We start from the raw sequence: 576,716 nt of genomic DNA, 5'->3' as shown, positions 1-576,716 counted from the left end.
TCTTTTGGCTTAGCTTCTTTAACATGATTTCTTTGGATTCTTTGTGAGAACATTTCATGGGCCTTAATTCCCTTTGGATCAGTTGTCAATGCTTTCCTGATCTTTGTGGACACATGTTGATGTTTGCACATTTGAATAAGTAGCCACCTGTTCTGTTCTCTACATATGTTTCTGTGCAGGGAAATCACTTAGCACATCCAGAGATTCTAGATAGGTTGTTTGGTAGGGGGTTAGGAGGGGTTTAGGAGTGGGTGGATGAGTCTAGAGCTTGACTCTACTGGAGCTAGAGTCTAGAGCTGTATATACTGGCCTGGTACTACAGTAGAACTAAGCCTGAGTCCTTGGAGGCCCGTCTGCGCAGGAATGGGCCTAAGGGCTATGTTGCTAGGAGGTTGGCATGGTACTGAGGGCTCCTAGGAGGGGTTTTATCCTGCTGAGGGTCTGGAGCCTGGAGTTGTGGGCTAACCTGGTGTAGTGCTGGGTCTGAAGCTTGAGGCTATATGGGCTAATTTGCAGCTTGAGGATATGGGGGCTTTTTTTTCCTGGAGTTGGGGGTGGTCCAGAAGGCTCTGGCTACGGGTGCAGGTCTGGAGTTTCTAGACTTTGCTGGATCAGGCCTGTACTAGGATGTGCATGGGGTATCTTCAGCAAAGCCATCTTGACTAGTTCCCTGTTCCTCTCACCTGATCAGCATCTCTGTGCTTGTGGCCAGTGATCAGGGAGGGATGATACAGGTAGTGTGAAAATGTCCTCCAATTTGTTTTAATGCATCTTTTCAGCAGCTGTTTCTTCTTCTGTGGGTACATATACTGAAAGTCCTATTCTTCTATCTTGCTAACATCAGGTTTTGAGGCAATTCACTTACATGCCTGGAGAGCTGGTGCCAGCTGTTGGCTGGGAGACTCAGACCTGTAGGGCTGATAGGCTGGCTTCATGACATGCCATCCAGCTTTTTAAAGAGTGAGAACAAAGAAATTAAGGTGAAAACTGAAATGGTTTTTATGAACTTGTCTTAGAAGTTATAACCACTACTTTACACGTATCCTATTGGCCACTCAGGGGAAGCTGCGATTCACTGTTTGTTAGATGATTACAGTGGATTCTTAATGATAGTGTAGTTGACTCACTCGCTCTCCCTTAAATAGATCAAGGCAGGGCTGAGATGAGAAGTCATGAGTTTTAATTCTTAGTCTTGTGCCCTCTTTTAGCATTCAAGTGATCATGGCAAGTTCACAAATTCCTGGATAACTGAGCTTGGAAAGATGTTTGGAGTGATGTTGCTTTCAGGTGATGACTTGCATTAATGCTCCTAGTTTCCTGGTGGCTCACCCACAATTCTGTGCACATCAACCTCAACATGTGTAAAATCAATAGAGGTTGGGTAAGTGCTGCCAAGTGCAAACAGCCCAGAGGAACCACATGGCCTCATTTTGGAATACAACTAAAGCATTAACTTCTGGGAAGAGTTTTCCATCTGTTTTCCCGATAAGACTGATGGAAAACATCTATGCAATTTTGTAGATTCCCTGAAATAACAGATGAATCGTAATGCCTGGCCTGATTGAGTTTAGTTCAAAATTCTCAGCTGAGTTCTCCTGTCCCCATGCAGGGAGGGACTCTTAGCGTTAGCCCTCCTGAGGACACAGGCATCTGAGATCTCAGACATTCTCTTCACTCTTTCCTGGGTGTCTGATTTTCAACAGAAAGTGCAGCGTCCCTTTTGACAATTTCATGTGTTTCTTTCTACGCGGATTTTGCTGAGAATAGGGACTGAAACTGTTGTTTCTCCTTGCCAGCTCTCTTTGTCTCTTTTCCATTTCTTCCACCTTCTCTTCTCCCCATCAAGTTAGTTTTCTTTATTATTTTTGGTGTAAATAACTTTTCTTCCATAAATTTCAAGGCTCCAGAAAAGCAATTGAAATAGGTTCAGTTGGGGAGGGATATCTAACGCTCATCTCTAAACACATGCAGCTGCACACCTGTGGAGCCAAAATGATAAAAAACAAAAACAGTCCATCTTTTTGTGTGCTGCTTAATGACGGTCTTTACATTTTCTTTTTTCTTTTTTTTTTAAAGATTTATTTTATTTTTATTACAAAATCAGATATACTGAGAGGAGGAGAGACAGAGAGGAAGTGGAGCTGCCGGGATTAGAACCAGCAGCCATATGGGATCAAGGCGAGGACCTTAGCCACTAGGCCACGCTGCCGAGCCCAGTCTTTACATTTCATGGTGAATTTAGACAACCTAAACTGTACACATTGAGGCATTGAGGGGTTAAAGGTTTTTTTTTTTTTAATTTACTTTTAATTTAAAAAAAATTTTGAAGATCTGAAAAACAAGTCCTAAAACATCAACTTTTCCAGAAGACTGCAATTACACAATGCATTGCATCTGTAGTGTTCCAGTGTGCATTAGACGCAAATCCAAAAGCCATGAAACAAACAGAACAATTTAGGCCAAGAGAACGTGCCTAAGGAATAGCAAAAGATGGACTATTTACTTTAAGAAAACACACACACACACACACACACACACACACACAGAACTCCAGTGGATAAGTGTCTTCAATTATACCCATTGAATTTATTATTCTTTGCATGCATTTTCTCGTCTTTCCTACCTTCTTTATTTTTTTTTCAAGTTTACTGTTTCAAAATTTTTTTTTCTCTAAGTGGTTTCAAAATTATGTCATCTAGTGTTGTTGTTGTTTTAGTGATTTTAAGTGCACACATCTTTCATATTATTTTTGAAACTTTTGGTTTTGCTTTTCTGAACAACAGTTTCATTGAGGTTTAATTAATAGATTATAGACACGCATATTTAAGATATGCAACGTGATGCCTTAACACATGTGTACAGCCTCAAAACCATTACCAACAATAAGAAAGTTTGGTTTTTCTGAGACAAATTGATACAGTTCATATAAAAGCATGCTTGTTATCGCTGTTTGCTATTTTTTGTAAAAATAATTTACCAAAGTTTTGTAACTTTAGCACAGCAATAATTATGACCTTCACCCTTCATACAAGTCCACTGAGAATTCTACTAACAGCTTTATATTGATTCCATTGCTTTCTTTATTGTTAAATTGTTTTAGATTTTATTTATTTTTGTTGCAAATGGAAAGGCAGACTTACAGATAGAAGAAAAGACAGAAAGATCTTCATCTGCTGGTTTGCTCTCCAAGTGCTCACTGACAGCTGGAGCTGAGCTAATCCAAAACCAGGAGCCAGGAACTTCCTCCAGGTTTCCCATGCAGGTGCAGGGTCCCAAGTTCTTGGGCCATGCTCTACTGCTTTCCCAGGCCACAAGCTGGGAGCTGGAAGGGAACGGAGGAGCTGGAACACAAACTGGTACCCTTATGGGATCCTGGCATATGCAAAGCGAGGATTTAGCCACGAGGCTATCTCACTGGACCCTGTTAATTTTAATTATAGAATCAATACAAAGTGTCAAAAATAAATGTATTCAGCAGTAAAATGACTTGTATGAGGCAGGCAAGACTTAGAACTCTATTTTGTTTAAAATTTTGTCTAATTGAAAGGTAGGGTGGCAGAAAGAGAGAAAATGAGATCAAGAGAGTTAGTTGGCTCACTCCTCAATGCCTACAATAGCTGAAGGCTAGGCCAGGCTAAAGCCAGGAGTCAGGAACTTCTCTCTGGTCCCCCATGTGGTGACAGTACCCCAAATATTTTGACCATAATTTGCAGTCTCCCAGGCATATAGCAGGAAGCTGGATTAGAAGCATGGAGTAACCAGCATTATGGGATGTGGATGTGTCAAGTAGCAGCTTGACCCACTATGTCAACATCTGTCCTGGAAACCTATTTTTCTCTTGTGTGAATGTATATTTATTCTTTGCTCTTGCTGCAAATAATTTTTATGCGTTTGAAAATCTTGTTATAATAGAATGTGACTAAATTCCTAGTTTTTCTTCAGCTCACCTCTTCACTTTGTCAAGGCTGTCATTCTATCTCATTTCATCTTTTTCATGGCTGCATGATATATACAGCCTTGAATGCTCCACGGTGGTCATCTTAATCCACTTGTCCTTATTTTTAATTGGCTTCCTTCTTGAGGTTACAAATGTCATATTGAACTTGTATGATATCTTTGTGCACTTATTACATTTTTTCTAGGAAAAAAATTCTGAAGTGGAATGTATTATTTCCCATTCGGCCACTATTTGAGTTGACCATTGTCATTTCCCTTTTACAAATGAGGACTTCTATTTGTTAAAGGCTTAAGTTACTTTGCTTCTAAGTGTGGGGAATGAAAACCCTGGTTTCCTGTTCTCATGCATGTAGTATTCTCACCAGTCAGTATCCTGCTTCTACTAGCTTGGGAAATGGATAAAATAGAAAAATTTGTTTCTGCTGGAATTGCTGGGAGAGTTGCTGGGAGAGTTGCTGGGAACTTTCAACTGATGGTAGCCCGTAGATGTTGATTGCAGGGGACAGAGTTCAGGGAATTTAAATTTTCTCCAGGTCCTTCAAGTGCAGAGCTAACGTGCGAGTAGAGGCTCTATTTATAGCAGGTGATTCTTGAACACCCTAGAGAAGTTGTGAAATTGCTGTTGATCCCAGGCAGCTAGAAATTGCATGTCTCCGTTTTTTAGTTTGAAGGAAGGACACAGACCATCTGGGCCAGCAAGTTAGGTCCAAAGTTGGACTTCTATTTGTTTTACTTAATAAATGTGTTCTTGAATAATATGAGCTCAATTTTTGTTGGTTGAGTGCCATTTCTAATGCAGCAAGGGCGCACACCTTTCTTGTAATTTTTCAGTGAGTGACTTTCTAATACAAAGAATGCTTTGAATATGTGAATTAATTGTCTTTATCTTATATTGATCGTAACTTCTTTTCTGAAAGTCGGGAACCCTGTGCTCAGCTGCTTGCGTCTTAGTACGTTGGCTGTTTAGCCCTATCAGAAAACAGTCACGTGAAATATATATACTATTTAAAAAATAGACCAATGTATCCAGCCTCATTCTGAGGTCCCAGAGAAAACGGTATGGTGAAGTGATATCGTTCAGAAGACGTGGTTTTGAATAAAATCTTGTATTTAGAAGAGACTATCAGTAGATACTGTTGCTCCTCATCCGAATGTTTATGTTGTGTGCTCTGCGCCTGCATTAAATGACATGTGGCAGAGCTGGCTCTCCAGTCATCACAGCCATGATACAGCAAGGAAGATAGAAACGAGATGGGGAAAGATTAACTGGATTTCTTACCAACACCATTGTATGCATAGAAAGTGCATCTAGGGGGCAGACTAGGTGCCACTTGGGATGCCTGTACCCTGGCTGCGCTCCTGACTCCAGCTTCTTGCTACTGTAGACTCTGAGTGCAGTGTAATACTAAAACAGCTGAGTCTCTGCCAGCCAGCTGGGAGGCTGGGCCGGAGAGATGAGCCGTCGTCCTCAGCATGGCACAGGCCCTGCTGCTGCAGGTGTGTGGGGAGAGAACCAGTAAGTGGGAACATCACTGTCTCTTTCACTCTCACTCTCTGACCTTCGAATAAGATGAAAATAAGAATTCAAATGCTTTGGTTCAACCTAGTATTTTTTATAATAATAAAATTTCAGTTCACATTTGCACATTAAAAATTCATGTTTAACCATCCAGCAGCTGACTCTATGACAGGAATGGTTTTTAGAACCTGTGGCAGCTTTGGTATGTGTAAATAACAAGGATGCACAGGGCAAATAGATTCCAAATTTTAACTTTGACAAATTTAGTCAATTGCATTGAAGTTTTTAAAATATTGAAGTAAACATCTTCAACAAAAGAGAGTAAATTCATATGCCTGGTAGGATATAATTCTGAAACGAAAATTTAGTAGCTCTCGTTTTCTTAAGCTTTTTAACCCTGTGAACCTTGCCTTATTTTCAGTATGGTTTTAGGGAAATAATTGAATTGCATTGTGGTAAGGATAAATAAAGCCAGGCATTAGTAAATGTGGTAAGGGCAGAGATTTTAATCAGCAACAACTACTGCAAAAGGATGAAAAGGTCTAGTGTGAAATAAACTCAGCTTTGGTTGGTATAGCAGCAACCAGGCATTTTAAGGAAGAATGCAGGAGCAGGGAATAGGCAATTAGTTGTTCAGTAGAGTACGGAGAGTGAAAACTGGCATAATGTCCGTCAGGATCCTCCGGCCAGCCCAGCTGTCTGCACTTAGGTTTTTTTTAAGATTTATTTATTTATTTTTATTTGAAAGGCAGATTTTACACAGAGGAGAAACAGGAGAGAGAGAGAGAGAGAGAGAGAGAGAGAGAGAGAGAGAGAGAGAGAGAGAGAGAAGAGAGAAGAGGAAGAGAAGACAGGAGATGAAGGGAGGGGAGGAAGGAGGAAGAGGTCTACCATCTGCCGGTTCACTCTCCAAATGGTTAGAATGACCAAAGCTGTATTGACCCAAAGTAGGGAGCCAGGAGCTTCTTCCAGATCTCCAACACAGGTGCAGGGGCCCAAGTACATGAGCCCTTCTTCACTATTTCTGAGGGCATACACAGGGAACTTGAACAGGAGCAGGGCAGCCAGGACATGAACAACACCCATATGCAATGCTAGCACCATAGGCACAGGATTCTCTTGCTATGTCGCTGCACTGGCCCCTCTGCTCACTGTTTTCAGCATTAGGGTTTTATCGTGCCACAGAGACTGAAAGATCAGGCAGGGCTAACATCCTCATGTGTCCAGTTGGAGCAAACCATTCATTCTGATGGTAATCTTGCTTTCTCCAGCATGTACTTTAATAATTGGGGCTAATGTCATCTTAGCAATGTGACTTTGAACTGTTACGATTTCTTCAAGTCTTCCTGGGATAGGGTCAAGGTTTAGTTGAAACAGAAGACCTAGAGGAACCTGATTAGTTTGTTCCAGGAGAGAATGTTGATCAAGAGTATATGGATAGGGCCCGGCACACTAGCCTAGTGGCTCACATTCTTGCCTTGCATGCAGTGGGATCCCATATGGGTGCCGGTTCCTATCCTGGTTCATTTCCCGCTGCTACACTTCCCATCCATCTCCCTGTTTGTGGCCTGGGAAAGCAGTAGAGGACAGCTCAAACCCTTGTGACCCTGCACCCGTATGGGAGAACTAGAAGAGGCTCCTGGCTCCTGGCTTTGGCTGCTTGAGGCATGAACCATCGGTTGGAAGATCTTCCTCTCTGTCTCTCCTCCTCTCTGTATATCTGACTTTCCAATAAAAAAAATCTTTTAAAATAAAAGAGTACATGGATAAATGTGCAAGCCCAGTAATCTCATTTTTGGAAACACGCTTTATAAAAATAAAAGCACCATCAAGTAAAGATAGACGAGGTACCACAAAAATTCCTTGAGAAATAAAGTTCAGGGACCCAACATGAAAGCCTAGTGTCTAAATGCTTATCTTGCATGTGCTGGGATCCCATATAGATGCTGGTTCATGTCCCAGCTGCTCCACTTTCCATCCAGCTCCCAGCTTGTGGCCTGGGAAAGCAGTCGAGGATGGCCCAAAGCCTTGGGACTCTGCATTCACCTGGGAGATCCAGAAGAAACTCGTGGCTCCTGGCTTCAGATTGACTTAGCTCCGGCCATTGTAGCCACTTGTGGAGTGAACCGGCAGATGGAAGATCTTCCTCTCCGTCTCTCTTTCTTTCTGTATATCTGACTTTCCAATAAAAATAAATAAATCTTTTTTAAAAAACTAAAAAAATAAAATTCAGGAGTAAGCTAAATTGATTCTGATGGCAACAGCTTGAAATTCATGTGGTTGAGGGGCCTTGAGGTCTTGAGAATTTTCTAGGAAAGCATGTTATGCATGCATTTCAAATTTTTTCACCAAAAAGGTTCATCTTTTAACTTTTATTGAATGCTCTATTTAAAGGAGCAGAAACTGGGAACATTTGCAATATTCTATCACTAGAGTGAATAAACTATCATATAAATGTACTACAGAAAGAATATAAGTTACTAAAAACAATTAAATTTACATTTTTCACTTTGGACTATAATATACACAGTCATGATATATTATTGAGGGAAAAATTAATCTTCAGAATAATGAGGTTTGTTTAAAGTGATAGAACTCTGCATTTATGTACATATGATATATTTTTCTGATCATTCATTTTATATGGCATAGAGAGAAATGTGGTTATTTCAACAAAATGGGAATTGGTCAGAGAGAGAGATCATTACGTTTTGCTTTATGTATAGCTCCTCATTATTCAACTTACTGCAATGCACATGCATGGCTTTTTAAATTTATATAAAAACATAAAAATAGAGGACTCCTGGTTTCTTATTTTGTAGCACAAGATTGTTCTTCAGTGTGATACCTTGATTATCGTGTCCATGAGAGTAGACATCTAGAAACAATTGATAGGAATTTGAGTCTGTATCCAAGCCTCCCTGCCCAGGCTGGTGTACTATGTTGGTGTTTCATACTTCCTTGTATTGATTTGTCACTAGCAGGTGTGTGTCTCCACTAGCTCAGAAGGTTTACTGAGCTTCGCATCTCCTGTTTCCACCTTAAGGAAACAACATCCAGCTTTCAGATCTAATTCTTCTTCTCCACTTGTTCTTCTGTTTGAAAGATTTTACACCATAAGTGACCAGCTGCCTATCAGGAATGAGAGTGGATGCGCAAGCACTGAGAACAGCCCTTATTTAATGAAAGCATGAAGGACACCTGAAAAATGTCCTCCCATTTTAAAAATAATGTGCTTCTGGACAATGCTCTTACTGCTATAATCTGCAAAGGAACAAAACAACAGCGCAAGAACCTTCCTGCTTTAACAGTCTTAGAACCTCCCTTCTCAATGGGTCCCTGCGCTGCTTGATGCCCGTGTACTATCCCATCAGGTTATCTAAGAGAATACCTTCCCTATGGTGATGGCAGCCAAAAGGCTAAGCATCTACGGAGTAAACAGATTTTGGGGCTAGTTAATGAAGGTATGACAGGGAAGGGTACTTTTGCAAAGCATGTGGACATAGAGGAATGAGGTTAAAAAGCCCAGGGCTTATAGATTTGTAACTTAGAGGCTGTAATAGTTGGGTGAAAACTTGAGAAGTAGTTTTGCATTTACACTTAAAGGCAGGACTTGCCATTACCTAACTGAGATGGATAAACTTGTAATTAACATGCAAACCAAAAGCATTTAACTGGAACATTGACATTGCCTAGAATTACACACACTTTGGCACAGATGGACTTAGTAGCATGTTGACAGGGCTGTATTATAATGATTATCACGGTGTCTAAACTCATTCAGAAAGTGTGTACTGAGGATCGTCTTCCAGCTAAGGCCAGTGGGCCGTGGTATGAACCCAGGACAGCTGAGTGGATGAGAGTGAGCCTAGTATCATGACTGTACTAAGGGTGTATCTTATGAGAATACACCATGGTCATTTCTTATGGATGTGATGCAAAGCTGGGGGGCTAAAATTATCAGATGTGAACAAGAAGATTTGGGGCACCTAGCTGCACTTTTCCAGTGACACAACCTTGATGACACAACCTTGTTCTTACCTCATGTTTTTAGCTTTTACACATTTCAGGAGAAAAAAGAAAAGACAATTAACTATGTACTTTGCCTCATTTGTTCCTGAGTCTCCTTTGTATTTTGTACTTTGAAAAATGATGGTGTTGGAGCTGGCACTGTGACATGGTAGGTTAAACCTTAATCAGTGGTGCTGGCATCCCAGATGGGTGCCAGATTGAGTTCTGACTGTTCTGCCTCTGATCCAGCTCCCTGTTAATGTACTTGGGAAAGCAGTAAAAGATGGCCCAGATCTTTGAGCTCCTGCACCTGCATGGGAGACCCAGAAGAAGCTCTAACTTTTAGGTTCTGATCAGTCCAGTTCTGTCTGTTGCAGCTATCTGGGGAGTGAACTAGCAGATGGAAGATCTCTGTCTGTTCCTCTCTAGCTGAAACACTGTCTTTTAATAACACATAAATTAAAAAAACACAACACTGTGCCAACACTTGTCTATAAAGGAAGCGATACATCTGGAAATTGCCCATTTGTTCTTGGCACACCAAATGATTCTTACAAACCCCCACATGGACAGCCTGTGGATTGTTCTTTCAAGAACTGAAGGATTCCATCAATAGCAGTTGCGGTTTAAAGGAGCTGGATTCAGATTAGCTTCACCACTAGTTTGTGATTTGCAGGGATGAAATCCACAAAGATGAATGAAAGTTGCTATAAAATCAGAGTTTTGATATAAAAGTATTGGGGGGAGGTCGTTATTTAAGTAAATTAGGTGATCCAAGTGTCTTGTGACACGAATGCTGAATTTTCCTTCTGAAGGTTTATTGAGCTTCTACTTTAAGAGGATGATTACGTGGAAAAAGACTATTTGTTCAGAAAAGTGCTATTGTAAAGTTAAATTTAGTGAAGTAAATTCAACAAATGTAGTTATACTAACGGTAATATTGTTTTAAAAAATTTATTAATTATTTTATTTGAAAGAGTAACAGAGAGAGGGAGAGACAGAGATAGGAGAGAAAGATCTTCCATCTGCTGATTCGCTCCCCAAATGGACACACCAGCTGGAGCTGGGATGGTCCAAAGTTGGGAACCACGGGCTTCTCCTGGGTCTCCCACGTGGATGCAGGGGCCCAAGGATTTGAGCCATCCTCTATTGCTTTCCTAGACCATAAGCAACGAGCTGGATCACAAGTGAAGAAGTCGGGACTAGAACCCATGCCTATATGGGATGCTGGCACTACAGGTAGAAGATGAGTCCGATACACCACTGGGCCAGCTTTTAAGAGTAATATATATATAAATTTTATTATTTTTTCCCATTAATTACAATGTATTACGCGACACAATTTCATAGGTACTGGGATTCTCCCCCCTTCACCCCAAACCCTCCCCCCCCCGGTGGATTCCTCCATCCTGATGCATAACCACAGCTCAAGTTCCGCTGGGATTCCCTCATTGCAAGCATATACCATACATAGAGTCTAGCATCCCATTGTCCAAATTCAACGACCTCTTAGGGAGGCCCTCTCAGGTCCGAAGGCAGAGCCAACAGAGTGTCATCCCGATCAACTAGAAGCTCCAACATATCATCAGCAACAATCCAGGTATGATGAGGCTGTTGCAGAGTCCACTGACTGATTTAGACCATCATAGTGTCTCCCCTTGTCCAGTATTTCGCTGCCAACATATAACTGAGGTGGTTGATTGATCTATTCCATTTTCCGTCTTTTCTTTGTTAATGTTCTGATTCCTCCATTATGATTAAGGGAGTTCCCAAAGAAAGTTTGAGGTGTTCCCAGACTAGGTTCCTACATGTACTAGTAAGCACAGTGCCCACCACAATCCATCACCCTGATCAGCTGGTGGTTGCAACTGCTGGGTTGGTTCTATTCTCAGCCCTGACCTCCACTGGAACCAATGAGTACTGCAGCCCATCCTGATTCTGGCCATCACGCACTCATCCTTCACTTAAACCAGTGGGAGGTGTGCTGGTTGGGTGCTGCATTCCTAACCGGCACAGGCAGCCTTGCCTTGGCATTTTGTATTGTATACTTTTTTTTTATTATCGCAACCGAACCTGGCCAGACCCCCGCACAGCTCCAGCGCACAGACTTGCCAGTGGATAACATGAGCTAACTCAGCCTAAGAGTAATATATTTTTAAAGTATCTGTTTATTTGTTTGCAAAGCAGAATTACAGATTGAGGGAAGGTCTAAGAGATATCTTCTATCTGCTGATTCATTCTCTAGATGGCTGCAGTAGCCAGAGGCTGGCCTCAGTCAAAGCCAGGAGGTAGGAACTTTACATGGGTGGCCCAAGCATCTGGGCCATCTTGGACTACTGTCCAAGACACATCATCAGGGAGCTGGATTGTAAATATGGCTCAGGGACTCAAACCACATGGGATGCCAGAATGGCAGGTGACAGCTTAAGTTGCTGTGCCATCATGTCAGTCCCTAATGGTAATATATGATTTAAAAAAACAAAAACAAATGAATCTATACAAAAATAGAAAAGAAATAGAAAGGATAAGAAAGAGAACTGAAAGAAGAAGCCTGTTTTTAATCTTGACCAATTTGGAAATGTGGAAGTCTCTCAAGTGATGCTAAGAAACGGGCCATGGAGGCTGGGATGTCAAGATTTCTTCTGCAAGGCCTCCCTTGGTAGACAGTGTCTTCCTCCTTCTCTCTGTTTTATACAGCCTGTCTCCACTTTATCTATGGATTGTGTTCCAAAGTTTCCATTATAAATTGGTTGTTGTGAACTCAAAATGTTCTTAATACGTAATAAGTGTTTATCCATAGAAATAATGGTAGACATGCCTTTCAGTCTATTATATGCCACTCCACAACCACTTACCACTGACTGAAATGGCACAATTGAAATAGTTAATAGTAGCAAGCTGCTGTTGTGTTGACAATAAATAAACCCAAGATGAAATACTGCTGACTTAGCAGGTTGGAGAAGGGTAAGTGTACTAGTCAGCTTTTTGTCACTGTAATTAAATGTCTGAGAGGAGCTTCTTAGGAAGAAGGTTTATTTTGGCTTACTGTTTTGGAGGTTCAAAGAGGAGGTGGCTTAATTATTGTGGCATCTGGTGAATGTGATGGATGATAGAATACAGGCGAGGGAGGATTGCCTGGGCAGACAAGGAGCAGAGAGAAGTGGGTGGTGCTTGGCTTATATAGCCTTCCACCAAGCATTGTGGTCCAAGCACAGTGACCCACAGATATCCCGCTGGGTCTACCTCCTGGAACTCATGGTTGCATCACGTCTCCATCCTTAATGCGTTAAGCATTAATATTAATCAATTAAGCATTAGTGTAAGACTTTGGGGACCAAGCCCACAAAGTCTTGAGCCTAAGTGATGAGCCTCTGGGGACACCCAACCTATTATCCAAACCATAATAATCAATAAGTTCATGAAAACATTTAAGGTTATTGAGTCATTTAGGGGGCAAATGTGAAGGGTTTGGCATCAAAGAGAATACTGAGTTCACTTCCCCCTGTCTCTTTTGCTGCTTACTAGTTTCAGGAAGACTGGTTAGCTTCACTAAAGGTCATCTGGGGATAAGAGGATTTCCTTGGAGTACTCTTGTGAGAATTAAGTGAATGTTTTACACAAATGTTGGCTTGTTGTATATTACTAAAAATATATTATTATAATATGTTAACATACATAGTAACTAATAATTATTATTTAAATATGGCATTGTGCAAGGACATAGGAGTTAAGACTTTTTTGTTCTGAGCTGGCATTGTGGCATAGCAGCATGCATGGCTGACTGTGGGGCTCATGTTCCTTGTGCATATCACTTTGAGTCCTGGCTACTCCACTTCCAATCCAGCTCCCAATCCAGCTCCCCTGCTGAGGTGCTTGGTTGGGCAGCCAGAGATGGCTATAGTGTTTGGGGCGTATTCTCATGTAGGAGACAAAGGAGAAGCACATGGCTTCAGTCTGGTCAAGCATCGGCCATTGCAGACATTTGGGGAGTGAAGCACTAGATAGAGGATCTCTATCTTTGTCTCTTCCTCTCTCCATAACTCTGCATTTGAAATAAATAAATCTTTCAAGGAAACTCTATGATTCTTTTAAGAACTCTTATTACTTAGTTTTTAATGGCATGTAGCTTACACAACTTTTATAATTGACTGTGACTGTGTGTTCTCTTTGGCTCACACATGGTTCCAAGGAAAGAAAGGGGGGAAACATAAGATAGACATAATGTCCTCGGACACTTAGAGGAACACTGGAAGAAAAAAAAGCATCAGAAGAAATATCAATGAAGTATGTGAGTATGCATAGAAGCTTGCCCGGAAGCAAGGGAAGATACAGGTGGCTTGAGACATGTGTGCTATTGTCTCAAGTTGGCCTGCAGGTGGTGTGTCACTCACTTGCATTCTCTCGTATTTGACCCAAGGCAGATGAATGACAACTTCAGGAGGGAAATGCTAGCAAGACAGATTGTGCTACCTGATTGTATAGGGAATGGGGATACCTGAGAATTTCTGCCCAAACTAGCACGAAAGGTTCAAAACTCATTTGGATGTCTTTGAGAAACTGAATCTAAGATGCTTGATTGAGTCCAGGTTTCCCTCTTTTTCCTGAATTCCCTGACCCTGGTGTTTCCCCCACTTTTATGTAATTCACTGTCAAATGCTGGGTCCAAGTCTAACAAAGGGATACTGAGGAGGATGTTTCTGGTGTTGCCAAGGGATGGAGAACTCCTTGGTTTTGTTCTTGGTCCTATCTTCCTGATCTCTTTTTATATCAATGGCTTTTCTCCATTTGTGTGGTATAGCAGGCTGAGCATAGATTCGAGTCCTGGTTACTACATTTCCAATCCGATTTCTTATTAATGTGCCTAGAAAGGCAGTGGGAAATGGCCCAAATGCTTGTTGCCCTGCCACCCATGGGGGGAAACCCCTGATTTTCCTGGCCTCTGTCTGGTGTTGTGGCCCCTTTGGAAAGTGAACCATCAGTGAAAGATTGCTCTCTCTCTCTCTCTCTCTCTCTCTCTCTCTCTCTCTCTCTTTCTCTCTTTTCCCTTTCTCTCTCTTTCAAATAAATGAACAATTTTTAGAAGATCTCATTTTAAAATTAACAGCTAGTATATAGATCCCATAGAAACAGAAAAACACTGATAAGGCATAAGGAAGAGCAGGAGATGGGAACCAATGTCCTGAAGATAACTCCATTATAACGATGATGTATAATGTTCCAGACTTTTTTCTATGAAAATGTTCAGACATTTTTTAATGTTGTATTTTTTAATGTTAACATTACCCTTCAAGAACATTATTATGTAATGATTGCATAGTGTCACATTTTATGAATGCATTATGATTTATTCAATTATTTTTTGGCACAGAGATTGTCTCTAATTACTTTTTAAAAGATTTGTTTACTTATTTATTGAATTATTTGAAAGGCAAAATGCTGGAGAAAGCAAGAGAGACAAAAAGAAGAATGATATCTTTCATCTTTTAGTTCACTTTCCAAATGCCCTTAACAGGCAAGGCTGTATAAAGGTGAAGCCAGGAGCCCAGAAATCCATCTGGGTCTCTGATGAGACTGGCATGGATCCAAACATTTGAACATCATCTGCTGTCTCCCAGAATGCATTACCAGAAAGTTTAGATAGGAAGTAAAGTAGCTGGGACGTGAACTAGCGACTGTGACATGGAAGGCAGACATCCCAAGCTGCAGTTTAACCTGCCATGCTGCAATGTTCTACTGTTGTGATTCTTCATTTTTCTTGCTTGGTTGCAATGCTTCCAATATTTATAACAGTGCTAAATGATGGTAATGACAAGCATTCGTTTCCTGTTTCTGATTTTAATGTTAATAACGTCAGTATTTCACTATTAAATGTGATGTCTGTCTGAGATTAAATCATTTCGATCATATTAAGAAGATACTCTCGAATCCCATCTTACTGATTAAAAAATGGTGTTGAATTTTATCCATGATTTCTCAAGATCATCTCTTGTAGTAACCCAAAAATTCATTGACTTAGTTATATCTTAATTATGCTAATAAATTCCTTAATCTGTAGTTTACAACTTTATGGTAAAACTATATTTATATCTGAGGTTTGTTTGTGGTTTTCATTATTCTGCTTTATCTGTGCCTTTTTAAAGTCAGAGGTTTTATGTCAGCTTCTGTTACTTTTGAATTTACATATTTTGTGTAGCCTGGAAATTCTCGGTGGCTTGAAGCTTAGAGAGAACTTGACCGAGCAAGTAATCTGGACTAAAAACTTCTTGGAAACAATTTCTTAATGACTTTTACATTTTTCCATGGTTATTGATCTGTTGTTTTTCAAAACCATCTCAGGTCATTTTGCCTCTAAATAGTGTTTTGGTTATGACCCAGAACATTTAAGCAATCTGTAAACATCTTTTTTATTCTTTTCTCCAACCAATGATTTTTTAAAAGAAGAGCTATGAAGAGTTTTTAAAGAATGTTGTTTATTTTTACTGACATTTAAAAATTCATTTCATGTTTCATTATTGTGTGGTCACAGACTATGTCAAGAGCAATATCTTCTGATGGGAATTTGCTTAAGATAGCTTTTTTTTTAAAGATCTATTTATTTTTATTGGAAAGTCAGATACACAAGGAGGAGGAGAGACAGAGAGGAAGATCTTGTGTCCGATGGTTCACTCTCCAAGCGGCCACAATGACTGGAGCTGAGCCAATCCGAAGCCAGCAGCCGGGAGCTTCTTCCGGGTCTCCCACGTGGGTGCAGGGTCCCAAGGCTTTGGACTTTCCCGGGCCACAAGCAGGGAGCTGGATGGGAAGCAGGGCAACCAGGATTAGAACCGGCGCCCATATGGGATCCCAGCATGTGCAAGGTGAGGATTTTAACCACTATGCCATTGTGCTGGGCCTGTTTAAGATATCTTGATGTCAATTAAAGTTTTGTGAAATTTTCTTATATTTTTATGAACAGAATAAATAGATCTTTCTCTTTAATATTTTAATTTATGCACTGAGCCTTGCCAGGTTTTTCCTATATATCAGATATTGCATTGGACATTCATAGTAGGAAATGAAATGAGCAAATCAGACTCTACAAGGTTGACACAAATTCGGTAGGATATAGCCATATAAGAATCAATCATAATGAGTTAAAAAAAAAAAAAGATGCGGTAGCAGTGAAAGCACAAAATGGAGAGGCAGTGAAGAGAGGGTGTGAAGTCCTGTCTTCTGGGAACACGAAGTTGCCTAGGACTCCACCATGGCTGCTGAGGGGCTTTCAGTCCCAAAGTGTGAAAGATAAATGGAAGACAGAGACAGGGCTTAGGGAAGCAAGCCAACTAATTAGGATACCACCGTAGTCATTCAGTAATCCATTAGAACCAGTGAGAGGTTTTAGAGAACAAGAAGGGAAGAGGAGATTTTTGCAAATAAACACCAACTGAAGGGGTAGGTAGGAGAAGTCCACATATGAGGTCAAAAAAGATAGGAGTGGAATTTTACCCAACTCACAGAAGAACATTTCAAGGAATGCTTGACCAGTGGATCAAATATAGCTGAAAGGTCAAATAGAATAGACAAAAAAACTGTCTCTTGCCCTCTGCCTCAGATGACTTGAGGAGGGGCAATTTCCTTGAACCAGGAAGTAAGGGGGGAGGGGACTGAAGGCAGTCCCTGAGCAGGTTGTGACTTTAACGGGATGTGAGATGTTGAGGCGAGTATTTCTGCAGAAGCTGCACTGTACAGAGGATGAATGCACCAGGGCAGTCATTGTAAGAGCAGAACAGAATGTAAACAAGGTGCACATGTTTAGATGATGAAATGAGCTGCGAGGGAGGGAGGCCTGACAGGTCAGACACAAGCAGAAGCGGGAGGATGGCTGCCGACAGTAGCAGACACCTCTCCTGGAGATGGAGAAAATGGCTGGTCCCCACAGGTAGCTTAGACACACAAAGGTGAGATCTCCCCCATTTCTTCGCAGGACATGAAGATGTCGTTGTAGAACCTTAAGACATGTTCCCAGACTGAGGAGCCCAGGGTCTGGATCTCCACACAAGTGCTTTGCTCCATGGGTGTGGCTCAGGATCCACTCTTTCCTGCCAGGTCAATAGAACTTGAAAGAAATCACTACACTGGACTGTCGGTTTCTCTGTTGGTCATTAAATAATTCTTTCTCTCACCCATTTAGTGATAACTGGAATTCAGAGTCTTGTTGGGGAACTAAATATTAAGTTTTATTTACCTAGTTAAAGGGAGGATTTCAAGCAGGAAACCACCAGTTACTCTGAACTGGTTGTTCCATGTGACTGAATTTGCCTCTAGGTTTTATTCTTTTCTGACAGTGTGAGTAGGTGCCTTGATTCAAGTTTAACAATAGAGAACAATGTGTGTTTGTCCTTCACATTAAAAAGGGAAGAATATCTCCTTGAAAATGGCAAGATACCTGGCAATGCTCAACAGATTTGATTGTTAATAAGGGAAATAAGTTATATTTCCACATGAATTCCTAGTACTGTTCTGTGGCAAGCAGTAAGGTTAATTACTCTTCCCCCAAGGACCTGTGACATAAAATCCATTGCTTCTTAAGGCACAGCAGGTGCCTCCTTGCCCATGCCTAATATATTTTTGGTCACAGTTGAGGTTTGTTATCCAGGAACCTACTGCAAGGGGCACCTTTACTTTTTTAAAGATTTATTTATTTTTATCTGAGAGGCATATTTACAGAGATAGGAAGAGAAATAGAGAGGAGATATTTCATTTACTGGTTCACTCCCAAAATGGCCCCAATGGCTTGAGCTTGGGCTAGTCCAAAGCCAGGGGCCTTAAGCTTCTTTTGGATGTTGTTCATGTGTGCAGGGTCCCAAAGACTTGGGCCATATTCTGCTGCTTTCCCAGGCACATTAGTAGGGAGCTGGATTGGAATTGGGGTAGCCATGGCTTGAACTGATGCCCATATGGGATGCTTGCTCTGTAGCCTGAGGCTTAACCTACTACACCACAGTACTGGCCCCTGCAAGGCATCTTTATAGTAGTGACAGCATCCCAGCTGGCTTAGGCCTCTGTAGGATTTAAGTCCACAGTGGTAAGAAATGGATTACCACTTACTGGAAATTTAGTGACCGACAGATGTCTACAGCCCACAGACTGGAAAGAAGTCAAAATATTATTTCAGATCCTCAATAGGCCTCTTTCTAATGGAAGATGGTCACATCAACACATAAGCAAAAGTACCTGTGCAGGTGACAGATCGTTTAGTGGATTGCTTTTGGCTCTATGAGGTTTATTTCAATCACTAGCTTCAGACTGTAAAAGGGCTGTTTTGATACTTACATGATTTCCCTCAGTTTTTCCATTTGCATTTTAGGCTCTCACAAATTGGTAGTAAATTAGTGCCCTGAAAATGTGACAAGTCTGAACTTCTCTTCCATCCTTTCTTTTTTTTTCTCCTTTCTTTCAACTGTACTCTTCTGGATAGCAATTCACCTTCTGTATGGAGAGAAAGTTGCAATTTAATTATTCTGTAAATAATTATGAGATAAAGTCCAGACAAGAAAGATTTTCCATGTAAGCTCCTATACTAGATAAGATTTCATTATGACAAGTCAAAGTTGACAGTCTAATGCTTCAGAAATCCCCAAGGGGGAGAGAGGGATTTTAACCACCTTTTTTGGATATTCACTTGGCCAAATAAGCCTAAAGGTCAGCCTCAGCTATTGATTTTGGGAAATGCTATCCAAAGGCAGCTGCTTGGAGGGCTTTACTTGGGAAAGGAAGATATAAAGGGGTGCCCTGAGAGTTGAGGACAGCTCAATGCATTGGGCCACTGCACCCGCTTGGGAGACCCGGAAGAGGTTCCAGGTTCCCGGCTTCGGATTGGCGCGCACCGGCCGTTGCGGCTCACTTGGGGAGTGAATCATCGGGCGGAAGATCTTCCTCTCTGTCTTTCCCTTCTGTGTATATCTGGCTGTAATAAAATGAATAAATCTTAAAAAAAAAAAAAAAAGGTGGGGGTGCCCTGAGGTTCTAAAGTCAGCTCAGGGTGGTCTCCCACTTTTGTGAGCAGCAAAGAAATGATAGATTGGTAAAAAGAAATGGTAACTTCTCAGCACACCCAAGAAGGCAGCCGCACCTCAGTCAGGTGTTAAGGAAATTCACTGATAATCTCAACTGTTCGGTTCTGGCTTCAACACCAGCTAACAGACAACTGAGCCAATTTGGTCCACAGCTACCCAGAAGCACTTCCATTTTCTCTTTAGATAAAAGTGCATTTGCTCTTCCTCATTAACTCCTCCCATACTGGCTGCTCAGCATCACTGGGCACAGCCAGCCCTGGCCTTGGAAGTCAGCATGGAGCACTCTTAGATGGCTAGTGAGGATCTGCCTTCCACAGGATGGTCGGAGCCTGGGATGCTGAGAAAATGAAAGTAGGCAGGCTGAAGTGCCGCAGGGCCACCTGAGAGGCCACCTGTGGTGAGAGCCAGTGCTTCCCTTTTCTCTAGCTGTAAGAGCTGGGGGAAGATCTGAGTGCAGTGAGTGAGGGTGGGGCTTGTCTGCCTCCCCACCCCACACCCGGCACAATTAGCTTTCCATTTGCAGTGACCTGCCCCCCAGGGTGGCTCATCAGCTGTTGGGTGTTTGTCACAGAGAAAAAACAAATTGTGGAATGCGCCATTCTGCATGCTAATGAAACCAACCCAGGGGGAAGGAGAAGGTTGGGGACCGTGGGGGAAGAATGACCCTCGGTTTCTGACCTCTTGGCACTGGGAGGTATTTATCAGGAGGCCCATGTGACTGGGTTAAGACATACAGTCCCAGCTTGGAGGAAACAGCTGCTGGCGGCGGGCTTGGCACTTGGCAGCTGGACAGTCAGGGAGCTGATGGGAGTGAGCAGAAACACCGCAGACCGCCCCAGTAAGTAACTGGAGAACTTGCCTCTGTGTGTGTGTGTGTGTGTGTGTGTGTGTGTGTGTGTGTGTGGTGGGGATGTGGTGGTTGTGGGGGGTGGGGAACCAGCCACCCGCCAAAGGCGTTTTATTTTATTTCGATTTTGGTTTTCCTCTAACACTAGATTTCCTATAAAAGGAGAGAGGGCTTACTTGCACATGTGAATAGCCATTTGCGTTTTTGCTGACTTAAAAGCAACCTGTTCTTTTCAGCAAGATTCTGTTCCAACTTTGAGGATGAGAGGTGCGTGTCGCTTGATTCCTGGTTTATTTCCAGGTATCCAGGATGTTTATGATCTGTGGTATTGAAATGATAGCCATGCTTTTTAATTGATGACTGCATTTGATTTTAATCAGTTTTAACTTGAAAATATAGTTGTTTAAAATAAACTGTGAACTTACTTATGGCTGTTGACTTTTTCTAGCCACTTTTGAAGACAATTGCTTTTAGCTGTGTTAACAGTCTGTAATATAGAGAACTGGCAAAATCATATTTGGATTCGAAATAATATTGAGAGTGTGTGCCTGCTTTCCAACTCACTCCCTGAAAGCATGTTTCATAGCTCCTCAACAAGCTCATTCGCCTTTATTACTTTACAGCCACCATTCTTAGGTAGCCCTGGTGTTCCTTAGGTTGGTCTTTCTCTGATGCTCAGGGTGTTTCTGCCTGGTTTATGGCCTGGATTAGCAACTGGGCTGGCTGGAGCTGGTTATCTACCCAGGGGCAGAGGAGGGGGAAGGGTGGGCAGTGCTGCTGGCTTCCCCAAGAAGGGAAAGGAGCAGCTGTTTCTGGGGTTCATTCAGCAGTCATGGGGAGACTTGTCCTCAGGAGAGCGGTACTGCAGCCAAGGTACTGGAACTCAGCTGTTGGCCAAGGACCATCACCCTTCTGTGGCAGCCTGGGGACACAATGCTTAAGAGGAAAGGAGAAAAGAGGAAATGGGAGAAGGCAGAGCCCCATGCGAGATGACATAACTGCATAGCCTCTGCAAGTGACAGGCCTCTGAATCTGGCAGCAGGGAGATAACCAGATTCCTTTCTCGGATTGCCTAGCTGATAGGGAGGGAGAGCAGAGCAGTGCTTGTACTGGCAGTTGTTTTTCTTACCCTGAGCCTAGACCACCCCGAAGTGTGCTTGATTTTCTAGCTGCCTAAAGCTTTGTCATGAGGCCTCAACTTGTACAGTTGGTGTGCAACTTGCACCTCCTATCCTGAGGGACTGTTGTTCTCCCTCCGCTCTCGGCTCCCGTTTGTGTGTGGGAAAAGAGTTGAACACGATGCAAGATGTGCTGTTTCAGCGGTGGAGTTTCCCCGCAATACAACGATTCTAAAGCGAACATTCTCAGACGCCAACTTGAACTGCGATTTAGAAGTTCTGCCCCTTTCTTTTCGAAAACGTGGAAGGACCTATAAAATTGGAGCATCAATGACAAAATATAGTTTCACCTCCTTTGTTCCTCTTTTGTGCCATGGTGTGAGGTTCTTTGGGTCAGCTGGAGGCCACATGGTCTATAACTTCCCTATCCGAACACAGCCCGCTGACTCTCCTGCTGGGCCATTCTACTGAGACTTTGTTTCTGGGATCTTTCTCCACAGGTTGTTTTATATATATATGTATAAAGAACTCTTGTGGAATGTCATATCTCTTGAATAACACAACTCTCCACAATAAAATAGAATATCTAAGCGGAAGTCAAGGTATCCTTTGAATTATCCAACTGCTGAATTTTTGAACACACACACATTATTTTTTAATTGAATAATCATTGATTTTTAAAATAATAGTAACAAAGAAATAAGAATAATCATTTAGACTCAGATGGTATATCAAAGGCTTTTACCCCTGGTTAGGAATTATGGGTTGTGCAATTTAATGCCTTCATATTAAAGACTAAGAGATAAATGCACATTTAACTCCATCACAGTGCAAGTCACAAGAGAGAGCCCAACGCTTCTGCTACTCTGGCTGGCATAATATTGACGTTAAGCATCGCAGCTTGCATACTTGCAAATACTAGGCACTACTGTATCAACTGATATAGTAAACAAGTATATCTAATTTGTGGCATCCTCACAACTCTATGTGCTATTTACAGTATTATGATTCCACTTTTATAGACTGACAAACTGAGGTTCAGAGAGCTCTTGTTCTGTACCTGGCATGGGCAGGAATGATACCTAGATTTAATTCTAGAAGCTACATACATCAGGGAACAAACGTGCAGGAACCCCTGTTGTGGTGTAGTATGTAAAACTGCACTCTGCAAGGCCAGCATCCCATATGGGTGCCGATCACTATTCTGGCCGCTCCACTTCCCAGGTTCCTGCCAATGTGCCTGGGATAGGAACAGATGATGGCCTAAGTGTACTCCTGCCTCCCATGTGGGAAGCCCAAAAGTAGTTTTTGTCTTCTGGCTCTAGCCTGGCCAAACTCCAGCTCTTGTAGTTGTCTGAAAAGTGAGCCAGCAGATGGAAGACTTCTCTCTCTGTCTCTCTTTGACTTTCAAATTACGTAAATCCTTAAAAATAAAATAAGTAGAATGTGTATGCTAATCCCACAGATCTACATTTAACAACTCATGAAATGCAAATGAGAGTATTACTGGACAATCAAATCAGACATACCATGTGTGTTATGTCAGTACTCCATGGCAGGAAGGGCTAGGTTTCCCCCATAACAGTCCCAATTTCCAGCTCCCTAGGACTGCTGACTGGTGGCCTGTCTCTCTTTGAAAACAGTTCAACAATGGCTCTCACATCTGCCAGGCCGGCTGCTGAGAGCCCTTACTAGCCTGGGACACACTCCCCTCCCCCTCACTGCCCTTGTGGCCCTGCCCACAATACCTCTTTCCTTCAGAGGCCACCCACTCCACCCAGGCCCCACCTCACATATCATGAAATGACTATTGCAGCTGTTTGTTGTGGCTCAACTTAGAAGGCTGATGGTCCAGGTAGGTCACGAGTAGAAGCAGCACACAGTGTTACTCTTTTTGCCCTAAACTCTGTGTGTGTGTGTGTGTGTGTGTGTGTGTGTGTGTACGTGCATGCGTTGTGGATCAGGACAAGAGACTGGTTGGGAGTAAAGGAGGAGAAATGTGCTTTACTTTGCCGGCTAGGATCCCACCTGCTTCTGTCGCTTGTCATACTTTTCTCCTTGCCTGCTGCGAATTTCAGCACTGGTTGTCTCACTTGGAGGTAGTGAACCTTGGATCTTTCTGGGTCAGGAGGCAGAGCTCTTGCAGTAACCTACTGCTTACACCCTTTTAAAACTTCCATTTGGCTCTCCACGTCCCTCCACTTAGTTAAATGTGAAAATGAGAGTTGAAGATTATGAGAAAAAGCAGTGGATAATCCATAACAGCAACAGGGGTTCCCTTGGTTAATAGGAAGTTAAGCAAGTAGGCCATGCATGGCTGTCATTGACAGAGTTATCAATGTTTTCCCAAGATTGTTGTGTCAAGATACACGTTTTGAAGATCTAGCTATTTCTGTCAAAAAAAGGGGGGTGGATTACTCTTTTTTTCCCATCAGCCTGGTATCTCTAAAATTAAGTGCTACTCAGTAGTATTTAGTGATGCAGGCTGTGTAGAATTACTATTATAGAAACTGGCATAGTCCAGGGGTGTTATAGAGGCTCTGAATTAATCATGAGAGTCTACAAATGATACTCCAGAGCTGATCTGAAGCAAAATAAAATGCTTCATTAATGTCTTTAGACCTTTTATGGAACGGAAACAAATTCTGTGATGCAGTGCTTTCTTTATTTTTGCTAGATAGTGTTTATCAAAGACCTCTGTTCCCAGAGTTAGCTCCCTTTGGTTCCTCTTCCTCTGGTAAGCTCAGTTAGCACCCTTCAGGTTCATTGTTGCTTTAATGGTTTTGAGATTGGGGTTTTTTATTGTTTCAAATGATCATTTTAGCCCCAGAGTTTGTGGGTTTCGAGTCACTTGCTTTAACCTTCAAGCCGGTCTTTGGTATCGAAGATAAATCTTTGTAGTAATATGGAATTTACAGGCATCAGTTACTTTCTTGAACTTCGCCACAACCCCATGGAAGGGCGAAGACATGGTCATTATAGTTTGCAGAGAAAAAATAGAGAAGCAGAGAAAGGAAACAACTTCTCCACATTCCTGGAATCCATAACTGGCAGAGTTCAGCTAGGTCTCCAGTCTACTGACTCTGTATCCTAGCTTTTTCCTTCTAGTTTGTGCTGTTTTCAGATTAAAAAAAAATCCACTTTCAGCTATTTCATGACCATGTCCCTACAGGTAATTCCATGTAATAGAATTATCTTCTGTGATGAAAAGTGTTGTGACTTGTATTCTTCAAAAGGCAAAGAGCAACTGATTGGATGATTGTGATGTATCTATTATCTTACTAATATTGATAGTCATAGTTCCAAAGCTTGTGAATATTTGGCTTCAGAAATAGGATCAGATTAGTTGCAGACACGGTAGTATTTGCATAAGGTAATATTTTTTGAAGAAACTTAGAGATCATTTTCTTCCCCTATAGACCCTATGTGGTTAAATTAGAGTCATACCAACAATAACATGATGTAACACTCGGTTTTTAGAGATGACTTGTTGTTTTCTGAGATACAAAAAAAAACCAAAATCTGTTCTTCAATGTACTCCCTCCGTGCCTAAGAAAACCATAAGTGTTCTGGCAAGTTCTTTCTGGTCATAGCAACCTATTCCCACAGGAAGATAGTGTACTCTAACCCCTAGCAACAGTGCCTGCTGTGACCACTTCACCTGCACAATTATCTGCCCACCACTGAATCTCCGCTTGCTAGAGTGATTCAAACTTTTCAGGGTCAGTAACCTTTCTGTAATGACAATCCACTTCATGGTGTAAAAGCATCAGAATGTTTGCAGGTCGTAAAAATGACAGTGTAGGATGCCTGACGACTTTCCAGTACAGTCCAATTTGCCAGGACCAGGGCCTTAGGGGTTAGGAAAAGCAAATAAGTAGGCTTGTGATAAAAGAATCTAGGAAGGGATTTCTTGCTGCAGTAGCTTTGCGTGCTGGGGAGGGTCCAGAGTAAAAACGTGAAAGCCAGGCTTCTCTGGATTTTAAAAACCCCTGAAGACATTTAATTTAAAAATCCATGAAGCTATTGAATTCATGAACTGATCAAAGAGCATTTTTTTCTTAGTGGCAACTGCAATGATCATAACTTTGGGCTTTGGGCACCTTTCAAGAGGCCAAAGGGATAGAAAATCCAAAAAGGAAAAAAAGGAAAGGAATTTATGGTTTCAAAGTTTACCATCCTAGATTACAAGTTGTAGAATTTGAAGTACTATATATCCCTTTTAAGATAATATAACTCTTGATGGTTGTGTTGTAAGCAGAGAGTTCAATTTACAGATAATTTATGTGCTCAAAACTGCATATTCCCCAAAAGTGTTTAATTTCCTAAGTGATAAAATTTCTGAAGGCTTCATTTTTTGGCCAAACTTTGCCTTATCTTTTCACTTAACTCAGTGTTGGTTTAGATGGTGTGCTATCCGTCCCACAAATATTCTAAGACTTTTATGCACATCATTATGCTGTTGATGTGTTTTAGTATTATTTGTGTACTCAGAGTTTTAGCTTTGAACATGTTTCATGTGCAATTTTTTTTTAAAAGATTTTATTATTATTGGAAAGCCGGATATACAGAGAGGAGGAGAGACGGAGAGGAAGATCTTCCATCCGATGTTTCACTCCCCAAGTGAGCCGCAACGGGCCGGTACGCGCCAATCTGATGCCAGGACCAGGAACCTTCTCCGGGTCTCCCACACGGGTGCAGGGTCCCAAAGCTTTGGGCTGTCCTTGACTGCTTTCCCAGGCCACAAGCAGGGAGCTGGATGGGAATTGGAGCTGCCGGGATTAGAACCGGCGCCCATATGGGATCCCGGGGCATTCAAGGCGAGGACTTTAGCCACTAGGCCACGCCACCGGGCCCTCATGTGCAATTTTTAACGAAGAAGTAGTAACAGGAAAAACACATGGAAAAGTTAAATTCATGTCTAATTCCAGAGTTTCATTTTAGTTGCTGCTTTTCTATTGCTTGCTCCAAAACTCAGAGACAAGAATCTGCATTTGAGTGTATGTGTGGAACCGATTTTAGTTACTTCTCTTTTTCCTTTGTGTGGCCTTTGTGCAGTGGTAGTGGCCTTCACAATCAGTGACTGGTCTGAAGGAAAAAGCTAGAGAGGAACTCAGGAAATCAGACTGTCTGTAATGGAATCAGATTGCAATTTTTTTTAAAAAATGGCTTAGTCATTCCTCTGTTTTGTTTTGGGAAGGTAAAAATTTTCCTCCCACAGAATAATTTAAAAAAAATGAGCTAAACCAAATTTCCTTGGAGTATTTTACATGAATTAATGTTGTGAAAAATACTTTGGGATTCCCTTCCTAGGGTTTTATACACAAAGACTGACTAAAATACTTCAGACTTGGAATTCAGACACTGCAAAAACTTTTTTCTGGCCACACTTTAAAAACTAACCCTGTGACTATCAAGGATGAATCTTCACAATAATCAAATTAATGTAGATTTCTGTGGTTAATAAATTAATTATAAAATTAATTTTGTCTTATTTTATATATTCGTGAAACAGAATGGGAGACAGGCGAGACCAGAGTTTTTAGGTGCACTTAAGTTCTTACGTGCAGCTAATTCTTGCACCCAAGTCCTCTTTTACCTCCATACCAGCAGGGTAGGAATAGGAGTAGGGTGGCTGGGAGAACAGGAAGGGAAACGTCTCCTGCCATGGTGGCAGGATGGGGAGCTGCCAGGACAGGGAAGAGGGCAAGGTGGAGGAGGAAGGGAAGGGCCGGGTAAAATGGCAGAGGGGAGTACATGTGGGAGCTCACTTTATCCAACCAGGTGGGCCTGGAAGCTATGGGGGTGTGGGGATTTGGTTGGGGGTGCTGAGGGCTCCAGGGACTGAAGACTGAGATTATCACAGGTTATTTGTAGGCGGGAGGGCATTAGGAGGAGGGGACGTGAGAGATTGGTGGGTGGGATTCTCAAGCAAGAAGCCATGAAGTTACATCTCATTGGTGGATACCCGGAATGGAACAGCTGTGGAGCTGTGACAAAGGGGAAGCAGATACAAAATGGCTGGGACCTTCAAGGCCAATGTTTGCATCTCTCCTCACAGAGAGATAGGCAGCCAGCCAGAGAGAACTCTCATCCATTGTTTCACTGTCCAAAAGCCTGTAGCGGCTGAGGTTGGCTGAGGGCCCAGGTCAGGAGACCAGGAACACATTCCAGGCCTCCCAGGTGTGTAGCAGGAATGCAATTACTTGAACCACTGCTGCCTCCTGGAGCCTGCACTGGCAGGAGGATGGAGTCAGGAGCTGGAGTTGGGAATCAAACCCAGGCACTTCAGTGTACACTATAGGCATCATAATCGACAGGCCAAAAGATCTCTTGTTCAAGAATTTTATGTAGTTTTAAGTTGAAGAACTTGGTATAAACTCCATTCCTGGTCCTGGAAATCTCATGCCATGACTTGAGTTTGACGAAATTTGGATTTTGCTCCAGCTTTCAGTTCTGTTTTGTAAAAGTAGAAAGTATTTCCTTTGTGCATGGAATGCCTGCCCTTCAAAAATCACATGAATAAACAGGATATTTTAGATGTTTTTTTTTTTTTTTAATGGTAAAGACATTGTTCAATCTGATTGGTGGTGCTGGAGATATCTCCTTAGTCTGTTGCTGTCCCAATCACTCTTGATTCTGACTGATTGTGCCTCTTCCCATCTTCCACCTGTAATAGGCATTTGCATTGTGCCTGCTCTTGGGAGAAGAAATACAATGACATTTATTTTTAAATAACCAGAGGTAGACACTGATGACATGGTATCATATCAGAGAGAATAAATTTCAGAGTGGTTGAGTACCTTGGACTGTGTAAGGTCACAAGTCAGTGAGTAGGATCCTAGTCTGTGTCTTCAGAGACAGTGAATGCATTTGTCATTCAACCATTCTGCTTCTTACAGTGTCCAGAAAGTTGTTTGGCATTACCTAGTACTGGTGAGTGTGAACATATCACTGGATTGATACAGAATGTCCTCCCTGAACTTGCATACAACAGAAATGTCACACATACACATCCAAACACACCCAAGCAAGTGTTCACAGAGGTGTTACTTATGATAGCTTAAACTAAAAGCAACCCAGGTACCCATCAAACTCTTTTGCATACAAACTCTTTTGTATTTTCATTATTGAGCTGTTCTCCAGCTGTGATGCCCTGCTTGCTAGACAGGGTATTCCTGTAAAGCTTAGCCTCTTGCTTAACCATCTCAGTTAGAAACATCACAGATGACCGTGGACTCACCAGTTAGGATGGTGACTGTGAGTAGTGACAGGTTGCTTTATACTGTATTTGGCTTTTATGTGAAGGGACATAATTCTATAACATGACAAGTGATCATACTTATTTCTGTAAAACATATTTTGGGGCCATGATTACATATCACAGAAGGACACACCAGACCTTTCAGAAGGACTGACATGCTGCACCTCTTGCTATCTTAGTTCTTCATGTCTCAGAGGAAATATTGTTTTTAACTTCTTTGCAAGTCGCAAGAACTTTAGTTGACTTATGCCAGTGGCAGTGGTATTATAATGTAAGAAATATGGGTTTCTTTTCCAGTTAAAAGGATGACTTGGAAATGTGTTATGCATAAAATTCTGCAACCATCTGGAATACTATCTCACATTGAGCTTGTACATAGAGAAATCAACACTCTTGAAAAATTGCTTTGGGCTTTAATCTCTAACTGTTGAAATTGTGCTCAACCAAAACCCTCAGGAAGTGCAGTCTAGTTTATGGATGTCTTTATTTAGCGCCAGAATTTAAATAGCAATTATAAAAGTACTTGGGGATAACTCTAAAATATATTTTCAGATAAGATGACTCATTTGATATTTTTACTAATTATTTTAAAAATCTCTTGTTTTTAAAACATTTTAATGTGTTTGTTCATTTATTTTTGTTACGTGTAAAACAAACAGGAAATTTTCCATCTTTTGGTTCACTCCCCAAATAGCTGCAGCAGATGACTTGGAACTGGGCCAAAACTAGGAGCCTGGAACTCAGTCCAGGTCTTTCACATGTGCGACAGGGACCCCATCACCTGCTGCCTCCCAAAATGGACATTATCAGGAAGCTGGGTTTGAAGTGGAGATGGACCTCCTGCTCTGACATTTTGATATGGGATATGGGCATCCCAAGTAACACTTAACTGCTGTTAAAATACTGTGATTTAGAAAAATTTTAACATATGTTTTGTGTTACACTGCTTAAGCATGCTACAGACTTACGCTATAGAGTAGTTGCTGCTATTTAAACAAATCAGTATTTTTAAATTGCTAAAATAATCATCTTATGATATGCTCCTATATGTTCTATAGAAGAGGAATATACAAAATTTTGTGGGAACCCAGGGAAAGGAGATGATTAAGAGTATCTGAATGAGTCATGGAAAATACCCCCAGGGTTGGTGACATTTGGGCTGAGTATAAAAGTAAAAATCATCATGGTTAACAAAGAAAAAACTATGTACTAACAGTCCATTCTGTAAAGAGTACGTAAGTTAGGTAGACCTTGACAGAGATGAACAGATCTTGTCAAGTAGAGAAACGCTATGAATATGTTTACATTCTCGGGGGAAAAGGCCCTCCGTGGACAGGTTGGAGAGAAAAAAATACCAAAGCCTTGAAGAATATTACCAAGATAAATTTGAGCAAAACATTAGTAATGCAGAAAATGGAACAAATTTTTGTTTATTTATTGTTTATTTATTTTTAAGGTTTATTTTTATTGGAAAGTCACACGTACAGAGAGAAAGAGAGACAGAGAAAAAGATCTTCCACCTGCTGGTTTACTCCCCAAGTGACCAAAATCAGGAGCCAGAAGCTTTTTCTGTGTCTCCCACACAGGTTCAGTGTCCCAAGACTTTGGGTGGTCCTCTATTGCTTTTCCAGGTCACAAGCAGGGAGCTGGATAGAAGTGGAGCAGGTGGGACTTGAACTGGCACCCATATGGGATCTCAGCACATGCAAAGGGAGGATTTTAGCTGCTGGGCTACCATACTGGGCCCTTCAGGCTATTTAAAAAGTAGAGTTGATTGTTCTTGGAGGAGCAGGGAAAGGAGGGAGATAAAGAAGGTTTGGAGGTTTTATTTTAGGTAATCAGCATATCAACACGTGATTACTGATACCCTGTAGGAATTCCTTGAAAAGTAGGCTAGCCTAGTTTAGCATTACACATGGACAAATCCAAAAGTAATTAACTCTCAAACAAAGTTTTGGGATTTGAAACATTTGAAGTGATTTTGATTGTTCTTTCTTTAAGAAAAATTAACATGCAGAGAGTAGCATCTCAAATGATTACAGGAAAGGAACCACTTGCATAGGCTTAAAACAGACCTTTTCACTTTACATGTGATTAAGGGTTAGAAAAATCACAAAGGCTAATGAACATGATTTACTCACCAAGCCCAAACTATAAGAAATTTGAAAATGATAAATTTAAATAATGACAGTCATTTTCCCATTTTGCGATGAAAATGTTCAAACATAAGAATGCAAAAAGTGGTATAGTTATTATCAGCAATGTATTGTGTTTGCTTTTTAACACATGTGTTCATTTAGTCGTTCATTTATGTGTATTCCATCGATCTGTAATTTTTTAGATTTATTTATTTTTATTTGAAAAGCAGACTTGATATAGAGATAAGGAGAGACAGAGACATCTGCCATCCTTTGGTTCATTGACTTCCCCAAGTGGTTGCTGTGGCCACAGCTGAGCTTATCTGAAACCAGGAGCCAGGAGCTTCTTCCAGGTCTGCCATGTGTGTGCAAGGATCCAAGGGTGGAGGATTAGCCACCGCCACACCAGTTCCCATTGGTCTATCTTAATTTTTTTCTAAAGTACATTGCAGATGGCACTGCATTTCATCTTGAATACTTTACCACACACGTTGTTTCTCAGCATTGAATACTTGCCTATTTATAGTTTACTCAAGAGAGATTAGATTTCACCTATGAATTTTAAAATGATTTATGTATGTATTTGAAAATCAGAGTTATACAGTGGGAAGGAGAGGCAGGGGGTGGGGTAGGATGGCTGAGAGAGATGTTCTTTCCATTGATCGACTGCCCAGATAGCCGTGATGACCACGGCTGGGCCAGGCTAAAGCCAGGAGCTGAAGAATTTTTGTATTTTCCGCATGAATGCAAGAGCTGAAACTGAAGGGTTAAATACACTTTTTTCCAGGCCATTGACAAGCAGGTGGATGGGAAGTGGAGCAGCTGGGGCTGAGCCAGGTTGCTGGTATCACGGGCAGAAGCTTTACCTGTTACACTAAAATGCCAGTCCCAATTTCATTTTTTTCTTTTAAACGAGCAGGTTGCAATTAATGAAGAGGTAATATAAATCTGACTGGTTCTTCTTCTTCTTTTTTTTTTTTTTTTAAGATTTACTTGTTTTTATTGTAAAGTCAAATATACAGAGAGGCGGAGAGACAGAGAGCAAGATCTTCCGTCCTTTGATTTACTCCCCAGGCATGCTGTAGATGGCTGCATCTACAGGGCTGGGCCAAGACAAAGTCAGAAGGCAGGAGCTTCACCTGAGTCGCCCATGGCTGTTCAGAGGTCCAGATACTTGTACGGTCTTTTGCTGCTTTCTCTGGCAGTAAGCGGTGAGCAGGATCTGAAGTAGAGCAGCCAGACTTTGAACTGGTATCCATATAGGGTGCTAGTATTGCAGGCAGCAATTTATCCCATGGTGCCACAATGCTGGCACTAGTTGAGAGTCTTGACAAACAGATCCTGTTGTTGACAAACAGCCTAACTACATGCACTACAAAGCAGACTTTGAGGTACCTTCACATATTGGTCCGGCAAAGCTATTTTCATTTCAGTAAAAGTTAGTTGAATTTCAATGTAATGAAACTGGAGCTGGGGAATGTATATATTTTTTTGCCAATATGTGATGGAGCTAGCTATAGAATGAATCACATCTAAGAGTCCTATATTGATTATCCATCCTTGCTTCTAATAACTCTGCAAAAGTTATGATGCAAAATAATAGATCATTTATCAAAGAAAATGTATTCTGTCCAAAGTCATTGTGCAAATGCTCAACAGGAAGAATTGGGAAATGGGAAAAAGGAGGTAAAATGTTTCTCACCAAACAGAATTCTTTATTCTGATATTGTAAAAATACTTGGGTTCATGTTGATGCTCTGTCTTTCCTCCAAAAAAGATTAAAGCAGCTTGTGCTAAACAACAAAAATAAAGTACTACAAAACTGAAAATGATTAACACAAGCATAAAACAAAGAGCAAAATATGTGGGGATAAGGTAGGAAACGAGTTTTGACTTTGACAGCTTTTTAAAAAAGTCTTTAAATTGTTCCCAGTTACATCAGATTCTGACATGTTAAATTTGCTGATGTGTTCAAGAAGTGAAGATAAACTGAAATGATGTCTAAATGACATGCTTATTTGTTGTTGATGATGAAATCCAGTGTTCATTAGAATGCTGAAATATTTAACCACATTGCCAGACATTTGCTTCCACAAAAAATTAACATTCTGTTACTATAAAAAATTTTGATATTTGATTGACATTTTTTAAAAATTTACTTATTTTATTATTTTATGACACATTTCCATAGGCTCTGGGATTTCCCTTTTACCTTTTCCAAATCCCCACATCCTACTGATTTCCCCTGTATTATTACAATAATATAGTCCTTCATAAACAGTCGTAAGTCTGTCATTCTGCTGTTTAAGTGTATCCTGACATTGTAGGTTTGGACAGTCCAGCATCCTATTGTCAAGATATATTTAGCAGTTTCATTGGGAGTCCATCTTTGATTTGAAAGTACAGATGCATACTGCATTGTATCTTCATATCTGGATATGATAGTCTGTACGTTTTTTGGCTTCCATTTTGAGGTGATGAATCAGTCTGCAGCAGTGGTTGTCAGCTGGGAATGATTTGGCGTCCTCAAGGTTCATTTGGCATGTCTGGAAGCATGTTTTAGTGTCCCAGCTGGAATTAAAAGTAGAGGGTTGCAGGCTTCTAAGAGGATGAAGTTGAAGGACACAGCTCATTTCTACAAACCACAGAGCAACATCCTGGACACAAAGACTTACCTTGATTGAAATGTCAATCCTTCCAACGATGAGTCTGCAATAATTATCGCTTGAATATGCCTTCAGAACACTGTTGGATCAGTAATGTACTGTGGCTTTTCTCCTTGTAACCCCTGTTGGCCTAAACCACAGTGTCATATTACATCAGCACCAGGAAAAAAATAAGACCTAAAATGGCCTTCGGAATAAGGTCAATGAGTTGAGTGGTTCACAGCACAAGTTAGAAGGACTCTTTGGGCTCCTATAGATCAAATACCATTTGGAGCCCAGCACAGTCGCCTAGTGGCTAAAGTTCTTGCCTTGCATGCACCAGGATCCCATATGGGCTTCAGTTCGTATCCCAGTGGCCCCATTTCCTGTCTAGCTCCCGCTTGTGGCCTGGGAAAGCAGTTGAGGATGGCCCAGAGTCTTGGGACCCTGCACCTCAGAGAGAGGTCTGGAAGAAGCTCCAGGCTCCAGGCTTTGGATTGGCTCAGTTCCAGCCACTGTAGCCACTTGGGGAGTGAATCATTGGATACTCCCCAAGAGAGATATTTCTCTCTGTCTCTTCTCTCTGTAAATATGACTTTCCAATAAAAGATAAATATCTTTTAAAAGATACCATTTAAGTTTTTGTCAGAGAAAAACAGGTAATATTTAACAAATCCTCTTGGTTGCTGAATGAATTGATTAACGAATTGGAAATTTAATTTTTTAATGTTTTAATCCCTTCATTTATGATATAGAAATAAAATTATTAACTCAACCAGAATTATTTGATAGAAAAAAATTAAAAATTACTTTTTCATATCTTTAGGATACAGGTATTAAATCCATACTAAGCTACATGAGATGGTATGGAGATTATACACACTATGAATTTTCTGTATTTGAGAACTGCTCTACACTAATATCTGAACTCTTAAGATCTCTGAGCCAACAAGACGTCATCAATCTACAGTGTTTTAAGTTTTATTTGAAATAATATCACTGGGTACTTTGTAAATTAGCCAGAATTGTGTCATTGTCTGCAGCCCTAAAACACATCTCTTGGGTGCCCGGCCATGTGAAAGTACAACATGAGGCTGGTATGGTACCACATACTAGCCCTTGGCCCAGGTCTAGGCCAGAGCGTAAATGCCACTCTGGCACCTGGCTAAAATGCTGAATTAATGGAGGTGAGTGAAATTGTTCATTTCTTAGCGAGGATTAAGGAGCAGTGTGTGTAGACTTTGACAAGGTTACAGTTACTTACGCAAAGGAAAGCCTCGTGCTTCTGGAATTGCTTGTTCAGCTAAGGTTGCTCATGGACCCTTGTGGGGAGATTAAATCTCAAGATTTGTGACCAAAAAAAAAAAAAAAAAAAACTTGGCTGCTATAATTAGGAAATGATGGCATTGTTCCTCTTTTGCAAGTTGAGCAAGTTCATTAGTATTGAGTGATTAAAAAAAATTAGAAGAAGGAGCCCGAGGTCCTACTGATTTCCCTTTGTCAGCTTCTGAAGCTTTCTGGGGCAGGCAATCTTGGTGCCTTTGAGTAGTGGTTGTTAAACTTTTGTGATCTTGAGAAAGGCTATGGATCGTTACTCCAGAAAGGGCACGATCATCAACACACAGGATTCAATGCATGCTCTCAGGAGTCTCATAGACCTATTCTTGATTAAGAGTCTTGTATGGATTGAATATCTTTTCCTTGCCAAACTCATATATTGAAGTTCCTACTCCTACTGTAAGTGTATTTGTACATGAGGCCTATCAAACCTATAATTAAGGTGAAATGAAGTCATGAGGCTGGGTCTTGAATACAATAGCAACAATATCCACATAAGTAGAAGGAGGGGACCAGGACTCTGTGACACAGGAATAACTTATCTGTAACTCAAGAAGCTCATGAGCCCCAAACAAGCCACTAGGAACTCCAGAAAGCTTCCCCTGTCTGAAGTGAGTAATACAGAAGGATAAGTACAATGGGTAATGAAAGACAAATGGGTGAAGAAGGACATTTTTTGAGTTCTCAGGTTCCACCCTCTCAAGCTGATCTCTGTCAGTTGCCCTTCACTCACCTCCACCTACCCAATACTGCTTCAGGTGCTCAGCATCACTAACCATAGCCTATAGCATTTTATTAAACAACAACCCCCTGAATTAAATATATGCTTCGAGCAGGAGAGATGACAGGGTTGCGATAACCTTCCTAAAGTTAAAGAGGTAAACTCCCTTGTTATCAAACCAGTCAACAGAAATCCTAATACCAGATAATTGGCTTTTCCTTCCATACCCAAATGGCAAAAGAGTGGTAGTGTATCAGAAAACTTACCTTGTTCTTCAGTTTTCCGCCATGTATTTTATGTCCCAGACACTAACTCCCCAGCCCTCAACCCTATGAGTCTGGATTTATGGAAGTTCCATGTGATGGAATTATTTTCCTTTCTTTTACTAAATCACTGTTTAAACCTGGGTAAATCACATTACATTTTAGGCGTATGGGTTATCCTTTCAGAATGAGGCAGTTAAGCTGGTAACATGGAAACACAGAACCATTCCCTTTGCTACCTCAATATCTTTCTCTATTAGAGCACCAGAGTTTTCTCTGAGTTGACCAAAAACGCTGTCAAAAGACATGAATGAACAAAACAGTGAAACCAGGTGGTTAGAGATCAGTCGTGCAGCTGCGAAGACTAGTAAATAACCCTCCCATGGCTTCTGGTTTCTCTTTTTAAGAGTAATAAACAACAACAAAGGAAGAATGCCAGCTCGGTTTGTATACTCACTGATAATCAACCTGAGCCATTCTAAGTGCTAGAAATTCTCCTGGAAATACTTTACAGGAACTCATCCTGAAAGCCCACCAGGGAAAATATCTATGATTTACATGAGCCTGGTGTGGAGAAGTAAGCTTTTTGTAGTTGTAGTCAACAAATCCAGAGCAACATAGAGAGGAAGTGGGAGAGAGTGAAACTATACTTACTATACAGTGTGGAGGCTAAAAATAGTTGCCTACAAACACTATTAAGTACATTTTTTTTAGATAGGCTGGTATACATTCTGTTTTTCTTAATCTTTCCAAAAGCTATAAAGTGCAGTTTTGAGGGATCAGAAATACCATTATATTATAAGATTATTATATATTAATATATTATTGTAATTATACATTTACATGCTATATTTATTATATATAAGATTATATAGCATATATGTGATTTATTATATATTATACAAGGTTTCTTATATATATATGATTTATTTATTTTTATTCGAAAATCAGATATACAGAGGAGAAGAAACAGAGAGGAAGATCTTCCATTCGATGATTCACTCCCCAAGTGGCTGCAATGGCTGGAGCTGAGCCAGTTCAAAGCCAGAAGCCTGGAGCCTCTTCCAGGTTTCCCACACTGGTTCAGGGTTCCAAGGCTTTGGGCCATCCTTGACTGCTTTCCCAAGCCACAAGCAGGGAGCTGGCTAGGAAGCAGAGCCACCAGGATTAGAACTGGCACCCATATGGTATCCCAGCATATGCAAGGCGAGAACTTTAGCAGCTAAGGCTAAAGCACAGGGTCCCAAAATATTTTTAAAATTTATCTTTGTTTTTATTTTAAAGGTAGAAAAAGAGAGGTATCTTACATCTTCGATTCACTTCCCAAGTGCCCACAATAGTCAGGGTTGGACAAAGCTAAAGCTATAAGCCTGGAGCTTTATCCAAGTGTTCCATGTTGATAACAAGGACCTAAAAACTTGAATCATTACCAGCTTGCTAACATTATCAGGAAGTTAGATTGGAAGATGAGCAGCTAGGATTTGAACCATGCACTCTGATAGGGAGTCAGGCATCTCAAGCAGAGATTTAAGTGCCGTGCCAAAAGATCACCCACCCGTGTGAATCAATAAGTAGATATTTTGTTGATTATGGACACTTTTCTGTAAAAGAAAAAACAGACATATTAAGAAATGACAAAACTTGGAGGCAGTGTACATAGTTTCAGGATATTAAAAATGGAACTGAATAATTGGTTAGCCTAACCAAGCTTGACAAATGCTATAGCAATCCTCAAACTCATATTCTTGGTCAGGCAAGAAATGAAATTTGTCTTGTAATTTGAATCACCGTGTTGGGCAAATACCCGTCAGGAGGCTTAAGTAAGCTTAGTGGTCGTCGTCTTGTCTCATTCTGCTCTCCTCAGCTTTTGCGTCTTTGATGTCTTTGACATAGCCCACTGAGTCTGAGGCTGCCTAACCTGCAAATGCCAACGTCTGCAGAAGCCAGAAAATAACAGGATGTGTAAAGTGGACTGCAGATAAGAAAAATGTTTGTAACCGTGATACTTCACTTTCTTCCTAAGAGCAGGCAAACGGTGGGATGACAAATGGTAATGATACTTGTTCACAGTTTGAGGAGACAACAGAGGAGAAAGGCAGCAGCCCGGAGCGAAGACTTCCGCTGCTGCTCAGCTCCATTCCAGTGCTGATGCCTGGGGCGGTAGCTCTAAAACCAACAGGTCTTATTTTTCCAGAGGACTCCGAAACTGGAGTTTTAGAGTGACGATAAGATTTGTATATTTTTGCTACTAATTTATGGGTTTTGAAACTTTGTAAGATCCAATCATTCCTATTTTAGTCTAACAAGCAGTGCATCTATGGGCTGGAATTGTGCAACAGGTTATTGTTTTATGATCTGGCAATCTATGTGAGATGGAATATATGATTCTGGCTTTGTATATTATTAAATAGGTTTGTTCCGGTAACAATGGAATATAAACTCAGAGTCAATGTTGTATCAAAGATGTGGAAGTTTGGGATTTTGCTGAAGTAAGAATTTTCTACTTTTTATAAATAGTTGTTGGTTGGGTCTGGCACAGTAGCCTAGTGGCTAAGGTCCTCACCTTACATGTGTGGGATCCCATATGGGCACTGGTTCGAGGCCTGCTCTTCCACTTCCCTTCCAGCTCCCTGCTTGTGGCCTGGGGAAACAATAGAGGATGACCCAAAGCCTTGGGACCCTGCACCTGTGTGGGAGACTCGGAGGAAGCTCCTGGCTCCCAGCTTTGGATCAGCTCAGCTCCAGCTTCAGAGCAGCTGCTTGGGGAGTGAATCATCAGATGGAAGATCTTCTCTGTCTCTCCTCTCTGTAAAATCTGAGTTTCCAACAAAAATAAATAATTTTAAAAATAGTTGTTGGTTCTTTGAAAGTAGTGCATTATAAATGAAGGTTTCCTTATCCAAAAGCAAAGCTCAGTTTTTTGTTTTGTTTTGTTTTGTTTTTTTGAAAGGGTCCCAAGGCTTTGGGCCGTCTTCTACTGCTTTCCCAGGCCACAAGCTGGATGGGAAGTACAGCAGCTGATGCAAATTGGCACCCATGTGGGATCCTGGTGCATGAAGGATGAGGAGTTAGCTACTAGGCTTTTGTACCAGGCCGGCAAAGCTCAATTTTTTGAAAAGGAACTACAACAAAACCACCCTGTTACAGAACCTCAACTCTCTTCAGATTGTCTGTGGTGCATCAAGACCATCATTCTGGAGCCTGAGCATTCCTTGATTTTCAAGCCAAGTTAAAGCTTCGGATACGTCACTGCATTTTTCCTAACAGTTGCTAACCGTTGATTTTTTTTTAAAGGTAGCTTTTTGCCTTTTTTCTTCCTGACCAAGCGTGTGTCAATGAGTTAACGAGGAATGTAATGCATTGTCAGCGGTATTTTTCTGTTTTAATAATGCAACAGACAATTTGTGTTGCATTTAAGAACAGAGAAGTATGCTTTTGCCTAAATGTTCAGTGAATGCTCTTGTGTGTTTTTGTAACTAATAGGTAAAAGAATGCTAAGGCAATTACATAAAGAAATGTATAAACGGTTTCCTGGACTAGAAATCAGAAGCCAGAGTTGAAGTCACTGGCAATGAGATGTTGTGGTGAGATAAAGATTGGCAAGGCTCTGAAACTGTGAGAACGTGCAGATTTGTGAAATCCCCACAAAATACCACAGGAGCTAGGTGGTTCTCGTTCTAATTGTAGTTCCCAGCTTGGTTTCACTTACTATTTCAAGCCTTCAATAACTTTATTGTGAGCAGTAGCTCCATCAGCAAAACTTTTGGTGGAAATGTTTTTGTGTGCTATTCACTCCCCGAACTGAGTCAAGCATGTGAATAGCCTGACATCTACCTACCCCCCTTCCACTGAAGAACGAGGGCAGTCCAAACTCGAGCACCTTTTACAGCTCATGGGTGCACATGACATGGTTCTGACATCACTGAAATCTCCAGGTTTTGAACTTCTTTTTGGATAGACGTGTGTTCTGTATGCCCTTGAATGCTAGTGTGCTTGATGAATATTCCTTTAAAAGATAAGATTGTAACTAAATAAATGAATGGAGTTGGGTGTGTTTTGAAAAAGGTACTTTTAACCTGAAAAAAAAAACGTGCAACAGAGTAAGAAAGGGATGACAGAATTTTCATTTAAGAAAGTGGGAGTCTAATCAGAGTAACATATTTTAAACTCCCTGTCGTTTCATGGTTCAAGTTTGCAGCTGTTTCCTTTCCCTATCTGTCTCTCTCCTCTCCCCTCCTCTCCATCCCTACATCCTTCCCTTCCTCCTTTCTTTCATTCCCTTGTACAACAAGCATAAGTAGGTATAATACATGTGACCTATTAAGTTGAGAGAAATGCCAGCCATATATAGGAATAATCTTAACTCTTGAATGGAGGGCATTTTAATTACAGGAAAACAATAAGAGTAGCTAACACTCACTGAAAACATGCTATGTGCCAGTTAATAAGCACTTTACCTGTTATTAATTCATTTAATCTAAGTAACCCCACCACATAGCATGAGCTGTTACTCTATTACATAGGTGAGGATGCATAAAACCAACACCGAAGTGTTTCAGAGTTAAATTTGGTCCTAGTGGCTTAGTTTTAGAGTCCAGGCCCTTGACCATTCAGAAAACATCTCACATGTAAGACATACACATGGGAGCACATCACATGAACTTTCAAAGAAGCTTTAGGGCTGATGCTCAGAGATGGAAATTCTCATTACCCGAAAATGTCTCTGAAGGAAAGAATGAATTGACAGATCATTTAATCCAGGTTTTGAGGCTTTGGCATCCTACAAACACCCCTGCCTGTCCCCTCCTCTCTGCCTTTTTTCTTCAGGGTTGTCTGTTGTGATTGCTGCATAGTCTCCATCTTTCCTCCACTCAGTGAATCATAGATTGTCTTTCCTTCATTCGTCGCCTTTACAGCTCCTGTTCCTGTGTTTCCCTCTGTCTACATTCTCAGGCCTCTTGACTCCCAATCTGTGATTGACACGTCCTTGTACCTCTGGTATGGTGTGAAAACCTCTGGCACAGAAGTAGCTGTTTATTAAATTAGAGGGAACTTTAAAAAGGTCATGGAAAATGTGTTGTTACAGACATTCGAGGAGTGAACTAGTGAATAGAAGATCTCTATCCCCCTCCCTATCACTCTGACTTCCAAATACATAAATAATCTTAAAAACAAAAAACCTAAACCATGCAAAGCCTTAAAAACTGTCAGCGCACTTCATGCCAAAATATGCTGGGAACAGTCATAAGGTAGGAGAATTCTTGAAGAGTGAGCATGAAATTGTCAAGCAAACATGCTGGGGGAGGGAGGACGTTGTCAAAAAAAAAACAGGGAGAGACAGAGGGCGATGGAGAAGTGATGTGTGCAAAGCACGAAGACAATAAACATGAAGTTCCTTTTTACACAACAATAGAGCACGTGATATAACAAAGATGAGGTGAGTGAAGAATGAACACACACATGTACAGGTGTTGAGGGCCATTCATAAAAGGCTTTGTATGGGAAAAATTTTAGCTCCAAACGAGACAATAGAAACTGCAGAACTTTTAAATGGAGGAGTTCTGCAATTAATATCATCATTCAGAAAGACTGCTTTGACGCCACCAGAGGGAAGAAATAGACAGGAGATGAGAGTCAGGCTTAGAAATAAGCCACTGAAGTACCCCAGGGAAAGGTGTTGGCACTTGAGCCCAGGAATGTCAGTGGGTTTGAGAAGGAATGGAAACATGAGAACAAATGGCAAGGCAAATTGTCAGACCTAGGGTATGGAGGGATGGTGAGTGGGGTGCTGCGCTCATTAGGGTGACTCTTACATTTATAACACGCAATATTGCCATTTTGGTTCTGCCATAGATCTGGACAAGACTTAGAAATTATAGCAGTTAAGGAAGGTGAATAGGGTGTATTCATTAATTAATTTAAATAATTTTCATTGAGATAATTTGTATTCTGTTTGATTAAATTGTGCTATTCAGTCACTTTCAGTGTCTTATAAGTTTTTCAATCACGTCCACTTTCAAAGTACAGAATATTTTCATTATCCAAAAAGAAAACTCAACACTGCAATCATTCCTTATACTTGTTTTCTCTGAGTCCCTGAAAACCGCTAATCTACTTTCAGTCTCACTCTTTTGTAGATTTCCTATAAGTGGAATCATACAGTATGTGACCTGAGTGCGACTTCTTTCATTTAGTGTAATGTTTTCTTTTTTATTTTATTTTTCTTTATTATTATACTTTTTAGTAGTGTAATGTTTTCAAGGTTCATTCATATTGTGCCATGAATCAGCACCTAATTTCATTTCATGAATGAATAATAATATTGCATTATATGGAAAAGCTACTTATTATTCACCACTTCATGGGCATTTCTGTTGTTTCTGCCTAAGGGAAATGATAAATATTACTACTATGAACATTTATGTACAAATATTTTGGTATGTACACAAATTTTCCATTTTCTTAAGTATATTCTGAGGAATGGATTTACTACACCATATGGTAACTCTGAGGAAAATTCCCAAAGTTTTCCAAAGTGGCTGAATCATTTTATGAAAACTTTTGCCAAAGTTGAATAAAACTTGCCCAAAGGCCCATACTGAAAGGTAGCAGCTACCTCACAATCCCAACTCCAAATCCCACAACTCGCTTCTAAAATATACAACTTTTCTGGTTTGGAGTCATCATAGAGGGGTGTGATGGAAACCAGGACAGTGGATGAGTTTGCACAGAAGGATTAGCAGAGTCAGGAACTGCTGGGAGAGGTGACGTGTGATAGGTCCCAGACCCAGGGCAGCTCCATTGAGCTGCAGAGCAGGCTGAGACAATCTTCCACGTGCAGAGAGAACATGGGTGCTGATACTGAGGTGCAGACCCGTTCACGTGGAAGGTCCTGGAGGCACATTCACTTGGGTTCCTGCTCATTTGTCTTCATCTGCTCACATTTCAGTAACTTTGAGTTTACTCAGAATTTCTCTTCTTTTATTGCCTCCCAACAAAATCCTGTTCCTCTTCCTTGACCTCTTCTGTTTTTCAGAATTACAAAAAGAAAACCCTAGCTGTCCCCATTTTCTTTCATTTTTTCTTTTCTTTCTGCCTAGATCTACTAGAGTACCCCCAAGATGTTAGTCCCTAGGAGTTGTATGATTTCCGAAGGCTAATTTGGCATGCTCGTGAATCAGCCCAGCAACCTTGAAAATTCAGGAGAAACCCTATATTTACAGATCTCCAGCAGCTTCCTTGTTTACCAAATGTAAATATCCTACTTAACCATTTATGATATTGTTCTAATGGAGAAACCTATTCTAAATTTCAAATAACTATTTTATACACTGGGTGAAAATATTTCACAATTTTAGGGTTTCCTCATATTATTAATTTCTTCTTCTTCAAGAGTTTTTTTAAATTGGAAAGCAGATTTACAGAGAGAAGGAGAGGCAAAGTGAAAGATCTTCCACCCTCTATTTCACTCCCCAAACGATCACAACAGCCAGAGTTGAGCTGAACTGAAGCCAAGAGTCAGGAGCTTCCTCTGGGTCGTCCACATGGGTGCAAGATACCAAGGACTTGGGCTATCCCCTGTGGCCTTCCCAAGCCAGAATGGGAGCTGGATCAGAAATGGAGCAGCTGGGACATGAACCAGCACCCATGTGGAATGCCAGTGCCTCCCGATGAGGGATTGTCCATTAAGCCATGGTCCTGGCCCCTCAAGTTATTTTTTGTTATTGTTCTGATGAAGAAGACAAACTAATATTATTTCTGTCATATTAAAGATGATGAAAGTGAGCTTAGAGAGCTTAAATGGGACCTAAGATGCTTTAGAAAATTTTGATCCCTTATGTTCTCTTTCTTTCTGGCTATGTACTATGATATCTTTTTAGAGGTGAAGTAGGATTAGTGTGAGATGGTAGGAAAAGAGATCACATTGCTTGTTGACATTTGCTCTCCTTTTAGAGAAAGGAAGAAGCAAGTGCTTTTAGGGGCAATATCTGAAATAAAAGAAAATGACAAAGTTATTAAGTGGAGATTTCTAATTTGTGGCTTCAAGCTGTGTAAATTTAATTGGAAACACAAAAAATAATTCTAGAATCATATTTTTTTTTGTTTCTCTGCTTTCCTTTTAATTGGTTCCAATAAAAAGTCTAGCTCCAAATCCTTGCTTCAGAAGTAATTCCAAACTGAGACCTTCCCATCCCATAAAAATTTTGTTAACACATGGGTTGCTAAATAGAAACAAAATGCTTTCATATAAATGATAACAGCATTGTTGCTCATTAAAAAGAGAATTTCCACTATATATTCAAGTCATAATTTGCAATTAATGTCAAACGGACATAAGAAATTTATCTTTTAAAGTTTTTCCGTCAAGGGTGAAATTAGATGATACAATTCATGATAACCACAAAAAGTGTTGTGCAGCCCCCATCCCTTTCGTAATGCTTTCACTCACTGATTCCTTTGTTTCAAAGAAAGCACAGTGGCTCAGAACTCAGTACAACCTTCCTGACCTCAGTCATGCTCCTGTGTCATCCGCTCTTGCTTTAGATATTGTTCTTACTCCTTTGTCATGCAATGATGTATTTCTGAATAGTAAGCTGCTCAGACCCAATTCTGGAAGCATGGGTCTGTAGATCATACCATCCAGCTTGCTTTCTGATGCCATTGGATGTAGACTGTACTATAACACTTAATGCCATCGGTTATCTTCTCTCTAAGGAAGTCTTCCCAGATCTCATTAGGTCATATGTAGTACTGTGCCATACTATGCCTGTGTTCCAGAAATGTGCTGGCCACCTAAAGAAAGGCCACTGGATCTAATAGCTCACTGATTGATACCTGGTTTATTAACACTGTCTTGCACAGTCTTGTGAGCTCATGAGAAAGGGATCTTTTCATTTCCCACCAGTGCCTACTGTTTGACAGGTAATAAACTAATGTCCTTCTCTGAGATACATTTGAAGGCAACATATTTTCATTATGTTACTCGACACCCAAGGCAGAATGCAGGGATACCAATGCCAAGGACTAAACAGAAGTCAGTAACCAGCCCACATCGCCTCTCACAAAGCCTCATTTGCATTTTTTCCATAACAGTACTAAGCTTTGGCAGAATTTTTATCTATTGCTGGATTACTAATGGGTGGTTTGGCCTTCCAGGATTATTTGGATAAAAACCTCAGCACAGGAAAGTGAAGAGCATTCAAAAACATGCTTCTTGCTCTTTCTCCTTCCCTCCTTCTTCACCCTTCTCGTCATCCTCTTACACCATCACCATCACCACCACCATCATCATTGTCATCACATTTGTTCTGTAGCAAATGGAACTACTGACGGAGTAAGTAAATGTGATATTAGTGCAGAGTATTCGAGGACAGATCCTTCCAAAATGCGGCACTCTAGCAAGATTTCTGTAGGTATATATAAGTATCTTCAGGAGAGGAAAACATTGATCTTAAAAAAAAAAATAAAGTTTCCACAACTCTAAAACTTTAACTTCTAGTTCTGGGTCTCATCTGCGGATGTTATACAATTTGAATCCTGGCATTGTTATGATAAGCTGTAATTTTTCAATACAATAAGACATATTCATATGGGAACCATCTGAGTGTAAGTGTCTAGAATGTGTATATATCACTTATCTTCCATGTTCAGCTCTAACCAAATGCTAGGAAAACACCCTCTTGTTTGGATTTTGACATTTCATGTTATTTATTATTCAAGCTTCAAGAATCATTTCTCATTCAACTTATATCAGGGAGATAAGTGTAAATATGTTAGATGACTGCCAATGTTAAATACTAGTAACCAAGAAAGGAAATAAAATATAGCTAAACTTTGCTACTTGATTTTTGCCAAAAACAAATAAACAAACAAATAAGCAAAACACCCAAACAAATCAAAATGTGATGAGGCCTTGTGAAGTGAGCTTGGAGCTGGTTGTTGACTTTTATTCTGTACTTGGTTCCCTGAAGAGCCAAGTTTTCTGAAATAATGAAAAGTATTCATCTTCAAACAACAGGGCCAGTGATAGAATGCCTAGGAACTAAGCACGGGGAATACTTAACATTTATTCTAGACAAAACTTAGAAATTGATCTAATACACGACCCTTAACAGCTATTATTTGATGGGTAATAGAAAATATATACTTCATGAAGTCTGAGTTCATTTTGCAACTTAACCAGGAACATGATATTGAACAAATAATTTAACCTCTGTATATCTGAACTTATTTCTCTATGAAATAGGGGATAAAAACACCTCTCAGGGTGTTATGAGATTAAACATAATACAGGTTATTATGTCAACTTTGTTTCTGCGACATGCATTGCCACCTACAAGTGGTAATTGTAGATGATATTGTAGAATTGTCTAAAATCCAGGGCACTTTTGGCTACTAGTTCCTTCTTAATTTGGTAAGAGCTCATTACACAGAAAGAAAAAACAACAAAAAATAAGCAAATACAAAAATTTTAAGACAGGAAAATCTCATTTCCAGACCAATGGCTCAATTGGTTAAACCTCTCCCTTCAAGCACTGAGATTCATATAGAGGCTGGTACACTTCCAAGCCAGCTCCCTGCTTGTGGCCTGGAAAAGCACAGAAGAATGGCCCAAGGCCTTGGGACCCTGCGCCCTTGTGGGAAACCCGGAAGAGGCTTGCGGCTCCTGGTTTTGGATTGTCTCAGCTCCTTGCTGTTGCAGCAACTTGGGGAGTGAACCAGCAGATGGAAGACCTTCCTCTGTCTCTCCTTCTCTCTGTAGATCTGTCTCTACAATACAAATAAATAACTATTTAAAAAAGAAACAAACCCTAAAAGTAGACTTGCCATAGGATCCAGCAAACTCATTCCTGGGTATATACCCAAAAGACATGAACACATTGTACCAAAGAGATACCTGCACCACCATGTTACAGCAGTACTGTTCACAATAGGCAAAATTTGGAGTTAAATACGGTGGGTATCATCAGATGAGTGAATAAGGGAAACGTGATAGTTATTCAAAATGGAATATTATTCAGCTATAAAAAGAGTGACATCCTACCATTTTTTTATGGAAATTGAAAAGCGTGATGGGTGAAATCAACAGATATGCAGGACAAATATCACATACTCTCCCTTAAATATGGGAACTAATGCCTGTGTATCCTATTTCTATAAAGAAAGTTTTTCAAAACTTTGTTTTATACCTTTGTCAAACCAATGATCAAGAATATTTCTTTAACACTAATGTGATTCAAGTTTACTATAAGTGAGTGAAATGGTCATTTTTTTGCTCAGTTATTGCTTATACCCATTGCCTATATTCTTACTAAACTAGGATCTTCATGCTTCTCTTGTTAAATTTCTTGTTTGATGAAGAAATAGAACAATCAATTAAGACTAAAATAAAAATCTTTACTAGAGGATTAAATACTGTGTCTGTCTAGTTCACTAGCCTCTCTGGCCTTTCCCCACCCCAAGGATGTCTAGCAGCCACTACAATATGGTGTTTACTGTCTGGTGTCTAACAGATTATCAGTGAGTTACTTTTCTGTTAATGTATGTATGCATTTAATTAGAGGTTTTTTTTTAAAAAAGATTTATTTATTTTTATTGGAAATTCAGATATACAGAGAGGAGGAGAGATAGAGGGGAAGATCTTCTGTCTGTTGATTCACTCCCCAAGTGGCTGCATTGGCCAGAGCTGCGCCGAACAGAAGCCAGAAGCCTGGAGCCTCTTCCAGGTCTCCCATGCGGGTGCAGGATCCCATGGTTTTGGGCTGTCCTTGACTGCTTTCCCAGGCCACAAGCAAAGAGCTGGATAGGAAGCAGGGCTGCAGGGATTAGAACTGGCACTCATATGGGATCCTGGCACATTCAAGGCAAGGATGTTAGCTGCTAGGCTACTGTGCCCGGCCCTTATTCAGAGTTTTACTAATGTTTTTCTTATTGAACCCAAGAACCAAATATGCTTAATAGTTACAATTTGTTTTCACAAAACTTTTAGATTTTTAGAGCTCTTTGTCTTTGTATTGCACCCATGTGAACATAAAGACACATTTGATCATTTGGGCATTAAAGACGTTTTTTGCTTTTTTCTTGAAAAAGAGACCAAACTACAGCTACAAAAGATAATCTTCTGAAGTTCTAATATGGCCAATATTTTAAAAATGAATTATTACATGTTTACTAGATATATTTCACTATATTCATGTTTACTAGATATATATATTATATTTTACATGTTTACTAGATATATTTCACTTACAATCCTAAATTCAGAAAGAACCTTTTTTTTTTTTCATTTTGGCTCATTTCATAGATATTATGTGGGAATTTCATTAGCAGTATCTTTGTCTTTTCCTAATTTTGGGCTGAAGAACTTTCAGCAATTATCATACAATGTTGATGAAACCATTGGTTCCACTATGGATGCTGTAATGCCACTGTTTTTCTTCTTTAATTTTTTTTCCCCTTCTCTAAGCAAACATCTCTCTTCATTTTTGAAAAAAAGATTTTTTTAAGTAGATTAGGATTTACAAAGAGGAGAGACAAATAAAAAGATCTTCCATCTGCTAACCCACTTTCCAAAAGGCCACAATGGCCAGAATTGAGCTGATCCAAATCCAGGAGCCAGAATTTTCCTCTGGGTCTTCCACACAGGTGCAGGGATCCAAAACTTTGGGCCATCCGCAACGGCTTTCCCAAGCCACAAGCAGGGAGCTGGAAGGGATGTGGAGCAGCTGGGGCATGAACCAGTACCCACACAGGATATTGGTGCTTGCAGGTGGGGATTAGTCAATTGAACAATTGTGCCAGCTCCTCTTCCTGTCAGTTCTCCAAACTGGTTCTCTATTTCAATTTAAGTTCTCAAGTAAAAAGCCTTAAATATGGGAAGGGAACAAGAGACATATCTAAATATTTGCATAAGGGAGACATCTTCTTTTACCTGTAGTGTTTTACAGACTTCGTAGTGGGTTCACTTAATGTGACCTCGCTCATTCTTTAAGTCGTCTTGTAAATAAATAGGTATAATAACACTGTTACGTGAAGCAAAGACTTTCCCCATTTGGTTACCTAATGTCAAGACCCAGTTTTTGAAAACTTGACTTCTCTATCTGAATCCAGGGCTTAGGATGCTATTTTTTTTTCTGTTAACAGATAATTGCACGCGAATACCTCTCATTTATCATTCCTAGGGTTGGGACTGCTTTGCCATTCTAGATAACCCTTGAATAATTTGGTTTTTGTATGAAGGAGGCTTTACAAGTCAATTTAATCAACGTCCTTGCTATAAAAACATATCATGGTCTTTGAAACGACACCTAACAAAATTCTACTGCCCCTTTAAAATGAGAACTTCTCTTTCAAGATAGGTCAAACTGTCTATACTACAGCAAGTCCTAACCTACTCGGAGACTGAACAATCTGAATTAAGATAGCATTGACATTCATATGGAGACCATTAGAAGCAACTTAGGGGCAGAGTTTGAAGATCCCTGTGCCAAAATGTGTGAAGGATTCACCAACTTTCTAAAATCAATGTTTGGAAATCCTTAATGAATAATCCACTTATGAATATATTTAGATTAAGATAATATTTTACACAATGTGTACAAAACTTTGTTTGAGCACATATGTAGATCTGTAATGTGTGGATTTTTAAAAAAATATTTGCTTATAAAACCATTTTATTAAACAATTATTTTGAATAGTACTTTCCATTTTTAATTGGTTTTGTGTGTGAAGTCTAGACAAATTTTGAGAACAAACGAAAGCTCAAAGCTTTTGCAAATGCTTTGACACAATTGTAGATTCTTTGGGATTTCAATGATTTAACTCAAATTTTCTTTTAGTTCTTTTGTCAGATTCTGAAAATATCATTCAAATTGACTAAACAAGCTCTACAAACTGCTTCCTCCATGCATTTGCCAATGGTGGTAACTGTCCTTAAACTTGTTTCAGAGCTGGAAATTTGTATAAAAACAATAGGTAAGTATTTCTTTAAATTACTGTAGGTTGTGTAAGAAAACTACTCCCTTCCCCCACTCCCCAACTAAAAACACGTAGAGAAACTCAAAGAGCTCTGCTATGATAGTAACAAATTATCTTTGGATGATGACATTATGAGTGACCTTTTCTCTCTTGTCTTTCTCCTTGGTGTCCTATTTTAAACCGAAATGAGTATTGCTTTTTACAATAAATAAGGTTTATTTTTGAAAAGTCAGTTGTAGACACAATAAGGTCCACACATATGAAATGAGATCTCAGGTGAATGTGCAGGCGACAATATCAAGCAGAAAAACAGACATAACCACAGATTGCAAAAACAGATTGTAACTAGATAGCCCAGCCCACCTGGCTCATCATGTGTCGGTTTCGTTGCAGATTAGAAATATAACTCCAAACATGATGACAGGTCTTTGGTACTGGTTAATTCTAACCCCTGTTGTGAGGTCAATATCTTCCCCAAACAACTCAGCCCATTTAATTCTGGTTTTGACCTGAAAAAACAGTTTAGTTAAAGTATTCTATTTGGTTCCAAGTAATACATGCAGTATTCAGTAAACAACAGGATAAAAAAATTCTGTTTCAACATAAAACTATTCAAAACTGTTAATTGTTTTAATCTTGAAATTACAGAAAATCTGGAAGGGCTTCCCCAAAATGTCCTAGAGAGGTAGTAAATTCGCATTATGATTGAATATAGAGAGTTGCTAATGAGTCTGAAACACTGGCAGGAATTTCTGTCCTGGTAATAATTTACTTAAAACTGATTTAAATTTGTTAAAAAAAATAACTGGTTAAACATGTATGGTACTTGGTCTACACTCATGCAAATATGCTTGTATTCAAAGTCAGACTTTTGCAGTTTTTGTTTAATTTTATGACCAAGTCCTAATTTTAGGCCTTAAGGATTGTGTGGTTTGAGGTAAGTTGTTGAATCTTCATGAGTCTCATGGTGTTACCAGTAAACCGGGAATAATTACTGCCTCACAGCATTATCACATGGCTAAAACTGAGTAAAAGATGTCAAGCATTTGGTGTGTAATATATAGGTATTCATTAAATTATTGCTAATGCTTTACTGCTAATTAAGGTGTTATTTACTCTGGTTTCTCTTCAGATCGTATAAATCTTTCGCCTTTTACTAATTAAGGTGTTACCGTTACAGAAACTAAACAAATAGAAGCTTCACCGCTGAGCATTAATAATGTCCATAAAATATTTTTAATGCTCACAATATATTTATAAATGTACTGAGAATAATATTTAGACATTTTATTTTATTTATTTGCTTGAAAGGCTGAGTAACACACACAGACACAGAGAGAAATCTTTCATATACTGGCTCACACTCCAAACAGTCATAGCAGCCAGTTCTGGGCCAGAATGAAACTAGGAGCCAAAAACTACACTTCAGTTTCCCACATGTGTGTCAGGTGCCTAACTTCTTGGGTCACCTTCTGCTGCCTTCCCAGGTGTATTAGCAGTAAGCAGGATTGTACGTGGGGCAGCTGAGACTCAAGTTGGCACTTTGATATGGGATTCTGCATTCCAAATTATGGATTAACTTGCTATGTCAAATATGGTCCTGCAAAGGCCAAGACTGAACCTGGGAGCCAGGAATTCAATCTAGGCGTGGATGGCAGGACTCCAGTTACTTGAGCTGTCATTGCTACCTCCAAGGGTCTCCACTGGCAGAAAGCTAAAGTCAAGAGTTAGAGCTGGGAACTGAACCCAAGGATTCCCATGTAAGATGAAGGCATCGTAAGGCCTAAATTAGAAGTCTACTGCTCATGTATAATAGCTTAGATATTTTACTCTGTAAGAATATGAAGAAAATGTTCAATGTTGTATGTAAAAAGTTGTGGATGTGAAGGGATAGTTCAGCAGACATTTTGCCAGTGTGGGTGGCTGATCTGATTTATCGCTTTGATACTTTTGTCTCTATTAGATATAGCGAATGGAAGTCATGATTGTTGCAGATAGGAAAGTAATGCTTTGTTTTCTTGTTTACTCAGAATTTTCTTGAAGTACAACTAACAACAAAGGCTACAACTCAGCAATAACATCACCCATGTACATGATTATGGAGATGGTCTATTTGATGCTGAAAATGTCTCTAGTTTTTTGACGGTGGCTAAACAACCATGGGGTCAAGTGGACTTGGAAAAGCAGCAACACTAGATGAACTGCTGAGCACATGCATTGAGATGTTTGGTATGAATTCCCTCCTGTGTTACTTGGTAATACCACCTCATTCTGTTCAGATACCAGTTGCTTGTGCAATGGCAGTCTATCTCACTATCTTGGTATCTAAGGCCTTTTTGTATTAACTCCTGTCTCTCCACGTTTATGTCCCTCTTCTTTTTTTTCTTTTTTCTTTTTCTTTTTTTAATGTTTAATTGGTATGGGGCTGGGGGAGAGTGAGAGATTGGGAGGGCGGGAAAAGGTGAGGATACAAGAGAGAAAAATTCTTTTTCTGTTCATTGGTTCCTTCTCTAAATGCCTGCAAAATGTGTGGCTGGGCCAGGGTGAAGTCAGGGACCCAAGTGCTTGAGTCAGGACCTGCCTTCCAGGGGCAGGAAGCTGGGTACAGAGTAGAGCTGGCACTCAAATCCAGAGACTCTGGAATTGTTAGCCCAAGTGGCGACTGAACCTCAGGGGATAAACCCTCTCTATTCCTCTCCCTTTACTGTTCACAGTACTTTTCCTTTTCTTTGTCTTGTCTTTTTTAAAGCTTTCTTTGCTTAGAAAGTGACCTCTTTCTCTCCCCTTCTCTCTCTCTCTCTTTAAGATTTATTCGCTTTTATTGTAAAGGCAGATATACAGAAAGATCTTCCATCTGCTGATTCACTCCCTAAGTGGTAGCAATGGCCAGGGCTAAGTCAATCTGATGCAAGGAGCCTGAAGCCTCCTCCAGGTTACCACATGGGTGCAGAGTCCCAAGGCTTTGGGCTGTACGCTACTGTTCCTGGCCACAAGCACAGAGTTGGATGGGAAGTGGGCCACTGGTATACAAACCGGAGCCCATATGATATCCTGGCGCATGCAATGCATGGACTTTAGCTACTAGCTACCGTGCCAGGCCCATGCCCATGGTTCTTATTCTAGCCAAATTGTCTACTTGATATTTCTGGAACATTTTTACAACTCTGTCTGCCTACATGTCGTCATTTTATCCTGTTGATAAAATTCAGCTTGAGAGATCACCCCAGATATTATGTTAGACGATTGCCGCATAGTTTACGTTGTAATTAATTCTTGGTTTGCTTCTGGTTTTGCTTGTTTACTTAGACAAGTATGGGTTGTAGAATTCACTACATTCTCTGTGTGCATGTGTTTTATTATTTATTATTTTTTAAAGATTTATTTAGGACCCGGCGGCGTGGCCTAGCGGCTAAAGTCCTTGCCTTGAAAGCGCCAGAATCCCATATGGGTGCCAGTTCTAATCCCTTCAGCCCCACTTCCCATCCAGCTCCCTGCTTGTGGCCTGGGAAAGCAGTTAAGGATGGCCCAAAGCCTTAGCATCCTGCGTCCGTGGGAGACCTGGAAAAGGTTCCTGGCTCTTGGCTTTGGATTGGCTCAGCACAGGCCGTTGCAGCTCACTTGGAGAGCGAGTCATTGGATGGAAGATATTTCTCTCTATCTCTTCTCCTCTCTGTATATCTGACTTTGTAATAAAAAAAAGATTTATTTGTTTTTATTGGAAAGTCAGATTTATAGAGTGAAGGAGAGACAGAAAGATCTTCCATGTGCTGGTTCACTGCCCAAGTAGCAGCAATAGCTGGAGCTGAGCTGATCCGAAGCCAGGAGCCAGTAGTTTCTTCTGAGTCTCCCATGTGGGTGCAGGGTCCCAAGGCTTTGGGCCATCTTCAACTGCTTTGCCAGGCCACAAGCAGGGAGCTGGATGGGAACCGGAGTACTCAGAATACAACCCGGCGCCCATATGGGAGCCTGGGATTGCAAGCCAGGACTTTAGCTGCTAGGCTACTATGCCCAGCCCTATGTGTGTATGTTTTATATCTCCTACTAGATTATAGACTTCGCAGCTGTGTTCTTTTTACACTGTTGTGATCTTAGCATTTCACATTATTCCTTGAGCAATCAGCAATCAGAGTCGCATAGGAGTTGTTTAATTGGAATTCAACTTAGGATATAGGAATCAAAATTACAATAAAGCATAATTTTCAGATAAAATACACATTGACCAGTTAAATTTGAATTTCAGATAAATATGTATTTCCTAAATAATATCTGGGACATTCCTATACTTAAAAATTAAAGATCATTTTAACTTAATTATATATGCTATATTTTGATTTGTTAAGCCTGTGAAGTGTAAACCAGATAAAAGGTGGCTAATTGCTAATTTGTTAACAATTTGCTGGAGAATATCAGTTGGAGTGGGAAGTAGAAGATATTGGAGTCTCTGAAGAATATTTGATGTTATTGTTTCTCTGCTGATGAAACGGAGAGAGTAACACTGTTATCAAGCTTTATTATATCTTTTTTTAACAGATGATAATGGAGAGCTGAATGACAGTTGCTTGCCCAGAATAGTTCTCCTGATGCACCGCTGGTATTTATCTTCCACTGAATTGGCAGAAAAGCTTCTCTGCATATATCTTTTCAACTACTGTGTTAATATGTATAGCTCTAAATCCAGTTTTATATTTAGATAAGATGTCTACCCGAGGCCAGTAAATTAAGATGAGTTTACAGTGTTTAGTCAGTGATTCAATTCTTCTGTGAATATATATATATATATATACACACACACACACATATACATATACATATACAGATTGATATTTAAACAAAACATCTGGACAATGGACCAGATACTTCACAATGCATCTGGACACTTTGGCTCTATTTGGAAAGAATTACTCAGATGTAAAATGAAACAGGAGCTGTAAGTTAAATGTTTTATCTTCTTTGAAACATTTCTGCTGTTAATACGATGAAAAGAATAATTACTGCTAACTCAAGGCCTAATTTATTCCTTCTAGGAAAGCAGAATGATAGGCATAAGGGATGCGTTTAGACATATGGAAGTGCTAGCTTACTACACCATGTGCTCTGTTGCAGGCAAACAGCAACTTATTTTTCCATAGCTCTCCTTGATAGAAAGATGAAAGCAAATATACTAAAGAATTTGTGTGTTTCATCTTACATACAAAAAAAAAAATCACACCAAAATGCAGTAATCAGAAACCCCATTCTGGGAGGGTTTGAGGAGGGGTGGGGAGAATCCAAGTACCTATGAAACTGTGTCACATAATACAATGTAATTAATAAATTAAAAATAATAAATAAAAAAAAGAAACCCCATTCTATAATGAAGGCTTTTAGTAGGCCATCGATTTTGTACATAATATGGTCCTGAAAAGTGGTTGAACACCAAAAGGCTGAAAATACAGAATCTTATATTTACAAGGAACTTTTACTCCCCAAGATTTAACATTTGTTATACAGTCTCTAATGTTGGATCCTACATTCTCCGCCTCCTTCAAACCTGGAGAGGGCAGGTAGATGAGTGAGTACACTTCCAGGGCTGGGGGATTCCAAAAGGGCCAACTGAGGGTTGTGTGGGCTTGCCAAGGCGGCCTGGTCTGGATTCCACCTTTTCACTACAAGGCTCTTCCACCTTCTACTCCTTCCCTTCTTGCTCTCAACATCATCAGACCAGAAGGATATTGAGAGAGGGAAAAGGCTTGTTCATCCTCAACTGAGGTCCCTGGAGCTGAGCAAGATGCTGTTCCTCATGGTCCAAGATGCACTTGGGTCTCTGTGTTAAAGGGAAGGATGGAAAGAATTAACACCATCTGACTCCACTTCATTCGTAACCAAAATACTTTAAAAAAAAATGTGTCTCACGTTGGAATTCTACCTTTAATCTGATGTATGAAACCCAAATATAAAGGGATGTTTAGGTATAATAACGTCTAACCCAGGAAAATACAGATTATGAAAAAATTGGAAGATTGCCAGAAGATAAAAAAAAAATTTTAAACATTCGTTTCCGTCGAGGTTTCCCCTCATTCCATGTCTAAAACATCTGGCATATGCAAGAGCCCCAGAACTATTTGTTTAATGGAGGGTGAAAATAGAGCAAAACAAGACAAGCTACACAGCTTGTAATTTAAAGAAATTAAAGGCATTTATAAGGCATTAATCCTAAACATTTAGGAAAGTCTTTAACAGACATGTTTTTCTGGGTATCAATATTAACAATTTTAATTAAGCACTATTGCCAATATATTTCTAATAATATATTTTTAAAGATTTAGTTTTTTTTATTGGAAAGGCAGACATACAGAGAGAAGGAGAGACAGAGAGGAAGATCTTCTATCTGATGGTTCATTCCCCAAGTGGCCGCAATGGCCAGAGCTGAGCTTATCTGAAGCCAGGAGCCCGGAGCTTCTTCTGGGTCTCCCACGCATGTGCAGGGTCCATAGGCTTTGGGCCTTCCTCGACTGCTTTCCCAGGTCACAAGCAGAGAGCTGGATGGGAAGCATAGCCACCAGAATTGGAACCGGTGCCTTTATGGAATCCTGGCACATGCAAGCTCAGGACTTTAGCCACTAGGTTAACATGCTGGGCCCTGTAATTGTATTTGACAACTATGATTAAGTAAGTGTTCACAAAGGTAACACTAATTTTATAAGGCCCTTCTCTAGGCCAAAAATATATGGACAGCTCACTTGATTAACAAATCAGGTTTCAGTTACTCAGTGCTAAAATTATCAAAGCTCTCTTTTCTCCCCCATCTGAGTGTTTTTATAAAATGGGATCCGAAAAGATTCATGAAAAATGGAATGAAAACATAATGCAAGATTTCCACATATGTTTGAAACCACTTCATACAAGTTTAGTATCCTCTATTCAAAATTCTGAGAGCCAGAATTTTTCAAATTTTAGAATTTTAGTAGGGGAAGAAATGTTTATATGTACCTAATGAGATATTCTCAGGGAGTGGCCCAAGTCCAAACATGGAATTCATTTATGTTTCACTTAAACCTTATTTTAAAAGCAGCCTGAAGGTAATTTTATACAATATGTGTAGTGCATCTGGTTTGACTACACTGTTCCAAGGGGTTAGATGTTATTTTTCTCTACCTGTGGTATTTTTACTACTTGTAAGTTACAGATTTTGGAACATTTCCAATTTTTGAATTAAGGATGTTCAGTTGTAACCCATATATCTCCAGTATGGCCCTCCAATTAGGAATTTGTAGAAACTGGAGAAACAGCTGCAAATATCTGCAAAAGAAACAAGGGGCAAGAATATGATTTTTCTTTAACTGGTATACGTATCGCAATGCCAATGGAGAAAGCTGTGATGAATTTCGATTAAAGATCTGCTACTTTATGAGGTAAATACAGATCTAACTTTGTGGGAGTTTCTGGTTCTGGGGTTGTTGACAACTTTCTTTTTCCCAGGAAACAGTGGACTACTCAGATTCCCCCTTTACTACCTTTGTTAAAATTGGCCCTGCTATGCCAAAGAGGCAGGAAGAGAGAAGCATTAAATGACGCTCAGTGTGATTAGAGAATAGAACAGACTCTAAGATGAATTTGCTTTCTTCTCCCTTGTCAGACATTGCCAGCTACTTGTGGTGACTTAGGGAAAGGCTTTCTTCTCAGTTGTGGTTCTAGAAAGATTCATAACAAGGTCCCCAGTGGGAGTAGGGGACCCTGTAAAGAAGGCAGAGACACCATGGGTTGGACTGGGCCTAGGGGATGGTTGATTGGAGTGTGGTTTGTAAATGTATGTTATATGTAGTGTGTAAAATGGTATCATAGTTTCCAGAGAGGTGCATCTTGGAATCTCTAAGCTGTCAACAATATTTTATGGCTTTCAGGTACTGGATTCTGAAGTTTCCGGCAGAGTTCAATTTGGATCTTGGTTTGATTCGTATGACTGAAGAGTTCCGAGATGCAGCTAGTCAACTGGGATACGAAAAACATATTAACCTCATTGACATTTCCAGCATGTGAGAATGGCACAAGTATCTTTCAGCTTTGATGGTTGGGGCAGGGAGTCATGACCCAATCAATATCACTCTAGAATTAAGGTTTACTTCTTTCAGGAAGATTTATTGTAGTACTGCCATACTGGATACAGCTCGTTTTCCCAAGATGCAGTTTCTTTAGTTAAAAAATTGGATGATACATTCCTCCTAGGACAATTATAAACATCCTATAAGCACATAAGACAGCGAGTGAAAGCATTTGGTGTATGTAGGATCAGTTCCTCAGTCTGAGTCCAGTTAATGTCCCTCTGCCCTTGTTATTAGAGTGCAGTCTGCAAGTTAGCAGAAATGGCCTCTTGTGGGATGTCACTAGAAAAGCAGAATCTGGGGCCCCTTCCTCATCCTGCTGAGTTGGAAGCTTTACTTCAACATGGTTCTCAGACAATTCATATATTCATTCAGGTTTGAGAAGCCCTCTGCTATGCTGCTTCCGAGGTTGACATGAGGTTGTGTAACTGTTAACCAGTAGATAGCTGGATTAGTAGAAACATGCTGCTAATTGGATTAGTTTCCTATCCAGTGAACTTTACATGATGATCCTCAGTTACCCTTCTTGAAAATGTATAGTCCTGCGTCTTAGGCATTCAGATGCTGTTCTCCTAGAATATTTCTTTAAGAGTGATTAAAACTGAATAACCGAAGCACCATCAGGGATGCTTGTTCAAAACAGAGATTTTTCAAATTCACTCCTTATAAACCAAAATCTTTGGCAGTGAAGTTCAGTTCTCGCTCTTCATAACAATGTTTTCTAGATAATTTATATGATAGTAAAGTGTGAGAACCACTGTTTTTAGTGGTCTCCATGTATCTTAAATCATCATTTATATGCTGATAAACTCTGAAATTTATATCCCTATCCCTGACCTTTCCTTTGTGGTCCAAATCTTGCTTGGTCAGAGGAAGACCAAGTAAGAGATTCTGGATGAATCAGTGTAAACTCACTCTCTCTGGAAAAACAACTGAAAGTTTATGTTCTATTGGCAATGGGTCAGTGGTTTTCTCTTTAAATACAAAAGACAAGGCATGTATTTTGCACAAGCTCCTGGAAGCAGACCAAGCGTTACAGAGTCAGTAGGTTAATAACTTCCATTGACTGAAATGGGCTTTCAGCATGCTGACCAGACTCACTCTTCTTTTATAGTCCTTCCTACGACTGGATGAGAAGAGTCACTCAGAGGAAAAAAGTCTCCAAGAAGGGAAAAGCCTGTCTGCTATTTGACCATCTGGAGCCCATTGAATTGGCTGAGCATCTCACTTTTCTGGAGCATAAATCTTTTAGAAGGATCTCAGTAAGGAACTTGACGTTGATTTTTCCAAGGATAACAACCACCATTGCCAACTTTTCCAAGAGCCGCATTTTCATTCTCTGAAGTTTTGGCAGCCTCTGTCACTGTGCCCCGTTGGAAACGTGCCCTTAATTCACAGGAACAATCCCTTTTAAGCAAAGATAAATATTATCCTGTCTTTATTTTATGGCTCAGGAGCTATATTTCTGTTGCTGTTTTCAATGTCTCCTTTCATAGGATTAAAGCATGATTTTTAAAAATACTCATTGGAGAGTTAACCATTCAAGGTTTATTTAGCTTCATTGACTTCTCCCAAGTCAACATGTTTTGCTAGTTCTTTCATTTCTGAGGGAAAAGATTTACTTATCTTGGGATTTGTATAAAGACCTAATTATGGGCATAGGCTGAAAACTCTTCAGTAGACTTTCAGCTTGTTTCTTTCCTAGGGACAAAGTTCTTGAATTGAACTTTTCTTTCTTCCTTTTATTGATGAGGTTTTGTTTCTTCTCTGTCTCCCTTTTCTTCCACCTCCAATGGTCTCTTCTTAGCTGCCTGCCTTTAACTATTTGTTATTGTGTTTCCTCTCTGCTATGCTTTCAGCCAGCTGTTTGGCTTTGTCTTACCAACCTCTGGGGAAATTTGTCCTCCTTCTTTCCCAACATGCCGGGAAATGAATTGCATTGTTGTCTCAAAGAAGGCCATCTTGGTTAGAATCATAAATTTCTGAAAGACCGATTTTTAAGTGCTCCTGTTTTGAGAAGATCTCAATAATTTTCCACAAGCAGTCACAGGAGGAGAATCCCTGCCCTGTTTATATGATAGACATCTACTACATGTTTGCTGAGATTGATGCTAACATCTGAGAATGTGTCTGTTTTGCTGAGTTGCGTTACTTCATTGATATTTTTCATTTGTTTTAAATTGAAATACAACAAAATGGTTTCAGATCTCTGTGTTGAAGTTCATTTCTTCGTAATGCACACTATTGTATTTGAAACATGTCTGATTGTCCGAATCACTAGTGTTGTGTTCCCAATGGATATTCTTAGATTCTTTCTCTGAGGAAAATGATCCTTTAGTCTCAGGTGTTCTTGCAAACCCCCATTTTAGTAAATGGGCCTAGTGGAGCCTACAACCCAATCTATTTGGAATTCACTAGAATGCAACTGAGGCATCTCTTCCTGTCTCCCCAACACTATGATGTATAATAATGTATGTCTGTATGTTTGTGTGTAAGAGAAATGTGGTTTGAAATATTACAAATGAACATATTAAAGGTACTTACATATTCAAGCTTGTAGAATGCTATTATTAACATGAAATGAAGGATGCTGTTGTGTTGTTATAGAATAATCTCTCCTCTTCTGTGCAACAGTAATTTAGAAAAAGCATTATTGTAACCATAATTTCTCAATTTTCCTTCATTAGTTCACCGATTACCAAAGCTATGTTATCCATGGCTGCCTGGAGAATAACCCAACCTTGGAGAGATCTATTGCTTTGTTTAATGGAATCTCAAAGTGGGTCCAGTTGATGGTTCTCAGTAAGCCAACCCCACAGCAAAGGGCAGATGTGATCACAAAGTTTATCAATGTTGCAAAGGTATGTCTGGTCATCAGACTATCATTCTTAGAGTCTGCATGCTCACTCATGCTATTGAGGAAAGTTGGTGTTTACAAGATAAGATCACTGTCATTGTTCAATTAAACTATATACAGAAATCTGACAAAAAATAATTTTCTCATGTAAGAAGCTACTCTAAAAAAGTCATGCTTAGAAGGATTCAATGTATGATTGACGTATCTTAATGGATTCTGTTTGTACCTTTTTATTGATATTGCTTTTCCTAACTATTTTTCTTAAAATTATGTGTGTTAAAAAAGTTTGAAATAGTTAAAAAAAAATCCTTAAAAGTATGGATAACATTTTTATTGCAGAAGCTCCTTCAACTCAAAAATTTTAATACCCTGATGGCAGTGGTGGGAGGCCTCAGCCATAGCTCCATTTCACGTCTCAAGGAGACCCATTCTCACCTTTCTTCAGAAGTTACAAAGGTATGGTTCCTTTCATTTCATTTGAAATTGTGTAGGTTCAGTATTCTTACAAATCTTACTCCCAGTGAGAAAGCTTTTCTCTTCAACCAGGGGTGCATTGCACATGAGGCTCAAACCAGGAGGGGAGAATAACTACCAGCTGAGTCTAACTACAAGTACAGGTCAGAGGTAAAAGTACGTGCATGAATAAAAATGCTTTCATAGAGCCAAACTTTTGGTCCCATCGCAGGGTACCTAGGTTTGATCCCAGCTCCAGCTCTTGACTCCAGCTTAGGTTCCTGCCACCCATGTGAAAGACCTGGAATGAGTTTCCAGCACCTAGATTGTCCCTGTCCACTGTGGGCATTTTGGTGATAAGTTGGCAGATGAGAGTGTTTTCTCTCTTTGCTCCACTTCTCAAAAGAAATGCTTTGACATATTATTAACACACTGTGATTATAAATATTTACAAATATTTATTAGTTGCTTACCATATGATAGGCATTGATTCACACACAGAGTGCAAGGTAAATAAGATAGCTATAGTTCCTCTCTTACCCTCCTGAAGTAAAGTCATTGACTGCTATACTACTAATATCACTGTGTTCAGAACAGTGGAAAGGAAGATACAGGCCTTGTATAGAAATCCTCAGGCATAGCTGACATGTGAGAAACAAAAATAAGTATTTTTTTTAAAAAACTGGTTATCATCTCCAAATATGAGCTCTTTTGCTGTATTTATTCCCAGGCCATATGAATAATTTCATCCCTATTGAGCAAAAAGGAGCATTTCATCTTAATTAAAACATTACTTTATCAAAGTTCACTATATGAATAGGACTCCATTGGCTGTAAATCATAAAACAACAAAAAAAGCCATTTTCTATGTTGATTAAACAACAGGAAATGTATCTCCTCAAACATACTTGGAAATCCGGCTGTGGTCTGATCTGAGCCTTGGCTCAGGTGCTCTCAACTCCTCAGAGTATCAGTGTTATTTTGGTTGGTTGGTTTTAGTTAGACCGGCCTCTTGATTGCACTATCTGCAGCAACAGGAAAATTCTGCTTCTTTATTTGTAGAAGATAGCAATAGAGAAGACTCCTTACTGAAACCGTGCAATGTGGAATTAAAGACTATCTTTTTGGACAGTTGGGCCAGCTTAGGTAACATATCCACACTGGACCAATCACAGTGTTCAGAGGAATACAATATACAATGATTAGCTTACTTTTGTGTTATCAAACCAATCTTAAACTAAATGGTTGTAATGACTGTGATGGCAAATCAGACTGTCTTCTTGATTCTGGGGTTGGAAACAGCTGTCTGGGTCACACGGCTGCTTTCAGAAAGAGTAGTGTGACCAGACATGGGATCTATTGTGAAGGTCTGACTCCTGCCTCGCAACTAACCATGACTTGTGCATGTAAATAAGAGAAAGAAAGCTGCAGAAATGCGACTGACCTCAGACTGCACTAATTGTAAGGAGCACTGGGACTTACGTGTTTTCTCTTAGCTTTGTACTAAATTTCAAGTAAAACACACACACACACACACACACACACACATTTTATTTGATAAGGAGAGAGACAAACACAGGGAGAAAGCCCCCATCTTCTGTTTCACTTCCTGAATACTGTCAACAGATCCCCCAGATGGAGCTTGGAGTTAGGAATGCAATCCAGGTCTCCCACATGACTGATATCAGTTGAACCATCATTGCTGCTTCCCAGGGTTTGTCAAAACAGGGAGCTGGAGTCAGGAGTAATGCCAGGTGTGGGACACTTGTATCTTAATTGATGGTTTAGCTGTTAGGCCAAACACCACACCCTAAACACAAAATAAGACAAAACAAAAGCTTAACTTTGGGAAGAACAAGAAAGAAAAAACACGCTGATAGTGGTTTTGAATCATCATGATATCTTTGTAAATTATTATTTGAACTCTTTTTTTAACAGGAAAAGGAAATGAGAAAGCTCCAAAAAGTTATTTCTAGTTACTGTGGAGCCCAAACCCACAGCTATCTTGCACCTCAGTGTCCCAAATTAACCTCTGAGTTATATCTGAAGTGTAACTTTCTTGGATCAACTAGGAAATTTCACTATGATACATGCTTTGATTTGTACATTGTCCTTATTCATGAAGCACAAGATGTTTAAGTACACATAATGCCTTTTAACATCCCAGCATCTCTTATAGGTGGGCTAAGGTGCACACTATTTCCATTTTGTAGCAGATTGGAGCAGGCTATTGGACTCATAGCCAGGCCTAATACATTTTTCTAACTTATTTCCCCTGGTTACTATTTCCTCCCATCAATGTTGGTGAAATTGATACTTCTCTTGGTAGCTGAGGAATTTCCTAGCCACACGTTGCAAGACCTGGGAGCGGTCAGAAGGGAAAGCTGTTTGAAACGTCTACTTTTCCATCTGTTCTCAGAACTGGAATGAAATGACAGAGTTGGTCTCCTCCAATGGTAATTACTGCAATTACCGCAAGGCCTTTGCTGACTGTGATGGCTTCAAAATCCCCATCCTTGGAGTACACTTGAAAGATTTGATAGCCGTCCATGTCATTTTCCCAGACTGGATGGAGGAGAACAAAGTGAACATTGTGAAAATGCACCAGCTGTCCGTTACCCTGAGTGAACTGGTGTCCTTGCAGAATGCCTCTCACCATTTGGAACCCAACATGGATTTGATCAACCTGCTTACGGTGAGTTTCAAGGGGCCACATTTGTATCACATAATCTTTCTGCACCTCACTTTCCAGAGGGATATATGAAGATGTGTAGCAGCAATTTGCTTTGGGGGAAAACTGATTTCAGAATCAGTAGGTGAGAAGAAATTTCAAATGAGGGAAAATAAACCCAAGCCATAACAAGAATGATGGGGGACTGTAACCCCAGGGGAAAAAAATAACAAAACCCTTTTCCTTTGTTAAGAGGGGTCTAGCCTTGCCTATAGAGCTCCCGCTTTTGGAATTCTCAGAGAGGTACTTCCAGACTCATTCTTGTCCTTCCCTCCCCTTCATCATGCATGTTTAACTAATTGCCTCATTCTCTAAAATCCTGAAGCGTATCTTCTCCTTCTCCTCACTGCATTTAGTTGGGGTATTCAGTATTTCTAGGATCTCCCCAGTAACCATCTCCTTGTTGTACCACCAGCAGCTCTCATTCTCATTTGGGGCTCTTCAAGACTCAATTCCTGGTCGCACTTGTGTGCCCTCACCCTCCTGCCATACCAGACTTTGGTGAATATGGGACTTCTTATACTTCTTACGATGAAATGCTACCCTCAGTTGTCTGGGCTTTGCACAGGCTTGGAAAAATCCTTTCACCACCTTTCCATGTGGCTAGTTCACATTTAGAAACCTCGATCTTTCTGGAACATTCTCTGTCCCCCTCTGCAACAGTAACACATTGTCATATGTGTTGTCCTTACATTTCATACTTTGTATTAGATATTGTTTCCATTTATGTGCCTTGTACATCACATTCTTAGCACTTCTCATGGTGTCCAGCATAATTAGGAATGCAATAAATAAAGATCATGTCATATTTTGGAGTGATAGGAGTCAGTAGAAGCAATTTACCTTCCACTCACATTTTTGGGCATTTGTAGCAGACATGGCTAGCTGATATGTAGGTCCCAGAACTTTAGATACAACAGATGTTTAGGAAAACATTTTTCATTGGTTGCTTCTTTGTGGGTAAACGTGTAGCTGACTTCTCTCATCCTTGCTTCAATAAATAAGGTCATGGCTTCCTTGTTTGGCTATATAACCCCGTAGCAACTAAAGCCTGGCTACAACACTGGATTGACTAGTTTCCTTTTATGGGCATGGAAAAAATGAAGCCTATAACTCATCATAAGCTCTGACAGCCTAAATCATCCAGGACTGCTTCGCTGGAAAAGAAGCTGGTTCCTAGACCTTCTAAAAAACTGTTCCTAGAGCACATAATTGCTTACCAAAGGATAGACCGCTAGGTGTGAGTGATACTGCTAGCAGCATGGGAGGTGTAAAGCAGAAACTGCCAACACAGAGAAATGCAGATCTCTAGCAGCTGAGTCAGTGTGACAGATAGAAAACGCACACATTCTTTACTGAGGAGAGAAACTCATAATAATCCAAGCAGCTGCATTTTTTAAGCATTTGCCATGTAAATTTGTTTCCATGAGCAAGTGAGCAGAGTTGCAGCCCTCATCATAATGCAAACCCACAGACACAGGTGATGTCTGCAGACCGTCCTCAATGTGTAACCCATGTTTCCAGTGCCTGTGTCTAGACTGTATCTGCAATGTCAAGCAGAACTTCCCAGAACACATGCCGACAACACGGTCAAGTTTTCATGCAGAAACAAGATGATAATTGGGTAGAGAAATACAGATAGCAAAATAATATAAATCAGAGAGGAATCTATTGGAGGATTTTGAAAGTCATGCCAGTTCCATAAATGCATAAATGGAACGTTAGAGCTGAAAAATCACTCATTTTTGCTGGAGAGAAAAGATACTCTCTCTCTTGCTCATTCTTGTTCTGTTAGCTCATCTTAGAGATATTGAAAAAAATTTTTTTAGAAGTCACAAATCTCCCAAATCTTAGATGCAAGATCTTGTTAGAGCCCTTCCCTGGCAGTTACTTAATTTCATCTCCCTGCTAACTAGCCCTGATTTTGGCTTTTTCATAAGGGCTTTGTTCTCACTCATAAGGCTCTCTTCCCAGGTCTGAGTCAGTGATTCCAGAGATGAGTAGTAGTGGGGTCCTGAGCATAAGGAACCAAATGTCAACTTAATTCTAAGAAATGTGCTGGCTGAGTGGCTCCTTAGGACAGTATAGTCCTGTGTTCGGTGGTTAAGCATCAAGCAAATTTCTGCTTAAACCAAGTTCTTTTTGGTCCTCCAAAACAACCAGTGAGAAAGGTCAAAGCACAGAAATTCACCTCCCTTCCTCCTGACCCCTAGGGAGTTAATCTCCTCAATATGAGAACTGTGGTGATAGCTCTTATGTGTCAGTTTGGAGCCCAGTAGCTGTTCTGGGAAGTGCATGCATGGTTGAGTCACAACTGCATGATTGACTGCAGCTGCCCAGGTGCATGCAAGTGTGTCCACACCATGGTGTTAGAAGGGCCTTTCATTGTGCTCAAAGACTCCAAGTGGTTTTTACTTGTCTTGATTATTTTCATCTAAATATGACAACCCAGAGAGCAATGTAACCAATATATGATTCAATATACGATTGAAAGATGTGAAGTATAGAAGATGAGAGCTCTTTTAAGTTATTTGATACTTATTGTGTATAGTAAGCCACAGAACAATGTTTCTACCTTCTATAGTAATGAATGCCAGTTTTCGTAACATTTTTCACATACAGTTTCTTAGTAAATTCACACAAATAGCACCCAGTGATGTGACCTGGGCAAGGGAGTGAGTGTTACATTATCCCAGCACTTTCCTTTGGTATAACAGAAGAAGCTGAGGGTTTTAGAGGACAAAAGGTTTGCAGATGGCAGACATGTGTAACTGAGCCCAAGGTGTTCTCTTTCTTGGAGGGTTTGCTTCAGATGGACCTTGGCTGTCTAATGTGATTGACATATAATTTACTTACTTCACATCTATAAAAATTAAGTATCTGTATATCCCTCCCTCTTCATGCAGAATGATGGAGTTTACTACAAGAGGAAATGTATGAGAGCAAGGACTGGGCCTGTTATTCTTTTCATTGATCCTTGGTGCACTGAACAGCCCTGAGCATGTGAAAGCAGGAGGACTATTCCACCAAACTGCTGGGGACATTGTTCCTCTGGTGGGGAGATCCAGGGAAAGTGTTCCCACTGAGATTCCAGTTTAGATAACTAGGAGTTTAAGAGTTCATGCTGTGTTTCAGGATATATGAAACAGTCTGATTCTTTTCATAGTATTTTTAGCCTTATCGGTTACTTTTACCATTCTGAGTACATGCAAATAACTGGAAAGTCCCTGTATTTTTTACAGTCTCATTTTCAAAAAAAAAAAAAAAAAAACAGAACAGTTAAAGATTGGTGAGTGGAGGTAGTTTGATGACCAAGTATGCAAGTGTGCTTTGTTTTGTAATAAATACTCAAGCCAACGTCAAGATTAGCCTGAAAATTAAATCTGCAACAGTCTTTGCTGAGGAGATAGGCTGGTAAATGCAATGTCCTGAGTCAGTGGGTGGGAATATTTGTCAGAAACAACCATACTCAAAATACATTAGGCAAGTGCACATATTCTTGAGATGCCATTGGTGAGCTGCTCATGTTCAATAAGGATGTGTAGGAAATAGGACAGATTCTTCTTTGGGCAGACTCTATGCCAAGAGGAGATCCAAGAGAGGAGTGGGATAATGGTTTGGCAGAGATTGAAGTGGTGACCAAAAGGGCAGCTTTATATTCACAGGTAGACAGAGTGGCATTTGAGTGAATACCAAACTCCACCCCTGTGGCTTTCTAAACAAACCCCACGAGGCACATATCAGCTCATTTAATCTTCACCACAGTGCTGAGAGGGAGCTATAGCAATGATTCCCATTTTCTAGATTAGGGGACCAAGACTCAAGAAGATTACTTACTTGCCCTGGTCTGTACTATTAGTGAAGTTGAAAACAGACTTTTGGAGAAGATCCAGTCATTTCCATTAGTGGGTCAGTTATCTGTCCATCTGACACAGGGCCATAACCAAGGCTGTTCTGTGTCTTATTCAAGAGCATCTCCCCAATTTAGCATGTGGCTGACTTGGCATTCTGGCTGGTATTCTGGTACTGCTGTCGTTTCAGTTCCAGCCAATGCTGGTGCCATTCCCCACACGATGTGGAGCCTGAGTCAGAAGGAAAGCTCATGTTTACCAAGTCCAGGTTACCTCCTGATAACAAGGACTTCAGCATGAAGAAGTCATTTGATTTTTTTTCTCTTTATTAGTAGAACCTTACAATGCAAGGCTGCCATCTGGGAATGGGGGATACAGGGAGGAAAGACAGATGTGGTGTTGTTTTTATGAGACTTGGATCCCAGCAGAAGGGTCTGCTGGAGAATGGACAGAACAGTGGGCAGCTGCCCCAGCATAAGCGTTTTTAATTGCTAATTACCATTGTTTAAAAATTGGAATATTCGATATAAACTCCACTTTCAGATCTGCAATTTCAGTCTAGAGTCAGGCTGAGAATGTTTATTGTAGCTGAGGAGTGGCTATCCTCTTCTCTCAGTCCCCAGCACTCTTCCTGTTGCCCATTGGTGCACAGATCCCATGCCAGATCCCATTTATCATCATAACTTTTTCTCATGGCAAGCCAAAAAGGTAAGGTGCTCAAGCTAATGACATAAACAAAGCCTTTTTTTGTGAAATAAAATATGTCTACCAATATACCTGTCTGGCACATCCCACTTCTTAAAATTTCTTTTTATTTATGTAAGAGATGTGGAGTAGAGAGGACCCACAGATTTACTCCCCAAATACCCACAACAGGCAGGGCAGAGCCAGGCTGAAGCCAAGAGCCAGGAACTCCATCCATACCTGTCTCGTGGGTGGCAGGAACCCAACTACTTGAGCCATCCTGTGCTGCCTCCCAGAGTGTGCATTAGCAGGAAGCTGAAATCAACAGCTGGGATTCAGGCAGCCTAACATGGTTTATCCATGCATTGTCTTCACTGCTGCATCAAATGCCCAACCCCTGAATTTCCTTATGCTTGAAGAGATGAAAGAGTAGAAAGTATATTTTTGTTGTTACTACTATATTCCAGGCTTAAAAATAAAGTTCCTTATAGAAAACTCAGGATTTGTTTTGCCCTACGCTAATTCTTTCATCTGGGATTATTTTGAAATTTTGAAGCTCCTCTTACCCTATAGTCTGAATGTGATTTGGCTCCCCAGCTCATGCAGATCTTTAAAGCTACAATCAGGAGCTAGAATCCCAACTTCTTGATATGAGACCAACATCCTTCATTTTTAAAGGTTTATTTTATTAGAAAGGCAGAGTTACAAAAAGAAGAAGGAGGGGGAGAGAGAGAACCATTCATTTGCTGCTGTATTCCCCAAATGGCAACTACTACAGTTGGGGCTGGGCCAGGCCAGGAGCAAAGAGCTTCATCCAGGTCTCTCATGTGTATACAGGTGCCCAAGTACTTAGGCTATGTTCTCCTACTTGTCTCAGTCACATTAACAGAGAGCTGGATTGTAAGTAGAGCAGCTGGGACTTGAACTGGTGCCCCCATGGGATGCTGATGCTGCAGCAGGGGCTTAATCCCATATACTGTTGTGCCAGTCCTGAGACCAGCATCTTAGTTTTGGGTTACATCCTTAACACCTTCATTCTTTTATATAATGAACTGGCTTTAAAGGGTTTTGTTTGTGACAGGTGGACACAGAGCCTCTGGAGGTACCAGTGATTATTGTTTAGGAGAAAGTGGGTACAATGTCCATTTCAGCATCTGAAAGGATGCTTTAGCAATTTTATAATCAAGTCAATTTTATTTTGTTTAGGAAGAAAAAGCTTTATTGCTGGTGTTGTGGCATAGCAAGTTAAACTTCTGCCTTCTGATATCAGCACCCCATATGGGCACTAGTTTGTGTTCCAGCTGTTCCACTTCTGAGCAGATCCCTGCTATAGGTCCAGAAAAAGCACCAGAGGGTAATTTACTTGGAGCTTGGCTACACACATGGGAGAGCCTGCTGAAGCTCCTGTCTTTAGCCTGGTTCAGCCCTGGTTATTGCAGATACTTGGGGAATGAGCCAGTGGATACAAGATCTTTTTTCTGTCTCTTCTCCACTCTATAACTGTCAGATATTAAAAAAAAGTTCAAAAGATGTTTAGTAGCTACAAGAATAGTGACTTGGATGACTCCTGCCACATGAAAGTATTTGTTGATTGATGGATATTTGTTGAATGAATATATTAAATTTTAGTATTCCAATTTTTTTTTCTAAATGAGGTGGAACAGAAAAGATAGCGAATGAAGAACATACCTTTCCTCTGAATTTTCTCTTGCTTCTGCCTCCTTTTTCTTTCCTGTCACTCCAGATCTTTACACATTAAGACTGTGTCTTCAGACAAAATATGGTGGGGGAATTTTTTTTTTCATGCCTGAAAAAAATCAAAGAAAAAACTCAATACCTGGTTATCTTTGTTGCTGATGAAATGTTGTGATTCAGCAGGTGTCTTCTCATTGAGGACTTAGGTGGGATTTGTCTAGGCTTGTCTTCAACTTTGAAACTAATTAGAATGATTGGGAACAGGCATTTTAAGGCTTTACAAATTTTATTTATGCTTTTACATTTTAGTAATCTCTTTGTCGTAAGCTTCAGCTCACAAAAGGCTCTGTAAATTTGTCCTGACCTTTTTAGTCACCATTGGCCTCTATTCATCATCATCATCACCATAACATTAACAATTGTAATAATAACACCCATACCACTGAAGAGCATTTCATAAGATTTGGCTACATATCATATCTTGTGTGATGCTGTTTATACGCATTATTTCATTCGATTTCCATCAAAATCCAAATCAGTAGGGACTGTATGTTTATTCCCATTTTATAGATGGAGCATTCTGAACGTCAGGCAAGAATTAGCTTGCTCAAGGTTACAGAGCTTGTCAGTGTTTGAACCGAGGCCTGCCAAACTCCAGTACCTCTAGTCTTATGCTTTATTCTGCCAGCTCCCCGAAGGATTCTGGTGGCATTTAGCATGCGGCATCTTACTTCCTACTTAGTATGTACTACCCTTGATTGATGGGAATTTGTGCTCTGAGTTGAATTGATCTGTTTGTGCTCTGAGTTTATATTATCCTTCTTTCCATCCTGACAACAAAATTATTCTTTAGTTTACACTTTTGGATGTTCAAAGGGTGAGATTCAGAAGGGCCCATGAATTTGGCCAGCAAATGGTGGCACCCATGACAGGAAGGCATGTGAAAGGGTTTATGTCACCATACAAGGTTCTCTAGTCCCACCTCCCTCAAAGGCTTCAGGACCTCCTGCTCATCTCTCAGAGAGTCTCCAGTTCCCCACAGAGGCACCCTGGGGACCGAACTTGCAAGACACTGAAGCATTTACACAAACTAGCAGATCCTATTTATTCAAATAAAATTTCAGGCCCTTGACAGCAGGGGAAGCTATTTTATGTCATTTTGTACCACTATAATTTACTTAGTTTACTGCTCTAAAATAACAGGGCTCTAGTTAATTGCTTGTTTGTTACCACAGTCTTTACATGAGATCTTTAAGGCAATATCTGTGATCGTATTTTGTGTTTCTGATCTGTGAGCATCAAGTCTCCCCCATCTCTAGCTCAGGTCTTAGCACTAAGAACCAATCAATTATCATTGCTGATAAATTACGTCAGAAATTTTTTGATACTGACATCCATAGCAGAATTAAATTTTCTTTTTGCAAATGTCATTTATCAACTTTGCATGCCCTTTTTTTTTATTGTTCTGCATTGATTCAGATTACTATGTGTTGAACTTAAACATTTAATTTGGAAGATGTTTCAACACTGTAAATGAAAAGAATATCATCCACAGTAACTGTTCATCCCTTTTAATTTTGCTTCAGCTCTCTCTGGACCTCTATCACACAGAAGATGATATTTATAAACTCTCACTGATGCTGGAGCCTAGAAATTCAAAATCGGTAGGTAATCAGCTCTGCTAAAACAAAGGAATTAAGGCTATTGCTAAACAAAAAATACTATGTAAAAACATGTGGAATTCTCCATTCGATAGAATTAACAAAAGATGCTTGTTGTATAACGACATAGTTTCATATATGTAAGTTTCTGTGATCTGATTAATATATAAAACCTGTCTCTTCTCAGTGTTTCTAGTTCTAGTTGCCCAAAATTCCAGTTAAAGTTGAAAAATATGTATGTGTTCTATCAGCAGCCTACCTCCCCGACTACACCCAACAAGCCTGTGGTACCCCTGGAGTGGGCATCAGGGGTGATGCCAAAGCCAGACCCCACAATCATCAACAAGCACATAAGGAAATTAGTTGAGGTAAGTAGTTGAGGGAGAATAACAGAGAACACCTGAACAGCCCTTTCTCTTTCCAGAATATTCTGATTGCCCAAGGAATCTGATGGCTCATGAAAGTAGCCCTATGTTATTTTAAGAGCAATTTAGCTGACACTTACCTGCCATTGGCCTCTGGATCAAGAGAAATCTTCCAGAAAGGCCCTCTTTCTCCTTCTTGTCAGTCTGCTGTCCTGAGCCCTAATATTTTCAGCTATTTTCAATTCTTCTTCCTATATGTTTGACATTTCTACTGTTGCCACTAGCTTTTGGGACTGTTTGGGTTTTAGGATCACTCATGAAAGGTCCACATGGATCACAATGAAATACCAGGTAAGTTGGTTATTCAAGGGGAAGAAAAAGCCCTGTGGGCTGTGGTTTCCCGAGCTCCCTATTGCTGGTTTAGTGAAATAGCAGCATGCTGCCACTCAGAGCCTAAAAAGCTCTGAATGTAGAAACAAAGTCCCGTGAGGAAGAATGGAAGTGCCCACCTGGGGAAATCGAAACATCACAGGCACTGGAAACTGGGGTCCCTCGTAAAGGACTGCTACTTTCATGAATTAGTACCTTGTCTGGTGCATTAGGATTAGACATCTAAAGTACGGACTTTTTTTTTTTAATGCTATGAAAGAATTTTAAGGAAAAAAAAAAACATTCTACATTGTGGATAATTTGGGCAACTGTGAGACTTCCTGTCTCCACACAGGAAGGAAACAAGAAAGGGAGGATGGGAGAGGATGTCTGCTGAGGGAGGCTGCTGAGAAGGTGATAAAGTCGCTCGAGACCATTTGGTGATTGGCTAAGAACAGATCAGGGACAGTGGGAAAAGGACCCAGAGGCCTCAGGGCCCACAGGGACTGAGTGGTCGTCAATAAGGTCAGAAACCAGGAATTGGAAATCAGGGTGACTTCCTCCTCACTCTTTTTCCTGTGATCTGATGGGAATCTGAGTGTATTTCTGCCTGTCTCTTCCCTAATCCCCATCTTACTTTGCCTCTTCTTCCTTTCTCTCCAGTTCTTTTTTCACTGGGGAAGGCTGGCCCAGTTTGGAAAAATCACTACCATTGGTTAAAGCAGAAGGAAGACTGGGCTTTATTGTGGATTTTTATGCTAAATTCTGTTCCACAAAATATCAATCAGGATGTTAGACTATAAATAGAAGTAATTAAGGGGCCAGCCCATGGTACAGAAGGCTAATCATTCATGAGTTGTACCCGCATCCCATAGGGCTGCTGGTTCGTGTCCTGGCTGCTCCACTTCCCAACTAGCTCCTGCTTATGAGCTTGGGCCCCTGCACCCATGTGGGAGACCTGGAGGACCCTTCTGGTTCCTGGCTTCGGATCAGCTTAATTCCAACTATTGTGGCCATTTGGAGAGTGAGGCAGCAGCTGGAAGATCTCACATTCTGTCTCTCCTCTCTGTAACTTTATCTTTCAAATAAAAATTTTAAAGATCTTTAGAAAAAAATTACAAGATGCTATATCAATAAAATATAAAGTTTAAATATACATATAAATAAGGGTGTTAGACTATAAATCACAAGTACTTCAAAATAGTTAACTTTTAAGCAGTTTGGAACTTACAAAAGAATATAATGTTTTGTATTTTTGTAATCTACAAAATATACTAGCAATGGATGCTAAGCACTCATTTTAGTTATATTTTATTTCATTTATTTAAATACCTTGGTAGGTAGAATAGACAGAAACTATTTAGAAAGGTTAGGGCTGGCATAGTAGCTGAACTGGCTAATCTATCACCTTCGAATATCGATATCCCATATGGCTACTGGTTCAGGTCCTGGCTGCTCTGCTTCCCATCCAGCTCCCTGCTTATGACTGGGAAAAGCAGTGGAGGATGACCTAGGAACTTGGGACCCTGCACCCATATGGGAAACTTGGGGAAGGCACCTGGCTCCCGGCTTTGGATCTGCTCAGCTCTGGCTGTTGTGGTCATTTAGGGGTGAGAACTAACAGATGGAAGCTCTTTCTCTCTGTATCTCTCCTATCTGTGAACCTGCCATTCCAACAAACATAAATAAATCTTTTTACAAAGGACACTAGAAAGGGTAAAGATTAATTATGGCTTGAATCCAAGTTAATATAAATTTGCTTGCAGATAGAACTTATAAACATTTTTGGAAACCTAACTTAGGAGCAGTCATTTACTGCAGTGGTTAAGCCATCTCTGTGATACCACATCGGATTCCGGAGAGCCTCTGAGTCCCAGATTCACCCTCCATTCCGGCTTCATATGCACGTGCACCGAAGGAGGTAGCAGGCAATGGCTAAGTTCTTGGGTTCCTCTCACGCACACGAGAGACCCAAACTGAATTTCTGAATTTCTGGTGTTGGGCTGGCACAGTACCAGCTGTTATGAGCACTGGAGGAATAAATCAGTAGACAGAAGTAAATTTTATCTTCTTAAATTTGAGAGAGAGAGGAAGAGAGTTTGATTGGAATTGAATTAAGTGTATACTTTCATTCTGAGATAATTTGATATCCTGAGACTTCATTTTTTCCTATCATGGTACTAGAATTTGTAAATCCACTAAGCCTAACTCTCACTTGACTTAGAGTCTCAATTATCTCTTGCTTTCCCAGCAAATCTTTCTTAATCTTAACCTATGCCCCCCATCATACATTGATCTTATTATACTGTAAAGGTCTCTTGATTTTGTTACCACCCACTAGGTTTTAAGCTTTTGCACAGAAGCGATAATGTGCTACTTTTCACTGCTTTCACAAGAACAAGTTCAGAACCTGATTCATAAATGCTCATTCAGTATGTACTTGTTTTTTGTTTACAGTCTGTATTTAGAAACTACGACCATGACCATGATGGGTACATCTCCCAAGAGGACTTTGAAAGTATAGCAGCCAATTTTCCCTTTTTGGATTCCTTCTGTGTGCTGGATAAAGATCAGTAAGTTTTAATTTTGTTACACTTTTTCACAGCCTTCCTAAGGCAGAAAATTATCAGAGGAGGGCATGGAAACCTGTAACAACTTCAACCCTAGACAAGTCTTATTTTTCACTGATTTTTTTTCCCCTTGTCATCCGTGAACATAATCAGTTGGATGGATTAGTGTTCAACACAAGTGCCCATTTGCAAATTAGTATAACTCCATATTTCTTAGATTCCTTGTAATGTTTAGCTGTCAAAGTCAAGAAACCTCCATCAAAAGAGGATAAAAGAGAAATATGGCTAGATACTGCCTGGGAGTCCACAGCAATCTGAAAAATCACCATGACCAAGTTCTGTTCACAGTTGTCTTGGAAGCTGAAGATAGCTGCAGGTAGCAATGAATAACATATATCTTCAGTGAATAACCTCTTCCTTTCAAATACATTTAAAAAATTTTTTTAATTAAAAAAGATTCTATCCCTCCTTAAAAAAAAGAATAATAATTGCTGAGAAGCCTGGCATTAACATTTTGATTAATTTTCTTAAAAGATTTACTTTTTTTTTTTGAAAGACAGAGTTACTGAGTGTATGTGTGTGTGTGTGTGTGTGTGTGTGTGTGAGAGAGAGAGAGAGAGAGAGAGAGAGAGAGAGAGAGAGAGAGAGAGAGAGATATGTTACATTTGCTGACTCACTCCCCAGATGGCCACGTTTGGCCATACTGAGCAGGTCTGAAGCCAATAGCCAGGAACTTCTTTCCCCTCTCCCATTTGAGTGCAGTGGCCATCTTAAACCATTTTCCATGGTTTTTCCAGACACATTAGCAGGGAGCTGCATCATAAGTGGAGCAGCTGGGATTTGAGCTGGCACAGATGCTGCCTTCACCCATTGTGCTAGGCATTGGCCTCTTGATTACTTTTTAATTGTGCATGGTTACTAATTTCCAAGTCATCTGAAATGAAATGCTGAATTTTGTGTTGGTGAAATATCCAAATTAAGTTACACTAAAGTCATTTAATGCATTGGTATGAGGATTTCTCAAAAATGAAATGTAAATAATAAAATGCACCAAGGAAAAACAAATTATACTACTAGAAATATAAACTTCTTTGACAAAGCAAAAATCATAACTGCTCATTTCTTCATTTGTTATTAATTACTTACAAATAGAACATGGACTTAAAGTTACATTCAAGTTTTCATTTCTTTTCTCTGCTACATCTTTAAAAAGAATTGAGATCATCTGTTAAAACTGTCTCTATCACACCATCTTCATCTCAGTTAATATCTGTAGATTCCTATAATTTTTTTTCCTAAGAAAGAAGATTTGAACTATTCATAGATTACTTATATAGTTTGTCAGATTTTTAGTAAATATCTCAAACTGTTCCTTGGATAACCACTCTGAAATTTGAGTGGTTCATATTGGAAACTCTCAGAAAAAAATTTTACTAAGTTATTGCTTTCCACATTTGGTTCCACAAAAACAGGTATTAATTAGTAGTTCTGCAAAATGTATTAACTTGTCACATATGGCAAACATAAGGGTTAAATCTAATGAAATAATTGTCCATTGTATGATTTTCTCAAAACTTTTAACACACTAAGGTGCTTTTGTGGTGATTTTCTAAGAGTAATGGGCTAATTCACTGTTATAATTTTATTTGTATATGCTATTGCAAAAATGTTTATCAAATACATTTATTATATAAATTTTAAGTATGTTAACATACATATTTATTCACTTTCATAAACATTTTCTACTTCCGGAAGCCACTATTAAGGATCTGGTTTTCCACAGAAAGCTTTCTAAGAACTGTGTTTTGGTTTTTTTTTGGGGGGGAGGGGTTTATCTTACAATCTTTGTCTCCCTTTAGATATAAGAGAGAAATCAACATTCCTCATTGGCTTTGGACCTTTTGGGCACAAAAGTACGGGGATGAGTAGGTGTTTAAAGTGTGGCAACTACTTAGCAACATGATATTCAAAGATTTCTTTTTTTTTGATCTCTTAACAGAGATGGTTTAATTAGTAAAGATGAAATGATGGCTTATTTCCTAAGAGCTAAATCCCAGCTCCACTGTAAAATGGGACCAGGATTTGTCCATAATTTTCAGGAGATGACCTATCTGAAGCCGACCTTCTGCGAACACTGTGCAGGATTTGTAAGTCTGCTTTCCATCATTTTCCTTGGTGGGCTGTTACTTGGGCAGCCTTTAGAGAAGCTAGAAAATAACACACTCACTAGAGCCTCCTTTGGGTTAGAAATAAGTCATGATGGTTTTCTGCAAACTAAGGTGAGCTCTGTGAGATTTGCTATGCTTTAGGAATGCAAGACTGGCAAACATAGAGCTGATGGGTGAGGGTTTCTAACACAACAAAGTGGTTTGTCAACCCTATGAGCCGTGCGTGACATTCATCACTAATATTCATAAGTGATTGCAATTAAGGGGAACATTTATCTTAGCTCCTCCCAGAGGTCATTTCATATGGTATTAGTCACTAGAAATCTGCTGTTGCATGGCTCAATAATTCCTAACTCAAAAAAGAAAAAAAGTCATTTGGAGAGTAGATGATTATAATAATAAATAACATTCACCTAGCACTTGGCAGTTACAAAGTACTTCCCCAGACATTCATTTCATTAATCCTTCCAACAAGTTCTTGACTTTACCAGTGAATATAGAGGACCACAGAGAGGATGACTCGAGTTCCTTAGGATTACACAGCTTCAAATGACCAGAGACTGGACCCAGACACAGGTGTTCTGATTGACCTCTGTGCTGTAGTTACATCATAGCAACAAATGAAGACTGCATCCTTTATTCCTCATATTGATAATTCCCTAGGAACTGAGGTTAGCCTTTAGCCCTGAACGTATTTCAGTCTACGTTCAAGTTAAGTCAACTGGAAAATGTGGCATTCCAGGTGAGGGTCACCACACATGCACATGAGTGTGATGTGACTCTTTCCCTTGATGCCACAACTCAGTTGTGGTAGCTTTATTTAGCACTGTGATCCATATATGCCACCCTTAGATGATAGCTTTTCTTTAGGGAACACATGGGCAGGAATTTGTGTTCAAACCTACAACCACCTGAGAAATAGTGGAAGCTGTTACCTCAAGATAGTCACAGGTGGCTATAGCACTTTATGTATGGGATCCCATATGGGCGACAGTTCTTGTCCCGGATGCTCCACTTCCCATCCATCTCCCTGTTTTTGACCTGGGAGGGTGATAGAGGACAGCCCAAAGCCTTGGCACTCTGTACCAGCAGTGGCGAGCCCTGGAAGAAGCTGATGGCTCCTGGCTTTGGGTTGGCTTGGCTCTGACTGTTGCAGCCACTTGGGGGAGTGAACCAGCAGATTGGAGATCTTTCTTTCTGTTTCTCCTCTCCGTATATCTGCCTTTCCAATAAACAAACAAACAAACAAATCAATAAATCTTCTTAAAAAGGAAAAATACATATCATGTTGTTGTGGTAGCAAAATCATATTTGGCATGTTGCGTGTCACACAGCTCATTGTATTTTTTTCTTAGTTCCCTTTGATACCTTTGTAGTTTAATTGAAATTAACTGGTTTTTAATTTTTATAGTCTTTTGTATTTTTCAAAACGTATTCAACTTTATTGAGAAGATTTGTGTTACTCACATATATCAAAAAATATCCATTGGTTTTCAAAGGAAGATATAATTACAGAGATGTGCCACTGACCAGAATTGTGGAAGAATGAAACAGGTTGCTTCCAGTGTCTGCACTATTTGCTTTGGAAATAAGTTCAGATCACAGAGTAAGGAAGACAAAGAGACATGACTTGATTTGTAATCCATTTATTTTAGAATTGGAATTACAGAAGTAAGAGTGTTGGTGACTTCTTTGTTTTGCAGATGAGGAAACTGAGGTCTGGAGAAAAGAAAATGACTTTCCTAGGGTCACATGGATCATTAAAAGCGGGACCATGAGTCATCTGCAGGCCTCCTGACTCTCAGTGTAGTGCCTTCCCCCAGCCTCTTTTTTTTTTTTTTTTAAGAAAAAGTGTTGATTTTCATCTACTTGAAAGGCAGAGTGGCAGAAACATAGAAAGATATATTTCTTCCATTGGTTCACTCCCCAAATGTCTTTAAAAGCCAGGGATAGGCCCTGTTTGAGTCATCTATCACCTGCTACCTCCTAGGTGTGCATTAGCAGAAATCCGACTCAGACCCACACTCTACATTAGAGGATGTGCGTGTGTCTCAAGTGCCTTCTTAATGAGCTGACCTGACTTGCCTTTCAGAAAGGAAGAGCAAACTAGATTGTCTCAAGAGCTGTAAGATTCTGGGAGGAAAAAAACGATTATCCTGATCACCCACTTCCCTTTTCTCCCATAGGTCTTCAGTCATCCTATGCACGTTGGCCTTGCTTCCAGTTAGTTGTCAAATACCCACTCCTATCCATCATACAGGATGTTGACATGTCCCAGGAGGCATTGGCATCTTGATAATGTGTTCTAAGAACCATATAATTTTTCAGGATCAAGGAATCTTTGAGGTTTGCACTGGCAGAAACTCCTTGTCAAAAAGAGGGTGATTATGGGCTTGTCTCCCTGAAGCTGTAGTGTCACTTCACAATTGGTAGCTCCTTGTTTTTCTTACAGACCCATGATGCCCACATTCAGCACAGTTTACTTGTAATACACTGTCAGCTGCACTCCATCCACTTTAGAACACCTGCCCTGCTTCTGCTGCTGTTGCTTCTTCTGCTGCTTCTTCAGCTTGGTGAACTGTAACACGGATTGGTTCCATTTTGATTTTCAGTCTGATTTGCTGGGACTTGCAGGAAGTTGGTCCAAAACAATGGCCTCCTTTAATTTTTATTTCACAGGCTCACTAAGTGGAAGTTGTTAACTTCTGGCAGAGATCAAAACATGGAGCAATTGTGAAGAATGAATAGATGAATAGGGCCCAGCACAATGGTTCAGTGGCTGAATCATTGTCTTGCAAGTCACGGGATCCCATATGGGTGCTGGTTTGTGTCCCATGTGCCCCACTGCCGATGCAGCTGCCCATGCAGCTCCCTGATTGTGGCCTGGGAAAGCATTGGAGGATAGCTCAAAGCCTTAGGCCCCTGCATTCACACAGGAGACCTGGAATAATCTCCCGGCTCCTGGCTTTGGATGGGCTCCACTACAGTCATTGTGGCCACTTGGGGAGTGAACCTATGGATGGAAGAACTTGCTTTCTGTCTCCTTCTCTCTGTAGATGTGCCTTTCCAATAAAAGTAAATCTTTTAAGAAAAAGAAAATAATAAATGAATTAGTTTCTTCTCTGTATTCTTTGAAGGTATAAGTAGTACTCAGTAAGTCAGCTGAAATCCTAACATGTGATAGGTATTTAGTCTAGTAGGGAAGATCTGTTTAAAGTGTCCAATACCAGAATGCTTGGGTTTCATTCCCTGTTGATTCCTGATCCAGGTTTGTGCTAATGTAGACCTTCACAGGCAATAGTGTTATAAGAAAATTGGTGAGATGAGTCTGGGTTGCACCCTGGTGTTGATGACGATTTATGGGACCAGACATGAAAGTGAGAGTAGAACTGAAGTTTTAGTACAAAAAAGAAAAGCCCAAACAACAGGACCAGAGGGGCTGGCAGAAAGGAAGACCAGGCTGCTGAGGTCCCTTAGTCTGGGGGTATTTGTGTGTCCTTTTCCATTATGTCTGAGAAACAAGTGTGGTGGCTGTACATTAGCTACTGTCCACCAGCAAATATTTATTTCAGGGGGCTTCCATCCTGTTTTGCTGGTAAGGAGTAGCAGCATACGTACTAGCAAGTGGAATGGTGTTATTCTGGCCTGCTTTGAGTCCTGCACTCCCTAAATAGTGTTGGCTCAAATAGTTGTGTTCTGGCTATGCTTGTAGGAGATATGGATGAGGTTTCCAGCTCCTAGCTCAGGGGTGGTATAGTGCTGGCTCTAGTAGGTATTTGAGTGGGATAGGAGCTTTCTTGTTCTGTCTTTATCTCACTGTTTTTCAAATAAATAAATTCATACATAAAACAGTTTAAAAATCCAATCACTTTAGTGTGAATGGTATTTTCTAGATTGCTGTATGTCCTATAGCATCAAGAAGAGAGGGAGCAAGGGGCTTCCAAACACAGAGCGGTCATCTCCCCTGTATATCTTGTTCAGAGTGCATCATGACAAAGTCCAACAAATACACAACTGTAGTTTCCCACTCCAGCTCCCATTTGGCTCTCAGAAATTAAAGGGAAGCAAAACTCCACAGCTGGAGTGGGCTGGCTCTGGGTTCTTCTCTCCAACAGGAAAAGTGTGAAGAGCAGTTGACATCCTGTTTGTGCGTGGCCAGTCATGAAGCTTCCCAGAACTTCCTTCTCGAGGGCCTTGTTGTCCTTCCAGATTTCAGATTCTCTGACAGTCCTTTGTCTTTTCTTGCAGCTCTGGGGCATAATCAAGCAAGGATACAAATGCAAAGGTAAATATATACTAGTATTGCTTTTGGTTTTAAAATTGAGACATTTTAGGTAGAAACCCAAATTTCTGGTTAAAAAACCCAGAAACTCCTTTTTAAATAATTTGTTGTTGTTGTTGTTTTAGTTTGAAACAGATTGACTCTGGTTGTAGATACAATAACAAAATCTCTTGACATCGAGAACTTAGGTCTGTTACAGCAATGACCATAAAGAGTAAATATATTCCAGAGGAAGTCACTCAAGTTTTGGAGAGCCAGAATTCAAAATTTAAAGCCTGCTTTGAAAGGGCAACAAGCCAATCTTACCAGCATACTTTCACTTAGTCCTTTCTCTAAGATCCCTTTCAAGAATCATCAGCATCCAGTTAAGATGGGAATTCCAAAGTGTGACTAATATACTGAATGTAAGAATCTTTTTGGAGTCAGCTCCAGTCTTTACCTTTCTGTGTGTGCCTCAGATGTAGTGGCAATGGCTCAAGTGAATTTGGCTCCTGCTACCCATGTGAGAGTCCTAGATGGTAATACACGTTTTTAGCCATTGAAGGCATTCAGGAAGTGAAAAAGTGAATATGACTCCTGTCTTTCTGTCTCTGTCTGTCTTTTGTATGTCTGTCTTTCTGCCTCTCAAATAAAATTGAAAACAAAAAAAACTTCCCTTCGGGGGGAACAAAACCCACACTCATTTCTAGAAGACATAGGGATATCCTATTTCTTATGGCTAGGCCTTTCTCTACCAATATCATGAAACATGATGATAAGACATATGAAACTTACTTTGCCCCTTTCAATGAATTCATTCCTGTATGTCCCCCATTTAACTGAAATTTATAAATTGTGTTGAATGCAATATGCATGTGTATAAGTCTCAGAATGTGTTGCTTCATATATATGCATATGTGTGTATGATTGTTCACATCATTGATGTTTAGTTTGAGAAGTTGCTGGATACGTTGTAGATGGTGTGTATTGGTTCTTTTAAGCAGTTGGTGATGTTCTTGAAAAATACAAGACTTTGAAGTGGAAACAGTCATCACAGAATGCCTTTAGATGAATGCATAATATCTTTCTTTCTATCCATCTTTCAGTGTTTTAGTTCTTTTGTATGAACAGAAAGCTTCCCTGCTGCTCCCAGGGAGCCACCCCATTGCACGTTCAGGAGGTCCTTCCCTTAGAGCTTATTTATCACTTGTCTTGTTCTAACTTGGATTTTTACAATCAAACAGCCAAAGTACAGTAGTATCTTCCTGCCAGGCAGTGAGTTACTAGTTTTGCCCTGGTTTCTGTTCCCCCATATTTTAAAAGATAAACATATAAATTTATGGAGATGAAAATCAATTAAACTCTTGTTTCGTCTTGGAACATATACGGATTTTTTCCTAATGGCACATGGAGTGGAAAAAGACCAATTAAACTTGAATAAGACATTAAGACTATTTGAAGCAAAATCATCTGTGGAAAAATGAGTGTTGAAAATAATCAGAAGGGTCCTCTTTGAGGTTGAGTGAAAATACTCTTTAAAATGATCACATCTGTTTAATGATTCTAATTGAAGAGTAGGACCCTCATTGTACGAAATAACTACAATGTGGCCACATTTTTCTATCTTAAGGAGTAATTTTCTACTGCCTTAACTAAAACATCTCAGAAATTTTGCTGATTCTGCTGTATGCTTATATTAATGAGACACCTAAAAGGAACCAACTTTATAGAGAAGGCTTATATTGGCTCATGGGTTTGCGGCTTTGCTGTCCAAGATCAGGTGACCCTATTAGCTGGGCATCTGGTGAGTATGTTCTTGCTGGCAGTCTCAAGTTGACATAGATAATCACAAGACAAGAGGCAGCATGCAGCTTGTGCTACTGCTTAGAAAATGAAAATGATTCAATAATGGCCCCACCCTAATAGCCCAATCCAGTTCAATCACTCTGGAAAGACTCTTCTAAACACCATAACTGGATTAAATTGCCACTCTCTTAGTATTATCAGTATATCACTTTGGGAACCAAACTTAACACACAGGACTTCGGGCAAAACCTAAACCACATCCTGGCCACAGCAGTGCCATTGTAAAGCCTAAGTCAAATATAGGACATGTCGTTGAGAATATGCCTACCTGGTTTTCTACATAAAGTAAAGCAAATAAGATACCCTTAATTGTCCTGAAAAAATGTTCTGGAAATGACGAGCAATAAAAAAATCCAGTGAAGTACTATGTGGAGGGAACACTTCACAGGAAGCTAGTGAAGGCAGCTGTCAGCCCCAGGAAAGAAGCCTCAGCTTCTCACCTCATTCTGGATCCAGAGCCTCTTTGTGGCAATTCCATCTTGGCCCAGGAAAGAATTCTGGTCCACGTGATTTGCACTTTGTTTAGGGCAAAGCTATCTAACCTCTGGAGCTAGGCCCTTCCTTTCATATTGCTCCCTAGGCACTTCAATGACTCAGCTAGAGGAATAAGCTGAGCAAACACAAGAGAACTAGAGGAGCCTCGGGAAGGTGAGAGAGGCGCCACAGTCCTTTTATGCACCGTAGACGCATTCTGTGGCTCTGAACTGACCTCTGAGAGTCAACTTGGAAGCAAGTGGGTGAGGGGTGGGTTGGTAGCTCCCTTTCCATCTTGGCAACTCAGCCAGCAACAGATACGCATGCTTCACACTCCTCATTTGGAATTTTTCAGACTGTGGAGCCAATTGTCACAAACAGTGCAAAGACCTCCTTGTTCTGGCCTGCAGAAGATTTGCCCGGGCACCCTCCTTGGGAAGTAGTCATGGATCACTGCCTGGAAGCCCTTCACTACCCCCAGGTAAAGTCCTCTGTTTTATTGTTTTCTTCCACAGTGTTACTGTGAGTACACCTGTACTCACTGAGTGCTGTGTCTAGACCCTTGACTTCCCCCCTTATTTCTGTTTGCCTTCAGACTTAATGTGCAACTCACTTGTAGGTAATTTAACTTGATTCCTGCTTTGTTGCTCCAGCCCCTTGCACGTCAGACCCTGCTGTTTGCATGGACATTGATGGCTTGCTCTCAAAATATCTGGATGTCAAATAATAATCATCTTCTTTTCCCCTCCAGTGCAAGATGATGTATTTGAATTTCCTGGTGTTGCTACTGGACATCGAGACCTAGAGGACAGCAGAGCCATCACACTAGTCACAGGCTCTTCCCGCAAGATCTCTGTGAGGCTGCAACGGGCCACTACCAGTCAGGCCACCCAAACTGAACCTGTTTGGTCAGAGGCAGGCTGGGGAGATTCGGGGTCCCACACCTTTCCCAAAATGAAATCCAAGTTCCATGACAAAGCCACAAAGGACAAAGGTTTTGCCAAATGGGAAAATGAGAAGCCCAGGGTACAGGCTGGTGTGGATGTTGTCGACCGGGGTACCGACTTTGAACTTGACCAGGATGAAGAGACCAGACAGGATGGCGAGGTCAGTGTTGTATAAAAAGACAAAATAAAATGAATGGGGATGAAGGTGCTGAGATGAGCTAACTATAGTGGGTCTGGGAGGCAGCCTATTAGTTTAAAAAGGTCGGATGTTTGTAAATCAAGACATGTCACTTTTAGTATTGTTGTTGACCCCAGAACGATGGTTTCTTCTCATTGTATCTTAGTCTCATCATAGAGAAAATGGTACTGAATCAAGTTCTAAGTCCTAGTTAAGGTTGGCCTGTCTTCATACTGAAATGATGCTCCAGGAACCCATGAGTATTGCATGTATCTTACATGCCACTGTACCATATAGTTTTCCCAGCTGAAACTAGGTCCCAAACTCAGAGGAGACAGTGGGAGCAAAAGATTTGTAGGTAAAGAATTGGAAACTCATGACCCTACTAAATGAAGCTTTAACAGCATGCTGCTGAAAGAGGTGGTGATACTCAAACTGTGCGTACAAGGTTCTATAAGCCACGTTTTACCCTAACACAGGAACCACACACAAATCATTCCAAGCAAACTGAAATGCATATGGAATTTGTTATAACATGCTGAAAATATAAATTGATTCAAGATGGAGTTAGATAAATTTATGAGTCAACAGTCCATGGTGCCTTAACAAAAAGAGTTTGGTGAAATTGGTATCATATTCCTAACATTTAAGACAATGTCATGGAGGCATGCATTGCCTCTCTGTTGGAACATTCTCATAAACAGATTGACTTAAGCAGAGTTTCTGTTGGATCAGTCCAGTGTTCTTTATTCTCCTGGGTGATCCTCCATATTCTACTGTTCAAACAATCTAGGCATACTTGTCTCCATTGTTTCCTTTGATGAGAAAAACTGAAATGACCTTTAACCAAAACCCCTTAAGCTTCTTTTTCACAGAAGATAATTAGGAACCCATACCTTATTTACAGTGATATGTAGTATAAGCTATTGCTGAGGTTTTTTTTTTCTTTATATTTTTATATTTAAAGATTTACTGTATTTGTTTGAAAGGCAGAGTGACAGACACAGTGAGAGACAAAGATCTTTGATTTGCTGGTTATTCCAGTCCCACAATAGATCTTCCATTTGCTGGTTATTCCAGTCCCACAATATTAACTTAAAAAGAGAGTTATTGAGATATAATTCACATACCATGAAATCTACCATCATTCCTTAAAACAAGACAAAACAAACATTGGACCCAAAAGCAATCACTCTCCCTACCTCATGACAACCCTGGGCAATTCATTTACTTTCCATATACTCGCTGTTAGCACAGATTTGAACACCAACTTTATATTTAACATTTCCCTTGCTGAGCATCTTGGAAAATCTATCAGTATCCACCCTTCCCTCATTAGCTAAGCATAGCCCAAACTGGGAATATAAAGGCATATAAGAAAAAGTTCATGATTTTGTGCTAGAGGACAGTTATCTTAGAAATCATCCAGGGTTCTTTGCTCAAAGTTTAAAAATTAATTTAGTTGGTGAAAGGGCTTTTTATTCATGGACATATGCTCATTTCTGAGGAGAGGAGACATTAATCTCATTGACCAGATTCTCAAAGGGACATGTGATCCAAAAAAAGCAAAGATTAATTGTGCAAGTTTTCTCAATAAAGCCTAAAATTGAGCTAATCAGAGTATCAACTCAGACTGCAGGTGCCATTTCCCTGAACACTGTGAGTACCAGAAAGGCAGTTTCTCCAGGTCTCTAGAGTTGTGGGCTGCCCATCCCATGGACTCTGGATTTGGAGTTGTATTTGCTTTAGTGGAATCAATACCTAATTTGGCCTTGAGCTCACTTCTCAGAGCCAACTGCAGTTCAAGTAACTTGAACAATGCTCCTGAGTTAGGAGAAATTCATAGCCTGATAGAGGTAGGCTAATGCTTAACTTTTCTTGATCATTAAATTCCGATAGGAAATAGAAATAAAGGTCTGCTTTTTTTTCTAAAAAATTGATTTTGTTCATTGTAAACTAAGTCTTTATATTCAAATGTTCACAGGGATGGTCTACTGACCACCAGATTTTAATTTTATATATAGTCATTAATATAACATGCTCTTATATAAAATGCATTTATATAAATATGTATTATACAGTCTCACTCTCAATCGAGTCAGTAGCAAATGAGAAGACATTTGTCTTGGCTTAGGACTAAAACAAGAAAGAAAAATCATAATAAATTCATGTCTAGGAATTGAGTCTGTACTCAAGATTAATTGACAGCACTAGAGAAAATGACCCCACATTAATTGTTGGCATCAAATCATGTCTGACTCCTATAATTTACATGAAAAAGACAGTTGTCTTAGTCCATTTCCTGTTGCTGTAACAGACTGGTTCATGTACACAGAAGAAATAAATTTAACTCACAATTTGGGAGGCTGGGGAGTCCAGTATCAAAGTGCTGACCTCTGATAAGGACCTCTTATTGCATCATAATTCGGCCAAGTGCATCACATGGCAGGACAACAAGCTGCTGGCTCATATCACTGCCTCTAAACAGAACCCCTTTTAGAAAACATTTTGGGGGACTAATGTTTTGTGGAACACAGTATGACGTACAGCTCCTTAATGGACTCTGTATGGCAGTCTGTGAGATTTCATATGCTTGGTGGACTCCATAATATTTTTAATCTCTCTTAATCCTAAGACTGTAAGGTGTTCCCTCAAATTCATCAGAACAAGTATTTTTTAGAACACTCCTGTTTTATTTGATGAGACCCAGCTATTCTACAGGTTGTTGTGATTTGTATTGCAGGATGGCTGACGTCTGGCTGAGCAGAATGAGGGTAATAATGTTGGAGTAACATGAGAATCTTTGAAAGACATCTGACTCTCAGCAAGTTCTCAGGAGAAGTGTGTGGACACTCATTGCCTTGTGACATTGTGACATCTCCATGGTTGGACCACAGGATGGAGGACCAACCCTAACTATGAACTATTTATTTCTTCATTCCCTGTCCCTAGTTAGGAGTCATGAAGACTGGTATATGTAGTCCATAGTTTCCTCATGCATCTTTTTCTAGAACCAATTATATACGGGTGAAATGAAAGCTTTTGTGCACAAACTTGGTATGTGTTCTCAAAACTCAGACTTTCCTTTCTTTATAAGAATATTATTTTAATATTTTTTATAAACTTGTGTAGAAGGTAGCGGTCAACAGGGAGTTGCTTCAGAGGTCTTTTGTGTGCTTACTGGATGGAAGCAGGACTTAACTATTATCCTGAGGGACAGGAACACTCTTCAGATCCTGGACAATTCTTAATGATGACCAGTTACAAGGAGATGCTGTTTACGTGGTTCCCAGTAGCTATGATGTATAGCAAACAGCAATATACATGTCATATAAGTCTTACCAATTCTGCATCATAAGAAGCTATGATGTAGCTGTGAGAGATTTTAGAACTATGATGTGGCCGTTAGAGATTGCCTACTACTTAGAACCATGAGGGGAAAACTAATTAGACTTGCCCCATCTGATTGGGACAACCCATATTTTTTTTGATTCCTGAAATAGGAACAACAATTAACAAAATCGAAATTTAGGGGGGTAAAAATTTAGCAGAAAGAAAAATTAGCAGAAAAACAAACCATTGAACAAACTGCCAGGTGAAATTCAAAAGAATCACCAAATTTTGAAAACTAATTTTAAGAATTTTTAAAAATTTGACTGTGAAAGAGAACTCTTGTTCTCATTTGAAGAAACTGCCATTTATAATTAAATAATATTCACAGAATGAAAATCATCACAAAATCATCTTTGACTATTATTTCATTTAAATTGTATTATTCAGTCTTTTAAATACCTTTCTTTGGGTGCTAATAATTAGATGTTAATCTGTTTATCACATGAATTGAAGAGAGAGAACTTGATTCAAGCTATTTAAATATATAGGTAGAATTGGATCTGTTAGTGAAGAGAAAGAGATACTATAACACAAGGGTGCACATTTTGAAGCTCAGTGTGTGTATGTCCTGGAAGGCTGAATTTGCTTTTATTTGGGGGAGTGCTTCAGCAAAATCCTTACCATCTCTTTTCTCCTTGGAGGACAACTGAAGGCAGTTTTGCTCCGCAGACTCCAAAGCAAAGGTGAACAAAGAGAAGCAAGACTTGGTCTTGGCCCTTGGGGAGAAAACACATGGGCGAGGAAGCAAGATAATTACAATATGATTCCAAATTTTTCAGAGCCTATTTTTTGGTTCTTAACAGAGATTAGAAATACTGCAGATGAAATGAAGTGCTTAGTTGAGGCAGTTTCATTAAGCTGAACAAGAAGAGAATCTCAGAATTTTTAAGCACAGCAGTCCACCCAACCTGTTCTTACTACAGGTTGAACAGGACTTGGCTCCCCAAGTTCATGGAGGTACTTAAACCCCAAAGTCTTTTGTTAACAGTTGACAAAATAAGATTGGACTTGATCTAATTTTAGTATCTGGCAGGTGGGCCTGATGGGAGGTGTTCAGGTCACTACCGGCTTGCCCTCAGAGGGTGGGTCTCAAGAGCCTGCAGGACATACAGGCCAAGCAGGCATCCTGTGTGTTTCTCTGCTTCTGGGCTGTCCATGTGACTGTTCCTCTACAGATGCTCCTAGGATCAGCTACTTCAGCCTCCACCAGCCTCCAGACTCTTGGGGGCTTCCTGATAGTAGACTATGAACCTCCAAAGCATAGGCTCCAATAATCCTCCTCCCCTGCTGAGTAGCTCCTCTGTGATATTTAAGCTAAAGTAACAAAAAGCTTATACACTACTCATAAATGTAAAGAAATACATGTTAATAGAATAAAAACTAGGAAATGCCAATTTAAGTGCAGGAAATATTTCTTGTGTTTTAAAGCAGTTGAAAGTTCAGGAAGAAATTGTTAATAAATGTTCTTTCATGAATCATTTTACTTGAGACTCAGTTTGGATCTCTTCGCATCTTATGTAGAAGGCATATTGCTGTGTCAATCTTTCTGTGACAAAAATATTAGACGTAAGTTGAGTGAAAAATAAGCACAAACAAAAAGTAGTACGATGTTTGGCTCTCTCAGCACCTCTGTGGCAGTTGGCAAGAACTGGAAAAGCAGCATAAAGGGAGTGCTGAAGATGGTGACTGATCCGTTTTCTAAGAAACACTGGTGTAACATGAAGGAACCTGCTTGGTTCAATAAAAGAAATATTGGATAAATACTACTGACAAGGATTAAAAGTTGCATGAAGTATCATGCATTTGAAATCAGTCTTGCTGATGTGAAGCATGATGAAGATGCATTTAGAAAACTCAACCTAATCACTGCAGATATTCAGGGGGAAATAGCTTCCCTGGCATGGATGTTACTCATGACGTGTTTTTCAGTCAAAAGAGCAGAATGCAACTGAAGTCCATATTCATTACGAAAGTACCAATGTTTGCTTCATCTTTTCTGTTGGTTTTACTAAACAAAGAAAAAAGTAAAGAAAAAAAAAAAGTAACAGTCGGGTACAGAAGACTTACACTGTGCACTGACAGGTCTGCCAAATCCAGAAGGTGCTGGAAATCACAGCTTCACAGGTGCAAATGAATGAGTTGAAAGAAATGGTCAATAAACTGATTTCAGAAAGCAACAGGAAATGCAAAGAAAAGGCTTGCCTATCGCTAAATCCTCTTCATTTTCTCCATGACATTTTTGTTAGAAAAGTGAAAATACTGAGTCCGAATTGGAGAAGATTCAAGAGCTTCATGGTGAAGGCAGTAGTTCTGCAAAAATCACACGGCCTGTGTCAGGCGCTAAAGTTGAATGAACTGATGGATATGAACCATCAGTCCCAGAATCTATTTAAAGTGTAGACTTTAACAGTGACAAGTAAGAGTTTCTATGTATGTAAAGTATACCTGTGGGTGAACAGTGTTTATACTCATACGCATCATTTTGTTGAAGAGGATTTTGAGCAATAATGAAACTGCTTTATAATTTTGATTATCTGTTTACTAGTAACCACTGGTTTCCAATCTATCACTTTCCCATAATCAGTAAAATAAACAAAATATGTAAGCCGAGGATAAAAAGGAACTATCATGGTTGGTTTCTCCAGAACTTTGTTTTTATAGGTTTAATGTTGATGGTCTCCTTTAAAGCAAAAAGCCTAGTATTTAAGGTACAAGTTGGGATGCCCGTGTCCCAGATCAAGCACATTTAGGTTTGATTCCCATTATGGCTCCTATGTGAGACCCTGCAAGGTGGCAGAGGATGGCTGAAGTGCTTAGGAACGTTTAAGTCTCATTTCTCCATTTGAAAAAAGATTTTTCACCACCCTTATTAACAACCTCCTAGGGTGTTGTAAAGATCAGGGCACATAACGCATGTAAAGGTACTCTGTCAAGGGCCTGGCATGGCAGCGTGACAGCTAAAGTCCTCGACTTGCACACACCGGGTTCCCATGTGGGCGCCGGTTCTGGTTCTGGCAGCTCCACTTCCCATCCAGCTCCCTGCCTGTGGCCTGGGAAAACAGTCGAGGAAGGCCCGAGGCCTTGAGAACCTGCACCCTTGTGGGAGACCTGGAAGAGGCTCCTGGCTTCTGGCTTTGGATTGGCTCAGCTGCAGCCATTGCGGCCGCTTGGGGAGTGAATCAGCGGACAGAAGATCTTCCTCTCTGTCTCTCCTCCTCTCTGTATATCTGACTTTACAATAAAAAAAAAATCTTTTGAAAAAGTACTTTGTCAAAATTTTCTAAGATTTGCAATTAAGCAGAGTTTTCTAAATTTGTCTCACGATTCCAGATTTCCTGGATTACACAGCTATAATTGTTGGAAGCCTTAAACTTAATACTTAACTAAATATTCTGTCAAAAATTATCTAAACAAAAGAATCTAAACAAGTGTAAATGATAGAATTGTTCGTATTATTGGCACTAAGTGTAATAGGATTAATTCTGCTTTTCTTTTTCTTTCTTTTTTCTTAAAAAAAGATTTTAAAAAGATTTATTTACTTGAAAGATTTTACAAATAGAGATGAAGAGATCTTCCATTTGTGTGTTTACTCCCCAAATAGCTGCAATGGCCAGAGCTGAGCCAATCGGAAGCCAGGAGCTTCTTCTCAGTCTCCCACATGGGTGCTGGGTCTCAATGACTTGGATCTCCTCCACTTCCTCCCTAGGCCATAATCATCAGGGAGCTGGATAGAGGTGCAGCAGCTGGGACATGAACCAACGCCCGTAAGGGATGTTAGTGCTTCAGATGGAGGATTAGCCCGTTGAGCCATAGCACCAACCCCTCGTTCTGCTGCATTGGCTGTTCTTTACTTGTTTGAAAATAAGTAAGATTTTAAAAATAAGGTTAGCCACATTAGGGCAACTTTAGAGAGAATTTCATACTTTAGGTAGATCTAAATAAGTCAAACCACAGATAGGCTTGAAAGGTTAGTTTGAAAAAAAAAAATTACTACAAGGAGACAAAAGGAAAACAAAAACTGACCTTAAAATAAAAAGCAAGTACAGAAAATGACTTGGCATTTAACTTGTCAGGAAACAGCTTGCTCCTAGCTACATCCAGTTTGGTTGAAGTGTAGACTCTGTTCTCAGACGAAGATACTCACCTTAGCTTTTTAAATGTTGCTAGCAATCATTTTGGAATTCACGTCCTCCGAGAATTTAAGTGGCATATTCATTGTTCCCTGGAGCATAAAGGAAATGTCACTTGAGGGCATTTCATGAGGCAAATAACCTGAACACATGAAAAATAAAAGCAGAGAAAGAAGATACTTAGTTCTGCATCAAATGAGATTCAATAAAATGTAACAACCAAAGGTGATTGGATCTTTGTCAAAACCTGACTCTTGACTGGATTCTATGTCAAATACTGGATTAAGGGCTGGCCCATGGTGTAGTATGCTATGCCTCTGCCTGTAGCACCAGCAGCCCATTTGGTAGGATTCCAGTTCAAGTCCTGAATGTTCCACATCTGATCCAGTTCCCAGTTCATGGTCTGGAAAAGCCAGAGGGTGACCTAAATCCTTGGCCTCCTGCACCCATGTGGGAGACCCAGAGGAGTTTCCTGGTTCCTGGCTTTGGATTGGTTCAGCTCCAGCTATTGCAACATTTGGAAAGGGAACCAGCATATGGTTCACTCTCTCTGCCTCTCCTTACTCTCTATAAATCTTCCTTCAAATAAAAATACTTTAAAAAAACATATTAAAAATATTAAAAAATTAAATCAGGCATTTGGGGAGAATCAGTACATTGAAATCTGGACTGCATGTTAAATAATATCCTGAATGAATGTTAATTCATTTTACTAAGGTATTGATACCGTGGTCATATAGGAGAATGTCTGTAATTTCAGAAGAGCCTGCCAAGTAGTTAGGGATGAAGTATCAACATTTTCAGGTTTCAGGTGATCCAGTAGAACAGAGCAGAGACAGAAAACAAAGATGGCAAAATACTATGGACTATGAGTAAAAAGCACTGGATAGCCATTGTACTATTTTTTTTTTTTTACTCTTTGCTGAAGATTTGTAGTTTACACAAAAAAATGACAGAAAATGGGTCATTATTCTCATCAGACATCATCAAAAACAAAAGCAACAACCAGGGGTAGGTATTTGGCTGAGCAGTTAAGATGCATTTAGGATGGCCACACCCTACATCAGAGTACCTGAGTTTGACACCTGGCTTCCTGTTGATGAAGAACTTGGAAGGCAGCAATGATGGCTCAATTGGTAGGTTCTTGATACCATACTGGAGATGAGGATCGAATTTCTAGCTCCCCGCTTCAGTCTGTCAACTGAAGGCATTTGGAGATTCAGTGGATGGGAGCTCCTTTTCTATCGGATTCATAAGCAGGTGTTAAAAAAAAAATTAAACAATGAGAATAAAACCCAAAAACAAGTTCCCTCTGCAGAGAAACCATGAGAGACCTGACATTTTAGGAGAAATGACCAAGAGCATCACATACTGACCAGAGGGGTCGCAGGAGGACATGAGTTGTAGAGAAGGATGCAGCAGCTGCAATATAGTTAAAAACAAGAAAACACAAAGCAAGCGGCAACAAATGGGCATCTCAGAGAGGGAGGCAAACCCTCAGCAGCCCTTGTTTACAGCAGCGGGGACAGGGACATACCAGCCGGTGGCAGGAACTTCCTGGGCCTGGTGTGGTCTGAGAAGCAACAGAACTGGGCACACTGGCAAGATGAATTTGCAAGAAACAATCATAACAGAGTGCTAAGGTTCCAACTGGGCAGAAAATGCACAATTTCCAGTCCACATCAAGAAGTAAAAGCTACTTGAATTCACTCTTAAAATCTAGGATTTTAAGACGTCACCTGGTCTGGAGATTTATCCTCACTCCTTCACTGCACAGATATTGGATAAACACTAAAAAAAAAAAAAAAAAAAAAAGCCTGCAGGGAATACTAGAGGAAAAAAAAAACACAGTTAAATGTCGGGTGACTTCTCACAAGAAAACAAAATCGCTACAGAGCATATGAAAATTGTTTCACCAAGAATTAAAGTTATTAATAAATTTTTGATCCACAGAAACCATGATAATCATAAATGCTGTTTTAGGATATTTTACTGCATAATATCTGCCCGAGTCCAGCTCCAGCCGAGTTCGGAGCGCGAGGATGGTGTGTGGAGTTGGCGATAAGAAGACACGGACACTGTCACTCGGTGCCCTCTCGTAACAGCTCAAGAAGAAGCTGTCCTTTTTATTTACTTAGACACATCACAAGCCTGTGCACAATCGTTTGATTTTACTATCTTTAACTTCAGAACTAAGCCGGCACGCACAGATGCTCAATTAATTAATTTTTACTTTATGGTTGACCAGGTGCTCTTAAAGATAATTCTGTAAGTTACTATACTCAGGTAAGCAAGCCGTTATTCATTCTTCAGTACTAGCCATTAGGTGACAGCCAGGACTCCAAGGCTAAGGCATAGGTAGGTGGTTACCCACTAATTAGTAATACATTCACACTACATTTTATTTTCACAACTTACCACTTAATGGGTGAAAAACATCAAAAGAGAAAAAGCATAAAGACCCAAGACAAAAAGTTTCAAACATTAAATTCCCCTTCAACTGTAGGCTCCACAACCTCATAAACAAACAACAATAATTAAACAATAATTAAAAGCATATCTCTATGATATTAATAAAATCACCCTGTAATTCTTCTAGTTAAAAAACTATGAAAGCAGTTAAAACAGCTACATTTTCTATGCTCTAAAGAGTTACAAGGACAGGCTAAGCTTTTGGGTCACAGTAACTATATTGTTTGCCATAGCAGTTTCAGCTCATACTCCCATCACTTCCACTAGTTTGTAAGATTCTTATCAAGCCAGTTCCCAGAAGACAAGCCACATGTCTGGGCCAGATTCCAGGGCAATGGGTAGGCACACAATAAGATGGCCAGAAACGGAATGGGCTTAATTGTACTCCTGTGTGTAGTTAAAGGCCCACTCACCAGGACATTATCAATAACATTAACTCCCAAGCTCACATCAGTTACAAAAGCCATCTCACATGGGCAAACAACAATGCCTCAATAGATTTCAGAATTCTTAGTAGTGGGTGCTTCAGTGTCCGTGCCAAAAATGGGGTAAAACTGCATCAAGGTGGTCAGAGAGACATTTGCTGGGCCCTGCCAAACAGAGGAGCTGTTCTCTTCATACTTTCATGTCATCCACATCTACTGCACAGACCCCAGCAATAGACGGTGAGTACAATATCCTGTGGGGCAGTGTTATAGGACAGTGGATTAAGCCACAATTCCACATTGGAGTTTCTGTTTGAGTTCCAGCTAACCTGTTTCCAGTCTGGCTTACTGCTAATATACCTGGAGAGGTAAGGAGAAGATAATTCCAAAGACTTGTGGGAAACTAGGATGGAGTTCTTGACACTGGGTTCAGCCTGGCTATTGAAATCATTTATGGGGTTAAACCACTGGGCGGAAGAGTCTTTAACTATGGCTTTCAAATAAATAAATCCTAGAAAATGACACAAGGGCTCAGTGTGATAGTCTAGTGGCTAAATCCTCACCTTGCAACCCCGGGATCCTATATACTTGCCTTGCATGCACAGGGATCCCATATGGGCTCCAGTTCCTGGCTCCAGTTTCATTTTCCATCCAGCTACCTGCTTGTGGCATGGGAAAGTAGTAGAGGATGGCCCAACACCTTAGGACTCTGCTCTTGTGTGGGAGACCTGGAAGAAGCTCCTGACTTTTAGCTTTGGATTGGCTCAGCTCTGGCCATTACAGCCAGTTGGTGAGTAAACCAGCAAACAGAAGAGCTTTCTGTCTGTCCTCTCTGTGTATCTGCCTTTCCAATAAAAATAAAGCTTTTTAAAATATGGGCAAAGATGACCAGTCAAAAGAAACAAATAAAACACTAGTTATAAATGTAGCATCGCATGAAATTACATTCAAGGCAAATAGCACAAATTTAAGTGACAGAGGCAGGCCCACTTTGATGCTAAAGGATAAAGTTTACAATGAAATGTCTCTATGAATATCTTTGCACCAAATTACAGAGCATCATTTATTATACATAAAATATAGCTGATTCAAGGGTAAGTATAGAAACATACTAATGGGATATAACATGTATTTTCCCCTCACTCATGAAATAACCAAGTACACAAATAAGGTGTTATTCCTGTGCTATTCAATATTGAGCACTTGAAACATGGCTAGTCCAAACTGACATGTGCCATAAGAACAGGATATGCCAAATTATGGCATTTATCATCATTTTACATTGATTACTTGCTGTGATAACACTTTTATATATAACAGGTTAAATAAAATTTTATCTCTCAAAAATTTTTTTTCTTTATATGGCTACCTTAAACTTAAAAGTGCATTTGTGGCTAACACTGTATTTTCATTGAACCATGGGCTACTCTAGAAGAACTAAATAATTCATTAATAAGGTAGCTGTACATAATTATAACAGTTGGGCCCGGTACAGTGGCCTAGTGGCTAAAGTCCTAGCCTTGAACGCCCCGGGATCCCATATGGGCGCCGGTTCTAATCCCGGCAGCTCCACTTCCCATCCAGCTCCCTGCTTGTGGCCTGGGAAAGCAGTTGAGGACGGCCCAGTGCATTGGGACCCTGCACCCGTGTGGGAGACCCGGAAGAGGTTCCTGGTTACCGGCATCGGATCAGCACGCACCGGCCGTTGCGGCTCACTTGGGGAGTGAAACATCGGACGGAAGCTCTTCCTCTCTGTCTCTCCTCCTCTCTGTATATCTGACTGTAATAAAATAAATAAATCTTTAAAAAAAACAGTTAACACATACACAGTATGTATTTCATTCTAGACATTGTTCTAAATGTTTTCTACATAGGAATCAATGTAATCCTAGCAATAACTCTGAATGGTAGGATGCTATTATTATAGTAATTTTATTATTTTTTAGAGATTTATTTTTATTTGAATGGCAGGTATTAGAGAAGGAGAGACAAAAAGAGAGGTCTTCCATCTGCTGGTTCACTCCCTAAATGGGTGCAACAGAGCTGAGCCAATCTGAAGCCAGAAGCCAGGAGCTTCTTTCTAGGTCTCCCCTTTGGGAGCAGGGTCTCATGGCTTTGGGCTATCCTCTGCTACTTTCCCAGGTCATAAGCAGGGAGCTGGATCAGAAGTGGAGCAGTTGGGACTTGAAACCGTGGACAAATGAGAAGTTGGCGCTGTAAGTGGAAGATCAGCTTGCTACACCATTGAAAAGATGAGGAAACAGGCACAGAGAGATTATGTACATTTAATAAGCTCACAATAGTGAATCAGATTTTGGTTCCTATTGATCTGGCTCGAGTCTGATGTGACAACTGTAAGTATACAGACTGAACTTGCCCTTCTGAAAGCTGAACCTCGTCTTCTGTTTTCGCCAACAAAACATTCACAAAAATGGATCCTGTTAGAACATTAGAAAAATCACTAAATTTCAAAAACTAGATCTAGGAGATGAAATTATATATTGATGCTGTAAAATTACAACTTCATAGGAAAAAAATAGAGAGAAAGTACCAGGGTATACATTGAGCCATAGCAGACAGAGCATTCCATAGGCACAACAGTTCAAGTTCCAGGTACTCTACATTTGATCCAGCTCCCTGTAGTGTTACTGGCAAAACTAGCACAAGATTTTCCAAATGCTTGAGCCCCTGCATCGATGTGGAAGACCCAGAAGCTCCTGGCTTTTGTCTGGCTGTTGCAGTTATTTGGGGGAGGGAATCAGACAAAACAGCTCTGTTTCCAACTCCCTCTACTTATGCCTTTCAAGTAAGAAAATAAATCTAAAAAAAAAAAGGAAAATAAAATACTTAAAAATCCACAAATTAAAACAAAACTTTCAAACAACTTTTGCACGAGACAGGAAGTTGAAATTGAAGAATGCATAGGAAATGATTATGAAAATACAGTACATCCCAGCTACCTGATACAGTATAAGTACTTTTCAGAGAAAAAGTGACAGTCGCAAATATTAGTAAAATAACAGAAAGCCATTATTTGACTTAAATCTATGTTGAAAATAACCAACCGCAATTGTTGAAGAAACACTCTTTGAAGTTATCATGTTCAGATTGTTGTACTAGAAAGTTTTATCAAAGTAAATGTAGACAACTTCAGTATATTTTGTCTTTTAAGAAGATAGGAAAGTCTATCACCACCATCATGACTTTCAGTTATTAGAATAAAGAAAAAAAAAGAGATCAAAAAAAGACCTGAAATATAAAAGTTTTAAAGTAGATAAAATTATTACTGTTGTGTAAACTTTCTACAAATAAAAACAAAAATCAGTGATATAGGCATTAAACAGACAAAAACAGTCTTGCTAAACAAAGACAATAATGAACTCGAAAACACGAGATTTCAGGGGCAATGTTGTGGCTCTGCAGGTTAATCATCTGCCTTGTGGCACTGGCATCCCATATGGGTGTTCATTGTCCCAGCTGCTCTACTTCCAATCCAGCTCCCTGCCTATGACCTGGGGAGGCAGCGGTGGATGGTCCAAGTTCTTGGGACCCTGCACCCACATGGGAGACCCAGCAGAGGCGCCTGGATCTCAGCTTTGGACCAGCTCAGCTCCAGCCATTATGACCATTTGGGCAGTGAACTAGCAACAGAAGACCTTCTTTCTCTCTTCTCTTTTTTTTCTCTGAATTTCTGCCTTTCAAATAATAAAACTAAGAAAAAAATCGAATCTTTCCTATGCAAGTGACAAAAATAACATACCAAGAAATGAATTTACAAGAAATAAGCAGGTTATATGAAGAAAACTTGAAAATGTTCCTGACAACAAATAAGAAAGCATAAAGAAATGGAAAGGCACTAAGTTCTTAGATTGGAAGAAAATCACGAACATTTCTGTTCTTTTCAAGCTAATCTTCAGTTTAACACTACACTCCCTCTAACACACTAACAGGATTCTAACAAACTGATTTTTAAAGTTCACAGAGTGAAAACAAACAAAAATACTTGGGAGGTTTCTGAAACAACCTCATGAGTGATTATTAATTAGCCCTGTCAGATATTAAATTGTAAAACTGCTGGGCCCGGTGCTATAGCCTAGTGGCTAAAAGTCCTCACTTTGCACGCACTGGTATCCCATGTGGGTGCTGGTCTGTGTCCCAGAGGCCCCGCTTCCCATCCATCTCCCTGCTTGTGGCCTGGGAAGGCAGTAATGGATGGGCCAAAGGTGTGGGACCCCGCACCAATGTAGCAGACTGGGAGGAAGCTCCTGGCTCCTGGCTACAGATCAGCTCAGCTCTTCCTGTTGCAGCCACTTGGTGAGTGAACCAGTAGACAAAAGATCTTTCTCTCTGTCTCTCTTCCTCTGTATATCTGCCTTTCCAATAAAAAAATCTTTACAAAAATGTAAAACTGCAACTGATAAAACACAATATTACAAGTACAGGCAGAGATAAAAATCGAAAAACAAATCTACCAAAAAAAGCAATATGTAATTAAGTATATAATGAATTAGTTATATCACATCCTTTCAGAAAAAAAGATATTGAATAGATACATGGTTTGAGTTAACTGGGTAGTGATCGTATAATGAATTTGGAAGTATATCCCAAAACTTGCATGATAATTTCTGAATGAATAAATGATTTACACGAAAAACATAACAGAACCATAATATAAACTATGGGAAAGCTAAATTATTATCTTGGGCAGAGGAAGTCTAAATGTTACACAGCACCCAGAAGTCATAAGAAAAGACTCATCCCAGCAAAAACTTAATGAGAAGACAAAAAATATGTGTAAATCATATCATACTGTTGAGCAACCTGAGGCACAGAGAATTAACAGTTCGTAAGATGCACAGCCAGGGTTCAAATCCCAGCAACTGATGTCCACAACCCATGCTCAACAATTGTAACCCCTCAACAATATTTGGATGTTAGAAAAATATAAAATAAATCAAGGTTTTCCTAATAGCATTATTTGGGAAAGGAAAGCTGGAAAGAATGGAAACCCATCAGTACAGTTCCAGTTACTAAGCCATTCAGGTGTTAAAAAGAAATTGATATTGCAAGGTCTATAAGATCACATTTTAAATAAAAACCAATGCGCAAAATATATATGATTGGTCATTATTTGCATATAGATAAGGAGAAAAATGAACTTACCTATTGCCTTTGTTTAAAATATAACTGAAAAAATAAAATGTACCTCTAAATGTCTACTAAAGAACTGTGTGGCTGAAGTGCAAAGGCAAGACAAAGAATTAATGGGTAGCTTTTCTGTTATGTTTTTTGAGTTTTGTACTATGTTTAATCTCTTCAAAAATTAAATATCAGAATGATATGGATCCTCTTTAGGTTCTAGCTCACAGTGGAAGAAATTGTCTCAAAATGTGACGAATGTATGACTTGACTGCTGAAGAATAGAGCTACCCTTTAGAGTCATTTAATGAGATAGAAAAATCCCCAAGCCAGTCATTAGAACTGAGAAAACCTGATTTAAATAATGTCCAGTACAGTCCTCTTTCCAGTACCTCACATCCAACAGTCTAGTTTTTTCCCTATTGCTAAAATAACTTTGAAGGTGGTGTGCTCTACAAATTCCGGTGGAAAGGGCTGCATTCTTGAAAGGGGCCTATCTGGTATATAACATGCAGAGAGATCGCTCCATGGCCTAGGACAGTGCATATGATATGAAGTATCTCAGATACACATGAAGAATTTACCAAGTTAGTGGACTTCAGGCCTTGTGTCGACCGGCACATTTTTACAGTAAGATAAAATGTTTCATCAAACATTTAAATAAGCTGTTCGCTGTACGATAAAAAGCGTATTGACTGTGTTTAGATTCAGTGTTTCATGACAAGAACTGGTAAGAGAGGTTTTAATAATCACCTTTTTGCATAAAGACTTTTTTGTAAATGAAACAGTGAATTTCTTTGTCAGGTTTATCCAATTTATCTTGGCCAATTTCAGTTTTCATAAAATATTCTGGTTAAATTGAAAACAATCCACACTAACTAAACTATCCTGCCTTCTTTGTTTTTAAGTAAAGAGTAGTCCAGAAGGACCATTTGATTCTCGAGGTGAGAAAACATTGAAAGGGCTAGAATGCTTTGAATAGATGCAAAACAGGCTGCCCCGAGGCGGCATTTTGATTTGTCTCTTTGGCACCTGAAGAGGAGGGATGAGTTATGGACCTTTGCAAAATAGGAAACGCTCTTTTCTCTGTTGGGTTTGGAAAAGAACACCTGTGGAAGACAAGGATCGATTTGGAAGTTACTTCCCTCACTTCAATTCACCGTTCCAAGCAGCCTATTTGTGAAAATGATCTTGGGTACAACTGTTTATTCCATTTTGGATTCTGTTTCGAGTTCTATTTTGTAATAAGCAACTATGGTATGGAACAGGCATTATTTTATTCTTTATTATATTGTTGATTTTAAAAAAAGAGAGCTCGGGGGAGAGTCCCAGTACCTATGAAATTGTGTCATGTAATACAATGTAATTAATGAATAAATCAATAGAAAAAAAAAACATGGGGTTACAGATAACTCAAAAAAAAAAAAGAGAGTTCAATTAAGAGGAACATTCTCAAAAAATATTTTAAAAATTCCATAACACAAGCCAGCAAGGAGTCTTCCAATATTCAATTCACTCCCTTTGTTGTCCTTGCCAATCCTGTTACAAAACTGCTGTTGTCCAGTCACACATGAGATAATATGGACAAAGACTTTCCTATCAGAAAAGAGCTAGATTCCAAAAAGGCTCATAGCAGCTTCGCATATGGATTCTGTAGGCATGTGCATTTGGGACATTTTAGGCTGTTTCAGAAAGTTAAGAGTGCACCTTGCAGGAGTACATCCTATACAGGCACTAGTTTATGTTCCTGCTGCTCCATTTCCCATTCAGAACCCTGTTTATGGCCTGGCAAAGCAGAGGAGGATGGCCCAAGAATTTGGGACCCTGATCCCACCTGAGGGACCCAGAAGAAGCTCCTGGTTCCTGGCTTCAGATCAGCTCAGCTCCATCTTTTGTTTGGGGAAGGAACCAGCAGATGAATGCATTCCCTTTCTCTCTCTCTGTAAAGTCTGCCTTTTAAATAAAAATAAACCTGTAAATAAATAAATATTTTTGTTAAAGTGTGTGTCTTTGTGCACGTGTTAGGAGTACTATGTGCTCTGTAACTTTTGTTCCAAAGCTGAATCAGAAGAAGTGGTGTTGCCCTTCCTGAGATTCGGTTTGGGGGGGTTACAGAGAATTAATTCCTTCTGTGTTGATATTAGCTAACCACTGAGAGCATTCGAGGTGGTATACCCTGCAGAAGGCATTTTATACAGATTATTATACTTAATCCTCACAGCTATTCTAAGAATCTGAGAACTACCCTGGTTTAATAGATTAGAAGGTTACACTTTACTGGATTAAATAATTGCTAATGAGAACATAGCTAGCATTCTAGAGTTCTGAATCAATTGCTTCTTGATGCTCTAAATGAAATGTTAGGCAAATATTTGCTACATGTATCCCTTGCAGTCACATTTTAATGTAAGTATGCATTTCATTGCCTGAGTTTCACAGTAGGTGCCCCTAAGTGAAATACACTTTTTTTTCATAGTAAACACTTTAATAATAACTTAGTAGTTAACTTTTAGAGATGGCACACACAATAATTAGATTTTCTTCATGTAGGTAACATTGCAAATTAACTCTCATCCTTTTAGGTTAGAATTTACTTTGTTTTAATTCATTATAATCTCTTCACTAATAATTAAATTAAAATGAAACAAGTGTCTGAGTTTTTACAGCAGTCTAACTTGGAACTGGTCATTTCAACACCAGATGAACTAGCTTCACTGAAAACCAATTGAAGCAGGTAAGGAAACCTTAAAATTAGTGATGACAGCGGCCAGGGCCTTGGAAACACTACAAGCAATATTAGCTGCCAAGTTTTTGTTTTGAGGACTCCATGAGACTTTTCATACATTTCCCAAATACTTGGTCAATAATTTTTTGAGTTCCTCAAACAAAAAAACTAGTATGATATAATAAGTGCTAGATAATTTGATTTGAATTCTTAAAGATTCTAGCAATCAACACTTCTGGATTATTAAAGATCAAGTACTCAATATATACATATTGTTAACTTCCTTGTTTCAGAACCTTGTGAGCACATTTCACTTCATTAGATTTTCATTATTTTCTCTTCTTGGTGAAACTCTGGAACTAGTCTTGAGCATTTACTTTGCCCTGTTTACTCTTTATCAGAAGACTGACTTCAGTGTTTACTCGACAGGATTGCCACAATGTAATAATGGCGGTTCCCCAGTTCACTGAATTTCTCTGTAGAACAGGAATTCCTTATGACTGAACTCTGGAGCCAGATGGCCTTCTGCTGATACCAACTCCCCTCGTTACTAGCAATGTGGGAAAAGCTAGTCAGTCATCCTGGCTTCATTATCTTATGAGCAAGAAAGAGGCTCTAGAATCAGATACCAGGCCTGTCAGACCAAAGACATTTCAGAGTGCAACCTCTTTCAACATACTACATTTACTGACATTACACATCTTCCACAAGCTACAGCCAGAAAAAAAAGTGACACACAGAAACGACCTGACTGTAGTTACCATTTACCATAGATAAGCATGGTGCCACAGGTTGGCAGCAGTTTCCTCTGAAATTTAACTACTGAGAGTAGCTGACTTGGTTAGCATACTCTTCAGTTACAACTTTTTACACATTAAGCTAGGGTACAGGTCACTCTGTATGGAGACTGTGTTGGGTTTAATTAATCACCCACCAATGGAGACAAGTTTAGTCTTAGCAATTTAACAGTCTGAATAAGCAGCAATAAATGTTTACTAAACTTGTACTTCCTCACCACCATTTCCTTACTTTGTGACCTTTACCCATCCAACTGAAATGACTATCAAGGGTTGGGTATTGTGACATCTTGGGATGTCCTGCATTGCATATTGGATTTCTGGTTATTCTACTTGTGATCCAGCTTCTTGCTGATGTGAACTGAGAAGCAGAAGATGGCCCAAATACTAGCATCCCTGCCACCCACATGGGAGACCTAAATGCTTTTGGCCTGGCCCAATCCAGTCTGCTTCTGATATCTGGGAATTAAGCCAGAAGGAAAATCTATCTGTTTTTCTCTGCTTTTTCAGTAGATGAAAGAAATAAACATTAAAAAATGAACAATTATTCCAAGATTCCATCCATGGTCTACTGCTTTCCCTCCACTTTGGTGGTTTAATCCTGAATCAACAATTCCAAGACTGTTCCAACACTGTCAATCAGAAGCACAATCATGCCCAAAATTCTTAAGATGAAGTTTTCAGAATCATTTCCCAAAACCCTTTTTCCCATATTAATACATTTTGGTTACAATTAGTGCAATCATAACTTCCTCACATAACCAGAGGTCCTACTAAACTGATTCATTTTAAACTGTAATGCCTAATTTTTTCCTGCACCTGCTATCTGTACCCATTAGGTACCTTGGTATTGTTGTTTATTTATATTACAATTATCTATGGTTGTGGCTCTATTCCTTGGTCTTTGCCAAGGTGGAGTCTGCCTAAAATATTTTTGTACCTCATCACAACAGTATTGAGTTGAAACAGGCATGCAGATTTCACTGAACTGCATGGAAGATCTTTTCTTTTGTGAAGATAATATAACTTTAAATCATCCCAAATTGACCTTATAATTTGCACCCATTGCCTCATTTACTTTGCATAAGAAATGATTTTACTCAGAAATTTCTATCAACAGTTACGTTTAATGCAACTTCTTAACCAACTGCAAATTTGCTGGTGACCCAACATATGCAAGGTGATAATTTCAAACACTGATGTGCATATCTGCTTCAATCAGTGTTCTGAACCCTTGGAATATATTAATGCGCAACAATGCAGAAATGTTGCACTTAACAAAGAAAACAAGTTCTGCCAGTTTTATCTTAGCCATGCTAGCAAGATATAAGAGAAACAAGCAAGGACAGTCTTATTAAAAGGCTAGTATCTTTGAGATGTAATATTATTTTTCCAATTAAGCAAACTCAATGGCACCATTTAAAAAATTTATCAAACACCCTATTATTTAAGACAAGAATAGTCAAATAACACATTCTCATTAAAAACATTTTCAAAAGTTTATAAAACTGGTAAATAAAGTATCTAGAAAGGTAGAAGAGGCAAAAATTAAAACAAAAAGGTAAGTATAAGAATGTAGGTGATTTGGGCACTGGAACGTCAATAAGTATAGATAGAAATTATTTCAAATGCTCTCCTTCAGCAAGAATTTATCTAACTTTATTCTATGTCTAGTTCCTGGTATTAGAGGGACAGAAAGCTTTCACAGAAAGTCCTGCATTCCTGTGCTGTGTCTAAGAGACAATATTTTTAAGATTTCATGTCAAAAAAAATCCCTTCTACAACTTTGATTTCTTTAAGAAATTCCTACATGCATACCCTCTCCAAGTCATATACTGTAAGTTAAAAAGGTGAGTAATATCAAAAGACACTCTATAAAATCTGACAACTTCAATGTAATAAGACAACTGGTGGCGTGTAGTTTCCTATTTTCAGAGAACTTAACCTATGGTAAACAGGAGAAACTCTAACCCTTAAAGGCTTCATCACAGAAGGAGAAAAAATCTAGTGTGAAGCAGATAATGAGAATGCAAATGTCAGGGCCTGTCATGGAGAAATGTATCATTTGCATTCTTTTATCTAATACTTTAGAGAGCAATTTATTGTGGCAAAAATGAAACTATTTGTCAAAGCAATGAAATGTGTTTGGTATGTCTATTGTGGAATCAGAGGGCTAAATGTGAATTAAGTCCTCTCATGTGTACCGTTTTAAGATATAAACCCTCAGGCCCGGCGGCGTGGCCTAGTGGCTAAAGTCCTAGCCTTAAACGCGCTGGGATCCCATATGGTCGCTGGTTCTAATCCTGGAGGCGCCACTTCCCATCCAGCTCCCTGCTTGTGGCTTGGGAAAGCAGTTGATGATGGCCCAATGCTTTGGGACCTTGCACCCACATGGGAGACCCGCAAGGGTTCCTGGCTCCTGGCTTCGGATCGGTGCAGCTTGGGGAGTGGATCATCGGACGGAAGATCTTCTCTGTCTCTCCTCCTCTCTGTATATCTGACTTTGTAATAAAAATAAATAAATCTTTAAAAAAAAAAAGACATAAATCCTCGAGAATTATTTTTCTAACAATTGTTTTTCTCTTATTAGTAAATAAACTTACTTATTGGCATAAACAGACCAGCACCTAACATATGCAAAACTGAACGTAAAGCCTTAATTAAATTTAACAAACAATATGAGCATTTTGGAGTGGTAAATGTTAGCTGGAAAACAAATAAGTGAAGGACTGAAGTAGTCTCTCAATGATGGTTAGTTATTGGAACAACCTTTTCATAACAGCAAGTAGAATGTTTTGAATGTCAAAACACGCTTTGATTCTTTAAGAAAGTCCAATTGAGCAGGAAGATATAATTCCTCTTGAAGAAACAAGCATTTTTAGCTCACTTTCATTCATAAAGAACAAAGAAACATGGTAAGACAAAAACCCTATAAAATTAGGGACTTAAAAAAAATTTACCTTTGCCTAATATGTGGAGCAACAGCTACACCCAGTGGTGAGAGATAGTAGTTCATTTTTCTAGCAATTATAAGGTAAGTGCAGAAATAGTCACTTCTTACTTTGAGGTTTCAGGAAAAGGGTTACCTTTCACTATAAATCGAAGGAAACACTTGAGAATCTTTGGGAACAGAGGTCCTAGGCCAGAAGCTCGACACAAGTACCCAGAGTGATTTATTTTGAAAAAGTAGCTAAAATAAAACTCCAACCAGAGAGAGAACTTACAGATACTTTATTGCTCACCTTTCACACACAGCACACCTCCAGCCACTTTCTTTCACAGCTTGACAATGTTTACGAATACAAAAACCCAGCAAGAAGCATCAGGTCATGGAGATGTTGGTAAAGGAGAATGTAAAACGTCAACTCGGCCAGGCTTTTGTTTTCTGCAGCAATAATAAAGGGCCTCCTGCACTGAGCAGAATTCTGTTTTACTTTGTAGTGCACTTCTTCCGTTACAAAAAAAGTCTCCTGCCTAGAGCAAACTAACTTGTATTTGCTGAGCCAGTGGTATCAACTCGTGCATAACACAAATTTCGGTTTGCTGTTTCTTCTAGCAGATTTCAAGTAAAAATAAGTTGAAAGAGGGACTTGTTTTTGGATGGATGTAAGTCAGTTTGAATTGATTTGCTTAACTAAATGCCTACCTGTACTATAGGTTCACAACTCGAGTCTGCTTTATTGTGTTTATGGATTTGGGCCATGTTCAAGGTTTTCAGAGTTGAGTGTAGGTACAGGATTTGACCAAATGAATAAGGCTACTCAATGTGCTATTTGAAGAAGAGCTCACTTAACAGGAACTGACGAGAGTTCTATCATGAAGCCAATGTGGCACGTCTCTGAATAAAAAGCCAATCAGGGCAGAACTGTGCTTGGAAAACAGACATTAGAACACTTTAAACAAAACACACAGAAATGGATTGTTAATGAGGAAGCATCCTAGCGGTAAAGCTAAAAAAAAAAAAAATCTAGGTGAATCCTCATTTTCAAAACTGTGTATTAAAAACATAAAAACTACTTGTTCAAGTAATTTTTCAAAAATATAATGTATGTCCTGACTGTGGATCTACTGGTCAAAGGCAGTCCTAACTACCTTCTTGAAAATTTCTGTCACTGAAAGTAGAGATGTTGTATTATGTGTTTCTCAAACAGCATTATGTAAATCGGTTTAAACAACCAACCAACCAAAAAAAAAACAAAAAAACAAAAAAACAAACAACCCCCCAAAAAAACCAAAAAACAAAAAACACCAGAATAGAATGAAGACTTACACAAATGCTTATGCCAAGCAGGAATGCCTGCCACCTATAGTCTTTCATTGATTCCGAACAGGTGCTGGATTCAGAATTCTGGAACTAAGTTTCTATTACTTGAGCTCTAAGCAACATGTAAGTTTCTGTAGTTTCAACTAGTGTAGTGTCTTCCCTGTCCAAATCCAGAATGGTTATACTGGTAACCTCCGTGCTGGAAGTGCTGCTCAAACTGACCCCCTTGGTGATACGTCTGACCTCCTCTTCCTCCCCAACCCCCTCCTTGGCCTCCACGACCACCTCGGCCTCCACGGCCACCTCGGCCCCCACGACCTCCACCTCGATCACCATGATGCCCACCATCTTGGTATCTATTGTCCTGCTGGTATCCACCACCCTGGTATCCACTTCCTGTATATGAAGATGCTTGGAAGCCACCATAACCCCCACCTTGATAGCCACCACTGTGGCCACCGTGATAGCCACCTGGCTGGAAGCCTGAATCACGGTAGCCACCATCTTGGTAGCTACCTCCTCCTCCTCCACTCCCTCCATCAGTCCAACCTCCTTGGTGTTTATTTCCTCTTCCTCCCCCTCGGCCACCATGGTCGTATCCACCACGTCCACCTCGCCCTCCTCCTTGTTCGTGACCACCTCGTCCTCCGTAGGAGGAGTGTTCATAACCACCTCGCCCTCCTCCTCGGCCTCCCGCTTGCTGCTGAGGGCCATCTTGCCTTTTCTGCCACGGCGGCATCTCTGGAGGTGGGGGCTCAATTTCGTTGGGTCTACCTCCTCTGTCTGGCACCCTGCCCATCAACACCTATGGAATAAGACAGATATTTTAGGTTAACTTTATTTTATAAACAAAAATCAGTGTTTCAGAAATAAAATTAAAGGTACTGTAATCACCTTATTGATGGCACAGGCTGTCTTTTCTCTAATGGAGCCACTGCTTGTCCTTAAAATCTTCGACAAATCTTGTCTTGCAGCCAAAAGATGTGCAACAGAAATTGTACTTTTAGGGGACAGGACTGAACGCTTTGGCTGGTAAACCTTGGCTAGTTTTTCTGTCTGACTCTGTTAAAAGTAAAATATTTAAACAAAAATATCAATTTTCAAAATGACATACGAAACAGTCATGTTAAACTCATTTCAACAATGTTGGTTTTTTAGAATTATATTTTACATTAAAACAATTTGAGAGGCAGAAAAAGACAGCAGGAGCACAAGTGAGCTACCAAGCGTTGGTTCTTTCCTCACAAAATTCCCAGGGCTGAGGTGCAGACCGGGCCAGGAGCACAGAAAGAAATTCATGTTTCCTATGTGGATAGCAGGGATCCAATGATCTAATGTATACATTGGGAGGAAGCTGGAGTCAGGAGCTTGAGCTTGGAATCAAGCCCATATTCTCCAATGTGGATGGGCATATTGACCGCTAGGCTAAATACTGGTTCCAGTAATTCTGCTTTTTGATTAACATTCTCATTTTAGGTTTCCATGAGGTAAGATTTATATCTAAGTAAATATCCAAGACTTCTACCAGAATTTTTTCATTTAAGCTGAAATAAAATTTATGTTATACCAGATTTTTCAATTCTGATCCATACTAAATTCGAAATGTTTCTAACTTCAATTAGCAAATTAAATTATTAGCTTAAAGTACACAATTGAAGCTATTATTTCTGATAATTTTCAGATTAATAACTATTCCTTTTCCAGTAACTGTGAGTCATCTGTGTTGAAAAAAATCAAAGTAATCAACTTGCTGCGTTGATTACTGCACTCAGATGTTGCCTGGAATGTATCTGTAGCAACTTCAATAATGACCACCACAAAAGCAAGGTAAAAGGTTTATATAGTATTTGAATTCCTTATAAGAAAGCTTTCATAGAGAGGAAATGCAAATAACTATAATTCACATCAGATTTATATGCTTAACAATGATTCAAAACTTATCTAAAATCATATTTGATCCTCACCACTACAGCTAGCAGTCAAGAAAAAGATTTATAGGATGCAAGGTCTTGACTATGGTTATATTCCAATTACAAATCAATCTGAGATAAAACAACATTTTCCAAAGATTTAAAGTAAAGACTCTATAAAAAGCATTCCTTTTAATTATCAAATACTTCATTTCTTCCTGATAAACAAGTTAAATTTTATTTCCTCCTACTATAATCCACTCTGATGAAATAAACAGTCCTTTAACTCTTAACTATCGCTGCATGTTCAGGAATAAAGGAATTTCCAAGAGGTATTCTTTCTTCTCAAAGAATAAATATTTTCATTATTGCCAAATAAATGAAAGAATTACTAGTTGATCACTCACTACAGAAGAATTCCTATGTGTCTCCTGTGTGGTTCTCTTGTAATTTTTATTATATCTAAATTGTCTAGATGTTTAGGAAGCATGTCTGTAAATATTCTGCTCTTGTAAATTATTTAATGTTTATACCTTAGCTCTGTCAGACCAGCCAAAGGACTGCACAGTGACATCCAAACGTTTGATCAGCAGCTTTCTTCGGACTTCATACTCATTGGCTATGGCTTGGTTAATTGCTTCTATTTTTTCCTGAAGAAAAATTTAAAAGCCCAGTTAGCAACCAAATCTGCTTGATTTCCTGTTCTGAAGAGCAGAAATTGTATCTGTTTCTTTATTTAAAAAACTGCAACTCTGAGATTTAACACATATAATTCTTTCTACACAATACACCAAGAGTTTATGAAATGATAGGACAGAACCCACAGGACCTGCCCCCGCACAACAGCCAAGTCTTGAAAATAATGAAGACATAAAGTACAAAATCCTTCATTAGCTTTCTCATCATGCACTGTGTGAAGCTCAGCACAGTGAAGGTTTTGGCTTGAAAGAAATCCACTTGGCAACAAGAAACTTGTATCACATGCAACTTTGCTTTATTTTCATCAGCTGTGTGAAGTATTTACAAATTATGAGGAAATTATGCTAACTTTATGCAAATCAGTTATTTTATATAAAAATACTGAGAGACTTACCAAAATAATTTTAAGAATGTGGATCAAGAAAGTGACAACCTCAGAAAACACACTTTAAAAAGGGTAAGGTATGAAGTATGGACAAAGATCATGAAGCGGATGGATGACGCCTCAGAGTCCGCTCAGTCACTACTCACCCAGTGGGCTGGCCCCATTGGCTTCTTCAGCAAAGGCTTTCCCACGTGATTAGGTGGAACTTTTGCTAATGTTTCCTTTAACTGACACAAAGACATAAATAAGTAAATGAAAAATCCAAAAGCAACATATATCCTCCTCATCTTCCTAATTCTCATCACATCTTGCCATCAAAAGAAGATTCCTGACAGAGGCAAAGGTGGAGGATGTTTTGAAACGTCAGTGTAATGGACAGCACCCACAGGATAAACACACTCACTTGTCCCACTCCTCACAAGCCTATAGGAGCATGATTCCTTCAGGGTACCTTGGACAGTGCCTGACAACAGCAGGCACTCAATAAGCATTTGCTGTCTAGATGAATGAACACACAGGAAAACAGACTGTGGATACATTGCTGCTCCCCTGTAGAGTTCAGCCAAATGTGGGCACCTTGGTGTCTACCCCACAATGCACATGTGGTAAGTCTTAGAATACAGCAGATATGCAAATATCATTGTCTTCTATGCACTATTTAAGTTGTTACTAATCAATAATATAATATTAACTATGTGGTATAAAATATGCTAATTTATTTCCATAGACCGTGGTAATATCTACAAATCGAGTTTGCTAATTGACTACATAAGACCCAAAGTAACTGGATTAAGAAACAAAAATGGTGACATTCTTTTCTGTCTAGTCAATGGGGAGAGTGGTAACACTTAATTAGGAATGATTACATCAAAGTTCAATGATTAAAAAATTTTGAAAAGAACTTCAATTTCAATTGTTTTTACATTCTGTTTAGCTTAGAAACTAAGTATAAGGCTTCCTTTTGAAAAAGAAACATGTTAAAATGCTTAAAGATTAAAATACTTATGTCTCTTTAAGATATCTAGGATTTAAAACCAAAAATTCATTTAGTAACAATTACTTATATAATACGCACATCAGATTCCCATTAAGAGAAATTAACTTAATGTTAATTTCAAACAAATGTAGGATTATGCCTTTGACACACTACAATCTGGTACTAAAGGTCTTACTTTTTTTTCAATCCCGCTGAAGAATTGGAACATAGTTATATTGGCTGGAGGTTTGGACATTCCTAGAGCAATACATATGCCTTTCAACTCTTGAAAGACCTCACTACCGCCTCCTTCTTGAGCTTTTTTTGGAGGAGCATTCACACAGAGCATTCTGGCAGCTTCTAGTTCTGAGATGAGGTATGCTGAAGTAAACAAAATAAGATTTCAAAATGAGATACAACTATAATTAATAGTCATAAGTCTAGAGTCACAACTCTATAGACCTTTTAAAGCTGCAAGAATGGGTAAAACCAAGAAAGACAATCTATTTTTACCTGCAAATGACACAATATAAACACTGGTTATGTAATTCAGTTATCTAATCAATATACAATGTTTAAAAGTCAGCCGTTCAAGGTAGAGCACTTCAAAAGCTTGGATTCTTCCATTCCACTATTAAGAAACTTCCAGAACAGGGGTTGGCATCCATTAAAAAATACAAAAAACAAACAAAAAAACAACAACCTTGCAAAACGTAGCAGCTGCTCAAGTTTTAGTGACAACTAATAATTTAACTTTTTTTAAAGCCATCTGTGAGCACCAGTTATACAACTACTCTGACCTCATTTCTCACCAAAATTGGGAAACCTGTCCAGAGTTGGTACGAAATAACATTTTTTGGGGGGAATCGAAGTTTAATTTACAGAAGTGGAGAAGCCCTGAAGTCCCCTGAAATCCACTTCTCACAATCCCCAGGATTGCTTTACCATTCTGTGGCAAGAAAGTCCTTTCCTTTTCCCCACTCCCCCCAAACAACAAAACTTTCTAGTTAAAATTGTCCTGGAGTCTCCCTACTGCTGCATCAGCCCCTTGTGTGCTGTTTCAGTTGGGTATAATGCGTGCTGGCAATATGCTTCAGGTATTTCAGCAGAAGGCATGAATATTAAATCCCATTCCTTTAACCCTTCCAATGACATTTCAGCTTTCATGATTAATACTCATTTGAATCTTAAGATTTCAGGTTATGTGACAAAGTTAGGTCCTTCCCAACAATGTGAAAAAAATATTTTTTTAGATTTTTTTTTCTAGGCTCTTAAGTCTCATTAGAAACACAACGGAAAGATCAGCCGGAATATGTCATTTACTGTATCCAAGGCATAATGTTAGAAGGGCCATCCTTTTGGCAAATAGTTTCTGAAAAGCTGCCAACTCCTATCCTAAAACAATAAACACAGCTATGTTTCTGCAAACGTCACTCTAACTGGGCTTGATAAAAATCATAAAGTGTCTCATATAACAAGTTGTACTTAGGAGTTAAAACATCAATACAGTAAACACCCCACTATTAGTAAACAATGTTTCACTAGAACACTGCTACAACTCATCTATTTATATGCTGTCTCCGACTGCTTTCATGCTACAACAGCAAAACTGAGCAGTTAAGACAGATACTCTCTCCATAAAGTCAAAGATAACTGCCAACCCTTGTTCTAGAAAATCTTATTTTATGTGATTTAATAAACTGGTTTTCTAAATTTGGGACAACATCATTCAAGCATTCACAAAATAAGTTTACCAATATAATTACCATAAAAAAAAACTTTATCATTTTAACTGATGTGTTCAGAGTACTAGGAAAGGCATTTGAGAAATAACAAAAGCAAAAGGTTATTGCTACTGATGATCTAGTTGATAGTAAAGAAAAAATGAGGATAGCTGAGTAGTTTTAACATTAGGAATGCAGATGCTTGACTTAATTCACCAAGGGAAATAACCTGAGAACCATAATGGGCCAATGACTAGCCAAAATGTTCACTAATTTGATATATGAGAATTTTTCTCTTTTTTTTAAAAGATTATTTTTATTGTAAAGTTAGATTTACAGAGAGGAGGAGAGACAGAGAGGAAGATCTTCCGTCTGATGATTCACTCCCCAAGTGACCTCAACGGCCGGTGCATGCCAATCCGATGCCGGTAACCAGGAACCTCTTCTGGGTCTCCCACGCGGGTGCAGGGTCCCAATGTATTGGGCCGTCCTCGACTGCTTTCCCAGGCCACAAGCAGGGAGCTGGATGGGAAGTGGCGCTCCCAGGATTAGAACCGGCGCCCATATGGAATCCCGGGGCACATTCAAGGCTAGGACTTTAGCTGCTAGGCCACGCCGCCGGGCCCAATATGAGAATTTTTCTACCACTTATTCAGACTGTCCTAAATATTATCCTAACAATTCTAATGAGGTTGATTGATCTTCCTTCCAAAAAAAATACATTGTGATGGTAAAATCCAAATTAGTGAGATATGGGTGCTAAGAAGTAAAATTATAGCATTAGAACACGACAATTCATACTTGAACAGATGAGAAATATTTACACGGAGCAAGCAGAAATGAGCACACGTACATAAATGCTAAAATGAAAGAAAAGGTTCCAAACTAGAGAATATTTTTCAAAGGGGAACCAGTACAAGCAAACAGAAAGAAGATCAGAAATGGTGTATAGGGATGTATGTATGAAGATATTTAAAAGTGAGTAACCTTTAGTTGATTTAGTCATTTAGTTGAGGAGCAAATGGTTGTATATTCTTGAAAAGCTTTTGGGGTGATAGCACATTAAAATATAGTCTATACTTATGACCCTGAGTCCAAAATAGGGGTCAGTTCAGTCTGCTTAAAGAAACAGGAAAGAGTTAAAAACATTTCATAAAGATTTACATTCAAAGTGCTTTTCATATGCATGCTACACCAGGGTAACCTCTGAGCTCTTTGGAAGAATTAGCTACTCCACAGGGCTGTTACCTTCCCAGATAGAGAACACACTCTAAGTGCCAGATGTTACTGGTACAAATAAGCAATGCTGAAAAGGAAAAATCAATTGAGTACTTCTTGAATCAGTTATAGAAATTATACAATTTAAACAACACTGCATGAATGTATAAGATTATATGTGGCAATACCAGTATCTAAAGCTGTATTTACCTTTATGCTTTCCATGCTCCCAATATCAATTATGTGAGAAAGGAGAAGTTAAGAAAGTTATTTTGTAATAATTTAGTGCCTAAGTATAATAGCTATAAACACATTTTAAACATAAGCTTCCAGCTTGAATTATGTCATTTTTCAGAAACTGCTGTATAACTGTAAAGACAAAACATTATAAAAATTCTCTGAAATGTGTATTTCATAAAGAAAAATATAAATCAATGTGTAATGTAAATGTGTTTCAAAATACAACAAAAATTCTGAGTTAGCTCTTGGCTGTTGCATCTGAAAACTATAGAAAGCAAAACAATCTGTGTGTCTACTTAGTGCTTTTCAGGCTGAAGAGACAAATCACAGCACATGAAAACATGGAAGGAAAGAACTTTTTACAAAGATGCATTTCCCAAAATGATCAAAAAGTGCAGGAATGATCCAAGTATGATTCCAGAATATTTAAAAATGAAATAAAAATCCAAAACCCATGAAGAAATATCAAGACTATTAACATTAACTCTATCTAATGTATAAGCTTCTCAAAGCAATTAATGCCTAAAAGAAAACCTTTATTACATACATATTTCCATACTATCTTCCCAGTCTATTTTAAAATGTGCTTCTTGTTAAGAATGCAGAAATTCAATGATCACAAACTGAATGGCCCTCCAGCAAAACCACAGCTTCCAGCAAGTGGAGCACAAAAGCCTAAGAACTACCAAGGTTGAGAGGGTGAGAGCATCAGTGACAAGCTCAACAATGCCGCCAGAACAGCTGTCCAGGACCAGGTCCTGCACTGGAAATTAAAGCCGCTTTTCTTCAAAATTTTTGAAAATGTCTTCAAAATATTTTGAATTAAATATGCAATGAAGAAACAACAAAAACAAAAACCGAAGAGTAACTGGCTTGTTAGTTATGGAAACATCAATACAAATTAATAGCTACATCCTAGTAGCCATGAACTTACTGAGCAAAAGGAGGCAGTTCTTCTGCACGAGAAGGCGCTTGGTCACATCCCCAGATGTCAGTGAAAGATACGGGCAGTTCATCTCCCCTAGCAGCCCACTCACCTCAAGCTGGAATTCTTCAGCTTCACTTGGACCTTATAAAAGTTAAAATAATGTTATGAATGAGACTGATTGTTTCTTTCCATTATCATAATAATTATCACCTATAAGATGAGATTTTTAAAAATCTTTTTCTATTATTGCATATTTTCTTTCCTTCCTTTTTTTAAAAGGATTTCTTTATTTATTTGAAAGGCTCAGGATTAGACATTTATAGGGAGAGAGATAGGAAGATTGAAGATTGATATCACCCACCGACTCACTGCCCAAATGGCTGCAACTGCCAGAGCAGTGCCAATTTGAAGGCAAGAGCCAGGAATTCCCTTGTGGTCCCCTATGTGGGTGGCAAGGGTCCAAGAACCTGGAATATCTTCCCATGTCTTCCCAGGTGCATTAACAGGAAGCTGGAATGGCGGTAGCACAGCTGTGACTTCCACTGGCACTCTGAAATGGGATGCTAGTATCCCATTGGTGACTTAACCTGAAGTACCACAACATGGACCACACATTTTGTTTCTTAAACAGTGATCATTAGGGTACTTTAATTCCTTTGAGAATCTTTAATGGTTCCCTACTTTCTATGCCATCTAATTTTTTTTTTCTATTCTTACACATCCTCATGTTGACCATGCCCAACACATCCAGTTGTAGTTATCTAACTACTATTTCCAGAATTATTATTTCTGCCAGGCCAGTCTCCTTATTGTCCAGAACAGCAAATCTCATTTCCAATTTCATGCCTTCACTGAAGTTACTCTCTAGGACTGATATGCATTTCACTCTCCTCTCCAGAAAATCCTATCAATACAACAAAGCCAAATGGTCTTGCCCCTCAAAGAAATCTTCTCTAACTTGAAAGCACTAAGTTGAAATACTAAATTACAGTACTCAAGTGATCCCGGGACCCAACAGATTAAATTCAAAGACAGTAAAGATGACTTACAGTTCTATATTTCCATAACATGCAATATAGAAATCACTGGGTGAACTGTGTGCTTTTTTCCCTAATTTGTTCACTATTCAACATCATAAATGGACAGAAATGAATTCTCAGACATCTGACTCAAGTTCTTCTAATCTATGAAATAAAGACCTATAAACAACCCTAACAGGGTTGGCATTGTGCAGCAATGGGTTAAGCTACTGCAATGTCTGTGATGCCAGCACCCTGTATTAAGTGCTGACTTAAGTCCCAGCTGCTCCACTTTGGATTCAGTTGTCCTCCTAATGCACCAGGGAACACAGCAGAAGATCCAAGTACTTGGGCCTAAGCCACCCACACGGGAGACCCAGATGGAGTTCCTAGTTCCTGGCCATTTGAGTAAGCCAGAGAATGAATGGTCTCTTTTTTTGTCAGTCTACTTTTCAAATAAATAAATATTAAAAGCAAATACTAAAGACTATTATCAACTGTTTTTCAAGCTGCTCTGTGAACTCGGGAGTAAAACAGTTCCTTAATAGAAGGAGGTTGGAAAGATGAGAAAGAGAGCGATGTGTAAAGGTATCTTCTCTACTTTGACTAAAATGCCCACATTTTTTTCTACTTGCTTTGTATGTTTGCTTCCATATAACATTTTATCTGAACAAAGTGGTTTCAGATTAAAAATGTTTATCACTTAGAACAGGCATTTTCAAAGGTTCCTAGGCAGTATAGCAATAAAGGGTTTTAGTAATGGCTCCTGAACATAACCCCTGCAGATGAATCCAGTTGTAGCTCTACATTTTCCTGGCTTGACTTTAGGCAATGTATTTAACTTCTGTGGGCTTTCTTTTTATTATGCAAGGGTAATAAAATCTGCTTTGGGCTGATGCTGTGGTGAAATGGGCAAAGCTACCATCTGCGTCAACAGCATCCCACATGGGCACCAGTTTGAGTTCTGGTTGCTCCGCTTCCCACCCAGCTCCCTACGAATGTGCAGCAGTGGATGGCTCAAGTCTCTGGGCCTCTGCATCCATGTGGCATACCCAGAGGAAGCTCCTGTCTTTGAACTTCATCAACCTTGGCCATTGCTGCCATCTGGGGCATGAACTAGTGCATAAATGATCTCACTATCTCTCTTTGTAACTCTGCCTCAAACAAACACACAAACAAAAAACAGAAAACCAAAAAACAAGCAACCCTTCCACACAGAGTAGCCAGAGCTTTGTGAACATAAATTAACTCACTTAAAAGATAGTGAGATAAACTTCTACTACCATCATTTACCTTATTAATCAGAACTGGATGCAATTAACATGGACACATTGAATATACCAATATGTAACGCAGTGAGCTCTTCAAAACTGTGATTATGTGGGAAGAGGGATTACATGTACAGTTCTTTTTAAGGATGCGTTAACAGGTGGGACAAAAAGGCCCACCTGTTTATGGGTTTTACCTATGGTAGGGGGAAGTAGGTAGCGGAGTGTTCACAAATTATTGCTAAAGCGATAATAAAACTGGCAAATATAGAACACTCTCAGCCTCATAAATCTGACCATGTGGATCTGGTTTACCACAGGAGTACGTCACCAGAGCGATATATGACAACATACTTCCATGGTAAAAAGCTTCCCAACACTCCTTTCTCTTTCTTCTGGAGGACAACAAAATCACAATGCGTTTAACTTACATGCTATGGTTTGCTGTGATCTGTTCTAACAGGGAAAATATCCTGATTTCTACTTCTAGTTACCAAACACCTCACAATTCACAAAATACAGAAATTTCATATATTCCATACGCAGAGCCTCCATTTTTCTGTATTTCTTTTCAGCTTCCACAAATCTTTAATAGTCATATGACTATATTCTGTTTTTCAAACCTCATTTTATTTCCAAAAACAATACATGAGAAAAAAAGTATCTTGACTCCACTATAAAATCTTTACATTTACAAAAAAACTGGAAATTTCAACTTCGGTGCTAGTAACTGACAACATCACGATCTTATTTTCAAGCTTTGTAACATCACGTGAACGTTTACTTACTATTCGTTGCTTGCACATTTTCCTCCAGTTTACAGAGCACTCGTAATTCAGACACCAGCCAAGCACAGAGTTTGGTAAACTCAGGGGAACTGGCTCCAGCAGAGACCGCCTGGGACAGAGCGCCATCATCCAACAATGGGCCCTTGTAACTGGTGGGGAAGAAGTGACACTTCAGGAGAATATACAGTCATATCTAGTACAATACAGGTAACTTGCATGTATGTTTTCTTTAGGTAATTAGGAAATACTTCTGACAGGTTTTGATAACTGCACTGAACCATTAAAAAAATAAACGAAGTGGTTACTGTATTTCAGGCCTTCCAAACACAGGTGAATACTTCAGAAAATCACACACAGTACTGAATTATGTCAACTTCTGTACATTTCCTTTTTTGCACAAAGGTTTACTTTCTGTTACTGAACTGAATGTTAACATCACATTACGCAGTGACAGCTAACATAACCTACAATTTCAGAAATAAAACCTGAGTTATCCTTCATGCAGTATTTCTGCAGAAGTACAGTGGGTCAGATTTTTAATGGCTTCCTTTAAAATAAATCTTCCCAATTAATCATTTATTTTCTTTTTCTATATTTAATGAGTTAAGAGAAGCAAGACAAATCACTGAAATGTTGAGATCAGCTGAATACCGACTGGCCAGTTGAAGACCTGGTCTCCCCGAATCCTAGTTCTCTGTGATCCTGATGTACTTTCAAAACATTACAATGACTGTAATAATGAACTCCAATCACCGATGCTAAGATTTTATCACTTAAAATTATCTTAACATCTGCCAAATGGAATGAAAAGATAAAGTTTCTTTTGGTGCATTTTACTTTTTGAAGTCACACATTTTCCAGGAACTTTTTGATAACTCTTCAGGAAGTCCGGTTGAGGTGTCCACTAACAAGTGACCATTTGGGTGAACGTGACTGTGTCTCCTGTTCTACTGGAAGGAGTAAATCTGGGATATTCAGGAAAACTTCGAGCACATTTCAAGAGTAAGAACAATGTAAATTCACTCTGACCAAGGAGGATGATAAACAGGGTCATTTCTTTCCCAAAACAGTTCTCCAGGACAGGGATAGCATGTCATTTAAAATAAAAGCCTTTGGGAAGCCTCAGGGTTTCTCCAATAGGGTTCCACAAAACTGGAAAGCCTCAGGCAAAGTTTCGACAAGTTTCTCACAACGCATCTAGTGCGTGTTTTCTTTGTACACCAAACTTGTAGGCGAGTAGTTCACCATACAAACTGTTGATAGTGCCACATTTAGCCAAGAGGGTCTGAGTTCTCCCATTTAATGCAGTACATTTGATCTGGGTGACCCAGTGAGATAAGAAGCCCTATTTCCAACCGCTAGACACTAATAAATTCTGGTCGTGTAACTGTCAGGGGAGAGAAAATGCAAAGCGAACGTGTTGGTTCTCAGCGGGTGAAGACCAAGCGCTAAGGATGCTCAACTGAGACAGCGTGTCCGAAAGCCACTGGGGAGCCGCCAGGGGTTCCCACGGAACGGGAGGTGGTGCTGGGTGAGGCGCCCAAGTGAGCGGGTTCTGTGCAACGGCTGCAGCGTCCAGACATGTGGCTCAGGCAAGCCTGGGTGCATGCGGAGATGACTGAGCAAAGGAGCATTTCTAAGAGGAGAAGGGTGGCGTGGAGTGAGCGCAGCAGCAGGGAAATTTGAAGGACAAGCAGGAATGAAGAGAAGCAACTTGAATAACCTAGAGAGAAGCGTGTGCGGCAGGAGGACGAGGAGCCGGCAGGCAGCTAGAGGAGTAGGGGTGGCGAGAACCAGCGCCCAGACAATGACATGCATGACTGACAAACGCCGCGGGTAACTCGGAGGCAGGGAGCACAGGGCAGGCCTCGGGGCGTTGGTGCTGCAGGGCTCCGAGCCACGAGGACAGGAGTGGACGTGGCGCTGGGAGCCCCGGAGCTTTAGGCAAGCCAGAGCCAGAGGCACGGGGTGCGGCGTGGAGAGGCAGGTGTCTCCCTGAGGCGCAGAGGTGCTCCCCGGGGACCGACAGTGCGGGGTTCGGGACGCCCGTGCCCTGGCACTCTTACCCGAGGTCTTCCAACGACTCCAAGATGTCAGTCTCCATGAGGTCACACTCCATGCTACTGTGGTATTCAAATTTCCGAGTCGTCAGGCTCCCCTCTTTGCCGGCAACGCGTACCCTCACGCATGCGCTCTCTTCCCGGAACTTCCAAAGCGACAGCTGGCGCCTCAGCCTCTGCACTACGCATGCCCTCGAGCGTGCGCAAGAAGTTTGTTCCCGCCCACCCCCGTCAGCTACAGGATCCCGCCCCCCGGCTACAGCTTTGCACATGCGTATTACTGCAGAAGGAAGCCGGCTTCCCAAAAAAGGGCACAAGGACTGGCTGCGTGGCAGCTGGTCTCGGGCAGTGAACCGGCGAGGAGGCGGCGCGCGGAGCGCTCTGTAGTAGATGTACGCATGCGCGAGCCTCGCCGCGCGGCCGGCCCGGGAGTAGTTGCCTCAGGACCTGAGTGGGTGTGGGCTGTGGAGCGGAGTCTCTGCGGGCAGGCGAGCGGGCTGGGTGGTTTCCCGCAGGCGGCCGGCGTGTCGTAGTCTGTGGTCATGAAGAAGGGGAACAGTCACCCGTGCTGCGGTCTCATGGCCGAGGACAGAGGTAGATAGACCAAGTGCCCGGAAGATAACGCGCCGGTCGACTCCCTTCTGACTGGATTTCAAGGCGAGGGAGGAGTTCACTTGCCTTGAGACGAATGTATTTTCCAAGTTAGGTTGTTTTCCCCTGAATTATGCCTTCTGCGTCTTACCTCTTCACCTTTCCCCTTCAGTAAGCTCCCTGAGGGGAGGGAGGGCTCCAGTCCTTGGCCAATAGCATACATTCGGATTCCCGCAGTACTGTCACTGCATTTTGACACAATTTGCCTTGGTTGACATTCCCCGTGGGCTATGACTTCTTGTCCGTTCTCTTATACATGCATAGCAATTAATGATAAATGAGGAAAGAGTATTTTCAAAATGACTTTTTTTTTTAGAAAATTATACTTATGAGCTGGCATAGGTTATACTATGTGGGTTTTTAAGTAACAAGTTTTCACATTGGTACCAGGTTTTATTTTGTAATTCTCACTTTCCTAATGGATTGATTCTCCCTAACCATAGGAGAATCTTTTTTTAAAAAAAAATTATTTATTTGAAAGGTGAAGTTAGAAAGAGATCTTCCATCCCTTGGTCAACTCTCAGATGGCTACAGTTTAGGCCCTTGTTTCACCTGCTGTGAGTTGTTAGATGCTTGCTCTGTGCCCCTGGCACCTGCATTGTGGTGCCCTCAAAAGGCTGTCTCAATGTAACTTACATCCTGCAGACAGGAACAGTGAGGCCTGGTGGCGTAATAACCTGCCAAAGACCTGAGTATGAGCTAGGTTTGGAGGCTGAGGGGTATCTACAGTAGTGCAAAGATAGACATTAGGCAGTTGAAGTCACTTAATAGTATACAATCACCGCTTCATAATCAAACATGTTTTTCTCAGGATCATTGAAGATGTCAAATGAAAAGGTAATATAAAGTCAGTTTTGAAAGAAAAATGTTTAATTTCTGACTGACTTTTTAATCTCAGTTGTAACGTAATATTAATGAATGAAAAGTGATGATTTCTCCAAATTGATTAGTCTTTTCTTATACCAATTATTAACTGCATTGGAGGGTGACTGATGTTAGGTTTTTATATGTGTTATTATTTGGAATTATTTTTTGGATTTTCTGTGATTAAAAGTCTTAAATACTACTTTAAAATTTTTCCATCATTTCTGTAAGATCTAGTAGAAATCCTTTATATTGTATTTAGATGTAGGGTCTCTGAAGACCTCATTTGAGGTGAGTTCAACAGAGAAAGGAACACTGATTGCAGAATTAGGAAGATCTGATTGCAGAATTAGGAAGATCTGCTTTTTGCCTCAAATCAATGTAAGAATTTTCCAACACAGCTTGGTCTTAAACAATCAGTGTTAAAAATATGTATATATTTACTGATTTTTGTTGGAAAGGCAGATTTACAGAGAAAAGGAGAGACAGAGAGATCTTATCTGCTGGTTCAGTCCACAAATAGCCACAAAGGCCAGAGTTGAACTGATCCAGAGCCAGGAGCCTCTTCTGGGCCTTCCATGCAGGTGCAGAGTCCCAAGGCTTTGGGCCATGCTCTACTGCTTTCCCAGGCCACAAGCAGGGAGCTAGGTGGGAAGCAGAAAAGCTAGGACATGAATTGGCACCCAGGTGGGATCAGTATTTATAAGAACACATTTCCCTTATGAAAGGTATTCATGAAATTTACTGTATGGTATGGATATTAGTTTGGCTGTCCCTAGAGGAGCATGTGTTAAAAGCTGGTCCTCAAACTCTTATGTTAGCGATATTCAAAGTCTGGGGTCTTTGGAAGTAATTAGATTGGATTAATTTGTTAGGCTAGGTCTCCGTAATTGCAGCATGGTGGTTTAAAGAGAAAGATGTAGGTAGTATGACCCTGGTCAAGTGATATTTTGATGCCACCTCTTCTCTACTGGGAAGAAAGCCCTCACTACATGTGACCCAATGGAACTTTCTAGTCTTGGACTGTGAGCCTGCAAAATCACAAGTCAAAACAAACTTTCCTTCATGATAGCCTATGTTTTTAATTGTCATAATGAAAAACTGGCTAATGTAGATTGAATAACTCCCTTTTAAGTATAATGTTGTGAGAAGGTACACCCAAAAGTGACAGCAGAATGTTTTACTAGCATTCTGATTCAAAAAGAGATTACAGAATAAGAGTTTTTGGTGTCAAGCTCTGAGGGGAAACTGATTATTACCATGTCTATAGTTTTTTTTTATTGCAACTATAGGAAATTAATGACATAGGAGAGTTTAAAGAAGACATTTATTTCCATGTAGTTCTGCATATCACATGTCTGGAATGGGTCTCTCAGGGCTGGTATGAGCAGGACTATGTTCTTCTTGGAATCTAGGACAGACTGTTTTCTTTCCTTTTTTCCTTTCCTTTTGCAGCTTCTAAAATCTACTGATATTCCTTGGGAGCATCCTTGGTTTGGATTCCCTTTGTCATCAAAGTCTGCAAGCCTGCTAGTCCTGCCTCTGCATCATTGATGTCAAGTCGTTCTCTCATCGATACTCTCCTGCCTGTCTCTTTCACTTTTCTGATTTGTGACTGTATTAGGACTGCCCAGATAATCCACAATTGTTTGTATCTCAAGAACTTTAACTGTGTCTGCGAAGTTACCTTTTCATGCAAAATAACACTCTTACTGGTTCTGAGAGGGTAGGATGCAGATAGCTTTATCTGTCTACCACACTATCTTTTGTTAGAAGTAGGAAGAAAGAATTATCTTAGTTTAAAAAGCAGCCTTTTGGGCCCTGCGCGATAGCCTGGTGGCTAAAGTCCTTGCCTTGCAAGCGCTGGGATCCCATGTGGTTGCCAGTTTGTGTCCCAGCAGCTCCGCTTCCCATCCAGCTCCCTGCTTGTGGCCTGGGAAAGCAGTTGAGGACGGGCCAAGGCCTTGGGATCCTGCACCCGCTTGTGAGACCCAGAGGAAACTACTAACTCCTGGCTTCACATTGGCTCAACTCAGGCCGTTGCAGCCACTTGGGGAGTGAATCATTGAATGGAAGATCTTCCTCTCTCTCTTCCTCTCTGAATATCTGACTTTGCAATAAAAACAAATAAATCTTAAGAGAAAAAAAAATGTCTGCAGCATTGGCATTCATTTGGGCACCATTTCAAGTCCCAGCTGTTCCATTTGCACTCCTACCTGCTCTAAAGTGCCTGGGAAAGCAATGGAATATGACCCAAATGCTTGGATCCCTACACTCAAGTGGGAGCCATGGATGAATCTCCTGGCACCTTGTTTTGGCCTGGCACCCAGCCCTGGTCATTCTGTTCATTGCAGTCATTTGGGGAGTGAACGAAAAGTTGGATGATCTCACTCTGTCTCTGTCTCTCCTTCTCTATCTATAGCCCTGACTTTCAAATAAATAAATCTTAAAAAACAAAATAGTCTTGGAAAGAATAAAGAGGAATAATTTTTTTTATAGCAGCAAAAAATATAGAGAGGGAAAATGGCAACGGTTTTCAGAGGAATATCTTCTTTGGGATAGCCTTAAAATTATAAAGGGAGTTTTGAATTATGCAGTTAAAATGTATGCAGCCTAGATTCTGAAATTACTTCTAAAATCATAGGAGAATAATTTTTGTATTTGCAGTGGGTAAGTATAAATATAAAGTCTGTCATAAAATGATTGAGCAGGTATATAAAATAAATAATTTTTTCTCAAAAGAGCGTTGTTTGAAAAGAGCAACATTTTTCATCTATAAAGGAGACTTTATAATTTTCATCCAAATTTTTGCTTGGAATGATCTTGCAACAAAAAGAGAACAAGAAAAATCCTGAATTTGCTTTTGTTGCTTATGAGATGCAAGCTTGTAAATGCTGCTAAATAAAGTCCTTTTTAGCTTGCATGGTGAAAACTCTTTTTCTTTGATATTGGCATGTAGAATTGAGCCTTGAATGCTCTCTAGTATTTCATATTATTAAAGAGCACTACTTTTCAAATAATTCCCCTGGCTATCCTAGTATATTTTCTGAGCCAGGAAATTTTTTAGAGAATGTGATCCTAAGAATAACATCTTGCCTATATTTAAACTGTGGATGTTTCACATGTGACAAACATACTCATGTACGCACAATCTGCACAGAGAAAGAGAGAATTCTGATTGTCCCAGAATAAAAACTCCAAATTCAATTTTTGTTGATTTTGGAAGAAGGCTTCATCTTGGTGCCATGCTTTGCCAACTAATGAATCAGGCACATACCAAACCATATAAACTATGGTCTAATTTGGATGAAGTTTGTAGACCCTAGCCTGGGGCTGTTGGACTTCTATCTATGTTAGATCAAAGATTATATTTTACTTGGGCTTAGTAATAACTCAACGTCTTTGAGCCAACATTTAGAAATTTGGAGACTTTTGTCTAACAATCTGGATTTCTGGCTTTTCTTGAAGAAAAAAAAATTCACTAACTTGGCAGAATTAAACATGTTTTGCTCACAAGGGTGATGATTGGCTTGGGTTAAATAGTTTAACCCTGCTAGTCTGGACATGAATTTTCAAATTCCCTCTGGCTTCCAATTCTGTCACATAATTAATCCTTTACATGTACATCCAGCAGTCCAGTTGCTCCCCTGTGAGTCTGAGATTTCTAGTCTTTTCCATCTTACTATGCCTGTTTAGCCCCTCCCTTCCCCTATCTCTCATAGGCCTGTCATCCTTCTGCCTATTTTGGTTACGATCAGAGCCTCCACTGTTCTCTTATCATACCATGCCTGTTCATCCTCTCGACTTCTATGCAGATTGTTTCCACTTTCCATCACTGTCGGCCTGGCAGATTCCTCCAGCTCAGTCTGTAGGGCTCAGTTTAAGAGAAGCGTTTTCTGATTGCCTTGAGCACTTGCTGCCCACCTCTCAGTGCCTTTGTAAGTATGTTGTCCTAAGAACACTTGGTGATTGCTCACCCTTGCTCTTTGCTGCTGGCCTCTCTCACGCTGTCCTCAAGGCCTGTTCAGTCTCAGTGCTCCACAATGGAGGCATCCTCTGACCACCAGTGTTAAAATTACATTTTGGCTCTTCTGGATTTCTAAAACAGTGGAGTTGAGTTTGAGTAATAATCATGACCACCTGAGGAGACGTAAACACAGCTTGCTGGTCCCTGTCTCTGCTGAATCTTGTATCAGCATTTTTGCGGTTATATTTAGGATTCATTGTTTCTTAAGACCACTTCATATGGTTTCATAATTGATCTTTCATAACTGACTGTAGATATTTTTGACTTGTGCTATTCGGTTCATATTTTCTCTCCTGGTACTTGAAGCCATGCACATCCAACATATTGCTGAGGAAATTGAGGCATCCACATTAGCCATAAAAAGTGCCGATTAGTTGATTGACAAGATAATTTTCCCTTTCTGAAAACTAGATTTTGGTTTTTTTCTAAAGTGATACTTAGTAGAGAATAAATAATGCATAATAATAAATTCTGTTCCAAGCTTTTGGATTATCCTGGAACTCAGTCAATGCCTATTTAGAAGTTGGCAGTCCTAATAAAATGATAGGTTCTTTGCTGACTTAAGACTGTTATTAGCAACTTCGTCTTTTATCATGTGCTGTGATTCTTTATTGTAGTTTGGGGGTGATTAGAATCCTCAAGGAGACTTTAAGCTCAGCACCCCTCACCAGTCCTCATAGAATCACAACTTCATGATGGGAAATGTCACTGACTGGGCATGTGCGGTTACTAACCAGGGATAAAGTAAAATAAAGGCTGGAAGTCACTGTCAAGGGCGAGTTTATAAATGAGGTAGAGGCAAATTTTGAATGTCCTTGGTAAATATTTCTTTCCAATTGTTAGTTATTCAAAATTTCTTTCCTGTCACAACAGTGTCATTGTTTGCAGCCATAACTGAGATAGGAAGAAATATATTTTAAGCAAAAACAATTGTATTAACGTACTTGTGTTGGGTTGATTATGTCTAGGCAGACTTGGGTCAGGTCATGTAAGTGTAAAGAGAACCTTAGGAATGCATTCCAGAGGAACCCTTCTCAGGGACTTGTGAGAGAGGATTAGGCACTCCTGTTCTCAAACATCTGCTGTATGTAATAATTAACTTTGCTGTGTGCCTTTTAGAATGTCAACTATCTATTTGTGGGAGAAATAATAAAAGAGTCATTGAAATAATTTTCTCTAGTGCTCAGTCTCTCCTGAAACTGGGAAAGGCTAAATTATCTAGAACCAGTAGTTTTCAAATTTTTGTGTGCAATAGAATTCCCTGAAATCTTTTAGAAATTGACAGATCTTTTCCACCAGAGATTCTTATTTAGTAGGTCTGGGGTGAGCTTCAACAGTTTGCATTTCTTCTTTTTTTTTTTTTTAATTTTGTTTATTTATTTTGGAAGTTAGAGCTATGGAGAGGGAGAGACAAAGGGAGATAGAATTTCCATCTGCTGGGTCACTTCCAAGATGGCCACAATAGCCAGTGCTGGGCAGGGTCAAGCCAGGAGCCAGGAACTTTATTTCCTAGGCCATTAGCAGAGATTGAATAGGAAGTGAAAAAAGTGAGGGTTCCACTCATCAGTGATATGAGATGCTGGCATCACAGGAGATCCCTTTACCTGCTGTACCATAACCTCTGGTACCGGTAGATACAATTCTAGTAATATAATGACATTTCCCTTCCTTGAATCCTAGGTCCTGGGTCATAACTGTTGATCTAGTTACTGTATTTGAAGACCACTCATCTTCGGGCTTGCCTAGCAATGCTGGCATCCCACGTGGGTGCGAGTTCCAGTTCCAGCTCCTCCACTTTCTTTTTTTTTTTTTTTTTTTTTTTAAGATTTATTTTATTTTTATTGAACAGTCAGATATACAGGGAGGAGGAGAGCCAGAGAGGAAGATCTTCCATCTGATGATTCATTCCCCAAGTGACCACAATGGCTGGTGCTGTGATGATCCAAAGCCAGGAGCCAGGAACTTCTTTTTTGGGTCTCCCACGTGGGTACAGGGTCCCAAGACTTTGGGCCATCCTCGACTGCTCTCCCAGGACACAAGCAGGGAGCTGCTGGGAAGTGGAGCTGCTGGGATTAGACCCGGGGCCCATATGGAATCCCGGGGCACATTCAAGGTGAGGACTTAAGCTGCTAGGCCACTGTACCGGGCCCCAGCTGCTCCACTTTAAATCTAGCAGCTTGGCTGTGGCCTGGGAAAAACAGCAAAAGATGGCCCAAATATTTGCAACGCTGCCAACCCATGTGTGAGACTCTGTTGAAGCTTCTAGTTCTCGGCTTCAGCCTGATCCAGCCCTGGCTGTCGTGGCCATTTGGGTAGTGAGCCAGAGGATAGAAGACCTTTCTCTATAATTCCCTCTCAGTCTCTCTGTAACTCTGTCCTTCAAATAAAGCAAATCTTAAGAAAAAAATAACCCTTAATCTTGATCAACTTTTAGTTTGAAACTCACTTCAATTAGTGAGAAGTGAATTTTACATTGTGACCCAGGATGCGCAGCTGAAACAGTTTCATGAAACAATGCATACATACCCCCCAGCTGAGTATGTCAGTATGATTTTTTTCAGTTATTCCATTTATTAAACATTTTTGGTGAATTTTGAACTACAGTGTTAAAAACAAGGACAGAGTCTCAAAGGCTTCAACAGTCTTTGCATTTCACCCTGTGGCCAAACCACCCTGATTTAACAGATAAGGTCCAACTAGGAAAGCTTAAGTGGTAGCCATTCTCTAAAGATTTTGAGGACCCAATGAGCAAATATCTGAAGCCGACGACTCCCTTTAGCATTTTTTAGCCACGAAAATCAACTGCCAGACGTATGATCTGATTGGGTAGAGGACTCACTCTTAGCAGAGGCATGACTGTAGAACTCAATCTGGCACACTGACTTGGGCCTATCTAAGGGAAAGGGTTCAGCTTGTTAAAGGGCAGTCACAGTTAACTGGATTTCTGGCCTGGCTCAAAGGAAAGTTTGGCCTAGTTCCTAAATAGGAAAAGTGAGGATAAAGAATTGTGCGCGAAAAATTATACAGCTTTGGAAGAGGGGCAGACATTTAGACTGCTAAGAAAGTCTGTTTAATTGCTGCGAAACTTTGAAGAGGGTTGAAATGGCTAGAGAGAAGGCCTACCGGCTCGTCTGCCTGCCTTCTTTCTGTCCTTACTTTCTAAAATTATTTTTAAGTCAGAGGAGAGAGAGGGAGAGAGACTGAACCTGGCACTTGGGTATGGGTGGTAGTCATTCTAAGTGGTGATTGGTAAAGTAACACTGTGCCCACAACACCTACTCCTTCTTTTGTTTACTCATTTTGTTGTCATAACCTTGGTAACCAGATAATTAGTGAGAGAACTGGCCTGCTGTACTGACTTTGAGCCATGACAAGTGAGGATTTCCTGAGCTATAACCTCTTATTTTCAACTGACTTGGGCCTATCTAAGGGAAAGTCGCAGTTTGACTTTGACCACCAGCCTATTTATTTAGGGAGGCAGAGAGATTGACAAAAGAGACCTCCCATTTCCTAGAATGCAAGTCAGGTCTCTCACCTGGGTGGCAGGGACCCAAGTGTTTGAACCATCACCTTCTGCCTCCTGGAGTGTACATTAGCTGGAACCCAGAACTGGGAGCAGAACCAGGGCTGGAACCCAGGTACTTAAAATATGAGTCAGATATCCTATTTTGTAGGTCAGATATCTACTCCCTAAGGTGTTCTCTGTGTTTAAAAATATTTCCTTAGGCCCAGCGCGATAGCATAATGCTTAAGGTCCTCGCCTTAAACGTGCCAGGATCCCATATGGGTACCAGTTCTAATCCTGGCAGTTCTACTTCCCATCCAGCTCCCTGCTTGTGACCTGGGAAAGCAGTGGAGGATGGCTCAAAGTCTTGGGACCCTGCACCCATGTGGGAGACCCAAAAAGAAGTTCCTGGCTCCTGGCTTTGGATCATCACAGCACTGGCCATTGCGGCCACTTGGGGAGTGAATCACGGACGGAAGATCTTCCTTTCTGGCTCTCCTCCTCTCTGTACATCTGGCTTTCCAATAAAATAAGTAAATCTTAAAAAATAATAAAAATATTTCTCTGTGATTTACTGTTGATTTTAAAAATACAGTATCAGTGTAATAATAGAGTCTTGGGATATCAAAACAGTGCATTATGTGCACAAATTTATTTCATATTAAAAAATGCTACATGCCGGGCCCGGCGGCGTGGCCTAGCAGCTAAAGTCCTCGCCTTGAAAGCCCTGGGATCCCATATGGACGCCGGTTCTAATCCTGGCAGCTCCACTTCCCATCCAGCTCCCTGCTTGTGGCCTGGGAAAGCAGTTGAGGACAGCCCAAAGCTTTGGGACCCTGCACCTGTGTGGGAGACCCGGAGGAGGTTCCAGGTTCCCGGCTTCGGATCGGCGCGCATCGGCCCGTTGCGGCTCACTTGGGGAGTGAAACATCGGATGGAAGATCTTCCTCTCTGTCTCTGCTCCTTTGTGTATATCTGGCTGTAATAAAATGAATAAATCTTAAAAAAAAATGCTACATGCCTTAGGACCCTGAACAGTTTGAATTTAATAATTTTTATACATCTAGAATCTAAAGATTATTCTGGGAGGAAGGAGCAAGTATTTACGCTGGTACTTCAGGTGCTGCTTGGGATGCCTACATGCCATATTCATATGTGTCTGGGTTGGCATCACAGCTTTTGCTCCCATTTCTTGCAAATGCATGCCCTGGGAGTCGGGAGATTATGTTCAAATAGGTTGGTTCTTGTCACTTATGGAAGACTGGATTGTCTTTCTGGCTCCTGGCATCAGCCTGGCCCAGTGCTAACTAATGTGTTTACGTAATTAGCCAGTGGATAGGAGATTCATTCTTTTCCTCCCATTGCCTTTCAAAGGAATAAAATACATAAAAATTATAAAACAATAAAAATTCTCCTGGGTCACTTTTTGCCATTGACAAATTTGTAAACCATAATGATGACACTAACATTTCTTATCTGTGACAATGAGTGATACTGGGGAATGAAGAATACCCTGTGGGATGACCTTTTTATGACTGAATGGAAAGTAATGGCTTTCAAAAAAGGCCATGTTTTTGTCACAGGATCATGAGGTAGAATGTAGAATCATTTTGAAAGCACTCAAGTGGAAGATCAAATAAGCAGTTGGATAAAAGGGTCTGGAATTGAAGGGAGGTGAAGGTGATTGAAGCTGAAGATAGGGTCAGGTAGAGAAAATACAGTGAGAGAAGAAGAATATCTTGGGAATCTAGGATTCGTGGTCAACAGAGGAGGTTATAAAAGAGACAGTGAAGAGGCAGATAGGGAAGAGAATGAGTAGAGGAGGGCTACACTATGAAAGCTAAGACTACAGAGTTTAAGGATATGGTGTAGTGTCAGCTGTGTTAAAATTAATCCTAACAGAATTTTAACAAGTTTGCAATAATGAAGGCTCAAATAAGACTGGATTGTGTTATGGTGAAGGAGTGATAAGGAAGTGGGATGATGAGTATAAAAGAAAAAATGATTAGAGAAGTGTTTTTTTTTACAGATAAGGATAGACAGATATGGACTCCAGGAAGTGTTGTTGTGGTTCTTGCTTTTTCTAAATTGTGCATATTTAAAAATCAGTATCTATCTATCTATCTATCTATCTATCTATCTATCTATCTATCTATTTATCTATCTAAAACATAGCATGTAATACATATAAAACGGAGTGGGAAAGGTTTTTAAAAGTGAGAGAAAATAAAGTTGAAGATGGTATTTTTCAAAGGCTGGGAAGGGAGAAGATCCAAAATATTAGGATATGGATTAAGATGGAGGGATGGCTATCTTGCAATATAGTCGTGAAGCAGTTAGCAAAACTGTCTCCTGTAATAACTTGGGAAAAGCGTCATATAGCTAATAAAGTTTGGCTTTAGGCAATGAGATTAAAAAAACAACACTGAGTATTAGAAGTTCATTTGGGTTTCTGTTGCTACATCTGCAAGATATCAGAGATGAACCCAGAAAAGAATTGCTATGTTTCTTACCAGCAATGAAAAAGAATACAGAAAATCCTCAGCAGAGGATTTGGCTGCATGCTAATGAGTGGGTGTGTCAAGTCTTCAGCCATGTTGAGAATGCATGGAAAGGGATCAGACTTGGGTGTTACAAATGCCTTAGATACTTTTCTAAAGGTCTTACAAGTATCATCCTTAGGTATTTTTCTAAGGGCCTTACAAGTATTATCATGCCTTCAACAACCATTCCCCCCCACCCCCCATTTTACTAATGAGAAGATCAAGGCATAGGGAAATAAAGTAACTTTTCAGAAAACCAAGTGAGAGTGCCAAGGTGAGACTCACTGCCATACTCTCTGGTGGCAGAAAGGTCCCATAGGAGAGAGTGAAGGGGGATGGTTAGGGGGCAAGGTGCAGCAAATGACAGGGCATAGAGAAGGAGTCTGCCCAGCCGTGGCTCAGAAAGTTGGGAGCAGCCTGCTCCCTGGAAGGCCAGGTTCTCTGGGCTGATTTTGACTATGGCTGCCTGCCCAGGGACGTTACCAGACTACATGTTCCCAAGGAGTTGAGGAACACACTTTCTTGGAAGTGACCATCTTTGGTCAGAAAAACCCCAACCAGGCTCACCACCTATCTGCTCACATTCCCTGATGTAACTTTCCTCACTCTGGCCAGTCCTTGCCTCTGCAAAACTTCTTCGGTTTGCAGTGTCACTTTTTACACTTGATCTTAGCCAAAAGGCTGAGAAGTGATGCATTGTCACTTTTTAAAAAAATATTCTGCATGAGACCTCGTCTTGTTAGTTAAGGCTGTTTATTTTGCCAGAGTAGTAGAAAACCAAAGCATCGTTTCAATTCTGCATTTCACAGATGTTTACTAACTAGCACCAAATGTAAAAATCTAAAGCCCAAGTCACTCAGGCCTCCTCCTCTCACTTGCTGTCAATTACAAGAGGTAAATTATACATTAGTGCACAGATTAAAAAACAAAATCCCAGTGACTGTCTTGGTGGTTTCTTTGTCATATCTCAAATTACAAGACTCCACATTGAATAAAATTCTGAAGCTCTGACAAGCAGACATGTGGCCTAGTAGTTAAGGCGTGGTAAGATGTCTGTGTCCCATGTTGTGGTGCGTGGGTTTGATACCCACCTGACTCCTGACTCTAGCTTCCTGCCAAGACCGTCCTGGGAGGAGGCAGTAGTGATGACTCGGGTGCTTTTGTCTGCCAACCACAGGGGAGAGATATATTCTGCTTTTGTGTGCTAGCTGTGTCCCTGGCTTTGCCTCAGCTGTTGCACGTATTTGCAGAGTGAAGCAGCAGATAGATGGTGTTTTTTCTCTCCCTCTTTCTGTCCACCTGTCTCTTATTCTGTTTTGGTATCTTCACACCTCAAATAAATAACTGAAACAATTTTTAAAAAGACTTGTTTGAGTTGACTTTTCTATTTGCATGTGAAATTTATGAAACTTTAAAGATTTTTCAGTGTTATGAAAAAAAGATACATCAAAATTTCTTAGGTATGAAAAAGTGACAAATCTTAGAAACATTTATTCTAACTACAGTGCTGAAAGGGATTATTTTTATTTAAAACCTTAAACATGAACTATGGCTCGTTGCCTACCCTGCTTCCTTCTCTTGTGTTGAAATTTTCTCTGCTGTTCCTCAAAGCTGTTTTTAAAAAAATGACCTTCTTACATGCCAGTTGCAGTTGACTGTCAGAGACTCCGTGACTTAAGCATCATTTCCCCCAAAGATCTATAATTTCATGTGAAAATATGAACTAGGGACTGGTATGTGACATTGCAGGCAAAGCTGCTTTCCTGTAATGTTGGAATCCCATACCGGTGACAGTTTGATTCCTGCTTGCTCCACTTCCAATTCAGTTCCCTTGCAATGTGCCTGGAAAAGCAGCAGAAAATTGCCCAGGAGCTTCAGGCTCTCAGCTTCAGCTCTGGCCATTGCAGCCATTTAGAGAGTGAGTCAGCAGATGGAAAATTCACTCTCTCTGTCTCTCCTCCTTTCTCTGTAGCTCTGCCTTATAAACAAATACAAAATGGATCTTAAAAAAAGAAAAAAGCCAGGTAAAGAAGACCAAGCACTTATCCTTTGTGAGTTTGGAATGAGAGAAATCTGGGGCCCTGCAGTATAAAGTATAAAGCACGCGCAGAGGCCCCTGGGATGTCGTATGCCAGGGTGCCTGAGTTAGGAATTACATATTATAGGAATAATTATATTCACAGTGTTCTGTTCTGATAGTCTTTCTTTTCATAAAAAGTAAATGAGGGGCTGGCATTGTGGTGTAGCAGGTAAAGCTTTATGTGACACCAGCATCCCATGTACATAGTGGTTCATGTCCTGGCTGCTGCACTTCTGATCCAGCTCTCAGGTAATGGCCTGAGAAAGCAGTGGAAGATGACTCAAGTACGTGGGAGACTCAGAAGAAGCTCTTAGCTACTTAGTCCTGGCTTTGACGTGCCTCAACACTGGCCATTGCTTTCTTTCTCTTTCTCTGTTTCTCCCTTGCCTCTGTCTCTCCTTCTTGACTTCCCTCCTTCCCCCTCTGCCTTAGTTTCTAGTCCTAATAGTATCAAGAAAATTCTTTTTTACTTTAGATCATGTTCTGTTTATTTCACTGTTTTTCTTAAAGAGAAATATTTTAAAAATTATTGACTTATTTTCTACTTTTACCTAAAGCTGAGAGAGACGGGGTGGTCTTTCATCTGCTGGTTCACTCCCTCAGATGCCTGCAGTAGCTGAGTTGGATCAAGCTAAATGCTGGTGTCCATAACCCAACCAAGGTCTTTGCTATTTAGGTGATAGAGAGCTAAGTGTTTGAGCCATCCTCTGCTACCTCTTGAGATGCGCATTGCCAGGAAGCTAGTTTGGAACTGCAGCTGGGACTCAAACCAGACACTCTGTTGTGACAGCAGGCATCCCAGTCAGTCTCAACAGTTGAGCCAAATGCCAGCTCTTAATATAATTATTATTAATAAATAAAACTGCATCTATTTAATCATCCACTCTATGCCAATAAAGTTGATCTCTGTATCTTTTTTATTTATCTTCCTAGTGGGTACTTATCATTCTATTTAAGGAGGCTCAGGAAGGAGAAAACGTACGCTTTACTCTGCAGATTCTGAGGCAGAAAGAACTGTGTGTTGCTGGAAGCATTCAAAGAATCTAATTTGCTAAAGCACTAGAAACATTCACTGTACTCCCAATCTAGCTTTTCTGTGCAATAAAGATATTTCTGTGAATATATATTATTATATATATGTATATATTATAACTGTTTCTAACTAGTTGTTTTCTGCTAATAGAAACCTGCCCTTGTAAGCAAAATTCAAACAAAGGGAAATTATAAGATTGCAAGGATTTTGGAAAATGGTGCCATTTGCTGTGCCTATAACCTTCAAAGTGAAACATAATTCTGATTGTATTTCTTGTTATTTTCCTCCTGTGCTGAGAATGTTGAGATTAACACCTCTGTATTTTCTAAAAGAAATATACTTGTGTTTTTCTCAAATTAGTGGCTCCTTCTTTCTTCCCTCATTTGGTTAAGGGAAGGTGGATATGAATGCTTGTTGTCAGCATTTAAAGATGATTATCAGTCTTCTTTAAGTGAATAGTCATTAGATGTGTCATTGTTAAACAATGCAAATAGTTTCCTTTTTATAATTGATATGACCTGTTTTACCAGCTTTATGCTCTTCATGCTCCCCTGCTTTATTTGGTAAGATTGAGTATGCCCCACCTTGGTTTTGTTGTCTTTCCCAGTTGTTCAAGAGCCCTTTGACTAAAGCTTCAGTACTTGCTCATGGGAGGCTGAGGGCAAGGTGGGATGTTCCATCAACCCCTGAGCTGATGGTTGTCTGGATTGCTGTCACTCATTTAACCTGCTGGCTATCCTGCTCAACATGTTCGAACCTCGGCCATTTTTGTAGTAACGTGCTTCCTGGGACACAGCCTTGCAAAAGCTACTGTTGATGCTGTGGGTTTGGGCTCCCAGGTTTTATTCTCACATGTTTAAGCCTAGAACCTGATGTTGTAGCAGTGGCCATAGAAGACCTTTAGACTTGGTTCCTCTTGGAATCAGGGTCAACCTTCACATTCTATCTTTCAGTTGAACCTCAACTTCCGGTCCACCCAGACCCTCTGTTCCCTAGGTATTGCTCCATTATGAGACTTTGGTTATCTTTTCTGGCTAGTGGACTGCTCTCTGTGATATCCACATCTACCAAGTTTAATGGAGTTTCAATAGTCCTCTGCCCTTCCCCCATTCTTTTAATTCTTAAGCAAGAGTATCAACACTCACTTTTCCTAAATGTTGCACCCAAAGTGATCTTAGTTGAAGCCACCTTTACTAATCCCCATAGGATTCTATTATGTCTTCCTCCAGGAGGATGGCTCATGCCTGTGTTATGTCTGCATAACTGGAAAAACTTTCATTCAATTGATAGATTACATAATAAGCCAATCTACTCCTAAGTAAATTGTGCTGTATGTTTAGTGTTAGAGGTTGTTAACATAATTTTTTCAGGTTTTGTAATCTGAGATTACAGATACATATATTGCCAAGAATAAGGCCAATAGAGGAATGGATTTGGGGACTGGGCACACAAAAGCTTCAAAATCTGTGCATGTTTATCTTGTAAAAAAATCTATGAGTATCCCAAATAAAATTGAACCTTGGTCTGAAAAATATGGGGAGGGAAAAACTCTTGTATCCATTTGCATTCAGTAAACAGGGGTCTGTGAATTAAATTAAGATTAATAAGAAAAAAATCATTTGTTTATATTGCAAAATACAAACTACACTGCCTAGTGATACGAAACTCAAAGTTGTTAGAATTTGAGGGTTATGTATGATCTTAATAGATGAAGCAGAGGAAAAAAGGCACTTAGAGGAAGCAAAAATAAATGGATTCTTCGGAAAATAGTTGGGGAGTCTGATTGTCTTAGGTGGCAGAGACCCAAGACTGGGTCATCTGCGGTTTTTCCAGGCCATTATCAGGGAACTGGACCAGAAGTGGAGTAGTCAGTACTGATGCGGGACGCCTGTATTACAAGTGGCCCTTTACTTGCTAAGCCACAATCCAAGCTCCAATAGATATAAGTCTAAGAATATAACAATACATACCTTCCTCCCTTTCTCACACCCCCTTCCTCCTCTTCTCCTTTCCTTTCTTTCTTTTCTCTCTTCTCTTCTCCTCTCCTCTCTCTTATTCTCCCTTGCTCTCATTTCCCCTCCCTGCCCTCCCCTCCAATAAAATGCCTTTAAGAAAATCCCCCAAAAAAGAATCAATAAAAATCCTTAATTTTTTTCTGGGGGAAAGTATTAAGAAATGTTTTGCTTCTCTCAGCCATTTTTACAGTGTTTTCCAAACTTTCAAATGCAGTTGAATCACTGAGAGGCCTTTTTTAAAAATGTAGATTGTTGGCACCTACCCCCACTGGTTCTGATTCACTGGGTGGTGCCACCCAAAATTTGTGTGTTTAATGAATTCCCAAGTGATGTCGATGCTGCTGGCCCCAGAATCACTTTTTGCAACCACAGTTCTATCTTATCCCCCACTCTAAAATGACCCACTATCTCTGTACCTAGCTGTGCATAATAATCCTTACCTTTGGATTTCCTGCTTTTCCAAGACACATCCTGATTTCTCTAGCGATGTGTGATGTTGCATAAAAAATATTCGGTAGCTAAAAAAAGCATCAGTGAAAAGATGTACATTTCACCCATATACAATAAATTTTAAAACAACCAGTTCATTAAAATTGCAGTGATATATCATTAAAATTTGGCTTCACAAAGTTTGACAGAACTATATTTGCAAGCATTTCTTTCTTTCTTTTTAGAGCACAATTCCTCTCCTGTTCCTTTTAAGCAAAAGTGTAATTCATTGTAAGAAATTTAAAAATAACTCAAATATTCCTTAATGTCCCTGGTTAACCATAATTAACCCCCAAGATAGGTTTACTTCAATGGATCTTGAACAAAGGAGCTTTTTGGCCTTAGTGTGAATTGCCTTGACGAGTAACAGTGATGTATTCTGAGGCTAGTGAGCCTTGACTAGTGTCAGTCTTAGTCAATTCCATGGTGCCTCCTGGTGCGAGATGCAAAGGGGGCTGGTAGACCATGTGGCTCTTTAAAATAGGAAATGAAAATGCAATTAATTCCTGATCAAACCTTGGTTTCTTTCCAGTTCTCTACTTGTTGGTTTACAGTTTGACTTTTTTATCTACATGATGGCTTCCCACATTAATTTACTCTGAGGATTGGGATGTATATATTCTCTTAATTAGAAGATAGGATTTAAGCAGCATGTTATTTTTAAGTCAGTGTGTTCTTATGGATCTGGAGAAGAGATGAGTTGGTTGAGCCATAACAAATTGGGTGGTATTTGTATTTTCTTTAGGTAACTATGAGCCCTGTGATCATTGGAGGTGTTTAATTTCTTACCCTTTACTGCAGCAGGTACTTAACAGTGGCCTTGTAATAGTGCCTTGTTCCCATGGTGAATGAAACTTTCTTGTTGGTGGCAGATGGCTGTTTTTAAATGGTGATGAACAGGGATTCTTTACTTTTGGATATGGGTGATGATTTGGGAAGACAAACCCCTACACAATAAAAATTCTGTCAGGTTATAATATAAAATCATTTTTCATATGATTTTAATTTGAGGAATTGTGAATAATGAATATAAGTTGACCAATAAATGCTTTGCTCATGGTAAAGATCTACACAGAGTTATTGATAATGATATCAAGGCCTCTAGATTCTTCTGTACTGATGACTGTCATAATTTCAGACTCCTCCCTTGTGTCTTTTCTTTGTAGATGCTTTGAGGACCTGTTCTCCCCCTGCTGCTGAAAGACCCCTAAACATTCTTGAATAACTCCTATTTTATATTTGTGTTTTCTGGAGGACTCTGTTGAGCCAATAACAACATCTGCTCCCACAGTTTGCAGGAAAATAAGGCAGAGCTGCTCTTGGCACTAAATGGTCTATGGCAGTCACATTACTGACTGCATTTTAATCAGGGTCTCTTTTCCCTGCTTCAAAGTGTTTTCCACTTTGTGGCATTGATAGAGGCTGTTACAGACTCTGATTATAAACTCACAAGAAAATGAGTTTGCAGTTATTAAATAATGTGTTCTGTTTTCTTTACAGAGATTTTCTTACCAAAAAAGATTTGCTATTTGTCTAGCAAGTGTAGGCTGAGTAGGTTCTGTGTTTTGTTAGAACACTTGTATTGTGGCAGTGCTGCTGCTAGTGTGTGTGTGTGTGTGTGTGTGTGTTTGTTGCTTTTCTGATAAGAAGGCATTTACCTGTTATGTGGCTTGTGCTTCATAAAAACACTTTAGATAAAACGATTCTGCAGTTACAAGCTGTGATTTGAAATTATCTGTTTTATGGGAATTTCATTTCTGAAATGACAGTCTTCTAGTAAATAACTTCTCATGAAGTTATTTCACAATGATGAAGAAAAAGAAAAAGACCCTGGAAATCAATTATTAAGGTATAGGTATTCGCCAGATCTATCAGTATTTGATCCATGGACTGTTGTCTGGATATGGCTGTAGGGTGTTCTGTAATGAAGGAATCTTAGAATGTTCATCTTAAAAATTATCTTATGGTGAATTTCTCTATGTTTTCCACAGAAAACCAGTTTTAGGGAACTACCAGTGAGTCCAAAGAAGAGAAGATGGGGAGGAGAGCTAAGGTCCAGTGCATTTAGAAAGCAAGCTAAACCAAGTGTGGTTTATTGGGAGACTTCTGTGGGTTAGAGTCCCTAAAAAACAAGCGGTTGTGTTTCCCAAGGTGACTTGCCCACAGATTCATTGTTTTCCGATGTCACTTTGTGGGGCTTACTGTGGGGAGCGGGTTGCTGAAGAAAGCCCCGCGGTGGCAGCTGCGGCCAATAACCCAGGACCGGCAGCTGCTCTGCAAAGTGGAGAGACCAGAGCTGGTCTTGCCAGCAGGTGAGGCAAATTTGCCTCCTCTCCAGGGCCTGGCTAATCAGGTAGCACCCAGTGGACCTACGGGAAAAAAGGATATATAAGCAGCCTGTTTTAGGCGGGAGAGAGCTACAGGGAGCTACAGGGAGCTACAGAGGACGGACAGACGGACGGACGGGACAGACGACGACGACGGAAGATGAAGAAAGACTGGTTGTAAGTAAAGTGGCTCTTGAAACAGAGCCTGGAGTGTCGGGTGATTTCTTCTGCGCGTACGGGAGACCCCGGGGGACCACGATAGCTTACGTCTTGTCCAACATTTTCAGGTCAGTGTTGGTCTAGCATGACTCCTTGTTGCTTCCTCAGGGTGGAAAAAGGAACCAAAAATAGAATCTCTCAAATGGCTTGTAGATGTATGACAAGATGCTCAGGCTTCCAGGTAGCAGCTAAATCCAGTGAGATTGGCCTACATAATAATAACACCTGCTGGCATGGTTGTGGGGAGAAAGTTACTCTCTTTCACTGCTGGTGGGATTGTGGGCTAGTGACAACCACTATGGAAATCAGTATGGAGAATGCTTGGAGGATTGCAAATAAACTTGCCATGTGAGCTAGCTATTCCACTTTGAGGAATATACCATCTATTGTAACAGCAATCTTTGTATCTAGAACTGCAAGATGTCTGTCTGACTGTGTCTCTGCCTTTCAAATGAAATGAAAATAAATAGTCAAAAAATGAAATGAGCTAGTTTATCTTTTGAGAACTTCATTAACCGATATGAAATACTAGTCTTTCATCCAATCATAATAACTCATCTCAACTGTGTTGAAGCACAGCTCCTCTGAGAAGCCCTCCATAACCCTGTCACTCTCCAACAGGGTTAACCTTACCTACTTTCTCCAGCAAAGCTTCGATTTACTCATAACAGCTTACATGGGAAGTTATATTGTGGGTTGTCTTTGTCTCTTAGTCAATGAGCTTTGTAGGAGCCTCATTATCTCTCTAGTGCCTAGATTTTATATATTTTTTAAAGATTTATTTGTTTTTATTGAAAAGGCAGATATACAGAGAGGAGGAGAGACAGAGAGGAAGATCTTCCATCCGATGATTCACTCCCCAAGTGGCCACAACGACTGGAGCTGAGCTAGGAGGGGCAGGATCCCAAGGCTTTGGGCCATCTTCTACTACTTTCCCAGGCCACAAGCAGGGAACTGGATAAGTGGAGCTGCTGGGATACAAACCAGCGCCCAAATGGGGTTGTGCAAGGTGAGGATTTAGCCACTGAGGCATCGTGCTGGGCCCAGGTTTTAGTGTATGCAATGAATTCCCTTTAATTGGCACAGTTCAGAGGCCAAAAGATCAAAGATTCAGCAAAATTCACCCCCCACCCCAGGAAGGCTGACTTCAGAAGAAAGGTTGTGTATTTTGGAGGGCATATTTGTTAGTCTCTGATACAACCTCGTGTCCCACCTTCTTTTCTTTATAAAGCAGTAGAGAGGAATATAGTAGTCTATATGTATGCATATAGTAGTCTATATGGCCGGGACAGGGCTTCCTCTCCTCAGTAGGGCACAGACTAGAGTGCTCAGAACATTTTCCTCCTGAGAAGGAAATTCTGTTCACTATGATTATGCTAGGTCATTAGGTTATTTAACTACTTACAGAGCTACTGTAATGTGACCTCCAGGCTTGGAGAAAATCAGCATGTTGTGGAAAAAAAAAACAGGTGAAAAGAAAAGGAGCAAGATAGGTTTGTAAATATTGTAAATATGGGTTCACCTTTCTGAGAGATGCATCTTTCAGCTATAAAAGTGTACAGTATGTTTTATGGGTTTTGTCTTCCTTCGTAGCTCTATAAAATCATCGTTTCACTGGTGGGAGCCCTCTGTGTGAAGTAAATGGTGGAAAAGCAGATGATCATTTTACTTCCTGGTGGAGACAAGCTGTGCTGGGCTTTATTGCACCTAATCCCATACCGCATGGAGAGTTTAAAGTGCATAGTAGTTCATTCTCTTTGGCAGATATGAGCTGTAAACATGTTTTCATCTCTCTTTTCTCCTTATTGAGCTAGAATTTTTCAGTGATTATGCATTTTTACTTCACTTGGGGGGAACTTGGAAGTAATTTGTTTAAACATATCTCTGATTTGTCAGATGCAGTTGCAGTATTGCCTGGAGTGATTTGGATGTACTATTAATTCATTTCAGCATATTAATACTGCTGTAGTCAGCTTTACATTGCTATGACAAAATCTCTAAGGCTACTAACTTTGCAAAGAGAAAAATCTTGTTCAACTTATGATTTTGGGGGTTGAAAGTCCAAATTACATTTCACAGGCTCTGCCTCTGGTGAGGAACCACCCAGTAAATGGTGGGCAGCAGGTGGCAGAGTACATGTGGAGTGCATGTGATCACATGATGAGCCCAGAGGAAGAGGGATGCTTAGGCCCAAAACTCAGATTGTAATAGCAGTTCTTCCAGGAATTACCTTCCATTCCAACAGTCGACCCCCCAAAACCCAACACTCTGCCTGTAAACATTAGCTCTTAGGATTCCATCACTTCCCAGTAAGACCACCCTGATTAAGACCAGGCCTTTATAGCATGAGTCTTTGGGCGAACTGCCTTTGGCATAAATGGCATTTTGGCTCAGAATCACAAGATTAGCTAGCTTTGCTGTAGTCAGAACAGTGGTGCTTGATTTCCTTAACCAAACAAGAACTACCTCCAACATTTTGGTATTACTCAATCATTTCTTTGTCCGCACTAGGCAAATGAAATTCTCCTTTGTTGGGGATTAGGGGAGAGGGAGGCTTGTATAACCTATTGAATCCCAAGCCTCTCCCTGATTTTAACTAGGACAGAAGATTGGTTCCCCCTTTCATGGCAAGTCTGGGAAACAGTTTTGACTTTGCAAAGCATTGAGCCTAAAAACATGAGGTGACATCTAAACTCAGTATTGTTGAAGCTTACAGTTGTCACAAATGCCTCCCAGGCTAACTGTAGGAACCCAGAGGAGACAGAGTCTGCCTTTTCTGGATTCCAGTTCAGGAATCACACAATTTAATGGAATGCTTTCTGTAGCTATAAAGACATAAGAAGGAGTGAAGACAGGCGGCTGGTGATGTGGTATAAAAGTTAAGCTGCTGCCTGCAGTGCCCATTTCCCACAGCATGTTGGTTTGGGTCCATGCTAACTGCTCCATTTCTCCATGTTAATAATCTAGGAAAGCAGCAGAACTTGGCCAAGTGCTTGCGCTCCTGAAGCCGTAAGGGAGACCCAAAGAAGCTCTGAACTTCTGGCTTCAGCCTGGCACAGACCTGGCTATTGCAGCTGTTTGGGAGAGTGAACCAGCCAATGGAAGATCTCTCTGTCTCCCTCTCTCTAACTCTGGCTTTCAAATAAATAAGTATATTTTTTAAAAAGGAAAGAATTTAGGATTATAATCATGGCTTAAAAATTTACAAACATTCATTTGAAATAAAAGAATAATTCAGCCATGCTAGGAAATCTTACATTAAAAATTCCTTAGTGAAAAAGAGGCTCATATATAATGAGATGTCATCAGGTTTCACTTTATCACAAACCATTTAGGCTAGTGTGTACCAGTTGCTAAAGGATTTGACTCCTGTCAGAGAGAGAGAGAGAGGGAGAGAATATGGACCTTTCACTACTAGATGGATAAGAGATGATCAGGAAAAATAACAATGACACTATTTCCTAGTGCAGCTTCCTGCTAAAGCATACCCTGAAATGCAGCAAATGACAGCTGAAATACTTGGATGACTGCTACCTATGTGGGAAACCCCAAATCAGTTTTAGATTCCTGGTTTTGGCCAAGCCCAGTCCCAGATATTGCAGACATGTGCAGAGTCATCCAACAGACTCCCTCTCTGCCTTTCAAATAGAAAAGTATTTAAGAATGAAATTATCCTGACTTGGTACCTTTTGATTTTTAATCCCAATTTTTGGGGGACTTTTACAGCAATCCAAAAAAAAGTCGGACTCATCTCTACTGATTGTATAAGGTTGTGTTCAGAAAAACTTGTTTTATTTGCTGGCTATGAGATCCCAAGCAAATATTCTGCCGCTTTTCATTCTCTTCCTATCTGCTTTTGCTGGCTGTGTCTCCATTTTCCTGAGTACCTCTTTCTTGCCTGTACCTGCTCTTTCATCTGTCTCTTCCTGAGTCTATTCGGTCTCACACGTCTCTATAGCAAATAACATTTAGCTCAGGGTTTCTGTTATGCAGGATTTCTTTGTTTTACATTGCAGCTGACACTGGCTTTCCTTTGTCTTCCTTTTTTCCCACCTAACAACGTTCTGATTTTATGTTTTGGTCGTGCATCAGAAAGGGCTGAGCCTTTTCCTCAACCCAGGGCTTGAATCTTAACTTCAGTAAGACAATAGTGATAATTCTGTTTTTCTTGACAGTGACTGTTTTAGAAAATACCATGTTATAATTATGAACTCTTACATGTGAAGGAAATCTGCTGACAAGTCCTAAAAAAAAAAACCACTTTTGGGGATGGCATTTTGACACATCAGAAAGCAGTTGCTTACAGTGCTGGCATCCCAGATGGATGCTGTTTGTGTCCCAGCTGCTGTGTTTCCCATCCATCTCCCTGCTAATGGTCTGTGAAAAGCAGCAAAGGATGGCCCAGGTGCTTGAGTCCCTGCCAACTGCATGGGAGACCCAGAAGAACTTTCTGGCTCTTGGCTTCTGTTGATCTAGCCCTAACCAATGTAGCCATCTGGGGAGTGAACCAGCAGGTGAGATGATTCTCTGCCTTATCCTGTCTCTCTATAACTCTGACTTTCAGATAAATAAACACAGCTTTTAAAATAAAGTGTATATCATGCTTAGAAAAGGAGCCTAAGGATATTTCCTCTTCTGGTTTGTGGATGCTGATGGTAAGGAAATGGTATGTGGAGCTGTGGCAGCCACTTTGTGATTTTGAGGAAAGGCCAAATGACTAAGAATGGAGGAACAGAAAGATGGAAATAGTTGGAATCTTGAAGATAATACCAGATCTTTATTTCTCTTTCTTCCTTCCCCCCTCTTTTTCTTGATTTATTTGTTCTTATTGGAAAGACAGATCAGGAATTAGAGAAAATGAGAGACAGAAAGATCTTTCATCTGCTAACTCACTCTTCAAATGGCCACAATGGCCAGAGCTGAGCTGATCTGAAGTGAGGAACCAGGAGCTTCTTCCAGGTCTCCCATGTGAGTGCAGGATCCCAAGGCTTTGGGCCGTCGCCTACTGCTTTCTCAGGCCACAGGCAGGGAGCTGGATGGGAAGTGGAGCAGCTAGGATATGAACTGGTGCCTATATGGGATCCTGGTGTTTGTAAGGTGAGGATTTAGACATTGAGCAGTCGTGCCGGGCCTGACACTGAGTTTCTGATCTAACCACATTGGACATTTTCCTCCAGATTCCTTGATGTGTTGAAGCCAGCTGAAATTGGGTGTTCTCTCACTCATTTCTGATACCACCCTTACTGATACCCATTCTCATTTCTGCGTCCTTTAGATCCCTACGTAATATTCTTTTGTGCTGTTGCTTCGGTTGATACCTTAGCTAAGATGTAATTTACATAGCATAAAGAATACCATAGAAAGTAAAGTATATAATTCAGTGATGTTTAGTGTAACCATGGCCACAATTTAATTTCAGAACACGTTTACCACCTCCCAAAAGAAATCTCGTACCCTATTGGTAGTCATATCCGTTCTTAGCCCTACCCGGCTAGCTCTGTGTGTTCCTTTATCTTGAATATTTCATGTAAGTGGAACCATATAATACAAGATGGTATTGTGATCATCATCTTTATTTAATATTAGAGTTTTCAAGTTCTATGTTTAATCATCGATGAGCTATCTATCCATGAGTTGAATATCTGAGTTGTTTCAACCTTTCAGTATTTTCCTGGAGCTTAATGATGTTGAACACATTTTTTTATTGTAGTGTTTTAACCAATTGTGTCTCATCCATGCCTGCCATGCACTGGGTATGCAAATACAGGTATTAGTACATTGCTGGACATGACCCAAAGTGACTTTTCAATTAGAGATACAAAAATTATTTCACAGAGTTACTATAAGGAATGATGATACCTTGAACATTAATTCTCCGTGGTTTATAATCCAGTGTCTGACTCTACTGTATATAAAGTTGAACATTATTTACCATTATTTTGCCTTAATTTCTTCATTTGCAAGACAGGAAAATATTTATGTATTCCGCCATTATATTACCAGGAATAAAGGAGAAATCTAAGTCTGTTTTGGAGCACAGTGCTGTAAATATAATTGAGATAGGATAAACATGATTCAGTAAATCAAGGCCCTCCCATCCTGACATGTGTCCATCTCTAGCTCCAAACTAACCCAGAGCAGATCTAATAACGGCCCTGCCAAGGACTCCCCCAATGTGCTGGCATGCTCAGAGTAGCCCAGTACAACTGATATATGACCTCAGTTGGCAATGAACAGTCCCACTATTTTAAGAATGTTGTGCCAACAGCACCTGCACAGAACAGTGGGCATGGTGCAAACCCAAGAGTCATGTGCCAAGGAGGAGTTGCCACACTTCTCTAACCCCATGAAAGCACCAGCAGCACCTCCTCCTGCCGTGCTGTCTCCTTTGTATCCAAGTATAAGTTCCCAATAAACTTGACTGGTTTGCAAGTTGGCGTCTTCTTAACTTGTATTTTTTTAATTAAAGATTTATTCACTTCATTACAGCCAGATATACAGAGAGGAGGAGAGACAGAGAGGAAGATCTTCCATCCGATGATTCACCCCCCAAGTGAGCCACAACGGGCTGATGCGCGCCAATCCGATGCCGGGAACCCGGAACCTCCTCCTGGTCTCCCACGCGGGTGCAGGGTCCCAATGCATTGGGCCGTCCTCAACTGCTTTCCCAGGCCACAAGCAGGGAGCTGGATGGGAAGTGGAGCTGCTGGGATCAGAACCGGCGCCCATATGGGATCCCGGCGCTTTCAAGGCGAGGACTTTAGCCGCTAGGCCACGCCGCCGGGCCCTTCTTAACTTGTATTTGCCAGTGAGCAGAGAACCTGGAGTCAGTAACATCACTGAAACAGTGGCAGCTATGTCCTGTGAGATGTCAGTTCCTGTCAAAACTTGTACAGAGCCCTGCCACACCTATTCACCGTGCTCATCCATCTGCCTCTTGGGTGGAATGTGGGCTGCGGGGTTCACTGCTGTCCACTTCCTACACAGCATTGCCTTGGCCGAGTGTTTCCTGGGGGACATTTAGCCCCTACATCTTCCTGGGTCAGCCCACAGTCAAAGACTGGCTGACCCTGCCTGTGGAAAGCTGGCTGCTGGCCTGAAGATAGGTTGCTATTTATATTGCAGAGATCTGACCCCTTGAATCAGGCAAGCTGGTATTTCCTTAGGACCAACATCCCTGCTTGCTCTTCATTTTTCTTTTCTACTTTATTTCAATATTGTCTTGTCATTTTCCTGCATGCTTTCCTCGGAGTGCATTCTTTTGACAAATCTCATACATCCCCAATACAATCTCAGATGCTGCCTCCAGGGAGCCTGTCAACACACTGCCCCTCCTCCAGCACTTCACCTTCTTCCACCATTACCCTCTTGTTCTTCACCTTGTGCGCTCACTCATCTTGTGTTGCCAAAAGGAGGGATAGAGGCAAACTCTGTAAGTCTGGGAGAGATGTAGCTAATTACAAAAAAAGAAACAGCAACTGTGGAAAGGAAAGCAAAGACTGAAAATTTGAGGAAGTAGAAGCAAGATAAGAAATATTGCTACACATGGGGGAATTTGAGTAAGAGAAGTACAATAATATCTATGACTGTTATGTGATCAGGACATAATACTTTGTTCTAATCCTCTCATCAACTCCTAAGGGAAAAAAATGTATACTAAAAATGAATCTTAGTTCTGGGTGGTTACCTGATGTCTATGGGTATTGAAAGCAGAAAGGAGTTAGATTGCTCTGTATAAAAGGGACGGGTAGGGTGGCTAAAATAGGAAGCTGGATGAGTAAAGGGAATAGATGTGTGATTAAAAAAGCAAGATTTTTAGTGGGTAGTCTTTTGGTTTAGCTATTGGTCACAGTTTGGGATGTCCACCTGTTGTAATGGGGTACCTGGGTTTCAGCCCTGACACCATGTCTATGCCAGCTTCCTGCTAAAGTTCACCATGGGAAGCTGCGGGATAACTCAAGTGCTTTGGTTCCTGCCACCTTTGGGAGAGACCCTGGTTATTGTCATTACTTGTTACCAGAAAGTATCTAATGTAAAACCATTTTCTGCCACTCTATTCCCCCAAGAAATTATTAATATTCAGTTTTCACCAGTGAGCCAGGGGGTTGAACCTACATTTGCAACAGTGGACCCTGATGCAGAGTGGACATAGACAGGAATTCTATTTCAGATGGGTTAGACTGGTGTAGAGGAAGAAATACAGTTCTTCTCAAACCTCACACATTCAGAGTTAGCACAGACCTCTGTTACAAAAAATGGGTTATTAAGAGAAACACGAAGAAGTGTACATCACACACAGAAGCCTGAATAAGTAGTTCAAGGCAGTGGTACACAACACTGGAATGTAACATCATCTTCAACAAAGAACAATACCTTTTACAGAAATGGCAAGACAAAGGAAAGCAGTTTTAGGCATCCAAAAGCAGGCATCTGTGCAAAGGAAGACATATGAGAAGAGGTTAATGGAGTGAGGTTTGTTTATAGATTTCCCTGGTGCAGTCTTCTGAGCTCATAAGAGTTGTCTTCAGAAAGAGAATTTATCTCTTTAGGTAGAAAGAGTGGGAGAGAAAGAGCTCTTCTTTGTTTGCTACTTTGTAATCTTTTAGCTAAACAATATCTACATCAAAGGGGCTTTTGTGGGGGTTATGTGTTCTGATTTTCTTCAGTAATTTTTCCTGCATGTGAAGGAAATTTATAAGAAAAAAATCTTATAGTTTGCAACTGTATCTTTGTTTTTTGAAAAGCAGAGTTACAGAGAGAGAGACAGCAAGTGAGAGCGAGTGAGAAGGATTATTTTATTTTCCATCCACTGGTTCACTGTCCAGATGGTCCCAACAGTCATCACTGGACCACGCTAAAGTCACGAACCAGGAATTTCACCTGGTCACGTGAGTGTAGGGGTCCAAACATCTGGTCCATCCTCTGCTGCTTCCCTTAGGCCACCAGCAGGGTGCTAGATCAGAAGTGGAGTAGTGAAACATGAGCTGGCATCTATATGGTAGGCTAGCATTGCAGATGGCAGCCTTACGCACTATGTCACAACACAGGGCGCCCTCTAGGAAACCTTGGAACAGTGCCTGTGCCTCAAGGCTCTGGTGTGGTTCCATGCTATTTCTGTTTCTGTCATGTTTTGTTTGGTCTGCCTATTTCTGAGATGTTTAGTGATTTCAGTGGCTCTGATGCTGTTTAAATTTTTTTCATTGAATTTTCCTGCATATGAGGCCTTTGGCTTTATAGTTTCCTGGTGAGGAACTCTATAGCTACCTTTCAGGGAATGAGTGCATTAAGTAGGTCCTACGTTGTTCCTCATGCCAATGAGGCTTTACTGAAGAACTGGTGGTTTTTTTTTTCTCCTACTTAAAGGCAAGGCTGAATCAACAGCCAGCCTTGGCTTTAAAAAGGGATGAAAAAACTAAGTTATAACTGTCTAGCCTCTTTTGTAGAGGAATGCAAGGGAGAAATGAGTTGAGAATGGCCTTGGGTAGCTCATCTATGCTATCTGCCAGTTTATGATAAAGAAAAATCACTATGAATGTAGCTAAATATACAATAACTGACTTAAGAAAAAACCTGCAGTCTGGGTGGCTTTGGATAAACATCATCTGATAGGTCTCTTTGTTCTCATGGACATTGTATTGATACAAAAACCCTGGATTTATCTGCTGGGAAAGGGGATATTTATGATGAACTACAGGCCTGTAGGAGAATGGGACAAGTCACGCTGAAGCCCCAGTGAATCTCCTTGTTAAGGAGGTACAGATAGAAGTTTGGGAATTTATAGAGTGAGGGTAACTGTGGCAAAATTGGGTGAAGCAAATCAGTGAAACATGATAATGGCAGAGGAAAGAGGTGGGGGAAATTCCGATGAATGAATACAGTCAGTTTAGCCAGGATTTTTCAGAAAAGAAATCGTTAACAAAAACTGAGACCTCCTGGGCAGAAGGGTTATTGATGTCATGTAACCAGCCTGCCTATTGGTATGGTTTTTTTTTTTATTCATTAATTACATTGTATTATGTGACACAGTTTCATAGGTACTGGGATTCTCCCCACCCCTCCCCAAACCCTCCCACCATGGTGGATTCCTCCACCTTGTTGCATAACCACAGCTCAAGTTCATTTGAGATTCCCCCATTGCAAGCGTATACCAAACACAGAGTCCAGCATCTTATTGTCCAGTCAAGTTCAACGGCTTCTTAGGTATACCCTTTCTGGTCTGAAGACAGAGCCAGCCGAGTATCATCCCGATCAATTAAAAGCTCCAACATACCATCAGCAAAAATATACATCATTATGGAATTAATTGTCATAGTAATGAGTAACCAATGTTAAAAGTAAATGCGAGTTCTTAACCACCTTCTGTGACCACCTCATTTTCGGTATGGTGTTTAAATACTCTGTTCTACTTGTTTGGTTGTATTGATCCAGTGTAGCAGGAAGTGGGTAGCAACTGTGCAAACAGTACTTGTCATTCTTGGAGATAGTCAAAGACTGTTCTGTTTTCTGTTACTAACTTGTCTAAAGAGTTCACCAAAATTTTTTGTTTGTCTCATCTACTGCCTGTAGTTATAGCCAGTTTTTCTACTGAGGAAGTTAGATTTGGAAGGATGGCCTCATGATAACCAGATCCTCTTCACTGTGCTACCAATCAGTATAGGTGTATATTAGAAATGATTAATTCTAAGACCCTTCTTTAAATATTTTTTCCTTTGGTTGGCCAAAATAATCCCTGGGGAATCTGAGAGGGTCTCCAAATTTTGTTCCATCCTCACTATGGTATCTTGTTTCATAAGGATCTTAAAAACTGCTTGATTTGCTAAGGAAGAGAGGAAAACAGGAGTGTGGGGGCAACTTAGATGTATTCTACCCTGTGTTTTAGCTAAAAGCCCATGGATGAATCTCCACTTGTGGGAATCATGGCAATTACAAACTGTCCTGGCACGACGAGAGCGATCTTTACTGTATCAATTCGTCACAAGGAGGGTATAGTGAAGTGGAGGTGGGGTAGTGGCTAATCTATATGCCATTTTGGACATAACCAGTTTGTACCTCCTGTTATTGTACAGTCATTGCTTGGCTTTGGTCTTGCTGTCTCATCCTCTTCTGCCACACAGATGTGTTTCTCCTTATTTATTTTTAAGGGACTTTGGATGGAAGTTTAATTTCCTGTACTTATTGATGGTTTGGGTGGGGCATTGCCTGTCATGGAGGGATAAAATTCTCTCATAGACTTACCTAAAGGTTCCATGTTCATTGCCAGCAGGCACCAGCTAAAGTCTTTGCATAGTCATCGTATTTATATGACACTGATGATGCCTAGACGACAAAACATAATAAACAGTTTAAGCAAGGTTCAAATGCTATCAGTGTTATGATGACTGCCACGGGTTCTTGGAGGGTTGAAAAACAGGAGTGAGAAGCAAGAAGCTGGTTTTACGATACTCTGCATCAGGTAGGAGTTGAACACTTGGCTTGGTGATATATTTTGTGGATGTTGGTTTCTGTCTTCCTGGGTTTGTTTATGTATGTTTAACAAGCCTGATTAATTACTACAACATAGATTCTTTTTGTTCAGCTAGCAGGTGATCTAGTGTCAGTTGCTGACTGAATTCTGCTTCTAATAGGGATCATATTAATTTTGAGGGTTCTGTCAAGATTGTGTTTCTTTTGTAAAGGAAGTGCATCCAGATTACCTAGAAGTCAAACCTGATAGAAAAGTACCTGAAATTAATCAGATTATGAAATAGTACATATCCAAGGTTATGAGTACATACCACATTATAAAAGAATATAAACAAGAAAATGCTCGAACAAAAGAATCATCTGATTGCATGAGACAGTTTACATAAACCAAGAAACACCAGTAGTAAAGAAAGAATGTATCCTGTTATTCTGTCATTTTAACATCAGAATTTTAGTGTGCAGTCATAAGAGAACCTGGGAGGAGAAAGCAGCTTACATGAGCTGACTAGAAAGTAGAGGAAGAGTTATCAATTACACAGAAACTCTAAAGAGAAACTGCAATTCAGAAGGTGATTGAAAGGATTAAAAATCAGTTTTTAAAAGTAAATCTTAAAAAAAGTAAAGATAAAACATCTTAAAAATTCTTTAAGTATGTCAGTACTTTAGAATGTACCTTATTTAACACAGATCAAATTCAGGTTTTAGGTTAGTGCACCTTACCATTAAAGTATTTTTAGAAACTCAAATATACTCCTCTTTGAATCTTTTTAAGAAGGTTTATTTATTCTACTTGAAAGTCAGAATTAGAGAAGGAGGGAGGGAGAGACAGATCTTCCATCTGCTGGTTTACTTTCCACATTTTCAAATTTCCACAGCGGTCAGAGCTGGGTGTGTTTGGAGGTGGAAGCCAGGAGTTTGCTTCCCCATGGTCTCCAACACGGGTAAAGGGGCCCATGGTCTTCGGCCATCCTTCATTGCTTTCCTAAGCCACTAGCAAGGATCTAGGACTAGAAGCAGAACTAACATGGGAAGATGGTGCCACAGGCAGAGGATTAGCTTGCCACAGCTCTGCACTGTTATTGTCCCCTTGGAATCCTAACCAGCCTATTTTCTCAAGATTTTTGTTTTTGAAACTTTTAGTAACATTTTATTTACCCTATCTTTCTCCACAGAAATTGTTTTTCCCCTTAACAAAGGTATATCATTCACATTTCATAGCTTTGCTGATCAAAATATGTGTCTTATCTTTTCAGAGTTATTTTTAGTTTAAGTGAATTTATGATTTAATTTTAAATAGTTGTATTTTAGCTGCAGCTGGCTGAGATATCAAACTTTCACACAACCTTGAATAACAGAGTTATCTTAAAATGGTAAAATGTCAGCAGATTTAAAAGGGGGCAAAGGCAACATGGAGTTGGAAAGCCTTAGCATGTTAACTCTATAACTGCAGTTTTAATATAACAGCTTTAAATTTTGGGCAGATTCCTGTTTTTACTACTAGGGAGATGACTCTTACATTCTATTATTTGTTGTTTTCACTTGAGATGAGGTACAGTAGGAAGAATGACTACTATGCAAATATCATCCTGTTAGACTGTTATTTAAACCCAACTTTTGATTAAATAGTCCTACTCTAATCCTTTACTTCTCACAAACTTAGAAAGTAGTCCCAAAGGATTATTTGGAGTTTAGTGTTGGTGTTGTGTTTGTATGTATATGTACGTACACATATACACATGTGTATGTATGTGCGCATATGTATATATTCTCTCCTTGAAATGGTGGAAATTGACAGAGATTGTAGTTTTGACAGTCTTTTATAAAACACTGTTACATAATTATGTGTAAGAATCTTTACGGATTTATTTATTTGTTTCGGGAGGGCACCAATAATTGCATCTTGATTCAACAAATTTTTTTAAAAGATTTATTTTTATTGAACAGTCAGATATACAGAGAGGAAGAGAGACAGAGAGGAAGATCTTCTGTCTGATGGTTTGCTCCCCAAGTGACTGCAACATCTGGAGCTGAGCCGATCCAAAGCCAGGAGCCAGGAGCTTCTTCTGGGTCTCATACGTGGAGGCAGGATCCCAAGGCTTTGGGCCGTCCTTGACTGCTTTCCCAGGCCACAATCAGGGAGGTGGGTGGGAAGTGGAGCTGCCAGGATCAGAACTGGTGCCCATACGGGATGCTGGCACGTTTAAGTCGAGGACTTTAGCTGCTAGGCTACCGCTCCAGGCCCAATTCAACAACTTTTATATTCCTTCTTTGAGATCACGATCTTACGGAGAGGTCACTGATCAGTCATTATTTTTAATATTAACAGCAGTTAACTTTGTTTTCTTTTATGATTTATTTATTTATTTGAAAGGCAGAGAAAGAGATCTTCTTACAGTATTCACTGTACAAATGACTGCAATGGCTAGGGGTGGTCCAGGCTGAAACTGGGAACCTGGAACTCCATTGCAAGTGACCCACTTGGGTGGCAGGGGTCCAAGAACCTGGGCTGCCTTCTGCTGCTTTCCTAGGCAGGACAGCTGGAAGCTAGAAGAGAAGCAGAAACCCAGGACCCTAACCAGCACTCCAATTTGGTATGCTAGCATCATAAGTGGGAATTTAACTCCCATGCCATGATGCCAAACCCAGCTAGATTGTGTTTGTTCTTCAAAGCTAGAATGCTCCTACCTTGGTTGTTGGTTTGATCTTGTTCCATGTTGAGAAGAAATGACTGACAGCCAGGACTCTGTGTCAAAAACCTTTTCAGCCACATCGACCATAGAAAGGTTGTAGAATGAATGATTCTTAGGCTAACTTTACCTAGAATCCATTGTTAAATTTAGCTTTATTTTGTAAGTGAAATTAATTGTCTCAAATACTGCATCAATATTGTTTTTCTGGGAGTTGTACTTCATTGAATTCTGACAGGCAACAGGTAAAAAGTCCAAATCTAAAAAGAGCACAACAAAGTCAAGTTTATGTCTTAAAAATGAAGATGAATTGACTGTGTCAGGTCAGTAAAAGGGTTAGTTATTGTATAGTAAATTCAGATTTAGAAAGTCCTCAAAGTTAGAAAAACGGTGAAAGACAGAGTTTAGTTTTTTTAAAAATTCTACTGTTTATTTTTTTTTTATGGTTTTAGGGACTACTAAGAAGTAACAATCTTATTTACTTATTGTAAGTCTGGGTAACCTTGAAACAGGGCATTCTGTGTACTGTTTTTAGATATGCCAATGTTTCCAGTCATATCCTGTTATGAAGAGAGCAGATTCTTATTGAGCTTATGTGAATAATCACATTGTGACAAAAAGCAAAAAAGCACTCATATTCAGTTTTCGGTTTTTGGAGAAGAAAAGGTAACTGTTATTTTTGTTCACAAGTATATACTTTATCAAAATATGAAAAACCAGTTAGAGTCCAAGAAAAATATTTTTTATCTTAGAAGACAAAACATTCAAGCTTAGAACAAAGAATGTTCATATAAAAGTCACAAAAACCCTTAAGTTTCATCAGGTCATTTACTCTGGCTAATTCTTGTCTTCTGAATCTTAGCAGTAATTCTTAAATTATCAGAAAACCTATATTTAAGATATTTTTTAGAGTCCTTTCCATGAGTTTGATGGTAAATACTTTTTAGAAAAGAATAAAAACTGTGGATTACAAGAGGCTTAAAATAGTCATGGTTAAAATTCCGGGTAACTGCCCAAAAATTGTATGTCATTTTTAAGTGCACCTGGAAGGTTTTATTTATCTTTTGTCCTCTCAGACATCTAACCTGTATAGGAATTACAGTCTCTAGAATCCATGAAAGGCAGTTTATACTAAGACAGTAACCATTACAGGGTCATCAGACTGTAAATTTTATATAATGTCTAGTGTATTTACATCATAACACACCTGTATAAATCTATAACTTAAAGTTTACCATCATATTCTAACTTGAAAATGCTTTCCGTACTAATAGTGATCATTAGTTAAACCTACACAATGGGAGACATATCCTGTGACGATCTCCAGGGGCCCAACAGGACATCCCAAAATCAGAGTTAATTTAAAACTTTGATCCTGTCAAAAATATGTTTGGTTGAGGCAAGACCTCTGTTTTTCTGAAATCATAATTATTCGTTTAATCAGGGTGAATTAATCAGCATAATTGACAAGATGCAATGAAAGTTATAAAGTTGATCATTTAATTATTTTTTAAGTAAATAGATAATGATAACTCTTAAGACTGACTTCTTTTAGCAACCATAGCCCAGTAAAGACAGTAGAGAACACAAGAAATGATCGTGATATGACTCAAAATCTTTGTTTTCTAGGCCAGGTTTTATAAATTTATTAAATTGACACTTCAAGAAAACTTGTTTGAAACAGAAAACTAAATTCTGTTTTATGTAAGTGTATCAATGCTCAATTTTAGAGAAACCTATAATTTTTCTAATTATAGCCACCTTTATTATGTATAAATTTTCTTTTACAAAACTTAACCTTTAAAACTTTTGTAACATGCTCCCTTCTGTAGCTTTCTGAAAACTTTAGATTTGCTCTTTTCCTTTCCATTCTGGAATAATTCAATCGCCTAACTTTTTACATAAAATTCTTCCCATCAGAAAAATTTTTTTTAATATTCAACCCCTGACTCCCAGCTTTATTCTTAAATCTAAGCTGTGTTTGAATGCTTGCAGCTTTCTTATAGCTGTCTTTTTCGTACCTACTGGTTCCTGTATTATTTTTTTTAAAAAAATTGCATCTTCACATTATCCAAAATCTCAAATTCTGGATCAAACTTTTTTTAATGATAGGAATATATAGAAATATAGTAATTATTATCGTAATTAATTATTATTATAGTAATTAATATAGTAAGTATTATTATCTTGGTAATTTCAAAGCAGTCTTGAATTGTTTGTCACGTGTCAATAGTTTGTGAAAATAGATTAATAGGTGCAAATATATTAGTTTTTGAGACAATTGATTTTTGCTTTTTTAAAAAGAGTTACTTTTTAATTTGAAAAGCAGGTGATAAAGACAGGGGAGGACAGAGAAAGAGTTCATCCATGTGCTGATTCCTTCCCCAAATGATCTTGATGTCTAGGACTAGTCCAGGACAAAGTAAAGATCCCAGAACTGCTTCTGAGGCTCCACATGGATGGTAGGACCAAGCACCTGTGCCATCATCCGCTATCTTCCTGGGTAGGCTGACAGGAAGATGGATGGGAAATGAGGTGTCTGGGACTCCAACCAGTGCTCCCATGTGGGATGCTGGTGCTGTGCTATGGCAAAGTATCAGTCCCTATCTAATCTAATTTATTCTTAACAACAGTAATTAGATTTTTATGAAACCTGAGACACTGGACAAAATAGTCATCATTCTAGTTATTTTCTTGTCAGATAAAAACTCTAAAGGCTAAATTGTTTCACTTGATACACGGAACACTGTATTGTACCTTTATCTGCTATTAGGTTAAATTTGCGTTTTTATTTTTTATTTTTATTTGTATTTTTATTTGTATTTGTATTTTTTTGTATTTGTATTTTTATAATCTCAAATCTCTGGGTCTCACATTTCTGGGTCAATAAACCAGTCACAAATGTTTGCTGTTTATTTTGAAGAGCCCTTTACCTTTATATTACCCAGGAATTTAAGAGTGTTTATTTATCAAAGATTTTATATTCTGTGAACTAAAAGGCATTTGGATTAATTTAATATTTCTGGTTTTCATGAGTACTAACTTAACTGTAAGTCAATTAAAACAGAGCTGTTTTGCCATTTTCAATCTTTTATAGAGAAAATCTAGTTACAGAATCATGTTGTAATTCATACAGCTATTTTATATTCAAATGTTTCCAGATTTAAAAAGGATATGAGGCCAAGTATTTTTACAAAAAATCATATTATTTTTCTTTATAGACTCATAACTAATGATATACCAATTTCAGAACACACTCTCAAGAGCTACCTTCCAACATCTAGTTAGTATTTCCCGCAGTGATCCACCCACAGAACAAATCAACAAAGCAATGGATATAAACAAATCAATCATATCAAATTATTTTCCACAATACTAAAAATCCCATTGTGAAGTTTCCAATAATCAGTAGTTGAGGAAATCATTCTTGTTTGTCTGCATACTCACATAAAATTTCTGTCAGCAGATGTGTGGGTCTTTTTCATGTCATGCAGTTCTCAAGTTCTGAACCACTGGGTCTCTGGCAATTTGTTTCTACTCTGTCTTCCTAGAGTTGGCATTAGAGCCTATAAGTTAGGGGTTTGGGCTCAAGGACTTTCAGGTAACAATTCCAAGTGTAGGCCACTAATGCTCAACCACCTTTGTTTCAGGGACACCCTGTCTACCTTTCTGATTTGAGATTTGCTGGAATGGATCAGCAAAAATGAATTTTTTAATTTACTGAACTCAAGTAATTGCTTTACTTATAATTGCTAGTTTATTAGGAATAGCCAGATGGAACAGATGCCCAGGGCAAGATATGTGGAAGTAGTTCAGAGCTTCCTTGCCCTCTGTGATTGGCTGCCTTCTCAGCATTACCCATGTGTTCACTGACCCCAAAATCTATCAGATCTCATCATTCAGAAGCTTTCATAGTGTTTAATCTCTAACTCCTTCCCTTCCGTGGAGATCAGTGGGCAGGGCTGAAAGTTCCAGCATCCCAGTCACTTTGACTATTCTAGAGAACAACTCCATCCTTGGGAATGTGGATGTCCCACTCAGTCACTTTATTAGTATATGCTTCAGTGAGATCCAAGGAGCTATGAATAACAAGACACATTCCTATCAGTGTGAAAAACTCAAAGAATTTGGCTCTTCCAGACCTGCCCTACAAATGATACTTAAAGATATTCTCTTGACCGAGAAAAGGAATGGCACCAACCAAAACCAAAGGCAAATGTGAAGAAAATCCCCTAAAATAACAACAGAAGGTAAAATCCAATGGTGATCAACCTGTTGCTGAAATGACAGGACCAAATTATCACCCATTCATATTAACCCTGAATGTAAATGGTTTAAATTCATCAATCAAACATCATAGATTAGTGAACTGGAACAAAAAAAGGCAAGACCCATCTTTCTGTTGCCTGCAGGAGACACATCTCACCAACAAAGATCAGCAAATACAATATCTTATGGATTTTAATGTTTTTGTTTTTATTTTCCTCAAAAAAGTTTTTTTTCTCATCAAATCCTTCACTGACTCATAGGTCATACAGTAGCATGATTTTCTTTAAGAAGGTTTTTGATTTTCAGTTCTCCAGTGACATATTGGTCATTCAGTAGCATGTTGTTTAGCTTCATGGCCTCATAAATTTCTAGTTTTCTTCCTGCTGTTGAGTTTGTTTTGTGGCTTTGCATTTAATGGGATGTATGGCAACCGTGTCATGCAGATTATCATACACAGATGTGAAGATAGAATGCAATATGCATCTGTACTTCCAGATCAATGATGGACTCCCCATGAAACTGTTGGATATATCTTGAAATAGGATGCTGAACTGTCTGCCATTGTCCATGCCTGACTGTTTATGAAGAACTGTACTATTGTAATAATATAGGGGAAATCAGTGTGTTGGGGGAGTGATTTGGAGAGGGCTTAAGGGAAATGCCAGAGCCTATGGATTATATCATAAAATGATAATAATGAAAAAATGGAAAAATGGGTGCTTGAACTACTAGGTGAAATGTTAACTTCTGTAAGTATTTTCTAGGTGAAGATTTTAATTGTTGATAATTTTTTTCTGTATATATTTTCAAGTTAGTCTGTGACTGTTTTAAGCTTTGTATAAACAGCAGAACCTAACTGGCATTGTCAGATTTGTACTGACTAAATTCCTTTGAGATAATGAAGCTTTATTCTTCTGCCTTTAGTCTCTATTTCCTTTTCTCTATTTGTGGAGTTATTGTTGTATAGACTATATGCTACATTCTGCAATATTTATTGTTATAATTATCTTGTATAATTTTATACCTTCTAAAAGAAGTGCTGGGAAAAAGAACAAGAGTATATTTATAGATTTTGTTATATTGACTTTCTTATTTAGTAGTCTGTTTCTCTTGCCTTGTTCCTGAGGATTTCAGTTACCATTTGGTATCATTTCCTTGTCCAGGTCAGCTTTGCTCCCTTCCCCTTCTTTGTTCTGTCATTTAAAAATATGTTTATAATATTATAGATGAAATTATGCAAATATACATATTTTATACAATTGCTTTTCAAATCTGTTAAGAGGCAAAAGCAAAGGAAATATGCCTGTGTTTTACTCTTCTTTATAATTGCATAATTACCTTCACTGGGATTCATTGCTGATTCATGCGTATTCTATTTGTTGTCTGCAGTCATTTACTTTCAGTCCGAATAGTTTCTATTATTTCTTTTAAAATGGGTCTTCTAGCAACATGCTATTCAATTTTTGGTTTTCTTGGGATATCTTTCTTTTAAACATCTTTTTTTCCATTTTACTTGGAAACCAGAGAGAGACAAAAGACAAGAGAAAGAATCCACTGATTCACTCCCTCAAATGTTCACATCAGAAAGGGATTATCCAGGCTGAAGTTAGGAACCCAGAACTCATTTTGAGTCTTTCGTGTGGGTGGCAGGGACCTCAGGTGCTTGGGCTCCCAGCTCAGGATGCACATTAAAATAAAGCTGGAATCAGAGACAAAGGAGCTGGGACTCAAAGCAGGCATGGGGAAAGTGGGAATCCTACGTTGCACCTGAACTACTGTGCCAGATTTTGAAGGACCTTTTTTTTTTGCTGGTTATGGGATCCTGCTTTTCTTTTCAACACTTTGAGTATGCTACAGCGATTGTTTGTGCCCTCCAGTATCCCTGATGAGAAGTCAGGTATTAGTCTTATTGGGGCTCCTTTAAATGTTCTGAGCAGTTTTTGCTTGTTGCTTTTAAGATACACCTAATGTCTTTGATTGTCAACATTTTACTATAATGTGTATCTTTTGTATTAAATCTACTGGAAGGTTTGGAACTTCTTCACTGCGTAAATGAATATTTTTCATCATTTTAAAAGCATTTCATCCATTTTTTTCTTCAAACATTTTTTTCTGTTCCTTTCCTTCTTTGTATTCATGATATGTATTTTGTTATTCATAATGATATCCGTATTTCTAAGATGCTATGCATTTCTCACATTTTAATCTCCTCTTTTTTTTAATATTGCAAGATCTGTATTGGTCTATCCATGAATTCATGAAGGCTTTCTTCTGCCAGTTGAAATCTACTATGGAACCTCCTTAGTGAATTTTAAAATTTTAGTTACTGTACTTTTCATAAGCAGATACTCCATTGATTCCTTTTTCTGTGTCATTTCGTTATTGATATTCTTTTAAAAAACATTTTATTAAAATAGAGTATTCATAAAAAATTTACATTTGTATACCTGTTATTGGTGTACTTCATATAATGAAACAGAGCCACTATACCTGCATTTACTTCTTCAATCATGGTTTTAATTCTTTAAACATATTTGAAGTGGCTGGAATGAAGTGATTGTTATGTCTACATTCAAGACACTGTTTCAGGTATTTTTATTTGTTTTTCTTTCTGTGTATGTTACACTTTCTTGGATTTTTTAAATGTTTCATATATTATTCTCAAAGTATCAGCATCTTAGATAATACAGCAATTCTAGTTATTTATTTCTTCTGTCACACTTCTTTCCCTAGGCTTCTTTTTGTCTTAATGCTCATTAGCTTCTTCAGTGATTTTGCAGGACCACTTTAAAAAATGCTTTTAATTACTGTGACATAAAGTGTCTAAAATCATAGCTTCTGGAAGAACCACTTGTTCTTGATGCTGTTTAACCTCTCTTGGAAGTTGGTCTTGGCCATCTATCAGGCCTTGCATATAAGCACAGGGTCTCTGAAGGCATTCTTGTTAACCAGTTTCATCTAAGGGAATATCCACAGAGTACCTGGTAGGAGTTGATCGCTTGGCTTCCTCCTACCCCCCCCCCCCCTTAGCAGCTGTCACTTTATAGGGACAGTGGTCAATTCAACCTATCAGAGCATGGCTGTAGGGGTGGCCAGAGCTGCTGTTATCAGTGTTTTTCACAATGATAACTTTTGTGTCCCAAGTAGCTTTTAGCTAGGACCAACTCTATTTTTCTGGGTTTCGTGAACTTGCCCATTTCAATGACAACCGCAAAAAGGCAGAGTCAGAGAGAAAGACAGAGTGGGAACGAGTGAGAGAGCGCTCAAGTGGCTGCTATGGCCAGGGCTGTGCGAGACTAAAGCCGGGAGCCTGGGATTTTCTTTGTGGGTCATGGTTGGATGATGCAAGCACTTGGGCCTTTGTGCTCTGCTTTCCTAGGTGTGGTAGCAATGAACTGAATAGAGGTGGAGGAGCTTGGTCTAGAACAGGCACCGATATAGGATGCTCGTGTAGCAGGTGGAGGTATAACCTTCTACAGCATAACAAAACTATTTTTAATGAAGATTATTTCTTCTTTAATGAAAATATTCTAGTGTCCACTCCTTATTTGGCACAGCCTTGGCCTAGTATTCTGTCACCCTGGGGTGAGAATGGTACCACTGAATCTCTTTGATATACACCTCTCTGTTAAGCTTTCTGCTGAGTTAATATCATGGTTTCAGTAAACACGGATTGCACTATTCTTTTCAATAATGCCTTGAGCGCAGAGGTTTCTCTGTGGGAGATCTCCCTTGCATCTCTGCCTGCTACATGGAGGGTGTGGCTCACGGCTCACCTGCCCATAACCTGAGGCATAGCTTTCAGCCTAGGTGTCCATGTGAGTCATGTGAGTCACAGCTTCCAACCCTGCGTGACCTATGGTGGTTGGAGGGTCCAGAGAGATAGGCATGCCTTCTAACCAATTGTAGTGTCTTTATTGGGTGGGGGGGACTGTTGGAAGATGCTCCCCTGCCCTCCCTTTCCCTAGCCTTTACAAGCTTTTAATTTGTTCAAAATAAACAGACATCCCTCACCAGTTTGTCTTCAGTGGTTCTTGCAGCTGAAGAAGACCATTACCTCACCCCTTGATGGTCTTGGGGCCTGCTGGTCAGGCAACCTCAGAGATTTCTCCATGGACCAATCCAATTAAATTCTGCATTCCAATTAAATTGTTATTGCTTTGCATGGACAGATTTTGGTACTAGTCTTTGAGATTTTTCTGATTCTAGGAAGGTTTTTTTTCTTCCCACCACCTTATTCCTTTTTTCTCTCTTTTTCTTTTAAGATTTATTTATTTTTATTGCAAAGTCAGTTATACAAAGAGGAGGAGAGAGAGAGAGAGAGAGAGGAAGATCTTCCATCCAATGAGTTACTCCCCAAGTGACTGCAGTGGCTGGAGCTGAACCAATCTGCAGCCAGGAGCTTCTTCTGGGGCTCCCAAGTGGGTGCAGGATCCCAAAACTTTGGGTTGTCCTTGCCTGCCTTCCTAGGCCACAAGCAGGGAGCTGGAAGGGAAGCAGGGCTGCCGGGATTATAAGCGGAACCCATATGGGATCCTGGCGCATTCAAGGCAAGGACCTTAGCCACTGGGCCACTGCACTGGGCCCAAAGACAGTTGTTTCTAAGTGACTCTTGCTTCATGAGTTATATTTTGAGCAAAGAAGTAGCCTCTGGACTTTTAGTTTGTCTTTCATGACATGGAGCAACCTCTGTTCCATGAGTGGGTGAAGGTGACTGGGGATCAAGTATTCTAGGCCTGCACCACCAGAGAAAGAGCTCCTGTCCGGTAGATGTGCCTAGAGAGAGGGGATCTGTCACCACCTTGGTTGCACTCACCTAGAACGAGCCTCTGCTGCAGGGAACTGGGAGATGGAGGGTGAGTAATGCTCACATCAGGTCCATCCTGTGTTGATTCCAGTGTTTTTATCAGAGAACTGGGAAGTTAGCAAGCTCTGTGGTCTTACCCATAATTATGCATGTTGAACTGGGTGTTGAGATATGGGGTTGAAGTGAGCCACAGCTGGACAGAAGTAGAGCATTCAGTCACCCATATGGGATACTGTCATTGCAGGTGCTGGCTTTCCCTGCTATGTCACAATGCTGACCCCTATGTTTTTATAATTTTTACTGGGTATATTTATTTGTTGAAGAGCAAAGCTACTAAGGTTCTCACACTGCCATTCTGGAAGAGCTCCTTTGTTTAGACTTTCAGTGGAGATGTTGGAATGACCTCTTTCAAGTATCCACTGTATTATACTTTCTGTGGAAGAGATGTGGTAGAAGCGACTTACTCTTATGTAGGAGAAACTGAACTCTGACCTTATATTCCTTTGCTTTCCTCCAAACTTAGAATTCACTGGTACATTGAGTTACAATGCAGCCACCTACTGTATTAATTAATGTATTGGGAAGATTTCTTCATAAAGAATAATTTCTTCCACCATTTTACCAATCAGAGATGTATTTCTATTTGCCCTTGTAGATTTCTCCCTTCTTTTTAGTCTCTGCATAAAATTCTGCATCAGTCATATTCCTAACACATTTTTTGAGGAAAGATGTAATGAAAGTTTGTGATAAATGTTTTCTATTTTCTTTTGGCAATAAGCCACAATATGTTATACATACAGAGATTTATCTAAGTATAGCTTCTATTCTTACTATATTTTAATAAATATAAACTCTCCCCTTTTTCTAGGCTTCTCTCAGAAACTATATAATTTTATTTTAATATAAAGAGACTGATCTTTATGTAAGACTCAGAAATGAGACATGGATCTTGTCTTAAGGAATGCATCTGATTGATATGTGATTCCCTTTTAAATTAAGAAGATGTAGATCTCATTGTATAGTATGGCATGTTCATTTCCATAGTTACATAATGTGCATTTCAATAGCAACTGTTAACACTAAGGGTTTGAAATGTCATTCTGGTTAACAGAATTCTTATGAAAGGGACATTACATAGCGTTCCTCTCACATTCCTCAGAAGAGTAAGTGTCCTATTAGGAATGCTTAGAAACAGACAGGAAGCAGCCAGCCGGGATGCACTTATAACTCACTGGGTGGGACACAAAGATCAGTTACTCCTCTCTGGGGTGTTGAGGATTTCTCTGCACACCCCTCCCAAAAAAACATTCACCTAAACTGTTGACATTGGTCCTGTTAAAGTGATAGAGTTAGACTACCCGAAAAACAACCAGGTTTAGCAAAATCATGCTTCAATGCTATAAAATGCTAAATACTAACATTGAAATAGACAAGAGACAGCTGAATAGCAATCTATAGCCATTTTAAGGTATATGGAACATGGTTGAATATAAACCAAAATTGAGATGTCTATGAGGAAGTCACAGGTTTCGGTCGAGAACCTGCATTTCCCTAGTAACATATTGGTTAATCAATACCACGTCAATTAATGCCGAAATGTTGTAAATGGTTGTAAATATTATGTTGGGTTTTTTACTTGATTGGGATGATAATCTGCTGGTTCCACCTTCAGACCAGAGATGGTCTCACCAAGAAGCCATTGAACTTGCCAGGACAGTAAGATGCTGGACTTTATGATTGGTCAAAACCTCCAATGAAAGAATCTCAACTGAATTTGAGCTATGGAAATGCAACAAGGTGGAGCAATCCGCCGTGGGGGGGAGGGTTTGGGGAGGGGTGGGGGGGTTTGGGGAGGGGTGGGGGGAATTCCAGTGCATAAAAAAAAATGTGTCACATAATGCAATGAAATAAATAAATAAATAAATAAATAAAGAAGCATATTGGGAGTTGTTCTTGGATTGTTTCCCTGACTGGTTGGTGGCTTGTGGAGGAGGGGTAACAGATGAGAAGGACTCCTACTTTTCAGTTTAGATAACTGAGGATGTTTTTTGTTTGTTTGCTTTTTTAGAAAAATAATTTATTTAGTAGAAAAGCAGAGAGGTGTGTTTGTGTGTGTGGGGGGTGGTGTGGAGAGAGAGAGAGAGAGAGAGAGAGAGAGAGAGAGAAAGTGAGAGGAGAATCTCGACCCTCTGATTCGCTGCTCAAACGTGAAAAGAAGCTGTGACTGGGCCTGGCCAAGGCCAGGAGCTGGGAACTTGTAAGTTCTCTTATGGGGTAGTGGGGGTCCAAGTACTGGAGCCATCACTTACTGCTTCCCAGTGTGTGTATTAGCAGGAAGTTGAAGTCGGGGGTGGAGCTGGGACTCAAACTCAGTCTTTTAGAAATAGTATGTGTGCATGTCGAGCAGCATCTAAATCACTGCACCAAATGCCTGCCCCAGGGAGGTATTATTCTAATGGGATTGTGGGGGAAGAGCAGTTTGAGGGGATAGAAGAGCTTTTTGTAGGTACTGAGTGTACTATTCTTATGAAACAGCTAGATGGTTAGTTGGTTGGCAAGTGAATATATGTATTTGTGCCTTGAAATGTTTTAGTGGAAGTTTCTGTCTTAGAAGTAATGATGATGGTAGTAGATGAGAAAATAACTATGATCAGGGAGAAAGTAAATTTGTGGTAAAGGAATTATTGGTTGGAAGGGTCTAGGTACTGCAATGACCAGCATGTGCATAAGCTGATTAGGGCGAGAGACTGTGCCAGACCCTGTACTGGCAAACTCACACAAGAATCACGTTTGGGATCCTCTCAGATGAAGCTTCTTTGGAGATCCCTCCAACTGAACTGCTGATCTCAGAGCCCCAACCATGAAGAGACTATGTCAGCTAGAGGATTCTGAATTGGTTTCATTGCCACAGAATTGTCCCTTCTGTGCCTGCAGTGCCAGTTAAGTAGATAAATGGAGCTGGTAGTACTCAGCCATGCCATACTGGAACTCATCTCAATGGAGAGGATGACTTTTCTACATTATTAAGAGCAAAGGCAGTGCCCTCTGGATTCGATTGGTGATTTGATCTTAAATTTGATAGACTACTCAGAAGCTAAGTTCCTGGAATGAGGTGCTGTTGCCATCTTCTGAAAAGCTTTGTACTGTTTCATATCTAAGGGAGTGCTTTTCAAACTTTAAAATTATTTTGCCCTCAAAACAATATTTTCAAATTAAATTCTACACAAAAGCTTAATGAAAGGTTGGATGGAACAGTGGTTGCTTTAGTTGAGGCAGGAATGTGAGGGTCTCCTGCTCCTGAACTGCCCTAAGGTATTTCTGATTTTTTTTCCTCTCTCAGGGACACAGTTTGAAAATTGCATTAGGATCAAATTAACAATAGCAAAGGTGCGGAGCAATAGAAAATGTTGTAAGCACCATGAGTTATTTTGCCCAATAGAGTGACAAGGACACTTTTTGAATAGTCAAAAGTTGAAACCTGGGCCTGGCATGGTGGCCTAGCAGCTAAAGTCCTCGCCTTGAATGTGCCAGGATCCTGTGTGGGCGCCGGTTCTAGTGTCAGCAGCCCTGCTTCCCATCCAGCTCACTGCTTGTGCCCTGGGAAAGCAGTGTAGGACAGCCCAAAGTCTTGGGATCCTGCAACCACATGGGAGACCTGGAGGAGGTTCCTGACTCCTGGCTTTGGATCATCACAGCTCCGGCCGTTGCAGTCACTTGGGGAGTGAATCATCGGATGGAGGATCTTCTCTCTGTCTCTCCTCCTCTCTCTGTATATCTGACTTTGCAATAAAAATAAAATAAATCTGAAAAAAAAGTTGAAACCTGCATGCTTAGTGAAAACACTGAGAATTATAGATGTGATATCAAGGAAAGGAGGCAAGAACAAGATAAATGGAGCTTGTATAGGATAGTACTAAAAGAAACTGGGATCTTAATTAACTAGAAAGGCTAGATAGACGAAGGTGGAAAGAGCTAAGAGAAGCTAATCAGGTAACAGCTGCCAGCTAAAGCAACAAAAGGCTGTTTCATATCCCGAGTATATGATTAAACCTTGATTCATATCCTGTCAGGGCTGACCACTAAGGTCACTGAGTTTTGTTTTCATGTATACCTCTGGACGATTAAACCCAGCAAAGCTGAGAGCAGCAACCCTACCCTTACAGACTGCTCTGCTCCCCCGACACCTCCCTGCTTCATGGCACCCTGCCATAGATCCATTGTAGGCTCAGTGTCAACAGCCGATACTTTCCTTTCTCCAGTTTGTCTTATAAAAATATTGTTAGTTGTATATTGAGAAGACATCTTTTCAACTGATGTTTAGCCTCACTACTGGTAATTACAGGGACTTGTCCCAGTGCCTGGTCTTTTTTATTTGCTGGTATCCATAAAAGCTTGATAATTTTTTTTTATTTTAAAGGTCCTGCAGTCCTCAGATACTTAAAATTTGATAGTAGTAAGGTTAAAATATTGTGTTGTAGATGAAAGAGTTGAAATAGCCATGTTCATCCTTGAGAGAAAAAACTGTTATAAGTCTTTTCAAATTAGTAGGTTTGAAGTAGTTTTGTGTGGCCAAAGCAAGTTCTTTTGTTAGTGTCTTAATCTTTATTCCAGGTTCTTGCTTCCACAGAGATAAGAATTCAGAGAAGAGGCATAAATGTAGTGCAAAAGTGAGAATAGGTTTTATCTGAGAGATGAAGTCAGTATGCATTCTCTGTGAGTGTAGGGCACCTCACATGGAAAGATGCTTTTTGTGTATGGGTCAGATAGTTGCTTATGTTTTCTTTTTTAAGATTTATTTATTTTTAATTGGAAAGTCAGATATACAGAGAGGAGGAGAGACAAAGATCTTCCATCTGCTAATTTACTCCCCAAGTGGCCGCAATGGCCAAAGCTGCGCTGATCCGAAGCCAGGAGTCAGGATCATCTTCTGGGTCTCCCATGGGGGCAGAGGATCCTAAGCTTTGTGGTGTCCTCCACTGCTTTCCCAGGCCAGAAGCAGGGAGTTGGATGGGAAGCAGAGCAGCTGGGATTAAAACCGGCACCCATATGGGATCCCGGATTAGAACCAGTGCCTTTATGGGATCCCGGAGCGTTCAAGGTGAGGGCTTTAGCTGCTGGACTACTATGCCGGGCCCATGAGAAGAATGGCAGGGAGCTGGAGAAGGATCCAGAAGCATGGTCCAGAAGCCAAGAGCATAGGAAGGTACATTCCTACCATTTTTTAAATGAGATTGTGTGGTTCCCTAATTGAATATACAAATGGGGTACAGCCTTGCTTAGGTAGGGCTTTCTGGGACTTTCATGATGTTTCCAGGTGGGCTTTAACCTCCATGTGGCCATCATGGCATCTCCTCCTTCCTGGTCCCAGATGAGACACAGGGGTATCATGGGACAGTGGATAAATAGATTAATAGGTGGGTGGGTAGAGTTACAATGCAGTGCTGATAGAAACTGAGATCAAGTACACCTATTCTGACCTAATATTCCTGCTTAGTTTCTCTGTTTCATTTCTTCCATTGGGTGCCTGGTAGTTTCAGGGAAAGAGCTTCTGACTCAATTTAAGAACTAAGGTTTTGATATTATAATGTGTGGCCTAAGGAGTTAGCAGGTTCCCAATCCCTGGAGACGTTCAGCCTTTGACTTTAATGACAGTCATTGGGATTTATTTTCTCAGTTCCCATTTTCATGTTAAAGAAAAACATTGCCCATGACATGTATTAAAGAAGGGCAGAGCAGACTATCTGGGACATGGTGATGGGTGTTGGAATAACTGTAATAGCATTTTGCAGTAGTGAAGAGACACTAGTTCAATTCCCCAAACAGGAAACCCAAATGGGAATTTGTAGCCAAGCAATAGGGTGGAGATGAGTGGGTAGAAATGGATATGAGGAAATGTGAGAGCAAAAAGGATTGCGACTACACAGATCTACCAGGTTTTGTGCCGAAGGCAGGTGAGGATGATCAGATACCACATTTGGGATGGCAGAGGATAAGGAATTTCATTGGTTTTCGAGAGTTATCAGGTATCAAGAGTGGGGATTCTGCTAAACTCACTTAGCTGGATTCTTGCTGGGAATCACTACAAGAAAGGATTTGGGAGTCATAGGCCAGGCAAGAAAAAAAAAAGCAGAGAAGAGTTTGTTCAAGCGTTCAAGGAGATAATTTTTGCTACTCACACACTTGATTTGAATACATATATTAGCCTAATTAAAGCACAACTTTCACCAAATAAAATTAAAATGTGAATTCCTAATACATGTTAGATGAGTGGTTCCTAACTTTAATGTGCATTGTTAAGAGAGATGTATTATAGTTAGCTGTTAGTGTGATGCATGTCACAAGAATTTTATTTCTATTGCTAAATTACTAACGCTTGCTATGATTCACTTTAAAACTAATGATAAATTATGATGGCTTCAATATTGGACCTATACACCATCATTTTCATTCTTTTGTATTCTGTGATGCATAGTTGAGTGGTAGAAAGGTGTGATTAGCCAAAGCGTCTGAAGTTAATTATAACCTATGTTGTATCAAATTTAAATAATGGCCTGAAGTGACTGAAACTGATCCACCGTGGAAAAGTGTGGCAAAATATAAATCATCCACATTCATGTGTGTTGCCTCTGGCACCGTTTGATTTAACTTCTTGTGAACATTTTTTATTCTTGAGAGTCCCATGGGTGTGTGTCCTCCTTGTGAATGTCATCTGTCCCAGGTGACATCTGAAGGGTTCCTGCTGCCATCACACTGGGAGCTGTGGCAGGACTGACAAAGCTTTGGGATAGGACACACTTCCACGTGATGAGATGGGCACTACCATTTCCTGACTGCCATCTTGGACAGCCACATAACCTTCTTGAGCGTCAGCTTCCTTGGCTGTGAAAAGGGGACACTGACTTCATGATGAGGCCAGGGGGAACAGTACAACTTGTGATGGTCCTTATTAGCGGTACCTGAGGGGAGCTAGAGGTTGCATCCTCTTAAACCAGGTTCACATCTCCTCTGGTAGTCATAGCACGTTTGATTCTGGGGAACACGCAATTGTATTTAAAAATGACTATTTTGCAAGCAACTTCTTGAGGAAATATTGTTTTCTGGATGACTGAATGTTATTTTGTTAGTGTATTTATTTTCTTGTCAAGCTTTACTACTTGAAAGTAAAACCGAAACATGTGTAACTGATGTGGCTGTCAAGTTATCAGCAACACAGAACTACTGAGAAAAATCCACTTGATTTTTGTTTTCTCAGGTATCAGTTTTGATCCTTGGCCTCCATGCTGAACAGTGACTTCTGATCCTGAGCCTACTTGGTAAGACTTTCAAATAATTCAAAGGTTTTGGAAAGACTAGAATATTTTTACATGTGTAGATTTTATGTATTTCTGTAAAATTAGGTGAAGCAGGCAGGTTTCCATAGACTGTGATTACAAGGTGGAAAATACATTAATATCCATCTTCCCCAATCCTTTGGGCTCCAGCAATGTAGCTGGGACGGTAGAGTAAATGCTCAGAATGCCCAGAATGCCCTTTTCAAATAAAACATTTCATTATTTGGAAATCATAAACACAATGTTTAGCTGTGTTTTGCATGGAGTAAGCAAATATTCCAACAGGGGAAGAAGTACTTTGGAACACCAGTGGGATCTATTGGAGAGTCACAGACTGAGCTGAGGAGTACAAAGGTACTGCACTACTAAACAATTTCAGAGGCCATTCGGTGGATACCTGCTGGGGTCTGATACTTACCTGTGTATCATTATTCATCTGTTTTCCTTTTACCACCTTGCCTATCAGGGTAGTATTTGGACTCTGACATGGTATTGAAAAGGAGATTTACTTAAAAACTCAACTCTTTCCTGCCACGGAAATATTGGAAGTAAAATAGGCGTTTTTTTGGTTGTTGTTGTTGTTGGCCTGTGAAGTCATGTTTAAACTCACCCATTAAATGGAGTTTGGAGGCTATTTTCTCCAAGAGACATCTCTGTGAAAAGTGATCTTTTGATGATGAAAGGATAAAAGGTGTTTGCGGTAGGAGCTCACCCAGAACACGCCTCATGTGTTCCTGCAGTGGCTAGGGCTCCTTCTGACAAAGGCCCTGAGGTCTGCCATGAGAATGACTTATAAATAATAGATGATGTTTGTAATGCTGCTGCCAAGTCAAAGACAGTTGTAAGGAAGATTGCCTGAGGGACACAGGGTCACGGCTCAAGGTATGACTGCTTTGTTCTTTGATTAAATAATTCATTGTGCAGACCATCAGTCATGTTATACTACCCTAGAGATTCTGCTCCATATGTGCTGAAACTGACTTGGTGAGGCATATGCAGCTGATGAAAAATCAGTGGTGATTAGAAGCACTTTGTGTTGTATGAGATGTAGTGGTTGGGATAGATGATTCCTAGATCCCTCAGGAGTGCATTCATTGCTGTAACATGTAGCACTTCACAGTGAATTTAAAGGCACTTTTAAATTATATCTATTTTATGATTTATGCTTGTATCCAAACCTGGGCCAAAGAGATATTCAAATTGCTATTATAATCCATTTAGGAAAAACTGACAGAAAACCAACATCAAAAGTTAGAGTGTAGGTCTAAGCTGTACATAAGAGATAACTCATGGTGAAATGCTTGAAAAACTAAAATGAATAGATCATATATTCAGGAAGCTAAAAAAGCAGTAACACAACCCCTAAAACTAGCATAATATTCAAATATTAATTGAAAAATAAGCCCAGAGACTTACTGCTTTGAACACTGCAGGACTTGATTCAGTTTACCTCTAACTGACCGTACACACACACACACACACACACACACACAAGCACACATTTGTTGTTAAAACAGGGAAGATAGTTGCTTTACCTTTTTCCAACATTGTTAGTTCCTTCTTTGAAACTGGGGGATAGGTAACACTCCACACAAAGAAGAGGGTACTCCAGTTAAATTGTATCAGATCTCATTTTTGTCTCTCAGGTATTCAGTTCTTCTAAAAAAAATTATTTATTTTTATTGGAAAGGCAAATTTACAGAGAGAAGGAGATGCAGAGAGAAAGATCTTTTATCCATTGGTTCACTCCCCCAAGTGGCCACAATGGCCAGAGCAGAGTTGATCTGAAGCCAGGAGTCAGGTGCTTCTTCCAGGTATCCCATGTGGGTTCAGGGTCCTAAGGCTTTGGGCTGTCCTCCACTGCTTTCCCAGGCCACAGACAGGAGCAAGAAGGGAAGAAGAACAGCTGGGATATGAACCAGTACCCATATGGGATCCCAATGCGTGCAAGGTGAGGACTTTAGCCATTAGGCTACTGTGCAGAGCCCAAAAGAAACAGTGTATTAAACGTACTTTTAAAGGAATACCATAACAATATAAATATCCCCTTGTTGCATGCTTTGATGCTATTTTAGCCCTTGCTGCTAGTAACCCTCTTAACAATGGACCCTGGAAGAGAATTTCATGCCACTGCACAAAAAGCCTTTCACATTGTTTGCATAGTATTCCAGCTTGGTAGGGAAAGTATCATCGTTAGTTTTTTAGTTTATCATACTTAATTGCTTTTTATTGTGATATAGAATTGTCTTATCTAATTAAAAATTCCTTTGGTTTTTAAGATTTGGAGTATGTCAAATTTAGATTAATTAATAAAGATTTGCCATCTTTGGGGCCTGGTGTGGTAGCCTAATGGCTGATGTGCTCACCTTGCACAAGTTGGGATCCCATTTAGGCACTGGTTCTAATCCCAGCAGCTCCACTTCCCATCCAGCTCCCTGCTTGTGGCCTGGGGAAGCAATCAAAGATAGCACAAAGCTTTCGGACCCTGCACCCATGTGGGAGACCCAGAAGAAGGTCTTGGTTCCTGGTTTCGGATTGACTCAACTCTGGCCGTTGTGGCCACTTGGGGAGTGAATCATTTGGATGGGAGATCTTGCTCTGTGTCTCTCTTCCTCTTTGTTTATCTGACTTCCCAATTAAAAAAAAATCTTAATAAAAAGACTTGCCATCTTTGAGATACAGAGATTTCCAAGCCAAGCACTTGATATCTTTTCTGTTTGTTAAAATATTTTTGGACTCAGTGAGCATTTTATAGCCTTTTTCCTCTATGTATTCTATAGGTATTACATTTGTTTCTGTCTATATTCTGTTATAACTTCAAGGGAAGTCCTTATTTCTACTAGAGTTCATTCTTATTTGGCCATGTGAAGGTTATTGATAACCAATTTGAACCTAGGTATATTAGAAATATTTTATTTTTTGTAGTGGCTTTCCTGTATTTTTTATTATCCAGCTATGTAATTATTTTATAATTTATTTATTTATTTATGTATTTACCAGGCAAGGAATGTGTACGTGTGTGTGTGCATGTGTGTGGGTGAGAGAGAGAGAGAGAGAGAGAGAGAGAGAGAGAGAGAGAGAGAGAGAGAAAGAGAGAGAGGATGAGAGGATGCACTTCTCTCTGCCCTCAACGGCTGGGGTTAGAACAGATCAGTCCAGGTCTGTGGCATGGGTGGCAGGGTCCCAACCACTAGCATCAGCAGTACCGACTTTTTTGGTCTGAATTATCAGACTGCTGGAATTGGGAGTAGAGCTGGGAATGCAACTCATGTCCTCTAAAATGGGATGCAGGAAGCGCCTTAAAGCACCAGGCCCAATGCCAAATCCCTAAGTACGCGGTTTTATTTTTGGTAATTAATATTTATTTTACCTTCTTTGTTCCAATTTATTTATCTCCCTTGATCTCTCTGAATCGATTTGATACTCAATGGTTAAAATGGATGATCATATCGTAGTGAAAATCCTTCTCATTGATCTTTTTCTGAGTATTGTGGGAAGCATCGTGTTAAGTAGGTATAAATATCTCTTTATTGGGATGCTCCCAATGGGGAGTTGTCACAATTAGAATTATGATGGCTGTGCAACTGGTCAAGGGGTGTCCCAACCAAGCCATGCAGCATTGTGGAGAGTAGTGCATAATACCAAGTTGGGATCAAGAGATGAAAATAAGCGTTTACATTGAGCATAGAATGAATAGAGGCAGTCATGCTTAAGGAGATTCTGTCACCTCATGCTACCACCAGAAGGCTGATTAAAAAAAAATTAGTATTTGACTCCTCAGTGCTGGCTGCTCTTCTGCTTTGAGATGTTATAACAGTCACATAGTGTGGTGGGCACATGGGGGCCTATTGGTGGTGAGCCTGCTAATATTTCTTTAAGTCCTTACTGCATCCTTATAATCAGGGACTGTTTGATTTCATGAACTGTATTAGTCCTATTCAATATGCTATGTGATGACATCTTTAATTCTTATTGCAAACACTGAGACATAGAAAAGATTGAAATCTCATAACAGCTATCTTTCCACCATTACATAGATGACATTATTCTTATTGTTAGGGTGTGGACTTCATATTGTCAGTCCTAGATAAATAGTCAAACGTGGGTAACTAGAAGTTGAAGATGAGTAAACCACTAAATAGATCTTACCAGCTTTTTAGATTCAGGACGAGTATTCTATTTATCTTATCCTTGACTTTAATAGGTACTTTTATGTTGGCTTTGGGGTTGAAATAAAATTTGATATATTTAGTTCATATAATGTGAATAATATAAATAAATAATATGTTTAGGAGAGATATTCATTAATTTCTATTTTAGTGTGTAGGATAGCTGTCACATAACTTTCCTGCTCAGATAATTTAAGATGGTAAGTTACAACACACTTTACATTTTTGGAATAAATCCTACTTGATTTTCAAGGGTTCAGATACAGAGATACACCCACAGCATAATTATTTACATACCTCTCATCCTTATTATTTTTTCTTCCCTAAATTAAATCTCACGTTGTGGATTTTATGTGCATTTTCCACATAACCATTTGTTTAATTAAACAAATAATTACCAGTCATGTCTCTTGACCAGTGATTGGATTAGGAATGGATACAGGATGCATTAGGCTGTAGTCATGAGGACAGTGGATAAGGATGTAATTTAAGAATAACGACACAGACCCAAGAGGAGAAAGAACAAGAGCCCTTTCCAAGGAACAGGCCCACAGATTTGCTTGGTTCTCTGTTAGAGACCTAACCTGTGCTACTCTGCTCTTGCTAACATTATATGAACCTTTTAAATACCTCTTTGGTCACACTTGTTTTAATTGTTCTTTGGGCTTCCAATGATTTTGAACTCCTTGAAGCAATGGAATTTATGTTAATGTTTATTTCCCAAGGACAATATATGTCATCTTGGCTGTTCAATAACTGATGGCTCTGTAACTGAATCTGTGGGCTTATGTAACCATTTATTGTAGTGTCCTGTGATCAGCCACTAGGGTAATGTGTGTGTGTGTGTGTGTGTGTGTGTGTGTGTATACCTGGGCTTTAATTTGGATAACAAACTTCATAAGACTTCATTATTTCACATTTCTTTTATAGCCATTCCAATTATTTTTAAAAGGTGTCTTTTTTTTTCTTAAAAAAGATGTATGTATTTATTTGGAAGTCGGAATTCCATAGAGAAAGGGAAAGAGAGAGAGAAAACGTCCAACTGCTGGCTCATTCCCCAGATGGCTGCAATGGCCAGGACTTGTTCAGTCCTAAACCAAAAGCCAGGAAATTTTAGATCTCCCACATGGGTGGCAGGGTTCACGTAAGCCATCTTCCACTGCTTTCCAAGGTTCACTGTAGAAAGTTGGATCAGGTGCCCATTGGCGTGGCCTAGTGGCTAAAGTCCTCGCCTTGAACGTGCCGGGATCCCATATGGGCGCCGGTTCTAATCCTGGGAGCTCCACTTCCCATCCAGCTCCCTGCTTGTGGCCTGGGAAAGCAGTTGAGGACGGCCCAATGCATTGGGACCCTGCACCCGTGTGGGAGACCCGGAAAGAAGTTCCTGGTTCCTGGCTTCAGGCCTGGTTCCCAGTTCCGGCTGTTGCACTCACTTGGGGAGTGAGCCATCAGCAGAAGATCTTCCTCTCTGTCTCTCCTCCTGTCTGTATATCTGATTTTGTAATAAAAATAAATAAATCTTTAAAAAAAGGTTGGATCAGAAGTGGACTACTGGAACATGAGGTTGTGCCCAGGTGGGATGCTGATGTTTCCTGTGGTAGCTTTACTCTGTGCCACAACACCTGCCCCACTCAATATTTAAAAAATAAAATTTTACTTTGTGGTGAGTCATGTATTCTCTATGTCTTTATAGTTTTTTTTTTCTGGAGAATTTCTGCCTGGATACTTGTTTTTTTTGCAAAGTCTACTAATTATACAAACAGCAACACCGGTTAAAAAGAAACCCATAGCTTTGCCTGAATCAAAGCTTAGAATTTGATTCTTATACTAAATAGTACCACTAGATGGTACTATTTCACAAATGATTCTGGTTCTCCACTAAACAGTTGCTCACATTTTGTTTCCCAGCTGAAATTATGTCGTCTTGATTAATAATGCCACTTGATCTAGAATAAGTAAATTGTCACTGTTGAGATTTATGGTAAACTTCTTGCAAAACAAATTGGTAAGGTTATCAGCAAGAAGGCTTGTAGTTATTTGTGTACATTGAAAATTGTGAGCCACCACCGCTGTATCTGAAAACTGCGCTCCTTTCAGAAGGGCATTTTGTATTTATAAGAAGGACTTTGCATTTGGTGTGCATTTGAAATCCATGCTTTTTTGATTGGCAATTTACTAACTACTTGGTGTTTACAAAGTTTTGCAAGGAAATCAACCATGAATCTGGGAAAATCTAAGTATTACACCCTGTGTGGTTAGAAGCTGCATGGACGTTTCCTTGTAATTTTTTTCTGTGGTATTCATGTTCAGATCCACCTTGGAGTTGACGCCACTGGAAAACAAACTTTTTTGGGATTTAAGTGAATACCACCAGTTATGCTCAAATGGATGAAAGGACTTAGATGTAAAGATAGTTCTGTACTTATAACAGAAGCAACATACATCAGTGACCAAATTCAGTATAATGTTACATGCACTGGGAAATGTACTGTGACAGATATTAGAGTAGGCTAATACCACCTTTTTTCAAAAAGATTGATTTATTTTACTTTAAAGTCAGAGTCACAGGGTGGAAGAGGGAGAAAGAGAGAGAGAGAGAGAGAGAGAGATCTTCCATTCTCCGGATCACTCCACCAAATGACAGCTAGATGAAGCTGGGAACCAGGAGCTTCTTCCAGGTCTCTCACATGGGCCACCCTGTGCTTCCTTCCCAGGGAGCTGGATTGGAAGTGGAGCTGTTAAGACATGAACTTGCCTTCATATGGGATGCCAGAGGTGAAGGTAGAGGATTATCGTGCTACACCACAGTGTTGATCCCCAATATTATCTTTTTTTTTCCTTTAATCTCTTTAATCCTTTAAACTCAGGGATTTTTAGCTTGTATCATAGGTTTCTTGAATAATCATAGAAAGCTGGGGTGCAGGAACTTTGGGAAAAGCACATCTAGTTGATGTTCCCTTTAATTACAACTGTAGACAAAATCTGAGAAAGATTTACTGTACCTGATATTGACATCAACAGAAATGATTGATATTTTCACCTCAAATTGCATTTATGGCAGCATCTTGACTCTTGGTTGAATTTCTTATTAATTTATTACAAAGAAATTTATGCTTTATTGTATAATACTTTAGAACTAGTTTGATTGCCATAATTCAGTATAACTTTCCTTTATAAAATACGTATTTTACTTTATGAATTTACAAATATTCTGGCAACAGTTGGTAGGTTTCACTTCGGATTAAAAAAGGGATCCACAATACAAAGATGTTCAGAAACTTTACTCTAAAATATGTTCTGAGATACAGCATTTTGGCTGAGCTAAGCACTGCTTCTCTTCCTTAAAAAAAAAATTCCTTAGAAGGTACCATTTAAGGGCATGAATGTCCTAGAAGTTGGATAACTTTGATTAGAATCTATGATTATTTTTATTTAATTATAGGGGGTGAGTTTAGATGGTGTCTCTTTCAAATAAGATAGTACTATTTTCAAATTTATCAGAAAATAAAACTTTTAAAATGCCACAGTAATAGTCTTTTCACTGTTCTGTAGCAAATGAAGCTGAGAATTGGACTACCAGGCAAGAAACCTTTATTTTAAAGATTTATTATTATTATTAATTATTGGAAAGGCAGATTTGCGAAGAGGAGAGACAGAGAGGAAGATCTTCCATGCTCTGGTCACTTCCCAAGTGGCCACAAAGGCCGGAGATGAGCCTATCTGAAGCCAGAAGTCAGGAGCTTCTTCTGGGTCTCCCACGTGGGTGCCAGATCCCAAGGCTTTGGGCCGTCCTCGACTGCTTTCCCAGGCCACAGGCAGGGAGCTGGATGGGAAGTGGAGCAGCCGGGATATCAACTGGCGCCCATATGGGATCCCAGCAATTGCAAGGTGAGGATTTAGCCACTAAGCTATTGCTCCGGGCCCAGGAAACTATTTCTTATTACCCCCCTAAAAGTAAATCGAAGGTTGAGGAACTAGAGTGATATTGATTTCTTAAGTAACTCACAGGTATGGACAACTTTCAAGTAAAGAAACATAAAGAAAACTTCTACCAAGAATAAAAACTTTGTACAAAAAAAATGTAATATCCTTAAAGTATAAAAGGAATTGTTGAAAAAAAAAAAACCAAACAAATCCATAACCAATTAAACTAGTAATTTCAAATTACTTGCCTTTTGAAGAGGCATCAGTAAATATGTGCCAACATTCTGATGACAGTTTATTGATTATCTGTGACTAATACCTTAAATATGTGTTTCGTCACACACTGCCCACATTTCATTCCAGTTAAATTATGAATGTTGGCAAAGGCTTCTGTGATTAATATATCTAGGTGTTCTCTATTTTCTGGTAAAAATACTTGGTTAAATAGTGTATTCGAAAGAAACTGTAGGAATTGATGGGAATTGTTGGAAGGAGAAAGGAAGATTTGGAATTTGTCTATTCTGCTGAGAAAGCTAAAGTTCCTATTTCATTTATTTTGTGAAGGCTTTTCCATATTATTTGTGACATGTGAGTGTCTTTGTGTTCAAAGCAAGGCTATGGTGCTAAGTCATCATTTTGCACAGTTCACCAGTGAGAAAAGGTAGAGCTACTGGGCATGAAATCAGTGCCTTCATCCAAAAGGATTTGTTGCCAAAGGCCTCCAGCCGTGGGTGCATCAGGGCAAGCCCTAAGATCTGCTGTGAACCGAGCTTCCTTGCATGTGCAGCGTCACCAGGCTTGCTGTGAGGGCTCTGCACTCCGCTCCCCAGCTCAGCCAATGTCTCATTCTCTGAGAGTGTTCCTGCCCTTTTATGTGTTTTCTTCATTTCTTAGGCAAGCGACTCTCCTTAATGCCTGTCAGACATCTGCTACCCTTCAAACAGTGCCCCTCAGAGTTAATAGTAACATGTTTACTTCACCTGTGCTGCCCTGTCCTTAAAAATCCTTCATTAGAGTGAACATATAGGAGCGATCAGTCTTGTACTGACTCTTGTCAAGTTGGTACCCCAACCTCTGGGCATTGCTAACTTTGTAACACATTTAAACTGCAATGGGACTAAAGCCCAGTGCCACTGATTGCCTACTGGAGCCTACAGATTTCAATCTTACCACATTAGAAGTGTGCCATGCATCATTTTCTCTTCATTAATTGGTTTTCCCTTAATTTAATATTAAATTCAGTGTCTGGTATCTTGATTGCCACTATGATAGTTATTTAATCCCTTAAACTCTTCAATGGCTTCCTGTTTCTTGCTTCCTTGTCAATGCTTTGGATGCACTCACCTTTTTTACCAGTATCAGTTCCCTCATGTGCCAAGATTCACCTCCTGGAAATCTACTCTTATGTCATCCGTAAGTCATTCTTCACATTTTCTTCATTGTTTTCCTTTGATTATACTGTAAAGACATGATATTGTATCCCGGACTTTAATCATACATTTTGTAAAATTTGAATCATTTACAAGAGTAAAACATAGGTCGTTAGACCTCAATGATTAATTATTTCTACTTATGATAACATTTCTATTACATGCAGATGAAGATGCATAATTGAGGACATTTCAGGAAGGAATTAAACCACTTATCCTATCTGGTTGTATGGTGGCTTCCTTATATGTGGTTTATTCTATGCATAATTTTTTTTAAATTGTAAAGTCAGATATACAGAGAGGAGGAGGGACAGAGAGGAAAATCTTCTGTACATTATTTCACTCCTCAAGTGGCTGCAACAGCCTGGGCTGAGCCGATCCGAAGCTGGGAACCAGGAGCCTCCTCCAGGTCTCCCACTTGGGTATAGGGTCCCAAGGCTTTGGAGCTGGATGGGAAGTGGGGTGGCCGGGATAAGAACCAGTGCCCATAAGGGATCCCTGCATGTGCAAGGCGAGGACTTCAGCTGCTAGGCTACTGTGTTGGGCCCAATCCATAAAATATTTTATCAGAACCATTAAGATAAGGTTTTGGGGGTAGATTTATATTTTGTGGAATTGAATTACAAACCACATCCTCTGGATTGGGCAGTAATAATCACTCTTTTCATGTATTCTTTTTTAAAAACTTGAAATTTCATTTTAATGTTGTTTACATAATTGAGAGGTATGTATGCACAAGTTGGCCTCTGATTAGGGTTTAGAAGGTTACATACAAAGAAATGTGAGTGGGACCAATTTTTCCTTTTTTCCCCCAGTGTCCTCAGGGGAGGAAGAGGAGGAGGAGCAGGCCTATCTTTGATGTCAAACTACATTAGCATCCAGGGATGGGGAATGATCATTTGATGATGCCTAAGAGACCCCGATGTGGGGACAAGTGTTCTAAAGCTGTTACTTGAGTAGTTTTGAGAGTTCTGAGAAGTTATTGGTTTCCTTACTCCTGGCCCACCCCTAGCCTCAGCTCTCAAGCTGCCCAGCAGGGATTATGGTCTAGTAGGAGAGTTCTGCAAATTCCCCTACAGGCCTACTCACAGCCCTGGATCTCACACAGGGCTTTGGGTGCAGTGGCCTTGCTTGGCATGGTCTCTCCTTAGTCCCAGCCCTTGCATGTGCCAATGGGTGCTGCAGCCTGGCTTAGCCCCACCTCCTCCTAGCTCACCTCTTCCTAGCACCAGCTAGGTGGGTTCCTGTCAGGTGAGTTCTGTGATCTAACCTGGCTTGGCCTATTGCTGCTCTCTGCTTTCCATGTAAACTGGTAGTAGCTGCAGTCCCACTGAGTGAGTCCATAGTTTACAGAACCTGACTCCAGATCCAGTTCTTTCATGTTCTGGTGAGTGTTGCTTCCCAACCTGATGTGGTCTATCGGCTGCTCAATCACAGACTGGTACTGCAGCCTAGTCCGGCTAGGCATGCCCCTCATCCACAGTCCTTGCAAGTGCCAGCAGGCAGTTGGGAATGCTATTTAGCTCCACTCAGGTCTCCCATGTGGGCAGGTGCCTCAGCCTGACCCATATGACCTGGGATTTCCTTCCTCTAAACCACTCTATCTCAGCTCCCGTACCTATCTGCAAGTGCCGAGGCCTGGTCTGTGGAAAATCCAGAAGTCATTCTTCCCCTGTCAAATATGCTGGCAAAGAATCTCTCTCTTTCCCCACTAGTCCTTGAAAAAAGAAAAAAAAAAAGAATAGACAGCTATACTGGCATATTGGTGTCGTTCATACAGATTTGGCATTAATGAGGTCCAGAATGCCTGCTGGCTACCGGCTGCGTTTCTTGCAGCAGTATAACACTTGCTTAAGTTCAAGGCAACCTAGGCAGTTGCCTGTAGCTGGGGCATGCATTCTTTTTTTGTAATTTTTTGGGGAGGCATGTATTCTTAATCTGTAGCAGTTTTGCCATATCCAATTAGACAAATAATTCAACAGGAAAAGGGGAATTTTGGAACAATTTTGAAAGCATTTTGATCAAAGCATATAATCAAGGTTGACTACTTGTTTTTGTGGGCCCAGTATATGATGAAAATATAGCGACTTTTTTTAAGAAGGGATAAAAAGGGTAAGCTTGCCATTGAAAACAGTAAAAATGCAAAATGTTCCCTTTCTTTTCCAGTTTATTTTGACTTGCGTTAGTGTCTTTCATTTGCCACTTACTGTGGCGTTCTGTTGGACATGGAGGTATTGATGGGAGGAGCCCAGGCTCTCACAGGTACCTTGGGCTCCATCTTGGGAACTGTGCACGAGCCACTGGCTGCAAAACTTTTCCTCCTTGCTCCTATCTCCAGCGCCAAAGCACCACCAGAACTCATTCTCTCCTTTGGGAATTCTGCCTTAGTTAACAATGAACAGATAATGCCAATGATTCTTATTTTCATGCTGGGTTGCTCTAGGTCCTTGTATCAGGAGTGAGATGCTTGTCTTGCTGTGTCCTGCTAAGCATACTGTGGAGCACCTAACTAAAATGAGAGGCAACCACCATGCCTTTCTGTAATGTGGATGTCTGCACTCTTGCGTGCATGACCCTGAACGTTCTTCACCCACATCCAGTCCTCTGCTAGTCGAAGAGGGTGGCAACAGTGGTTGAGGGGGCATAGGAGTGGCAGTGGAGCCTGGAGCACCCAGCTAAGAACTGGGCCCAGGGAGGCAGGTCTTGCCTTGAGTCAAAGCTTCAAGCCAGCTTTGCTTGTGCATGTTCCATCGCTTTATTGAACTTCATTTTCAAGACACAGAGTTAAAGAGAACATGGTCAAGAATTTGAACAAGATTGCTGCACATTAACTCCAAATGCAGGGATTTTATGAGTACTGACGACATGCCTGTGAAGCTGGGCCTGCATGCAGTGCTTCTGTCTTGATTGTAATGTTGTATAGCATTTCAGGTGAAGGCAGTAAATCCTTTGAAATAAGAATGGTAGTAAAATCTGTGACTCTATAACTTTTTAATAGCTGTGCTGCATATTTGTTGTGTTTTCAAACTTTCTAATATCCAGTGTGGTGGCATATGCAAAAAAGTTATTCACTGAATATTGATAGGTCAGAACAATGAAACCACAACAAGATGTAATCTAAGATTACGTACTATATTAATGGGCATTTATTTAACCAGTGCAATTTATACACTCAGCACATGTCTCAGTTTTACACATGTGTTTCGAAGATACAAGAATCTTTACAAAGGCCACATTTAACCATGATTTTATTTTTACTGTTTGTAAAGTGACAACATTTACATGTAGAATCCAGAAGGAGGAGCTCTGGGATCATTAAAGAATCAGGATTTGAAACTTCTGTTTAGGTGTGATTCCATGGAGAGTAGGATTATTTTGAAGTGTAATTAGTTCCAAGACAGAATTTTATCAGCTGAGTCTTTGGGGAGGGCCAATATGTAAACACTTATTTAAAAATGTTATGGTAGGAGGGAACAGAATTCTGCGTAAGTTAAATTAAGCAAGTGCAAATAAACCAAAGATTTTTCTATATATGGGGATTACTTGTTCTATGGTTGAGGAAGGTATGATAAATTTTTATTCACATTAAAAGATAGTCCAGCATCCTATTGCCAACATATAGTAAACAGTTTCATTGGGAGTCCATATTTGTCTGGAAGTAGAGATGCATATTGTATTGTATCCTCACATCTGGATATGATAGTCCCCATTACACAATTATTATGCATCCCCTTCAATGAAAAACCACAAAACGAAATCAACAACAGGAAGAAAAAAAAAGAAATTAACAACACCATGAAGATAAATATCATGCTACTGAATGATTAATATGTTGCTGAAGAAATGAAAATCAAAAACCTTCTTGAACAAAATGCTTCTGTATGATTTATGAGTCATTGAAGGATTTTTTTCTTTTTATCTTTTTACATTTTATTATTATCATTTTATGATACAGTTCCATAGGCTCCTGGTATTTCCCTTATCCCAGCCCCAAATTCTCATCCCACCACCTAGTTCCTCTATATCATTACTCAATGTAATTCTTCATACACAGTCATATATCCATCATTGCGGGCATGGACAATGGCAGAGAGTGCAGCATCCTATTGTCAAGATATAGTGAACAGTTTCATTGTATGTCCTTTGTCTGAAAGTAGAAATGCATACTACATTGTATCCCCACATCTGCATATGTTAGTCTCCATTTCACAGCTACTGTACATCCCCTCAAATGAAAAGTCATAATACAAAATCAACAATAGAAAGAAAAGTAGAAATTTATAATACCATGAAGTTAAATAACATGTTACTAGATATGCCAGTCTCCATTACACAGCTACTATACATCCCCTTAAATAAAAAGCCACAAAATAAAATCAACATCAGGAAGAAAAAAAGAAATTAACAGCACCAAAAAGTTAAATAACATGCTACTAAATGACTAACGTGTAGCTGAAGAAATGAAAATCTAGAACCTTCTTGCAGGAAATGATGCTACTGTGTGATCTATGTGTCATTGAAGAATTTAATCAGAAGACAGTGTTTTGAAGAGATGAAACTAACAGAAAACATCAAAACCCATGGGATATAGTTTCCGCTGATTTTTGTTGGTGAAGTGTGTCTCTTCTAGACAACAAATAGATGGGTTTTGTTTTTTTTTTTAATCCAGTGTACTAATCTATGACATTTGATTGAGCTTAAGCCATTTACATTCAGGGTTAATATGTATGGATGGTACTTTGGTCCTGTCATTTTAGAAATGGGTTGTTCATTGGTTTAGTCTTCTGTTGTTGTTTTACTGGGATGTTCTTCACATTTGCCTTTGGTTTTGGTAGGTGCTATTCCTCTTCTCTGTCAAGAGAACATCTTGAAGTATCATTTGTAGGGCAGGTTTGGAAGAGGCAAATTCTTTTACCTTTTCTTTACTGTGGAAGAATTTTATTTCATTTTCAAAGACAAAAGAAAGCTTTGCTAGATATGTTCTCCTAGGCTGACAATTTTTTTCTTTTAGGATCTGGAATATGTCACTCCATTCTCTTCTTGCCTGTAGAGTTTCCTGTGAGAGATCTCCTGTGAGCTTAAGTGGCATTCCTTTTTATGTCAATTGATTTTTTTCACATGCACATTTAAGGATCTTTTACTTATGTTCAATTGGAGAGAGCTTGATGATCATGTGTCTTGGTGAAGATCGTTTTTGATCAGGCCTGTTGGGCGTTTTGTGGCCCTCCTGGATGTTATGTCCCAATTCTTTCTCTAGATTAGGGAAATTTTCCTTATTATTTCATTAAATATATTTGTAAATCCAGCTTCTCTTTCTATACCTTCTATGACTCCCATAACTCTTATATTTGGCCTTTTAATAGTGTTTTAATTCTTGAATACTTTTTTCGACCTCATCCAGCTCTGCTTCTAGCTTTTTGTTTGCTTGCTCCTGATGACAGGAAAGATCTTCCAATTCTGAGATTCTTTCTTCTGCTTGCTTCTTTCTATTTTGGAGACTCTCCACTGTACCTTAATTTGCTCCACTGTATTCTTAATTTCTGATATATCAGCCTTGATTTGCTTTTTTGCTGCTATTGCTTGTGTAAAATATTCCTTAAATTGTTTGAACTCTTGTATGTGCTTCTCATCGTTGATCAGAAGCTTTAAAATGAGTTTTCTGAATTCTGTGTCCCCCATATTCTCGATGTCTTCCTCAGTGAACTCTGAGGTTGGTATAGGGTTTTGCTCCTTTGCAGGAGAGTTTTCAGTAACATTCGTTGTGCCTTTGTCTCTTCTTTTGCTCTTGGTCATTATACTTCTGGTTAGCAGAGTCTTCTCCTTGGGGCAAGTTTCTAAGCTGTGCCCCTCATAGGTCTAGAGTTGATTTTCCTTATTGCGGTTGGTACACAACTCTTTGTTTTCAGCCAATTGTTGCACTCCCTCCAGTGAGTTCCAGGTCTGGGTTCTTATGTCAGATTTCCACCGTGGTCTCCACAGCCCCAGCTCTTGGCTCACCACTTTCCATCTCCTGTGATACTGTGCTGAGGCTGCACCATTGTCTGTACAACCTTTCTTCCACTTCCGATTGGAGCAGGTCCCAGGATTAGGGAGACACCAGGTGTCCTATATAGCTGGGTTGTTGGTGGCGCTGATCTTGCCAGGACCTGTTGGCAGTTAGGTCTGGGTGCCACACGGACTTATTTTGTCCAATAGAATGTCATAGTCAATATTATTTTCCTGTTGGACCAGTGCAATGCACTGAGCTTGGTAGGCTCTTGCCAAACTCAGCACATGCACAGTTCACTGTTCACTGCAGTTCACTGTTGCCACAGTGTACAAAATGGCACCTGACGTACCACTGCTAGAGTTCTTGATCTGCTGGATGTCAGGTCTGAGGGCTACCTGGACCTGTCTTAGGTGGAACCTGTAGGATGCCACATTGTTGCAGTTCACTGAGCCAGAAATGAGTTCACTTCCAGCTCTGTGCATGTGCAGTCCTGCCCCATAGCCCTTGCCTTCTTAAACAAAATGGCGCCTAATTTGACTCTAGCAGGAGGACTGGGCTGTGAAGTTCACCCTGTTCCCACTCTGTCCGTTTGGGATCTGCTGCTCTGTCTCTGTTCCTGGTCAAATCAATCGGACCAGCAGGACGGGCAATTCTTTGTCTGGATTCACCTCTGGAGCTCCCAGTAAGCATCCCTTGCCAGCTTGTTACTGGTGGAGTTCCAGCTACTGATGGAGTTCAGATGGCCGTTAGCTGAATGCTGTTGGTGTATCAGTCACTGCAACACCACACCGTTGTTTTTGCTGCTTTCCTGTGTCTGTCAGTATTGGGTATGCCTCTGCTGCTGTTCTGTCCTTTCCTATTTCCTTAAATGTGCTCTCTCTGCTCCATCCTGATTAAATATTTCTCCATCTGTTTAAACGTGCCCTTTCCCTATTCTGCCATCTTGATTCTTTCTTGCAACTGGTATCTGAACCACATTATACCATAACTCCAGTCCCTTGCATAGTTTTTGTTTTTTACCATCTATCCTCATTGTGTTTTTTACTGATATCATTCTGTTACTTCCATTAGAAGCAGTACCCTGAAATTTATTTGCATCTTTCTGAAATTTCTTTTACTTATGAGTCTTCAGAATTTGGAGTGAAGAAAAAAAATCACTCAGTAATTATTTATAAAAGGAATACATGAATGAATGTGCAATTTGCATGATTTACTTTGTTGTTTTAAAAACAGATTTATTTTATTTTTATTGGAAAGATACTCTAAAGTGAGAAGGAGAGACAGAAAGATACATCCACTGGTTCACTCCCACAGTGGCTGTAACAGTTGGAGCTGAGCTGATCTGAAGCCAGAAGCCAGGAGTTTCTTTCAGGTCTCCCATGCAGATGCAGGATCTCAAGGCTTTGGGCCTTTCCTGCTTCCCCAGGCCAAAAGCAGAGAGCAGGATGGATGGGAAGTGGAGCAGCTGGGACAGGAACAGACGCCTGTGCGTTCCCAGCACTTGTGAAAAGAGATTAGTTAATTGAACCATTGCGCTGGGCCCACTTTGTTATCTTTGCTTTTGTATTTGAGATCAAAGTTATGGTATTTTAATGTAATTCTCTTCCTACTTTGACATTGAAGTACGGAACTTCTGTGTGATCAGTAGTCTGTCCTCTAGGATTCTTCTCTGGAGAGAATCTCCTATACCTATTGAAAGTTTGGTTCTGAAAATCAATATTCCCATCACCTGATAGCAGAGCTGTTGATTTGGATTCTGCACCAGGTGCCATGGTAATTAAAATTTGAGAACCAGCAAATTTAAATTTAAATTGTGACTTTTAAACACACATAATTAAATTATCAATTATTGTTTCCATTTGCCTCCCAGTAGGGAAAAAAATGGAAAGAATGAAGGCTGCAATTTGGGATGAAATGTAATGTTCTTTAATTCTTTGTCCTTATGTTCTTCAAAATACCTCTAAATACCTCTAAATGTACTCTTATTATTTCAAATCTTTGTGTTTCTAGCATTTTATTTTTGTACTTTCTTTCACTGCAGCAAGAGTACTGGGCATGAGATCCACCTTAACAGAATTTTATGTGTACAATGCATTAGTGTTGCTCACATACATAGTATTGTAAAGCAGATTTCTAGAGTTCATTCACATCTTGCCTAACTGAAACTTTATACTTATTGATTAAGTATAGTAGAGGATGGTCCAAAGCCTTGGGACCTTGCACTGGCATGAGAGACCTTGAAGAAACTTCTGATTTCTGGCTTTGGATTGACTCAGTTCTGGCTGTCAATGGCCACTCTGGGAGTGAGCCAGCGGACAGAAGGTCTTTGTATCTTCTTCTCTCTTTAAATTTGCCTTTCTGATAAAAAATAAAACAAATCTTAAAAAAACTGTTCAAATTCAAGTGAATAGAAAAATTTTACATTTCTCCCTCTCTTATGTTCTTATTGTTACAATTTATGTTTAATATTATTGTGTAGCTCTTAAGTATGTTTAGTTAAATCTATTTCTAGCACTTCTAACTTTAATTTTTAAAACTTTTTTTAATATAAAGGGAACTGATTTTATGCATTCTATAAAACCAGTTTAGGAAGACAATCACATTTCCATTACTCCCCTGCTTCTCCAATGATCCTTCCCTAGACACCCGTCTTCCTCTGCTACTTTTCTGAGTTTGTAAGCCAGGGTGCTGGATGGGAGGTGAAGCAGCAAGGACAAGAACTGGTGCCCATATGGGATGCCGGCACTCACAGTTAAAGGATTAGCTTGTTGAGCCATGGCACTGGCCCCAGATATATATGTATATATATTTAAAAGATTTATTTATTTTCCTTGGAAATGAAGATCACATTTACAGAGAGAAGACAAGACAGTGAAAGAGATCTTCTACCATTGGTTCACTTCTCAAAAGGTGGCAATGACAGGAGCTGAGCCAGTCTGAAGCCAAGAGCCAGGCCCTTCTTTCCAGTTTTCCACATGGATATGGGACCCAAGGGCTTGGGCTGTCCTCTGCTGCTTTCCTAGGCCATTAGCAACAGTGGCCTGGATGGGACAAGAACCAGTTCCTATATGGGATGCTAGATGTTTTTTTCAACACTCTGAATACATTTTTGTTTCCTTTTCCTTCAAAATTCATGGTGAAAAAAATCTGCCAATAGTTTGAGGTTTGCTATTACATGATAAAACACTTTCCTATTGTTACTTGAAAAATATTTTCATTGTCCTTGATGTTTGACATATTGATTATACCATATTTTGGTGTGGATTTTTTGTTTGTTTTTGGTGCCTTTTGGGCTTCTTGGATCTAGATTTCAATTTTCTTTCAAAAGTGTTTGGCCATTGTTTCTTTGAATGAACATTCTAATTTCTTCTGTCTCAGTTCTTGAACTCCTGTCATATGTATGTTGGTCTACGTGACTCGGTTTTGTAAGTTCCTTAAGCTTTCTTCACCAGTTTTTAAATTTAAGTTCTAATTTTGCATGATATAATCTGATTTTGAATCTCTCTAGTGAAATAATCAGTTCAGTTATCATGTTCCTCAACTTCATGATTTCTGTTAGGCACTTTTAGATGTACCTTTATATCTTTTTTTATTTATATAAAGGGAACAAATTTCACATATTTCATAATGCTTCCTATGCTATCCTCCTTACCTTCCTCTCTCCCATCCTCTCTTCCTTACTTTTAAAATATCTCTAGAATTGCCTCTGATCATATACTGTTCACTTGACTTTTGATAGTTATTTTTAATTCTGTTCAGGTATATAACTTCCTTCACATCACTTTCTGGAGATTTATTTTGTTCTTTCCTTGGGAGCATCTGTCTGACTCCTCATTTTCTTGGACACTCTGTGTTGGTGTCTGTGTATTGGACAATATAATCACCTCTACCAGTTTTCACAGTCTGCCTGTTAGTGGAGAAGGTTCCCATCGGTCAGCCTGGACAGAGATTATGGATGCTTCTCTAAATTTTTTTCAGTCCTCAGGGATAAGCAGGCAGCTGTTGTTTTTGTCTGCTTTCTCTGTGTTCTGATCAGGGAGAGAATCAATGACACTTTTTTGGTCTAAACAATCTCAATTTTATTCCAGACTCTATTAAACCCTTCAGGGCTCCAAGGATGACAATATAGATGCCAGTTTTGGCACAGTCCCCAAGAAATTGGAGCACTGGATGTATCTTTCCATCCTTAAGGGGAATTTGTGGAGAGTTTATCTATTCAACAAAGGATGGGACAGGAAGCTGTGTGGTGTCTCCTAGCCTAAGCCATGGTCCCTGTTCTCCAGGAAGCATCACAGCTCTGGTACTACCAGAGCACTGTGCCTGGTAAGACATAAATCAGTCCTCTAGGGAGCCCTATCAGAGAAGTTAAGGACCTGGATGTATGAACCAATCCTTTCTGTACCCTGGCAGAAGCTGGAACCAGGAGGCTTTTTATGATTTTATAGCCATGTGCAGTAAGTAGGGATATTTTTCTTTTCAAAATTTTTCATTTCAGAGTTGTGAATCTGGTTTTATCTTTTTTCTTGGAATACAGGATGCATTAGTTTGTTCCTGGATTTTATAGAAAGGGATTTGTGAGTTATTGGTGAAATCAATGTGTTTGTAGGGAAAGGAAAGTCCAAAATTTACTCTTATGCCATTTTGTTGATGTTACTTTCTCTTTAAATCATTTTTGTTGTCATGTTTAATCTATTGCTGTTTTTAATTCAACTTACATGTTTAAAAATGCATCTATTTTCATTTTATTTATAAAATCAAGCACACACACACACAACACTTACAGATATAGATATAGAGACAAATAGAGGTCTTCTATCAACTTGATCTTCAATCCCCAAAGCACACAATAGCTAGAGCTAAGCTAATACTGACGTTAGAAGCTGGAAACTCAATCCAGCATGTTATGAGCCCAAATACTTGAACAATCACTTACTTCCTTTCAACATGTACAGTAGCAGGAAGCTAGAATTTGAAGCACTGGGAGGTGGACTAGCAGAACTCAGAATTAAGGCATTTTCATGTGGGGCTTGTGCATCATCCCATACAGTTTCTTAACCACTAGTTTAAATGCCTGTATTTCATTTGTGAGTGCATAACGACTGATCGAGAAAATCTTCTTATGCATAAATGTATTTATTAGTTTTCTTAGTTATCAGAAAAAAGTTCATCTTATAAGTAAAATTCCATTATTTCAAGCAGCATTTACAAAGGTTCCTTTGTGTTGGAACCTCTGATAACAAAAATGGCCTTCTTAAAAATTTTTAAAATTAATGTAAAGCGAACAGGTTTCATGTATTCCACAGGTACAGTTCCAAGAAGTCTGTCCACACTTTCCTCCATTCTTTCTCTCTCCCACTCTTCCCCTACCCCTTCTTTCATCCTTGTGCTTTCATCATTTTTTAAATTAATATTTTTATTGGGAAGTCAGATATATGGAGAGGAGAAGAGAAAGAGAGGAAGATCTTCCATTCACTCCCCAAGTGGGTACAACGGCCTGAGCTGAGCCATTCCTAAGCCAGGAGCCTGGAGTCTCATCCGGGTCTCCCACATGGGTGCAGGGCAATCCTCGACTGCTTTCCCAGGCTGCAAGCAGGGAGCTTGATGGGAAGTGGGGCTGCCGGGATTAGAACCGGCACCCATATGGGATCCTGGGGCGTTCAAGGCAAGGACTTTAGCTACTTGGCGGTGGTGCTTGGCCCTAGTACGTGTATTTTATTAAGCATTATCAGAAATATATCTTCAGTAATAGTTAACTTATCAGGAGTACAATTGAGTATCAGACAAAATGTAGCTCATAGAGATTGGGGAAAGGAAAATAGCAACTTTTTGCTGTAAATGTTCAGGACCAACATTCTAGGACATTTGTATAAATGTTAAAGTGTAGAATAAAAACTTTGCTTCCCTACTGCCACTGTCTTCTCTTCACAGTGAAATTTTAGTTAACTTGATGAAAAAAATCCGTTGATTTTTTTCTTTATGCCTAAGAAATATTACATATTTCAGTAATGTTCAATTTAAATTCATGATGTGCAATTTGAAAAAAAGACATCAGTTGGAAGTAGAAAACATCAAAAGCAGATAATTGAATGAAAAGCTGTACATTTAATGTATAGGAGCACAAATTGAGGGTGTAGTCTATCATGTTTTCTATGGATATTTTAAAATTGAATATAGTCTGTAATCATTAGTTATATTTTACATCATCCAAGAAATCTTTATTTTTAATATGTTGTTAGGTTTAACTACAGGACTGGAAATCAGTTTTCTCTTGGAAGCTATTTTCATCTAAGTAAAAATTCATAATACTAAGATAGCATTTTGCTTCATTCATATTCTCCTGAGATCATCACGCCATCTTTCCTCAGCCCAATAACAAAAACAGGCTCTTTGTTCTGTCTTGAAAGGTGATAGGGAATGAACTCAGCCTGCCTTTGTTTGCTCATTCATGTGCTGTGTTAGTCTTAGTGAATTATCTGAAGTCAGGACAGACTGTCATTTCTAGCTCTTGGTGGTGCTGATGCATAGAGAGACAGTGTTTTATGCCTTACAAGTTTAAAATGATACAATGTATAATAGCCTCATAAAAATCAAGTAATACAAGTATGCAATAAATTAAACAATACTGTCTTGGTTGCGATAAGCTATAGATGGGCAACATCAAATTGTTAAGCTTCTGTGGTTTGTTTTTTTACTGATGTGAAATGTGAAGTACTCTATTTTCATGCCAGTGGGGTCTGTCTATGGATTTTTCTCTCTCAATTTCATCATATATTTAGGTGTTCCCAATTTAACCCTACATATGCTTATTTTTATATTATGCAGATTATGTATACTTCTAGATCACATTTGGTCCAATTATCCTTTAAGGCTGATGAGAGAAAACAAGTAATATGTTTAAAACTTTTTGGGTAAATATTCATAAAAAACAAATTCTAAATCTATACTAGAGGAAAAGCTTTGTGATTTTAACTTTTCCTTTTGTTCTTTCTCTCTACATTTGTTTTTATTACTGAGAAATGAAAAAGATGACAAATGTGTGCTTGGCTCACATTTTATATGCCTATTGCAAAGCAAGGAAAGAAGCAAGTAAGCAAGGAAAAAAACCATAAATCCCCCAAACAAACAGGGATAACAAAGGGGTGGCTTTGCTCCTTCTAAGGAGTTTAGGAAGAGGGCTTGGTGATATTACGTAAGATCAGGAAGGAGACATATACTCTTTTAATATAACAGGAGCTAAGGTTTTTTAGAATAATGGAGTAAGAACTCCAGAGTAGTCACCCATCTATAAAACTAAAGAGAATATTGACAAAAATGTCCAAATTAACATGTTTTAGAATCTGGATGCTAATAAGGCTTACAATAATTTGAGGAAACATTTGTTCAATAAACTGGTTGTTTGTAATACAATGAGCTTTGTGCTTTTTTAAAAGATTTATTTATTTTTATTGTAAAATCAGATATATATAGAGAAGAGGAAAGATAGAGAGAAATATCCTTCATTTGATGATTCACTCTCCAAGTGACACAATGATCTGATGCCAGGAGCCAGGAGCCTTTTCTGGGTCTCTCATGCAGGTGCAGGGTCTCAAGGCTTTGGACATCCTTGACTGCTTTCCAAGGCCATAAGCAGGGAGCTGGATGGGAAACAGGGCTGCTGGGATTAAAACTGGCACTCATATGGGATTCTGGTGCATTCAAGGCAAGGATGTTAGTCGCTAAGCATGGTACTGGGCCCACTTTGTGCTGTTTTTACATACCTTATTCCCTGCGCACTTAAAGATGCTCCTACCCCTTATTGCTTACAAAGGAACTTGCTGAGATTATCTAACCTGGAAAATATTAAGAAGTAAAGGGAATGGATTTGAGGATTCATTGGATGCCATGAAGTGTATCCAGAAATGAATAATGGGAGTTTCAGAAGGTAAAGAGAAAAAAGAGCTGAAATTAGCTGAAAGTCACTACTCTATGCATACTAGAAGCTCAACAAACTGAAAATAAAAAATAAACTCAAGGAGACTCACATCTAGAAACATCCTAACCAAAATACTGAAAGCCAAAATCAAGATAGAGTATAGAAACCTGAGAGAGAAGCAACTCAGCACCTGTAAGAATAATTCAATATGACTAAGCGATAGAAGTCATTCAGAGGGTAAGGAAACAAGATGATTACTCAGCAATGCAATTTATAACAGAAAAAGACCCTCAGAAAAGTAACAGAAATTAATAAGTGTGAAGAATGATTAAAACAAAGTTTTTTTCTAGGATGCCTGCCCTACCAAAATCAGTAAAGGAAGTTGTTCAGCTGAAACCAAAGAATATTTGAGAGTAAACTGAACACGAAAACAAAAACGAAGAGCAACAATAGAGGAAATAATAAAGATTGAAGTAAATGTTAATGAAATAGAGAACAGAAAAAACAATATAGATCCATACAACGGAAGTGTCATTTTTTTTCTGAAAAGATTAAGAAATTGGCTAAGCTTTAGAAAAAGAGAAAAAAAATGTTTCATTTACTAAAATAAAATGGAAAAATAATCAGTTTTATCTTAAGTAAATAAAAGAATGTATGCAGCAATATAGAAATGACTATATAGGAACAAATTAGATAACATATGAAAAGGATGAATTCCCCAAAAGGCAGACTATTTAAATAGCTCAAGAAGAAATAGAAAAAAAGATATCAGTTACAACTGAATATGTAATTTAGAAGCATATATAAAATAGCTCAGGTCCCAGTGGTTTCACTGGTTAATTCTTCCAAATGTGTGTGTGTGTGAATTTAAATTACTTATTTGTTTTCATTTTGCTTGAAAGACAAAGCAAGGGTGGAAAAGAAAGAGGGGAAGAGGTGGAAAGGAGGAGATAAAGAGAGGAAAGTGGAGAGGAGAGGAGAGGAGATGAGGGAAGGAGATTTCCTCTCCACTGGTTTATTCACTCAGTGCTAGCAACAGGCAGGATTGTGCCAGGCCAAAGCTAGGAAGCCGTGAAACTCAATCCAAGCGTCCCACTTGGCAGAAACCCAAGTATTTGAGCCATAACTTGTTGCCTCTGCTGATGCATGTCAGTAGACGATAGGTCTGAAATGAAGTAGCTGGGATTCAAACCAGGCTTTCTGACAGAGGATTTGGAAACCCTAGTTGACATCTTCACCCTTCACCAAATGTTCATCTCTGCAAACTACTGAAAAATGAAAGGAGACTATTTTGTCATAAAAGATAAGGAAACCTTCTGGTTGCAGGATCGAAATAGACTTTTAATAAATAACCACATCCTAATCCCTGGAATCCAAAATTTTTCCTTTGGTCTTTTCTGATATGATTAGCTTAAAGCATATTAACTTATATGGTGGATTATCTGGGTGAGTCCTAAATGCAAACACAAGTGTCATCATATATAAGCAAAGGGAGATTAAACAGGCAGAAGAGAAGGCAGTATGATCAAAGAGGCAGAGCCTGGAATGATATAGCCACAAAGAATGCTGGCAGATACCATGTGCTGGAAGAGGTGAGGACTAGATTCTTATCCAGAGTTTCCATGGCAGGGATGATCATGTGGTTACTTTGATTTTAGCTCAGTAAGACGGATACTGTACTTTTTGTCTCCAGGAGTGTAGGAACATGAGTTGTGACTTTAAGCCACCCACATCATGGCAGTATTCTATAATGGGCATAGAAAATCAACTCATTCTTTGAGGTCAATAATCCTAATGTCAAATCAGACAAAAAACATGAGCAAAAAAAGAAAATTACTGACTAATGTCCAATGTAAAAATTGGTATAGAAATCCTGAACAAAATACCAACAACACACACACACACCCATGACCAAGAGAGTTTCTCCTAGAAATGCACATTTATTTCAACATCTGATATTAATATATTGCATTTTATTAATGGATAAAGCACGAAGACCACATGATCATCATGAAAACATAACTTGATAAAATTTATGACAAAAATGCTCAGAGAACTAAGACAGTAGGGTCTTAACTAGTAAAGAGGCCATCTATGGAGAATTCACAACTAAAAAATTATTTAAAAATATTTATTTGAAAGGCATTATTGGGCTGGGAGAGACAGAGAAGACTTCTGTCTGCTGTTTACTCCCTAAATGTCCACAATAGGCAGTGTTTAGCATGAGGATGGTAGGAGGTCAGAACTCTGCCTGGCCTTCCTAGTGGATGGTAGGAGCCTGAGTTGGTGAGCCATCATCTGCTGCCTTCCCGGTGCATTAACTTGAGGCTGGATCACCAGCTTGGTGGAGTAGCCAGGAACAGAACGACGCACTTCAGTACGGGAGCTGGCATTCCTAGGAGTGGTTTAATGTTTAGTTTTACAAGACCCATCCAACTGTATTTTCATAGAAAATACTGGGTGTTTCTCCTCTGAGATCTGAAAAAATGAGTATTTTTCTCATAAGATCACGTTCAAAATATCTTTCATTAGCTTTTTAAATTCAACACTTTAAATGGTAATTAGCAAGAATAAGAAATAAAAACAATTTTCATTGGGAAGGACAAAACAAAACTATATATTTTGGTGGCTAGATATTGTTTATATCACATCCTAAAGGATCAATTATTATGCTATTAGAGTTAATAACTAAAGATATGATATTAATACATAAATCAGTTGTATTTTGACAGACTAGTAATGAACATTGTAAAAAAATCAAGAAAATAAATTTCATTTCAGTAACATCAAAAGCATAAATTACTTAGGAACATTCTGGGTAAAAGAAATACAGAATGTGTGTACTGACTATATAAACATTATTGAAGGAAACTGAAGAAGGTATAAATAAATGGGAAACTATCACATATTTATACATTATAGAAACTGGGCTTGTAGAAACTGGCTTTGTATTATCATGTGCAGAACTTAATTCAAAGTTTGTCCAAAATCTAGGAGCAAAAACTATGAAACTCCTGGAAGAAATTACTAGGGTAAGTATTTGTGTCTTTGGAATCATCATTTTTAAAGATATGACCCTAAAGCACAAGTGACAAAAGAAAAAGAGAAACTGAATTTCATCAAAATTTTAAAAATTTATCTTTCAAAGGACATTGTCAAGAAATGTAAAACAACTCAGAATGGAGAGCTATTTGCAAGTGATACAGTTGTGTAGGTTAAAAAAAGGAAGATATTTTTAAAAAAATACATTTGATCCAGAAGATGAAATTATCTCTTATAATTCAAAATGGTAAATAACAGAAAATTGAACATAGGGAAGTACAAATCTCTACAAAGAATATATGTAAATATCCTCAGTATTATTAGTCACTAGAAATGCAAATCAAAATCACAATGACATACTTCCATCCTACTATGGTATTTATAATAGTAATTAAAAAGAAAAATAGTAGGGCCCGAGGCGATAGCGTAGCAGGTGGGGTCCTTGCCTTGAATGCGCCAGGATCCCATATGGGTACCAGTTCTAATCCCGGCAGCTCCACTTCCCATCCAGCTCTCTGCTTGTGGCCTGGGAAAGCAGTCGAGGACGGCCCAAAGCTTTGGGACCCTGCACCCGTGTGGGAGACCTGGAAAGAAGTTCCTGGCTCCTGGCTTCAGATCGGCACAGCACTGGCTGTTGCGCTCACTTGGGGAGTGAATCATCGGATGGAAGATCTTCCTGTCTCTCCTCCCCTCTGTACATCTGCCTTTCCAATAAAAATAAATAAATCTTTACAAAAAAAGAAATAATGAATATTGGCAATGATAGGTTCAAATTGCAACCCTCATACAACTCTAGTGAGATTGCAAAATGCAGCCATTAAAAAAAAAAAAACCAGTTTGGCAGTTTCTCAAAAGAGTTAAAATATGATTTAGCAATCTGCTTCTAGGTATATACTCGACAGTTGACAAGATTTGTCTACAAAAAACCTGAACACCAGTGTTTATAGCAGATTATTTGTGAACTGAAAAGTGTACATAATTCAAACATCTACCAGTTGATGAGAGGATAAACAATGTGGCATTTCTATACAACACGGAATAAGTAACTAACATCCTCTACTTAATACGTGAATCTTAAAAACATGATGTTAACTGAAAGGAGTCAATTGTGGAACGATACATACTGTGTGATTCCAGGTACAAAAGCTGTCCCTAAGAGGTCAGTCCACTGACACTGAAAGTAGATTAGCATTTGCAAGGACTTGGGGTTAGAATTCTAATGAGTTCACAGGTTTCTTTGTGTGTTGATGAAAATGTTCTGAAATTAGGTAGTAGGGAAAATTGCACAACTCTGTTAATTTACTAACTTTTGAATTATATGCTCTAAAAGAGTGAGTTTTACATTACATGAATTATGTTTCAAAGGTAACTGTCACACAAGTATGATCTAACTATTGTTCCAGCAGGGTGATAATTAATTTGAATATAGGCCTAGGAGAGATATGCGTAATAGATTATTTCTTATAGTATTAGATAGCCTAGAAAAAGCCAAAATTCTTCAAAAATAGTCCAAGAACCCTAAAGAGAGAAAGAAAAATACAAGATGCCACTCTAATGTCTTTTGTTTCTTCACCCTTTGCTGGAATTTTCCTCCTTTTTAACCACTAGTGCAGACTTGTGCAAATATATGGGGTAATATTTATAAGGCAATTCTTCAAACTGAGAAGTTACTGTACTATGTGCATTAAGAAGAGCTCAAACCAGAATCAAGATAGTGGAGTAGTGTAAGGACATGTTTAAACAGACAGAATCATTAGCCAGCATGAAGCAGAGAAGGCACGTTCCAAGAAGTAGGAGAGGATGGACCAATGACAGAAGAGAACCTGGAGACTGAGAGATACAGGAAAGCAGCTGAAGCAATGGTGTGGTGTTGGTAGTGACCAGATAATCCAGCAGCAATCAGTGAGCAGCAAACAGCACTACCGGTAGCCATGCTCCACCGGCAGCCAGGTAGGAAGAGAGTTCACTGGGAGCTCAGGAGGTGAACCCAGGCAAAGAAATGGCCATCCTGCTGATTTGTTTGATTTGACTAGGAGCATAGACAGAGGAAAAGGTCCCAAAGAGGTGGTGCAGGAACAGGGTTGATGTCACAGCCCCGACCCTCACCAGAACCATATCAGGCATCAGTTAGTGTAGGGAGGCAAAGATTGTGAGACAGGACTGTGCATGCACTGAGGCTGGAGCAAACTTGTTTCTGGCTAAAAGCATTTACACCAATGTGGCAAACTACAATTTCCACCCAAAATAGGTCTGGGTAGCCCCCAGACCTAATGACCAGCAGGTCCAAAACTCTACCAGTGGCACATCAGGTTCCATTTTGTACAGGATAGCAAAGGCAGTGCGCATGTGCTGACCTGGGAGTGAACTTATTTCCAGTTCAGTCATCCCAAAGGGAAAATAATATCGACTTTGTAATGGCCAGCAGGTTCCAGCAAGATGAGCACCACCAACAATGTCTCCCTAATCCTGGGAACTGCTTGAACTGGAAATGGAAGAAAGGTTGCACAGATAGTGGTGAAATCACTGCAGGTAAAGAGTGGTGAGCCAGGAGCTGGGGCTTCGAGACCGTGGTGGAAGCATAACACAAGAGCCCAGACCTGAAACTTGCTGGAGGGAGTGCCACAAGTGACTGCAAACAAATAACCGGGTACCAACCACAATCAGTAAAATCAAACTGTAGACCTGTGGGTGCCCTAAGGAGAAGTGCTTGCTAGACAAAATTGTAATGACCAGGAGCAAAAGAAGAGACAGAGGCACAATGAATATTACTAAAGACTCCCCTGCAAAGGAGCAAAAGTCTCTGCCAACCTCAGAGTTAACTGAGGAACACATCAAGGAAATAGAGAGTACGGATTTCAGAAAACTTATTATAAAGATTCTTATCAACAACGAGAAGCACATACAGGAGTTCAAGGAATTTAAGACGTATGTCACCAGGAACTAGCAACACTGAAACATAATTAAGTAGAATTATTGGAAATAGAGGATGCATTGGAGCAAATTAAAACTTACATGGAAAGTCTCAATAATAGAATGAAGGAAGCAGAAGAAAGAATCTTGGAATTGGAAGATATTTCTTCCCACAATGTTGAAACAATAAAAAAGCTTGAAGCAGAGCTGCATCAAGCTAAAAAAAAAAGTATTCAAGAATTAAGAGACACATAACATAACATGTTATACATAACATATCATCTTAAATTAAGGCAAACATGTGGTATTTAACCTTTTGGGATTGGCTCAATTCCCTTAGCATTATGGTTTAACATGTTATGTATGTTATATGTTGTGTATAAACTAAAATTGAAATGTCAATGAGGTGGTCACAGAAGGTGGTTAAGAACTCGCATTTACTTTTAACATTGGTTACTCATTACTATGACAATTAATTCCATAATGATGTAAATTTTTGCTGATGGTATGTTGGAGCTTTTAATTGATCGGGATGATACTCTGCTGGCTCTGTCTTCAGACCAGAGAGGGTATACCTAAGAAGCCGTTGAACTTGACTGGACAATAAGATGCTGGACTCTATGTTTGGTATATGCTTGCAATGGGGGAATCTCAACTGAACTTGAACTGTGGTTATGCAACAAGGTGGAGGAATCCACCATGGTGGGAGGGTTTGGGGAGGGGTGGGGAGAATCCAAGTACCTATGAAACTGTGTCACATAATACAATGTAATTAATGAATTAAAAAAGAATAAAAAAATAAAAAGAAATAAAAAAGCAAAGAAAGAATTAAGAGACACTACTAAAAGGCCAAATATAAGAGTTATGGGAGTTCCAGAAGGCACAGAGGAGAAACTGGGTTTAAATCTGTATCCTTGATATAATAAAGGAAAATTTCTCTGATATGGAGAAAGAATTGGGGAAACTTCATCCAGGAAGGGCACAGAACTCCCAACGGGACTGACCAAAAGTGATCTTCGCCACAACACATGATAATCAAGCTCTCTTCAGTCAAACATATGAAAAAAATCCTTAAATGTGCATGTGAAAAAAATATATTGACATATAAAGGAATGCCAATTAAACTCACAGGAGACATCTCACAGGAAACTGTACAAGCCAGAAGAGAATGGAGTGACATATTCCAGATTCTAAAAGAAAGAAATTGTCAGCCCAGGATCACGCACCAGCAAAGCTTTCCTTTGTCTTTGTCTTTGAAAATGAAATAAAATTCTTCTACAGTCAAGAAAAGCTCAAAGAATTTTCCTCTTCTAGACCTGCCCTACAAATGATACATCAAGGTGTTCTGATAGAGAAAAGGAATAGTACCCATCAAAACGAAAGGCAAATGTGAAGAACATATTCTCTGGGGCAATAGATTTGTAAAAACAAACCCTCTGATTAAGCAGACACCTTTCTCAACAGCTCCCCACTACCAACACACACACACACACACACACACACACACACACACACACACACTGACTCCTAATTTTTCTTCTAAATAGGTATTAACTCTCCAACACTTTATCCACTTCTGGTTGATTCTTAGGCCAGAAATTCCATGATTTTCTTTCAGTTTACTCAATCAGGTTCTAACATTGTGCTATAATCAAGAGGATTAGAACAAGAGTAGGATGTTTCCTCCAAAGGTCCTATAATATGCTGCCTGTTTCCCACAGCTTTGGATTTTCCTTAAGCCTATGTGCCTCTACTTGCAAGGAGGATTTCCATTGTATTTTCTTTGTGCTAGGTTCTAAACTCTTATGGCTCTTGTTGGTGATAATATTTTTTTATTCTCCTTTATAAAAAATTTTGAATTATGTGGCACATTTTCTTTTTCTTTTTGGCATGGCATTTTTCTTTTTTTATTTATTTATTATTTTTAATTCATTAATTACATTGTATTATGTGACACAGTTTCATAGGTACTTGGATTCTCCCCACCCCTCCCCAAACCCTCCCACCATGGTGGATTCCTCCACCTTGTTGCATAACCACAGTTCAAGTTCAGTTGAGATTGTGGCACATTTTCGTATAGACTGGGATTTCCCCCAAACTCCCACCCCCGACAGATTTTTCCCATTTTACTACAGTGGTATAATCCTTCATGAGGAATCATAGTTCCATCAGTTTCTTATTTAAGTGTACGCCAACATTGCTGGTGCAAAGTCAGGCAGTTCAGCATCCCATTGCTTACACATTTCCAACAGTTTCAATGGGAATCCATCTTTCATCTGGAAGCAGGGATGCATTTTGCGTTATACCCCCATATCTGGATATGATAGACCCCAGCACTCCATCATTATACATTTCTATAATTGAGAAGCCATGAAGCAAGGTCAACAGCTTGTATGAGTTAGAATAACAGCCTCAACAACAACAACAAATTACAGCATCATGAAAAAATGCACCACTGAGTAACCAATACATGGATGACGAAAATGAAATGCAAAAGTCTCTTGGGAAAAATGATGCCACTGTATAATCCATGAGGCAGCAATGAATTTGACAAGAGAAAAGAAAGTATTTGAAATAAATAAAACTGAAATAAAAAACATCTAAACACATGGGATGCAGCCAAATAAACAAACAAACAAACAAAGAAAAAACAGTATGGATTGAATTATTGAAGTTACACTTTCCATGCTGGTTTCCTTATATAAGAGGGAATATATGGTATTTGCTCTTTGTGATTGACTCATTTCACTCATTTCGTCTTTGGTTGGGCCACCTAGTTGTAAATAATATAATTTCATTCTTAATAGCTGAATAATATTCCATGGAGTAGATGTACCTCACTTTCTTTAACCACTCTTCTTTTGATGCACATCTGGATTGCTTCCATATTTTTGCTGTTATGGTTTGTGCTGCTGCAAATACAGGATTACCGATCCCCTTCTCATATGCAGATTTCACCTCTATTAGATATATTCCTAGGAGCAGGATAGCTGGGTCATATTGCAGATTTATTTGCAATTCTGCAAGCACTCTCCATATTGATTTCCACAGTGGTTGTATTAGCTTACACTCCCATCAGCAGTGAAGGAAGGTGCCTGTCTCCCCACATCCACATCAGCAGGTGTTGTTAGTTGAGTTCCGAATGTAGGCCAGTCTCTGGAGTTAGATGGTACCTCAATGTGGTTTTCATTTGTATTTCTTTAATGGCTAGGGAGCCTGAGCATCTTTTCATATGTCTGTTAGGCAATTTTTTTTTTTTAGATTTATTTTTATTACAAAGTCCGATATACAGAGAGGAGGAGAGACAGAGAGGAAGATCTTCCGTCCGATGATTCACTCCCCAAGTGAGCCGCAATGGCCGGTGCTGCGCTGATCTGAAGCCGGGAACCTGGAACCTCTTCCGGGTCTCCCACACGGGTGCAGGGTCCCAATGCATTGGGCCGTCCTCGACTGCTTTCCCAGGCCACAAGCAGGGAGCTGGATGGGAAGTGGAGCTGCCGGGATTAGAACTGGAGCCCATGTGGGATCCGGGGCGTTCAAAGCGAGGACTTTTAGCCCCTAGGCCACGCCGCCAGGCCCTGTTAGCCAGTATGAATCTGTTCTTTTGAAAAATGCCTGTTCATTAGTAGGAAAAAAGAAATCATCCAAATAAGGGAGGAAATAAACCAAATAGAGATCAAGAGAATGGTATATAAGATCAATGAATCAGAGAGCTGGTTCTTTGAGAAAATCAACAAAATAGATTCCCCACTAGCCCACTAATCAAAAAGAGGAAGGAGAAAATACACATCAATAGCATCAGAGACAAGAAAGGAGATATAATAACAGATACCTCAAAAATACAAAGAATCATCAGGAACTATTACAAGCAACTATATGCAAATAAATCAGAAGACGTAGAAGAGATGGATAGATTTTTGGACACGTAGAATCCACCAAAATTGAATCAAGAAGCAATTAACGGGCCCGGCGGCGTGGTCTAGCGGCTAAAGTCCTCGCCTTGAAAGCCCCGGGATCCCATATGGGCGCCGGTTCTAATCCCGGCAGCTCCACTTCCCATCCAGCTCCCTGCCTGTGGCCTGGGAAAGCAGTTGAGGACGGCCCAATGCATTGGGACACTGCACCCGCGTGGGAGACCCGGAAGAGGTTCCAGGTTCCCGGCTTCGGATCGGCGCGCATCGGCCCGTTGCGGCTCACTTGGGGAGTGAAACATCGGACGGAAGATCTTCCTCTCTGTCTCTCCTCTGTATATATCTGGCTGTAATAAAATGAATAAATCTAAAAAAAAAAAAAAAAAAAAAAAAAAAAAGAAGCAATTAACAATCTAAACAGCCCAATAACATGCACTGAGATTGAATCAGTAATTAAAGCCCTCCCAACCAAAAAAGTCCAGGACCAGATGGCTTCACTGCTGAATTCTACCAAATGTTTCAAGAGGAACTTACCCCAATCCTACACAAGCTTTTCCAAACAATTGAAAGGGAGGCAATCCTTCCAATCTCTTTCTATGAAGCTAATATCATCTTACTACCAAAGCCAGATAGAGAAACAACAGAAAAAGAAAACTACAGACCATATATCCTTGATGAACATAGATGCAAAGATCTTCAATAAAATTCTAGCCAACAGGATCCAATAACACATCAGGCGGATCATTTACTTGGACCAGGTGGGGTGATAATATTTTCTTCAGGAAGCATCAGGCATAGATAGGAGGGTAGATGGGTCATCATGAATTTTTCCATCGTCTGACTGATGAGTTGACTCAGATTCAGTTAGAAGGTTCTGTGTCACAGCAAGATTCTGTACAAGTGGAAAGATAATGTCAACAACAAATAGGCTTCAATTGGAGATGAACATGGCAGATTGCTAGGTAATCACTCAAGTTTGGGAAATGTGTATTTGGCTATTTCATTTAAGCATGGAGAGAATCATTGTACTGGAAATCTGAATTAAATTATGCAAACATTGTATTTAGACTGAGAACATTATAAAAAACTAACTATAAGTGGAATTCCTAACTAATTTCCTGAACATAAATCTTGATTTCTTACTATTTGTGTGAAATGAGTAATGTAACCTATTAATCTTAGGCAGAATTGCTTACTTTCTAGGAAAGTGAAATAATTTAATGGAAGGGTTCTATTTTTGCTGCTCTCTGGAATAGAGTAAACAAAGATTTAATTATGTCAACCAAACACTTTACAAAGCTAAGAAAATGACAATGTCAATAAACACTTGAATGAAGATTTGTTTCCAATTCATTGGAATAACTGAGGTGACAAAAGCCTCATATCAACAGTTTCTGAACCAAAGTCTTGGAATGAAGTAAAAAAACATGCACACAATCTGTTCACCCATGTCTTATGCATTTCCCTTTCTGGACATACAGGCAACACCAAGACTTACAACATCACAAAAAGAAAGGCTTCTAGTGAATTCTGTGTTTGATCTTAACACTGGATTGTAGCTGGAGTACTTGCTTGTGTCTAAAATTAGACTACTTGACATAAAAACTGTATTTCCTCAAGTAAATCATTCCAAGCTACAGGCCCATAGGGGTTGCTTTAGTGTGGAACCTCCCTGCTAAAGCAGTTTTTTTTTTTTTTTAAAAGAGCCAACAAGGAAAGGATTCAGCTGAAATCCTACCAGAGGATTTCCTTTTTCTAAGAAATAATCAGAGGTTTAGGAATGATCCTTTATTTACACAGGATGTTTTTAACAATAGATTCTGATTCTGCTGTTAGATCTCCTCTTATTTATTGTAAGAGAATCTGATATTCAAAAAAGAAAACCTCCATGAAAAAAGTAGGATGACTTGGGTATGCCATTGACGTAAGGATTAAACTCTAGAGCAGGCATACTCTGTGCCACATCTCTGTGCTTAAAGTCTGTTTACAAAAGAAGGCATTAATCAAGACATATGAATCCATTTTTAATGCCTTCACACTGTTGCTGACTCTGAAGTGAGCCTGTGAATGAGACGGCTGAAACCTGACAGCTAATTTAAAGCCAAGGTCTTTACTGTCCAGAGATTTATCAGAGAGTCAAGCAGCCAGTATCTTTTATGACTTGCACCTTCTCCTTTTTCAGAGGTAGTAAATGAAAGAGGCAGAAAAAGGAGTTGCCATTGATTGCAGCTGTGTAAAATCACATAAACACCATGCCCTGGGCTTTCATTATAACACCGCCTTCTTAGCTAATTACTGTCAGCATTAAATTACAGAATCAGGAGGTCCCATTCAATGCCAGTTCATGCATTTTGGGTCACAGTTTGGCAGAAAACCTGTAGTGAAAGGCCAGACCTTTATCCACTAAGCCTTTTATTTGTGACTGAACATAAGTCTTGACAAGTTGTACAATTTGCATCAAGCAGAGCTTGATTAGTAGTTTTTGTTTTTCAAAATAAAGATTTTGCTCTATTCTTTGGAGTACTTGGCAAGACTTAATCATTTTGCATGTCAAAAGATGTAGAAGCTGGAAGATTATTTCTTCTTAGTTCAAGCATAGCATCTTTTTGTGTTTACCAGCATTATAAACATTATTAAGGAACATAAGCTCAACGTTAAAAAAAGATTTATTTTTATTTCAAAGGTGAATTTACAGATAGTAGGAGAGACAGAGACAGAGGAAGAGATAGAGAGAGATCTCCCATCTGCTGTTTCACTCATCAAATGGTCTCAATGACCATGGCTGAACTGATCAGGTGCCAGGAGCTTCTCCTGGGTTTCCTATGAGTGCAGGGTTCCCAAGAACCTGAGCCATTCTCTGGTGCTTTCCCAGGCCACAAACAGGGAATGGAATCAGAAGTGGAGGAGCCAGGACTTGACTGGTGCTCATATAGAATGCCAATGCTGCAGGCAGAGGGTTAGCCACTGTGCTAGTCCTAAGCTCAACATTTTATATCTACCAAATTTATGCAGTTTTGTTTTATTTCTGTCCTGAAGAAGAAAAATTTGTAGTTTGGGTTTTTATGATATCTTGATATGGAGATTTACTATCCTAATCTTTTAAATTCCATTATTACACATCTCAGCATACCAGTGGGCATACAAAAATGTGCTTTCAAGAAATGCAGAAAAGCTTTAATCTGTTTGGGTATCTTCTGGGATAGAAAGCTACTAACTTTCTAGAAGTCTTTTTTTTTTAACCAATTAGCTCATTTTGGAAAAGGAAATGAAATGTACTACAACTTAGGGTATATGGTTGACAGTTTGATTTAGTTTCTTAAATAAGCTGATTTTCTGATCATGTAGAAGTAACATTGAGATAAAAAGTCGAAATCAATATATTTTAAATTCATACATGCAGAGTGAAAATATTAATCCATGTGAATCAGTTTCTCCCAGTCTTCTGCGTTTGGGTTTTAAGATATAAGGAAAATGCATTTTTCTTTTTTGAAATACTTGTTGCTCTCAGTGAAGAGTTACTGAAACCTTAATTATGCCAGGGACTAGAATAGGCACCTTCTCGAGTGGCTGCATTTATGTAACTGTCAAGAGGACAGTGTGAGTTGTGTATTGCATGGATAAGAAAGATCAAACAAGGGCAAATTTAGGTATTTTGTCGAAGACCATGTGCTGTTCAGAGAATTAATGCCCAAGTGTTCTCTCTTGGAGGCCACTAACTTTTCTAGCCTAAAACTGTTCCTTCTGTATGTTGTCAAGGCACGCACTGTTGATATTATCAATGGGTAATGTCTAAATAGCATCCAGGGCCTGTGTTATGGCATAGCAGGTTTTGTCAGCTAGGATGCCAGCATCTCAAATTGGAGCACAGTTTGAATTCAACTGCTCTATTTCTGATTAGGCTCCATGTTAATGTGCCTGGAAAGGCAACAGCACATGGCTGAAAGTGTTTGGGCCCCTGCTACCCACATGGGAGTTCCAGGATATTGGAACTGGTATTGTGGCCATGTGGAGTGAAACAACAGGTGGAATATCTCTGTCTCGGATTCTTCTTTTCTCTTTGTTTTTTAAATATGGTAAAATAGATTTTAAAAAAATGTATCATCTTCATTTCTGTTCCTTGAAGTTCCTGGAAAGAAATGTCAATGTCAAATGAATTTTTCTTCATTTTCTTGGGCTACTTTGGAATTGTTTAAATGTGAACATTCAGAAAGCACAAAGTACTCAGGATGTTGCTGTAGTCTGCTCCTCTCTCTCACTTAACTAACTAACTTTCTTTCTTTCTTTCTTTCTTTCTTTCTTTCTTTCTTTCTTTCTTTCTTTCTTTCCTTCCTTCCTTCCTTCCTTCCTTCCTTCCTTCCTTCCTTCCTTCTCTCTTTCTCCCCTCTTCCTTCCTTTCTTTTGCTTTTGGTTTTTACAGCTTTATTTATTTTTGTTAGAAAGTCAGATTTACAGAGACAAGGAGAGACAGAGAAGGATCTTCCATACATTGGTTTATTCTCCAAGTGGCCGCAACAGCCAGATCTGAGTCAATCTGAACCAGGAGCTTCTTTCATGTTGGTGTGGGGTCCTAATGCTTTGGGCCATCCTGTACTTCTTTCCTAGATCATAAACAAGGAGCTGGATGGGAAGTTAAGCAGCCAGGACACTAACTGGCACCCATATGGGATCCCAGTGTATGCAAGGCAAGGATTTAGCCACTGAGCCATTGCGCCAGGCCTTTTTCCTGACTTTTCTCTTATGTAGGCTGAAGGCTGAAAAAATACTCACGACAAGGTCTTAGCATCGTAGGATCTAGTAAATCAACTGAAGTAAGCATATGCTGCGTCTAGAAGTCTATGGGACTCTTTTTGTTTTTAAAGATTTATTTATTTTTAAGATCTGTGTATCTATTATTTTATTGGAAAGGCAGATATGAAGAAAGAAAGAAACAAAGAAACAAAGAAAGAAAGAGAAAGAAAAAGATCTTCTGTCTGCTGACTCACTCCCGAAGTGGCCATGATGGCCGGAACTCAGCTGACCAGAAGCCAGGAACCTGGAGCTTCTTTTGGGTCTCCCGTGTGGGTGCAGGGTCCCAAGGCTTTGAGCCATCCTCAACTGCTTTCTCAGGGTACAAGCAGAGAGCTGGATGGGAAGTGGAACAGCTGGGACATGAACTGGTGTACAAATGGGATCCTGATGCTTGCAACTTGAGGATTTAGCAATTGAGCCATCGTGCTGCGCCCCTATGAGAATTCTTAAGAATTTAAATTCTGAAGACTTTAAGGGATTGGGGCATGACAGTTCCATTTATAAAACACGTATTATGTTTCTGCAAGTTTTATTCTTGCCCTATCTTTTTCATGGCCTAGTTAAAGGGAATCTTTCAGCTAAGACAAATTCTATACTTGCAAAATGCTTATCAAAGCATCCATTGTAGGGATAGATTTCACTTCTATGGTTTGTTTTGAAGGCTGCGGTGCCTTTTTAAAGTCTTCAGAGTTTTTGACACTGTGATGGAATCCGGGGAGTCAGTGTTGGGTAGGATATAGTTTCTGGCTTCCAGGCAGTGATGGTACAATTGAGCAGAAGTGGGCAGATGTTTTCAGTGATGTATACACTGATAAAAATGTACGTATTCTAGAGGTACAATGATGTGTACCTCTAGGAACCCAAGACATGAGAACTTTAAAAGGGATTCAGAAAGGGACTTTGAAGAATACTCTTCGCATAGGAAACTATTGATTTGGAGACATGCTGGAGGAAATGAATTAGCACAGAACTGCCTTGGTGGGTTCCGGGTTGAAGAAGGTGAATGGAAGTGCCAGGGAGGAAGGAATGTGTGAGTCTTGGAAAGCCTTGTGAACTGTGGAATCCAGGCATTGTCATCAAGGCCACTGAAAGTCAATCACTGAACACCTTTAGCAGGAGACCACAATGATCAGATTTGTGATTGGGAAACATCATTCAGCATTGTGGGGATAGATTTTACAGTGGAGTGCTCACTTTGGCAGCACATATACTAAGATTTTACAGTGGCAAAATTACCAGCATGGAAACCAAGTAGGACCTCGTGTCAGATTGTTTTTAAGGAATCAGACAGATGTAAAATACACTGACATTCTGAAATAATTCCGACATTTCATGGTGGTGCAACTGTTGTATTTTAATATTTACAAATGTCTGAAATGATCAACTCGTGTATTCAGCTGGATGCCTCATCAGGAAAAGGGATGCTGAGACAGAGATCTGCAGAAAGGGATATTTTGGGAACTGCTTTTAGAATCACTACCTGTAAATGAATGAAGTAAGCAGGACTGGTAAAACAGGCAGTGGAGCTGTGATTCAGCAGGCACAGAGACTCAGACAGCTCATGGAGTGTTTAGGGATTGGATGGCTCTTACAAAGGGGCTGTGTCTCTTACCTCTGTGGACAGTCATTGGATATGATAGCTCAGGGAGGATGAGAGGCTGCTCTGCTGTGGGCAGATTCTACCAGTGGGTCTTAGGAGGAGCCATCAACTGCAGTAGCCTGTCAGGTCGGGGAATCGTGGTCTCAGACCATGAGCACTCAGCTGAGTGAGTGCCCAGGTGGAGCAGTGGTTCCATTATCATTGTGATTGTTAGCATCTTCCCAAGAACATTTGTATTACAGGAATTGAGCTCTCTTAGGCTCCCATACTTATTATTTGCTTTACCTGGAATGTTCTTTCCTAAGCCTTTTTTTAATGTGACTTTTCTTGACACTTGGTTTTTCGCTTCTAACATCTCTACCAGGAACACTGTGTGATTAGCTCTCTACCTCAAAGCTACCATCTAGGGCGTCACCCTGTTTATTTTCTTTACAGCAAAACAAGATCAATGCAATCATAATATCTCCCCACTCCTAGAATATGAGCACCAAGGGTTTGTTTCTATATAGTTCTCTATTTCCCCTATATCCAAAACAGTTATGGCAGATCATTGTCATATAGTAGATGCTCTTTCATTATTTGGTGGGAGGAGAAATAAAATGAAGGAGAATGGATATTAAGAGAGAGAGAATTTTTCTGATTAGATATCCTAAAGGAATTCTAACTGTTTGCTTTTGAAATTGGTGAAAATCAAGTCTAGGAAAAGGCTGTGTTTCATCACTTCCTCAGTTTTCAATCACCTGTTAGGAACTACGGGAGACTATCTCTTGATCATGTAAGACAGATAGGCCTCTGGCATGAATTTAGCAGTAAGAGCTCACATTGAGTATAATTCTTTTTTTTTTTTTTGCCTCTGGAAAGTTGAGGGATTTTATTATTCTTTAAATAAACTATTTTAGAGGAACTTAAATGATCTATTAGAGACTTTAAGAATTTTAACAGAAAAAGCACGAGTGGAATTTGTACAGAATCGATGAACTTCTCCTCTGTAATCACCTAAACCATTTTCCTTCAAATGGAAACAAACTGAAAAATGTAGCAATTTCATCTATAGAGGCAAAAAGGCACTTAGCACAGCTTGAAGTTTCAAATAATTCTGGAAACAACACTGTTATACTTGGCTTTGATTTGAAGTTTAGTTCCCAGGAGCAAATTTAGAGCATAGTCTCATGATGATTACTGCCTTCTAAAGGCCCGAGAGGCACAGTCCTTCTGCTCCCTGCTTTAACCTTCCCTTGCCGGATTGATCCATGTCAGGGTTTTACACAGCAATCCCTGTGTGTGAAGCATATGTTCATTCCAGAAGAATGGAAGGAATCAGTAGACACTGTGCAGTCATGTTTTTGTCACTTGTCAGGGATGAATGAATGAATGAATGAATTCTATGTAAATCTACTTTTTCTCACATTTAAATATTTTGAGTCTTTTGCTGGAATGTTGGGCTCGCTATTCAAGTAAGTCAGAGATCAAATGAAAAAGTGGTAGTTATCAAAGGCACTGATGAATCTTTAAGTTTTTTTAAAAAAGCTTTATTTTTATTTTGAAAGGCAGAGAGAGGGGTTAGATATTTTTATTTTGAAAGGCAAAATAGATTAGAAAGAAAGAAAGAAAAAGAAAGATAGAAAAATAGATAGATAGATAGATAGATAGATAGATAGAGAACCATCTACTGATTTACTTCTCAAATGATTACAACAGGTAGGGCTAGGCCAAGTCTGAAACTTTGAACTTCATCTCGGAAGTTTATTCAGGGGATGAGCCCAAGGACTTGGTCCATCTTCTTCCTGCTTTCCAAGAAACAGTAGCCAGCTGGATAGAGGTGGAACAGCTAGGGCTCAAAGAGGTACCCATATAGGATACCAGCCTAACTCACTATACTGCAGTGGCGGTCCTTTCACTGAGGATTCTTAAGACAAAAATTCATTATCTTCAAACTACAGAAGGAATGAAAAACTGTAGGTAGAACTGGGTCAATATGTCGGTATACTTGGCTTTATGTAAGGAAGTCCTATTCACTGATTGCAGAAACTCAGGGAGGAAGCAGAATGCCACAGGTGATATTGAAGTCCATCACATCAGCGTTCAAATAGAGCTGCACATCTCTCCTAAGGATGTCTTAGAAGGGATTCAAGAAACAGAAGAAGCAAGGTGGACTCCAAAAGTGTTTGTCACCTTAAAGTTCTATATGTATAAAAAAGAGAGTGGCTTTCCATGATTTTATGTCACTAAGCTATTTGTTGCCATAAATACTGTATTTGAATAGCTGTAAATGTTAGTCCCTTAGCCTTCTCATTTGAAGTTCCCCAGATTTATGGAAATCTGAGACTTTTTTTTACCCCTAACTTTTATTTATTCAAGTTATGTATTTGAGAGGGAGAAAGAGGAAAAGAGAGAGCAGCAGCAAGTGCTCCCATCTGCTGGTTCACTCCCCGGATGCCGGCCATAGCAGAGACAGGGCCAAGATAAATCCCAGAACTAGGAACACAATGAAGATTTCCCACTTGGCTGATAGAGACCCAACAATTTGAGCCAACAGCTCCTGTCTTCTGGGTTGCACATTAGCAGGAATCTGGACTCTGGGGCAGAACCAGGAGTTGCATGCAGACATTCTGATTTGGGAGTTAGGTATCCCAGACAATGTCTAAACAACTGCACCAAATACCCGTGCTTTAAATCTGTAGCATCTGAATCACTCAGAGGTTAATAGTTCTTTCTCTCTTTCTTATATAACTCACCTTCATTCCTGACTTGTTGGTTTGAAAAATAAAAATTGTCTTCTAATCAGCTTTCATTTTTGGCCTTTGAATTAGAAAATATTTAAAATAACCAGGAAAGTACAAACAAGAGTTCAATGAGTGCACAGAGATTCAAGAATTTTTAACATTTTGCCATGTTTGCTTCATATGTAAACCTCAGAAGTTTCTAAACAAGACTGTATACATTAATATCACACAATGTAGGATTCAATCTTTTAAAATTTGCTTAAAGTTATGCACTTTCAGCTGTTATAGTTTAACAGCTGAATGGTTTACAAGGCTGCTTCTGAAATCAGGAGTCTCCCTTACTCTTCATTTCTTTCTTTCTATAAGAAATCATTATATGCCCTTTGATTTGGTATGCATTACCACATTTTTTTTAAAGATTTTATCATTATTGGAAAGCCCGATATACAGAGAGGAGGAGAGACAAAGAGGAAGATCTTCCATCTGATGTTTCACTCCCCAAGTGAGCCGCAACGGGCCGATGCGCGCCGATCCAATGCCGGGAACCAGGAACCTCTTCTGGATCTCCCACACGGGTACAGGGTCCCAAAGCCTTGGGTCATCCTCAACTGCTTTCCCAGGCCACAAGCAGGGAGCTGGATGGGAAGTGGAGCTGCTGGGATTAGAACCGGCGCCCATATGGGATCCCAGGGCGTTTAAGGCGAGGACCTTAGCCACTAGACCATGCCGCAGGGCCCGCATTACCACATTTCTAGAGTAAGCTCATGAATTCTAGTTCCTGAGTTTTCAGATTTAAAATGATTCATTGTCTTTTTGCTAGGAAGATCAGGATTTCTCTTCTTTTTACACTCTATCTGCTTTCTCACCTTTTCTCTCATCATAATACAATTCAGATTAAAGCATTATAAAATCATAGGTTATTGTGTCTAGTCACAATATGCTGCACATATGGAAACCTAGACTTGTAGGTTCCTGACTTTGGCCTGGCCCAGTGCCAGCTGATGAGGACATGTGAGAAATTAACCAGTGTACGGGAATTTTTCTCTCTCCGTTTCAGAATTTTTTTAAAGATTTATTTTATTTTTATTACAAAGTCAGATATACAGAGAGGAGGAGAGACAGAGAGGAAGATCCTCCGTCTGATGAATCAATCCCCACATGAGCGCAACAGCCAGTGCTGTGCTGATCTGGAGCCAGGAGCCAGGAACCTCCTCCAGGTCTCCCACACGGATGCAGGAACCCAAAGGACTGGGCCATCCTCGACTGCATTCCCAGGCCACGAGCAGGGAGCTGGACGGGAAACGGAGCCACCAGGATCAGAACTGGTGCCTATATGGGATCCCAGTGTGCTCAAGGTGAGGACTTTAGCTGTTAGGCCACACCACCGGGCCCACGTTTCAGAATTTTTTAAAGATTAATTTTATTTTTATTGGAAAGTCAGACATACAAAGAGGAGGAGAGATAGAGAAGAAGATTTTCCATCTGCTGATTTACTCCCCATGTGGCTGCAATGGCTTTAGTTGTGCCTATCTGAATCCAGGAGCCCGGAGCCTCTTCCAGGTCTCCCACGCGGGTACAGAGTCCCAAGGCTGTGGGGCATCTTGGCTGCTTTCCCAGGCCATAATCAGGGAGCTAGATGGGAAGCAGTGCCATTGGGATTAGAACCGGCACCCATATGGGATCCCGGGTGTGCAAGGTGAGCTTTTCAGCCACTAGGCTACCACGCTTGGCCCTCAGATGGTTTCTAAACAAGATTTATTAATTTTTACTTGAAAGTCAATGTAACAAAGAAATCTTCCATCTGCTAGTTCATTATCCAAATGATCACAAAGGTCACAGTTGAGAGAGTCCAAATCAGAGAAATGAGACCTTTTTCCTGGTCTCTCAAGGCTTTGGGCCATCCTCCACTGCTTTTCTAGGTCGTCAGTAGAGAGCTAGATCAGAAGTGGAGCAACCAGTACTCGAATTGTTGATTGTATGGGATGCTGGTACTACAGGTAAAAGATTAGCTGGAACCTCTTCCAGGTCTCCCACGCGGGTGCAGGGTCCCAGTGCATTGGGCCATCCTCGACTGCTTTCCCAGGCCACAAGCAGGGAGCTGGATGGGAAGTGGAGCTGCCGGGATTAGAACTGGAGGCCATATGGGATCCGGGGCGTTCAAAGCGAGGACTTTTAGCCGCTAGGCCTTCCCGGCTTCGGATTGGCGCAGCACCGACCATTGCGGCTCACTTGGGGAGTGAATCATAGGACAGAAGATCTTCCTCTCTGTCTCCTCTCTGTATATCTGACTTTGTAATAAAATAAATAAAAAAAATTAAAAAAAAAGATTAGCTGGAAACAAATCTGAACATCAGAAACTCAACCCAGGCCTTCCACCTGACTGGTAGGAACCCAGTTTCTTGAGCAATATTACTGCCTTCCCTAGTCTGCATTCAAAACAAGCAAGGATCAAGAGTGGAAATGGGAACTCAATCCAGGCACTCTGATATGGGATGTGGAGATCTTAACCAGTATGTGAAATGGTGAAACTCCTTGTGCAGTTGTCATTTTAGTATCCATCCATCTAGTTATCCTGTTTAAGATTGTTGGAATGCTCCAATGTGATATGCTTGGGAGATATAGAAGTAAGCAGAAAAAGATAGCGTTCTTTGCCTAACAGATGTTAGGGCAACAGTGTGAGATATAAGTCAAACAATCACACAGTAAATAAATATTTAAACGTTGCGAATGGTTTATGTGGGAAGAATGGATTGTGTCTGAGCAGTGACTGAAAGCTATGCTGCCTATGTGATTATTTCAGATTTGACCTGAGGAAGGAGTTGGGGTACAGCATTCTTGGTAAAGAGAAAACAAAGGAAAAGTCAGGAAGACTCAAGGACTAGGCAGTTTTCAAAGATCTGAGGGGTGGCCAGTGAGTCAGCAATCAAATAGAGTGGGGCAATGGTACATAATGTGGCTAGTGTATTATGCATCACCTGGATCAAGAAAGCCTTTATAACCAAAAGTTGAGCTGTAACATAAATCCAATGTAAGACCCTAGAGGAGTGTTGATGGGAGAAGCTATGATCGAATTTGTATTTTTATAAGGACACTGCAGCTGGGCATTTATAGCAGATGCAGTGGACCCAGAGTTATAGACCATTGGGAAATTATTAGGAGGCAGAAGGAATTATTACATTTGGGAAATGGTGATGACTTAAACACTGGTGAGGGAAGTCATGAGTTAGAAAATGTTTGCGAAATGTTGAAGAGGAGAGTGGATAGGACTTGGACAGACTGGATTTGATTGAGAAGGAAGGGGGAAGAACCTTAAAATTACTGTTTTGACTTGTTTACCTTAGTGCTATTCACTGAAACGGGAACAATTTTTAAAAGGATATTGAACAATATCTTTAGGATATTAAAAATAACACAAACAAAAATGTGCTGCTGTACTTGTGTTTTCTCTGACTCTCCCCACTGAACCATGAACTTGATGAAGGGAGCATGCCTTAGTCACTTTCAGCCCAGTGTTTATACCATTGGGACTGAAAGCTGATGCTTGAATCCCATTTTGGAAACTAGAATATTACTGACATTTGAGCATTTTTTAAAAAAATTGATATCTTCATATCATAGAAAAGTTTTTTTTCTGACCTGTATCTTTACTACAAATATAATATGTAATTTTTTAGAGTAACAAGAAGACAAAATGAGTTAAGTAAAAATGTTTGGGAGAGTATAAGATCTTCCAAAAGGGTCTTATTTAATGTCTTATCATTGTTCTTAGATTCTTTTTGGTTCTGACTTTAACTTCCACATATTCGTTTTATTTGAAAAAGGAGAACCTACTGAGACATATTTGCAAAGGATCTAATCAATGTCCTGTGTGATCAGGTGGATCTGCTTGTACTTGACAATCTATTACAGAAGCTGCCTGCTGGAACACTGCTATACGCTTGTGGAAGCTTCTTTCTTATTTGGGATATTACTCAGTATTCGTCCTCACTGAACCATAATCAGTCTTTTCAGTATAAGACAATTACTTAATTAACATCAAGATTAGCTAGTCCTTGGAAGCATACATGATTTGTTGAGCAGGCCTCTATAAACCTCAATAAAATAAATGTAGTAGAATATAATGCATGATTAACAAAAGATTCATAGTTCTCAAAGTACTCTAAGATTTCGAAAAAATTCCTGATTCACATCTGTCTAATGTGAAGGATTGTGAAATATGTGTTGGTGCTTTCTTAGATAACTAAAAGGGCTTACATTTATGAATCCTTTGAAATAGATTAACTATTTGGATAGTATTAAGAATGAAGGATGGTCAACTTCATGTTCATCTTTTTTTTATTGCATCATGTTACTACTCAATCAGTAAGTAGAAAAATATTATGACCCAATCTGTTTCAGTGGTATATCTACCTTCAGTTTAATTTCACCTCTGAAGTGAATATGTGAGTAGTATCTAATGAAACTGCAGGAGCAGTTGTTCAAAAGGAAAAGGTCAAAAGCCTTGGGACCCTGCACCTGTGTGGGAGACCCAGGAGAGGCTCTAGGCTCCTGGCATCAGATCGGCTGAAATGTGGCCATTGTGGCTGCTTGGGGAGTGAATCAGCAGATGAAAGATCTTCCTCTCTGTCTCTACACTGTATATCTCACTTTCCAATAAAAATAAATAAATCTTTAAAAGATTTCAGTGGAAAATATCAATAATAGAATGAATGGGGCAGAAGAAAGAATCTCGGAATTGAAAGATATTTCTTGCCCATAATGGCGAAACAAAAAAAAGCTTGAAGCAGAGTTAGGTCAAGCTAAAAAAGTATTTAAGAGTTAAGGGACACTATTAAAAGGCCAAATATGAGTTATGGGAATTCCAGAGGGCACAGAAAGAGAAGCTCGAAACAGTAAAGGAAAATTTCCCTGATCTGGAGAAATAAGTGGGAAACAACATTATTCGGGAAGGGCACAAAACTCCCAACAGGATTGAACAAAAGTGATCTTTGCCACAACACATGATAATCAAGGTCTCCTTTTTGAACATAAGAAAAAGATCCTTAAATATGCATGTGAAAGAAAATCAGTGGACATATAGATGAATGGCAATCAGACTCACAACTGACCTCAGAGGAAACTCTAGGCCAGAAGAGCATGGAGCAACATATTTCAGATTCTAAAAGGAAGAAATTGTCTGCTCAGGATCATGTACCAGCAAAGCTTTCCTTTGTCTTTGAAAATGAAATAAATTCTTCCACAGTCAAGAACAGCTCGAAGAATATGCCTCTTCCAGACCTGCCCTACAAAGGAGACTTAACGGTGTTCTCCTGACAGAAAAAAGGAATAGCACCCATCAAAACCAAAGGCAAATGTGAAAAACATCCAAGGAAAATAACAACAGAAGACTAAATGAATCAATGAACATCCCATTGGTAAAATGACAGGACCAGATTACCACCTATTCATATTATCCCTGAATAGTTTTTTTCTTGTATTAAATTCTTTACTGACTCAGGTCATACAGTAGCATCATTTTCTTCAAGAAGGTTCTTGAATTTCTTTTTCATTTCTTCAGTAATGCATTAGTCATTCAGTAGCATGTTCATTAACTTCATGGCCTCAAAAATTTCTGTTTTTCTTCCTGCTGTTGATTTTATTTTGTGGCTTTGCATTTAAGGGGATGTGTGGTAACTGTGTAATAGAGACTGTCATATCCTGATGTGAGGATAAAATGCAGTGTGCATCTGTACTTTCAGATCAAAGATGTACTCCCAATGAAGCTGTTAGATATATCTTTTTTTTTAAAAAAAAGATTTTACTTATTTTTATTGCAAAGTCAGATATACAGAAAGAAGGAGATAGAGGGAGAGAGTACGTTTTTCTGTCTGATGATTCACTCCCCAAGTGACCGCAATGGCTAATGCTGTGCCGATCCAAAGTTAGGAGCCAGGAGCTTCTTCCAGGTCACCTACATGCATGCAGGATCCCAAGGCTTTGGGCTCTCCTTGTCTGTTTTCCCAGGCCACAGCAGGGAGCTTGATGGGAAGTGGGGCTGCCAGGATAAGAACCGGCACCCATATGGGATCCCAGCATGTGCAAGACGAGGACATTAGTCACTAGGCTACCGCACCAGGCCCTAAGTATATCTTGAAATAGGATGTTGAATTGTCTGCCATTGTCCATGCCATAATGATGGACTTACGACTGTTTCTGAAGAACTATACTATTGTAATAATATAGGGGAAGTTAGTGTGTGGGAAAGGAGACTTGGGAAGGGTTTAAGGTAAATCCCAGAGCCAATGGAATTGTATCATAAAATAATAATAATAATAATAAATGGAGGGAAAAGCCACAATGGGGTTCTCGCTCACCTCAGTAAGAATGACAGAAATTAGAAATCCATCAGAAATCAAAAATCAGGAAACCGTCAATGCTAGTGAGGATATGGAGAAAAAGATGCATTAATATACAGTTGGTGGGAATGGAAGCTAATACGGTCATTATGGATGATAGGAGATTCCTCAGAAATCTGGTAATAAATCTACCATATGAAAATAGATGTATAATGGAATTGTAGGTATAGACAAAGGCAGAAAGTCTGGTACTATGCTGTCAAAGAATATTGAGCTGTTTCATTGGGACCTCCTTTTATTCAGGAGATGTTTACTGCAACATTATCTGCACAGAAGGCTAGTCTCCATTATGCAGTTTGCCTATGAAAACAGGTGCATATATTTGTTTGCCTATATTTCTGTTTTATGTTTTTTACGAGTGTTATCCTATATCTTAGAGAACATATGATATTTGTCCTTCCGGGACTAAGCTGCTTGCTTGTCTCCCAGTAGTATATCTAGTTAATATTTATTTGAGAATATACTATTTGTGAAAATTGTTATAGGTGCTACAGATATCTACATAAAACAAATGTGTTTGCCCTTGTGGAACTTATATTTTATTTACAGTATTAAAAATAAGCTAAATGAAAGAAATAATATAGTACCCTAAAAGGTAATAATTGCTGTGGAAAAGTAGAAGATGCAACAAAGCAGAGAAATCAAGAAAAAGTGTATTTGAGGCTTACTGAAAGCTTGTCTTAAAATAATTCAAAAGAAGACTATTTTGAGGTCATATGAAATAGAATATTTTGAACTCTTCCAAACGTGACAGGTTTGCACATGTGTCCTTACAGCACACATTTCATGTGGACTCGACCTCAAAGCTGTCTTCCTTTTCCTTCTGTATTTCTTTCACATCATTGTTTTTTCCCATTGGTTTAGCATATGATAACCATTTTAATTCTCTGCTTGACTTTCAGTAATTACTTACCTTCTATTCCAAGTGTGAGTTTAGAACCTTGCCTTCCCAGACCTCTGCCTTTCCAGTGGACTGACTTTGTTTTGCCTGTTTACCTCATGTCAGTCACACCTTCTTCTTGAACTTGCTGTGCTATTTTTCTGAAGATACTCTCAAATGCTGTGTGGGTCTCACAACTTCCTCTCTGTTTACTCTCCAACAAGGCCTCACTTCTCAGAGTGAAAGTGTTGGCCTGTGTTCTACTAACCTGACCACGTTTGACTTTATTTTCCTTTGGTCTGTTGCTTATTCCTCCATGGAAAAGCCTTAATGCAGTCTCTTATCCATTCTCTTCACTTAAAGTCACTGTTTTGAGACTCTGTGAATAAGCCCTCTGTGTTTCTTATCACTTCATTATTTGTTCATTTGTAAACAGTTCTGTTATGTTACATAGACCTATATGTTGCCTTATCCCTGTCATTGTCATTTTCCTTTAATCATAATTACCATCCCTTCCCCACTTCTGCTTCAAGTCTAAAACAGTAATCTGGAAGCCCAGGGAGCATGATGATGATCTCCTGGATTCAGGATGATTCTAAATTCATTTTCACTCTTGTGTTTCAGACCGATAACACTCTGTGCTCATGTGAGTCTAATGGTTATGTTTATTCTTTAAGGCCTACCCATGTCTTATTCACATCATCTTAAACCCTTCCTGTTCTCTCATCTTTAAAAATCTTCTCATTGAGTTCCTGCTCAAACAAACCGAATCAAATCAAGTCAAAACTAAAAACAAAACAAGAAAAAGAAGCTCTTAATTACTGTTTATAAACATTGCTACTATTGTGTACTGATGATTATGTCATTATATTTACTTCCCAATTAACTCCCAGGCTTCTTTAATTACAGTATTTCTGGATTCCCCGAAAAAGCTACCATCCTCTGACTGATCCTAGGAGTTTAAAATTATTCTGAGAAAAATTATTAGAAGAAGAATGATTCACATTGCTGAGAAATTGAATTCTCTCTCTCTCTCTCTCTCTCTCTCTCTCTTTTTGGTGTTGGAATGGGTCTTGGGGTCCCAGAAACTTAGTACATCTGTACATTTACTCACTGAGCAAGTGTGTAGGGAAGAACATACACATCCTGGAGGTAAAGTGATAAATAAGATAGCATCTGTCCTCCAGGAACTGCTATAGACACATAAATATGCCGAGAAACAGAAGCATCTGTAAGTGGAAAATCCAAAGCCCAGAAATGCTCCAAAAATATGACTTTAAAAAATTTATTTGACCTTAGCCACTAGGCCATGCCGATTTTTGCTGATGGTATGTTGGAGCTTTTAATTGATCGGGATGATACTCTGCTGGCTCTGTCTTCAGACCAGAGAGGGTATACCTAAGAAGCCGTTGAACTTGACTGGACAATAAGATGCTGAACTCTATGTTTGGTATATGCTTGCAATGAGGGAATCTCAACTGAACTTGAACTGTGGTTATGCAACAAGGTGAGGAATCCACCATGGTGGGAGGGTTTGTGGAGGGGTGGGGAGAATCCAAGTACCTATGAAACTGTGTCACATAATACAATGTAATTAATGAATAAAAAAATTTGTTTGTATAACAGGCAGGTTTATAAAGAGAAAGTGAGAAAGAGACAGACAGAAAAGACTTCCTATCTACTGGTTCATTCCCAAATGGCCATAACGACCAGGGCTGGACCAGTCTGAATCCAGGAGCTCAGAGCTACATCCAGACCTCCTAGGATGGCAGGGGCTTAACAACTGGAACATCTTTCACTGCTTTTCCAGGCACATTAGCAGGGAGCTAGATTGGAAACAGAGTAGCAGAGGCTTGAACTTGTGCATGTATGGGAAGCATTCATTGCAGATGCTGGTGCCATAGTGCAGCTCCAGTAGGAAAGCTTTTGAGAGCCAACATATTGTCACAAACTGGAGATTCAACGCACACAGATTTTTCAAGCACACTATTCTAAAAAATACAAAATTTCCTTCAGACTCTGTATACTGTATGTGAAATATGAATGAATTTGTGTTTGTATTTGGTTTCACCCCATGATATTTCATTATGTATATGCAAAAATTCCGAAGTGAGAAGAAGGAATTAAAATCAGAATCAATTCTGCTCCTGAGAATTTCAGATAAGTAAAACTCTACCAGTAAAATGATCTATTTTCCTGGTAAGCACAATGGGGAAGATAGACCAGGAGAATGGGATAGAGGGAAACAAGCTTAGAGCAGAAAGTGTTCTTCCAGCTGACTAGAGATATCACTTCTGAGGAAATGACATTTGAATTTAGACCTCTAAGAAAGGATGAAGAAACCATGTTAAGACAGTGGGAGAGTGTTCTTGAAGCAGTGGTAAGTGATAAGTTCTCCAGATGAAAACTAACTGGGCAAGACTGCAAGAGGAAAGGAAAGGGGATGGGAGAGTAGGGACTCAGTGAAGAAGTACGGAGAGATGAGAGAGGAAGGCAGGCTGCAGGTTTTGCAGGACCTTTTGGGAATTGATTTTGTGATGGCAAACCAATGCAACATTGTCTTAACGTTTAATTTGAGAAAATTAAAAGTTTATTTCAGGATGGGGAGAGAATGGAAGGGAGAAAGTGAGAAAGAGAGCATTCCTCCCTCCGGGTGTTCTCCCATCTGTCTCTAACAGTCACGTTGGGGCAGGGCAAAGGCAGGAGCCAGGAATTCAGTCTGTGTCTCCCCTGTGAGTCATCTCTGCTGCCTCTTAGGGTGTGTGCTAGCAGGATGCTGGCATCAGGAGCTGTAGCTGCATATCCAACCCTGGCACTCTCATATGGGGCATGGGGTCATTTACTGCAGTCTTAACTGCTAGGTCTAAGTAACTCTACCCTTCCCTCATTGAAAAAAGTTCAAGCTGAGGACATGTGTAATCTGATTGATGCTTGAGTCTCACTTGCCTGTTGTGGGAGGCACTACTGAGGGGATAGGACTGGAGCCACAGCAAGTAAGGGATCGGAGAAACTAGACTAGTCTATAGTTTTGACCCCAATGAGTGGTGATCCTGGCTTTTTTCTTTTTCTTTTTTTATGTTTTTTTAGGGTTGTCATTGTGAAAATGATAAAAATGGATGGATTCAGAATATTTCTCTGCTACTTTTTCAGTTCTTGGATATTAGGCTGGTGATCAGCTTGCCCAAAAAATAGTACTTCTTACCCTCATTAAGATCCTTGGGATGAAATCAGGCAACCAGCTCTGTCCTTGCTGCTGTTGTGATTTGGCAGCAAGGAGCAGCACAGCATCTTTCCCTCACCATCAACCATCAGTGGTCATAGAAGGGAGGATGGGATCTTTTCCCTTACCTCTCCCTCCAGCCCTTCCCAGCCCACCCAGACACCTGCATGGGTCTGTGATTCTGTAATCCCTTCACTTATAAAACAAACTTCTAAAAATAAATAAATTTGGACCTGGCGCAATAGTGTTTCAGTTGAAATCCTTGCCTTGAATGTGCTGGGATCTTATATGGGTGCCGGTTCTAATCCCGACCGCCTTACTTCCCACCCAGCTCCATGCTTGTGGCCTGGGAAAGCAGTCGAGGGTGGCCCAAAGCCTTGGGACCCTGCACCTGCGTGGGAGACCCAAAAAGGCTCCTAACTTCAGATTGGCGCAGCTACAGCTGTTGGGGCTTGAACCACTGGATAGAAGATCTTCCTCTCTGTCTTTTCTCCTCTTTGTATATCTGCCTTTCCAATAAAAATAAATAAATCTCCAAAAAAATTTACATTAAAAATAATAGAAAAATAAAAATTGTATTTAACTCAAGAATATTTTAGATCATATGAGTTAGTATTTGTAAACTGCTTAGCCTCTGAAACAAGATAAGTGCTTATTAAAAAGTAAAATACGTAACTTGAAAGTATGGCTAAAAGAAATTTGTGATATGTTAGTTGTGCAAGGTGAGGATTAGAGAAATCAAAATGACATCATTTATTTAAGATTTATTTATTTTTTATTGAAAAGGCAGATTTAAGCAGGGAGAGAGAGAGAGAGATCTTCCATTTGCTAGTTCACTCTCCAAATGGTTACAAAGACTAGAACAGAGCTGATTAGAAGCCAGGATCCAGGAGGATGCAGGATGCAGGTGCAGGGTCCCAAGGCTTTGGGCCGTCCTCTACTGTTTTCCCAGGCCACAAGCAGGGCGATGGATTGAAAGTGGCGTAGCTAGTATAGGAACTGGTGCCCATATGGGATGCTACTGCTTACAGGCAGAGGATTAGCCAGTTGAGCCATTGAGCTGGTCCTAACATCAACCTTTTTACCTGGGTAACTGCTTGAATGTGGGTGTCATGGGGAGAAGGAGGGATTCTTAGTTGTAATGGAGGTAGATTTTCAGGATAGTGAAGATTAAGAGTTCTGTTTTGGTCACACACTTAACAGAAGAACTGTCAAGTAGGCACGATGCTTGAGGAATCTGAAGTTTTCAGAAGAGAACTAAGCCTGAGAGAGAGGTTTGAGTCACCACTGTGGGTATGCTATTTGTACCCATGAAAGTGCATGAGACCTCTTGGGGAGTAAAGTTAGAGTGAGAAGAGGGGAAGCCCCAGGACTGAACCCTGTGGAGGAGTCAGAGTCAACCAACGACTGAAAAGCAGGGTCATGTATCAAAGAAAGAAAACCGTGGAAGATACATAAATATAGAACCTGATGCAAAAAGTATTTCAAGGTCAGTGTAGTAATCTGTGACATCAAATGTTGCTAAAGGATAAAATGTAGACCGAGAATTGTCTGCTGCCTTTGGGGGGTAGATAATTGTTGATCTTGATGAAAGCTGTTTCTGTGGAGTGGTACAGCAGGGAGGAAAGTTTGATTTGGAGTGGATGGAGGAAGAATGGGAAATGAGTGAGTCTAAATGGCGATAACATAGCTTTTTTCTAAGGAGTTTTGCTGTGAAGAGGGAGAGAGGAAATGAGGAGTGGTAGCTGATTGTGTATAATGGAAAAAAAGAACGAGGTTAGTTTTCTTTTTTTTAAGGATGAATATGATACTTCTGTATGTATTCCACCAAATGGAATGATCCAACAGAGAGAGGATATTGTTGAGGTGAAAGAGGAGAGATAATTCCAGAAATAAAACTTTGAAATGGCCAAGGAATTGGGATCCATGGTCCAAGAAGGGTCTTTCATGATAGCAGAGTGACAGAGTGTAGGTTGGTCTCTGGGTGGGATAGCACCTTCACCACCTCCTTTTATCTCATTGGGTAATTCTATAGGTTTAAACATGTTTTATATCTGAGTATTTTACAAGACTTGAAGGATTTTATTAAGGTAAAATACAAGCTGTATTCTCTCTCTCTCTTTGGGGTGGGGGTTGAGAAAATAGTGAGAAAGTGTAACATATGTGGTTGTCACCTGGCCACCCTTCCTGTCGTTTCATCCAGTTTTATCGCTTCCTGCATTTCTAAAGAGAATGTGCAAGGGAATTTCAAAAGGTGTTCCTCTTACAAGCCAGTCTAGATTATCCTAAAATCTGCCAAGATCAGCAAAATTATACTTCAACACAACAAATGGCTAAATACTAAAATGAAATAGACACGAGACAGCTGAATGGTACCTTATAGCCATTTTAAGGTATATAGCAGCCGGTCCTGTATATAAACTAAAATTGAAATGTCAGTGAGCTAATCATAGGTTGTGGTTAAGAACTTGCTTTTTTTTTTTTTTTTAACATACTGGTTACTCAAAACCATGTCAATTCCATAATGTTGCAAATTGCTGTTGATGTTATATTGGGACTCTTAATTGACTGGGATGATATTCTACCAGCTCTAACTTCGGACCAGAAATAGTCTCCCCAAGAAACTGTTCAACCCATCTGGACAATAAGTAGCTGGACTCTACGCTTGGTATATGTTTGCAAGGAAGGAATCTTGATTGAATTTGAACTGTAATACTGCATCAAGGTGGAGGAATCCACCAGGGGGGAGGGGAGGGGAGGGGGGAGGGGATTCCCAGAGCCTATGAAACTGTCACATAATGCAAAATAATTGATAAAAAAAAAGCCTTGAAAACAGACGAAGGTAGCAATTCCTTAGATTTTGGTAACAGTTCTACAGTGCTAAAATGTATTACTCATATTATCCTGAATTAATTAGTTGGAATAATTTATTGTCATGCCTCTTAGACAAACCTGGAAAAATAAATGGATACTGAATGTATCATTTAGGGAAGATAAGATCAGAGCTGAAAAAAAAAAGGTGTTCCTCGAAAATCTGTATTAGCTTTTAATTTCATTTTCCATGAATTTTTGAAGCACTCTTGTGCTTCCCCCATTATGACACAAATTTTTATTTTATTTTTCTGTCAAGTCACCGTCCCCCTTTCCCCTATAGAACCAATGATTCTATGAGCACAATAACCATACTTTGCTTTCTATGCTTGTATTTCACATATTGGGCTCCAAAGAAAGTGGGACACAGACATGCCTGACATGTAGTGATATTTAATGTATATATTTGTGTTTGTCTAAAGAATCCATGAGGGAGACTGGGTATGAGAAAAAGTGTTGCAATTTAAATTACATGTATTTTGAATGTCTCTAGCAAGATCCAAGAAAATGCTTTTCTAATGCAGTAAAAGGTGGGGGTTTGTGTCTGGTGGAGTTTTAATGATATTTACCCAGACATCCATTTGTCTCCTTGCGTGGTCACAGACCATCTGAATTAGATTACGGCTGGACAAATATAATTGCATTACTTTATGCATGCAAATTATTTGTTAATACAGTTGCTTACATAAATGTAGTAGATACCACTTCATTATGATAGTCAGGGAATAATCTTAATCATTTTAAGGAGTAATTTAATGAGATGTAGCATTAGCAACCACATGTTTAGATGAATGAGAAGGTCAATATTAATCAACTTTAGATGTCTGCAACCTTATTTCATGTGTGAGGCCTGTGATATCCTGAAAAGCAATCCTTGGAGCCTTCCAATTTTTGGATTGGGTAAATCTTTGTTCTGGTACGGGTTTTTTTTGTTTTGTTTTGATTTGGTTTGGTTTCTGTGCCATATTCATATGTTGTAGGGACATAGGTGCTGTGCCCACTTCTGGTCCTGTCATTGCCATCTCATGTCTCCAGATTCAGGTATTCCCTTGAATCTGGTTATACAGAGACTCCATGTGAGGACATGTCAGCTACATTCTCTGGACTGAGCTCTTGGTGTCCTGTCCTGTACTTTTATAGACCGGACCCCTCCATGACCCTGCTCATGAGCTGCTATAGAGTCTACAAACCTTGTCTTTACTCATGGCTCTGAGTTACATGGTGGAGCAATGCCTCCTTCTCCTTTTTCAATCTCCAAGACACAGAAGAATCCATCCTGGCTCTCTCAGCAATACAGCCCAGGAAGCACAAGATGGCCCTAATCATGTAGTCTCAGACTTGCCATAAATGAGTTTGTCTTCCTTTTATGGGAGTAATTTTAAGAATAAAGGGACTTAATTCCTCTCTTTGAGCTGAATCTATAGCAATAATAAACAAAAAATACCCTCATATTAATTTTCCAGCTGGTTGCCTTCTTCATGTTCTCAGTAATTCACAAAGCAAACACTCAATCCACTGGATTGTAATATGCAAGGAACTCCCTTATAATTAATACTTGCATGAATGGTTGGATTGGAGGACTTAAAAACTTATGTTCTGAAAACTAAAATTTGACATTATCTTAACATTTCTTCTGTTTTTTTTTTTCAATAATCTTACTCTACTGGAAACATTTTCTTCATAAAACTGTCCTACTCCTAGATCTGACAAAAAAATGCTACTATAACAAACAATCTGGCTATTGATATTTTTCTTTCTTTAGCATGTTCAGTGGGGACATTTATTTTGGTTTCCTAAAGTACGCAGGTACTCAGATTCTGGGTTCTGTAAGCACTGTGTTTAAGAGAAAGAATGACCATGTGCCCGAGTTTCTATTTGTTCCTGGCATTTACTGTTAATAGCTCACACTTCCCTGGTCACAGGATCAGCTAGTAGGTCCAACCTCTGTGGAAGTGTGCCATTTCTCCTTGCTATCTGGAATTAGAATGAGTGACCAGAAACACATTTTGTCTCCCAGGATACAAACCTATTGAGGTTGCCGGGGAAATGAGCACAATTAGGATCAGCTCATTAACTATAATGGTTTTCAATATATCACACCATGTCTGTAACCCTGTGTGGTCAAAGGCATTGCCTGCTAGCCTACATCTGGACAATAACCTTTCCATGTGGTTTCTCTGAAAAATTTCACACTTTTTAACTGGAGCAAGGAAAATAGAACACATTTACTGAGCAATTATAATGAATACACTGACTCATTGGATAACAATTGTGATAACTTGTTAGGTATCCCGCTGTAGTTTATTGTAATTCTAATCATATTTGATTTTTTTGATTTTTCTTTTAAGTTTTCCAGCTAGGACTTTTTTCCCCAAGAGAATTTCTTGAGCATTTTTAAAAAGAAGCCATATCCCTGGTTTAATACAGGTGCAAAAGAGACTGCGAGATACATTGTGGCCCTGCGCATTAAAAGATAAATGGCTTCATACAGTCACTTTTCAGATCTTGAGAGATTAGGTTGAATCAGTGTTTTCATGGCATGGATGAAATGCTAATTCACAGATATCACACAAATCAATCCAATTAGGGTATGACTGGAACTGGCACAAGCATTATTGTATTATTTTAACATAGAAAATTGCAAAAATTATTTACTTAAAATACAAACAGAGAATGGAGGGGGCATAGAGCGAGATGGAGAGAAACAGAAAAATCTTCCATCCACTGGTTCACTCAGTATGTGGTTTCAACAGTTAGGGCTGAGTCAGTCTAAAGCAAGGATCCAGAAACTCAGTCCATATTGGTGTCAGGAACCAAAATTCTGTAGGCATCAGGTGCTTCCACTCAGGGTCCTTATTAGCCAAAAGCTGGAATTACAGGCAGAGCCAAGACTTGACGCTTGGCGCTCTGGCATGGCATGTGTGCATCCCAAGCAGCATCATCACCACTGTGCCAGGTGCCTCCGGGCGTGGTACTAGCATGATTTAACAGCTTCTCCAAGTGATTTTACTGTGTGACCAAGATCAGAAACCATTGAATACATGATTTACAAGTTTTCCCCCCAGTTTTCAGGTATTCCCAATTTGAGTTATTTCAGTATTTTTTAAAGAACTTTCTATTGTATTGCAGTCCCTTTATTCAAATTGTTGGTGACATTTCTTTCATCTAATTTGAAATTCAAACATTAATTAGATAATCTGAAGACATAACCATCATGATTCTTCGAGTTCTCTAACAATATTTAGCAAGAGAGGTGGGCAATTTTGGTGTTAGTTTGGTCTCCAATGATATGCAAATGAAAGGTATTTCCAAATACATGCCAGTCATCTGAGCAGTATGTCTATATATGTATCAAACATGTAGATGACTTCCTCAAGAGGATATTCCTATCTCAGATCCAAGAACAGGACCTGGAGTCATCTGGAAACTCTTTGAGTAATTTAGAAGCCATTTTCCTTCATATGTAGAAAACTATTGAATAGAACTCCAAATCTGAAGTATGTTGTAAGATGCAGCTGGATAAAAATTGACCTAATATTAATCCTTATAATGTAAAACATAAATTAGATGCCCCTTAATATTTAAAGATATTTGTATTTATCTGAAAGGCAGAAAAAGATTCACACACACACACACACACACGGACAGACACAGATTGATGCAGAGAGACATTTTGTCCGTGCCAAAGGGGCTCAACTGGGGGTCTCCCACATAGGCAGCAGAGGTCCAAGTACCTGAACCATTACTTAATGCCTCCAAGGGTGTGCATTAGCTTGAACCAGGTCCCTCTGATATGGTAAGTGGGTGTCCCAAGTCGTGTCTTAACACTAGACTGAATGCCTGCCCTAGACACTTTCTAATTACTATGTGCATAGCATGGGACTATTGGTATAGCTTAGAAAAGTCAATTATCTTTGGGCCCGGCGGCGTGGCCTAGCGGCTAAAAGTCCTCGCTTTGAATGCCCCGGGATCCCATATGGGCGCCGGTTCTAATCCCTGCAGCTCCACTTCCCATCCAGCTCCCTGCTTGTGGCCTGGGAAAGCAGTTGAGGACGGCCAAATGCATTGGGACCCTGCACCCGTGTGGGAGACCTGGAAGAGGTTCCTGGTTCCCGGCATTGGATCAGCACGCATCGGCCTGTTGCGGCTCACTTGGGGGGTGAATCATCGGATGGAAGATCTTCCTCTCTGTCTCTCCTCCTCTGTGTATATCCGGCTTTCCAATAACAATAAAATCTTTAAAAAAAAAAAAAGAAAAGTCAATTATCTTCTCTTAGCATGAATTCTGATCTGTGACATAGAGATAATAATACTTTTTAATTGGATCATAGTAAACCTTGATTGAGAGGATTCATGCAAAGAACTTAACATGTTGTCTGGTCAGTGGTAATCAATAACAATGTAACCTGTTTTTACTGCTAGTATTGCTGTTTTATTGTTATTATTGATCTCTGATCAAAGGTCAGGTAAGATCTTCAGGCAAACCTAATTCCTTGCCTGCCATTTATTTGATTTCTACCAGGATGGTCTCTGTGGATCATGGGCTGTGTGGAAGTTGAGGACTGATAAGCACCATGCATTCACTTTCAACCTTTTTTGCACCTTCTCTGTGCAGCTTATCTCTCTCAAGCCATCTGCCTCTTGGATGAATCACAAGTGTCCTAGCTCTCTAGGAGGCCCCATTCCTCATTTATTCACTCATTTCTTTATAAATTCATTCATTCATTTCCTCATTCAAAACTTTATTTTGTGAGACAGAAATAGTTTACATCCAAATATAAAAAAGGCAGCTTCTTCCTTCTCTGCTTCTCTGAGCGTGACAGTATGTTTCTAAAAGAAATAGGAAAAGAGCTCAGAGAAAATTGCATGCTCTGTCTGAGGTGCCCAGGAAGCCTCTTTCTCATGCCCTAAATCACACATGTAGGAGATACTGATGCTTTGAGAGAGTATCTTTGTTCAGATTGCAGAGGACAGTCTCCAGCCCAGTGCATTGGTCCATTGGGTCAAGCTACTCCTCACTTTACATTTGCACTAGACTACCAGCCGCATTCATCACTTTGCTGGGTAGTCAGCTCATGGTCAGTGTAATTGATTTATTCATTTGGAAGTGTGACGAATTTACATGTGATAAGAATTTCAGTTGAGTTATTGGATTTGAAAAATGAGTAGAAAAGGTTATTTGGACAGAAACAAAGGGATGATGAGGAATGTTTGCAGACTTGTTTGTTGCCTCCGTTTCACTGAGGCTCTTGCTTGTGAAAGGTCAGTGAAGCCAGGTCAGACGTTTCAATAGCGTCAGTGCTGCAGAAAGGGGGTCACAGCTGCCAGTGTTATCCATGGAATACAAAGTGATGAAAACATTCTTGGGGAGTCTAGCTTCTAAAGAGAACTTCTGAGGATCTGAAAGTACAAAGTAATGTCCTTTTCTCACTGTTGTTACTTTTTAAAAAAAATATGTATTTTATTTTACTTGAAAGAGAGAGAGAATGAATCTTGTGTTTGATGGTTCACTCCCCAAATGGCTGCAACATCTGGAGCTAAGCTGATACAAAACTAGGAGCTAGGAACCAGGAGTCTCCTCTGGATCCCCTTCATGGGTACAAGTGCCCGAGGATTGAGCCATCCTCTATGGCCTTCTCAGAACAAAAGCAGGGAGCTGGATCAGGAGTAGAGCGGCTGGGAGTTGAAGCAGCACCCATATGGGATGCCAGTACTGCTGGCAGAAGTGTAGTGCTCTACGAACCACAGTGCTGGACTCACTACTGTTCCTTTTGAAAGAAACAATTTATGTATGAACTGTGCTACTGACAAGTGTCATATGTTCAATTTGGTCCATTTTCCTTTGTTATGTACCTTATATTATTACATATCGCTGCTTTTAAGAATTGTTTCCCTATAGGTTGCCTCAGTTGATTTGGATTTTCTGTTTCAGTGGAACTCTGAGGCAAATCTTTGCATTACCTTAGTAAGTAAGCCCTAGGACATTAGTTACCATTTTCTCTTGGGGCACATGAATGGACCTGTGCTTCAGGAATGGTGTTAACAATTTTAAGAACTTGGCTGTGGAAAAGTTTTGACCTAATATGAAAAGTTTTCCGGGCCCAACGCGGTAACCTCGTGGCTAAAATCTTTGCTTTGAACACACCGGGATCCCATACAGGTGCCGTTTCTAATCCTAGTGGCCCCGCTTCCCATCCAGCTCCCTGCTTGCTGCCTGGGAAAGCAGTCAAGGACGGTCCAAAGCCTTGGGACCCTGTACCCACGTGGGAGATCCGGAACAGACTTTGGGCTCCTGGCTTCAGATTGGCTCAGCTCCAGCCGTTTTGGCCATTTGGGGAGTTTATCATTGGATGGAAGATCTTCCTCTCTGCCTCTCCTCCTCTCTGTATATCTGACTTTCCAATAAAAATAAATAAATTTTAAAAAAGAAAAGGAAATAATTTTCCATGGCTGATGCCATGGAGTAGCAGCCTGATGTCCCAGATGGGCACTGGTTTCTGTCCCAGCCGCTGCACTTCATATCCAGTTGCCTGCTAATGTGCCTGGGGAAAAAGCGGAGAGTGGCTCAAGTGCTTGGGCCCCTGCACTGACAAGGGAGACCTGGAAGAAGCTCATGGTTCCTGGCTTTGGACTGTCCCAGCTTTTGTCATTGCAGCCATTTGTGGTGTGAACTAGCAGATTAAAGATTTCTCTCCCTCCCTCTGTTTCTCCCTCTTGCTCTCTTCTTCTTTTACCCTCCATGAGTCTGTAACTCTGTCTTTTCAAATACATAAATAAATCTTTAAAACAATAATTTTCACGTTTTTATATGTTTATTGTGAAAGTGAAGCTAGAAGAAATGATAAGAATAAAATTCAATTATGTTCAGTGTGACAGCTATTATACTCTTCAATCCCTCTTCCCTGGAATAGTTCAATAAAATTAGTTTCTGTTTATCCACTCAGCATCATGGCTGCACATTTTATGTTCCACTTTTGAAATAGTTATTTTTAGAGACTAAACATGAAATTCTGTTCTTTGGACAGATACTTTGGTAGCTATTTCCTTATAGTTTGTCATTTAGATTATTCCAGATTTTTCACAATTATCGCAGATGATTTGAATGGAAAACACACTCATATGTGCAGGTATGGTTTATAGATAACACTGGTTTATTCTAAGGTGTTAGATCCAGTCTGGATCAGGGCCAAATATCGACTTTGTCTTGATAGAGTAGAAAGTTCATGCCTTGCTCTTAACTTACTTAACAAATAGCTTTTTAGTGAATGCAGACTAAATCAAACAACGAACAACTCATTGTTAAAATGACAGGACCAGATTACCACCTATTCATATTATCCCTGAATAGTTTTTTTCTTGTATTAAATTCTTTACTGACTCAGGTCATACAGTAGCATCATTTTCTTCAAGAAGGTTCTTGAATTTCTTTTTCATTTCTTCAGTAATGCATTAGTCATTCAGTAGCATGTTCATTAACTTCATGGCCTCAAAAATTTCTGTTTTTCTTCCTGCTGTTGATTTTATTTTGTGGCTTTGCATTTAAGGGGATGTGTGGTAACTGTGTAATAGAGACTGTCATATCCTGATGTGAGGATAAAATGCAGTGTGCATCTGTACTTTCAGATCAAAGATGTACTCCCAATGAAGCTGTTAGATATATCTTTTTTTTAAAAAAAAAGATTTTACTTATTTTTATTGCAAAGTCAAATATACAGAAAGAAGGAGATAGAGGGAAAGAGTACGTTTTTCTGTCTGATGATTCACTCCCCAAGTGACCGCAACGGCCGGAGCTATACTGAGTTAAAGTCAGGAGCCAGGATCTTCTTCCAGGTCACCTACACGCATGCAGGATCCCAAGGCTTTGGGCTCTCCTTGTCTGTTTTCCCAGGCCACAGCAGGGAGCTTGATGGGAAGTGGGGCTGCCAGGATAAGAACCGGCACCCATATGGGATCCCAGCACGTGCAAGACGAGGACATTAGTCACTAGGCTACCGCACCAGGCCCTAAGTATATCTTGAAATAGGATGTTGAATTGTCTGCCATTGTCCATGCCATAATGATGGACTTATGACTGTTTCTGAAGAAGTATACTATTGTAATAATATAGGGGAAGTTAGTGTGTGGGAAAGGGGACTTGGGAAGGGTTTAAGGTAAATCCCAGAGCCAATGGAATGTGCCATAAAAAATAATAATAATAAATGGAGGGAAAAGCCACAATGTGGTTGGGCAGTTGATATTTTAACCATGTGTGATGGTTGAAGCTGTAGTTGCCAATGGCTACTTAAGACATATTTTGCACTCACACTATGTGTTTGGCTGTGGGTTTTTTTTTTAACTACAGCACTTTAAAATTAAGTTTTGTCCTCATTATAGTTGGGGTTGTGAGGTAGAAATTTCCCAGAAAGGATCTGTGCAAATGGAGTAGTTCCACTGCCGATGGGAACCTTTCCTAATTAAAATAGTGTAATCTCACCCCTTGCCACCATGTAGACGGGTAATGATACCTTGAGGAATGTATCTGTGCAAAAAACATGTTCAGACATGCTATTGCTCAGAAGCAGAGAGAACTGTCTTCACAGAAATATCATAACTTCTGGTAGCATATTAGTGTGTAGTCAAGATTCATGGAGATCTCTTTATAAACAATCATAACCTCTTGACTGTGCTTTGAACACGGGCTGTTACTAAGGTTTTCTAATAATGGCTGTATGTGCACAAGAACACCTTCCAGACACAGGTGAAGTAGTATTGCCAGATAAAACATAGGATGTTTAGCTCAACTTGAATCTCACATAAGCAACATGCTTTCTTTTTAGAATAAATATATCTATAAGTTACATTTTTGCAGTATAGGTATGTCCTTTGTAACATTCGTGATACATTTATATTAAAAACCATTGGCTGGTTGTTTTAAAATCAGAGACAATTGAGTTTCCTTATATTTAGCTCATTAAATATTAACATAATTCTTATAAGACAAAACAAGGAAATCACAGAAGGTGCACAGTAGATTTGAATTGAGTTATTGCTTGTGATCATCACTGAGGGAATGACAGGATCTTGGTTGAAAAAGCCCTGAAAACTAGTTATAGTTCATTGCAGGTTAGTTAAATGTAGTTAATTGTTTAGATTCTCATTGATAATTAACACTAATGCTGGACTTATTGGTCACATGGTAATATATGTTTCTTATGTTATAATCATAATTTATTATAATACTCCTATGAGACATAAACTATTCTTAACCTGTTTTAAAAGATGACAATCATGGGATTTGTACCATATTAAATTATAATTCATGAAACATAAAATTAACTGTTATAAAAAAGTGTATATAATTCAGAGATTTTTTGATGGATTCACAAGGTGTTGCTGCCATCAGCCAGATTTAATTTCAGATTTTTACATCACTCCAGGAGGTGACCCTTTACCTCCTAACCTCTCCTCTGACTACCTTCTGGAGACCACTTACCTACTTTCTGTCTCTAAGGATTTGCCTAAGCCATACCTTTCGTATAAATGGCACCATACAATATTTCCTTCTGTGTATAGTTTATTTTTTTAGCACAGTGTTTTAAAAGTTATTTCATGTTGTATCATGTTTCACTATTTCATCTCATTAAATGGCTGAATAATAATATTTGATTACATAAATGCCCCACATTTTATATTCTTAAGATGGTGGTCCCTTTTTGATTGTTTTAAGTCATATTTCTATAAAAAATGGAAGGAGTTTTGTTGGGATAAGTAATTTGCTTGATGTTATTCAATTCATACAGATGGATATAAATGCAAACCCAGTTTGTCCAATTCAGAGCCTGAGCTTTTAACAACTGTTTCTTGTTACTTCTCTGGCATTCTCATAAGTTCTGTCTTCATGAAGTCTCACATCTTTTTGCAACTTCTTTTGTCCAGATTAATTTATTGAACAATTGCAGACTAAGCCTCGAGTTCATATAACCAGAAAATTAGCCCTCTCCTGACAGATCTGCCCCAACAATGCATACTAATGAATGGAAATTCAATGTTTGCTTATTTCCATATGATAGCCTACAGTAGGACAATGAGGAGAGACCCCTCCAGCTTTCTCTATTCATCTCAATTCCAAATCCTCTACTTTTCAATGCCTGGATTAAAGAATAACAAGTAAGTTATGTTACCCTTTTTCCACAAACCCAAGTTGAGGACACAGCAAGTGAGCCACACAAGAGGCCTTCATTCCAGTGAGGGAGATAGTGTGGGACAGGGAGAAGTTGAGAGAGGGCAGAGAGAAACAGACAGACAGATAAAGAGCAGAGAGAGACAGCAGGAAGCAATGAGAAGAGCGAATGAGAAGAGCAGAGACAGAGAACACAAGGAGAGAGCAGAGAGACAGCAGAGAAGAGCAGAGAGACGGAAAGAGAGCAGGAGGAAAAGAAAGAAGAGAACAAAGGAAGAGGCATCTTTTATGGCTGCAGGCAGGGAGATAAGGATTGTGGGGTCAGAGATTGGCAGCTGGGCTGTAGGGGGACACCAGGAGTATATGCCTCAAGCGATGGGTGGAGTGCACAGTTTAAACTGAAGGTCCCTAAAGATTGAGTAGGCAAGTGGGCTTTATGGGGGTTGAGAGCTAGGAGGTTTACGGTAGTGCTGGGTAACCAGGTATTCAAGGGGCCTGAAACGTAGGAGATTTAAGACTGTCTTGGGTATACTGGCTTTGGAACAAAACAAAACAAACCCCATAAAAAAAGAGCAGTGGTTGGGGTTGAGTGTTATTTATTTATTTTTTTTTTTTGACTGCTTGTGTAGATTACTCTTTTTGTACTACCCAACTGTGCGAAGGCTCACAATTCATATGAGCCATGGGCAACACAGACAACTTCAGAGAGCAACCCATTTTCATTCCTTGGTAGCTGCTTCCTGGAGTCTTTCATGCTGTAAACAAGAATTCCCAAATGCACACAAACAGCACTGTAATATTTTGTTTGTACAGCTCTAGTTAGCCAATATTCAACAATTCAGCAAGGAGTCATACATGCTTCATCATAAGAGATTCTTTTGCATAGTGCTTTGTTGGAAAAGACTAGAAAGGGGACACGTTTGTGCCAGCTGTTTGGAAGGAAGGAAGACCTTCCCTTGGGGTATTAGTGGAGTCTCTATTGGTGTCATTTAAATACTGTTTCATGATGACATGGTTGAATTTTTCTGTCTTTGCTCGGTTCCTCTATAGTTCTATCAATTTTTGAGAAATGGATGCTGAATTCTCCAACTGTGAACATGAGCTGGCCTGTTGTTTGTTTCTCTTCTGTTAGTTTTGCCTCAGATATTTGGCATCTTTGTGATTTGGGGCATGCACATTGAGGACTACAATATCTTCTTCAGAATTGGTCCATTGGTCATTACATAATAATGTTTCTTTCTATATAATAATTTTCTTTTTTTCCTAATGTCTATGTTACTTATATTGATACAGCCACCTTTGCTTTCTTTTCAATAACATTTGCATTATGTTATCATATCATTATTTTCAGATGATATGTATCAGCATGTTTGATTTGAGTTTCAGACATGTTTTCTTGTGTGATGTCCAATGTAAGCAAATTGTAACTTAAACATTTAATGATTCTTTATAGTGAAACTTAAATAACCTTGATGGAATATTGGTATAATATACAATTTCCATAAATTAGCTGACTCTTTCAATTGTGACCTGTAGGTCATGTTTTTATTCTGTTTTGCCAATGGAAGTGTTTTAATTGCTGTATTTATATAATTTGCATTAAATGTAACTGTTCGTATGTTACTGCTCAAGTATGCCATATTATTTAATAATTTTCCATTTGTTGTCTGTTTTTATTTTGTTTCTCTCTTCTTTTTTCTTGCATCCCTGTGGGTGACTTGAACATTTTTTAGAATTGAGTTTTGATGTATCTGAAGTGTTTTTGAATGTGTTTCTTCGAATATCTTCTAAGTAGTTTTATAGGCATTACTATTTGTATGTGTAATTTATTGTGGATTACTGCTGTTGACATTTTACTTGTTTGAGTGCTGCGTAGAAACCTTAGCTTACTTTGTGATCCTATTTTCCTCATTCATAATATAACTAAAATATTTCTTCTATATCTGTTGAAAAATGTATCAGCCAGTGTTATAATTTTTCTTCATTAATTAAATAAGATTTAGAAAACTCAGTGGGGAAAAAGGAAGTTGATTGTTAAAACAATATTTTTGCTTACTATGTTCTTTCTTCTTTCCTGGTATTTCAGAATTCCTTCTTCCCTTTCTCTCTCTCATTTTGTTGTTGACCTAGTTTTGTGAAGTAATGATTTATGCTGCTGCTTGCATTGCTGGCATCCCATACAGAGCACTGGTTCAAGTACTGACGTCTGTGTTTGCAGTTCAGCTCCCTGTTAATGTGCCTGGCAGTGGGTGATGGCCCAAGTACTTGGGTCTCTACCACTCATGTGGGGGATCCAGATGGAGTTCTGGACTTCTGGCTTTGACCTGGCTTAGCCATTTGGGGACTGACTTAACAGATGCAAGATTTTCTGTCTGTGTCTGTCTGTCTGTTGCTTTGTGTTTCAAACCACCAACAAAGAAAAAACTCCAATAGGTCTTAAAAACAACAAAAAAAGTAAACTTTAATGATTAACATAAACCTACTTGCTTATGATCATTTGGGGAGTAAACCAGCAAATGTCTCTCCTCTCTATAAATCTGCGTTTTCAATAAAAACAAATGAAATCTTTAACCTATATAACTGTTACTGGGCTTCTCCAAGGTTATGAATAGAAGTGTAGATGTTTAGGAAACATTGTATCTTAAAAGACATAGAGCATTTTGTACCTTTCCTCTTCAAAAAAAAGTAAGCATTACTTTCACTTGGATTTTTATTTTATATTGAAATCTGTACAAAACCCTCACATTTTAGCTCTTATACCTCAGCCCATGAATAATAATGCAGAATAGTATTATAGTACAAAGTACCCCAGATAGTTCCCTAGTTGCCTGCTCATCAATGTACTTCCAAAAGTGATCGCTACTCTGACTGCAGTCACTGTTGATTAAATTTGCCTTTATCTCGCTTCATAGAAACAGAATCTTAAGGTATGCACTATTTTGTTCCTGACTTCCTTAACTTGCGTTATGTCTGTAGCATCATTGGCTTTATATAATAAAAACAGAGTTTGCTCTTAAAAAAAAGATAAACATACTTGCACCAAGTTCTGTTACTTTTTCTTTATTTCACATTAATTTGATTTTTCCACTTTATTGCTGAGGATAAATTGGGTTGCATCATTTTGGGTTGCTGATTTTTTTCAATATTTGAAAATTATACACCTGCGTTTTTCATCTCTGGTTGAGGCATTTTTTTCACATGTATGTTTAGATGTTTCATTGGGAGTCCTATTTTTGAAGGAGTAGTGATACTCGTGACAGTTTCTTTACTTGCTGGTAGTGACCTGCAGCGCTGTATTTAGAGCAAAGACATGCAATCACCCCACATGCTTGCCAACAGAGGAAGAGATAAAGAAATTGTGCTGCATCTTCTCTGGAATACTACAAATCTCATATGTTGAAGCATTTTTAAAATTGATGTATAAAAATGTTTGACAAATCATTTGAACATCTCTGTTATCTTGACATTGGGATCTTGTGATTTTTTTAAAAAAACAAATTTGATATCTTTCTGGCTCTGGATATGAGATTTGATTTTTGAATGAGATTGAGCTATTTTCAGTAATATGCTATAAGACCCTGGGTATTATTTAAACCTTCCATCTCAGCTGGGTTCTCTGTTACTTCTATGGCAAAAGAATAAAGGGGATATCATCTCATTTCCAAATGGCAGTTTGGGGTAGGTTCTTCATTCTGCCTCTGTTGATATTTGAGGTGGGTGTTCCTACCTGATTTCTAATTGTTTCTCTACCCGGGATAAGGAAGGATACTCCATAACTGTTCCCCATGTGGCCTCCATCAGTGTCACAGTTAGGTGACAAAGGGAGGTGAGCCCTTTACCACTTGGCAGTGGTGAAGCTCCTAGCTTTCCGCTATATTTTGACTTGGCACATTTTCTCTTGGTATAATTGAATACCACAGACTGTATAATTGATAAATAAATGTTTGTTCAGCTCTTGTTTCTTAAGAATGTAGAGTCTGGGCCCAGCGCAGTAGCCTAGCAGCTAAAGTCCTCATCTTGCACGCACTAGGATCCCAAATGGGCTCCTGTTCTAATCCCAGGAGCCCTGCTTCCCATCCAGCTCCCTGCTTGTGGCCTGGGAAAGCAGTCGAGGACGGCCCAAAGCCTTGGGACCATGCACCCACATGAGAGACCAGGAATAGGCTCTGGGCTCCTGGCCTCAGATCAGCTGAGCTCCGGCTGTTGGAACCTCTTGGGGAGTGATTCATTGAATTGAAGAGCTTCCTCTCTATCTTTCCTTCTCTCTCTGTATATCTGACTTTCCAATAAAAATAATAAGAAATAAATCTTTAAAAAAAGAATGTGGAATTTGAAATTGGGTAGCCATCTGACAAGGTCATTTTTCATTTTTGTTGTTCAGGACTCTGAAGATCCCTGTAGCAGTACAGGGTATTATACTTAACAGACTATTCTTCCTCAGGCCTCTGCTGTTTTTTCTTATTTTAAAAGATTTTTTTGTCATAAAGATTTACAGAGAGAAGGAGGGAACAAAGAGGAAAGTCTTCCATCTGCTGGCTCATTCACCAAGAGGCCACAACGGCACAGAGCTGAGCTGAGCTGAGCTGAACAGAGCTGAGCTGATCCAAAGCCAGAAGCTAGGAGCCAGGAGCCAGGAGATTTCCTCCCGGTCTAGCATGCCGGTGCAGGGTCCTAAGGCCTTGGGCTGTCCTCTGCTGCTTTCCCAGGCCACAAGCAGCTCCTGGCTTCCAGCTTTGGATCAGTTCATTTCTGGCCATTGGCAGCCATTTGGGGAGTAAACCAGCAGATGAAAGATCTCTTTTTCTGTCTCTTCTCCCCTCTCTGTAAAAATCTTCCTTTTAAATAAAAATAAGTTTTAAGAAGTAAATAAACATTCAAAATAAATAAATAAATATTCAAAATATTCAAAATAAATATTCAAAAGCAAAAATGATTTTAATTTGTCTCCATAACAAGGTTATGACATAACTCATAACCTTGATTCTACCCTAACTCCAAGTTAAATCAATGTACTTAAAGAAAGTAAAATCCCCCAAATTATTCCTAAAATGATCTCTGTTATAAGACATATTTTCTTTTTTTTTTTTTTTTTTAAAGATTTATTCATTTTATTACAGCCAGATATACACAGAGGAGGAGAGACAGAGAGGAAGATCTTCCGTCCGATGATTCACTCCCCAAGTGAGCCGCAACGGGCCGATGCACGCCGATCCGATGCCGGGAACCTGGAACCTCTTCCGGGTCTCCCACGCGGGTGCAGTGTCCCAAAGCATTGGGCCGTCCTCAACTGCTTTCCCAGGCCACAAGCAGGGAGCTGGATGGGAAGTGGAGCTGCCGAGATTAGAACCGGCGCCCATATGGGATCCCGGGGCTTTCAAGGCGAGGACTTTAGCCGCTAGACCACGCCGCCGGGCCCTAAGACATATTTTCAAAGTGAGTTTGTTAGTATAGAATAAGGAAGACTTCTATATTTCTCCTGTGATCTTATCTGCAATACATTAATACTTGAAAGTATTACTTGAAAGTAATTAGTGGGAAGCTGTTACAACGAAAGAAAAAATCGAAATATCCCAGTGGTACATAAAAACACTAGGAAATCATTTACATTTTTCAGTATAAATAGGTAGTTCAGTGACCTCAGGGATTATATTTCTTAAAACATGAAGCTTCTTGGTGAAACTGAGAGTATAACCAAAGAAGCTGTAAAAATATTATTCTCTATGTAATAACTGACTATAAAAACGGCTATTCTCTGGACCAGTTTTAAAAACACGTATTTACTGAATTATTTGAAACACACACACACACACACACACACACACACACACACACACACGGAATTCCCATCTGCTGGGTCACTTTCTAGTCCCAGGCTGTGCCAGAGGCTGAAAGCTGGAAGTCAGAAACTCAATGTAGATGTCCTATAAGGGTGGCAGGAATTCTATCATTTAAACCATCATTTGGTGTCAACCAGGATGTGCATTAGCAGGAAGCTGGAGTTAGGAGATGGAGCCAGGCTTTGAATCTCTACAGTTTTGATGCTGGGATGTGGGCATCTTAACATGCACTTCAACTACTGCACATAATGCCTGTGCCTGGATCTGATTTTTTATTTTGGTAAAATTGCTTTCTTAAAAAGCTGGATCTCAAGGCCCAAGAGAACTTCCCAAGACTTACGAGTGTGAATTACTGTGATGTAGATGCAAATGATGTTACACCAGAAAATGTAAAGATTCTTATTATTTAGACCTACTATAAAATAACCAAGCAGCCTTCCACACATGGGCACCCACACCAATCCCAACCCCGAAAAACTCTATTCTTCCAGGAATTTATTGTTGTCCCTTTGTATGTTTTATATAAACTCATGACTCTTTGGACAGCATACTAGCCAGAGCAGCATTTTGCCTCAGTTCCCCATGCCCCCAATTCCCACAGCAGGATGTGAATGAGGGCCAAGTGTGGCCTGTGCATGCTATGGGATTTTGTTATAGGAAACAAAGCTTGGACTTAGAAGACTATGAGCTTTCATCAGATTACTGGTAACCTGCCCATTCTTCACTCTGGAGAGCTATTACTTTACAACCCTGGGACTAAGCACATGTCCTCTGGGAAGAGACAGGGAACTTCATTACTACAGAATGTCTTTGGAAAAGGCGATGGCTTCTGTGTTAGATTTGTATTCAATTATATCTGAACTCAGCTTGTCAGTACACTTTACTCAGAAAGTCTGGACCCTATTGAAAGTAAGGACTTGGGGAAAATTGTCTCTCAACAAATGCCATTGATTATTCTAATATGTGTGTTTTTTATTTGGATTGGTTTGCTTATGTTTACTCTTGTTACAAAGTTGTACAGTTTTTAAATGAACTATTGCAAACCTGTTTTTCCCTATAAATTTAAATTTTTGTGCATAGTTTTTTTTAGAAAATAAAATTTAACAGGAAAACACAGTCATGTTAAAGCAGCAATATCTATTATCTCCAAATCATGAAAGAATCCAATGGATGGAGTGTTTGGACGTGGGGCTGGGGTGAAAGGAGCCCTCAGCAGCGTGGCGTCTGCGAAGGGTGCCAGAGCCAGGCTGGACCCAATGCTTGGGACTCAGGCCATGGTCACTGCTGCCGCACAGTGAGCAAGTCCTAGGTTTTGGGTGGCCAGAGCACCCATTGGGCACAAGGCTCTGACTGCTGGCCTCCTGGGGGTGAACTCTAGGGTTTTGAGGGTATATAATTGCTGCATAGGGACATCCATGGATAAGGCCAATGTGAGTATAGGTGAGGGATGAATCCTGTGTGACTCCCAGTGACAGGCTCATGGAACTTGCTGGTAAGTGTAGGAACTGAGAACTGGTGGTTTGGAGAGAGGAGTCCACAAGATCTGTTTGGGCCAGACTGATTCACCAGCCCACATGGGAGTGCTGAGAGGGGCTGTTAGCATAGAGTATCAATGACTGCCACACGCCAGTCCACACAAATTTTTGACTGGGGGCCTGTCTGGCAGGGCCAGGTACCAGTAGATTCTGTAGGGGATGTTTGGGCCAAATGCTGTGGAAATACAAGTCCTGCTGGTTAGCTCAAGAATTGGGGTGGTAATGGGCTCAGCTAGGTGTGACCATAGAACCTGCCATCACTCATGCGTAAAGGAACTGACAACTGAGCAGGTCAAGGCAGCAGCACCCGAATGTGCATCCTAAAACAGGGTGTGGGATGGGCAGGACTGTAACATTCACCAGCTCATACAAGGCCAAAATGGAAGGGCAGACTATGCAGGGCACTGGCCTAACATTCACTGGCATGTGTGAGATCTGGGTCTGGAAATGGGTCAATTGGGGGAACTTGGGAAACTCCCCTAGTGAGTCACAATTCTCGCTGATGATCACATGGTCAAGGCCTGGGGGTTGGGCAAGCTGGGAAAAGTAGCTCCAATGGCTGGCTAATGTGTGGATGGTTATGGAAGGGGGTGGACTGGGCAGGGCCGAGCAAACCTTAGCTCATAAGCAAGAACAGAAATCAGGCTGGAACACAGGTCATGCCAAGCTAGGCTCTTACACCGGCTGGTTTGCATGATCATGCCAGGGATGCCAGGCCATAGAATCAAAGGCAAAGGCCAAGACAGGTGGGACGGAGGCTATACCAAGCTGGGTTAGAGTAACCACTGTCATGTGCACAATCTATGGCTGGGAACAGGCCTGGTTGGGGAGCTAAGAGGACCCCTTTGTCTGGGTTGGGGTTCCCATTGGTGAGTTCAGGGGCCAGAGTGGTGGCTGCGTTCTGGTCTGGACATGGGTGCAGTGTCCCTTGGCACAAGTGTGGATTGGGGCTGGGTACACCGAGCCGGGCTTGACAGCAGCACCATCTGGTGCTCTGGAGGACCAGGGTAGATGTGGACAGACTAGGCTAGGTCTCTGCCCCTACTGAGCCATGTATGAGCTGTGTCTGGGTATGATGAGCCTTGGTTGGGCTGAAACATCCAACAGTAAGAACCGGAATGGATTGAAGGCCAGTCAGGAAAGGCCACTGTTACTGCCAGAACAGGAGGTGGACGAAGTAGGGCTGGTTCATGAACCCACTGGTATACGCAAGATCTGGCATTGGGAGAGGTTCTGAGGGAGGAGCTTGGGAAACTCCTCTGTTAGGACACAGTCCCTACAGGTGAGCGCAAGAACCATGATAGGGAGCAACCCAGACCAGGCAAGGGAAAGGTACCCACCAACACATTTGGTGCAGGTTGGGGACAGACCAAGCTGAACCAGTTCGCATCAATTGCTGGCAAATCCAAGCACCACAATAGAGTGTGGTTCGTGCTAGGTTCGGTCACAGCACATACCAGCATACATTATGGCTAGGATGGGGTGCTGGTTGTGGTGGGCTAGGCTGTATTCCCCACCAGTGGGAACTGGAATTGGGGGTGGGCTGGGCCAAGCTACAGCACCCACTGGCAAATGCCAGGGCAAGGTTGGCCATGCCAGAGTGGGCTCTAGCACCCAACCAGCACATGTGAGAATCAGCAGGGGAGGGGTCAAAGCAGTTAGGGGGAATGTGGAGGGCTCCCTGGCCTGAGCACCACTCCCACTGGAGTTGGGTGAATTGGGTGAGTTGGGGTGGGGGCAGACCAGGTCAGGCAGAGCTACAACACCTGTGGGCCTCATGTAAGCTAGATGTGGGGAAAGCCAGGTTGGGCTGACTGTTCCCACTGGTGCAAACATAAATTAGAGTAGATGAGGATTGGTTGGGCTTTGCTGCAGCATCAGCTAGCAGAGGTTGGCACTGAGGGCTAATTCTGTCAAGTTAAACTGCAGAACCACCTGGAGAGTACATGTTGTGGGAGTGGGCCCAGGAGGGAAACAGTGGGCACCTCCCTCTTGGGTTGTCACTCCCACTGGAGAGCATGAAAACCAGGACTGAGGCAGCAGTGGCTAGACAGAATGGCATCTGCCAGCATGTTTGTGGGCTGGAACGTAGGGTTGGTTGGGTTAAACTAGGCTTCAGTGCCCATTGACATGTATAAGAGCTGAATGGGATGTGGGACAGACTGGACAAGTCTGCTGCTCATACTGGCAAGCACGGAAATCAGGGTAGGGGGACGGCCTGGTGGGGGTTATTGGGAGTCACCCTGACTAGGCTGTAGCTCCCACTGGTTTGCATGAGGGCTGAGTGGATGGTGGGTAGAATCAGGCTTGACTGCAACACCCATTGGTTCACATGGAAGACAGGCTAGAAACAGAACTGACCCAGCAATTGCAACCACCAGCATGTGCATAAGCTGATTGGCGTGATCGACTGTGCCAGACCCTGTACTGGAAAGCACACACAAGAATCATGTCTGGGATCACCTCAGACGAAGTTTCTTTGGGGATCCCTCCAAATGAACTGCTGATCTCAGAACGCCAATAATGGAGAGAATTATAGGTCTGACAATGAAGTGCGTGGGTCAAAGCTGAACCTTCTCAGCTCAGACAGAACAGTGGACAGCATATCCAAGTGCACGTGGAGGAAATGGCAGTCCATCAGAGCCTGCAGAGGACACCTGGTACCACAACAGAGGATGGAGGACAGAACAAATTGATCATCTTCCCCAGCCATGTTTTGGCAGTGTAAATCTGGACAAATGGAGACTAAGGTGAATGAACTATGTCAGCCAGTGGATTCTGGAGACATTTCATCGTGCTTGGAATGGCGAGATTGGTAGCAATTCAGAACTGTTGAATTGTTGAGATAACTTGAGCAGTGCCCTTGGAGCATGCCCCATGACTGGGACCCTGGGATGGGTGGAAGGTTGGGTGTGGCTTCTCTCTTTGTCTCCCTCTTTACCCCAGATACACACACAAAAATATGAAAACAGTGGTCCTACCTACTTTTCTGTAATCTTTGACCCTTTGTGCCCTAATCAAATATGTAAAGGTTATCCACCACCCCCCGAAAAAAGAATCCAATGGATGAACTTAGCCATTCCCTTATCTGAGTATAGATATTGGATTGAGGATGGAATATGAGGCAGAGGAGATTCCAGAGTTTTTGGTTTTGTTTTGTTTTGTTTAAGATTTATTTTTATTGGAAAGGCAAATGTACAGAGAGGAGGAGAGACAGAGAGGAAGATCTTCTGTGTGATGGTTTACTGCCCTAGGGACCGCAACATCTGGAGCTGAGCAGATCCAAAGCCAGGAGCCAGGAGCTTCTTCTGGGTCTCATACGTGGATGCAGGATCCCAAGGCTTTGGGCCATCCTTGACTGCTTTCCTGGGCCACAGGCAGAGAGCTGGGTGGGAAGTGGGGCCGCTGGGACTAGAACAAGTGCCCATATGGGATCCTGGGGCATGCAAGGTGAGGAATTTGGCTGGTAGGCTATCGTGCCAGGCCCCTCCAGAGTATTTTTTTTAAGCTTTATTTATTCCTTTGAAAATCAAAACTATAGGAGAAAGGGAAAGACAGAGGAAGAGAGAGAGAGAGAGTTCTGTCCATTGGTTCAGTCCCTCAATGGCCACACCAGTTGTGTAGGCCAGGACAAAGACAGGACCAAGAAACTTCATCCAGATTTCCAGCAGGGGGGTAGGAACCGAAGCACTTGGACCATCTGCTTCTGCTTTTCTAGGCATGTTAATAGAGAGCTGGACTGGAGCAATAAAAAAAAATGGCTTAGTAAACCTAAGTGGCTTGTGTAGCCAGTGGTAACTTAAACTGACAAGCCACAACTCTGGCTCCAGATTTCAGATTTTTACATGAATTAGAGTCATACCTCAAGAGATGCAGATTTACTGGGGCTTATGTAACTGAAGCCTCAGAGATCCTGAGTTGCATAGGCCTTTCCAAATGCCATGCACGGAGTGCAAGTTTTCACAATATCATGTGTGTTTGTCACAACAGGCCATGTGGCTATTTTAACTCCAATCGTAAGTTTTCCTACTCTGTCTTCCTCTTTGATGGCAATGGAGTGGTCACAATAGTTTTGGGAAGTAGCTAAGGGAAGGCTAAACTAGAGATTTAGTAAAATTGGATTCAATGAGGTATATCTAAATGGTTTATAATATTCAAGCAATATTTATGTTATTGCTTGTCTATAATGCCTTGCTTTGCAGAATAGTCGTATCTTCTGTTCTACAAGTTCAGCTGGAGTCATTGAATGAATTGCAAAGCCAGAGGTCATGATTCCAAATTGTCCTGTGACACTTGGTACTGGAAATCTGTGGTTGCTGAGGGAGAAACAAGTTTTGAAAAGTTTGGTATCAGAACCTGGAACATGGGGAAACTGTGGAGGAAAGTAAATAGAGAATTCTAAATTTGACAATTCCAATGATGAATGTGACTTTACCAAGAATGAATTCAGTTTTCAATAATAAAACTATTATAGTAAAACCAAATTTTGTAAATATGTCAACAGAGTCTAAATGATCTGCAGTGTTTTCACTAGAAATTGTTGTCATCCCATGAAGTAAATGAAATATTTTGGCCAAAAAGGTAGGGAAAAGATATCCACATCCTAATCTATAGAACTTGTGACTATGCTACCCTAGATGGCCACAGAGTCTTTGCAGATCCAGTTAAGTGTTTTGTGTTGGGAAGACCGCTCTGGATATCTTGACGGTCCTAATGGAGTTACACAGGTGACTGGAAACGAAAGTGGTAAATGTTTGAAAGAAGATATCCTGCTGCTGGGAGCAGCGAGGAGGGGAACATGAGCCAGGGAGCGCAGGTGGCTTTAAGCTGGGAGAGGTAAGAAGATGGATTCCTCTGCAGAGCCTTGAGAAGGATGGCGGCTATGCAGGCTCTTCACTTTCAGCCTAATGAAATCGACTTTGCATTTCTGACATTTAGCATAGTAAGATAAGAAATGGATGTTACTAAGCACTAAATTTATGGTAATTAGCTATAGTAGTTATGGAAAAACCACTGTTAAAAGTTATCAGAATGCAAGAATGGAAAAATGCCTACCATAAACAGGGCTGGGCATAGGTGAAGTGAGGATTCAATCTGGGTCACCCATATGGGTAGCTGGGGAGTATTCACTTGAATTATTATCTTTTGCCTCCTGGGGTATATATTAGCAGAAAGCCAGTTAGGGAGCACAGAAGCTTGGAATTGAACTGGTACCTCTATTACAGTGTGTGTTTCTCACCTGTTGATTTATATACTGCACCCCAAGCCTGCCTTAAAATGTACTTAAGTCTCACATAAAAGTTTACTTGTTGACCAGAGGATAATAGAGACTTAGTGACTTCTATGGCTTTGTTGTTGTGTTATAAGTTTATAGCTTTTATCTTATGTGCACATGTTAGCTACCACCATTATATCTTTGTTCAGTTTGTGGAAAGATGGGAGAGGGATAGGCAGGGAAGGGTCATGATCCAGAACTCACATCCATTGCTTCTCCCATGTTTCTTTGTCCACAATTTGGTCTATACTTACCAGCAAACAGAATAGAGAAGTGTAGTCTTTATCAGGTTTATCTTATGTTCAGCAACAACTTGTATTGAAAGGTATAAAGCTGAGTTTAGGGAAGCATACTTACTTTTTGGCCGTCCTGATAATGTAAAAGCAATAAAATCACCTGAGTCAAGAAGCAGGGAATTGGGGGAGGTGATGTGATCTGATTTTTTGCTCAGTTTAAATGTTTTTATTCATTTATGATAGATACTGTGTGTGTATGTATGTGTGTATGTAATGGTGGGGGGAAAAAGATAATGAGAGAGACAGAGATAGCTTCCATCATGTAATTCCTGCACCAAATGCCTACAGTGGCTGGGGCTTGGTTGGCTCAAAGTTGGGATCAGGGATTCAATCCAAGTCTCCCACCAGGGTGATAGGGACCCTATGGTGGTTGCCTCCTGGTGGTGTCATTGTTAGCAGGATTGTGGAATCCTGAGTGGAGCCAGGATTCAGACTCAGGTACTTTGATATGGTAAATGAGTGTCCCAACCAGTGTCTATCATTAGGCCAAACATAGCTTCTCCTCTTTCACAGCAGGGATGCCATTCCATTGGAAACATATAGTTAAAAATTGTTTTGGCATTTAAAATGTTCATTATAATTTTTTTTATCTTAAAATGACCTTTAAGGGAAATATGTCATATAGTGAGGAAACATTTGCTTAATGTTCAGGTTTTTACTTCAGTTTCTTTTTATTGGTTAATAAAATGAAAAGATTTTTGAGTTATGTAGCATGAATACAGTTATTCCACGTGAATGAAAGTAATTCTATCTTTCTAGATATGTGAATATACAGATAACTAGAATAATATCAATATAATATGGATATAGTCATATTGATCTGGCTATATTAGGCAGTAGGGTTTTAAGTAATTAATTTAGACTTTTGTATGTCAATTTTAACTTTTATAAGTATCACCTGTCATTTTAATTAAATGGCAAAATCTTTGTTCTTAGCAGAGGCATAGTCATTATTAAGATGAGGATAAAGAAATTTTTAAGACATTTCTTGAAGTATTATGGAGTATTAATGCGATGACCTAAAACTGTATTTCTCAAATTCTCTTTGACAACTCTTCTTCATGTATTGATTATGTTTGCAATTATATGCATCTTCGTTCTGTTTTCCTGTTTAAGGAGTAAGCCATTTAAACTCAAAATTGAACATTTTTTGATATCAGTCAAATGTAGATGTTTTTAGTCTAAGTTTTTTCCTAGGCAAAGATCACTAGGAGGCCTAGGGAGGTGGTGACAGATGTGAAGAGAAAAAGGAGATAGACTGTTGGAGATTATGGAACAACAACAAAACTTGGAGAACCACCCAAGATTAATAGCATTTTTCAAGAATTCTCCCCTTAAGAGACATACTGAGCTCAGAGCCTCTACTGTTCTGAAAGTGTTCTCTACCATATAACTTTATCTTCCTGGCGTTGGCAAGGGATACTTAATCTGGGAAAGTCAATACCAGATATGTTTAAAAAGTTCATGGAAAGTGTACATTTTAAAAAATGATGTATATTTCATTTTTTGGCACCAAATTAAAAATGTATTCCCTTAATTATACAACTAAATCTTTTGGAAGTGGTTTAGAATTGCAGCTGTGACTGCCTTCATCACCTCTGGGTTCATGCTCCTGTCACAGGTTGGATTCCACAGAATAGACTCTGAAATGGAAGCCAGCGTCTGGGAGGGTCTTGGGAGTGCTGTTGAGACCAATGTCTGAGGAGGAGTTGGAAGGCGGGTGAGAAGGAACGGAAAGAACAGAGAGAAGTAGGGCGGGGAGTGGAGTGAGGAAGCTCATGGTGATGCCTCCGCACAGCAGGGTTCAGGAGATGCTATGGGCAGCTCTGGAATTAAGATGAATCTTCAGGGATGGAACAGGAGGACTGGGCCTTTCCCCTCTTTCTGTCAGCCAGTCTCAGCTGTTCAGGAAGAGGCTGTGACCACGAATGAGGCAGCTCTGTTCAGCTGATGCATCTGTCTGCAGGGAACCGACGGACAGAAATTTCCGGCAGCACTCTCAGGACCAGGGAATCTTCATTTCTGAAGGGGTGTTTTTGGCAGCACATCACAGCGTCTGCTTTGGTCTTTTGGTTGCATTCTTTTTTGGATGCTGTTTTAAAAGATTTAAAATGAGTAGCACATTGTATATTAGGATGTGTTGATGGAGAGAGAGAGAGTTATTATGAAGAAGAGAAACTTGAAGTTATCATGAGGAACACGGAAGTTATTGAGTACTCAAGGAAGCAGCTCAAAACAAGCTCTAAAACACAGAGCTGTGTGGACTCCTGTGGCTGAGCCCTTAGAGACACCTCAAGCTTTAGTGTGCTTACTGCTTTTCTATACATGAGGTTTTTTTGTTTGTTTTTTACGGTTCCACATATATCCTTTCATTGGATAGTATCCCAGAGTTCTGATTTTTTTTAAGATTTATTTTTTATTGGAAAGGTAGATATACAGAGAGGAGAGAGAGAGAGAGGAAATTCTTCCATCTGCTGATTCACTCCCCAAATGGCTATCATGGTTGAAGCTGAACTGATCTGGAGCCAGGAGCTGGGATCTTCGTCCAGGTCTCCTACATGAATACAGAGTCCCAAGGGGTTGGGCAACCCTCCACTGCTCTTCTAGGCCAGAAGCAAAGAGCTGGATCAGAAGTGGAGCAACTGGGTAACAAACCTGTGTCCACATGGAGTATTGGTACTTGAAGGTGAAGGATTAGCCAGTTGAGCCATTATCCATGCCTCAAAGTCCTGAAAACTCCATATTGGCTGACGTGTGCATAATGATGCATGTCTTAATCTGCATCAATTCAAGAAACTTAGATAGGACAAAGATGCACAGACATTTCTCTTTTTCGGTAGGCATTTGTCTGTAACTCTCTTGCTACACTAACATATATCCAGGTGGTACAAGATGATAAAAGGGTATGAATCTCTATTCAGTGGCTTCTTATCATATTGATCTAGCTCCACTTCTATGTTCTCACTTTATGTCATTTAATTCCTAAATAGTGCACAAGTTTACATTGCATGCTTGGACAAATTATCCCTGCATGTAATATTTCTTTAATAAGTATCATGAACGTATATACTTACATGATTTAGATGGAATGATGTTTATTGTTGATCAAGCTATTAATAACTTAAACATTTATGGAACATCTCTTATATGTCAGAAACTAAACAAAGGGCTTACATTATTTCCATTCGTATGTGTACACCACAGGCTGAGTAAGTTTTAAAAATCTTTTGATAGATGAGGAAACAAACATTCAGTGTCTGTAAGCATCTTTCTGAAGATCACAATGGTTAGCAGATAATGGAATCAGCATTTCAACCAAACAGAATGATTCTGGACTGTGAGCTTAAGCATGTGCAGACTGTTTTATGTTACAAAGATAAAAGATTATAATCCTTATAATCCTTATACTGTGGCCTTTAATGGTTTGTTGAGTTCTCTTCCCTTTACCTAGGGGCTGTTTTGGCTGAAAATCAAACCTCTGAAATTCCTTGGTCAAAATCCTCTCTTAGCTGTATTATTTTAAGGGTTGGAAATATGACGGTCCAACAGATGTTTGAACTAATAATCACTGATATATCATTGTACTTTTTAAATAGTTAAATCCTATAAAACCAACCTGAGGTAGTGGATATCTGAGTGAGGGCTACACAGAAGAGAGCAGATGCCATTGAAGGCCATTTAGAACAAAATCCCCTGTCTGAAGTTTTCCTTACCAGTGACCCAGATGGATGAAAGCTTGTGTGTATTGTATGCTTTAGAGTAGGCAGAAGGTCATTCCCAGTGCTCTGCGACAAAACGGATGAATTTTAAAAGTTGGGTACATCCTAAATAAGATTAACTTTCCTTACTTGGTGAATCGCCATATTAAAATCGATAAAACATTCTGGAGCGCCACGGGGGAGAAGTGGTTCCAAGCTGTATGTTCACTCCTCCTGTCCGCGAGTGTTCTTTTGTTGCTGTGAGGGAGACTGTTCAGGTGGCAGCACCATAGCCTCTTTGTTACCTTGAAAGCTAAGGTCTGTGGTAGGTGGTTGCCTAGCAACCTTGTCTCCTTTGTATTCTTTTGTAAGAAGGTATTTTGGTATTGTATAAAGCAAAATTTTATAGTTGTGTTTACTGACAATTTAGAATGAGATTTTTATGTGTGTGTTAGAATATAACAAATACCGGATGGGTCTATCAAACCTCCAAGTAATAATTATGAGATGGTGGAGTCTCATTTGATGAAGGTACAAGCAATAATGACCCAATAATCATAAAGCCATTACAAAATCCTGATGGAAAGCATAAAAGAATGTGCTATGTCTAATGGAGCTTCATGTTTCCCATGAAATGTGCTTTTTTAATATATATATTATTAGTGCTCTCATAGGCTAAATATACTTTTATTAAAGATATTATACAAAGTTGCTTGGTACAGCTACAACAATAAGAAATACACAAAAACATGAAATGTATAGAATGTCTTTCATTATTTTCTCCCAGAACCTTTGAATATGATTTTGTTTTTTAATTCTCATTGAAGAAACCCTTAGGCTTTTAGGTAATTTACATTCCTATTTTTAATCCTTGACCTTGGCTTTCCTTGGTCTCACAAGGCTTCCACATAGTGATATCTAGAAGCACTGAGGACTAAACCTCTGTAAGTATTCATGTTAGAAATAGAATCTTTTTAAAGGCTGGAAATATTAGATTCTGATCTGAAAAAAAATGTGATGGCAAATATTTAGCTACACCAAATGTTGAAAGTTTGTATAAGCAGTGGACTTAAAATATAGACTTGAGATAGACATTTAGGTGTTATAAATCCTAAAAAATAATTTTGGATATGTACATTAGCAAATAGAGTGAACACATTTTCTGTGTCTCTTAATGGCTGTTCAAAAGATTTTTCATGCTTGCTGTCTCAGATATTCCTCTTTCATTGTTGCCTGAAGATATCAAAATCATCCCTCCACCACAGTAAGAAACCAGCTTTTATTAGGATCACTAGTTCCTTGTGCGGCATCAACTCCAAACTTTCCATTTCTTATTTTCACATGACTCTAAGTGACCCTTTACAAAACTATTTCCTCCCAAATTCTGGGACATCTGGCTTATTATTCAGTAATATGTGAAATTATATGCATTTTCTAAAAAACATCTTTTGGTATCTAACAGAAAGATTATGTGACTTAGCCTGTAAACTTTCTATGGTGAGTGTATTAATGCATGTCAACTCTTTGTCATTCATGAAATTAGCCTGTTTGGTTGCAGTATGTTATTCATCACCTTGCTATATAATTCTATTGTTAATATATCACTAGATTTTTGGTCTACTATTTATGAATGAAATTTGCAAGTTATTCCATTTTGATACATTCTTTGACATTGACTATATAATATGCTGATTATTTATTTATTAAAAATTTTTTTTTAATTGGAAAGTCAGATATGCAGAAAGAAGGGAAGACGGAGAGAAAGATCTTCCATCCACTACTTTACTCCCCAAGTCGCTGCAAGGGCAGGAACTGAGGTGATCCAAAGCCAGGTACCAGGAGCTTCTGATCTCCCACACGGGTGCAGGGTCCCAAGGCATTGTGCCATCTTCCTCTGCTTTCCCAGGCCACAAACAGGGAATTGGACGGGAAGTGGGGCTGCCAAGATACGAACCAGTGCCCATATGGGATCCCAGCACTTGCAAGGCAAGGGCTTTAGCTACTAGGCTACTGCACCAGGCCCTATGCTGGCTTTTTAAAATTATTTTGACTTACTTCTCCATTGGATGACGTGTTGATTTTATGAAAATTATTCCAATTTGTTGTAAATGTTTCAAGTGTGAAGTGCAAGGAAGAACAAAGCAGATTATGTCGTGCACAAATAAATGTCATTAATATTAGATGGGCCAGATAATATCTTGATACCTACTTATTATGTGTGTGTTTCTGTGTGTATGCATGTGTACATATGTATAAAGAACAGTGAGTATGGGATATAGTAAGAACTCCATATGTTTATCAAATACATAAAATATTAAATGGAATTAATTTTGCAAATATGGGATCATATTAAATTATATTTTTACTTTTATTAATTAAATTTTATTTACATACATTAAATAAATTCATCAAAATTAATTTTACCAGAATGAAGAGAAGTAATTGAAGTACCTGGAAACATGACATATTTCAAAAACTTGCTTTTTCTAAAATAATAAAATAGTAGTATCTAAAAGAGAACTCCATAGATTAGGAAAAAAAAGATTTTGTTTATTTATCTCTTTTTATTTATATTTACCTTTTCCTCATCTTTTTAACTATCAGCTCAAACTGAAGGAATGAGTTTTAATATGTTTTTACCTTAAATGTAACAGTTTTGAATTACTGGTAGTTGTCAGATTTATTTGCTTAATTCTTATACTTTATTCATAATTTCTAGTTGGTTTTCACTGCATTACCATGATTTAATATTTTAAGTAATAAACAGTGATCATTTTAACAAGCCTCCTTTATTCATCTCTGTTGCCTTGTTCCCATTGTTTGGAATTTGTGAGAGAATGTTAAGAGTGCCTTATTCCAAGTTATTTCCTGTTGAGCAAATTATAAATAATTAACCCCCTCTGGATTGGCTATTGATTTTCACATTTTCTCAGAATTTGCATATCTGTTAATGTTTTTTATCCAAAAATACTTCTGTGGGGCCATCTAAGAGCAGTCTGTTTTTAAATTTTGTTTGATTTTATTATTATTTTTTAGTCTGGGAGTTTTTGTGAAAGGAAAGGAGCATATACAGTCATTGATCTTCACTCATCCATCTTTTCTCCAAAGCTGTTTCCACTCTATGTAGTCACAAAGGAGAAGCAGTAAAACCATCATTACATCTGGTCCCTTAAAGGGGCAGAGATAAAAGACATGCTGACCAGTTAAAAGTCAATCTCAGATAATCATTGATAGTTTTAGTGTAAGTGTGCCCAAATACAACTAAACATTCTGCAATTTTTTGCTAAATCTTGCAATTTTAGGTAGTACATTTTATTGTAGCCTTGAAGTTTGAAATATTTCATCCATGAAACCTGCTGATGTTGATGGTTTTGTAGGACTAGCTGTTTGAAAACTTTGGAAGTTCTGCCTTGTTATTTTCTTTTCTATTTAGATTTTCTATTCTCTGAGACTTTCAATATTTTAATTAATAAAACCTAGACATAAGTCTTGAAAATGTCATTTTCAATGTATCAATTATTTATTACACTTCTTAACTAAAATATTTTCACAAATTGTAGTATTTGCCAACACAACATACACATTTCTTAAGTGTACAGCTTAATACATTTTTACTTTCATTTGCAACCACATTACTACCAACCATGTCAAGTTGCCAAACTCATTGTCCCCGGAAAATTCTTCCCTTTGAATACAACTATGCTCTCTCAAAAGGTTAACACTAGTTAATTCTACTGTCATTGAATAGAATGAACCGTTCTTGACTTCTAATAACTGGTTGTTGTATGGAGGGATGTGTGACGTCATTTATTCAGTGATTTTGGTATTTCTTCATGTTATTAAGTGTACCCATCCACTGTAAATTTGTCTCTAGGATTTCTGTGTGTATGTTTTGTGACTTTTCCAATTTGAATTAATAATTGCTGTGTTCATCCCATTCTTGGAAGCTGGTGTTTTGGACTATGATTTATATTGTGGTGCGGTGTTAGCTTTCTTCTTGGGTTTTGGGAAGTGTTGTCTTCATGCTTGTTGCTTTTAATATGTTTGCTATTGCTCTTTGACTCACTGGTAGACCCAAGAGTTGTATAGAAGATTCAATATTAATTTTTGCAAGTATTGAGTTTAATCTATCTTTGTCATGGGTTTCTAATTTTATTGCATTGTGATCAGAACATATGGTTGCTGCCATTTCCATTAGGATTGTATATATTTTTTCTTTGTTGCATACTATATGCTCATTAAAAGATGTTCTACTGGGTCAGGCATTTCATGAAGTGATGAAGATGCTTCTTGAAATATGCACATTCCATGGGGTACCTCGTTTGAGTACTGACTCTGTTTCTAATCCACCTGGCCACTGATATGCACACTGGGAGGCAACTGGGGAGGCTGAAGTACATGGGTCCATGCTACCCATGGGGGACACCTGCACTGAGTTTCTGGCTCGTGGTTTCAGCCTGGATCAGCTCTGCTGTCATTGGTATTTGGGCAGGAAATCAATAGATAGCCTGATGTACCTTTCAAATAAAATGAAAATAAGTAAATTTTTTTAAATAAAAATATTCCATGGATACCTCAAGAGAGTACCCTTTTCTTTTTAAGGAGTTCAAGAACATTCACAAAGATTGCTTCTTAGTGAGACCCCCCAAAATGATACGGGGGCTGGCATGATAGTCCAACTGGCTAATCCTCCACCTGTAAGTGCCCACATCTCATATTGTTGCCAGTTTGAGTCCTGGCTGCTCCATTTCTGATCCAGCTCCCTTATTTTAGCCTGGGAGATCAGTGGGAAGATGGTCTGGCTCCTGGCTTCTGACTTTACATTGTCTCAGCTCTGGCTCTTGTGTCCTTTGGGGAGTGAACCAGCAGATAAATGATTTTTCTCTCTCTGTCTCTCCTTTTCTGTAGACCTGCCTTTCCAATAAAAATAAATCTTGAAAAAGAAAATGATACAATAGTAAAATTAATTGCATATTTTTCCTCAGTCTATAGAAGTTATCTCACTGTCTTGTGGCATTTTATATTGATGAAAAGAATTCTACTTTGCTTAGTTTTACTTGAGGCACAGTGGAAAAGAATCTAAACGTAGGTGTGTTTTTACATTGTTTGCTATTACCTCTGGTGAGTCCTCTGTCCTGTCAGAAGCTCAGCTTTTGTGTATTCTCCACGTCTTTGGTTCATTCTGGCAGGAGACTGGAAGAGTTAAGATTTTGGTTTGAGACTTGGAATTTATATACTTTAGCCAAGAAGGCATTATTTTTTGCATCTATTTAATGTCTTCCTCATTTCCAGATTTTTTCATGAATAGATAGTTGGGTAGAAATAGAAAGTAGAAACTAACCCTGCCCTCAACGCTGCTTCCCTCTCATATGAATCTATATATGAATCTCCACATGGATTTGTTGGATGGATGTTTTTAGCACATCCTACTTATTTCTCGCAATTTCTACTCCCAATTTTACAAGTGTAGGATTTAGGGTGGGGATGTTTAGGATTCTTACACATTTTTATTTTGTAAATGTTTAAAGTCAATCTTAAATTTGTTAAAATTTATTTGTTTTTTTTTTATTTGAATGGCAGGTAGGTAGGGAGGGAGGAAAAGGGGAGAATATACACAAGAGAGAAACTGAGGATTCAAGCGCTTGAGCCGTTTCTTGCTGACTGCTAGGGTGCACATTAGCAGCAAGCTAGAATCTGAAGCAGAATGAGGACTCAAACCCAGGATCTCCAGTATGGGATGCAGGCAGCCCAAGTGGGTCTCAAGCACTGCCCTAAATGTTGGTCCCGCTGCACTTTTGTTTTAGAGAGAATTCGGCATTGTTCTTGAAGGGTGTGTTGTCAATGTTGATTTCTACGCATTTTTTTTTAGGTTAGTGTGTATTCCTTCACAAATATTTGTTCATTAAAGACTCTTTCCACAGTTTTCATGACTGTCTAGTTTCATTATGGATGACAATTTTCAGGATGTTTTTTATGCTTGCTTTTGTTATTAATGTCAACATGTTACTGAGTGAGGAACTAAGTAAATATGCATTCATTCTCTTACCTTCTAGCAAAGATTCTCAAGTTGTTCTAAAACAACAACAAAAAAGAGTATAAATAATGAGACAGCTGTTCCTATGGGACATATCCAAAAATATTATTGGGACAGCTGTCATCTCCATTGTTAGGCATCTTGTTGCCAGGCCTATGTTTTGCTGATTCTCGTATCTGTCGTTTCTAGAATTCTTAATGTCCTCAACTCAGTACTAATCAATAGGATTTGTGTTCTTATACTAACTTTTGGGGCCTGTGTTTCTGGGGACATGTGACTTGTCTCACAATTCTTACCATCAAACTTCTGAATGTGTTGTGACTAGCTGATTTCCAAAATGTTATTTTCTTTGTTTTTAACTTTACGTTGTATTCCCAAGTGCTCTATCACTTATGGTCTAAGATAACAGTTTATTTGTGAAAATGGCCATGAAATCTGCATTTACTAATTGAAGTTCTTGGAAGTTAACCCAGTCTTGTTTTTCTACAGCTTCAGAAAAAAGGATTTCTGTGAATGGAATTTGTGGAAAGTGATTAAAACAGAAAGTACAAAGACATTTTGTTTAAACAGTTTTTATTGTACCAAGAAGTCTAGCAGGTCAAGAAAGTCTTGTTTACAGCAAAGTGGGAACTACATTGCTTTTCCTCGTGCTGTTCCTTTTGTACTTAGGGTGAGTGTGAGGGTATCTAGGCTGAAATAGACGTTTGTGGCTCAGTGCCTTTGTTTTCTTCAAGGCTTTTCCAGTGCCTTCATCTGTGATTCCGAGTCACCCATTGTAGCTGGCCATTCAGAGCCTCTGATTGTTTATGAACTAGAAGCTCTATCTATCATCGTTTTTGCAGCCTGATAGATGCTGTGCTGATTGATGAGATACTGAGAGCTCACCAGATGTTCACACCCATAAAGCTCAAGGTTCTACGTACTTGGCTAAAATTTCTGATTGCTTCACTGTGGTCTTAGATCAAGAGTTCTGTGGCTTGCTAATAATCTGTCTAAAAGGAAATTTCATCTTTTTTCCAGAAAGCTTGAAGGTGGGTGGAATGGCTGAGAAATCAGCATTTATAGTTGTGGGTGATGATTTTCTTTCAAATTATTGGTAAATTGGTAAAGTTGGTAGCAATAAATAACCAGAAAGATTTCAACACTACAAATTTGTTTTAAAATTTTGATTTCAATTATTTTTTCAGTTAAAAATTTTATATTACTTGGTGGCAAAAATATTATTCTGGAATTTCAAATGTAACTTGAAAGCATGGTAACCGTAAGTTGATGCAGTGGCAAGAATTGTGCACCATTGGTTAAGTTACCTCTGAGGTTCTTACATCCAATGAGACTATTGCATTGAGTCTCTGCACCCACATATCGGATCCACTTTCCTGCTAAATTCCCTATTAAAGTAGTGGATGATATTTCAAATACTAGAGTTCCTGCTGTGCATGTGAAACATTCAAACTGAGTTCTACGCTCTTAGCTTGAGATTCACACAGTCCTGGTTGCAGATGGAAGATTGATCTCTTTTTCACATAAACAATCTTAAAAATAATTTCTGCTTTGTAATTTTTTTTCTAGAATTACAGTTTTGTGTTAGATATCTTTTTTGCCTAGGGTGTTCTCATTCCTTGATCACATCTAGCTGGGTTTCTGTTGTCATTCAGATCTTAGAGAGATCCTCATGGAGGATTCCTGTGGAACAGGTACTTATCACTCATTTTCCCATTTTTCATTTTAATTTTTAGCATGGAGCTTGTAATTTGTATATGTTTCTGTTCTCTTTCTTTCTTAACCCTTCCTCGGGTTTTCTCCACTTTAAAATTTGTGGCTTGTATAGACCTCTGTCCCAAGGGCTCACAAGATTACATAAACTCCAAGGTAGCAGGGCATCTTGACTGTTGGCATCATCTTTGTTTCTAGATCTAGGACAGGACCCAGGGAGGGTGCACCTTTAAGTATTAAATGAAATAATAAGGGACTGAATTAAAAATTTAATAATATTTCATTGAGCACATTGCAGTAATTGTAACTGGTGAGCCTTCCGTAGGGCTCTATTGAGTTCTTCAAGTGAGTATCTGAATGACAGTTACTTCCTCACGGAGGGTGTGTTTCTTTGTGTGGTTCCTCATCTGAGTGTTAATAAACACCTTCTCATCGAGAGTTTGTGTTGTTTACCTGGGGTACATTTATGTGATCACCTAACAGAAGGAAGTAACAGCACAGTAAGTAGATGGTGACTTAGTTTTGGAGATTTGGATTGTATTATCCAGTATTATTTTGCCAATTCACATATTGATTGGATGACTTTATGCTTACCAGGTCTGAGCGATACATAGAAATGTAAAGTTCTTATCGTTTAGGAGTTCCCATATCATTAGGAGTGGTAGATTTGTAGGTGTATAATTTTGGTAGGTTCAAAAAGATATTATAGAACATTCAGACTCTTTTTTGAAAATTGTGTAGGAATTTTCAGAACAAGCATGTTCTCAAACATATACCTGGTGGCTTCCCATTGACCAGGCTTTACTTAACTCCAACTCATTTCTCTGGGGATGCTTACCCTGTACAAAGTACTTCTGAATAATGATGTGGCTGCCTGGTAATACCCAGCTATGGAACACATTTAAAAATGTATACAATGAATAAATTGACAATTTGGCATTTTGATTAATAAAATTCCATGAAAAGATTCATACTGGTATATTTTGAGTAATTTTTTTGTTGTACTATATCCCCATTGATATCTGGATAAAAATTCCTGGAGTTGGGAGAGCCTTGTGCTCAGTGATGTGCCTGAGGAAACTGTGTAGGGACTCAGTTAGTCTTGCTTTTCTTGGTGCACCTGAGTGGCAGCATTTACAGCACATAGGCAAAGCAAGGTAGAGGAACCAGGTAGATTCAGGAAAAAAAAAAAGAAAAGCAGATGTGTTTGGTGAAAGGGGCAAGGACTGTTCACATTAATGAACAGGTGGATGCAGTGAGTCTTATTTCCAAGTTACAAGTATGGAAAAGCAAATATTGTTTGAATTTGAATAATTGGATTATTGTTGCTTTTCAAAGTTGCAACCTCTGAAATAGTTTTTTTTTTTCTGTTTTCCATGTGAACTGATATTTTTCAATCCTAGATCATACTTTCGTGCAAATTGGCTTTTTCAGTTTAATTTTTCTTAGAGCAAAGCACTGCCATTCCAACTTCAGAAAGGACATGTTTGTGGTGTCCAGTCTCTGTTCCACGTTTCTCCCGCATTGACAGATACTGAGCTTGAGCTGGAATATAGTAAGGCATGTTTGGAGATGGTGGTGCAAATACATATATTTGTATTATAAAAATACTTTTTAATAACTGAAGTTAAACTTATTTAAGAATTTGTCGTATTTTAAAAAGTCACATTTATGAGGCCGTAGACTTTGTGTATTTTTAAAATGCCAATCCATATAAAACACATTAGTTCTTTATACAATATGTTTATTCTTTTATGCAATGGAATTGTCCTTTGTGAAATTGAGTCATAGTATCTTTAAACTGGCTGTGATACACATTTTTTTTTTTTAGATTTTTAAAGTTTATTTGAAAGGCAAACTTGCAGAGAGAAAAGTAGAGTGGCTACACTGTAAATGATTCCAACAGCTGAAGCTGGGTCTGTCTAAAGCCAGGAGTTTCTTTCTGACCTCCCACTTGGGTCCAGCAGCCCAAGTATTTCAGTTATCCTTCGTTGCTTTTTCAGGTGCATTAGCTGTGAGCTGGATCAGAATTAGAGCAGATGGGATTTGAACTGATAATCTTATAAGACATTAGCATAGGCACTGCAGATGACTTCTTTACCTACTATGCCACAGTATTAGCCCTGCCACTAATCTTAATATGTCGCAGCACTTGTTAAAATACACAATAGGACAAAAATGGCATAGGAGCCCTGTACATTCTGCATGGATTGTTGGCTCTATATGCTGATCCATTGGTGTCTTAGTGTATGAGGTGACAAGAACACATTCTTCTCCCCTACTTAGAACATTTAGTCGAGAAAAAGTCAAAGTTCAGCGGGTGTGACCCAAGAAAGGGAGCTGAGTGATCTTGTGTTTCTTTTTTGCCCAGGCAACAAATGGCATGGAGGGTAGAACCATGCACTGCCCCAGGTGCAAAGATGAAATCGGCTACGTATTCACACTATGTAGGAGACTTGTGTTTTTTCTGGCACCTTGAGTATTAGTATGTGTCAGTTGTTGGAGAGGTCACTGATCTGTAGTTAACTGGGATTACTTAATCACACTGCCCCCCAGGCAGGGATGTATGGGTTTACAGTTTATGTATAGATTTGTAATTCTTGAGGAATCAGGATTTTTGTTGACCAAAACATTACTCCATTATATTCACTTGGTAGGGAAGAAGTAAGTGAAGAAAGACTGTTGCTTTTAGCAGCAGTCACAGGAAGAATTCAGGATGACAGAAATGTAGTCATAGTGGCACCGCTATTAATAAGACCTTTAGGAAACATGCTGTCTTACAAGGAACTCATCATGTTTGAGAAAAATGCAAAACAAAAACCATTCTAAGTCACAAAGGTGCTTGTACATGCTATTATTTGACTGGATATAAAGCACAAACTAACAAATAAAAAATCCAAGCAATCAACCAAAAGCCTGTTCCACAGCTTGTGTTGTCTCCTAACAGCTAGAGGCGAATAAAGAATTTTTAGGGAAGATTTTCTTTTCAGCTGTCAGTGTTACTTTTCTGTACCTTCCTCAGGATTCTTTCCATGTACTCCAGCACACCCTCCCTCCTGGATCCAGTGGTCATGCCATCCTGGACTTCAAGGTCCAACACTTACTTTTGTGTTTCTTTGTACTCTGCATCAAAATGAAAATAATCTGAAAACCCAAAACACTTATCTGTACTGACTGTTAGTTGATTTAACTTAATGTATCTGTAAGTGTGCTCCCTCGAGCATAATTTTTCAGATGTCAGTAGGTGTCCTGTTGTGAAAAGGAAAAGATTGCATGGTAATGAAGCTTAGGAAATTCTGGTTTGAGCAACTTGAATGAGTTTCATTACTGCAGGAATTCTCATATGTGTGCATATATAAATTAGGAATCATAGAAAGAGTGTATAGCAATCAGTGTTTTGCAACCATATTTGATTGTCATAGAAATGTTTTTGGATGACCTTAAGGAATTGAAGTTCATCTGACCCACTTTGGGGAATGACATCTAGCTAAAGCTCATCAGTGTGTACTTTAAAAAAATACATGTAAGCAATATGTTTACATTATTTTTTGCCAGCAGTGGGTTTATGGTGGTCCTGGAAAGTTAAACCCTAGTTCTAACCCTAACACTTGTGAATATAACCTCATTGGAAATAGTTTTTGCATATGAAATTAAATTAAGGATATCAGTATGAGATCATCCTGGTTTCAGAGTGAGTCATAAATCCAGTGATAGTGTCCTTAAAAGGTGAAGAAAGCCATGTGAATACAAATGCAGTAATCTGAGTTACGCTAGCTGAATCAAAGGAGTGCCAGGAGTCCCCAGAAGCTGAAAGTGATGAGGAGAGCTTCTCTGTGAGCATCTGTGGAGTACTCACGTGCCTATGTCTCTTTGATTCTATACTTCTGGTCTTCATTTCTCAGGTATTAAAGAGCTCTAGGAAATCAAGACAGAGCCAATTATTTGTAAGTGTGAGATGTGGTGGCTTGGGTATTGGCCTTCATTTTTTAAAAATAAAAATTAGGTATCTATAAGCAGGCATATATTTTTTAGGACAGAATGATTATGTTTTATAATCAATGAACATAAAATTTAGTTTCTTTTGATGTGGTTTTTTGAGAGGTGGAATATATTGGGAAAAAAAGACCATGAATTTCTGTGCAAAAAACTGTTCTTTTCCCTTTTTTGGTCCCTTTCTAGTGTTTTCCTTTTTTGGGTAAGGAGCAACTACATGCATCTTGTCTTTATCACCTTACAAAACTCATCAGTCACAAATCCTGATAATATCAACACCCCAGTGTAATTCTCATCTATCCTTTTATCTATATCCTTACTTCTGAATCTAAGTCCAGGCTTCATTACATCTTGCAAGGGCCACTGACATCTCCTACTGGGTCTCCTTGAATTTTTGATTACTACTCTGTAAAACATTTTGCAGCCAGGGTATGTTAGACTTTCTTCACATTCCCAAACACCACTTAAAATCGTATCATAGCTTTCTACTTCTCTTGGATGAAGGTCAATATCATTAATATTTACTACAGTGCCTGCCATGGTCTGGTCTTTACAAACCCTCTAAATTCATATCTCTATTACCTGCTTCTCAGTTTCTCTTTCCTGGTAGTGAACATCTGCCAAGTTACTCAGGGCACTTTGCTCTAGTTGTTATAAGGACTTCTACTTTCTTGGACTGCCACATCTTTCATGCTTTTGAGAGAAAGGGCTCAGCAGGATGGTTGACCAGAATTCTGGATTTCCACTTTTTAGAACTCTAAACCCTATTTGTTCAGGGTCACTGTTGTCTTTTAGTGAATTTTATTACTCAATACAGAAGTAGAATAAGGTCCCACAGGAGAATTATCCCCTTTGTTAAGGAATTTTCCCTTAAATAATTAGAATTAGTCATGCCAATAAGCACACTTCTTCATTGCTTTTTTGAGCACCAAATAACATACATGTCTGCTCACAAATCCTTGGTGCTGTTATTCTGTTTCTGGTGGACAAAACCTCTAAAACATCAGTACCCACGTGGAGGAAATGATATGCAAGCAATTTGAGATGACTTGTTGGATAACAATGAGGTCCTGGTTGAGGTGGACCAATGGCTGAATCTTCACCTTGCACGTGCTGGGATCCCATATGGGTCCTGGTTCATGTCCTGGCTGCTCCACATCCAATCCAGCTCCCTTCTTGTAGCCTGGGAAGCTGTGGAGGATGACCCAAAGCTTGGGAACTGGCACCCTCATGGGAGACTTAGAAGAAGCTCTTGACTCCTGGCTTTGGATCAGCTCAGCTCCAGCTGTTGCAGCTGCTTGGAGAGTGAACCAGCAGATGAAGAGCTTTCTTTCTGTGTCTCCTCCTCTCTGTAAATTTGCCTTTCCAATAATAACAAATAAATTTTTAAAAAACAAAACAAAACGAAAAAACAAGATAACAATGGGATCTTCAAAGTTGTTTTTAGATTCATGCATACATGAGGAGAAACAACATATATTGGTTTCTGGTTTTGAGTACATATTATATCATATTGAAGGCATTGCACTGATGTCTGAAATGAATCTTCAATAGGCCATTCCACTGTTCTGTGGAAACGGCTGATTTGGGTTGATAGAGTACGCAGTCAAACCAATCTCAATAGAATTGGCCCACTGTTGTATTTACTTCATTACAAAGTGAGTTCCTTGATCAGAAGCATGTTTTATATCATGGTAGTGACTAAGTGCATGGATGAGAAAACTAGCAGAGAAGCATTGTTAACAGAAATAGAAAATGTGAGCACAGAATTAGAACAGGTAAAGTAATCAGAGATACTTTTCCTTTTTTGTGATAAAAATGGTACAATCAAAATGAAATCTATTAGATAGATGAGTAGATCCCCTAATATATTAGCACAGAAAACTTAATGTCAATTACTACTTCTAGCAAGTGGAATCCATAGAAATTCAATAATGTTAGCTTTGGTGAGAGACAGTCCATATTGTTGTCTGACTTTCCTTTCTTTCTCCTTGGTCATCTTGTTCATGAACTCAGTGAACAAATATTGGTTGGCAGGGAAAGGAAACTAAAAGCTGGTTTTTTTTCAAAGCCCTCTGCCCAGGAGGGGGTGAAGTTGTCACTTACATAGGGCAAAAAGACTTAAAAGATTCTTCTTGCCATAGATCTGTTTTGATAACTCCATGTTCAAGATCTTATCTCTATTTTCTAATTAATCCAAGAGAATTGATTCTTTCATCCTGCCAGTGTGGCAGAAACATTAGCCATTGCCCATACATGATATAATTTCACTTTAGTTCTCTGCTTCTAGACGAAGTGTCTTGGTCAACTAGCCTGCAAAGTCTGTCTCTTCATTCTAAAGTACTGTAGATCAAGAGGACAGCATCCAATTTTTATGGGTGAAGATTCAGGAATGGACAGATTAGAAATGTGAGCCATTCTGGCTTCAGAATATTCTCATACATGAGTTTATAAAAAATAAATCCACCTAATAATAGAGTGCTACTGGGCATATGTGTATTAATGGATTGTTGAAGTTGGAGAACATCTAATTTACCCATGATATAACATGAAGTCTTTATCACAGCCCAATAGCAAGCTAAGAGCTATTTGTTTAAATGAAAAGGAAAGCTATGCAACGTCCTGCTTTTCCAGGCAAATCAAGTGCCATTAGATTTTCTCAGCCAGTGAGGTCTTCATTTGATGCATATCCTTTAGAATGGTCCTAATTGGGGGCTGGCACTGTGGTGCCTCTGCCTACATCCCCAATGTTTTGGCTGTTGGTGCTCTGCCTGCTTGGCTTCAAAGCCTCCCTGCTAATGGCCCAAGGAAAGCACCTGATAATGACCTGAACACCTAAACCCCCTGTCACCTACCTGGAAAACCTGAAAGCAACTTCTGCCTCCTATCTTCTGCATGGTCCAGCCCCCACCATTACAACCGTCTGGGGAGTAAATCAGCGTTGTCTCTCTCTCTCTCTCTCTCTCTCTCTCTCTGTCTCTCTCTCTGTCTCTCATTCTGCCTTTCAAATAAAAGAAATAATAAAAAAAATTTTTTCTCAGCCAGAACTCCAGTGAGGCCTTGAGTTTTACTTACTTTAGTTTTTGGGAGTTCTCAGGAAATAGCAGAGAATCTTAGTGTAGATACCTTTTTTCTTTCTGCTGTAATTCCTACCCCATTTGCCTTCTACTTTGCTACTATTCACTACATATTTATTGAGTTCTTTATACCTCAGTCTGTCCTGCCTGACCACAGGAAAACCCTGTCTCTCACTTGAAACTTAATGCAATTTCTGCCCTTTCTTTCCTTATACCCCAAGACTCTCAGCTATAACTTTTATAATTCTGACACTTCTGACATTATAATAGTTAGCACTTAATCTATTTTTTAGTGCTGTAACTCTTCCTTATTCTGGAGTCCTGGAACACATCAGTAACTCTCATACTTCCTTTGACCTTTGTCAGAAACTTTCAAAGTAAAAAAAATGTGTTGAAGCCACATGTCTGTTCCCTTTGGTAATGGAAGTGTCACATGCTGAATTGAATTTGCCCTGGAATTTGGGATTTTGTCAAAGTGGGGTTTTGTGATACATAATAACTATAAGGCACTACAAGTTCTGCTTCATTCTTCTTTGAGAAATGCTCCCTCTGAGAGCAGGGCATATGTTTCTTCTTAGCACAGGCCCTTTGTTTGAAGGAGTCCTCGGTCATTTAGTCCTTGGCTGTATCACAGGAGGATGGCCAGTCTTTGGCATGGGATCCCAGCCTCTTCTAAAGGCCTAGAGAGATGAATTTGCTGTTGCTCCTTGTTGCGCTTCAGATCCATGGCTTCACTCTTTCAGTTTAGTTGTTATTACACTTCATTTCTCTTTCCTAAAATATTTCCTCTTTCTTAATTTCTGGTCAGACACAATGCCATCCCCCATTACACATAGTTTGTACATATTTATGAACTAATTTCCTGTGCTTTCCTTTTCTTATGAATCACTGAATTGGTTCTGGGAATGATCATCTCTCTTATCTTAGCATTTTGATTCCTTCTAAGACACTTATTTCACTTTAGTCATCTTGGGAGCTTCTAAAGTCTCAGACTTGGTGTTTAATTCTCAGGGCAAACTCAGAAGATTCGTGACTTTTTTTTTTTTTGCACAGTGGAATAATACAATTCTGTCCATATACCTAAGCTTCCCTAAGGAGAAGCTTGTAATATAAACTTATTTCTAATTTTCGATTACTTTGGTTTGCCCTGTGGCACATTTTGTCATTATTAGTTTCCCGTTTCTTCCAGTCTCTTTAGCTTGTCATGTGTCTCAGTTGAATGAGTTAACATTTTTTATGTTGAATTTTGCACAGCTTTATTTTGCCTGTGTTTCCAAGGTTATTTTACACTTCTTGTATTTTATCTGTGCTTGCTGTCTGTGCAACATATTTCAGATTAATAACATCAGGAAAATCTCATTAACTTGCTGATCACTCTTTCTCCCAGATCTGTGTTAAGATATAAAGATTTAACACCAGTTTCTTCAGCACCCGTCTAGTCATTTGAATTTCTTTGAGCTAAAATGAGATAGGGCACTGTCAGTGTGTCTGTCAGTTGTATTAATACTCTACCTTAATTGTCATCTACATCTGCTGATTTATATATGCTAATTGCTTTTTTTCTAATTATTTTGTCATTTTTACTTTTTTCCAGGAATTCTTATAAGATTATGACTATTTATCATTAATTTTCTGTACTTAAAATCTTCCAGTGTATAAGATGGACTCCTCTCCCATTTCCATAAAATGTTGTAGAGGTTAGGAGGCTAGCTAACATTTGTCAAATTCTTAGTGTACTTCAATTTGTTAATATTATTTCATACAAAAGCCAGCACCCCTATATGAGGAGCTTTAATAACATCTGTTTTGTACATTTTTGAAGCTAAGGCATTGAGAACTTAGATGTCTCCATTCTTGGTTTATGCTGGCCGTGTGGTCAGTTGGTGAAATCTGACTCTGGAGCACCAGCCAGATTTCCATGCAGGGAGACTTCTCCGTGGACCCCTGGCATTTGAACAATGGCTTTGACCTACCTAGTGTCTTACTTTGTTTTGCAGTTTGGTCACAGAATATCATAGATTGAGTGATTTATTAAGAAAGAAAATTCATTTATTTATTATTTTATTTTGATGATCTTTACCTAGTTGATTAGGGTGCAAAGGGTCAAGGGCTACGGGCAAGTGGCTAAGACCATTGTTTCCATAGTCTCTTTTTTTCTTCCTGTATCTGGGGGAAGGAGAGAGAAAGAAAATTTATCTTTTTATGGTTCTGGAGGCTGGGAAGTTCAAGGTCAAGAGGCCAGGATCTGGCTGCCTCCTAACATGGACAAGGACATCCCCTGGTGAGAGTGGAAGTGGTTCAGCTCAAGTCTTTCCTTTATCATGTAAAGTCACCAGTCCTCTCTATGACCTTGTCTACCCCAATTACCCGCCAAAAGCCCCAACTTAATCAACACCAGAGTTTTGGGATTAAGTGAGCAACACATGAACTTTGGGAGATATGCTTCAACCATAATACAATGAGAGCTGCAAAAAGCGTTCAAGGTGCCACTGATTATAACGTACCTGTCTTGTGCCATGGGAAGGGTTTTAGGAATGTCCAGGAGTAGGTAATGTCTGAAAAACACTTGTGTCTCTCTCTTTGTTTTGCAATCTCCCTTTGCAGACCTGACTGCATTTGGCCCTCTGTGCTACATAACTTCGTGATCAACTAATTATTATGTAAGTACTTGAAAAATTTGTTTTAGGGCCGATTTTTGTCTTGTGTACATTTCTAGCTTGCATAGAAGTTGGGTGGGTTACAGAGCTTTTTACCTGAATGGCCTTCTCTCTCGGTCCCTAATATTAGGTAGAGTTTAGAAGCATAAAATTTAGTGTCAGCTGGGATATTTCTGCTTTTATGGTAGGGTGACACTGAGGGAATTCATGTTTCTGTGTCTTGTGCTGAAATGATCTCGACAGTTGTGAAGAGGGTCTGTTGTCACCCCTCTTGTGCAAGAGTAAAACTTATTGTTATGATCAATGTAGACTTGTCCTACTTCCTGTGCCCACTGGCCTCTCTTTTTCACAGGAGAGTGAAGTAGACTAAAAATGTGACTTCTTACCAGAGTACTGCCAACTTTAGAACTGTTTGGAATCTGAATTTTATAATTAGTATACTGTTTCCACACTTTCAATGAAGCTTTAGTCTGTGATACTGTCGTTATGTCTAAGCAACTTTCCCAATGCTGCATTAAATTAACATCAGACGAACACCAGTTGAGGTGGACCAATGGCTGAATCTTCACCTTGCACGTGCTGGGATCCCATATGGGTCCTGGTTCATGTCCTGGCTGCTCCACATCCAATCCAGCTCCCTTCTTGTAGCCTGGGAAGCTGTGGAGGATGACCCAAAGCTTGCTTTCTGTTTCTAAAGAAGAGATAATCACTTGCCCAGTTGATCTTGTTTTCACTTAAAGAGATATAGGGAGGCTGATGTTTTCTTGATTATTTTCATTTTAGAGCTGGTTTCTCTCCATCCTTAATATTTTTTAGAAAACCAATGAATGGAAAAGCAAAATATTGGACCTGAAGATTGATTATACTTTTTCTTCTGTTTTCTGTTTTTTTTTATATCAATTTTATGTGACATTTGTTAAAGTCAATATGCTATTCATTTTTCATGACTACATCAAGTAAGTACTCAGGTATAAGAACATTTAAAAAAATAAAGATTTCCCTATCTCTACTTAATCTGTATTGAACATATTATTAATTGCTAACATTATCTAATATGTATATTCACATTAAAAAGCTTTTATGTTGAGTTGTGTATTATAATTTCAAAAATGTGGCAAAAATACACTCTAGAAAGAAAATAAAAACTTGTCTCACCATCTGCAGATAACCCTTATTAAGGTATTTTTGAGATCATCAACAAATTATGTACTGTTAAATGAAAAACAGATTCTTTTTTGAACTAAATTACAAGCATATTCACACAATTCTATGTTTATTAGTTTATCTTGTAGACACTCCCTTTCAATCCATGTAGAGCTGCTGCTTTTATTTTTAGAGGCTATGTACTATCCCATTGTTTTAAAGTACCTTTCTGTGTCATGTTCTTTACATGCCTATTTGTCTCAAATATTCTGTAACAAAAAATGTACCTCTGGATTGAGTGGACATTCAGCCTATTGGTTAAGATACCCTGGGCCCAGTTTCTGACTCCAGTGCCTAACTTTAGCCTCCTTCTAGTGGAGGCAATGGTAGGTTCCTACTACCGTGGAGAAGATCTAGAGTGCGTTTCTGGCTCCTGCTTCAGTCCAGCCTGAATGACTGTGTGGAGGGTGTGGAGCAAAGAATGAGGGCTTTCTTCTCTCCCTTTCGGTGTGTATATCTTAAATATTAATTAACCAACTAACTAAATTTATAGTACTGATTATCTCTTAGCATATATTTCTCTCTAAATGTGACTTTATCTACAGATTAAAATTTGCAAGTAGAATGCAATGTCTGAAAAGGAACATTTGTGAGGGCTGGTCATGTTGCTCTGATGAGAGATTGTGGCCATGGCGGTTCTCCCACTAGCTGTTTGGACAGTGCTTGTTCTGCATACTCCCCAACTATTAAATTCTTTGGGTTTTACCAGTGTGAAGGTGATAATTATTTTATTATTTAATTTTTACTTCTCCTTGAAAAAATGTTTGAATATTTTTTTTAAGAACTGTTTCAATTTTCTTCCTGTTACTAGCTGTGTTCTTTTCTCTTCCATGGAATATATTTTTTTAAGTTTTTATGTCATCAAATTTATCAGTATTTTTTGGTTGCTTCTTGATATTGCATTTTCTATAGAAGTTAACTTCTTACAAGATTTTATATGAACATTTTCCTTTCTTTTTTACATTTCATTTTAATTTTTTTGACTAAATTCAGAAGCATTTGCTAAAGTGGATTTTTTTCTTATTGAAGGACTGTCTAACTTTTTTAAAAAGAAAATCCATCTTCCTTGTTTTAAATACTGTACTTCACATATTAAATTTATGTATATACTTATGCCAATTTTGGACTAACTTATCTGATCCATTTATTGATGTATTCAGGTACAGATATATTAACTTTAACATGAGTTATAATATCTGGTAGGACTAGTGTCCCTTTCATTGCAGATACTTTCCTTTTATAAGAATTGTTTCCCGTAAGTAAAAAAAAATTTTTCTGATGTTTTTCTTCGTTTGTATGTTTTGATTTTCTTTAGTTCTAAGTTTTAAATATCAAAAGAAATGATTTTAAAATTCTAGAAAGTACATTTTGGGAAGTGTCTGTGAAGTCCTTTGCCCATTTTGCCCATTTTTCAACTGGATTGGTTGTTGTTTGTTGTTGAGTTTTTTTAAGTTGCTGTTATTTTCTGGATATCTGTCTTTTCTCCGATACATTGTTTGCAAATTGTTTTTTCCATTCTGTTTGATGTCTCTGCACTCTATTGATTGTTTCCTTTTTTTTTTTTTTTGCAAAAGCTTTTAAGTTTAATAACAAGCTCATTTGCTTGTTTTCTTGTAATGTTTCATGACACTCCAATTTATTTCTTCTGGAATGAAACTTAGTTGTATAATTACTCAGTAAAACTGTACACACTTTCCAAAAGGTTCTTGATGCAGGTTATACAGATTGTTATACTAACTTTCTAGAGTCTTCAGTCTATGTGTTAGTTGTCTATTGTGATATAAAGAACTAACTGCCATCCAATTTCAGAAATAAGTTTTTGCTATTCATTTTTGTTTTGTTTGAAAGAATGAATCAGAGGGAGGGATAGAGAGAAAGAGGAGATCTTCCTTTTGCTGGTTCACTTCGCAAATGCCCAAAATATCCCAGGCTGGACCAGGTTGAAGTCATGAGATTCATAACTTGTGAGTAGCAGAGGCTCAAATACTTGAGCATAATTGCTGACTCCCAGGGTTCACTTTACCAGGAAATTGGAATCAGAAATGGAAACACAGCTAGAACCAGGATATCTGATAATGGATTTCAAGTATTCTGTGAAAGAATTGGCTGAACTTTTGTGCCAAATACCCACCCCAGTAAGCATGTTTTACCTCCTGGTTTCTATGGGTCAGCTGTCTCGGTTCACTTCTGATTCAGGTCTGACACAGAGCTGTAATCGTGGTATCAGGAAGTGTTCACAAAGCTCACAAGGAAGGATTTACTTCCAGGTCCTCTCAAATCATTATAGGTAAACCCCACGTTTTCACTGGCTGGTGTTTAGAAATAACTGTGTAGTAGAGACTGTGATATCCAGATGTGAAGATAGAACGCAGTATGCATCCTTATTTTCAAATCAAAGAAGGACTCCCAATGAAACTGTTAAAGACTATCTTGACAATAGGAGGCTGGACTGTCTGCCATTGTCTGTACCTGCAATGTCAGAATAAAATTAAATAGCAGAATGATGAACTTGTGACTGCTTATGAAGGACTTATACTATTGTAATAGTATAGGTGAATCAGTAGGGGGAGGAAGGGAATTTGGGATAGGGTAAGGAAAATCTCAGAGCCTATGGAATGTATCATTAAAAAATAACAATAAAATGGCCCTGGCACAGTAGTCTAGCAACCAAAGTCCTTTCTTTGTACGTGCCTGGATCCCATATGCATGCCAGTTTTGGTCCCCAGCAGTCCCACTTCCCCTGCAATTTCTTGCTTGTGGCCAGGGAAAGCACCAGAGAATGGCGCTAAGCCTTGGAACCCTGCACCCATGTGGGAGACCCAGAAGAAGCTCCTGGCTCCTGGCTTCAGCTCAGCTCAGCTCTGGCTGTTGTAATCACTTGGGGAGTGAATCATCGAATGGAAGATCTTCCTGTCTCTCCTCCTCTCTGTATATCTGACTTTCCAATAAAATAAACAAATCTTTAAAAATAAAAAGAATGAAATTTAAAAATCAAAAAAAAAAAAAGAAGAAGAAGAAGGAAAAAGAAGTAGTGGAAATGACTGTTGCTTGAACATTGTCTTCTCCATAAGGCAGGTCACTCTATGGCAGCTGGCTCCTCTTGAAGGGAACTGTGGAGAGAGTGAGAGCAAGAGAGACAGAGAGAGAAAGCAAGCAGCTTGGTAGTCATAATTATTCTGTATGTGACCCTGGCCGAGGCATTTCATACTTCAGCTGTGTTTTGTGACTTTCAGCCTGCGCTTGTGAGAGGAGGGAGTATGCATGGCATGAACCCAAGCAGGCAGAAATCAGTGAGGCCCTCTGAGAAACTGCCTAAGTGCCTAAGTTCTAGCTTCATTACATCATCTTTAGCATTGGGTGTTTTAAAACTTTCCCCCTTGATATGGGAAAGATAACCACCATTCCCCTTGATATGGGTAAATTAACCATCCATTTTTTTCCTATGAGGATTTAAATTCATCATATCTCACAGGTTTGTAGTGTTAATTTAATTTGAAATTACAACTCGTCTATGGAAGAAGAATGCCATGTTAGAATTAGGAGTTGAGGGAAATCTCTGTCTCATTTTGCTCAATGGCACAATTCAAGAACTTGTTTCCTTCTAAAAGTATCAGGCTATTGACTGTGGCTACCACTGGTGGGTATTATTGAAACTCAAGGAAAATAGTGAGAAATCTGACATTTATTTTCCTGCCACTCTCTTTGAAATAGCATACTGACATTTAATGGTTTTAACACTTGCCACAGATGATCTAGCAATTTTCAGCCTAATCATTAGTATCTAACTTTTTTTGGCTAAAATGATTTAAAATACCATGCATAAGAATTTGCAGAATGATAAAAGAACATTATGTACTAGAATGTTCTAGAGAGACCACCTCAGAAACAAAAATATGAGTTTTGTGTAGATTATGAATGAAATAGCAATAAGTAACATCACCTGTAATTTCAGAATCTTATTATTTCCTAAGACAATGATATGTAAGAAAGAGAATATTAGTCTTGTATTAGCCAATCTGTGACTTTGGACAACACTTTTCAGACTGTTGATTTCTTCATCTGCAGAAGGGAAACCTACGGCTTTGTTATATATTTCAAAGTGCTATGAACATTAATGACATAATATCTGTTATACATAAAATTTATGAGATCATTTCTTTTTTATGACTCATACTGATTTTCTGCTTTGGAATTCAGTTCCCTTCATTGCTGGACAGCTTTAATTGTAGGGAAGTTCTTTATTTTAGGCCAAAATCTCCCTTTTGCTTATTCCAACCTATTTATTACAGTTTAATAGTCTAAATCTATGCTAAGTTTAATTCTACTGTGCTCTAATTCTTTAAATATTTATATAAGCTCCTTAATTGTTCTCTAAGATTTAAAAAATCGTGCTGTACACTTTTGCATATAAAATAAAATTCACTTTTTTTGTTTACAAAAATTTTAAAACCTAGTATCAAATGCAGGCACTGTGTGGTGTGTGTTGCAGGCACTTTAACTGTTAATTAAGTTAAGCTATGCTTTCATTTAAGTTCATAGTTTTGAGGTATGTAAATGTGTTATAGACTGTACACTGTTTAATAGAGGTAGTATTAGAGTGAATTATAATGATCCTTTTGTTGCAGATGTTTGTGTTATAGGCAAATAAAAAATATGGAAACAAGGTAGATGTTTCTCCAGAGTCCAGGCTCTTCCCAAGAGTGGATAGCCAGGTGGAGAGGGGTATGCCCCAAGGCTTCTCAAAGAAAGGTTGACTGAAGCAAGGGAAGTATATCCTGGCATAGGATAGAAAATTTATAAAGGCCCTGAAGAAGGGCTTAGACATGTTTAACCAATCACAAATAGTTGGAGATGGCTTGAATTTAGAGTTGAGAGTAGGAGTGGTAGGAGATAAACCTGGGGAAGGAAAACAATACTTTATGTAATATTACACATATGCTATAATCGTTTTTTACTTCTTTTTATTATTATCATTTTGTGTTACAGTTCCATAGGTTCTGGGGTTTCCCTTATCCCCTCCCCCGTTCCCTCCCCCTTCACTGAGTTCCCCAATATTATTACTATATTATAGTTTTTCATACACAGTCATATGTCCATCATTGTGGGCATAGACCATGGCAGAGAGTCAAGCATCCTATTGTTAAGATATAGTACACAGTTTCATTGGGAATCCATCTTTGTCTGGAAGTAGAGATGAATACTGCAATGTATCCTCACATCTGGATATGATAGTCTCTATTACACAATTACTATACACCCCCTTAAATGAAAAGGCACAAAATAAGATCAACAACAGGAAAAAAAAAATAGAAATTAACACCATGAAGCTAAATATCATGCTACTGAATGACTAATGTGATGCTGAAGGAATGAAAAAAAAAAAAAACAAAAACCTCCTTGAAGAAAATGATGCTTCTGCATGATCTATGGATCATTGAAGAATCTAATGAGAAGAAATTGAATGATTAATGTGTCACTGAAGAAATGAAAAAGAAAATCAAGAAGCTTCTTGAAGAAAAGGTTGCTACTGTATGATCTATGAGTCCTTGAAGAATTTAATCAGAAGAAAGTTTTGAAGAGATGAAACTAACAAAAAAAATCAAAATCGATGAGATAGTTTCCGCTGATCTTGGTTAAATGTGTCCCCTGTAAGCAACAAATAGATGGGTTTTGTTTTTTTAATCCAGTCTACTAATTTATGTTGTTTGATTGATGAGTTTAAGCTGTTTACATTCAGGGTTAATACAAGTAGGTGGTAATTTGGTTCTCTCATTTTAGCAATGGGTTGTTCATTGATTTAGTCTTATGTTGTTATTTTACTGGGATGCTCTTTGCATTTGCCTTTGGTTTTGATGGGGGTTATTCCTTTTCTCTGTCAAGAGAACATCTGTAAGTATCCTTTGTAGGGCAGGTTTGGAAGAGGCATATTCTTTTATCTTTTCTTGACTGTAGAAGAATTTTATTTCATTTTCAAAGACAAAGGAAAGTTTTACTGGGTATGTTATCCTGGGCCGACAATTTTTTGCTTCTTGCTGAGCTCACTGCATGCGCAGCTCATTGTTGTCCCCTGCAGTCTTAAATTCTCTGCCACACTGTACAAAATGGCACCTGATGTGCCACTACTAGAGTTCTTGATCTGCTGGCCATCAGGTATGATGGCTACCTGGACCTGTTTTGGGTGGAACCTGTAGGATGCCACATTGTTGCAGTTCACTGAGCCAGAAATGAATTCACTCCCAGCTCTGTGTGCATGCACAGTCCTGCCCCATAACCTTTGCCTTCTTAAACAAAATGGCACCTAATGTGACTCTAGCAGGAGGACTGGGCTGTGAAATCCACACTGTTCCCATTCTGCCCATCTGGGATCTGCTGCTCTGTCTCTGCTCCTGGTCAAATCAAACAGATCAGTAAGACGGGCAGTTCTTTGTCTGGGTTCACCTCTGGAGCTCCCAGTAAACGTCCCTTTCCACCTGGTTGCTGGTGGAGTTCCAGCTGCTGGTGAAGTTCAGATTGCTGTTTGCCAAATGCTGTTGGTGTATCAGTCACTGCAACACCACACCGTTGTTATTGCTGCTTTCCTGTGTTTGTCAGTCTCCAGGTACCCCTCTTCTGTTGTTTTGTTCTCTCCTATTTCCTGGAATGTACCCTGTCCTTTTCACACTGGCTAATATTTCTCCATCTGTTTAAACGTGTCCATCTAGATTCTCCTTGAATCTTTTTTTAAAAGGAGTTGTATTACACATGCTTCTTCAGTCTCACTGTCCTGGGATCAATGTTTGCATCTTCTCCCATATGACTTGTCCCACAGGCACTTTCTGGGTTAGTTTCCTTGAAACACTTCTTGTATGTGTACATCCCTGATCTTCCTCTGACTTCAGGCCTTTTGTTTTGAGTTGGGCTCTTTTTTATAGTCTCAGTGAGTCAGGCTATACAATTAAATGTCCAATTACCAAGGGATTTATGGAATCGTTTATGAGTAGTTTGTGTAAATCAGAATAAGTTAACGTTTGAAACCCTTTACAAAGATTTTCTAGTTTTTTTCATTTATGATTAAGTCATTGGCTAAAATTTTGATGTAAGTCAGCATACTTTTTTGTTAGTATCAGAAACACAAACCATACTAGTTTATAAAAAGAACTTATGTGTTCATATTACTGAGCATCCCAACTGTAGATTCTTGCCGTTCATTACTAGAGACATGGCTCAGTGAGTGAAGTTTGTTTGTGACTCCCTTCATCTGATTTTTCTTTATTGTGTGTGTGTTGGTCATATGCTCAGACAGGTTCTTTTCATGTAGTGGCCTCCGTGGCTCCATTGATGCTATCTGTAGAGATAGAAATCTCTGTATGAAATGCTTTGTGGCAGTTTATATTTTCTAATATACCAAGCCTTGTCTCATTGATCTAGACTGTGTCATGTGTATTCCTAAATGAGTTACCATGGATATATGGATCAAACATAGTTAAATGATGAGGGCATTGAGGGTTGCGTGGGGGCTTTAACACAACTCAAATTTAAGTCAAATGCCTAAAAGGGTACAAGGGGCATTTTCCCACAATCTCTAGAATGCAGTCAGGAATAGGAGGAATGAATGGTTGTCAGCAAAAAACAAATGGATCTCAGATAAAGGATTTATAAATGATCTTTTTTTTTCAGTCTTTAAGTGGTAAATCATATGTTCAGGTGTATCTTATTATACAAACAACAATTATTGATACTGCTCTTTTGATTTTTGATGTTATGAGAATCTCAGTCAAGGCTTTGATGAAATCAAAATATATAGCATATTTATACTTGAAAAGAAAATAAAAATTAAGCAATTTTCATTTCACAAAAGCATTCATAATATTTTCTGTACAATAAATGAATACTGTGTCAGGGTCGTTCATGAGGCATATGATAAATACATAAGAGGAGAGGCGATGGATAAGCATTGCTATTTTCTTGTTAATAGTATGAAAATTTAGACAAGCTGGGACTTAAGCTTTTGAAAGGATAAAAGAACAGCATTCTTGGCAATCTTCAGGTGTGGAAATTGTCTATAGGAATGACGGTTGAGGGTGATCATAATTTCAAGAGGAGACATGATGGTAAGTGAAAATGACACAGATAAAATACAAGGTAGGAAAGAATATAAGTGTTCCAGAATAGTGCACTTTAAAACAATGTACCACTCAGATTCTTATTAGAATGCCAAGATGCTGACATGAAATATTGTACTCATCCAAAAATGTAATATACAACTTTGCAACTAATAATCCCAAACAATGTGACATCTCACATTTATTCTGAGGTTCACTCAAACTCAAGATGAGTGCAATATCTGAGTGGTTTCTCCCGGGTCATACATTTACCTTCTTTGCTCTTGAAAGTAGTTTAAATAAAATTTTAACCCAGTCTTATGAAAATATATATGATATCTTACATCTAAGGTTTTTCCTCCAGTGTGTCAAGCTTTGAAGATCTGCTAAGGAAAGGTAAAAAGAAAAATGCATATGTTTATTCCACTAGGAATAGTGGATGGTGTAGGACTGATCAAGAATCGCAATGTTGGGGCAGGTGTTGTGGTGCAGCTAGTTAATCCATGGCTTTGGACACATTCTCTATCAGAACTCTGATTCAGATCCTGGCTGCTCTGCTTCCAGTCCAGTTTCCTGCTAGCGCATGATGGGAGTCAGCATATACAGAAAGTACTCGGGCCCTTGCCACTTATATGGGAGACCCACGTGATACTCTCAGCTCCTGGCTTCAGCCTGCAGTCACTGTGTAGGCAAACATGTATCTTCATGTCTCACTTCTTCTCTATCACTTTACTTTTCAAATAGATTTAAAAAATTAAAAATAACTAAACATTTTCAAAAATGTCAGTGTAAGGGGCTGATGCTTAGGTTTAAGCAGGTAGGAGTATGATTAAGGTACTTGTGTCCTATAACACAGTATCTGGGTTTGGGTAACAGCTCTGGATCCTGCCAGTGCAGATCCTGAGAGTCATCCATGGATCAAGCAGTTGCGTGCTTGTCACCCATCTGGGAGATCTGAACACAGTTTCTTGTGCCTGGCTTTCTCCTGGCTCAGAATGATGGTTGTGAGCGTTTGTGGAGTGAATTAAGCAATGGGGACTCACTGTGTCTTTCTCTGTCTTTCAAATCAATCAGTCAATCAGTAAATGTTTAGAAAATTTTTAGGCTGAATCTCAATATGTAAATTATTACCTGTTATCTCTGAATTGTTCTTTAGTAATGAAGTGTTTCGGGCCCAGCGAGGCAGCCTAGCGGCTAGAGTCATTGCCTTGAACGAGCCCCAGGATCCCATATGGGCGCCAGTCCTAATCCTGGCAGCCGTGCTTCCCATCCAGCTCCCTGCTTGTGGCCTGGGAAAGCAGTCGGCTCAAAGCCTTGGAACCCTGCAACCGTGTGGGAGACCTGGAGGAAGTTCCTGGCTCCTGGCTTCAGATCAGCACAGCACTGGTCATTGCAATCACTTGGGGAGTGAGTCATCGGACAGAAGATCTTCCTCTCTGTCTCTCCTCTCTGTTTATCTGGCTTTCCAATAAAAATAAAATAAATCTTAAAAAAAATGAAGTCTTTCTCTTTTACTATTAAGTAGCTAGAGGACTTAAAATATGTCAGTGACACACAAAAAACTTACAAAGAACGTTATATACTTATCACATACCTTTGTAAATTGAAAATGGTTGGTTATTTTCCCTCCGCAATATTTTTTTTAATCTTTTAAGATTTAAAAAGATTTTTATTTTTCATGATGTAGTTCTTTAGACTTAGGGATTTTCCCATTCCTTCTCCCATTTCTGTCTGCTCTACTATTTTTCCCTATATTATTACAACAGTATAGGCTTTTGGCACCAAGGCCATCATTCTGCTATTAACTCATGTAAAAATTAAACTGAAAACAGTGTAATTATTGTCTTAAAACATCTTTTGGTAGATATAAGATTATAATGATTGTGTTGTTAAATTTATTCATTTTTTCTTTTATGATTTGAATTCTTTACCTTGTGAAAGAGATCCTTGCCTACTACAAGTCATATAAGTTCTCTTCCAGTATCTTTACAAGTGTTTTGTAGTTTTGCTTTATTTCAGCATCCCTTCTGTCACTTTCACATTAATCCCCTTGGAAGTGGCTTTTCATAGTTTATAGACTAACTCCTTCTCCCTCATGTGCATACTGATAATTGTAGAATCATTTAATACAAAGGAAGCCCTTTTTATACTAACTTGCCATCTTTGTCTTACCTCTGTATTACATGTATGATAATCATTTGGGGGCTCTTTGTTCTGTCTACTGATCTGTATATTCAGATGGTAACATACTGTGTTAACTTGGTAGAATAAAGGGGATTCTAGTTATCTGTTACGGAATTCCTCACTTTATTTTGTCCTTCAAAATTTCTCTATTTTAGACCATGTACTAATAAGTTACCTATATTTTGATCTTTCACCTCCAAATCTTTCAGAAGATATTTTTATTGCAATTATATATGATAATGATATACTTTTGCTATCCATTCTGTATCCACATTTCTGTAATTGTTTTGTAATAATAGTTTTATATGCATGGATGACTCTTGCTAGAACCAATTATATTTACTATGTTTTTTTAAAAAAGATTTATTTATTTTTATCAGAAAGGCATATCAAATTTATGGAGAAAATGAGAGACAGAGAATAAGATCTTCCGTCTTCTAGTTCACTCCCCAACTGGCCGTAATGGCCAGAAATGAGCTGATCCAAAGTACGAGCCAGTAGCCAGGAGCTTCCTTCAGGTCTCCCACATGGGTGTAGAGTCCCAAGGGCTTGGGCCATGCTCCATTGCTTTCCCAGGACATAGGCAGGGAGCTGAATGGGTACTGGAGCAGGTGGGACATGACCTGGTGCCCATATAGTATTCCAGTGCTTGCAAGGTGGGGATTTAGCCATCAAGCCATCAGACCAGGTCCATTACTGTGGCTTCTAATCATTTATGTTTTAACCATATCATTCCTTCTATATTTACCATTACCATTTAAAAAAATATAAAGTATGTTTTGATCATAATTGAATCTCTCAGTTATTTAAAATTTACGTTTACTTCTTATTTCCTGCCTAAATAGTTCCCTTCTGAATATTTTTGTCATTCTGGTTATCTTTTGATAATAGTTTTATGTAAGGTTTGAATAATTTATCTACTCGTTTCATTGTTTTTAGGCATGATTATTTGGAAGTGGAGTCTTCCTTGGTCTCTTTATTTTCATATTGAGATCCATGTGCTGTTCTTCTCTTTATAAATTTATGCAAACATATATATGAACATATTCAATACACTGGTTGGAACAACTTTAGTATATTCTCTATATTGAATATATATATTGTTTATTCTCTATATTGAATAACACTTAAAACACCTAAGTTTAATATGTAATTTGGCTGTTACATGTTAGCATAGCTGAAAATACAGTTTCATAGATGATTTATTTGAACACAAATGTTTTTCACCTTTTTGCTTGACTTGGTAAAACAGTAAATACAATATTTTCTCTAAGAATCAAATTAGGGCTTATGCTCTGAACATATTTTAAGAATTCTTTTACTCTTCTAAACATCTCTTTTAAAATAAATAGATATTTTGTAAATATTAAATGAATAGATAAGCAAAAATGAATGAAAAATTGAATGAATACTATACATTCTCATTTTAGTTTCCATGGGATATCCTTCAGTGGTCATCAGTGCATAAGTCAGGGTTTATATCTGGCCTCATCCATCTTAATAGCTTCTATAGACCTGACAATGGGGAAGGGGTGCAGAGAGGTTTGCACTGAAATGTGGTGAATGCTTGCCTTACTTCAGCCACTAAATTGAATTTCCCACATAAATCCTATCCTAAGCATCAGCAGTACAGTATTATTTCAGAAGGTACAATTGATGCAAATGTAGTGCTGACTATTTATCAAGCCATACTGGCCTTTTTATATGAAGAACTAAACACATTGTAGCATTTGCTATCATTGAAATATATTGAATTTTCAAAGACTGCTTCCTAAAGTCTCGTGATTTTATTTGGAGACATTTGGACTGAAATTCAGGTAGCTGTTGCTTGGAACAGAGGGCATTGTCAGTTTTGTCAGATACTGGAGCAAATTATAAGGACCTTAACAATCTGAGGAGAGCCTCAGTTTGTTCTGGATAGTGAACCAAAGCAAAGCAAGAAGCACAGCACAGGAAGAATCAGTTTAGTACCTGGCCATAAGGCAGAGAACACAGTAGAACACAGTAGTACACAGTAGTACCTGGCCATAAGGCAGGTACTAATCAGAGAACACAGTAGAACTGAGCTTTGTGCATACAGTAAGCTTAAAAGTGGCTAAATGTTGCACCTGAGTATGAACTGCGAAATATATTATTGTAGATCAGTTTTATATAAGCCAGTTCCAAAAGGAGGTATTTTTTTCCAGGCCACTCTCCTCTTTCCTTTGACTAGGATGGAACAAATGTTAATCATTTGTTTTATGATTTTTTGTGGACCTCAAATGGCAATAAAACTTTGATCTTTTGTATTATTAGTGCCACAAATTTTTTTACTAATACACTTGTTCAAATAAGTTTATATAATGGCATTTTCTAAAGAAATCACTCCATGTGATGTGCTAGAAATGGACTTAGTCTCCTGCAAGACGAATCTTTCCATATTCTAGAATCTAAATTTGGCAAGGTATAAAAACGTTTCCAAATTTTCTGAAAGTTAATTTGAGTGGCAGACATATACACGAGAAAGAGAGAGAGAGAGAGAGAGAGAGAGAGAGAGAGAGAGAGAGAGAGAGAGAGAGAGAGACCTACCCCATCTGCTGGTTCACTATCTACGTGCTGAAATGGATGGGGGGCTGAACAGGACTGAAGTTGGGAGCTGGTAGCACAATCCAGGGCTTCCATGTTGTGGATAGATACATAGCTACTAGTGCCATCATCACCAGAGTCTACTTTAAAAAGAAACCAGTGACCATTACACTCAGTGAAATAAGCCAATCCCAAAGGGCAAATATGTGTTCTCTCTGATATAAGGCCACCTTCATGAAAAATATAAGATCAATAGATATATAGCTAAGCATGTATATACATGTATTTATCTAGAGTAATTGTATAATGATGACACATACACCAAGAAGTGGAGATACATTGCAGTATGCATTTCTACTTGTGAGTAAAAGATGGACTCCCAATGAAACTGTTAAATATAATTTGTCAATAGGATGCTGTATTTTCTACCATTCTCTGTAGCTTCAATGTCATGATACGCTTAAATGGAAGAATGATGGACTTGTGGCTCTTGTTGAAGGACTATATAAATCAGCAGGTAGTTAATAGTATTTGGTCAAATATTAGTAAGGGCTATATTATTTCAACTATTTTAAAGATTTATTCTTTGTCTTTGCAATGTTTGAGCAGTATGGAGTTAATGCTGTCCAGTTTAATTAGCTATTTATATTAGAATACTTTTGGATCAATAACCAAGTTTATAATCTGTTCAGTACAGAAAGGTTACCAAAGGTTGCTTTTTGACATCTGGTTAGGAGCATTGTAGTAGTTTGTTCAGTTATTTTCAGTAGACAGAGAAGCATTGCAATCTTTACTTTGTATAATGATTTCAGTCTTGCTTACCATCTAATGATCTGGAAAAGAAACAGTTATAGGTGACATCAAATTCCCAAGACGAGCTTTGACCACGAAGGTGTTTAAATTGCCTGAAAATGTTACCTATATGGATAAAGCCTTGGCTACATTTAAGTCCAAAAGATAATTTAACATGATTTTGGGCTTCCCAATGAGTTGTTGAATTGTTTGCAGACATTAAAAATCAAGTAATAGAAATCAGTGACCTGATTACTGGCATTTCACTTGTTCTGACATTTCTTTGATAAATAAATGTTTCACATTATGAAAGACCATCTTAAGCATTTGCATTGCTTAGTTTATTATGTTGCTTGATCAATCATTGGTAACCCCAGATTTAATTTTTAAAAATTTTTCATGATATGATTCTGTTGGCACAAAGATTTCTGCTTTCACCTCCCTTTCCTCCCTGTTTTCCCGCATATTATTATTATAACACTGTACTCCTTCAACAACAGTCACAAGTTCATCATTCTGCTATTTAGTGTATCATGACATTGAAGTTACAGACAATGATGGAAAGTCCAACATTCTATTGACAAGTTATATTTAACAGTTACACTGCGAGTCCTCTTTTGATTTGGGAGTAGATACATACTACAGCATATCCTCACTTCTAAGTGTGTAGTTCAATTATACAGTTAGGTATATATATATAATATCTGTAATCCCAGATTTCATGTCTTCTGAGAAAATACTGGTACAACTTGAAACCTTGGGAGATTGTAAACATTCATACCTGCATATGTGCAAAAACACACACACACACACACACACACACACACAATCTTTGAGAGAACTGATTATCTAGAAAGTTTTAAACTAAAGCTTAAGACTGATGAGGAATTCAAACAGATAAAATCACATGCAAGGGGCAAATGTTGTGGCGCAATAGGTGACAGCATCAGTTGGGTTGTAGTGGCAGAGATGGACTCTTGGTTCTTCTGATCCTGCTTCCTGCTAATGTGAATTCCTAGCAAGCAGCAGGTGATGGCTGAAGAACTTGAGTCCTTGCATGCTGTGTGCAAACTTGGCTGTAGTTACTGGTTTTTTGGGATTGGTCTGGCACAACTGTGGCTGTGGAGGAATGAAAAGGAAGATGAGAAAATTTTTGTCCTTTTGTATATTTCCATTGCTTTACTTTAAAATCAATAAATTATTTAAAAATTATATCCTTGGTGAGCAACGTAGAGAAGTGATCGATGAGTTGTGATAATTCTCAGTAATGTTAGCAGACTGGGAAAATGACTTATGTGGAGTGTGATAAGGAATATATGCAAAGATGCATTTTCCTGTTTTTTTTTTCCTTCAGCTCAAAGCAGTCTGAATCATCTTTATTTAATTATTATGGACTCAGGAGTCCATGGCAAGCACTCATGCTGTTTCAGTCTGTCCTGTACATTAACCTACATGTTCAATTTATGCTGTCTGCCCAAGTATGATAGCAACAACTTCTGGATTCTGTCACCAGCACAATGCTCCCACTCTCCCTACCACTTTTTGCAGCATGGAAATTCTTAAGATCGGGCTCTTTGTTTAGTTTCTAAAAAAACTCAAACTGATGTCAACAGTGCAAGTTTATTCTGAAACCAAAGAATAAGGAAGTAGCCTGCCTTGCAAACCAAATTTTCAGTTCAAGAGTTGTGTAGTCTATGTTATAGAGCAGAAAGAATGAGGGGTTAGTACATGCTAATAAATGAAATGTTCGTTTTTCTTAGAATAGTTGGGGATTTCTTCAACCCTGAGTGTCACCTCTTTCTTCTCTCATCATCTAATGCTTTTTGTGAAAGTATGCAGTGGATGTCAGCTTGGTTACATTACAATGCAGATTGAAGTCTACCAGAGGTCACTGAGGTGGCCATATTGGATTCAGCTAGTTCAGACTAGCTGAGGGTGAAATTCTGACCACAAGGCATCCTGTTCTTAAAGATAAATGATTAAACAATGATATAACGTGTGGGGGACAGGAGAGGGTTGCAAGAGAGCGGGGCCAGGTGCTAAGAAATTTGGTTAGGTAGTTCAAGCATTTTCCTAAGTAGCAATCCAATTCCTGGCACATCCTGAATCTTTGTAGTTTATCTGCCCCGGCTTAGTCTGTACTCTTCAGGTGCTGTGATTTTGATACCACTGGATGTAAAGTGTTGATCGGCCCGAAGTGACCTTAGCCACAGCCAGTATTCAGTCTGTATGATAGTCAGTGTGTAAGAGTCACAAACGTTTGGCAGCCTGTGCTTAACTGATATGTGTAATTTCTTGTGATGAGTTAGACCACCTTGTGAGTGACACATTCTGTTTTCTGTAGACTCCATCTGATCTGGCCTCTTTCTACCCATCAAACTTTTTCACCATTGCTTCAATGTCATACTTTTTCATCTCCATTTGTATTTTTGGTACAACCTCAAAGCTACTTGTTTTCAGTAATTCTGCTGCTTTCATTTGGACACCAGTTGCCTATGGTTCAGTCCCCTCTTTGCAATGTAACTTCACTTGCAAAGCTTCTCCTGTCTTCCCATTAGGGAAGGCAGTCATTGCTCAATCTGGTCTTTACACAGCCCTGAATTACTGCATCATGTTGGGATATTATGACTTCCTTACTTCCTTGACTTCCTATTGGATTTCAGATGGTGTAATCATTTAAGCCAGGAAAGTTTTATATTATTTTTTCTGTATCTTTGTGCCTTTAGTGCTTTATACATGATACTTCCTAACAAAAATTCATTGACATGCAATAACTGAATAAATGAGTAGATCAATAATAGTTGACAGGAAAATAGAGAAGTATCTTAGTAAGAAAGTAAGGAAAGACAGTGTTCAGGTGGATATTCAAATATCTGAATGTAGAAATCACCAGAGAGTGATGGGTGAGAATAAAAGTCAAGATAAACAGAGTAATGTTATTGTGGGAATAGTCAACAGACTACAGAGCCAGGCAAAAATTATGAACTGTCCATATGTTGCTCAGATTAGAAAACAGACAAAAAGAAAATTGTATCAGTGATAACACAATTCAGTTCTCTGGATAGCAGCTCAGAATTTTACTGTGCTAATGGTACAACATCTGATTAATATTTTACAATTTCAGCTCTCAGAAGACAGAGAGAGCAATAAGGGGAAGGCTTTCAGGGCCTGACTTTAACAGTGTTGGCACACATGATGTGGAAGAGACAGGAACTCTGGGAAAAAGATATTCAGCTATCTTTGCCCTAAATGATTACTTTCATTGTTTTGGGAATTGAAATTACACATGCATTTGTGAAAACAAATGTTAAGACAATGAAAAAAAAACAACCTCAAGACTCCTTTGAGCTCACCTACTGCTAACATTTGTGGTACTTTAGATCTTCTTTTAGAAATAAATATGTGCATAGCATGTGTGTTTTCCACACATTTTGGATACATGACTTGGTAACCTGTTTTTAAAAATTAATAACATTTTAAGAGTCTTTCCTGCATTAAGTCATATTCTTTTTAATAGTAATTTATTAGAAACATAAAATTTTTATCAAATAGTTTCAGTCAGAAATACTTAATATCTTACTGTTGATTCTGATTTTGTTTCAGTTTTCTCTTTTTTTATATATTTGTTTTTAATTTTTATTGGAAAGGCAGATTTATAGAGAGGTCTTCTATCCACTAGTTTGTTTCCCAACTGTCCTCAATGGCCAGGTCTGAGCTTATCTGAAGCTGGGAATCAGGAGTCTCTTCTGGGTTTCTCATGGGGGTACCACGGACTTGGGCTATCCTTCTATACTTTCTCAGGCATTGGAAATGGAGCAGTTGGGATATGAACCAGTGCCTATAAGTGATGCCAGTGTTATAGAGGAGAGGATTAGCCTGTTGAACTATCATACTTTTCTCTTCAGTTTTTTTGATAGTAAAGAAAGCTACAAAGAATAGCATTATCAAGGACTTAATACCTTTATCCACTTCTTAGAAATATAATTATAAACCAAGATGACATTTAAGGCTGTTCACTTAAATTTCTTTCCAAAGTTATTCTTCTACTCATGGAATAGGGAAGTGATGTTTTCGCCTTACCCTGATTTTTGTATTAGTCTGGATTCCCCAGAAGGACAGGATCGATTATGGGATTTACTGGGTGACTTGTGTCATATCATTATGGGCCATGAGAAATCCCAGAAAAGATCATCAGTAAGCTGGATGTCAATGGTATGTTGAGTCTAAGTATAAAAGTCTAAGAATAACAGGGCTGTGGAAGCATTGGTGGAATTCTCAGTCCCAGACTCTGGTACTGATAACCCAGGGCACTGATAAGTTCTGGGGTAAAATTTCCAGTTACCCTGGAGATCTTCTGCCAAAGGGTGGAAGAATAGTCTACTTTATCTCTAGAAGGTGTTTCAATACTGTTCACCTTTCCTGGTTTTGTTTTCTCTGAGATACTAGCTGATTGGACAGTGCACACCTACATTAAGGGCAGATCTTTTCCCAGTGCGCTGGAATCAACAGGGTCATCTCTTTAGGGAACTCGCTGTTAAAGATACCCTCAAAAAATGCCTTACTAGGTCTCTAGCATTCCTTAATCTGATCAAGTCTCATTTAAAATTAACCATCACACATATGAATACATTATACAAGTATATATAATTATGCATACACATATTTTATTTTGAATATGTATATGGTCAATATATGTTTTTTTATTTTTTTAAAATTTATTTATTATTTTTAATTCATTAATTACATTGTATTATGTGGCACAGTTTCATAGGCACTTGGATTCTCCCCACCCCTCCCCAAGCCCTCCCACTATGGCGGATTCCTCCACCTTCTTGCATAACCACAGTTCAAGTTCAGTTGAGATTCCCCCATTGCAAGCATATACCAAACATAGAGTCTAGCATTTTATTGTCCAGTCAAGTTCAACGGCTTCTTAGTTATACCCTCTCTGGTCTGAAGACAGAGCCAGCAGAGTATCATCCCGATCAATTAAAAGCTCCAACATACCATCAGCAAAAATTTACATCATTATGGAATTAATTGACATAGTAATGAGTAACCAATATGGTAAAAGCAAATGCAAGTTCTTAACCACCTTCTGTGACCACCTCATTGACCTTTTAATTTTAGTTTATATACAACATATAACATACCTAACATAACATGTTATACATAACATCATATCATCTTAAATTAAGGCAAACATGTGGTATTTAACCTTTTGGGATTGGCTCATTTCCCTTAGCATTATGGTTTCCAGTTTGGCCCATTTGGCCACAAAGAACTGCATTTTGTTTTTTTTAATAGCTGAGTAGTATTCCATGGAGTAGATGAACCATAGCTTTCTTATCCAATCCTCTGCTGATGGGCATTTTGGCTGCTTCCATGTTTTTGCAATTACTGATTGTGCTGCTATGAACATAGGAGTGCATGTTGGTTTCTCATAAAACAAGTGTTCTGGATATATTCCTAGGAGTGCTATTGCTGGATCATACGGTATGTTGATTTTGAGTTGTTTGAATGTTCTCCATACTGATTTCCATAGAGGCTGTACCAGCCTGCAGCCCCACCAGCAGTGGAGTAGGGTTCCCTTTTCCCCACAACCTCGCCAACAAGTGTTGTTGGTGCTTTTATTCATGTGGGCCAGTCTTACTGGCATTAGGTGGTACCTCATTGATGTTTTACGTAGGTGATAGAGGGCTAATCTCCAGAATATACAAAGAACTACGAAACAGCCAAAACACCAAAGCAAACAAGCCACTCAAGAAATGGGCACGGGAAATGGGTAGACACTTCACAAAGGAACAAACCCAAATGGCAAATAAACATATGAAAAAATGCTCAAGTCCCTGGCAATAAGGGAAATCAATATATGTTTATATCTTTGTTGGTGAGACATAGTTATTGAAGGCAACATATAAATGAGTCTTGTTTTTAATCCATTCAGCTAGTCTAAATAAATAAATTTATGAGAATTTAGAGTATTCAAGGTTATTATTGAGAGCTTTTTAGGATATAATATTATGGGTCAATCTTTTTTTCCTTTTAAGACTTGGACTGTGTCTCTCCATTCTCTCCCAACCTGTAGGGTTTTTGATAAGAAATCACTGCTAATCTGATTTGACATCCTCTAAAGGTAATCTGGTATTTCTCTCATACACATTTTGGAATTTTTACTTTCTTTTTTATTGTTGGAGTTTTACTGTAATGTTCTATGATGATGGTCTTTTCTGTTCGTGTCTGTTAGGAGTACTAATGCTTCTTATACTTGGCTGTCTCTTTCTTTACCCAAATCAGGTAAGTTTCCTGTTATTTTACACTAAATAGACTTTCTAATTCATTTTCTCTTCCCATACCTTCAGGACCTGCTAAGACGTATATGTTATCCTGTAAATCTTGAACAATAGTTTTACTTTTTCTCATTTCTTGTTTGTTTTTTATTTTTATTTAAAGGCAGATTTACAAAGAGAGAGAGAGAAAGAGAAAGAGAGAAAGAGAGAGAAAGAGAGAGAGCGAGAGAGAGAGAAAGAGAGACAGAGACTCTCCACCTGTTAGTACACCCTCCAAATAGTTGCAGAAGCCAGAACAAAGCTGATCAAAGCCAGAGCCAGGAGTTTCTTCTGGTTGTCCCATGTGGAGCAGGGGCCCACCAACTTGAGCCATTCCTCACTGCTTTCTCAGGCCAAAGGCAGGGACCTGGATCAGTAGACAGGACATGAACCAGCACCTAACTGGAATGCTTGTGCTAACGGTCAGAGGATTAGTCACACTGTGTCAGTCCCCACTTGTTTTCCTTTTTTGTTTAATTTTTTGTCTGAGATATTTCTAGTGATTTGTCTTCTCATTTAAATATTCATATTGATGCCACTGTAGCTTCTTACCATATTTTAAAAATTTGACATATTAAAATTTTCATTTGTAATACTTCTGTTTAACTTCTCTTCTGTATCTCATATCATGGAAAATTTTTCATCCGTATCCTACATGGACTTCCCTAATGTATGAATTTGCTTCTTGTGGCTTTTGATTAGTCTTATCAGTTTTGAGTTCCTCTTCAGGCATTTCATGAATTTCTTCTTCACATCCTAATATTGAAATGTTGTGTTTATTTTCTCATGTTTCTGTGTTTATTTTTAGGCATTTGTGGAACCATGTGTTCATTTTCTCCTCTGATGGCTTTTATCTTTGAAAAGTATTTCTGTGGCTTGTTGGAGCATTTGGTCTTTCAGTGGCTATTCAGAAGGTGTGCTAGGTCAGGCCAGGGAGCTCTGGTCAGTGCTTGGGTGTGGTATAAGAGTGCAGAGTAACACAGTGAGTGTAGTAGACTCCCTCTGTTGTCAGAAGGGCTGTGGGTATAATCACTTTGGTATGATCATCCTCTCACTTCCTGTCTGCCAGGGTAATTGATGTCCCGGGAAAATCCACAGTGGCTACACCTACAACCCGTGCATTCACAAAACTGCACAGACATCTGTTCTGTCCTCGGTAAGAGCACTGAGTGATCCACCTCAGGCACTTAGGGAGCTCTGAACTTCAGAACGCAGTTGTAGTGGTTGCCCAGACACTATGCTACATGCCCTATTAAGCAGTTACAGAAATCTCAGTTATTCCCACAGTCACTCGGTGCAGGGGATAAATCCTTAGCCCTGTAAAGCTGCTCTGTCTATGGAGAAAGCCAAGGTGTTCCCACATTCAGCTGACTCTTCATGTGCGGCCTTATCAATTTGAGCATGGATGCCAATGCTATAGAGGGAAGAGGAACAACTCACAGCTTAAGTGGGGGCTCCACCCCAGGCCAGCCCTTCTGGCTTGACTAAATGTCAATGGGGACCACAGACTTATCCCTCAGATAACATCCCCTGGTGACATGTGCATGAGCTGTGGCAGCCTGTATTCATCTTGCTAAGACCACGCTTCCTGTTTGTTATTTGTAGGAAATTCTTGTTGGTCGGGATAGGAAGTGGACAGTGTGCTCTCCTTCCACATGTTCAGAAAGGCACCCTGCCTCCTGCTAGTGCTCCAGACTGGACTCAGAGTCTCTGTTGTCCACAGAGTTGTCCCTCAGGCAATGTCACCAGTGATTTGGGCTGCTGTAGTCTCTCACTTCTTTCTCTTTTTCTAAAGGCATCTTGCCCTGATGCTGGTTCTGATAATTTGTGGGATCCAAACAGAGAAGGAAAACTGCCTTTTAGTGTCAACTGTTGTGCTCTACAGAAGTGGGGGAGAGGAAGGAGGCAAGGCAGCTTCTGTGTCCCACGTCTATCAGTTGCTGTCCCCAGTCAGCTCTCCAGGCTGACATAAGTCAGTGAGTGACTGTGAAATTCTCCCTTAGGTAAAACTGAGCATGGGGCACAGAGCTGTTTATTGCTACCTTCTCATTGTATGATGGTGGTTCACAGCTGGTAGCTGGTAGCTGGTTGTACTGTGTAGCTGGCTGAGGCAGTGGGTATGTGTATGTATGTGTGTATACACACATGTATACATATGTGTACATATACACATATATGTATACATATAATATATGTGTATATATAATATCTATCTATCTATTTAGATCTTTAGATCTTTGTCAAAAATTTTCATCAGTCTTGGACCTGAAAATGCGTTTCTTCCTTTTCTCTTTTCATAGCTCAGAGCTGTCGAAGTTAGTGTATGAATCAGTTCTTTATTTGGGAAATCAGTTTGTGCCATCTGATTTCCTTAGGTATCTTTGTCCCTTATTTTCCTTTCCATATAGGAGGTAGAATCTGTAGATGATAGAGCAAGTAAGAATCCCTATTCCTGACCAAGATGGAGTAGTGGCTAATGTTACTTTTATTTTTATCACAGACATTTGTGTGGCACTGAAGGAGCAGAAACTGACAAAGGAGATAGGGAAAGCCAGCAGAGCCTAGGTGTAGGTTGCCAAGCAAGAGGGAGCTTTGCAATGAACCACACAGCCAGGGACTGTTGAAGGAGGGTGTGGCCAACAGAGAAAATGATGTGAGTTAAGAACAACAGAACAACAGCGACAGAGCAGGATGGGTATTAACACGAATATATATTAAGAACTCATTAAATATCACTAATTTTCAGTGTTCATGGTAATTTCCACTTATTTTTCACAGCAGTTCTAAAAACAATGCTATTGTTATTCCTATCTACAAATTGGAGAACTGTGATACACAGTAACTATTCATTTTACCTGAGATTATACCATTGGTATGAGAGTCAGATCTAATTTCTTCTGCCTTTAAATTTCAAATATTTCATTACCATGATTCATAGTTAACTGTAGTGTGAATTAGAGCAAATATTTCAGGAGCTAGGCTACACAATGTCTGCTTTTGAAGTGCTGAACTCACCATGTTTTATTTAATTGGACATCAGATAACCATTCATTAGGTATGTTCTAAGATGATCACTTAAATCAAATGGGAAGGAACATATAGGCTGCATTCTAGGAATTGTGATTGTTGGTTTTGGTGGTTATCTCCGCAAAAAAGTAAATGTTCCTAGACCAAGAAGGTACCATATTTTTGTGTGGAACATCCTTATGTATTTTTAAGTCATTTGCATGTCTCTGACCTTCATGTGAGGCAATTTACATTTTATGTAAATTATGTTTACCCAGGGATTTTTTTAAAAGTTAAAAGTACAAGTTATCACAGTTCAGTTATTGGTTTTTTAGAAAATGCCTAACATTAATGTGTTACTGATCTAGAGACTATGACATTCTGAATGAGGAAAAGCAGTCCATATGCATATTTCTGGCGATGCATTTATTAAATTAGTTCCCATTCTAATGAATTTGTGGCAGATCAAGTGTTGCAGCCATCTTTGTAGATTTCTCTGTCCATAACCTTCATAGTTTGGATAATAGTGACTGATGGGTGGCCGCACACTTACTGGTATTTGTAGCTTGGAAGACTTCTGCCTTCCTGTAAGTGGCAATTACCTTCCTTTAATCAATTTGAAGCATATTTTAAATTCATTGCTAATCTACTGATTGTGGGGTCTATTCAACACAGGCCAGGAAAGTAGTCATAATAAAAATGTAAAAGACATAATTATGGCACCATCTAACCCAATCAAATCAAAGTAATTCCCTAATTTCCACTTCCCAGTTCAAATGACACTGTTTATGCGGTCTGTCAAATATATTTAAGAGCTGTAAGCTGTATGAGAAGTCATGCATAATGTATGGACAGTAAATACTTGAGGGCACTGATTGTGTCTTATTCATGTCTGTGTCTGTAGCAACTCCCACAAACCTTGGCATAAATATAAGTGCTCAATAACCATTGTAGGCATAAATACACAGAGGACTGTGATTTGCAGTAATGATTATCTCACCCTGTGAGTCTCCAAAATTGTGCTTCAATTTGTAGTGTAAAATGAAACTACCAAGAAGGTTTTTCCACTGAATTTCATTTAGTCATGTGTTTGAGTGATAATTGTTATGGAGATACTTAAATATCAATTTATTAATTTTGTAAAGATAGTAAATTTTAAGTCACATTGCCTAATTAACATGGAAGAACACTGGAGATGTTTTAATAAACAACTTTCAGAGGGAAAGAAAGTTTCTGGCCTATAAGATGTTTAAAAATATACCTTATACCTGTTTCCTAAGTTCAGGTAATTGCTTTTCTGTGTTTTTGAGTATTCTTAAAAGCATTCTATGAATTCTTCAAGCCTTTCATCAATCTATTAATCTTCGCACCCTAAAATTGAGGTATTGTTTTCCTTTTGGGGAGCCATACTGTCTTCCTTATTCATATTTCTTATATTTCTACATTTCTTTTTACAATTATTTTAGTAGAGAATCCAGGTCTTGAATCAGGCACTTTGATAAGGACACAGGCATCTCAACTGGTGACATTCTTGTACCATCCACCCTATCAATCTATTTTGATTCACTAACGAGGAAGATAAAAAAATTAAGGAAGATTAAGTAATCTTCCTAAGGTCACGCATGTAGCATGCAACAGATCTGGATTTGAAATACAAATCTATCTAATCCCAAATACCAACTCAGCTTCCTGTTGATGCACATCCAGGAGGCAGCATATAATGGCTTAAGTATTTAGGTTGCAGCCACCAACATGGGAGACCACATTGAGTTCTGGGCCATTGGCTGGGTATTGTGGATTTTTGGGGAGGAAATGGAAGATGTCTTTCAACCTTTCAAATAAAAAAAGAAATAATTGAAAGTATGCTTGAAATGATAGCAAACTCCCTCAGTGCTATGGCGTGAATGTTCACCCCTTACCGACCACATATTCTGTCATAACCCCTGATATGAGGCATTTGGAGGTGGGAGTCTTTGGGAGGTAATCAGCTCTTGACAATGGCCACTCACATGAATGGGGATGAAGAGATCAGAGTTCTTCTCTCCTGTGAGGACAGAGTTGATTAGAAGTCATCATCTGTGAACCAAAATCTGAGGCCTTATCAGATGGCAGAATTGTCGGTGCATTGCTCTTGGAGTCTACTTCCAGAACAGTGAAAAATATTCTTTTTTTCCTTAAGAGCTACCCAGTTTGTAGTATCTTTATATAGCAGCTGTAATGTACTACGACACTGCAGATGTGCTAGTTTAGAAAGATACATCTGGTATGATCCAGGCTCTTCAGGCATTTCCCATTCATGGGCTGGTAGGACTCTCCCTGCAGGCCTCTTATAAATGTAGTAGGCAAGATTACGAAGTGCTCCTGGCATTCCTGAGTGTAGTTCAAACAGGAAATGGGGTGTGATACTGAGACCAGTAGTTTCAAAAATTTGAATGCAAAATCTTTAAAGCAATTCCAGGAAAATAGCCCTTTGTGCTCAAGAAAAAATTTGAAAAAGCTGGATAAAGCAAATGAAACAAACCTTCTTGACTGCAGGATTTCCCCAAAGACTTTAATATGATAGTAAATATAGTGGATTTCAAAGAGGTAATGGGATGTATACCTTTTCTCCACATATTTGATCAGGAATCCCTTTTCGGGGCAACTCTACTAGTGTTTTCTGTTATAGTAGTGCTTCATAAAACATGACTTTGGAGCTTCCTTAGTGTTTAACAATAACTTCATTCTTTCTCAGGATATGAAACAATTTCCAACATTTATTTTTATGTTTTACAATGTGCATTTTTCCCCCTCTGGAAACAACATAGAAGATAAATGCATTATAGGAATCGTGTTTGTCCAGTGAAGTGTTAATCTCCTAGTGTTTGTATACCTCAGAGAAAATGCCTCTGGATTTATTAATTAGTCTATTATGATTCTGTTGTCCAATTGTAAATTTTCTAAGTCTTTTCTTGAATTATTGATTTTTTTTTGTTATGAACCATGTCTTAGAGGCAGGATAGCTTAAGAAGCACCACTTGTTTTATAAATACAGTACATATTATTTTTCTCAATGTTTCTTCATTGTTGTAGAGTGTCAGAAATGGATGCTTCACTAAGTCTATAAATCAAGGGCTCAAAAATGTTGCATATTATAAATTTGTTACTTCTGAAGTATCAGTAATCCTAGGGAGATTCAAATAAATATCAATCCTAGGGAGACTCATTCAATATCAATGATAGACAATCAAACGTAATCTTGATCTCTAAGTTTATGACTATTGCTTTTTTGCTTTTCTAATGAATTTGAGAAGTTTACAAATGAAAATAAATTTACAACATATTTTGTAAGCAGAAGACAATTAGCAACAACAATAAAATATACAGAATGGGAGAGTTGATTTTGTCAAAAATGTAGATTAAAGCTGTTAAAGCGATTGAAAATTAGATTTGGCTCAGGAATTCCTAGCAACCAAGGGGAAAAAAGGTGGGGGCTGAGGGAAGCAAGGAATTCTGGAGTTATAACATCAAAGCTTTAATAAGCAAAGTTGTTTCTTTGAGAACTTGAATAATGAGATAAAAATGCATTGCTCTCTGATGAACTAACTGGGTCCAGAGACAGTATTACGAATCCCAGAATAACAAATATCTCATCATATATTTTGTGAATTTTTATTTCTTTTATAGACAGAAAAAAAAGACACATCAAATTGAAGGTACTCTTTGAAACTATCCTATTATTGCTTAATCTCCTTATGATGAGTAGATTCATGCATGATGTGAACCAAAGATTTAGGAAATGTAGATTGGATTAGATTTATGTTACTTAGCCATGCTCACTTTTGAGATGCATGGGTCAGAAAAGATCCATTTTGCATGGATCTAAAAGCAGACATTTTGGGCATATCTGTGCTATAAAAATGTAATATGACTATAATAAAGATTGCAACTTAGAACCAAGTGTTCTCATTCTGCTGAGTTGTTTCCCTTTCCAGAACACATTTCTTTGCCACATGTGATCCCTTCAGTGAACCAGTTCATGGGAATCTGCATGTGCAGGTGGGAGCATACTTACAATCTCTTGAGTGTCTGATGGATTTGGTTCAATGGTCTTCTTTGCTCTGAAGTTTTGAAACTTTGAGTCTTAGAGCTCTCTGCTGATGGATATTTTCCTCAGCAGTATACATGAGTCCTAGTGGTAGGCGAATAACTTGATGTTCTTTGAAAATTATATTCTTCTAAAAGTCAATTGTCATTTATATGAAGGGGAGGCAGAGAGTATATGAGGGAAGAAAAAGAAAAGATCCTTGTGAAGGTGCTCAATCGCTCCCCTAATGTTTTTATCATCATACTTAATAAGAGAAATGTATGCAGCCAACTGGACACATGAGATTCAGTGATGATGTTGATTTCTTAGATTTCTGAGGTATGAGACGTGGAGGTCTCAAGCTCCATTCCCAAGACTTACCAGAAATTTTCGTATGAATTTCATTAAATTTATAGATTGCATTAAGTAATATAGTATGTGTACCTTGATGATATCTTTGATAAATATTTTGTAATTTTAATTGCAGAATTTTTACTTCATTGATTAAATTATTTCTTTAATGTTTTGGTGTATGTGTGGCTATTATACCTCTGTGTATTTCCTACTGATTTGTAATTACTGTTATTACTTTATGATATGATTCCATAGGTTCTGGGATTTCCCTTAACCCTTCCCCAAATCCTCTCTTTCACCACTCCCCCCACTGATTTACCCTATATTATTACAACAGTATAGTTCTTCATAAAGAGTCATAAGTCCATCATTGCGGGCATGGACAATGACAGAGTGTCCCACATCCTATTTTCAAGATCTAGTAAGCAGTTTCATTGGGAGTCCATCTTTGTCTGGAAGTAGAGATGCATACTGCATTGTATCCTCACATCTGGATATGATAGTCTCCATTACACAGTTACTATACATCCCCTTCAATGAAAAGCCACAATACAAAATCAAAAACAGGAAGAAAAATAGAAATTTACAATGCCATGAAGTTAAATAACATGCTACTGAGTGACTAATGTGTCACTGAAGAAGTGAAAAAGAAAATGAGGAAACTTTTTGAAAAAAAAAGATGTTATTGTATGACCTATGATTCAGGGAAGAATTTAATATGAGGAAAAAAGCTGTTTTGAAGAAATGAAAATAAAAAGCAAAAATCAAAATCCATGAGATATAGTTTCCGCTAATCATTGTTGGTGAGATGTGGCTGCTATAGGCAGTAGATAGATTAATTTTGCTTTTTCAGTCCAGTCCATTAATTATGATGTTTACATTTGATCTTAGCCAAAAGGCTGAGAAGCTAATTACAATGTTTGGTTGATGAGTTTAATACATTTACATTCAGGGTTAATATAAATAGTAGTAATATGGTCCTGTCATTTTAGCAACAGGTTATTCATTGTTTGATTTAGTCTTCTGTTGTTATTTTACTGGGATGTGTTCTTCACAATGAATAGAGCAAAGGCAAAATGGGAAAAATATTAGTAAGCTACTTATCCTTCAAAATATTAATATCCAGAATAAATCATCAATTTAACAGCAAAACACCACTGAAAATGTAATCCAATGAAGAAATAGTCAGGGAAGTTCAACAGACAGTTCTCAGAAGAAGAAATACAAATGGCCAACAATTATATGAATAAATGTGCAATATAAGTCACTCGGGAAATGTAAATCCAAGCCATAATGAGGTATCATTTCACTACTATCAGAGTGACTATCATTGAAAGGATATAACATAGCAAAATGCTGTTTCTAAACTTGTGCAGCTACTGTGGAATACTGTGGAAATTTCCTTTTTTCTTTTAAAACTAGAAATAGACTTGCCACATGACCCATCAATTCCTCTACTAGGTGTATATCCATGAGACATGAACACATTGTACTGAAGAGATACCTGCACTGCAGTGTTTAAAGAAGCACTGTTAACCACACCTAAAATATGGAATGAACCAGGGTGTCCATTATTGGGTGAATGAATAAAGGAAATGTGGTGTACATGTACAAGGGAATATTATTCAGCTATAAAAATATGAAACTGTATATTTTGCATCAAAATCTTGGAATTGGAGAACTTCATGTGGCATGAATAAGACACAGAAAGGGAAATACACTATGGTCTCATGTATATGAACTAAAATTTAAAAAAAGAAATGCTCTCAAGTATCAGTATTGCTGTACATGTAGTGTTTTTATCAAACTTCATATCTGTGTCAAACAAAATTTTAAGTAATGCATTTTAAATGAATTATTTAAATGTGCATTATATTTAAGTTAAATTGACATCTTTTTATTTGATTGTTGTTTATAGTTGTTGCATATATTCCTGTGGAGCTAGAATTGTTTTACTTTTTTACTTGTGATACTCCTTATTAAGTGGAACATTTAGCTTTTGACTGCAATTAACATTAATCATATGTTATATCAAATATAAAATTACCAACAACAAAAACGAAATTCTTTCAGCTACTTAATATCTCTCTGAGACAACTGGTAAATGCAGGATTCTTTATTTAAGTACATTTCCAGTGAGGTTTTGTCTCCTGGTCATTGGTGTCATGGTCAGTTGTCTGGCTTGTTCTTCCATATTCTAGCCCTGAAAAGTATTAATAAAAGTTTCTTTGGGTCTTTGACCTTTTAGATGCTGTGAAAGCTACAGAAATTAGCGAAATAAATTGCTGCCTAAAGCAATGGTGCAACCACATTTCAGCTAATAAAACAAAACTAAAAACTCTTCTCTGAGGGATGTATGGAGGAAATTTGTTCTTCTTTTACCCCTTAGCTAATTATTGTTGGATGCACTTGTGATCAGGGAAAAGCACACAGATGTGTGTATATAGTTTGAAAACCAAATGATGTATACCCAGGAGTGGGATGCACAGGACAGACAGTGTGGTATAGGACTACTTCTCTGTCGTTAGGGTGAGTACCATCAGGGTGGGTACCATCTAGAGTCTGTTTCAGTGCTTTCCAAACAGTTTAAATGAACATGCCATCTTTGGTGAATTGAGCTTGTTTTTGCTGGGAAAAGTTCTCATATCGTGGCAAAGCAAAATTGTCAGGTGTTTAAATGAAGAAATAGATGTTGGTTATCTGAGACTTGGTGTTTATATGGGTAATACCTAATTATCATAATGGTCTCTTATTCACCAGTTCCTGCAGTCACATTTGTTTACTGTTGGGGAGTCCAAATTTTATGATCTAGATATCAAAAGGAAATAAAAAGATGTGAATACTCTGATAGGTTTGGAGAAATGAAGAAACTGAGCTGTGTGTCTATACCTACTAAAAGGAGGATTGTGTATTCAATTTATCCAATTCTTTTCCTTAAATAGAAATAAGATTTTAGGAGACAGCAAGGGGCTTTTTGTTCTTTATATTGGCTCAAATTGCTTGTTCCTTGAGTGCCCTATTCAAGAGATTAGAAAGTGTTCACTCATTCATTTAATTTATCTGCCCCCCCACAACTCTCCAATCCTTAATCATCACATTCCTACATGTTAAACCATACCCCGAGACAGAGTAAATATTATAGTAACATAAACTTTGCTCTTAGAGAACCAGCAGTCAAATATGCTATTTATACACCGTAGAGGATGTGAATACAACTAAATAGAACTAAAGGAGAATGATTTCTTCTAAGAGATTGAAAATTTCCAGTAATGGAGGTGGACTGGGATGCAGGCTAGACAAAAAGATTTCCTTAGTGACAAAGTACATTTCTTGAAGGATAGACTAGTAAGTCAAATGGAACTTAATGTCTCTGGGTAATTCTTTAGTTGTGTGTGTGTATATTATAAAAACAATATAAATGAAGATGTGGAATACATGGATGTCTCCATGGGTTTTTTTTGCTACTATGATTTATAGTAAACATAAATTTATTTCCTAGTTTTGCAAGCTGCAAAGTCCAAGATTGAGGTGCTAGCAACTGGCAAGGGCCTTTTTACTCACTCACCCCATATAGGAGAGTGGGAAGGCAAGAGAAGCAGAGAGAAATGGAGCTGGCAGCTAAAGCCCTGTCATAACTGGCATGAATCCACTCAAGAAGGTGGAATCCTTATGTCTGAACACTGTGTCCCTCAGGCCCCACCTTCCAACACAGCTGGATTGTGGGTTAAGTTCCCAACACATACTTGAATTTTTTTTTTGTTTTTAATTTTGTTATTTATTTTCACTTCATTTGAAGGGAAGCGGGAGAGAGAAAAAGAGAGAGACAATCTTTCACTAGCTGATTCACTTTCCAAATGTTTGCAACAATATTAACGAAAGTTAATGAAACTTGAGCCATCTTTTGCTTCTCCCCAGGTTGCACATTAGCAGGAAACTGGTTTGGGAGCATGGAATCCTGGATTTGAAACAAGCACTACAGTATGGGATGTGGGCTTCCCAGCTGGCAATGTAACTGCTGATCTCAATGTCTGCCAGTCAGCAAATATTTTGCGGGGATGGGGTGGGGTGACTGGGACCCACTAAAACCACAGCAGTGGGTTACTGTTGAAAAAAGAGAAAGATCACAGTATTCTTCCCCAATTTGAGAACTTTGCATTCTCCTATTAGTACTCACACATTTCCTGTGATAATTGCTGTGGCTTGTTAGAGCTAATGAGCTAAAACCTATTGGTCTCTCTGCTAGTCTGACTCTTCATTTGATAGTACAACCTGAGACCCTGGGTTTGGTGTTGACAAAAGACACGTTTGATGACATACAGTGAGTTCATGACTTAGCTATGGTCGTGTCCTTTGTCTGTTAACTCTTGGTCTGAAATCATTTCTGCTCTTCCACATAAACTACTTCAAATTTCAACCAGAAAAGGACATTGCATTTAACATATCCTGGAGCATGACACCAGATTGTTGCAGTTTCCATGACTGCATTGCATTTTCTGGAGGCCTTTGTGATGAGTTGGTATCAGAAAGTAAAGGTATGTACCTATTTCAAAGGTGACTTCAGAAGCATGGTTAATCTCCTGTGTACAATGAGTTTTTAAAAGATTCATTTTATTGAAAGCCAAGGCATTGCAGAGCAGTGAGTCTTATTTGAATGTAGTAGTGCTTTTTAGGGGATCAGGTTCGGCCACTTTCTGATTCCCCAAGGCAAAATTCTATTAGATATTAAAACTCAAATTTCAGGCACCTTGCACTGATGAACACAAGGAACATCTGTGGCAAGTTTCTGGCGTTATAACCACTGAATACTAATTACTGGAGGAAGAGCTAAGCTGCAGTGCTGACATACTAAAATAAAGAAGCATTTGTTCCTAAAAATACATTAAGTGCTTTTCTGCTACCTTTTAGCTGGACCGAGGATGGTGCGTGACGCTGATAAATGCACAACCTGCAAGTTTTCATGTTTTTGTTTTTTTGGTTATTCCAGAACATTTTTTTGGGATTAACAATAGATGTGCTAATAGTAAGTACTGCTAATGGACTTCTGCTGCATTCCTGGCATGTCATGTACATTATTTCACTGCATATAGTAATCCTAAAAGTCAAGAGTATCTTCATTTTGCAGAGAGAACACTAATATTCACAATGGTTAAGCACCTTGTCCCAGGTAATTAGAATGTAGGTGGAGCTCATCAAAAAAGGCTTTGTCTGTACTGTCTCCTTTACATGACTCCAGGAATTGTCTGTTTTATTTTTAGATCTTCATCTCCTAGCCTGTGTCTGGTAGAGGTGTGTAATTCAGTGTTTTTTTTCAATAGACTGTGGTTAAACAATAAGGATGTAGGTGTCTGAAACAGTGCTATTTGTGTAAAGAGGCAGGCTAAGGAATAGTCTGTGAGCATGAAATGCCCAGACTGTGAGCACTGATCATTTGGATTTGGTGTGGCAACCTGTTATTCTTGATCGGGAGGCTGCTTCTTCACTGCCACGGATCTTACTACTTGTAAGGAGGAATCAGGCCCACCGAGTGTCCTTTCCAGCTAGAAGGAGGTCTGAGGCCTGCGGGTGAATCTTTTCTCAGACACACAGTGGAGCAATTACCAGTGCTGTCCTCACTACCAAACCTTCTGTCTTATCTTTGTTTCTTCTGATGCCCACCTCCTCAGACATCATCCTTTCCATTTAACCTTGCCTGTATTGCTGGCACAGATGATGAGCCCAGCTTCCCTGGCTGCACTTAGGCACCCAGATATCCTGAGCAGGTTCTTCCAACTTGTTGGAATTGCGGTTTCAGCTGTTTCTAATTTATTTATGGGCATCACAATTTCTTGGTCATCTGTTACATGCATAGTAACTAAGAGGCAAGCCCTTTTATTCTTCAGTCTTGCAGTTTTCTCCCTCTTTATTCCCTGCTCTCCAACCTGTTAACGTTCCATAATTTGCAGAAGAAGTAATCAAATCAGCTTGGGTCAGGAGTTAACCTATGAATTGTGACAAACGGCAGAAAAGCCTTAAAGAAACTTGGCTAGTTTTGATGTTGTCATGAAGATGGGTTGAAGAATAGAAATATCTGGAAAAATGGTGCAATCAAGGATTTTTTTTTTTGTAGTTACCCTTTTTCAAAACCTAGGATCTTCTGGGAAGGGGTTAATGATCCAGTGAGAGTATCAGTCAATATTGTGATTATGTGTAATGAAAACAAGTAATTTTTATTTATCTCATTTATCATCAAAATTGTAAAATCTAGGAAGCATTATTCTCATTTTATAGATCAGAAACCAAGTTTATTTGATCATGTTAACTTATCTCACCATATTGTCTTACATAATGCCTTACTTCTATGTACCAGTATAACATGAAATATTCGATAGTATTTACAAAATGTCAGTTACCTGAGGAATTATAATCTTCTCCTTTCTGTCTCTGTGTGAGACCCTAATGCTGAACATGTTGCGCCCATCTAATGCAGTGAAAAGGGACTTTTCCTGTTTGTCCGTCTCATGGCCTGCTGCTTGAGTTGTTTCAGGGGCTTCTTTTTGCCAGCTTCCTGGCCAGACATGGTGCCTGTACTTGTAGCAAGAACAACAGATACATCCACTGTCAACCAAAGTTACTAGTCTCTGCATCAGTAATCACTTCTCAGTGTCAGTTTCTAGAGCTCTGAAATGGTTGTGTTGACAGTTACCCTCTTTAGCTATTGACTTTTGGGGAGATTTGTTGCCATGTGCAAGTTCTACTGTTTGTCAGATTTTAAATGGGACAAAAATTGTTGTAAGGATAGGAAATTAACATTAGTTGTATTTTTCAATTATACTTATTTATTGTTTCAGCCAATCTTTATTGAAAATTTATGATGTAGAAGCTAATGGTATGTCACAATGAGAAAATACTATCTGGATTGTTAACATTCTTCCAGTTAAGTGGAAGATGCAGAGGAGCGAATAAGCAAGATAGCCTACAAACTCAGAGGGAAGGTTGTGCATTTAATCCCTGATGCCTGGAGCATTATGAGATGTCATACAATTATTTCAGTTCTCTAAACCTCAGTTTCCTCGTCTGTGAACTGATTTTATGCTAATGACTTTGTTGTCATAAATGTAAATAGATTATCAGTGTCTAGCATCCAGTAAATATTCAAAAGCTGCTTTCCTTTCTGTTTTATATGATCAGTGTTAAGAGTAAGCATGAGATATTGTTTTTCAGAGAGAATTATTTTTAAATTGTTAAGCTGATTGTTCTTGAAAGTAACAATTACCAGTGAGGGAATGGAGAAAGACCAGAAGGAAGAGAGACCTAAGGTGAACACAAAGGAATTGACAGATTACACAAGCACTGAAAGCTCTAGAGAATAAGCTGCATAGCTCTATGTTGGCACCAGAAATAAATCTGTGTGTGTGTATTTTCATGTCAAATCTAAGCCATTCCAATGACTTTAGTCTTCATTATTTTCCATCCATAACTTAACTCAATGTGACAGCAATTAGCAAAGAAACTGTGGCATGTTGATTTAGAAAATTTTATTTCAATCATTCTATCTTCTTAACATCAAATTTCTTTGCCTCTTCTGTCCTGGAACCATTCTGTGATATCACAGAGACCCTCTAGGCAGAATTCTAAGCTACGTGTTGGTATTCTTGTGGTTTGGGGCCTAAGGTCATCACTAATAAAATTGGCTGTTTAACTCTTTCCCAGTGGTTGAGAGAAAATTTGTGAAGGCTATATGACCTTGTAGATGTCTATACAGATTTCTGATCTAGTGTTTCTTTTTGGATTAAATGGTTAGGCTCATGAGGTACAGCACACTAGTTTGTATTAAATGGCTTTGCCCCTTCTATGGAGCAGTTAACAGCTCTTCCCTTTTTCTGAATTGTTATTTTGACTTTGATCGTGAAATTGCCAGTATTCAGTTTTTAACCCACTTTCAATGAACCTTTTTTAAAAATGGTCAAAAAATGATGCTTAGCAGGTATATTATTTCACTTGAAACCATGCCATGTGTAGATTATGGCTAAATGATAGTGCAAAACTAGAAAACAATATATTTATAGAAGGCAGTCTAACCACTGGAAAAAAAATGCATGTGTTTACAGAGTTACAAACATCAGTTTCTGCTGTGTAGGTAAGACTCTGGGGAGTTGGAGGGATTTAATCAACATTCAATGTATAAACATAATTCAAGCCAATTCCAGGTTATATTTAAATTTTAGGTTGACTGCCCAACAAGCAAGAGATTGAGTACTTGTATCAAAATGTTGCTTTTCAAACTTGGAATTGTTTGAAAATTGCTTATTGTTTATAGAGGTCACTGGCATTGTTTTTGGAAATGGAAATGGAAAACCCCTGAGTCATGACAAGGCCAGGCAAGCCAAGCTATTCCTGAAGGTTGTATGAAAGCCCCAAGTTTGAATCAATGTATGAATGAAAATTTTGATTGGGGGTCAGCCTAGTGACCATTCAGCAGGAGGTCCTGGCCAAATACATCTGGTCTTTTTAGATGGAGTTACCTTGGATTCTGAAGTGGAATGAAAAATGGTCAGCTGTGGCATTTTTTCCCACGTTTATATATAGAGAAATGTTATGTGCATTAGCAGGCTACCTTAGAGATTAACAATCCTGTTTTTTCTTTCTTATCCCTTGTTTATCCCTTTTGATCAAGGTCTGGATACTCTGCCCAGGTTGAACTAGCTATTCTTGGTCTTTCTTCTTTCTTTACTGTTATGCAAAAGAAAACAAAGGGAAGAGGAAGTGGAAGAAGTTATTTTATTCTTTGAGTGGAATAATCCATAAAATATCTGAGACTTCAGTTCTTTAATTTTTACTCTGATTTTTGGCTGACACGTAGCAATCCATGTTTTGCTGTTATGCATCTTTTCTGGGCATTTTAGAAATACTGAAATGATTGCAAACACAGAGGAGGCCTCCTTAGAAGAGCACACTCAGCAGCCCTGTCCTGAGAGAGAAGGCTCTCTTCTTTCCGATCTTCATTGTGACAAAGGCCACTCAAAGCATTTGTGTGGCTTGGTGGGAGTACTAACTGACGTGATTAATCAATATTGCTGATACCAATACATCACACTCCAGTTAAGGTACAATTTATTTCTCTGAGCATTTAGTCAACATTTATACAACACAGCATGTAATGCATGGTGCTAGATAGGAGAAAATAAGTCAAAAAGTCACAAGGAATGGTTCCTAGTCTTTAGGATATTCTTAAATAATTGGGAAAGTGATGAGCTATTAGTCAAGGTTCTTTTAGGAATCCTGTGATTTCCTCAAAGACACAAATGCCAAGGCTTAAGGAGTTTTCAATTAGATGAAGATACATGCTAGCTTCAATGAAAACTTGGAAGTCATTTACCCTGAAAGTTGGCTTTGATTATTTTAAACAGATTACTGATGAGTCCTTTAGGTGGTAAGAATGAGTGGTGGTGCAGAGCTGGCTGTTGTAAAGCAGTCACTAGAGAAACAGTACAATATGCAATGTAAAGTCTGAAGAGGCAGGAGCTACTGAAACTCATGGTTAGGAGACTTTTATGTTCTAGAAAAATAGGAATCTGTAAGTATTAAGTGTGGGTTAGAAATATACAGTTTCTAGAGACTAGGATTCTAAAATAATCAAGATCCTAAGTGTCAATATATGATCAGAGATGTTAGGATGGCAACAGAAAAAAATTACTAGGACTGATCAGTAAGAGGAGAGAAAATACATGTAGTTGTTCCATGTTGTCAAATCACAACAGTATAGCAGCTTAAAAATGCAGATTTGTCATCTCACAGTTCCTTGTGTTAGAAGCCTGGTTCTGAAGCCTGGTTCTGAAGTTTGGTTCAGTTCTCTTTTTAGGAAGTCACAGATCATGTCAAGATGTTGGCCATGGATACAATTTCATCTAAGGTTCAGGTCCTCTTCCTAGCACAGTTTGAGTCCATGTGTGCATATCACAGAGCTCCTCCAGTGAGATGGCCCACTAGTCCTTTCTATGTTAGACTCTACAACCTGACACTTTGTTTCTCTAAGGCCAGTGGAAGAATACCTGTTAATCCTTGTCTGTTACTTTTAGATACTCTATGAGATTGACTTGTTTAAATTAGGCCTACCTAGTGTTACTTTTTTGGTTTGCTAAAAGGCAATTTGCATTTGCAAAATGCCTTTGCCTCTGCCATATAAAGAAAGTTGTTTATGAATGTGACATCCTTTTTACTGCCAGATCCTTTCCACACCTGAAGGGAAAGAATTCTGTAATGTTTTATAGTAAGCTGGTTGTCTTGGGAACCAGCCTACAATTGTGTGTCTTACTCAAAGTGTAATCAAATTAATGTGGTCATCTGACCATGAATCTAAGAAACAATTTAATTTCTCTAGGGACCTTTCATTTTTGAAGACTCTCCTTGACTTACACTGTTGTTATATTTGAGTAAATCCATCATAAGTTGAGCTTACTATAAGTTGAAAATGCATCAACTGTATCTCAGCTAATTTACCAGCATTGCAATTCAACATTATAGTCAACCACAGTATTGTTTATTTCCCATTGTAATCACGTTACTGAGAGATGCCCAGCATCTCAAAAATCATACTGGATGTTGTTAGTCCATGAAAATATCCAAATTAAAAAATTTTAAATACAAGTTCTGCTGAATGGTTTTGCTTTTGCACCACAGTGAAGTTGAGAAATTGTAAATGGCACCATTAGAATTTTGGGATTTCTGGCATTTTCTGTGAGGTCAACACTGTTTCCAATTACAGGAGTCTGTAGAGAAAGAATAGATAACATGCTTTTGGGGTGGGAGTGTGTTTACAGTGTGGCGATGCAACATGTATGTTTATTGTTGAGATTTGGGGTGTGATGTGATGTAATTTGATGTGCTGAAGATGATTCTACCTTCTCTAAAATCACTTTATGATGTGGAACTGGTTTTCTGAAAGTAGCTTAGAAGTTATTGAATCAGTCCCGCTCTGCAGAGAATAATAACAAAAAAGCTGTAGAAAGAAAAGGGCAAAGTTAAACATAAGAGACACCTTTTTACATTAGATTTATATACATTGGGAATAGATTGGATTTCAGGATATGTAGAAAGAAGAGAAAAATAACTACTGTCTTTATGGGTTCAAAACTAAAGAACTAGAATGCAATGAACATTTTTTCCATTAATACAAATTTACAGCCTCTTATAAGCAAATCAGTGTTAGAGGGTGCTGTATCATAAGGATATTTAGTACACAAGTTTATTAGCTTACAGGGTGCTAGGAAAACAGTGAAGGTAAGGAGTTCCTGGTATCAAATGCAATAGAAAAATGAAGGTGGAAAGAGATATAGATCATTAAAAGTGATATTTGCACTCAAGAGGCTGGAGGTACAGAAATTAGATTCCACCTAACTCCAGAGAGATTGACCAACATTCAGAACTCTGTTAACAAAACCTGTTGGCATGGATATGGGGAGAAAGGTACCATTCTTCACTGTTGGTGGGAGTGTAGGCTAATACAGCCACTATGGAAGTCAGTATGGAAAGTGTTAAGAGAAGATAAACCTGCCGTGTGACCCAGCTATCCCCTGCTGGGAATATATCCAACAGAAAATGAGATCTGTATGAGAAAGGGATCTGTAGTCCTCTATTCGCAGCAGCACAAGGTACAGTAGCAAAGACATGGAAACAATCCAGTTGCCCATCCAAAGAGGAGTGGAAAAAGAAACTGTGGTATATCTACTCAATGGAATACTACGCAGTCATTAAAAAGAGTGAAGTTCTACCACTTGCAACCAAATGGTCCCATGTTGAGACCATTTTGCTTAGTGAACTAAGTCAATCCCAACAGGACAAATATCGTATGTTCTTCCTGATATAAGGCAAGCTTCATGCAAAAAATAAGATTGTTAGCTGTTTCAACACCATTTTTGCTACATCTCAGGGGGTTCGATATTTTTGTTTTTATTTTCATTCATTGAAAAAAAGCCTTTTTCTTATTAATTTCCTCACTGATTCATGGGTCACACAGTAGCATCATTTGCTTCAAGTTTTTTCAGGTTTTCATTTCTTCAGTGAAACACTAGTCAGTAAGTAATATGTTATTTACATGCATGTTGTTAATTTTCTGTTTTTTCCTTCCTGTCATTGATTTTGTTTTATAGCTTTTCATTTAAGGAGATGTGACCTTGTAATAGATACTGTCCTATAGAGATGTGAAGATACAATGCAGTATGCATCTCTAGTTCCAAATCAAAGATGGACTCCCAATGATACTGTCATGTGTATCTTGACAATAGGAAGCTAGACTGTCTGCCAATGTCCATATCTACAATGTCAGGATACACTTAAATAGCAGAATGATGGAATTATGATTGATTATGAAGGACTGTACTACTGTAATGATATAGAGTAAATCAGTGAGGGGGTGGGAAATTGAGAAGAGTGAAAGGGAAATTACAGAGCCTATGGAACTGCATCATGAAATAATAAAATAAATAAATCTAATATAAAAATACAGAAATGACTTCACATTCTTAAATGCATCTTAAATTGCTGCTTGTAGAAGAGCCTTGAATGTCTGCCAAGGCCGGGGCTTTGTTATAAACTTCTGAAAGGGTAGATGGCTTTGGATGAAGAAAGACTATAACCTTCAATACAGATACTTTTGTTGTTGAACAATTATTTTATGTCTTCTTTCATGACTGAAGCCTGATTTTATATTAGAACGTTTCCTTTGACCACATCTGTCCTCAGCTATGAAGAAGTCCAGTCTTGGGGAAAGTGCCCCTGAGAACAGCCATCAAGGGGGAGTGAACTGGAGGAGTCCAAGTCTAACCTAAATACTGTCTCCTCAAAATTATACATCCATTATTTCGGTCAAAGAATTTGATAAAGCAGGTTTTTTATTTATTATTTTTAATTCCTTAATTACATTGTATTATGTGACACAGTTACATAGGTACTTGGGTTTTCCCCACCCCTCCCCAAACCCTCCTACCATGGTGGATTCCTCCACCTTGTTGCATAACCACAGTTCAAGTTCAGTTGAGATTCCCCCATTGCAAGCATATACCAAACATAGAGTCCAGCATCTTATTGTCCAGTCAAGTTCAACGGGATAAAGCAGGTTTTAATTTTTTTAAGGAAGCTGATTTCTTTAATCTTTAGGCTTTTATCTTTTTAGACTATATCCTTAAGAGCAACTATGGACTATATTTGTAGGAATAAAATAGTATGCACTTAATCTGATTGTCCTAATTTAAAATATCCAATTCTATTCATCTTTCAATGTATTATTACCCAATGTGATAGTACCCTCATCTTAGAGGAGCATACTCATTTAAGATGTTAGGTGAAATGAGATTTCACTTGAAAAATGAATACTGTGTTAGCTTCAGTCTTTCCTGAAATAAGCCCACTCAGAGTTTGGAATTATTCAGAATAAACTGTTCTAAAAATATAGATGCAGTATTTTCATTTTGCAGATGCTTCTCCAATTTCTGAATACTTTGGCTTTAATTAATGTCAGTAATGAATTTAAAATTCAGAAAAAATCAAGCAAAAAAAGATGATGCATAAAAATGTGATCTGAAAATATCACATTACATACTTAGCATATAGTGATATTTTGATATATTTTATATGGAACAAAATGTGAATCCTGTACAGCATATATCAGAACACAGTGCTAATTTTAGGATTTCAATATAGAGTTATTAATGATGCCTTCAAAAATATATTCTAAGAAATACCAATGTACCTTGTGACAAAATGAGCAGTGCCAAGGAGTAATGTTTATGTTCCAGCACTCAAGAGCCTACTAACAAAGATAGCTTTGTTTATACCACAGAACCCAGATATTGTGAATTTTATGAGTTATGCAAACAGTATTTGTTCAATTGTACGTTGGTATTAAAAAGCAACTTTACCTCTCTTCAAAGGACAGCATGAGGCAAACCATCAGGCATGGGTAAGACATAATGCTTGCCCTCAATGGGACAGTGGGATCCAGTGGGGTTGGCCCAACTAGTACATTGAATCTCAACTGAACTTGAGCTGTGGTTATGCAACAAGGTGGAGGAATCCACCATGGTAGGAGGGTTTGGGGAGGGGTGGGGAGAACCCAAGTACCTATGAAACTGTGTCACATAATACAATGTAATTAATGAATTAAAAATAATAAAAAAAGAAAATATGATACACTAAAACAACAGAATAATGAACTTATGACTGATTATGAAGGACTATTCTACTGTAATGATATAGTAGAAATCAGTGAAGTGGTGAGAATTTGGTGGTGGGGAAGGGAAATCCCAGAGCCTATGGAACTGTATCATAAAATAATAAGATAAATAAACTTAATATAAAAAAGAAAATACCTTCACGAGCGAGCCAGGAGAAATCCTAACTCTTGTGCCCTTTGTTAAGGGGCAAGAGAATGATGCTATTAAAGTTGTAAACCTCAAAGCAGGAGGGAAGTAGAATATGGCGGGATGCTTGTGTGTGTATGTATGTTAGGGAAGAAAAAGTGTGGGGCAGGCATTTGACACTGTGGTTAAGAGGTTACTTGGGACACCTGCCTCCCATATAGAAGTTACTGAGTTCTTTAGTTGGGTCTGGCGTCTGTATCTATCTTCTTATTAATGCTCTGGGAGGCACTAGACGATAGCTGAAGAACTTGGAGCTCTACAACCCATGTGGGAGATGTGGATTCATCCTGGCCCAGTCCTGGTTGTTGCAAATATTTGGAGGAGTGATTGGCAGATTGGATACATTTCTTTGTCTATCTGGTTCTCTGTCTTTCCGAAAATAATACAATTTTTAAGTTGAAAACTAGAAACATTTTTGGAAATCAGCTACCTTTGCCTGGATAGTGCAAACTTCCTAAATACCCATACTGTCTTGTTAGTTAAACATTCTGGATACTAGAAAACATTTTTTTCTTCTTTTATAAGATGCTGAAGTTGACAGCTGATATATTACTAACGTACTTAACATTATTCATTGTATTTCTACTGCATTTGAGAAAAAAAACCCAAAATGCCTTCTGTGCTGCTAAAGTAATAATTGTCAAGTTATGTCGGGCACACTAATCTCAGAATTTGAGCCTTGTCATCATTGTAGTCTCAATTCAAATGAGACTTTTTCAGGGAGGCATTTTCCGAAAAACCCTAATAAAGTAGCACTTTCACTTCTGCCTGTTTGGATTCCTGTTTTAATTTTAAAAAGGATTTCTGCGGATGCCAAATCTAGAAAATCATTTCCTAAACATTCTGATGTTTCACTGGCCTTCTGTGTGACTAAGTGCATCCCTAAGAATGTTTCCAGTTTCAGCAATTCACCTCCTCTGACCTGGATGGAAAAATGTATGGATGATAGAGGCACCACACTGCCACTTTGGAACATTGGTCACTTTCTCTTCCCTTTTTCTATTTTATTGCCACATAACTTAGATTTCCATAGAAAACTCATAATCGGTTATCTGCCTACTGGTTTAATGTTGATCTGCTGTTGACAGATATGCATGAGAACAGAGACTTTGTCAACAGGATTCACTGTTGTTTCTTCTATGTCAGTGTCCACAAGAGTGCCCGCCAGATATCTTCATACAGTGTTATTGAGTGAAGTGGTCCTGTTAGGAAATGGCCACAGACACATTTGTACTCCTTGGGCTAGGAACAGAACATGGTAGAGAATCTCCCTATGCGTGGTCTCTCCAAGCTTCACTGAGAAGAAGGCCTATGAATTTTTTGCAGGTGCCACTTGAGACAACTCATTCAAATACCACAAGTTGTTTGATTTACTTTTTACCCATTTAAACTTAAGATTACCTACAACTTAGATTGTACTAACCTTTTTTTCCCTTCTAAGCAATAAACTATTTTTGTTATGATTCTTGGGCTGTAATTTGAAACTGAGCTTTCACTAGCTTCAAGTGTCTGCCTTAAGCAAGGTTTATTAATGTGAGTATTAATAAACATTATGATTAGTTTGACAAGAATGACTTTTAACTTAGATACTCATGTGCCTCGTATATTTCATATACTTTATAATGTTATCCAGAAAAGATGATGAGGTATACTGGATAACAAGATTATAACTTCTTAGAAGTAACTATATATTATTATTTTGGTTTATTTAAATCTTCCTAGTTTTTTCCCTAACAATGAAATTTGTTAATTGTCCTGGCTCCCATCTTGGTTAAGCTTGTAAAGAGTAGAATCATTGCCCATTGACTCCTTCCCATTCTGTTTCAGAAAGTGAGCTGCCTCAGATTCTAGAATCAGAAAATGTTCACTGATACAGGCTATTCTGATTTTTATCCAGACAGTGGTAAATTACACACATTTTTGCCCATGTCATTAATTCACCCTATTACGCCAGAATGGAAAAGGGTGTGGATGATGCTCATGACTCATAGCCCCTGTTAATAAAAGCTTCAGAGTTATTTCAGTTTACAGGAGAAACTGAGTTTCTTTTTGAGCCAAACATTTATTTATTCATTTCTTGCATTTGAAGTATTCTTCAGTGACATCTTTGGCTTCAGATTCTTTGCCATAGTCCCTGTCTCCCTTCCTAAAACTAATTTTTGTCCTACAGAGGCCTTGAAACATTTCCGTGTAGACTCATATTTGTGTGTTTTAATCTATCCACCATGCCTTGTTGCAAGCAATCACGACTTTGTTCTTACTCTTTCTGTAAGAAATATACGTGGGGTTTCTCCTTCATCCATGGCCTGACTGGGATTTTAACCTCCAGCCTATGTTCACTGACCTCCTACGTGTGGAGTCAGTGCTAAGGACTAACTTGATGTCTTTTTTTAAAGATTTATTTATTTTTATTGGAAAGGCAGATATACAGAGAGGAGCAGAGATAGAGAGGAAGATCTTCCATTCGATGGTTCACTCCCCAAGTGGCTGCAATGGCTGGAGCTGAGCCAATCTGAAGCCAGGAGCCCAGATCCTCTTCTGGGTCCCCCATGCAGGTGCAGGGTCCCAAGGCTTGGACCATGCTCAACTGCTTTCCCAGGCCACAAGCAGGGAGCTGGTTGGGAAGTGGAGCTGCCGGGATTTGAACCGGCGCCCATATGGGATCCTGGCGTGTTTAAGGCAAGGACCTTAACCGCTATGATATCATGCCGGGCCTTAACTTGATGTCTTAAAAGATAAAAAATCTATGATTTGTTGTTGTTTGGAGTGGTGGATAATCTGGAAACCCACTGTGGATGTTACCCCTATGGTTCCAGTTTTCATTGTGTGCATTGGCTGTAATCAATGGGGCACACTTTGCATTCTGAGGACCATTATTAGAGTTGTGCTTGGAAATGAGCATCACTCCTAGAGGAAATGATGCTGTGGTGGAGCTGTTAAGTACTTTGTTTTAACTAATCTGAACTATGGAAAAGAGAATGAAATGAGTTTGCACTGCTGGGTTGGTTGGTGATGGAGCAAAGAGGATATCTCTTGTGGCAGTCATCAAGATAATCTCTAAGTTAGCAGTGTGTAGATTATGGAGTTGTGGGAAAGCATTTCCCTTTAGAAAAATGAAGCTTATATTAGCAGTTTGAAACTTTCTATTTTCTAGTCCCATTCTAAAATAGTATCCTTACTATTTTATAGTATCCCTTACTGGCCCCAGGGACATGCTGGTGAGCATAAAAATGCCAGCTTTGTTAATGCATGATTTTTTGGGTTTCACATTTGTTTGGGAATAAAAGGTGATTTTAAGGCCACCATTCTGTCATTATATCAGAATAATTCTAATTCTAATTGTGAAGCTCTCTAAACACTCTGTGTTTCTTATGCTTTTCTCATTTCTCTACCTCTGCTGCATGCAAATTGCCAAGCATTAACTGGGCATTCACTGTGGTCTGGAACCCTGACGTCTAAAGAGCTCACACTCTATCAGATTTTAAGTGATGAGTAAAGGGACAAACTCCTAATGTGACATGATAAACATAGAAATAGGGGTTTGTTTCAAGTCTCTCGGAGAATAAACTATGTGCAACACAGCCAGGAAAGCTCTTAAAACTCTCACCAATTCAAATGAGATAATAATGTCTTATACATAAAATCTTTTAGGAATTGTGTGAGATACTTTATTCAGAACACTTAGCACATGATAATCTTTCACACCTGCTAGTTATTATAATGACAAAAAACCGTGATTTTTGCACTAGTATGATTTTATCTATAACTGCATTAACATTCCTAGAATATTAAACTGCTATCTATTTTATCTTTACCTTCAGGTTGGTGTTTGGTACAGTGTTTACCAGTTTGGGTGTCTGTATCCCATATTGGAGTCCTTGGGTTTTCACCTTGGCTTTGTTTCTGATCCAACGACCTGCTAATGTGCGTCCTGGGAGGCAGCGGGTGATGATTCGAATAGTGGATCCCTGTCACCCATGTAGGAGAGGAAGATTGTGTTCTAGGCTCCCGGCTTCAGCCTGACCCAGTCCTGGCTGTTTTGGGTCTTTGGGTGTGAAATATCTCTCTTTCTCTCTTTGTTTCAGTCTCAATGCTTTTCAAAAAATAAATACTTTACCAATCTTAAAAGAAAATCCTTTCATCCATTTTTCCTCTACTGCAGAAGACTATCCTATCAACTTGGCCAAGTTCACATGAAAGATCTAAGGTATATGTGGGTTAGAAAGTAGAATTGGAAAATAAAAGCAAATAGAGCTTTTACAGTTAGAATTTTGCTTGTGTCTTTGCCTATGTAAATATTTCTCTTCTTGTGTGTCTGAGAATTGTAAGAACTGTCAGTGGGGACTAGATTAGGGTTTTCAGCCCATGGTACATACATCCCTCAATGTGTTCATAGTTTGAATCCAAAGTGATAAGTAGATTTAGGGTGATAGAGTAAATCTGTACTTAAGCAACTTCTTGGCAAAGGTACTTAATATAATTTTTTAAAAAAGATTTACTTATTATTTTTGGAAAGTCAGACATATAGAGAGAAGGAGAGACAGAGAGGAACATCTTTCATCCATTGATTTACTCCCCAATGACCACAATGGCCAGGGTTGAGCCTATTTGAAGCCAGAAGTCAGGAGCTTCTTCTGGGTCCCCTGCACAGATGCAGGTTCCCAAGGCATTGGGCCGTCCTCGATTGCTTTCCCAGGCCACAAGCAGGGAGCTGGTTGGGAAGTGGGGCTGCTGGGGAGACAAGCCAGTGCCCTTATGGGATCCCGGGGCTAGTAAAAGGTGAGGACTTTTAGCGGCTAGGCTAAGTCTGGGCCCTAATTTTAAAACAAATACATTTTCTCAGGAGATAGAAATGCATTTGAACAGATGTAATCAGATACTAGCTTTGAAAAGTTTTCAGGGCATTAATAGAATTCCTAAAAATAAACATGTACAGCTTTAAGTCTTTCTGTACCTTTAAGCAATTTATTAATATTTTCCAAAATTTTGAAGGTGATCTTACAGAGTTTTGAAAAAAAGAGAGAGACTTTTTTGGCTTAGTGATTAAGTTGGGTTGTCCATACGCCATGTTGACAAATGTCTAGGTTTGAGTCCTGACATTATTTCTGATTCCAGCTTCCTAGTGATGCACATCCTAAGAGGCAGCAGGTGATGGCTCAAGTCATCATGACCCTGCCAGTCTTGTAGGGGATCTGGAGACTTGACTCCCAGTTTTGGATAACCCCAGCCCTGCCAGTTAAGATACTTGGGGAATAAAGCAGTGAATAGGGGGTGTCCCCTTCTGTCTCTGTGTCTCAGCCACAAAGGAACAAAATGTTTGTGATCAGAAGTATTAGGTTTTATGAGCCTGGGGTAGTAGTCTAGCAACTGAAGTCCTCACCTTGAGAGAACCAGGATCTCATATGGGCACCATTGCTAATCCTGGTATTCCCCACTTTCCATCAAGTTCCCTGCTTGTGACCGAAGAAAGCAGTCAAGGACGGCCCAAAGCCTTGGGAACCTGTAGCTGTGTGAGAGACCCAGAAGAGGCTCCAGGTTCCTGACTTTGGATTGGCTCAGTTTCAGCCATTGTGACTACTTGGGGAGTGAATCAGTGGATGGAAAATCTTCCTCTCTCTCTCCTCTTCTCTATATATCTGACTTTGCAATAAAAAATTAAAAAAAATCTTAAAAAAGGAATTATTAGGCTTTTTACTTCTAAGAGCAATAGCAGTTATATGCTAGGGTTTATGAGAATTAAATTGAAAAAATCTCTTATAGTTATTAGTACACAATAAATACTAAGCAAATTTTATCAACAAGTATCAGGTATTGTTATCTATAATTATCAAAGTAACAGGTAGACATGATGTGGGACATTCATGTTGTTGCAAAACAGCACCACAGTCTGGTTGGTGACATTGTTGTAGGGAAAAGCAAGTCACTGATCTTGGGGTAGTGGAAAAAACTGATATTTAATACAAAGTACAGAGAAAAGAGCCTGGGTAGCTATTCTTACTTTCTGGGCTCTGCGAGGAATTACAAGCAAAGGTTCTTATACATTGGAATTGGGGCTGAGAGGTGGTTTGTGTAAGGTTTTCGTTGGTCAGTGAAGCTTGTGAACCTCCTTTGATTGGTCAGTGATGCCATGATATTTAGGCAATTTGTAATGGTCAAGTGGATTCTAGTCCACTTGGGGGATTACATTTATGTAGTTATATTTTCTCCAGGAATTTCCCCAAATGAAGCCCTACAGACAATGCTGACTATTAAGGTTCCTGTCTATAAAAACAGCAAAGAACTCCTTGAGTCTGGTAGTTAGAAGCTTTACAGTCCAGCTGGATCACTCTCTTAAGTCAGTGAATTCATTTTGATAATGGACGGGCCAGGATACCTTGCATTAAGGGAGATACATGGGAGGCTGGGTTCTGTTCTAACACTTATGGGGGTTTGGTTTCAATATCACTGATATGAGTGTGACCCTCTTGCAATTGTACTGTACTACATCTTTCAGTGTTTTTGTGTAACCCATCCCACTTTAAATGAACAAAGTAGGACTGCACTCTGTTGCGATCTAGGTCTGTTGTAAACTCAACATTTTCTTTGTGATTGACCTCAGTGAATACCAAGTCAGCAGAAATGCATGCTGTTTGACAAGGTGTGGCTTGACCTGATATCTGAGAAGAAGGAAATTTTTCTCTATTTGTGCCAATTTTCAGTGGTAGCATGTCAGTCATATCACACAGACCTCATGCTTGGGTTCTGAGCTTGAAGTGATGCCCTTTAACTTTGCTGTATCTTCCATCTACTTCAGGTGGCTGAATGTATTGGTCAGAACAGAGACACCTAGTTAGCCTTTGTCTTTATATGTGAGTTGGAACTCTATGGGAAGAAGCTTCTAGAAGTAACACCACTAGAAGTAAGCAGCCAGACGTTTAAGAGATAAAGAATGGATGCTAGTTGATACGTTGAAAAGTATTGATCTTGGAGGACTTCGTTGTCATTTTTGATTGTTCTAGCCAAGTTTGCAGAATGCCGTAGAACTTCTAATCCATCTTCCTTCTGTCAATACGCTGTTGCCCTTCCTGCATCTGTTATTACCAGGGCCATCATCCTCTGTTTCACAAGGACAAGGGGTGATACGTCATTGTCCACAAGTGTTCTAAAGCAGTGATGCTCTCTCTTGGGTTTCTGTGACAAGGCTGAGTGCCATGGTTTCAACACATAACCTTGGGCATTTCACTTTCTCTGAGGACAGATTATGAGTCTTTCCTTTTGATTACAGTGATTTGTTTCATTGTTAAAAACTATTTTTCCCATTTTTTGGCTCTCAATCAGCTAGTCATTATCTGCATTTAGTAGCAGTTTTTTTTTACTAGAATTCATAATTTTTAAATTTGTTTTCACTTTATTTGAACAGTAGAGAGACAGAGATTGGTGTTTTAATTATTTTTGTTGTTGTTGTTGTTGATGATGCCTCAACAGCCAGGCTGAAGCCAGAAGTCCAGAACTGAACCGCAATTTCCTTCATCTGTGTTAGGGACCCTAGCACTTGATCCATAACCTGCTACCCTACAGGGTGTATATTAGTAGGAAACTGGGTATCATGAATAGCTAGGACTATAACCAGGCTCTCGTGTATGGGACACAAAAGTCTCTAAGATGTGACTAAGCTATGCACTGAACACCTGCTTGTTTCTCATGGAGTTGAAAGAGCAAGGAATAGAATCTGTGTCTCATTTTCCCTGTTAGAAAAATGAAGTGTTTGATACAAATTTTTGAGGTTTTAATAAGAATTAAAAAGCGTGAAGCAATAAATGAAAAATGTTTTAGAAGTTGTACAAACTGTATGAATGTAGTCTGTTAATTTACCAATGTAGCATTAAGCATACTATCTGTTTTGAGGATTCTGCTTCATTTTCATTAAGTATTTTGAATCATTTGGTGCTGTCTGCATTTAGGTTACATTTACAACCAAAGCTACAATATTACTCCCTTTACTAAACATAATGACAGCCAGATTGACTTGGCATTTGTAGGAAAAATAGCTATTAAGCACATTTTGTGGTATGACAAATGTTGTGGCTCAGTCAGCTCCTGTCTTTGTCAGTGATCAACATGGTCTCTTGTAGATTACTTCTCAGACATATTCTTATTTTCTGGGTAGCATGTAGTCCTTAGCTCAGTATTCTAGCCCATGAACCTTACGCTTTTGGTAGAAGTTAATGACATTGGCATTTAGAAATGAGAGGAAAAATTGATGGCTTTATTGAGATATACAAAATATATTTATTGAATACATAATTTTGATAATTTATTCAACTGAATAAGCAATTTGTTTATTCAATAAATGGATTAAATAATTATTGAATTTTTATTGAGTACATAATAAATATATTCAATATAGTTATTGAGATATATATTTTATAAAGACAAGCCATTTCTAGAATGGAGCTCATGTTAGGCAGAACAGTCTGTTTAGGGGTAGAGATTTGGAATCATCCAGCTAGGGGTGAGAGTTTAAACTATGGGAATGAAGGAGCTCACGGGGAGGGGTGTGTGTGCGTGTGTGTTTGTGTGTGTGTGTGTATGCACGTGTATGTGTATGAGAGATGGGGGAAGGATAAATGGTAGTAGACGAGGTTAGAGGGAAACCTTGGGTCAAAATATACGAAAGATAGGAGTCAACATAAGATATATACAATTTAAGAGCGGAAAATGAGAACAAAAATTTTTGTCTCGTGATGGAGATACCAGCTGCTACTTACCTTGATCCCTAGATTGTTAATTTCTGCCCTTATCTCCATCTGTGTCTCCAAAGGCAAGCCACACCTCATTAAACTGAGGGCTTTTCAGCTTTTCTAGTCCTCAAAATGTGAATTCAAAAAGCAGTTATATAAACCATTGTGCCAAAAGGCAGTTCAGAAATGAGAAAATACCAAGCCACCTGCTGATATGTTTGTTTTCTTGTGATAGATTTGCTTCATGTTCAACGCTAATAGCAATGGGAATGTGTAAGTATGCATGAGACTTACTTTTAGCTAGCATTCCTTCCCATTGGTTGGTACCTTTGGTGCCAACTGTTCAAATCCTGTAAATGTCATCTCTGTCTGTATTTGGCCATTAGCCTCCCATTCCCTTTCCCTCCACCTCCAATCTAAACAAGCCACCTTCTCCTAGTCTCTCCCCAGCCTCTTTTTTTTTTTTTATAATACCAGGGCACATCACTTATGGTGACAGGAGTGTATGTCAAAGATATTTTCACGCCTTAAAATGAATTCTTCAAAGTTCACCCTTATTGCTTCAGTGGAAGAATGCAAACTTAGTCAATTTCCATGGGAAAATAAACTTTTTTCCTCCCATTTCAAAAATAAACTTCAAGCTGAAAATAACCAAATCTCAGCCTGTGAATTTATGTTGAAATTTTATAAAGGTTATATCTAACTTGTAATTAGTATCATAGAACTTGTCAGAGTCAAAAGAACTGTGGCAGATTAATTTTTTATATTGTAAAACAATAGGGACTAGCATTTATTAGTAATTCTTACATATATAGTTTGTCTACCAGGAAGTTTTAAAGCAAATCTGTTATATATCATCCTTTGTAGCTTATGGGAAGCTCTTTTTCAAAAGCTAGTGTACTATTGTACCTGTGTGAGTAGCCGGATCCAGGAACACACTGTGGTCAACTTGCTTTTTGTGCTTGTCCAGACCTCAAAAGGAAAGTGTGGTTGATTGAAAAATAGATGTAAAAGATATCCAGGTGCTAATTTCTAGAACAGGCGAATGTTCCCACATATGGTAGATGTGATTAATTTCAGGAATTCTTTAAAAATATTTATATATTTGCAGATATGATTGGGTTATGTGTATCTCTGCAGCATGAGTAGCTTTGGGATCTGCTTCAGAAATACGTACGTATTTGAAAGGTGAAAAGACATACATATTTATAAATAGATAGAGATCTTCCATTTGCTGGTTCATTCTGCAAATGGCTCCAAAAGCCATTTGTTCTGGGCTAGACCAAAGCCAGGAGCCAGGAACTCCAGCCAGGTCTCCCATGAGTGACAGGGCCATAAACACTTAAGGCTCCCTCTGCTACCTTCCCTAGCACTTCATTGGGGAACTGGGTTGGAAGTGGAGGAGCCAAGATCAGATGCTTCATGTTATGCCAGCATCACAAGTGATGACTTGACACACTGTGCCACAGTGCTGGCCCAAGGCTCAGGATCTTGAGATGGAGGAATTATTTTGTCCTACTATGTGAATCCAGATGTACTCACTGATGTACTTCAAGAAGGGAGAAAGAGTATTGCCTTGTGATAAAAGATAAGTGGATACTATGGAAATAGAAACAAAAACTTGAAGTGATTTGAGAACAGGGACATAAACAGAGGAATTCAAGAAGTTTTGGGACATCTGAGAATGCAAGAAAGCAAACTGTTACCCAGATTCTACATGAAGAATCAACCCTATTAGATTTTAAGAGACTGCTTAAGTGTACATGTATACATCTGTGGCATTTCAAAGGACCATGTTTATGGGAATTTCTTACAACAGTCATGTAAAACAAATACAGTTATCACTTGCCTTCCCACTGACACCAAATTCACTCTTAGGGCAAAGAGATTTGTGTTGGGAAGTTAAGGCATGTCCACGGCCATTTCCGTGGATAACGTAACCTTCTCAGATTGAGCCAAGTGGCCACTTTCATGTGGATCTTGTCATATTCTTGGAGGACTATATTCTTGCCCTTGGATGTCAGACAGGATGTTTTCAGAGGCAAGACTGCAGTTTTTGGCCTCCCAAGAGTTTCTGATCTCTAGCTTCTTAAGCCTCTGCTCAAATGAAAACTACAAACCTTGAACATGTTACAAATTGAAAAAAGAAAAAAAATAAACACAGGAAAAATAGACACTAAAAAGAATTAGAAATATTGTTGGAGAGGGAGTTTTTCTACCTTGCATCTGCTGGGCTCACTTTCATTAGAAAGTAACAACAACAACAAAGAAGAAACAAACACAAAATAAAACAAAACTCTGTAAGTGTCACATTCTAGATGTCTCTGGAAGTTGACACTTGTGGAACTGAAATATAATGTTTCCATTTGCGGAGACCATGGATGATCAAAATTTCTATAAATATCCATATATAAATTAATTGAATTTCTCATGAAACACTTATGTGGCTTCTCTTACTTTTTTCTTTAAACTATTGGCTTTTAACTGGTATCTTTAAACTCTTTATATTTAAAGTGATGATTGATATAACCACGTTAAGTTCTATCATCTTTGTAATTATTTTCTATTTGTTGATTTGTTCTGTATCCTTTTTTTCACTGTCTTCTGTGATTATATCTTACACAATTCCAATTTATTTTTTTCTCTTGGTGTAACTTTTATAATCAATTAAAAAAAAACAACTTTTGGGGGCCAGTACAATAATGTATCTGTATGTGGTGCCAGAATCTTATACAGATTCCAGTTTGTGTCCTTGGTGCTACATGTCCAATTCAGCTCCCTGCTAACGGCCTGAGAAGCAGCAGAGGATTGCAACTTGGGATGTTGCACTCATGTGGGAGACCTAAAGAAGCTGCTGGCTCCTGGCTTTGGACAGAACCAGTTCTGGCTGTAATGGCCATCTGGGAAGCGAACCAGCAGAAGGAAGATCTCTGTCTCTCCTCTTTCTCTGTATTTCTGACTTTCAAATAAAATAAACAAATTTTAAAAAATATTTAAAAATGGTTCTACAATGTGTAATACATCTAAATTCAAGTTGAAATGGTGTTGTGTCATTTCATGTTTTTTTTTTTTTTGTAGTTTTGCAAGGCATACTTTTGAATATTTTATTTATTGGTAATGGAGAGTTATAGATAGAAACACACATATAGAAAGAAATTTTCTCTCTTCTGGTTCATTCCCCGAATGACCACAGTGGCTAAGGCTGGAGCATGCAGAAGCCAGGAGCCAGGAGCTTCATCTAGGTCTCCCAGGAGGGTGCAGGAGCCCAAGCAGTTTTTATATCTCACACTGCTTTTTCAGGGGCATTAGCATGAAGCTGTGTTGTAATGGAGCAGGCAGAACTCAAACCAGTATACATATGGGATGGAGCTTCACTTGCTATACCATAGAGCTGGCCTCAAGGCTGTTTCTAACACCTCTCTCATCCCTTGTGATGCTGTTATCCTTTGCTTTCCTTATTTATTTCCTGTAATTCCTCCAATGAATTGTCACTATTTTGAAAAACAAGACTTATTTATTCTTATTTTAAAAGCAGTGTGACAGAAAGAGAGAGTGAGATCTCCCATTACTTGTTTACTTCCTAAATGGCTTCAACAGCCATGTTTGGGCCAGGCCAGATCCAGGAGCCACTAACTCCATTTTGGTCTCCCGTGCACGTTGCAGGGTTCCACACACTTAAATCACCATGTGTTGCTTTCCCATCTGCATTAGCAGGAAACTGCATAAGAAGTAGAAGAGCCAGGACATGAAACGGCAGGGCTATGTGGGACACCAGTATCACAAGTGGTGGCTTAGCCTGCAGTGCCGCAAGATCTGTCTGAAGTGTTGATATAACTGTTTTGAGAGATGCTTTTTAGATCAATTCTGGGTAGGTAAAATGTTTTTACTTTTATTCTTTTTCTTATGCTCCTACTTTTCTTATGTAGATCCAAGTTTCCCACTTATTTAATTTTCTTTTTGCCTGAAACTCTTTTAACATTTCTTGCCAGACAGACCTGCTATAAAAGATTTTCTGGTTTTGTTTCTGAGATCATGTTTGTTTCCATTTTGAAAGAAAACTTTAGTAAATATAAAAGTCTAGGTCTTGATTTTCTGTTTAATTTCAACATTTTAAGATTTCACTTTATTTTCTTCTTGCTCAAGTGGTTCCTGATAAAAGTTTGATATGCTTCATATCTTTTACATCCCTATAGTTAAACCATTTATTTTTACAGCCTCTCCTAGTAATTTGTTTTGCTTTTGTTTACTACAGTTTGAATATGACAGGCTTAGGTATGCTTTTTGGTAGTTAGGTTTGTTATTAATTCTGCAAAGCTTTTTGCCTTTATTGCATCCAATATTTCTACTACTGTATTCTGTCTTCTTTCTCTTCCTTGTAATGCACATATTTCTTTTTTTTAAATAAATATGTATTTGTTTGAAAGACAGAGCTACAGAGGTAGAGAAGGAGAGCAGAGAGATCTTCTATTCCCTGGTTCATTCACCCAAACCCACAGTGACCAGCAATGGGCTAGTGTGAAGCCAGCAGCTGGGTGTTTCTTCTGGGTCTCCTACATGGGTGACAGGGGCCCAAGGACTTGGTCCATCTTCCATGGGACAGGAGCTGCACAGGAAGTGGAACAACCGGGACTCAAACCCACACCCATACATTGTAAGGTACTGGGTTGCGTATGTATATTTTTACAGATGGAGATATCTAAATCTTAAAATTCCATTAATATAGTTGCATTTATTCATGACCATATGTGTTTGTGTCCATCCTCTGGAATCATAGCATTTGTATTTTCCTTCCTCTCGCTATTCATTTTCTATGTCCATACTGATGTTAATCCACCAATGCTTGATTATCAGGAAGCAATAATGTGACCCAAGTACAGAAGTCAGTACATGACTGTCTCAGGGATATCCTAAAGCACACAGTCCTGTGACCTTGGACCACTGCCCAACTGTGACCCTTACCCAAAGACCTGAATCTTGGTCATGGACTTTTGCCCACTCAGAGGCCATTGCTCACAGAGTTTGACCTCGGTCTCTGGCACCAGCAGTCTGTGAACTCAAGATTCCAGACACTGTCTTTCTCATCTTTATCAAATCATGCTGTGTTTTTGTACAAACTACCTGTGACACCTTTGTTACGAGTTAGTGAAGATGTGGTGTGGTCTGTTGAGAGGATGGTTGGGGAAGAGAAGAGACCAAAGCTTGAGTGCCTACAAGGAACTTGATGAGATGGCTGTAGGAGGAAAGGAAAGGAGGAAATGACTTCAGGTTTGTCTCAACCTGAGGAGCTGTGCAATAATGAAGGACCTGGAAAGGGACATTTAAAAAGAGAGAAGTGCTGTCAGAACTAACAAACATGTCCACTGTCTTCAACACCTGTCATTGGTCATGCTGCTTTCCCCAGAATCGTATGATACAGTTAGTGAAATAACTTTCATTTTAAGGATTTATTTAATAAAAGAATGTGTGGGAAAATGACTTTCCTCCCTGCCCCTATTATTAGCAAATAGTTATTTTTTCTTGTCACATATTCCTAAAGAATATGTTTTTATTTATCCTTTACCCCCCACGCTACAAATCAATAAGGAGGTATAATTGAGATTGTTAATCCTGGAGTCATGCACTGGCCACTAATTGTTTGATCTTGGGCTGTTGACTCAACTTTTTTAATCTTCAATTCTGTCTATAAAAGCCAGATAACATATGTCTAAAAGAGTTCTTAAAGTATTCAATGAGAATACATGTAGTATGCCTTGTTAGTGCTGGACCCTAGAAGCATAAACAGTAAATAATGAGTAGTTATTGTTATTATTTCATTGCTTTATATGTTTTTATTTCTATGAGGAATTGAGTCATGATCTACAGCAGCAGTATTTTATTTCTGGGTTCTTAAAAGAGGAAAATATGATAGGATAAATAAAGTTAAAGTTTTATTCTTTATGCTTTTTCTACTTTGTTACTGTTTTACTTTGGTTTCTATTATATATTTCATCTCAATATACCCTTTTTCTTGCTTTATGATCCATCACCAGAAACGATTAAATCGCATCATATTTGATAGAAGGAATGAAACTTGCAAATCATGCAAAATAAATTATAGATGTATGACATACAAAATAATAAACAAGGATTATAGCATTTAAATTAAGTGTTTCAATAATTGTGGTTTACCATGGGTTTTATTTTGGTAGGATGAGTGGAAAATAGTCTTCACATTAAACAGACTTAAGAAAATTTTCACAAGAGGATGAGTTTGGGAAGATGCAGATCATAGGACATAAAATTCCATTTAGAGAAAAGGAATAAGTTTAAGAGATCTCTTGTTACAGTGTGATGGCTGCTATGTATTGTGCAGCAGAAAACTGCTTTTAAAATGTGGTGTTTTCTTGTTTCAAAAAGATGTAAGGCAGGAGGCTAGAGTTATCCACTGCAGAGTTTATACATATATCAAGAAGTTATACAGTATACCAGATGTATATATGTTTTTATATGCCCATTAACCGATAAAGAAAAAGAAGTGTAAAAAATAAACATGACATGTTTGTGAAAGCTTAAGAAACAGGAAACTGTTAGAGACCCAAATGTTTTTATGTTGTCAAACTCACTTGATATCACATCAAGAGAATACTGTGGAGACTTCCGCAGGACATGGAAAACAAGTCTGTGTTTTATCAGAAGAACACAAATCCTTTTGGTTGTCTGACCTAATGCTTCTTATGCAAGTTCAAACCTTTCAGGAAAAAAAGAAAATATCCAGTTAATACCACACTCTTTCAAAAAAAGAAAGATACATCCTTTGGGATAGTTTACTGAACACGCACAGCACATCCAGCCCTTCTCTTTTGTCACGCACTAGGATCGAGTTGTAAGCATTCTAAACCCTCACTAAGCCTTTCACAGGCACTAAGACTCTTTGCATGCACCACTGGGACCAGAAACAATATAAATGTGGGATTGCACCTGCAATTCAATTCACATAGGGGTGGGCTGACTTATATCAAAACAGGTCTTCTGGTGCAATGATGATGATCTAAGTCGTGAAAGCCATGTTATTAACACTGTCAGATTACATTCCCTGCCAGAAAAATGAACACGGGCCCAAGAATTGTTTGCTGATATTTCTCTCCAATCCCTAGTTGTAGAACAGTTTGTATTACTGAAAGACTAAAGTACTTGCAGTGTCTTACAGACATAAATTTTGATTTTATTGAAGGGGACTTCACTGCTAACTCAGGCTACTGACTTGTAAGTTATACTACTAATTACCAGATAGCCATGGTCACTGATTAACAGGTGGGAGCAGCCAAAAACAAGTAAGAGAGATATCTTAGTAAACTCTTAGAGTTAGAATGGTCTTAATTAAAATGTATGCCAAGTCATCATCCATTTTTAAGAATTTTGAAAAGAAGTTCTAATATTTACTTGAGAGCAGAGGGAGACAAAAAAAAGGAAAAGAGAAATTGAGATTAAAAAGCTATCACCCATCTGCTGCCCCCTTCCCAAAAGGCCCACAATAGCTAGAGTTGGGCTAGATGTACACTGGAGGCTAGGACTGAATCTGAGTCTCTTATGTAGGTGTTATCACCTGCTACTTTCCAGGGTGCTCCTCAGAAATGACTGGGCATGGAGAGTAGGGCCCCATCCTTTTAAAAACTATTTATTCAGTTATTTGAGCAGCAAAGGAAGTGCTCCATTGCATCCACTGTTTCATTTGCAAATAGTCCATACGGTTGGAGAGCTGAAATGGGGAGCCCAAAACTCAATTAAGGCTTCCTACTTGGTGGTAGGAGATGAATTACTTGAGTCATTCTTACCAGGTCTGTGTTAGCAGGAAAGTGGACTCATGGGCTTGAGCAAGGTACAAAACCCAGATACTCTCATGTAGAATGTGAACCTTCTAAATAGGTTTTTGACTTTTAGGCTAATGTCTGCACTCAACTTCCTTTTTCTTACATATAAGGAACAGAAGGATTAACATTTAGTTAAAAAATAGCTCGCATTATTTGGTGATAACTTATTTACTATTTACTAGATATTTACTAGAGATAAGCTGTTTCGTTTCTTGAGTATTTCAAACTTATTTTTCTGTAATGACAAATCAGTCCATCATACTCAAAAAGTCTCTCTGCTATTTATTTGTTTGGTAGTAGTTATTAACCTTCCCATTAATTGTTTCATATGTTGCTTGTGAACCCTGTGAACCCTTTTGTCTTAATTAATTATTCAAATGGACTTCTATAGATAATTCTTTTCTTTGGTTAGTAGGATGGTAACAGGTAATTGCAACAGCTGGCAAATCTTAGTAAGTTCCGCAATAGTCTTTGAGAATCTGCTGTGTAGTTCTGTGCAGAACAATTGTTAGGCCTCACGACAGTTCTGCATTGTGCATACTGCATTTTCTTTTCTTGTGTAAAATAAGGTGTATGACATGTTTTGATGTACTTATCTTGATGTACATACTTGTGTACATGCATATGTATTTACTACAAACAGCTTTTTTTAAATTTTACTGATGAGGACATTAAACTTTTAAAGTTTCATAATTTGCAGAAGGTCACCCTACTCAGAGATTGTACTGTGCTACTCAGACAAGTAACAGTGACTAGAGGTTAAACAACAGACTTATTTTCCCATAGTTCTGGAGTTGCTAGCAGAGTTTGCTTTCAGTAAGGACTCTCCTGCTGTCATAAAGGGGTTGCCATTTTCCTTTGTCTTTACATGGTCTTTGTGCATTTGTGGGAAGAAGGAGAGATAGGTATTTCTTATGTCTCCTTATCATCTTAAGAGTTCACCAATGCTATTGGATTAGAGCCATACTTTTTAGGCATCTGTTAGTTTTATTTACCCCCTAAGGACTCTGTCTTTAAATATATTCATGTTGAGCTATAGCATGCAAAATTTTATGGGAAAACTGTAGAGTTGAGCCCAAGCATGCCTTGATGCTTGTGCTTGTTCTATGATGCACGTTGATTTTTAGTATCTGAAATGGCAAAGGTGTGGTATTTTCCTCTATCAAATTAGTGTATTAGACTGAGGTTCAGAATTTAACTTCATTGACCTCCTTTCCCCAGTTTAGATAGGAATGGCTCATAATATTATCTAACTGGTATAAAAGAAAATAATTTGGTCCTTATTGATATACGTAATCTCTAGAGAATGGATTCCATTTGGGATTATGAGCACTCAAGCTCTACTTATTAGAATTTGGCCCCATAGACCCATTCCAAGAAAGTTCAGTCATTTAACATTGAATCTACACATATAACCATGACTGTTTACAATGTGGTTGGTGCTCTTCTAATGGCACGGTATGACAGTGGGAAGGTGGTCAGGGAAGGCCTCCTTGCTATAGTAACCCTTGAGCTAAAACTTGATTGTTGAGAAAGGGTTGGTTCTGAAAATATTTGGGAGTTAAATAGTTCAGGCAGAGGAATTGCAAAAGTAAATGTTCTGTAAAAAAAAAAAAATGGCGGGGGAGGCATGGCGGTATGGGGAGAAAATTGAAGGAGGTCAAGGGTGGCTAAACTGTGGTGTTCAAGGGAGGAGTGACCTAAGACGAGATTGTAGTTGACAGCACCCAACTCACTGCAGGTTCAATATCTTTTTAAAAGAGGTTGGCATCTATTCTTTGTGCAATTGGGCTGTTCTGGGAGGTGATAACAAAAAGGCTGACATGATCTGATTGGCATTTGTGAATGATCATTTTGGCAATATCTATGTACCATCATGATTGCAATGTTGTGTGTCTGTTTCCCAGAGTGTGCTTCTGTGAGACTGTGGGGACAGCATGTTCTCTGCAGTGGTCAATTTAAAATTAGATTCTGAAGAACTGCTAATCAGCAAATCAGATGGATAGCAAAACAAATCTATTTAGGCTTTGTTGGTAGCTAACCCATGTCCACTGTGTGAAAAAGCTCAGTTATCTGATATGGCCCATAATGTTTCTCCATTGTGTAGATGACCTCAATGATGTTCTAATGAAAAGTGATTAGTGGCTTCTTTTTTATTTCCTTCCTTTCTCCCCCTTTTTTCTTCTATCCATGCTTCCTTCTTCCCTGCTAATGAGAGAGGCATTCTATTCTTTTTGTTAAGTGATGCTCTCTTCTCTCTGCATAAATTAAGTCTGTTCCAGTTATAGTTTCTGGACACTGTTTCCATTGTCTGCTCATGAATTACTCTGGTTTACAGAATTCATGAGTTGTAATGGGGTGGAAACCTGAACGCAGAAAATATTTACTGCTGGCTTGGGATAGGTGCTATGAGCCAGAGTTATCACTGGAGACTTTTCAGAAAAGAGGCTCTGCCATTTCCATCAGCTAGCACTCCTGGAATCTGTGCTCAGCTGCTGTGGTTTGGAGACATCTGAAGCTCCTGAAGTACCATGTTCCCAGAGTAGCTGATGTTCTTAAGCATCATCCCTGGAGTAGGGAAAGTGAATGAAAAATCAACCAGGGACAAAAGACAGTAAACCTGGGAGATCAAAGTTCAGATAGGAGGACAGGATGAAAAAAAGTGGGGATTTATAGGGCAGTGCTATACATGGTAGAAAGTTTTGTGCTCACAGAGGATAGAATAATTCTAATAGAAGGTGGAGAACAGTGAAGGAATCATGGAGCAGGAATCAAGGGAATGACAGGCATCTGATTTGTGTCTGCTTGCTGATGTGTCCATAATGCCACCCATCTCAGGAAGTAGGCTGCTTGTGTACATAGTGCTGCAGATTTTTAGGAAAGCTCTCTGGTTCCTGCCAGGAGCATAACAATAATCATGAAGTATTTTATGGGGATGATTATTGTAAAGATATGAGTGACCTTCTTTTTCATGTGAGGCCATCATCTATCAACCTATGTAAACATAACTCAATGTCCATGAGTCCTGAAGAATCACATTCAACTTCTCGTTCTCTTTCCCCATCCTTTTATGGTGTTGTCTTTTTTGTGCTACCATGTTCTCCTGTGTACCACTTTCACCTAGTAGAGAATAAAGTGAATGGTAAAGTCAACAAAGCTGGGTGAACATTTGGCCTAGCATTTAAGATGCCAGTTTGGACACCCGTGTTCTGTATTAAGGGTCTGGATTTGATACCTGATTCCTGGACCTTGCTTCCTGCTAACTGAAGATCCTATGAGGTGGCAGTGATGACTGAAATAGTTAAGTTCTGTCCCCCACTTGGAAATCCCAGATTGGGTTCTTAGCTCTTAGCTTTGGCTTTGCGCCAGTCCTAATTGTCCATGGGAATTTTGGGAATGAACCAGCATAGGTTCTGTCTGAATGTCTGTGCTTCTCCCTTTCCCTCTCATTCCCTTACCTTCTCTCGCTACCTCATTCACTGTCTTTTAAATGAAAGCACGCATAACAAATACCTATGACTGGAAATGTATCTAATTGTATTGAATATGCTACACACTTAAATTATTATATTGATAATATTAAAAATAAGGGAATTTGCTGCAGCAGCTTAAGCCATGCTAGTCACAATTATATCACACATTGGAGTACTGATTTGAATTACTATACTTCGGATCCAGCTTCTTGCTAATGCATCCAGGGGAGCAAATGATAGTGGTTAGCTACTTTTTTCTCCATCCCATGGGGGAAACATGGTGGAAATTCAGGCTTGACTTTGGCATGACCTAGTCAGGCATTAGGAAAATAAGCCAACAGTTTCTGTCTCTCTGACTTTCAACTGTTAGATGAAACTAAATAAAATTAGTGTGGAATAAAAAATAAACATAACATGTAATATTTGTGCATTTTATGAAATTAAATAATGTGGCTAGGGTCTGATAACTGATAGTAAAAAAGTATGGGCATAGGGAGAGAAGGTGGGACCAATTAGAATATAAAAACAATTGTGATTTTAGTTGATGGCAAGTACTAGGTACTATTGATTCCACTGGTTTTTTTTTGTTTGCTTATTTTTGACCTATGTATTATTAAGTAACATATCACATTTCAATTACTTATTAATAAAAACAAAGTCATGCTTTTTTTTACCAATGAAATCCCCAGACCTATCTATATTCTATCCAGTGACCTTGGGTTGAGAGTTAAGAATCTCTGCTCTAAGAGATTTCTAAAGTAGTATGACCAGCCCGAAGTTGTTAGAATATACTCTGTTTCTTGTTGTTTCTCTGAAGTCGATGGTTTTCTGGGGAAATTGATAATTCTTATGATATGTGGAATCTTATAACATTCTGAAGAAATTCTTGATAATCAGAGCTGAATTGCATATCACAAGAATCAATTAGAATCAAGTGTGGAAGCCAGATAATCTCTGGGAACTGACTTGATTCTCCAGAGAACAACAGCAGCAACAACAACAACAACAAAAAGTGACCACTTGTAGGTAACTCTGCCTCTTCAACCCTGAAGAATGTTTGTTCATATGTCAAAGCATTTTCTTTAAGAAGAAATGTAGTTGATTTTTTTTTTTGCTCCCTTGTTGGGATGATACTTACTCAAATCCAATTTTCATTTGCAAATATCAGGCCATGGTAATCCATGTGATGTTAGACACAAAGCAAATACATTTTAGATATTTAGAAATATTTCGCAGGGAAGTTGACAGTATTGGTGCCAGATAGTTGATCTGTTTCTATTGCCAAGAATGTCAGAGTATACTTCTCCTATTGGGCACAGAGAATTGTCTCAGGAGCCAGTAAGCCAGGGAGGAAAACTCAAGTTGAAGAGACAGAATTTGAGTCTAAACAGCCAAGATTAGCTTTCATGACCAGTAAGATGGGTCAAGGAATTCAAAGAGACTGTTTCTTTGCATGGCCCACTGGTGTAGTTTATAGGAGGCACCCTAGGGCAGAACTCTGTGAGCTCTCCAGGGATTTCTCATGATAAACACCTTTGTATTTGGTTTTCCTACTGTCTGAAACTTTCCTCAAATGGTCTGATATGCATCAGATTCTGTCCAGCTGTGATTCACAGGAGAGTCTTTTCTGATCTCTGTATTAGAAATTATCAGCTTCTCCTTGGCCCTCCTGCAGCGCATCCTTATTTCATTTTCCATCTTTCATTTATCTCTGCTTCACTTAATTTATGTGCTTTGTTCACCACAACAGCTACAATGTCCAAACAATTCTGGTAGGTACTCAATACAATTTCAGTTGCAATCACTTAATGAAGAGTTTATGATCAGAGAAATGTCTTGCTGTCATTGTATGAACATCTTCTAGTATGTACTTATACAAACTTGGACAATATAATCTGTGGCATTCCTGGGATATATGGTAAGATTATGTATATGCATCTGCAATTATATATTCACACATATAAACATACTTATATTTACATGTATTTACATAGATACATAACACATATTTTATATATATACACACTGTGTATGGTATATAGATATACATAGTATAGTCTCTTTCAGCGTATGTATGTATATATATTTATAGGCTGTTGCTCCAAAGGCTGTGATGAATAAAACAACATGAGACTAAATCAGGTGTGCTCACATGTGTGTGCACGTGTGTACACACACACACACACACACAATGGTGCAATCAAGAGATGTGGTAAACTGGAGATTATGAAACTGCTTCTGACACAGAACAGCAGACTGTTTTATAGGAAGCTTGGTTATATAAGTACAAGAAATATACTTTAAAATAAAGATAAAATATAATATAACATATAAGTAAACCAATAACATGATGGTTTGCTATTACTAGTGAATCTGGTCTTTATTGTGCTTTGATATGACTGTCAGTACTATAGGTATATTTATACAAGCATCATTAGAAATATATCAGTCTGAATAATGCCTAGTGTTACAGCATCATGATGGCTGTGACATCACAGGCTATAAGATGCTGTAGCTCCTTTATATGTGACCACCATCATATATGTGGTCTCTTATTAAAACTGAAATGCTTTAATATGACACATAGCTATGACAAATATTCCATGTGGTACAATTCCTTAACTGGCAGGATAAGGTTTCTTTGAGTCTGATTTCTTTGTATACAGGTTTTAATCACCTCCTTGATTTGTTAGCACAAGCAGTACCTTCTTTCCAGTGGTAATATACTTCTTGATCCTTTGTGGGATCCTGAGGCAAGAATGGTCTTTCTTTCGTTTGGCTCTTAGTTCCCTAGTCCATAACAAACTTAGCTTCTACTCTTTCTAATATTTGCAAAGTTAGTTACCTTTGACAAAATAGTAGTAGTCTAAATAGCTCTCCTGCTGACTTAAGACTGCTTGAGGATTAGTTTTGCCATCTGTTTCAACACAAAAAGATGAATATACTGGACTCTTATGTGAATCTGAGATGGTATACTTAGGAGGAAGTGAAATCCCTGAAGGATTCAAACAAGTTTTGTGTGTGCGGAAGATGTGGAGGAAACAGAAGGCTTGTTTGTGAGTTTGGACTTTATCATCTTTTGGGTCACATTTAGTCATGAAAGTCACGATTCAGTGGTTATGTGAAATGTTCTGAACTGCTAAGATAAAAGGTGTGGTGGACACAAAGAATATTGCTATTATTCCTGTTTTTTTGAAGTGATGTTATAATCTTTGTTCATTTTCAGTTTTATTGTTCGTTTGAGCTTAGAGAATTTTCTCACCAGCTCCTCTTTTGTATTATCATAATATCTAACAGCTTTAATCTGCCAATTTGTCTTGACAAAAATTACATGCATGGTTGTCCCTATTCAGAGCACTGTTTTGTTTTTTAAAACTCCATTCAACCATAACCTCCCTTTCATAGAATATTCACATGTACATCCAGTCCCAGTGTTTTGGTTTTGCCAAAAATGCCCTTATCTGTTTTCCACAAGCATAACCTGCTTAATACTCATTGTCTGGGAGCATTGCATATTCATGTGTAACTCATACACAGCTCTATTATAAAAATTCAAAACAAACCAGCATTATTTAATGGAATCTTAAGGCGATTGTTAGAAACAATTGAATTACCTTGTGCTATTTAGTCATATGCACCTGTTTTAGTTTTTACCTGGCCTTGTCAGCTTTGATTATCAGAGAGGGACAGCATTAATAAAATCTTAGTCAAGTATAGAATCTAATATGAAGTTCAATGTTTTATTCTGCCTTGGCATTAACTGAAATAATGTGTTTTCTTGTTGTTGAAATCCAGGGGTATTGGCCCAAAGTTCACTGGATTTCTAATGATCCATCTTAACAGAATTTACACTATGCATTTCTTGTCTAGAATTGGTATTTTAAACTTTGTTTTGCTTAGTGTTAATGCACAGATTTCTTGATCGTGGCTTCCTTGAGTAATACCCAATAGTTGGAGTCTTATAGAGTGCTGTCTGTTGGCACAAGTTTTGCTTCTAAAAACAGAACTGTAAGATGACCAATTGATTCTTATTTAGTCCTTTAAAAAATTAGCCCCAGGAATTAAAAAAATAGCCAAATGCTGAAGATACACAGGCATACTTTTTAGAATTCTCACTTAAACTTGCAGTTTTAAACATTTTGTTTTATTTTAAAAAGCATGAGTATATACTACGCTAGCTCTTACAGCTTTAATTTAAATCAGTTCAAATTCAGAGTACTCATTGTTTACCGTATTTTATCAAGAACTCCCCTTCAGATTATATTGTGTTGTTCTTAAATTCTCGGGTCTATTTCTCTTAGATATTCTGCTTAATATTACTCAACTTCATTGTATGTTGCATAACAATTAGATTTCCTATGCCTAGTTTTGGATCATCAAAGTATTTTAAGTACACACCTAACAAATGAAAAATATAGCCAAAGCGAAGTATAAAAAATTTAGAGCTAACTAATAGCTAGTGACATATCTTTCTAACTTCTTCCGTATCACAAATAATTTGTGTCAGTGGGTTGGTAATACAAATAGATAGATATTTTATAGGTAATGCAGTTAATTTATATTTAATTTAAAATTTTGACTTGAGACTTATCACCTAATTCCTCAAATCTCCAGATTTCATGTTTACCTACAAAAACATTGAGACAAATAAAGCAATATTTAGCTCTAACAATAGCTTTATTTCCCTGAATGTATGTCTAATCAATTATTTAAGAAGAGTCATATTTTTAATACTTTGAGTTGGAATGTGAATGTGACCTACTGTTTAAAGATATCCTTTTTTTTCTTTTTTAGTAAATTGAACAAACTCCCTAATACACCTGCTTTTATAAATTTAGATTTTTATCTTTTTACATATGAGTTAAATTTTACTTCAGGGGAACATTTTATATAATATACATTTTAGGTATTGAGCCTTTCTATAAATCTGTGGTTCATTTCATAATTGACATGCTTTCATTTTTACAGATCTCTTTTTGATTGAAGTAGTGTATGTATGGATTACTGTTGTTTATGCCGCAGGTGCATGGAATGGCATTATTAATTACCATCCATAGCCTTTTGAAAAGATGAATAAAACATGGAGCTGTACATAAACTATTAATCTCCCATCTCTCCTTTTCTGCTTTCAAACTAGTGGTTTTGTAGTGGTAGAAATTGGGCAGTAAAATATTATCTGAGTAATAAACTCGTCTTAAAGCTTGCCAGCGCTCTGTTGGAGGTACATTTGTTTTGTTTTGTTTTGTGAAAAGAAAATGAAAGAAGAATAACTTCTTAAGTAGAATTAAAAACAAAACAAGGTTGTATTAGTCTGCTTTTCATCTATGTAATACACTTGAGAGAAGCTACTTATAAAGGAAGGATATATTTGGGTTCATCATCTTGGAGCACCACAGCTCAAGTTTGGATGGCCCAGTTAGTCTGCGGTCTATGCTAGCAGAATGAATCCAGAGTAGGGCTTGAAAGGTCAGCCAGGAAGCAAAGACAAGGAGAACTCGTCTGCCTGTTTCTTCATGGTCTCTTATCAAGACACCATGATTTGATTGTGAAATAAAACATGTCCTAACATCTTTGTAATTATAAAATTTATTTTTATTTCTGGAGTGTAGTGATGAGAATAGGGTGTATCTTTCACTTCACCATCTTTTAAAACTCCTCTTCCAGTATTAAGACATTTCAGTATCACCTTAACTCTGCTCCAAGTGAAACCTGAAAATTCTCTTGGGCTCTGGTTTTCAGCTTTAGCTGTCATTTACTCTCTTTGCTCTTGCTTCCTGCCTACCTCTTGTGCTCCTCTGCTACATGTACATGCATTGCACGTACACACACACACACACACACACACACACACAAACACACACTGTTCTTGCTGTTCTTTTTTTTTTTTTTAATGGGGCTTATGCTGCATTTCCGCTGAGTTCTCCCAGGTATTTGATGTTCACCTTTTCCATTGTGCAAATGAGAAACCACTGGTGGGTGAGCATTTCCATAGCTTCTGATTTTAAAATAAGATGTTTAAAGGTTCTACAAATACTGCACTTTGACATGAAACTGTTTCCTCTTGTTTAGACTGCCCTAAGCCTTGTGTGGAATTCAAGGTGGCTTTTGAAGGAAATAAATGTTCCCTTGTGGGGAAAGACATTACTTCATGAGCTAAAGGCAGAGCTGACCTTTTGTAATCTTGTTTCTGTGTCCTGCTTAGCTGGTGAGATGTAATTAATGGCTGGGAAATCTGGATTCTCAGTCCTCAGTTGTGATAGATAGAGCACCACCTATTTATGTAATTTTCTGATACACTGAATTCATACAGGTTTCAATCTGATACTCATTGCAGGGAAGTATTTAGGTCTTGTCTATGTTTTAGGGTCTTTTAGTAAATTTTCTCTTATCCAGGAAAGTGGGCTTCTGTTAGGTGACTTTACTCACACCCTTTAGATTAGTGACTCCTCAGTTCACATGGGAAGATGGCCATGTTTTTGGACAAATGCATCAGTTATGATCCCTTCACAGAGGGAAAAGACATGAAAAAGTGTTCAGATCACAAAGGATTAAAAATTTGCCAATAGCACTGGGAACTAGGGAATTTCTTAGAAGCAGAAATTTTAGGGACCGTATTGGATCAATGCAGGTCCTGGGAATGTTATTTCTCTCCTCTTGGACTTGCATGATGAAAATGTAATGATTTTGCTATTAAAGAAACAACCAATATTTATGCCATTTCTGCTTGCATGATTTTGAAAAACAAACAAACAAAAATATTCAGGAGCCTGAGCCATGGCAGGCTAATCTTCCCAACTCATTATCATTATGTTCTGGAGGGTTATTTTTTTAAGCCTAAACTTTTGACAGGGATTTTTTTAAAAAGATTCATTTATTTTTGTTGCAAAGTCAGATATACAGAGAGGTGGAGAGACAAAGAGGAAGATCTTCCATTTGTTGATTCGCTCTCCAAGTGTCTGCAATGGCTGGAGTTGAGTCAACCTGAAGCAGGAGCCTGGAGCCTCTTCCAGATCTCCCACGTGGGAGTCCCATGGCTTTAAGCCATCCTCAATTGCTTTTTCAGGCCATAAGCATGGAGCTGGATGGGAAGCAGGGCTCCTGGGATTAGAACCGGTGCCCATATGGGATCCTGGCACCTTCAAGGCAAGGACTTTAGCTGCTAGGCTACTGCTCTGGGTCCTAAGAGGGATATATTTTTATGTTAGTATTACTTTTTATAATCATCCTAGAGTGTTTATTGCTTTTGTTATATGGTAGAAGTTTAAGACACATTAAACAGCCAGAGATTTGTGTCCTTTGCATGTGGGTATCAGCTGTATTAGATTTCCTAATTAGGGATTTGTCTGACCTCACTGGTTTTTCAAAACTTAGATAACACCTCCTCTGAACACATGCAAAACTCAGTGAAAAAAAGAAAAGAAAATTCAGTGCTGAATATTTTCATTATTGGTCAGACTTTCCAGTAACAGCCATAACTTGTAAAACTTCGGTCTCCATGTTTTTTACTAGAAGTGGTTACACATGTTGTTAAGGAAACCTTTGGCTTATTTTTTTTTTATCCTCCAGGGAGAAAATGATCTCTATTGTACTTAGAAAAATTGAATCCTATGTAGCGGTTGTCCTCCTGCTCCCTAGGAAATAATCAGCTGGAATTAAAATAAAAAAGACACATACAATTACCATGCTTGACCAACTTCCTGTATCCTGGGGCTGATCATTATTAATGACATCCAACTATTCATCTCAGTCAGACAGTGGACCTTGCTAAACAGATCATGGCAATGGGTATTTGACAGTATTCTGTTTGAGTATAACAAAAGAAAATTTCATATCCTGGTCATCTTAGGTGGAAAAATATGTCACTTTTGGGGTTAAAGAATGATACTTAATAGCATGATTACAAAATATAGCTTATTATTCTTATGAAAGTAAATGCATGCATATGCTAAGAGAAGTTGGTTTAGGTCAGGCTGGCGTTTGGATATATCTCTGGTTTATGTTTCATCAGTGCAAATTTACTGAATGATCTTCAGTTATATCTTTAATGCTTGCTAAGCCTTGATTTCCTCAATTCTAAAATGAGAGCATTTTGTCTGCTTGAGAGAGTGGTTGTGAGCGTTAAATGACATAGTAACTATGAAATAATTGAGCAAGCAGAAGTGGCTCAGTCACTGTCAGTTTCTTGGTCACAGCATCATTCAGAGCTCCAGTTCCAGCAGAGGTGGAACGAGCAGGATAAAAGCTTTTTGATTCTTCACCCAAGTTCAGGGTAAGGGTTGACTCACCCATGAATACGACTTTTTTGTTCTGCTTCTTCCACGAGCCCTAAAGTCAAAGGTTTTTCCTTATTGTGCAGTGGTATTAAAGTGTGGTATTTGTTTGCAGTGAAGGAACTAAGCATAAAAGCTGACATAAATTTCTAGTTGGTTGGCTTTGAGCCTTCCATTTCTGTGACTGTATTTTTCCTTTGAATTGGCATGTACCGTAACATTTCTGCTCCAACTGCAGCAAGGAGCAAATTGTTTGCTTCTCGAAGTACGATAAATCTCTTGAGCACTAGGAAGGGGATTTTCACAAGGAACTAAGACTGAATGGTAAGCCAAATAATTTGAAAGAGGGATGAAGAAATGCCATAGTTTATATGGTGACCACTAAAGAACTCTTTTGTGAGTCCTACCTCATTGTCACCATGAAGAATATTCTCATGAATTAACTAATTCATGCATTTCTAAGATTCTTGGGTAAAGAAGTAATATTCCCTTTAGAATTTTTCAGTGCCAGTGTTGTGGCATAGCAAATAAATCTGCCGTCTACGGTGCCAGCAATTCATGTGAGCCTGGTTTGAATCTTGACTCCTGTAATTTCAATCTGGTTCCTTCCTGGCATGCCTGGGAAAGCAGTAGAGAATGGGTCAAGTTCTTATGACCTGGCATCCATGTGGGAGACCTGAATAATCCCAAACCTATGAAGAAATCTGGTTGGATTTGGGAAGAACACAGGTAAGATTACTTAAATAGTGTGATCAGTGGGAAGTGTTTCTTGCAATGAAACAAACAGGAAGAAAAATAAAGGTAATGATTTTAAGGACATGACAGATACTGAGCTCTGCTAAAGATTTTAGAGAAAAAGACAAGACATAGTTTTGTAGAGGATTTATGCTGTTGAAGCAAAATGTTGACTTTGAAATTTGACTTGGCCATTAGGCACAAGATACAGAAACCATTTGTCTTTGCTGAGTGGAATGTTCTTGCTTTATCAGGATTGGATAAGGCAGTTTTCTACATGTTCTAGTGAGGAATGGGCAAACATGTTCTTTAAAGGGTTAGAAGATAAGTAGTGTCTCTAGTTTCTGTTGCAACTTTTGGACTGTATTTCATAGCATGAAAGCAATCATAGACAAACTATGGACAAATGAGTCTGTGTTCTAAACTATTTATTAGACACTAATGTTTGAGTTTCATTTGATTTCAAGTCTTAAACAATGTAATAATCATTTCTCAGTTTGAGAGCTGTATCAGCACAAGCGCTAGGAGACAGGGGACTCCGATCTGCCAGCTGTTGTAGCACAGCAGCCTCAGTTTTTGCAAGGAAGAAAAGACTTTCCATTTCAAGAGGCGGTCAGCAGAGGTGGAGAGTTGCATGGGGAAGAGAGTCTTCTCAGGGAATCAGGCCAATATCTCTGCAGGATTCTTAGCTCCTTCTAGGTCCAATAAACATAAGTCTGAGCTTGAATTAAAAATAATTTTTTTTGCTTCATGAATCAAAATTTAATGACAGTGTTTCTACTTGATGTTTCTGCTATATAAGTGTAAATTATGCATGAAATTGATGTACATTATTCCATAATGAGGTAATCTGATAAAAAAAGACATTAGATATTTACATTGGAAATAAGCTATTTATAACAATTAAGATGATTTGCAAGGAAGAACCTTGTTCTCAACAATATGAATAACTGGAAATGAGACCATTGACTTGTGACTAGGGAGATAAATATTTTTTTTTTACCCTTTTGGCATTGCCCAAGGCCCTTATGGCAATACATTTTATAATTTTAAAATGATGAGAAATAGTTCTGAAAATTTCTCATTCTGTAATATCATTTCCTAAATAGTAAACAGATAGTGAATTTCTATATAACACTGCATTGACAGTCTTCATTGCAACATGGACCTTGGAAATTTCCTGATAAATAAATGTTTATGAGTTTCAAATTTGTCAAATACTCTCTGAATTCCAGGACATTTTTATTCAGACCTTTTGGGTATTCCACAAATCATTCAGTTTAAGTTGTGGTGTCTCAATTCTTAATTATCTGCCTTCCACTTTCTTTAAAGTCTCATGTCTCAGCTACAGTGATTAACCCACAAAAATTGTATCCTATTATGTTTTTGTGTGTTTAACATTCAGTGGATCCACTCTCTATAGTTGATAACTTAGCTCAACTTTCTGGTTTTCCACTTGAAGGAAATGATGAGAAAGTGACTTTGTAATCCATTGGTTTTGCCTTTAATTTTAAGGGTTTCTATTTAGCTCTGTAATGAGCTTGGATCGCTTCTACATACTCAGGAATGCTTCATCAATAATTTCTAGAGGAAACAGACTCATTCTCAGCATTTATTTAGTATACTTAATTTTTCTAATAAGTATACCAAACAAGGCACCGTTGTTTGTCTTAGGAACCTTCTTTTTGTATTGCTTTTGGATATGGACCTTGAGATTAGGATCCACTCCATGTAGTACTGTTCCTAGGTAAGAGAGCAAGCTGAGCATGCACACATTCACCTCTCAGAGAAAACAGAAGTAAAATTGTTCTAGAGGCACTTTGCCTATCAAAGAGACTGAGTGGGTATGGGTACTGTCTGGATATTAAAGTGTAACCATGAACAGCTAACCTGGCAGTAAAGACTAGTGCTGGGGTCAAGATATATGGATTCAGGAAGAAATCATCAACATCAATGTATCTGATTTATCAGGTGTCAGTGAAGCGCCCCATTCAAAGGTCAATCTTTAAGAAAGCAATAAGTGGAGAGCTGTATAAAACTGCAAAAGTACACTCTGGATTTGGAGGCAGGAGCTAAGGAGACAGGATTTTGGGAGGACCTCCAACAGGAGGTACATTTTCTTCAGTGGGGGATCTGGAGGATTAGGTGTGAGAATTTTCCAAAACAAGAGGAGAGGCGCCTAGAGAAAAGCCTGGAACCGTGTGGAAGAAAGTCCTCAAACGTAGGGAGAGGAACAGATGAGCAATTTAAAGATAAGCTTTTGTTTCTTGTTTTCTTTGCCTTCTTGGGTATGAGTCATCAACGAAGTCAGCCTTCTAGAATTGTAAGAGATAGCCATGGCAGTGTTGAGGGCCATGGCCTGATACATCCCTGTCACGCCACTGTAGACTAAAATCAATAGTTGTGTATGAGATCTATCTTGACTTGGTCTGTTGGTTCTAAGTAGTGCTTATTTGCTCTGCAGAGATTATTTTTAGTTTGAGCTTTATATATATATATATATAATATATATTATATATATATATATAATTATAAAATCTGAAGACAACCTTCATTGTGACAGATTAAGCCACTATCTGCAACACTGAAAACCCATATGAAGACCACCTCCTTTCCTGGCTTTTCCACTTCCAATCCAGCTCCATGGTAATGACCTCAGAAGACAGTAAAAGAGGGCCCAAAGCGCTTGTGCTTCTGCCATCTGTATGGAAGATATACAGCCTGGCCCAATCCTGACTGTTGAAGCCGTTTGGGGAGTGAACCAGTGATTGGAACATCTGTCTCACTCTCTGTTTCTTCTCTGTAACTCTGCCTTCCATGTGAGTAAATACATTTTTAATTAAAATCCAGAGGTAACAGTATTCTGGTTGCTTTTGTTGTGGAGGCTAAGTAAACAATCGCATTTCATTGCATCAATACCTATTGCTAATACGACATAGCTGCAGCAATTGAAATCACCATTCAGGTATTTAAGATTGTACTCATTGGGTTTCCAGACATTCAGCTAATGATTTTTATCTTTGACGTAGTTCCTGTTTCAGCATCTGATTATTAATACTATCTGCATTTCTGTTTATTACCTGAATCTTTAAAAAGTTATGAAAAACTGAATGTTTCTTTAAAACACATGGGAAACTTAGTCTCTGCAGTGGAAATGATCTGATCCTTTCTTAACTCACCTTTGCTTTAGCAGGTAAACTAGCCTGACACATCTTTTCTTGATATCAGTTCTGGTTTTGGGCACTTTTGCAAGATTCTAGGCATGATGTTGGGTCAGGGGCAAGGCTTTCTTAATGCCTTTTTCTTGTTCTGTAGGCTGTTCATGTGTGGATCCAGGTGAAATTTCATGTGCTTAATATCCACACACAGCTGTTAGCTTAGTGATTGCATTTATACTTTGAATGTTTGAGCTCAATGATTCCATTCTTTAAACTCCAGTTAACTTATTTTGTTGGAGTTCTGCTTGCTGAAATGTAGCTGCTTTGGGTGGATTTTTTATCTGCATTCACTTTTATGTAACATTAGGCCCAGTTTCTGACCTAGAATCCTCAGTTCCTCCTTACGTAACTGGAAAGTACTTTCTATTTTTGATCTCTGATTGCATGAAAATAATGGATAAGGCATTTTTTTCTTTTACCTTCCTGTCTTCTGTAGCAATTACCAAATCTCTGTTTTATCTATCAGGCTTTGCGGGTCTGACCAGCCTTAATGTAACTGTTGTTCCCAAATGCGTTCCTAGAATCTTCATGCCACTGTGAAGTTTATAGGACCCCTTAACAACTACATATAAATATTTGGTAATCAATACCTATTTAATATGTCTAACTTTGATGCTAAACAGTCAAAAATAATCCTTATTATCTTAATCTGAGACTAGATGCCAATGCAGGAAGGTTGTAATTTAAAATAAAATAAAAAATGAACCAAAATTCAACCACACATACTAGAAGAAAAAAGAATTAGTAGCATGATATCATCACTGCAGTGATGGAAATAGAATTGTATGCCTAAATAGCCTTTTATGTATTTAGGTCATCACCTGACCAGGTTAATTTTGGTACACATTTATCTGCCTCAAACAGAAATACTTTCCACAGAGCTCTATGTACAATATAAAACAACCTTGAGTTATATTCACAAATTATATTTGAATTATAATGGAATTTGCCTTACTAGTATCCTTCTTTCCTTTGAGGTAACTGATACAATTTTATTAAATTATTTCAACAAATTGAAAGAGTATGCTAGGAGTCTTCATTGGTTAATGCATTTGATATAGATAGCATGATATTCCTGCAACTGGTTTTCAGAGCATGAGTTATGATCATTTATATTTTGATTCATTGTTTAAAACCATGTCCCTCACTGAGAGGTTGTTTTTTCATACATCATATGGTAGCGTGTGGTTTGTAAAATAAATTGAAAGATGAAAATGGAATGCTGAATTTAAAAACTCTATTTGAAAAGTAGTTTTAAGCTGGATTTTTGTCTTTAAGCAGTATGATACAGGCTTTCTTAAAGCTTTAAGAGAACTTTCTGCTATAGATATTTTGTGACAAACGAAGAAATCAACGTTAACCTTATTTTTTCAATTCTCAAATTACTGCTACATGATTTATGGCTCAGCATATGGTCTGTCTTGGTGAATATACTGTCTATTCTTGAAAAGAATATTGTATACTCTTTGTTATTGGAGTGTCCTTTTGGTTATCAGTTCATAGTTATTCAGTCTTCAAGATGCTTATGATTTTCTGTCTACTTATTCTATCAGTTACTGAGAGAACAGTTTGAAATCTTTAATTGAAATTGTGGACTTACTTCTTTCTCTTTAAATATGCATTGGGGTGTTTGTTTAGCCTAGCAGTTAAGATGACTGTCTTCTCCTTGGACCTGGGTTGATACCCATTTCTGGCTGCTGATGGAAGTTTTGTTATGCAGACCCTGAGGGACAGTGATAATAACAAATAATTTGATACCTGCTACTCATGCTACTCATGTCTCAAATTGAGTTCCTGGTCCCTAGCTTTGCCTTTGGCTCAGTGCTGGCTGCTCTGGCATTGGGGAGTAAGTCAGCAGATGGGAGCTCTCCATCTCTCCCCTCTCTCCATCTTGGCACCTCTCAAATACATTAGTAAGTAAGGGTGTTTATTGAAGTAAGACAGTTTTTGGCTGTACTTTTAAGATTTTAAAAGGTGTTTCCACATACAGCATTTTAGTGCATAATTAATTATTTTGCATTTTGATTCCTTTATTTTGTAACTTTTAATTAACATGTAATTGTACTTATTTATGGAGTACAGAGTGGTATGTCAGTACATGTATACAGTTTATATTGATCAGATCAGGATTATTGGTGTAGCCATTACTTCAATCATGCATCATTTCTCCAGCATGGCACGATGGCTCAATGACTAAATCCTTGCTTTGCATGTGCCAAGATCCCACATGGGTGCTGGTTTATGTCCCGGCTGCTCTACTTTCCATCCAATTCCCTGCTGGTGACATGGGAAAGCAGCAGAGTTCGGACTAAAGCCTTAGGATCCTAAATCCTCACGGAAGAGGCAGAAGAAACTCCTGGTTTCAGATCAATTCAGCTCCAGCCGTTATTTTATTAAACAAATTAAAAGTTAGGAGAAGTTCTTAAAAATATCTTCCCTTATAGTTACCACTTTTGGGTAGTCTTTATTCTGCACATACTTTCAGGAAAGGTCCAGAAATATTCTAAATATTGTAAGATTTGTGGAAAATAGTTTCTTTCACAGTGACACAACCATGTAGAACAAAAGAAACCACAGGTAATTATAAACAATTAAGCATGACTATGTTTTAGAAAACTTTACTTATAAACATTAAAATTTGTACTTCTGTTATTTTTCTATAAGCTTTGAGTTTCATATAATTGTAAAAATTATTCAGTTGACTTTTCTGATTACTTAAATTTGTGAAAACAGTCTCAGCTAATGGACCATATAACAACAGGTGGTTGGCTGGATTTGGCGCATAGTCCATAATTGTCTGACCTCTACTGTAGATTTATACTTGTACTGGAGCCAATAAGCTTAATTTAATAATATTTCTTATAGTGCAAGACTAATAATGATAACTTTTATGCATTTATTTACCTGATAATCTACTTCATCATTTTCAACATATCTTGTTCAATGCAGCATGTTTTCATGTGATATAGACGTCTGGGATTTTGTTCTTTAGTACTTCAAATATGTTAAAAATTTTTAAGTGTTGTTCTTTCTCAGTACTTCAAATATGCTATCGTACTGTTTTCTTCTTAATTGGATCTCTATGTTCTGTTTTGTTTGCCACAAATGAAGTTTTTATTTGGCCTCTACAGCTACAGCTACAGCTACAGCTTGGAGGTGGAATACTGAAAAATGCAAAAGTCACAGAGGAGAGGGTAAGAGAGAGAGAAAGTGAAAGGGAGAGAGAAAAGCATGAGAGCAGAGGGAGAGAGAGAGAGAAAGAGCTCGAGAGGCCAGAGCACTCTCACCTTCTGATCCATTCCCCAAATATCCTCCATGAGCTGTGTACTGAATCCTAATTTCCTGTTGAGTGGAGGGGACCCAAGTCATGTGCTGCATCTCAGAATGTGCTGAGTCAGGAAGCTAGGCTTGGCAGCAGAACTGGGACTCTAATCTAGATATAACAATAAGCTCTGTTCCGTGCTTTTGTCATGGCTAGGTCTTGAAATAGTTTATGCATGTGGTAAATATAAGTTGCTATTTCATTATGATTTATTTATAAAATGCAATGCTTGAGACTTGAGAAATGTTCAATATTTAATTTTTCTGGTATTTCAAATTTTTTTATGGGAATCTTACATAATTGCTGTATGAGGCCATTGTAAAGACCTTAAGTTAGACTGTAGACTTCATAAGCTTGACCAGTAAACATTTATGGAGTACCATAATCTATGTATAATACAGCAGTAGGCCTTAGAACTGTGACACTTGGAGATTCAATATAATGCAATAAATCTTGATAGTATAACATAAGTTTTGAAGAAAAATTGGGATATAATATCACAAAATCACCAGCATCCCATATGAGCACTGCTTCACAGCCCAGCTGCTCCATTTCTAATCCAGCTCCCTGTTAATGTATCTGGTACAGCAGAAGATTGCTGATGTCCTTGGGTGCTTGCATGCATGAAGACCCAGGTGGAGCTCTAGGCTGCTGGCCAGTAACAGCCATTTGAAGAGTGAAGCAGTAGATCGAAGACCTTTTTCTCTGTCACTAAGCTTCACCTTTAAAATAAATAAGTAGGGCCTGGCACAGTAGCCTAATAGCTGAAGTCCTCACCTCTCACACACCGGAATTGCATATGGGTGCCGGTTCGTATCCTGGCAGCCCCGCTTCCCATCCAGCTCCCTGCCTGTGGCCTGGGAAAGCAGTCGAGGATGGTCCAAAGCCTTGGGACCTTGCACCCACATGGGAGACCCAGAAGAGGCTCCTGACTTCAGATTGGCTCAGCTCTAGCTGTTGTGGCCTCTTAGGGAGTGAAATATCAGACAGAAGATCTTCCTCTCTGTCTCTCCTTCTGTCTGCATATCTGACTTTCCAATAAGAAAATAAAATAATGTAAGTAGACTGTTTTCTGGAAGAACTAAACAGAGTACAGCACTGAGAACTGAGTTGTTGTAATAATCTCATGCTGTTTATGTAATCCTCTTGGGTGTCACTTTCTTCTTCCATAGAAGTAAGCTGATGTGCCTAATAATCTTTAGGTTCCCTTCAATTCTAACAGCTTTGGTTCTCATCATGTCTCATGTAATTAGGACACAAATAAAGAGCATTATTTTTATTTTGAGACCCTGCAATTTGATGGTGATTTTAATTATTTAAAATATGAAATGCGGAAATATACTTAAGTTACAAAAAAAAGGTTTTCTAAACATAATAGCTAGTTGCCTTCCATATACGTTTTTATGTATCCTCTGAGTCGTATCTACTCTCAGTAGCTGCTGACAAAACAAGATTTTACTGCTGAAATAGCAGCAGTTCTAATAATGCTACAAAAGAGCAGGCTGAATTTTATTTTGCCTTGGGTCATCAATAAAATTCCAGTCATGCTCTGATCTTACACTCTTTATTGTTCCCCATGACACATCACAGGTAAAAGCAAACTTTACAATTTCAGGCATTACAAAACTTTAAATGAAGAATTTGGAAACATCTAAAAGGTCATGCATAAGTCTTAGAGAGCTTGGAAAGCATTTTCCCTGATGCAATCGCATGTGTAAATGGGAATATTTGTTAGGATATGCTGACTACTGTGACAAGTAGACCTGCAAAGAAAACGGCTTGCAATAATCAAAATCTGTTTCTTGTGTCCTAGCTCTTCTTTTTATGGTCATGTAGGAACTCATGTTGATGGAGGTTCTGCCATTATTTAGTGTGTTGGTGAGGTTAGAATCTGCTCATGTACACCACCTCAAGGCTGTGGCAGTCATGTCCACGCCAGTACGTTGGAAAAGACAAAGAGCAAGAAGGGATTCACCAGAGATCTTATGAATCAGTCTACAATTTCACTGGTTTCATCTATCTCTAAGAAATAGGTAGACATTTCAGAATCAAAAAGTAAAGTCCTGAGAGTCTGATATTCACAGCTCATGTTCATGGCTATTTTTACATCCCCTTTTGTGATCTTAGAGTTTCTGTCCCAATCCTACAACTTGAAAAAATAGTGTATTATTAGATTTCAATCTTGTAATAAAACTATGGTAGTTGAGATGAGTGAAAGTTGTATGTGTACGTTTCCTATGGTTTTCCTGAAAATTTTTCCCTAGAGGGGAATCAGCTTATAAATTGAACTACAGCACAGTTTCCTCCTCTTGATGGCTTGAATAATGGGAGGGGAACACATATGGGTACGCAATCCAGAATAATTAGCTGTTGCTTTCTTGAAATTGTAAGGCTTATATATTCTCTAGCTGAGTCCATGGCCTTGTTAGGTTGAAGGGGATTTTCACTTCTTTCTTCAGGATTGAAGAGGCTGAGATTTTAAAAATATTTAGCATAATACTTACTAGCCAATAAAAACTCTTAAGTGTTTTGTTAAACTCAACTGTGTACACATGTCTGCTTTGAGGTTCAAAAAATCTTGAAGGTTGTTGATGGTCCATTTTTCAAGTTTTGAGTAGTAATTCTGCATTTTTGAATCTTTGTGACTTGGTTTCCAAATGCGCCTATTTGGACTATCTTGATTTTTGTAAAGTTATTCTATAATCCTGATGAACAGAATCATGATTCCAACTATCCAAATAATATACCACACTTACATGGTGTTAGTAAAATGAAAGATGCTTGCCATCTGCCAAAAAATTGAGGCAGAATTGCCAAAAATTTTGCTTTTTTGAAAAATATCCATCTAAAATAATTATGATTTTCATGAGTTTTATAGATAGAAACAAAGCTTTTATACACTTCTCTAGTCTGTAATTTAATGAAAGGAGCCTCCAGAAGGTTTTCCCTGTAATAGAAGATGGAATTGTTTCTTGATATTTGTGTTTAATGAGCACAAAATTAATCACAAATAGGACATTTCTGGACTCACGATGGGAAAGGAAATGATCCACATATGATTAAAAGGTCTGGCCACTCACTGGTTCAAGTCTCTGCTCCTCCAATTTTGATTCAGTTAACTGCTAATGTGCCTGGGAAAGCCCTGGCAGGTGGCCCAAGTGATTCAGCCTGTGCACACATGCAGGAGACCTGGGCGAAACTCCTGTCTTTGGTCTGGCCCTGCCCCAACCATTGCAGGCATTTTGGGAGTGAACCAGTGAAAGCAAGATATCGCTTTGCTTCTTCTTTCTCTTTGTCTTAACAAAGGTGTTGTCACTATGAGATGCTGCCAAAGATGCTACAGTTACTTCTAAACTGGTTAGTACCTGTCTTTTTTTTTTTAAAGTGCTTTAAAAAAATTAAATGAGAATTTGTATAAACAAAATGTTCCATGGGAATAATTTATACTATTTTTCTAAGGGAGACAGCTGTGATGTGATACAAAGTAGATCAGGATTAGAGATACAATTTGAACTTGAATTCTGCTTTTAGCATAATCATGTGACTAAGGACTAAATGATTCTTATGGTTCCTCAACCTTGGCTTTTTTTCACATTTAATAACTTTTTTTCACATTTAATAACTTATAGGATGCTATGAGATTGAAATAATATTGGCAAAGGTCCTTAGGATCATGAAGTGCTATAAAAATGTGAAATGTTTGTTTTGATAGAAGTGAATATTGCGAAATAAATGCCTATATCCTTTTCCTTGATCCAACATACATACATGCATTCATACATTTTGTAGTTGATCAAGTGAGTATTTACTTACAGAACTTATCACTGATAGTATGTGAAGAATCTTTGGCAGAAGCTAGATTTAATGGCTATGACAGTGATCTCATGGAGAAAAGTTCCATTTTCATAGCATTAACAAAGGAATATCAGTGGAAATGTTCCTTTGTTCAGTGGTACTTGTTAGCTAGTAGTGTGCCTGTCACAACTTGTTCCTTCTGAGGAACAATATGAAGTAGATAAGAAAGCAACCACCGCATGCGTTAGGTCATCTGGTCATGCTTCTGGATCTTTCTCCCCAGTGTCTTGTAGAGGAACAATATTGAGTCACTGAAGTGTTCTGGAGCAAAGCCAGAGCCAGGGAGACCAGTTGCCTTCAATAGATCTCAAAAGGTTCAGGATCCTCTGAGAAACTGGGGACAGAGACTCATTCCTGGGACTTCACGTAAGACTGGACTTCATGAGGTGACATATTCAATGTTTCTGAGTAGCTGATGTAATATTGTTCATATTTTTTTAAAATCTCTTAAGGGAATCTTTTATTTAGAATTCTTTTCTATTCCTGTTTGCAAGAACATCAACTTCGCAATTGAATTGGCCATTTAAAGTTCTAGGATTTCCCCCACAATTTTGGAACTCATATCAAAACAAAGCAAAGCAAAGCAAAGCAAAATGCCAAGCCCTCACTTTTAAGTTTTGTATAATCAAAATTTTAGTTCGAATTATTTGGCATAAAGTTAAAAATCATTAATATCTAATTCAAAAGGCAAGAGGAAAAGAAGATTCTTTTATTATTGAGCTCTGTTGTCTACTTGAAGGTCCTTACATAAAAATGGTGAAGAGAAGTAAGGTTGCTGGCAGCTGTATGGTCTAACACACCTCTTCTAAAGTAAAAAATGCTGTTACCTCATGGTTGATGAGGCAGTAAAGTATTCCAGCACATAAATATTGACACTGAGACCCATGGGATATAGCCGTGTTGAGCACATTTACAAGACGTAAAAACCAAAGCTAAATGATATTGCCTCCTTTCCTGTAAAGTGCAGTCTGTCCCTTAATAAATTGCACCATCCTGTTGTTTTTATTCTTACATCTTTATAATTGGAGACATCCTGCTGGCTTGTTGAAAACGTCACCAGTATTTTTCTTGAAAGTTAGCCAACCTGAAAATTATCTTTAAAAGTCTGATTAGGTGTGTGCAGCTAAAATTAACACATCAGGGAAACGCTTTGAGCAGGGAGTTGAGAACAGGAAAATGGCTAAATAAAATTATTTTAAAAATCTATCAGAACAAAAGTATTGTTGTTTTTAACTACTTTTGAGCAGGAAGAATTTGAGTTCTAAAGAGTTGAATATACATGTAGATAGTTTTTATTTGTATGGATAGAGGAAAGGAAAGGGCAGAACGTTAAACATTCTCTTATATAAAGTTGCACCAAACAAGTTCTGGATGCACTGTGTTCAGTTGAAAGGACTCATGGGAGAAACATGCATTTCCTGATCAGACACCATGTGAGAATTCCCAAGTGAGCTATGAAACTTTAGAAATCTTAATTCAGTTGTGTACAATTCTCTATCTCCAAGCATATAATGTTAATATCTTTGAGGCAAAGCATCATAATATAATGGTGTAACAAACATTTGTCTTCGGCATAATAGGCTAAAGCATTGTTTGAGCATTGGATCCAACCATGAACATTGCTATTGTGATCCTTGATGTCATGGAGTTTATCTGAAGGAACTTCAGACTGTGGTGTAGTAGCCTAAGTCTCTGACTGTTGTGTCAGCATCCCTTATGGACAACAGTTCATGTCCTTGCTGTTCTACTTCCAATCCAGCTCCCTGCTTATGGCCTGGGAAAGCATCAGAGGATGGCTTAAATCCTTGGGCTCCTGAACCCACATGGGGGACCTGGAAGAAGATCCTTGTTCTTGGCTTCAGATTGGCTCAGGTCTGGCCATTGTTTCTATTTAGGGAGTGAAGTAGCAGATGGAAGCGTTCTCTCTCTCTCTCTCTCTCTCTCTCTCTCTCTCTCTCTCTCTTTTCTTCTTTCTGTAACTCAATCTTTCAAATAAAAATAAATCTTTTTGCTAAAATTCCACTATCTGTAACTTTTTGGAGATTCTCATATGCTAGTGTTGTGTAAATGACATTCAATAAGCAAATGAACAAGTGAATGTTGCAGATATACTGACAAATCCTACAAATGAGACTAGAAGATGATGTGATGAGGCAGGAAGCTAGTAAGGGAAGGCTTTTTCTGAGAACAGAACTTGAGAGCTAAGTTCAGGATAAACAGAGAACCAGTCGCAACAAGATTGAAGTTAAGAAAAATAATATATTCAAAGGGAGAATGGTCAGGGTGGAAGGGGACATCCCTGTGTCAAGGCAACTGAGTCATGAAAAAATATTATGTGTTAAAAGATTAAATAAAAACCCAAATGTCTTAGAGTGGGAGAACTTTCAAGCACACACACACACACACACACACACACACACACACACACACACCCAAACAAACAAAAATCAAGTGACCAGGCCAATATGGGTAGAGCAGTGGATTGGCTAGATTAGATTCAGATTCCTTTGGGCCTCATAAACCATTTAAATATTGTTTTGCTGAATACTTTTCCTTCATTGTGTCATTTGGCAAAGGCAAGTTTAGATTTCAACTCCATAACTCTGACACAGTAGCTGATCATAACTCAAATTCATTCTGTAGATCCTAAGTTAGCCTTCAGTGCTGTTTAGCAGGCATACTGTGTAAATTGAGCTTACTTGTTCTCTTATTTCTCTATGTTTTTCTGTATCATTAATTCTCTCCCCAAACCTTTCATGGCTCTCTCAGCTTGAGATCTTGCTTCCTTGTGGATTTTTTTTTTTTTGTATTTTGATTTAAAATCTGTGCTTTGATTTAAAATCTGATAGTCACTGCAGAGCTCTTTGTATCTATGTCTTTAGAAAGTATTTGCTAAGTTGGCCTACATTTTTATTCTGGGCAAAAGAAACTGTTGATTCACTCCCCAAACGTTTGATCTCCACCTAGGTCTTCTGCATGGATGGCAGGTCTCAGAGTACTTGAGCCTCCCCGATTCTCCCATGCACATACTGAATCTTTATTAACAACAATCCAAAGAATTTTTCCTCTGATAATAATTTAAAATTCAGTACCCTAGGATAAGTCAGCTATATAAATTTACTTGAATATCTGTATATTCTAATTCATTAATATTTTCCTTATTTATTGATATTCATTGTTATCTCTTACATTTGTGTGTGTATGTGCCTATATATGTTTATACTGAAAATGCAAACTTACTGTTTGGCATTTAGGGGGAGTTCACTAGGAAAAACTCTTCGGAAGAAGATTTATGTCCAGATCATTTGTAAAGGAAATGTTGCTAAGAGTAACCACAGAACAAGGAAAGCAGGACAGGGTAGAAGAAGCCATGTAAACAAGTGTTGCAGGTCAAGTCCTAGCCTTTCCTTGACCATCAGCTGTGGCCTCTGCTACAGTCTGTTAGAGCAAGAAGCTCTGAATGTAAATGACCTTATATAGGATTAGAATAAGAAAACGTTTATTGCCATTGCAGATGCTTTCTTTATTAGTTTACAAATGCTGTTTTACCTGCCTGAAAACAAAATAATGCATGCCAAAAATGTATATTTGTTAAGAAAGAAACAAAAAAAAATTCAGTCATATTGCTATTGGAAAATGCTGTTCAGCAATGTTTAGAATTCTGTGGCTAGTTTTTAAAAAGGATTGATTTAGTTTTACTTGAAAGTCAGAGTTACAGAGAGGGAGGGAGTAACAGAGACGTGAGCAGAGGAGAGAGAAGAGAGAAATTTTCCATTGCTGCTTCACTCCCCAAATGGCCTCAACAGCCAGAGCTGAGTCTAACCAAATCCAGGTGCCAGGAATGTCTTCTTGGCCTGCCACATGGGTGCAGGGGCCCAAGGCCTTGGGCCGTTCTATACTGCTTCCTCAGATAAGAAGCAGAGAGCTGAACTGGAACAGCCAAGACTAGATCCCATGCCCATATGGGATGCCAATGCCACAGGTAGAGAGTTAGCTTGTTATACCACAGCACCAACACCCCAAATCTATTGATATTTTTGAAGTAAATTTATATTTGGATTTTTCTGATAATGCAAAATAGTGAGTGGAGAAGTTTGAAGAGTGAGAAAAAAGAAAAAAAAAGACAGGAAAAAGCCACTGTCACAATTTCAGGGGAGATCAATTTTTATGTTCCCATTTTCTCGTGGATTTTCATACAAGGAAAGGTGAACAACCAAATACAGTCCATATGAGTCAGTTTTTCAAAAGAGAAAAATGCTCATCATCTAGCCAATCCTTATTTTGTACCCTTCATATTGTAGAAGCGATCCATGGATAGATATTTCTTTAGTAAGTTATAAATGCAGCTTCCTTAATGAGCATTACTGAAGACAATGGTGCTATCCTGTGTCCTTTTGCACCAAGACAGTTAATTCAGTCACTTGGAACATTTAAAACAGCTCCCATCTCTGAATGTGCCAGAACAGCTTGAGTGTCCCATGTAGTTGTAGCTCTTTATTGAAAATAGGCACATCCTATCCCATCCTTTTATTACCGATTCTCTAAAATAGATCATTCAAAGACATCAGTTTGATAATATAAAATAACTTAATAGTATGCCTGGTTATGACTGGTTGACATAAACAAAAACTTATTTTTCTACCGTTTTTGTTAGGGGCCTGCAATTTTTTTCAGGTAGTGAAGGAATATATACTTTTCCTTAACAGATGGTTATTGTATGGAATTTGGTACAACTCTATATTATTACATCTGGTTTCAGTAAGATACTCAAGTGATAATACCTTAAAATTACAGGAGCCATGAAAAAGAAAAGGATAAAAAATCCAAAATCAAAAAAAAAAAAAAGGAAAGTGATTTAGGATTTTCTTTTTTAGAATCACTTCTAGAGTCTGAACATGCCACAATTTCAGTCTGCAGAACTGGCTGACAGGTTCAAGATAAAAGGAAAAATAAGCTGACTTCAAGACAGTTTGCTATTAGAACTCCTTCTTGTACGGAATTCAGCCCTCAGACTGATTGTGTAAACTGCATTATATTATGAGGGTTATCTGCTTTACCAAGTAAATCTACTTATTTACATGCTAACCTCCATGGGAGCTTCCAAAGCATTTAACTACATATTTAGGAATTGTGGCCTATTTTAGATTACAGACAAAACATCTTTACAAACATAATTTAAAATATCTATGACATTAACTATACTGTAAAATATATATTGAGGGGCCCAATACAATAGCCTAATGGCTCAATCCTTGCCTTGCTTACATTGGGCTCCCAAATGGGTGCTGGTCCGTGTCCCAGCTGCTTCACTTCCCATCTCATTCCCTGCTTGTGACCTGGAAAAGCCTTGAGACCCTGCACCAGCATGGGAGACCTGGAAGAAGCTCCTGATTCTTAGTACAAACAGGTGGCTCTATAAGATCTATTTATGGAAAACATGAGAAGACATCATTCAAGAGAGAGGTTGGGGGAATAATTAAGATCAAATCTCTATTTTTATTTCATTTGGTTCATGGATGCATAGCAACATCTAATCACTGGTTGGCTTTTATGAAATTCTAGAAGAAACATATGGTAATGTGTGCAATTCAGAAAACACCACTGTGAATCAGTTATCTTTTTGAGAATTATAATTAAAAATTTGATAGGCAAAATTGTTGCATGTGATTCACTGCTTAAAGATAGGGAAGAGAAGGCAGCCTCTGCATATTGAAGCAGATCAAGCATAAAGCTGCAGAAATAGTTGCAGGATGACTAAACTAGCCAGGAATTACACCCCTGCATGATGTGATTGTTCTTCTGAGAGAAGTTTTCTTGAATCTTTGCTAACTGAACCAAAAATTAAGATATTGTCACAGTTCTTGGAACATTTGTGTTTAAGGGGAAGAAAGAGAAGTATCAGTGATTTAGGAAATCATGCCAATGGTTGAGAATAGAAATGGTAATAAGTAATGGATGATCTGTATACATACTTTCTATACTATTTAAGATGCAGAGGATTTTAAAATCTGCCTGAATACCATGTATTGGAATATCAATTTGGACTGTGAGGAAAGTAGTTAAGTTAAAGTTTTCCTGATTGAGAGCAGTGTAGTTAAAGAAAAGGACAACTTTTGAGTTCTTTTAACTTAATAAGAAAGAAACCATGGAAGCAACCGTCATGCACATAATTATGGGTATCATGTGAAATTCAGTATCTTTAATTATATGTATTCACTTCTTTTTAAAAATGAGATTTCCATGCTTCTCTACACAAATATAATTTCAAATCAATTAATGTAAAAGCGATCCTTCTAGTTAAGTATCAGAATATTCAGAAAGAATTACTAGAAAAACTTGGCCTGGATTTTAATACCAAGAAGGTACTTTTTTTTTTTTTAAAGATTAATCTTATTTTTATTGGAAAGTCAGTTATACAGAAAGGAGGAGAGCCAGAGAGGAAGATCTTCTGTCCGATGATTCACTCCCCAGGTGACCACAATGGCCAGAGCTGCGGTGATCCAAAGCCAGGAATCAGGAACTTCCTCCAGGTCTCCCACACGGGTGCAGGGTCCCAAGGCTTTGGAACATGCTCGACTGCTTTCCCAGGCCACAAGCATGGAGCTGGATGGGAAGTGGGACTGCCGGGATTAGAACCAGCACCCATATGGGATCCTGGTTCATTCAAGGCAAAGACTTTAGCTGCTAGGCCACTGTACCGGGCCCCCAAGAAGCTACTTTTAAGTTTAATGTGAAAGAGTCTTCTGTTTTTGAAAATTCTTGTACTGTAGAATGAAATACACAGTTCATCTGGCTAGACAGAAAGCATCTTTTCACCCTTCTGTTTGGAAGAACATAAAATTATATTGTATATACTTCCCTTAGTTAAACTGTTTATTTTTCCCAACATGAACTCATGTGTGTGCCAAAATCGTTTCTGTGAGAGCTAGTTTTGTAGTTTGTAGAAAAACACTGATAAGGCATTATAAAGAATCAGCAGTAAAACCAATAGGTAAATCATGTTTTCATAGGTAAATCATATTTTCATTGTGATGAAAAGGGAGATAAATCTGTAATTTGTGAGCAGAAAACCAATAGGATTTGGCCAGCTTTGTCATTTTTTCAACAAATAATGGTCAATAATGTGATGAAATAAATTCATCTTCTGGTTCTTGACCTATTTTTTTTCCCGTCCATACATTGTCCTCTAGAGTAAAACAGTTTTTACTTTATATTGGCTCTTAATAATATCAGGTATCTCGGTGAACAAGTGTGGGTCAGGCATTAAAGTTTTTCAAATCTGTATTAAAATTTACAAAAATAAAGTAAATTCTGTAAGCTTTTCAAAAAGCTAAACACAAAGAATTACTTTTTAATTCTCAAAGTAGTTCCCTCTTACTTATAATATATAATTTCCTTTCAATGAAATAATGAATAAATAGGACTTGCATTTATGTATTTTTTATATCCTTACATTGAAAAAGAAAATTTGATATTATTCACTGATGTCCAGTTTTAAAAAGCCAGTACTCAGTAGACATCCAAAGTCTTACTGGTTGTGAACATATTTATATGAGTGCATGATTATTGTTAAATAACTTGTTCCAGGTACTTTCTGTCTTACCAACTTTTGTGGTTAACCAATCAATCCCTCTTCTGAGAAACATCGACTTCCTCAAAATTCAGTGTCAGAGGGGCTGAGAGGAAAGCTCACGGTGAAGAACAAAAGCCTGGGGACCACTCTGCTCAGACAGTGTTAGTATCTGTTTCTTTGAGAAAGGAAAATCTCAATGATTGTTAGACCATGGGATCCTTTAAAAGTCATATTTAAGATAATCCGTCAACTCCCAAATTGATAAATATAAGGATAAGACTATTTTCACTCTTTACAAAGGAAACAATCTTAGTAAATAAAAATATAGGACTTTGTGCTTCCTGAGATTAAAAATTACGTGTTGAGAAATGGTAGGGAGAACCAAAGAGCAAACTGCAGATGAGAGAGATGGGCATGTTATACCTCTCTCCTCTTTCTCCTTCAAATTCTTCCTGTGTGATTAATGTGATCTATGCATTTAGCAAGTATAAACCCAAAACCATTAATCCAAAAGTGCATTTTTGAAAATGTACAAGATTTAGATCCCCAAATTAGAACACATGTCTGCAAAAATCATTAAGGCAGAGTAAATGAAACTCTCACAATCCTGTCCGAGCTTGTTAACATACATTTGGAAGTTCCTCTTCTTTGGTCTTTAATATCTGTCTTGAAAGCCAAATACACAAACACCAGGGTGTGATAGTGACATGGATTGATCTTTGAGCAGCTGCCATATTAAACTTCATTGAGAGAGTGCTGACCCATTGCTGTGGTCAAGTGATTATTGCTGATACTGCCCTTACACGTTGAAGCTGTAGTAGCGTTCTAAGTAGGTGACTAAGCTGCTTTGATGATACCCTTATTTGAGTGATATTGCTGCTTAAAATAAGTGGTGTTAAATTTTTAGTACCAATAGACAGTATTTAAAAGAAGATATGTATTAGAGCACAAGAAAACAAATGTGAAGTGGTAAAAAAATGATGGAGAAATGTCAAGAAAATTAAGAGGAAGAGAACTTTTTGAAATGGAAACCTGCTCTTAGTGTGTCAGAGTTAAGTGAGTGACTGACCTAAGAAAAGGCCACTTAGCCAATTAGATGATGGAAAATGACCTTTAAGAAAGCCCTTTTAGGAGTTTGGTAGCAGCAGAAGTCAGAAAGAAATGGTGTGGCATGTGACTGAGAAGTGAAAATTATGGGTGGTACATGCCAAGTACCTTTTCAAAAATATTTGACAATGAGGAAAATATTGTCATCTAGAATAAGCAAATTGGTTATTAGATTAACTGAACTCTAGGAAAAAATGAGACTTGAGACAGGAAGGGATATATTAGACCATTTTCTCTCCCTTGAGAAATGTCTACGTTTATGGAAAAATAATTGAATCTTAATTATTATTTACCAAATAATATTTGCTCAGAAGTTAATAGTTAATTTTATATAAGACTGTGCTTTAAACATTTAGCACTCTATAAGGCAAGATGATGAAGTGTAATTTGAAGAATTGGAAAGTCTGGCTAAAACAAGATAATCTTTTAAGAATCAACTTTAGAGGGTAAAAAATAAGTATTGCTTGTCAGAAAATGAAAAATTATTAAGGATGTTTCAGGAAATGGGCCTTGAGATGGATTGGATGTGGTGAAGAGTTGCTAATGTAACACTGATTTTATATGAATATTATTGATTATTGATATTTTGGAAATTTTCCCCTTTATATTTAACTGCTCTCAGCCAAGAATACTGTATTCACGTTAACATCTCACTAGTGAAGAATACCACTGAAAAGTTGAAGAGACCCATGAAGAATGAAACAACTGAGTAATTGTTCATGCATAGAAAATTGAAGGAGAATGGAAATGTTTAACCTAAAAATAGAAATCTGAGGAGTTACTTCAACTGTGTGTTAGATTTTGCAATTAAATGTGTCATATAAAATAAAAAGCAATCTAACCTTTCCCCCAAGAACACAATATTGGGATTGAGAAGAGTAACAAAGAACTATTGGAGGGGCCACTGTGATAACTTGGCATCTACTTGCTGGAAATGTGCAACATGAGGTCCACTGTCAGGGAAGATATCATGAGACTGAGTGAGAAAAGCATGTACGTCAAGAGGTGTACATAGCAGGCTGAGTCATCAGAAGGACAGGGTGCAATGAGACATGGGCAAGCACTAGACCAACACTTCAGGTTCTGAAGGATGGAGTATCCAATGAGCAAGTACTTTGGGCTCCATCTTACAGGAGTAAAGCAGATTAGCAAGAATCTAAACCGCAGGGTCAAAAGGTCGGATAAGGTCACTGAGCTGCACAAGTCGAAGGCTGCTGGGGCAAAAGAGGATTTATCATGAGCTGAACGAAGCTCACCTTGAAAGAATCTTCCCTAGCTTTGGGTGGTTGGCACGATAAGAGAGCTCTGCCAATCCGTTCTTATGGATGTCTGTTTCTAAAATTTGCCAACCTAAATTGATTTTAAGGTCATTTTGTCTTGTTATTAGTTTTAAGACATAAGTATCAGCAAAGAATTATCCATTTGTCCCACACAAGGAGCTTCGAGGTTTCTTTCATTGTCAGAAGGATCAGAGAGGGCCTGGCATAGTGGCTCAGAGGGAGTAAATTCTTGTCTTGCATATGCCCGGATCGCACATGCATGCTTGTCATGTCCTTGCTGCGCTACTTCCCATTCAGCTCCCAACTTGTGATCTATGAAAGCAGTAGAGGATGGTCCAAAGCCTTGGGGCCCTGTACCCACATGGAAGAGGTAGAAGAAACTCCTGGCTTCTGGCTTTGGATTGGCTCATCTCCAGTCATTGTGGCCACTTCAGAGTGAACCTGTGGACAGATCTTTTTGTCTCTCCTCTCTGTAAATCTGTCTTTCCAAAAAAATTTTAAAAAACCTTTTTAAAAAACAAATGTGAATTTATCTTAGTGAGTGTGATATAATCTCTTTATAATATCACCGTAAGTTATTTATATATATATATTTCTGTCCAAAAATGTCCATCAGTTTATTGGGGAAACCATCTCTGGTCCAAAGGCAGAGCCGGCTAAGTGGTTTTGATAGTTCTACAGAACTGTATTGTTGCCAGTCTTACCACTTTAGGCACGATGCGGTCGTTGGAGAATCCACTGATTGACATTGTCCATCATATAGTCTCCAGTTGCCCGATTTTTTCATTGTCAACACACAGCTGAGGTGGTCGATTGACTTGTTCTGTCCTCTGTCATTTGATGTTTATCTTCCAGAGACCGAAAGCTCGATTGCGGGGATCCTAAAAGAAACTACGAAGGAGGTGCCCACCATCTCCCTACTAGTCCTCTCGAGCTTCTGGGTCCTGGTTTGTTTGGTGGATCAGTCTGGCTCTAATAGTTCTTATGGGTGCTCTCATTCAAACTTTCAGGTCTTTGTCCCACTCTTGCCCTAGTGTTTATGGTTACTATTACTGGGAATACACAGAAAATCATCTCTCACCTACACAAAGGCTGGCCTTATTTAAGGGTGGCCCTAAGCAGCGATTTCTGATAATAAAAACTCTGAAGCTCGCCGCCGGGCAGCCAGCAGGCAGAACCTGGCACCATTTGGTGCACTGGCCGCCCATAGCCAGGGACCCCCTCACTGCCTTGCGGCGGTGGTCCTGGCATGCTGAGTCCTCGTTCTCGGATCCAGCCTGGCTGGGCCACCCCCTAGGACCACGCAGAGTCCTGTGGGGCAGCCCAGTGGCTTCTGGTCCAGGTTCCAAGGTTCCCAAGTTATTTATATTTTAAGCTCACTTTTAAGATCATTGAAATGATTTTGGGTGCATCTATTTCTGTAGGAGAACTTGTGAAGATTAAAATGAGATATAACCTAATTGAATCTCCCCTAATTCTCAGATTGTAGAAAACTACTTAAAAATACTTAGCTGACTTTAATTTGTAGTTTACAATTTTCAGTACTTCAGTCTTTGGGCTAATAGATATTTTAAATGTTAAATAAATTCCCAGATATGCATCAGGGTTTTGGTCTCTGTTGATAATTTGGAGCATGGTCTAGTTTCTGTTGCGAATTATGATCAAGAATGGATTAATCAAGTACTGGTGTTTGAAGTCATATCCACCAGTGTGGGAAATAATGTGTCTGAGGACCATATAACAATGGAAGGTGATCTAAACCTAGGTTTATCTGTATTGGAGAAATAAGGAGTGTTTTGGAAGACCTCCTGGGAGAAGTGATGCTAGAATTGAGATTAGAAAGCTGGCTGGAAGATCCTGATATAAAGTTGATACTGAAGATGGTGGAGAGATTGGTAGAAGCTGATCCATGTTGAGAATTCACAATGGCCAGAGAACCTGTTTCAAGGAAGTGCAAACACTGAACAAACTAGTGTAGCTGTAGAGAAGAGCAAGTAGGAGCAAGAGTTAAAAATCGTTTCATGGTGATTAAAAAAGAATGACTCTGCAGAGAACCTGAGATGCAGACTGTGACTACCAAATCAGTATTTTCTTGGAAGCCACAAAAAAAAAAAAAATAGTGTTTCTAGAGTAAGGTAGTAACGTTATCAAAGGCTCCCCAGAGGTCGGGTACTAGAAAATATGGAAATGTGAATTACTTTTAGTAATGTGGAGGTAGTATTGGCTCTAGAGAAATTTTTACAGGGAGGACTACTTAGAGAGGTGATGATTATAAATTGGGAAATTGAAAAAAAGGGGACAGCCATTATTTTGAAACAATTGGCTGCATGGAGAAAGAGAAAAACTGTAGCAACAGTGTATATGGTAGAATATGATGAAGTTGAATCTTTTTGTATGACTGTTGATTGGGATCTCATGTGTGATCAATGGTTCAGACATTTATGCTCTGTCAATAGGACTTGAAGAATAATTTTGGTGCTTAATAATACAAATTTATAGTTGTAGTGTGATTTTCTCCCCTGATATAATGCTGGTAGTAGCTGTTGTTTGCTTATGACTGTGTCATTCCATTATAATTTTTTTTATCAAGTGAATATGATCCAATATGATTCACTCAACAGTGAGGCCATTGACTTTATGAGACCATTTCAGGTAAGCAGAGGGTGTTGGAATCCAGCTGATGCTTATAGTTTCATGTTTTCTTACATTGCCATAGGAAAATTTTGTGTACTGGAACACAGTGCACAATTTTAGTAGGCTTATATCCAATTGAAAGCTATAGCAGGCACACACACAAGAGAAATAAGGGAGATAAATATAAATGACCATGATATGCTGCAAATTGTATGGGAAATACTCTAGTTTTATCGCCTGCGACAATAGCGTTTGCGCCAGTGAAAGAAGTTCATTTTATTTAAAGATTTCTATGGAAGTGCCTATTTATTGAAAAAAAAAAATCTCCTTTCTATGGGAAAAACCTACAAAGATCACTCAACCATGTTGGTCTGCACTTGTTAATGAAATTTTGTTCCTGATCGCTTTTCTAATACTTTTTCTGAGCATTCTTACAATTGCAAGCTAGAAAATACTGTATATATTGTGTTTATATTATATATTGTGTATATATTATCGTTGTGGCCATTGAGTATTTATTAAGGAAAAAGTATTAAGGGAAAATATAAAACTCATAACAAATATTTACTTAGATAATACTATGTACATAGTCTGCAAAATACAGCCTTATAAATAAAAACTTGCATTTTACATTTAGGTTATAAGAGATATATTTACACTGATTGGTATACATAAATAGAACATTTCCATTTTACCCCATAAAATGTATAACTACTTCTGTGTCTGTTAATAGCAAAAAATAATTAAACAGCAATGCCAAGCATTGAAACTGTAAGCTGTGCTTTGGAGAAAGGCAGCGTGACATTAACTCCTGGGGAAAGCCAAGGACTTTGAAGTAGATTTTCTGAACTTATGATTATGTTTACCTTGAACAAGTTATTTTACATTTCTTTTATATCAGCACAATAAGAGTATCAGTATCTTCCTTTAAGATAGTGTGGAAATTAGAAGAGATGATGCTTTTCATGTAGAAAGAGATGATTCATATTACTACTTGTTACAAAGTGTTTTTGAATATCTTTGCAGTGTAAAGCACAGCTTCTTAAACTGATACAGCCTGGGTTGGGGGAAAGTGGCTAGGGGGCAGGTGGTAAGAGTCATGAGATAAATACACGGTACCTTCCCAATGTGGCCATTCTGTTGGTACTTAGTGCACCATTATATGTTTTTACAGGATTTTTAAATCAGAATTTTATAATTACAAAATAAAGAGACGGGTTTATAGAAATATGCTATTCTTACTGAAGTGGAGATTAAGCTCAGACTATAGCTCTGAAGCCTAGGAATGTGTTAATTCATTTCAACCCTGATTTCTTCATGCCCATGGTTAAGATTTAATGATGAGAATGCTTAGTTCCTGGTACAAGTTATAGAAATAAAGACACCTCTTGGCCGGTTTACCATTGATTTGGGAAAGTTAAAAGTCACAAAGATTATTTGGATTTGTCTGAACATTTTCTGGATTTGGAAAGAATTTTGACACACTTAAACTTAGCACTTTAACTGAGAAATGTTCCCAGCAAGTTTGGTGCTTTAAGTAATTGAAAACACTGTCAACTCAGATTGCCCCTGATAAAGGCAAATCAGGATGTTTTTAGAGACACTGCATAATGTGGTAAAAATATTCAGTTCCTTATTTACTGTGACTAAAAGAATTTGGTAAATTTTCAATTCTACACTATATAAATACATAATGTTGGAGAATACAGTGTTTCCTTTTCCCAATTTGATAAATTTGCCAATATTTAACTTTTTATTTTCTTGTTAATGTTTGTGTATTTTTTTAAAAAGATAGCTGATTAGACTGAAATAGCAATTAGGACATATACATATGCACGGTGGATTTAATGTCATTTTTTGCATGTATAGTATATATACTGGGAACTTTGGTTTTAAATTTTTGTATTCTTTCCAAAAAGAATAGATTGGAGGCCATTAGTTTGATGGTTATCTTGGTTGTTTCCTTTTGTTTGACTAATTCAAAGCCCATGGTGGATTATGCTTTCTCTGTCAAGCTTGATTGTCTGCCCTGTGGAATTGATTATAATTTCGTTTGTGCAACATTCTGTACTCACCAAAATGCAGAAGAGTTTTTTTCTTACATACTAATAATTCCTATGACTTTAACTTCTTCATTCAGGTTCCATGTCTTATCTTCCAGACAAGGACAGTTTGTAAAAAGTTCTTAGCACCTGTCAATTGTAGTAGACTCAAGGAAGGGTTGCTAACTCATAGTACTTAGCAGAATTGAGAGAGGATATTCAAAATGGCCTTATTTAGATATCAATAATAGGTCATATGATAGAAGTTCCCATTAAGCAAAATTTGGAACTCAGGAGCATCGAGTTATGCCAAAATATATCTGGTCCTTCTCCAGTACTCTGTAGGGGAATCATCGGTGACTGATACCAGTGGACAGGATACCTTGGGAACGAATGTCGGCAACACCTTCATCACCCTTGTATGTGTGTCTGTAAGACGACAAATCACTGTAACATCTTCACTCATAATTTGTTAATCAAGTAATTTGTTAAGCCACTCATAAGTCCTACAAGAAATTAATCAGTAATATGCCAGTTTAATTAATTATTCACTGATAAAGTAATTTGAGCCCTGTGGTGGTTACTCAGAACTGATTGGGCATACAGACCTGTAAGGTCTATTTTCTGACACGAATCTTCCCTTCTGTTATTTTCATCTGATTCTTCTGTTTGAAGATTGCTGATTTCTCTAAATCGTTTTATTTATTTTAGAGATTTATTTACTTGAAAACCAGAGTTATGAAGACAGAGAGGTATATATATGCACATATATGTTTGGAACATATTTTATTAAATACTTAGAGTGTAAGTAGCTTTGAATTTTTTTTTTTTTGCTTTATTTTGTCACATTTTCCCAGTTAATTCACATAAGCACAGCTTTTGGGAGCATGGTGGTAGTACTTTTTTTTGTAAACTGTGTAGTTGGCCTAGATGCTTTGTCTATTTCTGAGGAAATTTTAGTCTGCTACAGTTACCTAGCACACTGTGCATTGCATAGGATTTTCAAATGTATTTGCATACAGTTGAGAGTAATAGTCTCAAATGTCTTCTGATTTCTTGTATGGCAATTATCCTTTTCTCCATTGTTTTCATTTTATGAGGAAAATAAGTTTATTAGAGAGAAAAAGGCCAGGAAGAAGAGTAGAGAGAAAGAAAAGATAAAAGAGAGGGACAGAGAAAGGAGATGGACACGTATGTGCAAACACACACACAGGAGAGAGAGGGAGGGAGGGAGGGAGCCCCACCACTGGTTTACTCTTCAAATGTCACATCCTGTCTCAATTAGTAGAGTTTTATATTAATTCTTACTTATTTTAAGTCCTTTAGTTTTATTTTGCTTCAAAATTGCCTTTACCTATTTTTTTTATCTTTTGTCCCTTTTCACATTTGTTTCTACATGACCTTGAAAATTCTACTTCTGTGGGAGAAAGAAACCTGCTGAAGTATTTTTGTGGTTATACTGGAACTAAACAAATATGAGAAGCCTGGATATGGTTATAACATCGAGTCTCCCAGTTCATAAACATCCTGTATCTCTCCACTTACATAGATTCCTTTAATTTCTTGTGATGTTTTGTTGTTTTTGGCATAGAAGTGCCGCACATCTCATTTTAAATTTATCCCTGAGTGTTTGCTGTTTCTAAAAACTCTTTTAATCACTTTTGTTCTAAATTTCTTTTTGTTTATGTTTGCTGTGGCGTTGGAATCCAAGTTTTATCTCCCCAGCCCTCTGAGATGGGACATAACACTTGGAATCCAAGGCCATAGCAAACATGAACATGTAAGTGGAGACAAATAAAACAGAAGAAATTGAGTGGGGAGAAGGAATGGAGTGAGTAGGAGAGATGAAAGAGAGAGCAGTCCTTTCCTGGATTGTTGATTTGCAAATGAGGTTTAGGTGTGTTCTCAACTAACAGTAGGTGAAACAAACAAGCAAACAAACAAAACAGTGAAAAAGTATTAAGAAATGCAGGGATAAATGTGAAAGATCTATGGAAGTTCCCTCTATTTTCAAGTTTATGATTCTAGTTTGTTCCTGGAGCCTGGGTGCTTTTCTTGTTTCTATGAGACATCAAGTTAATCTTGTAATAAATTTGCTCGTTTTACTTAAATAGGTTTCTCTTATTTGAAACCATAATAAACTAATTCAAATTCAATATGCTATCATACAGCACAACCTTCTGAATTAGAGCGAGCAAATCAGGTCAGCTTATTGCCTCATGCCCCACAGGATTTTTTCAACCAAAGAGTTGTCATGTGAATTCAAACAGAGAATTGTTATTAGCTAGCTTCATCATCTGATTAGATCAGATTTAAGTACCAGGCACATTGACTGTTTCAATATAATATAGTGGTCAAAATTAAAAGCAATTGAGAAATCCAGACATTTGAAATTGGTGTATTTAGAGTCCCATAACTTGCTAATCTTTTACTCCAGTTCTGGTGTAGTATCTATGGCAGGATTCCAGACTTTGACTGGTCATCTTAAACACGTTCTGGTTAAGAAAAAAAAAACACACCACAGTGGATGGTATTTCAAAAACACTTACACTATAAAATCTATGGCTTATTGTCAGGGTTGAAGCATTACTAGATAATTAAATCATTGTATTGGTACCTTCACGAGCAATTGGGACATCTTAAGCTTTTGTAAGTTTTTTTTTTCCTCTCTGGGTAATGGTAGGGGCTGATAAGACTGAGGTACTATCATTCTGCACATTGATCCCCAGTGTCCTGGAACTGCTACAGAGCCATTTAAAATATGTGCAAAAACATCCAGTTTAAATACTGCTTGATAGAAAATGTGGAAAAATTAAAAGTATGTTTATTTTTCAATAAATTATTGTATCAACAATTTAGAAAAGAAAAGAAATAAAAAAATAAAACCATTTAGCAAAGGAAAGCATTTATTTTTCCCAGGCTCTGCTCTTGCTTTGTCAGTATGTTTAGCTACTCTTTCATTTGCATTGTATTATGTTGTATTTTACAAGCTGAATCTTTATTTTACCCAAGGATTTTCTATATTATAAATTTGTGAAGGCTCTGTAGCACTAATATTATATAATTCGTTATCCCTAATTTGGGAGAATTGAAGGTTCTATTTTTTGTTTGTTTTGTTTCAGGTTTTATGTGACCATAAATATCTTTTCATGCAATATTTTTTTGAGCAGAATTCTTTGTAGGACAGTCCCTCAGATATTTCTGTTCCCATTTGGATTGTTTTCTTTCTGGCAGCATGCATGTACCCAACACCTCTTCCTGGTGCCTCTTTAGTTTTGTAAGCAACAACCCCAGCTGTGTGAAGAGAAGGATGCTTAGGGCAGGTCTGGGAACACGGAATGTGAACTGCAAATGTGAATGAATCTGAAATCTGAGTTGATCCCTTTGTTTTCACTTCACTGAGTCCCAAAGATGAGAAGTGGCTGAGAATGTGCTGGGATTTGACTCTGCCAGCTGGCGAGGCATGCCCGAATAATGGGAGATTATTAGAAGCCTGCCCTTTTCCAGGGAGCTTTTATCCACATTCATTCCTGTGTTGGGCCAATTAGGGATGGCACAGTGGTTTTCTTTGTCTGCATCCTGGCAGCTCCATCCTCACCGATTTGGAGGGAAACGCTCACAGAATGTTCACGTCACTTTGGCTTTTCGTAATAAAGCATGACAACAGGATCTCAGTTCCCTTATTCTACGCACAAGTAGCTGTGTGCCCAGGGAAATTGCTTCTGCATCGGTTAATACTCTGGCATCTTTAAGCATGAAATGTCTGTAAGGGTGGACTAGTAATCACCCTGAGTGTAGAGTAGGAATCATTTGCTCTCAAGTTGTCTTTTCTCAAGGTACGGTATTAATGCAGAGCAGAGCTACATGGAACACAGCAGTAGAACAGAATTTGATGCAAGTTAGTTGGACCAATTCAATGGTATTATTAAATTATCTGATGATCTTTACAACAAATTCTCATCTGTGACTGTTCCACGATATGACTCGTCTGGTCAGTGTTATAGGAACTCTCCAGCATATAAGGAACTAAGCACCTGTGAGCTCACCCAGGGTCCTCACAGAGGTCTGTATTCAAAGAAATACTAGCCACTCCTTACTTGGACAGAAGGAGTTTTGTTTGTTAGCTAAATCTGCTGTTAAAACAGTGGAATTATATGAGTGCCAGCTACAGGTGAGCGTTCCACTGCTAGGCTGTGATGTGAACCTCCACCTATATTTATTTCTTTCATGAACACAGTCTTCCAGCAATTAATGTGAAGCCATTAAAGGGAATCAGACACAGGATGTCTTGGTGGACCTTGTAGATCAGCTCTTATTTTGGATATCTGCGTGACTATAAATCTGTTGTGCAGAATCAGGGAGGCATTTCTCTCATCAGTTACCCGAACAGCTGTCATACTAGAATCAAAGAGGATTGATGGAACCCGAATAGAGGTTATTGTCATTGATGGGCATGGGAACATACACTTAAACAAATCAGAACTGTGTGCTGCTGAAGCAAGCACAGTATGGTCCATTTGGTGGTGTGTGGGAGCTAAGTTTGCATGCAATAAACCATTGTCTTCATTTCAGTCTGCACCTTAAAAGAGACTGGTTGTGTCTCTTCCTGGACCTATGATGCATGCTTATATCTTTCTTGATTCTTAGAGGCGCCAATACATTCTCTCTCTCTCTCTGTCTTTGTAAAATTCATAGAATATGGGCCCAGAGCTGTGGCCTAGCGGCTAACATCCTCACCTTCAATGTGTCGAGGTCCCATATGGGCTCCGGTTCTAATCCTGGCAGCTCCACTTCCCATCCAGCTCCCTGCTTGTGGCCTGGGGAAGCAGTCCAGGTTGGCCCAAGGCCTTGGGACCCTGCAGCCATGTGGGAGACCTGGAGGGGGCGCCATGCTCCTGGTTTCTGAGTGGCTCAGCTGTGGCCGTTGCAGTCGCTTGGGGAACGAATCAATGGACAGAAGATCTTCCTCTCTGTCTCTCCTCTTCTCTGTATATCTGACTTTGCAATAAAAATAAATAAATCTTTTAAAAAATTCATAGAACCTGTACTATTACCACATACTGATGATCAGTAAATGTTAACTTCTTTTTTTTTCTCTTCTACAAGGGAGCTTATAGTATTTTGCAGAAAGCTAGAAATTTACAGCCAGAAGACACCATAGAGATCCTTTAGACCCAGCCACTATGAAGTAACTATATATATAAAACATATATTAAAAATAATTATATATTTAATGTATATAGTCTGATGGATTTAGAGATAAAACACATATGGGCAACTGTAAAAATATCTACCATCTATGAAAGTTTCCTTCTCTTTAAAGATAGAACTGCATTCTGTATATCTACCTGTTGATGTTTGTTTACATATATCTATATTTCTATACATACATAGATAGATAGGATATTTATAAATGTTTAGTTTTCAAATACTGGAAATAGTTTTTAAATATCTCTATTATTGATTGGTTTTAATTCCTTTCTGCTTAAAATTTATATTTGTACTTAAAATGTGTATTTATAGTAGAAAATTTATACTTTATTAACTGCAATATTTCATATTTTGGGACTTCCTTTGGGAACTAGAATATGATCCATGCAGGTAAATATCTTGTGTGCATATGACTATACTACTGTTGTCTTGGAGAGAATACTATAATTGACAGTTAGTTAGGTCTAGCTGGCCTGACCCAATCCTGGCAATTGTCTTGGGAGTGAACCAGTGGTTGTAAGATAGCTCTCTCTCTCCCATCAGTCACTTTACTATAAAATAAATTTAAATATATCGAAAAAGTGGTGCAAGTAAAAAAGACAGTGGAATAATATCTGTCAATCTAGAATTCTATATCCAAGGGAAGTATCTTTCAAAAAAGAAAATGAAACAGAGAATTCAGAAGATGTATAAATCAGCTGTCATTCATACTTTTGTTCCTTTGTAGGCAATATTATTGTTTTTCTCTGGTTCCTTTCACTATTTTTTGTGTAGTCTGATTGGAATATGCCCTGGCCTTTTTTTGTTTGTTTCCTATTTCTGGAGTTTGGTTAGCTTCTTGTATATGTGTTAACCAGAAGTTTCCAACAAATTTAAAATTTTTCAGCTATTATTTCCCGGATGCTTTTTTTACTGATCCCCCAACCACTCCCACGAATTCCAATTATATGTATATGTATGTATGTTTACGTATGTGTATATTTAGTGACTTGATTTTGTCCCACATTTCACAGATGCTCTAGTAATTCAAATTTTTAAAAGTCTAAAAAGTCTTTTTCATTGTTGATTTTTTTTGTGTCTATGTGTTCATATTCATATTGATTAAATTTTTTCTAAAATGTCCAAGCTGCTCTTAATCTCATCTTGTCTATTTGCAACTCACATATTGTATTATTTTATTTTCACTGCATTGGCTGTAAAAACTCCTCAATTCTTCATATTCATATAGGTTCCTGGCTTTATTGCTTTATAAGTAAGGTGCATGTAAATATAAAAAGTATCTATTAAAATTAGCTAGTATTTTTTTGTAAAGAAGCCATAAATTTTAGTGATTTTAGCAGAAATATTATGCTATTTGTTTTATTAAGGACTATTCATCACCCACATAATTATTTTAATTTAATAATATTTTAAATTTAAGTAGATTATGTAGGTTTATAATATTCAAATCATGTTTCAGCTTTATTCTTTTTTTTAAAAAAAGATTTATTTATTTGTATTGGAAAGTCAGACTTACAGAGAAGGAGATATAGAGGGTTCACTCCCCAAGTGGTTCAAGTAGTTGCAACAGCTGCAGCTGAGTGGATTCAAAGCCAGGAATCAGGAGCTTCCTCCGGTCTCCCACATGGATTCAGGGTCCCAAAGCTTTGGGCCATCCTGTATTGCTTTCTCAAACCTCAGCACGGGGCTGGATTGGAAGTGGAACATCTGGGACATGAATCAGTATGCATGTGGGTTCCTGATGCATGCAAGGTAAGGATTTAGCCGCTGGGCCATCACACTGGGCTCAAGGTTTATTCTTTTTTCAGATATATCTTGGAATAGTGATATTTGATAGGCCTTACTCAATGAAATCATTGCTTTCTATAGTTTTTGCCACCCATTAAATTGCATAAAATTTTTCTCAAACCATTTAAAATATGAATCATATTATGTTCCAGCACTATTTTGAAGATCATTAAATATATTTCTCATTTAGTATCATAGTAATACTATGAAATAAGTATTATTACTATTATCTAGAGGAAATTCAGGTTTAGAAACTTTATATGTCTTAGCCAAAGTTACTGTTATCAAGGTGATGAAAAATCAGTGGGTTTAACTTAAGTTCTTTAATTATACTCCTCTTATTTATCTCCCTGTCACTATCCTTCTTTCTCTGTCTTTCTTTTGGGAGGAAGAATGAGTTACAAACGTAACAGGCTTGTCATTGTCCCCTCTTACTATCATTTTACAAAGTCACATCAGTATTCTAGAATCTGTTTTGGAATTCACCAATGGATGAATTATAATTCAAGAGTTTGGGTGAGGTGGGAATCTCTCTGTCAATCCCTTAAGATGCTCCAGGATAATATTGAGTTAGCTTACCCAGAAGAATTTGCACAACACAGTAGGTTTTATATATGTTACTGTAAAGTCCTAATTTTCCTTTAATTAGAACTCCGTGGACTCAATCTCTCCGTGATTTATTGAGAGCACGTTCTCACCCACTGTGGTAGTTGCCGCAACAATGACAGATGGGGGCAGCAGAGAGCTTTCCAGGTGAGCTTAGATAAGGCCCGGTTAGAGAAACTTTGCTTGGGTATCAGAGAAACTGGTGGTGGGAACAAGCAAGAGCAGTGGTGAGAAGCATCATCAGGCATTATGAAAAGCAGAAGAGGTATCATGTCATGGATGTATTAAACCAATATGAGGAACTCAGAAAAACTGACAAGCTTGGAACTGAATGGACAAAATCCCAACTATAGATCCAGGGCCTTCTGCACAGCTCTATCCAGCTTTAAGCTGTTAAAAGCTACAATTAGGGCAAACATCATTTGTGGGATCAGTCATGATATTATAAACCTTGCTTATTTCTTGGTAGTAATTTATGCTTGTATTTGTTGCTTAATTCTCTTGAGTTATGACAAAATCATTAATTCTCATAAAATTCCTATGATAAGTATTTATCAAAATGCTCTTTGTAAAGAAACTGAGTAAAGACAGCACATTTGGGACTTGATGTCTGGATGGCTCAACTCCAGGTGAAACTTAATTTCAAATACCAGATTCACCTTCAAATTTGCAACAAACTGACAGTTTTATTCTTGTAAAATATTATTTCTGTAACCAGAGAATGTGAAGAAAATCAATGCAGTGATATTTTTAAAAGCCCAAATTCCCTTTCTAAATTTATTTTTAATATTAGCAATATTCTTTGGAAATGGATGTATTAGAATGAAAATCTTTCCCTTGGAGATTGAGTTCTTTGGTGTATCATCCAAATAATTTAATTATTGAGTGATCAAAGGGTACAAAGAGAATAGTAAATATATCAGATCTGGAAGTCTCTAACAATCTTAGTTGCAGAGATATCCATGACCTTGAAAGTTTCCGTTACTCACAGACTGTTGCTTTTTCTTTGAAGTTGGTCTTGCTGTGGAATAAAGCTAACGTATAAGCTGAGATAAAAAAATGGAACAGCTGTTTATACATGCTCAAAATGTATCAATCATTCCATAAATATCCTAAAATATTGAGGGGTTGATAACTAGTATTTTATTTTCTGGTATAATTTAAGTGAGGTGGCCAATTTGTGAAACCCTGATTCTATGTTTGATTGAAATAATGAACTCAACAAAATTTGAAAAGAGCATAAGCTAAAGGTGGATTTTTTGCACTGATTTGGCTAGAGAATACACTTTTAACATAGGGAAATACATAAGTAATTAGGTTTTGCTTAATCACCTTTATTGATTTGACTATATGTGGGATCACCACTAATAATTTATTTTTTCCCACATGTTTCTTTGAGGCATCATTTTTACAAATACATTGCAGAACTCTGCTTGAGTGGTGCATTGTACTTAGCTTATAGCCATGTACTGTTTTTTTTTTAAATCTATTTTATTGTGTTGTTGTTGACAATCTTTACATAGTTAATTACAGTTAAAGAAAGAAAAAGAAAAAAAAAAGGTTCAGGGGGATAGGGAAGTGGGTAATACTATTATGTCCATATTGATTCCATCTTGTATCTGAGGTAAAGGAGGATATTAAAGGAGAGCACATTTAATGTAACATTTGGATCAGTTCTAATATGAAGGTATCAGGTTGTATAAATGTTTTATGTGTCAGTGGTATGTCTCATGCATAAGCATGATGAATGTGTTATGTCCTGTTCAGAATGCTAATTTTTTAAAATTTATTTTATTCAAAATCCAAATATACACAGAGAGAGGAGAAGACAAAGAGAGCATTTATCCACTACTTTTTTAGCTCCCCTGATGGCCACAATTGCTGGGGCTGTCCTAGGTTGAAGTCAGGAGTCAGGGGCTTCTTTCGGATCTCCATTGTGAATGTCTGGGACCCAAATTTTGGAGCCATCTTTTACTGCATTTCCAAGCCATTAGCCGGCAGCTTGATTTGTGTAATGGGCTAATTATGCTTGCTATCTCCAAGGATTGTTGAGTAGAAAATCGGCTAACACGTATAAAATATAAGCTGTGCAAAATATGGAGAAAAATATATGGAGAAAATTATATGGAGAAAATATTTGTTTCATTACTTTGAAATCAAAATTCATAATGAATATGATTCCCATTTCATGTAGATCTTATAACTTGCTTCTAACCAAGTGGATGTGGCAAATTGTAATGAATGATGACTCCTAGAATTATGTTACATTGTATAAGGCTGTCTTTCTGAAGAAGTCCCTTACTAACTCGGCAAATTAACAAGCTGTGTTGGAAAGTCCACATGTCAAGGAGCTGTAAGGTGCCTCTAGGAACTAAGGGCAGCCTCTTGCCATGAGCCACAATGAATATGACTCTGTTATATACTTGCGAGAAAATTAATTTGTTATCAACCTGAGTTTGAAAGTGGATGTTTCTCTAATCTATCCTTTGGATGAGATTATAGTCCAGCTAGTTCCTAGATTGCAATCTTATAAGATCCTAAGAAGGTTAAGGGGTAAGCTCTGCCTTGCTGCCTGGCCCATAGAAACAATGAAATAATGCATGCGTATTATCTTAAGCTTCTTAATTTGTGGTAATTTGCTATGCAACAATATATGTTCAATAAACATTCCATTTAGCTGATGTTTTCTTTACCCTGATTGTTCTCATACAATTTTGCTTAAATATCTATAAAAAATGTTTAAAAGTGTACTTTCAATTATCTGTCACCTGTCTCTTGAATGTGTTCTGATTTTACCCTCTGGAAAGTCACTTGAATTCTTGCAGTTTTCCTCATCTACACACTCGAGTTGATAATATCTGTACCGTAAGTTTTTAGTTAAGTAGGTTTGTGATTTGAAAGAACCTTGAGTGATTATTTTTAACAAAAGATTTATTTATTTATATGAAAAGCAGAGTGAGAGAGATTGAGAGAGTTTTCAGACAGAAAGAGAGAGTTATTTTCTATCTGCTGGCTTATTACCCAAATGACTACATCAGCCAGGGTTGGACTAAGACAATTCCATACATTAGATACTTTGGCTTACTCTTCCACATCCATGGATGGGGTCATCCTCCACTGCCTTCCTAGACTCCTTAGTAGGAAGGTGGATTAGAACAGGATTAGTGAGTTTAAACTGATACTCCAAGTAGCTCAACTACTATATAGAATGTTGGCTTCCCATATGATGCTTTAACTCTTGCCTTCTCTAACTTCTTCTGCATAGCATTAACTCTCAGGATGATTCATTTTTAAAAAAATTCATTTGAAAGGCAGATTTTTACAAAGAAGTAGTCTTCCATCTGCTGATTCACTCCCCAAAAGGCTACAATACCCAGAGTTGAGCTGATTCGAAGCTGGGAGTCAGGAGCTTCTTCAGGATCTCCAACATGGGTGTAGAGTTTAAAGGACTTGGGCCATCCTCCATTGCTTTCTCAGGCTGTAAGCAGAGACCTGGATTAGAAATGGAATAGCTGGGACAAGAACTTGTGCCCATATGGGATGCCAGTACTGTAAGGGAAAGGATTAGCCTGATGCATCACTGTGCCAACTTCAGGAATATCTATTTTATATACCAAAGCAGTTTAGCATCACAGAACCCAAAATCTGGCATTATTCTCTGGATTCTAGACTTTCTGCGGAGCAAATTATCTTCTGTTTCTATGTTTCTGCGTGTTTTATTATCAATCATACAGTAGATTTATCTAATAAAAATATCAAGTAACAGTTTTTAGACTACTATTTGTCCAAACACATCGGTGTGCATGGAATAAGGTTGTCTCACCAGGCCAGTTCATGGCCCTCTACTCACTAGGTTAATGAAATGTGCAATTGTTCTTTTCTGAGTCCACTAGGAAAACATGAATAGAATTTGCTTGTAATTATCAGGAGAATAAAATATGAATATTTTATCTAATATCTTTAAATTTGAATTTGAAAGTGTGAGAAAAATGACACATACATACATACAGATAGTGATGGGGGAGAGAGAGAGAGAGAGAGAGAGAGAGAGAGAGAGAGAGAGAGAGAGAGATAGTTTTCCCATATGCTGCTTTGCTCCCCAAAGATTTGCAATAGCCAGGGCTGGGGACCTATTTAAGTCAGGAGTCTAGATCTCAATTCAGGTTTCCCACATATGTGACAGGAGCTGAAGCACTTAAATCATCACCAACTGCCACCTCTCAGGGTAGGCATTGGCAGGGAGCTGGAATTAGGAGCAGCCTTGGGACCCCAGGTATTGTGATATGGGATGTGGGCATCCCAAGTGGCATCCTAACATCCTTACTAAATGTTTGATTTAAATCTGAGCTGCTTAAAAGAGGTAAGACAAGATCCTCAGGACCTGAAAAATGGAAACACACTTTTTTCTGAGCAATTTTGGTGACTCATCCAAACATGAGTTCTTAGCATCTGAAAGAACGACCCCTACCTTCAGGGTCTCTGCAATAACAGATGCCCTCCTTATAGATGTCTGTATGTTGATATAAATCCAAAGCTGTGGTACCTCAGCCCTTTGACAAAACTGCATGTGGATATAATGTCAGAGAATTATTCAAAGTGGATGAAGAAAGGAATTTAACAGCAATTTGATATACTAATAACAGGTAGTGTTTTCGGTTATTTATTCTGTATCATGAACTGTGCATAGTTTTGGTATACAATGTCTCATTTAATATGATCTACTTCACTCATTTATGGATGGAAAATATGACATTTTGTTACCTTCATTTATAGAATAGGCTTTACATCATAGTGTATAAGTACAAGTAATTGTGTACATAAGTACACTTGCATTACTATTTTGAAAGAGAAGGTTGGTGGATATTTAGCCCATATCTCTGGGCAGGGGCTCCACCTCCTGATTTCAGCTTTTTGTTAATGCAGACTCTTGGGAAAAAATGTGGAAGCTCAAGTGACTGGGTTCCTGACCCCCGTGTGGAGGCTTGGTTATATTCCTGCCTCCCAGCTTTGGCCTGGGCTAGCCTTGGTCTTTGTGAGCACTTATGGGATGAATCTGTGAGTGTGACTCTGTCGCTTGCAGTGTCTTTTTGCATCTCAAATACGTAAATTGCTTAAAATAATAAGAGTTTCAGTGGTTAGCTGCAGAGCTAGGACTTGAACCCAGGCAGTCTGACATAGAATATGAATGTCCCAAGCAGTAACTTAACCACTGTGCCTGCCTCCCACATTTTACTTTATCATACGAGTTTATACATTTTGCCAGTGAAGAGATGACATCACAGGAGTCACTTGCTCTGTGACATTAGGCAAGAGCCAAGACTCAGATTATGGTGATGCACACACAGACTTTCAGCTTTGGTTTCTTTACTATGCATTACATTGTATCTTTACACATTGCTTATAGGACAGAAGCGCTGCTTCCAGTCAGCTGGGAAAGCAGTTCCCCACGTAGGTTGGAATTTTTTGGAGAAACTGTGTTTTGGGAAACCAACAGAATTAGGTCTGTTACAGATATGAGTTTTATAACAGCAAAATAACAGGGAATTCTAAAGAATGTGTATTGTTACTATTAGGTAACTTACTTATCCCCCAGCTGAGCCTCAAAGATAAAAGGCATTGTGAAGATAGCATGTAACAAGAACTACTTAGGGATCTGCTATAGGGCACCACTGCTGGGTAATCTGGCTAGCTCTGGCAGAGATCATTATGTAGACCAATAAAGCCTAATAACACATATTAGCCTAAGGCTTGGCCACATTTTTCTTCTAACTTTCTCCATCCTTGAGTGCAGTTTCAGTATTTGGTTCTCATAAGAATACAAAGTTTAATTAATTGACTAATTAATGGGTGTTTCTTGAGTTTTTGTACACTAAATAGAGTTAAATTCACTTTCATTATGGAGCTCATTACCGGACAGAAAGATGACATGTTGACAAAGAAAAAAACATAATTTTGAGACTGGTGTAAGTTGAAGTTGAGCTGGGAATATCAAAGAGGACTCTGTCAGGACAATGAATGAGCAAAGCCTAAGAAGAGAGAAACAGGCAAAGAGGAAAGATTTCTGTAATTTACTGAATGCTCAAAGACATGGAGATTTGAGTCATCAGGGAACATTCAAGGACGTGTGTGAGTCAGTAGAGCTAAAATTTACAGAGGGAAAGCAATGGAGAGGGGCAACCTAATGAAGCAGTATAGGCAGACCAGGAAGGCCTCATTTACTATGAGAAAAATTTTATTTTGTAGCTTAAAGATGTTGAAAAGGATTGGTTTCAAGTAAGGGAGTGACATAAGTATGTGTGGAAAGATCACCATGTGGGTCAGGGGGGTGCAGCAGGTTAGGCACTGCTTGGGGATCCAGTATCCCGTATTGGAGCGCCTGAGGTGGAAGATTTCCTTTGCTGCTAAACTAACTTTCGTTAGTACACTTGAGAAGGCAGCAGTGTTGACTCAACTGTTTGGATTCCTGCAACCCAGAAGGGAGACTAACATGCAGTTCTTGATTCCTGGTTTCAGCCAGGGACAGCCCTGGCTGTTGCAGGCAGGATTTTGAGAGTGAACCAGCAGATGAAAGTATCCTTTCTCACTACGTTCTCTTTCTCCCCACCCCCCTTTCTCCTGTTTGTTGTCCTCAACCTTTCTGTCACTCTATCTTCGAAGTAAATAAAAATCTAGAAAATGTGCCAGATCTCTGTGAACCAGCAACAGGGACTTAGTGATAATAATATTAGAGTAAAAGAAAGAAAAGAGAAAGCTACGTATGACTCTTAAGATTTTTGAAATTGGTGATTGCTAAATGGTGAATTACTGTGAGCTAAGGAATAAGAAAAAGTAGATTTTAATAATAAATGTGATAAATTCTGTTTTTGAGATATTTTTAAAAACCTACAGCATTTCCTGTTGGAAATTTCTAGTAGGTAGTTAATATTCTAATTATGAGAAGGATTGGGGCTAACAATAGAATTTTGGTATAACCATGGAAAAGTTGGTAAGTTAAGCGAAGATAAAAGAGGAAATAACTTGGGAAGAAACCGAGTGCCTGGACATAATAAAAAGGAAAGAAGGAAGAATTTGGATCAGGAGGTGGGAGAGAACAGTGGTGTCATTTAAGTTTGCATGAAATCATAAGTCTAGGAATAATTTATAGCAATAAATGTTGTAGGGAGAGATAGCAGGTAAAATAAGAGCTAAAGGTGCTAATTAGATTTAACAACACATAGGTCATTTGTGACAATGGTAAAACTGTTTGAAGGAGCGGCTGGAAGCCAGGAAATGATGTTTATGAGAAGAAAGGATGCCAACAAGCAAGGCATGTTATTTTAGTAAGCTTGTGTCTGAAAATGAGAGGAGGGTTGGAACAGAAACATGGGACAGAGTCTGGAGTGTGTTTTATTTAGACTCTCTCTTTTCACTTTTGGGGATAGAAAATATTTGCATGTATTAATTTCCTTAGGTTATGTAAACCAAACATTATGATCAGTGAAATAAGCCAATCCCAAAAGAAAAATACCATATATTCTCTCAGATATACGGCAGCCTTCATGCAGATTGTAAGATCAATAACCTTTTCCATACTGTTTTTGCTGCATCCCATGTGTTTTGATGTTTATGTTTTTATTTTCATTTCTTCCAAGTAGCTTTTTTTTTTCTCTTGTTGAATTCATCACTGCCTCATGGATTGCACAGTGAAATCATTTTATCCAAGAGGCGTTTGTGTTTCTTTTCTTCACCCATGCGTTGGTTATTCAGGGGCATGTATTTTGACTCCATGGTGCTGTAAATTTTTTGTTCTAACTTCAGACCTGTTATTGACTTAGTTTTGTGGCTTCTCATTTAAGGGAATGTATAGTGATGGCATAATAGAGGCTATCATATTCAGATGTGAAGATACAATGCAGTATGCATGACTACTTCAAAATCAACGACTGACTGTAGCAGCAATGTCAGGGCACATGTAAATAACAGATTGATGGACTTATTACTGCTTATGGAGGACTATAGTATTGTAATAATAAGGGGAAAATCAGTCGGAGGTAGGAGATTGGGAAGGGGGTTGGGAAATTCCAGACCCTATGAAGTTGTACCATAAAATTTTTAAAAATCAATAAACTAAAAAACAAATTTAAAAAGACTAAAAAAAAAGTGATGTTCAATTTTCCACTTATGGTAGGTAGAGTTTCACTTTCTCACATCCTTTGATGCTAGAGTTGTGTGACTTGGTATTTTTAAAATTTATTTTATTGGCATTTTTAAAAAAATTATTTTTATTGGACAGTCAGATATACAGAGAGGAGAGACAGAGATGAAGGTCTTTTGTCCATTGATTCACTCCCCAAGTGGCCACAATGGCTGGAGCTGAGCCAATCTAAAGCCAAGAAGCCTGGAACCTCTTTTGGGTCTCCCATGCGATTGCAGGGTCTCAAATCTTTCAGCTGTCCTCGGCTAGCTGGATGGGAAGTCAGGCCACTGGGATTAAAACTGGCATCCATATGGGATCCCAATGGATGCAAGGTGAGGACTTTAGCTGCTAGGCTACCATTCTGGGTCCAATGACTTTGTATTGTTAATGACATGTAAACAGTTATGTCATTGATCATTTGGGGTAAATTTCTGGCTTTCCTTTTCCTATCCCTGTGTTTCCTGTGATCTGGAAGGATGTGCCAAGATAAATTCCCTGTTAGCCCAACTCTCTCAAAGGGCACATCGGAATAAATGTAGCTTTGCTGGTGAACCACATTAATTTTCTAACATGAACCAAAGGTCAGGAATTTAGTTAATATTGATCTCTCCATCTCTGCATGCTAACTGAATTTCAGCTCTATGTTCACTAATTTCCTTGTTTCTCTTTCGTAATATTTATTCTTTATATTGGAGGATGTGTCCCAAAGGACAACCACGTACAAGCATTGTTGGCCTCCAGACTCTTAGTAGGGCTTACATAGCCTTGCCAGACCTTTGGACTTGAAATGAAGTGCACACTTGTGTTTCTGAGCCTCCAGGTCAGAGATACCAGATAGTTGGACTTCTCAACCTACATGACTGTATGGACCAGTTGGTACAATGATTAGCTTTCCCCCTCTCTCTTCACACCTCCTATTGGTTCAGTGTCACTTGGGAACTCTGACTTATACCCTATTCATGCTTTCTTCATAGACTCACAATGTTTAGACGATTAAGGTAATTTCATTTCAAGCCTTTCTTCTACAGATGAGAACATTGAGAACTAAAACGTAGTGAAATTAAAACCCAGACTTCTTTTCTTCCATGCCAATCTTCTTGTCTTATATCCTTGAACCTGTGATTCAGGACTCATTCTTGACCCAAAGCGAAACTCCTGACAGTCCCTAAATTATTCTTTTCCTTTGAACCCAACTTCTATCTTAGCTTACCTAATGCAGATTTGTAGGCATTTTTTGTTCTTCTCCAGTGCTCTCTGATTAGGCTGACCATTGGGGACCTCCATGTATCTGTAAGGTGTTATCTTAGAACTCATTTCCTAAGGCTTTAAAACAGAGGATCAGAAGGGCTACTGAGCAAGGTCAGGAGTGCCTTGCACCTGTGAGGGTTGAGTTAGCAGTGTGGTGACCAGTGGGGCTACGAGGCTCAGGGGTGCATCAGGCCCCAGAGCTTCCTGAGGATAGCTATAACTTAAAAAAAAAAAACAAGAAAGCTTTAGATGGCCTGAAGCCAGCTGTCTGTTCTTAAAGTACTCCAGGGATGCCTTTACTATTTTAGAAGAAAGGAGATTTTTCTAGGAAGGAATGTTTGCTATTCACAGATGGAAAGCACCCCCTAAACCAATCCTTGAGAAAAGCCTGTTGCTCTGTCAGCTGAATAACTGTTTATATCTATCAACAAAATTCTGAAAACCTGTATGAGGCTTTGGTAGTTTAAGGAATATGTACAATGCTAAGGTTGAATGAAATAGTATATTATTAATATTCATTGAAGAGTATTTATTATGAAAGTCATGTAGGACCACTGTTCAGTGCAAAGGAATCAGGTATTTTGAATATCCAAGTCTGACCATATCTATCCCTGGGCTGCTGTTAGTATCCATTTTTCAAAAACACAAAACAGCACCTTCCTAGAAGTATTCATCTCTGTCAGATTAGTTTATCAGATTAGCTAGCAGAAAGCTAGGTTGGCCTTCTTGCTTCTGCTCACAGCTGCCTGGAGGCAAAACAGAGACTGGAAGAAAGCTAGATGGGCTTGATTAAAGATAGAGTGTACGGAAGTTTCTTTGGCCTTGAGTTAGGAGAGGGGTAGGGGTGGGATAGTCCAAAGACCTGACCTCACTTTAATTAATTTGGCCAGATCAATTATAATAAATGTTGAAATTGGTCAAACTGATTGTAAATAATCAGGAAATGTAGACAAAACAGTTTAAAATTTGTACTTGTTCTCCTCACCTTTTAATAAACTCAATATTAAAAAAGCAAACAAAAATTGTACTTATTGAAATTATCTAAAGCAACTGATCTTGAAGACATTCCGTTGTATAATAATGAAAGGAATACATCATTTTTTGTGCATCATTTTTTCTGTAAGTTATCATTCCCTGTTTGTCATTGAAGTAATACTGATGAGGGGTTGCAGAAAGAATTAACTTGTAAGTACAAAAAGCATATTCTAATTACAAAAAGCCTTGCCTGTTAAATTCTCCCTATATTGTGTCAAAGTAAGTCCTTATCATCTTAATTTCATGGGTCAGATATTAGGATGAGCCAGAATTGCAAGTTCTTGTGAGAAGGAAATGGCTAAATGAATATTTTTTGCTGCTTATTATTTATTGAATCCATCTATTTCCAATTATATTATTATGTTTCATCTCCTACAAGATTGTTTTTGCACATGAAGTGAGATGACCTGAAATATATGCTGCTATTATTATCATGTCCTTCTTGTAGTTATCATTGTTGATGTAAACTATCAACAAACTATAGCATGCAGAAATGTGAAATAAAATGAGCATCTAATGACAGTGCACCTTTCTACTCAATCAAAAAGGTCATTATGAAATCCAGTGTGATTCTTTTCCACATATAACTTCATTTGCTGCTAAGCAGGCTGATGCAAAAATACAACATCACGTTTTTAAAGGTAAGGATGTGAACTCCTATTGCATGTTCTTTTGTATATGCATGCCTGCATAATATATTGAAATGACTACTGTAGATGGTAGTTTAAGTAGACGTCTACTGATAAGTTTCAAGAAAGAACAGGAAGAGGATAGAATAAGGATAAGTTGTGATGCTCAGAGTCAGGTTGCAGACTTGATCCATTGCTGCTTATGCTTGAGACAGTGGCAGGATGAATAGTAGCATGTTGAAGGTTGGGCTTTTCTGCAGATAAGTATCAGGTAGATTGCTCATTTCTTTTCAGGTCTCCTCCCCAGTCTTTAACAACCTGGGTAATGTCAGGCTGCTTAAGTTCTCTAAGTCTTTAATGCAATTTCTTATTCACTGGCAACTTGAGAAACCTACATGCAAATTGAAGGTGAACCATTAATTGTCAAAGAGATAAATTTTCTGAGCAGAAAAGAGCGGAAGAAAGGTGATTAAATAATATATATATATATATATATATATATATATATATATATATATATATATTTAACACACAAGCAAAGAGGTGAATTTACTTGTAAAAGTATTCCAATAAAAATTGAGCTTGTATAGCCATTCTTTTATTGGAATAAAAAAGGTAACACAAAATCTTATGCTTTTATCTTACATTTTAATTCAACATTCTGGTGCTTATGTGTATAATAACACTGAAGGTATAGATGGTGGAAGAAAACCTAGTATCTACTATTCAAATTGTCATGGGATGTTTACCAGTTTCACTGGTGGTCCTTCTTTTATTTCAGAGTAGAGAGGCATATTGCATGCAACACTACTTTGTTTCCTAGTACTCCAGTCTCCATTATACAGATATATGATATACATACGCATATACTTGCTTAACTATGTATCTATTTGTTTTGTATTTTCATGAAGTTTGCCTTATATCAGAGAACACATATTATATTTGTCCTTTTGAAACTGGCTTATTTCACTGAACATAATCGTATTAGAATGGAACTGATTGTTGCAAATGCCCGAATTTCATTCTTTTTAATGAATGAGTAGTATTCCATGGAGTAGATGTACCACAGTTTCTTTATCCATTCCTCTTTTTATGGACATCTGGGTTGTTTCCATGTCTTTGTTACTGTGGATTGTTCTGCTATAAATACAGGGGTGTAGGTTGCTTTCTCTTATGTAGATTTCACCTCATTGGGATCTATTTCCAGGAGTAGGTTTATTGGGTCATTCAGTAGATCAGTCACAATATTCTGAGCACTCTGAATAATGACTAGTCTGTGTTTCCATCAAGAATACAGTAGCGTACCTTTCTCCCCACATCAGCATCTGCAGGTATTGTTAGAAGATTCCAGAATGTAGGCCATCCTCACTGGAGTTAAGTCAAACCTCAGTGTGGTTTGTATTTGGATTTCCCTATTTGCTAGAGAGCCTGATCATTTTTTCATATGTCTGTCATCCATTTGATTTGTTCTTTCAGAAAATGCCTGCTCATTTTCATTTCCAAAGGACACTTCACCTGTTTCTTAGCAGGGTGGTTTGTTTTGCTGTTATTGAGTTTCTGAAGCTCTTCATAAATCCTGTATATTAGTCTCCTCTCTCTTTTGTAGTGTTCAATGATTTTTCTTCCATTCTTCTGGTTGTCTTTTTGTTTTGTTGATGATTTCATTTGCTGTAGAGAAGTTTCTTAGTTTGATGTATTGCTGTTTGATGTAGTCCTGTTTGTCAGAGAGGAGGGGAGACAAAGAGGAAGATCTTTTGTCTGTTGATTTACTCCCCAAGTGGCTGCAACGGCTGGAGCTTAGACAGTCTGAAGCCAGCAGCCCAGAGCCTTTCCAGGTCTCCCACATAGGTGCAGGGTCCCAAGGCTTTGAGTCGTCCTCAACTGCTTTCCCAGGCCACAGGCAGGGGTATTTAAGCTCCCATTGGCACACAGCAGCCAGGGAAATTTTTCTCACACCATCCAACCAGTATACCACAATCTGCTTGATCTGCAATACAAATCCTCCAATCAACTAAGTGGCACAAAACACAAAGTATCTAGTCAACTTAAGTTCAGACTATACTTTAATCCAATCAGCTAGCAAGCATGTTCACAGTGCAGACAGCTGCTGTTAGCTATGCTAAAAACTTAGTCAAGGAATCAAAATGGAGTTCCATCTGCCCACTGCTATTGGGTACTATCACCTTGCTCTACTCAGTTATAATTCCAAGGTATTTAAGGTTCTTCTCCACTTTTGAAAGGGAAACAAGGGGACTCCACTAACAAGTTCTTTCACCGACATGGAATTAATTGTATATATGAAGGCCCTCAGTTTATGTTTATAGATTTTGTACCCTGTTTCCTTGCCAACTTCTCTTAGAAGTTTTTTTTAAATTATATCTAATAGTCTTTTATTGAGTCTTTTGGTTCCTCTATGTATAGAATCATGTCATCTGTAAATGGGGATAATTTGGCCTCCTCTTCCAATTTGAACTCTTTTAATTTCTTTTTCTTGCCTTATACCTCTGGTAAGGACTTCCAGTACTATGTTGATTAGCAGTGGTGAAAGTGGACATCCTTGTCTCATTCCAGATGTCAGTGGAAAAGCTTCCAATTTTTTCCATTCAGTATGATGCTGGCATTGGATTTTTCATATGTTGCATTAATTGTGTTTTGGAATGTTCCTTCTATCCCTATTTTGCTTAGGGTTTTTAGCATTAAGCAATAATAGATTTTAGCATATGCTTTCTCTTCATCTATTGAGACTATATCCAGTTTTCATTCTTTATTATGTTGATGTGGTATATCACATTTATTGCTTTACATGTGTTAAAACATTCTTGCACATCAGGGATAAATCTCACCTGATCCAGGTAAATGATCAGTCTGATGTACTACTGTATCCTTTTGGTTAGTATTTTGCAGAGTATTTTTGCATTTATATTCATCAGCGATATTTGTCTGTAGTCTGTATCCACCCATTGTAAGCCACATGCTGGTCAGAGGCTTTGTTCCTTCTCTCCTCCTGTCCAGCTGCTGTCAAGGGCAGAATCTCTCATAGTCTGTATGTGACCACTTATGAGCGCATGCTCACTCATTCTTTGTGCTCTCCCACCACTCCTGTACTGCTCTCTCCCAGGATGCTCTTCTTTACCTAGGCAGCCTTCACCCTCCCTCTCACCTTATGAGCCTGCAGGCAATGAAATCTTTAGAACAGGGTCCTAATGACTGCTTTTGAAATTACATTTGGTCTCTAGTTCTGGCTTACCCACCAGCATCCATGGAGCTGATCCAAATACAATCTCTGCCCACCTATGTTCTCATGTCTGCCTCTCAGATGGCCTTAGTGTACCTCAGGGTCTGGACACCCTAAATCTGGCATGGACACTAGGGACCCTCTGTTGGCTGGCTCGCTCCCCAGTGGCATGGTGTGCCAATCTGGGGTCATTCAGCACTCCACAGATGTTGGGAGCTTTGCCTCCCTTCACCGATATTGGGAGTAGCACGTTGCTCCTGTGGCATCTAGCCATGTGCTCCCTCGCTGGGGGGTCTCTCCCAGGCACCTGACTGCTCAGTCACCATGTGTGTTGATTTAAAATCACAAGACTGCTAATCACAGGTTTCCTTAGCTCCCTTTTGCTCACCCTCCTCTTGGATCACGAGCAGCAGCATCAGACATTTTCATCAGCTTTTCCTCATTCATGCAGCTCCACCTTCCCTCCATAGGATTCCTGAAAATTCTATTCACCTAATGAGATGATTTTCCTCTCCAGCTGTACTCAACATCCATTTTTCTCCCACCACCCTCTGGCCACAAGGGGCTACATCTTCCTGCCCTGATTTGCCATCTTGTCCCTTCTCCTCTTTTATGTAGCGTTTGACTGATTTCTTTGAGGCTGCAAAACATTTTAATCCTTAAATACACATACATGCACATGCATGTGTGCCTACATACACAACTTATCATTATCCTTTGATGTGAAATGATTGGGATCTATAAAGACTAATCTAATTATGTTGAGCCCTCTCAAATATGCTAAATGAATTGTAATTGAGCTTCCTAAATGGAAGGTCAAAGTGATTCTGTTATTTTGGGAGATGTCAACAAATAAGACATTGCCCTATTTGTGTCTTGTGATTCCATGGTGAAAGATATTGAAGCAATGTTATCACATTTTCCTATAGAGTCACATTATATAAATCTGTCATCTAAAAGATGATTAATTGTAAATTTAGATTTGTAGTCTTAGCATTTTCCTAAGTTTCAAGATTTCCAAATGCAAATGATAAGCTACTATTTGTGAGAGGTACAATTTTAGGACAGTGACTTTACCTTGGATTCTACTCTTTTGATTGTTACATTTAATGGAAAATGTTGGTTATCATTGTCTTTAAGGTAACTAGTTTATTTGGGTAGGCTTAATCAAATGACATGATCCCTTTAAAAACAGAATTTTCTCTAGTTGGTAGGAAAAGGAGAAGTCAAGAGATTTGAAACATGAAAAAGATTTGATGTTCTTTTGCTCAAATGAAGATAGAAGGAGCAAGAAGTATCCACTTGAGGGGAGACAACCTGCCTGAACTTGAACTCAGTTTCTTCCCCATATCCTTCAGATAAGAAAAAGTCCAACATTCATGACACTTTGAGTTTTCTCACAAGAGAACTCAGATCAACATGTCTGGACTTCTGACCTACAGAGCTGCTGCCCACTGCTCCATATCAGGTCCTGGCTATAGGTATATGGAGGAATAGATTCAGGGTCATCTTGGGTAGAGCAAGGTGGCATCCATCCATGTCCTGTGCTGGAACATCCAGAACATGTTCAGGTGGTTCAGCAAGTTCTCTCACCAAATCCAAATCCAGGTACTTACAGTATCCTGGTATGAAGGTTGCAATTCCTCAGAAGCTCACTGCATACAATGGACTGGGATGGTAGACCATGAACATAAGTTATTAACTGTATTTATATACTTTAACTAAATTTGCTTTATATTTAACTGATTTTACAAATGAAATTTGAATCAGTACCATACCATACAGTATCAATTACTAGCCAAAAATATTAGTCATTAGTAATGCAACTGTAAAATCACTATTGTTTTCCTACAACCCATTTTTGCTACTTGAGTTTTAGGATATGTGAGTTTAGACAATCTGCCATTAATGTGTGGATTCTACTGTGTTGCGGTTGAGTGGATTTCAACCCTAAGTTTACTAGTCTGGCTCGGTCTTTAGTACCCAACGTTGTACTTAACTGTGTGATTCTGGAAACAGACACAAATTTTGAAAGAAATCATGGAGGGAGCTTGTTTATGTGGAGAAGAAAATCATGTGCAGCGGCAAAGCATAGATAGTATCTGAGTGTATGAACCAATCACAGAGAGTGTATGAACCAATCACAGAGAGTGTATGAACCAATCACAGAGAGAGTATGAACCAATCACAGAGAGTGTATGAACCAATCACAGAGAGTGTATGAACCAATCACAGAGAGTGTATGAACCAATCACAGAGAGAGTATGAACCAATCACAGAGAGTGTATGAACCAATCACAGAGAGTGTATGAACCAATCACAGAGAGTGTATGAACCAATCACAGAGAGAGCTGGGAAAGGCTGACCCTAGGATCAGCTTTAGAGTTCAGTATGGATTCTATCATGGATAGTGGGTTGTTTTTCTTGGACTCAGCTTCTTTGAGTCTGTCTGTCTTTCTTTCTTTCTTTCTTTCTTTCTCTCTCTCTCTCTCTCTCTCTCTCTCTCTCTCTCTCTCTCTCTTCTCTCTCTCTTCTCTCTTTCTTACATTTGGAAAGGCACATTGTCATAGAGAAAAATCTCCCATCCACTACTTCACTCTCCAGTGGTCTCAACAGCAAGAGCTGAGCAAATCTGAAGCCAGGAACCAGGAGCTTCTTTTGGGTCTCCCACATGGGTACAGGATTCAAAGAATTTGGACCTTGCAGGTAGAGGTTGCTTGCACGTAGAAGATTAACCTGTTGAGCCACTGTGCTAGCCCCAAGTATCAGTTTCATTATCTGTAAGATACTTGTTCTAAATAGATTAAAGGGCAAGGGCATTGGAATGAAATCAATCATTCAATACCTCCATCCATGTATTTTTACATTTATAAAGAACACACCCTACACAACTGTGGAAGTTAGGATTCTTAAATTTAATTGACAAGCAAATATGGGAGACCTAGGCCTCATTGACACATAGAGAACAATCATTTTTAGCATGCTTTCATTTAATGTAGATGTAATATGCCACATTTGTCTAATAGTTGTACTCTGACATTTGATAGCAGATAAATGTTTCAAATTGGAAAAGTGGCACACTGGAATGTTTATCCCTGGCAGTAGTACAAACTTGTACGGCTACCTTGAACACGGAGCTTTCTTTGAAGCAAATCAATAAGCAAAGATGGTTTTAGCTAGATAATCTAACATTTTAATCCCTGTTCCATTAGATAATCATGGTTTGACAATTATATTAGCCTGTTAGTTAATAATGTACCATCTAGGATTTTAATGTGGTAATCCTAACATCAATATTATATTTTTTGATTTATAGATGATAAATACAAAACTGGCAAGTTGCAGTATTTCATTAATTATTTTGGGATTAAGATTTTTGTGGATAATCACCATAGTGTCATCTGGAATAGAGAAATTCAAAAGTCTAATATTTTAATAGGCAGTGGCTCCTTGCAGCATCATGAAATTGCTATCACAATGATGAAATGCATATATATAAAAGGAGATATCATGCTCCCAACTGTCACATGAAAAGTTGATTTTTCTTTTTCTCCTATGTCTTTTCATGTAGTTTAGCATTTTCTTTTGATTCCTCAGACTTGACGTTTATACCCTGTCCCACAAAGGGGATAGACCACTGCATCAGGCTGTTTCTGACTGTGTCTTTCTTTAGAACTGATTTAAAGGAGGTTGTTCTTTAAAACTCCCTTTTGCTCTATTTGAAATGCATATACTGCAATACCTATTAATAGGACTGGACCTTCCGTGGTTCTAATTTGAATCACTTAGCTATTTAAAAAATGATAGGGGGTAGGTTTCATCCCTTTGATCTGTGCTAAGATTCAGCACTTACTTTCCCAAGACTTAGCAGGTAGTCAAAATAAGGACACTGCAGAGATGATGAACGAACCTGAGAAGGTGCAAACATCCATGACACCCCTGGAGGTGAAATTCAGCAGGCTCCTGCTGTTACAATTTCTGAAAGTGAATATAGACTTTGGCATTGCTGAGACCTACCTCTACCCAAGGCACTGAAAGATTTGAGGGGAAGGAGAAAGCAGAGTGGGAACAGATGCCAAGGCAGCTGGAGACAGACCCTGAAATGCATAGCTGTACCCAATTTTGTTGCTTATTGCGGGTGCTTACATGCAGCATGTTTTAAAGAAGTAATAGACTTTTTATTGCTACTAAGCCTGAAATAAACAAGTTACTGGATCATTTTGTCTGGATTAATTGGCAATGAATTAATTAGTAATCATTAAATTTAGTCAAAACCTAGTTAGTTATTGATTGGTTGATAAATCTACCATTGCATTTATAAAGGGTCATATAACCCTGGGAAGTCAGCGTCCCAGACAGTATGGTTTTCAAAAAACTTATATAGCTGCAAATAATTAGGTTCATAACAGCAGGAGATATTTCACGTTTTGGTCATGGCTGGGGAAAATGAATTCGATAATTTACTTTTTTTTATTTTTCAGAAAGGATTACTCTTAGTAAGAAAAAGTTATGCACATTTCTAATCATGAAAAAAATATCAAGTTCCTCCAGTTTCTAAGACAAGCATTCTTAAAATGCTTACACCCCGTCATTCCTTCCAGAGAGCAGTGCATCAAGCCCGTCTTTACTGTGGTTCTTTGAAGAATGGTGTATCTAACAGCCCACGTCTACACCTAATGCAGTGTTGCAAAATGCTCGGAGGTCACTACTGGTGATGCAACTGTGTGCTTGAAATTTGGTAAGAACATCCCTTTGCTGCTCAGGAATGAAAAATGAGGCTTAGAGCACAGACAGGCTCAGTAGGTTACTCACCTGGAGGTTACTTTCTGCAATCTCCAGGCTATGGTTATTGAGCAGCCAGCACAATAAACTGTTTTCCTCCCTTGTTGAGTTTAGCAAAGATAGAAACAATCAGTAGAGAAACACAAGCACAGGTTCTTTTGGTTATTTTGGCATACACATGTTGACATTGGAGAATTGGAAGCTTCCGATTAAATTCAAGTCTACTTAAAGGAATCCCTGTAGTTTTAGAGTAGGTGCTGTAGTAACAAATGGATACTGGGATCTCAGTGCCTCAAAATGTAATACATTGTTTCCTTCTCAGTAATCCCTAATAGACCGTTCCAACTAGTAACTCAAGGCTCTTGTTTGTTTCTGTGCAATAGGAGATTGTCTGTTTAACACAGGGCCCCTTCATTGCTGCAGCCAGGAAGAAGTTATCAGGAGGTAATTAGCTCATTGCATTCTCACTGTTCTCATCTCTGCAGTGATGTCCTCCACTGACGAAAACTATCAAACTGACTCCTCTTACCTACAAGGTCTCTGTGAAGCAGTATCTGTTTTAGGTCAGACACAGAGCAATACTAGATGTCAGCACTAATAGAAGCTTCCTTGCAAAGTACCATTCCCTTTTTTTTGGTAAAAGATGATAGGTTTTCAACTTAAGAAACTCACAATACTTAGTCTCAAGAACATTTAGAAGTGTAAATATCACAGTATAAATTGAGAGGCTTTAAAAATCCAAACATTAGGCCCTCCATTGTGGCATAATGAGTGAAACCACCTACTGTGTTACTGTCATCCTTTGGCACAGCAACAGTTCTAGTCTTAGCTGCTTTGCTTCCAGTCTGACTCCTTGCTATTGTGCCCGGGATGATAGAAGATGGTGACTCATATCTGTGGGTTCCTACCACCACAAGACAGATCTGGAGAGTTTTGGGCCCCTGACTTCAGCCCAGCCCTTCCCCAAATGTTGTGGACAGCCCCAGTCCAAATGTTGTGGACATCTGAAGAGCGAGCCAGTAATTTGAAGATTTTCTTTCTTTCTCTCTTTGTCTCTACTTCTGTCTCTGACACTCCACCTTTCAACTAAAAGTGAATGTAAACAATATTTGAATTCAATGTCAAATTAGATGTTTTTTGAGGCTTAAACGCAGTTATACGTTGGGTACCTCTAAAACTTCAACTTTCTGCTCCTTAATGGGATCGGAAAAGTGGAATTAAAGCAAACAGGATGCCTATTTAGTTAGAATTGAAATGTTTCTGATTCTAAGAAAATAACTGAATGTGCAGAAAAAATGTTCATGTTTTGAGAGAATAAAGCTGGGAACTACTGCTCCTGGGGGCGGGTGCATAAGGTTCCCAAGAACATGTGAGAGCACCTTCTAATTAGAGCGCTTCCATCATTGAAAGCAGGCAGTCATCCTCTCCTGTTGCCAGCTGAACCTGTCGGAAAGAGCAAAGTCGTTTGCCAGATTTTCTTTCTTTCATTTAGTTACGTAGTTTTTAGAATCTCAAGTTTCTCCATGACTTTTTTCTTTCCTGCTTTTTAAAAAATGATTCATGAATGTAAAAATAAACCTCCCTCACTGAAAAAAAAAATGTTTAGAAAGTACCGGGAGGATTTGAAGAGCAGGAAAAATTACTTGTAATGCTCTCATTCACAGACAACCTCCATTCATATTTTGGTATACTTTATTTTGGGCTTTTGCAATGTATTTTACTTTATGTAAATGAAATTATGATTATAGGCCAGCGTATGCTTTGATTATTTAGATATAACCCAGTATTTACATTTCCTAGACATACTTTGAAAAGTGGGATAACATTTCTGTGAAAATTTCACCTATTACCTAGTCATTTTTTGGTATGAGCCACATAAATTGGCTCTAAGTTTAAGACATTATAAATGACCCTATGATGAATTCCAGCAATTACTATATTTGGTCTCGAAGGAGAACAATTGCTTTCTTCAAGAGACTGGTAATTTTGTTTGTATGATAAATACACTCCCAAATTATATGAAGAGCTGAGATAATATAGTCCCTTCCCAAATGGCACAAGTCTTCCTAGAGGAGTAGATTTTTGAAATGATTGTGAAAAAAAAGCAATAGGAGCAAATTCCTGATTAAAAGAATGTGGAAAATGAGAACATCAGCTAACGCTGGCTACAATATGGCTAAGTGAAAACCAGCTTAAAAAACTATAGCAGCATAAAAAGTAAGCATCTGTTTAGATCCTCCAGCTGCACATTGGTCAAACTCCTCTGCTGTAGGACAGGATTTTATAGGAAGCTCTCTTCTAAAAGGTTAGTAGTTTGGCAGAGATAGCTCTGCTCAGTTTGATGCATGGCCTCCTTGGGCCAGCAGGGTAAACAAGACAAGATCTTCTTGTTTCACTGGTAGAGCAACCCAGACTTTGAAGGAATTGTCAAGTTTGTTGTTATTAGAGTACCATTGGTCAAAGTAAATCACATGGCTAAGCTTGATGTTAAGGGGCAGAAAAGTACACTTGCAGTGCAGAAGACTCCTACAGCTGAGAGATTAATCACATAGAAGATATCCTATGTTGCTAATGTGTATCAAGGAACTCAAAGTAGGTAAAGAACCTCTGGAAGTCTTTGATGGTGAATTTTATGTGTTAACTTTTTGTCTTAAGGGATGCCCAAGCAGTTGGTAAAATACTATGTCTGAGTGAATTCATGAAGGTCCTTTTGGAAGAGATTAACATTTGAGCCAGTATACCAAATAAAGTTTCTCCCTCATCTATATAATGATGAGCATCCTCTGATTATTGAGGGACCCCAAAGAACAAAAAGGCAGTAGGTGGGAATCTATTTCTCTTCCTCTCTACTTCAACTGCAGCAAATTCCACACAAACCAGTTAATTCATATTCTGTGGGGGTATGTTGTGCTGCCATAGATGTGATTCAGGAGTGCTGGATATGACAGTGGTTTCAGCATTGATAATCACTTCTCTGGCAAACCATTTTCCTCTCTATGTTTTTATCCATAGTCATAACTATCTTCACTCTTGCTAATCAAGCAATACTACAAGTCAGTATTATCAACTGACTTAATAAAAATGTCTCAGTTTAGCTTGGAAAACTGTAAATTCTGCTGAAGAAATTGATTCCTTACGTTGGACCTCAGACAGGATGAACTCCGTCTTGGCAGCTTATTTAGAATTACTTGCGATGGTTTAAAACAAAAACAAAACACCTTCCCAGTATCAATCTTCTGGGAATCTGGTCCAACTAATTATGTTTGGGACCTCAGCCACTGTCCTTTTAAAAAAAGCTCCTTCCACTGATATAATATTCAGCCAGTTTTGAGAGCCACTAAACCCCAGTAGGGCTAGGACATTAGCAGCCATGGAAACATAATTGTAAAGCACAAATGGCAAATGATTGTATCTTTTTTAGTCCTAAGGGTTTTTTCAATAATGATAAATATGAACAGTCTTGAAAAATTCATGGAAATGAACATTATCTTTTAATTCAATTCCTTCATGAAGCTTTTGGACTCTGCTTGTGCTTCCTTGGCTACAGCAGAATGGGAAATTGTGCACAAAGGAATGAGAGTGATAACTGATAGTTTGCTTGGCTATGCCAGAGGACATGCATGTGGGAGAGATGGGAAATGAGATTCATCAGGAAGAAGTGTGGACACAATGGGTCTGTTAATAAAGTGTCGAACACAAGGTTTAGGGCTAGAAATACTATTTACTAGATAGTTGGAAGCTCTGCTAACTCTTAGAGCAGTATAATTATCAGACATCAAGTTTATCTTTAATTGGATTGTTCTTTTGGATCATCATATTTAATCATATTTTCTGTTAGTGTGTTTGTGCCATTCCATTGTTGTTTAAGTGTATAACATATATATTTGACACATTGAACAATCATGTTCCTTGGGGTATAATCATAATCATTAGGCAAATGTATTTTTATTTCTACTGTCCCTTTAGCAATGTGTGTTGGAGCTGATACTTTTTTTTAAACCTCTTTGTAGGAATCCAGGTGATTCATGACTAATCTAAAATTTCAGGCCTTACTCTGAAATTGGCAGGTGTTTTTAACTTACTTTTCCTCTCATCATATATCCAGCTAGTCGTTGGAAAAAAAAAAGAAACATCTATACTCTGTCCCAAATTTTTGAGGATCTTGCACTTGTAGATCTGTTGATAATAGAAAATATTTATTCTTGGTAAACTCTCCCAGTTACTATAAATAAGGTGCTTCCCTCACTTCTCCCTCTGCTAAGTCTATTCTTCATTTGGATAGGACCTAACAGCATCTGTCAGGAAAACAGACCTTTAGGGCCCATTGCTGTGATTGCTTCTGCCAAGCCCCAAAACTGGAAATTTAAAGTTAACTTGAGAGGAGACCAAGGTTCCCACTTGCTAGGGGCAGGTTGGACTGCAGACTTCACATGGCACTTGGTATTTGTGGTCCTCTTCGAATATCCAGTGAGTGCTAACATCAGTCAACACAGGAGTCAAATGTACATTATTGTATAGCAACTAGGAAATGTTTCCTGGATTCTCAGTTTCCTTAGATGGTTGTGGCGGATACACTATCAGGGTAAAAGCAATAAATATACCTCTGAGGATAGAACATCTACCATCTCATGGAAGTACTGTATATGTATCTCCCCTTCCTGGGTGGATAATACATATTGATATCCTCTAGGGTTCACGGCTAAAGGCTACAGTGTTTTAGTTCTACCTGTGAATACCGTGGTCAAGACAGCACCGAGTAGGCAAATTATACTATCATAGTTATTCATGCTTAGGCAAGTGGCAAACACTAAACAGTATAAACGAGTTGGCGATTACAAAGAAATTACCAGAACCATTCAAGAACTGGTGAATGTAGGCATCATTGGGCCATACATAACCCATTTACTTCAAAATTATGGGTTGTAACAAAGCTAGATAGGAGATGACAAGTGATGGTAGATTAGCAAGAATTTAATCAAGTTGTCACTCCCTTGTATGAACTGGTTCCAGTAGGTGAGCAGCATTATATATTGCATTATCCATGAACTGAGGACCTATCCTTATGTTAGATTTAGCTAATACACTCTTCTGTATCGACAAATCTCCAGAGAGTCAACATTAGTTTGCCTGTACTAGGAACAACTGATAATGAACCTTTACCATTCTTTTGCAAGGCTCCCTAGATAACTGCAGTTGTGTCATGGTTTGATGGTAGAAGATACGGCATGACGGACAGTACCCAAGATGGTGCAAATGCTCCACTGTACTGATGATGTGATGTTAACCTGTGATTCTCTTGCAGTGTTGAAAACAGCCATACCTGCTTTGGCTAACCACTTAAGGTCATGTAGCCTGGCAGTCAGTGAGTCCAAAATGCAGGCACCAGGATTCTGCCAAATTCTTGGGAATTGTCTAGGTGCATATGATAAAGGTCATTCCTGAGTCAGTCTTGGAAAAATTCAGACTTTCCTCATCCCCAATGACAATAAAACTGCTGCAGGAATTTATAGGATTATTGTGATACTGGAGACTATCCCACATATGGCACAAATTCTGAGGCCTTGGTATCATTTGGTAAAGAAGGGTGGCAGGTGCCAATGGGGTAGGCAAGAACAAACAGCTTTGCTTGCAGCTAATAAAAATATACAGGCCCTCAGTATCTTTGGATTAACTTCCTCGTGTGAGCTTGATGTACATGTGTCTGCAGCAGGATTAGGTTGAAGCTGTTGGCAGTGGCACAAGTGGTTTGAAAGGTGAAAAGGAGCACAGCTTTGGTATTCCTTGATTGAAAAATAGTTCACTCCAGTGTATGCTACCTTGATGGCTACTGAAAGCATAATACGCAGCACCCCTTTTATTGTATGTACCGCTTACTCTATTATTGGCTGAATATGAGACTGGGCAATGAAACTAAGTAGTGAAAAATCACAAAGAAGTGAGAGCCTACCTAAAACAATGGGGAAGACTGAATTACAAAGGGTTTGACTGCCTTTGGATTATTTAACTGACAGTTGTGTGCTCGCCGAGGCCCTTCATGCTGTTGAACCTGTACCTAGTCTTGCCAACTTGGTTCCCTCTAATCCTCATTGGAGACCTGGCATTAGAATACGTCTAACAGAGTGTATCCCACACAGTACAGCACAGTAGCCTTCCACGGAAACAATTTGGAGGGAAATCAGGTAATCATGAAAGTATTCAACAGGCTAAACGATAAGCAATATGACTGATCACCATGAATGAACCCTCACCTTTTGTTGTTTGCATGGATACCTGGGTCATCCATTGGGACCTAACCATCTTAACAGTGATGTGGCTTGTAGCAAATTGGACAGTCAGTCATGCACTGAAGTTTAGGAGGCCAGACGAGGTGAAAAGATCTTTGGGAGATAGAAAGAAATCATTATATACCTTGTGAAAGATCACGTGTCTCTTTCCCATCTGGGGACCGATGAGGCTGATCACCTAGGTAAGCTATGTTGGTTGGAAAAGGCCCTGGAAAATGATGTTTCCCAATGGTTACGTTGAGGGTTACTACACTCAGGACAAAAGACAATATAGGTTACAGTAAGGACCTGGGACATGCCTGCTACACACCAGGAAGTTCTAGATGTCTGCAAAACATGTGTCATCTTTTCTGATGAGTATTATTGTTGAGTACTAGCAGCCACTGGAACAGTACTATGGGGGTTATTACCCCCCAAAGATGATAAATAGACCTTGTTGGGCTTTTCCCTCAATCTGGTGGGTCTAAATATGCATTTACCTTTGTAGACCTTGCTATAGCACTGGTGTCTGCAAGTTTCATTAGGCGGCCCTGACCAGTAGGTGGTGCTGTATGCTTTGCAAAGATTTTGTGTCACAGATGGCAGACCACAGGTAATGGGGAGTGACCATGGGACACATTTTATGGATTTATTCATGCAAAATCATGCTTAACATCTAGACATTGATTGAAAACCATGCATACCATCCCATCCCCAAGGAGTCAGAATGATTGAACTACATAATGGCCTATTGTGGCTGCCAGCTACCAACAACTGGACTTGGGGAATGGACATTTTCCAACCTATCATAGAACAACACCTGGATCTATGTGAAGACTAAAGTTTGGGAGCAGTATAGTATGACTAGCCATGGTTGGAGTTTTGTGTGTGGGGTAATGTGGTTTGACCTTCAAAAATTAAGATTCTTCCACGTGGATCTTTCTGGAACATTGTGATTGCATAGATTGTGAGACAAGGAATTCTGTTGGTGTGGACTATTGGGGATATGGATTCAGTCCAGCTTCCTTGCTGTCACCACCACTACCCAGCCTGGAAGCTGATGTGATCCTGCAGGTCACTTTTTATATACTGCCAGCCATGCAACACACCGCCGTCTGTTGCGTAATTACCTGGTTACCTGCCATTCTTGTCTATAAGCATATAAGATGCTGGAGTCACAGTTGATTGTGGATCCCCTATATGTGAGTATAAAGATACATGAATGGGCATTTGGTTCCATAATTAATCTCTGCCTTTGCAAAATCTGGCCCTGATATTGCTGGGCCTGAGCTCCTTTGGGAAGCAGTTATGTGTCATCTGTGCCAACAAACTCAGGAAGCTCTAGCTGAACCCACAGATAGCATGGCTTTGACTTATAATCAGAGGCTAGTCAGCTTGAATCAGGACAGTTCTCCTTATAGGGAGGAAGCAGCTAGGATGCTCCAGTTCTTGGAACTACAAGAGAGAATCTTCCAGAGTGTTCTGTTAGGCCTCTTTCACCTGTGTGTGGTGAGAGGGTGGCATTTCCCCTACTCTGACTTGAGATTGAGAGTCAGATTCATTGCATATTAATGAGTCTCTTTGAAATGCCTCCCCAGAGCTGCCATAGTAAAAAAAAAAAAAATCACCTTTCACTAAATAAATTCTGACGCTACTTACCCCGAACAGTTCTGCTAGAGTTACCCAGGTGAGAAGCAGCTAGATTGCAAACCACACCTGCCTTTGTGATGATCAGTTTGGGACTCATATTTAAAAGTCTTGATTGTTTCCTCTCTCCTTGGCATATTAATCAATCTTCATGTTGAGGGCTCATTTCTCCCATTGGCAGTCTTATGGGCCTCTTTTTTCATCTCTGTTTCAGCTCTTTGGTAAACGATTGCCTGCCTGCCCCACAAAGGACCCAAAAGCACAATACGGGTATGCCACAGAGCGTATGTTTAAAGTCATATTGCTCAAAACAAAATGCCCAAATTTGACAAAAATCTGCCAAGATAATTTTGCTTGATACAGTAAGAGATGTATTCAAGCATATATAAGCATTTTATTTATTCAACCATATAGCTGTGCATTTAAGTCTAAATAAGTAGCAGGCAATAAATTCAACTAGCTAAGGAAAAGAGTATTTTTATTATGTTGTTGGAAGAGATGGGAATTTGAATGGCATTGTTTCTCAACCCTGTCAGAGACTGAGGGACAGTAAATTTTCTCAAACACGTTTTAAGTCTTAGTGCCTTTTGCTATTTGTCTTGCCAGTGATATCACAGGTCTTGATAGATTTCTTATGCACAATCATGTTTGGCTGATGGTTCCACTTTTTTTTTAATTGTACCACCAGGAATTCCATTATGGGGCCATTCTTTGGAAATCTGTTGCTAGCTTGGGCTTGCTTTGTTGCCTTGTGCCCTGTGGCTTTAAATTGATAAACAGATTTTTCTGTTTGTTTGTTCTGCTAGGAGCTTACTCAACAGATGCAAGTTAGAATTAAAGTCCTAGTTTTGACTTTCCTCAATTACTCAGTGTATTCACATTTTATATGCATCTTTATAATGCTATGGACTTTTCTGGATACATTTAATTATTTCAGAAGGAGACTAAGTTCTTAGACTTCTTTGAAAGTTGTACATTCATCTTCATTTTTGCTCTAGTAGCTATAGCATGTCTGAAAACAAAAAGTAAATGAGCTCTCTGCATTTTGGTAAAGAAATTAAGTATTCCTAAATGTGAATTTTAATTTTTAATTTTATTTATTTGTATTTTAAATAATTAATGAACCACTAGAAGATTTAGGAACTTACCAAGAAGTTCCAGATTTTGTTATGCGTAAGCTGTGGTTTATAAACAAGTTGTGATTTCTGAACTTGAGAAAATGCTGTCTGAAATGACTGCAAGCTGTATTACATTTAGTTGGGGTGAGGCTGTTGGGAAAAGGAGATCATTATCTATTTCACCTTTGGCCTTTTTTTTTTATCATTCCCTAATTCCCTATTAATTAGGACTGACTAGGGGGAACTCTCCCTTTCGTTGGAAAATATTGATCTTCATGAAGAGATCCTCAGAGAATGGGGCATGACCATTCCTTCTCAAAGTTCTGGAATCTGAATTTTTCTGCCAGCAAAGTTTCTGTGCTTAGTGCTATGAAATGTCGCTTACTTAAATTTCTAAGATTAAACAGTCTCAAAGGAAAAGCTATGTAAGTCTTATGGCTATGGGTTTATTTATTATATCATAAAAAGACATTTCTTTAGTAATATTCTGACTGGTCCAATAGCATTGGTATTCAAATTGGCTGAATTAATCATCACATATAATTAGTGTAAACACTTTACCTGTGAAATGAAAGAATTTTTTTCTCCCAGTCAGTGCCTGAGCAACTCACTAGTATTAATGCAGGTAGGAATTACATGTAGTTTTGTTTGTTGTTTTTTTTTTTTTGCCCCTGCTTTACTTTTCCATAGTGATCAGAGTCCTCACAGCCTCTGTTTCATTGCATGTCTGTGTGATTAAGTGTAAAGGGGTGTCTGTACTCCACTGTAGTAAGCGTACAGCTATGCTTGCCCGTGTTATGACTTTATTTCTCCCATATTGGCCCTCTTTAGAGCAGTGCTGACTTTGCTGCATATATAACTTCTGTGTCTGGCTCAAGTAGAATTCTGCAATATATGAGAGTGTCCTCCATGGACATAATTTATTTATTTTTTAATACTATCTCCCTCCCCTTCCTTCTTTTCTCACTCCCAGAGCACTATGAATCTAGTTCATAGGCTTTCCTGTTGCTACACAAACATTTTTTCCATAACTTTTATTCTTTCCACACTGACTTCCTCCAGAAATACACTGTTCATTTCTTATAGAGCTGTCTATAGTTTTTTTCAAGCATTATCTTTAAATGATAGCAAGTTTATGAATGGGTATTTTCTTAGTAAGTATTAAAATGTCTAAATAAATCTGTACAAATAATGGATAGCATTCAGAATATTACCATTAGCAATGATTTTGATGACAAGGATTCTCCGAATGGTATTTGGCTTTCTTCTCTCTTTGCCAAGCGTGCTTCTCTGGCTCTTCCTCATTTTTTTTTCATCATGTGACCTTATGGAATCTTCTGGAAGAAACAGAAATGATGCCAATAAAACCAGAATCATCTGTCTCCCTTAATGTTCCACCTTATTCCTATAATGTGTCCTTTTTATGTCTGAGCTGTGTGGGCCTTCTAAAAAATCAGTGGTCATCCATTAATATTCCTGAAATAGGTTTACAAAGGAAAATGTAAATACTTGGAAAACAGTAGAAATGAGCTGAGTTACTCTAGATGTGAAGCTAGGATCTGAACTATTATTAATTCATGCTATTTCTTTCTCCCTTACAATATAACCTCAGAGAAGATCATTGCACAGATTTTCAGACAAAAGTAGGATACTTAAATTAGAACTGTGACATATCTTTAATAATTAACCAATAATGAGACACTCATCAGAAATTCACTAATTACCTAACATGAACTTTCTACTATGGTGCTTAGATTTGAATGAACAAATTAAATTAGAATTCAATTATGCCTATTTAAATTATATCATAGTTATAGATTACATAAAAGTAATAAGTACACAAGAAACTGTATATCTCAGAATACTGGTTCACATTCATAGCTTCTAATTCAGAAATGTCTGTATTTAGATTTTTTTTTGTATTTAGATTTTTTAGATTATAGTTGGATATTTTACAATAGCCAAAAGTTTCCATTTTTAAGACTAGTTTCCTTGTTCCTGCATTGAATCATGATGTTCTAGGACCTAATAAATGTCAGATGCTATTCTAGGTGCTGCCCAAGTTACTCAATGTGTGAAAGTGTTTTCAATTTAGTAAATTACCAACATTGCAAGGAGGATCTGGTACTAGAGCAAATAAAGTCAAAATGCTTACTTTCCATTTGTGGAAAAAAGGCAGGATAAGGCAAGAAACATTTATTGGATATCTTATTACATAAGAAGGATGTACCTGTGCTTTGCTTGTGAGCACAGCAGACCTCTGTGGGTGTTAGGGATTTTGTTTGAAATGAAATATGTGAGATTTTTGAGAGGTTAGAGAGCCTAGATCATGCAGCTAGAATAAAGGAATTTTAAGTGAATGCAGTGCAGTATACTATATATTTTTTTCCTTTAGTAAAATTTGACTTTTCCTTGAGAGGAGATTACTCACTCCAAAAAAGACTTGGGTATTTTTCTACATTGTAGCAATTGAGGCAGTGAGATCACACTGAATGCTATGGTACAGAGAGACAGGTCAGGATTTAACTTTTAGTTACATGAACTCTAGTATTATCATTGTCAGACTCAGTGAATCTCCGTATTTCTGTTTTCTTTATACTTTTTCTCAGAAAGAGGGCACATTTACTTACTTTCAAATTGGTGTTCTCTTTTAGCTATAAAATCTTTGACCATGTCTTCATACAGTGTTATATATATGTGTTTGTGTGTTCTATTTCCGAAAGAGTTCTGAGAATTTCAAGTTTAATAAAATAAAACTTTGGAATAAGGAGAACTATGTAATAATTATGCCTCTATACCATCTCTGGAAAGTTTCAAGTTAAAATTGTTTTTCCCAAAACTTCCAAACAGATCTCAGAAGTAAAATCTCATTGAAAAATTCTTTTGCTGAAAGACATCAATTCAAACTTGTATCGATAAATTTCATAGAATTTTTGTAGGGAAACAAAGATAATCATATTAAAACAAAATGATAATAACTGAATCAAGTGTCGGTCGATGCTAAAGACTATGGTTTCAGGGAAATGGTCCTGCTCACTTATTTTTATTTTCAAATGGAAATGTATGCATAGTGAAATTTCCTCACATCTAACCCCTTTTCTTGGCAGTGAAACATCTCCATGGATATACTTGTCAATCCAACAACTGCCAGGGTTTTCCTTTCATCTAAGAGGTAATGTTTCTGATTACTGGTGAGATCTGGAAAGATCTAGCCAAACAAAATTTTAAGTATAGAGAATTTTCTGGACATGTTGGTGGAGAACCATCATAAAACGGTGGATAATTTAATCATCTGATGAACATTCACTGAGTTCGTAGATGCAGAAATTTAAAGGCAGGGATTCATCCAAAGTAGTTCTAGAATTATAAGCTTCATCTCATGCTAGAATTGATAACCACCTATATCTACAATGCCATGATACACTTAAATAGAAGAATGTTGGACTTATGACTATTGCTGAAGGAATATACTATTGTAATAATATAGGGGAAATATGCTTGGGGTGAAACATCGGGGCGATGAATAATGGGGAAGGAAGAAAGGAGGTTAGAAAGTGGAATCCTGATACTACAAAATCATATCATGGAAAATAAATAAAATGAATTAAAAAATCATCTTCCTGATGTTTTTACTTAATTTCAGGTTCTTCTTTTTTTTTAAGATATGTTTTAGTTTTTTTTATTGGAAAGTCAGATATACAGAGAGGAAGACAGAGAGGAAGAGCCTCTGTCCTTTGATTCACTTCCCAAGTAGCTGAAACAGCTGGAGCTGAACCAATCCAAAGCCTCTTCTGGGTTTCCCACATGGGTGCAGGTCCCAAGGCCTTGGGCTGTCCACATCTGCCCTCCCAGGCCACAGACAGGGAGCTGGATGGGAGGCAGGGATGGTGGGATTAGAACCAGAACCCATATGGGATCCAGGCACATTCAAGGCAAGAACTTTCGCTGCTAGGCTACTGTGTCAGGCCTAATTTCAGGTTTTTCTGAAGAGAGTATCCTGTTTGGCACTGGATTTAGGGATAGTTGGAGCAAGGATAACACTGAGATTTCATAGTGTTTCTGGTAACCAACTGATTTCATGGACCTCCAAATGTTAAATGAGGACATATATTTATCACTTACATTTTTTTTTAAATTTAAAAAATGGAATTAACATTCTGGGTAGAGAAACTTAAGACATTTCTTAGGAAGTGAGTTGTAGGATCTTGTTCAAAGTACAACGTGTACTACTGCTGACACTGTTGCTTCATGTGACAGCATCTAATATTTCTAGTAGCCCTCAAATGCAGATATGTGTCACTGTGATCCTTCAGAAATTGAAGGAAAAGTTTTCAATTTTAGATATAACTCAGAATTTAAAGCATCTTCTAACTAGGCTCAGGAAATGGGAAAACTGTGCCTATGGATCTGTGTGTTGAGCTTGGACATGAAGAGCTGAACTCATGATAAACTTACATTTATTGTGGAGAAACCACATGAAGAGCCTCTTCGAAAGAAAGAAGTTTTCCAATTACTCATGGGTATCTGGTGATCCCCATTATCTACATGACAGTGGAGCATGGGAGTGGCCTCTAGTCAACATATCTGTTACAAGACACCATGTCATGCTCTATATCTATTATTTTTATTAATGAGAGAGAATCAGCATTGGAAAGTGATTATGCTATTCCAGTGACAAAAGACACTTTCCACATTTGCTCACTAGCTCTTGGATTGCCTTCAGCATATTCTAGAGTCTTATTGACACAACTCCCCTTCACCTCTGATTCCATTCCACACCTGGATTTGACGATTAACAAGAATGAATATCTGGAGCAGTGCTTCTCCAGCATTAATAAGCATTAACAATGACTGGAAATGTCTCCTGGATCATGGTAGAGTTTGATTTTGAGATAAGCACATTGTAATATAGATTCTGTTGGTCCACAGACCACATTCTCAGTAGGAAATTTCTAGATATGTGTTCAAAGGAAAAAAAACAGAACTAATATTTTCACTGAAATGCGAAAGTGTATGGCCTTGTATGAGGCAGTTCATGAATACTGTTTCAAATGATTCCCTTAGGAATGTACAAACTGCATGTTATGTCCATTTTTTAAAAGATGAAAACACTAGGGATTAGAAATGTTAACTTAACCCATATCATCTAGTTAATAATGGCAGAGTTAGTTTTGGAGTCCCAGATGCCAAAGCTAATCATTCTTCTGCCAATTCCTGCTGCTTCCCGGAGTTTATGTCCCTCAGAATACAACAACCTTGTCATAGTTGAGTTTGTCAAAGTGCTTTTCAGAAAATAGTTACATTGACAGATTCAACCTTCTTTCCACCAAAGTATGATACAATAGCAAGATGGTTTTCAACCATCAGATGTAAAGGAACACAAGCTATAGAACAGGAATATTTATGAGGAGTGTTGTAGGAAGCATTGCCTGGAAAGAGCCTTAATTTTCAGGCAGTGAGATGATCAGGTCAGACCACTGCACAGTGATCCTTTAGCCTCTACCTGATATACACAACTCACCAGGGCAGCGAAGTGCTAGAACTTTTAGATTTGATCATGGCCTCCTATGTAGAGCTCACCTTTGAGCTGTATGAAAGATGAGAAAAGGCCTGCATAATCCTTGACAGAGCTACTCTCCCTTGGAAAGTGCTGTAGGTTCCAGTTAAGATGCACGGGTTTGAGAGTTTGAAGATCAGAACAACTTTTCAATTATTTTAACTCTGTAGGTGGGAAAAAAGTGAGAGAAACCTTCATGCAATGGTTGGCAACTAGTGAAATGTTGTATCTAATATCTGTATTACTTAGAGCCTGCTGTTGCCCACAGTGGAATGAATAAGGTTGGGGAAGGAGGGAACATGCAATTGAGAAAATAAGAGATGAGACAGCAAAAATGGCCAAAGGAATACTCCCTTTCTTTAAGGAAAAGTGGCTGACCTAGAAGGTTTCCTGCCTCAATATTTTATTGAGTTGCTAGGAATTAAATCGCAGGAATTGATGTGGCACAAACTTTGATAGCCATGCCCCACATTAATGTTAACCAGCTAATGCCTGATGATCAGAAAGCAATAGCATGGCCCAAGGACAGAAGTCACTACATGGCTGTCTTGAGGTTATCTTAAAGCACACAATTCTGAAATGTTGGATTGTTGCCCAATTGCAGACTCACCTGCAGGCTTCAGACTTAGTCTTAGACTTCTGCTCACTTGTAGACCATTGCTCACAGAATTTTACCTTGGTCTCTGGCAGCAGCAGTCTGTGAACTCAAGATTCTTGGCACATTCTGCCTTGCTTTTCCTTATCACATCATAATGTTATTATTACTGTTATTGTTATTATTATTTTTACAAACTACCTGAAGTAGAGCACAGGACTGTTGTCGTAGTCCTATGGGATGAGCCCATAAAATGGTAGAAAAATTTTAGTAATTTGGGCCTTCAACAAATTGGCCATGCTTTCAGCAGACAGAGTGACGATTGGGAGAAACAGAGCTGTAGCTGTGTATTCCTCAGTTTCAAATCTTGTCTGTGCAACTTATTAGCTGTATGTTCTTTTACAAGTTACCTAATTGCCTGGTGATTTCTGTAACTCACCATCATGAGGTAGTCTAACTGTTACAGGAGTCCATTTGGACAAAGCATTTGGAATAATTCATCCAGAGACATGCTTTCAACTTTGGCATGATTTTTCTAGGGGGCATTTGCAGGATTTCTGAGATCTGGTCATCAGAGGCCATCAGCAGCTCCTTACTCTCCTCCACCACAGTCAATATTGTGTCCTGACAGTGCTAAATCTGGAGCAGGCAGGATTACCTCTACGTGAGAACTGTTGCCTAAATATTGTGTGTTTGTGTGTGTGTGTGTGTGCAGAAAAATAAATTTCCTTCACTGAACTGTGGTTTCAAATATTCTGTTTCAGTTTATTCTATTCCTTATCAGTTGGTCTTTAATTCTGTGTTGAATAATTAATTTCTGCAAAGTGAATAAAAGAATGATGACTAAAGGAAATTAATATTGATGGAGATGGGAAGGAAAGACAGTTCCTAATTCTCCATGGAAAATTGGAAGAGAGAACATTATTTAAGACAATAAAGGACAGGAAGTTGTTAATGATTCTAGAGAAAAGTGTACGGAGTATAAAATGAATAGGGAGGCACCCAAAATGACGTTCCGACATCATGATTGAATTTGGGTTTGATGTATGGGAACACTTTCAGTGTCTGTTATAGGACTTGGCTAGGCAGCAATTAGGTATTAGGATATCAAAACATTGACAGATAATAGTGCTAAAATTTGCTCATTGATTTTGTGTGTGCGAAGTGGCTGCATAATATTGATGATTAGCTCTTTGCCACCAGTAGAATCAAAATCACTTACATGAACTGTAGGAAATCTACTTCCTAGGAATAGATGTCATGTTTGTGATTTGTTTTTCATCACTTACCTTAATGTACTTTTTTTTGTTCTTTCTTTATTTCTCTCTCTTTTTTTTAAAGATTTATTTTATTTTCATTACAAAGTCAGATATAGTGAGAGGAGGAGAGAGAGAGAGGAAGTGGAGCTGCCGGGATTAGAACCAGCGGCCACATGGGATCAAGGCAAGGACCTTAGCCACTAGGCCACGCTGCCGAGCCCACCTTAATGTACTTTTGAAACTTTTCAGAGACAATAACAGCCTGTTATGTTTTGGAGAAATAATACCTCTGTATAACAAATGAAAACAAATGGAAGCTACCTCAAATTATGTTGACAAAATAGTGTGGGGAAAAAGATCCTACATTTTGGGTTTTGAACCCATAGAATTTTTATTTTTTTTATTTCAGCCTGTGAAATACAGTTAGAAACAGTGCCCTAAATTTTTTGTTTTATGGATAGCAGCAACTTTAGATTATCTTGAGTATGTCATTATCTTGCTGAGACTCAATGTCCTGAAGTATAAAAGGAAAAGACTGAAATATGTTATCCCTATGATCCTATTAGTTCAAACATGTTATAATCCTGAAGATGACATTCAGTTTTTCTAGAACTGCATTCATGTCAAGGGGAATGTTATGAAGTTTTCGTCATTGTAGCAAAACTTGTCAAGTAACAGATTGAGCAGCACATCTGCAGTGATGAAATAGCTATCCCCGCTTTATACCAGTTGCGTTGAAGAAATGACAGTCATAAGTCTCCTGACATGTACATTTAGAAAGTCCGTAAAATTTTACTCTCACTGGGTCTGAGGTTTTCATTTGAGTTAAGTTTCTTGTACATATTTAGATTGGGATATTTCTAATGAATATAAAATGTAGGACATGTTTGATTTGGCTACATCTTCTAAGCTGTGCACTAAATTTATTCAAGTTTTTAATTTGTTAAAATGTAGCTCATGTATTAGCCCCCTTATTTTTTTAATCCATGTGTTTTATTTTCTCAGAGAACAATATTTATTTTTTCAGCATGAACATGAATTCCATGTAGGGGTATGAATGAGATTGCAGATTTACTCCATATGATGGAAACCTGATACATGAAAATATGCATCTTAAATATATTAATGTGAAATTATTCAGTATGTCCAAATAATTCCTTAGAAACTGTACTTATTTTCTTCAAAGTAGAATATTTAACTCATATTCATTCACTTATAATTAAAACAACAGCAACTTAGGCACAATTTTGGAGATTTTATTTCCTGTTTCATTAAGTTGATTTATGTGGTTAAGCACAGGTAAATATAAGCACAAGTAAAAATATCGACTTTATAATAGTAATTACATTGGGTTGAAATAGTGAAAAACATAAACTAAATCAGAGCTGGAGAGGTTAACATGGGGAAAGGATGAGCTAATGTTTTTATCTACAACTTGGGCGTTGAAAAGTCTATGAAAAATTATATACAAAATCAAAATAATGTTTTAGTTCAGGAATTTTTAGTATTAAAATTGCTTTCATCCCCTCATTCACCCACCCAGTACCAGCCTTTCCACCCCCTGGCACAGGCACAATTAGGAGCACTAGGTTGATTAATATTTTGTTTCCAATATGAGGCAGACTGAAATTTGGAAATTTAAGTTCTTCTAAGGCTTTGCTAAGCTGAAGAGTCCTGCTCAGTTGATAATACTGAGGTCCCAGAATGACAACCTTTATGACAGTGTAGATTCTCATAAAAATGATTTAAATTTCAAATACCCTTTGTTTTGAGAGCCAGGACATCCCAGAAGAGATCAAACAATATAAAGAAAATAGAACTGATTTATTTGACACTTAATTCTGAGCTAAGCATTGTTCACTTTGTGCATGAGGCTGATAATGTTACCTGTATTTCACTGAAGAGACTCTGTAGCAGCAAATACTGCAGCTGGGCCTCATATTCAACTGTCAGATTTAATACATCATCCCCCATACTATGTTAATATCTGAGAGAAAGATACATATTCCTTATCAGCTGGTACAATCTCAGGAAAGTAGACAAAGGAATATAATACTTGTTGCACATGGAAATTGATCTTAGAGGATTATGAAATGTTGGCAGTCAGGTTGAGGAATCAGAGCATTAACTTGATGGAGCAACAGGAAATTCTTCATGGCAAAGACAGTGTTTGAGTGTCTCCACTCCACATTAGTTATCCATCCTATCTATATATTTTAGACTTTATCATAGGCATTTTTTAAACTGTATTCTTTATTACCCTCCTGTATTGATTTCTCTGCTCACATAGCTTGGAATCCATGTTTTATCTTAGTAACTCTTTTCAAAGTATTCTAAACTCCTTTCCTTTTCTTTTTCTGTCATGATCATTTTGAAGTATATCTAAATTATTCAAATCATTTCTGTAGATGTTTTATGTCTGCAGCCAAGTACAAGGCTGTAGAAAAAAGGCACAATCATGCTAGTCAGTCTCAAATACGTCACTGATGCCTCATGAGATGTCTGCTGAGTTCAGTTTATGTTTTGAGATGGCCCCTTTATACCTCAGTCTCCTCCAAGCTCTAATACCCATTTCCTTACTTAACCAAGGGAAGAATCTATCAGGACAAATTGCTATATGTAGCTCTGTAAAACCCATCACTTCTTGTTTGGTGTTTGGGCTAACACTTTTGTGATATATGATTTCTCTAATTATATATTAACCATCAATGTCTCTCATTGGTTTAAAGCCTTTCATTTGATTTCAATATCTTCCTTTTCTTTCATTCATAGATATTAAATCGTATTATAAAGCACAAGAAAACACTCTCCAATCTAGCAAACACCCCTTTTGAAAATGTATTTTCTTTTTCTTATCTGTCAGCCTCTCTTTGATTCATTCCTATTAGGTCTTTGTTTTTACCATTATGCCAAAATAACTATCTCTTATAAAGATACCGCCATTTTTCCAGGATTAATGATCTGACTTTTTTTTATCATTCAGCATTGATAATCATTCATTTTAGTTAGAAATACTATCTCGGTGATCGCTAGGGTCCTGTTCCTCTCATTTTCTCTCATTTTTCTCCATGCTGTTAACCACCACGACAGAATCTTTCTGTAGTCATTCTTGTCTTGTTCATCTGTATCCCTAGCACTTGTATCAGATCCAGGCATCTAGAACAGTGGGCCCCAGAACAGAGACAACCATGTCAGGTGGAGAATCTGTATCTTAAGTAATGGGCTGGCTTTCATTTAATAATTGATTCTGAAACATTGTTAAAATTTAGTCAGAGGAAAATTATTATCAAAGATGCAAATATAGAAATAACAAGCCAGAACTTGAGAGTCAGCACATCCTTTGCAGTCACACTGTGACTCACCACATTAGTAAAATTCAGTGTACAGTGTGCAGTCAGGGCTTAGGGAAAATTTGCTTACACGTGGATGATATTAAATCAGTAAATAGAGTCTAGCAGTCAATGTAATGATTCAATTGTGATTTGTAGTCCATATTTAGAAAGGGCAATTACTGTTAATACAAATCATTGATTTATTTGCTTTTAGAACCAAATCCATCCTTCTTTGCTTTGTGATGCTGTAACTGAATGCTCTGCACACTTTTTTGTCAGCCACAGTGCTAGGCTTTGTCCATAGAGGGCAGTAGAGGAACACGCTGCAAAATAAATGCTTGCCTTTTCCAGTTTAGAGGGTTTTTGTCTAGCTTTTAGTACATAATGGGCAACTACTGACTCTCTAGGTAGTTTTACCAGAATAAAAGTGAGAGCATTCCAGTATATTCCTTAGGTACCCAAGAGGCAATTCCTTGTATGTCCATAATCTACCTTTTGTTTTTTCTTATCAGACTCAGCATACAGTAACTACAGACTTGGCCATCTGGTGGGCCAGATCCACCATTTCTAATGATGACTTAATCTTAGCCTTTGGAACCCTGGCTTCTGAGTTTGACTCATTTTTTCTAACCCTGCATTCCAATCGCCAGTAATTGATCATTATGCAGCACATTCTTTGTTGTTGTTGTTGTTGTTGTGATGATGATGATGTTGCAGTTCCATAGGCTCTGGGTTTTCTTATCTGTCTCCCCAGGTACCCCCCCCTTCCCATTGATTTTCCCTTTAGTATTACAATGGCTACTCCTGCATGAACAGTCATAAGTCTATCATTCCACTACTGAAGTGTTTCCCAACGTTTAGGCATGGATAGTATCAGAGTCCAACAGTCCACTGTCAGGATATACAACAGTGTCAATGGGAATCCATCATTGCTTTGGATGCAGAGAGGCATACTACACTCTATCTCCACATCTGGACATGTTGGTATCAGTTACACTTCTATTATACATCCCCTTAAATATGGAGCCAGAAAACACAGTCCACAACAGGGAGAAAGAAGATTTACATGAACATTAAGTTAAACAACAAGCTACAGAATGACCAATGTGTCAAAAAAGTGATGAAAAAGAAACTAAAAAACCTTCTTATAGAAATCGATGCTACTGTGTGGCCCACGTGGCACTGAATAAATGACTGGGAAACAAGAACATTAATGTCCATGAGATGTAACAAAAACAGTGTTGAAAGGGACATTTACAGCATCAGGTGCTTACAATCAAATGTCTATTATGGATGACCTATTAATGAATTGCAAAGGCTTACTGAAAAAGACAAAAATGAATGGGAAGTGTAAAAAAGTAAAATCACAGCAAAAAATTGGATTTGACACCAAAAAACTGCAAATTGAAACAAGGAAGAGCCATTTCATTCGTTGAACAAAACAACCCCTCAGCCATATTAACAATGAGTACCACGAGAGGACAAGCAGTTAAAATTAGAGATGAAAGTGAAATGGTTCCAACTTTTAATATAGCAGATTCTAGATCCAAACTGTCAAAGTACCCAATTTTCCAAAGTGTATGTTGAAATAAAAATAAACCAAAACATCATGGATCTCTCCAGTCAAATGAATTTTAGATATGTATGAAAATGATTCTTATTTTCTCCTTTGCATTTTCCATACCACTGAAACAAGTATGTGTATGAAAACAAATACAATGAGCTTGAAATTCAAATGTCATCTACTGAAATTGTATTATCCAAGATAAATTAGTTATTAAATGGTAAATTATATATACAGTCAAACCTCTGTGTCTATGCTAGTGGAGCGTTATGAAAATACTGGACCAGTGTTTGTAAGTTCTTAGAGCAATTATTATGTTTTCTTGGGCTGTAGCTAGAGATAATTCTATTGTGTAGACAAGAGTTAACAGTTACCGCTGCAACTTGACCTCTTGCTTTGTGAATTAAATTTACATGTTGTCTTTAGCTGCTTTGCTCTACCTTGTCTAATATAGTAGTTGTAATAGACAGAATATCCCCCCAGAAAGCCTCAAATACTTGATATATATATGTTTTTATATATATATGATATATGATATATATATGTTTATATATATAAACACACACACATATATATATATATATATATATAAACATATATATATATATGTTTTTCAACTCTCAGGACACAGGATCATCCTGGCTTCTCTCACTGAGTCTTGAGTAGAGCCAACTAAGCAAATAACTGTAGCTGCAGGTCAGATCTGGCCTAGAGGTTTCAATTTGATGCCTGCTAGTTACCCAATAACAAATGGAAGCACAACAGCATTTTTTCCTTTCTGAAACTACCCACATGTTTTGTTCTGTTTTTCAGTGCATGCATATGTATTGTTTAGATAATACTCATGTGACAACTGGGCACTGGATATGATAGATGACTGAAGAGACCGTTGGAGGGTACCTACACTTTGACCATAAACCACTTTGACGATGTGGAGAACATTTTGGTCCTGGGGCAAAAGATAAACTTCATGCTTGATAAAAAAATACAACGAAAAGGTAAGGTTTCTTCCTGATGTGCTGCCATCTTTGGTCATCTTGTGCTTTTCATTCCCCCTGGTGCCTCAAATCTGTCCTTAATCCATCATATGCCTTTGGAGTGTGTGCACTGGGTCCACTGTCATGATGAAAAACTGTTTCACGAATTTAGTGGAGGAACTCAAGAATGAGTCTGAGCTGTTTACATAACTTCTGGAGAAAATGTCACTTAAATGCGAATGAAGAAGCCTAAGAGGCAGGTCCGGTATTGGGTTTTTAAATGAAAATATTGATAGTAGTACATATGTGTTTTTTAGATGTGTTTTTAACTTGTACAGAGCTGAATAAGTAAATGTCACTAGTGCACTTCAGATGACCTGACCTCATGCTGCTGTCTGTTCTGTCACTCATTTCTGCCCCTGCACTCTTGTTCTACTACTGCTGGCATGATTCATGGGTTCTCTGGTGAACTGCTACTGCAGGTCTTCATGGCTTTAGTTTATTTTGCACTTTTCCAGACAGATTAATCTTCCTGAAGCACAAATCTTATCATGTCAATATTTTTCCCAGGAGCCCTAAGTGATTTTCCTTTGCGCATAGAATAAAGTCTAATCATAACCAGTTGATTCAGACAGGCTCCATTTACCTCCAAGCTTTTCTATTTCTTTTGATTATACCTGACTAGTTCCTTTAATGGAGAGCTACTAGATAAAATATAGACACTGGTTACTTTGAATTTCAGATAATTAATGAGTTACGTTTTAATATGTCTCAAATATTGCTCTGGAGATACTCATTTTAAAAGATATTCATTGCTTATCAAAAATTAAAATTTAAGTGAAAATCCTGTAATGTGTATTTGCTAAATTTAGCAGTACTGTTTTCATGTCAAACATTTTTGCCAGATTCAAATGCAAATTACAAACTTTGGATGAATGGTTCAACCTTCTACTCAATGCATATAATAGCAGCAACTTCATGGGATTCTTATTACAGAACCATTGCATTATATCATATTTGTATTATATGTCTCACACTCTTGTAGATAGTCTTTGGTCAGGCTACATGCTTTGTTTGATTTTTTTCTCTCCGTGAATTCTTCTTGCAGAGTGGGAAGTCTCATTGTTGGCTAATATGCTAGTTAGCTGAGTAAACTGTAAGCTCATTGAATTTGGGAATACAGGCTTTAAGTGATCAGTTATGGATATCTTTAGTCTTTTTGCCAATTGCTTTTGTGACTCCAATTACTTTTGTGACTCCTACTTTTGATAGTGAGTTCATGCTGCCTCCATTGAGTGCAGGAAGTCTTTGGCACTGGTTTATTGGACATCTAATTTGGCTGTCCCAAGCTGAAATCAACCAGAGTGTTTCCAGTTTCTGGTGGATGCCTTAAATGAAATGCTGTATTTGGCTTGCATGAAGCACCTCCTGCTTGAAGTGGCAGAGAATAAAGTTCTGCACAGGATGATGGTGGTGGGGCAGCCATGAATACGACTGTTGACAAATTGCAAAGTGATCTTGTAACTTGGCTTTCTACTTTTGATTGAGTCCTATGTGGGAATAAAGTGGTCTCTATTTTTTTTGTTATAATCAAAAACCTTTTTTGATAGGTTATTTTTTTGTTATAATCAAAAACCATATTTAAGGTACTTGGGACAGTGTGGGAAATGGACTGTCCCTGCTAAGAGAGTTAGAGAGTTGCCTGGCCTGGTAAGGACCACTTGTAGAAAATTTGAATTTTAAAGCAGGCTTTATTTGTTGTGCAACATCAAAGGAAAGGAAGCCAATGGAGAGTGGCACAGAATGGCAAGAGGGTGAGAGAAAAGACTATTGATTGGCCAAGTGGCCATTAAAATCCTTGGTGCAATTATCTAATGCCATTTTTGCTAAACCATGTTTTATGAGCTTTATCTTTCCACTTAATTTTGTCAAGAAATATTTGGAATACTTATAATAATAATTTCAGTTTAAATGTATGATTTTTTGATATAATGAAAGTGTGGGAAAAATAACTTTTGTGATAATAATGGTGTTTGATTTCTCCGTAAATAGTAAAGGGGCCTAGACCTGGGTGTCAGATGCTTTAGACTATTTTTCCATTTTTGTTGTGAAACACATATAAAGGAAAGAGCTTTGTACAGACATAGGAATACATAGGATAATATGGTAAATTTCTCATCTCTTCATTTTTCTTCTCTGATATTACTGATAGATAAACCTTGGAAAATGTAAGAAGGTTTTAAAGTCCATGTTATCAAACTGTAGAAGTCTATAAAGTTAAACATGATATCATTTAGGCTTACAGTTTAGATTGTGAACACTTTTGTTTGTTTCTATTTTCACAGTCTCCTTCAGCAAGAGGAGATTTAAAAAGTACTAATAAACTGTGAATAAATAAATATAGGCTCGAGGGTCACATATACTAAAGTGTATATATGCGACCAATTCTAATGTGTTCATTGACACAGAGTTTGTAAATGTTCATTTCTACATTGGGATAAAGGATAGGAAATATCAACAAAAATAATTTTGGTTAGAGTCACCTCCAAGGTTTTAAATGGTTCCCAATAGTCAGACAGGTAACAGAGGAAGTAGAATATTCCTTCCCTAGAGAGGTGAAGAGAATAGATTCTGTTCTTTTTGGAGCAATTTAAATCTAATCTTGATGAACTTGAAGATTTCTCAGCATCTTTTCTATCCCTTTAATCTTAGGATTAAAATGAACCCAAAATCTTCTTTACTGCTGAAGCAGCAATTGATGTGTTCTGTATGAGTTTAGATAACATTGATTCAGTGGAAAATGCCCAGTAAATGCACTGCAGCATATGGTAGCTTGGTTTGTTTCTCTATTGCTACTTTAGGTATATTTATGGTAAGTATTACTGATGTATAATTCTGAAGGGCTTAAAACAATTCATGGGACGTTTTACTTACAATGACTCACTCTCAGGGCATATAGCAGGTTCCTTTGGGCACTCTGATATGAGCAATAAAGGGAAAGTGTGACCTGTTCTTGTGACTAATTTTATGTGGGTTGCCTTTATTCGTGAAACAACAGGAACGAATTACTGTGTTTATTTCAGTGGCTTTTCATAAATATATAAGCATTACCTTCCAGTTTCTGGCTGTGACACTTTACTATAGAAGCATTCAGAGAAATGTAAATGACATCTGTAGAAATTATCTTCCTGGGATGGATGGAAGTCTTCATGATTGAATGACTCTTGCTCTTAGAGCTACCTTTAGGACAGAACTTGCACTTTATGTACTCCTTGTATGACACAAACATGTAGGGAATACATTTTTTAAAAGAAATTTAATGGCAATGAGATATCATCTGTATCCATCAGAATGACCATCATCAAAAATATGAAAGGTAAGAAATACTGCTTAGGATATGGCAAAAAAAGAAATTCCCGGCACAGTATTTTGAGGAGTGTATTTTAGTACAGTCATTATGGCAAATTTTATAGAGATTATTTGAAAAACAATGTAACTATGAAAGGGTTCAGCAATCCCAGTGCTGGATATATATCCAAAGGAAATGTTACCAGCATGTTGAAGGGACCTCGTCACTATTACCTTTATCACAAAATTGTTCACAATAGCCAAGATAGGAAATCAACCCAATTGTCTATTAGCAGAAAAATATGTAAGGAAAATGTGTTATATATATGCAATGGGACACTATTACATAATGATTAAGGGATTCAACCAGCAAGAAGAAATGGTGATGATAAATGTATTTGCACCAAATGTCATAGTACCTGGCTACATTAAACAAATATTAATGGGCTTAAAGGGAGATATAGACTCCAATATACTAATAGTTGAGAATCTTAGTACCCCTCTAACTTCAATGGACAGAGTGACAGGAAGAGACACAAACTCAGTGGGGAAACAACAGAGCTCACCTAGATGTCCAGGGAACATAGCAAATTGACTTAATTGATTTCTACACAACCTTTCATTTTTTAAAAAAGCTTTTACTTCTTTTTATTATTATCATTTTATGCTACAGTTCCATAGGCCCGGGGATTTCCTTTATCCGCTTCCCACTACCCTCCCCCCTCACTGAGTTCCCCTATATAATTACTATAGTATAGTTCTTTATACACAATCATATGTCCATGATTGTGGGCATGGATAATGGCAGAGAGTGCAGCATCCTATTGTCAAGATATAGTAAACAGTTTCATTGGGAGTCCATCTTTGTCTGGAAGTACAGATGCATACTGCATTGTATCTTCACATCTGGAAATGATAGTCTCCATTACACAGTTATTATATATCCTCCTCAATGAAAAGCCACAAAACAAAATCAACAACAGGAAGAAAAATAGAAATTTACAATGCCATGAAGTTAAATAACATGCTGCTAGATATGATAGTCTTCATTACACCGTTACTATACATCCCCTTAAATGAAAAGCCACAAAACAAACTCAACAACAGGAAGAAAAAAAATAGAAATTAACAACACCATGAAGTTAAACACCATGAATGTTTTGCTAAATACATGAAAAAGAAAATGAAGAACCTTATTGAAGAAAGTGATGCTACTGTATGAGCTATAAGTCATTGAATTTAACGAGAAGAAAGTGTTTTTGAGGAGATGAAACTAACAAAAAAAATCAAAATCCATGAGATATAGTTTCCACTGATCTTTTTATGGTGAGATATGTCTCCTGTAGGCAGCAAATAGATGGGTTTTGTTTTTTTAGTTCAGTCTACTAATCTGTGATGAATCAAAGATCAAAGAGCTAGTTCTTTGAGAAAAGAATCAGACAAGATACATGTCACCCTCTTGCTCAATTGTAAGATTGAAAGAGAGAGAGAGAGAGAGAGAGAGAGAGAGAGATTGAGAAAAGAAGGCATGAATCAAAAAAGGAAATATAACAGATCCCTTGGGCGTGCATAGAACAAACTATTGCAAGCAACTATCTGCCAACAAATAAGAAGCCCTAGCAGAAATCGATAGATGTCTGGACACATAAAATTTACCAAAACAGAGTCTTGAGGTAATTAAAAAAATCCAAATACACATGTAAGCAGGAGAGATATTGAGTTAGTAATTAAATCTCTCAACAAACAAAGAAAATTCTAGGACTAGATGACTTCACCACTGAATGCTACCAAATGTTTAAAGAAGATTTTACCCTAATCCTCCACAAACTAGTCAAGGCAGTTATTTCAGATTCTTTTAATTAAGTCAAAAACACCTTAATAACGAAGCCAGATAGAAATACAACAGAAGAAAATAACTGTAGACTGATATCCCTGATGAACATAGATGCAAAATTCCTCAAACCAAATGCAGTCAACAGAATCTGCAATACGTCAGACTGCTCATTCACCTGGGCCATGTGGGATTTACCCATGCCTAACTTTCAGGGATGCTTTAACATATGTAAATCAATAATTGTGATACACCACATCGATAAAATGAAGAATAAAAAGAATATTATAAGTGTTTGTTTAGATCCAGAGAAGGCATTTGGTAAGATACAACACTACACTACTTCTTGCTAAAATCTCTAAGCAAGATAGCCATAGGAGGAATATTTGCAACACTATCAATGCAGTATGTGAAAAATGAATGCCAGACTCATACTGAATGATGAAAGATTAGAAGATTTCCCATTAAGATCTGGGGTTAGACACTACTGTTATTCCTCTACTGGAAATCCTCACAACTATTACGTAAGTAAAGTAATTAAGGGAATTCAAATTGGAAAAGAGGGAGTCAGATTATCATTGTTTGCAGATAATATGACTATGCATATGAGAATGAAAACATTCAATAAAGAGGATACTAGAACTCATAAGAGAGTTTGGGGAAAATTGCAGGGCACAAAATTAATGAACAGAAATCAAGATCCTTAGTATACACAAACAGTTCCACGGCCGAGAAAGAACTTGGAAAAACAGTTCCTTTTAAGACAGTGGAGAAGAAATCCTTGTAATTAACCTAACAAAGATGTGAAAGACCTCTATGATGAAAAATTACACAATAAAAAAGAAATACAAGAAGACATTAAAAGATGGAAAAATTTAACACGTTCCTGGATGAGTATAATCAGATTCCATGCTATCCCAATCCAAATCCCAATAACATTCTTGACAGAATCAAAAAGAGGATACAGTGATTCATCTAGAAACACAAGTGACCACGAACAACCGAAGCTATCTTGAAGAATAAAACTAATCTGGAGCAATCACAATTCTACATCTCAAAATATGTAGCAGGGCATTGATAATTGAAACAATATGGTACTGGTACAGAAACAGAGAAGATATAAATGGAACAGAAAAGAAACCCCAGAAGTAAGTCCACACATATATTACCAACTAATCTTTGACAAGAGGCCAGAAAATAACGCAGAAAAATGTTGATTTCTTCAAATGCTTTTGGTACAATTGGATGACAGCCTGGAGAGGTAACCATCAAGACCCCCACCTGTCACCTTATACCAAAAATGGATCAAGGACATAAATCTGCACCAGAAATGATCAAACTGTGAGAGGAAAACATAGGAAGCACGGTGCAAGATAGAGGCATTGGTACAGACTTCATAAACATGTCACCAAAGAACAGGAAAATAAAAATAAACAAACGGACTACATCAAACTAAGAGGCTTCTCTACAGCAAATGAAATCATCAACAAAGCAAAGGATAACCAGAAGAATGGAAGAAAAATCTTTGAACACTACAAAAGAGAGAGGAGACTAATGTCCAGGATTTATGAAGAGCTTCAGAAACTCAATAACAGCAAAACAAACCACCCTGCTAAGAAACAGGTGAAGTGTCCTTTGGAAATGAAAAATGAGCAGGCATTTTCTGAAAGAACAAATCAAATGGATGATAGACATATGAAAAAATGATCAGGCTCTCTAGCAAATAGGGAAATCCAAATACAAACCACACTGAGGTTTGACTTAACTCCAGTGAAGATGGCCTACATTCTGGAATCTTCTAACAATACCTGCAGATGCTGATGTGGGGAAAAAGGTATGCTACTGTATTCTTGATGGGAACACAGACTAGACATTATTCAGAGTGCTCAGATAGTTGTGATTGATCTACTGAATGACCCAATAATCCCACTCCTGGAAATAGATCCCAATGAGGTGAAATCTACATAAGAGAAAGCAACCTACACCCCTGTATTTATAGCAGAACAATCCACAGTAACAAAGACATGGAAACAACCTAGATGTCCATAAAAAGAGGAATGGATAAAGAAACTGTGGTACATCTACTCCATGGAATACTACTCATTCATTAAAAAGAATGAAATTCGGGCATTTGCAACAATCAGTTCCATCCTGATATGATTGTGTTCAATGAAATAAGCCAGTTTCAAAAGGAGAAATATAATATGTGCTGTCTGATATAAGGCAAACTTCATGAAAATACAAAGCACATAGCTATATATACAGGAGCACTTAGATACATATATTCTCATAGGTGAATTGTATAATGGAGATCACGTACTGGAAACTAAGGATATGTAGTTGTAGGGTTCTCTGATCCCAAATAAAACAGGAATCACTGTGAAATCGTTAGATATTCCTTGATAATAGAATACTAGACATTCTGCTTTTGTCTAAGCTTACAATGCTGTGACACACTTAAATTGCAGAATGGTAGACTTGTAACTGCACTGTAATGATATGGGGAAAATGGTGGGTGAATAAATAGGCAGGGGGAAAGAGGAGGAAAAAGGTGAAATCCTTATGCCTAAAAAATTATATCCTAAGTCAGCCAGGTGGGATGCTGTCCATGCTGTGAAGATGCCTTGTAGCTCATCCCAAGGTTATGTGACCTCTCAACAAATTACCCATGACCACAGCAACATCTGCTATACCCTAAGGAGTGATCTGAAAACTTTTAGAACTTTTGTTAGTATTGCTTGTTTCTCTCTACATATAGGTAACATCAAATCTATTCTAAAACATTTGAAAGCTCCTCCTTAATCAGAATTCGCATTTGTTATTTATAATTAGATATTTAGTTTTCAGTGAAATATTTTTTGATTTTCAATGCTATTGGTAATCAGATATAAATGTGTGATTTGAACCTGAATCAAGGTCTATCCATATTCTGTAAGAAAACTGTAGAACCCCTAACAGAAAGGCTGTGGAACAGCCATCTAAAATGCTGATGATTGTTTCCAGTGTTAAAATCTCAATATGCCTGGCGGCGTGGCCTAGCGTCTAAAGTCCTCGCCTTGAAAGCCCCGGGATCCCATATGGGCGCCGGTTCTAATCCCGGCAGCTCCACTTCCTATCCAGCTCCCTGCTTGTGGCCTGGGAAAGCAGTTGAGGATGGCCCAATGCATTGGGACACTGCACCCGCGTGGGAGACCCGGAAGAGGTTCCAGGTTCCTGGCTTCGGATCAGCGCGCATTGGCCCATTGCGGCTCACTTGGGGAGTGAATCATCGGACGGAAGATCTTCCTCTCTGTCTCTCCTCCTCTGTGTATATCTGGCTGTAACAAAAGGAATAAATCTTAAAAAAAAATCTCAATATGACAAGATGAATATAATTTAACTTTGATTTTCAAACCAGATTCTGATTATTTCAGTTTACTGAAGAAAGGATTCAAGTGATCTATTGGATATCATAGCAATTATGTTAATGTACATATATTATACTCTTTAAGTTTGCTAAAATTGTAGATATTAAATATTCTCACCACAAAAATGATAAGTTTGTGAGGTAATGTGAATATTTGTTGGCTGCATTTACTCTTTTCTATGTGTATGTACAGCTCCAAGCAATATTTGTACATAATAAATACATTTAGGTTTAATTGTCCGTTAAAAAAGAGAAAAACATACTATTAGAGGTACCCTATATGGGTGTTCCCTTGATTTGGCACTGGTACATCACAGTCTGAAACCATAACCATCATTCTCATACCTCACACAACTCAGGCTCCAGGGAATGCTGTTCTCCATGCTGCATCTACATTTACAAAGCAAAAGGCAGTCGACCCAAGGCAGTCGATGCAAATACCATAAAAGTTTGTGGATTGTGCTGCTGCCAATATCACAGATGGACAGTGCTCTGAGGATTTTGAGTAGCAGAGAGGATTTTGAATAGCAAAAGCAATTAAATAAAAGGAAAGGCAAATAATTTTTGTTTTTATTAATGTAGGTTTGGTTAGGAAATCAGAATCACTTTAGGTATTCTGGGCAATGATGCTTATTAAGGGAGTTGGGTTTTATGTGATATTTGGGAAGACCTGAGAGAATGAACATTGTGAAGTCTTTAGCTGGAGGGGCAGAGCAGTACACTAACTGTCACTCTGAAACGTGAAAGCAGAGGACTTTTAAAAGCTTACCGGGAAACTGCTACAGTATCAGTATCTCTGGGAAAATGCCTACCACAGAAATGTGCATCTGGGTTACCTGGGAAGTCGTGGTGTATATCTGCTCATGAGTCTAGTCCCTGCGAACTTTGAAGAACAGTCATCTCTGTCCTGTTCTGTTCTGTCTGCAAAGTATTGCAAGTTTCTCTAATTGGGAAAGCACACTTGAAACTGCATCAATTACGGGATCCTGAAAATGATGACTTCAGGCTACTTCCCTGTATTGTACTGTAACAAACAATGCACACAGCCAATAACTGACTACAGAGAATTCAAAACAAAGTGTTTCTTTTTCAGCTCAGTGTTGATGCTCAACACTTCCCTCAGTGTTTAATTTATGAGTAAAGTCAAATGTTGCAACCAATATACATGCTGCAATTAAATTTAATTCAGTTGAAGATGGATTCTTTTTCCCAGAGGGAGATGCAAAGATTCATGTATTACTTAATCCACTTTTAATAGTTCTTGAGCTAAACATTGAAATATCAAGTTGACCATTTTGAGAATATTTTGTATGTATGAGATGGGAGTGGAAGTAAGCTTATACAAGTGTACACATAAGAAGGAACAGAGAAAAATATATACTTACTGTTCATTTTTGTATAACTTATAGGGTCATAGTTGATATTTATCATTTCTTCCCTACTATAAAATAATTCCTCTGTAAATATATTAAGGACTAATTTTGCCTGGCATGGGGGGGGGTAGGCTGGGCTCTGAATTTATGTCTATGTTGACAAGTATCTCCTTTCGCAGTGGACACAGCCACATGAGCCACACGTGTGAACCTATCATAATCACCACAGTTTAAGACTTTTCAGCCTCTTCTTTCTCTTAATCTTCAACACTTTTTAAAAATGTAACAATTATTCTAATCTCTTGGGCCATTTGAAAAGCTGTTTACTTTGATGATCTGTACCTTTGAGCAGTTAATTATCTATAAATTTTTAAATCTTCAGTCTGTTTCAGATCACTACTTTGAAAAATGTTTAAAATGAATAAAAATGAAATTCTAAAGATATATAAAGTGCAAGCATTTAACCTGTTTGGATGCCCCTGTCTCATCCCACATCACAGTATCTAGATTTGATTCCTACAGTCTGGCTCCTGATTCTAACTTTCTGGATGGCAGCAATGACAGATAACAGGAGATTTGGATTCTGCTCTGATTTTTAGCTTTGACCCTGACCCAGGCTCCCTTGCTATTTTAGGCATCATTTGCCTCACTATCTCTCTCCATTTCTCTATCTTTCTGTCAAGTGGATAAAAATTATTTTTAAAAACATAAAAATATATAATATAGGGCTGGTGTTGTGGCACAGGTGATTAGGCTGCCATGTATGATGGCGTTATCTCACAAGAGTGCTTGTTCCATTCTTGGCTATTTCACTTCTGATCTGACTCCCTACTAATTCATTTGGCAAAACTGTGGAAGACGGACCAAGCACTTGGGCCCCAGCATCCACATGAGATACTGGAGGAAGTTGCTAGCTCCTGGATTTGGCATTGCCCAGACATGACTAATTTGTGCTCACTAGGTCAATTAGCATTTGGTGTAGTGGACAACATCAGGTGATGTTGTAACGATCTCTAGAATGACCAGATTACTAAGATTCTTACAGGCTCAATTAAAACTGCATTCTGGAATGGGGGCTGCGTTCTGGCTAGGCAACAGTTGTACTCTCCCGTGGCACTAGTGTGGCTGGGATTGGTTGCGCCAGGCCGGGCCAAACACCAACACCAACTGGTGTCCTGGGGAACCAGGGTAGACATGGAACTGACTAGGCAAGGTCTCAATCCCCTACTGAGCCATCTGTGGGCATGGATGAGCCATGGCCAGGCCGATACATCCAACAAGAACCAGAACAGGGTGAAAGCCAGCCAGGTGAACCACTGTCCCTGCTAGGACAGAAGGTGAACTGAGTAGGGCTGGCTCATGGACCCCCTGGTTTGTGCAAAATAAGCACAAGAAGCAGGATAGGAAACTGCCCAGAATAGGCCATGGAAAGTTTCCCACCGACATACATTTGGCATGGGTCAGGGGTGGACCAGGCTGAAACAGTACATGTCATTCACTGGCAAACCCAGGCGCCAGAACGGGGTGTGGGTTGGGCCGAGTTTGGTTGCGACAAGAACTAGTACACAAGACAGAAAGCCAAGGTGAGGTTACCTGTACTAGATTTGAATGCAGCACCCAACCAGCACACGTGAGAACCAGGAAGGGAGAGGGCAGAGCCAGCGGGGGGATTGAGGGGCTGGTCCCCTCGCCGGACAGCCACTCCCACTAGATAGCATGGGCAGAAATGGGGACAGACCAGACTAAGGAAGTAGTGGGTTCCCCCCTCTTGGGTCACTACTCCCGCGGGAGGACATCAGAACTAGGACGAAGGCTGGGGTGGCTAGATGGAGAGACACTCAGCAACATCTGTGAGGGCTAGATGGTTGAGTTGGTTAGAAGGAACTAAGCTTTAATACCCATTCCATTGATAGGTATAGGAGCCAAATGGGAGGCGGAACAGACTGGACTAGTTGGCTATGCACATTGGCAGGCCAGGGTGGGAGGCGCGGCTGGAGGGGGTTATTGTGCCCGCCCCCACTGGGCTACAGCTCCCATCAGTTGATAAAAGGGCCAAGTACGTGCTGGGCAGAACCAGGTTGGACTACAACACCCATTGGTTCCAGAGCAAGTCGGGACTGAGAGCAGAACCAACCCAGCAACTGCAACCACCAGCTGATCGTGGAGATGGACTGTGCCGGGCCCTGTGCTTACTAGAACATATGGGACTCTGATCTGGGAATACCTCAAAGTTTCTTTGACGATCTCCCCAATTGAACTGCTGGACTCAGAACTCTAACCAAGAAAAGACAGAAGACAGAACAGGTCAATCATTCATCTCAGCTATATGATGACAGCGAAATACTGGGCAAATGAAGACCCTATCATGGACTGTGTCAATCAGTGGATGACCTCACTGAGCGAAACTGGCAGTGATTCATAACTGGAGAACTATTAAAACCACTTGAGCAAAGAGCATGCCCCACATCCGGGACTTTGGGTGGGCGGGAAACCGGGTGGGGCTTCTCCCTCAATATCCCCCTTTACCTCAGATACATGATGGAAACAATATGGACATAACAGTATTACCCACTTCCCTATACCCCTTGAACCTTTTTTTTAACCGTAATTAACTATGTAAAGATTGTCAACAACAATACAATAAAATATATTTTAAAAAAACCCTGCGTTCTAGAAAGTTGATACCATCCTGTAATAAGGGAGAAGAGGTATATTGCTGCCCTTTCCATTTGTAGAAGGAAAATGTAGAGGCTGACGGGCAGAGTAAAGAAAAGAAGAGGAAATGGGAGAGAGGATAAAAGAGAACAGAAGAGATAGTTCACAGATAAGCAATTTCATGTCAGGTACTAGGAGCTCCTTCAGTCGGCTGAAATAGCAATTGCCATTGGAGTCATCACTTTATTGATTACCGAATATAATTCTCTGAAATTCACCTAGTTTTTGCATAGTCCAAATCTCAGGTTCATTTGCTAGGTACCCCCTGTGCACTAAATTTGACCAACTTAAATTTCCTCTTCTTTATAATTCCAGTCAACATTCATGCTTACAATTGATTGTCAGTGCTCTGTTTTATCCTTAACACTGAATCTGGAAACCAATATTGTTTCTAGTAAGCTTTCATTTCCTCAATAGATTTTCATGGAGTGTGTTTCTTTTTTTTTTTTTTACGATACTGTAATTTTATTTAATATCTAATTTCTTACCTGTAAGAGATTTTAAAGTTTATTTAGTGTAGTGCTAAAAGTAATTATTGATATATAATAATACGTGTTATATGAAGTTTGGGGGAATAAGAGTTGAACAGTATCTAAACCTAAACATGGGAGCAGGAGTTGTGGTGTACTGGGTTAAGCTGATGCTTCCTGTATCAAAAGACCAAGTCCTTGATAATGTAAATGGGAAGCAGCCGCATACACATAAAATTAAAAGCATTCTTTCTTGTATATGATTATTTCACTTAAGTTGGCATAAACACAGTTTTGACGACAGAATACTTAAGTGGTGTTAAAAAGTACCATTGTTCTGTTGGTGGAGATAGAAAATTGGAAAATCTGATGTCATTTGATGCTGCCTTTCACCCCTATTTCTTAGGCTTTGATTAAAATTTGTTAAATTTTGCATATTTAAAATTTGCATTTACCTTTGTAGTTAAAACGAAATTAGTTATTTTCTTCTCAGGAAGCTTGATAAAGTAAATTTGTGCTATCTGGTCAGTTTAGAGCACATTCTTTATGGTCTCAGAGTTTGGTCTTTCAAAGTTTGCCAAGATTCAGAGAGCAGTATTCAAGTGACCTGGGAACTTGTTACATTGTTCTAAAGCCTACTCTATTAGAATATTAATTTTTTGCAAATGAATCAACACTTTATGCTAATCTAAAGTGAAGATTAATGCATCATGGATAGTTCAATTATATATAATAGAACTGAGTGTCATAAGCATTAATAGGAAGTTGCTAGAGATATCATGATATAATGAACCCTTAAATAGTTTGAATCAGGTGCTCTTTAACAAGATTGAATTCATTAAAAATGTTCTTGTCTTTTAGCATCTCAACGACTATTTTAGCAGATTTAGCATTATTATACATGATAAGAATACCAGGTAACAGAACATGAGCTATTGATATTAAATATAGTTTTAAAATTTTGCAAAGCTGTTACTATGTGGTGAGTGGTGTTTAGCATCATAGAATATAGTGACTATTTTGGTCAATCATTAGATCATCAGAAAACAATGAAGAACTCATTCTGGATGCCAGATGTGAAGGTGATGATCTGGGGGTGGAAATGTGAAGTAGTCAATTGTTTTGAAACTATCAGTCTTTCAGCATATACAATGCAATGGGTCAGACTAGGAAGGGAGGGGAGATACTTGTCAACTGGGAGTAGCCACACTAAGGTTTATTCACCAAGTTGAGTCAAATATTTTAAAGTGGCGAGAAGCTAAGAAGGAACTTTTTTCCACGTTGAAGAAAACAGTGGATTAAGAGACAGCAAGAGAAAAATGGTTCTGAGAAAAACCCGAAAAAGCTTAAAATCATGGATTGGCACACTATGAAGAATAAATAGGATTGCTTAGATGTGGGGTTGAGGCTGAACTAATTTTGCTTTCTTTGGAACAAATGGAACTGAAGGAAGCTCTGATCACAGCATCAGAGAAAATGAAATGTGCACAGTGAGGATAAAGAATAGAGCTAGATATTGAATTACTAGAAGGTGAAATGCAAAGAGACTTGTGAATTTGAGCTAATTCCTTAGAAGAGAAGATGAATGTTTGGTCAGTAAGCTGAATGGCTGTCACTCTACTTCATAAAAATTGTGCATTCCATGTGGACCACTATGTTTTCCCTTGCTATGGATTTTACATTCTTTCCTACAGTCAAGTCTTTTTTCCCCAATCTTCATTCTGATTTTCATATACTTGTCATTTCCAAATATAAGGTAATCATAAAAGTGATCTCTCTTATAGTATCATAAGATTAAACAAGTAGAAACACAGAAGCCCAGTTAAATTTTAAATTCAGACAAACAATATTTTAGGAAAGTTATTTTCTATGTAGCATTTGGATGATAAACTAAAAAAGGTATTCAAGTTTATTTGAAGTTTTAATCTAGTTAGCTTTTTAAATTCCCTTATATAGTGCCTCCAATCCCTCCAACTAAAATTTTCCTTGTATCTTTACATATTGTCTCCCTCATTTTCATTTCTATGAAGACATATGCCATTCTTCTTGGACTGGCCCATTTATCTGCACATTTGATTCCATTTACTCCTATTTTACCCCATTGGGCCTTATTTTATCAATCCTTTTCTCCATTTTACAGTTATGTTTCTTCTTTTCTCTAATGTTTTCCCTTCTTCCCCTTCTCTCATTTCCATGATTCCTTTCTCTTTACTGATATAGTAGCTCCATCCTAACACAATTTTTTCTCAGACTTTTTTTTCTCTCAAGTGACTTTCTTAATGTGCTAAGCATTCTCTTACTCTTGACACTGACTTGTATTGTTAAGTTTGTCTTAATATGACTTCTGCTGTAAGGGGTAAGAAATTCCAAGGAGTAGAAAGGTTAGTTGGCAGTTGGGCATGGAGCAAAGGGTACAATTTATTATCTAGAAGTTTATTTCTGTAAATAGAAGTTTGTGAAGACTTATATGATACCTAACAAAGAAGTGAAATTAGTTACTGAAAGCGGTCACTCTGACAAATAAAAATAAGTTTTAGTGAAATTCTTTACCATTTGCCAACACCTCTTTTGGACTTGGCACTCTGCCAAGTGTTTATTTTTGTAGCACAGTAATCCTTAAAACAACAGTGGGTAAGTTTATTATTTGTTTTTAAGTGAAATAATTTAGTTTTAGTAGGGTTAAAAGGAATATTTACTAAAGATCACACAATTATTGAAGTGGAAGAGGCATAAATCTGAAGATTTCCTCTAAAATCTGTTTGTTGGGACCATGAGTAGTTACCATTCAAAAATTTAAATAAACAATATCAATCCAACTACTTATCCTCGTTTCCTTTATTTCTTGATCTCTGTGTTCTGTCATTGGTGTGACTCATATTTAAGTATTCATTGTGTGAAACATAGGTGCTAAATTTTTGTTGAGGTGATTGCATGATTACTTCAAAAAACAACATTTAGATCAATGAAGAATAAAATTTCCATGTTATTCATTTTCCATATGACAACTTTAACTGCCCAATTCAAAAATAATAATGTGGCCCACAACAAATACTTCTTAACCTTCTTTAATTAACCAGATTTCTGACATAGCCAGAAATTTAATACATCCCATGCATTAATGTGATGGAAACACATGTTAGAAAATGTGGACTTGAGTAGTCTCCTCAGTGGCCATGCAGTAGATTTTGTATATTTTATATGTATATAACAACTTTAATTTAATTGATTCCAGAATCTGTACTCCTCATTCAACAGATACTATTTACACTTGGGTCTGCAGTTGATAAAACACCAGCAAAGTTTCTGACTATGGGGACATAAACAGGAAGATAAAGTTCACTCATGGACAAGACATTGTGACAAGAGGTTGGAATGAAAGGAACGCATGTAGGAAGCTACATTAAAAATAGGTGACTGATTCTATTTGTCAGTTAAAAGAGACATGTATCGACACAAAGGAAAACTTGTAAGAGAGAGGAGAGAAGAAGCAGAAAAGCTTTCACATAATTATTGCCAAAATTCAACTTTCCATTTTATCAAGCATTTCAGATTTACAGAATTTTCCAAAACTAAAATTAAAAATTGGGTCTGTCCTTTCTGATTCTCCTCCCATTGCTTCCCACCTGTATTGATGAGAAAAAGCTGGTTAACTCAGTCTACTAATTCATATACTAAACTCTTCAAAAATACCCACATGGGCATAGAAATAATTTCAGATATCAAATTGGTACATTAAGCAACCCAAATAACAAAATGTGACTGAAATTAAACAAGCAAAAAAAAAGATCATTAGGAATTTATCTGGGTAGTTTATTATACCAAAGCATTATAAAATAAAGTGTGGAGAATGACTTGAAGTACTTGCAGGGGACTGTCCACACTCAAGGACAGTCTGATCATGATCTTAGAATAGCTCTCTGCTTCTCGGCCTCATCTGCTTTTGGAGGTCGTTTAGCCTCCACTGAGCTCCTTGAGTGAATACAGATGCATTGGGAGGAGTTTATCTTTCTGTTGCTTTCAGCTCATGCAGTTCCACAGCAATAATTACTGAAAGTGTTATATTAATCCCTAACAGCTAGGTTCTAATGAAGATATATCATGACATATTTAATAGTAGACTCAGTGACCAAAAATCATAGAATTATGAGGATACTTATTTTGAAAAGTAGTTCCTATTCACAGTAAGGAGAACTGGGCATATTGTGTTAAGTTATCCTAATACTAATCTGTAACTGCTGTTCCTCTCCATCTAGAAAAATGGGTGTATACAAAGACATAACATATGATAAGAATTAACCTTTGGTTCCCATTCTTACAAAATAAACAAATCCAACTAGTTAGCAGATATGTACAGACATTTGACTTTATTATTAATAAAATGCACTGAAGTCAAGAAGGGTAATGTTGTCCATAAAATTAACAAAGATTTTTTTAAAGTTACTATTTGTATTAGGAGGCTTGCAGTTCTCACACACTAAAGCTAGGGAGTATATATTTGAAAGAATTTTGCAAGGTCAGTTTTTGAACTAGTAATAAACCTCTAAATATATAAGCAGTATGGCAGAGTAATTGAGGAATTTGTAGTGAGGGAGTCTTATTTATATAAGACAGTTATGGAATTATGTTTACTTTTCAAAAAGATGTATTCATTTGCAATAGAGTTACACGGAGTGAGAAGGAAAGAAACAGAGGGAAACCTTCCATCTTCTGTTTCACTCCTCAGGTGACCCCAACAGTGAGGTGTGAACCAGGTACAACCAGAAGTCAGGAGCTGCTTCTTGGTCTTGAATGTTGGTTGCAAGAATCCAAGCACTTGGGCCATCTTCCTCTGCTTCCCCTGACATGCTAGCAGTGAGCTGGTTTGGAAGTGGAGCAGATGGAACATTAACTGGCACCCCCTATGGGATGCCAACATTGCAAGTGGTGGGAAACCCAATTATGGTTAATGTTATAAATAACTGCAAAAAGTGGAAACAAATTATGTGATTAAAAAGAAATTAAAATGCACTGTACATTCTGTGGCTGCTACTTACTTCCTTCTTATAGAAGTGTGTTTGTCAACATCTCTTATTCCTTGTAATTTTTGCTCATGAACCTTAGTTTTTCTCTCAAATTTACCTTCTTCACATATCTTTTCCATCCAGTATCTCTATGCACAGTTACTCCAGTTCTGCCATCTTAATTCCTTGAGCTCTGCTCCATGATTTTTTTTCTCATATAATAGTTCAGCACCACATGAGCATGGTCAGCTCCTACAATTTTTTTTCCCCTGAATGGGAGCACCTGTTCTTTGGAACCCAAAAGTCTTTCCAAAGGAACTTATAGGTAATTTAAGAAAATAGTTTTTCAGATTCTCCACATTCATAAATTATCTTCCATGAAACAGGTTGAGGGCTATCTTGTGGTTAGTATCTTATCTGTTTTCTTTTATTTGCTTACAAATTTCTCTTATTTGATTATTTGCTACTTTCTATTGTAACAAAACACCAAAATATAATAGGTTAAAATAACACAAATTAACACTCTTTTATATGTTTGTGCTTAAAAGTGCTTTATTTATAATTGCTTTTTAATGTAAAAACATGAAGTAAATTGATTTATGGTGATTTATGTTTTTAAATGTCTTGTTTGTCAATGACTGTTTTTATACTATAACCTCAGAGTTGAATAGGTATCATAGGGGCATTATTTCCCTTTACAGGATAGGCAGGTTCACCTCTCACTTTTTCTGAGTCAATTTTCATATCGAGCATTTTTAAATTGTTCTTGATTCTTGTCTTTCTCTCATACTCAGCATTCAGTGTATTAGCATGATATTTGGCTCTACCTTCAAAATATATCAAGAATCCAGCAATTTCTCACCCTCCTCCCATCTAACTCTTCTGGCATAGTCCAGAATTTACTCTTATCTGGATTATTGCTACAATTTTCTGTATGTTTCATTTTGATTTTGTTTGCTTTGTAGACTGCATTTCAACTCTCTTTACTAACAACAGAGAAAGACTGACTTGTTTTAAATAAAGATCTGACCATGTCACTGCTACTCATAGCCTTCCATTATCATCCCAGTTCACTCAGAGTAAAATGTGAAGTTATCACAATCACCGAAAGATACAATCAGCTCCTCTGCTTGATATCTCTACATCCTCCATATGATGTCTCTAATTTCCTACTTACATACATTTCCTGGTACTATCTCCATCTAATAGCACTTCAGCTCTGTTGGCCTCTTGAACTGATGAGGCACCATAGCAGCTAAAGCTTTAGTTCTTTGCTTCAGATTTCAACTGTAACTTCATCTTCTCATAATGTCTTCCTTGATTAATACAGTTATATTCCTCACATACCTGCTATATTCATCCTCTTTGCTACACATTCATTTTCGTACTCAACACCATCTGATAATAAGTATTTTCTGAAGAATGTATGAAAAGATATGAAATCTTGCTCATGTAAAGTATTTAATGTCAGTAAAAAAAAGTCCCCTGTATAGCTTAGCAGTATATCTTTTTTTAATTTATTCATTAATTACATTGTATTATGTGACATAGTTTCATAGGTACTGGGATTTTCTCCACCCCTCCCCAAACCCTTCCCCCATGGTGGATTCCTCCACCTTGTTGCATAACCACAGTTCAAGTTCAGTTGAGATTCCTTCATTGCAAGCATATACCAGACATAGAGTCCAGCATCTTATTGTCCAGTCAAGTTCAATGGCTTTTTAGGTAGACCCTCTCTCGTTTGAAGACAGAGCCAGCAGAGTAACACACACACACACACACACGTTGTCTCAATGTTGTAAATATTACATTTTGAAGAAGTATTTATATGTAGTCACCAAGGTTTTTTTTTAATGTGAGCAACAGTAAATGTGGTTTTAACATTTCTTCTATTTTGTTTTTGTAATCAGTACTTACTATTTTATCAAGTAAGTATTTTTGTCAGACAAAAATATTGTTCAAATATAAATGTATTGCTTGCAACGAAAGAATCATGACTGGTTATGAACTGTGCTACTATAACAATGTGGAGGAATCCAACATGTGGGGAGGGCATGGGAGGGGGTTGAGGGAATCCCAGAGCCTATGAAACCATGTCATAAAACCAAATAAAAAATATAAATGTATTAACTTAAAGAGCTAGTTAATAATGGGAACTATTCATGTTGACTCCTTGTTGGTATATTTATGTTTTAGACCCTAAGTTCAGAGATTTGAAAGAGCAGATATAAGAGCTGAGAAGTGGAAAAATGGTTGAGCATGTATTATTGAAATGGGCTGGGGTGCAAGATGGGACAACCGTATTCATGTGCATTTGTTGTCCCCTTTGCAAACCCATTACTTGGTGTTCAACTGTTTTGTGTTTCAGAGATACTTAGCTCTATCATTCAAGGCCACTGAAACCTAAAAATATATTCACTCTGCGTCAGTCTGACCAAGACTTTCAGGAAAACTACCGATTTAAATTCTGTTTAAATATATAACTAGCGGGCCCGGCGGCGTGGCCTAGCGGCTAAGTCCTCGCCTTGAAAGCCCCGGGATCCCATATGGGCGCCGGTTCTAATCCCGGCAGCTCCACTTCCCATCCAGCTCCCTGCTTGTGGCCTGGGAAAGCAGTTGAGGACGGCCCAATGCTTTGGGACACTGCACCCGCGTGGGAGACCCGGAAGAGGTTCCAGGTTCCCGGCTTCGGATCGGCGCGCATCGGCCCGTTGCGGCTCACTTGGGGAGTGAATCATCGGACGGAAGATCTTCCTCTCTGTCTCTCCTCTGTGTATATCTGGCTGTAATAAAATGAATAAATCTTTAAAAAAATATATATATATAACTAGCTTGTATGTGTGAACTTTAGATATATTATTCATATCTTAAACCCACATCTTCCTATTTTCACCAGGACTCCAAATAAACCAAAGCCTTAGCACTTTCTAAGTATGCCTCTAAGTGTATCTGTGGTCAAGGTCTACCAGCCACAGTTAAATTAGGCATTACCAGCTAATTACAATGTCAACTTTAGATTTACGGATACTAAGGAATAGTAGAAAATCCTAACAACCTATGGCTGAGAAATTTGTTTCCTTTTACTTTGTCTTCTGAAGAGTCAGTGAACATTGTAGAAATGTAATGAATTGAAACAACAAAAACATCCTGCATAGCATGAGACTTTTTAAAAAATAAAATTTGTTAAATAACATTAAAAGCACCATTTATAAAATGAATGGACTTGTAAATTTTCTAATGCCTAAAATGTTTATGGAATTTCACCATTTTTCAGTGAGCTATTTTGTTTAGATCCCCACTCATTTTTTTTCCTGTAAAGCCTAGTACGAAATTATACCCCCAGCTAATGTTTAAATCACTGCAAATGGATATTTATTTACCAGAGTACTAGCCACAGATTTTGATCCCATTCAAGTGTTCCAAGAAGTGGAATTTTCATAATTTTTCTTAGAAGACTGTCACTCTAATTTTTCCACTCTAATTTTTTCTTTAAAAATTTTCTTACAGCTTTTCTCTAATGAGTTTTGTTTTTCTAATGTTTTTACTTCCACTCTGTATCCTCATAGAATCCAATGTCTGTAACTTTTGTTGTTGAATATTCTACAAATTTACATATTTTCTTCTTGAAATCTATCAAGTCCCTCTGCCAGACCTCTCCAATCCTCCTTTGTTTATTTATTTAGGTGTGTCTGTAGTTGAGGGGCAGCTCCTGACTAGACAAATCGAATCAGTCAACTTTTAGAAGTCTCAAAAATAAATAGAATGGATTTCTTGTTCAACACCGACTAGGGACCTAATGAAGCTTTTTAAAAACCTGCAAGATGGAAGGGATAAGCTCTTGGCCAACAGATCTTGGAAGGGAGAAGTAACTTCCATTGGCAGTTGGAACAGATGGCATCTTAAGCATGACAGATTTCCCACTACTCCAAGTAGAATCAATATCCAGTAGCATGAAGTAAATGAGTTGGCAATGGGGTGAGCAGTCTGCCTATTCATTTGACTTCAATCTGGGTTGATTTGCATAGCTTTGCAATAATAGTTTGTTTCAGTTCATTAGTTGTGACCAGATTCAGCAGCAACCATCTCAAGGATTGTGTGATGACTAACTCACAAACTGGAAAGTGGAAAGATTTAGAAAGAAAGCTCAAGCAAAGTGAAAAGACCACGTTATACCTCTATGTTTGCTTTCCTTCTGTGTTGATATACAGATAGGGCAACATTTCTAAGTGGAGAAGTATATGGAGAAGAGATAAATATTTATCATGAATCTACATTATGTCTACTGTTCTTCCATGATAGTTATTTCAATTCTTTATATGGACCACATGGTTAGGAAATGACAAAGTTTGGTCTTGTCTCCATGTTTGATGATTGAGTCTGAAAATCATGCTTTATTATTATTATTATTATTATTATTAATTATTTTGCATTATGTGACAGTTTCATAGGCTCTGGGAATCCCCCCCCCTCCACACACCCCTCCCCCCTGGTGGATTCCTCCACCTTGATGCAGTGTTACAGTTCAAATTCAATCAAGATTCTTTCCTTGCAAACGTATACCAAGCATAGAGTCCAGCTACCTATTGTCCAGATGGGTTGAACAGTTTCTTGAGGAGACCATTTCTGGTCTGAACCTTCTAACTACATTTATTGATGCTGTAACTACACGAGGATGATGTAGTAATTAGTTTTGTTTCTCCACTTGACATCTGCCTGAGCCTATTTAAAATTTTTTCTCCCACCCAAAATCTCTTATTCTTTTTTTTTAAGATGTATTTTGTTTTTATGGGAAAGTCAGATATACAGAGAGGAGGAAAAACAGAGAGGAAGACTTTCCATCTGTTTATTCACTCCGTAAGAGGCCACAGTGGCCAGAACTGTGCCAATCCAAAGCCAGGAGCTGGGAGATTATAAAGGTTAAAATTTAGAAGTCTACATCACTGCCTAGGTAAGGGATAGAAGAGGGAAATGAGTTTGGCATAGAATAGTGGGAAAAGCCATCCTCAGACCTAGAACAATCTGATTCCTCATGAGTACATCAATAAACATGGCTATTGATTCACTACAAATAGAATTTGTATCCTTTTTTTCTAAGTATTAGAAGTTTATTTGGCATGGTTTCAGCCAGTTGAACTGATTCTTCCCAAGAAATGTATCAACAGTAGGGAAGGACATCAGATGTGAAGACTTGGTTTTAGTGTTTCAATGATCTGGATGTATCTAGAATTAAATTGTGGGAAGATATGATTTAATCTTTTTGGACATTAATATTATATATTGCTTTTTTATCACAAGAAGTTTTATTATTTCCACTTTCTACTTGGACAGTTATGTTGTTTTCATTAAAAACCTTGGAATAGGGCCCAGTGCAGTGGCCTAGCTGCCAAAGTCCTAACCTTGAACATACCAGGATCCCATATGGGCACCAGTTCTAATCCCAACAGCCCCACTTCCTATCCAGCTCCCTGCCTGGGAAAGCAGTTGAGGACAGCCCAAAGCCTTGAGACCCTGCATCCAAACTGTAGACCTAGAAGAATCTCTTTGCTCCTGGCTTTTTCGGGGTCAGCTCTAGCTGTTGTGGTTGCTTGGGGAGTGAGTCATCAAACAGATATTCCTCTCTGTCTCTTCTCTTCGCTGTCTATCTGCCTTTCAATAACAATAAATAAATCTTAATAAAAAATGCCTTGGGATTACACCAATAGCTGTTCATTCATAAAACACTTTCGCAGGGGCTCATGTTAACATGTAGCATATTACGCCTCCATCTGTGATGCAGGCATTTTACATGGGTGCCAGTTGAAAACCTGACTGCTTCATTCTGGTCCAACTCCCTGTTAATGAAGTTGGGGAAGTTGCAGAAGGTGGTCAAAGTTCTTGTGCTGTTGCACTCACATGAATCTCTGGGTTACTGGGTTTGACCCCCAGCCCTTGTGGCCATTTGGGGAATGAACCAATGGACAGCAGATTTTCTCTGTGTCTTTGCTTCTCTCTCTGTAACTTTGTTTCTCAAGTCCATGAAAATTAAAACTTAACAAAAACTAAAATAAATATACTTTTTTGGTGTCTATTCTATGATTGGCATTTAGATTGTACCAGAGAATGAAGAGGCAAAAAAAAATATATTTAACAAATATACTGAAGCAGAATGAAGAACCATGTAAAAGAACAGTAGACAAGGAATGAGACTGTAGGTGAAGGAAACTGCTACCAGATATAGTAAGTAATCAGAAAAGTCCTTTCTAAGGAATGGACACTTAATGGTAAGACCTAGAATGGGGTTGAAAGAGCATTCCAGAATGGACAGTGTTCATGAAGGTCTTAAGACAGGAAAAGACCCATTAGGATCACGAAAATAAAATATTTCCAAGAGTAGTGGATACAGATCCATGGAAGAGTAATATCATAACAAATAGACAACTACATGGTAGAAATGTCAGTTCTAATTTCAGTGAAATGAGAAGCTGTTCTAGGGTTTGATAGCTGGAACCTCATGATCTGGTCTGCCCTTGAAGATGTTCTTCCTGGGGCCTGACATGTTTGCCTAGTGGCTAAAGTTCTCACCTTGCATGCAGGGATCGCATATGGGCACCAGTTCATGTCCTGGCTGCTCCACTTTCCATTCAGCTCCCTGCTTGTGGCCTGGGAAAGCAGTCAAGGTCAGCCCAGAGCCTTGGAACCCTGAAAGCGAATGGGAGACCCAGAAGAATCTCTTGGCTTCTGGCTTAGGAATGGCTCAACTCCTGCTGTTGTGGCCACCTGGGTAGTGACTCAGCGGACAGAAGATCTTTGTCTGTCTTTCCTTCTCTGTGTAATTCTGAGTTTCCAATAAAAATAAAACATCCTTTTAAAAAGTATTTTAAAAAATGTTCTTTCTGGTTGACTTGAGGAAAGTAATTGTGATGATGGAAAGAATGAATGAAATGATAATAGTGGGAGAAAACGCAAGCAATGGTGAGGTAAGAAATAAGTGCATAGAATTGTAGTTCACAGGAAATATGACAAATAATATTAATGAATTGCATCTGAAATATTAATGGATGAAAAAGATCCTGATGAGTCCACTAGCTGAGAAGGGAAGGACTGATGAAAAGATTGGAGAAGAGCTGGGTTGCTAAGGGTTCAATTGTGGACATGCAACATTTGAGACACCTATGAACCATCAAAGTGGATTTTCAGATAAGTAATGGGATATGTGTATGTTTAAAGATCAGAGCAATGATCTGTGTACAAGGAATAAATTTTCAGGTTGATGACACATAAATGATGTATAGACATAGCGAAGGATGAGATCACTCAGGGAAGAAAATGGCCAGGGAAAAGCAAAATGAACATATTAAAGAGCCCTGAAAAATTCACAAAAATGTGGATTTCAGATGGATGGTATGGAAATTTGTTGTTGAAGTGAGAATTCCCTTCACATAATGTATGGTCACATTTGAACAATGGCAGGATTACAAAATAAGAACAGTTTTCATTTATAAAGCACTTACTGTGGCAGCCAGTTTCTGGATGCTTTGCCTGCAGTAATATATTTCATTATGCCAACAATTTTATGTGGTGGGTAGTAAGGTTATCACACTCTTCGAGAGTTGAGCAATCTAACAATAACGACTGTTTCTCAGGTAACTTTCTAATCAACATCTTGGTCTATTATCTGGATGATATATACAGAATCACCCCCTGTCCCACCCCCAAAAGAGAGCCAGTCTTTCTGTGCTCTTCCTGATAGAGTGGGACCACAGGGCATCCCATGTAACTAAGCTAACATTTGGCTCTTGTTTCAACAGAGGCCACCTTGTGGTTTCCAGATATGGAGGGCTCAAGTGTAATGGATTGGCAGGGCTGAAGATTTTTAGCTCTGGAATGCTTTGTGAGTGTGATGGTTGCAGATCATGGAGACAATAGTCTTGGTGATGGTGAAGTGTTTTGGTAACAGTTGTATGTATTCTTTGTGAACTTTGTGTCATTTGTGGGAAATTTCATAGTGGATTTTCAGGTATCAGAAAATTTGGCAGATGCTTTTTAAATGGAACGAGGCAGAAGAAGTACGTAAAGTAGGTGTGCTGGTTACTAAGTTGTTTTTTGCTCAGCTCCGAAGTCATTCTATATTCACCTGTGATGGTAGACAGTGACCCTGCAACATCATACTGGCTGCAGGTTCCATGTTAGGTTCTGCCATCAGGAAACTCTAGGGAGAGATCACAGAAGAATAGCAGTAACAAGATACTCGGCTATTCAATTTTGCTTCCTATTAATTTTCTGTCTGCTTGGTTTTTGGGTGAGATGTTGACCCAATCTCACTTCTCACTTTTCACAATTAACAGTATCTTCCTATAGCAGCAACTGAATCCAATTTGTAGTTATTTTGCTGTTGAAGGATAAGTCTCTTTGCCATGTCCAGTGATATTAACCCTAGATATCTAGGTCCAGTTCTTTTGACCCTTCTACAAGCTCGGAGACACCAGCCAGCCAATGGTCACTTCTCAGATGTTTGAGTTTCAGTTTCACAGTATGTCTTGTAAGTTTCGATATTTCTAATCTTTGTTTGTTTCTTGGTTGTAGTGATAGCATTGATATAATTTCTGTTATATCCTAGAGGTTTGATCTTTTCACTTACCTGTTCCTTATGTTCAATACGAGATGCTTGGGCTCTTGATGGATACACCATGTGTGTTTTTGAGTTAAATCTGTGATGGGTGGGACACTGTCAGGTATGATTGAGGATGAAATTTCTCTGCCACCTGGTACTCTGCATGATATGTGTATGTGGTACAGCTGCAGTCTCACTTCCAATTCCTTTCTTTATGAAGGATTCAGTACCTCTTGCCATCTCAAGTGATCAGGTCAAGGATCATCTGCCTAGGATTTTCTTCTGTTTGATTAATTCACTGAAATTTATTTGTGACTTTATTTGTAAATTTGTTCACCCTTGTCAGATAATATAGCATCAGCAAGGAAGTGAAATCCCTTCTTTTTTCAGGCTTACCCATATTCAAGGAGAGGCATTTCTGCAAGGCTGTTAGACCAGAGGTTGTGGCTGTACAGAACTATCTTGGAATTAGGCTTACGAAGGAGACCACATTCTGTTACTAAACTGGAATGACTTCAGCTTCCTCAGCCCTGAGCATGCCTAAGATCATCTAGACATGATTAATTTATTTGTCTCTCATCTGACTATGTAGATGTGTATAGATTGGGAACCAGTACAATTCATCTGACCTCTTTTTCCCCTTTCTCCAGAGTAGACCACAACTGCTCTGGAACTAAGACTACACACTGAGCAGTTGCTTTGGTAACTGACAGGAATTTTGTCCCACTTGAACACTATTTAAAATGGTTTTTCAAGTGACATTGCTAAGCAGGATTGAAACTAAAATGTTATAGCAAGTAAAAATTTCAGACGTGCCAGAAGCTCAAAGTGAGTGATTACCTGGAGATCCAGCCAACGCTTTCCTACCACACAGTCATTCACAGTAGACATTCATTATGATTTGTCATCTGAAGAGATACAAACTTTCTGCTGTCACGGTTGTTTCAGTATTCAGTACCTTATATATAGCAGGTATGTAGAGGATATTTGTAAAATTAAAACTAATAATGCTTCAGGATTACTACAGGCATGCGTCCATGATTCTGAGTTCTCTGATCATGGTTTTAAATAGTCTTTGTAAAGCATGAAAGCACCAAAATGTCTCTGTGTCTACCTAATTATATTCTGAGTCATACTGAACCTGTGTATTTAGAAATCATGCTCATTTCATCAAGTCATAGGTGCAATTGTGTTGTACTGTACTGTTCATAGGAATGAACACTTTGCTTTTAATCAGCTAGTTGTAAAAAATAAAAGTATGCAGCAGCTCTGAAGTGAATTGCTGAAGGCGTTTCATTCCTGCGGTGCCTATGAGTAATCCCATGTACAATAAGAGACAGGGAAAACATTTTTTTCTCTTGGAGGCAACAGTGATTACCCACTGCTCTTGGAAGTCCTATTCCTTGGGGCCATACTTACCACACTGTGTTCCACAGAATGGTGGTGTCTAGGGGTGTTAATAGGCATTTCTAGCTAGAAGGTTTCCATTCACTAGAATGTTGGGAAATTCAAAGAATCACAACATAAATTAGTAGTGGGAAAACTGAATATGCCTGAATACAGATGTATACCTGAAGACAGCATTTCCCAAAGTAATTTGGCCACATACACTCTGCTCTTCCCTATGTGGCTCTATAGATCATCTGATAATGTTCCAAGAAAATAATACTTCTGCAATAAAATTTGAGGAATGCTACATTGACTCACAAAGGATTTAAAAACTTGTACTCATTTGATCCTGGCTCAGTCTTTTGATTAGGTTGGGTAAGATGGTGAATATATATTGAGCATGTTTTATATGTAGCATATTGCAACATCTCTTTTTAATCTTTTTGTATCAAAAGACAGATAAACTTCCTATTTTATAGATGCATATAATGGAGAAGAAAGTCTGATAAAGTCAACAATTAACCTATCAAACACAAGGCCTGTGTTCTTTGCATTATTAATGTTCATTTAGAGGTTACTGGAACAGTTTATCACTGGCAACACATATTTTTAATGTAAAATGTAAAGTGTTTATGAAAAGGGTTCTGAAAAAGTCTTTGGGAGAGTTAAGAGCCTATTCATTCTCCAAGTGAAATTTCAATTGCAGTTTGTTGGACATCAAAAGAGAATACCCTCATTCTTATAGAATGATATGACCATATTTAGCTCATGTAAAGATATGAATCATAAGTTTTGCCAGTGTTCTTCCCACATAACTTGGATTTGTGCTGCATTCTGAGAGTTCGAAATTGTGCCATTTTGAATGTTCTCTTTAAAGAAATGATGAGTGTTCATCGAAGGTTTGAAAAGTACATCAGTAATCACTAATGGTTAGTGAACACTTGAAAGGTTTTATTTCCGTGAGATTTACTGTAAATATAATATTTATAGAAGTAATTTTAAAGGAGTAAATATCTTAACCAATTTACTGAGCACTTCAGTTATAATGATATTCTATATTTTGAGGACTGTATTTTTAACATCATATTTTAGATCTTTTTAGAGAAAAATTTTCTTGTGATATAACATGCTAGATGATTTTGAGTGATAGTGATGGTAAAAATTGCTTTGTGGTGATTAACAATTTTATTTATTTTGGTTAGTAAGGAGAGAAATATTAATATGTATTAATATTTCACAATAGGAAAAACAGGATATGTTTGTTTTTTTCCATGAGTGTAATGTCTGAAGAGATTCTAAATCTCAGGTGTTGCTTAATTTCAACCATCATATAAGACATTTATTCAAGGTGTACTTTGAGGTAACACTCTATTGTATTGTTAAATACTACTACCATAGAGAATGATGATAATTTCCTCTATTGAATTATTCGTAACCCCAAATGCCCAGACAGAGATTTTTTTTTGCATATTTTCTCTAGGTGAATAACTCAGTTACCTTGTCATTAAATGACTGTGTACCTTACCTTAATAGGCACTTAATCTGTTCTGTCTACCCCCGCTCACACTCTTGCTCTGTAAATAGTCAAGCACAGAGGGAAAACCACAGAAAATAATTCACTGTCATTTGTCCAGTCTTCAGATAATGCAGGAATAATTGCAATATTTTATGCTTTGTATATGGATTGCACTCCTATACATGCAAACTTTACAATATTTCTTAAGATGTGTGGCTTATAGAATCAACTGATTACTGGCTGGCAGACTAAATGGTTTACTCTCAAAGTAAGGTGAGGCATGAGTATGACTCCCTAGGCTTGTTCTTATTTGTGATGACTTGATAGAATTCCTTGGAAATCATTTTTTTTAAGTAATAGAAAATCCTGTGGGTTAGCAGAAAAAATGAATCAAAATTCACAGGCAGTGAGGTGAGTATATACTTACTTTAGGTATGACGGTCTTGTGGCTAAATCCTTACCTTGTATCTGCGGGGATCCCATATGGGCACCGGTTCATGTTCTGGCAGCCCCACTTCCCATCTTGCTCCTTACTTGTGGTCTGGGAACGCAGTAGAGGATGACCCAAGGTGATCCTTGAGACCCTGAACACGTGTGGGAGACCTAGAAGAATCTCCTGGCTCCTGGCATTTGATTGGCTCAGTTCTAGCTGATGCAGCCACTTAGGAAGAGAAGCAACTGATGGAAGATCTTTCTGTCTCTCCTTCTCTCTGTATATCTGCTTTTCCAATAAAAAAATGAAATATAATGTTCTAAATAAATATATAAATAAATAAAATATAAAATAAAAATGTTAGTATACTAACATTCTAATTTAATTCTTCTTGCATAATCAGGTGTTTTATCCAACTTCATTTTTCCCCAGTTGTACTGTTTTTTTTCAGACTGTTAGCTGAAATAAGAATTCTAAAAAATAAATATGTTTCTTTAGAGTCACTATGCAGATTACTTTGGTCTTTTTAATTTATTTTTGATAATTAAAAAATAGGTTTGGTTATTATATTGTGGAGATATTCCAGTTTTTTTCCCCATCAACAGTTGGTAGGTCTGGAGGTTTCACAGACTTCAGATTGGATTACTTTGAAATTCTCTTTTTATAGTTGTTAGCCTCCTCCATCGTTACACCAAACATTTCTTCTGATTGTTTTTCTTTTTGAGATATAAACAGCTTCTGATAACAGATACCGAGATGCATTGTTTTTCTTTTTTATTGTTATTGTTATTTCCTATGACACAGTTTGTAGGTATCAGCATTCTCCCCTCTCCTTCCCGACTCTTTTCCCCATGGTTCGTTTAGAAACACTTTAAAGTTAAATATACTGATATTTAAACATATCTTGACATTGTAACTATAGGAAATGATAGAAAATTTGGTGTCAAATTGTCAAGGTATATTTTGAATTTGAATACAGTGTTTTTTTTACTTGATAGCTGGAATATTTTAATGAAATCCTTCTCATCACCAACTGTCGGACTATCTTAGATAAATGAAGTGTATACAATAGAGAAGCAAATTCTTTATTCTTCATTGTTTAGTTTTCAAACAAAAAATGTTATATTTATTTCTGTCAAAAATATTTTATGGTATTATGAATATATGAATTTCAAAATATTTCTTGCATTATGACAATTGATGATATTTTCCTCACTTTTGTTTAGCTTTCCCCCACAACAGGCAGTATAAACTCTTAATTTTGAATTCTTGAAGCCTCAGTAGTTATTAACAGCATGGTTGCTATGAAATATGAAAACTTACCTGGAGCATTCCTGAAAAGAGTCATTTCTTCAAAGAGCCCTACTATATTTTATGAAGAAATGATTTTGAGATACAAAGCTGACTGATAGATATGCTTATTTTTATTGCAGGACCCATTTGCTAGGCATTTCCAGGAGAGTTAGGAAACACATGCGTATATTTACTATATGCATATAGATGCATGTTTCTAGACACATCTATATATATATATAAATATATATGTTATATATAAAGATATATAAGTTACATTTTAATAGAACATATTTAGAGCAGCTATAGGTTCACAGCAGAAGGTGCATATATTTAGTGTATACCAAAATGCTTTTACATATGCATGCCCTCTTGTGTTATTAGTATTCTCCACCAGAATAGTACATTTATCTATTTTTAAAATTAATTTTGTGAGGACTCAGCACAGTAGCCTCATGGCTAAATTCCTCTCCTTGCATGCGCCAGGATCCCATATGGGTGCTGCTTCTAATCCCAGTGACCCCACTTCCTATCCAGCTCCCTATTTGTGCCTGGGAAAGCAGTCAAGGATGGCCCAAAGCCTTGGGACCCTGCACCCGTGTGGGAGATCCAGAAGAAGCTTTTGGCTCCTGGCTTCGGATCAGTGCAGCTCCAGCCATTGCCGTCCCTTGGGGAGTGAATCAATGAATGCAAGATTTTCCTCTCGGTCTCTCCTCCTCTCTGTGTATCTGACTTTGCAATAAAAATTTTAAAAGTAATAAAATGTTAAAAAAAAATTTAATTCTTTTTCTTTTTTATTTGGGTATCAGAGTTACAGAGAGAGACAGGGAGAGACAGAGACATCCACGAAGGCTACACCTGAACCTATCCTGGCAGCCAGGAGCTCCTTCCAGGTGTCCTATGTTGATGCAGGGCCCAGTGGCCTGGGGCCAGGCTTCACTGTTTTCCCAGGCCATGCACAAGTAGCTGGATTGCAGGTAGAGCAGCCAGCACACGAACTGGTGCCCGTTTTGGATTCCAGTGCTGCAGGCAGAAGATTAACTGCATGCTGGTCCCCAGAATGGTACTTTTTATTTCATTATCTGTGAATTTTTTAGTGACATATCAATATGACCCATAACACAGAGTTAACAATAGGATTAACACCCTTGAATCAATATGTGAATGTGGAGAAAAGTATAAGCTCATGCATCAATCCTGTCAGAGTATCATACAGAGTTTTTAGTGCCTGATTATCTTCTGTCCATTGCCTACTCATCCCTTCCTCCCTTCTAGTCCCGGGCGACTGGTGATCTTTTTAGTGGATGCATAGGTTTGCCCTTTCAGACTGTCATATGGCTGGCATCTTGCAGCATGCAGCCTTTTCGGGTTGGCTTCTTTCACCTTGTAATACATATGTAATATTCTTGCATCTGTTTATCATGGCTTTAAGCTTGTTTCATTTTAGCACTGACTAATATTTCATTGCCTAGACGTGTAAAAGCATATCAGTTCACTAAAGGACATAATCTTTACTTTTAAGATTTGACAATTAGGAATAATTTTCTATAAACATTCATATCCTGGTTTTTCAGTAGATGTCAATTTTCAACTCCATTTGTTTAAGTACCAAAAAGCTTGATTTCTGTATCATATAGTACAAGAGAAAATTTAGTCTTATAAGTAACTGCGAGGGCCCCTCAATGGTTAAAGCCTCACCTTGAAAGTTCTGGGATCCCACATGGTTGCTGGTCCATGTCCCCGCTGCTCCACTTCCCATCCAGCTCCCTTCTTATGGCTTGGAAAAGCTATAGAGGAGCATGGTACAAAGCCTTGGGATCCTGCAACCATGTGGGAGACACAGAAGAATCTCCTGGCTTTAGATCGGTACAGCTCCAGCCATTATGGCCCTTTGGGGAGTGTACCTGAAGACAGAAGATCTTTCTGTTTCTCTATAAATCTGATCTGCCTTTCCAATAAAAACAAATAAATCTCTCTTTTAAAAAAAGTAACTGCCAAACTGCCACCAGGCTGCACCAGTTTTCATTCCTATCATAAGTGAGCAGAAGTTTCTGTTGACCCGTATTCTTGTAACCATTTGATGCTAACTTCTCAATTTTGACTATTCTGTAAGTGTGTGGTATTTCACACACTTACAGAATTTCATTGTTGTTTTAATTTGATTTCCCTGAAGACCTGTAAGATAATATGGAGTACAGCTTTATAAGCTTATTTATCACTTGTATACCTTCTTTGGTGAAGTGTATATTGAAGTTTTAGCTCATCTTCTATAATCAGATTTTTTATTGTTAATTTTAAGAGTTCTCTATATATTTTAGATATTAATTTTGTTCGATATGCTTTTTTTAAAAAAAGATTTATTTATTTTTATTGGAAAGTCACATATACAGAGAGAAAGATCTTCTATCCGTTGATTCCCTTTCCAAGTGCCTACAATGGCCAGAGCTGCTCCAATCCGAAGCCAGGAGCCAGGAGCTTCTTCCGAATCTCCCACATATGGGTATAGGGTCCCAAGACCTTGGGCCATCCTGGACTATTTTCTTAGGATACAAGCAGGGAGCTAGATGAGAAGTGAGACTGCCGAGATTAGAACCAGCACCCATATGGGATCCCGGTGTGTGCAAGGAGAGGATTTTAGCTGCTAGGCTACTGCGTTGGGCCCTATTACATATGTCTTTACAAACATTTCCGTTACTCAGGTGGTTATCTCTTTATTCTCATGAAAAGCATCTTTTGCATTGAAGTGCTTTTTAATTCTAATAAAGAATAGTTCATTGATACCTTCATCATCCACACCTTTCCTGTTCTATCTTAAAATACATTGACAATAAGTAAATAAGCTTTTTAAAAAATACATTGACAAATTCAGAGTTACCTAGATTTTCTCTTATGCCACCCTATACATGAATATATTTTAAAATTCAGGATTATAATATTTTCCTCTATCACTGTTGTATCTGACTCTTAAAATCCTATCTAACTAAATTAATTTCTTCTAGTTATACTAGTAATAATACTCATTTGTCTGATGTATAATTTTATATTTTCCAAAGATATTGGCAGCAATGTTTCCAATCCCGTGTGTATTTCTAACCCTCAGTTGCTTCCCCCTTAGGAGGTTTCATTTCCCTTGGATTGGCAGTGAGGGTTTGTTCTTTGTGAGCACCTGCCTTAATGAGTAAGATGAGTGGTCTTGCTGGTTGCCTTGGCAATGTGTCCCTTACTGCTTTTGATTTGCTTTGTTGTGCAGTCAGCACTCTAAAATTTCTGTTTTGAATCTTGTAAACTTTGTGGCATTTTAGATAATGTTATGTGTGTTCTTTGTTGCAGAGTTGAAAAAATTATATTGAATAAACAAAGCATTAAATTCCAAAAAAGTAAAGAATAAGTTGAGATGAAAATGAGACCAAAATGACATGCATGACTTCTGGAAACTAGGCCTGCTAGGCTGGGGCAGCTTCGTCTACTGGACGCCTTCTCAGGATCCTCACCCATGAAAACCCTTGCTGTGTCTTGAGGAAGTGCAGGTTCCAGTAAAGGCCTCTGGAGGCAGTAAGAACCACACCTCAAGGCTAGGCTCAGCTGATAGCCCAACTCTCCGGTTTATGAATGAGCGAGTCCTCAGACACTCTCATTGCCTCATGTGAAATGGAAAACAGCTAGACTGATCCCAAGAAATTGGCACACATATCTATTTCAGGAGGATAATCAGTGTTATTTTACTGGCAATACATTTTATGTACTCAGTAGGCGGAATTACAGAGGGAAGGGAGAGGGGGACAGACAGAGGGAGGGAGAGGTCTTCTATCAGCTGGTCATTCCGCAAATGGCTGCAATAGCTGAGGCTGAGCCAATGAGAGCCGTGAGCTTTCTCTGGATCTCTAATGTGGGTATAGGGACCCAAGCATGTGGACTTTCCTTTTCTGCTTTCCCAGCAAAATTAGTAGGGAGCTGGATTGGAAGCAGAGCAGTTCAAATTCAACTGAAGCCCATATAGGAGGTAGATGCTACAGGTTGAGGCTTAACCCACTATGCCAGAGCAACATCCTCCTCCCTTTATTGTTTTATTGCTTTTAAATATAATCTTTCATTTCATCTTCTAATTAGCTTGAGACATAATTAGCACATAAAAACTGTATAATTTCAAGTGTATGATTTTTTAGGTTTTGACATAGGCATTCTGTGACCCCATTAGGCAAATTAAGATCGTATGCCTGTCTGTCACTCCACAGGGTTCCTCATGCTCCTTTAGGATTTATGGAAATCCTGCTTACTGTCCTTTTCTGGCCTTCACACTCCTCAGACTCCAGGCAATCCAATGGATGGCTTTATATAAGTCAGCTGAATTTTTAAAACATTCAGACCCCTTTGCTAACTTCTATAAAACTATGTCATGTCTGCTTGTGCTCTGTAGCTGTCTCTTTCTCAAGAATAGCTTAAATCATTTTATGTATTTCTCACTGATGGACTTTCAGTTTTCTACTTTGTTAAGGAATTATCCTTCATTTGCTTGTAAGTTATTTCAAGTTTAGTCTTCTTCTCTGAAATGGCTTATATTGGCTTTTCTTGAGAATTGAGTCATATTTTTAGTTATTTGAGTTGTAGACAGAGGGGGAGAGGTAGAACTAGTGATGTCTTCCATTCGTTCACACTCCAGATGGCCACAAAGGCCAGGGCTGGGCCAGGGTGAAATAGGTGTCCAAGCTTCATCTTTGTTGGGAATAGTAGGGGCTTGTACACTTGGGCCATCTTCTACTGCTGTTCCACGCCACTAGAAGGCAACTTGATCAGGAGTGAAACTGCCAAGATGTGTACTGCTGCTCATATGGGATGTCAGCCCTCACGGATTCAGTGTTTGAAACTTTATTTTCCTTTGTTTCTAATTTTTTCACATCTTCTGTGCCTCTCTAAAAAATGTCTTCATGTTAAAAATTCCAGGTAAGGTATGTAAAGAGTTGTGGACATTTTTTTCTGAAGAGCATTTATCACATAGAATCTTCAAAAGGCTTGTTGGAAATTAAAAGATGAAAGTATTTTTGATGGGAAGCATTTTTGAAATTGTATATCCTCATATTCTATCACTTATACATTTAAAAAATAACTTCATATGAATTTAGGCACATTTTCTTTCTTTTGGAGTATTTAGATAAAAGTTTCTATACTTTCTGGACATGAGGAGTAGTACCTTTTCTTGATTCAGGGCTTAAGTACCACTTGTTCTGTTGTTTTGCTCAACATGAGTAGGAGTGATAGTACTGGTGTGAGTGGTTGCTGGGATCTGAACCCTTTGGTTCCACCGCTGCTTTCTGTGCCATGGGACCTGCCCTCCCTGCTCCATCGCTGTTCTGCTCAGGCTGGAGTTCTGCCTTCTTAGGAACATCCTTTTATTCATTTGCAAATCCCTGGAACTCAGACTGTATTGTCCTGTTTGACCTGCCAGTGTTCCCAGAACTCCTGCCCCCAGTCTTTGGGGTATCATCAAAGCTGACCCAGTTTCTGCAACTGGTTCCAAATTTAAATGGGCATTTTAGGGAGGTGTGTGTTGCAGCATAGCTGGTTAAGCCACTGCCTACACAGCAGGCATCTAGTATGTGCAGCATTGGAAACCCAGGTTTTCCATTTCCCATCCAGCCTTCCTACTAATATTCAGCGAAAGCAATGGAAGATTGTCCAAGTTCTTGGGCCCAGAGCATCCACATGGGAGACACAGAAGAAACTCTGGGATCCTGGCTTTGGCCTGGCTCAGCCCCAGATGTTGCGACCATTAGAGGATTGAACCAGCAAATTAAAAAAACAAAATCAATCTCTTTCCTTTTTGTGCTTTTCAAATAAAAGCAAATCTTTTAAAATAAATAAGCAAATTACAGCTTCATGGAATGTTCTTGGCACTTGGGGGACCTCCAGTTCTCAGAAGCACCAGAGGTTCCTTTACTACCTGTTTCTCAATGTGGGTTTTAAGTGACTATTTGCTATTGTTAGGTCTTTTCAGAGTAACCTTTTTCAGTTTAACTTTGCCATCACAAGCCGAAACACCAGACTCAGGGAGACACACGGGAGGTCCTTTATTCCAGCAGGGTAAAGGCTATGGGATGAAAGTGGAGGGACAGAGAGAGGGAGAGAAAGACATCTTAAGCCTTGGTTGCAGAAGGGTACTGCAAGGGAAGTAGGAGGGAGGGAGCAAGATGATGGAGGATGGGGGAAGGGATGGGCAGGGGAAGGGCAGCACCTGAAGGGACCAGCGAGCAGGAGAGTGTCTTTTTCTATGGCAGGGGCAGGCATCACGGGGCTGTGAGGGATTGCTGGGTAGGACTGTCAGGGTTGCTGGGGATTGATGGGAGAAGCAGTAGTGGGCGAGGACTTGGAGAGGGCTTATGAGGGGCTGGTGGAGAGGCATGTCAGGTATGGCGGCACGAGGTTAGGGCAGATTGGTAGGAACAGGCTTACAAAGTTACAGCAGATTGGCAGACTACAATCTGAAGGGAGACCTAGGGGGTCCAAGTCCAAAATGGTGGGGGTCTTCAGGGCCGATGTTTGAGGTATTCCTCACAGCTGCTGCTGGGTTTCCCCACTTATTTGGTTTCTATTTAGGGATTTTATATCTATTCCTAGTTTTTCTATAGCTGCATCTGTGTATTTTTGCGTTTATTCACCATGGTTTTCTTTCAGATTTAGCAGGAAGGAAGAATGGGAGCTCTATATATTTAGAAATCAGGTACCCACTGTTGCCATTCTCATCAAAGTGTCATTTAATTTTTATATATTTCTCTGGTGATTATAAACTTCAGCCAGAATCAATGAATCAGGAGGTCTAAATCTTGTTGTGCCTGTAATACTTTCTGACATTGTCATTAAAGTACCTGGGCATCAGCATTCTTATCACGATGATGATACGTTTTGATTTTTCCATAAGAGTTGATGTGCAAAATTAGATTTATTCATGTGAGAATTCTTTAAAAACATTCAGTTGTATACAACTGTCTTGCTAGTAGTTCATTCATAGTTAAGTATGTGCTTATTATCTTTTATTAAAAGGCAAAGATTCAGAGTGAGGGAGAGAGGGAAAGAAAGGTCTACCATCCTCTCGTTCTTGCAAACAAATGTCATCTCAAACTGAAGCCAGGGTCCTGGGACACAATCTAGGCTTCCCACCCATATGGGAATCGCTTGTGCAATCACCTGCTATCTCAAAGTACATGCGTAAGAAGGAAGACAGAGTTGGAAGGAGAGCTGAAACTCAGATCACACCCATCAGGTATGGGATGTGGGCCTCCTAAGTAGTATCTTCACTCCTGCACTGTCTACCTGCCCTGTGTTCTTACATAAACAATGACACCAGAAGCATCTAAGCATGAATTTTGGTTCTTATATGGTCTTTTGTGGAAGTGAGAGGAAGTACTAGTATTATGTACTGAGGAAATCAAAGCTCTGTTGTTTTGAGACTCTACTCCAAAATCAAGATTTCCAGAGTCTGTGCTTGGACATGCAATGAAGGCTTGAGGTGGAGCCTGCTGGATTCTGATTCACCTAGAATTATTTTGTCTTCTCGTATAGCAACAATAACAAGGGCAACAGTAATGATGGAACAGTTTAGAAATGTGCTGGTTGTGGGCAGTCCCTAATCTGTGTACGGGATTATGCAGCAAAAGTTATTTTCCCTTCAGTTGCTTTGGATCTTGTACATTTTTGATCAATCACCTCCTATCTAAAGTACCCTCAAAAATGTGTTGAATCCACAACTTACCCAATGCACATGCTTGTAAAGCTAACATGGGTATGTTTTGTGGTCTTCCCTGGTGATAGGGAGTGTATGATGTTGAGGAGAGATGGTAAAATATTTCTTCTTACCCATTCCTGATACCTTAAATACTGTGGGCAGATACTTGAAATGCCTAAGTTTTAATTTTCCACTAATCTGCTTTTCTTTTTGTTCTGTCTGCAAAACCCCCATGCTCCATTTCTCCTGCCTCTAAAAACTTTAGGTTATACCCTTGTATCATTTCAACAGTGGCTAAACAAAGGTTTAGTTCTCCAATGTGATTTGCTGCCTTCCTCTGGCACTGAACTATAATTTGCCTTCTATAAAGCAGCTGAACTTTGTTGGCCATTAGAAAATTAATGTAATTAAATCACTAGTGAATGCTGATGGCCCCTAACCATTCCACAGCTATTAATATTTTAAAGTGGATTCTTGAATTGTTAATTTAAGAATTTCAAACTCTTTTGCTAAAAACTCATGAAGAAAAGCTTACAGCAAACAAAACAAAACGAAACAAACCCAAGCCATTCATCTGAATTGAGGGATCAGTTTTGCACAGATGAGGTAATTAATAAATGGGTCCCTGAGTTAGGGCTATTGCAAAGCTTGTATGCTGTGCTCTTCATGTTTCCAGAAAGTTCTCCCATGGAAAAGATGCCCCTTTGAGCTGTCACTTAGAGGCCTTATTAGAGAAAGTTTATTATACAGTTTCTGTTTTTTTTTTTAAGTTCTATTTTTTTTCTTGGTTAGTCAGATTTACAGAGAGGAGAGACAGAGAAAGATCCTCTGTCCACTGGTTCAATCCCCAAAGGGCTGCAAGGGTTGGAGCTGAGCAATCCTCAGCCAGCTGCTTCTGGGTCTCCCACGAGGGTGCAGGGTCCCAAGGATTTGGGCCGTCCGCCACTGCTTTCCCATGCTACAAGGAAAGAACTGGATGTGAAGTGCGGCAGCTGAATGCCCACATGTGATCCCAGCAGTTACAAGGCGAGGACTTTAGCCAGTAGGCTACTACACTGGGATCTCATTAATCATTTTCTACTGTGTTTTTTTTTTTCCAAGTGGCATCTCATGGATTTCCTCAAAGCACCTCTCACAATGTCTTCTCAGACACTAGAGGCAGGCCAGTTGTATATATAAGCTGTTTAACAAGTCAGATATGTCGACTGCCTCTAGACCTGTTTAGATTCTCAAGGTGCCTCATACGAGATTGTCAGTTGCCAACCTCAAAGTCAGTCATATCCTTTCTCCTTAAGTATAGAACTCTGTTAGTTAAGGAATGGATGGACAGTCGATCTAGCCAGAAGCTTCCATTTTATAACATTTCCTGTGGCTAGGTTGTAGGCAGGTGTCTAAGGTCTGGTCAGAGATGTTATCTTCAATGTGTGAACATCCACTTGTGTTTGTTTCTCTTTCTGCCTATTGGTGGAAGTCTGAACTTGTGGATTGAGAGGAGAGTAGCCATCCTGGTGACTCAGAAGCAGAAGAGCCAGAATCTTGGGTGGAAGCATGAAGCCAAACTGCCAGTTGTGGCAGGCCCTTAAGTATACTTTCACTTGAAGAAGAAAAAAAGGACATTTTGTTTAATGTTCTATTTTGCAGGTCGCCATTATTCACAGCCACGCCTTTTACTGTTATAAACATCTAGCTTTCAATTTAAATGAGAACCAGGGCACTGTTTTTATGCCATTTGTAGTTAAGCAGAATTAATAAAATTTGTCTTAAAATGCACAAAATTTTAGCTGAACACTGTTCTACTAAGAACTGAAAGCCGTAGGACCTTAGAAATTCTTTCTAGTTTGTATCTAAATATTAATAATGATTCACTTTGAGAAGCTAAATGTATTATTTATCATTCTTCAATACGCTTATGACTCGGCCAAGGTTCCAGATAAATTCCTTGTTCTGAATAAGAAGGTCTGGAGTGGTGCAGGTATCCAGCCGTCCTTACAGGCTCCAGGAGATACTGAGGCCACTGATCAACACACTGGTGATTGACTTGGAATCTCACGGGGCATCTACAAATGTACAGCTTCGAGGCTCCCCTCTTCTCTTCTGCCAGCTCTCCTTGTCAGAGTTTCCTGAGACTGGGATCAAAAAGCTGCGCAATGCATAAACATCACAGAAAATTCTCACACCTGCAAAGTTTGAGAATCCTAGATCTGGCACATGCATTTTTTTTCTTGCAGATTTCAGAGAAGAGTCGCTGTTAATATAAGCTGGCATTAATAATGTTTTTTTTTATTCTGACTTTGAAAAAATAAGTTTTTAATCCAGAGTGTATATAAATTGCCTTATTTCTGATCTGTCAGCCTTTATTTGCTCAGAATTGAAGATAAAGGCTGATCTCTGAATATAAGTGATAGAGACATTTTTTTGTTCCTAAAATATGAGAGGGTCTTCAGAGTATTCATGGAAAATATGTATTATACATAAACTATACCTGGATTTATAAAAACTTGAGAAACTTTTAATTCTGTTAAAAAAAAAACTTTTTAAAAAAGTAACCTTGATGTGGATAAGAAATATATTTATTTTCAATCCAATCTCTTCCCTCCTATAGAGAGAAACACTAATTGGAGAGTACCATTATTTGCAGTGAGGGTGTAACCACCAGTCTTGCATGAGTGTGGACCATTCCATATAGAGAAACAGTCATTAGAAGTGGGCCGAAGGGCTGGCTGTCAGTGCAAGACAGAAAACAATCCACAAGCTGGTACCTCTAAGTGAGAGTAGATATGAAAGAGGTCTGTCTTACATCAGGCAACAATGGAAAGAAAGAAAATGGGAACAGTACCTCTAAGGGGTTCTGTGGCAAAAGTAGAACACCCTTCTGTTTGCTACCCCCCCTTTGTAAGAAAGGTCTGCTTCCCCAACTGGATGTACACTTGGCTGGACTCTGAACATGCATACTGGTTCTGGATGTCACAGGGCCATGCTGGGAAGGTGGGCGTATCAAACCAACAGAAAGATGCAGTTACAAGATGCTGGTACAAGAGTTCTAGAGTTCTAGCTCATCTACATCTTTAACTGTCTTGTCATTCCCTCTTAGAGACATTTTTTCTTTACTGTTAAGGGGGTGCTCAAGGATGAGGATCCATTTTCTGTTTCTGCTTGCTACTGAACAGAGTCATGGGTTTTACCTGTCCTGGGTATACGATTTACCAGAAATGGAGCGGCCAGGATACAAACCAGCACTTCCATGGGATGCTGGCATTACAAGCAGTGTCTTTACCCAATGTGCCACAACACTGCCCCAGAAATCTCTTTAAGAACATATTTACTTATCACTATATAATTCTCTTTTAAAATTGATTTTGGTATGCTTCACAGTTTTTAGTTTGCTGTGTTTTGATTTCATTATCTCAGGAAATTATATTGCTTTCCCTTGTAATTTCTTCAGTGATTCTGTTGGTCATTGAGGAGCATGTTTCAATTTCTATGTACTTATAAACTTGCTTAATTTTCTTTCATTCCATTGTGGATTCAGATGATATTTGGTGTGATTTTAATTTTTAAATGTACTAAGTCTTGATTTATGTCTTGATATATTATTTATTCTGGAATAATTTCCATGTTTTGGTGAGAAATCTACATATTCTTGTAGCTATTGAATGAAATTTTCTGTAAATGGATGTTAGGTCCATTTGCTGAATAATGTGGTTCAACTCTCATGTTTCTCGATTTTCTGCTTGGATGATCTGTTCAGTGATGATAGAGAGGTCTTTAAGTTTTTCACTTTCACAGTCTTGGAGTTTATCTCTCCTTTAAGTCCAATAATGTATGCCTTATTATATCTTTATATGGTCTGATATCATTTTACTAAATATGTTATCAAAGTACAACACCCTTTTTGGTTTCTTTTGTATTTTTAAAGATTTTACAGTTGAATCTGTCTTACCTGTCATGGGGGCAGCTGGTCCCTCCTGTCTTCCACTTTCAGTCTGTATGTAGCTTTGAGGTGAGCTTTTGCAGGCAGCGTTGGGTGAGCGTGAAGTGATTTTGTATCCATTCATCCAACATCTGTCTTTTGACTGGAGTTAATACATCTACATTCAAGATTAATTTTCTAGATAAGAATTAACTCCTTTCATTTTGTTGATTGCTTACTGATTTTTTATATATTCTCTGTTTCTTTGTGTCCCTGATATTTTTTCATTGTGTTTTGGTAACTTCCTAGATAAAGTTTGATTCCCTTCTCTTTCTCTTTCATTTTTATGTATCTGTTCTGCTAGTGAATTTTGTACTGTCATGCATATTTTTGATGATTCTTATTTCTGTTTTTCATTTTATTTTAGTTTTAATTTACACTTCTGATACCTTCAGGCTTTCCTGTAGGGCTAAGCTGGTGATGGTGAGTTCTCTTCTCTGTGTCTACTTGTTTTGGAAATACTTTATTTTGCCTTTGCTTCTAAAGGATCATTGCACAGAAATGATTGACCAGAACTTTTCCTCTTTCAAGATATTGAATACCATAAAATTCTCTTCTGCGTGTTAAGGTTTCTGCTGAGAAATCATTACTGTTATTCATATTTCTGTGTCTGAATTAATACTCAGTAACTTGGAGATTTAAGTTTCAGCCACAAAGTGAAAAGTTGGAGGTGAATTTTTTCCTATTAGGAGCACAAAATATATGAAATATATGAATACAACCAAGAAGATGTGTATGAGGTGTTGGTGCTAAGGGGAAGCTATTGGGAAAACTGGCCTACTGTTGACTGTACGTGATCTCAAAATGTAGCAGTTCGGGGGGGGAAGTCTTCTGGCTGGTGTGTAGTGTCAGGGACCTTTCTGTGTTGAAGATGCCCCCTTCTGTTTATTAATTCCTGTGTCCTCAGCTGGCATATTTCATCTCTGTTTTGTCTCTTTCTGTAAATGACACTAATTCCATCATGAGGTCTCTGTCCAGATGACCTCCTCAAAACTCTACCTTTAAATACCATCAGATTGGGGCTGAGGACATTGATCTATGAACCTATGGGGCTGAGAAGAAACACTCAATTGATCTACAGCTGTGAGGGGACAGTCAATATAGAGATAAGTAGCAAAGCTAATCATATTTGAATTCTGTCAATGTATGTACTTTTTTAAAAAAAAGTGCTTTAATATGAGATACAGGCATGAAGCATGGCTTAATGTGGTTTAACCTGCAGCGCCACAATGAGGACTCCCTAACTCACAATTTTAGGTAAAAAACAGAGAAGGAAGAGCATGTACTACATTAATAAAGGGTTTTGATATATAGTTCATTATCAAATGTTTATGAGACTCATAATTCTTTCAATCCTCCATTGCTGGTATTTAACTTTCAGTAGATATCAAATTTGCTGTTAGGAAAAAACTTTTTCAGGAAGCTTGTTTAACTTTGAATTGATGTGGGATTAGGCTTTAGATCCTCGATTGCAAATAAAAATCTGAGGCAATCTTTTGGTAGCTCAAAAGAAACCACAGGTGGGGCCCGGCAGCGTGGCCTAGCGGCTAAAGTCCTCACCTTGAACGCCCCAGGATCCCATATGGGCGCCGGTTCTAATCCCGGCAGCTCCACTTTCCATCCAGCTCCCTGCTTGTGGCCTGGGAAAGCAGTGAAGGATGGCCCAAGGCTTTGGGACCCGCGTGGGAGACCTGGAAGAGGTTCCTGGTTCCCGGCTTTGGATCGGCAAAGCACCGGCCTGTTGAGGCTCACTTGGGGAGTGAATCATCGGACGTAAGATCTTCCTCTCTGTCTCTCCTCCTCTCTGTATATCTGACTTTGTAATAAAATAATTAAATCTTTAAAAAAAAAAAAAAAGAAAGAAACCACAGGTGAACAGCACCAGGCTCCCTACCTCCGTCCCAGGCTCGCTCATCTGAATTTAGGCTTCTGTTGTGGCAGGGCAAGTCTACTGCCTACTCAAATGAATCTGTGGCAACAGTGAAGAGACTTAAAAATGTGCACATATAACCATAGCCCAGACTCACTAGTCAGAATCTGTATTTCAGCAGAACCTTAGGTCTGTGTCTGGTGGTGGAATGACTCAAAGGAATGTTAATATTTGAGAAGCACCTGGAAACGAATCAGCCTGATAGTGGGTCTCAATCAGTGGAGTGCCACCAAATCCTCCATGGAGCTCTAAAAATCACCTGGGTTGCACTTCCCTCTAATTGACCCTTAGCAATCTAGGGGCAGGAAATAAGCTTTTTAAGAACCAGCAAGAATTTCAATTCACACGTGACAAGTTAAAAACAATTTCTCTGTAGGGAGTTCCCTAGCTAAACAGAACTTTTGGATGAAAAAAGAAGAAGAAGAAAAAAAGACACAGCACAAATCTCAATTTTACTTCGTGGTATGACAGTCTAAAATTTAGACATTTTTATTGCCTTGTACAGCCTTTGTTCTTTTTTTTTCTGTGTCTTACTTGTCACCCTGGGAGAACTCAGAAAAGCCAGAGTTTTCATCTCTGTCCTGTGTCCTCAGGGGATGGTTGATTTATTCCCAAGCTCCTCTGCCTTTTAAATTTTTTCTTAAGTTGAAGGCAGCACTTGTGTAGGTCAGCCAATTCATAATTCACTGTGAGACCAGGGAAAGGATTCTAAGGCCCTCATTTTCTTCAGCATTAGAGTGCTAGTTTGTTAAAACTTCAGGGCTGTCAGCTTTGACTGTAGCCATGTTCCCATAAATATGATAAAATAATGAAACTTTATGAAAGGACAATCTAAGCATGAATCTTTATTTCGTTGAACAGGTCTTGTGTACAGTAACTTTCAAGACACTGATGTAGTTTTCAACTCAGTCATTTTGGGAATAATTTACTATAGGTATTTTAGTTTATGGCTAAATGGGGCCATAAATTTTGGCCCTAGTTCAGACATGGCCTGAAGGACATATCAACAGATCCTTTGTAAGTACAATGTGAACCAATCATGAGCAATCTGATTTTTGCTTGGTGATCTGTGACAAAATGCTTACTTGTGATTTTTTTCCCCCAAATCCAGGAAGAGATAACAGAGGCTGAGGCTGATTTTTGGAGTAATTCAATAGATTGTGGAGCTCTACAGAAATTTCTCTAATTTATTCTGTGTTCAGCCATATCTGAAAGCCAATCACAAAAAAAAATCAAGGAAGCTCTGATATGTCAGTCAGCAAAGGCATATCAGATTAATTATAAGAATTACCAAATGAGATTTGACTTCCTGTGCTACAAGCTAGTGCCTCAGAGAAGTCTTTTCTCTTTAGTTGTAGGCAAATGTTACCATTCTGACATCTTGCTGCTCATATCCTTTATCTAATCTAACGTTTTACAATGGAAATGTGACCATGCATAAGTGCAATTGATACTTCTCGAATATAGCACTTTTGGGCAGAGCAAGCTGATCGATATTTTAAGTAAACCTTACCCTGTCAACCTTTAGCATGCTTTGACGCTGTCTCCCCCGAACTCCCACCTCATTTCATAGTTTGGAAGACCTACATTTTAAGCTGGAGAGTGTTAGAGGACAAGTATTTCTTATGAAGGGCCCTTCCCAAAAGGAGATGACTACTAATGAGCGGAGGATAGTATCAGTTGCATATCTCATCACTGAGAGAAACCTGTTAGCCTTAAGGATTTTAGAATGAAGACAAAAAAAAAAAAAAAAAAAAAATGGGACCAGCAAGTTAGTAAGCAGTTAGCTTTTCATGTCAGATAATGTGGTCAGGAGAACAGTTTTCTGCTTTGTCTTGCTGATTAGTGTGCTATGATTTAGTCCAAAAGGAACCTTCGGACATGGCGGATTGTGAGACTGGATGAAGGCTGCTTCATAACATGCTATTCACAAGGTTTTAGCATCACGTCATTTTTTTTCTTCAAATTAGAAGATCATTAGTGATTTTTTTCCTCTTAAAGAAATATGTTTCTTTCCTGAAGTAGTGACTCATCAGTTATATCCAGCAATCATCTTTTTTAGTCATTTGCATTTTGAATGTGTCATATCATAGTCATTTTTATCAAGGGGTAGACTGACCTGGTACCACATCAAATCATCACTGATGTACTCCTTACACGGCAATTTAGTGAAAAATAAAAGAATATAGGAGAATTCTCAAACTTTCTAATTTTTCATTGAACAGTTTTTTTGGATTTATAAAATATAACCCTAGAGAAATGGGACAGAAATCTCTGTTCATTGTCAATATCAAGACAATATCTCAATTTAGAGGGACTTGAGCTGATTATGTCTTCAGTTCTTTACCTCATTGGTTTCCTAGAGTCATCTTAGAAAACTCTACCCATTGCTCCCGTACCATGGCAACTGACAAGGGAACCATTTGAATGATTCTGACTTGTCCTAACAAGTTTTGTAAGCCATAAATAAGAGCTACTCTAAAAATATTATTGCTACTTTTGTCTCATTGTAAGCCCTTATTTAGGGACACAGGCCTTTTTGTGATATCCCCCAGAATGAGTAAAACTGCCTGGAAAGTATTGTGGTTTAGTAGAAAGGGAAGGGCTTAAGAACCAAGCACTTGAGTTCAACTGGTTCTTTATGGTCTACTGAATAACTGGGAGCAAATCAGATCTGAATAAGAGTGATCATGTTTTCCTGCTCCCCATAGTGAGTGTCTGGCAGATAGCCCTTGGAGGATGCATTGATTAATAGGCTACTTGAAAGATTCCCTGAGATACATAAGTGAAACCATCTAGGGGAGGAATTTGGTGAGTCTTAGTTGTTTTTATCTGCTTTGCTGGTGTGTAAGCAATAAAAATATTCACTTTTATAAATATGAATTAGCCAGACAGTGCCTGTGTGCAGAAATGTCAGGGAGCAATTCATTTACGAGATAAGGTTCCAAGGAGATAAAGTCCAGAAGGCATAATAGAAGAGATAGTATAGGAAGGTTTTCTTCCTTTAAAATATTTATTTCTATAAATGACACTTTAAAAATTTTTTGTCTTACCCCAGTTTGTAATGATATTTTTTCTGGGGAGAGTTGAACTCTAATCAACTTTACAGATACAAAAATATGAAAAAGGGATATCTTATTAGTATGACTTTCTGTTCACTTCAAATTTTCAAGTTTTCTTATTTTGATTGACAGTGTTCCAGTCTTTGTAAATGAATACTCAACACATATAACAGCTTCTAGTTTTACTTTTTCAGCTATTACTGAACAATTATTGAGAATTAGTCCATATAGAATATGCAAACACAGATCAAAATTGCAGGAGCAATAAGCAATGTTCTATTGAGGATAATCATCGACATTTCTCCATTCTGGGAGCAAGAATCTTGCTTGCAGTTATCTCCCAGGAAAATACCAACTTCTTTAATTAGGACTTTAAGGAGGCAGTGTAACATAGAGTTGGGAATGACAAAATGTATTAGTTGTGTATTAATTCATGTAAATAAGGATAGTATGTAATAAGCTTAATTTGACATTTAAAAGCAGTCCAACAACAGAATTGCTGAAAGTGTTTTCTCAGTTGCTTGTTTTTTGTTATTTGAATTTATAGTGCTAAAATTATTACACAATGTGTTTTATACTACTATTTAAAGTTTATTATTAATAATATTATCTCATTATAAAAAAACTATAGAGAGGCATAAAGTAAAAATACTCCATTTAGATACTTGTCCCTTCTGAGATTTTTATTCCCATTACTCTTAGCAAGTGCTAAGTTTTAAAGTTTTCTGGGATTTCCTTCAAGAAGTCTTGGTTATTGTTACATAGAAGTACATATGAAAACATTTTTTTAATAACCACTTGAAATTTTGTATAATAAAGCATAGTGATAGAATCAGTTCTGTTTTAAATAATTTTTAGGAATTTATTCTCCCCAGAAGTTTTTTATGAGGTATTTTAAATTATGCTTGTGTATGCATTTTTATATTCATGAGAACGTGTTTTTATGGGATATATTGCTAATAGTTGAATAGTTGCTGATGGGGTAAAAGGATTTTTAAAAACAATTTCTGTAGGTAGGAACAAAATAGTCACAATCAATATAATAGAAAGGAGATGATATGGAAAGAGAATTGGCAAAAGTATAAATACAAATGCTCAATTAGTACATGAAAATAAAATGCTAGTCAATATAACATGATTTACCACTTATCTGATAGCTTAAATTAATGAATTTGTTATATCAGGTTTTGGTACAATTATAAAGAAACAAACACCTTCAAATACTGCTGGGAAAAATGTAAATTGGTACAATGTCCTATTTTTAAAATTAAGGGCATAATAATGGTTGGTCTTTACCCTACACAGCCAAATCAGTTTCTTCAAAGCTATAGTTGCTTTAGCTTTGAACATGTTTAGAAATCCTTCCCCTTATGTGCAAAATAATGAAGACCCCTGAGAATTGCCTTTTATTTTTCATGTTCATTTTCTTTTTCAAAGCTTCCTTAGTCTCCCTGATTCTGAAAGGAAAATTTATGTTCTCTTTGTTCTCTAAAGCAGTACCAAAACATGGCACACACATTGGAATTTCAGTTTTCTGTGCAGTTAGTTCATAATCTCCAAGGTTGACAACACGCACGTTCATTTTTCTTTTTCATGACAAACTAGGTCAGTTGGTAAAGGAGGTTCTGTTTTAGGCTGTGTTTTAGGTTCCATTGTGCCTGTGTATTTTTCATTCTTACTGATTTAGATTCTGGGACACATTCTTCTTTATGGCTAATGGCGATAAGGAAAGAGGGCAAGACAAGCTATGAAGACATGAGTATGTTTGCTGATATTTAATTGGTCAACACAGGAAACACGGCCAATCCTGAAGTCAGTGAGCGTGGGTGAATATATCACTCTGGGGGGAGAAGCCATGGAAGCCACAGAGGCATGGGAATTATGTCTGAATCACAAGCTTTTATCTCACTCATTTTAAAGGCAGAGAGGGAGAGAGAGAAGAGATTCTTCCTCTGCTGATCATGACTCAAGTTCCCCCAAAAACCTGGGCTGGACCATACTGAAGCCAGGAGTCAAGAACTCCTTTTGGGTATCCCATGCACATAGAAGAGCCCCAAGAATTTGGGCTGTCTTCTAGTGCTTTTTCTAGTACGTTAGTAAGGAGCTTGGTTGGAAGTGGAGAATGGTACTTGTACAGGCACTCTGATGTGCGACGCTGGCATTGCAAGAAAGTGGTGGCTGAACCATCTGTGTCACAATGCCTGCCCCTATGTGGGTTTATTTTGATAGCATTAGTGATAGAATGGAATTTGTCATGCCATTAAAGAAATATTTGCTTTTAAGATAATTTCTTTGTGGGTCTGCTAATACATATTTCACAGTCATTCTAATAGCAAAAAATAAGAATATCTGTGTTACTGACATGGACACAGTTGTTTGTCATTTGACATTTTTGTTTACAGTCGAAATAACAAATGTGGCTGGGCGCCCAGATGCCTTTCCAGAGTACGTAAGTCTGAGTCACAGGGTGGCACCTGATTCAAACTTCCTGCTAATATGTAGGGTGAGAGACAACAGTGATGATTCAAGAAGTTGGATTGCCAAGAGGCGTGCTTGGCAGGAAGATAGGCATGAGTTCCTAGCATCTGGCTTCAGCCTGGTTGTACCCCAGCTATTGCAGGCATTTGCAGTGTGAACACTGCATGGCAACTATGTCTGTCTAGGTGTCTATTTCTCTAGTAGTCTTTCAAATAAATAAAATCTAAAATGTATAAACATACCAAGCCAGCTAAACTTATCTACTGTATTTTCCTCTTATTTGATATTTGTAGCCATTTAACATCATGGGGTTTTGGGTACACTGAGTAGCTAAATGCTTCTGTTAGAATTGAATAGTTGAAATTTCTAGCAGTGAATTCTGTGCCAGGAAATAATAACAATTATATGGGTTTTAAAATTGTCTTTCTAAGATCATAGACTGAGTATATGGCAAAAAACTAATGTTGGAACTCCTGTGTTCTGCCTCCTTCTAACTCTGGCAGTGTGCTTATTGAATAATTAAAGGTCAATAGATGATCTTATTTTTCCAAATTAGCTTAAGGATATAATGAGGTTAGTAGAAATTTGCTCAGATATCCAGGCCTATGTCACCTGGGGGTGGGGGTCTGGCACAGCTATATTTTCTGTGAGAAAAGCAATGAATAAATATGTTCCCCAAATTTGGCCTAGGCCATAGCCTGACTGCTTCATTGATTTTCTCATTATTTTGTGGCATTTTTGTCTCAACTTATTTAATTTAGGAACAAATAAAAATTCAGCTGCCTCTGTTGTAATCTGACACTGGAACACAAGTGTTGTTCCGTATAGATTTGTTTATTGTGCTTGGCTTGTTCCAGCTAAGCCTGCACATTAGGCAAAGTTCACTCATCTAGTGAATGGATTTGTGAAGTGACACCAAATATGGGATGTCAGTAAGATAGCTGTTTGTATTTAAATTATATTAGGAGAATACTCATTTGGGAAAGCCTAATCCAAACCTTTTAAGCAGGAAGGAAAACTTCCCTTTGGGAATGTGCTTTGGTTTTACATATTTGGGAATGAATTCCAGACTATAGTATAAAGGAAGGAAAGCCTGTTGTTTCTATTGCCAATCTGCCACCAGCTGCAGGTAAGTAGACATTGTGAAGTTTCAATTCTCCTTTTCAAGAGGAGCCAAATTCACCCTTTTTCCTTTAACAGTGAACATTAAAATATGACAACAGAGGCAGTACTTTTATATTTCATTTAATAACTCTTGTACTTTTGAAACAAAAAGAAATACAATATGAAAGCTAGTCTTAATTTCAGCTCTTACTGTTGAAGAAGAATAGTAATAAAAAAAGAAACCTTATTCTCATATTATAAATGAAAGAAAACTGTTCAGAAACAGAGACTCCTTAAAACAAAAATGAAGCAACTCATTTTCAATAGCTTCATCTTTTCCAATATAAAAAGTTAAATAAAATTTTCAGTTAGATTAAGGAAATTGTGACATAAATCTATTTCAACTTTGCTGAAACTACCACAAATTATCAAAATCAATGTTACATTAATGTCCTCATATTGCCCAAATGAATCTAAAATAACAGTTCCCTGAAATGTGCTACGTTCTAAACAATTCCTTTTTAAACAGAAAATTATGCATGCATCTTACAGAAATCACTTCTAATTTCTGTTACTACTAATTTCCATCTTTGAGCTTGAAAGCAATGGGAAAACCTAACCTTAAAAAATTATCTCTGTAGAGAAAAAAAAAATCTAATGAAGAGATCACTCCCCTGTGTGGAGCCCCTCAGACATGCATGACACTGTAAAATACCTATTTTTTTCTTCACAAATAGTTTTAAAAGCCCTATATAAGATGCATGCAGTCATCTTTAGAAAAGACGATGCTCAAGAAAATTAGTAGCTTACATCAGCCGTAATAGATCAAGGAAGCTCCTTTCCTGAAAGGAACAAAAGAGGCTCCCTAGGAAGCAGACATTTGAAAATAGCAATTTTGAGCTGTCAGGCACAAACGGAGGCTTTTAAGCACTCCTGCCACACTAGGTGTGCTGTTAATCCTTTATTAGGCTTATGGAAATGTATTGCCCCGAAGAAGCAGTTTCCTCAGTTAAGCAAACAATTTTTTACCTTCACTAAGTCGGTTAAATAGATGCATGCTTCTTTTCCTATGTAAATATTTTGGAGCAATTAACTGGCCTTTTGTTAAGGACTTTCACTAGCACTCTTTTTGTTTCTGCTGGAAACATTTGCAGATACATCTGTAAGTCCAAGAACACTGAGGGGAGTAAAGAAATGTGAGAGTCAAAAGAGAAAGTGAGAAAGACAAAGGAAAAATAGGGCTGAAGCTCGCCCTAGAAAGGTGGAGGAGAGGAAACCCAGAACATGGCAACACGGAACAGTGTGTGGACTTCTTTCTTGTAGTAAAATGTTCATCATTGTTATTTTCTATTAGGGTATTGTAGGTACAGGGATTTCCCCTCCACTTCCTCTCATCGAACCCCATTTTCTTCCCTCCTTCCCCATTTCCTACCATTTATTAATTTATCCATTTACTTACTTATTATTTATTTTTAAAGACTTGTTCATTTTTATTTTAAAGTCAGATGTACAGAGAGGAGGAGAGACAGAGAAGAAGATCTTTCATCCAATAAAATGACCGCAACAGCTGGAGATGTGTCGATCTGAAGCCAGGAGCCAGGAGCCAGGAACCTCCTCCAACTCTCCTATGCAGGTGCAGGATTTGTAGGTCTTCGGCCATCCTGAACTGCTTTCCCAGGCCACAAGCAAGGAGCTGGATGGGAATCGGGGCTGCTGGTATTAGAACCAGTGCCCATATGAGATCACAGCATGTTCAAGGCTAGAACTTTGCCACTAGGCTACTGCACTGGGTCCTGACCATTTTACTTTTGTAATAGCATACCATAGTCCTTCAGCAACAGCCACAAGTCCAACATTCTGTTATTTAAGTGTATGATAGCATTATAGATATTGACTTGGTGGAAAATCTAGTATCATATTGTCAAGGTATAATTAAGTTTCATTGGGAGTCCTCCTTTTATTTGGGAGCAGAAATGCATGCCATTTCCTCACTTCTCAATATGCTAGTCTCTCACACAGTTCATCTGTGACCATATATATGTGTGTGTGTATATACATGCATATACATATATGTATACATATACATATATACACACATATATACGTGTGTGTATATTTACCTGTTTTGTATTTTTTGTGAATTCTGTTCTATACCAGAGAAAACATATGATATTTGTTCCACTCTTTTCTTAATTGGCTCTTATTGACCATTAGCCTGAAAATCCAACTCCCTGGTAAACGCTTAGGATAGGAGTATCAATAAATTGTTGGAACTTTTTTTTTTGCATCTTTACTCAACTTATCTCTGTTCTTCCCCACTTCAGCTGTTGACGGTGCTCTGTCCTTTCTTACTTTGTTCAGTTCTAATAGCTTCTCTTTTATTAAAAGAATTTATTTCTTTGTTTATATGAAAGGGACAATATCAGAGAATGGAAGAAATAGCTGCTATATAGATATATACATACATTGTGTGTGTGATATATATGTGATTATATATATAGTGTGTCTGTGTAATATATGTGGTGTGTCTGTGTGTGTGTGTGTGTAGGAGAGAGAGAAAGAGAGAGAGGTTTTCCATCTACAGGTTCACTCCCCAGATAGGCTACAACAGCAAGGTCTGGATATGCTATAGTCAGCAGTTAGGAGTCAGGAGCCCCATCTTCATGCTTTGGATGGATGGTAGGGCCCACGTGGATGGTCCATGTGGACCATCTTCTTCCGGCTTCCCAGGTTCATTTGCAGGAAGCTAAGTCAGAAGTGGAATAGCTGTGATGCTGACCAGCACTCCAGTATGGCTTGCAGGTATCACAGCAGAGGTTTAACCAGCCAATTCCTCTTCCTATTTTCCTTGTTAGAGACTAACCCATTTTCCAGAATTGTTTTAAGTTGTACCACTGCCTTTTTGGTTCATTTAGAATTAATGGATTCCTTTTCCTTGTTCTATGAAATTCAGTCCCTTTGTTTTGAAATGTAAGACTTTCTACCTTGAATGGGATTTAGTTGTATAGCTGTGACTGTCCCATGGAATCGCAAATTTGCTATTAAGGGCAATCTCCTATTTCTCTTCACAGGCTGATCTATATCATATACAATGCCACAGGCGGTATTTGTTCCACATATTGGTATTGCTTAATAGAGAATCTAAAATATGATTCTCTGTTAGTTACATATTAATAGGAAATTTTTAAAAATACAAAGTCTTTCTAATCTAAAGGATCAATGAAGCTTTGAGAAAGTGGAAGGGATCTTTTATTATTTTGTTTGGCACCTCCCTGACTCATAACTCATTTCAACAACAATATTATTTTGCAAATAATTCCTTTGGTCTACTTTGTTGATCTGATTAGATCTAGCTAATCAGAATCGTATGGCTCCATGAATGACTAATGGGTCACATGATAGTTCCAAACCAAACAGCAGGATAGATTCCTCTTGTGTGCTTTCTTGTAGGACTAATATGACTCAATCTGCTTTATTAGAAGAAATGCAAGAATGTCTCCCAATGCTACTAATAATAATTATAATATTCAGTTTCTTGATCGGGCTTTGCCTCAGCTGCTGTGCTTCCAGTCTGGCTCCCTGATAATGTTCCTGGGAAGGCAGCAGAAGGTGGCCTTTGTTCCCTATCACCCATGTAGAATAACTGGGTAGAGTTCTGTACTCCTGACTTTGATGTGGCCAAGCTATAGCCAGGTCATTGTGGACATGCTGGGAGTGAAATAGTAGACTGAAGTTACCTGTTCCTTTCTAGTTTTCTCTTTGATGCAAACACCCCCACTCCCAACTCTGCCTTTAAATAAGCAGACAGATGAGGTGTGATTACCTTAGAAGTCCTCTATAACCCTCCTCAGTGCTTACCTTAGGAAGGTATATTGAAATATTCTCTCTAGTTGTGCAAGGGCTGTTTTCCAGCATTGGTATCTTTTCTTCATTGATGTTCTCTACTCTCTTGGATGTACTTTTTTTTTTAAATTATATCCCTTTCTTGTCCTCTTCCTTTGTTGTCTAACTTAGTAGAGTAAGTCTCTGTTGTATTTAGAGCATCATTTTTAGCCTCATAAAATTTTGTTCAATTTTAACTAAATATTATTTTGTACATTTATTTTGTATCATATCCAGTTAGTAAATATCATATTTTAGATAAACGACTGTCCCTCTATTTCTAAGTATATAAGTACTAGTTGCCTTGTAATTAGTAGTTAAGTAGAATATATGCAATAATAAAGTGCTTTCACTTAATTACAATAGTTGATTTTGAGAAAATTTGGTATTTTTATCACTAATGCATGTTTTCATGATTATACCTAGCATATACCAAACGTACTGATGAATAAAAGAAAAATATGAGTATATATGTGGAAAGAAATAGAAAGAATAACCTGAGAAACAGGGGAGGAGAGCATTAGGCAAGGAGTCTGTTTTCATCTAGAGGGAATTTGATGAGAGTTTTTATTTGTGAGATGAGAGGAATAGAGTTTCAGGCATACTGGTGAACAGGCATACATTTTTACTCTTTTAAAAGTGGAAAATCACTATTAACATAGAATAGCTTGTATATTTTTCTGTAAAATATGAGTTAATCATACTCAAATGTCAATGTCTATTTCTTCCTGACAATTAGTTGATATAGAGAAAAGTAAAGTGCAAATTGGAAAGAATCTAAGGGTATGATTAGGTAATGGTAAACTGAAGTGCTATTTGCTAAGATCATTTCACTTCTTGGAAATGTGGACAAATGTGGTCATTTTTTAATGTAGTAATTTTCTTTTTTAGCTAGCTTTTTAGGAAACATTAAAACATATTAAAACTATTACACAATTCAATATGAACTCTGTATTTTATATAGGTACTAGTTACATAGTTTATGTAAAATTGGCAATTTAAAATAAAAAAAAAACCAAGGTTATCAGAAAATAAGAGAAGGAACATAGAGGAGAGGGGCCACAGGTGTGGCTCCATGGAATAAGCCACTGGTTGGGTCCATTTAACAGCTATAACACAAAACTGTAAACCAGGGTGCTTTTTTTTTTTTTTCAGTTCTGAATATTGGTAATTTCAAGGTTAAATCTTTGCCAGAAATGAGACTCTACTACCTCACAATGATGCCATCCAGGTCTGCCCTTACATGATAAAAGAGAGTAAGGAATCGCTCAGGCTTTTAGGGGTAATGCTCCCAATTTTGAGGGCTTTGATTATATGACTAAATCATCTCCCAGCTGCCCTACTTCTCAATACTTGGAGGAATGAAGTTTCTACATAGGAATTTTGGGGGAAGCACACAATTATTCAGGCCATATCTGATAATTCACTTGGTGACCATAACTCATTGACTAATGACTGACTGGATCACCAGTTACTATGACCAGGTGACTGATGGCTGCTACCTGGTGTTAGGTAATGAACTGACTTGATTGCAAGTTTGTTTCTTGGTATTTGCTAATTGAAAATTGGTGGCCAACCAAGAGACTAGTGACTAAGGTTTATGACTTAGTAATTTGTGTCTGTGAGCTGCTGACAAAAGGATTGTGGTTTGGGTACCCAAAACTGATGTCAGAAATGTCAAGAACACTAGACTTAACAACAGCAAGACTAATTCCTCACATATCCAAACCATTAAATCTTACTTTAGTAGATACGCTGTAAGTAAACACTGTTAAAATCCTCAGCCAGGTGTGCCTACAGAGCCATTTTGAGTTTTTGATGGGAAATCTAGTTTTCTTTGATTTTAAAATTTTTAACATTTGTTTTAAGAGGCTAGACATATCCTTATCTCAGGATCCTGATTTGATAGACATTAATATCCCATAAAGTGTTATTGACAGCTTTGTAACTGGGGTTCTAATGTCAGTCAAGAAGACCACAGTAATAAACCTGTGAATTCTCCTCTTAGTAATTTTTCATTATATTAATACTAATATCCATATGTCCTTTTCTGTGTATGAGCACAGTGAGGCAAATGAGCAGACTGTGTTAATACACTTAGGAAGGTAAAAAGCACAGCCCTGTAGGAATAATGTTATTGCAAATGCCAAATTTCATAGTTGTGGAGGTCAAAAGAGATATTCTTTTTAATGCTAGTATTGTACATTGCCTAAAGAATTTTGAAGAGTCATCCTTAATTTTTTGAACGTAAGTCATAGATATTGGAAAACAGTTCATTTGGCCTTTGAATTTCCTTTTCAGCAATGTTAAAACCCATTTTAATTTTAAAAATGCTTATAAAGACAGTTGCTTTTAACCACCACAAGTAGATCAATTGGAATTTTTTGCCTGTGGATACTGAAATTCAATAACTGACTTGTCTATTGGAGACAAAGTAGAAAATTATACAATAAGGAAAGTCCTCATTTTGGTTCTTTTGTATTATTTTTGAAGACACAGAGGGGATATGTTCCATCCCAACCTCAGGATGTTTTTAGAGTTTAAAGAGTTCTGGGGGAACACATAGTAAGACACAGCCTTGTAAACAAACAGTAGCTGCCCAAATGTGAAATGAGAAAAGAGCTCTATGGATTATTACAGATTCCTTGTTGAGCATGTACCAAGAATATAGCACCGTTATTGCAAGAAGCAAGATGGCCTCAGGTCACATGGTAAAGAATTAGAAAGTAGTATTCTTTATGACATGCCAAATGGAATATCATAGATATGCGATGCCTACTCATTGTAAAAGATGGAGAGAGTTATGATAATAAAAACGTGTTGAAATTTTGATTTATAAGATGGGGTAAAAGAACAATCTTTTTGGAAAGTAGAACTGTATGGAAAGCCAAAGCTAGTTAATCAAAAGTTTGGCTAAATATGTTTCAGCAATACAAATTGGGATTAGCAATGGAAAATATGATCCTAAGTTTAATAAGGCATTTGTACTTGGAAATGTGTACTTTATTCTCTTAAATTTTGAAATTTAAAAGAGCAATCAGGTGTACTAAGATATCTAATATGGTGAATGAAGTAGGAGTAGGAAGGTTTTTTAGATGTAGGTAATAGTTTGTCTTTTATCTCACATTTCTTATGTATCATGCAACTAATAATTCTACAGCATAAATTATTTCAAACACTAGGGATATTTGGACTTTAAAAGTTAAAGCTCTCAGTTATGCTTTGAACTGTTTGTTTCCCACCAAAATCCATCTCCTGAGGTCTTAACTCCAAGGATGATAGTGCTGCTAGGTATGATTGTTGAAAATGTCAGAGCCATCATATTTGGAATAGTGTCCTTACAAAAGAGCCCGAAGAAAGCTGCTTCAATGCTTGCATTATGTGAGAACACAATTAGAAGGCATCATCTCATGAAGTAGAATGTAGGCCATTAACAACACTGAATCTAGAAAATTTTTGATCTTGAACTCCAGCCCTCAAATTGCACTGATCCCCCAGGGAAATCAGCTTGGATTTGGCATCCTACAGGTTCCACTCAAAATAGGTATGGGCGACCTTCAGACCTAATGCCCAGCAGGCCCACCACTCCATCAGTGTCACATCAGGCACCATTTTGTGTGCTGAGGAAAAGGCTTTGGGCCTGAAGGAACAAAAATGAGCTGTGTAGGTACTGACCTGGCAGAGAACACAGTGCTTTGCACTGGCCTCTCAAGGAAAATAGTAGACTTGGCATTCTACAGGTTCCATCTAAAATTAATCTGGGTGGTCTTTTAGATCTAACAGCCAGAAGGTTCCAAGAAGACCAGTGCTGATTACAACATAGTGATTTAGAACAGCTAGTGTCTCCCTAATCCCGGGTACTGCTCAAACCAAGTGTACGAAAAAGGCTGTGCAGGCAATGGTGTAGCCACAGCACGAGGTAACAGAGTTGGCAAGGGGTAAGCCTGGAGCTAGGGCTATGGAGAGCATAGTGGAAGGCTAACACAGGAGCCTGGGACTGAAGCTTGCTGGAGGCAGTGGCACAAGTGACTACAAACAAAGAACTAGGTGCTGAATGCAGTTAGCAAAATTGACCTGTAGGCCAGTAGGCAACACAACTTAGAAACCTGAACTAAGGAGAGGAATCTGTTAACCAGAACAGCAATGAGTAGGAGCAAAAGAAGAGATAGAGGCACAATGAATATTACTGATGCTTCCCCTACACATTTATTTGAAATAAATTAATTTTTGTAAGCTCCTAATGTTTTACATCTCCTTTCAATACTGTTTTTGCTACTCTCATGGATTTTGATGTTTTTGTTTTTGCTTTGATTTCTTCAAAAAAGTTTTCTTTTATTAATTTCTTCAGTGGCACTTAGGTCATACAGTAGTATCATTTTCCTCAAGACAGTTTTTTTATTATTTTGCATTTCTTTAGCCACACATTGGTCATTCAGCAGCATGTTATATGACTTCATGTTGTAAATTTTCTATTTTTCTTCCTGTTGTTGACTTTGTTTTATGGCTTTTCAAGTAAGGGGTTGTATAGTAAATGTGTAGTAGAGACTGTCATATCCAGATGTGAAGATTCAATGCAGTATACATCTCTATATCAAATCAAAGATGGACTCTCAAGGAAATTTTTAAATTATATCTTGACAAGGATGCTGGACTCTGTCATTGTCCATGCCTACAATATTAGGATACACTTAAATAGTAGAATGATGGGCTTATGACTGTTTACGAATGGGCTATACTATTGTAGTAAAATAGGGAATAAGGGTAGGGCAAATCCCAGAGTCTATGGAATTATAACATAAAATAATAAAAATATTTAATATTATGTATGAGTTATACTGTAGATGTTATTTTGTCCTGAAAACTTGAGAAAACTAAGCCATCATTTCTTCTACTTGTCTTCTACCTGCTGAACACTATATTGAGGGCTTGAAATGCATTCATTTGTATTTTTTCCCCTATATGAAGACTAAATGTAACATATAACACTTCCCTCTTATAATAATTATTTTATTGTTGGGTTTTGGATACCTATGATCTTGGATGTTTTTTGATCCTAAGGCAATTGATGTATTAATAGAAAAAGGATGGATATTGTGGTTGGTATTTACAAATCTGATATCTCATTTAATCCACATAGCTACCACACTAGATGGGAATTTTGTTCTTAGTTTAAACACAAGGGCCCTGGCTTAGATAGCCCGACTATTTAACTGTCAGTTGCAGAACGTGTGCTTGTTTAGGTCTAGGTCCCTCTAACAATGAAATCTGTACAAATTTCTACACAGGGTAAAACTTAACTGTTAGAACTTGAGCAATTGTCTGAGCTCTTCTGTTGGCATCTACTTCTCCATATCCACCTTTATCTCATTTTTAAATCCTTTTGATCCTTTTAGTACACACAGTTTCTACATGTATATGTTTTCTGAGCTTAGATAGCATTCTCTGGATCTCAGATTCTCATCTGTAAAATGAAAGTATGAGCTCTAAAGTGGACTCTCAGACACCATCTGTGATCAACTGTTGGCAGAGGAATTGGGCTGTTTTCATAAAAGCAGCTTTGGGCTGTGTGAAGGCTTATTCTATCCATACTCCTTTTCTATACAACTTGGGACCAATTGCCTTTGTTAATGTGATTGCTGACTGATAATTAAGCTAACACGCTTTTGTAAGCTCTTCTATCTTGGCCTTAATTTATTTATTCTCTTAACTCATTGGCAAACTGATTAGAATGTTAAACAGTAAATACTAGTCATTGCAGTTCTATCACTGGTTTTAACATGTTGAAATCCAGCAGGAATAAGTGTGCCCTAGTTCAGAGCATTGGCGGTCACCTGTGACATTGGTTTTATTTGTAGATATAGTTGAACTTAGAAAGGAAACAATCTCCATGCACCTTTGCACATGGGCTGCTGTTCAGTGGCAGCGTGTGTGTTCTCTGACACACTTTTAGAAAAGTAAAATTTGTTTGAAAATTAGTGATGCAGAAATGAGAAGTGTTTAAGGAAACTGCTGTTATATGCCTACCTCAGTCAAACAAAAAAAGGAGTCATGTGCAACCTGCAGGCCAAATGAAGCCTGCAAAATCATTTGGTCTAGCGCTGCCAAGGCAGCCTCAGGCAGGATTTGAAATTCAATAATGCTGCAGCAGGCTAATTTTTAAGCTGATAATTCTGTATGACTCACAAATGATGTTATAAATACTCAAATGGCCCTTGGCAGAAACAAACAGTTCCCAAGCCCTGAAAGGTGTCTGTTCCTATAGGATGTAATGCCCCACAATAATCTGCAAGTCAAAGTCAATACATTACTAACTAGTCTCCTCTATGAAAATGAGGAAATTTAATTAAGCATCAAAGGGTTCATGTCTTGCTAAAACAATGTAAAATTGCATGGAATTACTAAGGGCAATGAACAATATTCAGTTACATGAATGGTAAAAGACCATACGCATTATCCTAGATATGGCTAGTTTTATCTGGGGGGAATCAGAAGATACTATCTTGGACCTGGCACAGTAGACTAGCAGCTAAAGTCCATGCCTTAAGCGTGTATGGACATTCTAATCCCGGTGGCCCCGCTTCCCATCCAGCTCCCTGCTTAAGGCCGGGGAATGCAGTTGAGGATGGACCAAAGCCTTGGGTCCCTGCACCCACATGGGAGGTGGCTCCAGGCTCGTGGCTTCGGAATGGCACAGCTCCAACCTTTGTTGCCACATGGGGAATGAATGAACGGATGGGAGATCTTCCTCTCTGCTCTCCTCTCTGTATAGCTGACTTACCTATAAAAATAAACAAATCTTTAGAAAAAGAAGATACTATCTTAATTCAGGGCATTCTTTTTATGAGATGAACTGCTGAAGTCTGATGTCGCCACTCATAAAACCATCTTAATGAACAATACTGAAAATGAATGAATGAACTTTATAGCCGAAGATGTCTCCATAGTCTCTACCCATCTATCATGTCATTTATCATGTTTTGAAGAAGGTGTACGTTAAATTCTTCCTAATTATTTCTTATCCATGAGGACTAAAGTTTGTGCTGCAGTAATAGGTATCTCTTGATTTCATTTTTCCTTTTTTTTTTCTATATTGGAAATAATAGAGGTGCCACCACAAGTTCTGAAGCTAAATAATACTAACAGGTATTAGTGCCAAGCTAAAATTAAATATTAACTATGAATTCTTGTTTTCCAATAGTTTCCAATATAATAAATTCAAGACTGTGTATTTGCTTAAGAGTAAAGATAAATATTAAAGGGTATGACAGTTTCTATGCTAGATGATCTTTGTCTTGATTATAGAATGTTTTTCATATGTTGTGTTTCTCCATGAAATCAAGTTAGTAATCATATGTGAATAGAAATGAATGTAATGCATGTACCCATGTTACTAGGGTGTAGTTTGGGGTTAGATATCAATTAATATTTCAGCAACAATTAGGTCAGAAATGTCTCTAGTACTTACAGTCTTCCTGATGGGTTTTATTGTCCCACAGTTATGGTCTAGAACCATTAGACTAAGTCTGTATGTGGTAGATCCAAACATGGAACCAAATTTTGTGTTGTCTGTTTCCTAAGCTCTGCTTCTTAAAGTCTGCTCACTGTCCTTTTGCTATGCATGCTTGCTTCTGAAACAAGCACGGCTTTAAGGTAGTGTTTTTGACTGTTAAAGCTACCAAGCATGCACAAAGGTTGTACCTGATATCGTCTGGCATTTTTCTTGAAGTTTCAGCTGATTTTGTCCTTAACTCCTTGTATGACTTGTCTATTTTGCAAATTCCCATATATTCTACATAAATATACATTTTTGTACTTCTGCTTTCATCATTACCTTGAAATAGTTATTTCAACAGATATTATATTTCATACTTTAAACAATATGTATTTTAAGTTATTTTTACCTTTGTCTTTTTGCTTGGTGTTTTTTGCCAGATTCATCATTACTTGTAAGAGCCACTAAAGGGTTGAGCAGTGTATTTCACGCAGGCTGTAACAGGCAAAACAGTGGTTTCCATCACAAATAATCCAGTGTACAGAGAAGCACATTATCCAGATCTAACAAAACGAAGTAAAATTTTATCTATAAACCTGTCCTTACTGTTACCTGGAGGAATTAATTATATATAGGAAAGCTTAAGCATCAGAATTTCTCCAGGACCTGTTTTCTTGCTTAATATCTCTGACTTGAAGTATTGATTTTGGCACTTTTAAACCCAATAATTGTTCTTCTTGCTCAACTTACCCATCCTTCAGGTTTAAGAAGTCAACTACCATTTTCCAGGTATAGGAAAAATATTACTATAGGAAAAATATTATTATATTTATTAATATAAAAATATTACTATTATATTCCTTTTAAAAATTCATGTTTAAAATGTATAGAAACCACAGAATATATATCCATTTATTATTTATTCATATTGGGCCATTTTAATCAGCTGTTACCTATATTTTCACATTTTTGAAATTTCAGAGTTAGCTACACTATATTTAGAATTCTTTGTAACAAACCTGGGCATCAAGCTTGTAGGTAATTTACTGGTGTCCTCTTCTTAGAGATATAAATAACAAACAAGAACATGGAATTTATCATCATGAAATTATAGGTTAGACAATGCCTGTCTTTGATGACTCCATTTCTAATTCAGTACTGTTCCATTCATTTGCTCTACAGATCCTTTTTCTTGCATAGACATTATCTAGATTCTGGGCCTCAGATACTGTGAGATCATATGGAGCATAATGTGGGTTTTCATACGTTTAACAAACAAAATCCACTCTTACTATTTTCTGTATTTCATTAATCTAACAATGTGTTCTTTGGTTTAATGAATAAAAAAACCCTGGAATCCCTAAAAGTGAATCCAATATATTCCTTGGGATGTTATCGGATTTTAAATGATACATAACAGCCTGGCACGATGGCTCAATGGTTAAATCATCGCCTTCCATGCGCCAGGATCCCTTATGGGTGTCAGTTTATGTCCTGGTTGCCACACCCTGCCTGTGGCCTGGGAAAACAGTAGAGGATAGCCTGAAGCCCTGAACCCTGCATTTACATGGAAGACCCCGAAGAAGCTCTTCGCTGCTGGTTTCAAATCAACTCAGCCTTTGATGTTGCAGCCATTTGGAGAGTGAACCATCAGGTGAAAGATCTTTATCTCTCCTCTCTATAAATCTGCCTTTCTAATAAAATAAGTAAATGTTTTAAAATATGAAAAGTAAGCAAAGCAAAACACTTCTGGGAATTATATATATACACACATGTATGTGCATATATATGCATTATATGTATATATACATATATGTGCATGTGCATATATAAATATATATAAATACATATATAAATATATGTGTATATTTAATTGTTATTTTATTTATTTGAAAGCCATATGTACACAAAGGGTTGGAAAGAGATTTTCACTCTGCTTTCTTACACTGTTACTGGCTAGAACAGCTGGGCCCGGACCAGGTCTGAACTAAGAACCAGTGCTTCATCTGAGTCCCCACATGGACACAGAGGCCCTTGGACATGGACCATCTTTTGATGCTTTCTCAGGTGCAGTAATAGGGAGTTGGATTGGAAGTGAAGCATTCAGGGCTCAAGCCAGTAGCTGTACGAGCTGCCATATTTGCAGGTAATGGCTAGAACTGTTGGACTATCATCCTGGCCCTAGGAATTTTACAGTTAAACAAAGGTTCTTTGGTAGAATTTTTCAGACCTCAGTATGCAGTGGATCTCCAAGAAACACTGCAGATGCTTACTAATTCTCAAGAGTATTTTATTGGTAGGACCTTACTTTTGGAGGTGTGATTCAAAATATTGATAGTAGCTGGCTATAGGGTAAGCATCCAGCAGTTTTGCAAATAAAATGGTATTGCTTTTTGTTTACAAAATAATGTTTGCAAGTCTGATTTACATGATCCATGGAAACATGGTGTTAATCAGTGTCTTATATATTCATAATAGTTTAATTACCTATAATGTATAATTAAGCAATGTATGTTTTAGTTTTATGTTTTTGAACTTTATTGAAATGGTTTCATGTGTTAGGTATCTGTGGGTTGCTTTTATCAATTAAAATACCTCCTAAATATCATACTTATTGATAATCATAGCAGTAGTTTATTTCTTAATTATAAAGTAAATAATATTCAAGTATGTTACTGTGATACAACTACATTGTAATTTTGCATTTTACTTGGTTGAACATGTAGGTTATTATTTGCCAGTCTTCTCACAGAAGAAATGAAAAGTAACAGTATTCTTTAGAAAATTTCATAGGACCATCCACTAAGTTATTAATGAGGAAATTTCTCATTATTTAATTCTGAGATTTGAATATATATTTCTTCTTTAAGCAAGTTGCAAATGTAAGTTCACTTTTAAATGTATGTTTTTTTAAATCTTTTTGTTCTGATTTTAACTTTATGAAATTGTGGTCAAAAAACTTGATTTGTATAATATCCAATTTTTTAAAACTATCTTTTTGATATTTTATAAATTCATCCAGAAAAAGAAGGTAGAGATTAAAAAGGAATAAAAAATCTATTATAATGAAAAAATAAACAATTTAAGGATAAAACATCAAATTTAGTCCTTTGCAAAAAAAAAAACTAATGAATTGGATAAATCTGTGGTACAGAAGATCAACAAGCAAGAGAAATTAATAAAGATAATTAACAAATTGTTTTCATAAGTGTAGGCAAGGGAGATATTAAATAATACAAAATGCTGTCAAAAACTTTGAAATAAAAAGTTAGAAATTGACAATTTTTAGAAAGCATGTAATGTAGAGAAAATATATCAAAGATGGTGCATATGATACGTCAAGCGAGGTCCTATTAAAAGACCCAAGTAGAGTCAAGACATTGGTGATTGAAGGCACATTGTTTTCTGACTCTGAACCTAACATTGCAGGAATTGGAAGATGCTTATGAGGAACGTGATTATGTGTATGTGATATGTTCTTAGCACTTTCCCCTCTTAAAAAGAGAAAACATCTTCATACATTTTTGAAAACTCCCATGTTTTCATTTATGAAGTTTTAACAGAACAGAAATAAAGTATTGAAAATGTCCTGTTTTTTAAAAAAGATTTATTTATTTTTATTGCAAAGTCAGATACACATAGAGGAAGATCTTCTGTCCGATGATTCACTCCCCAAGTGACCACAACAGTTGAAGCAGAGCTAATCTGAAGCCAGGTTCCTGGAGCTTCTTCCAGGTTTCCTACCCATGTGGGTGCAGGGTCCCAGAAGAGGGTACAACATTGGGCAAGGACATAAATTATGTTTTGGGGAGCCATCATATCAGCAGGTGGTCTGTCAAGCAAAGCGATATCAAATCTCCAACTAAAGCAATAGTGTGCCGCGGAGGGGTGCCCTCCTATTTTCTGTGTGGTGGTAGTGTGCATCTGTTATTGATGCACAAATCTGGACACACAGCTGTCCTGCCAAGGCTCATATTAGAACACAGACAACTTCCAAATATGATGATCAATAAGTAGTTGATCAAAATATCAATATTATTATCTTTAAGACTGGACAGCTATGAAAATGAATATCAAAATGCTGTCTCTATTCCTGAGCAAAGAAGACAGTATACTGTGGTGATTGGTAGGAGTAATGCTCTTCTGGAAAGGTATTAACGAAAGCTGTTAACTTTATTTTGTAGTTCTCCAGAAGCCATTTTTTAAAAATCACTAAATGCATACCCACTATTTTTCAAGAACTTGGTATGTATGAGTGATACCAAGTCTGGACTTTGGAAGTATTTAACTCAATAAGTATTTGTTGCTGAATTAAACTACTGGAGAGGTCATGTATTAAGTGATAAAATAGTATTTATAATGTGTGGAAGAATAGAAAAGCGGTATCTATTAATTGAAACAATTTACTTCTGAGACCCTTTGCATGTGAGTCTTGTCATCATAAGGTTCTTGATAGCTGATCATGACTCAAGGCACTTTTTCTCTACACTCTAGTATTTTCCTTGTCTAGTTCCTCATTGCCTTTGCACATGACGTATTTAGGAGTCTGTCTCGATGGAGGTTATAGAGAAGCACTGTCCAATAGGAGTAGAATATAAGGTACGAATGAAGGTCACTAATGGTATAATTCTAAATGTTACAACAATCATTTAAAAACCTAAAAGACTAAATTAATTTTAATAGATTTTACTTAATCAAACATATCCAAAATTTTACCATTTTAACCTGTAATGGTCTTTACTTCTTTGCCCTAAATATCTAGCACAAGTTTAAGATTCGAAAAAAATATTTGATGAAAAAAATTGATTCTTTAAAAGGCTCTTGACAACATTTGGAGCTAAAGAGGATCTTGGGTGTGCAAGTATGATGGCCCCAAGCAATGGATCTGGGCCCATAGTTTTAAAGCTGAAGCAGCATTCTTCATTAATGGCACAATAAAACTTTGGAAAGCATTCTACAGAAATGAAAGCAATCTGTTGAATCTCATTAGTGAGAGGATGTAAAAGGGAACCCTAGAATAGAAAGCATTTCAGCATGATTTTACAAAAGCGTAATGTGTACTAATTGGGAGAACATGGTGGTTTTTGACAGCACTCTAGCTGCATTAGAGAGTGTCCCTCTCATCTCGCTTAGATATCTGTGACTGATGATCCAGTATGTAAATTATTTCAATGTTTTGATTTTTTCTACTCTATTCTTTTACTATTTTATCACTTGTCTGTGTAATTACTTATTATGAACCTAGGATATGAAGTAGATTAAAAACCAGGGAAGTGAAAAACAGGTCAGTAGAATTTAATTACTGAGAAACCTTTATTGAAAAACTTTTAAAACAAACACTGCTATAATTACCAAACATCACCAGGAGACTCAAGTCAGAAGAGAAACATTTAGAGAATAAAACATTATCAGTTATCTGAAATATGACTTTAGAAAAAAAAACAGTGAAACTAATGCAAATAAAGTCACCCATGTTATGTGTATCATCATAATCTAATCATCATCAAATACATATGCACTATAATGGATTAAGCCAATTTTATACTAACTTTTGGACATAACCTGACATCAGTCTCAAAGTTTCTGATAGTATGTAATTAGAAAATAATAGAACTTGTTTGTAAAAGTAAAACTCAGAAATGTTATGGCCACTGATACTCTACCAAGAATGTAAGGAACACCCCTTCAGCACAAAAGCTTTGGAAAACAGTCATGGATTGTATGTTTCTTTTAAAAATACTTTTTGTTTCCTAGAGCGGCATTTGAGTCACAGAACAACTGAGTAGAAGGTTCAGAGATTTCACATATGCCTCTTTTCCAATTCTTTTTCTCAGATTAGATAAGATGCCATCCTTTACTGCAGGACTAAACAATTTCATTGTCAAAGAAAAACTTAGTAAGATGCCATTATGAAATTTAAGATCAGGGTGTGTAGTTTGTACCTTTCATGTGGTTTGAGGAATAAACAGGAACAAGAATACTTCTTGAAGAGCTCCCCAGGCATAGAGCTTAAGCATCAGATCCCCTGTAAAAAACAAACAAACAAAAAACAACTGGCCCTGCAGACTTTCTTATCCAAGGGGTCAGATTAGAGAGGGGAAGGCAGTTCAGGCAGAGAGAGCCACACTGCCGGGAAATATTTCTGGAAAGAGAACTGCTGGTACGAAACGTGTAAGGAGTGTTAACTAGCTGGATAGGATGTTAGCTAGTTAGCTTTGAATACCAATGGTTAGCTTCATAGGAGTAACAGAGGAGCAGCTGGAACGCAGCTGATAAGCTGCTGGCACATGATTTTACGGCTGGCTCCAATGCTGCCAGTTGTAAACGACCCAATTGTAAACTGCCCCCTCTCCAATCCCCTTGTGTGATCTTCCCACTGACAAACTGGCTGCCCTGCCCCTTTTCCTTAAGTCTTCCCCATATCTAACCACTGAAAGGCAGTGACTCTACTCGGAAGGAGACCTCCGCCTTCCTGCTGCTTGTTCATTCGCATTTAGTGCCCAATTTGCTGGCTTTAATGTCATCCCTGAGTGGAGAGGATTGGAGTCAAAATATAGGGATTTGCAGATTGTCGGGGCTTGGATATCTTGCACAAATATTTGAATTTTGTATTAGAAATCTTTAGTATTACAAACAGTATTGAGTCAGCTGGAATTTCTAAAGCCATTAAAATTCCTTGCATCAGGAAAGAATCTTGATTGAATTTGAACTGTAATGCTGCATCAAGGTGGAGGAATCCACCAGGGGGGAGGGGAGGGGGAGGGGTGGGGGGATTCCCAGAGCCTATGAAACTGTCACATAATGCAAAATATTAATAAAGAGATTAAAAAAACTAAAAAAATTTCTTACATCTTCATTTCAGTTAAAACTGATATTAAAATATTGGACATTTGAGAGGCAAATCTTACTACTCATTTTAGTGTGTATTCTGGAACACACGCCTGAACCTTAGACTATTGTGTCGTTATTAAGATTCATTACATATTGATTGAATTATATTTATCTATGGAAAAGATAAAGGGAATTATTTATCATTAAAAATGAATGGTTGTCAGTAGCATTAATGTCAAATATGAATATGTACAGGGAGGAAATGTCTCTTTTTGAACATGCATTTGATATCATTCTTAACCTTCAAATTTAACATTAGATGTTGTAAATCACAGAATTTCTTTAGTATATCAGGTCTTACTATAGTTTTTAAAAGAGAGATAATTGATAATAAATATCTATCGCATCTCAATAATATTAACAACTTTATTCCTACTCGATAATGTCAGAAATTCCATCTATATTAAATGGTCACTAAAATAAGGACATTGTACAAGTAATTAGCATATGAATCAATGATAGCCTCCTTTTAATATATATGAAAATAGTCTGCTCAAAGAATACTATAAGAGAGAAGAGACTTGGAGCCAGAGTTTCACAACAAGGCTATTTCATGATAGGAAAACGTAACTGACAAACAAAAGAGGAATGCTTCTAGTCCAGCAATTACTTTTTTTTGGGTACTGGAGAACTGGATTTATCTTGCAATTTCAATAACTTTCCACCTGAAGGCAATCTGTAGATAATCTGTCCTAATGGAGATCTTATGAAATAAAATGGTATCTTATAAATATCCTTGTGCCTGCTTCCTAGTATTCTCTGATTAGCTTCAGTTATTATATGAAAGATTTGGCTCCCTAGGGCTGGAGTTATAGCAAATTTTACCACAGTGAATCATCTACAGAGTAGCAATTTGTCCAATTACTCCTTTTCCCAGGATTGAGAGAGTTAGGGCAATGTGTACTAAGGTATTTCAATAGGAATTCAACTGATAAAGTCAGCAGTAAAGACAGTTGCACTGTGTTTCTTGGAGAGGAATATGGAGCATTCTGGAAGGCCTGTGGAGCCTTACCAAAATAAACAGCGAAACTTCATCTTCCTGTAAACAGTGGGATGACATTTAAACACTTTTAGGATCCTTAAAAATAAATAGTCGGGAACAAATAGTTAATGCTATGAATTATGGGGAATGAAAATTCTTGGTTGATAGAATCAAGAAGGTTGTTAGGAGAGAGTTGAGACTTCAGGGAAGATGTTGTCTGATGTGATTCTCTTTCCTTCCTGGCTGGAAATTTCCCCTTATAACTAATTCACCGTTCTTCAGGAAGAGCAATAGCTATAGGAATTGATGTTGACTATGGCTTGGAGATGTTGCTTTTGTAACTTGAATGTGGTTCTCAGCTGTGAAGTTAGAATAATCTATTTCACTCTTCAACATGTGCTGTTTGTTATGACACAGAGCCAAATGTTAGAGACAAACTGTTCACAGTCAATTATTTACACACAGAAATAGAATTCCCTGCACAATGCCTTTCACAAAGTGCCTATTTTCACTGGTATATTTGATTGAGGGTTTCCAAATTAAGCAGATCATTGGTTAGTACATAGATAATTTGAAAAAGGTTTAACCTGAGCCAAGTTGCCTACATTTGTAAACCTACAGAGGAAAAGAAAGTTATAATTAAAATTCAGCTAAAGAAAATTATTATATATTATATATCCATATACACACATTTATTACATTTTACATATATATACACACGTTGAGTATGTACAAATATAAACAATCAAAATGAAAACTTTCCTTTTCATGTAAACAATGGGATGACACCTAAGCACATTCAAGATCCATAAAGATGGATAGTTAATGCTTCCTGGAGCAGATAGTTAATGCTAAGAATTAAGGGGAATGAAAATCCTTGGTTGATAGAATCAATTAAGAAAGTTGTTAGGGGCCCAGCGTAGTAACCTAGAAGCTTAAGTCCTCACCTTGAACACGCCGGGATCCCATACAGTGCTGGTTCTAGTCCTGGCTGCCCAACGTCCCTTCCAGCTCCCTGCCTGTGGCCTGGGAATGCAGTCGAGGAAGGCCCAGAGCCTTGGGACCCTCCACCCATATGGTGGCTCTTGGCTCCTGGCTTCAAATTGGTTCATCTCTGGCTGTTGCGGCCGTTTGGTGAGTGAATCAATGGATGGAAGATCTTTCTCTCTGTTTCTCTTATCTGTATATCTGACTTTCTAAAAAAACTAAATTAATCTTCTAATAAAAAGAAAGTTGTTAGGAGAGCGCTGAGACTTAACGGAAGATCTTGTTTGCTATGTATATACAAGTACACACGTGTTTGTGTGTGTGTGTGAAAAACAAAAGATAGATTCAGGGAAACTGCAAATTTGAAAATTTAGTTGTTAATTTTTTCTCTTGATGTATGACAAATGTTAAACAAAATCTCTGAAAGTAGACAAGGAGTAAAACACATGTATCTAGTATCCAGATGATTTTATTGACTTGAAAACAAACTTGCTAAGTACTATATAAAATTTCAATTTCTGTGTATTGTAAAATGGTTATAATGTTGAACAATCTTCATTATCTATCTTTTGCATCTCAAAATGAGTGATATATATATATATATATATATATATATATATATATGTATTTTGCAAAGCAGAAATCTGAAGCTAAGTTGAATTAAACTAAACATAATATGGAGATTAAATGACTTGTCAGCAAATCCCAGGGAAAATTTCACACTTTGGAAAAGATGGACCTTCTCAGAAAACTTATGTGGCCTCAAGCTGGGAAAATAGCCTAAAGTAAGGATGCCTAGAGATTGTTGCAGATACAATGTTTGGAAAGTCTTCCCTTGCTTGTAGACCAGAGTCAATCTTCTCCTTGCTTCCATGGCAGGTTAGGTTCACTGTTTTATATTCAACACGCTAGGTTAGGTTCCTTTTAAGTAGTAACATAATTTCTAGGGAATCTTTTATCATGTACTATTGTGCTATCTGCTGGGAAGCACAATAGTTGGGGCTGGGGGCAGGCCAGGCCATTTGTGTGGCCTTGCAAGGGGTGAGCTGGGTCTGGTAGGCCAAGTTGGGCCTGCATCACCCACTGGCTTACATGAGAGCCAAGACAGGGTTGGGCCACATTCAACTTGGCTAGGCTGCACTACCCACCAGTGAGAGCTGAAAATGCAGATGGGTCATGCAAGGCTGGATTGAAGCACCTGCCAGCATGCACATTATCTATGGCTGGGAACAGGCCTGGTGGGAGAACTTTGAGGGCTCCCCTGTGAGGCTGCAGCTCCCATTGTGGAACATAAGAGCCAGGGGGCTGGGGACAGACCAGGCTGAGAAAGGTTGTAGCACCCACTGGTGCTTATGACAGAATGGGTACAGGCCAGGCTGCACCATAGTACCTGCTAGGTTTACAGAGCCAAGTTAGGGAGTGAGCCAGGGGGAGGATAAGCAATAGCACTCACTGAAGAGAGTTGGAATGGATGCAGGCCAGTTTTGCTAGGCCACAGTACCTGCCAGTGAGTGTCAGGACCGGGGGGCAGGCCAGGCGAGGCTGGGCTTCACCACTGATAGGCATATGCGTGAGCCAGGTCTGGGGGTGGGTGGGGCTGGGCCAGTCTGCCACACACACTAGCACAACTGAGAGCCAGGATGGGGTGCAGGCCAGACCAGGTTGGACTGTAGCATGTTGCAGTTCACATGAGGGCTGATGCTAGGCTAGGCTGGATTAGGCTGGAGCACCTGGGGGATGATGTTAAGACTAGGTGCAGGCCATCTCAGACTGGATTGTAGCATCTACTGACATGTGCAAGACCCTGAACTGGGAGCGAGCTTGGTAGGGTAACTTCAGGTACTGCCTTACTGGCTGCTGTTTCCAATGGTGAAATGTAAGAGCTGGGACTGAGAACTGACCAGAATGAGGGAAGGCCAGGCTGGGCTAGCCTGTTTTACCCACCGGTATGCATGAGAGCCAGAATGTGTGCTGGCCAGTTGATTAGGCCCCAGAACCTGCTGACAAGTGCCAGGGCTAGGTCAGATCATGTCAAGCTAAACTGTAGAACCCCTTGCAAGCACAAGATATATGGCTGTGACTAGGTCTGGTAGGCAAACTGTGGGCACTCCTCCGCCAAGGTTCAGCTTCTGCTGGAAAGTACAAGAACTGGGACTAGTGAGAGACAGGGCTGGACAAAGCAGCAGCACCCATTAGCATGAACAAGGACTGGGTCTGGGAGTGAGTCATGCTAAGCTAAGCTGTAGTGCCCATGGATGTACATGAAAGTCAGATACACTAGGTTAGGCTGTGACATGCCAGTACACCCAAAAACTGAATATTTGGGAGAGTCTTTTGGGATATATTGGGGGTCCCTATGACTAGGCTGGTGTGTATGAAATCCAGGCCTATTATGGGTTGGGCTGAGCTAGGCTGCAGCACTCAGCAGTTTGCATTAGGTGGGGCTGGGATCAAAACTGATTAGGCAGCTATATCCACTAGTATGTGCATTGGCTCTTTGGGTGATAGACCGAACCTGACTCTGAACTGGCTGGTGAACAGAAGAGACTAGTATGAGGTCATCCCGGGCAAAGTTGCACACCAGTTTCAAATGAAAAGCCTTGAATGATGTGGAATTGTTTTTATTTTTTTTAAAGATTTATTCATTTTTTATTACAGCCAGATATACACAGAGGAGGAGAGACAGAGAGCAAGATCTTCCATCCGATGTTTCACTCCCCAAGTGAGCCGTAACGGGCTGATGCGCGTCGATCTGAAGCCAGGAACCTGGAACCTCTTCCGGGTCTCCCACGTGGGTGCAGTGTCCCAAGGCTTTGGGCCATCCTCAACTGCTTTCCCAGGCCACAAGCAGGGAGCTGGATGGGAAGTGGAGCTGCCGGGATTAGAACCGGCGCCCATATGGGATCCCGGGGCTTTCAAGGCGAGGACTTTAGCTGCTAGGCCACGCCACTGGGCCCTGTTTTTATTTTTTTATTAATTAATTCAGCAAACGTATGGAAGCACCAGTTATTTGTCAGACACTGGTGTGAGTGTGAGGTAATACTGTAGTACGCAACACAGGCAGGCAGTGTATCTGACCCCATGAGTCTACATTGTCATGGAGTTGGGCAGATATCAACTACGAAGCATACTGGCTTGTTATTACCTGCTTATTTAACAATTTTAATGGAAAAGGTGCCTATAATTAAGAAGTTCAAAAGGAAAATGTTGGAGTAATAAATATTCTATAAACATAGAAGGTCCAGTATTTTATAGAGAGCTAGCTATTGATGTTTCAGCAACTCTGAATTATATTAGAAGATTAATACTGAATATTCTGTGGTTTAAGACTTAGATTCCATGTATCCTACCTAAGCAATTGCTATAATAGGGCAGATTTTCACTCATTCAGGTAGTCTGGCAATACACCGTGATATTTTCTGGCAATACATAGTGAAATGTTCCCTGACTCATGTGATTATATGGAAGGTGGAGACATGGGAGGCAACTATTCCAGTCTGCAAAATGGTGGAATGATGAATAGGCAACCAATGATCTTCCTTTTCTGGTATGTTCTGGTCAGTCATGGCATGTGTTTCCAACGTTCCAATCTACATAACTGATTTCCACTGCCTGACAGAGACCTTCTAGGGAGAGACCCCTCTGGTTCCAGGAGAGATGTGCACTTGTGTAGACTCATTCTGCCCCAGCTGTGACTGAAACCCGCAATCCTTTTGGTTATTCATGTCCAGGCCTCTCTTTGAGTTCTCTTTGTGATTCCATAAAGTCAGAATATCACTCAGCTTAAACGTTAGTTGAGCTTGGTGCATGAATCTATATAATAGCTATCTGTATAGATTTATTTTGTCACATAGAACATGAGTAGCCTATAGAGCCTTCAGTAGCTTTTTTGAAGAAACTATACATGTATTTTCTTGAAGTGCCTGAAGAATGAATGTCAGGAAATATCTGATTTTCTCTCTCCCCATTTGACAGAAAAACACCGATTTTTAAAAAAGATTTATTTATTTATTTTTATTAAAAAGATATATGGAGATGAGGGGAGACAAAGAGGAAGCTCTTCTGTCCATTGATTCACTCCCCAAGTGGCCACAATAGCTGGAGCTGAGCTGATCTGAAGTCAGGAGACGGGAGCTTCTTTTGGGTCTCCCACGCAGGTGCAGGGTCCCAATGCCTTGGGTTGTCGTCGACTGCTTTCCCAGGCTGCAAGCAGGGAGCTGGATGGGAAGCAGAGCCACCAGGATTAGGGATATGGATTCCCAGCATGTTCAAGGTGAGACTTTAGTCACTAGGCTATAGTGCTGGGCCCAGAAAATACACCATATATTGCCAGTAAATCACTTCAGGATCAATCAGGAGAAACTAATACAGTTTTTGCTGACTATGGAAAACTTCAACCACAAACTATCCCAAGGATCAAGAGGGAATTATTAACAGCCTTAACAGGGAGACTCTGGTTCAGGTGTCAAACCAGGTGATTACAGTTTGCATAGTGTTACTATACTACAACTTTTGCTCACAGTCTCTTTACACTTCCTGCCTCTCATTTGATCCCATCCTTGAACAGGTGGTCTCCTCATGGTGGCAAGATGTCTTCCAAAAAGTAGCGGACTTCTATTCAACTTCTCTGAACCTTTCTGTGAGTGCTTCTCATCTTTCTAGTTAGACAGCTTTGAGCCATATGCTGTTATGAAAGCATTCTTTTTGTCTAGAACAAGGAAGATGTATGCTATTAGCCAAATGTAATTCAATTTTTTCTGTGAAGTGTGCACCACTGTTGCATTCTGTAACCATGTAGGGACTCATGTAGGACAGGAAACCACAGTCCCCTTGCAATTTATGTATCAGAAATCTCAGGCAGCAGCAAGTTGAGGATGATACTGCATCTGAAATTATATGCTCGCCTGACTTCCTGTTCCTTATCTTCCTCCTTCCACCTTCTTGTGATTCATTTCCTTTATCAATCACCTCCATCCAAATTTTTGTGTCAGCATTAGCTTCTGGGAGAAGCTAACCAAGAAAATATCATTGGCTGTTCCAGTTCAAAATGAATCAGAGCTGGACAAACAGGCACTGCAGAGAAACAACATATTTGTTGGCAGACAGCAATTAACGTGGAGATATTAAAGCAATAGTATTTTAGTGGTTGTAACTTCAAGGATAATACAGATTTGCATCTTTCAAATGTCTTTTTGTTATTACTAGTAACTATTTCCTCTAATTTCTTCTCTCTTAGTGTCTTCAAATTGTATAGTAACAATTTACTTTGGATCACCTTCTATGTTTATATTGCAAATATCAATCTGTTGACATTTATGTGCTGACATTTTTATAAACTATCTGTGAGTTTAGCATCCCCTTGTCTGATCTTATTAAATAATCGTGTGGGTATAAATACTGTTAGGACTCCACAAAGCAAAATTTGAAACTGATGATTTAAAGATATACTACCTTTTGTGTTCACAGCTTAAAAAGAAGATTAAAGTCTGGATGGTTGAAATTATAAAAGGTACTGAGTACAAAGCAGTTGTAAGTTAATATAAAAGGAAGTGATTAGTGTGCATTTGAATGTGTGGATAAGTTTGACTACACAGATCATAGATCCTTTTACCCTTGCTCTTTCAGACTTAGCATTTGTAGCACATGTTCATATTCATAGAGCTGAGAATTTGAAATTAAATAAAACTAAGAACACCTTTATTTTTCATTTTTCTGGAGCTCAGCGTTTTTCTGCTCACCAAAACTACTCAGCCATCTCAAAAGGTAGCTCATTCTTCTCGAATGATTAGTATTTTTCCTTGTTTCTTGACTACCCATGCGTCTCTTGTGTTTTGTTACCCACCTGTATAGTTATGTCCAAGTACTCATGTTTTATTATTTATTGGTGTTTCATTCTTGCTATAATAGTTTTCCTCAGTATTACTGAATCTTTCTCCTTTCTTGTACATAAAGGTAGAATTTCCTCTTCAATAGCTATATTATCATCTTTCTTGTAGTTTCCTGCCTGGACTATACCTGTGAGTAGTTCACCCCAAGCAAGAGAGCATAGTTAGTAAAATTACCTATCTTAAGATTTTACCAATTGTACATTTGCCTATCAGATACCTACCTCAGATCTTTTGGCATCTCGTGTGTACTCTCTCCTGAGGAATCTGGCACTTACAGGCTGCATATGCCATCTTTCATATCAGTTGATGTCTAACTCTGCCAGCCTCAACTATGTGCTTCTGGAAATCTGGAATATGCAAAAAGCAACACTGTGATGACTATTCTGCCTCTCACTGCTCTAGAGCCTTTGTGGTCCAAGCTGCCCAGGTATTGAGGGGATGAATTCGGGAGAGAAGGTATCAAGTTTCCACATCTTTTGCCCACACCCTTTTATCCATGGCTCAAACATATTTTCCATTTCAGAATGATGATAGACAAAAATTACAGTACTTAATTTTTCAAGACAATTTGAGGTATATTTATTTTACTTGTTAAAGAGAGAGGTGAATAACAAATATTTAAGAAAGATTTTCAATAATTGTAAGTTTTATTACAGAACTTTGTAACCACCATTCAATTATCTTTGATGGGCTGTAGAACAAGGAATCTATTGATTTTGTTTCTCATTATGAATATGTCTTATTTTCCCTTAACCTTTTAATTCTTTGGTCTTCTTATGATACTTCCTCTCCTCATTCATTTGCAATGAACCATTTCCCTTCCTTTATCATAATCACAGATTCCAACCCTCATTGAGACTAGAATATTTCAGTTTCTTTTTGCATATACATTTATGCACATAAAAAATCTGATTATTTTAAGCCTTGAAGTTTCTACCTTCAGGATTTAGTTGAGAATTCTAGAAAAATATTGACTCATTCATGATTTTTGACTGCTTGTATTCTGATAGTAGTTATGTGTCCATATTGATCAAATGATTACTTGGGAGACAGGCTTTTGAGTGTATCTGTCATAGCATTCGTCACTGTGGGAATCAAGAAGCAAGTGCTGGTTTGAATCTGAGTCTGGGGCCCAGCGCAGTAGCCTAGGGGCTAAAGTCCTCTCCTTGCATGTACCAGGATCCCATATGGACCCTGATTCTAATCCTGGTGGCCCTGCTTCCCATCGAGCTCCCTACTTATGGCCTGGGAAAGCAGTCAAGGATGGCCCAAAACCTTGGGATCCTACACCCACATGGGAGACCCGAAAGAGGCTCTGGGCTCCTGAGTTCAGACTGGGGCAATTCTGGCTCTTGTAGCCTCTTGGGGAGTGAATCAACGGATGGAAGATCTTCTTTGTCTCTCCTCCTCTCTGTATATCTGACGTTCCAATAAAATTAAAATAAATGAATCTCAGTCCAGACTAAAGTGACAGGTTGGAGACCTGCATTTAAACTGGAAAAATCTCTTAGAGATCTTAGCTCAGTATGTAGCATTAGGAATGGCTGCAGGTCTCGGGCATTCATTATAAAACAAATATACTGGAAATGATCCAGTATAAAACAAATAAACCCACAAGACTCAGGGAGTGTAAGAGAATCTAGGGAGTGAAGAACATCCTTGAGAGATTTGGCAAGAACTGTCATCCTGCTTGTTAGTAAATTGTTGGCTAACACAGTTGGGTTTCCTTCTCTAATTTGACATCTTAGACATTTTAGTAAATGTCACCAACATCCAAAACCAAAAACAAAATGAAAATGAAGAACTGATTTTAAAAATTGAAAAACCTCATTTTGTAGGTTATATTGCATATTGAAAAACATGAAGTATTAAAACATAAGAAAATCGATTGAATTTGGTGAAGTGGTTGATTATACAAAAAAGGATGACAGAGTAAACAATGAAGTGGTAATAAGAATGTTATAAAAAATGGAACTTATTACAAGAGTTAACACTACTCAGTGTGGTATTTAGAATGTGTGCATCTCAAAGTGTGAATTGATGAAGCAGAGAAGAGCCATTCACTAACTCTGGCCAGGAATTTCTCAGCTTGCATGGAAGATTATTTAGACGTCAATGGATGACACTGGCTCTTCATGGCCACTGAAGTTCAGAATGAACTACTGCTAGAAGGTCCTTACAATCATTAGGGTCAATGGTTTGAAAGGAGAAGTGATTGATATATATATATATATCTGTTCCTACTGGAGTTAGGTGGAATTTTGTGGAAATTTGTATCTCCCTGTCGGATAGCCCTTTCAGTACTGTTTTTGCTGTATCTAAGGGAGTTGATATTTTTGTTTTTATATTCTTTCATTCAAAATAAAGTTTTGTGTTTCCTGTTCATTTCTTCTCTGGCTCATAGGTCACACAATAGCATCCTTTGCTTCAGGAAGGTCTTTGATTTTCTTTTTTATTTCTTCAGTGACATATTGGTCATTCAATAGCATGTTGTTTAACTTCATGCTGTTGCAAATTTTTTATTTTTCTCTCTGTTGTTGATTTTGTTTCATGGCTTTTCATTTACGGGGATGTATAGTAACTGTGTAGAAGAGACTGTCACATACAGATGTGAAGTTACAATGCAGTGTGCATCTCTGCTTCCAAATCAAAGATGGACTCCCAATGAAACTGTTGAATGTATCTTGAAAATAGGATGCTGGACTCTGTGCCAGTGTTCCATGCATACAATATCAAGATACACTTAAACTGCAGAATGATGAACTTAGGACTGTACTATTATAATGACACCAGGAAAGATCAGTTGGGGGGACAGGAATTTAGGGAGAAGGGAAGAGAAATCCCACAGCCTATAGAACAGTATCATGGAATAATAAAATAAATAAATTACCTGTAGAAAAAAAAGAATATAATGACTGTTTTTTCACTTCTATCTTCAAAGATTCAGAAATCTTCATTTTTGACCAACTTTAACTTATAAGAGAAAGAAAAATCATGCAAAATAGTGCCCAGTAAGACGAAATCTAAAATAGAGCATTGGACACAAAATCTGTCATCAGAAATTGGATAATCTACCCTTATTAGGAAAATGTCAGTACATTTTTATTAAATAATTTAACTAGAAAGGTATGTAACTTTTACTAACAAAATAATAAAATCTAAGATTTTATTTAAATTTGAGTTTGGCTTAGAAGATTTAGTAAAATAAAACTATAATTATATATATACTAAATATACATTATCATATACATAAATATACTATATACATAGATAGTAACTTTACAACTGGAATCTCAGTGTTTTGGTTTTACTTAGTAAAATACTATTTAGGTTATGCATAGGAATGAGTATTCAGAACTTCCCAAGTGAAGAATGAGTATAATCAGAAATGACTTGATTTATGGATTAAAATTATATCACTATACAGACAGCTTCTGGCCATAAGTAATGATGGCCCTAGGAATGAACACAATGGAAATACAGAAGGCTGGAAGAATCCAAAAATAGATCCTGGTGTATTTGAGCATTTAACACATGACAAAGGTAATATTTCACTATAGATGAAAATAATGGATTGTTTAATAAAAGCATCCTTAACAAATACAAAGAATGGGTTGTGTAATGTAGGACAACTAGTTATCCATAGTTTTGTTTAAACTTCATTCTGCTTTCATATAAAGGTAATTTCTTATTTTTTTTATATATTTAAATGTTAAAATAATCACCTTGTTAGAAAATTTGCAGTTTAGTTACTTTAGTTTAGTTTAGAAAACTAACATTCCAAAAGAGGTAAAGATTTTTTAATAATTTAAAAAATAATGCATGAAAGGAGAGAACTGAGTGTGCAAAATTTAAAACTTTCATTATCTCAAAGACAGGCCCAAAATAAACCTTGAAAAAATTGCGTAGCAGAGAAAGCTTACATGAGATTCAAAAATTAATAAGAGAAACATAAATAATAGAAAGTGTTAGTACAAAGAAAATATATTAGTGAAAATATATGTGGCCAAAGTAATGAAAGATGCACAAGTACATTAGTAGTTCAGAATATATAAAGGCAATAGATACCACTTTTTATCTTTTAAACTGGTAAATATTAAAATGAACATAAAATTTGTGGCTGCCTCTGAGTAGGAAAAATGGCATACCCATGAAATGCTTTGAAATGTGAGAGCAATGTTCAACACCCATAAAAATTGCATATACCATTATAACCCAGTAATTGCTTGCCTGATAATCTGTTCCATATAAAAGTTTCAACACACAAGGATTATTTACAAGGTTCATCACATCAACGTTCTTCATAGAAGAAAACTCACACAAGTAATACAACATATACATATACATATATACATATATATATATATAGTGCAAACTATCAAAAACAGTGTATTAGAACTAACACCTGATTCTTTCTGTGATATTTCATATAATGTGTCATTTTTGCTACATATTACCAAAGTTTTATTTGTGAATATACTTGCACATAGTTTATGTATAATCAGCCCTCCTTATGCATGGGAGACATATTTCAGGAACCCCATTGGTTCCCCAAATCTGTGCGTGCTTTAACCTGTTATATAGCATGACTCAGAGTTTGCATACAACCTGTGTAAATCATCCCAAATCATGTTTAATTTATAATATTTGATGCAATATAAATGCTGTATGAATAGCTGTTGGATCATCTAAGGAAAGAGGACAAAAATAGAAAGTCTACACATGTTTGGAACAGTAACTTTTTCAGTATGTGATTGGTGAAATACTTATGGCAGGCTAACTATACATGTACAAGTGTACTTCAGAAAGCTGTGGAGAATGGAAGGAAATGATAAGTTTATTTTTGGTATCAAGTTTTTAAAAGATCATGCATTTTTTCATAAACAATTCACGAATCTCTAATAACTTTTAAATGTGTTTGTATGTGTGGCCTTCAAAAATATGTTTGCACCAAAATAAACTTAACTCTTTTTTTAAAGATTTATTTATTTTTATTGCAAGTACCTGAGCCATGCCTTCTGTCTCCCTGGGTATACATTAACAGGAAGTTGGCCTTTTTGGTCTTGTTTTTTCAAACTTTTCTAGAACCAAGAGATCTTCATTTTGGGGATAGTTAAGCTGAAGATAGAGTTATTCTTCATGGGAGTTACCATTTGGATGCATTTCTATTGTTTTTATTTAAAACTAATATGCTATTTTTGAGGAACATCTAAAACAAATTCAGGTTATTCTTGGCAGGCTAAGTAAGATGCTGAAAAATGGGACCTAGAACCTGGGCGACTGCAAGGATAAATATGTTATTAACAGTAAGAGAAAACGCAGGGGGTATGGCTTCAATAAAACCACAAATTTGGTTGCAACAGATCACATTTTAGGTTTCAGTTTCAGCACTTTTGATTCATGAAGGAGATAGCTGAAGTAGTGGAAAGAAGATTTGGATGACCAAGGAGTATCTTGTAGTGAGCAGACAGATGCATCATTGAGAAATTTGGGGGATGAAGGTCAGAACCTTGGGGAAATTATTCCTTTTAACAGAAAAAAAGAGATAGACTGGAGAAGGTGATGAATGTTAGTGCAGAAAAGTGAAGAAGCTGAAGAAAAATGCCATTGGAAGGAAATATAATTCAATGTAAGACAGAGGGTGACTAACCAAACAAGTAGGTAGACCAGATGGCTAAACTTGGCAGACCTGTGACTATCTCTCTGGAGCAGCAGCACTGTGGAGTGAAACTCAGCAGAAAGGAAAGTATTCAAGATGATTATTTGAGAATGAAGAAAAATTTAAATCCAATTTAAGGGACTTTTTTCCCTCCTTCAGAGTGCTTTCATTACTACTTTAAGAAGATAGTAGTAGAACTTATCCGTATCACCAGAATATCTGTTATGCAATTGCTCAGAACAGAGTGGAGATTGGTCTGAGATGAACATGTCTTTGCTCCTGGGCTGCTCCAGCACAACATTCCCTCCTGTCCACTGCACACTGATTCTTTCTAGCCCAGCTGCACCTGTTCCATGTAAGCTTCCCCAAGGCTCAGGCAGGAGTTCACTGACTGCATGCTTCTGGATTCCTGACTTGAAGTTTCTGATTTACAGGGGTATTAGAAATCCACTGGAACCCACTTGACACACATGTGGAATTCTCAAGTTTGAACATACATGTTGGGGTGTGTGGTACTATGACCAAACAATGACAGTCAATATCGGTCATACAACTGCTCTGATGTTCTCTGTTAGTGATGTGTGTGTCCTTTAGTAGCAATGTCCAAAGATCAGCTCCATAACATACTGTTGTATTCCTCTCACTTTCCTATGCCAGTTGCTCCATTCCTCATGCTTGACACTTTAATCAGCTTCCTTTATAAATTGTTGGGCTTGCGACTTTGTCTCTGGTTCTGTTCTCTAGGGTCACCCAAGGTAAGACAGCTGTTTTTTAAAACAGAGAATAGGTGAGTTGTGTGGTTCAAAGGAAGGGAGTATGACGTGGGTGATTTTTTTTTTTTTTTTTGCTACTAGCAAGGCTACTTCTTTTTTCCTGTATTTTTTGTTTTATAAACAAATTTGCATTATCAGTTATTTTTCAAATGTCTGTCCTATGTTGAGATCCTTAAGTAAACAGTGGCAAGAGAACCAAGTGCTTTTTAATGGGACTTCATTTATTAGTAAAATATATAATAGCAAGTTTTAAAAAAAAAGCCTAGCTACTTTTAAATATAATGCTTTTATAATTAAAAACATGTTAGGAGGAACAGTTCTAATTTTCCTTTATACACATTGAAAATTTGACAGGAATTTAAGGCTTCCATCATTACAGAATACTTCTGGATTTTAATAGCCTCTTGCTCTCTAGTTAATTGTATGTCCTAGAACAAAATTACTTTTTCAGGCTTTCTTTTTTGTTTTTTATATTACCTAATTTAATATAATTTTTGCTGGATAACTCTTATGATTATACTTTTGTTATTTAATTATGCAACCTATTGTAGCAATTATACTACCTGCATGAATTTTTTTTATAGAGAACTTTCTTGTTGGAAGTGATCTGGGAGTTTTCCAGTTTTATGCCCGTGTTTTTTTGTCTCAAAGTTGATTAAAGAATTTTTGGTGTTAATGGACATCACAGCCAAGAACAAGACTTGAGCTTTCTCTATCATATTAAATTAGGAAACTCATCCATTTGCTACTCCCATTTGTTTAAAGAATATTAGGTAATGATAACAATTTATCCAAGGGCAACACACTGAACTTTTGTAATTCCTTTATATTTTTGGTGTTTTTTAAGGTTAAAACTATTTGAAATTTCTTTAAACAAAAGAAGGAGCTTTAGGAAAAAAACAAAAAAAATTGTACTAGGGTAGAAATTTGATTGTCAGGTTCTATTTTTGCCACTAAATTACACCTCTAATTTTAAGTCTGTAAGACCGAACAGAAACCTGGCAAAAGTAAATAATGTGTGTGCAGATCTGACAAATCTGATTGCTCATCCATGATACCATTAAAATGAACATCTGGAGAATGATAGCACTATGACAAACTGTATGGGCCCATGAGTGTTGATGTCAAATGGTCTGAGATCAAATCCTGATTGTGCCACTTATTATATGAATCTGTTTCCATGTCCCTAAGCCTCTGTGTCCTTATATGAAAGCACAGATAATAATGACAACAACTGCTTCTATTTTCTGGGCATATAGAAAAACATACCAGAATAACTACTGTCATTATTCATTATAACCAATAATACAGTTATTAGTTACATATTAATCAACTCTAGTCCATTACAGTAAATGCCTGCAATATCTGTAGGTTTATTTATAATGAATATGAATTGTCCAGTAAGGATTAATTAAGGTAAGGCAGAGAAGGGGAGCCAAAGACAGTTGAAATTAAATTAAAAATCAGTGCTTGTAGGAGAAGCAGCAAAGTATATTTGTTGAAGTCATGAATTCTTGAGCTTAAGAGCCTGGGTTCAAATCCAAGTTCTACCAGTTCATATTTCTTATTATCACTTTAATGAGGTACTTAACCTTTCTGGATCTGTTCTCTCTAAAATTTGAAATAATTATACTGCTGTCCTTATATGGTTGTTAAGAAAATATAATTATTTTTCCCAAAGCAGTGCCTTCAAAAACTGGTTTCATAAGGTTCCATGCATAGAGCAATCTACTGCTTGAGTTAAAATTTTGTTCTTGCCATCTTGGAGTTCTTAATTTCTTATTAGTGTATTCTGAATAAGTTTTAATCATGTGGATAAGCGTAGAAGATACACTTGCTATGTACATCCATTTTACTTTTTGTAACTGCAAGGCACCTGTGATGTCTCATAACAACAGAATTTCAGTGGATGCTAATGCATGAGTTCAGTGAGACTCAATGCAACACAGTTAACTGTGTCTATAACTGACTATGTGAGAGTGCTGGCAGCCCCAAGACACCATAACGTTTGTTCCAACCAGAATTTTCTTCAAAGGCAAGAAGAAAGCAATGGCATCCAGATAGAGATGACAAAAAAAAAAAATCACAGTCCTCCTGTTAGCTAACCATGCATGCTGAAAGGATTGCAGAGAAGAGGGAGGGCAGGTGTTTGGCCCAATGGTTAGGTTATCATTTGGGATGCTTCCTTTGAGTCCTGGCCCTGCTACTGATATCGTTTCCTTCTGATGTGCACATTGGGAGGTGACAGTGATGGCTCGAGTGCTCGAGTGTATAATTCACTTGAGAGACCGAGAGGTGAGTCCTGGGCTCTTGGTGCTGGCTTCCTAACCCAGCCTTGGTTGTTACAGGCATGTGGGCAGTGAACTAGCAGAATGATCTTTGTCAGCATCTGCATTTCTTCTCTGTTTATCCTGCCTTTTAAATAAAATAAAAATCAAAACAATTTTTTAAAAGAGTAAATCAAAGGAAAAAATCATTCTATTTTTTTCTGATTGGTAGAAAGTGTCAGCAGAATGTACATGCATCAAGATATAATGTGAAGTTAGTTGAATTGTTTTTGTTCAGGATTTCTTCACTCTATCAAGAAAGAAATGCAAGTGAGTATTCAAGTCTAACCTGTGAAAAGTAAAAACTGCGTAATTTCATTATACATATGGGTTAAATGTATTTATACTTTCACTTGAAAGGAGGTGGATGATGAAATTTATGTTAACATTTTTAAGCATAATTATTCTTAGAATCACAATAAAAACAAATGAAAAACACTATGATAAATCAAGAGTGTGGGAGGAAAAAATAATCTCTGTATTTTAATACCTCTTATACTTCATTTTATTCAAAGGGTTTCACATTTTAATTTTGCAAAGAGCCCTACAAATTATATAGTTGAGCATAATAGTACTCTGTGTATGTATATACACACAGATAAATTAAATGACTCAGAAGTCCCGTATTCTTTTCACTGTAAGATTGCATTCTGAAAAGGAAAATCCAGAATTTCTGGTTTTAAAAGAAAAAGAGTCAAAGAAAATGTATTCATTTCTGAACCCATCTCTGTAAGTTTGAGCTTGTCCATGGGACTCATATCCCCATTATTGCTACATTGGTGACTTTTTTTGCCTGCACCACAGATTTTCCTGAACAGCCAGTGGGACAAGGTATACACTATACATTCAATTGACTCTTCTCACCATCTCTTAGACACTTTCTTTTTTTGTTTCTCTAAAGAACTTTACAGTTTCCTAAACATTTTCAAATAGGTTATTTCATAGAAACTGTACAACTCTTTTGAAGTCAGTAGTAGAGAAGCTAAAAAATGATGTGTGTGACTTTCTGGTTACCAGCTTCTCTCAGCGGGGCATTATTTGCTGAGTACATCACAAACAGTGATCTGACCCTTCAGACTTACAGATTCAGAAAGCAGACAGTCTCAGTTTCCTAAAGCTGAAATGGACTTCCACATGCTGATTCACATCAGCTAAATCCACAGGAGAATACAGTGTGAAATACAGAATGCCAGTGTTGTAATTTGCACAGAAAAATGTGACTTCACAGTACACCAGAAAATTCTCTTCTGTAGAAAAACGTGTTGGGGAGTAAGATTATCAGAAGGCAGTATGTGAACATGGAACCAGAACAAGGAGGGCTGGCTGGATAACTCCTCTGTTTATTGGCATCTGGCTCTGATGGTCTGTCAGATCTGACTTGACAGCAGGGTGAACTGGGCATATTTCCATCATTTTATCTTCTTAGAACAGTCTCCTCTCCTACTGGGAGCTGGAAGCCAGCGGATAATTCATGACTTCCTTTCTATTATACACCTTACTCATTGATTCCTTTGCTGATGGATTTGCTTTTTGTTGAGATAAGTGATTTTTATCAATATATAACCAGTTTCATGTAATGTGTGCCAGTGTTAAAAGCTTAACTGCTGCTTTTGGAAACAAATTGTTTTCACTCTTTCCTTTGGACAGTGCTGTCCTCCTCATTTTACAAAAGAGCTTAAAGAATATTCATAACTTGGTTTGAGGAAGGAGTTCAGTTTATTTGCCATTAAGATTCCTTACGTTTTTTTAAAAATTTGTTTATTTTTATTGGAAAGGCAGATATACAGAAAGGAGGAAAGACAGAGAGGAAGATCTTTCATCTGATGGTTCACTTCCCAAGCGGCCGCTACGGTTGCAGCTGAGCCAATCCGAAGCCAGGAACCAGGAGCTCTTGCTCCTAGGTCTCCCACGGAGGTGCAGGGTCCCAAAGCTTTGGGCTGTCCTCAACTGCTTTCCCAGGCCACAAGCAGGGAGCTAGGTGGGAGGTGGAGCAGCCGGGATTAGAACCAGCGGCCATATGGGATCCCGGCGCGTCCTAGGCAAGGACTTTTAACCACTAGGCTATCACGCTGGGCCCCTTACTTGGTTTTGTGTTGAAATGTAACTTTTTCCAACTCTATTATGTATCAAACTACCTCCCAAAATGTAAATACTTTTCATATTGTAAAGCAGCATCGCATTAATCCCTTACCAAACTGCTTGACTTGACTACACAATACTAACAACCTAGTGGCCAACTTTAAATCCTTTCTTTCTTGCCATCCCACGTGCAGTTCTGTAGCCAACACAGTTTATCATCAGTCTACTCTAGATTTATTCACTTAACACTTCCAACACCATCAGTTACTTTCTGCTTCCCCCTTTTTGTTAATGCTACACCGCTTTGGCCGCTTGGGGAGTGAATCAATGGACAGAAGATCTCTCTCTCTGTCTCTCCTTTCCTCTTTCTGTTTATCTGACTTTGCAATAAAAATAAATAAATCTTGAAAAAAAGAAGGACAATGAGAATGAGAAGATGAATAAAATGGAGAAGATGGAGAAGAAAATGAAGACGGAGAAAAAGGAAAAGGAGGAGGAGGAAGAGGAGAAAACGGAGAGGGAGAATTAGACCCATAATGCCAGCAGCCAATATGAAAGTCCTTAAAGTAATTATGAGTTTTTTTAGGTGATGAGAAGAAGCAAGAAAGGCTGTGAAAAGAAGGCTGGGGTATTATGATTTAGAAGTAAGAAACCAAGAAGGATGCAGTTAAGAAACATCAAGAAATCACGATCCTTATGCTAAAAGCCAATGACAATAATGCAACAAAAATGTTTCAAAAATAAGTGATTAGCTGACAAATGTTGTTTGAGAGTTAAAGCCAGGTTATTTTATTTTTGTGTGTAACAGGAGTAGTTTAAGTAGAGAATGTGAGGTGGGGAGATAGAGATGGCAAGTGTGATCTCTCAGGGAGCTTTGTTATCAAGGAAAGTGAATACATGTACTGATGATGGAAGACATGTAGGGTTTGGTAAACATATTAGTGTCATAAGAAAGATCTCCCGTGGAAGAAGAAGCTGTTAGTTTATAAATATTACATGAATTTATTCAACATTGTGGATTTTCCTCGACACATTCTTATCTTCCTTTGGTCACTACAGATGCTGTGATACCCCACCTACCTGCTCTTCACAGTGGCCCCTCTGGCCCAAAATGTTAACCCTTACCTTGCCGGGAAAGAAATCTGTACTCTGCATGCAACCTATACCATAAGGAGGTGAAGTATTGGAAAGACAACATTGTGATAGGTTTTCTGTCCTAGATCAGTTGTATACTTTGCATGAGATCACATGTTTTCATTTTTTATGATATTTTATTGTATCTAAAAGCTAATTATATTTCAGTCATTTTACCTAAATGTTGGTCAGTAGGACAGAAGTAAAGATGACCAAAAAAAAAACCCACATATTTCATGTCTTTAAAATTTTTTTTCAAAAGTTTCACACATTATTTCTGCTTGTAATTCCAATGATGAGATTGTTTCCCAGCTGCAAAAAAAGTTGGGAAATGTGTTCTTCAACTGCAGTCAATTATCTATGTAAAAATTGGAAGGGGGGGTTAATTTTGGATTTCTTAATGATGGTAGTTAATCTAAGTTCCAACCTGAGGTACATTATCTTTCACAAGATAATGGTGTGCATTAGTACCTTTGAATTTTAGATACCATGTTGTAAACAGGAGTGATAAACAAATTCGAGAAATTCTGTATGGATTTTGAAAGCCATTAACACGAGATACCACAGAATATCAGCCTCGGTTCAAGCTCAGAGAGAAGGCTGTTCAAATCACTCGATTGGATAGATCCAAGTATATCTTACATTGATTTAGACTAGAGGAGATGTTCATTTGGTTTTATGTTTTACAGTGATTGAGCCTTATGGAATGTGCTGGACACATAAGAATTAAAGGTAGTAATGCTTCAAGGTCTTAGAAAAATAAAAGTGTCTAGAAACATTATTTAGAAACATCAAATACTTGGATCTTGTAATGATTCACACAGCTCTGCTAAGTGTTGTTCCTTACCATCAGAAAGGGAGCACCTTAAGTACACGTCTTTAAGGCATAGATTGGTCTTGGCATGGAAAAATTCTATCCTGAGAGATAAAACAAGTAGTGATAAACAATTTGAGTACTGTTCATTATCAAATCAGAAATTCATTTTTTTCTTAATTGGTTTCCAGTTTCTAGTGTTTTATCTAGTGACACTTTTCTCTGTTGTTTTCATAGAATCCTCCAGTGGACTTTGACTAGAGAAAATTTGCTATAGGAACTTAACATGAGATAATTTTTGAAATATGCCCCTTCACCTTCTCAGCAACAGCAGTGATTAATGGTAAAAATGCGAAAAAAAATTAGGCTCTCAACTGGAGTTAAACACACACCTACTTATTGACTGAAGAGTCAAGAGATTATTAGGTAGTGTACATTTGACATTATTGGGAGTAAGTCAATCCACTTCGTAGTCAGTCAATCTGCAGTGGATCCATATAGGCAGCCATCATCAATTTTTCCTGATTCATCTTTACTTCTCCATTGTACTTTGGGGTCCAGAGAGAGTGCAGGACACAGAAGGTTCTCACTAAGTCTCCACTCATGTATATGAATGGAGCTTGAATGCCAATTAATGAACTGCTTGCTCAGGAGCAGGCTCTTCCTTTCCCACCAGCAGGTAAACTGAGCAGGAGATAGGTTCCTAGTAAACCAAACAAAATCAAATGGGCTCTTCCTCACATCCTTCTTGAAGTCTAGAATAGTGGCAGCATCTGAAATGCCTTCCTCTGGGGGAGTCTTCATTGTTTATCTGCATAACCAAACTCTTGCCTAGGCTAGAGACCAAACTCCAGGATTGTTATAATGCTTCTCTACTATCAATAAAGCATGTCTTCTAAATTTGTTAGCATAATTAGGACTGTTTTTATAGTCCTGGAAAGTGGGTCATTGCTCTCCCTTTGTGGTGCTGATCGGCTTCCCACTGGCCTGTTGCAGCTCTAGTGTGAGTGCAACAGAAAATGGATTTCACTGCAATTCATCCTTTATCTGGCAGTGGCAGCAAGATTGTCAGGTGACAGGTGTATGCCCCTGTTTCTGAAGGAGGATGGTTATTGCAGTGGGAAGTTAGGGGATCTGAATTCCACTCCTGGAAATTATGTAGATTTGCATGATGACTTTTTTCTCCTCTCTGACCTTGATTTTTGATCCTTTAGGTTTATCTCCATCTAATTATCCTCAAAATTTGATAAAAATATTCTCCCAGTGAGTGATAAAACCTAGCATTAGTTTAGGAAGCGTTGAAACTGAGTTTTTGGGATACACTATTTTGCAGCCATCAGAGCCTTTCTCTAGGCATGGTCCTACAACAAACACAGCATGTTGGTTTGTAAAATTGGCAAATATAAGGACCTTCTTTATAATGTGGTAAGGTTTGAAATACTGCATTTGAAAGAGCAAACAGCAAGATATAGGGTGAGGGTAAATAAATATTTATTATGGGAAGGGAGGAGAGGAAACTATGCAATGGGAAGGGCAGAAACAACTGATAACTTTAAAAAGTTGATTAAGTATGTATTCTTTGTGGCTCTTACTCCAGCTAAAGTTCTAGAAACCAGCATTAAGCTCCAGAAACATACCAGGAAGAAGACATCCAGAAAGAAAACAAGAGAGAGAGAAAAATTTTTCTTCATCTAGTTTACTCACTGAATATCTAAAATAGTTGAAATTGGGCCAGGCTGGAGCCAGGAGGTTCATCTGTGTCACTCAGGAACACAAGTACTTGTGACATCATTTGCTCAGATTAGCAGGAAATTGGATTAGAAGTTTAGCCAGGACTTCAACCCAGGCACTCAAATAAGGGATTTAGGTGTTCCAAGCTGCTCCTTAACTACTATTCCAAAATGATTCCTAATTTTTAAAGTAGTGTTTTTGAAAAATTATTTATTAAGGGCTGGCATTGTGCATAGTGGCTTAAACTACCTCTGGGTTTAAAGTACCTATTGAATCCCATATGGGCACTGATTCAAGTCCTGACTGATCACTTTCCAATTAGCTCCTGGTTAATGCACTGGGAAAGCAGTGGAGACTAGCCCGAGTACTTGAAGTCATGTGGGAGACCCGGATGTAGATTCTGGCTCCTGGCATTGGTCTGGCCCAGTCCTAGTCATTGCAGGAACATTGGGGAATGTGAAAGTAGATGGAAGAGCTCTCATTGTCTCCTCCTATGTCAGTTTTATTTGAAAATTTTTCTTTCAAATAAATAAAACAGTATATATTTTAAAAATAATAACAATAAAGAGGAAGAAGCAGAGAGAGCGCCTGTTCACTGAGTCACTCTCCAAATACCTGCAGCAGTCACAGGTGGGCAGTAGCCAGGAGCAGAAATGACTCTGAGTCTCCCACAGCAGTGGAAAGAACTTAATTGTTTGGACCATCACCACCATCTCCCAGGGTTTGCATCAGTAAGAAACTGAATCAGGATCCCAGATGACTATTCAACCCAGATTCGCTGATACTCATCTTAACTGCTATGGGGAAAAGCCTACTGTAGGCTTTGTGCCTTTCATCACTGTGTATACCCTCCTTTCAGTCTTACAGAAAAAATGCTGATGCCAACGACCAGTCACAAGTGTCAGTTTGACTATGTCATTAGAGCCTAGCTGAAACCTCAACATCAAAAGTAAGTGAGTTTTATTCCCTTCTCCTTGTGTCCATGAGGGAAAATGTGTGTTTCAGATCTTTTCTGTTGTAAGCTGTCCCCACATTAATATTCTATTTTCATGTGAAGGAACAAAAGGAAAGACTTCTATAGAAACAACATAAACCCTTTGTGCTAAGGGGCATGTCTTTAAACTTCCTTTTCTGAGATACATAGTATTGTAAGCAGAACTGACCTCAAGATCTTATGGCTCCATGGAGCTACAGTAGGTGAAGCCCGTACAAAACCCAGAGATTGCATTTTGAATATTGCAGAATGTTTGCTTAAGTCTGAGGTCAGTTCCTTTCTTAATGTGTTGGCACTAGCGGCACTTGCTCAAAAAGCGGGAAAAAGTGCATGACAGATACTATGTGTGATGGACTCATTCTCTCTTGCATTCTCATGGTGTTTCTTGTGATTTAATGCTGTTCTAGGCTGGAGAAAGTAAGTTTTACCTTTTGTGTGTGTGTGTGTGTGTGTGTGTGTGTGTGTGTACTAGACCTCTGTCCCCACAATAATCATCACATTTTCTGCCTGCAAGCTGGATCTCATGTATTTCATCAGAAAATTACACTCTGAATAATTAGTAGTAATTTTACCATTTTATGTTTATATTGAGCAATACCGATGTATTACCATAATTATACAGTTTATGTGTGCACATGTCCACACACACGTTTGTGATAGAGGAAATGCTGTGCAAATCCAACACAACTTTTTTATTTAGCTTCATACATGCATCTCCTACCAAGCTATCTGTGACCTATTGATGAGTCAGAATGGACAGAAAAATAAAGGAGCTTACAGTAAAGAAGTTACAGGTATAAGAATGCCAGATTTCTTTGGTTATTTTGTCCCAGAATCTCACTGTCTTCCTTGCTGTGTTGGAAGCAAGTTTGGATTGTCACTGAAACCATAGCCTCTGTGAGCTAGGAGTGCCTTCATGTGTTTAGTCTCAACTTACCTTACTCTTGAAATGTCACACTGAGTAGCTTTTAAGCAACAGCAATATATTTTTCACAGTTCTGGAGGGTGGAAGCATATCACTGAGGTACCAGAAGATGTACTATCTAGTAAGGGTTTATTATCTGATTTGTAGATGGTGCATTCTTGAAGTTTCCTCACTTGGTGGAATAGGCATATAAGCTACCTTCAGCAGTTTTTAGAAGGATACTAATTCCATTCATAAGAGCTGTCATGATTTAGTCACATCTATTATTCTTCATGCATATTAGGATCATCATATTAGAGTTAACATTTCAGTATACAAGTTTTTGTGGAGGACACATTCAAAGTATAACGCTTGTTTTGAAGCTAGCTGAGCTGAACTCTCATGGGTTGTGAATTTGTCACAGTTCTGTGCCCACAGGGTATCTCAAATCCTGTAAGTAAATGAGATATCAAGGAGATATGCATAGTACACCGATCTGCTCATGACCATGCACCAGTGTCCCATCAGATAGACACAGTGCAAAGATAAAATCACTAAAAACATCAAGACAGTGACAGCAGAGCATTTAATCAAACCCACAGCACTTTAAAAGTGTAATCCATTGCGGTTGCATAAATTGCACAATCAAGAAGCCGCCTCTGCTTGGACCAGATTTAAAGATTCCCTCTCTTAGCACTACCCAATGATAATGGCTCCCAGATGAAAAAGAAACAGCAGGGATGTGGCTACTGAAGCCACTGATGAAACATCTCATCATCAGCTTCTCCAGTGAAGTGAATGCTGGGCATAAGCTTTGATTACCTTCTCAGAAAAATAAGCCCTTTTGTAGTGCTGGGAAGTACTTTGCAGTAGCATTCTGGAAACCCGTGCTCAGGTTCTACCTTTGTCACTGAGCATGACACGGCCTCTCTGAATGCTAATATTCTCATCTGTGTAATGGGGGTGATATTGACTACTTCATAGGGTTGCTGTGCAAGATAAACACAAATGGTTAATGTACATGAATGTTTGAGGGTGTACATCTCCAAAGTTTGCAAAAAATCAAGAAGAATGCATTTTATTTACAAACAGTGCATGGTTTCAAAAGTTTCTTTGTGCCGAAATAAACATTTTATTCATTATGAACTTTTAATTTACATTATGTATGAAAATATTTTATCAAATCAAAAAATCAATACAAAATAAAATGTGTCAGATGATCCAATTCCCTAAAATAAATATACAGGGCAAGTCTACTGAAAAATTGTAAATGTGGTGAAATAAGTATAGTTCTTTGAAAAATCGTAAGAAAATACAAAAAGATGACTTCTTTGTCACAATCTACAATGTGTTACAGGAATTAAAACCAATTCAAATGGCTGAAAGACATCAGGGGAAAAAATGCACAGGCTCCCCAACTAGTAGGAAAGCAAATATAAAAACCACACAGAGATTCCACCTAACCCCAGTGAGATTAGTCCACATTTTGATATCTACTAACAACACCTACTGTTGTGGATGTGTAAACTTTTTAAGTGCCTTTGTGTACATACTTAGACACACACATAGCTGTATAACCACACTTTGCACATGCATTGTATTCCGTGTACTCGTTTGTTTGGTGCAAATATGTTTGCTTTTCATTCCTGACATAGTAAGGAGACCAGAAAATATTGACCACTCTGTTGCTTAAGTTCCCCATGACTTTCCCTAGAACTAATTTGCAATTCACTTTTTTTCTGTAAATCTTCAGTTTTAACAATCCTTGAAGCATGACCCTATGTAACCGTAATAACATATTTTGGCTGGGGAAAAAATTCCATGGTATATTTTACATTTGACAACTTACAGCAGTGAACACAACTCTTCCAACAACAGGAAGAACAAACAGAAGAAAGGAGGTCTGGAGATACCTGGAGGGCATTTGTCCTTTAAGAAACAGTGTAGGCTGGAGGCCAATTCATGAGGATCTTTAAAGGCATTCACTTACTTCAGAAAATTTGGTTCTGGGCTGTGGATGTTAACATCTATGGCAAATTCTTTCTGACCCTACCTTTCCCTCTCCCAGGTCTTCTTTCTATAACACACCTGTTTCAAATCATGCTGCATGCCTGAATTGACAACGTTTCTTAAACCCTAACTATTTGTTTCACTCCTAGAAACAGAATAGTTTAAGTGTATGTTTAAGAGCAAAGTGGGTCCCATGTGATGGCTCAATAGCTAAATCCTCTCCTTGTAAGTACCTGAATCCCATATGCGTGCTAGTTTGTGTCTTGGCTGTTCCACTTCCCAACCAGCTCCCTAATTGTAGCTTGGGAAAACAGTAAAGATGGCCCAAAGTAGTGGTACCTTTCAACCAAATGGGAGACAAGGGAGAAGTTACTGTCTCCTGGCTTCAGATTGGCTTGCCTTGGGCTGTTACAGCCATATGGGAAGTAAACCAGTGGATGGAGGATATTTCTCTTTGTCTCTTTTTCTTTCTGTAAATCTGATCTACCTTCTTAACTAAAACAAACAAATTATTTTAAAAAAGAGAGAGCAAAGTAACTCATAAAGTGACTTTATATTTTTCTCTTATAACTCCAAACTCTGTAGAGGATTTAGTTTCATTCTGACATTTAACAAAATGTAGGGAGTCTTTCTAGTTTCTTTAGCTTTCTTGATATAGTAGATTTTAAAAAACTCTCCAGTCACGACTTATCACAAGTGTAACAAAAACTCCTTCCTTAATTCCCAAGGAAACATCTCCCTTCTTCTAGTTGGAGACCTGCTGTGGTGGGATTTTTCTTTTTCCTTTTTACCCATTTGCCTGTGATCTCTTGCTTCTCCTTGTCGATTTATGTTCCTTTATTTTTTTTTCAAAGCTGTAGCTATTTGTTCGAAAATCAGAGTTACAAAGAGAGGGAGAAGAAACAGACAGAGAACTTTCATCTACGCTTCACTCCTTAGATGGCTAACACAGCGCAGGCTGAACCCCGCTGAAGCCAGGAAGCAGGAGGTTCATCCAGGTCTCCTGTACTGATAGAAAGGATGTGAGCATTGGGCTATGTCTGCTGCTTTCCTCGGGCCATGAGCAGGGAGCTGGATTGAAAATGGAGCAGCTGGAACAAGAACTGGTTCCCATATGGTAAGCTGACCTTGCAGTGTGCAGCTTTACGAGCTGCAACACAGAGTAGGCCCCATGTCTGTTTGTTTCCAGTAGGCAGCCTCTGATTATAGCAAGATTACCATGAAGGGATGGTGGAGAGGTATGTGTCAGAAAACATTTTTGTTTGTTACTGATCTTTGAACTGGCATGGGGGCCTTCCTGGGTTTCAGTTTGCTCACATCTGATGCTTTTCATGGAACTCTCTCAATTGGTCTGTAGAAACTCTACTTTGCATGAAGTACTCACTTGTTACGGGGATGCAGTATTTCCTTGATATGGCTGTCTACGTTTCTCTGCTCAGGATGTGGTACCTGCTGGTACATTGCCTACAAGTTTCCTTCTTGGGCAGAAAACAGCTTATCCTGGACTTGATCGTAGTAAGTGGCATAGGTTTACTAGTTTGGTACATATTATTTTGCTGCTGAACCTTTAGGTTCAGTCCCATTTTAATTTCTTGTTACACTATAATGGGAAAATTGAAGAACCTAGATGTTTTCTGCCTTTTGTAGTTCCCGCCTTAATGGCTTGGCCGGGAGCTGTGTGAACTTCAGGCCTGATAGTCTGCGTGACACCCGGCAGGACACCTGGCAGGTCACGTAGGCAGACCACTCCTCAGAAAGAGGTACCTGGTGTTTGATAAGACTCATCGCCCAATAGCTCATCGATTTGTACTTTTTGAAAGTTGTTTGCTTCAAACCCACCAATAGAAGCCTGCTAAATCATGACTGCATAATTAATAGCCTAAAATGTATAAGAACCCTGGGCTGTTCAACCAGGGGGCTTGGGCTCACTCTATCTCATTCTCTTCTGTCCTCCCTGCTGATCCTGTAGCAGCCTCAGCTGCGGCTGGGCTGGGAGAGGTGGCTGGGAGACCTAGGCTAACCTGAATAAACCACCTTTATGCCTTAGCACCGACTTCAGACTTGATGATTTTCTGGGGATTTCAAAATCCGGCACAACAAATTAAGGCAGAAGTGTAGTGTGGTGGTGAAAAGGAAAAGGTTTCTGGTTTAAGCCCTTACTCTTCAGTTCACTGGTTGTGTTACTTTGTACAGTATATTTAATCTCTGAGCCACAACTTCATTATGAGAAAGTGGAATGATAATATCCAATTCAAAGATTTTTATCAATGGAATAATTAGAATATATGCTTTAAGGATGCTTTGACAACTTTTGACCCATTACATGATCCCAAATTTACCTTGTATTTTGGGAAGAAGTAAGTTCTTATACACCGAGCTCATCATTAGTATGGAGCAGATATAAAACTGATTTTCAAAAATTCTCCAGCCAGTCATTTCAGAAGTTTCTTATGTGATGCATAATGTTTGTATTTTTAAAAATGTCTTTGTAGCTGTTTCTATGTCATCCTTGAGAAACCCCTGCACAACGAGGAGAGCAAAGTGTAACTGTCCCACTATACAGAAGGGATATTTAAGATGTGATAGGGAAGAAGCTACTCTGATAACACTGGTCCCAACATCGAGGTCATCTGACTTTCCAGTGCTCGTTCTATTGCACAGGCTATCATCCACTGACATCTCAACGTTTGTCGCAGGAGTTCTGACTCTGTGCTAAGGGAAATAAGATGTTATTTTCTGAGGCAATAGTTCAGTTGGAGGATTTAGTAGAGAGAAAATATTTTTTTTTTTTGCACAGGTTTTCATTTATGTATGTGGAAATTCTTATGGAGTGAGTGAGTGGGAATGTCTATGGTGAGTTATAGGATAGCATGGCCCCACTGGGGAACTGGTCTCTCTTTTCCTGCAGACAGTACCGGTTTCTCTAAAAATCACCCAGTTGACATGCCAATAACAGAACAGAACATGTTGACATCCAGCTGTTGCTTTCACTACCAATTTGTTTTAATTGGTCTCACACTGTTTTCCCCTCACTTTTTTTGCATGTGGTGTTGGTTTTAGTCTGTCTGAAACTATCCTGGCCTGAGCCATAAACATTTTATGAGGGGAACTTTGTGATGTGTGGAAAGTCATAAGCAGCTGGCTGGCTGGCAGATCCGGAGCACTCTAGCTCTGAACATAACCATTCAAGGGTTTTGTTTGCTCTTTCAATGTATCCCTTTTAAAATGTGATCCCTAAAAATGTTAGAGACTATTTTCTCTCGCCAAAACCTCTAATAAACATTAAAGTTTGGTGTACAAGTAACATATTATTAAACTGAGACTTGAGATGAAGCTTGGAGTGAAGTGTGTTTGACAATGTTTGCTGTTGACGGGGAAAACATAATTGAAATGGTCATGAGCAGGACATTTTGTTCTGGTCAGCATTACTAATGACCAGCTAAGCAGCAACTTGCGTGATGAATTCGCTTGGGGGAGGACAGAAGTCCAGATGGGGAGCTGTGATCCAGGAGTTTAGGCCTCAGTCAACACTTCAAGGTGATTACAAGGTGACCATGAGTGAGATGGCAGCTGGTATTTACAGAAGGCTGTCTCTGTTGGTACCTACTCATAGTAACTACTTATTGAGGAGTGTGAAGATAGTAGTTTGATTTATTTTCAAAGAACCATTAGGCAGAGTTTATTCATATCTTATAGCTTAAGTTTAAAAGACAGGTAACCCAGGCTTTTATAAAAGGAATTAAAAAAAGCATGCACATAGTAAAACTAGCAGTCAGTGTTCTTTTGGGAATGAATCGTTTACTTGTACAGGTGTTTAATGGACATTTTTTAAGCAACCACCATCTCCTCAATAACTGTTTTGGCATCATGTACAAGTGAAGCCTCTACCTTGAGAGACTTAAAATCTATAAGAAGAGATAAGTTCTCCTGAGTAATTTTAGTAGGAGGCACAAGGTGTTAAGTGACATACAGGTTAATAAAAAGTGTCACAGGAATAAGAGCTTTCTTCTGGAGAGTGTATTTGGAAAGTCATTACGAATTCTTGCAGTAAAAGACATAGATTATATTCTGTTAGATGTGAGTTACCTCAGTGTTCTTTTATACCCACATCCACTAAATAAATATTCTAAACTGTAACAAAAACAATAGTCCTTTTTTAAGATTTTTTTATGTTATTCTTGATGTGGAAATTATGTAGTTTGTCTCTTTTGATCCATAAAGTCAGAAGAATTGGTTCCTGTTAGAAGCCATGCAATTTTACATTATTGCACTTTGAGAGGACAATATCTGAGACAGGAATCGATCCATTTTTAAAAAGACTTACCTATTTTCAATGGAAAGGCAGGAGAAGTAGATATTGAGAGGCCTAAATGGCCTCAGTGGCCGGAGCTGAGCCGACCCGAAGCCAACAGCCAGGAGCATCCTTTGGATCTCCCACGTGGCTGCAGGGTCCCAAGGCTTTGGGCCGTCCTCCACTGCTTTCCCAGGCCACAGGCAGGGAGCTGGATGGGAAGTGGAGCAACTGGGACATGTGCCCGTGTGGGATCCTGGTGTATGCAAGGTGAGGATTTAACCATTCAGCTATTGTGCTGGGCCCTAAAATGTGAATTGTTGGACAAAAAGGAAGGGAGAGACATGTGAACTGGATTTTCACGTGTTGTTTTTATCCAGATTTGAAAAATCTCCTTTTTGTTTAATAATGTTCAGCTGAAACCCTCAAAATTAGTCATTCTTCTAAATTAGCTTGAAAGCCCATCAGTATTGTAAAGCCTAATTTATCTGTGGCTAAGTGGATGGAGACCCAAAGTTTATTCATAACATTTTCCAAATGCACTTGGAGTTACAAGGTTAGGTAAAACTGAAGTTATGGGATGCATTTTGAACTTGCTTGTTATGAGAGAAATCTTCCAGAGGTGCAGGAATAAATAATAGCAATGCCCTCTCAAGACCTACATGTTTTTACAGACAAGAAAAAAAAAGCTTTGTAAATGTAGCCTTATTTCTATATATTCATCCCAACTGGCAAGTATTTGCTAGTGACAATAGAATCTGAGAGTAAGTCTTTGGCTGAACATAAGATTTCCCAAGGAGCTGAGACACTTTCATTGTAATGCTACCAAAAAATTGTGCTTGTCTTGCTCTGGGCTCATTGTCAATGGATTTTCATGTCTTCTTTTCAAACCAATTATTTGATTTCTTTGATTTGTTTTCCTGAAACTCCTAATGAAAGATTCCTGGTTGAGGAATACTGTTTGCTAGAGAAATCCAACCTCAGATAAGCTATTTTGTCCATCAGTGACCTCCATTCTTCGTTTTTGTGTGCAGTGTTGACCTCATCCTGTGTGGGATTTCTACCTGAAAAGTAGATACTTATTTCTATCCTTAGCAGCCCCGCAATCTCTGACTCTTTGCATTCATTTCTTTCTTTGTTTCTCTGCTTTACTGTTCCAATGCAGCTTCTAATTTAGCACTTTTTTTTTTCAAAGATTTTTATTGTTATTGGAAAGCCGGATATACACAGAGGAGGAGAGACAGGAAGATCTTCCATCCGATGGTTCACTCCCCAAGTGAGCCGCAACCGGCCGGTGCGCGCCGATCCAATGCCAGGAACCAGGAACCTCTTCCGGGTCTCCCACGCGGGTGCAGGGTCCCAAAGCCTTGGGCCGTCCTTGACTGCTTTCCCAGGCCACAAGCAGAGAGCTGGATGGGAAGTGGAGCTGCCGGGATTAGAACCGGCGCCCATATGGAATCCCGGGGTTTTGAAGGCGAGGACTTTAACCGCTAGGCCATGGCACCGGGCCCTGATTTAGCACTTTTATATCATCACTATGATAGGCAAGAATAATGAATTCCAAAATGAAAAATTTGGCTGTTGCCAACAAAGAGAACGAAAAGTGTTTTCTAACTACATAGGCATGACAATTGTTTGTTCCTATCATTTATTTTTATTCTACATTTAAAATAACTATACATCAGATGTGTATACACACGGCATATAATTTTATATCTTTTAATCTCTTTCACTTACTGAAATATTCAAATTTTCGACTGAACCAACTTATTAGAAAGGCATGTACTATAAGAAATTTGTTCAAAAGAGATTTGTTCTTTTACTTTTGAATTGGAATTAACTCTAGTAACTAGTTGTGTTTGCTTTAAGTTTAGCAATGGAGAACATATGTTGATAGTAAATATTGAGTTGTAGAAGAAGTATATCATGATCAAAGGACTAAAATTGGTATGGCAGTAGATACCCAGGGTGTTAATTGTGGCCCTTTTATGAGTGTGCCTGTAATCATTTTATTAGATATTAAATCCTCAATAATGCTGCAAATTGTGGACTTGAAATAGGCAGTTACTTTTAGAAAGTTAACGGGAAAGTTTGTTTGACAAAAAACTATGCATGTATTTCAAACATTTTTGCTTGTTTGTTTCCAAACAGACTTCTCTCTTAATTCCATTTCCTACAAACTTTTTGAACTGCTCTCATGTTTTTACAGGACAAAATATATCACTAATGTGACTGTTATTTTCATTTCAAGGATAGGATAAAATGAGCAGATATGCTGAATTGGCTGTTTGACTAGTCTGTGCATCTGAAATATATAGATTCTGGTATATAACCTCTGTGGATGCACTCTGAATTGAGGCAACTTATGTTCAAATCTTAGCTCTCTTCCTGTCTACAAGATTTTATGTCGAATGTTCAACTTGTTTAATTCTATTCTCCATCATATAATGCGAGGATAATCATGTTTACTTCAGAGAGTTGTTATGAAAAAGTCAGGTGTTTAACACATACCCTAAGTACTTAAAATACAGTGATTTATTCTTGTAGGCTAAAATCAGGACCATTTTGTGCAAACTGTTTTAAAACTGAATTCATTTAGAACCTTAGAGAAATATTTTAAGTACATTAGTCTTTATCAAAACATTTTTGGAAAGGTAGATCATTAAGATACTTCTGTTTTTTTTTTTTAAAGTGCCTAGCTAAAACACATTAAGAATGGTAAGTTCAGCTGATGATAACTATTCCAGACACTTATTCTTGTTGTTTTGCAAATATTTTGTTGATACTTCTATGATAAATTATCTGAAGAACTTGAAAAAGCTCAATCCATCATTTGATTGAAAACATTCAGAGCTGTCATCAAGATATATTGACCTGTATTTATAAGAGCAAATATCCCTCACTTGTTTTGCCATTTGATTTTAAGTCTTTGATAAATAACTCCAGTTTCTGCAGTTCCTCAGCGATGGATTCTGTCAGTCTATCTCTTCCTTCCATAATGTCTGGTATTCTTTCTTCATGAAGGTTCATACCGTTTGCTTGTTTGGTTACCTTTACCTAACCCTTTTGCAGTGACTATATTCGTTGAGTGTTCTCCCTGAAACCTCATTTCCTTTAACATTTAGTCAGCTTGTGTGTGAACATATTTTCTTGAACAGCAAAAACTAAAGCAAAAATAAAAAACACCTCTTCCAGCATTCACAGATTGTGTGTTGTCAATTTAATATTTATCCTGGTGTTGTGCTGTGTGGCATGGCCTCAGCTTCCTATGCTAAGCCTGAAGATCACCAAGGAGACAGAGTTCAGGGTCTTCTCTTGTCTTTTGTGAGTGTGCATTCTGCCCTCTGTGTGCCTGAGGCTATGGACTATATGCCTCAGTCATGACCATGTATTCTAGGTGAATGTTGGTTGTTTTGTTTGTTCGTTTGTTCTTCCATTCATCTTAGGTGGTTCCAGATAGCCTTGTTTGGGTCGGAGTTAGGCAAGTAAAAGAGAGGAGTCAGTGCTTCAAGTAGATCCAACACATTAGAACTAATAGAGCAATTTCAATTAAAATCTATCCTGCAGTATGTAAATTGAGGTACCAGTTTCCCACACTAGAAATGTTGAATTGCATTTGACCTTCAAGCAGGGAATGAGTTAGGGCAAGGACAAGCGAAAATACTGCAGAAGTTTTCCAGTTGTATTCTGCTTGTATTTGTATTAGCTTAGTCGCTGTAAACTTTCAACTGTTTCCCAGTTCTGACTAAATTGATTCTAGTACTTACTTTTGTTTCTTATATTTCTACAAATATTGGAAATTTGAAGCTGCCTATTCTGCCATTTTGCTGGCATTTTTTCTATCTCTTTTGAAATGGACCAGCTTAACATTTGGAGAACGTTCTGATTAGGTTTTATGTATTTTTCCACCAAAAATAGTATCTTAATCTTTCTTAGGTATGGTCACTAAAGCCAATGTTACTTATTTTAGTAAATAACATAGGAGATTTATAATAATGGTTTTGAGATGTATTTAAAATAGTGGTCTTACTAGATTCAGAAGATGCTTGAACTTTCCTTAGTAAAGTCGCTTTAAGAAAAGGAGATTTAATAAGCGTGGTGATCATTGTTTAATATTCTATGCATTATAATGATAGATCCTGAGTGTTTAAAACTCCATAAAACAGTCTCTGGTCCTCAGCTTGTTGGACATGCCAGCAAATGTTGAAAATACAAAGTGATAAACGTTTTAAAGATGGTAGCTATAAAGTGGTAAGGAACCTAGATAGAGTTGACAACTCCAGTGAGAATCACAGAGTTTCAGAGAACAGGATGTTCAGAATTGGGGCTTAGCAGATGTTTTAACTCAACCCATCTGGAGTAGCATCCAGATGAGATTAACAGCAAGTGCAAAGACTTAAAAATTGGAAGTACAGCCAAATGAAACACATCTAACAGTTCAACTGAAATGGAATAATTTACCCATGGGAGAAGATCAAGAAAGGAAGAAAGACTATAAAGTGATGCTGTGGCCAGATTTAGAGTTAAAAGAAGTGCCATGCTAAAGAGTTAGATTTATTCTTAGAGAAAAGATTGACATAAGCAGGCTCCTTAAATTCAGCAACTTTCCCCACACGTTCTTCCCCTAAGAATCTAGAAAATCTCTAGGCAATAGAAACTAAACAGAGTTGAGTGAAAGATATTTTATGTAAGTTTAGGAATTCAATAATAAATATGATTTCTGACTGGAATCAACTTCAGCCTTTAAGCACCACTGCTACCCTTTTCTTTCTGTATTTCACATATTCATGACTGTCCTCAAATGAACAATCTTGCATTTACTGATTTTACCATCTGATTTAATTTTACGTTTATAATTAGGTCTATGAGTGAGTGAGTGAGTGTGTGTGTGTGTGTGTGAGAGAGAGAGACAGACAGACAGACTCCAATCTGACGGTTTACTCAACAAATGTTCCTAAGGGATGTAGCTGAATCAGACCAAAACCAGCTGCCTGGGTCTCCCACACGAGTGGCAGAGACACGACTACTTGAGTCATGCCCTTCTGGTTTCAAGTCCCCAGTAGCAGAAAGCTAGAATGCAGAGTGAAGCCAGGACTTGAAGCCAGGTTTTCTGACATGGGATGCATGAGTCGTAACTGGTGCCCTGATCCCACCACCACCACCACCATTTTGTCAAGACTCTCTTTAGGTTGTGTCTCCTCGGGTGATTCTTCTTCCAGATATCCTCAGTCATATAATCCAATTCCTTTAAGATATTCATTGCTGATCTCTCTGGCTTGCATTTTTAATTCACTCCATTTTCTCTTCTGTCATTACCTGCTGAGTTTCTTAGGTGTCTTTATTTTCTCATCATCCCCTTTATTTCTTGTTTTTCTGACCTAGTGTTATCTTCTTCCTGTGTTGTCATTTATTTCATTTGCAGCCTAGAAACATAATGGACATACTAATTTTCAGTCAGTATTGATGAGTACATAAATGGGCAACAAGTTTCTATTAGTTACCTATGTTACTGCCTTTTTTTACTTTTCTCCCTCATTTCTTTATTTTTGGGAGCTAAAATCTTGTGGAGTCAATTAAAAATACTTTTTAAAAAAAATGAGCACAAGTTAAGTGAAGCTTCCTTACCATGTAAACATGCTCCTTAATTTTAGCTCCATTCTAATTTATTTTCATATATTCTTCCTTAACAGATGTCATGATGTTTTGAGCTAAAGCTCAAATCTGAATCTCTGCTTTCATCCTCTGTAATTCTTTTAGTCTCATCTAGTTATTAATAGTAGTACTGCTACTCATAACAATGTATTCTTTAGATTTATATTGTATCAGGTGCTAGTGTTACAAAGATAAGCAAGACATAAATCCATAGAACAGTTATATTCAAAATCTGATAGTTTAACACTTCATTGTATGATAAATGTGAAATAAATGATACAGAAGTGCTCTACTTGTGAGTTCCACAGATTCAACCAGGAATGACAAATAAAATATTTCTGCTATTATTATTTAAAAAACAGAGAATTGGCTAATAGTATATCATGTTGGACATGGTTAGTGGAAAACAGTGTTTTCCAATTCAGTTTAAAAGCAGTTAGACAGGAAGGCTTTGGATTTTGCTAGTTCATACAGATTCTACTAGGGACATCCCATTAAGTTAGACAGTTAACATAGAATAGTTGCAGAAGTAGTCTACTGGATTTAGCTGTCTAGTTTAAAATCCCAGCATATGTCATCTAGTGGGAAGTTTGACCTTGGCTAACTTTCCTCATGTACAAAGTAAGAGCAGCAATAGTAACTGTCTTAGTTGTAATAATTTGAACAGTGCATATATGAAGCCAAACACTGGTTAAGCATGCAGTAAGTACTTGATAAATGTTAGTTGCTCATGATTTATTCTATACTGTCAGATATATATCTTGACTTTATGAACAAGAAAGCAACAACACATGGAGATTTATAAATTTATATTTCTATACTTTTAGTTTTGTGCTTTCACTTGTTCCCCAAATGAGTCTTATGCTGGTGATCGGTTTGTGTCTCAATATTATTATATTCATTAACCAAGGCATAGTGCCCCTGACACCCCAAGAGACTTTCTATTTAAGGTCATTTCATGGATATATATATATCTGTGATGTTGACCTAGTGGACAGTGGACAAAGGGTTAAGACTGTTCTATGCTCAGTAGACCCCAGGGCCTATTGTCCTGCATCCCCTGATGTACTTCCATTAGCCTGACACTTTCTCTTCTGTTGGATTTTTTTCTTCTACTGGATGTTGATCTGATTTTTAATGGATCTTGAAGATACTGTGTTAGGAGGTGAATTCTGAGGGCTACTGCTTTAGAGGAAGTCTTCTTAACGATTACAGCAGCTCTCTCCCAGCTGGTTATGGTAGTTATGAGGTCAATCTGGTGATAGTAGCATTTTATGTTTTTACAGCATGTCATATGCATTCAGACATTATTTCATTTGAGCCTCACAGCCAATAGAGAGATAAGCCTTGTTACCACTGTTAGCAGTTGTTCACATTTTCTTTAAATATCCTTTCAATGTAGGGAACAAGTTTTCCATTAGTGGGAGGGTCCAACTCTCCAGGTTTTGTTTTCCAGATTCTTCAATAAATTCACCTACTTGGCCAGCTTATCTTTGCATTCCAGGGTACAGTGGTTCTCAATGCTGACTCAGTAGTGGAGATTTTTTGTTTTGTTTTGTTTTGTTTTGTTTTGTTTTGTTTTTTAAGGGTTCTGGAATTCTGTTAGACTGGTTGCATCTGAGTTGTGGAATGAGATGAGGAGTGGCCAGACGGTGATTGCTTTTCTGGAAGCTTCTTTGGTGATTTTGATAGGCACTGAGGTTTACAAACCATTGACATCTCTGTAGAGTTTTTGTCTCCAAAGAAGAGAAAACAATGTGATTTCTGAAGAAGAAACCTTTACAAAGATAGCCATCACTGTTGCCAGTGGCTTTTCCTGTAAGATTAATGATTAAGATCAATCATATATCTCTATATTCAAATAAGTGACATTATGTTCATAGATTGACCTATGATTATATTAATTATATAATATTTAAATATTCTCATGTCTATTATTCCTCAGTGAGACTATTTTAGTCATCTAATTAGTGCAGCGTAAAAATTTTTAAGGAATGGATGTCCGGTCGTGTTAGCTTTCTAGATGCAGATCATGAAATCTGTAATGTGGTCGTGTGCTTGTAATGGGGAGAAGGGAGGAGGGGACAATATCGTTATCTGTTCACATTTCCCTAGTGCCTCATATGTAATCCTTGATTCCACATAATCTGCAGCATCACCTGGAAACCTGTTAAAATGCATGATCTCAGGTCTCACCCCAGAGGGCATGCATTACAATCTGAGCAGTTAACAAGTTCCCCAAGTGATTCAGGCTCTCATTAAGGTATGAAAATGTCCCACTATATACCAAGCCACCTCTTGGAATTGTTCTGTATTTTGTGGTGTCTTTGTATGAATATGTTGTGCATAATGATGTCAGGAAGGAAAATTTTTCCAGAGTTCTTGCCTGTAATTTGTCCTCTAAAGTTTATTTTCCATTCTTTTCATTTGATTCAGGGCTCTTTCCCCCTGTACTTCCTACTGACCTGAAATGAATACATAATTTTCTGGTGCTTTGGGTTTTGCAGGTAGAAGAGCTGTGGACAACCCAGAGAGGATTGATGTTGCTTGCTCTGTTGCCATATTCCTCCTTTCTCTGAGCCAGAGGGTATACCTAGGAAAATACCAATCAGACTCCTTTTGAAATTTAGATTCTCCGTGGTTCTTGCTGAACTCTTGCTTCTTACTACCAAAGACTGCAGTCCATACGAGGACTTTAGAAATCTCACACAGTGGCATCAGAAATACATAGGGTTGTTGGTTTAGAAATATGTGGTACTTTTCTGTTCTATTGTGTCTTTTCATTATTTCGTCTGCCTACCTAGACATCTTTACCCATTTTCCCTTTGTCAAATATCTGTTCATCTTTTAAAACAAAGCTCCAAAATTTTCTTTTTGGATTAGCTTCTGCCTAGGTTATGGTACCTTGTATGTGTGTCTATTAACTATTTTATTTTATCTGATTATTACTTTTTTAAAGATTTATTTTATTATTTTTATTGGAAAGTCAGATATACAGAGAGGAGAGACAAAGAGGAAGATCTTCTGTCTGCTGACTCACTCCCCAAGCAACCACAACTGCCAGAGCTATGCTGATCTGAAACTAGGAGCCCAGAGCATCTTCTGGGTCTCCCACGCAAGTGCAGGGTCTTAAGGTTTGGGCTGTCCTCCACTGCTTTCCCAGGCCACAAGCAGGCAGCTGCAAGGGAAGCAGGGACTCTGGGATTAGAACCAGTGCCCAGTATGACTGAGTCAGATTTAATCATTTTTACGTTTACAGCTTACATCTTTCCATCATTGCCCTCTGCCCACTGTACTGCCTGTAGCAGTGGGTAATACCACCCATCACATGGTCATGTTTGATTGTTTTTTCCTCATTGCTTTCTTGTTTCCAAGCCAATGATTTCTATAGCCCTGTTATAAAGGATCACTTTTAATAATTTATTCATCTGCTATTGTCTTATGGGTAAAAATTAACTGCCATTTATGATTGAATTCTTATGACCTATTAAAAAACAAAGTTCTTATCCTCCTCTAAAAAAAATAATAAAAAGGGCCCGGCGGCATGGCCTAGCGGCTAAAGTCCTCACCTTCAACACCCCGGGATCCCATAGGGCGCCGGTTCTAATCCCGGCAGCTCCACTTCCCATCCAGCTCCCTGCTTGTGGCCTGGGAAAGCAGTTGAGGACGGCCCAAAGCTTTGGGACCCTGCACCTGCGTGGGAGACCAGGAAGAGGTTCCAGGTTCCTGGCATTGGATCGGCGCAGCACCAGCTATTGCACTCACTTGGGGAGTGAATCATCAGACGGAAGATCTTCCTCTCTGTCTCTCCTCTCTGTACATCTGACTTAAAAATAAATAAATCTTTTTTTTAAAAAAAAGACCCTGTACCTATGTGGGAGACCCAGAAGATGCTCTGAGCTCCTGGCTTCAAATTGGCTCAGCTACAGCCATTGTGGCCGCTTGGAGAGTGAATCAGTGAACAGAAGATCTTCCTCTTTGTCTTCCTCTCTGTATATCTGATGGTTGCAATAAAAATAAATAAAATCTTTAAAATTTTACATATAAAAAGTAAGAACTGACACCCATATGGGGCCCTGGTGTGTTCAAGGTGAGGACTTTAGCTGCTTGACTACGATACCAGGCCCTATCTATTTTTAAACATGCTTCTTTACTAATCCCAGCTGGTGTGTTACTACCTCACAGGTAAAACTTGGCATGAAAATTTTAGGTTAAGATTTAAGTTCCTAAGTTTTTTTTGTTTGTTTTGTTTTGGGGGTTGAGTCAGCTAAAAATGTGACCTGTCATTTTATTTGGCATAGGATTAATGTGCTCCGGTATTTTCTGCTACATGTCAGCCAATGTTTTAGCTTGCAGAAAGGAAATTCTCACTTATTCTCTTCTCCATTTTTTTTTTAACCTTTCTTTTCCTCCCTGCTCTTCCTAAGTATATTGTTGGATAAAATGTTTTTCAGTGTGCTAAATCACATGACAAAAATGCTACATAAGATCAGGGAAGTGCTTTCTGAGGTAGTTTTCTTATAAATAGAATTTCATGGGAAGCATTGCAGCTTGTGTTGGATCACACTTTCTAAATATGTTTCAGATCTGAATCTTCCAAGCCCTCTGTTGGAAGGTAAGGCAGAATGTGAATTTATCTACTGGCATTGTCTCTTACTTCCTTGCAATCAATCCTTGGCATGATAATTATAGAGCATAAATATGACCTAGAATAGCTCATTTCAAAGTGCCATTCAGAGATCTTTTCAGAGCTTCCAAAGATCTATGCAATTTTCCCTATTATATAAGGGCTTTTAAAACTATGATTCTGTCTTTTTTTAAAGATTTATTTGTTTTTAGTGGAAAGACAGATATACAGAGAGGAGGAGAGACAGAGGAAGATCTTCCGTCCAATGATTCACTCCCCAAGTGACCACAATGGTTGGAGCTGCACCAGTCCAAAGTCAGGAGCCAGAGCTTCTTCCTGGTCTCCTATGCGGGTGAAGGGTCCCAAAGCTTTGGACCATCCTCGACTGCTTTCTCAAGCCACAGGCAGGGCGCTGGATGGGAAGTGGAGCTGCCTGGATTAGAATAGGTGCCCATGTGGGATTCTGGTGTGTGCAAGGTGAGGACTTTAACCACTAGGCTGTTGTGCCTGGCCCTCGTTCTGTCTTAATAGATTGGAGTTTTCCCCAGCAAGAAAATCTATGGCACTGCTGTAGAACAAATGAAGAAACAAATGTGAGAATCCAGTTATCTTTGATGGAAAAAATTTGAAGGGTTTACAAAAAGTAAAATGACAGTAATTCTCTCACTATTATGTATTTTGTTTTGAAATATATACTTAATTTTAAAATTAAAAATTATGTTATTCATAGTAGCATATAATATAATTCTGTTGTTTAAAAAAATTTAAATGGCTAACAGACAAATGAAAAAATGTTCAGGCTCCCTTGCTATTAGGGAAATATAAATTAAAACCACATTGAGTTTCCAACTAAGACCAGTAAGATTGACTTACATTCAGAAATCTACTGAAAGCATCATGGATGCGGTGAGAAAGGTAACCACTGCTGGTGGGGATGCAGGCTAGGGCAGCTGCTATGGAAACCAGTATGAACAGTCACAAGACAATTGAAAATTGAAATCCCACTCCTGGGAATATGTCCAAAGTAGGCAAACTCTACATATGAAAATTGACCTGTGACCTTATATTTATAACAGCACAATCCACAATATGTAAGACGTGAAAACAGCTCAAATGTCTGTTGAAAGAGGAATGGATAGAAAAATGGTGGTATATCTACTCTACTGAATATTATTCTACCATTTAAAAAAATGAAATTCTGCCATTGCAAAAATTGGTCCTAAATGGAGACCTTTAGTATCAGTGAAATAGGCCAAGATATAATTTTAATACACTGTATGATCACATGCTTAATTTACCACTCAACATAAACAATGAGCAAAAAGTAGAAAGACCACAGTTCCATAGCAGTATAAACAACGGTTACTAATAATGATCATATCATAAGTTGTCTTTTTATTCCTACACATGTTCTTTTTTCTTTGTTTTTTTTTTGTTTTTTGTTTTTATTTTATTGTATTGTTGTTGACAATCTTTACATAGTTAATTGCGGTTAAAAAAAAGGTTCAGGGGGTATAGCGAAGTGGGTAATACTATTATGTCCATATTGTTTCCATCATGTATCTGAGGTAAAGGGGGATATTGAGGGAGAAGCCCCACCCGGTTTCCTGCCCACCCCAAGTCCCGGATGTGGGGCATGCTCTGAGATATTTGCTCAAGTGGTTTTAATAGTTCTCCAGTTATGAATTGCTGCCAGTTTCACTTGATGAGGTCGTCCACTGATTGATATGGTCCATCATAAAGTCTCCGTTTGCCCCATTTTTCACTGCCAACATATAGCTGAGATGAATGATTGACCTGTCCTGTCTTCAGTCTTTTCTTGGTTAGAGTTCTGAGTCCAGCAGTTCGATTGGGGAGATCTGCAAAGAAACCTTGAGGTATTCCCAGTCCAGATTCTTGTATGTTCTAGCAAGCACAGGGCCCGGCACAGTCCATCACCCCGATCAGCTGGTGGTTGCAATTGCTGGGTTGGTTCTGTTTTCAGTCCCGAGTTGCACTGGAAACAGTGGGTGTTGCAGTCCAGTCTGGTTCTGCCCAGCACATACTCGGCCCTTACATCAACCAGTGGGAGCTGCAGCCTAGTCGGGGCGACCCACAAAAACCCCCATCAGGCTCAACCCCTTACCCTGGTTTGCCAGTATGTGTAGCAGTAGACCAGTCTGTCCCCCATCCCATTTGGCTCTTGTCCTTGTCAATGGGTATTAAAGCTTAGTTCCATCTAACCAACTCAACCATCCAACCCTCACAGATGTTGTTGAGTGCTTCTCTGTCTAGCCACCCCAGCCCCTGTCCTAGTTTTCATGCCCTCCTGCGGGACTAGTGACCCAGGAAGGGGGAACCCACTTTTTCCCTCCCAGGTCTCTCTCAGTCCTGGTTTATGCACTCTTTAGGTGGTTCTGTGATTTGACTTGACAGAATTAGTCCCCAGTGCCAGCTTCTGCCAGCTGATGCTGCGGCCAAGCCCAAACATCCCTCACCCACTCTAATTTATGCTTGCACCCACACGAACAATCAGCCCAGCCTGGCTTTTCCCTGGTCTAGTCCACATGCAGCGCACAGGTGTTGCAGCCTTGCTTAGTCTGGTCTGTCCCCATCCCAGCCCATGCTCTCCAGTGGGAGTAGCTGTCCAGCGAGGGGACCAACCCCTTAATCCCCCTGCCAGCTCTGTCCCTCTCTTCCTGGATCTCACGTGTGCTGGTTGGGTGCTGCAGTCAAATCCAGTACAGGCAACCTCACCCTGGCATTCCATAATGTGTACTGGTTTTGTCGCAACCAAACCCGGCTTGACCCATACTCTGTTCTGGTGTTCGGATTTGCCAGTGGATGACATGAACTGATTCAGCCTGGTCTGCCCCTGACCCATGCCGAATGTGTGCCAGTGGGAAACTTTCCATGGCCTATTCTGGGCTGTTTCCTATCATGCTTCTTGAGCTTACCTGCAGGGACTGTGTCCTGCCAGAGGAGTTGCCCAGGCTCCTCCATCAGAACCCCTCCCAATGGCAGATTTTGCGCATGCCAGGGGGTCCTTGAGCCAACCCTACTCAGTTCACCTCCTGTCCTAGCAGGAATAGTGACTTTTCCTGGCTGCTTTCACCCCATTCTGGTTCTTGTTGTTGGATGTTTCAGCCCAGCCATGGCTCGTCCATACACACATACAGCTCACACATGGCTCAGTAGGGGGTTGAGACCCAGCCTAGTCAGTCCCACATTTAGCCTGGTCCTCCATGACACCAGATGGTGTTGGGGTCTGAACTGGCCTGTTGCATCCAATCCCAGCCCACACTAGTGCCTCAGGGTGACTGCAACTGTTTCCTAGATTGAACGCAGCCCCCATTCCAGCACATGCGCCCCTTGGTGGGAACCTCAACCCTGTTAGGGTGTCCAACTAGGGGAACTTGTATATCCACAGGGTTGGGCCCACACAACCCCATAGAGTCTACCCCCAGACCAAGTTCTCTCGCGTGCTGGATACAGTCTTCACCCTGCCAAATATGACCACTCCACCACTTCGCCAAACAGTTGTGTAATGGTACCCATCACTGCCAAAGAGGCTCCCATCCATAGTATTGGTGTGGGCTGGTGTGTGACGATCAGTGATGTTCTAGGCAAACAGGCCATTTCTGTATTCCGAATTGGGTTGGTGTATCTGATTAACCGTAATTGTCTCTTGGGTACTTCCCTCCAAACCACCAGGTCTCAGTCCCCACGCATGCCTAAAACTTCTATGACCCTGTCACTGGAAATCACCCAAGATTTACTACTCACCTACACTAAAATTGGACTTAGTCATGGGTGTGCCCAGGCAGCAAACATATCTTTAAAAACCCCAGAGCAGGCCACTGGGTGGCCAGCAGGCAAAGCCTGGCACCACATGGTGCACTGGCCACCCTGGGTGAGGCTGAGGACTCGTTCACTGCCTTGCGGCAGTGTCTTTGGCATGAGCCCCCAGTATTGGGTCCAACCTGGCAGGGGCACCCCCCACAGCCGCCATACTGTGAGGAGCGCCACTTGCCCCCAAACCCAAGGCCCGAACCCCTCCCAAACTCACCTAGCTGCAAGATATTAGCAGCTGGGCGGAGCTAGGAATTTTAAACCAGTTCCCAAGTTCCCTCATGGTGCACTTAGCCTGAGGAAAGAGCTCTCTTGGGTCCTGGGTGAGGCTGAGGACTCGTTCACTGCCTTGTGGCAGTGTCTTTGGTGTGAGCCCCCAGCATTGGGTCCGACCTCGCAGGGGCAGCCCCCACAGCCGCCACACTGTGAGGAGCGGCACTTGCCCCCAAACCCAAGGCCCGAACCCCTCCCAAACTCACATGTGCTTGTATTCCATATGAGCTGATCAATATCAGAGAAACAGATGATATTTGTCTTTTTGAAAATGGCTTATTTCACTAATCATAATGATTTCTAGTTGCATACATTTTGCGCAAAAGACAGGATTTTATGCTTTTGAAAGCCAAGTAGTATTCTTTGTGACCCACCCAGCGAGGCATGAGCCAATCCATGCCAGCTCTTTCCTGTCAGATTTCAAGCTCTACTTTCTGTTGTTTATTTATTTTAGGTTTTTTTTTTTTTTTAGTTTGTAGGATTGTTTGCTGTGAGGGGTTTTCGAAGCGATCCCGATGGTCATTGCAAGGGAGGGGGGGTCCAGAGGTGGAGCCAGGCTCGGACCGGATTTTCCTGCACACCCCCCCCCCCCCAAAAAAAAATGTTCTGCACCTAAAATGTTGACATATATCTTGTTAGAGTTACAAGCCAGTCTGGATTTTCCTAAAATCTGCCAAGATCAGCAAAATTTTACTTCAACACAACAACTGGCTAAATACTAAGATGAAATGGACATGAAACAGCTGAATGGTGCCTTATGGCCATTTTAAGGTATAGAGCAGCCGGTCCTGTATATGAACTGAAATTGAAATGTCAATGAGCTAATCATAGGTTGTGGCTAGGACTTGTTTTCCTTTTTTTTTTTTTTCTTTTTAATACACTGGTTACTCAAAACCATGTCAATTCCATAACATTGCAAATTGTTGTTGATGTTATATTGGGACTCTTAATTGACTGTGATGATATTCTGCCAGCTCAAACTTCAGACCAGAAAAGGTCTCCCCAAGAAACTGTTCAACCCATCTGGACAATAAGTAGCTGAACTCTATGCTTGGTATATGTTTGCAAGGAAAGAATCTTGATTGAATTTGAACTGTAATACTGCATCAAGGTGGAGGAATCCTCCGGGGGGAGGGGAGGGGGAGGGATGGGGGGATTCCCAGAGCCTATGAAACTGTCACATAATGCAAAATAATTAACAATAAAAAAAATTTCAAAAAAAAAAAAAAAGAAAGCCAAGTAGTATTGAATACTGAATATATACCCCATTTTCTTTATTCAGTCATTAGATGATTGACATCTGGGTGGATTCCATTTGTTAGCTAGTGTGAATTGAGGAACTATAAACATGGGTTACAGATAACTATTTCATTTTTCAATACTGTTTTATTGCTTTTGAGTAAATTTCAAGATATTGATGGCTGAACAATTTGTTAGGTTTTTCAGATTTCTCAGGAACCTTCATACTGTTTTCCATAGTAATTATACTAGTTTACGTTCCCACCAGTAATGTATTAGGGTGGGTACTATTTTTTTTTCCTACATCCACATCAGTATGTATGTATGTATTTTGATTTTTGGATGATAGCCATTCTAATTGGGGTGAGGTGTAACCTCATGGTGATTTTTATTTGCGTTTCCCTGATTTCTAGTTATCTTGATTATTTATGTAGCTCTTTGCCCTTTGAATTTCACCCTTTGGAAAATGCCTGTTTAGGTCCTTTTTCCATGTCTTGTTTGTTTGCTTTGGTTGAGGTTTTTAAGATTTTAAAAAATAAATCTTGGATATTAAACACTAATCAAATTCATAGTTCCAAATATTTTTCTCGTTTTGTTGTTTGCCTCTTCAGTTTGTTGAGTTTCCATTGTAAGACAGAAGGTTCATAGCTTGCCTGTATTTCTGGTACCTATATAGGAGTTCCCCCAATGTTTTCTGATGATAATTTGATGGTATCTGGTTATAGATTTAGACTATTGATATTTTGAGTTGATTTTTCTGTAATTTGTAGCTTAGGGATTGGATTTCATGCTTCTGCGTGCATAGGTCCAGTTTTCCTAGATCCATTTGTTGAAGAAATTATCTTCAACATGAGTTGATTTTAGCTTGTTGTTAAAGATCAGTTGGTTGCAGATGTGTGGCTAAGTTTCTGGGATTTGTGTTCTTTTCCATTGTCTGTCTATTTTGTTCTAGTACAAAGCTTTTTGTTTCAAACATATTTTTTAAAAATCTGCTATTATGATACCTCTGGTTTCATTTTTTGTTGTTTTTAAAATTGCCTCAGGTATTCAATGTCCCTTATAGCTCCAAATACATTTTATCATCCTTTTTATCTATAGATGAGAAAAATGTTGTTGGTATTTCGATTGTGATCACATTGAATCTGTAAATTGCTTTCAGAAATATGGAAATTTTGATGATATTTATTCTTCCAATGAAAAGACATTGAAGATTTTTCCGTTTATGGGTGTATTCTTCTATTTCTTTATTTAATGTTTTATAATTGTTATTGTAGATATTTTTCATGCCTTAAATTTATTTCAAAGCTTTAATTTTTGTAGTTATTTTGAATGGGACAGAACTTAAGTTATTTCTCAATCATGGAGTTATTTGTGCATACAAAGGCTATTGATTTTTGTTGATTTAACATCCTGAAATTTTGCTAAATCTTTATTGGAGTCTTTGGTTTCCCATATATAAGGTTATGCCATCTGCAAGTAGGAATAGTTTGTCTTGCCCTTTATCAATTTAAATTCCATTGATTTCATGAAACTGTGTCACATAATACAATGTAATTAATGAATTTAAAATAAAATTTAAAAAAAAAAAAAAAATTCCATTGATTTCTTTCCTAAAGGCTGTGGCTAAAACTTTCAGAACTGTATGTTGCATACGTATTATTAATGCATGTTGTATCTATCCTTAATTTGCTTATGGTTCCTCGTCAAATGATGTTGCATTTTATCAAAAACTTTCTCTGCTTCATTGAGATAATCACATGGCTTTATTCTTCAGTTAATATGATGCATCACATTTATTTATTTGCATATCTTGAACCATCTCTACGTATTAGGGATAAGTACCACTTGAAAGAGCACAGCCATTTCCAGAGCCAGCTGCCTGTTGGTACTCCACCTTGGCAGTGTGAGTCTGGGTGCCTGTGAAAGAGTCGGGAGAGAGGAGTACCTCAAAATCCTAACTAGGCACCTTGAACCCTGCCAAGCCTTCACTATGGGCTAAAACTCAGGGAGCACGGACTTATCCCTCTGATGATATCCTCTGAAGGCGTGCATGTGTGTGAGCCAATGCAACCTCTGCTCATGCTAAGATGGTGCTTCTTCCCTGCCAGTCACTGGAAGCACTTGTTGGGGGATAGGAAAAAATAAATGCATTGTCCTTCAACAGCTTAGGTGGGCATTTTGTTTGGGAAATAAGACCACCAAGGAATGAAAGCAACCTTTATTTACTATGGATGGCATCAGCTGGGGTCACTTTTAGAGGAAGATAACTGAATTTCTCTTATAGAGCGCTTTTATATGGTAATCTCATGGGTTTCTGTGGGGAGGGAGAAAATAAGCACTTCCCAGCACTCTGTTTACTGGGCATTTTATCTTAACATCTGGTGGCATAGGCCTTGTCCCTCTAGGTTCAGAACAAACTTATCTCCCCGTGTCAGTCATGCATGCTCTCCTCAACGTGACCTCCATGTGAGCCTGCTTTTCTGTGAGAACAACATGTAAGCCTCCTTTTCTCTACCCTGTCTCAGCTGGGGACAAGGTTGGACTCAAAGTCAGTGTCATCTGCAAAGTACTAGGGAGCAGAACTGGTAATGCTGGCCATCTCTGTTGCCTTACTCCAAGAAGATGGCATCTCCATTCCCTCAGTCCTGTAATAGTCACGTCAGGTGAATTACAACTAGTGTTACTCTGTGTGGTCATATCACAAACTTTCATCAAGAATTTAAGGGAAACTTCCATCAGACTCCTGCCGTATTTCACAACTCCAAGTCAATTATCTTTGTTTTCCTTCCATGATAATTGCTGCAGCTTCTGAAACCCTCATGTCTTATATCTGATTCCTCAACTTGGTAGACTGAATTCTGCTTGTAATCCACATATCTGTTATTATTGGGGAAGTGGGAAATAACAGGCTCCATTATCGCCATGATTTTGTCCAATGTTAATGTTGTTTATCAAAGGGGTTCTACCTTAGTACCAAATGCTGTTGATACTGAAAATCATGCTTTATATTCTTATCTTTAAATTTGAGTATATCTTGTCTTTCAGAGTTGTGTATCTCCTGCGGGCATGCAGTAGTTCTTATTTCTATTTGAAGTTCCCTAGTATGTGTGTTTGATGAATATATTTTTGTCTCCTAGCTCACTCATTTAAGTTATTCTGTAGCTTTTTATTGAATACCAGCCATGTCCCAGATATGGTCCTAGGTGCCTATTGAGATAACTAATTTAAAACTTCTTCCTGCATTAGCTCATAGTCTACTTATAGGTGTGTTACATTTTGAAGAATAAACATAAAAATTAATTCTTAAAATCCAATAGAGTTTGTGGCCATGAAGTGGCATGCAAGAAAAAGAATAAGCTATTCTTAGAGCATAATAAAAAACACTTTGTAGAATGATTAAATTCTTTAATTTGAATTACCCATATATGGACTAGAAACCTTTCTCTACAGAATGATATCAAAATAAATTTACATAAAATAATCTTGTGACAATGCTGCATGTGGCAGCAGCATACTATCAATAATTATCCATGATGCTGATGGAGGAAGTGAAAATGTTTTATGTTCTTGAGGAAAACGGGGAAACAGCCTGTGCCATCCCCTCACATCCTCTGTCTTTACACTCAATGTAGAAAAGGCCTTGTGTTCATAGCCTTTTTTTGTCATATTGCATCCAGTGCCTACTTATTAATTCTTTGTGCTGTGCAGTTTCATCCAGTCTTGATGAAGAACCAATTAATATTTCATTATTTCAGAAGTGCTTGTTTCTCTGGTGAGATCTGTAATACTCCTACTCTGGGATTTACACATACTTGTCACACTTGCAGTCTTTGATATCCTTAATTGATGTTGTGCGACTGAGGGCATGTGAAAAAGAAAACATGAAGGAGAACAGGAGATAAAAATGATATTATTTTTCAGTTTATGTTGATGTTATAATCTATTTCATGTACAATAAATATTTATGCAGTGGGTGTTAGGAGGAATCAAGAGGATCACTGTAGAGTTATAAAACTAACACAAAATAGTTGGGAAAACAAAAAAAATACATAAAATATTTCTACACTTCTCCATTTATATTAAATAGCATCAATGGTGAAAACCTTATGCAATGTGCTGGAAGCTTATGTAGGGGAATAAGGCAGAACCTATATCATGACGAAATTTGGAGTCCAGCAGTCAACATAAAGCAGCCTGAAGGAGGTGCTAAAGCAACATGAGTTTTATTGATCTCTTATTTTAGTTACTACATAATTTAATTTCATTCTGAATCTCACCTATGACATAAGTACTTTGCTGTTCCATTTATAGATAGTAATCCTGAGGTATAGAGTTATGCAAAGTAGGTTGCTCAAGATGAAATAACAAGTTGCAAAGTTGGTATATAATCTCTGGCTGTCTAGTTAATACATTTTAACTAAAGTTATAATGTGGTACACAAGAGGAAGCAAACCACAAGCAGAGTCGGTATGATATTTGGTGATAGTATAACTGGTCTCTCATTACATGGGGAGTAAGTACAGCCAGACAGTGCCATCATCTTTTATTCTTAGAACTAATTTGCACTTAATGGTAAAGCTAATGTTTGAAGAAAGGAGAGCTAGATTCCTATTTTTGCCACATACCTGCTATCTCCCTAAAAGATGAACCATTGTAGGAAGCTCTCACTCAAGGCCATTTAAGTCAAGATTTCTTTTCTCTAAAACTTCATAATTATTTGTGCCATTCTCTAGATCCTTTAATCCAACTTTTACCTCAAGAGCACGCACATGTCCCTTCAGCAGAAATATTTATTCCTCCTTATAAATTATTAATCAACTTTATGGTTTAGGATTAAATAGAATTTTGTTATCATGACTTAATAAAAATTGTGTGCTTTTATATAGTGGTTTTCAATGTTCTGTCACATAAATTGTCAGTTCAATGTTCACAAAGTCTAGTGTTGTTAGGAAAATTAATATTAATACCCCAATTAATAAAATTTCAGGAATAAATTTAAAAAACAGCAAAGGTTGAGAATTTTCTTGAGTTCATATGGCTGTGAATGAATCCCATGTGGATTTTTCTCCTCCCTTCTAGTAATGTGATCATGTTAGGGGATGGGGAGAAACTGGGTTGCTGAGTGCGTGAGGGTGGCAGTCCCCGGTGGAATCATGATGAACTTACTAGGGTGGAGCATTCCCACGAAAGCTTAAGGGTGTTTCAGGCAGTCTCAACCTAACGCTAACCCTAACCCTAAATCTCACTAATAAAAATCAGTGACAAGTGGCTTAGAACCTCATGAGAAGATATTTATAGAGATGGACTGTATCCAAGTGTGTGAGTTTAATCAATAGTGGGGAACTGTGGTGGAATTTTAAGGAGCATATGTAAAGAAAAGAATATGTAAAGAAAAGAATCATATCTTTCTGGACAGAGGGATGATAAGAACAAAGGACTATCCATAGGAAAGTATCTGTGAGGAGAAGAGTAAAGGATTACAAATTACAAAATGGGAATTAGAAATCATATTGATAAGTTAGAATGGGAAGAAGGCAGTAGATTAAAAGTATCACATGGAGGGCCAGGTGCAATAGCCTAGCGGCTAAAGTCCTCGACTTACACACACCGGGATCCCACGGGGGGCCGGTTTGTTTTCCGGCAGCCCCACTTCCCATCCAGCTCCCTGCCTGTGACCTAGCAACACAGTCAAGGATGGCCCAAAGCTTTGGGACACTGTACCTGCATGGGAGATTTGGAGGAGGCTCTGGGTTCCTAGCTTCGGATTGGTGCAGCTCCAGCCATTGTGGTCGTTTGGGAAGTGATTCAACAGGTGGAAGATCTTTTCTATATCTCCTCCTCTGTATACCTGACATTCCAATTAAAACAAAATAAATCATAAAAAAATATGTCATGAAAAATAGTGAACTACACTATGCCCGGGAACAAGACTAGCCTATTCAATAGGCTGTTTTGGCATCATCCATCCATTCTGGCAGAATGAGTAATGGAGCAAGAAGACAGGCAGAGAAGTGTATGCTGGATGGCTTTGACCCTAGAAAATGGAATAGAAAAGTAGGATATAAAAAATTAAAGTTAATAATAAAATGTAGAAGGACTATATTATTGGATGTGATAATAAAGCTAGTGAAATTTGGGGGACAGAGGAAAGATATTAAAGACTTCATCTCAGCATCAGTAGATATATATTTTATGTCAAGTTCTACCTTATTATATTTTGCTGTTTTATTATTTTATTTATTTGATAAGCAGAGATTTCTAAGCAAAGACAGAGCCATTATTCACCAGTTCCAGCCTCAAATGTTTCTAATGATACAGACTGGAACTTTCTTGGAGCTGGGAGCTGGGAACTCAATTCAAGTCTCCAACATGGGTAATAGGAAGCCAGCTGGTGGAGTCATTGTTGCTGACTCCCAGCATACCCACGCATCAGGGGCTACACCTGGGGATTGAAATCAGGTTTTCTGAAGTGGACCTGATTTTTTCTTTCTTTTTAAAGACTTATTTATTTTTATTCAAAGTCAGATATACAGAGAGGAGGAGGGACAGAGAGGAAGATCTTCCGTCTGATGATTCATTCCCCAAGTGACCACAACGGGCGATGCAGTGCCAATCCAATGCCAGGATCGGAACTTACTCCAGGTCTCCCACGTGGGTGCAGGGTCCCAAGGCTTTGGGCCGTTCTCGACGGCTTTCCCAGGTCACAAGCAGGGAACTGGATGGGAAGTGGAGCTGATGGGATTAAAACTGGTGCCCATGTGGAATCCCTGTGTGTTCAAGGTGAGGAGTTCAGCTGCTAGACCACCTTGCCAGGCCCTAATTTTTTTTTTAAACCTAGGGTAGGAATATTTTCCTTAAATGCTCTTCCTAATTACTATATTCCCATTCACCATGACACAAATAAGGAGGCCAGAAATGCATCGCAACACCAATGTGTCTTTTGAGCTTTGCTTGCCAAGTTTGCAAGTGGGAAAGAAAAACATGCCAAAGAGAAGATAGAATTATTTCTTGCTTTATTTCTTTAAAATCGCTGATAACATTTTCATTAAATAAAGAAGCAATCAAAGGCTATTCATCTAAAACTGCAGAAAAATAATATTTTAGATTTGTGTTAGTAAATAGCATCTTAGTTCTGTTGCTATTGCAGTTGGAAAGTTTTGTAGAAAGTTGTAATTGATTTTGAATTTTTTTAATCATCTTACATAAATGTTTGATTTAATACCAATTTTTGTATTTCTTCTCTTAAAAAGGACTGCCCAAATTGGAAGTTTCAGGCAACACTAAATTTGTTTTCTGCCCTGCTTGCCCTGGTGCTTGCATTTTCACTGTGGAAAGAGCCTGCATGTGATTTCAGTTAAAAAGTAAGAAAATGGGTGATAGGTCCCAAAATACCCTTGTGTCTGACCTAAGAGAAGTTGAAACTACTTTAGATGATATCCCGGACAGAGAAACAAAAAAATATATGCTTCCAACTTGCTTGACTTACCTCTGGCAAGCCAACTTAACCATGAGATCACTTTGCTTGGTGAATCTCAGTGGTCTCCACTTCTCAAAGATGGTTTTTATTTAGGTTCATTTCACAAGAATATTTTCATGATCAAATGGGAAAACATGTCAAAGTGGATTCAGGAAATTTGTACCGGTTGAAGTTATTCTGATATGTGTGTGTGTGTGTGTTCATTGCAAGGGGAAAACGCTTTGACTAACAAGAATAGCTAAGCACCTTCTCTGTCCCTCTTTGATGGGTTTCAAAGCATAGGTCCGGAGAAGATGATGGTAGAGTGGAGGAGCGAGGGTGATGTGCAGGCGAAGAAACAGATGGAATGAGCAAACACGGCAACTTCCCAAGTGCCTTCAGTTAAAGCCGCCAGAAGATACGCCATTAACAGTGTTTCAGCCTTAATTGAGGTCCTGTTTGTGAATGTATCTTGGCTCATCTATCAACTGGCTATTTTCTAACAGCTACCAGAGCATTATTTTTGATACTTTTTCTGACTATAGTTAACAATAGCTGTAGAGAAATATAACTATAGATAAGCTATAGTTACATTTGGTAGTCGTTATATTGTTTGAAGGTGTTGCTCCTCAAAGGCTGCAAATGGAACAAGTGTTCTTGCTTTTATTCTGAGGGCCGGTTGGTCAAGTCATGAAATCTGATTTGGTGTGCCTACAGAGTAGAAAGATCAAAGTATTAGGAATGAGGAAATTCTTTGTGATCTCAACATTTGAAAAGGTACTATAAGCTAGAGATAAGCGGTGAACCTTCTTTATTGACAAAATAAGATCAACCCAATTTAACCAAAAGTGTTATAAGGACTATATAATAAGCACTTAGTGTTGAAGGATTTCAGCATGCATTAAAAGCCTACTCAATTAAATAATGAGATCATTTGCTAAGAACTCCTAATGAGGAGACAGTTAAATAAATTAGCTGTGAGACAGAATTGAAATATCAGCAGATGCAAAATCAACTAATTTGATAATTCCTAGGGCCATTAACTTGTCATATGTACGCATGCATTGACATAATAAAAATAAATACAAAGCACTTCTTTTATCTGAAAATGCCTTTTCCTGTTCTGGAAGGTCTCCTAATGACAAGCTGGCATCTACTGATTCCATCTAAAAAGATTGTTTCAAGCATTTAATCAATCTTTTGTAAAATTTTCCCATCTGCTGCCTTTATAATTGTGACTACAAAAAGGAGACTCTGAAAATATTTTGCCCCTCTTCTGATTCTCAGAACCACTGGCAACGATTCTGAGGGAATGTCTCAATGCACTCTCGATAACTTTCCATCCAGACAAATATCAGCTAACCACAGTATGCAATCAGCTGCCCACACTGGAGGAAACAAATCAGAAAACCACTGTTCCATAATCACAGAACTGAAAGACCTGCATAAGTAAAATGACAGGCTATTAATTCTACTTTGGAAAGCATGAATAGGACTTTTGATGATGCTTTATTTTCTTTTTGGCTCCTCAAAAATGGATAAATCATTTAAATAAAAATAGATGTTGTATTATAAAGCGCTCATTTCTCTCAATATTTATTACTTGCAGAAAAGTTTATTTTTAATGATGAAAAATAATGATGAAGTGTTCAAATGAATGCTTTGCAATAGCACATAGTTCATTCTTTGATGCCTCACTGGTCTCTAGACTCTAAGCTTATTTGGTATAATTTAAGTAAACCTTCAGTATAAAATTTTAATTGACAAGATATGATATTTCATTAACTGCTGCCACACATCACTATTGTTGCCAAATGAGGCTTAGCAATCCCTCCAAGACACTTTTCTGTTGAAAAGATTTTGTTGCCAACCTGAGCCAAATAAATTATTGTAAGATTCATCTCAGCCACCATGTGCTGCATCAGAGATTGTAGAGAAAATTATAATACATATTTTGTGTTTTGATAGCAATTATGTAGTTTGCATCTGTGGAATAATCTTATCAACCATTTAATTACAAACTTAGTAGTTGTAGATAAATTTCAATTTCAAAAAGTTCTGCACCTGGTAAGGTATTTATAATTCCATGAATTAACAGATTGCTGTGAGAGTAAGATACAAAAAGAAAAAAGAAAAAGAGGAGAAAGCATTTTGAAAGTCAGTATGCCCTAAGAATCCACCTAAAATGTGCAAACAAGAAATTATTGTTATTATTAGTAATAGTATTTTGCAAATTCTATTTCCAACTTGAAAGTTAATGAGCTCTAGTTTCTATTTTTCCTTGGATTGGCAAATTTACTTTGAAAAAAATACAGAAAATAATGGTGAAGCAAGTATAGATATTCCTCCACTGCATTTCAATTGGGACACATTTTCTCACGTTATCACATAACCTGACTTCTGTACCTGGCAAAGTATGTTAGAGCAGGGAGTCCATTGACCAACTGCCTCACTTAGGCTGGGACTTACTCAAGTAGGTCACATCGCATATAGATAGCAACTGCGAGCTACCGAACAGCGTAACTTACCTGGACAAAACTACTAAAGTAAGTTCACCATGTTTCTTTATGTCCCCCAAACCTGGATGTTTACTTTAGGTGGTTTTATGTAAAAATCGATCTTCCAACTTCCCTGCTTCCTTCAGGTCTCTAGGACACATGATGCGACCACCGGCAGCAAGGGTGGTTCTCAGTGTGGCTGAAGTGACCTGCGCGTAGCGTTTTCTATCAGAGGGTCTTGCATTCTTGGCTCCTCCAACAGTCACTCCTATCCACAGTCCTTATATTAGTCTATAAGTAAGTCGCTCAAAGAAAAGATGCCCAAGTTAAGGTGAATAGCTGCTTGTTTAATTCTGGTACTTTATATGGGAAATTTTGTAAAACTGAATCATAGAAATGTCCAAAAAACGAGATTAGCTAAAGTTTTACTGTGTTTAATTTTTTGTGAAGTTTATGATTTTGGTAAATGACAGATATTTAGTGATACTCCCTTTTTACTCTTAATATTTAGAACTACTTTTAAAAAATATTTATTTTATTTGGAAGTCAGATATACAGAGAGGAGGAGCAGCGGAGAGGAACCTCTTCCGTCAGTTGATGTACTTCCCAGGCAGCCACAATGGTCGGAGCTGTGCTGACCTGAAGCCCGGAGCCTGGATCCTCTTCCTGGTCTCCCATGCAGGTGCAGGGTTCCAAGGCAATGGGCCATCCTCAACTGGAAGCTGGGAGTTGCATGGGAAGTGGGGCTGCTAGGATTAGAAGTGGTGCCCATATGCGGTCCTGGCACGTGCCGAACAAGGACTTTAGTCATTAGGCTACCGCAGTGGAACCTAGAACTACTTAAAAAAATTCAGATCACCTGTCAGTTGAAATTGATTAAGTTGTTCTTTTTCTTTTTTAAGTCTTGTCTATAGCAGTAAATACCCTTAGTGAGGTGACTATAACTTGGATGGACTGGTTTCCTGCTGTGATTAGAGAGGAAATGTTTTAAGCATGTGGCACACAAGAGTCACCTGACTAGAATGAACCAATATCAGTGAGGATGTCAAGTATAAATAAGAGAAACAAGAAATTAAAGATTCATCCTTTGAATATAATGAGAAACGTTAAGATTCTTCTTTCAAGCTTTATTTATTTAAATGAAAAGCAGAATGACGCTGGAATGAAGAGAAGAAAGAGAGAGGGACAGACAGAAAAAGTGAGGTTGGGGCCCTAGCAGCTGCTGCACTTGCCAAATTCCTTCCAACAGTTGGAGTTGGGGCTGTGCCACGACAAAGCCAGAACCCATGTGCCCAGTTGCTGGTTCCCCAGAGAGATGGCAGGGCACCCATGTTCTTGGGCCATTGTAAATTCTTTCCCAAACATGTTAGCAAGGAGTTATATCAGAAGAACAACGCAAGCCTCAAATGGGTATCATGATACAGGATGTTGTTGTAGCAAGTGGTGAATTAACTTTCTGTATCGCAAACCCAACCTTGTTGTTCTATTTTAATACTACAGTGGAGAATGAAACTTAATAATCACTTACTCTGTGTTCTCTTTCCATCTCCAGAAATCTGGAGTTAGGATAGTGCTCATTTTACCAATATTTTGTGTAGGATTTTCTTCATATACTCTCATGTTTTTTTGGTCATTTTTGTTAGTAAAATAAAAAATTCCATGGACCTAGTTTCACACCTTGAATTCTCATGTGGATGAATCACTTGAAGCAGAAGGGAGAAATTCCTAAAGCCCTGCAGAGGCACTGCCCACCATCTTGCTGTCATTGTTTGCTCTCATTCTTCAAAAGATATACTTCCAGAGGCTAGCAGAGGTTATGGTGTAAATACATTTTTCATATTTTTTTGTGCAATGTGAAACGGATTATAATTTTAATTAGCATAACTTCAGGTTTATACATCTCAGAGGAACATTGTGGGTATTTGGCAATTAATGTTTGTAAGTTACCTTCAGTTCCTTGAAGTAGAGATACTGTATGACTTAAAAATTAAAATAATGATATATACACTTACATTCATAAACCAGTGCTACAATTAGATTTTGAAGTCAAAGAAAAGCTATATGAAATATAGTGATCTAATAAGAAAATATGATCCCGTTTCCCTTAAGCCATAAATGGAAATATCTGTGAAATATAGCATATGAACATAAATCATGACTGATTTAAAATATCCATAATGCTTAACATTTGGATAAATAATAATTTTGCTACTTGCATGTGGTTATTATATCAAGAAATAAACACTTTAGTAATTTCTCTGGGATGATATGTGAAAGCTAATTGATAGCTGTTTCAACATAATTGCTTCATGCTTCTAAATGATAAATCCTGCTTCTATTACTGATGCAAGTATGGTTCATGGCATAATACACATTTCTACAAATATTATTAGAAATAGGTCTTTTAAAAGTCCTCACTCTCTGCCCTTCTAACTTTTCCAAAAAAGGCTAGTTGCCAACAAGTCATAAAGGAAACAACTTTTCCACATCTGATTACCTTTCATTTCCTTTCAGTATTAAAAGTCAGTGATCTGAGAATATCCTTTTCCTTCCTGCTGGAGAAGGAAGGTGAGGGGAAAATATCCCCATTTACTCTATGTGCATGCCACTAAATCACATCATTTATCATTTTGGTCAACTTCATTCAAAGAGTCCTGAAATTGACTTGAAACTTCATCAAGCAAATAAAAATAGTTCTTTTCGTAATTACACAAAGACATGGCGTTGGATCTTTGCTCAGCCCTTAGGGCTGAGAAACTAGGAGAAGATGTGTATATTAGTAATTTACCATTCTTACACTAATTTTATAGCTCTGTTTCTTTCCTACATAGTCAAGCTTATTAGCAGAAACTGTTTCTTTTGCTATTCTTGATTGTTGTCTGTCTCTCCTTAATAACAGTTTAATGATTTTGTAGTCATAACTTGTCTTCCAGTGTGTTTATTCCCAGAAGTTTATCAATCCTGCAATAAACAGATAATAAATATTAAGACCACCACAATTCCTCCCAAACAATGTGCAGTTCCCTCCCAAGTAGTTAGATTATTTTCACTAGCACTGTTGTGTTTTTGGAAATCATAATAGTTCAATTGTTGCTGTGAGAGTTCATTATTCCTTAAAGTAAATACTTAAGAATAAAATGTGAAGACATAGAACTTATAGAATCAGTGCTACAGCTGAGTTAGTTCATACTGTCTTAATCTTTTCCAAATTTACTTTCCAAATTTACTGGTATCTTTAAATATCCTATGGTGTGAGTATGTAGACCTTGGAATTACAAATATGCTGTAAGTCAAGCCTTGCTTTCTCACATTGCTTTCAGAGAAGGCAACTTGTTAAAAATTAAAGGCTATTTGTTAACAAATGTAACAAATATATTTAAGTAAATTCATATAAATTTCAAAACATTTAAAGATTTTAAAACAAATCATCTTAAATATTTTAAAATATTCACATATTAAAATATAAATATGTTTAAATTTACACAAACGTGAAAATGTTTGTTAAGTATTTATTAATATATCACACACAACAGTCCCATTTGCAATACTATTAATTAATTCAAGGAAAGTTAGATAATGAAGCTATATTTAAGTTAATTAAGATAACTTCCTGTGGGATACCTGCATCCCATATTTGAAAATCTGGTTTGAGTCCCAACTATTTTGCTTCTTAGCCAGCTTTCTGCTAATGTGTTTCTTGGGAGGACACAAATAATGGTCTGAGTAATTCAATCTCTTCTACCTGTATGTGGGAGATTTAGATGGAGTTTCTGGTTCAGCCAGACCCAGTTCTGGCTATTGCACGCGTTTGAATAGTGAACAAGTAGACTGAAAATGTTCACTTACATCTCTCACTGTCTCTGTATCTTTCTCCCATTTAATAAAAATCAAAAATAAATAACTAAAATTTTAAAATATATATTTTTTCAGGAAATGAAGGAAGTGGCTTTTACTCATGGTTAGGAGAATATGGCGTTACCTGAGATGTGTATCCTCTTGGGTTTTTGGTGTCAGTATATATCACCACACCAAAAGACACATCTGATTATTTATTCACCTTTTCATCCATATCATCACCTGTTATTTCTGGGAATGAAAAGCTAAGTAAGTAATCTTAAATACAATGATGGTACAAAAATTGAAATCTTGTGCTTCTCGAAGAATAGAGGTCTGATAAACTATTTACGTTTAGAGACTAACATTTTAGGTGCTGGGAATTAGGATCAGCTATCAATAGTTTAGCTCTGACAGGGAAGAAACTCTACTTTGATTCACCTGACTGAATTGAATTGAATTTTAACTACCTGAGATGGGTGGTATACCTAGGAAACTGGAAACAGCAAATAGAATTCCTTTCTGTAGGAATTCTGCATCACAAATTATGTATGAAAACATTTTTTCCTATACAACATCTGGATTTGAATAAAGAATAACTAGACAGGGAATACTATGCGGCAACAAGAAAGAAAGTCAAGTGAAACAACAGCAAATGCAGTTTTAGAAGATGAGTGAGTTAGGCAAAAATTTAAAATAACTTTATGTTCAACGTGCGAAAAGACAAAATTTGGAATTTTAGTAGCACACTAGTAATTATCTTCATGAAGAACGAAACAAAAGGAAAAAAATACAATTTTAGCATAATAGATTAAAATAGATGAAATATTAAAATGCGTTAAAATTATGATCTGAGTGGGTATGTTTAAAAATATGTTAAGGTGGGTGGAAAGGAAGCCATTGGGGTGCTTACATGAAGTACTGGAGAGCCTGGGCTTGGGGTTCCAGCCCTGTTCCTGATCCTACAGTGTACCCTGGAAATTAGCTGTGATGGCTTCTACCTGTCCCAGCCCTGACTGCTGAAAGCATTTGGGAAGTGAAAAAATGCTTGGGAGAGCTCTTGCTTGTTTCTTTGCTTTACAAGTAGAATAAGTAAAAGTTTTATAATAATAATAAATAAAATTGGTAAGAATAATCAAATATGGATTTATTAAAATGATACACATAAAAGGAAAACTCATCTGAATGAAAAATCAGTATAAGAAATGTAAAATACAGAAGACTAGGTAGAAAGCAACAGGTAAAATGATAAAATTTAATTTGCTACAATTAAATTTCTAGAAGGGAATACAACTGAATGAACAGAATGGATATTTAAATAATTTTTTTAGTGATGGTAAAAATATGTTAAGCTGTGGATTTGAAAAATTCTATAAACCCAGACAGGATAAATACAAGAAAATACATGTTTGAGCTTTATAGAACTAAACTTTTGACATGAAAGACAAAAAAAAAAAAATGAGAGAATGAAGAGATTGCAGTGTAATAAAGGGATTACACTTCTAATTTCCTGACAAAATATATGACAATAGCTAAAATGAATAACAAAAAGCTAATGCTATCTGCAAAATTCTTAAAGAAAATCTAAACTAGGTTTCATAATCAGAAAAAAAAAATGCTTCAGTAATGAAACTGTAGCTTAAGAATTTTCAGACCCAAATAAAATACGAACTGAGAGCTCATTATCAGTAAGTTCACACTGAATGAGAGAACATCAACATCAAAGGAAAAATAAGATTTCAAGACACAATTGAACTCCACTAAAATGGTGCTTCTGTGAGTGAATCAAACTGAATATTAACTGCATTAAGCAGTGATGATAACACTTGGTAGTGTGTGAAATATGCATATAGATTTAAGGCCTTTAACTACAAATCACCAAGTCAAGAAATAAAGTACCAGTTGTTAAAATGCTCTAAATTCTGTACATTAACACAAGGATTTATAGTTTTAAGAAGTATCTCAAAATATCCAAGTAGATATCAAAGAGAATGGTCATGTGTATGTGTGTGATTGTACAGAAATATATTCCAAACTAACAATGTGGATACTGGAAATCATGAAATTTGTCAGTCAAATAAATATAAATCAAGAAGAGAAAAAGAAATGTAGATCAAGGAAACTAGAACATATATTTATGGTAGATATAAATACAAACCCTTTAAAGTAAAAATATATAAAAAAAATCCTTTATCTGGGCCACATCTTGGCACAGTGGTGGAGGCCACTGCAGCCACTGTGGAAGTCAGTATGGAGACTGCTAAGGCAAATGAAAACTGATTCATCACGTGAACCAGCTACCCCACTCCTGAGAATACGTCCAAAGGCAGCAAAATATGCATGTGAAAAAGTGACCTGAAACCCTCTTTTTACAGCAGTACAATCCACAATAGCGAAGACATGGAAATAACTCAGATGCCACATCGAGAGAGGAATGATAAAGAAATGGTGGTACATCTACTCCGTGGAATACTACTACCATTAAAAAGAATGAAATCCTACCATTGGCAGCAAATTGGTCCCGAGTAGAGACCTTTATGATCAGTGAAATAAGCTAACATCCAAAGGACAAATATAATGTTTTCTCTGATATAAGGCAAACGTCATGCATGCAAAATGTAAGATAAAGAAGTATATAGATAAACATGTATATGCATCTATACTCATTGATGATCTGTATCATGGAGACTAGCATACTGGGATGTGAAGATATACTGCAGTATGCATCCCTCATATAAGGAGGACTCCCAATGAAACTGTTAAATGTACTTTGACAATAGGATATAAGACTATCTACCATCATCTTTATCTACAATGCCATGATGCATTTTAAAAGTAGAATGTTGCATTATAGTTGGGTTTATACTATTGTAGCAATAAGGTGAAACAGTATGAGGCTGGGAATATGGGTGGGTGGGGGTGCCCGTACCTATGGACCATAGCATGGAAAAATAACAAGAACATTGCTTTAGATGCCTGCATCCCCTGTCAGAACCTTGGGTTGCAGGCTTGCCTCTGCCTTTGAGTCTGCTTCCTGCCAACACAGGCAGCAGATGTTAGCTCAACTCCTTCAGTCACTGACATCCATGTAGGAAACCCACCATGAGTTCCAGGCTTCTGGCGTCAGCCTGGCTCAGCTTTGCTCTTGCAGGAATTTGAAAAATGAAATAGCAGGTAGAAGATTTTGCTCTGTTTTTCTTGGCCTTAGGTTCCTACTGGTCAATTGATATAAAAATAGAAATAGCCAAAAAGCCGAAGTTAGAATGAGTTTCTAATTTTGTGTAATGATCATTTTTATTTGACTGGCATATTTATAGAGAGACAAAGAGAGATAGAGAGAGGTCCCCCATCTCCTGACTTACTCCACAACTGGTCACAGTGGCCAGGGCCAGACCAAGTGGAAGCCAGGAGCTTGGAATTCCATCAGGGTCTCCCACACGGTTGGCAGGGGCACACGCACTTCAGCCATTGTTTTGCACTGGTAGCAATGGGATAAGAATGCTAGCAGGTCTTGTTTAATACAAGGCATCAAAAGAGATCTCTATGTTGATGAGGCATTTTAGAAAGAGTTAAGTGCAGTCAATAAGCAGTAGAGATACCTGTGACTGATTTTTATGCGTGGAAGAAAGGAAGGCGTATTTGAGGACTGCAGTGCAAGGTGGTGACTCCAAGGCATTGCAAAGGAAAGGGATGAGGAGAGTAGTAGAAGCCAGATGAAGTTGCTGAATTCATTCTAAATGTGATGGTTAGAAAGCAGTGTAGAGGTGATTTTGTGCAGGAGGGTATGATGATGAGTTTAGTTTTTAGTTATTTTCAAGAGGTTTATTTGAAAGACAGTGTGTATGTAAAGAAAAGAAAGAGAGAAAGTCTCTCATCTACCGATTCACTCCCCAACTAGCCACAATGGCCAGGGCTAAGCCAAAATGAAGCCAGGATCCAGGAGCTTCATTCATTCATTCTCCCATGTGGGTTCAGGGATAAAAGATCATGGACCATTTTTGCTACTTTCTCAGGCCCATTAGCAAAGAAAAGCATCAGAAGTAGCAGCCAGACTCACACTAGAGCTCATATAGGATACAGTATTACAGGCAGAAGTTTTGCACATTAAGCCACAACGGAATCCCCAAATTTAAATTTTCTTTTTTAAAAAATTTATTTATTTTTATTGTAAAGTCAGATATACAGAGAGGAGGAGAGACAGAGAGGAAGATCTTCCTTCCGATGATTTACTCCCCAAGTGACCACAACGGCTGGTGCAGTGCCGATCCGAAGCCAGGAGCCAGGAACTTCCTCCAGGTCTCCCACGTGGGTGCAGGGTCCCAATGCATTGGGCCATCCTCGATTGCTTTCCCAGGCCACAAGCAGGGAGCTGGATGGGAAGTAGAGCTGCCGGGATTAGAACCGGCACCTATATGGGATCCCAGTGCGTTCAAGGCAAGGACTTGAACTGCTAGGCCACGTCGCCAGGCCCCTCCAAATTTAAATTTTCAAAGAACCTTTTATTGAAATTGACTACAGGAAGCAAATGTTGCAGGAGGGGTATTTTGAAGAACACTTTACTTTCGGGCCCGGCAGCGTGGCCTAGCGGCTAAGGTCCTCGCCTTGAAAGCCCCGGGATCCCATATAGGCGCCGGTTCTAATCCCGGGAGCTCCACTTCCCATCCAGCTCCCTGCTTGTGGCCTGGGAAAGCAGTCGAGGACGGCCCAAAGATTTGGGACCCTGCACCCACGTGGGAGACCCGGAAGAGGTTCCAGGTTCCCGGCTTCGGATCGGCGCGCACTGGCCCGTTGTGGCTCACTTGGGGAGTGAATCATCGACGGAAGATCTTCCTCTCTGTCTCTCCTCTTCTGTGTATATCTGTCTCTCCTCCTCTGTGTATAGCTGGCTGTAATAAAATGAATAAATCATTAAAAAAAATTTTACTCTCATTCAGTTGTGAAATGCTGGCTTTAATTGAGGAGTAGTGACACATATTATATTTTGACAATTATATTTTGATGATCATAAAAGTACTAATATGGGACTATTTTGATCAAATGCTCATATTTTGGAAGTAGAAAGTAAACTGAAGTAAAAAACCTGAGGGACACGTTAAATAAAATCTTACTAATGTAAACTACAATGGTTCTAGAAACTTATACCAATCTAGTGATTTCAGATTGTTTTGTTCGGTAAAGTACAATAGACCATTCTTTAGATATGAAATGTCATTTATCAAATTCAAAACACAAGTCAATGATGATTTTCAAATATTTTTGTCAAATTATGATCCACTTTAAATAAGTCAACATGAAAAATTTTAGCATGTGAGAAAGATTTTTCTCAGGAAAGGAAGTGATTTGGAGGATGTTGTGCTATTTCGTGAACTCTGGAAATATGGGCCTAATTCTAGAATAAAACATGTTACCAAGTGAATTGTGAACTCCTTTTCCACCAGGTAATCATCCCCCGAGCTGTTACCATAGAGCTACTCTGTTAATGTCCTGAAATCTGGTGTTCTTTCCCCACCCTTCTCAGTGGTGATGTTACTGTTGCAGTTGCATTTCATTTTAAAGTGAAAATTGGCTGAGTCTGCACTGATTTGCCATATTTGGCAGGAGAATCATCATCCAGTTGTAATTAAATTTCAATGAATGGCTTCAGTGAGAGTTTTTTAGGCAAACATGGAAACATTATTTAAGTCTTTTCCTTCAATTGATAAAATTACACACAACACATAATCCTGGGATTAACCTCTAGCTTTGGGATTAGCTAGCTCTTTGTATCACAACCCAGTGTCTTACTTGTCGGAAGAGTTTTAAAAGCGATCATCAAATGGTATTCCCTGAGTATGTTATTAAATGTGATTCTAATCCTGTAATGGCATTAATTATTAAGTCATGGGGAATTCAGTTCTTAAGATTGAGAAATAGAAATGTTTGAATTTTTTAAAATATATTTTTCTTTTTTGATAGAATGATTACAAAGTGGGGAATCTGTGAACTCAGGTTTACCCAATTTCAGTGCAGTGGTTAGACTCAAATTTTTAGAAATATCCATAACCTGTTCTGCCTTTGTGGGGAATGCTGCAGGCTGTTCCATGAACATAGACTGGATATGCTTGTTTGGCTTTGATATTTTTTACAGTATCAGGTTTCTTTTTTAAGATTTATTTATTTTTTATTGGAAAGGCAGATATACAGAGAGGAGGATAGACAGAGAGGAAGATCTTCTGTCCGATGATTCACTCCCCAAGCGCCATAATGCCAGAACTGTGCCCATATGAAACCAGGAGCCTGAATCCTCTTCCAGGTCCCCCACGTGGGTGCAGGATCCCGAGGCTTTGGGTCAGCTTCGACTGCTTTCTCAGGTCACAAGCAGGAAGCTCATCGAATGAGGACATGCAATTTTTGCATATTTCCACATCTTTCTTTAAAAAAAATTTTAGGAGTGGTGATTTATTTAAAGTCATTTAAATTCTAATCTTTTTGTGAAAGAAAACTTTCCTCTAGTGTTACATTTGAGAGTGCCTGTTTCCCCATTTGTCAATTCTAAAAATCACATATCTTGTTAATTAAGACAAACTAGCAGATGCAGATTTAAAAGACTCAAGCCTCTTTTCAGAATCTTAATGCTTATTTATGTTACTTCTGTGATGAAAATTGTGGAGTTGAAATTGCAAAAATTCCAACTGAAGGCTTTTTCACCGCTGTTAATTATATTTGATGCAAAATTTTTTAAAAAGTATCACTTCTTGTTTGAAAGGTCAAGTTATATATAGAGGGAGAGATAGGCAGAGAGAGAATGAGAGAGGAGAATGGAAGATGAAGCAGTGAGCTGAATCAGAGGGGACAGCAGAACTTGAACTGGCACTCAGAGGGGAGGCCAGTGGTTCAGGCAGCTACCTAGCTTGCTGTGCCACAGTACTGCCCCGTGTTGCAAATATTTTTCGATATTTCTCTTTCTGTACAAATTTTGTTTTGTTGGCTTACTCATTTGTGATATTAAGCACGATGGGCATATACCTGTGATGTCTTTGTTATTTTTCTGATCATGATAATTTGCTTGGGAAGACCACAGCACCAAATTATGAAAATATTCTTCCAGTGTTTCTTCATCTTGTTTTGATGTTAATTTTAATTCATAATTAATCAGTAATTAATTTTATGTGTTTATAGTAGGCATTTCTACTATACTAAATGTAGAGCAAATTGTTCCCAAATTTAATGAAGACATTATCCACTATTCAGTGGTAGAACTTGCATTATTTTCTAAATTCCTACTTGTGTATTATTGGTTTAAATTTACATATTCTGTTTGAAAGTCCTTTCATAAAACAGCTCTGATTTTTAAAAGTAATCAGCCATTACATGGACTTGTTAGGTGTGTGTAATTCTGGTCTTTACCTGCCTCCCAGGCCACAAGCAGGAGCTGGATGGGAAGTAGAATAGCTGGAATATGGACTGGTGCCCAAATGGGATCCTGACACATGAAATATACGAACTTTAGCCACTAGGTTACTGTACTGGGCCTGACATGGAGGTTCTTAAGTCCTTGCTTTCATCCATGTGGCTCTTCACATGGTAACATGTTCCATAGCTCTTGTGAAGATGACTAGGTGTGTGCAGAGCTGTTGAAGTTGGGTCTGTGGTGAGTTGTTCTACGGATCTTTTGATTCAGATGTGATCTTGGCCCCACCTTGCATATATATTCTAAAATGTTGAAAACGTGTTTATCCCAACAACACTTTTTAAGAACAAGTACAAATCCAGATTTTACATAAAAATAATTGGAATAGTGAAACATTAGTGCTCCATTTTGCAATGACATTCTGATGTATTCATTCAGATTCATGGAAGATTCCATGTCAAAACGTAAGGAAAACTTTCCCTGTTTGTTTTACCAGTCTGGTAGTGAATTGAACTCTAACATGTATAATAAACTCTGTCTCTTCATTTTTTTCATATCTGTTCATTGATCTGATCATCAGTATTTAATTGGGGCCCAACATGTGATAGGAATTCTCCTGAGGCCTCAGCAACACAGTAATGAACAAATAAGAAGCAAATATTATTATTGGTGGTGACAGTAGGTAAAACAAACAAAAAGGGACAAAATACTACATTTTTCATATGATGGGCACAATGTAAAAGAGAGAAGGGGCTGAGGGAATATGAAATACGCCTGTGTGCATGCATGTGTTGTGGTCTTTGTACAATTGATTTTTAAATAAGAGATCAGAAATGGTTTGCAGAGAAAGTTACATTTTAACAAGGACTTAACTGAGGTGAAAGGCCAAATCATACATTTATCTGGGATGAACACTGGCATCAATAACACCTGGCAGAAAGGACACTGTGTTTCTTTTTATTTTTTCTTTCCTTTGTATGTTTGCACAAGCAGCTAGCAATTCAAGCAACATGCTTCCTAATGGAAATATATTTAATTACTTTTACCCAGAGGACATTTAGTACATTTGTTATGACAGGAAATTTGTGCCTGCCATTTATAGGAAGGTTCTAGCAACACAGAAAATGAGTTGCCCTTTCAGAATACTCTTTTTAAAAATTTGTTTGTAAAATTATTTTTATGTGAGCTGGAAAATATTTCCAGGTGCTCTTGCTGCACTGGAAATAGAATTTCTCTGGATCAGGGATGTCAAAGTGTGACCTGTATTTGGCTTAGGGCCTTGACAAAAACCTCTTCTCACTTTTTCCTTTTTTAAAGGTAGATCTATCTGTCTGTCTGTCTATCTCTCTCTATATAGATCAGTCATCTGCTTCTTTTTGGAAAGGCAGACTCACAGTGAAAAAGAGAGACAAGAGAATGATCTTTCATCTTGTAGTTTACCACCTCCTCCCGCCCCCAAAATGGTCACAGGTGCTGGGTGGGTCTGTAACCACGAGCCAGGAGCCTTTTCTGGGACACAAAAGGGCACTTGTATGAGATGCTTGCAGGTAGATTATCTAACAGAGCCATTGTGCTGGCCCCTCTCATCAGAACACAGCTGCCACTCAACCTGTGAACTCTGTCTGTAGTATTTAATATGACTATTGGAACCAAGATTGCAAAGATTTTTCCAAATTTAGGCTTTGGGGAGGGTTTGTATTTGGCACTAGTGGGAAACCAGGCAAGAAAGTTCATTTTTCCTAATTGTTCCCTCTTCTCAGAAAGTATAGTTAGATTCATGAGTGTCATAGGTGCTAGAGGTAGAAACTGATCTGTACTTCAAGAATTCAACATTTGGAGATATCAAAATGCTTCAGTTCAAAACTTGAATTAACATTGTTTGAGAACTTGAGATAGCACTGAAAATGGAATAGCAGAGATGTTCCTCTTTGCATTTGAAATTGAAAATGTCTGTGGGCATGTGGGCATGTGTCATGGGCAGAAATTTATTTTTTTTCACTGCTTGAAGTACTAATACATATGAAAATTTAGTGTGAAAATAACTCTTCTTTGAACTAGGTGTTCTTTGCTTGACACATGATTCTTCCTTTTCCCAATAATTAGATTCTTTATTAGTTTCGTTGAGGAAAAAGCATTAATTTACAGCCCATGCAGAATTTACAGTTTTGCTAATGCTATATACCTATGAAGCCCTCACTTCAATCAAAAACACAGCACATTGTTTGCATCAAAAAGTTTCTTCATATTTCTTTGTGATTGATCTCTTTCTCAACTCCTTGCCCTGAGTACTCAGCTAACCATTCATCTGCTTTTCATCACTACTTGTAGATTTTAATTTTATATAAATAGCATCACTAAGTAGATATTCGGTTTCTCCTTTTTCTCCCCTTTAGAATATTTATATAATAAACCCACAGCTTTGAATTTGCCATTCCCTTACTGAGTCCTTTTCATTGCCAAGTACTATCCCATTGTCTGCCTTTGCAGCATTTTGCTTAGCTATTCACTGATTGATTCACTATGTGTGTCCGGTTGTGGGAGATTTCAGATAATGCTACCATGAACATTCATTAGCCATTTCTGCCAAAACCAAATCAATTTATTCACTGTGAGAGTCTTTTTTTTTTTTTTTTCAATTTTATGGTACAATTCCATAGGGTCTGGGATTCCACCTCTTGGAATTCCCGCCCCCCAAATGATTTTCCCCATTTTATTACAATAGTATAGTCATTCATAATAGTCATGATCCCATCAGTCTGTTATGTAGGACTTTTTAAAAAGATTTAATTAATTATTTGAAGTGCAGAGTCACTGAGAGATAGTCCATCTGCTGGTTTATTCCCCAAAATGGACACAGTGGCTAGGATCTGGGATGAATGAACCCAGGAGCCAGAAGCTCCTCCCAGGGTTCCTGTGTGGAATGCAGGGAGTCATCTTCCACTGCTTCCCCAGGCATGTTAGCAGGGAGCTGCGTCAAAACCGGAGAAGCTGGGACTTGAATTGGTGACTATCTGGGTTGTAGTGGCTTTATTCACTGTGCCACAGCACCGACCTCCTGCTATAGTATTTAAACTTCACAAATAAAATTACTTACATTGCAGAACCATATCAGTGCTATTAACAGTGTAAGCTACTAAGCTTTACAGTTCTGGTGTGGAGGGTAACAGCTTTAGATGTATTGTTTATATAGCTTCTTCACTGAATGAACCTTGGAATTTAAAATTGACTAAAACAATGAACAATGAGACCAAATTGTTGTAAATCACAGACATTTAATAAGGGAAATATAGTATAAATGATAGTATCCTTAAAAGACGAATCATGTGAATTCTCTAGGAAAATACAGGGATGCAACCACTAGAATAACAAGAGATTCCCATAAAAGTCAATTGACGTGCTAGTAAGAATTATAACAATAGTCTATCAACAAAATTCCATGAGGACTACATGAGAAGTCACCAGTAATCTGTAACAATAAATCTCATGGAACATTGGATAATTAGAAAAATTCCAGTTCAAGTCACCTTTCATGATTTACATAGAAGTCTTGAGGGAAACTATATAAAATACTGAGAGATCAATTTAGGCCACTGAAAAATGCAGCAGGGGCCAATGCTGTGCCATAGTAGGCTGTGCTTCTGACACTGCATCCCATATGGTCACCAGTTAAGTTCCAGCTGCTGCACTTCTGATCCAGCTCCTTTCTTTTGGCCTCAGAGAGCAGCATAGGATGACTCAAGTCCTTGGGCCCTGCACCGTTTGGAGGACCTGCAGGAGGTTCTTGGCTTCTGGTTTCAGATCGGCTCAGCTCTGGGCATTCATTTTGGCCGTTCTGGGAATGAACCAGCAGATGAAAGTTCTTTCTGTTTCTCCTCTCTGTAACTCCAAATTTCAAATAAAAATAAAGTAAATCTTTGAAAGATATTCAGCAAGTATTGAAAGAAAATTTTATTGTAAAATACAGTTGCAGCGCAGTAGCTATATGTATAGCACAATTAATTTTTCACTCGTATGAAACTTCTCTGTGGTTCTCAGTTTGGAATAAGGGAAAGATGCCAAACAGATGCATAATGTGTGGTGAGAGGTGCTGGCATTTTGTTGAATGAGAACCAACCCAGGGATTAAAACCATCAGCTGATCGGAGTGATGGACGGTGGCGGGCACTGTGCTTACTAGTAGTACATGTAGGAGCCTGGACTGGGAATGCCTCAAAGTTTTTTTTAGGGGGATTCCCCTGAACAAAATGGAGGAATCAAAGCATTAATCAAAAAAAGATGGAAAATGGAGAAGATGAATCAACCACCTCAGCTTTATGCTTGCAGCGGAAAACTGGACAAGGGGAAACCCTAAGACGGACTATGTCAATCAGTGGACTCTGCACCAGCCTCATCATACCTGGACTGTTGCTGATGATATGTTGGAGCTTCTAATTGATCGAGGTGACGCTCTGCTGGCTCTGCCTACAAACCTGAGAGGGCCTCCCTAAGAGGCCGTTGAACTTGAACTGGACAAGTGGGATGATGGACTCTGTATGGTGTAAACTTTTAATTAGGGAACCTCAACGGAACTTGAGCTGTGGTTATGCATCAAGGTGAAGGAATTCATGATGGGGGAAGGGTTTGGGGTGAAGGGGGGGAATCCCAGTACCTATGAAATTGTGTCATGTAATGCAATGTAATTAATGAATAAATGAATATTAAAAAAATTTAAAAAAAACAGTATATATATAAAAAAAAGAAAAATATGTATAAATTAACTGGGATTGCTAATACAAAACAAAACAAGAAACAACACAGAATGCTCCCAGATGGCCCAAAGTGCACCATAAGGGCACAGAGCCACTGAGGGTTCCCTCCATATAAACTAGGGGTGTTGCCTGGCACAAAAACCCTAATTTCCTAAGCGTATCCTACATGTACTCTAACTGTGTGAGACCATAGCCACCAGAATGTAAGCTCCATGACAGCAAAATTATTATTGTCTCTTTGCTTTACTCTGTGTGTTTAGCATATGTTGGTAGAGAGTGTTCAATGGACATTAGGTAGTGGACATGCTGACTTTTTGGTCAGGCTACAGTTAAATCCCATGATGATCCATTGTCCATTGCCTTATGAAATTTCTGAGACTGATTCTGAAATGCATTACACTTACTCTGATCACTAAATAAGTAACAGCAACTTCCATGCATTCCTAAATGTTCACTGAAAGATGTAGTAGTTTCCACACCTATATTTCAGGAATATTTCTTCATAACACATAGTTCATTCCTGCCTGCTGTGCTGTAGTGTACCTGCATCACCATGTATTTAAGCTTGACTATATCCTGAGCCTTGTGTGGTGAGTTACACATGCATTGCTATTCTCACCATGTAGAAGTGATAACCTGGTTCATTTCTTTTTGATGTTTTTCTCCTCAATGAGAGGTAATAAGTTATCTGTTACTTTATACCTTCTTCAGAAAAGGCATTTCCCATAAGTGAAGACTTTGGTAAATGTGCAGTCGATTTTTGAATGGATAGATGGTTGGAAAAATCCCTAAGAGGGAGATTAGCAAGAAACAATTACTTTCTGAGTATGAGAGAATACACTATAACTTCCTTGTCAGAAGAAGGACTTTCTAAATTGTGTCTGCAGTCAGGAAAAATTATGCAAAATGTTCAAAATCCATGGAGAATCAGTTTAAATTGGAACACAGTTTGTATGGTCTTAAGGACACAGAGGAGTGCCTGACTTTTGAGATTCAATCCGGATCTGTAACTTAAAATAAAAGCTAGATCAAACCTAAACATCACCTAGGGTTCAATCAAAAACTTGCAACATTAGGCAGAAAGATATTCAGGTCTCTCAAAACTTCCTATGAAATGCAAAATTCAATAACATATATTGGGGGACATGTAAACATAACAGAGAGGCAGTGTGGCCCATGAAACGAAACAATTTGTTTACTATTTTAATTTTGAAATGTAAAACTTTTTTTCAGAATGATTTTAATTTACAAAAAAAAAATGTGAGGTGGTAATACGAAGACTTCCCTTATGCCTCTCACCTTACTTCCCATATTAACTACTTGTATTATTATTTTTGTTATGATTAACTTTAACACAGAGGAAAAAAATATTTTTTCAAGTATTGAAGCCAACCATGCAGTGACTGCTGGAGGAGGCTCAATCTGTCTAGGCTGTGTGATTAATATCTCTGTAGGTGGACAGCTGTCTTGTTTTGAAAAATTTATATAGTCAGCTAACCAGGATGTATCTTTCTTTTATAATTTCTATGTGATTGTTTAGAATTAAAAGAATACAACATGGGGATTTCTATTTAAATCTTAAGAAGTTGTATGATAATTATTTTAATATACTTACAATTTTAACAGATGTTGCATTAGCTTTATGATCTTATATACCCTGTTTAAGGTAATTTATGATTTCAGGTTAAAATCTTATCAAATACATATGATTTTAAAATATGTATTTCATTTGTAAGAATCATGTAATACTATAAAATGCAAAGCTTTTTTCATTATAAGATAAAGGCAACTCAAAATAGATAGTTACATAATTCAATTCCCAAATATGACTGAAATATTGAATATGTATGCTTAATGAAAGTTATAAAAGGAGCCAACCATTACAAGCATTATTACCAAGTACCAAGTTTCTTGAAACTAATTGCTTAGACATCTATATTTACATACAGACATAAATGTTATCATTTATATGTATAAACAATTATATATAACTATACATAATATCATATATAGATCTGTATTACATATAGATATTATATATATACCTAAGTGACTAGGGTTATAAGCAAAGCAATTAGATTTGAACATTAATGATTTGAAAATAGGTTTTGAATTTGTACCTGTAATAAACTGAAGATTCATTTTGAATCCTAAGCTAACTTCAGTGACTCTGAAGGAGTTAACACTGAAAATTTCTGTGGGTCAGATTTCATGTGTTTCTGTGGGAGCTCACAGGCCCTGAGAAAAGAGGTTGTAGACTGCAGCACAAAACAGAGGCACAAACCAAGAATGTGTGATGTGGTTCTTCACTACACAATACTGAAAAGCCTAGCATCTGATTGTGTCTTAAAGAGTGCTCCAGGTGATGCCGTGTTTGCTACAGCGATGCATAATGTGTGGTTAGAGGTGCTGGCATCAGCAAGAAGTTCTGTGTCTGTAGAGAGTAAAAGCTGGGACCTTACAAAACATAACACAGAGTGGGCAGAATTACAATTATGGGCAAAAAGGTTGAAATAACATCCAGAAGGATCTGTGGATATGGACGATAAAACATGGTATATTTTAAGGGAAAAGATGGCTGGCTCTCACTTAGGATATTACTTAATGTTTATCATCAAAAGAGTTCAGCAACACTTCACCAGAAGGACAGAGGCTCAGGTCAGCTGTTCCTGGAGGGTGGGAGTTGGGGAAAGAAAAACAACAACCAAAAAACAATTTCTTGACTTAGTGTTAAAAACTGTTTGGTTTCCATGTCAATTCCATAATGTTGCAAATTGCTGTTGATGTTATATTGGGACTCTTAATTGACTGGGATGATATTCTACCAGCTCTAACTTCGGACCACAAATGGTCTCCCCAAGAAACTGTTCAACCCATCTGAACAATAAGTAGCTGGACTCTATGCTTGGTATACGTTTGCAAGGAAGGAATCTTGATTGAATTTGAACTGTAATACTGCATCAAGGTGGAGGAACCCACCAGGGGGGAGGGGCGTGTGGAGGGGTGGGGGGATTCCCAAAGCCTATGAAACTGTCACATAATACGAAATAATTAATAAAAAAATAATAAACTGTTTGGTTTCAAAGCTAGAAAGCCTCAACTGAGGGATGTGGCAACACCTATTTGAAAAGTTCCTGCATGTTAATAGGAAGACAAGTATTTTCAATATGATTCCACCTGCCTGCCCTAAAAACCAGGTGGCAGCTTACTTAGTAAAACATGTCCTGAGGTGAGGAGACCAGTGGGATTCCAGAGGTTACTGGTTATAGCAGCTACACTGATTCAGAAGCTCAGGGACCCAAATAATCAACCGGGCTCTTCTTTTAGAGCAGAGTAATGGAGATACTGCCTGGGTCCATAACAATCTAGGTCTACTTGGTATGTAAATCCATCCAGTGGCCATTTCCCTGGATGCCCAATGTACAATTGAAGTGCAGTTGACATTGGCAGAGCATTCACACTGTTTTCTCACTTACACACTAAGAATTATTACAGTCGAGAGTTCTCGGTATATGTATCATGCCAAAACTAGACTTTATCTGCTTGTTCTGTTTGTATTTCCTTTGAAGGTAAATGTAGTAAATGTGGTAAAAAAAATTGGTAATTTTTTAAAAAATTGGCAAAATGGTAATTTTTTTCCAGTTTTCTTAATTATTCCAGAAAATTACAGAACAGATCTATGATTCCTGACGCACTCATGATAAAGTTTACTTACACAGGGAGTAGAAGCCTTAATAAATAATGACTCAAGGCTCCATCTAGAATAGCAATAGAAAAATTCAACCCAGTCTTTTACCTTAATCTTCTGACATCACCTTTGAATACTGGAAAATTAGAAAATGTGTACACATAGGGGCTGTTTTGATAGCTTAATGGGTAAGCTACTGCCTCTGATTTCAGTGTCTTATGTAGATACCTGTTCAATCCTGGATGCTTCACTTCCTTTTAAAATTATGTTTTTCATGATACAGTTCCTTAGGCTCAGTGATTTCATGTTTTACTTGTTGCACTCCTCTCCCCCCCACCTCACTGATTTCCCCTATATTACAACAATAATATAGTCTTTCAACAACAGTCACAGTTCATCATTCTGCTATTTAAGCAAATCCTGACATTATAAGTATAAACAATAGTAAAAAGTCCAACATTCTATTGTCAGTATATACTTACCAGTTTCATTGGGATTGCATCATTTATTCAGAAGCAGACACGCATATGTGTGATGTATCTCCACTTCATGGTATACTTGCCTGCATTATACAGTTCTTCTAGATAAATATATGTATATACATATTTACCTATATATCTATTGGTATTATATTTTACATTAAAGTTGCCTTATATCAGAGAGAACATATGATATTTTTCCTTTGGGAATTTGGTTTTTCACTGAGCAAAATGGTTTCCAGTTGGGACTATTTTGTTGCAAATGGTAAAATTTCATTCTTTTTAATGGCTGAGTAGTATTCCATAGACTAGATGTACCATAGGGTTTTTTTGTTTGTTTGTTTTTTCCTCCCATGTCTTTGCTATTTTAAGTGTGCTGCTGTAAATATAGGATTACAGGTCACTTTCTCATATAAAGATTTCACTTCCTTTGGACATATTCCAATAGTGAAATAGCTGGGTCATATATTGGATCAATTTTTTGTCATCTTGATACTTTCCATTCTCTTCCATAGTGGCTGGGCTGTCCTAGACTACATTCCTACCAGCAGTGAAGGAGGTTACCTTTTTTTCCTCTTCCAAGACAACAATTATTGTTGGTAGAGTTCTACATGTAGGCCAGTGTCACTGGAGTTATGTTGGACCTCACTGTGTTTTTTATTTGTAATTCTGTGATTGCTAGGGAACCTGATCAGTTTTTCACATGTCTATTAGACATTTAAATTTATTCTTTTGAAAAATGTGTGTTCATTTCCTTCACCCATCTCTTCACACAGTTGAAGGCTTGGCTGTCACTGTGTTTCTGAAGTTCTTTATAAATCATGGATAATAGTCCCCTAATAGTTATGTAGTGTGCAAACATTTTCTTACATTCTCTTGGTTGTCTTTTTGTTTTGTTGATCATTCCCTTTGTTGTACAGAAGCTTCTTAGTTTGATGTAGTTCCGTTTGCTTATTTTGGCTTTGAGTGCCTGTGCTTTGTTGACTTTTCAAGGAAGTCTTGCCTATTCCTAGATCTTGCTAAGCATTAGTTGGTGAGATTCACATTTTTACCTGGATTGTTTTCAGTTATCTTGTTAGTTGGCTGTACATATGTGAGCTCTTTTCTGTGGTTTTTATTCTGTGGCACAGATTTTCTTCTCTCTTTTCTTTACCAGTGCCTGACGGTTTTTATTATTAATGCCATGTCATTTGTCTTGAGATCTGGAATTGTGCTTTCTCCAGCTATATTTTCATTCTTCACATCATTCACTTTTAATCTAGTCCCCTGCTAATGCTCCTGGGAGAGCTGAAGATGACCTGAGTGTTTGGTCCTCCAATGCAGGAGACCCAGATGCAGCTCTTGGTTTTGTACTAGCATAGCCACCATTGTGTGGGCAATTTGGAAAGTGAATCAGGAGATGTAAAATTTCTCCCTTCTTCTTTTCTCTCTCACTCTGTCTCCTTGTCTCTCTGCAACTCTCTTTCAAATGATTAAACAAAATCTTTAAAGAATGAGGAAATAGAAATTTCTAGTGAAAATGGAAATGGACAGAAATTGGCAATTTTATTTGAATTTCTGCTCTCTACTTCTTCATAGAAATAGAATCATGATTTTTTATTTGTTTTGTTTTGTTTTAGCCTTTACATGGCAATGAAACACATATTCTAGCAGCCCTGTCCTTTTCCAGAGATATGAGATTAAATACTGGACAAATAGTTGTTGATGGAACTTCTAAATCATGTCCTAAAAAGGAGTGACATTCTTCCTTGTCTCATGTTGCTTGGGTTTGAACATGGTAGCAAAGTTTTCTGAACCCTCGGATAAGAATGACAGGCTCTGAAATAACTAAGTGTAGTACAGCAGTTACGATGTACTATTGTAATATGTTACGTGAGAGAGTCAAAATTTTCCATCTTGTTTAAATCACCACTGTTGTGCACCTGTGTTCCATAGAGTTGAAATAATAGCCTACCTGTAATGCATAAACTCTTAAGAGTGGCACATTACCTGTAATTTTCTCAGCTGGTGCATTTTCTGTGATAATTAAATGTTCTTCCTTTTATGTCCTAAAATTAAGGTTGAAACCCAGGAGAATGGTTTTATTCTATAGAAAATTTTTTTCTGAGGAGTATTGAAACAGAAATATAGTTACAAATGAAGGAGGATCTTGCTGGAAAGGTACAGTTGACAACAGTGAAAACGACTGGAGTAAGGAATTAGGTCATGATTGACTCCTATGGTTACGCTTGATATTATAGAATTTGGATGATAAAATACTCAGAGAAGTGATAACATCATATGGTATCGCTATTTAATCACAGCAACTTGAGCCTAGGTCGTTTTTATGCTGATATTTTTATTACATCTGTAGAAGATAGAGGTAAACAAAAATGAAGAGCAAATAGCTGTCCTTTGCAACTGTTGAATTATAGCCCTCTCTATTTTGTATAATCACAACTACATTACAAATCTTGCTTTTTACAACAACGAACTCTTGATATTAAACAAATCTGAAAGCTGAGACAAGGAATCTAGGTCCTAAAGCCTCACCTCAAATTTCTTTAAAGTACTTGTATTTGAGTGCCTGAGAAATTTTGGTTAAGGTTATCTCAGATAGCATTTTTTTCTTCGAAATGTGTTTATTGGTATGATTACTACTATCATAGAATGTGGGAGTTGGATTTCCAAAAGAGAAAAGGAGCTGGAAAGAAGGAATGAGGTAAAGATATCAAGATAGAATGAGAGAAAGAAGTGATTAAAAAGAGAAAATAATAAGAATGACATTATTCCCAGCCACATCAGTAAGTGGTTTACTAACATAGTAGCCCTTACAGATAAATGAGCTACACTGGGACTAAAGTTATATACTTCATGTTTTTAAGTGACTAAAATATTAGTTGTACTATAAAAATAAAGCTAATATCAACACAGGATGAGGTCTGACTGTGAGAAAATACTTCTTTCTTTGAGGCATAACCTGTGCTGGAGATTCAGACTAATTTCCTTTGATCATTTTAGGTATGTTTTTAAAACTCTGTGATAAACATAGTTAAAGGAAAAAAAAAGCAGACCTTTTTGAATTTAATTTTTTCATGAGAAAGGATTGTCGTTGATAGATTTGTATATTAACATTATCCAGATAGCCTTGATCTCTTTAGTATAAAACGAAAAATCTTGAATCATTAACAAAACAAAATACCTGTGGAGCATATTCAGAGATAATGCTAACTGCGTTTGGTTGTCATGGAAACTGAAATGTTAAAATAATGATGAAGTGATTTCCAAGAAAAAAATAATCTTACATGTAGTTGTTATGGTAACTACTCATTTTGACAAATGTTTTTCCTTTTTCTCTAAATTAACCACATGAAATACTAGTGATGCAAAATTGTTGCTATGATACATTTCATATTATATTTCTTTCAGACTAAAGGACAGATGGGTTTAGCAAATAGCTTATACTTGTGTGCGATGACACAGCATGGGTGCGTGTGCATTTTGTCTTTGTGTGTTTTATTTTGCACAAATATAGATGCATCCTTGGATTGTAGGTAAGGAGATGGTCTTAACTCAGTGGTTTTGGTAGTGTCTTCAGTTGCTCGAAGATGCGCAGTAATTCAAGCAGGCTCTCAGCAGACTAGTAGGTTGCTGTGACGACTGGTGATAAATACAAGGGAGGGAAGATAATATTTGTTAAATGCTTAGAGTGCTAAAAACTGAGCTTTTACTTTTTTTCCACATTTTAACCTGATAATAACACTTACACTTTAGTAAGTACTGTGCTCAGTTTATAAGAAACTGAGGCTCAAAGATAGTGAACAGTTTGCCCATAGCTGAGTTCATATGAAATAGAATTTGAATCCATGTATTTGTGTGAATACTTTTCTCTTGTTTTATTTTAAAACTTTTAATTTTTTTCCTGCTCCTGATTAGAGGGATTTATTACATTTTTCTTGAACTTTAAAATATTTATTTTATGGGTTTAAAAGACACACATGCACACACACATCTTCTATCCACTGATATGCTCAAGACAGACAGGATTATCAGGCAAAACCAGGAGCTCAGAATTGAATCTAGGTCTTCCTTATGGATGGCAGGGCCATGACATGTGCTTGATCCGTTACCTACCACCTCCTAGGGGGTGCTAGCAGAAAGTTGGGATTGAGAGTGGAACCAGAACTGGGGCCCTGACACGCCTGTGATGTGGAGTGTGGGTTTCCCAAGCAGCATTGTCATTGCAAGCAGCTGTCATTATGCTTAGTGTTGGAAGGAGGTCCTGCCCATGTATCCCAAACCTCCTCCTGGTTGCCTACTGCAAAGCCTGTTCTTACCGGTCTGGGTCCTTACATGATATTGAACATTTTGAATTTCACCCGTAACTGGAAGACAGTTCATTGAGATTTATCTAGAGGCAGAAATGGAAAGTCACATTCTAATACTCTGTAATTCTGCTCAATGATGGGCTTGTGACTGCTTTGAAGGTTTATGCTATTGTAACAATATAACAGAAATCAGTGGAGGGAAGGAAAATGGGGAGAGGCAAGATAAATCTCTGAGTCTATGGAAATATATCACAAAAAATAAAAAAGTTAAAATTTTAAAAGCTTTTTGCTTCTTAAAGGAAAAAAAAAAAAAAAAGGAAATGGAGCAGCCAGAGCATGAACCAGCACAGCACAGCTTTACCTGTTATACCATAAAGCCAGTCTGCCAACCCCTTAGGATCTTTTAATGCATGTCATAAGCATTTCCTCATGTGATTCTCCAATATTAACTTAATAGTCGTTTTATCTTAATATGTGTATAATAGATTTTTTCTAACCATGTTTCTGCTACTATACATGTGATTATTTCTAAATATTTCATCAGAAACATAAGGTTAAATGGGTTGAATTGAATTTACCCCTAGTTCCAGAATTGCTTTACTTCCTTAAGAGCAAGAAAACATTTTTTCATTTTAATTTTTTAAAGATTTGTATTATTTATACTTTTTATTTGAAATGAAGATTTACAGAAGGGAAGAGAGAGATCTAACATCTACTGATTCACACTCCAGGTGGTTTCACTAACCATAGCTAAGCCTTACCAAAGCCAGGAGCCAGACACTTTTTCTGGGTCTCCCATGTGGTTGCAGGGTCCCAAGGACTTTGTGCCATCCTCTGCTGCTTTCTCATGGTAAGCATACTGTGACATGCACTGGTCTCTATGCTAATTTGTAAATGGGAATGGCAAGGGGGTGAAATGGATTAATCCGCTGCTTGTGCTGACTGCATCCTTTACCGGGCTGGTCCAGTCTTGTCTCCTCCACTTCTCAACCAGCTCCCTTCTAATAGCCAGGGAAGCAGCGAAGGATGGCACAACCTTGGGGCCCTGCACCTGTATAGGAGACTTGGAAGAAGCTTTGACTCCTCAATCTGGACCAGCATAGCTCTGGCAATCACAGCCATTTGGGAAAGTCTCTCTCTCTCACTCCCTCCGGCCTGCCTCCTGCCTGCCTCATGTGTGTGTGTGTGTGTGTGTGTGTGTGTGTGTGTGTGTGTTTGTGTATGTGTGTAAAACACCAACTTTCAAGTTCAACAAATTTCAAAAAAATCATTTATAGGAAGTGAACAAACTTCTCATGCTTCACAATACAGATTTGGGAGCAAAGTGTTACTTCCTCTCTTTCCCCCCTTCCTGGCCATGCTCCCAAATCACCTTCCTTCTTCCTTGCATTTATTTTTTCAAAAAATGTATAATGACAAATTTTCTATACACTTCACAATCACAGGCTTAATGTTCTAGTAGGTAAAGATATCAACACACAGCAAGTGGAAACTAGTCCTCATGAGCATAGACAAAGGTAGTAAACAATAATCAAATCCTAATATCTCAGTCTCTTTATCTGTATATTAGTCACAGTAGTAAGTCAGGAGCTCTCTAACTGGGTCTCCCACATGGGTGTAGGGATCCAATTACTTGGATCATCTTCCACTGCTTTTCCCAGTCACATTAGCATTGAACTGGCTAGAAGTGCAGCATCCTGGACTGGAAGCAGTACTCACATGGAAAGCTGGTGTCCGAGGCACTGACTTAACCCATTATGCTCCAGTGCTGCCCTTTAGAATACATTTGCTGTGTGCCATCAGATGAAATGTCTTTGTATTTGTGTTAATAATATCTGTCATTGTTCCTCTAGGTAAATTATAGATCCATTACTAATATTTTTCCCAAATTAGTGCAGCATCACTTATTATGGGATTATTGCACTTTTAGAGATGTATGTTTTATTCCTGGCAATAATCCTTTAAAAATTAAAGTATATGCAGGCTTACAATATTCAATTTGGTCACCTTGAATGCAGAGCTTTTATTTTAAAACTCATTTATTCATTTGAAAGGCAGAAGACAAAGAAACAGAGAGACAGAGAGAGAGAAAGAGAATTTTCCATCTACTGGTTCATTCCCTAAATGACCAAAATGTCTGGAACTGGACCAATGGGAAGCCAGGAGCTTCAGTTGGGTCTTGCATGTGGGTACAGGGACCGAAGCACTTGGGCTAACTTTTCTTGCTTTTCCCTGGCCATTATCTGAGAGCAGCAAGTTGAACTAGTGCCCATGTGAAATTCTAGCACTGCAGGCAGCTAAGCCACAGCTATATCCCAGCTATACAGTGCAATCATTTTTGTTTTAATCAAATTAAACATGAAAACAAAGGTATGAAGGTTTTAGAATTTCAGCAAAATTATCCTTAATACTTTGTACAAAAGTTTCCTTAGTACAGTGTCTATAATATGGTATAAAATGAATCATTACTGTTACTATGGATGAAGGAAAATTACACAAAAATAAAGCAAACTAGTTGTTTGGTGTAAGACATGCCTCCCTTAGAAGGAAGGTAAACCAAACATTCCTGTAAGACCAGGAATTCACCCTCCATTCCTGGTTACCAACTGCAAGGCCTGCTTTACTTGAACTTTCAAAGTGTTTTGCCTGCATAGGAATCAGTATTGAGGATGTCTTCAAGAGACTCTCAGTTGTGCAATCCAGAGTTTAACTGTGTGTGAAGGCTGTGGATATGTAAAATCTGAATGGGTTCCTATTATGTGGAAAGAATAGTGATATTCAAAACGGTGTAGCAGGAACACAGCAATGTATATGGAGAACCACGTGGCATTGTGCACATTATCAGTTTATTTTTCAGAGATAGCCTCATGTAAAGTCAAGTTCTCCACAAAATGCAGTTTCTGTTCTTTTCCAAGTTCTCATATAAACAATCTGCTCTTCCTATTTCTTCTGTATTCACGCTTAAGAAATTTCCTTAACCACCATGAACAGAAGAATTAGAAGCAATAAAACAATCAGTGATAAGGTTTTTAGGCATTTCTGACACTCAGAGGCAAGAGAATTATGTTAGGTTTCAAGGTTAGAGCAACTTCATTCTTTTGAGAGACTAAGTGGGAGGGAAAAGAGAAAGAATCAAGTTTTACACCTGGGGAAAATGTCTACATCATATTTACATAATCAATATTATAAATGATGTGTGTAGTTTTGATTTTTCCACTGGATAAAATCCATCTAGCCCAGTGAACTCAGGCTACAGTTGGCCTGGTAATGTTTTACACTTTAATATCCTTGCAACTTATCACTTGGATCTTTCACAGTTTCCCACCAATACTAATGAGAGAGGCTGTAATCCTATTGACATTTTCTGTCTCCTGTTCTGGAAAAGTCTATAGAATTTCTATATATTTTTTGAAGCTACTAAGGTTAACAGTGAGGGATGTTTCTGAATCTTACTAAGATATAAATTGATTCAAAAAGAGTAGTAACTATCAGGATGCAAATGTATTTGAACTTCTGTGGGTTCTATTCCTTACTGAAATAAGAATGACAACAGTTATAATCATTAGGCTGAGGGTTTTCTTTATTTTCATTTCAGTTGCACTTGCATTATTTTCTATTTACTTCAGGTACTCAGTGCCTAGAATGTCATAATTTATATTGTATAATCACTTATTTTTTTTTAGAAAAAGTCCCAGTTTTAATCCAGGTTGTATTTTAAAATCAAGGAATATTTGGCATCAAATGGGAACTGCTCACAGACTAACCTTAAAGACACTCCAAGAATGTTTCTATTTGAAAGCAGTTTTCAATCCTGTCTTTAAAAAGTGATGCAATTAGATACTCTAACATCATAGTTGTCACAGGTGCTATATAGTTCAGGTACCACTCTTTCCCTGCAAGTGTGGATAGAAAAACCAAAGCGATTCTGGCCATCTTCCAAGAACATTTCAGTGCTCTTTAAAGCCACTTGGAAATGGACTTCAGTAATGCAAATATCAAGTTATCTATCACTAGAGCTGAGCAAGATAAATATTGCTTTTAAGTGGCAACTAATCAAACTGGTTTCCTTTTCCTTTTTGCTTCCTGAAAGGTCTGCACTCAGGTGCTGCATAGCTCCCAGCTGCCTCTTTGTTGTTGTTCTTTTGTAGGCAATGCTAGACACATTTTCTCTGCAAGGACATTAAATAAGTCATTAGAGTCCTAGTCTGTCCATTTAGTGACATGAGCGTACCTAAAAGATGAGGGCCATGTTTTCAGTTTTGTGTTTCCAAAGCCTGCAACAATGTCCACTACAAGAAGACATTAAATATGTTTTGAACAAATAAATGGAAGTATAATTATTGGTGGACTATATGTATTAATTACTATATATAGTACTATATGTGTGTGTGTGTATGTACTGTTTGTGTCACAAAGAATTACTCCCTCTTATGAGGTTCAATTTTTCTCTTTTGCTGTGCTGCTTTTATTTTGATTTCTGCACCACGCTGCACCTGAGCTTGGGTATCTAGTGCTCTTTAGAAGCCTCAATTCCCTTTTGATCTTTCCATGGACCTGTGTCAGCCTTGTATCCTTCACACAAACTAGCACTCTCACAGGCTGTTGTTATAACTTCAACCACTGATTTCATGGTCTGTTTTCCATGTCAAAAACATATATTAAAATTCAAGTAGATTTATAGAGTTTCTATTACCCAATATTTCTCTTTATGCTCCATTCTCTAATCCATTATGATGTCACAGAAGTAATGACTTGTTTTCACTTCACACTGAGCCCCTTAATTCTGTCCTGTGTATATACATAAGGGAGTTAAAAAGGAATATGGCTTTGCAGGAAAGCTGAGCAAAATGCATATTTTAACAAATTATTTTTATTGGAAAGGCAATTTTACATTGAGAAGGGGAGACAGAAAGATCTTCCATCTGCTGGTTCACTCCCCAAGTGGCTAGAACGGCCAGAGTTGAGCCGATCCAAATCGAGCAGCCAGAGCTTGTTTAGGATCCCTCACGAGGGTATAGAGTCACAATGCTTTGGGCTGTCTTCTCTTGGTTTCCCAGGCCAGACACAAGGAGCTGGAAGGGAAGTAGAGCAACCAGGACACAAACTGAAACCCTTATGGGATCCTGGAACATGTGAGGTAAGGATTTAGCCACTAATCCATCCTGAGCCATCATGCTGGGCCTGGCAATGCATATTTCTGTTAAACTTTGAAAGCCATCCTCATGCCTTGAATACATGCATATTTTCCATTAAAATCCTCTGATAAGATAAAAAGCATAATATGCTGAGATAACACATCTTAATTGTAACCATGATTAAGATGTAATTTTCATTGCTATTGAATATGCTTAAGACAGGGTTAGCTGGAAAATCAAGATGGTGGAATAGGATAAAGATGCATTTAAACAGATGAAGAATCAATAGCCAGGGTGAGGCACAGAGGGCAGATTCCAGGAAATAGTGGAGGATACTCCAACAGCAGAGGGGTACCTGGATAACCATGGACACGGGAAAGGGAAAGCAGCATAGACAACGGAGTGGTGTTGTGAGCGACCAGATACCCCAGTGATGGTCAACAAGTGGCAGTCCTTGGTTCACCCATAGCAGAGCTCCACCAGCAATCAAGTGGGAAGGGGAGATCACTGGAAGCTTACCAGGTGAACTCAAAGAACTACCCATCCTGCTGATTTGTTTCATCTGAGCAGGGACATACAGACTAACAACCCATGCAGGTGGTGCAGGAACAGGATGGATTTTACAGCTAAGACCCCCAGCAGTACCACATCAGGTGCCATGTGTATAGTGTGGCAAAGGCTGTGGAGCTAGAAAGACCTATGGCAAGCTGTGCATGTACTAGGCCAGGAGCAAAGTTCTGGCTCAATAATTGCCCTGGTGCCACAGGGAAAACAGTTCCAACATGGCATCCTACAGGTTCTACCCAAAATAGGTCTAGATAGCCCCAAGACCTAATAGCCAGCAGATCCAAAACTCCACCAGTGCCATGTCAGGAACCACTTTGTACAGTGTGGCAAAGGGACTGGAGGAACAAGAGCGAGGAATGGGGCCAGATGTGGTAGCCTAGCAGCTTAAGTGCTCACCTTGCACATGCCAGGATTCCATATGGGCACTGGTTCTAATCCCAGCAGCCCCACTTACAATCCAGCTTCCTGCTTGTGGCCTGGGAAAGCAGTTGAATATCGCCCAAGGCCTTGGGACTCTGCACCTGTGTGGGAGACCTGGAAAAGGCTCTGGCTCCTGACATGGGATCAATTCAGCTCTGGCCATTGCGGCCACTGGGGGAGTGAATCATCATATGGAAGATCTTCATCTCTGTCTCTCCTTTCTGTACATCTGACTTCCCAATAAAAATAAAATAAAAATCTAAAAAAAAGTAAGAAATGTCACATAGGATATAGTAACATTGAAGCAAAATTAAGCCAAATTATTAGAAATGAAGGACACAATGGAACAAATTAAAAATTCAGCAGAAAGTCTCATCAGTAGAATGAACAATGCAGAAGAAAGAATCTCAGAATTGGAAGATATTTCTTGCCACAATGGGGAAACAGTCAAAAAGCTGAAAGTGGAGCTAACTCAAGCTAAGAAAGTATTCAGGAATTAAGAGACACTATTAAAAGGCCAAATGTAAGCATTATAGCGATTCTACAAGGTGCAGAAACAGAAGCGGGGCTTAAAGATATATTCAATGAAATATTAAATGAGAGTTTCCATAATCTGGAGAAAGAATTGGGAAACAATATCCAGGAGGGGCACAGAACCCCCAATAGGATTGACCAAAAGTGATATTCATCATGAGACATGATAATCAAGCTTTCTTTAGGTGAACAAAAGAAAAAAAATACTGAAATATGCACGTGAAAATATCATTTAACATATAGAGGAACGCCAATCCTGTCACAGGAAACTTTATAGACCAGAAGAGGATGGAATGATATATTCCAGATTTTAAAGGGGAAGAATTATAAGCCCAGAATAACTTCCTCAGCAATGCTTTGTCTTTGAAAATAAAAGAAAGTTCTTCCACAGTCAAGAAAATCTCGAAGAATAAGCTTCTTCCAGACCTGTCCTACAAATGATACTTAACGATGTTTTCTTGATAGAGAAAAGGAATAGTACCTACCACAACCAAAAACAAACATGAAGAACATCCCACTAAAATAACAATAGAAGACTAAATGAATTAACAATCCATTGCTAAAATGACAGTACCAAATTACCACCTATTCATATTAAGCCTGAATGTAAATGGATTAAACTCGTCAAACATCATAGATTAGTGGACTGGATGAAAAAGCAAAAGTCATCTATCTATTGCCTATAGGAGACACATCTTACCGACAGAGATCAGCAGAAACTGTATCTCATGGATTTTTATGTTTTTGGTTTTACTTTCATTTCTTTAAATTCTTTTCTCATAATCTTCATTGAGTCATGGGTTGTACAGTATCAATATTTTCTTCAAAAAGGTTCTTGATTTTCATTTGTTCAGTGACACATTTGTCATACAGTAATATGTAATTTAACTTCTATTGTTAAATTGTGAATTTCTGTTTTTCTTACCATTGTTGATTTTGTTTTGTGGCTTTTCGCTTAAGGGAATGTATAGTAACGGTGTAATGGAGACCATCATACCCAGATGTGAGGATAAAATGTGGTATCATCTGTACTTCCAGATCAAAGATAGACTCCCAAAGAAACTGTAAAATATATCTTGACAATAGTTTACTGGATTCTCTGCCACTGTCCATACCTATAATATCAGGATATGCTTAAATAACATATCTTAAAACTGTCTCATAAAGTAATAATAAAACTATCATAAAATAATAAAATAAAAATAAGACTAATCACCTCATCAAATATTGAGAAAGTAATAGATTTTATCTATCATGAAAAGTAATTTTAATGCACATGCTGACACTCAAATTCAAAATAAAATTTAAATCCTATGTATATAAGCATGAAAGTAACTCATATTCATCATGAATTATTGAAACACAAAGAAGGTGTGAGGAAATATAAGTTGTCCCTTACTTTTCTAAATGTCTACTGCCTTCTCTGATGGAACATGTATGGAATATAGGCAGATTTTTTTTTGCATCACCCTATAATGAAAATGACTCCAGTGGGATGTAGCCAAAAATGTGAAATAAATTGATTAACAGAAGGAGTTG

General features: G+C 38.4%; 2 protein-coding genes, 1 long non-coding RNA gene and 1 pseudogene across 4 annotated transcripts; 2 read left to right on the top strand and 2 right to left on the bottom strand.

The window, feature by feature from the left end:
- Nucleotides 1-20,092: 20,092 nt before the first annotated feature.
- On the top strand, nt 20,093-88,099 carry RASGRP3 (RAS guanyl releasing protein 3). 2 transcript variants are annotated; one of them, XM_058668096.1, is made up of 18 exons: nt 20,093-20,380; nt 49,727-49,850; nt 51,884-52,082; nt 54,384-54,478; nt 57,174-57,244; nt 57,734-57,865; nt 59,046-59,193; nt 60,619-60,792; nt 61,128-61,244; nt 63,661-63,936; nt 71,789-71,866; nt 72,115-72,231; nt 75,055-75,170; nt 77,167-77,314; nt 81,584-81,620; nt 84,292-84,417; nt 84,688-85,043; nt 87,805-88,099. In XM_058668096.1, the coding sequence occupies exons 3-18, from the start codon at nt 52,013-52,015 to the stop codon at nt 87,811-87,813; spliced, it is 2,070 nt and encodes a 689-aa protein (XP_058524079.1). In that variant the 5' UTR covers nt 20,093-20,380; nt 49,727-49,850; nt 51,884-52,012; the 3' UTR covers nt 87,814-88,099. The 2 variants fall into 2 exon arrangements, with proteins under 2 accessions (XP_058524079.1, XP_058524080.1); XM_058668097.1 differs by lacking the exon at nt 60,619-60,792.
- Nucleotides 88,100-108,352: 20,253 nt separating this feature from the next.
- Nucleotides 108,353-121,835, bottom strand: FAM98A (family with sequence similarity 98 member A). Its single transcript, XM_004582730.4, has 8 exons — nt 121,628-121,835; nt 119,562-119,710; nt 116,493-116,627; nt 112,573-112,757; nt 111,547-111,627; nt 110,850-110,966; nt 109,301-109,468; nt 108,353-109,211 (listed from the first exon to the last, which is right to left on the bottom strand). The coding sequence occupies exons 1-8, from the start codon at nt 121,678-121,680 to the stop codon at nt 108,546-108,548; spliced, it is 1,554 nt and encodes a 517-aa protein (XP_004582787.1). The 5' UTR covers nt 121,681-121,835; the 3' UTR covers nt 108,353-108,545.
- A 233-nt stretch (nt 121,836-122,068) lies between these two features.
- Nucleotides 122,069-418,002, top strand: LOC131480941 (uncharacterized). The gene is made up of 3 exons (XR_009245905.1): nt 122,069-122,215; nt 171,853-171,913; nt 417,877-418,002. It is a non-coding gene; the product is annotated as an uncharacterized LOC131480941 (long non-coding RNA).
- Nucleotides 162,623-162,990, bottom strand: LOC101529183 (large ribosomal subunit protein eL27-like; annotated as a pseudogene).
- Nucleotides 418,003-576,716: the final 158,714 nt, after the last annotated feature.

This window comes from Ochotona princeps, chromosome 8, assembly GCF_030435755.1.
Source record: "Ochotona princeps isolate mOchPri1 chromosome 8, mOchPri1.hap1, whole genome shotgun sequence".
NCBI classification, from domain to species: Eukaryota; Metazoa; Chordata; class Mammalia; order Lagomorpha; family Ochotonidae; genus Ochotona; species Ochotona princeps.
This window is presented reverse-complemented; position numbering and strand designations above follow the sequence as displayed.

Excerpts from the sequence above, each read along its gene's own strand:
- RASGRP3 (XM_058668096.1), top strand. The coding sequence starts at position 52,013 with ATGGGGTCAAGTGGACTTGGAAAAGCAGCAACACTAGATGAACTGCTG. Across the intron at positions 59,194-60,618 it reads AATCTTTTAGAAGGATCTCA|TTCACCGATTACCAAAGCTA; the intron begins GTAAGGAACTTG and ends TTCCTTCATTAG. Across the intron at positions 63,937-71,788 it reads ATTTGATCAACCTGCTTACG|CTCTCTCTGGACCTCTATCA; the intron begins GTGAGTTTCAAG and ends ATTTTGCTTCAG.
- FAM98A (XM_004582730.4), bottom strand. The coding sequence starts at position 121,680 with ATGGAGTGTGACCTCATGGAGACTGACATCTTGGAGTCGTTGGAAGAC. Across the intron at positions 116,628-119,561 it reads AAATGTGCAAGCAACGAATA|GTCCAAGTGAAGCTGAAGAA; the intron begins GTAAGTAAACGT and ends AACTTTTATAAG. Across the intron at positions 111,628-112,572 it reads TCAGCGGGATTGAAAAAAAA|TTAAAGGAAACATTAGCAAA; the intron begins GTAAGACCTTTA and ends TCTTTGTGTCAG.